Source organism: Pelophylax lessonae (genome assembly GCF_965119305.1).
Source record: "Pelophylax lessonae genome assembly, chromosome: 9".
Classification (NCBI taxonomy): domain Eukaryota; kingdom Metazoa; phylum Chordata; class Amphibia; order Anura; family Ranidae; genus Pelophylax; species Pelophylax lessonae.
In genome coordinates this window covers 78,573,856-79,017,445 of record NC_138776.1, presented here as the reverse complement: position 1 = coordinate 79,017,445, position 443,590 = coordinate 78,573,856, and the positions used below count along the sequence as shown (strand labels likewise).

The 443,590-nt window shown below is 42.7% G+C and overlaps 3 protein-coding genes across 3 annotated transcripts; 2 read left to right on the top strand and 1 right to left on the bottom strand.

The window, feature by feature from the left end:
- The first annotated feature begins 20,702 nt into the window (after positions 1 to 20,702).
- Positions 20,703 to 388,966, top strand: LOC309564224 (alpha-2-macroglobulin-like protein 1). Its single transcript, XM_082268851.1, has 36 exons — positions 20,703 to 20,851; positions 30,143 to 30,326; positions 33,023 to 33,185; positions 50,590 to 50,642; positions 52,007 to 52,027; positions 54,274 to 54,427; positions 54,512 to 54,596; positions 55,652 to 55,778; positions 55,957 to 56,068; positions 61,871 to 61,980; positions 68,164 to 68,331; positions 68,556 to 68,786; positions 70,315 to 70,381; positions 96,924 to 97,069; positions 97,831 to 97,980; positions 131,515 to 131,673; positions 158,469 to 158,562; positions 173,774 to 173,903; positions 174,827 to 175,052; positions 176,650 to 176,776; positions 177,303 to 177,424; positions 179,923 to 179,977; positions 182,870 to 182,953; positions 183,926 to 184,102; positions 194,813 to 194,894; positions 197,404 to 197,560; positions 198,690 to 198,764; positions 200,453 to 200,615; positions 201,696 to 201,901; positions 369,479 to 369,694; positions 371,574 to 371,698; positions 381,480 to 381,570; positions 382,008 to 382,076; positions 383,803 to 383,905; positions 386,291 to 386,330; positions 388,781 to 388,966. Exons 1-36 carry the CDS (start codon positions 20,787 to 20,789, stop codon positions 388,785 to 388,787), a joined length of 4,344 nt encoding a protein of 1,447 aa, XP_082124977.1. The 5' UTR covers positions 20,703 to 20,786; the 3' UTR covers positions 388,788 to 388,966.
- LOC309563300 (pregnancy zone protein-like) lies at positions 244,418 to 364,867 on the top strand (the record flags this gene model as incomplete). The annotated part of the gene is made up of 29 exons (XM_082267702.1): positions 244,418 to 244,567; positions 259,217 to 259,400; positions 262,004 to 262,187; positions 266,969 to 267,021; positions 273,751 to 273,771; positions 277,665 to 277,818; positions 278,716 to 278,800; positions 285,850 to 285,970; positions 287,727 to 287,847; positions 287,972 to 288,081; positions 290,969 to 291,136; positions 296,347 to 296,577; positions 299,889 to 299,955; positions 311,129 to 311,274; positions 318,988 to 319,137; positions 323,894 to 324,061; positions 327,812 to 327,899; positions 328,012 to 328,267; positions 330,603 to 330,828; positions 346,957 to 347,083; positions 348,033 to 348,161; positions 348,395 to 348,516; positions 349,768 to 349,828; positions 349,914 to 349,997; positions 355,866 to 356,042; positions 356,778 to 356,856; positions 363,147 to 363,303; positions 364,340 to 364,414; positions 364,655 to 364,867. Exons 1-29 carry the CDS (start codon positions 244,500 to 244,502, stop codon positions 364,865 to 364,867), a joined length of 3,825 nt encoding a protein of 1,274 aa, XP_082123828.1. The 5' UTR covers positions 244,418 to 244,499.
- A 6,999-nt stretch (positions 388,967 to 395,965) lies between the features above and the next one.
- LOC309564223 (scavenger receptor cysteine-rich domain-containing protein DMBT1-like) lies at positions 395,966 to 429,940 on the bottom strand (the record flags this gene model as incomplete). Its single annotated transcript, XM_082268850.1, has 9 exons — positions 395,966 to 395,982; positions 398,956 to 398,988; positions 403,880 to 404,200; positions 409,478 to 409,507; positions 418,905 to 419,222; positions 421,081 to 421,110; positions 422,185 to 422,499; positions 425,156 to 425,185; positions 429,748 to 429,940. The coding sequence occupies 9 exons, from the start codon at positions 429,938 to 429,940 to the stop codon at positions 395,966 to 395,968; spliced, it is 1,287 nt and encodes a 428-aa protein (XP_082124976.1).
- Between the last annotated feature and the right edge of the window lie 13,650 nt (positions 429,941 to 443,590).

Here is a 443,590-nt window from a genome sequence, read left to right as displayed (position 1 = left end):
TACTGTTGCCCCCCTAGAGGGCAAGCCCAAAACACCCTGCACTCACCCGGATATGGACCAGCATTGGACCACATAGACACTGTTGTTTTTAAAAAATAACAAATAGTGATTAATAACAGATAGTGATTAAAGATTGTTTATATCAAGTTGATTTCTTTTACATGTACATGCAAAAATATTTGAAAAGATTATACATCACCTTTAACCTCTTTGGATACCAGAGCAATTTTTTTCATATTCTCCACATTTGTACATATTTTAGGCTGGAAGATTACCTAAAACTCCCAAAACATTATACATTTTCTGAAAGCATAGACTTAAAAATGGTGGCAGTTGTTTTGTTAATGTATGTAACATATGAGATTGATCTGCAGCATCACAGCAGAGACCTCCATCCCTAAAACTGTATACAGAAAGAAAATGGGGATAATGGGACTTTAATTGAGGTCAATGCTGTCTCAAATAATCCAATCAAAAAGAGATGATAACAAAATTTGGTTTATTTATTGCTACATGATGAAAGACAATCACGCAGCATATGTCATTAAAATAAGACAAAGTAATCAAAAATGAATCAAAAATAACCAATAGGGGCACGGACATGGATCAAATAGAAAAACACATATCAAATCATGCATATATCCAAATAATATCCAAATAAATATATATAGGCAGATAAAAAATATCATACAACGGCACAAATACACATATCCATTACATAATACATGATTAATATTCAAGTGTAAAATCTATATGAGAATATAAAAGTTCTGTATAACCAATAGGTCATCCTTTTTCCCATAAGTATTCCATGATCCGTGTCCTGATCAGTATGGACATTACATAGCTCTACACGTTTCGTGGAAGTCGCATCCACTCTTCAGGAGCTTTATAAAGGTAATCTATGAATAGAGACTGATTAGTCAACTGAGCACAAATCTAACCTAGTTGTGAAAAACACACACCGATAAGTTCAGAAAATTCATATCAAAAGATTTAGAAGTCTAATACTCACATATGGATAGAAAAAATTGACAAATATCAACCAGAAATTTTCTACGAAAAGTCTGGGATTAAATAGTATAGATATAATTGTTATCCATTGCTAGGATGCACGGTGTGGGTATACGCCTGATCCGGGGCTGAGGCGGGTATGCGCCAGACGGTCCAATAGGGGGAAGAAGGAAGAGAAAAACAACCCCAAGGAGAGGATGGATGTTGGGTCAATGATTTCAACACTTATATGACCACGTGTTCTGTGCAAGAAAAATTATTCTTGTATATTAAATGTATTATGAATGTGTATGTTCTTAAAAGATTTAGGTCAAAGGTGGTGAAGATGTGTAAAAAAGACCAGTTAGGGGGAGTATAAACATCCAAAGTCACATATGAACCATATCAGGTGAAAGAATTCAAGATAGGAGAACCAAAAAAGAAAGGGGGACTCAGAAAACCCGTGGTGACTCAAATGAGATATACCGGTGCCAAAAAAAGGAAAACCACAACAAAAGAAAAACAAACATAAAAACCCATGGTGCAGCAGTAAAGAATTCATGTGCATAGTGAATGGAAAGGAATCTTACCGATTGTATTATGAAGATAACCACAAAAGGTGCTAGCCAAGAACATTATCAAGTACAGGCAGGACATGAAAGGGATAAGTGAGCGTGCTCATCAGTTTATATATCCTAGGGACCGGGGGCGGATCACCGCCAGCGCTATACAGACGCCCGAAGGAAGGGGCGGAACAGAGTGAGCCTGGTATCCGGCAATTGCCGAAAACCGATCACTCCAGAGACTCTACCAGCGGCTCAGGTGGAGAGACACCAGCAAATCCAGTGATCCGTACAAATGGTCCATGGGTTGGGTGAAATGGTACGATGCCGATGCTCGACATGACAAGCCCCGCCCTCCACCCACATGTGTAGGGCAGAGGGTTGGGCAGCAGATTGAGCATCGCAGCCCCGGAGTAAGAAACCCACACATAGCACATCCATCCCACATGGGGGCAATGGCACAGACACAATGTGTTAGAAAAGGGGGAAATCAAATATTAAAAATTACTGCTTCAAAAATAAAATCGGTGTATTAATTAATAAGCTGATGCGAGCAGATCAGAAAAGGGGAACGGGTGTCTGCCACCCAAAAATTGTATGTAACATATGAGATTGATCTGCAGCATCACAGCAGAGACCTCCATCCCTGAAACTGTATACAGAAAGAAAAAGGGATTGATGGGACTTTAATTGAGGCCAATGCTCTCTCAAATAATCCAATCAAAAAGAGATGACAAAGAAATATGGTTTATTTATTGCTACATGAAAAAAAACAATCACGCAGCATATGTCATTAAAATAAGGCAAAGTAATCAAAAATGAATAAAAAATAACCAATAGGGGCACAGACATGGATCAAATAGAAAAACACATATCAAATCATGCATATGTCCAAATCATATCCAAATAAATATATATAGGCAGATAAAAATATCATACAATGGCACAAATATACATATCCATTACATAATACATAATTAATATTCAAGTCAAAAATCTATATGAGAATATAAAAGTTCTGTATAACCAATAGGTCGTCCTTTTTCCCATAAGTATTCCATGATCCGTGTCCTGATCAGTATGGACATTACATAGCTCTACGCATTTCGTGGAAATCACATTCACTCTTCAGGAGCTTTATAAAGGTAATCTATGAATAGAGACTGATTAGTCAACTGAGCACAAATCTAACCTATTTGTGAAAAATACACTGATAAGTTCAGAAAATTCATATCAAAAGATCTAGAAGTCTAATACTCACATATGGATAGAAAAAATTGACAAATATCAACCAGAAATTTTCTTTGAAAAGTCTGGGATTCAATAGTATAGATAGAATTGTTATCCATTGCTAGGATGCACAGTGTGGGTATACGCCTGATCCGGGGCTGAGGTGGGTATGCGCCAGACGGTCCAATAGGGGGAAGAAGGAAGAGAAAAACAACCCCAAGGAGAGGATGGATGTTGGGTCAATGATTTCAACACGTATGTGACCACGTGTTCTGTGTGTAGCCCTGCCCCCTTAGGGGTGGCTTGTTGCTTGGGCGTCCTCATTACCTCTGACAGTTCGCACAGAATCGGATTGCACTGGTGTGAACCTCCATGCGATCCGTTTCTGCTGCAGACCGAAATAAGGGTCCTGTGCGTGTTCACTGAGATTGCGGTGCGAATTCAGCCATACAATATGTAGGAAGGACACAGAGGATCATTGACCATCAGCGGTGGCCTCATACCGTACATGGATGCCGGAGGACCCAATTCACCTACATTCATTTACTTTGATGTAAGTTTTTAATGTACCTTGCTCATTAAATGTTACAGTCTGTACTCAGAGGCGCCTGTTTTCTCTTTTTGTATCTTACTTGTCTACCGCCCACAATTTGTCAGGCATCTGTAATTGGAGTGTGCTCTTATTTGTAAAGTCACTTTGTCGCTTCTTTAGTTTCCTGGAGAGGGCAAGGGGTCCCTCCCAGCCCACCCCTTTCACCGTTCTGTTACTAAGTAACTCTTTAGGCACCTGTTTCTTTCTTATAATGCTTCTAGCCACCCCCGTATCGCATAAAAATATGTTTCTCTTACGTCTTCCGACAGTCGCCGCCTCCTCTAAGTCATCACTGTTGGGTATTGACTTCTCATCCACAGGAGTAGCTAGGCATATAGACTTAGTCCAAAGACAAAAGGCATTAGCATATACACACCCATGGGGGCTGTCCCATCTGGTCAATACCCCCCCTGCATAACCACTCCCAACTCAGTTTTAATCTGCCTAGCATCAGGAGTAGTCAAGCTTCCCTGTGCTGGGGCTTCAGTCTCAGCCTTCCTAATTTTTTTTTTTTGATTTTCTTTGAAAATGTCAGTTTTTTTCTTACTTTACTAGCTGTTTATTTTGTCAGCTTCTAGTGTTAGTCTTCTCTTCGGATGAAGATGGATCATGCGGTGCTGGGATTCGGACTGACCGCCCTGGTTCTCCAGGGTAGAAGGGTCAGATGGACCCCCAGCCCGCCATCGTGCGTTCAGCTATGGTTCGCCCTGGCATTACGAACGACCCATCCCTGTTCGCTGCAGGGATGCAGCCGTGAGGTGGCTACCTCACAGGACACATCTGCGGTGCTGCAGAGTCATGTCCCTGGCTCACGGCACTCCCTGTCAGATGAGGACAGCGGTTTTCCGTGCATAGAGGCTTCCCACGCCATCTGGTACAGGTAAGTACTTCTGTGTGGGGCCTCTGTCTGGGGTGGCAGTCTGTGTTGCTGTGTGTTCCCCATGTCTGTGCATGTGTGACTCCCTGTGCGATCCCTGCGGGGATCGCTTGTGCGGATACTGTATGTTGCCTGGGGGTCCCTTTCCCTGTGTCACTTTGGTGCATTGTTGGGGGTGGAGGCGTTTTTTTGTGTGGCGACCGCAGCGGTGTATATTCGCGCGGTCCGCCATCTTGGCCATGGGCAGGCATGGGTAGCTCCCCTGGGACAACACTGTCTGCTATTTTGGCACCATCAGCCGCCATTTTGTGGGAGGTGGACGATTGGTCCGACCGCATGTTCGGCGGCCATTTTGGTGTAGCCTCCAATGCATTCCTATGGGGCAGCCATTTTCCCAGAGTCTGGCAGTCTATAGTCCAGCCTACTTCAGCAGCACTTCCTTTCCATCTGCAGCAGGACATCGGTAGCAACACTCTGCGGGCTCTGCAGGTTATCGCTCTCAATTTTACCCTGTATTATCGCTTCTGGCTCAGTTTTCTCTTCTCCTTTTGGGGTCTTTGTCACTGTAGCTGTAGCGGTGGGCTGCGCATACCGCAGCGATTTTAAAAGGGACAGTACACATTTTATTGCACTGTTTGTTGTTTTCTGATAACTTGAGCAATGGATTCTCAGGAAAGCAAGTTCCCCCCAGCTTTAGTGGGGGGCCCCAGTTCTCCTGTGGCCCCGCTGCGACCCGATTTGGCTGCTGTGGTGGCGACTTTGGTGTCTAATATGGAAATGCTGATGTCTGAATGTGCTGCAAAAAAAAAAAAAGAGGCCCAGATTGCCTCTCCTCTCTGATTCAGATGGGGATATGGCTGCTGCTGCGAGCGTGCCCTTTTCAGGGTCCCGCTCATCCTTGGACCCCCCGGGGTCTGAGGGGGAGGCTGAGATGGAGGGGGTTGACACCTCCTCCCCAGGGTCACCTGAAGAACGTGCGACCATGGATGAGTTAATTGTTTCTGTTAAAGAAACCTTGCATTTAGAGGATGAGTCCTGTCCTCCGGGCGTTGTGTCCTCATTTGGGACGCACAGGACCCGCAAGTCGGCGCAGGTTTTTCCCTGCCCAGCTGAGTTTCATTACACTGTTAATGAAATGTGGCGCACGTTAAAACGTCCATTCCTGGTACCTAGTCGGTTCAAATTGCTTTATCCCTTTGCACCGGCTACGGAATCACGATGGTGTGTGCCTCCACAGGTAGATCACACTGTGGCCGTGTTAAACAAGGCTACCTTGGTTCCTACTGAGGATACCCCAGTTTTCCGGGATCCCACGGACCGGCGGTTGGAGTCTCTAGCTCGCCATTCCTATACGGTGGTGGGTTTGTTGCTCAAACCCGTTTTCGCGCCCGTTCTGGTGGCTCAGGCGGTGGCTGATTGGACTAAGATGCTTAGGAGCAATCTCGTGTCTGATGGTGTTCCGCCTGCCCGGCTGGAAATAGTGGATCAGATCCACCAAGGAGTCATGTATTTGTGTGATGCAGCCTTGAATGAGGCCTCCTTGGTGGCTCGCCTCTCTAGTGTCGCGGTGCTGAACCGGAGACTGATATGGCTGAAGAGCTGGTCGGCTGACCAGTCCTCATGGAAAACAGTCGCTGATTTTCCCTATGCTGGCTCTCGCCTTTTTGGCGAGGCGTTGGATACCCTGGTAAAAGGCGTCACGGGGGGAAAGAGCACTATGCTGCCCCAGAACCCGAAGAACAAGTCTTTTCGAGACAAGCGGGGTTCTGCGCCTAGATCCAATCAGGGGTCCTTTCGTGCCTTTCGGAACCAATCCAAGGGCAAGCCCTTCAAGGCCCAGGGCAGTCAGAAGAAGCCCTGGGCGGGTAAGCAGAAGTCCGGCAATGCCGGCTCGGCGGGCCAATCCGCCTCTGCCTGAAGGGGCGCCCTCACTCATTTCAGGGGTGGGGGGACGTTTGCGCGGTTTCCTCCAACCTTGGCTGCTCCGGATATCGGACAGGTGGGTTCTGGAAATCGTTCGATCGGGATGCAAGATCGAATTCCTTTCCCGGCCGGCGGACAGATTCTTTCCCTCCAATCTTCATCTGCTTCCGGGGCGTCTGCAGGACTTGCATCAAGCGGTGCAGGACCTGCTTGCTCAGGGAGTGATTGTCCCGGTGCCTCATCGGGACAGGTTTCGGGGGTTTTATTCGAATCTGTTCACTGTGCCCAGAAAGGAGGGCAACGTGTGTCCTATTCTGGACCTGAAAGCGCTGAACCGCTTTGTGCGTGTTCGGAAGTTCCGTATGGAGTCTCTCCGTTCGGTGGTGGCCTCCTTGAGTCCAGGGGAATTCCTAGCCTCGATAGATCTGAAGGATGCGTACCTGCATATCCCCATTTTCGAGGGTCATCAGCGGTACCTTCGGTTTGCTATCACAGAGGACCACTACCAGTTTGTGGCGTTACCTTTCAGTCTCGCTTCGGCACCAAGGGTGTTTACCAAAGTGTTGGCGCCGGTTCTGGGCCTGCTGAGGGCTCAGGGCATTGCGGTCTTGGGTTACCTGGACGATCTACTTCTGAGATCACGTGCCAGCCAGTACCTAGTGCGCGATCTGTCCACCACGGTACAGATGCTCCAGGAGTTTGGATGGACCATCAACGTTCAGAAATCGACGTTGGCTCCATCGATTCGTCTTCCCTACCTTGGAATGATTCTGGATTCCGGCAAAGGTGTTCTTGCCGGAGGACAAGCTCCGGTCTTTGCAGGACGATGCGGGTCCCTCAGGGACAACCCGTCCTCGTCACTCAGGACCTGTATGCGGGGCCTGGGGTTGATGGTATCGGCCTTCGAGGCAATACCCTTTGCTCAGTTTCACACGCGGGCTCTCCAGGCGGAGATCCTGGCCAGGTGGGACAGACTGCCTCAGTCCCTGGATCTGTGTGTCTCCCTGAGTCGTCAGACCAGATTGGCTCTTCTGTGGTGGCTCCAGTCCCCGTCGGTGGCGGAAGGCAAGTCCTTCTGTCCATTGGTGTGGACGGTGATTACCACGGATGCCAGCCTGTCGGGCTGGGGTGGAGTCCTGGGCAACCTGTCTGCCCAGGGCACTTGGTCGGAGGAAGATTCCTCCTTCCCGATAAATGTGCTGGAACTGTGAGTGATAAAACTCTGTCTCTTCCAGTGGTCGGGCCGTCTTCGGGGCCGTCCTGTCCGGGTACAGATGGACAATGCTACCGCGGTGGCTTACATCAACCACCAAGGGGGCACCAGGAGTGCTCGGGCAGCCCAGGAGGTGACCGACATTCTGTCTTGGGCCGAGGCTCATGTCCCGGCGATCTCGGCAGTTCACATTCCGGGTGTGGAGAATTGGCAGGCCGACTATCTGAGCCGCCAGACCCTGGACCAGGGGGAATGGTCCCTACACCCGGAGGTCTTTCAAATGCTGTGTGCGAGGTGGGGATCCCCGGACGTGGATTTGTTCGCATCCCGGCTAAATCAAAAGGTGGAAAGGTTTGTGGCAAGAACGCGCGATCCGTTGGCGGACGCCTCGGATGCGTTGGTAGCCCCTTGGCATCAGTATCGTCTGATGTATGCCTTTCCTCCGATTCAGTTGCTATCCCGGTTCCTCCGCAGATTGGTCTCGGAACCGCACCTGGTGATTCTGGTGGCTCCGGACTGGCCATGCCGTTCCTGGTACGCAGACGTTGTTCACCTGACAGTGGCGCCTCCATGGCGTCTGCCTCTGCGGGAAGATCTCCTATCTCAAGGTCTGATCTTCCATCCTGCTTCACGGTCGCTGGCTTTAACGGCCTGGCTGTTGAGACGCAGGTCCTGAGGGACAGGGGTCTCTCTTCTGCGGTCATCCCTACCCTTGTCAAGGCTAGAAAGACCTCCTCTGGTAAAATCTATTACCGTACCTGGAAGGCTTATTTCGCCAGGTGTGAGTCCAGGGGGTTCTCCCCTCGCTCGTACTCGGTGTCAAAAGTGTTGGCCTTCCTCCAGTCTGGAGTGGACCAGCGCCTGGCACTGGCCACGATCAAAGGCCAGGTGTCCGCACTGGCTATTCTTTTTCAACGCCCTGTGGCGTCTCATTCCCTGGTTCGCACCTTCATTCAAGGTGTGTGACATTTGGCTCCTCCCAGGAAGGAGCCCTTACCTCCATGGGACTTGAACTGGTTCTGTCCGTCTTACAGCGTGCTCCCTTTGAAAACATTCGGGAAGTATCATTGCCTCTGCTGTCTAAGAAGGTTGCCTTTTTGGTGGCGATCGCTAGCAGGGTGTCGGAACTGGCAGCGTTATCTTGCCATTCCCCGTACTTGGTGATTCACCGGGATAAGGTGGTTTTGCGTCCGCATTCCTCCTTTCTTCCTAAGGTGGTCTTTGAGTTCCACATTAAAGAGGACATTGTCCTGCCTTCGCTTTGTATGAAGCCTAAGCATCCTAAGGAGGTTGCTCTGCACTCTATGGATGTTGTCAGGGCGATCAGGGTTTACCTGTCGTCTACGGAGTCCTTTCAGAAGAAGGATTCTCTCTTTGTCCTTCCTGAGGGACCTCGGAAGGGCATGGCTGCATCTGCAGCGACTATTGCCAAATGGATCAGACAGACCATTGAACAGGCTTACGCCTTGAAGATACTGGTTCTGCCCTCCCCTGTTAAGGCGCACTCTACCAGATCTGTGAGTGCGTCCTGGGCCTATTGGCAGCGGGCCTCGGTAGCCCAGGTGTGAAGGCTGCGACTTGGTCGTCGGTGCACACTTTTTCAAAATTCTAAGTAGACGTTCTGGCATCAGCTGATGCTTCCTTTGGACGCAAGGTTCTCAGTGCGGCAGTGCCATGATGGACCCTTGTGTTTTTTTCTGGGTCCCTGGCTGTTGGCATTTGCTTTCCTGGGCTGTTGCTCCTGTTGAGCATTGTTTTTTTCTGTTGCCCAGTTGGTTCTCTTACAGTGCATGTAAGATTCCTTTCTCTGATGTGGGTACTGCGTTGTCTTTTCTACGGTTGCGTCTCCCACCCCTCATGTCTATACTGCTTTGGGACATCCCAACAGTGATGACTTAGAGGAGGCGGCGACTGTCGGAGGACGTAAGAGAAAATGGAATTTTTGTAAAATCTTACCTGTAAAATTCCTTTCTCTGAGTCCTCCAACAGTCGCCGCCCCTGCCCCTCTTTTGGGGTTCTTATTACCTACTGCTATGCTACCAAACTGAGTTGGGAGTGGTTATGCAGGGGGGTATTGACCAGATGATGGGACAGCCCCCATGGGTGTGTCCTTCGGTTTGCTATCGCAGAGGACCACTACCAGTGGCATTGCGGATGTCAGCGGAATACCATCCGCTGACATCCGATTTTCTTCCTTTCAGTTCTGTTCTGTTTTTTGGAACGGAACAGAACCCTATTTTTCCTCTGTTCAAAAAATGGAAAGGAAGGAAAATCGGATGTCAGCGGTGTCATCCGCGGACATCCGCAATGCCCATAGACTTACATTATGTCCGTAAATCATCCGCAAAAAAATAGGATGATTTGCGGACATACGGAGCGCCCGTGTGAAAGGGCCCTAAGACTATATGCTCCGGGAGCATGGTTCTTGGGTGACAGAACCGATTGCGGTTTTTTTTTTTTTTTAATGGGCAGTTGACAATCCCAGCTGTAAGATAAGGCAAGAAGGCACTTTTGATATATGGCAGATTCCTTGCATAGTGTATTAATCAGACCTAGTGAAAGCTAATTTATTAGCAGCTGTTTTGAAATGGAAAGACGAGAGCTTAATGAATTAGGGTGTGTTGAATTGTTTCATGTGAAAAGAAAAAAAAAAAAAAAAAACAGCAGGCTCTGTCTTGATCTATAAAGGAGGAAGAGAGACAAAAGTTGCAGTGACCCCCAGCCCCTCAGAAATGGCTAGCGTCGTTGCTCCTCCACAGACAGAGACAGGGGAAAAGGTTGTTCCTCTATCTGAGGAACAGCATAAGACAAAGTCTTATGAGGGTATTTTATGAGGGTATTTTGAAGAATGAAAGTATGTTAATTCCTGTCATTACGGGTGCAGAGAAGAATCTATTAAGACAAAAGGTTATGTATGTAGCGAAGCCTATAGGGAAAATGAGAGAAAATAAAATGAAAGTAAGCAGAAGATGTCCGTATATCATCCGCAAACGGATGGGATGATATGCGGACATACAGAGCGGATGACACAAATGTCATCCGCTCCGTGCAAAAAAAAAAAAAGTGCCGGAGCGGATCGCAATGCGGTCCGCTCCGTGTGAAAGAGCCCCAAGGCGGTAGTCTTAATAACTTCTTTGGATGCAGACCCCTAGTCTGTCTTACTCCCACCTCTAGTAACCCAGTTACTTTATTTTTGCTTTCGATCACCGTGTGATAGAACCGCCTTAGATTCTTTGACAATAAAACCTGGAAGCTGACTGGTTACTGTGCAAAGCTAAACCAGATTTTGCACTCTCCAGTTTTAATAAATCCCCCCCCCCCCCCATAGTATAAAAAGCAGCAGTCCCTTTTTGGCTTTGCTGATAAAGTGAAAGTCAGTAAGAATGGATTCACTTAACACGTTACTGTTTCTTACTTTACTTTGACATTAACCACTTTAGCCCCGCTTACATTGAGGCTACTGCGGCAAAGTGCCGCGATCCCGTCCAGCGACGTAGACCTACGTCGCTGGACTCCGCCCCTTGTGGGCGGCGCTCGCGCGCCGCCGGAGGCTCGCTCCCGCTGTGTTCATTCACAGCGGGAGTCGGGCCAGCGGAGGAGCAGCGGCGATTGCCGCTGCTCTGCCCCGATCGTCGGGGATCGAGTCTGGAGATCCGCCCGCTGTGTGTAAACACAGCGGGCGGATCTCCATAGTGACAGGGACTGACAGATCGGAGTGTTCAGCATAGCTGGACATCCGATCTGTCCTTCTGTCACACAGTCACCTCCCCCCCCACACGTCAGTAAGCACCAGGCATACATTAACCCCTCCCTCTCCAATAAAATTAACCCCTTCCCTGCCAGGGTCATTTTTACAGTAACAGTGCATATATATAGCACTGATTACTGTAGAAATGTCATTGGTACCCCCAAAAGTGTCAAAAATGTCAGTCAAGGGTCCGATCTGTCCGCTGCAATGTCGCAGTCCCGCAAAAAAAATCGCAGATCACCGCCATTACGCGTTAAAAAAAAAACACCAAAAATGACAGAAATCTTTCCCTTAGTTAGTAAACGCAATAACTTTTGCGCAAACCAATCAAAATACGCTTATTGCGATTTTTTTTTACTGAACATAGGTAGCAGAAAACAAATTGGCCAAAAATTTTAAAAAAATTTGATTTTTACATTTTTTTGGGGGGGAATTTCATATAAAAAAATGTGAAAAATATTGTTATTTTTTCAAAATAAACGCTCTTTTTTTGTTTATAGCACAAAAAGTAAAAATCGCACAGGTGATCAAATACCACCAAAAGAAAGCTCTGTTTGTGGGAAAAAAAGGACGTAAATTTCGTTTGGGTACGGCGTCGCATGACCGCGCAATTGTCAGTTAAAGTCGCACAGCGCCGAATCGCAAAAAGTGGCCTGGACGGAAGACAGCAAAATCCTCCGGTGGTAAAGTGGTTAAATATGCAAGAAAGACAAATTTGGGATGGCAGTTGCAGCCTAATTTCAGTGTACCAGTGGAGCAGATCTAAGAATTATTAACCCGAACAGCCCATTATGCAAAAAGATAGTGTAGAATTCTTTACAGTTTTCACAATTCAGAGTGATGCATTGCTATGAAGAGAACAAAAGAGAAAAAATAATTACTTACATGATAGAGACAGCTATTGTTCAGTTCCAAAATGAGTAGAGTTTACACTTAGAAACACTATGAACATACCTGATGAAACCAAAAGATAGTCAGGATCTGTGCTGTGAAGTTCTTAGAAATATGTTCCTGTAGAGAAGAGGGGGTGGTTAATCAACAAGCCAGCTAAAGTCCCATTTTGGCTAAAATATGACCCTCTCTCTCCCTCCCACTTATAATCTTTCCTGCAAAGTTTTGTTTGCGCTTGGCCGCTAAAGCAAGTTAAACTCACCTAAGTCCCTGACCTAGTTCCCTTCCTACCACCATATCCAAGTGACTGCTATATCAGTGCTACCGATGCATCTTTGCCAGCCAGTCCCCTAAAGTTTTCTCATGTTCATGTACCTCCTCTCCTTAATCTTAACAAAAGCCTGCTGCTGGAAAATCAACTAAGGAAGCATTCCCATCATGCAGGCAGTGACATTAAAACCCAAACAAGGACCCCAATGGGGAGCGTGCAGTGAAATTTAGAAAAAGGTTGTGTCCCTGTGGAGAAGAAGGGTGCTTAATCATCAAACCAGTTAAAAGAAAAGCACAGCAGCACATCATGCCGCTCACACACCAACAGTAAATACCATGGGAGATTAAGGACCATCTTGGCAACGTGAAGGCTCACATCAGTCAGTTGGGTCAGGAGAATGGGGTAAAGATTCTGTTAATGATCTACATCTGACCCTTTTTAAAAGAAATGGTAAGATATGCACAAAAAAAAACTTTTATTTTTTATAGAAATTGATTGTAAAAGTTTCATCCTTGTGGTAAGTTGTCACCACCCCATGTGGATATATAATACACCAAGGAAGCAGTTTACAGGAATAAGAAGAAACTGTGACTTGAAAGAAGATGTATTTTTTGTTTGAACAGAATTAATCTTTAATGGGAAGATTTATAAAAAAGGGATATGAAAATAAACATTTGGAGAGAGTAAGAAGAGAGATTTTTTTAAAAAAAATATGGAAGAGATATTTAAAAAAAAAAAAATTAAGAAGAGAAAAAGGGAAATATGTTGTTTAATTTTATTATGATTTTAGTGTGCAATATAAAGGGTTGGAAAAAAATATAAAAAGGCATTGGCCAATCCTTTTAAAAATAAAGAGTAGAGTCCTCCCCCAAAAAGCAAATTTCATCTACAGGAGAGCTCCACACTGCGGGCAAGATTGGTGCCAAGAATTTATCTCTGCGATTCATCCCATTGTGTCTATTTATTAGAATGCCCGTGCAGGCTACAATGCATAGACAGGACCACAGGGCTTGGCTTGTTTGCTTCCTGCCCCCCTCCGCTGCCACATTTGGCACCTTTCGGGGGGAGCAAGTACCGGTTTTTGACAGGTACCCATCCCCATTTTCAGGTGAGCTCGCCACGACGAAGTCCCTCAGAAGTTCGGCCCTCCCTCCTCATTCCCCTGCCGCCAGGCCATTCACAAAGCACAGCACGCTTTGCACATGCACAGTAGGGAACTGGCTGAAAAGCCACCAGGCTTCGCTGCCAGTTTCTCTTACATGGAATGCAAGCAGCAGCACCCAAGAGCCGATTAAAAAATCGGCGGGGGTGCCAACACTGCGGGATTCATGGACAGGTAAGTGTCCTAATATTAAAAGTCAGCAGCTACAGTATTTGGTTGGGGGGGGGGGGGGGCTTGAGCTCCCCTTTAACAATATAGGAAAAATATTCAAGAAACATTCTTGAAGCATTTCAAGGCAGTTTAGAGAAAGACATAATATTGATCTGAGTGGTCTAATTTTTTACAGGATTGATAGAGTAAAGAGTCACTGGAGACTGAGGCAGCGATTTACCAAAAAGGGGCTAAAAAAAAAAGAAACAAAATTAATATATGAAATGAAGATGTTACAACCAAGTGAATTGAACAAAGATTTGAACTGTTTTTTAATCCATTTTTAAATCAGACTTCCGGTTCCGGCGCCCATGTAAGAGGCTGTGAGGGACACCGGCTCCGGCACTAACCCGCACATTTAACCCTCCCCAAGAGTCTGGACGAACCTCTCGACTGCACAACCCACTCCCGGACCTCTGGTGTCACCGCAGGATGGATCGATACCTTCGCCCCAACGGCTCCGCCGCACCGCCGCCAATCGAGACCGCGGCTTCAACTCCGGCCTGCAACGAGGCCGTCATGGCGGATGCCGCGCCTTTATCTTCCACGGCCCGGCAAGGTCAGTCTCCATCCCCACTGCCTGACACCCAAATTGCCTCATTAGCCCAGGCTGTCGCCGCACTATTGTCACCCACAATCACCGAGGCTGTGGACAAAGCAATAGCCTCAGGAATGGCTCAGATCCGCAAGGAACTGGGGGATCACTCCCACAGACTGCAGGAATTGGAGCACAGGTTGTCTGATGTGGAGGACGAGCTACAGGGCTCTTTCTCCATGGACCAACAAGCCAGACAGACCCAGAGATACTTGTTAGACAAATTGGACGATTTAGAGAACCGTTCTCGAAGGAACAACCTCCGGATAATAGGCCTCCCTGAAACCTATGGGGCTGATACCCTCATGGACATAGTCACTACTCGTCTCCCTTTGGCCCTGGGGATCCATACCACATGCACGGCTGAGAGGGCCCACCGTTTGGGGGCCCCGTCCAATGACAGGAAGACACCTCGCCCTGTTATAGTGAGATATCTGAACTATATGGATCGGCAAAACATCCTCAAATCATTCCGCAACGCAAAAACGTTCCAAGTTGATGGCCACAAGTTGTTGGTCTTTGCAGACTACTCGCAGGAGGTAACAAGGCGTAGAAAAGCATTTCAGCCGCTTTGCCAAGCACTATACCGAAAATCTATTAAATTCACCTTGGCATACCCTGCTACTTTACGTTTCTCGGACTTGTCAGGGGAACAAAAATCGTTCACGTATCCTGAGGAAGCCATGCATTTTCTCGAGCGCCACTTCAACATCCAGGTGGATATGCCTGCAACGCCTTCTCCCCAACGCCCGCAGGGGGCTAGAGAACAACGCAGCCCGAGGAAAGACCCGGCGAAAAAGCGTCGCACCAATGGATCTGCGTCCCGCCAAAGACAACGCTGAGCGCCTTGATCTTCCTTTGGTGTGACGACACCCTTTCCAAGTATTGGATGCCTTTTTTTCTATCCTATCCTTTAGTACCGTTGTTTGGGACATTGCTAGCACCAGCGCTGGCAATGGTTTGCTCTTCAAACACCACGACTGCCACTGCACCCTACGGTTTGGGTCGCTATATTGCTGACCTGCATGCTCTCAGCAATATTTCTTTTGTGATCCGCACTACACGGAACTGTACACTCACGTTCACCTTTGCGGATCTACATAAGGTCGTATGATATTTGAGATGTTCTACTGCATTGGTTCCTTCATCTTTGATGAAATGTTATGTTATCTGCTCTGACGCTATTCATTCCTTTTTGTTACGATTATGCACAGCCTTACAGTTATCCAGCCTTGCCCTAGCCCTTGGTATCTATGATCATCGCTTCCATCCGGCTTAAGCGGTCGATCCAACCTATACGCTTTTGGTTTGACCCAGACGTAGATCATAGGGATTCCGGTAACGCTGTCCATAAGCATGTCTCCCTACATGAGGAAAAAAGTGAAGTCCCGATGTTTTTGGTTTTCCACCCTTTACCTCCTTCCTCTGACCCATGTTGGGTCAAGTTACTCCTTTCCTGTACCTACCTGTAAGCTAGGATCCAATGACTCATTCCCATGGTGTATAGGTCACTTGCCTACCTTGGTATACTACACATGGCACCGTCTCACTACCCTTGTTGCTCTGTACTGCTTCGCGGCTCAATCCTACCCACATGATCCCCCATGACCGTAGTCTCATGGAACGTTAAGGGTCTCATGTCGCCTCATAAGCGGATGGCCGTCCTTAGACACCTGAAGCGTCTACGGGCGGACATAGCCATATTACAGGAATCCCATCTGGAGGAGAGCGACTTCTGTAGAATGAAAAAACTTTGGGTAGGTCAGGTATATGGTTCACCGGCAGTTAAGGGTAAATCAGGAGTCTTAATTCTTATTCATAAGAACTATACTGCCACGGTAAAACACGCCCACTTTGACAAGGAAGGACGTATAGCTCTACTACATCTCACCGACTCTCATCAAGACTGGGTGGTGGCTGGGGTGTACGCTCCTACGACCCCCTCAACGACGTTTTTTCAGACACTGTCTCATGACTTGGCCCCCTTTCTGCACCTGCCATTACTGGTGGCAGGTGACTTTAACCAACTTATGTCCCCATCAGAAGATAGGTCACATGCAATAGGCTCTTCACCTGCCTCACGCCACTATCACTCCCCCCTGTTACTCCATATGACGGAAAGCCTACACTTGACGGATGCCTGGCGTCTGTCTAACCCTACGGGCAGAGAGTTCACTTTTTTCTCCCACCCCCACCGTACACTCTCGCGGATTGATTACACATTGACGAATGACAAACTGCTCCCATACACTGGCGCACCTAAAATACACGACATTGCCATCTCGGACCACGCCCCCATCTCGATAGACATCTCCATATTCGCCCACGCACCTTCCTTCAAACACTGGCGATTCCCCTCATATCTAGCCAAAGATCCAGGGGTGGTCACGCTCATCCAGGACGCGTGGTCGGAATTCATGGACACCAATGCCTCCTCCTCTATATCCCCTACCCTATTATGGGAAACGGGCAAAGCGGTTCTTCGGGGCCGCATCATCTCCTACGCGTCAGCTTACAAGAAACGCATCGCACAAGCCTATGTGACTGCCAGCACTTCCCTCAGGGAAGCTCAGGCGACCCTATATCACACTAACACCCCTGAACACAGAGAGGCGTGGCGTAAAGCGAAGGAAGCTTTTGACAAATGGGCCGACACCAGGGAACGCCTCTATAGAACCCAGCAGGAGTGGAAATATCACTCCTTTGGGAACAAACCGGGAAAGCTACTAGCCTCCCTATGCCGGGCCCCCTTTACACCTACCCACGTCACCTCCCTGAGAGACTCAGACGGCAACCTGGTAGACTCCCCTTCAGACATCAATAGGGTATTTGCGGACTTCTACACCTCACTGTATAGCCACGAACCCTGCGACGAAGCCGTGGCCTCTCGCTGGCTGTCCTCGGTTGACCTCCCCAAGGTAACTACTGATCAACTGGCATCTCTGAACGCTCCAAAAACATTGGAGGAAGTGCGCGACACCATTCAAGGGCTGTGACCCGGGAAATCTCCTGGGCCTGATGGCTACACTCCCGAGTTTTACAAACTGGCTAGGGACCTACTCGCACCTACCCTCCAGTCAGTCTTCCACCACATTTTGACTGGTCACCCCTATCTGCCCACGGGCTACCAAGCCCATATCAAGCTGATATATAAAAAGGGTAAGGACCCCAGAGACCCGGGATCATATAGGCCTATTTCCCTATTGAACATAGACTCCAAACTGCTCTCCAAGATTATCGCAGGTAGACTGGCGCTCATACTTCCTACGCTCATACATCCTGCCCAAGCAGGATTCACCAAAGGCAGGTCAGCAACATCTAATATAAGGAAGGTCCTACTGGCACTTGAGGTCTCAAGACTGAACCCAATCCATTTTTAAATCAAATAAATATTATGTTTTTATTTAAGGTGTTAATTTTTAATGTAATTAACCTCTTCTGGACCAGAAGATTTTCCCCCTTAATAACCAGGCAATATTTTGCGATTCGGCACTGCGTTACTTTAATGGACAATTGCGCGGTTGTGCGATGCTGTACCCAAATAAAATTGATTTCATTTTTTCCCACAAATAGAGCTTTCTTTTGGTTATATTTGATCACCTGTGCGATTTTTATTTTTTGTGCTATAAACAAAAAAAGTGCGACAATTCTGAAAAAAAAAAAAAAACAACAATATTTTTCACTTTCTGCTATATAACAATCTAAAAAAAAAATGGAAAAATCTAAAGGTATCGCATCTACTAACTACGGGAAAGATTTATGTAATTTTTATTGTTTTTTGTTTTTTTTTTACTAGTAATGGCAGCGATCTGTGATTTTTAGCAGGACTGCGACATTGCGGCGGACAGATCATACCCCTAACTGACATCTTTGACACTTTTGGGGGGACCAGTGACATTACTACAGTAATCAGTGCCATGGGCGTCCGCAGAACTTTTTTCGGGGGGGGGGGGGGCATAATTTTAAGTTCACCCATGCTCCACCCCTTTTCAACAATGTCATGTTTGGGAGGGGGGTTCATTATACTTATTTTGAGTATTTATTTTTAAAGGGCAAACGGCAACATTTATTTTTAAAGCATTTGTTAACCTAATAAATGTATCCTGTTCCCTTAAAGCATGTTATACAGCACAGTGCTTGTGCTGTGTAATTTGGCCACTTCTATCACCTAAAACACCTGGCTGATCCCGCCTGGCTTTGTCCTCCCTTCTGTAATCTGACCACAGTATACCTTGGCTGCTGAGCCTTGACACTGTGGTCAGTTTATGTGCCTCTGTCATCCGCAGCCCTCCTGTCCTCCTCTGTCCTCTCTCGCCCCTCCTTCCCTACCTGTCTGCTCCATGGTCAGTGCCCTCCCCCCTCCTCCCCTCCTGCTGCTGTAGTTTCATTTAAATTTTCATATCCTGTCTACAGTCTGTTTAATAATCCTGTGTACCCCTGTGTATGTGTTTTATAAAAATAAGCTATTCTTTACAGGTTTTCAGAGCGCCAATCGACGCTCATGTGACCCGCCGCCTCTCTCTTCCTCTGCCCCTCCCCTCCTGACTGACATCAGCAGGGAATCCTCCACCCCGCCCGCGGCAGGCAGCTGTCAGACGGGGAAAGGAGAGAGCCAATGGGTTACGTGAGCGGCGCTCTAAAAACTGGTAAAGAACGGCTTATTTTTTAAAACAGACACAGGGGCAAACAGGAGTTTTAAACAGACCAGACAGGATGGAATAAAGTTGCTTAACAGCAACTTTAAAGGGAAAGTTGAGATTCCAGGGGGGGCATTTGCCCCCTCTTGCCCGTACCTGTGGACGCCCATGATCAGTGCTAAAAATATGCACTGGCAGGGAAGGGGTTAACACAGTGGGTGATCAAGGGGTTAAATGTGAGCCTAGGGGCGTGTTTCTAACTGTGGAGGGGTGTGGCTTGTGAAATGACCACAGAGACCTGTGTGCCTATATAGAAGGATCACAGGCACTCTGTGATCATTCCAGGGAGAAGAACAGTCAGCTGTGTTTACAACATCTGACCGTTCTTCTCTCTCAGCGGAGAGCGATTGCGGGTGTCAGGCGACAATCGGAGCCACCTGCCCCGTGCATCGGAGTCCCTGCTGCCGAGTGGGGGCAGGAGCGCTCCGCAGGCGGAGCGTGCTAGCCCCCTAGCTGCAGGCGAGCGACCGACGTAGGTCTACATCGGTTTGCGCAGGAGGGCCGCACTGCCCCAGTAAATAGGTGTCGGGCGGTCGGGAAGAGGTTTATGTAGCCTCCTCTTTTATGTGGATTAATGCTGGGTTCATAATGTTTCTCTAAGCTTCATAATGATTTTAAGGTAAATTTCTTTTTTAACCACTTCAGCTCTGGGAGGTCCCCCCCTTCATGACCAGCCCATTTTTTACGATAGGGCACAAATAGAGCTTTCTTTTGGTGGTATTTGATAACAATATTTTTTACTTTCTGCTATAAAACATACCCAATAAAATTTAAAAAATCTAAATTATTTATCAATTTATGGCCAATATGTATTCTGCTACATGTTCTTGGTAAAAAAAAAAAGAAAAAAATCCCAATAAGCGTATTTTGATTGGTTTGCACAAAAGTTATAGTATCTACAAACTTTGGAAAAGATTTATTGAACTTTTATTTTTTTTTATTTTTTTTACTAGTAATTGCGGAGATCAGCAATTTTTAGCAGGACAGCTACATTGTGGTGGACAAATCTGACACTAAGTGACACCACTTTTTGGGGACCAGTGACACCAATACAGTGATCAGTGATAAAAAAAAATGCACTATCACTGTACTAATGACACTGGCAGGGAAGGGGTTAACATCAGGGACGATCAAAGGGTTAAAAGTGTTCCCTGGGAGTGCTTGCTAACTGTGTGTGGGGGATGCTTTGACTGGGGTAAGACAGAGATCCATGTTCCTGATCAGCAGAAACACAAGATCTCCAATCCATCTTCCACTCTGACAGAACGGGTCCACTTTTACCCGCTGATTGGCTCCTTTTGTATCCAACAACAGTGGAAGTGGGGCACCAGCGGCGCGCATGCGTGCCCCAGACCCGAAAAACAAAGAGACATACAAGTACGTGATTGTGCGCTGAAGGGCTGCCCTGCCACTGTATATGTGCGTGGGGCGGTCCGGAAGCTGTTAAAGCAAAATGATGACTTCCTCCTTCAAGATGTGTACGTCCCTTTAAAAGATTGAGTCTTGCATGGATTGGTTAAAAGTGTGTTTATTGAAGGAATTATACTGTCAGCTATTTATACTTTTATTAGGTGAACTGTAAAAACAAATAGAATTCCTCTCCAATGTAAATCCATCTGTGTATTTATTCTTACAGATATCAAATGACCTTCATATCTTCCAAACCCCCTCAACACCTACGCAGGACTAGAAATGACCAAACAAATATTTGACATGCTGCGGTCAATGTCCAGTCTTGCAACCACCTCATTTTACTAGTTATATAAGACCAGTTGTATTGCTATTCCCAGCATACATTCATTAGATGGTCTGTGTCACATAATGTCACGTTGGACTTTATGTGTTGGACTGATCCTTATGCACATCTACTCGGTGCAAACAAAACTGTAAGTATTTTTAATGTATACTATGTTTCAGTCAAGAATTATATAGTTTACAGCTTTTTTGTGACAATCAACCCTTAGCTGTTAGGTTGGCACAGCATAGGTTAGCAGATTTTAGTGTTTACTTTTAAAAAAACTTTTGCATATGGCATTTTCATTCCTGTGTATTGCTGGCTAATTTATCAATGACTTTTATTTTGATACATTTTTGTTTATTTTCACTAAAGGTTTGATATCATGGATTTGCTGAATATATCATGAGTTTTATCGTTTTATGTGGCATTTTGCATATAACAGTCAATTCACAAAGATTTTTTCATAGTTTCACTCCTAAAATATCACTATCTTCTGATTGCCAGAGTTTCTGTGAGATGTCTATTGAGGAAGCAGAGTCATTCTTCCCAAGACCTCTTGCTCTCTAGCTCTCTTGTCACCTCATCCCTCGCTTGCATTCGGAAATTCTTCCTAGCCATTCCCATCCTCTGGAATGCTCTCCTCCATGACGACATCACGGAGCTGGTGGATGTTAGCAGTGGCGTCACTAGGGTTGGTGTCACCTGGTGCAGTAAAACATGGTGTCACCCCCCCCCCCCCTATATTCGGGCCGGGCAGCAGCTCAGCGTTGGGAGTTTTTTGTAGCAGGTTGCGACGGTCATTAAGGCCTAGAGGATAGCAGGTTAGGCACTTCCTAATGGCTCATTTCCTAGGAGCAGTAACAGATAATGGCTGACAGGCCATCCTGCCAGACCCAGCAAAAATGCAGCAGTGATCCCTCTGGTTATACGTTCGCTCCCTCTGGGTTGACCAGGCTGACTTTGGTCAGTAGTGTAGCCCGTCTGTACCCTGGCAATGACAAAGTCTTTCTCTCTCTGGTGGTGCTGGGCAGTGTGGCTCTTTCTGACTTCCCCCAGCGCAGTCCTCTCTTTATGGTGTAGCACTCCCTCCCTCAGCTTTTTCCCAGGTTCCCAGTCCTCAATCTCTCCCCGTAGCAGAGTGCATGCTGGGGGCTATGGTCTGCTCCCTGTGGACTACAAATGGGGCCGCCAATCTTCCGGGACTACATGTCCCATGATGCCCCCCTAGTCTCTTCTGATTGGCCCTGAGCGGTGGCCAATGGGAAGGGAAAAAGACTGGGCATTAAGCTAGGCGGCAATCAGATGAGAGCCGCTCTCTCTTCTCCTGCACTGCTGACAGGAGAAAAGAGGGGGGGAAGTGGGGAAGATAAACTGACAGCCCGCAGCTCGCTACCTGTTCTCTGGTGGACTGAGCGAGGAAAAGAGCCTGTTGTCACCGCTTAATCATACCTCCCTACTTTGAACTTCAGAATGAGGGACACTGGAGGAGTGAAAAGTTTGGCGGCATGCTAGGTCGCTGTAAATTGTGGGAGGAGCTAAAGGGATATGTTTAAACAAAACCCAGGCTTCCTTGTACCTATAAAATATGCTTTGATTGTTTTGTCTGAGCCTACCTAAAGAATAAATTCAATAAAATAGTCAGGGACTGCATAGCAACCAGCAACTGTTGAGACAATGAAGACTTTGGTGAGAAGTATATAATGTACAGTATTGTGTATATAGTGCGGGAGTGTGTAAAGCAGAGCACAGGGGTTGGGGAGTGCTGCAGCCAGTGACGGGTTTAGGATACATAGCACAGGCTGCAGGGGTCCAGGGTGTGTAATGCAATGGGTTCAAGATTTAGATGAATGTAATGCACAGAAGGCTGTAGCCAGTGCCAGGTTTAGGAGTACATGATACACACAGAGAGCATGGTCCAGGAGTACATAATGCACAGAACGCAGGGCTCAGGAGTGTGTAATGTATAAAAAAAAAAATAATCAGGAGTACAAAACAAAGAGTGCAGGAGACAGGGGTGTGTAACTCAGTGTAGGGGTAAGGAAAGGGCAAAATTCCTCCCACATACAAGAGATGGTCAGAGACTGTGGAAATAATACAGGAGATGGTCAGAGACTACAGACATGATACAAGAGATGGTCAGAGACTACAGACATGATACAAGAGATGGTCAGAGACTACAGACATGATACAAGATATGGTCAGAGACTGCAGACATGATACAAGAGACTGCGGACATGATACAAGAGACTGTCAATGACTGTGGACATTATACAAGAGACTGTCAGAGACTGTGGATATGATACAGGAGATGGTCAGGCTGCAGACATTATACAGGAGATGGTCAGAGACTGCAGACATTATACAAGAGATGGTCAGACACTGCAGACATAGTACAGGAGATGTCAGACACTGCAGACATAGCACAGGAGATGGTCAGAGACTGCAGACATAGTACAGGAGATGGTCAGACACTGCAGACATAGTACAGGAGATGGTCAGAGACTGCAGACATAGTACAGGAGATGGTCAGAGACTGCAGACATAGTACAGGAGATGGTCAGAGACTGCAGACATAGTACAGGAGATGGTCAGACACTGCAGACATAGTACAGGAGATGTCAGACACTGCAGACATAGTACAGGAGAAGGTCAGAGAATGTGGAAATAATACAGGAGATGATCAGAGACTGCAGACATAGTACAGGGGTTGTTGGAAGACTGCAGACATAGTACAGGGGTTGTTGGAAGACTGCGGACATAGTACAGGGGTTGTTGGAAGACTGCGGACATAGTACAGGGGTTGTTGGAAGACTGCAGACATAGTACAGGGGTTGTTGGAAGACTGCAGACATAGTACAGGGGTTGTTGGAAGACTGCGGACATAGTACAGGGGTTGTTGGAAGACTGCGGACATAGTACAGGGGTTGTTGGAAGACTGCAGACATAGTACAGGGGTTGTTGGAAGACTGCGGACATAGTACAGGGGTTGTTGGAAGACTGCGGACATAGTACAGGGGTTGTTGGAAGACTGCGGACATAGTACAGGGGTTGAAAAAAGTCTGGTGCGCTAAATTGTTACCATCATGAACAAGTGTTATGTGATACCAAAACTTGACCTTATTAAACAATTGTGATGATTACAAAAAATTAAATACAGAGTGAATAAATATTCCTTGAAAGAATATTACTTAAAACAAAATTATGCAATTGTCACACACAATAAAAAAGTCCAAATGTGAAAAATGATGACAATCGTGATACAAATGGGATGTGAAGGTTTCCCACCACCTCACAGATTTGCTTCTTACCAGAATTGGGTTGGTAAAGGGCAGATAGCAGAAAAATCGGTTCAAAGGGGAACCTCTGTGATGAAACCAAGAGGGAGTGCTGTGCCTTGTATTGTCGTCACTTCTGAATACCAGTTCACCACTATTTCACCTCCCAACATTCAGCACCTGTGGATTTTAATTGGACTTTATTTTGGGATTTATTGCACTTTTCACATTTGGACTTTTTATTGTGTGTGACAATTGCATAATTTTGTTTTATCCTTGGTTCACACTTATGCGATGTGGGAAGGCTGCGAATTCGCAGCCTGTTCCCGCATCGCAAACGCACCCTTGGCAGTTCACACTGCCATATGCGATACGCTGGGGGTGTCAATGTAATCTTAATGACACCTCCAGTTTGATCGCATATCGCAGTGCGATCTTACAGTTTGCACAGGATCGGATCATACAAGTGTGAACCGCTGTGCGATCCGATCCTGATGCGGCTCAAAAAAAGGGTCCTGTGCGATTTTACTGCGGGTGCAGTGCGAATTTAGCCATACAAAGTGTATGGCTGAATTCGCACCGCACAGCCGATTGCATGTAATGAAGGAGCAGTGCGCTCCGATATTACATGCGAGCGCCGCACTTGCACAAATGTGAACCGGCTGTTAAGTAATATTCTTTCAAGGAATATTTATTCACTCTGTATTTTATTTTTTGTAATCATCACAATTGTTTAATAAGGTCCAGTTTTGGTATCACATAACACTTGTTCATGATGGTAACAATTTAGTGCACCAGACTTTTTTCATCACTATTTATTCCTATTGGATCTTTGGTTGCAGCTCGCATACATTTATCAGTGCACTTTTCCACATACATTATAGTACAGGGGATAATGGAGACTGGGAGCATGCTTCTGTAGTTTACAAGAGACTGGACACATAGTACATGGCATATCACAGCAGCACTCTCCTAAAACATAAAATACTGTTGAAGTTCAATTTTCTTGAAGTTAAAAAGAACATGAACAATCCTTCCAGTTATAATGTGCCAGCAGTGCAAGGGTTACCTGCAATTTACCTTGTCCTACTAACGGTAGCTTCTTCTATCCTGACAGAGAATGCCATAATCAGCAGCGTGGTGTGCCTCCTCACCCCTTTAGTTCAGTGTACTCCGTACATACACTACAGTGAGAAGTATAGACTGGAGGCAGCTGGGGAGACATCCCGGGCTGGTGTCACCCCTCTGGCGGGTGTCACCCGGTGCGGACCGCCCCCCCGCACCCCCCATAGTGACGCTACTGGATGTTAGACATCTTGCGCTCCTCCACCTTCCGTTTGAGGATGCCCCACAGATGCTCAATAGGGTTTAGGTCTGGAGACATGCTTGGCCAGTCCATCACCTTTACCCTCAGCTTCTTTAGCAAGGCAGTGGTCATCTTGGAGGTGTGTTTGGAGTCGTTATAATGTTGGAATACTGCCCTGTGACCAGGGGAGGAGATCATGCTCTGCTTCAGTATGTCACAGTACATGTTGGCATTCATGGTTCCCTCAATGAACTGTAGCTCCCCAGTGCCAGCAACACTCATGCAGCCCCAGACCATGACACTCCAACCACCATGCTTGACTGTAGGCAAGACAAACTTGTCTCTGTACTCCTCACCTAGTTGCCGCCACACATGCTTGACACCATCTGAACCAAAAAAAGTTTATCTTGGTCTCATCAGACCACAGGACATGGTTCCAGTAATCCATGTCCTTAATCTGCTTGTCTTCAGCAAACTTTTTGCGGGCTTTCTTGTGCTTCATCTTTAGAAGAGGCTTTCTTCTGGGATGACAACCTCGTAGACCAATTTGATGCAGTGTGCGATGTATGGTCTGACCACTGACAGGCTGACCCCCCATCCCTGTATGGTCTTGCCCACCATGCTGCAGCTCAGTTTCAGGGTCTTGGCAAACTTCTTATAGCCTAGGCCATCTTATGTAGAGCAACAATTCTTTTTTTCCGATCCTCAGAGAGTTCTTTGCCATGAGGTGCCCTGTTAAACTTGCAGTGACCAGTATGAGAGAGTGAGAGCAATAACACCAAATTTAACACACCTGCTCCCCATTCACACCTGAGACCTTGTAACACTAATGAGTCACATGAAACAGGGAATGGAAAATGACTAATTGGGCCAAATTTGAACATTATAACTATAGTATTTACACTGTTATACAAGCTGTACACTCACTTCTTTACATTGTGAGATGCTGTATGTAATATTTATTTTTGTTAATGGAACATTTTAATGAGAATTACTGTGAGATAAATTAACAGATTATAGAAAATGTGATTTGAAGGTGACTATGAGATACATTCACTTGAAGCAACCTCTTATATCTAAATTATTTGTCCCTCCTAATGTTAAAATCAAGGTGTGCATGCCCTCCTACCAAAAGACCTAGGGACAACACCTAAAGATTGTTAGGACTTTATTAGATTGATTTGTTAGGTGTGTGTGTTTTTACTTATAGGGAAGGGTGCATTCAGAACATTCCTCTCAGTCTGGTTAACTCTATTTGCACTGCAGCAATTAGAAGGAGTATATTAGGGAGATATAATAATTACCTGCCACTGAAATTCCTCCATATTCAAAGGCATTCCTGGAAAAGTATTCCTATTATTCCTATTCTTACTGGACCCAAAAACTGTCCTTTGCTGCAGTATACTGATCACGCCTATCCCTGATCTAGGAGATATAGGAATTCAAAAAGACTGATCAAAGACCCCCCCCCCCCCACCACCAAATATATCCACATGTGATGAATGACCCTAAGAGTCCACCCTGCCCTTCGGAAAAGAATGTGTATAAATTCACCAGAATCTTCAACTGCCGCTGCTGTTCATCGCTCAGTGAAAATCATAAACAACTAAAACATAGAGCTATATAGACAGTGCATGACCTAATAATTACTGTGACTAAACCAGATATATATAATCATAAAAATAGATGTATAATACCCTTGGGTATTCTCTGGTCTCCATTGTTCTCTAATACAATATAAGGAAGAAAAGATCCCAGAGAGTGTAATACGTTCCAATAGCTTTATTAAATAAAAGTAAACATGTGGATGTACATTTACAATATAGTAGATTTTCAAAGGCTCATCGAATAAGCATACAAAAAATTCCTGGAGGTAGGTAGGATCACTAACCGGAATGCGGTTTGTATACCATGCAGTGAAAGCGGCGTGCATTCCAGTGCACTTCTGCTTGCGGTCCACTGCCCCGGAAGTGACGTTGACGATGCTGGGGAAACCAGAAATTCGTTGACGCGTTTCATCCCTCCCAGTGGGCGATTTCATAGACCATGTCTATGGTCGTCCTATATTTAGTTGTTTATTAAAATTAATCCACATGTTTAAGTGATTGTGCACCAAAACCTATCCTATGGAACCAAAATGCCCTATACCCTACCCTTGGGTGACCAAATGTTTTAAATGAAATCCTAGGACACTTTTTTTTTAATTTTATTGGCAAATGGCACAGGACTGCATAATACACAGAGCACTGGGCACAGGATTGGATAATACACAGAGCGCTGGGCACAGGAATGCATAATACCCAGAGAACTGGGCACAGGACTGCATAATACACAGAGCGCAGGGCACAGGACTGCATAATACACAGAGCACTGGGCACAGGACTGCATAATACACAGAGCGCTGGGCACATGACTGCATAATACACAGAGCGCTGGGCACATGACTGCATAATACACAGAGCGCTGGGCACAGGACTGCATAATACACAGAGCGCTGGGCACAGGACTGCTTAATACACAGAGCGCTGGGTACCAGACTGCATAATGCACAGAGCATTGGGTACAGGACTGCATAATACACAGAGCACTGGGTACAGGACTGCATAATAGTCAGAGCGCTGGGCACAGGACTATATAATACACAGAGCCCTGGCACAGGACTACATAATACACAGAGCACTGAGCACAGGACTACATAATACACAGAGTGCTGGGAACAGGCTGTTTCTCAGCCAGCATAGGATGCCCTGTTTACATCAATTCAGCCCTGAGTTTGGGGACAAAACCAGGGTCACCCTTGTTCCGGGGACAGTGTCCTCAGTCCGGAGACTGTCCCCGGAAACTGGGGATGTCTGGTCAACCTACCCCCATTAGGGAGATTTGCCTTTACTTCCTGTCCCATGGCATGGCCAAAATAGGAAGTGAGAGAAAATCCCTGCAAATTAGGGGAATTTCTTGGGCCCCCTAGTTTATAGGAACTAATGTCCCTATTGGAAGATTTTCACTCTTTTACTTTTCTGGGAACAACCCAAAATGAGGAATTTTCCTTTACTTTCACTTTCAATAATAATGGTAAACAGGACAAATAGAGAGGGGTGATGTATTTCACAGGGCAATAAAAACTGCCAGGTGTTCTAATCCCTCTCCACTCTATCCAGAACTAAAGAAAACATTTTGCCTTTAGTTATACTTGAAATTTGCAAGCTCTTTCTGAGCTAATTTCTTTGATTTTCTACTTTGTTTTGTTGAAATTAACCAATCACTTTTTAGCTATCAGTTTTTTGTTTTTTTTTAGAACATGGTTTAAAGTGTACCCTAAGCCAAAACTTTTATTAGGGACATTTACCACCTCTTTTTGTGCTGGGGAACATTGTTACTGGGACTAAAAGTTATGGAAATCCAATCAGCTATAGCATACGGCCCATGATGCAAAATATATTTTTGGGCACTATAGATCATCCTTTTTAGTATTATCCATTATATACACAAATTGTACAAATAGCACATGAAAACAGATGCTTGTGACATAAGTTACCATTCTTGTGTCAGGTTCAGCATTGTTAGCAGCTGACAATTCTGCTAGTTGTTTTGCTGTACACTCCACACTGCCCACATCATTTCCATTGGATTAATATTTACTACATGCCCTACATCTCTGCAATCTATTGTAGTGCCCTCTTCTGGTTAGGCTGCTAGGTAAATTTAGTTTTTGGCTCTATAGCAGTGAATGGAGCAGTGCCTGAGTGTGTACGTTTGTATAGGGTTTCCTAAGCTGAGAGTTTGATTACTCCTACCTGCCTCTGAAAGAAGTTTCCAGAGCATAGGACTGGGGCATTCAAAAGATCAGTTAAATACTTATCATGCCCTAGTCAATCCCTAGAAGGATGCATTCACAAGGTGGTTGTGGAGGTAGTAAATGTGCAGGAGGCCTGAGCAGATTGTTCATGTGCCAGAAGTGGTTTTATGGACTGCTGCTGTAGGGTCCTCGATATACTGGGCTGCTCTTGTTACCTCCAGGAAAAGCTGCTATTAGAAGATTAGCAAGAAGTGTGTCCTCCTGTTATTACTATTGATCTTTTTGGAGTACCCTGTGACTCTAAAACCCTTTCCCATTGAAGTTCTACAGTAATGATTTGAATACTAAAAAGACATCCGGCAGACTAATATAGTGAAAAAACTATCAGCGCAAGACTAAGTGAAATTCAAATGTGTATAAAATGTGCTAGAATAAATCAATATATAAATCCGGCTGCATACACAAATTGTGTCCACACCTCACAACAAAAACATAAAAATCAAAAAACGTGCTGCGCCAGAAGTGCACAAAAATAATTAGTGATCCGGCAGACTAAGCCTAAGTTCTCAGTGTGAGTGTAGAACTGTGATTGGCAGCCTCTGGATTTTTACTGGGAGACTTGGGCATATTCTCAGGGGTGAATGCTACACTATGTGCAAATACAACAACCAGCATGGTCCATGACATGTTTTCTGTCTCCAATGTAATACCATTGCTCAGTAAGGCTGGGTTCATACTATTGCTAATTAGATGCAGGTTTCCCTGCATCCAATTTAGCAAGACAGGAGACTGTGCCCGGCTCTCAATGGAGCCGGTTCACAGAGCTCAGTTTCGGCTGCGGATCGGCTTGCAGAAAAGTCCTGTGCATTTTCTGGTCCATTGCAGATCCAAATTAATTAAAAAATTCGGACCTAATTATGACATGAAACGGTGCACAGGGACGCACTGGACCCTCTGCTGTGAGCCGCTCCAAATTCAGTGTGTACCCGGCCTGAATGTGCACAATCCTGCTAGTGATCAGTGAAATGCAAACATATTTTCTGTTCCTTTTTATTTCTTTAGGCACCATGTGGTCATCTTTCCATCAGAGCTGCGCTCTCAGCACTATGAAAGTATCTGTGTACACCTGGCGGGTGCTCAGGGAGAGAGCAAAGTACAAATTGTTCTAAGCCAAGAAGCAAAGAACACCACCCTCATAGACAAGAGCTTCCAGCAAGACTCCATATTTACCTGTATTCCCGCTCTGGTACAGTATTCCTACTGTATAGGCACCAAGCACAACATGCCATGGGGAAGTGTGGGGAAGAATAGAGGGATACACTACTAAAGGACTAAAGTGTTTTTAAATCCTTACATATACCCAGTGAAGTGACTAACCTCAGGTGACACACAGGGGTAAAACAAATCCTCCAACATAAGTTATACTGTACCTGTGTATTTGCAGCCATTTGTCCTGTACATCCTTGTAAAACTTAGGGATGAAAACTATTTTTCACAGACTCACAAAAAAAGGGTGCGGAGAGCTGCAGTTACACACTGTACAAGAGCTGTGAGAGCTGATTGGAAAGAAGGGACACACCTCCCTTCACACAGCACACAGGAACAGAGCTGAGGCTGTCAATCAACTAGCTGTGCTCAAGCCCACCACTGCATCAAAGTACCCCATTATCAGTGGGTCCTACACTATCCATGAAAAAGAGATGAATCCAGCCTTTCTAACCCTTGGAGATAATACTCCTTGCTGGGAAAGATGTGCAAATGCACTACAGGGGACTCCTCCTATATCCACTCGATAGTGGACACTGATAGAGTACAGGTGTGTTTGGGGGGGGGGGGTGGGGTGGGTTGCTCAACCTCGATAGTCTGGTCAGACCGAATACATAATAAACAAGCAAAAAATTTGGGGGAGCATACCCATGTATTTCTAAAGCTGGTGCAGCTATGAACCAAAAGACATGTATATTAAAAAAAAATAGCGCACACATGCAAAAGAAATTATACCAAATTTGAAGACAATCCATAAATAAAAATGGGGATTTGGTCCCACCATATGGCCATATAGTGCTCAAGCCCACCACTGCGTCAAAGTACCCCATTATCAGTGGGTCCTACACTATCCATGAAAAATAGATGAATCCAGCCTTTCTAACCCTTGTAGATAATATAGGGGACTCCTCCTATATCCACTCGATAGTGGACACTGATAGAGTACAGGTGTGTGAGGGGTGTCCACTATCGAGTGGATATAGGAGGAGTCCCCTGTAGTGCATTTGCACATCTCTCCCAGCAAAGAGTATTATCTCCAAGGGTTAGAAAGGCTGGATTCATCTCTTTTTCATGGATAGTGTAGGACCCACTGATAATGGGGTACTTTGACGCAGTGGTGGGCTTGAGCACGATATGGCCATATGGTGGGACCAAATCCCCATTTTTATTTATGGATTGTCTTCAAATTTGGTAATAATTTCTTTTGCATGTGTGCGCTATTCTTTTTTAATATACATGTCTTTTGGTTCATAGCTGCACCAGCTTTAGAAATACATGGGTATGCTCCCCCAAATTTTTTGCTTGTTTATTATGTATTCGGTCTGACCAGACTATCGAGGTTGAGCAACCCACCCCACCCCCCACACACACCTGTACTCTATCAGTGTCCACTATCGAGTGGATATAGGAGGAGTCCCCTGTAGTGCATTAGCACATCTCTCCCAGCAAGGAGTATTATCTCCAAGGGTTAGAAAGGCTGGATTCATCTCTTTTTCATGGATAGTGTAGGACCCACTGATAATGGGGTACTTTGACGCAGTGGTGGGCTTGAGCACTATATGGCCATATGGTGGGACCAAATCCCCATTTTTATTTATGGATTGTCTTCAAATTTGGTATAATTTCTTTTGCATGTGTGCGCTATTCTTTTTTAATATACATGTCTTTTGGTTCATAGTTGCACCAGCTTTAGAAATACATGGGTATGCTCCCCCAAATTTTTTGCTTGTTTATAATCAACTGGCTGGCCCTCCCCTGTCACCTTTTTTCTCTTGGTGTCAGGAAAACTTGTCAGAAGTGACCCATGCAGATAACAGAGGAAGTAGACAACACAGAGAAATGATAATTGGTGCTTTGGATGGAGGCAAGTAAACACTATAGAGAGATATGCTTTTTTCATGTTTCATGTCTGAGGTTTACAAACACTTTAAATAATATTGTCTCCAGATCAATGATTTCAACAACAATCTTCCTATAAGATTATCCAGTATGTGCATTTAAGGCCCCTTTCACACAGGCGGACCGTTCAGATCCGCCTGTCAGTTTTTTGGTGGTCCTGAACAGTCCCCCCATGCATCCCTATGGGGCAACGGATGTCAGCGGAGACATGTCTGCTGACATCCGATCCGATCTGATCCATCAAATCTGGATGGATGGAAACCCCATTTTCCATCCGTCCAGCGGATCGAATTGGATGAGAATGGACCGACGGTCCGTTCCTATCCCATTCCCCCATAGAGATGTGTGGTGCTCTGACAGCTGTGTCTCCACACACAGTGTGGAGAACAGCTGTCATTCTCCTGCTCAGCGGGGGATCGGCGGATCGATCCCCTGCTGAGATAAACGGAGTCCTTCCGACGGAAGGACAGGGTGAAAGAGCCCTAAAGTGGTCAAAAAGGCACAAGGATTTTTACCTTCATGCATTCCTTGCATGAAGGTAAAAAACCTTCTGTGTGCAGCAGCCCCCCCAACACATAAAAAGAAAAGATACAGAGAGCGCACCAGCCTAGCTCATTACCTTTAAGACAATTGTTTATTAAAAGTATATGCACATCATACTCACGAATAGGATAAAATATCAAGTGAAAAATAAGTGTAAGTCCACTAGATTCTCCACTCAGCATAGTCTGCTGGTAAGTAACATCAGTATTCATTGGTTTCTCTTCTAATCTTTAGGTTCCAGATCCTTCTAAAGATAATAATGAGGTTGCTAAGCTGGAAGTCTTCATCGACACGGCAGAAGAGTCAATAAGAAACAGTACTAAAGTTATTGTGAAAAAGGAGAGTTATAAAACCCTCATTCAAACAGACAAGGCTGTGTACAAGCCAGGACAGACAGGTAATGGCTCTTGTCCATATGCAAGGTTTAAATGTACGTAACTAATACCAATGAACTTCTCACAACTGGTCCCTTTAGGCCAGTTAATTATACCATTGAAAATGCTTTGTTAATTCTGTTTCGATAAGTGCAAAAAAACAAACAAACAGAAAAACTATTACATCTAAAAGCTAATTTACAACAACCAGATATTACCAAAGGGGAAATGTACAAAACAGTGGCGGCTGGTCAATAGGGGGCGCAGGGGCGCCGCCCCCCCCAGGCTAGTCACCATAGGATCAGCATTAAAAAAAAAGTGTACCTTTAATGCAGCGGGGCGCCGGACACATTGCTGCTATGGAGAGGGGTGGAGATTTTCTCATCATGTGCCAGTTTTTGGTATGCTGATTGGTGGCTCTTTAGAGTGTCCTCGGGGCGCAGAGCGATGTGCCCCGAACACTCCCACTCCGATTGCCGTCCTGTGATTGGATGCCATCCTGTGAGTGGACGTCATAGGGGCGTTGCTTGGGCATCACTGTCTGCTTCCTGCCTGAGCCCACCCAGACGTCTTTCCATTGTCTCCCTGCTGCTGCTACACAGGAGGACGCCGTCGCTGAGTGAGAGAACTTGCTGTCTGGACTGGGACACTGCTGAGCTTACTGGCTGTGAGTATGAGGGGATCTGTGTGCTGTCTGGATCGGTACACTGCTAATGACATGAGTAAGGGTCGGGGGGGAGAGAGTAAACAGAGGAGTCTGGTCATGCCTGCACACAGAGGAGGGGGAGGGAAACAGAGATCACACTGAACAGTAATATTCTAGATGGAGGACATGTTCGCCCAGGTCCTAGAGCTGTGTACACTGATCTGCTACATCTCCCCCTCTAGAGAGATGTAATGGGGGGGGGGGGGGGGAAGCATCCATCTCCACAGTACCTGCACCATGTCTGCAGTCTCTGGCCATTTACTGTACCATCTCTCCAGTCTCTGACTGTCTCCTGTGCCATTCCTGCAGTCTCTGACTGTCTCCTGTGCCATGTCTGCCGTCTCTGACTGTCTCCTGTGCCATGCCTGCAGTCTCTGACTGTCTCCTGTGCCATGCCTGCAGTCTCTAAATGTCTGCCTGACACCCTTTCCATCCCAGAATACTTGTTCTCTGTTCCAACAGTTCAGCAGCTCAGTTCATTATCTGCAGTCATTTAAGGTGGCTGTAGTAGGAATGAAATAAAAGAGAATCATCTATTCAACAGCCACATTAACAGCCGGTTCACACATATGCGATGACAGACATTGCATGTGATTCGGAGCGCACTGCTCTGCAAATCACATGCGATGTCTGTGCGTTGCGAATTCAGCCAGACAGATTGTATGGCTGAATTTGCATCGCGTTCAGACCAAAGTCGCACAGGACCCATTTTTTGGTCCTCATCAGAATCGAATCGCATGGGTGTTCACACCTATGCAATCCTATTCAGGTCTGAATTGACAGTTCACACTGCGATATGCAAACTAATCTGGGGGTGTCATTAACTTTGTATTGACACCCCCAGTGATTGGCATATGGCAGTGTGAACTGTCTGGGAGTCAAGTGTGATGCGGGAACCTGCAGTGGATTCACAGGGTTCCCTCATCGCATATATGTGTGAACCGATACTTAATGACTGCAGATAATGAACTGAGCTGCTGAACAGTTGGAAGAGATGAATACTTTTTTAAGGAACTGTACCTTGATTACTGAAGGCCCCTTTCACACTTGTGTGACCTCAAAGTCACGCATTTTTTTTACGCCGTTTTTTGCCGCGAAGCAATGCCTATTACATTTTTCTGTTTGCGCCCCCCCCCCCCCCCCAAAAAAAAATGTTGAGCACCAGCCGCCACTGGTACCAAAGTAGGAAAAAAAAGTTAAGTGGAGATATTTTACATCAGCTTAAATGCTAACATAGAAAATATACAATTCCTTCAAACAATATCCTTGAAGGATGCCTTACAGCTGCATGTAAAGTTATGGAACCGGTCAATCATGATGACCAATCACTACATAATATTTCCGCCATCACTAAAGAGAATCCTGTCCTGCTTCTGTTTGCAAACAAACTGTCTGCCCTCCCAATGTTGAAGACATGTGGCTTGGTATGGTTCAGAAGGGAAGACTACTTGCTGCCCTCAATTTACTGCCCACCCAGGTTGCACTTTAAAGGGGACTCCACATTTGTTGTTTTGAATGCATATTGCTTGGTATCATTTGGAAGGGGGAGGGGGTGAACCCTCACTGCCCTACCTTTCCTGGCCACCAAGGGAGACCCCATGCCAATTTTTGAAAGAACAGTAAATATTTTCAAAGAAACAGAAATAATCAGCATGTGGAGATGAGGCCCTTGTACCCTCAGGTTTTTTTGCTCCCCCTTGTAAGGTACCTTTATCATTTTTGAAGGAATGTGGCCTGGTATGATTCACAAGTTGGGAGGATGCCTCCTGCCTTTCTTCTCCTGGAACAAGGCCCTGGTATAATTTATGGGTGGAACCCCACACTATTTTTACCTTTCTTCTAAATGTGAAATCTTCAATTAAAAAAAGAATGGTGTGGGGTCCCCCTTTAAAACCATAAAGCACAAAAACAAAAAGTCCAGGCGCTAGGTTGCTGTCCCACTCAGAGGAAGTGTATAGTCTGCTAGAAGGTCGCTGCTTTGCAAAACTCAAAACCAATGAGATCAGTGTAAAGGCAACAACAATTGGGAAACAAAGCTCTGTACCAGAGCAGAATTATACCACCATTCCTCGAGAAATAGAATCATAACTGTTTAAACAAACCACAATGTGCACGGATGAGCTGTGGCCACATAAAGCTTTGCCAACAATAGAAAATACCTGGGGGAGATGGATGGAGTGACAGGACACTCCAATAGACTCCTGGGGACACTGCTCAGCTGTGTGAGGAGGAAGATGCACTGCCCGCATCCATGGGAAAGGAAGAAGATCAAGCAATCCAGTGAGAGGTCCGGTACCAGAGTGGGGTCCTGTTGGTAGCAATGCGGCTGCCCAGAGCATCCATCCAAGCAAGCCACGGAGGCATACAGAACCCAGATGACTACTCCATAGAGGGAGCCACACATGTCACCCGGAGATGACGTCACGGGTCTGGCGGAGATGAATGCTAGTGTGTGCAGTGTACAGGCAGCGTGGAAGTAAGGCACAGTGCCGAGCCCAGCCGTGGCTGAAGAGATGGGGATAAAAGATAAACCAGCTGCAAAGACTACATGTTTCAGGGCAAAACTCCTTTTTTAGGTCAAACAAAGCTGGCCCTAAAAATCATACCTGCCTGGGTGGGCAGGAAAGAGAGGATGTGCCTCCTAGCTCCTCAAACCATACAAGGCCATATGCCTTTAACATTGGGGAAATACCTTGTGTTCCCTCATCCCTAGGTCATGTCCTGTCCCCTAAAATCTAGGGGCCCACAGATTTTCAAGGCTTCCTGTTAGGGGAATGAGTATCCCTTGTTACTCATTCACTCCTCAAAGGTAAAAAAAGTAAATAAAATCATCCAATAACCATTACAAGGCCCTTTAATAAAAAAAAAAAAGAATGTAAACCATGCCCCCTGATGTAAATCCAATGTCAATCACACTGCCCATTAATGCAGATACTTAGCAGTCTTGATGACCGGCTGCCACAGTGATCCACTACCCAATGATATTGCTCTGCCATCACATGCTACCACATGACAATCCGTTTCTACCGCTACTCTCATTGAAAATAAAAAATCCCTTTCTGGCTTCTGTTTGAAAACAAGCCAGCTAGGGACCATGGGTGAGGCGGAACTGCAAAAAGTTTGGGTTCAGGTTAAACTCATATTGGACCTGAACCCAAAATTCATCAATATGGCCAATGAGCTGCGATAAAGTAATATAGAGGTTTTAGGTGCATTACAAGCATGGCTCAATTATAGACTTGCAATCGAAATTCAGAAGAGGATGAGAAAGTATCCGCAATCAATAAATAATGAATGTAGTATAAAAACCAACTAATGAGCTCCAAAAAATACTTGCTGATATTGCCATAAATCCAGTGAGCTTGAAAGTTGCTGTGCTCTTTGCCTCTGCTGCATTTAAATCGCAAGCGCCCAGCTCAGTTCTATGGACTACGGAGCACCTTCCCTCTATGTTAAGTAGAACAGAAGAGGGGAGGTGTGCCAGTGCTGTATTTTGGCCTAGGCCAACAAGGCCCAGGCCTAGGGCGGCACTTTGCAGGGGGGCATCAAAAAAGCCCCCCCTCCCCTCTACCTTAGACTCTATTGGCCACTGATTGCTAGAGCTGCCTCTCTCATCCCCTCTTTCTCACCTCCCCTCTCTCTCTCTCTCTCTCTCAGCCCCCCTCTCTCTCTTAGCCCTCCTCTTTCTCTCTTACCCCCTCTCTCTCTCTTAACCCCCTCTCTCTCTCTCACCCCCTTTCTCTCTCTCTCACCCCCTCTTTCTTTCCCCCACCCCTCCCCCCTCTCTCACCCCCCTCTCTCTCTCCCTCACATCCACCTCTCTTTCTCTCTCTAATCCCCCCTCCCTCTCTCATCCCCCCTTTCTCTCTCTCTCATCCCCCTTCTCTAGCTCCCTCTCTCATCCCCCCTTTCTCTCTCTCTCATCCCCCTTCTCTAGCTCCCTCTCACACCCCCTCTCTCTCTCAGTCTCTAATCCCCTCTCTCATCTCCCCTCTCTCTCTCTGTCTCTAATCCCCTCTCTCATCTCCCCTCTCTCTTACCCCCCTCTCTCTCTCTCTCTCTCACTCCCCTCTCTCTCCCTCTCATCCCCTTTCTCTCTCTCATCCCCCCTCTCTCACCCCCCTCTCTCATCAGCCCTCTCTCTCCGTCCCTCACCCACCCCCCTCTCTCTCATCCCTCCTATCTCTCTCCCTTCCTCCCTCCCTCCCTCACCCACCCCTCTCAATCTCTCCCACCCCTCTCACCCCCCCCCCCCCTCGTGAGATCTCAGGGATTCATGCCGGGACTTGTAGTCCTTCAATTTTGGAGGGAGTCACATCCATTAAAAAGGAAGGAGTGGGGCAAATTTACATAGGAGGGGGAGAGGGGCACCCAATTTTAGTCTTGCCTAGGGCAGCACAAAACCAAAATACACCACTGAGGTGTGCTCTAGTCTTAACACACTTCCTGTGCCCATTCCTATACCCATTGGTGACAATGCTGCTCCTTCTTAGATTCAGTACAGGAAGTAAGTGTTCTCCAATTGTTATTTTTTTAGTTTGGATACTCCAACCCCATCCAAAACTTTTTTCTTAATTTTGTACAAAAAGGGGGGGGGGATAGAACCTCATTACAAAGGCATGCACTAAGGAAGGAGCAGCTTTTGGCCAAGGGCAAAATCTGCTCCTTGATTGTACTCAAGGCCAAGAGAGAAAGGAACAAGCCGCTCAGGTGTGTCAGTCCGACCTGGTGCTGGTGATACCCGTAATCCGGAAAGTTGCAAGTAGAAGTAGTGAAACCGCACTCAGGTAGATGAAAACAAATGATGTGGTTTATTCTTCAAAATCATGGATATACAGACAGTGCAGGGAACAGGTAATCCAGGTTAACGCGTTTCACGGCTCACATGGCCGCTTACTCATAACCGTAGTGATGAATAACGGGCATCGGTTTCTTATACATATTCTAGGTGATTGATGTAATTGCTAACACCTTTGTATAATTGACTCAATGATCTTGCAATGAGATACCGATTAGACCGTGATTCAGCACCTGGGATATAAAAAGGTACACAAAAAATACCTCATAATGAGGCAGGATAACATGACAGCAAACATACAGTGTATGAAGAGAGAAAACAATATAAAAGATATACATTATTAACATAATATATACCAATAGTGTTATAACATTAAAAACATTGTTGACAAAAAGGAAGAATCCAAAACGGCATAAATAACATGAACACAGGAGGAGAAGATGAAAAGTTTAAGACTTATATATACATATAGAAGTATCATCTTCAAATTCTACCTGTGTAGATATTAAATATAAAGACATGCTTCATGGAACAAGTGACATTAAAAAGTACTTATGTATGAAAAAACGAAGTAAATGGTAAAAAATCATGACACGAATAATGAAACTGAAAATGAGAGTGAAAATCTCTCGCCTTTAATCAATTGATTATGAAAATAGATGTGCAACACATCTATGGATATGTGTATGAAATATACTAAATCCATGTGTAAATGCATACATGAACATGTACCAAAATATGTGTAAAATAAAATAAAAATGCTGAATAGTGCATGTAATGTGGTACACCAATCAATTTTTATCTGGGATTATCAGAAATAGCAAAGCCAAAATGCACCAGACAGACCGAATACATGTGAATACAAAAATAAAAATGAAATAAATATAAACATAAAGCATGTATATGTCGACATGTCTATACAAATGCAGTTGGCTAGGAACAAAGAACGCAGATATAAATGACTGCAGAAAAAAGCACCCCGATGCTGTGAATGTTAATGGACTACGGAGCACCTTCCCTCCGTAACGTCCCTAACATTCACAGCATCGGGGTGCTTTTTTCTGCAGTCATTTATATCTGCGTTCTTTGTTCCTAGCCAACTGCATTTGTATAGACATGTCGACATATACATGCTTTATGTTTATATTTATTTCATTTTTATTTTTGTATTCACATGTATTCGGTCTGTCTGGTGCATTTTGGCTTTGCTATTTCTGATAATCCCAGATAAAAATTGATTGGTGTACCACATTACATGCACTATTCAGCATTTTTATTTTATTTTACACATATTTTGGTACATGTTCATGTATGCATTTACACATGGATTTAGTATATTTCATACACATATCCATAGATGTGTTGCACATCTATTTTCATAATCAATTGATTAAAGGCGAGAGATTTTCACTCTCATTTTCAGTTTCATTATTCGTGTCATGATTTTTTACCATTTACTTAGTTTTTTCATACATAAGTACTTTTTAATGTCACTTGTTCCATGAAGCATGTCTTTATATTTAATATCTACACAGGTAGAATTTGAAGATGATACTTCTATATGTATATATAAGTCTTAAACTTTTCATCTTCTCCTCCTGTGTTCATGTTATTTATGCCGTTTTGGATTCTTCCTTTTTGTCAACAATGTTTTTAATGTAAAAAATGAAAGAACATCTAGTGTTCAAAGCAGAAAGCGTGGGACTTTAAATGAGGTGTGGCCAGTGCATACTTGATGATATATTGGTAGTATATATGCAGCTGCTGGTAAGCAAAAAGGAGCATATATTAAATCATCACGTGTTTATTATAGTATTTCATTGCACTTAAACATTTGTACGTTTCATGTTGTAAAATAAAACGGGGAATATACATATTATATACAAGGATAACATGATACAATCATAATCAATGGTACATCGATTGACAAAAAGATACAGACAGTTAAACAATAAAACATAATTGGATGCTTGGCATAATTAAAATGCTTGCTTGTACAATAGCTATCAGTTGAAAAGGCCTCTAAAGCTCTACGCGTTTCGTGAAGCATAGTTCACTTCCTCAGGAGCAGGCGATTTCGATCTCTAGAAAATATAACATGTTTGGTATAGCATCCAAAAAGGGGGCAGGGGTAGAAAAATATGTGGATTAAAACTTACAATAGAGTAAAACATTGTCAAGGAGGGGCTGGAGGCCATCTGAAAAAACGTCTATAACGGGAACTGAGGGAGCAAGAATACCGCATATAACCTCGGTGTTGGGTCCATATATAATAGGTAGATTTGCATTGAGGGTAATAAGGGCTGTATTGAGATGTAAATAAAGAAATAGTTATTAATAATGTATTCCAAGTATTTATGTAAAGTACAATATTAATATAATATTAAAGCCCAAAGCCAGAGGTAAACTGGCATAAGATGGGCTATAGGGAAAAAATTGGTTAAAGGACATAATGAGTAATGGGGTAGACTATCATAACACTGAAAAATTATGTAAAGTGGAGTATAGTACTGAGCCAAGACCAACAATGGTAGAGAGTAGAGTAAACCCAACACTCGCAGTGTGAAAAAGAGAAAGCAAAAGCCAATGTGTATGACAATGTGTGAAAAGATTGAGTGACAAAGGAGGGGAATAGAAAATGCCCCATCCAAATGAATAAGTGAGGTGACCGAAAGGTGTGCTGAAGAGTCCAGCGAAAAATAAGTTGATAAAAGGAGAGTGCCAACTTAGAGTGGAATGAATATGGGGGGTGTCCCAGAAAAAGAAATAAGGGCAAATTGAGCCTACATAGAAAAAGTGACCGTGTGCTGAGGAGTAATAGAAGGTGGATAGAGATAGATGATTGCAGACCTGCACCGAGGAGGAGGTAGAAATTGCTCCCAGCGTCACTAGCTGTTCGAACTGCGGGACATCACCAAGCAGACAAGGGCTGCTGAAGATGGCGTCCCTAATGAACGCTGATGGAAATCACGTGCATGGACGTCGACGCCGTAATGACGTCACGTTATGCACGGAAAGTAGTGGCGCCGATGCGCTGCGGCCGCAACCACACCCCCCGCCCCCTTCCCAGCCATTGGCTAGGGGCACGGGGGAATAGAGAGGGGAGCGGAAACAGAAGGAGCGCATCACAGTTCCCGATCTATGACGGTTCAGAGTGGACATACCAGCCCCATGGCAATGCCTGCCATGAAATCGCCTGCTCCTGAGGAAGTGAACTATGCTTCACGAAACGCGTAGAGCTTTAGAGGCCTTTTCAACTGATAGCTATTGTACAAGCAAGCATTTTAATTATGCCAAGCATCCAATTATGTTTTATTGTTTAACTGTCTGTATCTTTTTGTCAATCGATGTACCATTGATTATGATTGTATCATGTTATCCTTGTATATAATATGTATATTCCCCGTTTTATTTTACAACATGAAACGTACAAATGTTTAAGTGCAATGAAATACTATAATAAACACGTGATGATTTAATATATGCTCCTTTTTGCTTACCAGCAGCTGCATATATACTACCAATATATCATCAAGTATGCACTGGCCACACCTCATTTAAAGTCCCACGCTTTCTGCTTTGAACACTAGATGTTCTTTCATTTTTTATGTATACATCAGGGATGGAGACTCTATTGCACAGGTCTCATTTAAAGTCCCAACTTCCTTGTCTTCCCTCATTGTCCATTGCCCCCATCCTCCCCCCTTTTTCCCTATTCCCGTTTTTTGAAATGTTTTTAATGTTATAACACTATTGGTATATATTATGTTAATAATGTATATCTTTTATATTGTTTTCTCTCTTCATACACTGTATGTTTGCTGTCATGTTATCCTGCCTCATTATGAGGTATTTTTTGTGTACCTTTTTATATCCCAGGTGCTGAATCACGGTCTAATCGGTCTCTCATTGCAAGATCATTGAGTCAATTATACAAAGGTGTTAGCAATTACATCAATCACCTAGAATATGTATAAGAAACCGATCCCCGTTATTCATCACTACGGTTATGAGTAAGCGGCCATGTGAGCCGTGAAACGCGTTAACCTGGATTACCTGTTCCCTGCACTGTCTGTATATCCATGATTTTGAAGAATAAACCACATCATTTGTTTTCATCTACCTGAGTGCGGTTTCACTACTTCTACTTGTACTCAAGGCCAGTCATATCAACCACTGACTGAAGAAAGGCAAAAATATGGCCCACAACATACTTCCGAGCATAAAATCTCCTAGCCTCACACCAGGCCATATAGGATTTTTAGGTCCTGTGGTAAATCTTTCTTGAAGTAGCCTTTCTAGCTCTCAAAATGTGAGGTGGACCACCACAGATCACCCTCTATCTTTTAAGACCCTGGCTTCAATAACCAAGCCAGATAAGAGCAGAAGATCCTGGGAGCCGTACATCAGAACAAGATCTGCTGAGTGTAGACAGGTTGCAGTCTCAGCCTGGACCCCAGCTAGGTAACGCCACCATCGCGTTTCACTCTGCCGACTGGAGCTTACTCATAGGGATGTATATAAGAGTGATCCTGTGAGCTACTGTGTCTTTAAACTGCAGCGTGCATTAATCACTCCCCAATCAGTTAGTGTGAAAAGCCAAAAATAATCATTAAAAGTGCTGCGCAGTAAGTAATATACTAATTAAAATAACCAGTGATATATAAATAAATTCATTCATAAATAATAAACATGATTGATCATCTTAATAAGAATAAAAATGTCTCAGATAAAAACAGTTAGTAAATGATTATAAAAAAATTGATGAGAAGGTGATAGATAATCCCAATCACCAGTGCTGTGAAAATAAGTGAAACAATATAACGGCTTGTCAGATGTGGCACCTCCACTCTTGTAACCCCCCTAATGGATTCTCACCTCACTGAGTTTGACATCGCAATGAAGCTTGGTCAAAAGAAGCTGGTATACCCTCACAGGGTGGTGGTGGATGATCTCCTTTTTTCAACTTTCATTTCGGGCTCACAATATTAGGTATAAAGCTCCAGCAGTTCTCTCACATATGGGGAAAAAACATAAATCCATGGTGCAAATAACGCATGATAAAATCAGCTTTATTAAAACGTAACACTCATATGTAGTTGGTGCTTGAGTGCACCAATCTATCCAAGCAGGAAAAATACAAGTGGTATATATGCATAAATAATGGATTGTCGGGTTCAGACCTGTTGCAGTGGGATCCGATCCCCCATGATGCCATCCCCATGAGTAAGCTCTAGTAGGCGGAGTGAAACACATTGGGGACGTGGTCTTGTGAAGATTCAGGCTCGTCACTTGACTACACTCAGCAGGTCTTGTTCTGATGTGCAGCTCCCGGAATCTTCAGCTCTTATCTGTCATTGTTTGGAGCGTGAGCAGGCTCCTTCCCAGCCAGCACTCACAGCAGCAGGCACATGACTACACTTCCTAGCAGCCTGTGCAGCTCACATACATACCATGGGTTCAATAGCCATGCCATTAAAGACAGCATTGTAAAGAAGGATGGAAGATGGGATCTTGCGACAGAAGGTCTGGCCAGGTTGGAAGCATCCAAGGCCCATCCATGGACATGTTTCTGATGTCGGAATAACACATTCTCCTTCCACCCAAACACTGTGAAGCAGCTGCAGCAGATGTTATAATGGAGGAAAGGTGTATATCAGAGAGAAGTGGTTCCACAGCATCACCAGGGCATCTACCACAACTGCTTCATGATCCCTTGTCATGGAAACAAATCTGTCCAGGTTCACATTAAACCTGAATGGCAAGTGGAGAGTCCATTCCCCTGGCAACAACTGTCATCAACTGAGTAAGTCCCCCTGACTGTTCCCCACCCCTGGAATGTGAACTGCGGTCAGAGAAGGAGTATGGACTTCTGCCAATGACAAGGTGATGAGGACCACTTGCTTCTGGACCACTCGGCTCCTGGTGCCCCTTAATGATTTATATATGTTACAGCTGTGGCATTTATGTTCTTAGCCCCTGTAGGTCATTTTACCAATGCAGGAGAACAAGATGGACAGCTTGCAGTTCCAGAACATTGATGGACAGTGACCTTTCTAGAAGAGACCAAGTCCCCTGTACCAAAAGTTGAGCCGGCACTCCCCCCTATCCTGTCAAACTGGTGTCCATTGTGAGCAACTTCCAAGAAAAGGGAAGAAATTAGTTCCTGTTTTGCTTTTTTAAGCTTTTGTGCATCTTTTAAGGTATTTGTGGTATAAGCCAAGGAAGCTATGAAAACTCTGTAGTTTATTAATGCTTTTACTAAACAGAAAAAACTGCACATACAAATGCATAAAATACAATTCATAGCATGCACAGTATAACGAAATATGCTTACAACATGCACAAGCTGACTATCTTCCTAGTAAACAAGCATGTACAACATGTATGCAATAAGTATACTAAACAGCTACTTAACTTGGTTTTTCTTTATGATGGAGTCATCGTCTAGGACCCAGGATCTTCAAGACTGCTTCCTGCTTCTTCAAAGTCCTCAGATCAACTCTTCCTTTGTCTGACAACATGACCTGTCCAAAGTCCTATTCCCCTCCTCCATATTTCTGCTACATCATATCCTGCAAGGAGCTTCACAAACTAACCAAACAGGTTAGTTGGCGTATATAATAGGGGAGCCTTAGCTTCTAAAACAGCACATGGTTCTAAAAAACTAACTATTCACATTACTAAGCTATGAAAATCACCAAAAATTGCCAAGAAACACACTTCCATGTTGCAAATCATTGAGGAGACATCCACCAGTCCATGGATTGCAGAATGCAGGGATGCAAGAACATTGAAGAGTCCAACAACTTTGTTCCTCTGTCCCATGCTCCCGAATGTCCCACTGCTAAGGTCTGTAGTGGAAATGAGCAAACTGCCTTGAATAAGGCCATTACGTTTCCCAAAACTCTCATGCAGAAACAAATACAGCGTTCTGAGAGCAAACACCTGTTTCTTCAATGCAAGGTGCTTCTCTGAAGGGAGAATCACCTTCACATGGTCCATGTCCAGGAGCAGGCCCTAATATTCCAATTGCTGGATGGAACCAACATGGATTTCTGGAGATTGACAATGCAGCCGAATCTCTCCAGAGTCTGCATCCTTAATATGTTGTGTCCTAGAAAATTAAAATAACGCTTTCTGAGAAGTAGATCATCCAGGCAACCTAGAATAGGCACCCCATGGGTTCTTAGGAAGCCCAGAATTGGGTCCAGGACTTTTGGGAACACTTAAGGAGCCGTATACAGTTCAAATGGCAGGGTTACAAATTGAAAATTTTCATCCATCACTGCAAGCCATAAGGAGTTAAAATTGGTATGCAGGTAAGCATCCCTTATGTCCACTGATGCGAGGAAATCCCCTGGGTGAAGCAAGGCCATTACCATATGCATTGATTCCATTCAAAACATTTGTACCTGGAGAAACCTGTTGACATACAGTACTGGAGATCGAATAGGGGACGAATATCGCTACTTGACTTTGGAACTGTAAAAAGGACAACAAGAAACCATGAAACCTTTCCTTTTCTGAAACTAGAATCGTCACTCCTTGTGATAGGAGATGATTGATAGCCTCCAAAAGCTATAATCTTTTGCGGATTCATAGAGATATTTAAGAGCATAAAATGCTTAGTGGGGAAACTTCGGAACTCCAACCTGTAACCATGAGCAATTGTACAAAAAAAATCTATTCTTTAGTTACTTTCCTCTGCCCTACTTCCACAAAAGCAAACACCCCCGCACCTGAGCCATTGGGGGCACCTTTTCATTGAGAGGGAGACTGGCTTGGAGGACCAGGACTTCTTGTGGAAACAGGCATTGAAGTACAAGGAACAGTCGCTCTCTCCGTTGAGCTTTTACCCCTCTTCAGAACTGGTAACAGCAAACCACCAGAAGTCTTCTGGATATATATATCCATATCCACCCCCTCTTTCTACAGGCACGGAGTAATCCTAAGAGATAAAATGATTTCTGCAGCACTTGGCTACCTTCTTAAAGTCCAGAAAAGCACAGTTCCCAGCTTCAGCCTGGTCACCGTTACTACGCTGTTTTGTTCTCTCTCCCCCAGTGATCATTAATCTCCTTTACATTTCACAGTACCAACTCTTACCCCAATAACAAGTGTAAATGAAGTAGAAAAATAATAATAAACCCAACTCAACATATTTTACCTCAAACCAAGCCTTTGTCAGGGAGCATATTATGAGAAAATCTGCATGCCATCCACAGCCAAGGCAGGAAAATGGTGCTCAATCCCTTTTTCAGTTCTATAGAACTGAAAACCCAACCCAACATGTCATGGATGCATGACATAAAAAAGTAGAACAGTTCTGTATACCGTATGTGGACTGGGAAGTGACCCTACCAGTAGTCCTATTAATTTGGGGATTGTGGGGTTGCAGCCATGGCGTGCCAAGGATAACTGGAAACAATAGAGAAGAGATAGCATCAAAAAAAGAGCAGTTCTTGGTGTTACAGTAAGATGATGGCAAATAAGTCTCTTGTGTAATTTGCCCTGATTTAATACTTGATTCATCATCCAGCTGTAGAGTTTGTTGTTTGGGCTGCAGAGGAATGCTATGTTGCTAGGTGAAAGCATGATAAATGAAGCAGCAACAGGTGCCAGAATCAAGGCCATGTCCTGACCCTGGAGTGTCCCTCCTTGAAGCTGCAGTCAAACAGTAAGGGTGGTGTGAGTGGAGATTATGAAATGTCGGGTGGGGCAGGAGACAGTAAGGAGACTGGAGCAGCTGGCATGGCAAAAACCATTGCTAGCATCCAGATAGGATGGTACTGATTCATTCCCTTAGATCTGTGTTCTTTCTGATGGCAGTCAATCTAAATGTTTCATGGAATAAGCGCCTTGAGAGACCTGGGTACCCCAACCTGGGCCAGTTCAACTTTTAGAGCATCAAAAGGCCTAGATGGAACTGATAACGAAGGGCATCATTGTTCCGGTCTGTATTAAAGTCCCACCATCAAAATTCACCACATAGTTTTCTACTGGTAATTGACCAGCCAATGATCCTTATAGGAACCTCTAAAAAATCTGGTAACATTGTGCAGAGCAAAGACCATCACCTTCAGACACTGGCAAAAAAACTTCCTGTATGTGATAGGTTATAAAGGAGACAACTTCCTGTCTTTTTACTAGTGTCCTATCACTTGTTAGTGGTGCATAACCCTATGAGTGAGGATTATTAAAGTTGCTCTATGTCTAGTGATGTACGATAAAGAAATCTGAATTGTGCATAGCATTTTTAATGTCCTACATGCTACAGTGGATAATTCCAACATTAAAGTAGTTGTAAACCTTAGACATGAAATATAGAAGAAGCACATGTTTATATATTGTGTAATTGCCTCTATCCAAAGCACTGAGGGTTATTTCTTTCTGTTGCCTCATTCCACTTCTATCAGCATGAGTCACTTCTCCAAGGTCTTCTTGACACTAAGAAATAAAAAGATGATGGGGAGGAGAGCTCCAGCACACAGCCTGTAATTCACATGGTCAGCTCTGCATCATTCCTGTGTACTGTGTAAAGGTGGTTTGTACCTTCCCTCCAATCAGCTCTCAGAGCTCCTTTCTCTAGCTGTACATTATGTAACTTTAGCTTCCTGCCCCCTGCTTTGTGCTTCTGTGAAAAAGAAAACTTTTTATCTCTGAATATTTTAAAAGCTGAAGAAGACTGACTACCCCAGATAAACAGGTACAACACATGTAGGAGAATTTGTTTCATATCTGTATATCAACTGAGGCCAGTCACTTCAGTGGGTATTGGTTAGGATTTCCAACTACTTTAAAGTAGAACTGAAGGCAAAACGTTTTTTCATTTTGGATATAGTAAGGGAGGGTTATAATCCCTACTGGGTTTTTTAGAAATCCCTCACCAGGATCACCAGAACTAGCATCTCCATTGGAGTATTTCCCCTCTATAACTGTTCTGGGAACAACCCAAGATTGGAGATTTTATTTTATTTTTGGTGATAACGGTGAATATGACAAATACACAGGGTCGACTCTCCCTAATAGGGGCACAGACAGCAATAAAACCTGATCTGTTTTCTAAGCCCTCTCTACTCTATCCAAACATAAAGAAAATGTTTTGCTTTTAGGTATACTCTGTCCGGTGACAATGTATACCATTGGGAAGGACCTCAAAAGCATGGCTGGAGACATATTCTTTTCAAGATGCTTGGATACTTCAGCTTTTTGCATCTACACTGTTTAGAGGTTATTATCAGGCCATCATTGGTGTTGTAAGATATGGAGCTCAACATGCAGTTCTTCACACTATAGTGACAAGCCACACATTTTTTCTTTAACACTTTTGATTATTCTTGTTGTCTTCTACTATTTTACATGTTTTGTGTCAGTCTAGCACTCTTTTCAATGGTTTTTATTGAAAAAAATTTTAGAGTACAAAAGTAAGTAACAAAGACATTAAACAGTGGTACAACAATCCCAATAGTCTGCCATAATAGCATAAAATGAAAAAAAAAATACACCAAAGACCTTTACAGCATATCATAGGATAGATCACAAAGTGCTCAAGACTGTAGGCCTCCATACAATTGGCTGCTCCAGGGCAGCAGCCAGTAGAAAACTGCAATTAAGACAGAGAATGAAATGCAATAAGTAACTAAGGAAAAAAAATGACATGGGGCTGAACGTGGCCCCGTTGCGATTGCTAAGACCGGCTGCAGACAATTAGCCGTACAGCCTTCTGCGAAAGTTCCGTGCCACAATTGTGAAAATTTGTGTGCACCAATGTGCGACCACTAGGAGTACCTTACGAAGACACTCACCAAGAAGACAAGTAAAAGAGAGAGAAGGTAAGAGAAATAAAAGAGGAGGAAAGATGTAGAAGTAAGAGAAAGAAGAAGTGGACCCAACCCGCGCCCCTCCCCACCCCTAGACACGCCGGGACCCCTCAAGCGCTATCAGTTCGGTAGCTGAGCCATGGTTCCCATACTTTATCAAACTTGTGCATTTCTTCATCTAATAAAGCCAACATTCGTTCGTTCACCATAATCCAGGATAATTTGTGCCTAAGTTGCTCGAGTGGCAGGACAGGAGACGTCCAAGACCTTGCAATCGTAATTTTTGCTGCTGTAAAGATAAAGGTTATGAGCCATCTCTGTGCCCTCGTGACCGCATCCACCTTCCGGCCCAGTAAGACCTGCTGTGGGGAATTGGTCAGGTTAACTTGCGTAAGGGTGTATATGAAATTATACACTCTAATCCAAAAGCGTCTCACCTTGGGGCATTGCCACCAAATGTGAAACATAGTACCTTCCTGACCACAGCCACAAAGGTTGCAATCCTTGCCAGTACCATATACCAACGTAGCAGTACCTTATAATTGGCTTTGATGATAGAGGTGTTGATTTGTGATCTGGAGGCCTCCTGAGCCATACTGTGCCAGTCCGCCAGTTCAATGGTTTCCTGGACATCAGCTTCCCAACGTTCCATATAAGAAAGTTTCAGAGGCGAATCTGACAGCATATTGTAAAGTATAAAAATATAGCCATGTAGCTTGTCATACCTTCGACACAAATATTCCATAGGAGTCATAGTGGTCATGTCCAAAAGGCGAGACAAGGTACGCAGATAATGTTAAATTTGAGTGAACCGAAAGTATTCAGACATAGGCAAGGCAGTCAGTCTAGTTCTCTACAGTGACAAGTGCTCCCCTTCCTATTGGCCTCTTTATTACATCTGTCAAGGAGAACCACTCATTTGCTGCTAAGGCAGAGGCTGTAATAAAAATGGGGCCAGAATTAAGTAAGCTAATTGTCCCATTGTAACAAACTAAAGGTAAACATGTCTACAGTTTAATTCGTAAATTTAGTTCGGAAGATATCTAATGCATTATTGTGCTATACTAATTCAAGGGGTTTTTTTTTCTTTGCACCAACAGTGAAGTTTCGAATTCTTTCACTTAACGAAGACCTTCTGCCTGGCAAAAACTCGGTAATATATTAACAGTCATACATTGCTTAGAATTAACCCATTAATCATTATTCCACATATTCAATTATCTTAAAATAGAAATGCTACGAGACATTTTATACACTTAGTACACTTTTCTATTTCTATTCACTCACTAAAAATTTCCAAGAGTTTTTGAAATCTCTGGCTAGTTAAAGTGATTGTAAAGTCTCTTTTTTTTTTCTAAACAAACATGTTATACTTACCTGCTATGTGCAGTTGGTTTTGTAAGGATCAGCCTGGATCCTCCTCTTCTCTGGTACCTCTTCGGCTCTCCTGGTCTCTCCCTCCTGTTATTTGCCCCCCACAGCAAGCAGACATGGAGCCGTGACCCAGCCCTGCCCCCTCTCTCCCCTGATTGTCTGAATGATTTTGATTGACAGCAGTGGTGCAAATTGTGCTTCTGTCTCAGCCAATGAGAAGGGGAATCCCAGGCAGCTTAGACACTTTTGCAACATTGCTGGATAAAGATGGGCTCATGTAAGTATTATGGGGGCTGTTGCACACGGAAGGTTTTTTTTTCTTAATGCATAGAAAAAAAACATTCTGCCTTTACAAACCCTTTAAGTGCATCCAAAGTTAAAATGGTGGCTATGAAGGTATTGAATCATCCAGAAACATTTGCCTTTTTGTGACACTAGATCTAACTATTCCTTCTTGTCCTAGCAGTTCCCTGCAAGATATTTAAACCATGGGAATTTTCAATACAAATTGCTATGCTTAGGGGAAGGAGCAGGGTGGCCCATGAAACTTTTCTCTTGCTCTTTCAAAAATTCAGTACTCTGGATTTAAGAGTGAATATTGGACTGGGTTTTCTGTGTTTCACCATATTCAATTAATGTAAGCCAGGTTTCTGTATTATGGCCATTACAAAGAAAAAGGAAGGTGTCATGCTCTCCCAGGTTAGTTTTATATAATGTAAAATAAATGAAGATATCAGAAACAAGAGAGTGCCAACTTTAAATCATTGTAGCGGCATTTTTGGCTTAATAGACAGTTTAACCATATATAATCACACTAGTAAATTCTTTAAGGAACCATCTTTTTGGAGGTGAAAAACAGGTAACAATTAACTCAGATTTAGTCTACCTTTGGAATTTGGAAATTACTGTTTGCCACAAAGCCCACATAGAAGACTGAAAATTACAGGTGATGATACAAAGCATTTAAAATTGCATAAGATGGTAAAAACTTTTTGTGGTGGAGAATATTGGCAGGTGGAATTATAAAAGGTTTTGAGAAGAGTTTTAGAATGTTAGCAAGAAATAATTAGTTTGATTTTAAATGTTGGCAGACATGACTTTAGTAAAAGGTTTCCTTACTATTTACTGCTTTTTGTTTTTTAGATTCCATCTGTACTATTACAGGTAATAATGATTACATTTTTTTGGTGCATATTTGGAGTTGGAGTTTGTGTTTAAGTAGATTGTTATGCAATTTTTTTCTAATTAAATTAGTCGAGTTGTAAGTATATTTTGTAGTTGTTGAGCCATATAAACATTAACTTTTGGAATCCTACAAGTCTTATTTAGAGTAAATAAATGCACGCAATTGCAACTGAACCCTGGGTGGCTAAACTCCACCATAAAAATGCATATTAAAACTAAAGAAAAGGCCTTTAAAAAATACAAGACTGAGGGGTCATTGGCAGCATTCAAGCATTACAAAGAGTGTAATAAGAAATGTAAAGACGAAATCAAGGCGGCTAAAATAGAACACGATAGACTTATAGCGGAAGAGAGTAAAAAGAACCCCAGGAAATTCTTTAAGTATATAAACAGTAAAAAAACGGGGCCAGAACACATTGGCCCCATAAAAGACAACAAAGGAAATATGGCCACAGAGGACAGAGAAAAGGCAGAAGTGTTAAATCATTTCTTCTCTTCAGTCTTCACAAAAGAATCGGGGGGCTACACTGTCTCAGCTTGTAATGCTAAACTAAATAACACACCTAAGAAAGTACCGCCATGGCTAACAGAAGATAGACTTAGAACTAAACTACAGAAACTTAACATAAATAAATCACCGGGACCGGATGGCTTGCACCCGAGGGTTCTTAAAGAGCTCAGCCAGGTGATTGCCAGACCATTATTCTCGATCTTTAAGGATAGTCTACTTACAGGTATGGTGCAAGCTGATTGGAAAAAAGCCAACGTGATATCAATATTTAAAAAAGGGCCGAGATATATCCCGGGTAACTATAGGCCGGTTAGCCTAACATCAGTAGTCTGCAAGATTTTGGAGGGGCTGTTAAGGGACCACATACAAGACTTTAGTAATGAAAACGGTATTATTAGTAGTAATCAGCATTCATGAAAAATCGTTCTTGCCAAACCAATCTATTAACCTTCTACGATGAAGTGAGCTCCCACCTAGATAAAGGTAAGCCTGTGGATGTGGTGTATCTGGACTTTGCAAAGGCCTTTGACACCCTTCCCCACAAACGCTTACTGTACAAACTAACAAAGGTTGGTATGGACCATAGGGTGAGTACCTGGATAGAGAACTGGCTCCAGGGGAGAGTCCAGAGGGTGGTGATTAATAGGGAGTACTCGGATTGGGTGGGTATGGAAAGTGGGGTCCCCCAAGGTTCTGTCCTGGGGCCAATCCTGTTTAATTTATTCATAAATTATCTAGAGGAGGGGATATCGAGTACAATCTCAGTATTTGCGGATGATACTAAACGAAGCATGCCAATATCTTCTATGCAGGATGTGGAAACCTTACAAGCGGATCTGAACATAATAATGGGGTGGGCAACTACATGGCAGATGAGGTTTAATGTTGAAAAATGTAAAGTAATGCACTTGGGCGTCAGAAACATGAAAGCAAGCTACTCACTGGGGGGGGGGGACCTCTGGGTGAGTCTAGGATGGAAAAGGACCTGGGGGTACTGGTAGACAACAGGCTTGGCAGTGGCATGCAATGCCAACCCGCTGCAAGCAAAGCCAACAGAATACTAGCATGTATAAAAAAGGGGTTTCACTCCAGAAATAAAGAGATTATTCTCCCACTCTACAAGACTCTGGTCTGGCCACATCTGGAGTATGCTGTCCAGTTCTGGGCACCGGTCCTCAGGAAGGATGTGCTGGAACTGGAGAGAGTCCAGAGAAGGGCAACAAAAATAATTAGGGGAATGGAGAACATGAGGCTATGAGGAAAGACTACAAGCACTGAAGTTATTCTCTCTGGAGAAGAGACGATTGAGGGGGGACATGATATCAATGTACAAATACTGTACTGGCGACCCCAGCATAAGGAACAAACTTTTCAGAGAAAGGGAATACAAGAAGACACGTGGCCACTCACTAAAACTAGAGAAAAAACTGTTTAACCTTAAGATACGTAAGGGGTTCTTCACTGTCAGAGCAGTAAAGATGTGGAATTCTCTTCTACAAGCAGTCGTATCAGCAGAAAGCATCGATAGTTTCAAAAAACTATTAGATGGGCACCTTAAAGACCACAACATACAGGGGTATACAATGTACGGTTAACAGCAAACACAAGCACATCATAGGTTGAACTGGATGGACTGATGTCTTTTTTCAACTTCACAAACTATGTAACTATGTAACTATGTATTAATATTGGTATTCTATGATTTTGCTTAAAGGATCCAAAAAGGAACCGGATTGGCCAGTGGTTGAATGTGAAGGCAAACCAGGGATTGGCTGAGTTTTCCTTTCCTCTTTCCTCTGAGCCTCCACTGGGGGAATACTCCATCCGGGTGAAGGACACAGTCCACACATTTAGTGTGGAAGAATATGGTGAGAAACTACTCTTTGTATACATTATATTTATATCTGTGTTCAAATTTCTGTACTGAAATTATTTGTTGCTTGTGTTAACAGTACTCCCAAAATATGAAGTCACGCTCCAGTTCCCCAAGGTTGTTCTCTTTAACAGTGAAAATGTTCCAATTAAACTATGCGGCAAGTGAGTCATACAAAATGCTTTGTGAAAAAAATGTTTTTTGCAGTGAAACTCACCTAGCACGCATGAAATAAGAAATATACTAGCTTATGTGTACAGAAATAGCAGTTTCTTTGTGTACTGTATACTAAAAGTCCTTTTATTGCTGAAACTCCAGATCTGTGACCAACCATATGAAGTAAAGTAGGGGGCCTACCTGCCTCTGCTCATCTTCCATGTCCAATCACTGGTTGAAAGCTCACCTATCCACTAGTGGGTAGTAGGTGATAGAGGAGAGAGTCAACCAAACTGTTTTTTCTTGGTAATTTTAGGGTTTGATTAAAGGCATTAAAAGGGTTTATCATTTGCGTAAATATTTGAGGTAACGGATGGTGGTACCCCCTCAATGAGTGGTCTTTCCCATCAAGTCTGACACAATGCAATAAGCACTATATAAGCATCTCTCTACACCAGCATACTGCTAAATTACACACAGGTATGTTGTATCCATACCTTTTAAACTGTGCTCAGTATCCAGCAAGCATCAGCAAATATTAACAAACTATTTAGCTGGGTCTTAATATGGTGATTAGGTCATATAGGAAGCTTAGGCCCATGGGCTCCACATGATCCTATCTAACTGGACAATCTAAAAAAAGTGCTGGAATGGTTGGGAGCTTTGAACTTTGAATGGTTGGGCACCAGTACAGTTGCAATACAATTCAATAGAAGAGGGCTAGGAGAACTTGCAATTAACACTTTTTTGAATGGTATTTCTTGTCTTTTGTAGAAGGTTACTCTTGTTTCTAATTATATACAGTATACTGTTTCAGCTGGCTTTGACTAAAAGTAAACAAAAATACTTAAAGTGGAATTAAACCCTTCTACCCTTTACAGAAATGCAGTTGCCATAGTGTTGCACATGCAATCAGCAATTTGATGGCTTCACAGTTTAGTTAAGAGATTATATAAGCACACTAGTAAAAGTTATCATTCTGATCATGCCTTGAATGTAACTGTTTTGGGAAATTGTTAAATCAGTAGGTTTAGTTCTGCTTTAAATCTTATGGTTCCCTCAGGTACACATATGGAAAGCCAGTACTGGGAGATTATAGGATCGAGATTTGTCGTATATCATCCAGAGATTTTTTGTTCTGGTTTAAAGAGAGTGAGAGCCGCCAAATCTGTCTAAACTACACCGGAAAGGTAAATTATTAGAAGAGACAATAATGAGGTTACCAATTTATTTTATTCTTTATTTTTAAATTTACATTACTTTAGATGCAAAAGAAGCACACATAGTCCCTTGATGTTGTTAGTGTCCCTGTATTATCATTAAAACTGTGCCATTAGCAGTCTAAGTGATTCTGCATCATCTTCTCAGCTGAAGCATTCCGGATGCTCCACAGTCAAAGTGAAGTCTCAAGATTTCAATTTACAAAGAGGCAGGAACCTGAGATTGGAAGGAACAGCCTACATTACAGAACAGGGTACAGGTAAGTCAAGGGGATAGGCCTGTTAAATAGTGGACTTGAGAACATTTTTGTTATTTCTGTTTGATAAGTGCAAAAAAAATCTCTATCAGTTCTTCCAGAAATCTTGCCAACTTCATATGCTATCTGCCTGTTCTGAACTTTTATCAGTTACATAGGGCAACAAAACCCATCCGTCTATATTATGGAGATGAGGGGAAGAAGTTTCTTTAAGGTCTACAAGAATAACAGTGCTACTGCTCCATAGATACAGTACAATGAGTAACATTGTCACCTTAGTGGCAAAATCACCAGGTAAAAAAAAAATTTAAAATTTAAAAAAATATTATTACAAATACCAACTAAGAAATGGTAATCTGCAATATACAGCATACATATTTTTTTCAGATATATACACACTTTAAGGCAAGCAAATAGCACTGGCAGCAACTTGGTGCTCCCCTAATCACTTTGATTGACATTAAAAAGGATAGCAATAGGTACAGAAAAGCCACCTCATTTTTTTTTTACACTGGCATGACCCACCCTATCAGACGCTAACTCCCTACAACATACCTCCCAAATTTTTGACATGGGAATGAGAGACCTCTATAAGCAAAAGTATGTATTCATAGGACACACCACCTGCCACACCCCTTACATGGAGAAATAATACGAAAAAAATTGATTAGTTAAACCCAAAAGTGCTTTTTTTTAACCACTGCTATTCCTTTATACTTTTGAAATGTACAAATGCAACAATTTAGAAATTGGATAAAAGGTTTAATACTGTAAAACAATTTTTGATAGATAAATAGTGCATTTATAATACAGGTGTATAAATCAGACCAAAATGAGGAACAAATGAGGAGCAAAGAGGGACAGAGGGACTTTGTTCCAGATCAGGGACAGTCTCTCGAAATCAGGGACAGTTGGGAGGTATGCTATAAGTACCTTCTCCTCTCTTGGTATGTGACAGACAGATGCACAGCTTTGTATTGAGTTATCCTTGTGGTTACCCGCAGGAGCATGAAGGTTGTAGCAGAACATTCTGGACTTCCACAATCCACAAGGCCCCAAGCTTTTGCTTAGGTCGCCTTGTGGCTGATCTGTCTCTTTTTGGTATGGTAAAATATTCAACAGTAAAGAATACAGACTAGAGAGGTGTGGGGTTAAAGATGCTCCATTTCTAATTCCATTTAAACAAAAAACTTAGAACTCAGAAATACTTGTTTGCTGGAGCAGGCTTCTCCAGGTGCTGACTGGCCAGTTCTTCCATCCATGGCATTTCCATGTCTCCATTGTGGTGAAGCCAGCGTAAACAGGGATGTGACATCAACTCGCACATGCGAGTGTTTGTGGTATTGGAGTACTGAAATCTACACAGTTTGCACAGTGGATTGCTAGCCCCTGATTATCACTTAACATATAGACTACTTTTTTGAATGTTTCAGATATAAAGTTTATTGCATTTTTACTGTGGTTTTTATATTTAATCTTTACTCTCAAAAAGATGTTGTTCAAAGTGCAATTGTTTTTTTGGTCACATGATATATGGATTCTATAGTGGCTGCACTTTTTTCTTTTACACTTTTTTCTATTTGTCTTATGTTGATATGCATATGCTGTTTATTCTATGTCATGTGGAATTTATACATGGTAAGGGTAATTGTAATATTTGGATAACATTGTATTTTCACATATTTTTGCACTTTGATTAATGTTTTATGGTGGTTCAAGCATTCACAATCTTTTTGGTTGACTCTTAAAGGAACAGTGCAACTATTTCCATCTAGTCTATATCTGTTGCTGTATTCTGACAACTATGCTGTGTCCATTGCATTTTTATTTTGTTACACTAAGCACAGAGTTTTTATTTATCGTTTTGTATGTAGTAATTCTCTGCCAGAGTAGTTTTTATAATGCATTAAGAAAATAAGAGGGTATACTATAGATTTTTGTCACATTAACATTTGTTAAAGCGGAGTTCCGGGCACAAAAACAACCTTTTTTTTTTGTGCCCGTCCGCTTGGTCTTCTTAACCTGAAAAGGAATTGGATACAGTAGTTAGTTTTTTTTTTTTTTTTTTTACCCACCTTGTAATTTTAGATAGAAGATACTCACCTATTCTTCACTTCCTCCCTCTGCGCCGCGGCTCCGCCGTCTCTTCCTGTCTTGCGATGATTCCTGGGAGCTGAACGTCATCGCTCCCAGGAATCAATGCGACGGCACCGGCCCCGCTCGTCACTTCCGGGGCGACGCCGCATTCCCTGTTAAACAGCTTCTGGGCACGCCCAGAAGCTGTGGAGGAATGCGGCGCCGCACTGGAAGTGACGAGAGGGGCCGGTGAAGGCGCATTCTGGGAGAAGAAGACGAGGAAGAGGACGCCGAAGAGGATCGCGCCGGCTTCAGCTGCCCACAAGATGGCAACGCTGTGGAAGAAATTTCATAAGTGAGTATTTCTTCTTGCAGGTAAGTGCGAACCGGGACAGATCAGAGGCTAGCCATTGTGGAATGTACTAGCCCTGACTGTCCCGGGGGTATGTTTATTAAAAAAATTGTTTCTGTGCCCGGAACTCCGCTTTAACAATGTTTTTAGTAAAGGTTAGAAGGGTTCAGGGATCGTGCATGTTGTATGAGAGAGAAGTTAAAGTTTATATAAACCATCACCTTGTAAAATAACCCATTCAGAATGAAAGACAAAACATTTGTGTATAGATATAAAAAAAAACATAATAAATATGTTTCCCTTTTTTTATATGTGATCACATACCCTCTGTTTTTTTGCTGCATAAGGAGCTCAGAGAGCTGGGGAGGGAGAAGCAGCAGCAGCACACTGAACTTCCCTGTAAAGGGCTGTATGGATTGATGATTGGAGGAGAGCAGCTTCAGTTCTGAGCGCAGCCAGTTAACTGACCATGTTGTGCTCTCATGCCTAATGTGGTCACTTTTTAACAGGAGAGCAGAGGCAGACTTGCAGGAACACCAGGTATTTCACACAAAAAAGCCATACAAGGAGAACAAGATACTTTTTCATGCAAGTACATGGTTCAGCATGCAAGTACATGGTTCAGCAGGCACATATCAAGAATGGTGGGTTGAAATATTCTTGAAATAACATTTTTTTTAGACAATTAACAACAAAAATTGTTTGAGCGACTGGACTTTACAGTGAACAATAAGTATAAAACAAGAAAAGTTTATTTACATCTTTAAATATGGACCCCATTAGGTCAGAAAAAAGCATGAGAACAAATAACAAAAAAAAAAAAAAAATAAAGTAATCATGCATATAACCGTCTAAGATGGAAAGGATGTAAGCTGGTATCAAATACTTCTTCCAAATACACTGTATCATATAGTAGGTAAGAGCATCCCTTCCATATCTGTCAATGCACTTCATGGCCTTTAGCGGCTTCCTCAGGACATGATGGTATAGTATGAACACAATGACAGAAGGTTATGACAGGAACCTATATGTCTCTCAGGCAGACAAAGAGGCCACAGAACTCACAGTTAACATAGCCAGCAGCAGGGGGACCCTAATATTAAAGTCTATATATAAGGGTGTATAATAGTCTAGGCAAGAAGTACCTAAAGATGGTATGTAGAAGAACTCTCCCAATGTGCTGTAGGTCCATTCATATTTTTTGACTTGCAGCATGCAAAGCCAACCATCTAGATCTAGAGGCAGATGATAGGAACTAACAATATTTCATATAATGACCATACATACAGTCATGACCAAAAATATTGGCACCCCTGCATTTTGGTCAGATAATGCACCCCTTTGCCAAGAAAATGGTTCCAATTACAAATGTTTAGGCATGCTCATGTTTACTTCTTTTGTTTGCATTAGTAAGACACAAAAAAAAACGGAGAAGCAAAAAGCCAAATCTGACACATTCCACGCAAAACTCCAAAAATGGACAGGACAAAATTGTTGTATTTCAAGTTCCAAGTTTGTGATCCTCCTGTAATTTGTAATTAAAGTCACCTGTATCAATTAACAGGTGCTTACAATAAAGAAATCACACCAACAACCAGGTAAAAATTGACTCAACTTTTCTGCTGTGTGTCTATGTGGGCCACACAGAGCATGAATTAGAGAAAGAGCAGCAAAGAATTGTCTAAGGATTTGGGGACAAAAATTTAGAAAAAGCATGGACAATCTCAAGGTTTAAAGTCCATATCCAGAGATCCTAATGTTCCTGTGTCTACTGTGCGTAACATTGTCAAGAAGTTTACAGCCCCCATGGCACTGTAGCTAATCTCCCTGGACATAGACAGAGAAAAATTGATCAAAGAGTTTGCTAAAACTAACCAGAGGAAGCCAAATTCCTTTTGGGAGAATATGCTGTGGACAGAAAAAACAAAATTACAGCTTTTTAATCAAGCCCATCATTCTATTGTTTTCAGAAAAAGAAACAAGGCCTTTACAGAAAAGAATACAGTCCCTACAGTCAGTCATGGTGGAGGTTCACTGATGTTTTGGGGTTGCTTTGCTGCTTCAGGCACTGGATGCCTTGACCATGTGCATGGCGTTTTTAAATCTGAAGACTACCAAAGAATTATTGTACAAGTGAAGTCCTGCTCCAAGAAAAAACAACTCCCTTGCTGCACAGCTGTCTCTGAATATAGATCGGGTGCCGGCTCTGTTTGCTACAGGATTTAACAGAAGAAATGAGGCTGGATAGCCACACTCCGATACAATCACCTTTATTCTTTGTAGTAAAAATAATAAAATCATACAGCTAAGTTCTGTTGATTCACTACCATTTGCTGTATGATTTATTGTTTTTTACTACAAAGAATAAAGGTGATTTCATCAGAGTGTTGTCATCCAGCCTCATTTCTTCTGTACCAAAGAATTCTGGAGTGCAATGTAGGGCCCAGTTTCAGAAAGTTGGGTCTCCGTCAGAGGTCATGGGCATAGATGTGCGCAGCCTATTGCATTAGGGTGTGCACCCCAAAGTTTAAATACACATGCATGTGTTTGCCTACATGTACATGGCCCCGGTACATTACTCTCCCTGCTGGCAAAGTGAAATAGAAGTGTGTGGCACTTCTCTTATGGCAGAGCAGGTCCGAGGGTGATCTTTCCCATCTCCTCACTGGCAAACAGAGCGATAATGCTAATGTGCCCTAGGTGATTAGGGTGTGCCCAGGCACACCCGGCAAACCCTGTGCGCACGCCTATGGTCATGGGTCTTACAGCAGGACAATGACCCAAAGCACACGTCAGAAAGCACCCAGAAATGGTTTAAGACAAAGTACTGGAGAGTACTAAACTGGCCAGCAATGAGTCCAGATCTAAATCCCATAGAGCACCTGTGGAGAGATCTCAAATCAGCAGTTAGAAAAGGAACCCTTCCAATCTGAGAGACCTGGAGCAGTTGGCAAAAGAAGAGTGGGCCGAAATGCCAGTAGAGAGGTGTAATAAACACATTGATGGTTACAGAAAGTGATTGATTGAATTGAAAATTAGTTTAGCTTAGTTAATGATTTAAAGTTGTGATGAACACAATCATGCAGTCTTGTGAGCTTTATTTTCCTTGCATGTGACTGGATATGCTTTGCAACATAGATTTTTATTTTGTTTCACCTCATTCACTAAGATAAGTGAAAATAAAGATTGCAGAGTGAACATACTCTACTCCTTTAATAAATCTGGAAGCAAAAGTTTATGAACTCTTTTACATTTTAATCGTGACACATAGCTACTGATCAAATACTGTGGTTTATTACACTAGTTGTCAGCAGTTACTTTCTGTATTAATTATTGTAACAAGTCAGATTTTTGTTTCTTTTTCCAAATTTGTGTAGGAATTGAGTTATCGGCCAGCAGTCAGAAAGCTATCTCAAATCTCATTAACAAAGTGGAGTTTGTTGACCGTGAAAGCACTTACAAACCTGGAATCCCATACAGTGGATTGGTGAGTTATACCATTATTTTGTTTGCTGACTACCTTGAACTCTGATAGGATTTCACATTTTAGCAAATTACCTTTTAAGGGAAACCTGTATTGAGAGGCTGTCATTGCTGACCTATCTCTGACAGTTCTTTTTGCCCAGCTGTTCCTAAGCTTCAACATCTTCTTCATTTACCCAAATTAAGCATACAGATTTAGGTCAGAACTCCAGATCTGCACACCTAGTTCAGGTCAGTGGCCCACACTAGACAACTATAATTTTCAGTAGGAGTGATAAGCAATGACTCCAGTCCATATCTCATTGCAGTTTTCCTTTAAAATTAGATAACTACTTTAAGGCCTACATCTTAAACCATTTTATAGAGTGGCAATGTGTGACAACCTTTTTAGAGAGTAATTTAAAGAGGAACTTAATGCCCCCCCCCCCAAAAAAAAAACCTGAAAAAAAAACAATTGTTTAGCTAGCAGAGGGGGTGGCCAAGGTAAGGACCTCATGTCCCTTTCCAGGGTGATGGTCTACTTTAAGTGGGAAAAAGTTTGAGCCTCTGTCATCTTTTTACTGTCATATGTGTTTTTAGGACACTTATACATAAGAACAGGAAGGAAAGGCACATCTATTTATAAGTTATATAGAGTTATTGAGTACAATTTCTGTGTTTGCAGATGACACCAAGCTATGTAGTAGAAACATATCCTTATAGGTTGTGCCCAACTTACATCTAAACTTGAATGAGCTGTTTATTTGAGTAACTATGTTGCATGAGGTTTAATGTTCATAAATGTAAAGTTATGCATGTAAGGGCTAAAAACTACATGCGCCATACATTCTAGGAGGTGCACAACCGGGTAAGTCAATGGTGGAGAAGGATCTGGGTGTTCTGGTAGATCATAGACTTACTAAAATCATGTAATGCCAAGCTGCAGTTTCTGAAGCTAGCAAACTATTTTCTTGCATCAAAAGAGGTATACTGTAGATTCCAGAGAAAGAGATATCATGTTGACCCTGTACAAATCATTAGTAGGACCTCACCTGGAATATGCATTTCTGTTTTGGGCAGCTGAACTGATTTTTTCTTTCCTAAGAAGAGGCAGTTAGTAGGGGATATGAAAAATATGTATAAGCACATAGGTGGTCCATATAGTGGACTTGGGGTGGGGTTAATTACTTTAGGACTATTATAAGGATAAGAGGGCACGCTTTACGTCTGGAGTAAAAGAGGTTTAACCTCTACATATGGAAAGGCTTCCTCACAGAGCTGTAAAAAAAAAAATGGGAAATGTACTCCCTCAAGAACTAGTTCTGGCCATCTCAGTAGATTGTTTAAAAAAGAAAAAAAAATCCAGATGCATTACAAAAGGCACAAAATATACTGGATATTAACATTTATAAGTTAGATTTGCCTTCTGGAGGATCAGGAAGAAATGTATTTTCTCCTGCTGGAGCAAATTGGACCATTATTTTTAGGGGGTTTTTTTTGCCTTCCTCTGGATCAACTGTTTGTACAGGGTTCTATATACAGAGGTTTTATGTTTATTAATTCTATTCATTTGTTTTTTTCTATTGGTTGACCTGTGGTGTTCAAGCTGCACCCCTTTGGCACTTTTTGTGTGGCCCTCAGGGCCCCTGCAGCTGATACTCTTGGTCTGCAATCTTTGACTTCTGAAGCATGTTCGTTTAGAAACTTTACATTCTCTGGCCCTCTCTTGTAGCATGCTTGTATTTTCTGACCATCTCTTTTATCATGCCCATAGCCTTTCACCATGTGCTGTTGTGTGTCTGCTGTCTTCGACACTGAATGTTCACTGAATATTATGTGTAGCCCCCTGGTGCTGTCAGGTGCCGCACTTGAAACCCCTTATATCAAAAAAGTTGACCAACACTGAAGTAGATGGACTTGTGTCTTTTTTCAACCTTTAACTATGTAAATATCCCCAGTGAAGGCAAGAGAAGATAAAACCCAAGAAGAAATAGCTCTTGATGAAAACAAAGATTGTCAGATTATTGTATCTATTCTGTTGCTGTCTACAGTATGTAAATTAAAGGATAAGTTCACCTTTTTTCATATGTTTCAATTTGAAACTGCCTTTAATAGTACTAGCAAAAGAGTGCCGTTACAGAAAAAGCAAGGTTGGGGTGGTGGGAGAATTTTGGAAGGGCTGCATGGTTAAAGTGAGGGAGGGGAAATGATTAGGTTCAGGAGGGTGAAAAAGAGGAGCACTTCCAGCAGACATAGGGTGACAGTGTGGGGTACATGGATTGAGAGTTTTGGAAAATGTGCACATGCTTGGCGTGAAAGGAGGTATAGGTGCACTGGGTGGAAGGGAGGGAGACAAGTGAACATCTGTTTGCTTCTTAAAAACTTACACTTATAAATAAACTTGGAAGGGATATGTAAAATGTCACTCCCAGTTTCTGGTAACACTTTCCTTGGCCCTAGCAGCCAGGTAAGAAGCTAATACAGTATGATCTACACTATGTTAACTTCAGGAAGGCAGGTAAGACATCAGGGAGACTAAAATACTCATTAACCACTTACCGACCATCAGAGATGTATAGTAAATAAGTAGAGCTACTTCACTACTGTACTTAAGTACCGAAAGGCGGTATCTCTACTTTCCTAGAGTAGAATTTTTTTCTCCTACTTCCACTTTTACTTCACTACATTTTTTCAATGATTTCAATACTTCTACTCCAATATTTTTTTTTTGTGCTGCATAGTTACTCGTTACTATTATAAAAATTTCCACTGCCAGAACAGTAGATGGCAGGTTTCATGAAGCTCAAAACATGTGTATAATCAGCGCATGCGAAAATAAATGCTACTGTATGTATAAATAAAAGCTGCATTTGAAATAATAAAAAACAATATGATGTTCAAACTTTTGACTTCTTTCTTTAATAACTACATAACACAGTACTTGTACTTTCAGTACTTGAGTAGCAATTTTTCTTTCAAAACTACTGGTACTTTTACTTTCAGTACTTGAGTAGCAAAATTTAAAAAAAAACTACTTGCAATACTTAAGTACAAAAAATGTTGAATACTTTAGTACATCTACTCTACTACAAGTCACTTTTTGATCGAGCACTTCCACTTCTACTCAAGTCACTTTTTGATCGAGCACTTGTACTTTTACTCAAGTATGGGTTTCGAGTACTTTATACAACTCTGCCGACCATGCTATAGCCGAATGATGGCTACAGCGTGGATGGGTATTTCTGGGAGGCCCTCATATGACAGCCTGCCGAGATCGTGCCCACTGCTGGACATCCGTGGCGGGCTTTCTGATCACTGTGCTCAGAAGACATTGTTGATCACAAATCTGGGTAAAGAGACAATCAGTGGATCTTTACCACGTGATCAGCTGTGTCCAATTACAGCTGATCAGGGATGTCAATAGAAGCCAGTTATCGGCACTCCTTTCCTCATGCTGACATGCATGAGGAGAGGAGAAGAGAGCCGATAACCAGCTTCTTTAAAAGGGGTGCTTCCAATGTGTGTCCATCAGTGCTGCCAATGTGTGCCCACCAGTCCTGCCAATCAGTGCCCACCAGTGCTGCCAATAAATGCCCACCAGTGCCTCCTCATGAGTGTCACCTATCAGTGCAGCCTACCAGTGCCCATCAGTGCCTCTTACCAGTGCCCATCAGTGCCACCAATCAGTCCCCATCAGTGCCGCCCATCAGTGCCACCTTTCAATGCCCATCAGAGCAACCTATCAGTACTGTCCATCAGTGCCATCTATCAGTGCCATTCAGTGCCACCTATCAGTGTCCATCAGTCCCACATATCAGTACAGACTCATCAATGCCCACCAGTGCTGCCTCATCAGAGCTCATCAGTGCAGCCTATCAATGCCCATTAATGCCCATCAGTGCCGACTCATCAGTGCCGATCAGTTCAGCCTATCAGTGCCCATCAGTGCAGCCCCATCAGCTCACATCAGTGATGGAGAAAAATTTCCTGTTTCCAAAACTTTATAACAAACTATGAAAAAGTTTATTTTTTCTTTCAAAATGTTTGGTCTTTTTTCTTTATTGAGCAAAAAATAAAAAAAACCCAGTGGTGATTAAATACCCCCAAAAGAAAAATTTAGTTTGGGTACAGTATTGCATGACCACGCAATTGTCATTTAAAATGCGACAGCGCTGAAATCTAAAAATTGGCTTAGTCAGGGAGTAGGGGGGGGGGGGGGGTTGAAGACAACCTGTCAGAAATATATTATATATATTATATCACATAGGGGACATTTTTAGTGACAGTAAAAATAAAGGTCAAATAATAAAGTTACACTCAAGCACTCAAGAAAAAAAAGCACCAGTCAGGGTCATCAGTTTGGAGCATACCAATTGAAAATATAGGGTGTCAAAGTTTGCCGGAGGTTTAGAGGGCATACACAATTAATAGCTTAACATGTTCAGTAGCTATTTACTCAGGGCAACTTCGTCTTTTATATTTCCCCCCAAAGAAAATGGCTTATTTATTGCATTTTTGTGCCGCAAAATAACGTAAATATATTTTTTACTAAATTTTAAATTTTTATCCTGTCAGCAGTGCCTACCACCTTCTCAAAAGCAACTTGCAGTGGGAAATTTTAACACTGGCTGACAGACATTAACAACTTTAAGACGGGAAGAATTTGCCCCCTTCCTGACCAGGCCATATTTTGCGATTCGGCCCTGCGTTACTTTAACGGACAATTGCGCGATTGTGCAACGCTATACCCAAATAAAATTGATGTACTTTTTTTCCAACAAATAGAGCTTTATTTTGGTGGTATTTGATCACCTGTGTGATATAAATTTTTTGTGCTATAAACAAAAAAGAGCGACAATTTTGAAAAAAAAAAAACAATATTTTTCACATTCTGCAATATGACATTCTCAAAAAAAATTAAAAATCAAAATTTTTTAACATTTTAGGCCAATTTGTTTTCTGCTACATATTTTAGTTAGAAAAAAATCGCAATAAGCGTATTTTGATTGGTTTGCGCAAAGGTTAATGCATCTACTAATTACGGGAAAGATTTACGTCATTTTTATTGTTTTTTTTTTACAAGTAATGGCGGCGATCTGCAAATTTTTGTGGGACTGCGGCGGACAGATCGGACCCCTGACTGACATTTTTGACACTTTTGGGGGGACCAGTGACATTACTACAGTAATCAGTGCTAAAAATATGCACTGTTACTGTAATAATGACACTGGCAGGGAAGGGGTTAACACTGTGGGTGATCAAGGGGTTAAATGTGAGCCTAGGGGAGTGATTCTAACTGTGGGGGGCATGGCTTCTGAAATGACCATAGAGACATGTGATCCTATATAGAAGGATCACATGGGCTCTATGATCATTTCAGGGAGAAAAACGGTCAGCTGTGTTTACAGCAGCTGACTATTCTTCTCTCTCAGCGGGAAATGATCGCGGGTGTCAGGCAGCAATCAGAGCCATCGAGCCTGACGAGCGGGGGTGAGAGCACGCCCCTGGTGGCGCGCGCTCACCCCCTAGCCTTCCGAGAGCGAGCGCCCTACATGTACGGCGATTTGCCTGGGAGTGGTTGCCTGCCGCAGTACATCTGCGGCGTGCGGTTGTAAAGCGGTTAAAGAGGTGATCTTGCTCCCTCCTGAATGTCTGTTTTGTTTTTTAAACCCAAGGGGAATACAAAATCACACTGCAACCGCATTGACATTGGGAATGTTTGACAGGTGGTGCTGCCTGTCAAACTCTGCAGGTTGAGTTCAAATTGCCATGGCCGTGAACAAAGCATTGCAGCTGCGGCATGGGTACAGCCCTGTCCAGCTGTAATGTTAGATTTTAGGTGGGTGGCTGGGGGTCAGTAAAACCGCCACTCATCTCCATTTTTTTAACCCCCCCCCCCCCAGCCACCATTTAAAGGAGCCCTTAGTTATGTTCACAGATAAGCAGCTTTCTCAAAGCCATTAGAACTATTTTCATCAAATCTAATTTACTATGCACACAGAGGGATATCTAGAGCAACTGTGCATGGCAAACAAACAGCTTCTAACTCTCCTTGTTTAGTTAAGCTTTCAAAATAAAAGCTAGAAGCTGATTGAATGCCATGCACAGTTGCTCTAGATTTGGTTTCATTATTAGCAAATTCACCCCCAATGTCTGTTACATCACAACATATCACAAACATAAACGTATTATTGTTTCTGTCCTATAGCTTGCAGTAACAGATACCTTTGGTGATCCAATTGCTGGTCATACAGTGCATCTTAGTGTTTCAAACAAAGACTTTAAAAGCAAGCAGACTCTTGTGACCAATGAGAAGGGACGAGCGTCCTTCATAATCAAGAACACAAGCAACTGGGAAGGACAAGCCCTACTGGAGGTACCTATTTGAATAATCCTTTAACCCTTGTTTTGAAAAGCATTTTGCCCTTTTTTGGAAGGGAGCACAAAGGGTACAGAGAACACTGGTAGAGTCTACCACAAAGCTCTCCTCTGGATCCTCTTGATCCATGTCAAGCATGTGAGTTGTCATTCCATTGTAAGGTAGTAGGTGATGGTATTATAATATTTTATCTAAATGTTTTACTGTTGTTTATTTTTTAGGCTAGAACAAACCTATCAGAGCCAAAATATGTGCATGGATTTATTAGACCAGAATATGGTTCTGCTGTACTGAACCTTAACTCTGCCTACTCTCGTAGCAAGAGTTTCCTGAAAATCCACTCCTATGATGTGGTTCTTTCATGTGAGGGACAGCATGAGGCCAAGGTGGAATATATCATTAAGCGCACAGAGCTGGAGGATAAAGTCAAGCACATGGATTTGCATTTTTTGGTAAGCCTTGATTTTTCTAGTCCTGGTTGCTCATTGTCAAGTATAGTTGTTGTGGTACTTCATCTACATGTAGCACTCAAAGATAAGAAGTACTTTTTTACTTTCATAAAAATTAAAAAAACTTTTAATAGCAAACAGCAAATGATTACAGCAGGATTATAATGCAATTTAGATAAAATAATTTAAATGCAAAGTAGGAGTCTGTCAGCTTTGGTGTGGAGGTCAATGTGTATGGTAGCTCTACTGCAATCCTACTATAGAGCAAACACTGACACTGTATATGTAACGTGGTGTCATTTGAATTTCTTTGTTCAAATCCAGTTGGCAAACAGAAGAGGGGGATGTTGGAAGGGACTGCCCCCAGTACAAAGCAAAATACCCTAGAATTTGAAGCATTTTTTAGATTCCAGAAAAAAACAGCTCTATAGAACAGACTGTGGGATAGTAGGCAATATCATTCACCCATGCAGTGTAGTATACAATTAGGTTTATTGGAAATGGTCACAAATTATGTGGAAAATTCCACAAGTAATTAGAAAAACCAAACACGTTCCAAAGGTAGAAAAACATCAATACATACTGTACATCCAACACAGATAAAAACAATCCAGATTGTTTCCCTGCAGATTCACGGGAATTGAATTTGATTCCTAAAGGGACTAAGTGATTAGTGTGTATACCTGCCTATATAATGGTTCAAATTTGGATGAACACTTAAGGTATTATAAGTATTATTAACTGTCAGTATTCAGCACCCTATGGCGATGTCTATGGACTTCTATTTGGCCACTAAGCAACAGACCTGTGACATGTGACAATTAAAGTTCAGTCAAAAGTCTCTGAGAAGCGTGAGTATTGACAGAAAGGAAGGGAGCACAAAAGCAAAGCTGCGGGATATCACTCCCCCACTAAAGTTTGTGTCCACTTACTGCTTCACCCTCCATGTGTTACTCAGCTGGATGGCGCCTCTCGAGTTGCCACGGCTAATATCCCTTGGTCCCTTGTTATATAATGCCTAAATATTTTCACAAATGCAAAACCAGTCGGCTAATTTCAATCCATCCTATAGACATGAATTGGCATGGGGACATACGAGCACCACATCTGGGTGTGATGTCACTCCATTGATGTATGTTTTGTCCACCAATCAGTGGATTTCTTCAGAACAGTTCTGAAGAAGTCCATAACATTCAATAACAATATGACTTAAGTCCCAATTGTATATGCTATATATTTTTTTTTTTATTTGCTATTTTTTCTTACGAAAGGGGAGATACCCTTTCAGGTAACCTGTACTGAGATAAAAAATGGACCCTGCCAATGATGACTTTACATGCTGCAAGGAAAATAAGTAGGCAGAATTCTGTCTTTAGTCTGATTCTAACCTGTATACTTGTTCCAGGAAGTTAACTGTGAAAGAAATGAAGATAGGGAAGCCAGAAACTAGTATCTAGTATAACCAGTAGGTGCTGAAGTTCCTCTTTGAGTATGAAAAAGGAACCTAATAATGTTTTATTCATATTCTCAGGTAACTTCTAAAGGATCAATTCAGCAGTCTGGATTTTTGTCAGTACCAATTACCAAGGGAAATGAAGGTAAAGAATTTTGTCACAAAAAAATGAAATACTTAACCCCTTGCCACCTGTACACATACTGTATACGGTATGTAGCCTCACTGAAGTGGATCTTCTTCCAGGAGGCAGTATATACATGTATTTCTGCTGGGAATGAGCTGCACAATATGGACACTCTCACTGAGAGTCCTGGGTCTCATACTAACGGTAATAGGAACTGGGAGTCGAGACTGGGAGTCCCGGTGCCCGATCACCTGATTGCTGTGATATCCTCTGATTGGCTATCCTCTGAACATTGTATCATAAATTGTCTCTTTCTCTCCTTGCTAGTGGACAAAATGTAGGCAAACAAAAGTGTATGTAATAAAATAATACTAAAAAATAATAAAGAATAAATAGCTATATCAAGGTTTGATCTAGGTCAGTGTCAGGGTTAGTGTTAGGTCAAGGTCAAGGCCAAAGGGCACAGTTAGTATTTTTTTTAGGTAGGATTTATTTTAAAAAAGCATTTTTTTAAATTCGTATCAGGGTCAGTTAGTGTCAGTGTGTTTTAGGTAGGATAAAAAAAGCTAAATATGCACTATTGTTTTGGGGCTTTATGGGTACAAACAACAAAAAGCATACACATACAGTTTATGGTATCACTTTGATTATCAGGAGAACTTATTTTGGGTTGTTCTTTGGTGGTAAGTTATGGTAAAAGCAAAAAATATAGAGGTAAAAAATAAAAATGATTTTTTTTTTTTAATGATTTGTTACTGTTCTCACCAAATGAAAGCTCAATTTGTCCTGGGAAAAAAACAAGGTATAATTCACCTGGATACACAAAGTAGTTGCGATGATATTTACAGTTTTTCTAACACGTCAAAGTTGCAAAATTGTGTTTAGGATTTGTTTTAAGAAGAAAGAGAAAAGTGCGGCACATCCAAAGATAAAGTATTCTTTAATTCGATATCCATAAAAAGTTACATGAAGACATGCACACAGCCCACAACTGATCTGTAGATGCGTTTCACACTCCTGTGCTTACTCATTACTGATTACCCCAGGTGCAGGTACCCTCTTATGACCACAAACCTAAGGTGAAACCAATCAGTGAGGTGTGCCACTCCCCTTCGAGGAATCCCAACCCATTCAGCTGCAGTACATAGTGGGACCAATAATCCTGCTTATAAAAATCCCCCTAAGGCAAATTTATAAATGCAGATATACATATTAAAATATAATTACAGGACAAGAAGTGAACGATCCCCCCAAATCAAAACATATAACAGCAATAGTGAAGCATAATATAAGGGAAAAAAGAAAAAAAAAAAAACTAAGGAGGAAGAAACAGACAATATATTAAAAGCACCATATATGACAGGTAATTGGTTGGTAATTGGTAAAAATATACATGTGCAGAATGGGAAAATTTATTTTGTTTTGTATATATTCTTTATGTTACTAATTTCATTACAATTCAGAATTCGTTAATTTTTGTTTCGTTTTTGTTAAATTTCGTTTTATTTATTCATTTTCCAACAAATTCCACATTTTTAGAATGATTCAAACTTGGATCGGTCGAAAAATGATCGACCAATTTGAATTCTGTGTGAAGAATAGCTGGTTATTAAGCAGCAGGCCAGGAAGCCAGCTGCCACATCCTTAAAGTGGAGTTCCACCCATTTTTGGAACTTTAGATCTTTGTAATCCCCTTTAAAATGGCTTTTACCAATGGAAACTTTTTTTTTTTTTTTTGCTAGTAAATACCTTAATTTTGGCTTTATTCCTTCTCTCCTCACTTCCTGGTCCGATCGGCGATGACGTCATTCGGCGATCCGCAGTGTCTGCTGGGATGTATTCTACTTGCAGTAGCTGTATCTGTACTGAGCCGTGCCTGCCCCGCCTCCGCCCCGCCTCCTCTCATTGAATTGCATTGTATGAATGTATTAAGGCTGTTCTCTGCCCAGCCTCCGCCCCGCCTCCTCTCATTGAATTGCATTGTATGAATGTATTAAGGCTGTTCTCTGCCCAGCCTCCGCCCCGCCTCCTTTCAATGAATTGCATTGTATGAATGTATTAAGGCTGTTCTCTGCCCAGCCTCCGCCCCGCCTCCTCTCATTGAATTGCATTGTATGAATGTATTAAGGCTGTTCTCTGCCCAGCCTCCGCCCCGCCTCCTCTCAATACAACTCAATGAGAGGAGGCGGGGTGGAGGCGGGGCAGAGAATGGCCTTAATACATTCATACAATGCAACTGAATGAGAGGAGGCGGGGCGGAGGCGGGGCAGGCACGGCTCAGTACAGATACAGCTACTGAGATTTCTGGAATAGAATACATCCCAGCAGACACTGCGGATCGCCAAATGACGTCATCGCCGATCGGACCAGGAAGCGAGGAGAGGAGGAATAAAGCCAAAATTAAGGTATTTACTAGCAAAAAAAAAAAAAAAAGTTTCCATTGGTAAAAGCCATTTTAAAGGGGATTACAAAGATCTATGTATTCCAACCTATTAAAAATGGGTGGAACTCCGCTTTAACAACCCATGAGTCATCAGCTGTCAGCTGGCTTCCCTGCTGACAGCTGACATGTAAACAAAATGATGCTGGCAATGGAAAATTCAGAAAAAAAGGTAGAATCCCTATGGGTAGAACTTCAAAGGGAAGGCACTATGGGGAAAGTAATATTGGGCGTATGCTAAAGGGCCCCCAAACCAGAGGGAGGAGGGGGAGGGGGACCTCCTATCACAGCTTGGAGAGGCAGCAAGGATGGGAAATGTCATTATAATGGGGGACTTTAATTATCCCAATATAGACTAGGCAGAAGGAACCGCGCATTCATCCAAGGCTCGACAGTTCCTAAATGTTTTGCAAGACAATTTCATGGGTCAGATGGTGAACGCACCGACAAGAAACAATGCGGTGCTAGACCTACTATTTACCAGGAGTGCTTCAAGAACATACTAAATAAAGTGATTAGCCAGTGAATTCCAAAGGAGAATATGTTTAACTACTTGCCGACCGCCGCACAAATATATACAGCAGCGGTCAACCCCTCCTGGGCAAAGTGACGTATGGGTACGTCACTCGCCCACGAGCCTGTAGGGGGCGAGTGTACACCGCCAGCGTCGCGCTCCCACCCCCCGCTCGTTCACTAACATCCCCGCGCATGTAACCAGCGGCTCCGATGTCCGCCGGTCACTCGCGATCTCGCTCAGGAGAGGGAGAAAGGCAGACGGCTGATGTAAACACAGCCATCTGTCATTCTCCCTTAGATCATGACAGAGGCTATGCGATCGTGCTATGTAGGATCGTATGTCTCTGTTATGATCTAACAAGCTACGCCCCTTGACAGTTAGAATCCCTCCCCTAGGGACACATTTAACCCCTTGATCACCAATAAAGTTAACCCCTTCCCTGCCAGTGTCATTTTTACAGTAACAGTGCATATTTATAGCACTGATTAATGTAGTAATGTCACTGGTACCCCCAAAAGTGTAAAAATGTCAGTCAGGGGTCCAATCTGTCTGCCACAATGTCGCAGTCCCGCAAAAAAAAAAAATCGCAGATTGCCGCCATTACTAGTTAAAAAAAAACAATAAAAATGACAAAAATCTTTCCCGTAGTTAGTAAACGCAATAACCTTTGCGCAAACCAATCAAAATACGCTTATTGCAATTTTTTTTACCAAACATATGTAGCAGAAAACAAATTGGCCTAAAATGTTAAAAAATTTAGATTTTTACTTTTTTTTTGAGAATTTCATATAAAAAATGTGAAAAATATTGCTATTTTTTCAAAATTGTCGCTCTTTTTTTGTTTATAGTAAACATAAGTAAAGTAAAAATCGCACAGGTGATCAAATACCCCCAAAAGAAAGCTCTGTTTGTGGGACAAAAATGACATCAATTTCATTTGGGTACAGCATCGCACGACCGTGCAATTGTTCGTTAAAGTCACGCAGTGCAGAATCACAAAATAGGGCCTGGTCTTTGAGCAGCCAAATCCTCCGGGGCTTAAGTGGTTAAAAGAGCAAAAATAAACCCTGGGTGGCTTAACTCCAACATAAAAATGCATATTAAAACTAAAGAAAAGACCTTCAAAAAAAATATAAGGCTGAGGGGTCATTGGCAGAATTCCAACATTACAAAGAGTGTAATAAGAAATGTAAAGGCAAAATCAAGGCAGCTAAAATAGAACACAAAAGGCTCATAGCGGAGGAGAGTAAAAAAAAAAAAAACAAGAAATACTTTAAGTATATAAATAGTAACAAAGCGAGACCAGAACACATTGGCCCCATAAAAGACGATGAAGGGAATCTGGCCACAGAGGAAAGAGAGAAGGCGAAAGTGCTAAATAAATTCTTCTCTTCAGTCTTCACAAAATAATTGGGGGGGGCTACACTAACCCAGCTTGTAATGTTAAAATAAATAATACACCTCAGGAAGCACCCTCATGGTTAACAGAAGACAGACTTAGAACTAAACTTGAGAAACTTAACATAAATAAATCACCAGGTGGCTTGCACCCAAGGTTTCTTAAAGAACTCAGGTGATAGCCAGACCATTATTTTTGATCTTTATGGATAGTCTACAGAAAGGTATGGTGCCAGCTGATTGGAAAAAAGCCAACGTGGTACCAATATTTTAAAAAGGCCCAAGATATATCACGGGTATAACTATAGGTCAGTCAGCCTAACATCAGTAGTCTGCAAGATTTTGGAGGGGATGTTAAGGGACTATATACTAAGGATCGACCGATTATCGGCAAGGCTGATATATCGAGGGCCGATATGCACTTTCCCCGATATATCGGAATCGGCCCTGGAAGTTACCGATATTGTGCGCTGTGCACACGTGATGTCATTGCGTGTGTTGCTTCATGTGTCTCCGCACGCTGGGCCTATAATTTGACACGTTCTGCCTTCTAAGACCACCTCCCACGCCTCGGACAGTGTGTGCAGCTGCAGTCCGGTCATGGTGCCAACCAGCCACCCACAGGCCCTGGACTCAGCCACCCACCACAGGCTGTCAGCCAGCCACCCACCACAGGGTGCCAGCCACAGCAGGGTGTCAGCCGCCAGTCATCAACCCACAACAGGGTGCCAGGCCAGCATCCAGCCACCCACCCCACAACAGGGTGCCAGCAGCCAGCCATCCACCCCACAACAGGGTTCCAGCAAGCCAGCCACCCACAGGGTGACACCAAGTCAGCCACCGACCACAGTGTTCCAGCAAGCCAGCCACCCACAACAGGCCAGGGTGAGTGACACCAAGCCAGCCACCCACAACAGGGTGACACCAAGCCAGCAACTCACCACAGTGTTCCAGCAAGCCAGCCACCCACAACAGGGTGACACCAAGCCAGCCACCCACATTAGGGTGACACCAAGCCAGCCACCCACCCACCACAGTGTTCCAGCAAGTCAGCCACCCACAACAGGGTGACACTAAGCCAGCCACCCACCACAGTGTTCCAGCAAGCCAGCCACCCACAACAGGGTGACACCAAGCCAGCCATCCACATCAGGGTGACACCAAGCCAGCCACCCACCACAGTGTTCCAGCAAGCCAGCCACCCACAACAGGGTGACACCAAGCCAGCCACCCACCACAGTGTTCCAGCAAGCCAGCCACCCATAACAGGGTGACACCAAGCCAGCCACCCACAACAGGGTGACCAAGCCAGCCACCCACAAAAGGGTGCCAGCAAGCCACCAACACTGCCAGGCGTCAGTCACCGACCCACAACAGGGTGCCAGCAAGCCACCCACACTGCGAAGCATCAACCACTGACCCACAACAGGGGTTCCAGACAGCCACCCACACTGCCAGGCATCAGCCACTGACCCACAACAGGGTGACAGCAGCCAGCCGCCCCACAACTGGGTGCCAGCAAGCCACCCACACTGCCAGGCATCAGCCACCAACCCACAACAGGGTGACAGCAGCCAGCCACCCCACAACAGGGTGCCAGCAAGCCACCCACACTGCCAGGCATCAACCACCGAACCACAACAGGGTGCCAGCAAGCCACCCACACTGCCAGGTGTCAGCCACCGACCCACAACAGGGTGCCAGCAAGCCACCCACACTGCCAGGCGTCAACCACTGACCCACAACAGGGTGCCAGTAAGCCACCCACACTGGCAGGCGTCAGCCACCGACCCACAACAGGGTGACAGCAGCCAGCCACCCCACAACAGGGTGCCAGCAAGCCACCCAAACTGCCAGTCGGCAGCCACCGACCCACAACAGGGTGACAGCAGCCAGCCACCCCACAACAGGGTGCCAGCAAGCCACCCACACTGCCAGGCGTCAACCACCGAACCACAACAGGGTGCCAGCAAGCCACCCACACTGCCAGGCGTCAGCCACCGACCCACAACAGGGTGCCAGCAAGCCACCCAGACTGCCAGGTGTCAGCCACCGACCCACAACAGGGTGCCAGCAAGCCACCCACACTGCCAGGCGTCAGCCACCGACCCATAACAGGGTGCCAGCAAGCCACCCAGACTGCCAGGTGTCAGCCACCGACCCACAACAGGGTGCCAGCAAGCCACCCACACTGCCAGGCGTCAGCCACCGACCCACAACAGGATGTCAGCAAGCCACCGACAGCAGGGCAGGGTGCCAGTAACCAGCCAGCCATTTTTTTTAACCTTATTGTCTCTTTCAAATTGCAATGGAGATGGATGAAGAAAGAAAAAGTAAAAGTGTGGTCTGGGACTATTTCTCGTCTCAACCATCTCCAGGAAAAGCAGCAGTGTGCAACACATGCACAAACAATATAAGCATGGGATCAGTAGCTGCAAAAAACTAAAATACGTCAAATCTTTGGGCCTATCTGAGAGTTCATCATATTGAATTATATCATGCAGCACAGAAAAAACAAAATGAATATCATTGTGATTTTAAAATACCTCCTCCACTATCACAGGCAACAATAACCAATATGTTTCAGAAAAAAAAACAGTGTCACTGTTTAGATTCAGATGGAAGATCCCAACTGATGGACAGAGTAATCACAGAGATGATGGTCACTGATAACCAGCCATTTACAATGGTGTCTGACTCAGGATTTAAGCGGTTGATGTCCATACTTGAGCCAAGCTACACACTGAAGAGTGAGAAATATTATCGAACGGAAATGCTGGGAAAGATTCAACAAAAGGTCGTTGACAAAGTAAAGGCTATGCTGCAACCAGAGAATGCTGGCAACTCACTCTCATCCACGACTGACTGCTGGTCAGGAAGAGGACAAACAGAGTCACTAATGAATCTTACACGCCACTTATTTGACAGCCGATAGACAAAAAGGCAATTGGTCTTGATTACAAAAGTGATACAAGGATCCCACACTGGGGAGTACAGTGGAGAAATGTTTCTAGGCATGCTTGAAGAATGGGGAATCACCAAAGACCGAGTGATGCTTGTGCTCCTTCGAGACAGCGGAGCAAACATGCGGAAAGGAATGAGGCTTTCTGATATGTCAGACCGCAGTGTCATGGCACACAACACCCTCCAACTTTCAAATGATGGTCTGTCAAGCCAGAGAGCTTTGATTGATATATGTTTTGAGAAGCATGAAGAGATTAAAAATGTTGTGCTGGCAAGTCTTTTGAATCCTCAAAACAAGAACCATGCTTTCTCTTCTTATGATGTATTGGCCAAGGCAAAACAATGGCTGACAGAAGATAGTCAACAGGAGGTGCAGGAGGTTCTTGTCAAAAAGTCCAGAACAGCATTTTTATAATCTGATAGAGCAGCATGCTGCAAAAACAGAAAAATGTCCAAAAAGACGACATTGAACAGAAGAGAATCTTCTTCATTGTGATCGAATTGATCATGACATTTTCAGTGTTTTATTGGGGCCTCATGTGGAGGATTCTTCTGAATCTGCAATAATGAGCCTGGATGATGAACTTCATCTCTATTTGAAGGAATCAGTAATTGACAGAAGTGGTAATTTTTATATGAAAAAACATAGGTGAACAACAGGTGAACATGAACATGCTAAAATGTTCTGCTTTCTGCAGTATAATATTGTTCTACTTAACTGGGAGTATTGAAAAGAGTAGTACTAGTGTCCACTCCAATCCACTGTCTAGCTTTTGTCAAGCTTTTTTTCCACTGACTGCAGTAGTGATTAAAATCATTGCAGTGAGTGCACTACTGCAGCAGTAGTCCACTGACTCAAGTCCAATCCATTGTCTAGCTGTTGTCTAGCTTTTTTCTAGCAGTTTTGCACTGACTGCAGTAGTGATTTAAAATCATTGCAGTGAGTGCACTATTGCAGCAGTAGTCCACTGACTCCAATCCACTGTCTATCTGTTGTCTAGCTTGTTTCTAGCTGTTTTGCTGCCACTGATTGCACTGGTGCTGTAGTGATTTAAATTTATTGCAGTGAGAGAGTGCACTACTGCAGCAGTTTATGCATCATTCAAATAGTGAAACTGATGTCCCTGCAAGTGCCGTTTTCCTATCAGTTTTCAAGTTAAGGTGTGAAGAATGAGCCCTTAATGTTAAAAAAGTTAATAAATAAACTAGTGATCGACCGATATCGGATCTTCGTTGCCGATACCGATATTTTGGCCACTGAATATCAGTATCGGCCGATATTGACCGATATATTTGTAAATTTAATTTTTTTTTTTTTTATTTGTACATTTGACAGGTACTGTTGTGGAGGGATCTGGGGGTCTAAAAGACCCCAAACCCCTCTTCTGCACTTAAAAGCATTTAAAACAGCCAAGTTTGGCTGTTTTGAATGCAGTCCTTTTTTTTACTCTGGCGCCGAATACCTGGAAGTGATTTACGGGTTTTTACATGGAGACCTGACCACAGTGGCGTCTCCAGCTTTCATATTTAGGGGGGGCACATGGGGGGACAGGGACAAAAGTAGGGGGGCCAACTATAAAAACGCAATATATATATATATATATATATATATATACACACACACACACATACATATACACTCTATCTATCTATAATAGAATGCACTCCAGAGGCCTTGTTACAAATTCACTTTGTTTTATTTGTTGAAAATACAATACACATGAGCGTCAACGTTTCACGGGAAATACTTGGTGCCACCAACTACTGCCCCACCCCTCACTGACAGACCCCCACCAACTACTGACCCATCACTCACTGACAGACCCCCACCCCACCAACTACTGCTCCACCCCTCACTGACAGACCCCCACCCCACCAACTATTGCCCCGCATCCCACTAACTACTGCCCCCCCCCCCCCCTTACTGACACTATCCCAGCTCATGTGAATTCCCCGGAGATAAGCATTCCTGACAATGGATATTAAAAGCATAAACATTAAATGACAATGTGGACTGACACGCTGACAGAATTTTACAGCTGGACATAGCAAACTTACAGACATGCATTATACATGTTTGCCATGTTCAACTGTAAAGTTCTGTCAGTGGATCAGTCCACATTGTCATTTCCAGGGGTGTGAGGGTGGTACGAGAAAGGAAATGTGCAGTGGACTCACTGCTCCACTTACCTTCCACCTCTAAAAATGTCCCCGGCCTGCTCCTTGTGTGCTGGCTGTGTCTGGCTCCTCTGCTGCATGCTGCTGCCTCGCCTTACCGGTGACTCCACTGATGTCGTCCACACACTCTGGGCCTTCAATAGCATAAAACATGAAACATTGGTGATAAATTGGCCAAATAAAGACAAACATGAAATATTCATGACAATGGGCATCAGTCACCAATATTTCATGTCTATATATTTGAAGGCCCAGAGCATACAGACAGCATTAGCGGAGTCACCTGTAAGGCGAGGAAGCAGTACGCAGCAATGGAACCAGACACAGCCAGCACACAAGAAGCAGGTCCGGGGACATTCGGTCAGCATTTCAGCCCACATTGTCATTTTCAGGGGTGAGGGTGGTATGAGATGCAAATGTGCAGTGAACTCAATGTGAGTCCATTGCACATTTGCATCTCATACCACCCTCATACCCCTGAAAATGACAATGTGGGCTGACATGCTGAGTATGCTGACAGAATTTTACAGCATTGTTCAGCTATAAAATTCTGTCAGCTTGGCATGTCAAGCACTGTCCACATCCACATTGACAATTGTTGGGTGTGCGTGTGATGGTGGTATGATGCATTATTACAAATGGCTGGGCAGTGAGTGGACTCAGTCTCACTGCTCCAGTGACTCACCTCCCAGGCAGGCTGAGGCTGCCAGTGCCACCTCTAAGCCGATGCCGGCCTGCGGCTGCTCCTCGTGTCCTGCTGCTGCTGGCCTGGCTCGGCTCCTCAGTCTGAGACTCCTCCACTCCTCTGCTTGGCCTTGCCTCCGCGCCGAGGCCGCCTCACCGTCTGGTCCCGACAAGCCAGACACCCAGTGTGGACAGCGTGACTGCTGTGCTGAGTCTGACACGTACATCCGGTCGGTCGCGTGGGCTGGTGCTTGGTGTGCAGATGCGTGCCACGCACTCTCCCCGACGTAATGCCGCTCCGCTGTGCACAGGGCCGGTGCAAGGATTTTTGACACCCTAGGCGAAACCTCATTTTGCCGCCCCCCTGGCTACGCCCTTAACTCCACCCCTTTGCCCTGCCCATGTAACGCATATGACCTACCTGCCTCTACAATGACCTACCAAAACCACTACACTGACTTACCCCACTCTTATACTGACCTACCTGACACACACACTGACCTACCTGAGTCACACACTGACCTACCCGAGTCACACACACTGACCTACCCGAGTCACACACACTGACCTACCTGAGTCACACACACTGACCTACCTGAGTCACACACACTGACCTACCTGACACACACACTGACCTACCTGACACACACACTGACCTACCTGACACACACGCTGACCTACCTGAGTCACACGCTGACCTACCTGAGTCACACGCTGACCTACCTGAGTCACACGCTGACCTACCTGAGTCACACGCTGACCTACCTGACACACACACTGACCTACCTGAGTCACACGCTGACCTACCTGACACACACACTGACCTACCTGAGTCACACGCTGACCTACCTGACACACACACTGACCTACCTGAGTCACACGCTAACCTACCTGACACACACACTGACCTACCTGAGTCACACACACTGACCTACCTGACACACACGCTGACCTACCTGAGTCACACACACTGACCTACCTGACACACACACTGACCTACCTGAGTCACACGCTGACCTACCTGAGTCACACGCTGACCTACCTGAGTCACACGCTGACCTACCTGACACACACACTGACCTACCTGAGTCACACGCTGACCTACCTGACACACACACTGACCTACCTGACACACACGCTGACCTACCTGAGTCACACGCTGACCTACCTGAGTCACACGCTGACCTACCTGACACACACACTGACCTACCTGAGTCACACGCTGACCTACCTGACACACACACTGACCTACCTGAGTCACACGCTGACCTACCTGACACACACACTGACCTACCTGAGTCACACGCTGACCTACCTGACACACACGCTGACCTACCTGAGTCACACGCTGACCTACCTGAGTCACACACTGACCTACCTGACACACACACTGACCTACCTGAGTCACACACTGACCTACCTGAGTCACACACTGACCTACCTGAGTCACACACTGACCTACCTGACACACACACTGACCTACCTGAGTCACACGCTGACCTACCTGAGTCACACGCTGACCTACCTGACACACACGCTGACCTACCTGAGTCACACGCTGACCTACCTGACACACACACTGACCTACCTGACACACACACTGACCTACCTGACACACACACTGACCTACCTGAGTCACACACTGACCTACCTGACACACACACTGACCTACCTGACACACACACTGACCTACCTGAGTCACACGCTGACCTACCTGAGTCACACACTGACCTACCTGACACACACACTGACCTACCTGAGTCACACGCTGACCTACCTGAGTCACACGCTGACCTACCTGACACACACACTGACCTACCTGAGTCACACACTGACCTACCTGACACACACACTGACCTACCTGAGTCACACGCTGACCTACCTGAGTCACACGCTGACCTACCTGACACACACGCTGACCTACCTGAGTCACACGCTGACCTACCTGAGTCACACACTGACCTACCTGAGTCACACGCTGACCTACCTGACACACACACTGACCTACCTGACACACACACTGACCTACCTGACACACACACTGACCTACCTGAGTCACACGCTGACCTACCTGAGTCACACACTGACCTACCCGACACACACACTGACCTACCTGAGTCACACACTGACCTACCTGACACACACACTGACCTACCTGAGTCACACGCTGACCTACCTGACACACACACTGACCTACCTGACACACACACTGACCTACCTGAGTCACACGCTGACCTACCTGAGTCACACACTGACCTACCTGACACACACACTGACCTACCTGAGTCACACACTGACCTACCTGACACACACACTGACCTACCTGAGTCACACGCTGACCTACCTGACACACACACTGACCTACCTGAGTCACACACTGACCTACCTGACACACACACTGACCTACCTGACACACACACTGACCTACCTGACACACACACTGACCTACCTGAGTCACACGCTGACCTACCTGAGTCACACGCTGACCTACCTGAGTCACACGCTGACCTACCTGACACACACACTGACCTACCTGAGTCACACGCTGACCTACCTGAGTCACACGCTGACCTACCTGACACACACACTGACCTACCTGAGTCACACGCTGACCTACCTGACACACACACTGACCTACCTGAGTCACACGCTGACCTACCTGAGTCACACGCTGACCTACCTGACACACACACTGACCTACCTGACACACACGCTGACCTACCTGAGTCACACGCTGACCTACCTGAGTCACACGCTGACCTACCTGAGTCACACGCTGACCTACCTGACACACACGCTGACCTACCTGAGTCACACGCTGACCTACCTGAGTCACACGCTGACCTACCTGAGTCACACGCTGACCTACCTGAGTCACACGCTGACCTACCTGACACACACACTGACCTACCTGAGTCACACACTGACCTACCTGACACACACACTGACCTACCTGACACACACACTGACCTACCTGAGTCACACACTGACCTACCTGACACACACACTGACCTACCTGAGTCACACGCTGACCTACCTGAGTCACACACTGACCTACCTGAGTCACACGCTGACCTACCTGACACACACACTGACCTACCTGAGTCACACGCTGACCTACCTGACACACACACTGACCTACCTGAGTCACACGCTGACCTGAGTCACACGCTGACCTACCTGAGTCACACGCTGACCTACCTGACACACACACTGACCTACCTGAGTCACACACTGACCTACCTGACACACACACTGACCTACCTGAGTCACACGCTGACCTACCTGACACACACGCTGACCTACCTGACACACACACTGACCTACCTGAGTCACACGCTGACCTACCTGAGTCACACACTGACCTACCTGACACACACACTGACCTACCTGAGTCACACGCTGACCTACCTGACACACACACTGACCTACCTGAGTCACACGCTGACCTACCTGACACACACACTGACCTACCTGAGTCACACACTGACCTACCTGACACACACACTGACCTACCTGACACACACACTGACCTACCTGACACACACACTGACCTACCTGACACACACGCTGACCTACCTGAGTCACACGCTGACCTACCTGACACACACGCTGACCTACCTGAGTCACACGCTGACCTACCTGAGTCACACGCTGACCTACCTGACACACACACTGACCTACCTGAGTCACACGCTGACCTACCTGAGTCACACGCTGACCTACCTGAGTCACACGCTGACCTACCTGAGTCACACGCTGACCTACCTGACACACACACTGACCTACCTGAGTCACACGCTGACCTACCTGACACACACACTGACCTACCTGAGTCACACGCTGACCTACCTGACACACACACTGACCTACCTGACACACACACTGACCTACCTGAGTCACACGCTGACCTACCTGAGTCACACACTGACCTACCTGACACACACACTGACCTACCTGAGTCACACACTGACCTACCTGACACACACACTGACCTACCTGAGTCACACGCTGACCTACCTGAGTCACACGCTGACCTACCTGACACACACACTGACCTACCTGACACACACACTGACCTACCTGACACACACACTGACCTACCTGAGTCACACGCTGACCTACCTGACACACACACTGACCCACCTGACACACACACTGACCTACCTGACACACACACTGACCTACCTGACACACACACTGACCTACCTGACACACACACTGACCTACCTGAGTCACACACTGACCTACCTGACACACACACTGACCTACCTGAGTCACACACTGACCTACCTGAGTCACACACTGACCTACCTGACACACACACTGACCTACCTGAGTCACACACTGACCTACCTGACACACACACTGACCTACCTGAGTCACACGCTGACCTACCTGAGTCACACGCTGACCTACCTGACACACACACTGACCTACCTGAGTCACACACTGACCTACCTGACACACACACTGACCTACCTGAGTCACACGCTGACCTACCTGAGTCACACGCTGACCTACCTGACACACACACTGACCTACCTGACACACACACTGACCTACCTGACACACACACTGACCTACCTGAGTCACACGCTGACCTACCTGACACACACACTGACCCACCTGACACACACACTGACCTACCTGACACACACACTGACCTACCTGACACACACACTGACCTACCTGACACACACACTGACCTACCTGACACACACACTGACCTACCTGAGTCACACACTGACCTACCTGAGTCACACACTGACCTACCTGAGTCACACACTGACCTACCTGACACACACACTGACCTACCTGAGTCACACACTGACCTACCTGATTCCTACTTCCTTCCCTACTCACACTCCCTTCCTCCCCTCCCATCCCCCACACAGACAGCTTGATGTAAATTGGATGCATCCTCATCCTTACCTCTTCTTGGCTTCATCGTTCATCTCATCTGGGATCTCCTCTCTTCAGCAGTGGGCAGGCTGTGGGCAGTATTGTTTAGAACATGGAGTCCTCACCAGCTCCATGCAGCTGTTCTTTGGTGTCCTTTGCTGGCCAGGAGGTCAGGTAACAGTCACTCTCCCAATGCTCCTGTGATCTCCAGCCACCCCTGGTGTCATGGTTCCCGGCTCAGACCCTGCACACATGGTTTGCCTTCTTCTTCTGGGCTGCAGCACCAGACGGGACATTCTGCCTGTTCTACAGACTCCACTACAGGTGCAGGCGGCCTCATGGGGAGGGGAGCCGAGGAGAAACAGCAGACAGACATTTCAGATTACCCGGGGAAGGAGAAGGGAGGAGGGGTTTTGTCCCGGCTCTCCTCCCCTCCTCTTCTCACTGCTGCGCTGGGGCTGCACAGTTATCATTCTGAAGACACATGGCTAAAGGGAGGCTGGGGATGCAGTATGTTTACAGCAGAGGAATGTTGACAGTGTGTTGTCCCAGGGGGAGGTCGCTCTGAAGTCTGAACCCGCACAGCCGAGGCTGAAACTAAGCACCGAGCCCTGGACATCACTGCAAAGGCTGAGGGAGGGGAAGGGGATCAATGTACAGTATTTGCTCATAATTAATTGGGGGGGAACATGGTGGGGCACAGACTAATTTTGGTGGGGCCATGGCCCCCTCTGGCCCTACCCTAGTGACGCCACTGCCTGACCAGAGCCAAATGCGGCTTTGATCGGGTCTTCTCTTCAGCGGCCATGCAGTTAGGATGCCCGGGTCTCCCGGAGGAACGGGAGACCTTGGCGAGCCGCAGAAGGTGGTATGTGGGGGGGGCGTCCCCTCCTGCTCCTTGTAATGACAGCTGAGCGGCTTCTCAGTCGCATTGGTTGTCATTACAAGACAGCCGACTGTCGGCTATGGACGCCGGTACAGAGGTGATGCATCTAGCTGCAGGCATCACTCAAGTACAGCACTTTCCCAAAATATCGTCAATATCGGTAACCTCAGGGGCCGATTCCGATATATCGGGGAAAGTGCAGATCGACCCTCGATGTATCGGCTTTGTGGATAATCGGTCGATCCCTAAAATAAACATTAAAATGTTCAGTAACAGATTTGTGTCAAAATTTGGGTTTATTTTGCAAAACTTTAAATGTACAAAATATCGGCCCATATCGGCCGATACTGATATGTGATGGCCAAAATATCGGTATCGGCAACAAAAAAATGATATCTGTCGATCCCTACTATATACAAGATTTAGTAATGAAAACAGTATTATTAGTAGTAATCAGCATGGATTCTTGAAAAATCGTTCTTGCCAGACCAATCAATCAACCTTCTACGATGAAGTGAGTTGCCATCTAGATAAAGGAAGGCCTGTGGATGTGGTGTATCTGGACTTTGCAAAGGCATTTGACACAGTTCCCCACAAACGTTTACTGTACAAACTAAGTGTAGCACTACTCCCATGGGAGCCGCTGAAAGCGGGTTCCCCTGGGTTACCCATAGCAACGATTTGTGAATTCTTAGTACTTTAGATTCTCGGCTCAGTCAGTAAACAGTCCAGGGGATTTGGTTTTTGTTGTTTTTATTTTATGATGGGATGGGAGAAGGGATGAGTGGGATACTCCAACTTAGTAAACTATGTACAATCTTGAGGACTTCTAGCTATGTTGAATGCGGCAAGGCCGCTGCTTCACCTTGCCACTGAAGTAAAGTCAGAGTTGTATAAAGTACTCAAAACCCATACTTGAGTAAAAGTACAAGTGCTCGATCAAAAAGTGACTTGAGTAGAAGTGGAAGTGCTCGATCAAAAAGTGACTTGAGTAGAAGTACTAAAGTATTCAACGTTTTTTGTACTTAAGTATTGCAAGTAGTTTTTTTTTTAATTTTGCTACTCAAGTACTGAAAGTAAAAGTACCAGTAGTTTTGAAAAAAACATTGCTACTCAAGTACTGAAAGTAAAAGTGCAAGTACTGTGTTATGTAGTTATTAAAGAAAGAAGTCAAAAGTTTGAACATCATATTGTTTTTTATTATTTCAAATGCAGCTTTTATTTATACATACAGTAGCTTTTATTTTCGTATGCGCTGATAATACACATGTTTTGAGCTTCATGAAATCTGCCATCTACTGTTCTGGCAGTGGTAATTTTTTATAATTGTAACGAGTAACTTTGCAGCACAAAAAAAAAATATCGGAGTAGAAGTATTGAAATCATTGAAAAAATGTAGTGAAGTAAAAGTGGAAGTAGGAGAAAAAAATTCTACTGTAGGAAAGTACAGATACCGCCTTTTGGTACTTAAGTATAGTAGTGAAGTAGTTCTACTTAGTTACTATACATCTCTGAGTAAAGTATTTGAAAGGTAAACTACTTGGTAAATTACTCTTCAGGGTTCTACTTGGCACCCCCTTTCTCTCTAACTGTGTGCGCTGACCTTCCGTCCACTGACCTCACTGGAGTGGTCCCCTTCCTAGGCAGACCCCTTGGCAAGCCCCCTGGTACTCACTGACACTGTTTTTTCCCAGGTAGCTCTGCCCTCAGCTCCACTGTCAGTTTCTCCAGGACATTTATGGCTCAGCTCCACCCCTATCTCACCAGGCCGACCGCCTGTGACCCTTTTCCTCAGCATACAGAAGGAGAGACAGCCCTCACCCTCCTCCTGGGACTCTGCTTCCCGCCAAAGACGCCCTGTCACATGTGCCCTCAGTTTTCATGGTCAATGCCAGGATGCACTGCGGTGGTGCCCTCCCACTGGGACTGCCACAAAAGCCTGTGTGTCACTGGCTGGGTTTCCTCCACTGTCCAACAGGCTGCCCTAGTTCATACAGTGGGGACACTCCCTCAGACCAAGTGACTCTCACCTGGACACATGTAACAGGCATAACCAACAGATCAGGCTCCCCTGATAAGCAGATGGAGCAAAACAAATGCTTTACCTAGCACGTATCTAGGAGGGTGCTACATAAGGTACGTAGGAATGGACCATAGCGTGAGTACCTGGATAGAGAACTGGCTCCAGGGGCGAGTCCAGAGGATGGTGATAAATGGGAAGTACTCAGATTGGGCGGGCGTAGAAAGTGGGGTAACCCAAGGATCTGTCCTGGGACCAATCCTGTTTAATTTATTAATAAACAACCTAGAGGATGGGATATCTAGCACAATCTCTGTATTTGCAGATGATACTAAGCTAAGCAGGCCAATAACTTCTATGCAGGACGTGGAAACCTTACAAGCAGACCTGAACAAAATAATGGGGTAGGCAACTACATGGCAGATGAGGTTTATTGTTGAAAAATGTAAGGTAATGCACTTGGGTGTCAGAAACACGAACGCAAGTCACTCGCTTGGGGGAAACCTCTGGGTGAATCTAATATGGAAAAGGACCTGGGGGTTCTAGTCCACAACACGCTTGGCAGTGGCATGCAATGCCAAGCCGCTGCAAGCAAATCCAACAGAATACTGGCATGTATAAAAAAAGGGATTCACTCCAGAAATAAAAAGATTTTTCTCCCACTTTACAAGACTCCCAGTCCAGTCCAGAGAAGTGCAACAAAAATAATTAGGGGAACGGAAGACATCAGCTATGAGGAAAGACTGCAAGCATTGAACTTATTCTCTCTGGAGAAGAGACACTTCAGAAGGAATATGATATCAATGTACAAATACTGTACTGGTGACCATAGCATAAGGAACAAACTTTTCACAGAAAGCGAATACAATAAGACACGTGGCCACTCACTAAAACTAGAAAAAAAGCGGTTTAACCTTAAACTACGTAGGGGGTTCTTTACTGTCAGAGCAGTAAGGATGTGGAATTCTCTTCCACAAGCAGTGGTATCAGCAGGGAGCATCGATAGTTTCAAAAAACTATTAGATGGGCACCTTTAAGACCACAACATGAAGGGGTAAACAATGTATGGTTAACAGCAAACACACACACACATCATAGGTTGAACTGGATGGACTGATGTCTTTTTTCGACCTTGCTAACTATGTACCTATGTAACATAAAAACCTATTACCCAAATTTGAACTAAGTTTCCAACCTAAATTCATTCATATATGTCAAATAATTTTTGAAATATACTTTACAATGTAAAACTTGCCATGACTTATCTACAGTATCTCACAAAAGTGAGTACACACCTCAATTAGCCATGTTTCCTCCCCGGTGTCATGTGACTCATTAGTGTTACAAGGTCTCAGGTGTGAATGGGGAGCAGGTGTGTTAAATTTGTTTTTTTCGCTCTCACTCTCTCATACTGGTCACTGGAAGTTTAACATGGCACCTCATGGCAAAGAACTCTCTGAGGATCTGAAAAAAAGAGTTGTTGCTCTACATAGATAGCCTAAGCTATAAGAAGATTGCCAAGACCCTGAAACTGAGCTGCAGCATGGTGGCCAAGACCATACAGCAGTTTAACAGGTCAGGTTCCACTCAGAACAGGCCACGCCATGGTCGACCAAAGGAGTTGAGTGCACATACTCAGCGTCATATGCAGAGGTTGTCTTTGGGAAATAGACGATGGGGGGGGGGGCGCGCCCTGCATTTTCAGACACATGAGTTTGCAAAGCAAAAATACCTGAAGGACGAGACCTTGATGTCTGAGCATTCTGCAAATCTTTTTTCAAAATGTCAAAGGCATTTTTATGGGTTTGACCCCATTGATCAAAAACATATTTTTTTTTCAAAGATCTCACAATGGTTAGGCTTTCTGAATAAATAACTTTATAAAATCTCCACAATGATTTACTCAACTCAAAATTTTGATGCAATACCTTAACCACTTAAGCCCCGGAGGATTTGGCTGCTCAAAGACCAGGCCCTATTTTGCGATTCGGCACTGCGTGAATTTAACAGGCAATTGCGCAGTGGTGCGACGCTGTACCCAAATGAAATTGACTTCCTTTTTTCCCACAAACAGAGCTTTCTTTTGGTGGTATTTGATCACCTGTGTGATTTTTATTTTTGTGCTGTAAACAAAAAATAGCGACAATTTTGAAAAAATAACAATATTTTTCACATTTTTTTATATGAAATTCTCAAAAAAAAAAAGTAAAAATCAAAATTTTTTAACATTCTAGGCCAATTTGTTTTCTGCTACATATTTTTGGTAAAAAAATCACAATAAGCATATTTTGATTGGTTTGCGCAAAAGTTATTGCGTTTACTAACTACAGAAAAGATTTATGTCATTTTTATTGTTTTTTTTTAACTAGAAATGGCGGCGATCTGCGATTTTGTTTTGCAGGACTGCGACATTGCGGCTGACAGATTGGACCCCTGACTGACATTTTTGACATTTTGGGAGTACCAGTGACATTACTACAGTAATCAGTGCTATAAATATGCACTGTTACTGTAAAAATGACACTGGCAGGGAAGGGGTTAACTTTATTGGCGATCAGTGGGTTAAATGTATCCCTAGGGGCATGATTCTAACTGTGGGGGGGAGTGGCTTGTAATGTAAACACAGAGACATACGATCCTACATAGCAGAATCGCATAGCCTCTGTACCTACATCAGGGAGAATGACAGACGACTGTGTTTACATCAGCCACTCATCCTTCTCCCTCTCCTTTGGGTGATCGCGAGTGGCCAGCGGACATCAGAGCCGCCATTCACATGCGTGGGGATGTCCGTGAATGAGCGGGGGCAGGAGCGCGCCTCCGGCGGCACGCGCTCGCCCCCTACAGGCTCCTGGGCGAGCGACGTAGTACTACTTCGGTTTGCCCAGGAGCGGCTGACTGCCGCAGTAAATAGTCGTGCGGCGGTCGGCAAGTGGTTAAGAGGAGTTGGAATTGGAAAAGCTGAAATGGCTCTGACGTTTATTTTCAGTGTTTTTGGTTTGATTACATTATTGAATTAAATTTATTTACATTATATTATAATTTATGATTTTGTGTTTTCAACTTTATCATACCTGTTGTATCAAATGGTGGGAAACAACAAAATTTATAATTCAGGTATACTGGACAGCCACTGACATATCTTGTGAATATTTAAAATGTATCTTAAAAGTTACCATTACTGGACATAAAGCTTCCCTACACATAAAAGTTACCATGAACAAATACACTTTAAACATACAACCCTTGTCCCAAGAATATTGAATAAATACTTAGCTCTGGTGGTGATTCAGCAGCTTCCAATTGATCTCTGCAGCAACAGGACAAAGGTCTTGGCCACATGTTTCTCCAAACAGCCAACCTTCCAAACGAACAAACAAGCAAAGCTACATCCTGGATGTTTTCCCTGTGACTCTCCAAAGAGCGAGGGTGAGGGAAAAGGGCCAAATGGACTCTTCTCATGCAAATTACTCCTTTTATATAGTCCTGTATGCATAAGACCACCCACAGGATGTGGTCATTCCTCTTGACCACTCCTCACTCATTTTGTGTATCAACACATAGCTGCACATCCCCCACAACCACATGGCTCATTAAATATGCAGCAGCCATTTTATAACCACCTGTGGGTGAGAGAGATTATTACACATGTATGGGAACATATGTAAAAAATCCACAACTGATACAATCCACCTGTTGATCCCATACATTTGCAATAATTACCAACATTAAAAACAATTACATATATTTCTACTTCTTTAAAAAAAATATGCCTACAACATGCACAAGCTAATTATCTTAAGCATGTACAATGTGTATGCAATAAAAAAACTTCTTAAAATGTTATCAAATCTAAAACAGACATGTTGTTCCTTTTACTCCTAAACCAATCAGAGTGGCTTATTTGCATATCAATGGGGAGGGCCATAGCTTGCAAGAATCTATGGCCTGAAAATCTAAACTCCATATTATGGCAATAAAGTCACTACAAATAGACCATGGCAGCACATACCACCTGTTGACTATAGCATGTGAATCTTCAACATCTCCTAAATCCTTTGCCAGGAAAGGGCAAAAATAAACCCCCCGTTCAATGGGAGGAAAAATTCCCTTTCGACCCCCGTATCATCAGAGCGGTCAGACTAAATCCCTGGCAGCTACAACGTTACTTTAAATATGGTTAGCAATGTCCTTGGCAGTCTGTGGAAAGAAAATCCCAAATGATGAAAGTTCCTTGTCCTCCTCCTGGTAAATGCTCAGATGTAAGTCCACTCCAATTAAACCACCATCAGGAAATCATCTGCATCTTCCTCAGGCTCTCATACGATCTTCCGGTCTGTCTCATCCCATCCGGTTTGGTAATCTGCACTGCCTGGTCCATCTCTCGATGCTCAGTACCTTAAGAATTAGAGACAAAGCGGATTATATGTTCCTTCCACCTGTGCCAAAAAACATAGCTCACTGCTCACATTTAACTGCAAAACTGTTATAGGGTTCCCACTGTTGCCTGGTTACATTTTCACTGAAAGGCTTTGACTTCCAATGAAAGGAATAAACTTGCATGTCTCTCTGTGCTGTCCTGCGAATACTGGCCTGCTGTTGTCCAATCGTCACAGCAGAAACACTTAATGTGGCTGAAAATACCATTCCCATCTGCGTTTTCCCACTTCTTAAACAAAGCGGGTGTAGGAAGCCTATCTATTTCCTCTCTAGGAACCCCGCCTTAAGTGAATCAGTCCACATGTTTCTTCTGGATACCATAGGCCTTGTCTTCCTTGCAGGCTTAGGGCCTTTGTCCTTTGTGGCATCATTAGAAATGCTTATGAGGGCTGCACACCGCTCATTCAAACCTTCAGCTCTGCCTAAAGAAGTTTGAATACGCTTCAAAGCCACTGCAGGTTTAACTTTACCTAAATACTTTACCTCGCTTGCAGTGTCTTCGGTCACCACTGCAAGCTGCTCCTTGGGCTCAATTTGAGTAGGCCCCTTTTCCACTTCATTCAGTTCATCAAAAGCACTATTCTGCAAACCATTCTCTCCACCATGCTCACAATTCATTTTCCCTTTTCTCTGATGTGTGATTATCAGACGTGCATGACACTCATCCAGATCACCACTACCATCAGAACAGGACACATCCTCTCTAGCACTTACTCGACATGCATTACTTTGAGCCAACATCTCTTTCACTTTCTGCAACTCTTTCTCAAGCGCTTCATTCTTCTGCACCTCGCTGCAAAAGGCCTGCATGACCAACCACCCCGTAGTGGCAGCGGCTTTCCGCTCCTTTTTAGAATATACGCTCAAATCTAAACGCAAAGTCTGTGTACCAAGTTCAGTACCAAGGTCTGGATAGATTGGAGCAGCATATTTAATCAATTCCTCTGCAATGGGTTTCCAGTACCCAGAACAGACCCATGTAAGAATCGCCCGTACTTAGAAAAGGATTCCTTTCCTCCTGTTTTCTTGCTTTTTTTAAAAAGACTATGCATCTCTACTCTCAGGGGGAACACAAATGCAAAATCAATCACAATCTTAGTGTATTGTCCTGGCTCAAGGTGACTGTGCTTTAGGCTTATTCAAAGGCTTATTCACTAAAGTGCTCACACTAGCAGCAATTCAATGACTACTCACACACCCTCTATAACAATGTCCTTAGGGCTTATCAACTAAATTGCTCACACTAGCAGCAATTCAATGGACACTACTCATACACCCTCTTATAACACTGTTTTTAGGGCTTATTCACTAAACTACTCACTCTAGCAGCAATTCAATGAATAACACTGTGCTTAGGGCTCATCCACTAAACTGCTCACTCTAGCAGCAATTCAATGGATGCTCACACACCCTCGATAACACTGTCCTTAGGGGCTTATCCACTAAACTGCTCACACTAGCAGCAATTCAATGGACACTACTCATACACCCTCTTATAACACTGTTTTTAGGGCTTATTCACTAAACTGCTCACTCTAGCAGCAATTCAATGAATAACACTGTGCTTAGGGTTCATCCACTAAACTGCTCACTGTAGCAGCAATTCAATGGATGCTCACACACCCTCTATAACACTGTCCTTAGGGGCTTATCCACTAAACTGCTCACATTAGCAGCAATTCAATGGACACTACTCATACACCCTCTTATAACACTGTTTTTAGGGCTTATTCACTAAACTGCTCACTCTAGCAGCAATTAAATGAATAACCCTGTGCTTAGGGCTCATCTACTAAACTGCTCACTCTAGCAGCAATTCAATGGATGCTACTTATACACCCTCTATATAACACAATATTTCATCCAAATATTCTATATTTAGTGACCTGCCGACTACGCCAGTTGTATCAAATGGTGGGAAACAACAAAATTTATAATTCAGGTATACTGGACAGCCACTGACATATCTTGTGAATATTTAAAATGAAAGCAGACACCAAGAGCAGTTTTGATAAAAAGCATACAACAAAACTTTACTGGACATCATAAACACATAAAGCTTCCTTACACATCTTAAAAGTTACCATTACTGGACATCATAATACATAAAGCTTCCTTACACATAAAAGTTACCATGAACAAATACACCTTAAACATACAACCCTTGTCCCAAGAATATTGAATAAATACTTAGCTCTGGTGGTGGATTCAGCAGCTTCCGATTGATCTCTGCAGCAACAGGACAAAGGTCTTGGCCGCATGTTTCTCCAAACAGCCAACCTTCCAAACGAACAAACAAGCAAAGCTACATCCTGGATGTTTTCTCTATGACTCTCCAAGGAGCGAGGGTGATGGAAAAGGGCCAAAGGGACTCTTCTCATGCAAATTACTCCTTTTATATAGTCCTGTATGCATAAGACCACCCACAGGATGTGGTCATTCCTCCTGACCACTCCTCACTCATTTTGTGCATCAACACATAGCTGCACATCCCTCACAACCACATGGCTCATTAAATATGCAGCAGCCATTTTATAACCACCTGTGGGTGAGAGAGATTATTACACATGTATGGGAACATATGTAAAAAATCCACAACTGATACACCTGTCATGTCTACTAGACTCTTGTTTGGACAGATTTAAGTTATTCCTAGGAATTACAGGCATACAATATAAAAAACAACAAATTTTCATACAAAACAAAGTACTGCTTTGACATTCAAAAATACTGACATAATCAGACCTTCATTGTCCCTTCATTGCAGTTTTAGCAGAGCAATCTACAGCCTGCACATTTCTCCCATGACAGGAATGTGCATCAAATCCTCCACCTGTTGATAGCAGTCTAAGAAACCAGGGAGTAGACATGAAAATACACAGAATTTGATGTGATTCTATCATGCTAGATAGATCCTTTAACAGTAGGGAAAGACGAAGAGAAAGTTCCATAGTAAAGAGGTAAATACTACACTATGAAGTCCTTTCTTCTATCCATGGTTTGAGCTCAAACTCCACCAGGATCTGCCCCCCTCATAAAGTACCACCATCTACCGGAGGACCGATACCTTCCAAAGAGATAAGGAGAAAACTAATAGTGACCCCTTTATCCAGACCCCTGATGTGAAGGAAGTACCTACAGACGAGCTTACTGTGATATTACAAACGCTCTTTTTGAGTATTTTGGAGGTGAGCGGCCATTACACTTATTTGTGGATAAAAGATCACACCCTTGTGATATACTTCTTCCACTACTGGCAACTTGTGAAGACACCATCACATATCCCTATTTTATTTCACTTTGAGAGCACATGAACTTTTACACATTGATTTATATAAACAAGGACGCTTTGTATTTATTTATTTATTCCTACCCCCATTTTATTTGGATTAAGAAGCACCGTCTACCACATATGTCCTAATAGTATATATATTTTTGGTAAATTTATTCTAATCATAGCACAGTGCACTTTAAGATTCACATTCACCCTTTAGTTGCTACATCCACATCTTAACATTTTGTGTGATGATATTTTTTGTGATGATATTATTTCTTTGTTTGATGAATTTATTTATTTGATCATTTCAGCACTTTAAGATTCAAACTCACCCATTAGCTGCTATCCCCACTTTTTCGTCATTTGTTTATGATGTTACTCTTCATTTGTGGGTGAATCTTTTTGTTCGAGGATTTTATTATCTATTGTGGATCTTATCATTTAATTTATTTATCACCATTATATCCATATATTAGTGCTCTATTTGCACTTTATCCCCTAATATTGGAGATATAATTGTTATCATAGGAGATTCACATTTGTGATAGATTAGCACCGATTTATTTATTCCATTCAGATTTCCCTATGTATGTGGTGACACTGCAGAAAATTGGCTGCTAGTCATATTATATCACACTCTATCTACTCTCCATCTACTACATCCTGTTCTATGGTTAGCGCTTAGGCTTCTTACCTTGCTTATCAATATAAAACAACAAATTTCCATGCAAAACAATGTACTGCTTTGACATTCAAAAATACTGACATAATCAGACCGCCAGGGAGGTTAATGAAAAACATTTTATATCGTTTCTTACTGAACATTTACTTTATAATCATTTCTCTCATAGACTTACATGGTGAAACTGCTGTCAAACTTTCTCTTACACCTGGGACATCATCATCGCTACATGTATTTGTTTACATCTTACTACCAAATGGAGAAGTTGTTGGGGATACAACAGTATTCAAAACACAGAGGTGTTTCAAAAATACAGTGAGTTGACAAAAGTCTTTCGCCTCTTTGAATTAAAGTATAACTAAAGACAAAACTTTTTTTAGTTTTGGATGTAGTGGGGGGAGATTATAACACCTGTCAGATTTTCATTACTGTCTATGCCCCCCATTAGTGAGAGTCACCATCACTATTTGTCCAAATTGGAAATTGTCCAATAGGGACACTAGTTCTGGTGACCCTGGTGACAACCAGGGATTTCTTGACTTTGGAGAGATTTCCTCTTAAGTCCTGTTTTGGCTATTGGACTTGCAATTAAGGGAAATCTCTCAAATGGGACACAGATGGCAGACCATAAAAAGTTTTGCCTTTTGTTCTACTTTAGATGTATATAGTGGAATATTCAGAGCTGCTCTGCTGGGAGAAAGCACTATGCTGTAACTAGAGATGAGCTCAGTGTGTAGACCTTCATCTGAATGCCACACATTTAGGGCATCCAGCATGGGTGAACGTTACAGTTTTCAGCTGTCTGGGCAGAACTTAATTTTCTTTATTCTTTGCTGTTCTTAGCTACGTATTTTACCCCACACTCATACTCTAGTAAATGTGGGTGAGCCTATAGTTGGCTCAGAAAAAGGGCCATGCTCCAAGCAGACATAACTTGACCTGCATATTTTCTGACTCAGAAGATGAGAATACCATCAGCTATGAGAAATTAGGCATCAGAAGTCTATATATGTGGTGTCAATTTCATTAGCTTTGACACTTACATTGTTTTCTTTATTCTACCTTTTAATCTTCAGGTATCAGTTGGTTTCTCCCCAGTTGAGGTCCTCCCAGGATCAGATGTAATGTTCCAGGTTCAGGCTGCTCCTGGATCTCTATGTGGTCTTAGGGTGGTCGACAAGAGCGTGGTGCTAATGAAACCAGAGGCTGAGTTGACCAATGAAAAAGTAAGCCAATTGGTAGCCAGTGTGTTCTGTGTGTATTATTATGTCAGAATGTTTATACTGCTCTGATAAACAGTGTCTATTTATGCAAATAAGCAAGGATCTATAACTAAGGAGATTCTCAACTTATTTCCATAAATCAACAAAAACTCGAGATCGTTTATTGGCGCTAACCTGAAGATAAGAGGAATTCAATTTTGTGCAAAAATATATATATTTATTAAATAAGATAAGTGCAGAATAATATCAAAAATATAACTGGTAATAAACACAAAATGCGGAACAAAATTCAATAATATGTATCACACAAGTAATGTGAGAAATGCAGTCAAAGGATATTATTACAGAATATCAAAGTAACCAAAACCCATAACTTCTGGAATGTGATTAATAGCTTCTCATGAGCTCACAAAATATGGAAACAAAATTTGACAGATTTGGCACGTGACCTCTCTCAGCCAACAGATGTTCACAACTCAATGTTTAAAAAAATGCATGGGCAAAAATTGTTACACCATGCACCAATACTTGCTAGAAGTCAAGATAGTTTTTGGTAAAATAAACTTCTATTAAGTTAATTTATTTTAAGAATACATTACAACTGCAACATTTACTATGGACTGAAATCAGCCTCAATGGGATATAATACATATGTGTATACATTTCCAAGATAACAAAAATAGACCAGTCATACTGCAGTTAGAATAATCTAAATTCAAATCTTGATGCCATAGGATAATAATGGTTCAGTCAGATGTATATGGAAAGCAAATTGCCTATAGAAAATATAGAAATGAATACTTTACCAAAGACTTCAATGTCTGTTGTCTAGGATGTCACTATTAAATAGCCTGCCTCAGCTTCAAATGTCTCCCATAAGTGTGTCAGAACCTTATCTGAGCATCCTACTTCCTCCCTGATCTTTTCAAGTCTCCCCTCTCTCTGACTTCATTAAACTTTTATCCTATGGGAATGTGGGCGTGGATTTTGTTTTCCACATGACAATACATCAGATAGGGCATTATCCACTATGTGGCTCTACCTCGCCATTATCAATAGGGGGCACTGTTTGTCTGTATAACAATTTGGGGGAAATAGTTTAATTCAACTATTTTCTCAAAGATAACCTTCTGACCCAAGCCTTGGAGAAAAACTTAAATCTTATGGATGTTAACCCCCATGTCACTTTACTGTCAAAAATACAGACTCTCCCAAGATATATATTACCTGGATAGGGTTTGAAACCACTGCAATTAACATTCCTTGTAAGTGAAGCAACTTAAAAATGGAATCCATATACCATTTAGCTTCTATATATTTAAAGCTTATTCCTACTATATCAAAAATAATACACATATAATTCAAGGAGTACCTCCCCCCCAATATATAATGAATATCGGTTGAATAGTATAAAAGTGAATATACATAAAACATTCCTAGAACTTATTGAATTAAATAGGCCTATGGATATGCTTCATATAATACGACGACATAATATTGTTGCTAATACAATTACTACAAATAATAATAACGTTTCCTCAAGCAGATTTTTAAATGAGCCCTTAAAAAAAATTAAACATTCTGATCTCTTGTTCATTGTTGAAATCGAAACAAGAATGACATCAGTCTCCCAGCCTGGCAACATGGCTAGTCCTTATTGTTCTGTTCTCACTACACGTATGCCCCGGGCGTATGCAGCTAAACATACAGCTAAACCTTTAATCCTGCAATAACCAGTCCTTTTGTAACTTAACCACTTTACCTCCGCCCACAGTAATATTACTGCGGCAGAGTGGCTCGTTATCGTCTGACGACGTAGTACTACGTCGGCAGACACTCCCCCTTCTGGGCGGCGCTTGCGCGCCGCTGGAGGCTCGCTCCCGCTGTTTTCGGTCACAGCGGGAGTCGGGCCAGGGGAAGAGCAGCGGCGATCGCCGCCGCTCATCCCCGATCGTCGAGGGATCTAGTGTGGAGATCCGCCCGCCTGTGTAAACACAAGCGGGCGGATCTCCCAAGTGACAGGGAGTGACAGATCGGAGTGTTCAGCATAGCTGGACATCCGATCTGTCCCTGGCTCACTCAGTCACCTCCCCCTCCTCACGTCAGTAAGCACCAGGCATACATTAACCCCTCCCTCTCCAATAAAATTAACCCCTTCCCTGCCAGTGTCATTTTTACAGTAACAGTGCATATTTATAGCACTGATTACTGCAGTAATGTCACTGGTACCCCCAAAAGTATCAAAAATGGCAGTCAAGGGTCTGATCTGTCCACCGCAATGTTGCAGTACCGCAAAAAAAATCGCAGATCGACGCCATTATGCGTTAAAAAAAAAAAACACCAAAAATGACAGAAATCTTTCCCTTTGTTAGTAAACGCAATAACTTTTGCGAAACCAATCAAAATACGCTTATTGTGATTTTTTTACCAAACATGGGTAGCAGAAAACAAATTGGCCAAAAATGTAAAAAAAAATTGGTTTTTACATCTTTTTTGGGGGGAATTTCATATAAAAAAATGTTAAAAATATTGTTATTTTTTCAAAATAAACGCTCTTTTTTGGTTTATAGCGCAAAAACTAAAAATCGCACAGGTGATCAAACACCACCAAAAGAAAGCTCTGTTTGTGGGAAAAAAAGGACGTAAATTTCGCTTGGGTACGGCGTCGCACGACCGCGCAATTGTCAGTTAAAGTCGCACAGTGCCGAATCGCAAAAAGTGGCCTGGACGTAAGACAGCAAAATCCTCCGGTGGTAAAGTGGTTAAGGCTTTATTCCAGAGATAGAATAGTGGTCACAGGTTACAAGTTAGAATGGAAATGCGAATAGGATTGTGAATAGAGGTGAAACTGTAAATAAACATATAAAGGCATATAATCAGTATACAAACATTAACACTGTATGCATTGAGTAGATAACTGACAGTTCATAGGCATACCAGCGATGCTTCAAAAGGGGTTCAGGAATCTTCCCACAGGAACCTCAGGTACTGTCTGCTCTTTCCTTCTGAGGTAAATCTAAACTGGAAATTCTCCTCAGAGAGGGGTGGAACTAATCCAGCAATAGAGTACAGGAAGTACCATAAAGTACTGTACAACAGTCTATGTCACAGTGGCATCTTGTGGACAAGATTGGTATTACAAGTTCCAATGGAATTAATTACTTCCAAGCTGAAGGCATGATACTCCCCGTCTGGTATCATCAGATACCACTATTTATTCTTCAGATGACAACAGCAAGATCGGTTCAGAAACTGGTCTGAGGAACAACTTGGTCTCCTTGTTTCTCTGGATCTTGATTTCCACTTTACATGGGAGTGATGACGTGACACAATCAACTGAGCGAGGTGGTGGTGACCAGGAACTGTTAGAGGGTTTCTCTCTTCTGACTCTAGGTTGGCTTGCTTTAGACGACCACCTACCCTAAGTAGTCCATTTGGATCAAGGAATGGGTCGAGTTTCCTCAGGGCACTGTCTCTAGGGATAGGTTTTCCGTTCAAGATACAGTCAATCTCCTTAGCATAGGCTTCATGCTGTACAGTGCGGATGATAAGATCCTGAGACTGCTGTAGTTCTAATGCTGAACTGATCCTTTGGCAATGGTGCCATCCCTTGCGGTCACAGCTGTTTGAGTCACCTTTGAAGGAGCGAGCTATATGAATAAGACAAGAAATAGCTCGTACAAGTGTCTTCCATTTTGAGAATCTGTAAATCTATCAGATTTAAGCTGGCAACCTGAAGTTGCAGTAAGAAATGTTGAGATCTCAGGACAGATGTCAGTATCTGAGTCTGGATCTATTAGTTCAATAGTGTCACTTTTAGGAAAGGTTTGTTCTGCATCGTACAAGAATGCAGGTCCAGTAAACCATGTTGTGTCTTTAAGGTTACATGCAGCAACAGCTCTTGTAGCATGGTCTGCAGGATTATAGTCAGTAGGTACATAGTGCCATTGTGTTGGAATGGTAGATCTCCTAATCCTCAACACTCTGTTGTTGAAATAGACGTAGAAACATCTGGTCTCATTGTAGATGTAGCCTAGAACTACCTTGCTGTCTGTGTAGAGTTGAACATCCTTGAGGTCAATGTCCATCTCTGAGGCTATTAGCTCTGCTAGTTCAACAGCTAGTACTGCAGCACAAAGTTCTAGCCTAGGTATAGTATGCTCGGGGTGTGGAGCAAGCTTTGCTTTGCCCATGATGAATCCTACGTGGCATTGTGCTGTAGTGTCAACAGTCCTTAGGTAGGCCACAACAGCTATTGCCTTGACAGAAGCATCACAGAATATGCAAAGGTTTTGACTCTGTATCTCTGTAGAAGGTACAGGAGCATATGGGCGTGAAACATGGAGATCAGATAAGACTGATAGAGAGTCCCTCCACTCTACCCAAGAGTTCCTCTTATCAAGGGGTGGGTCTTATCATCCCAGTCGGATGTTTCACGAATCAAGTCTCTAAGTAAGGCTTTGCCTTGAATTGTAACAGGTGCCGCAAATCCTAATGGATCGTACAGGCTATTGATTGTAGACATGACACCTCTGCGAGTGAAGGGTCTTTCTTCTCCATTTACTTGGAAGGTAAAGGAATCGGATTTCAAGTCCCAAAGTAGACCTAGACTGCGCAGTACAGGTAAAGAGTCTGTACCCAGATCTAAGTCCTTTAGATCGCTGGAATGGTCTTGAGCGGGGAAAGCTTCCATTACCTCTTTACTGTTAGAAGCAATCTTGTGGAGCCTGAGATTGGAACAAGCGAGCATTTCCTGTGCTCTTTTAAGAAGACAGATTGCAGACTCACTGGAAGGTAAGGATTTTAAACAGTCATCCACATAAAAGTCTTTCTCCACGAATTGTCTTGCATCTGAGCCAAACTCAAGTTCACCTTCTTGGGCGGAATATCTGAGTCCGTAGATAGCAACTGCGGGTAAAGGACTATTGCCAAAGATGTGTACCCTCATGCGATACTCTGAGATATCTTTTGAAGGATCATTGTCTTGGAACCAAAGGAACCTTAAGAAGTTCCTGTCTTCCTCTCTGACCAAGAAACAATGGAACATCTGCTGGATGTCGGCTATGAAGGCAATAGAATCTTTGCGGAAGCGTAAGAGCACTCCCAGGAGTTTGTTGTTAAGGTCTAGGCCTGTCAAGAGGACATCGTTTAAGGAGATACCCTTGTATTTGGCACTAGAGTCAAACACTACTCTGATTTGACCTGGCTTTTTGGGATGGTACACTCTGAATATAGGGAGATACCAACACTCTTCAGAGTCTTTAGGGGTGGGAGCCACCTCGGCATGACCGTTCTCAAAGATCTTCCCCATGAAAGAAAATAAATGTTCCCTCATCTCTGGCTTTCTTTGTAAATTACGTTTAAGGGAAGCAAAACGTTGTAACGCTTGTTCTTTGTTATTGGGTAAGCGTTGTCTCTGTGGTCTGAAGGGAAGAGGTGCGACCCAGCTGTTTGTGCTGTCTTTGACTAGACCTTGCTCCATTATTTTTAAGAAGAGTTTGTCTTCGATAGACATTGCCACACGATTGTCATCTTTAGTTCTCTGAAAGACTGTGCACCCTAAATGGTCTTGGTCACTGTCACAGGCAAAGTTGTCACTAGTGGGGCTTGTGAAGGGACAAGATGAGTGGGTGGCGTAGACTGATTCCTTAACAAGGAAATGGTTGTGGCATGGCTAGAAAAGAGAGGGACGTCCATTCTCTAGGGTATTTGTGAGCATGCTGCTAACGGAGTTAGGTTTGTGCACGCTTCCTAGACAGACATCTCCTATGATGATCCATCCAAGGTCTAACTTCTGAGCATAAGGAGCATTATTGGGACCATTAATCTGAGCTCTTGATTTGTGGGCTTGTAAGATATCTCTCCCAAGGAGTAGGATGATCTGAGCCTGAGGATCAAGTTCTGGTATCAGATGTGCTATGCGTTTCAAGTGTGGGTGATGAGCAGCTACATCTGGTGTAGGAATTTCAGATCTACGATCAGGGATCTGATTGCATTCAATAAGAGTTGGCAAAGACAAGCGAGATCGCCCATCGATGGACTCGATTTGGTAGCCGGATGCTCTCCTACCAGCCGTCTCCACTATTCTTGCACAAGTTTTCAAGGAGTAGGGAATGCTGGGGCCTTTAATGCTGAACATGTCAAACAAAGTTGAGCTGGCTAATGACTTGTTACTTTGGTCATCCAGGATTACATAAAGCTTAATAGCTTTGTCTTTTTGGCCTGCTGGGTAGACTCTGACTAGGCAGATTTTGGAGCAGGACCTACCACCTATGGCTCCTTTGCAGATCTCTGTACATTGTGAAGTGACCTCTGGTGTAGTTGTGGTGGTGTGCTCCTCCTCCCAGCCGTGCTCACTAGTGCTGAGGGTGTGTTGTAAAGTCCATGGAGCTGACCCAGGATGTAACCCTGTGTTGTGATCTGAGCTGTCACATTCTGTGCATTTCAAACTGACCTTACAGTCCTTGGCGAGATGAGATGTTGAAGAGCAGCACCTGTAGCAGATGTGGTTCTCCTTGAGGAAGGCTTTGCGGTCCTGCAGGGTTTTCTCTCTGAAGGCTCTGCATTTTAGGAGAGGATGTGGCTTCCGATGCAAGGGACACTGCTTACCAGGATCATTGACCTTTGTCTCTGAGTTAGAGAAGTTGGCAGACCTGTGAAAGGAACCTGGAGGAGACACGTTAGTTTTGTGTACTGCTACTGGAGATTTGCGAGGGTTAAGTCCCACAGGAGCGGCACACAACAGCGTAAAATCAAAACTTGGATCATTTCTGGTTTTAGCTTGCTGGCACACAAAGTCCACAAAAACAGAAAAAGGAGGGAATGAAACATCATGCTGTCTTTTATATTGGGATCCGTGTGTAATCCACTGCTCTTGCAAGTTATAGGGTAACTTTTGCACAATGGGATTGACACCTCTGGCTGTGTCAAGGAATGCAAGTCCTTGTAAGTCTCCCTCGGATTTAGCTACTTGGAGTTCCATTAGCAAGTCACTTAACTCTCTATGTTTATGGTAGACTTTGCTAGGTATTCTGGGAAAGTTATCAAGTCTTTTGAATAATGCATTTTCTACTGCTTCTGCTGAACCATAACACTCATCAAGTCTGTCCCAGATTGTTCTAAGACCAGTGTCTGGGTAGTTTATATTTATTGTCCTGATTCGCCTGGCGTGCTCGGCAGACTCATTTCCAAGCCATTTGATCAGGAGGTCTATCTCTTCGCTGCAAGATAGCCCTAAGTCTCTGATAGTGTTTTGAAAGGATGACCGCCGGTCATCAGGGCGGTCATTAAACTTTTCAAGTCCTTTGGTGACTAACTCGCGTCGTGCAAAGAACCTTGCAAAGTCTATGGTGGCTTGGTTAGCCTGCTGTGAGTTGTCATGGTAAGATGGCTGTGTGTAGTCATACCTTTTGCTGGCACCAAGCTGTCCTCTGATGTACCGTTCTGGCTTGGGCATTGGTTCTGGAGGGCGATTAGAAGGTGATTCTATTATCTCACTTATGGGGAGTCTGTCGTAGGAGACGTCAGTTTGCACGGATTTCTCCCGTTTGCAGGCTTGAGGCTTGTCACTGACTTGTGGCGGTACCGTGTGGTGACTTTGGCTTGTCTCTTTGACGTCATCTTTTACACTGCTTGCTTTAAAATGTTGATTGATGTAATCTGAAGTTTGTTGTAGAGAATTTGGAGTTTCAGCTGCTGGATCGAGAATGTTGCTGCGTCTGCTGCGTTCACTTCTCGGGTATACAGCTAATTCTAAGGCGTCTGCTTCAGCTAAGGCTGCTGCTACTTCCTTCTCTACAGTCAGTTTCTCTAGGGCTACTTCTAGGAGGGCTTCCTTGGCCTCTAACTTCACTTTCTCCTGTTTAATCTGCATTTCTTGCTCAGCAAAGGCTGCTCGGGCCTTGGCGGCTTCAGCTTTTGCACGTGCTATGGCGAGTGCATTGCTTGCGGAGGAAGATCTTGAGGAGCCGGAAACTCTGGACCTTGTCTTGAGTGAGGATGTCTGGCTATGTGACATGTTGCGTGCAGGAATGCTTGACTGTGTAGAGACTGCTGTATTGCATATGCAGATGACTACGCTGGCAGGGTAGCAGGCCTCTGTATAGTCTCTGTCCTAAATCCCACTTGCTGGATAGTCGCTGTTTCACTGTTCTGTTCTCACTACACGTATGCCCCAGGCGTATGCAGCTAAACATACAGCTAAACCTTTAATCCTGCAATAACCAGTCCTTTTGTAACTTAAGGCTTTATTCCAGAGATAGAATAGTGGTCACAGGTTACAAGTTAGAATGGAAATCCGATTAGGATTGTGAATAGAGGTGAAACTGTAAATAAACATATAAAGGCATATAATCAGTATACAAACATTAACAGTATATGCATTGAGTAGATAACTGACAGTTCATAGGCATACCAGCGATGCTTCAAAAGGGGTTCAGGAATCTTCCCACAGGAACCTCAGGTACTGTCTGCTCTTTCCTTCTGAGGTAAATCTAAACTGGAAATTCTCCTCAGAGAGGGGTGGAACTAATCCAGCAATAGAGTACAGGAAGTACCATAAAGTACTGTACAACAGTCTATGTCACAGTGGCATCTTGTGGACAAGATTGGTATTACAAGTTCCAATGGAATTAATTACTTCCAAGCTGAAGGCATGACACTTATCTTGGCGTGTTGTCTGGGCAATGGCCAAGTCAATCACCTGATCTGAATCCGATTGAGCATGCATTTCACTTGCTGAAGACAAAACTGAAGGGAAAATGCCACAAGAACAAGCAGGAACTGAAGACAGTTGCAGTAGAGGCCTGGCAGAACATCACCAGGGATGAAACCCAGCGTCTGGTGATGTCTATGCCTTCTAGACTTCAGGCTGTAATTGGCTGCAAGGATTTGCAACCAAGTATTAAAAAGTGAAAGTTTGATTTATGATTGTTAATCTGTCCCATTACTTTTGGTCCCTTAAAAAGTGGAAGGCACATATACAAACTGTTGTAATTCCTACACCTTTCACCTGTTTTGGATCTAAATACCCTCAAATTAAAGCTGAAAGTCTGCAGTTAAAGCTCATCTTGTTTCATTTCAAATCCATTGTGGTGGTGTATAGAACCAAAAAGATTAGAATTGTGTCAATGTCCCAATATTTATGGCCCTGACTGTACCTTACAATTTTAAACTATGAGAGATTCTAGCAGGACATACACAGGCAGACCTTCAGCAATATCAGCACTGAGGAGAGACATGCTGGCAAAACGTGATTGATCTATATGAAAGTATGGATTGAGTAGGTGGTGGGTATTAGTGCTACACTGCCCTTAAAGTGCTATAGAAATTATGATACCTTAAAAAAATAAAGTGCATAATCGCATAAGATCAAATATAACATTCAATAAGGATGTAGATGTAGCACCCTCCTAGGTAGGTGCTTGGTAAAAGCATTGTTTGCTCCATCTGCTTATCAGGGGAGCCTGATCAGTAGGTTTGCCTGTTACATGTGTCCATGTGTGATTCATTTGGTCTAAGGGAGTGTCCCCACTGTGTCCAATGGTGGAGCCTGTTGGACAGTGGAGGAAACCCAGCCAATGACACACAGGCTTTTGTGTCTGTCCCAGTTGGAGGGCACAACCGCAGTGCATCCTGGGATAGGTCATAAAAGCCAGGGACACATGTGACAGGGCATCTTTAGGCGGAAAGCCAGGTCCCAGGAGGAGGGTCATGGCTGTCTCTCCTCCTGTCAGTGTGGAAGGTGGTCACAGGCAGTCAGCCTAGTGAACTGGAAGTGTGGTGCTGAGCAAGGAGGTCCAGTGGATGCTGACCAGGAAGTTGAAGGCAGAGCAACCTGAGGAAAAACAGTGTCCGTGAGTACCAGGGAGCTTGCCAGGGGTCTTCCCAGGTAGGGGACCACTCCAGTGAGGGTCAGTGGACAAGAGCTAGCACACACAGCAAGTGAGAAAGGAAGTGCCAAGTTGAGGACCCTAAAGGTTCAACACAACAGGATCATTTTCACTATCTTCACTTCAGTGGCAGAGTGAAGCAGCGGCCTTGCCGCATACTCTACAGTTAGATGTCCTCTACATTGTGCATAGTTCAAGTTGGAGTATCCCACTCATCCCTTCTCCCATCCAAGTTCTAAAATAAAACACAAAAACCAAATCCCCTGGATTGTTTATTGTCTGAGCCAAGTGTTAAAGTGATACGATTTTACAGACTGTTGCTATGGGTAACCCAGGGGAATCCAATCTCGGCAGCTCCCTAGGTAGCAGTGCTACATAATACTGGTGATAAAAATACTGGGAGGGATGTGCACACTGTATCACATAAAAACAGTCCTATTGGATAATGTACATCAAAATAACATAAAAAATATATACAATTAAATAAAATAAAATAAATAAAGTATATAAATATTGCAACAATCTCCATTTTGTTCTCTAGGGTCTCTGCTAAAAAAAAATATATAATGTGTGGGGGTTCTAAGTAATTTTCTAGCAAAAAAAAAAACAGATTTTAACCTTCTTGTATATACCTGGGGTTGGCGTTTTTGATAGGTTTGATATTATCCAGGTCCTTGATTAGTAGTTGCTTGAAAACATCGATATTGTGGTTCGATGTTTGGGGTGGGTTGAACAGGGAATTATTTTTTAAACCACTATTCACTCCCACCGTACTGGATTTATTCACTACGTTGGATGAACAACTTGATGGAATTGGGCTTTAGTAAGAGAATAATCACAAAGAAAGAGATGAAGTATCTCGTCCCGAGCTTCAGCCGTATCCCGACTATCTACACACTGCCCAAGGTCCATAAGGACCAAGTTCACCCGCCTGCCAGACCCATTGTGAACAGCATAGGTTCTGTGACAACAAGGGCGGGTGAATATTTGGACCACTTTTTACAAAAAAGTGTAACACAAATGAGGGCATACCTAAGAGACACTAAAGACTTCTTGTGCACTTTAAAAGATTTGATCCTGCCAAACACGAATGATATTTTTTTAGTTACCGCAGATGTGTCTTCATTATATACATTTATACAGCACGAAGATGCTATTTTATCATTAAACTGGGCCTTGAGCCAGAGAACTGATCTACCTCATGTACAGAAGAAATTTTTAGGAATGGTTTTAGAGTATTGTTTATCACACAATTACTTTTGGTATGGCGGCCAATTTTATATACAGAAACGGGGAGTTGCAATGGGAGCGAAGTTTGCACCCTTGATTGCCAACTTATTCATGGGAGAGTGGGAAGACAGAAGGATCCACGCTGGACGTAGGAAGGAGTTATTATTATATAAAAGATATATTGACGACATGTTTTTTATCTGGGCTGGTGATGAAGTATCTCTGCTGACTTACATGAATGAGTTGAACACAAATACACAGAATATTAAATTGGAGTTTACTTGGAGCAGAGACACTATTAATTATCTTGATGTTAGTGTGTCTTTAGTGGATGGTAAAATCAACACGAAAGCATACTTTAAACCAACAGACCGTAACGGATACCTACCTATACAAAGTGGACACCATCCCACATGGCTGAAAAACATACCAAAGGGACAGATGTTGAGAATCAGCTGAAATTGTACACAGGATGAGGATTTTTTGACTCAATCAACCTTTATTAAAGATAAATTCTTGGAGAAGGGTTATGAGGCACGACATCTAGACAAAACCATTCAGGAAGTATTGGACATTCCCCAAAGTGAGTGTCTGGCTACCAAAGAAAAGGTTATTAATGACAGACATCAATGGGGTTTTATCACAGATTATAATGTACAATACTGGGAGTTTGAAGAAGTTTTTAAGGCAAATTGGAACATTTTAAAAATGGACAAAGTTTTGGGACCCATTTTACCCTCTAACCCGATTTTTATCTATCGCAAAGCACCCAGCATTGGAGACCGAATTGTGAAAAAAGTTTTAGATTTACCGAAGGCTCCTCAGATGTTCTGGAACACTCCAGGCTTCTATGCCTGTAGACGCTGCAAAGCATGTCGGCAAGAAAATACGCACTTTAAGGGGCTTACTTCTTTCACATCCAATGCCAACGGCAGGACCTTTGAAATCAAAGAAACAATAACGTGCATGTCTACACATGTAGTATATGGCATGGAGTGCCCGTGCGGCATGATTTATATTGGCCGCACAAAGAGGAAACTGGGTGTAAGGATTGCAGAACATATCTATTACATCAGTATAGGTTTTAGAGAACATAGTGTCCCCCTACACTTTAGAGATATACATATGAGGGACCCATTGGGACTAAAGTTTTGGGGGATTGAAAAAATTATCGCATATGTTTTTTCAGATTGTCAGTGAATTATGACTGTCCCCTGGTGAGAATGATCATCAAAAGGTATCGCGGGTATTAATATTAATAAACTACAGTTTCCAGCCGCGGAAGGTACAATATTATCATGCCTACATTGACCGATCTGTTCAGTCCCATTAGGGAACAACATCCGGGGTGAGCACTCCGGAAGCAGTTTAGTGGTAATATCGGTATTAGTACGGCCGGAAATGACGCTTGGATATCCGGCCAAAGGCTGTTGTTTACCTTCGACGTCATTTCCGGGATCGCCACCTCCGGTTTCCGGGATCGGAGGTGACGACTGGACATCCGGCTAAAGCCTTTTGTTTACCTTGACGTCACTTTCGGTATCGCGGATACCGAAAGCAAATCGATTGGCGGCAATTGCGGCGTTTTGAGCTCCTTCTAGGGGGAGGAGTGATACTAAAAACGGTGGAAACAGTCCTAATTACCCTTTATATAAATTGGGAACAGCAGACAGTATGCCTGAGTCCTCAGTAGATGACAAAACAGACGAAACGCGTCAGAACACAGGCATGCTGTTTCCCTGGTAACCCTACGGAGTCGTGGCTGGGGTCCGGATCTCACCTATAGAGGAAGCTGAAATTAATCATGCAGCAGCGGTGAGCTAGCCATAACCAGTGGGTCATTACCATTTGTGCTTGAATAAATTGTTTTTAATGTAAGCATATTGGATTTGGGGGGTTCACTTTGGAGTGGTTTGTTCAATAAATTTTTGAAACGGTATCACACTATTGTGCCCCCATCTTTATTTCCATGACACGATCTGATCCTTAATTGGAGTACGTATGTGGAAGGCCATCTAGTACTGGCGGAGATATCCAGGAGTGTCAAGGGTGCAAGCAACCAATGCTTACAGGTGTATTTTGATAGTGTTTCTGGTGAGTGCCCACTCTTCAGGGGGTCACGTATGGTGTGGTGAAGGTTGATACCGGATTACATACATCTAAACACCGGGGATCACTAAAATATGGATTGTCTGGATATGTTATGAACAGTAATCAAGTTAAAAGACAGTTTTTCACTCATTTATGAGGACTATATGATCTTATATATGGTTTTACATATTGGGCGCTGCTGGATGTGACCAAGTGCTGAACAATACTAGTCTGAGTATTCTTTACAGTATTTTTTTACATCTTTTATATATTGCCTTTTATTACAGCGGCTGCAATCAGCAAATTTTATGTGGTTTTATAGTTTACATCTATTGTGTGTTTTTTTTTCCCTTTTAATAAGAAGCGCTGGGCGAGTGTTTGGAATCATCTCTCTTTGTTTCAACCGCTTTTTCTATATTTAGTGCATATGTATAGCCCTTATTGTAGTAATGTCACTGGTAACCCCAAAAGTGTCAAAAATGTCAGTCAAGGGTCCGATCTGTCTGCCGCAATGTCGCAGTCCCGCAAAAAAATCGAAGATCGCCGCCATTATGCGTTAAAAAAAACAACAAAAATGACAAAAATCTTTCCCTTAGATAGTAAACGCAATAACTTTTGCACAAACCAATCAAAATACGCTTTTTGCAATTTTTTTTTACCAAAAATATGTAGCATAAAACAAATTGGCCTAAAATGTTAAAAAATTTTGATTTTTACATTTTTTTGGGTGGGAATTTCATATAAAAAAATTTGAAAAATATTGCTATTTTTGCAAAATTGACGCTCTTTTTTTGTTTATAGCGCATGATCAAAAAATCGCACAGGTGATCAAATACCACCAAAAGACAGCTCTGTTTGGGGGGAAAAAAAGTACGTCAAATTCGTTTAGGTACAGCGTCGCACGACCGCGCAATTGTCCGTTAAAGTCACGCAGTGCCGAATCGCAAAATACCCCCTGGTCAGGAAGGGGGTAAAATCTTCCGGGGCTTAAGTGGTTAAGTGAGGGCATATTCATATTCCTATATATATCTCTGAAAAAAACCCAGACTTCTCCGACTTCCCCACTAAAATTGCGTCTGGATGTATATTCTTGCCATGACGCAATTCCGCAGTAACGCCATGACGTCATATTACATCATGATGCAAATTTGCCTCATGACATGACTTGCTTGATGTCGTACAAATTACATGGGAAAACCCTAGAAATAGAGGAAAGAAGGGGGAGGCCGCCATTTTGACTCCAATCATGTGGGGATAGTTTGGTCCCCTCCATTTTCTTTCTTTATCCTTTGACACTTTTACTTTGGTGCATTTATTTTTCATTCCTGACTAAGCTTTTTATTAAGCGAAACATACGGAGTTATAATTTTTTGGGAGCACTAATATGATTTAGGGTACAGCATGGTTTGTGGGACGGTGTTTTTTTTTTTAGGGTTGGCAGGATTTACCAGTGCTAATAGCATTTAGTTTTTTTTGATGAGGCAGGCTCGACCAGCTTTTCTAGCCTTCAGAAAAAGACTAGGCAGGAAAGAATTTGTCAGTCTATTTGTTAGCCAGCCATTTTACTTTGAGAGCATTATAAATTAACCACTTCTGGACCGGAAGGATTTGCCCCCTTAATGACCAGGCCATTTTTTGCGATTTGGCACTGCGTTACTTTAACGGACAATTACGCGATCGTGCGACACTGTACCTAAATAAAATTTATGTCCCTTTTTTTCCCACAAATACAGCTTTCTTTTGGTGGTATTTGATCACCTGTGCGATTTTTTTATTTTTGCGCTATAAACAAAAAAAGAGCGACAATTCTGGAAAAAAAACAGTATTTTTCACTTTCTGCTATATAACATTCCCACCAAAAAATTAAAATCTGTTTTTTTTTTATCCTTTTAGGCCAATATGTATTCTGCTACATATTTTTGGTAAAAAAAATTCCAATAAGCGTATTTTGATTGGTTTGCGCAAAAGTTATCACGTCTACTAACTAGGGGAAAGATTTATGTCCTTTTTTATTTATGTATTTTTTTGACAAGTAATGGCGGCAATCTGCGATTTTTAGCGGGACTGAGACATTGTGGCGGACAGATCGGACCCCTAACTGACGTTTTTGACACTTTTGGGGGGGACCAGTGACATTACTACAGTAATCAGTGGTAAAAATATGCACTGTTACTGTAATAATGACACTGGCAGGTAAGGTGTTAACCCAGGGGTGATCAAAGGGTTAACTGTGAGCCTAGGGGAGTGTTTTCTAACTGTGTGGGGAAGGGACTTGTGAAATGAACACAGAGACCTGTGATCCCATATAGAAGGATCACAACCGCTGTGTGATCATTTCAGAGAGAACAACCCTCTCTCTCTCACAGCGGGAAGCGATCGCGGAAGCCCAACGGCAATCACGGCCGCCAGCCCCATGGATCGGCATCCCCACTGCCTAGTGGGGGCAGGTACGCGCTCCTGGCGGCACGCGCTCACCCCCAGGAGCGTTTCTGCAAACTGCCGTACAGGTACGCTGATTCACGCAGCTGAGCCAGCCTACTGAAGTATATATGCGGTGGGCGGTCAGCAAGTGGTTAAGAAGGTTTGACAAGCAAGAGTAGCCAACCAATTCAATAGTGTGTATTGATTTGAAAAGCTTTTTCAGCATTCAGATTCAGACCAGGCAGGTAATATTTGCTGCTCCTAATTAGGGATGATCGAATGGTTCGGGTCGACCATCGGTTCGAGCCGAACATTGACTGTTTAAAATTCGGCCGAATTCCGAACTTTTTACTGAAAAAGTTTGGAATTCGGCAACCATAACCGACCAAAATGCAATGGGCAGGAGCTGGGCTTTAAAAGCCTGTGATTGGACCAGAACCATCAGTAAAAGCCAATTGAGGGGACAGGAGGATGCTAGGAATGTGATTGGAGTGACTAGAGGGTCCAAAGGCCAATCAGTAGTGAATACGCCCCCCAGTATATAAGATAGCCCCGCCAAATCTCTAGCATTGTAATACAGGGGCTGTGGAAGAGAATGGAAGCAGTTCTGTTACTCCTGCTTCAAAAGTGTCATTTAGCAATTATTAGTGTGAGGAAAGGGATATCTAGTGTAGTTAGGGTACTATATACCACTATAGTTAGATTCAATAATCTAGTTCAGCCTTTCTCAACCGGTGTGCCCCGGCACACTAGTGTGCCGCCAGAGGTCCTTAGGTGTGCCGCGGGATCATTGGAGAGAAGGGCTGTCAGATGAGCCCGATCTCCCGATCCTCTGCTGTACATCGGAACTGTGAGGAAGCTCCGTCAGCCTCAGCAAAGTGAAAGTAAAGGGAGGGGGAGTGTGTTGTGCTCTCTGCTTCCCCCTACAGTGCAGTACCCGCCTCTGTGAGGAAAGGTATTGTAATAGAACTTTTAAAGTTTGTGTATATGTATGTGTGTATGTGTGTTTGCACATGTGTGTGTGTGTGTGTACACGTGTCTGTATGTGTGCATGTATACATGTGTTTGTATTCGTACATGTGTTTGTGTGTGTATTTGTACGTGTGTACATGTGTCCATGTTTCGGTGTGTGTTCATGTATGCATGTGTGAGCATTTTTATGTGTTGTTTGTACATGTGTTTGTGTGTGTGCATGTGTCTGTTCATGTATACATGTGTATGCATTTGTATGTGTGTGTGCGTACATGTGTGTGTGCGTGCGTGTCTGTATGTGTGCATGTATACATGTGTATGCATGTGTGTTTGTACATTCTTTTGTATGTGTGTGTGTTTGTATATATATATATATTGTAACAGGAAGTCAGCTAAATCTGGGAATGTAGTCACAGGAAGGAGATACATTTCTACCTGATTTAGAAAGTCCATTAATTAATTTAGGGTGTTGGCTACAGAGCTAGCCAGCAGGAATTTGAAAGGCCTTCACCTGTTCAGAATGAGGGAGTTAAGGCTCTATAATTTGTTCAGAGAAATTCCTATTGTTTGCTGCCTCCAGAAGCTGTGTCCTGAAGCCATGTGGGCTGGGAGCAGGAGGACAGTCAGCGTGTGCCTCCCGACAGGATGTGTGGGCCTGGGAGAAGACCCCCCGGAGTGATGTGTGCCCGGGACGGTAACCAAGGGTGAATACGTCTCAAAGGTGAGAAGACGAACTGTTGATGTGAAAGAAACAAAGGACTGTGTTGCCCTGTGAAGCTATTATAAAAGGACTATTGAGTGTCCGCTGGAGGACAAGGAAGTCTGCCCGACGGTAGGTTGGAGACAGACACCTAGGCAGGTTCCAGTTGTGAGAAGGTAGCCGCCCACAGAGGCAAGGATTTATTTTCTGTTTTATTTTATTTTGGATGTTTTGCTGCATACAGCCTGGTGAAGAAAACACCATTAGAATAAACCATAAACCTGTTGTTTGCAAGCACTTTTGGGCTATTTCTCTGTGAAAACGCACTCCCCAAGGAGTCATCCACGCCTACCACCGAGCTAATCCCTCACAATATATATATGTGTGTGTGTGTGTGTGTGTGTGTATGTTACTTTTAATCCTGACCCCCCATTCCTGTACTGTCAGAACTGCTTTTTAGGGCTTGTTTCTGATAGCAGCAAGGGCTGCTGCTCCTTTGAAAATCAATCCTTGTTTAGATGACTTTTCAGAGGCATTTGGCAGGCGGTAAAGAGGCAATATGTTGCTTCTCACCTCCTGTTTTAAGCCCGGAAATGCAGCACCACCACACCGCAACCATGCACACAGTTGCAGGGTGGTTGCAGTGCAGCCCCATTCACCCTGGGTATACCCCCAGCTGCAGCCACCACATGTGTACATCCCCAGATGCTGCCTCTGCAGCTAAAGGGGGAGCAGATGAGGGTAGTAAAGACAGCTCAACCATGTGGTTTTACTGCCCCTCCAACCTGACATGTGAACAAGCCCTGTGTGGATGTGTGCTGCGTGTAGGGCTTCAATGGGCTTCCCTACCAGCAGAAATGCAGGGAAAAAAGTCCCTGACCCTTTTTTTTTAAACTTGTGCCGCACCCAAATCACCCCATGTTTGCCAAAGAGCAGAGCATCTGTCTGTGTCAGGAACGAGCACGATTCTGCTCTTGTTCTGCGATACACAGTAACGTGAATCAAACCTTGGGCAGGGGTGCCTCAAGACTGAAAAAACTTTTCAAGGGCGCCCCGACTGAAAAAAGGTTGAGAAACACTGATCTAGTTTCTGTAGGGAAAGTGTTAAGTGTCAGGGTGACTCTAGTGTAGTGTAGGGTTAACTGACTCTGACTGCTATGGCAGGGTGACCAAACTCTTCCATGTCAGGGTGACTGCCATAGAAAAAAGATTGTTTGTATTAGAATTGCAGTAGAGAAGGGTAGTGGCTCCGCTACTTTCACACCTGGCCGTTTTTGTTGCATGCCTTTATTGGGCTTTTTTGTGGACGTCTTTGGAGGCAGCAATGACATCTGAACTTCTGTGTAGGGGTATATATACACACACACATATATGTATATATACACATACACATATATAGGTGTGAAAGTAGCAGAACCCTATGCCTGCGCTAATGAAATTATTTGCAGGAATAGGGCTCCGCTCCTATCACACCTATATGTGTGTATGTGTATATATACATATAAGTGTGTGTGTGTATATATACCCCTATACAGAAGTTCAGATGTTATGCCTGCCTCCAAAGACACCCAAAAAATGCCCAAAAAAATGCCTGCAACAACACACCTGGGCGTTTTTGTTGCAGGCGTTTTTTTGGGCATTTTTTGGGTGTCTTTGGAGGCAGGCATAACATCTGAACTTCTTTATAGGGGTATATATACACACGCACATATATGTATATATACACATACACACATATAGGTGTGAAAGTAGCGGAACCCTATGCCTGTGCTAATGAAATTATTTGCAGGCATAGGGCTCCGCTCCTATCACACCTATATGTGTGCATGTGTATATATACATATTGTAACGCTCCTGCGTTTTACGTATGATGTGGATTTTCAGCTGCAGAAATATTCCACTTCAGTAGTCATGTAGAGAAACGCTGAGACACCAATCCCAACTCTCAATGACTCATCATGTGTGGATGATCTCAATTCAGCAAGTAAATACACACACTCAATAAGATGTTTCCTAGAGTGACTTATGTATATAGTAACACAGTGATGATAGGCTGAAGAGACAGGTTGGGTAGAGATGGTAGATGACAGACACTTTAAAGGAAATGTTCTTGAAAGTAAGATAGTAGCAGATGGGATGCAGATAGGTTTAGCAATCATGTATGGTAGTAGATGACAGAGTAGCAGGTGGACATACAAGAGAGATCAACCCAGTGCAAGAACAGGTGGTAGTAGGCTCAAGAGCTATCAATCTTAGATAATGCAGATGTAGTAATAGTCCTTAGTATGCAGAGCTAGATAGTGTAAGCTTTAGTATAAAGGTTATAGAGGTTTCCCCTGTGGGGTACTTATCACTAATAGCAATGTAGCAGAGGAGAGGTTCGGCAATAGCGGATGATCCGGTAGCGGGATACAGGGATCAGCGCAGCGTGGTTCCAAAAGCGAGGTATGCTTGCAAGCATGAGAGCTTCAAGACAGGTTAGCAGCAAGGCACAAAGCAGTTTGAACGAACACATGTGAGTGAGAGTCGGCGATCTAAATAGCCATCCAGTCCGGCGCTCAGTGATGACAGCATCAGTCTTAAAGGTGTATGCACACCTTACCAAAAGAGAATGGTGGGGCTCATACACTTATGAAAGAGTAATTAGGGTACCCATAGGTACCAGAACATTACAGTACCCCCCCTTTAAGGCCGGCTCCTGAAGGCCTCTGGAGCTGGTTTGTCTGGGTACTTCGCATGAAAATTGCGGATTAATCTAGAGGCATGTATGTCAGAGGTGTTTAGCCAGGTGTCGTCTTGGGGCCCATAGTTCTTCCATCGAACCAAGTACTGAAGTCTTCCTCTGTGGATACGAGAATCCAGAATCTCTTTTATCTCGTATTCTTCTCCACCTTCAACTTGTACAGGAGGAGGAGGTGGGATAGTAGGCCTTATTCCTTGGTCAGGAACATGGGGCTTCAGTAGCGACACATGGAAAATGGGATGTATTTTGAGGTCTATTGGCAATGTAAGCTGTACTGCAGCTTTTCCAATAAGTTTCTTGATTGGGAAAGGTCCCAAGAACAGAGGTCCAAGCTTTTTGCTAGGGATTTTCAGTCTTAAATTTTTTGTTGAGAGCCAAACGAGGTCCCCGATAGCGTACTGAGGAGAAGGTCTTCTGCGAAGATCATAGTACTTCTTTTGTTGACTATGAGCGTGTGCAATGGTAGTATTAAGCAAACCCAGAGAGTCCTTTATTTGGGTAAGATAGTCTGAGGCTACTGGGTTATTTGAAGGAAGGATGCGTGGTGGAAGAATAGAGGGATGAAACCCATAGTTCAAGTAGAACGGACTCTGCTTGGTCGTACTGTGGGTTGCGTTGTTGTAGGCAAATTCTGCCAGAGGGAGAAGATCCACCCAATCATCCTGTTGGTAAGAAGTGTAACAACGTAAATATTGCTCGATGCATTGGTTGACTCTTTCAATCTGTCTGTTGGTCTGCGGATGGTAAGGAGAAGTGAGCTTCCGCTCGATCCGTAGTATGTGACATAGTTCTTGCCAGAACTTGGAAATAAATTGTGATCCACGGTCAGACAGAAGAGTTTTTGGGATACCATGTAACTTAAAGACATGTTTCATCAGGAGTTCTGCCGTTTGTTTGGACGAAGGTAGTCTGCGAATAGCAATGAAATGTGCCATTTTTGTCAGATGGTCCACTGACACTAAGATGGTATTAAATCCTTTGGAAGGAGGCAATTCCACTATAAAGTCCAAGGACACAACTTCCCATGGAGTTTGGGGTATTGGTAGACTGCATAGTAGACCAGATGGTCTCGTAGTGTCAATTTTGGACCTGGCACAGACATTGCATGAAGAGACGAATTTTTGTATAGATGTTTTCATGTCAGGCCACCAGAATTGCCTGGTAATCAGATTAAGAGTCTTTGTCATACCCATATGTCCTGCCATAGGCACATCATGCGATAATTCCAAGATCTTGGTGCGTATGGTAGGTGGTATGTAAAGTTTGTCGTTGTAGTAGAGGAAGCCTTCTGCATTAGTATTTAGTTGTGCTGGGGGTGTATCCAAACTTATACCATGCAAAACCTCTTCCTTCAAGGAACGGACAACTCCAATAATGCGTTTGTGAGGTATTATAGGAACGGAAGGGATTTCTAAGTAGTTTTCTTCAGTTAGTCGTGATAGTGCATCCGCCTTTTTGTTCTTATCTGCAGGTGTGTAGGTCACTAGGAAGTTAAACCTTAGAAAGAATAGTGACCATCGTACCTGTCGGTGCGAGAGAGTTTTGTTAGTCTGAAGATATTGGAGATTTTTATGGTCCGTGTATATAAGTATTGGTAATTGGGTGCCTTAGAGTAGATGTCGCCAATTCTCCAGAGCCAATTGTATAGCAAGCAGTTCCTTTTCACCCACGGGGTAATTTATCTCTGGACTGCTTAGGGATTTAGAAAAAAAGGCGACTGGATGAAGTGGTGAAGTGTGAGTTGGTCGTTGGGAGAGTATTGCTCCTACTGCCATGTTTGACGCATCTACTTCCAGAATGTATTGGAGGGATGGGTCTGGATGGCGTAGTATGGGAGCAGAAGTAAACCTTGTCTTTAACAGGTGAAAAGCTTTATTTGCTTCATCTGACCATTTGAATGGTTTTTTAATGCTAGTGAGCTGTGTGAGGGGTCTCACAATGGCAGAGAAGTTTCTAATGAACTTCCTGTAGAAATTCGAAAATCCAAGGAATCGCTGTAGCGCCTTGCGTGTGGTTGGTGTAGGCCAATCCTGAATGCAGGATATCTTACTCATGTCCATCTCGATTCCTGTTTTGGATATGATGTAGCCTAGAAACAGTACCTCTTCTTTATGAAGCAAGCATTTTTTCAGTTTCACATAAAGGTTGTGTGCAAGCAGTCTCGATAATACTAGTCTTACATGTCTTATGTGTTCAGACAGGGATCGTGAATATATAAGTATATCGTCCAGATATACCACAACACAGACATCTAGTAAGTCTCTGAAAATATCGATTATAAATCGTTGAAAAACTGCAGGGGCGTTGCATAGCCCGAATGGCATTACAAGATATTCGAACAATCCGTATCTAGTTCTGAATGCAGTCTTCCACTCGTGTCCATCACGGATTCGAATGAGATTGTATGCTCCTTTCAGGTCCAATTTTGAAAAATAGGTAGCTCCACGCACCTGCTCAATGAGCTCAGGGATAAGCGGTAGAGGATAGCGATCTTTTATTGTAATAGCATTCAATTGCCTATAGTCGATAATAGGCCTGAGACTTGAGTCCTTATTGCGGACAAAAAAGAGTCCTGCTGCTGTGGAAGAAGTGGAAGGTCTAATAAAACCTTTTTCCAAATTCTCATCCAAATAGTCTTTGAGATGGGAAAGTTCATCCTGTGAAAGAGGATAAACATGACCGAACGGCAATTTGCTATTTGGGAGTAGATCAATGCTACAATCATAGTCTCGATGGGGAGGTAGTGCTTGAGCATTTTTCTCAAGAAAAACCTCAGAGAGATCCTGATAACATAGTGGTGCAATCTCATCTGTCACCACAGACAGGATCTTCCCGAAAGACGGGAGGTTACACGTACCCTCGCAATAGCAAGAGAGGAAGGTCAGGGTCCGTTCCTTCCAATCTATAGTTGGTTGATGTGTGTGCAACCAGGGAAGTGGGGTGAAGGTATTAGATCGAAGGTAGTGGTCTCCATATGAGACCCGTTAGTAGTGACTAGGAGTGCCTGTGTCTGATCAGTGATCGGACCAGAGGATAAAGGAACACCGTTAATAAGACTCACTGAGACAGGTTTAAGTTTAGAAATAATAGGAACTTTATTTAAAGCAGCAAAACGTATGTCAATATAATTTCCACAAGATCCTGTGTCAATCATGGCCTTAGTAGTAATCCCGTTCTGGTCCCACTGTAATGTTAAGCAAACAAAAAGGTAAGGGTTAGTGATTGAAGTTGTCAATCCCTCTAGGAGGACATGTGAACACTCACCCTTCTTTTTGTAGACTAGGGGACAGACGTTTATCTTGTGATCCGGGGATGCACAGTACAAGCAGAGATTACCAGATCGTCTTCTGGCTCTTTCCATAGTTGATAGAGGTGGGCGTATGGTTCCTACCTCCATAGGAACGGGGTCAACGGCCGAGATCCGAGAAGAACTGGATAATGGCATTCCCATTTTCTCAGCCTTTCTTTCTCGTAGTCTTCTATCTATGGTGATACTGAGTTGTATCAATGCATCCAGGGTTTTTGGCAGATCCGCTCGGGCAAGCTCGTCTTTAACGGCCTCTGATAGGCCAAGCCTAAATTGGGTTTTCAGAGATGCATCATTCCATTCTGAATCAAGGGTCCATCTCTTGAATTCTGCGACAAAGTCTTCTACAGGTCTCCTACCTTGTTTCAAGGATCTTAATTGAAGATCGGCAGTACTCTGCCTATTGGGATCATCATATAGGCTAGTGAGTTCTGCTAGGAACAAGGCATAGGAGTTGAGAAGCTGGTCGTTTTTCTCAAAAAGAGAGTCTGCCCAGGCCCGAGGATCGCCTGTTAGGTAAGAAATAATAGTACAAACCTTAATGTGATCAGTAAGGTAGGTACGGGGTTTTAGCAAGAAAAGTAACTCACATGCGTTTTTAAATTCGCGAAATTTTTTGCGATCGCCTGTAAATACCAAAGGAGGATTTATTTTGGGTTCAGGGGACTGAGCAGTGGTAAGTTGTGTCAGTCTAATTACCTGCTGCGACAGAGCCTGATTGTCTTCTTTTAATTCAGCAAGTGCGTGTATTAACGCAGTTACTTGCTGTTTTAATTGTGTCATCTGAGTGGTTATTTCTGCTGAATCCATTTGTGGTTCGTTCAATCTGTAACGCTCCTGCATTTTACGTATGATGTGGATTTTCAGCTGCAGAAATATTCCACTTCAGTAGTCATGTAGAGAAACGCTGAGACACCAATCCCAACTCTCAATGACTCATCATGTGTGGATGATCTCAATTCAGCAAGTAAATACACACACTCAATAAGATGTTTCCTAGAGTGACTTATGTATATAGTAACACAGTGATGATAGGCTGAAGAGACAGGTTGGGTAGAGATGGTAGATGACAGACACTTGAAAGGAAATGTTCTTGAAAGTAAGATAGTAGCAGACGGGATGCAGATAGGTTTAGCAATCATGTATGGTAGTAGATGACAGAGTAGCAGGTGGACATACAAGAGAGATCAACCCAGTGCAAGAACAGGTGGTAGTAGGCTCAAGAGCTAGCAATCTTAGATAATGCAGATGTAGTAATAGTCCTTAGTATGCAGAGCTAGATAGTGTAAGCTTTAGTATAAAGGTTATAGAGGTTTCCCCTGTGGGGTACTTATCACTAATAGCAATGTAGCAGAGGAGAGGTTCGGCAAGAGCGGATGATCCGGTAGCGGGATACAGGGATCAGCGCAGCGTGGTTCCGACAGCGAGGTATGCTTGCAAGCATGAGAGCTTCAAGACAGGTTAGCATCAAGGCACAAAGCAGTTTGAACGAACACATGTGAGTGAGAGCCGGCGATCTAAATAGCCATCCAGTCCGGCGCTCAGTGATGACAGCATCAGTCTTAAAGGTGTATGCGCACCTTACCAAAAGAGAATGGTGGGGCGCATACACTTATGAAAGAGTAATTAGGGTACCCAAAGGTACCAGAACATTACACATATATGTGTGTGTGTATATATACCCCTACACAGAAGTTCAGATGTCATGCCTGCCACCAAAGACGTCCACAAAAAAGCCCAATAAACGCCTGCAACAAAAACGGCCGGGTGTGAAAATAGCGGAGCCCTATGCCTGCTCTACTGCAATTCTAATACAAACAATCATTTTTTTTTCTGGTTCTGGACATGCTACAGAGCTGAAACTTCACAGGTACACTTTTTAGACCCCCCAGCAGTGTTAATTTCGTCGACTAAAACGTTTTCGTCGACTAAATGAACACAATTTTAGTCTACTAATATACGACTAAAACAATTCAGATGACTAAAATACGACTAAAACTAAAATGGCATTTTAGTCTTAAGACTAAAATACGACTAAAACTAAAATGGCATTTTAGTCATAAGACTTTAACTAAAACGAAATTGAAATTTGCTGCCAAAATGAACACTGGTGTAGTGCTGTGCTAGTGCATGCTCAAAGCTTAATACCATAAATATGTAATGTTCTGGTACCTCTGGTACCCTTATTTCCACATTTCTCTCTTAATATTGCGTCCCATCTTGCTATCCAAATGGGACGCATACACCTTTAAGGGCAATGACGGCTTTCTCTCACTCATTGCTCGTTCAAACCGCATGTTCACCGCACCTTCTCTTGCGAAGCTGGAGCTGCTGGCTATTCCCTTTGCCTGAACTGAACCGGAACCTCGCTGCCGATCCGTATCTCGCTACTGGATCACCTCTCACTACTGAACTTTGTTACTACTACCTATCTAGTGATAAGTACCCCACAGGGGATTCCTTACTAACCTGCACTTCTACTGTCATCTACTGCATATACCAGGACTATCTCTATCTAAGCTATTTCCTATCATCTGCATAGACTGTTAGCTCTTGGGACTACCATCAACTATCCTTGCACTAGGTTACTCTGTCTTGTATACTCCATCTGCTGTCCCCTACCATCTGCACTATACTTGACATTAGAACCTATCTGCTTACTACCATCACCTAAACACTCTCCTAATACTACTCCTAGGTGCTCACCATACTATAGCCTGTCTCTCACCTATATACTCTCATATATACTATCCCTCCATTAACATCAGATTGAGTGTATGTATATTGCATAAACAGGCTGTGCACAGTGATGAAGTCCTGAGAGTTGGATATGTTTGTTCAACAGAATCTCTACACGACTACTGAGTGTGACAATTCTGCAGCTGCAAATCCATCCACTAACAAAAACGCATGAGCGTTACAGATTGAACGAGCCTTAAAAAAATTATGGATTCAGCAGAATTACCCACTCAGGTACTACAATTAAAACAGCAAGTAGACGCATTGATCCTTGCTCTTACAGAGGTAAAAAACGAAAATCAGGCTTTAAGACAGCAGGTTGGCCGTCTCACGCAGCTTTCTGTTGCTCAGCCCCGTGAGCCTAAGATAAACCCTCCTCTAGTGTTTACTGGTGATCGGAGTAAATTTCGTGAATTTAGAAACGCATGTCGATTGCTTTTCTTGTTAAAACCTCTGACCTACACCACTGACCAAATTAAAGTCTGTACCATTATCTCCTATCTGACGGGTGAACCCCGGGCCTGGGTAGACGCTCTCTTTGAAAAAGACGACCAACTCCTTAACTCCTATTCTTTATTCCTAGCGCAACTCGCTAGTTTATATGAAGACCCCAATAGGCAGAGTACTGCTGATACCCAATTGAGGGCTTTAAAACAAGGAAGGAGACCTGTTGAAGATTTCGTGGCAAATTTCAAAAGATGGTCCCCTGATTCAGGGTGGAACGACACATCTTTGCGAACGCAGTTCAGACTCGGCCTATCAGAGGCCGTTAAAGACGAGCTCGCCCGAGCGGATTTACCTGGCACTTTGGGTGGCCTGATGCAGACCAGTATCAATATTGACAGACGACTGCGAGAAAGAAAGGCTGAGAAGATGGGCTTACCATTTTCCAGTCCTTCTCGGATGTCGCCTGTTGACCCTACTCCTATGGAGGTAGGAATGATACGCCCACCTTTGACCCTTTCTGAACGTGCCAGGAGGAAAACCGAACATCTCTGCATTTACTGCGCATCCTCGGATCATTTGATAAGCGGCTGTCCCCTTGTCCGCAAAAAAGAGGGTGAGTGTTCAAATGTCTTGCTAGGGGGACTAACAACTTCCTTTTCTAATCCTTATCTTTTTGTTCAATTGACATTGCAGTGGGACCAAACTAGGATCACCACCAAGGCTATGATCGACACTGGATCTTGTGGAAACTACATTGATACTTGTTTTGTCTCCTTAAATAAAATACCTACTGTTCCAAAACCCAAACCGGTCTCTGTTAGTTTTATTAACGGTACCCCTTTATCCTCCGTTCCCATCACCAATCAGACACAGGCACTCCTTGTAACTGCTGACAAGTCTCATGTGGAGACCACCACCTTTGATGTATTAACCTCACCACATTTTCCCATTATTTTGGGACTTCCTTGGTTACACATACATCAACTAATCATCGATTGGAAAACAAGAATGCTAGCCTTCTCTTCTCACTATTGCGAAACTACGTGTAATCTCCCCCCATATGGTAGGATCCTATCTGTGGTGTCGGTTGACATTATACCAAAATGTTATCAGGATTTATCGGAGGTTTTCCTTGAGAAAAACGCTCAAGTGTTGCCTCCCCATAGGGACTATGATTGTTGTATCGATCTACTCCCTAATAGTAAGTTGCCTTTCGGTCACGTCTATCCTCTTTCACAAGATGAACTCTCTCATCTCAAGGAATATCTGGATGAAAACTTGGCAAAAGGATTCATCCGACCTTCTACTTCCTCCACTGCTGCTGGACTCTTCTTTGTCCGCAATAAGGATTCTAGTCTTAGGCCTATCATTGATTTCAGACAATTAAATACCATTACAATAAAGGATCGTTATCCTTTACCTCTTATTCCTGAACTTATCGAACAGGTGCGCGGAGCTTCCTACTTTTCAAAATTGGACTTAAAAGGGGCATACAATTTAATTCGAATCTGTGAGGGGGATGAATGGAAGACAGCATTCAGAACCAGATACGGACTGTTTGAGTACCTCGTGATGCCATTTGGGTTGTGTAATGCTCCCGCAGCCTTCCAACGTTTTATAAATGAGATATTCAGAGACTTGCTTGATGTTTGTGTTGTAGTATATTTGGACGATATACTTATTTATTCTCATTCCTTATCTGAGCACATAAAACATGTAAGACTTGTGTTGTCAAGACTACTTGCACATAACTTATATGTTAAATCAAAAAAATGTTTAATCCATAAAGAGGAAGTACTATTCTTAGGATACATTATATCTAAAAATGGAATCAAAATGGACATGAGCAAAATATCCTGCATTCTGGATTGGCCTGTGCCAACCACTCGCAAAGCATTACAGGTTCCTCGGATTCTCTAACTACTATAGGAAGTTTATTAAGAACTTCTCTGCGATTGTGAGACCTCTCACACAACTCACAAGCACAAAAAAAAATCATTCAAATGGTCAGAAGAAGCAAATGGAGCTTTCTGTCTGTTGAAATCAAGCTTTACTTCTGCTCCCATACTACGCCATCCAGACCCATCCCTTCAATACATCTTGGAGGTAGATGCGTCAAATATGGCAGTAGGAGCAGTTCTCTCACAACGACCAACAAACACCTCACCTCTTCACCCAGTTGCTTTCTTCTCAAAGTCATTAAGCAGCCCCGAGGTGAATTACCCAGTAGGTGAGAAAGAGTTGCTAGCCATAAAACTGGCACTAGAAAATTGGCGACATCTACTTGAGGGTACTCAATTGCCAATCCTTATATATACTGATCACAAAAACCTTCAATACCTTCGGACTAATAGAACTCTTTCCCACCGGCAGGTACGGTGGTCGTTATTCTTTTTGAGATTTAATTTTTTAGTAACCTACACACCTGCAGACAAAAATAAAAAAGCGGATGCGCTTTCACAATTAGCCGAGAATGATTGCACCGAGGTTCCCTCAGTTCCTATAATACCACATGAACGTATTGTCGGCGTCGTTCGTTCCCTGAAGGAGGAGATTTTGCACAGCATAGGACTGGATTCACCTCCACCACAACTAAATGCTGACGCAGAAGGCTTCCTTTACTACAACGATAAATTATACATACCCCCTACTATGCGAACCAAGATCTTGGAATTGTCGCATGATGTACCTATGGCAGGACATATGGGTATGACTAAAACTTTCAATCTACTTACTAGGCAGTTTTGGTGGCCAGACATGAAGACAACCGTAAAAAAGTTCGTTTCATCTTGCGATATCTGTGCAAGGTCTAAAATTGACAATACAAAACCATCGGGTCTACTTTGTAGTTTACCAATACCCCAGGTTCCGTGGGAAGTGGTATCCTTAGACTTCATAGTGGAACTACCACCTTCCAAAGGATTCAACACCATCTTAGTGTCAGTGGACCATCTGACCAAGATGGCACATTTCACTCCTATCCGAAGACTACCTTCATCCAAACAAACAGCGGAATTACTTGTGAAACATGTCTTTAAGTTACATGGTATTCCAAAAACACTGCTGTCTGACCGTGGTTCACAATTCATCTCAAAGTTTTGGCTAGCTCTATGTCAGATACTACGAATAGAGCGTAAACTTACTTCTCCTTACCACCCTCAGACCAACGGACAGACAGAGAGAGTTAACCAGTGCATTGAGCAATATCTACGTTGCTATACTTCATATCTACAGGACGATTGGGTGGATCTCCTCCCACTGGCGGAATTCGCCTATAACAACGCGACCCACAGCACTACTAAACAAAGTCCATTCTACTTAAATTATGGGTTTCATCCCACACTCCTTCCACCACGTATTTTGCCATCAAGTAATCCAGTGGCATCTGATTATCTTGCCCAGATAAAGGATTCCCTGGGATTACTCAACAATACCATCTCACATGCTCATAGCCAACAAAAGAGGTACTACGACCTCCGTAGGAAACCCTCTCCCCAATATGCCATTGGGGATCTTGTCTGGCTTTCTACAAAAAATCTGAGATTAAAGATCCCTAGTAAAAAACTTGGACCTCTATTCTTGGGACCTTTCCCAATAAAGAAGCTTATTGGAAAAGCTGCAGTACAACTCACATTACCAACAGACCTCAAGATACATCCCATCTTCCATGTGTCGCTACTAAAGCCCCATGTTCCTAACCAAGGAATAAATCCTACCATATCACCTCCACCTCCTGTACAAGTTGAAGGTGGAGAAGAATTTGAGATAAAGGAGATTCTGGATTCCCGTATACATAGAAGAAGACTCCAATATCTAGTACGATGGAAGAACTATGGGCCCCAAGATGACACCTGGCTGGATACCTCCGATATACATGCCCCTAGACTGATTCGCAATTTCCACTCGAAATACCCGGAAAAAACAGTTCTAGAGGCCTTCCAGAGCCGGCCTTAAGGGGGGGGGGGGGTACTGTAATGTTCTGGTACCTCTGGTACCCTTATTTCCACATTTCTCTCTTAATATTGCATCCCATCTTGCTATCCAAATGGGACGCATACACCTTTAAGGGCAATGACATGGCTGTTTCAATCGCCGGCTTTCTCTCACTCATTGCTCGTTCAAACCGCATGTTCACCGCACCTTCTCTTGCGAAGCTGGAGCTGCTGGCTATTCCCTTTGCCTGAACTGAACCGGAACCTCGCTGCCGATCCGTATCTCGCTACTGGATCACCTCTCACTACTGAACTTTGTTACTACTACCTATCTAGTGATAAGTACCCCACAGGGGATTCCTTACTAACCTGCACTTCTACTGTCATCTACTGCATATACCAGGACTATCTCTATCTAAGCTATTTCCTATCATCTGCATAGACTGTTAGCTCTTGGGACTACCATCAACTATCCTTGCACTAGGTTACTCTGTCTTGTATACTCCATCTGCTGTCCCCTACCATCTGCACTATACTTGACATTAGAACCTATCTGCTTACTACCATCACCTAAACACTCTCCTAATACTACTCCTAGGTGCTCACCATACTATAGCCTGTCTCTCACCTATATACTCTCATATATACTATCCCTCCATTAACATCAGATTGAGTGTATGTATATTGCATAAACAGGCTGTGCACAGTGATGAAGTCCTGAGAGTTGGATATGTTTGTTCAACAGAATCTCTACACGACTACTGAGTGTGACAATTCTGCAGCTGCAAATCCATCCACTAACAAAAACGCATGAGCGTTACAAAATAATAACATATTCGATTTTTCACTCCAGGACCAGCAGTAGTATATAATGAGTTTGTAAATTGTAGAGAAATGCTTAAATAATGCATTACAAATTACAATTGAACTACACCCATTCGATTATAAATGACTAAAATGAGTTTTAGTCGACTAAAATGTAGGATGTTTTAGTCGAATATAATGTACTGGAGTTTTAGTCGACTAAATACGACTAAAACTAAAACACTTGCAGAAGACTAAAATGGGACTAAAACTTAAATGCCATTTTAGTCCTAAGACTAAGACTTAGGCTCCTTTCACACGGTCGCTCCGTGTGAAAGGTCCGCTGCGGGACTTTTTTTTTTTTTTTTCCACGGAGCGGATGACATTTCTGTCATCCGCTCCGTGTGCCCGCATATCATCCCATCCGTTTGCGGATGATATGCGGACATAATGTATGTCTATGGCACTGCGGATGTCAGCGGATGACACCGCTGACATCCGATTTTCCTTCCTTTCCGTTTTTTACATGGAAGGAAAAATAGGGTTCTGTTCCGTTCGTAAAAACGGAACAGAACTGACAGGAGGAAAATCGGGTGTCAGCGGATGGTATTCCGCTGACATCCGCAGTGCCATTCACTTACATTGATGTCCGCAAATCATCCGCAAAAAAATAGGATGATTTGCGGACACACGGAAAGCAGCAGAGCGGCCGTGTGAAAGGACCCTAAAACTAAATTGAAATTTGCTGCCAAAATTAACACTGCCCCCCAGACACTAAATCCAAAGAAATCTCATTTTTTTTTTCAATAATTTTATCAATAATTGGCTCTCTATCAAAAACGACAATTTTTAAGAACTTTTTTTTTGTGTGATTAATAGTCCCTGGGGCATGACCCAGAACCCTAGGCACTTTTTAGGGGCATTTATTGGGTTTTAGGGCTTCAAAATGGTGTTTTTTGATTACCAAAGTTCGGGTCCCATTGATTTCAATGGGGTTCTGGAATCCGGACTTCCCAAAAGTTTGGGTGTTCTGGTTGAACCGAACTTGTCAAAAGTTCGATCATCCCTACTCCTAATGCCAGACAGCCACCAAGCCTTGTGAGCAGTGAACATACAGATACTAGCTACAGTGGATAGCTTTGCTACAAGAAAAGATATTTACGATCTTTATAGACATGAGCCAGAGAGATAGAGCCTACATTATAGACCATCTTGTCTAGATAGGCACAATCTGAGACTCCATAGGAGAGAGTACAGTAAACCCCCGCTCCATTGCGGTTCAGTTTTTGCGGTCCCGGTATATTGCGTTTTTTCTGTAATGTTATTTTACTATATAAATCATTAAAAATTAAATATTTTTGTGTTTTCCATAGCTCTTGCTCTGTCTCTCTGTATCTTTTATGCGTTTAAATGAGTTTCTATTGTTTTAAAAGTGTGTTTAAAGACCTCAAAATGCTTTTACACGTACAGTGACCGTAAAAAAAAACATGCCTACAGTGTATTTTAATAGGGTTTTTCTATTTTGCGGATTTTCACTTTTCGCGGGTGGGTCCGGAACTTAACATCCCTCAATGGAAGGGGGTTTACTATAATTGTCTTCTCTTTTCTCATTACTAATTTTCTCTTTTGGCTTTGTTATTTACTATTATGTGTACTAAATCACCAGTACACTATTGGCCAACCAATAAACCCACCTCCCCTTTTTGTTCATGTATACATTCCATGTATACAGTCCAGACAATGTTTTATAGAAATGATAAAAGTTATATTTTAATACCTATGGCTTATGGTGCGTAAGTGAAGGCACCCTTCGTTCAGTGTAACTTTAACCTATACATACCTGAATTACCCTTATTAGGATCTACTAGATGATGGGGTGGATCCCGGTTTTTCCTGTCCTGGCACTGCTGTCCTCCTGTTGTGTCCACCTGGGGAGTTGCTTTGCTTTTTCATTGCCTTTTCATTCCCCTTTGAACCCTCAGAGCAGATGGGGAATTCAAATCCATCTTAAGGAACAATTTAATACTACCAGTTAGGTGAAGTTTTGTTTTGTGTATTAGAGCAATGAACGGTTTTGTTTTTTGAAAGAAGCTGATTCATTTTCCCTCTTTTAAAAATAAAGACAGTTTTGCTTTTACAAAGGCTGGTGATCCGACTTTAGAGTAACATAACACAATACACTGCTCAAATATGCCACAGTCTTTATACAGTCTGTACATTATTTATTTCTAATTACCTCTTCTAATTCTCATTTTTTCCAGATTTACAATCTGTTTCCTTACTACGATTCTGATGACTATGACCATCGAATCCAGGATTTTGAAGACTGTCATTTTAGAGACCACTTCCACATGAGAGCCAAGCGTTTCTTATATCCAGACATTATTAAGCATTATGTTGATGTATACAGCCTATTAAAGGTATGCTATCATAGTATTTCCCAGATTAAGTTTAAATCTGTTACACTACATCAAAGAAAGCACATAAATATGCAGCTGGGCTTTAAAGGTGTTTTTATTTTTTATTTTTTTTTGTGGTACTCTTGGTAGAATACAATGTCATCAGTAATGTGTATGATTGCAGCTGTGTTAAAGCTCAGTTTCTCTCCCAGCTTTCTACCATGGACAGTTGCCACTGGATTAGAAGGTAAGGGATCTCCTATCATGGACAATGGAGTTGGGTGAACGGTTCGCCTAAGCATGAGTTCGGCCCGAATATCAGCTGTTTGCCTGTTCAACGAACACCTGATCTGTCAGAGCGTTGGACTGCTTGTTCAGCCCGCCGAATGGCCACAATGTACTGCACCGCCGCACATTGCATTGGAAGCACTAATAGGCTGAAGCAATGAAAGCTTTGCCCAATCAGGGCACAGAGCACTGTCAGAGCCATGATTGGAGAAAGTAATGATGACTGTGCCCAATCATGGCTCATTGCTCTTAGTCCCACCCCATACTATAAAAATATTCTCCCCATGGCGGCCACTTACACTATGATATTGCCGTGGAGAGAGATAGAACAGGGCTCTGTTCAGTGCTACTAGTGAGTTAGTGTGCTATAGTGTGTCCATTGTCACTGTAGAATATCAGTTTAGTGTGAATCTAGTGATAGTGCAGTGTGAGTATAGTGTGACCATTCATTTTGTCAGGGCAGGTTTCCTGCACAATATTTCAGTGCATTACTGCACATTTAATGCAGTACATTTCAGTGCATTATTGCACGTTTAACGCAATATTTCAGTGCGTAAGTGCACGTTTAACGCAGTATATTTCAGTGCAGTATATTTCAGTGCAGTATATTTCAGTGTATTAGTGCACACTTATCACAGTATATTGCAGTGCATCAGTGCAGTTTTACTGCAGTATATTGTAGTGTGTCAGTGGAGTGTGTCTGTGTAGTGAGTACTCAAGTTAAAGTGCACCAAACACCATTTTCCATTGATTAAAGTGCATCCACGTACACATTTCCACATCTTTATTACATTTTGTTAATAAGTGCCCCCCATCATGTCTGGGAGGCCAACAAGGAGAGGCAAACATTAGGGGACCAGCAGTGTACAGTATACATTGTACAGTATGTGTCTACAGGCAACGAGGGAGATGGTCCGTCCTCAAGCAGGGCATCATTTCCACTGTTTAGTGCTGTTACTCGTGCTGTCCAGCCACAGCATAGAGAGGAGGTGGGGGACTGGCTTACTAAACCATCCTCATCATCCTCCTACTCAATTCACCCAAGCAGAGACTAGTGCACAGTCCACTGCAGCTGCCAGAGTGGCTTATTATGGCTCCTTGTCCACATCTACTCCTGCCGTAGCCCCAGCATCAGGCATGGAAGAGTCCGCTGAGTTATTTGAACACAGCATCAGCCACTTGCTCCTTGACAATGCACAGCCAATTACTTGATTCAGATGTTGGTTCTGAGGTTGAGCCAGGTAGGAAGATGAGCCTACAAAGAGTGTAGAACACTGGTAAACAACAAATGGGCAGTCATGTTCCCCCAGCCGCAGCTTATTGCCAAGTTGTCTCCAGTGATAACGAGGAGGGAGAGGATAATGATGATGAGGTCACTGACGTGACTTGGGTACTGGATAGAACAGAGGAGGAAAGTGAGGGTGAGGTACAACCCCAAAGAGCTAGTCATTTTGGAAAAGCAGAGAGCAGCCACCCTATTCCACCAGATTGTGGAGTTGTTATCTCCTGGTCTACTTCCCATTGCTCAGCTGTTTGGGCCCCTTTTAGCACATATGCAGCTGATCGCACTATTTCAAATTGCAAACTTTGCTTCAAGCACATCAAGTGTGGCAAAAACACATGCTTGAAAAGGCATTTAACCTCCCACCAATCGGCCTGTTGGTAAGAGCACCTGAAAGCCACTCAAAAGGGAAGCACTTCTGCTCCTCCACACTTCTTACCTTTCCGGTCTACACCCGCTATACCTCATGATCCCTTAGCAGCCTCTACTGACAGGGATAATAGAATAGCGCAGGGTGTCCCAGGTCCTTTGCAGCATGTCTGCCAGTAGCATACCACCAGCTGTAGCTTATAGCAGGCAAACTTTTTCTGCCCCATCTGCTGCAGCGGAAAAAAAAAATACAGTCACTGCCACCCATATGACCAATTCAAGCTTGTTAAAGTTGCTGGCTTTAAAACTCTTGCCTTTCTGTCTGGTGGATTCTGCCCCCTTCTGTGAATTTGCAGAATGTGCTGCACCCCAATAGCAGGTTCCCAGTCACTTTTTCTATTCAATGAATTCCATTCCAGCTCTCTACCATCACATGGAAGGCAATGTTCTGGCATTGTTGGGCAAAGCAGTCAGCTGCAAGGTCCACGTTACTGCTGACTCGTGGGCCAGCAAGAGTGGTCAGGGATAATATAATTTGTTCATAGCAGACTGGGTAACTCTGCTTGCAACCCTGAGGGATGCAGGACAGGGTTCAGTGTTGCAGCTTTTTGTGCCGCTGCGTCATCATGCAGCTAGTGGTGATGATGCGAGATTTGTCAGCTCCACTCCCTCCTCCTCCATGACTTCCTCTGGCTGAATTATTCTATGAATCACAAGTACCCCCTAAGCAATTAAGGGGCTATTCAATGAGTCAGGCTAAAAGATGCAATTCAGTGCTTCAGCTGGTCTGTCTAGGGGACAGGAGCCACACCAGAGCAAAGATTCTTGCAGCTCTGCTGGGGCAGGCCCAGAGGTGGTTCATGTTATGCCAGCTGGAGCCAGGAATGGTGGTGTGCCTTAAATAGGTACCCAAGGTTAAAAGATCTGCTAAAGCAGACCAGAAGAGTATGTAGCCATTTCATCCACAGCCAGTGCTCGCCCACCCCACCAGGTGGAACTCAACTTTGGCAATGCTGCAGCGGCTGCACATGCAGAAGAGGGCCATCAATGGGTACCTGTGTCAGTATGGCACAAAGACAGGCTCAGGCTGGGGAATTTTTTTTACTCACACCAATGGCTGCTGATAAGGATGCATGCACTGTATTGTCACCATTTGAGGAAGCCACAAGGATGGTGAGCCATGACAGAGGCCATCAATTGGATTGAGGAGAGACATAGAAGAAGTGTGTGCTGTATCAGAAGATATCCCAAGGTGCTATCATCTTACTGGAAACAGTCATTGGGATCCAAGCCTTTTGTGGAGATCATCATACTTGCCCGATTACCTTATCCATGTGAGTGAATGGGCATGAGCTCTGGTGAGTTGCCATCTTGTCCATGATTGGTGCCTTAGTGGTGTAGGAGATAAGAGGTGTGTTTTGATCCACACACAGGATTCTCTGCGACTTTACCCTGTCACTGAAGATATTCAGTAATATATAGACTCATTGTGCTGTCTTGAGGGGTCACTCATTTCAGATCTAGATCATAATTTCGTCTATACTACTAACACTTATTGGGTTTCTTTGAGATTTAATTGGTGTTTTTTTTGAGAATGCTATAACTGGAAAGTAGCTGTGACTTGTTTAAGTTCAAGATAGTAATTGATTTATAAGACAGGGTGTGTATACAAAACTGAAAGGTCCCACGTATACACTAACAGCGCCTAAGAGCTACTCTCCATGAGCACCTATGTAAGACCAAAAATAACACCAAATACAAGATTAGCACTGCACATGTGCAATAGTCCCAAATGGTGTAATATCTTGGCCACTTCACATATATATATCGTGGGAGATTAGCTCACAGGGATCATCTTTTCCAGCAAAATAAGGTCAGCATGCAGGTAGTTTCTTAAAAGTCTGGTGGGTTGCCAGCTTTATTCAGCAGAGGTTTGCCAATATGAAACAAACAACAAAACAGTAAAATAAATCCTTGCCGTCCGGCGCTAAACTATACAGGAATTTTCCTCACTATACATGGTGGGGCTGGTCCCCATCACCGACAAAACAAATTGCAAAGCAAACCACACTTTTAAAGTCAAACAGAGCTCCTCTCTCAGATCCCCTTCTGAGTCTCAGGCCATAGCATTTCTGTCCTCTTTTCCTGTTGATTTAAAGTTCACCTGAGCATGGTAACTCACAATCTCTGGACCGGAACCTAGCCTGTCACGGAGGCTGGAAAAACCCGGGCCGGATTCCCGGGCCAGAAAAATCTCTGGGTGATTTTCTCCCTGGTCTTTTCGATACCGAGATGTCCCCCCATTACATGACCATGGGCCAGGTCTAGGGTTTGGGAACCAGCAGCTGTTCAACCTCATCCTCTCCACGTTTTACCACCTGATACAGTAAATTGTTTTTAATGGCCATGTAGGGAAAAGACACCCCCCAGTGAGGATCTACTGGCTCCCCATCCACCATCTTAGCGTTTTCTCTGGCTCTAAGGAGGGTGACATCTCGTAATTGCTCGGTACAGAAATCCTCTCTCCTGACTTCTAAGTCGGGTACCACATTCTGGCTACTCTCATTGTCAGGTCCAGAAATGTCCTCCTGTTCGTTACCCTCCGGCTGGGAGCTAGCTTCCAGGTCCTCCGGCTCCCCAGCCATGACAGGGAAAGGAAGAGGATCTCCAGCTCCCTCGATTCGCCCAACAGGGTTTCCTTCACTTTGGTAAAAAGGGTCTGGTGAGAGTACCTGTGCTTCCGGAGCAGGGGGAGCTCTCTCCGCCAGCCTCCCCTTGTTCTCCCACAACCTCCAAAAATGGGGGAAATCCCTCCCCACTAAAGCTTCATGAAGTAACGAAGGCACCACCCCCACTGAATGGGTCACACTGCCCCAAGGGGTATCAACCTCAACCACTGCTGTCTGGTAGTCCCGAGTGTCTCCATGGGTGAAAATGACCCCGATAGTGCTGGGGTGTAATTTTGTGGGATTTACACAATCACTTCTGACTAGGGTCACTACACTTCCAGAGTCTAGCAGGGCTGTAAGCGGCTTTCCATCCACTGCAATAACACACATTTGCTTTTCAATGCGACTCTGACATGACGCAGTATATGCGACCTGCGCAAACAAAGATATGCGCCTTTTCCTATAAGCAAAATCGCATTGCATAGGTTCATCATTTATAGGACAGTTTGCAGCAATATGCCCAAATGCATGGCAGCGGAAACACTGTATGTGCTCTATCCCCAGTCCTCTTAGCGGTCCCAAAGACCTTCCTGGCTTCTTTGGCCAGTCTCCAGGCCTAGGACCAACAGTCTCATTAGCTGTAAAAACAGTCTTATCTAGTTTCCCCATGCACTTGAACCCTGGACGGGTTCGCCAAGTCCTCAGTAGCACTGTACCTCTCCACTAGGTCCACCAATTGGGTTGCAGTTTTGGGGTCCCCCTGTCCGACCCACTTCCTCAGAGCAGCAGGGCGCGCGCGCGCGCAGGTACTGATCCATTACCACACGCTCCACGATCTGGGGGCCCGTCAAGGTCTCTGGTTGCCACCACTTTTTGGTGAGGTGGACCAGGTCAAACATTTGAGAACGGGGCGGCTTGCTGCTGGAGTAGGTCCACTGATGCACGCGCTGGGCCCGGACTGCCATGGTGACACCCAAGCACGCGAGTATCTCCATTTTCAGAGTCTCATAGTCCTGGGCCTTATCTGGGTCCAGGTCAAAATACGCTTTTTGCGGTTCTCCTGTCAGAAATGGGGCTAACAGACCCGCCCACTGTTCATTCGGCCAACCTTCACGGACAGAGACCCTCTCAAAAGTCACCAGGTATGCTTCCACATCATCGGCCGGTGTCATCTTTTGCAGGTGGTACGAGGCACGTACCAATTTTGGTTCAGGTGGCACAGGAGATGCAAATGCTTTTTTCAACTCCAGCAGAGCCTCTGCAAACTGTCGGTTCATCTCCTGCTGGGCTGCCTGTTGTGCTGCAGCAACCTCCTGTTGTGCTCTAGCGGCCTCTGCGATTTGGCGGTTCATCTCCTGCTGGGCTGCATTGGCCTGTACCAGGGCCTTTAACATTTCCTCCATCTTTAGAAACTGCCCGCTGAGTCCACCACGTGTGGGAGATTAGCTCACAGGGATCACCTTTTCCAGCAAAATAAGGTCAGCATGCAGGTAGTTTCTTAAAAGTCTGGTGGGTTGTCAGCTTTATTCAGCAGAGGTTTGCCAATATGAAACAAACAACAAAACAGTAAAATAAATCCTTGCCGTCCGGCGCTAAACTATACAGGAATTTTCCTCACTATACAGTGGTCCCCATCACCGACAAAACACATTGCAAAGCAAACCTTTTAAAGTCCAAACAGAGCTCCTCTCTCAGATCCCCTTCTGAGTCTCAGGCCATAGCATTTCTGTCCTCTTTTCCTGTTGATTTAAAGTTCACCTGAGCATGGTAACTCTCAATTTCTGGACCGGAACCTAGCCTGTCACGGAGGCTGGAAAAACCCGGGCCAGATTCCAGTTCAGTCTCTCACTACAGAACGTATGCGAGGTGAAATAAAGCGATTATCTACTATCTCACCTCGCATACCATCACAATATATAAACGTAATAGTCCCAAATATGTGTGATGAAATCCTCTTCAGTATTTCAAAACTTAAGTGCAGATGGTAAACACCTCCACCACACCTCCATGAGCCCCTTAGGTAGTGAAAATGTTTTCAGCAGGCTTTCTGTGAAGTGGCATGGAGCTGCTCTGCAACTGTAAACGGAGCAGGAAGTGAGGAGAGCCGCACTGGAGCTTGAACAACACTGGATGGGTGAGGAGGCAGCAGCCACGGGTACTGAAAGATATCTGGAGGAGTGCTGACGTTTTTCCAGAGGAGGTCCTCGATTGGGGTGTGTGCAAGCAGACCGATGTGGAGAGCCATGTTCATATGATTATAGAAAGCGCCAGACACATGTCATAAGGGTACGTTTTCACTACCTAAGGGGCTCACAGAGGTGTGGTGGAGGTGTTTACCATCTGCACTTAAGTTTTGAAATACTGAAGAGGATTTCATCACACTTATTTGGGACTATTACGTTTATATATATGCGAAGTGGCCAAGATATTACAACTAGGGTTGAGCGAACCCGGACTGTATTGTTCGGTACCCGGACACGGACCCAAACATTTCACCGTATGTTCGGGATACAGTCCGTTGTTCGGTAATTTATTTCATGTTTTGGCGTGGTTTTAATGGCGCGGTTTCAACTGCTGCAAGGCAGCCAATCAGCAAGCGTTTAACTAGTGTGCCCTTAGAAGCCATCACAGCCATGCCTACTAATGGCATGGCTGTGATTGGCCAGTGCAGCATGTGACCCAGCCTCTATACAAGCTGGAGTCACATATCGCCGCAGGTCACTCTGCTCTAACTACTGTAGGGAGAGGTTCCTGATGCTGCTCAGGGAGAGATAGGAGATTATTGTAGGGGCAGGCTGGAGATTGCTTTCAGGGAAAGAATAGGAAGAATCTTCTTTAATCAGACAGCAATCTACATCGATTTTATTGTGTGGGGGTACAGTGCATGATCTTTTTGCCCTGACCTGAGCCCAGTGAGGAGGAGGGAGAAAAAAAAACTTTTATCAGTCTGTTAGGTGGGCGGCGTGCGGAGTGTAGCGGCCATGTAATGCAAGCTCAGTGCATATGTGTTCGCTTAATCTGGATTTTAAAAAAAGAAAACGTTTTTTTCCTTCATATTTTACTGTGGCTTACAGCGTTTAGACACTGCAGTTCTAATCTGCTATTCAACAAGCACCAATTTAAGAGGACAATTATTTTTCAGTTCTTCATTCATACTTTACTGTGACACTGTCATAGAAACATAGAAACATAGAAACATAGAATGTGTCGGCAGATAAGAACCATTTGGCCCATCTAGTCTGCCCAATATATCTGAATCCTTTGAATAGTCCCTGGCCCTATCTTATATGAAGGATAGCCTTATGCCTATCCCATGCATGCTTAAACTCCTTCACTGTATTTGCAGCTACCACTTCTGCAGGAAGGTTATTCCATGCATCCACTACTCTCTCAGTAAAGTAATACTTCCTCATATTACTTTTAAACCTTTGCCCCTCTAATTTAAAACTGTGTCCTCTTGTGGTAGTTTTTCTTCTTTTAAATATGCTCTCCTCCTTTACCGAGTTGATTCCCTTTATGTATTTAAAAGTTTCTATCATATCCCCTCTGTCTCTTCTTTCTTCCAAGCTATACATGTTAAGGTCCTTTAACCTTTCCTGGTAAGTTTTTTCCTGCAATCCATGTACTAGTTTAGTAGCTCTTCTCTGAACTCTCTCTAGAGTATCTATATCCTTCTGGAGATATGGCCTCCAGTACTGCGCACAATACTCCAAGTGAGGTCTCACCAGTGTTCTGTACAGCGGCATAAGCACTTCTCTCTTTCTACTGCTTATACCTCTCCCTATACATCCAAGCATTCTGCTGGCATTTCGTGCTGCTCTATTACATTGTCTTCCCACCTTTAAGTCTTCTGAAATAATTACTAGTGATGTCGCGAACATAAAATTTAATGTTCGCGAACGGTGAATGCGAACATCGGCAAATGTTCGCGAACCGGCGAACATTGCGAACCGCCATAGACTTCAATAGGCAGGCGAATTTTAAAACCCACAGGGACTCTTTCTGGCCACAATAGTGATGGAAAAGTTGTTTCAAGGGGACTAACACCTGGACTGTGGCATGCCGGAGGGGGATCCATGGCAAAACTCCCATGGAAAATTACGTAGTTGACTCAGAGTCGGGTTTTAATCCATAAAGGGCATAAATCACCTAACATTCCTAAATTGTTTGGAATAACGTGCTTTAAAACATCCAGTGTGTGTATACGATCAGGTATGATGTTGTATCGATCAGGTAGTGTAAGGGTTACACCCGCTTCACAGAGACAGGCCAAACTCCCCGTTTAACGCACTGCAAACATCCGCAAACAGACCACAACCGACCAAAATGGGACAGGAACTGGGCTTTAAGGGTTAGGGTCAGGTTTAGTGTTAGGGAATAGGGTTATGGTGAGATACTTAGGGTTACAGTTAGTAACCCTACCCCTATGCCTCTAACCCTAACCCTCTAACCCTAAGCACTAAAAATAACCCTAAACCTAGCCCTAACCCTAATTCTAATTTTTTTTCTGGTTCTGGACATGCTACAGAGCTGAAACTTCACAGATACACTTTTTAGACCCCCCAGACACCAAATCACACAAAAAAAGTTCTTAAAAATTGTAATTTTTGATAGAGAGCCAATTATTGGAAAAATTAAAAAAAATAAAAAAATAAAAAATTTCTTTGGATTTAGTGTCTGGGGGGTCTAAAAAGTGTACCTGTGAGGTTTCAGCTCTGTAGCATGTCCAGAACCAGAAAAAAATACAAATTAGGGTTAGGGCTAGGGTTAGGGGGTTAAGTTTAAGGTTAGAGGGTTAGGGTTAGGATTAGGGTTAGGGCTAGGGTTAGGTTTAGGGTTATTTTTATGGCTAGGCTTAGAGGGTTAGGGTTAAGGTTAGAGGGTTAGGGTTATGGTTAGAGGGTTAGGGTTAGGCTTGGTGTTAGGGGATAGGGTTACTGTGAGATACTTAGGGTTAGAGTTAGTAACCATACCCCTCTAACCCTAACCCTCTAACCCTAAGCACTAAAAATAACCCCAACCTTAGCCCTGACCCTAACCCTAGCCCTAACCCTAATTCTATTTTTTTTTTCTGGTTCTGGACATGCTACAGAGCAGAAACTTCACAGGTACACTTTTTAGACCCCCCAGACACCAAATCACACAAAAAAAGTTCTTAAAAATTGTCATTTTTGATAGAGAGCCAATTATTGGAAAAATTAAAAAAAAATAAAAAAAAAATTTTCTTTGGATTTAGTGTCTGGGGGGGCAGTCTAAAAAGTGTACCTGTGAAGTTTCAGCTCTGTAGCATGCCCAGAACCAGAAAAAAATTATGAATTAGGGTTAGGGCTAGGGTTAGGGCTAGGGTTAGGGGGGTTAAGTTTAAGGTTAGAGGGTTAGGGTTAGGGCTAGGGTTAGGTTTAGGGTTAGGGTTATTTTTATGGCTAGGCTTAGAGGGTTAATGTTAGAGGGTTAGGGTTATGGTTAGAGGGTTAGGGTTATGTTTAGTGTTAGGGGATAGGGTTAGGGTTACGGTGAGATACTTAGGGTTAGAGTTAGTAACCCTACCCCTCTAACCCTAACCCTCTAACCCTAAGCACTAAAAATAACCCTAACCTTAGCCCTAACCCTAGCCCTAACCCTAACCCTAGCCCTAACCCTAATTCTAATTTTTTTTCTGATTCTGGACATGCTACAGAGCTGAAACTTCACAGGTACACTTTTTAGACTCCCCAGACAATAAATCCAAAGAAATGTTTTATTTATTTATTTTTTTTATTTTTCCAATAATTGGCTCTCTATCAAAAATGACAATTTTTAAGAACTTTTTTTTGTGTGATTTAGTGTCTGGGGGGTCTAAAAAGTGTACCTGTGAAGTTTCAGCTCTGTAGCATGTCCAGAACCAGAAAAAAAGATAATTTTTCAGTAGAGCAGGGATGGTGGGAACCCTCCTTTTACACCTATATGATCTTTTTTTTTCTGGTTCTGGGCATTCTACAGAGCTGAAACTTCACAGGTACACTTTTCAGACCCCCCAGACAATAAATTCAAAGAAATTTTTTTTTTATTTATTTTTTTTCCAATAATTGGCTCTCTATCAAAAATGACAATTTTTAAGTACTTTTTTTTGTGTGATTTAGTGTCTGGGGGGTCTAAAAAGTGTACCTGTGAAGTTTCAGCTCTGTAGCATGTCCAGAACCAGAAAAAAAGATAATTTTTCAGTAGAGCAGGGATGGTGGAAACCCTCCTTTTACACCTATATGATCTTTTTTTCTGGTTCTGGGCATGCTATAGAGCTGAACAGGTACACTTTTTAAACCCCCCCCCCCCCCGACACTAATCCCAAAAAAGTCATGCCTGCCTCCAAAAATGCCTGATAAATATATAGAAAAAAAATGCTCAAATACCAGCCCTAAAAAGGGCTTTTGGGGACAATAGATATATAGATATATATATATATATATATATATATATATATATATATATATATATAAAAAATTACACAAATACCAGCCCTAAAAAGGGCTTTTTGGTGACAATAGATATATATATATATATATATATATATATATATATATATATATATATATATATCCAAAAAAAAAACTCAAATACCAGCCCTAAGAAGGGCTTTTTGGGGTGCTGTCCTTACAGCAGGAGTGTACCAAGAACACTGACTAACAAGACCGGGAACACTGACTAACAACTGTCCCTAGCTATTAACAGCAGCAGCAGCAGCACTTTCCCTGCTTTCACTAACACACTGCTTCAGAATGATCTAAGATGGATGCTGCACTTGCTTATTTATAGGAGGTGGGAGGGTGTGGGAGGGAGGTATGCTGATTGGCCTGGAATGTGTCTGCTGACTGTGAGGTTCAGGTTCAAAGTTTGCCTCAATGATGATGTATAGGAGGCGGACCGAACATCGCATATGTTCGCCCACAGAGGCGAACCCGAACATGCGAAGTTCGCAGGGAACTGTTCGCCAGCAAACAGTTCGGGACATCTCTAATAATTACTCCTAAATCCCTTTCCTCAGATACTGAGGTCAGGACTGTGTCAAATATTCTATATTCTGCCCTTGGGTTTTTACGCCCCAGGTGCATTATCTTGCACTTATCCACATTAAATTTCAGTTGCCAGAGTTCTGACCATTCTTCTAGTTTTCCTAAATCCTTTTCCATTTGGCATTTCCCTCCAGGAAGATCAACCCTGTTACATATCTTACAAACCTTACCATCGAGGCCTTTTGCAATATCACTTATGAAGATATTAAACAAAATTGGTCCCAGTACAGATCCCTGAGGTACCCCACTGGTAACATGACCTTGTTCTGAATGTTCTCCATTGACTACAACCCTCTGTTGTCTGTCACTCAGCCACTGCCTAATCCACTCAACAATATGGGAGTCCATGCTCAATGACTGCAGTTTATTGATAAGTCTTCTATGTGGGACAGTGTCAAAAGCCTTACTAAAATCTAGATATGCAATGTCTACTGCACCTCCACCGTCTATTATTTTAGTCACCCAGTCAAAAAAATCTATAAGATTTGTTTGACATGATCTCCCTGAAGTAAACCCATGTTGTTTTTCATCTTGCAATCCATGGGATTTATGATGTTCCACAATCCTATCCTTTAATAGGGTTTCCATTAATTTGCCTACTATTGATGTCAGACTCACTGGTCTATAGTTGCTCGATTCCTCCCTACTACCTTTCTTGTGAATGGGCACGACATTTGCCAATTTCCAATCTTCCAGGACGACTTCTGTTACTAATGATTGGTTAAATAAATCTGTTAATGGTTTTGCCAGCTCACCACTAAGCTCTTTTAATAATTTTGCGTGTATCTCATCAGGACCCTGTGACTTATTTGTCTTCACTTTAGACAGCAATCTTAGAACGTCTTCCTCTGTAAAGACACATGCATCAAACGATTCATTAGTCATCCTTTCAAGTGGAGGTCCTTCTCCTTCTTTTTCTTCTGTAAAAACTGAACAGAAGTATTCATTAAGGCAGTCGGCTAGCCCTTTATTCTCTTCTACATACCTTTCGTCCTTTGTTTTTAATTTAGTTATTCCTTGTTTTAATTTCCTTTTTTCATTTATATATCTGAAGAATGTCTTATCCCCCTTTTTCATAGACTGAGCTAGTTTTTCTTCTGCCTGCGCTTTAGAAGTTCTTATAACTTGCTTGGCCTCTTTCTGCCTAATCTTGTAGATTTCCTTATCTTCATTGCTCTGGGTTTTTTTATAATTACAAAATGCTAGCTTTTTATTTTTAATGATTTGGGCCACTTCTGCTGAGTACCACAGTGGTCTCTTCCTTTTTTTGCTTTTACTGACAAGTCTAATGCAATTTTCTTTTGCCTTCAATAATGCACCTTTTAAGTAGTCCCATTTCTCCTGGACTCCATGTAATCCGTACCAGTCTGATAAGGATTCATTTATGACTAATTTCATTTTTCAAAAGTCTGTTTTTCTAAAATCTAAAACTTTTGTTTTTGTGTGGTGTGACTCTTTCACAGTTCTTATATTAAACCACACTGACTGGTGATCACTAGATCCCAAGGTTTCGCCTACAATGACATCATATACCGAATCCCCATTTGTGAATACCAAATCCAAAATGGCCTCACTCCGGGTTGGCTCCTCAACCACTTGTTGCAGAGACAACCCCAGTAGGGAATTTAGAATATCTGTACTCCTGGTAGAACTTGCTATTTTGGTTTTCCAGTTTATATCTGGAAGATTGAAATCTCCCATAATGATAACTTCTCCTTTCATTGTCATTTTAGCTATTTCTTCAACTAGTAGATCATCTAGTTCTTTGACTTGACCAGGTGGTCTATATATCACACCTACACGAGTTACTGCATGATTAGCAAACTGCAACGTAACCCAAACTGACTCTATGTTGGCCTCACCAACTTGTATTAGGTTAGATTTAATGCTATCTTTCACATACAGGGCCACTCCTCCTCCTGTCTTGCCTTCTCTGTCTCTTCTGTATAAAGAGTACCCTGGTATGGTTATGTCCCAGTCATTTCTTTCATTAAACCATGTCTCCGTAACAGCCACTAAATCTACATTCTCAGATACCATTATTGACCCAAGTTCATTGATTTTTTTACCTAAACTGCGAGCATTTGTAGACAGGACTCTGAGCTTATCATTTCTTAACCTCTGTGCTTCTGACCTGCAGTTTAGACACTGCAGTTCTAATCTGCTATTCAAAAAGCACAGATTTAAGGGGACAATTATTTTTCAGTTTTTCATTCATACTTTACTGTGACACTGTCATACAGCGTTTAGACACTGCAGTTCTAATCTGCTATTCAAAAAGCACCAATTAAAGGGAAAAATAAAAAATTTTCATTCATACGTTACTTTGAGATACACCCGTTGGATAATGTTGTTCTATTCCGCTTTTCAATAACAACCCATTTAGGGAAAAAAAAATTAAATTGCAGCCTAGTCTGCATATGTTCAAAAGTGAAAATATATCAGCGCATACACCTCCACTAAAGACAAAAGCAGCTGACACTTAAAGTTAATCTAAATAACCACAAAAAAACAATGATAGGAAATTAGTGCAGCGCTAAAACTAAAATGAATCAATTAAATAGAAAATATAGTCCATGCAAAGGAGGAAGGGCCCCGTGTGGATAAAGATGCACTCAGAGCCAATGCTGTGGTCTTGAAACTACAAATCCACCACCAGATAGAATGGCCTCTCACCTCAAAGCACTAACCACAAAGGGTCAAAAACACCAGGACAGATTCCACTTGCAACTGAACACTGACGATAACACCTTTGGCAGAATGGATGGATGGGATGATCCCAGTTGCTCCAAATACCTCCAGGGGATACCGATTAGACAATCCAAAAGCTTGCTCTCTTAGTGGTGTGACTCAAAGACTCATGTCTAACACATTTATTATCGTATTTATTGGCGTATAACACGCACAAGCGTATAACACGCACCTTCACTTTAAGAGGGAAGTTTTAGGAAAAAAACATTTTAAATATTTAAAAATAACAGTACACTGCCCCTTTCATTAAACAGCCCCCCTATACATACTATACATTGCACAGTTCCCCCCATGCACACTACATGCCCCCTTTTATTACAAAGCCCCCTTTACATTGCACAGCCCCCCTGCACTCCCAGGAGACCCCCAGTCTCCTGGGACAGCCCTGACAGCGTACTCTAAAGTAAAAACAAAATCACTGCCAGACCCTTTCCCTAGATGCTTCCTACAATGTGTCACTGTTATTGTTGTAAACCGATGCCTCTAAATACCTCAGTAGCTCCGTTCTTTCATGGCCGGTCATGCGACTGCTCTTCTCTGACGTTCAATGGCCGGTCATGTGACCGCTCTCCTCCACCAATCTGAAGCTACACTCAGAGGAGGAGGAGTGGGAGGAGGAGAGCAGCCAGCAAGAACGAAGCTACTAAGGTATTTAGAGGCAGCGTTTTTCAATGACAGTGTTATATTATGTAGTAACCATCTATAAAAAGGGCTGGCAGTGATTCTTTTTTTAACGGCAGAGTACGCTGGTAGGGCTGTTCTAGGGCCAGGAGAGGCGGAGCGGTCCGCCCAATCCCCGCCCCCCCCCCCCCCCCTCATTGGAAAAAAAAAATATCGGCGTATAACACGCACCCACAGTTTGCACTATATTTTCAGGGGAAAAAAGTGCGTGTTATACGCCGATAAATACGGTAATTAAAACATAAGAAAGCCTCTTACTTAAATAAAACAGCATACAGCAGGCACATCACATCCTCTCTTGCTGAATGTAACAGTCATACACTTCTTTGAGCGGCTCTTCCATTCGAATGTTACATTCAGCAAGAGAGGATGTGATGTGCCTGCTGTATGCTGTTATTAAGTAAGAGGCTTTCTTATGTTTTAATTAATAAATGTGTTAAACATACTTCACTATGTGCGATCCCTTGCCTTTCTTTGAGTCACACCACTAAGAGAGCAAGCTTTTGGATTGTCTAATCGGTATTCCCTGGAGGTATTTGGAGCAACTGGGATCATCCCATCCATCCATTCTGCCAAAGGTGTTATCGTCAGTGTTCAGTTGCAAGTGGAATCTGTCCTGGTGTTTTTGACCCTTTGTGGTTAGTGCTTTGAGGTGAGAGGCCATTCTATCTGATGGTGGATTTGTAGTTTCAAGACCACAGCATTGGCTCTGAGTGCATCTTTATCCACACCGGGCCCTTCCTCCGTTGCATGGACTATATTTCCTATTTAATTGATTCATTTTAGTCTGCATATGTTACTGTGAGATACACCCATTGGATACTGTTGTTGTATTCCGCTTTTCAATAAAAACCCATTTAGGGGGAAAAAAATTAAATTGCGGCCTAGTCTGCATATTTTACTGTGAGATACACCCGTTGTATACTGTTGTTGTATTACGCTTTTCAATAAAAACCCATTTAGGGGAAAAAAATAAAATTGCAGCCTAGTCTGCATATGTTACTGTGAGATACACCCATTGGATACTGTTGTTCTATTCCGCTTTTCAATAAAAACCCATTTAGGGGAAAAAAAATTAAATTGCGGCCTAGTCTGGATATGTTACTGTGAGATACACCCGTTGGATACTGTTGTTGTATTCCGCTTTTCAATAAAAACCCATTTGGGGGGAATTAAATTGCAGCCTAGTCTGCATATGTTACTGTGAGAAACACCCATTGGATACTGTTGCTCTATTCTGCTTTTCAATAAAAACCCATTTAGGGGAAAAAAAATTAAATTGCAGCCCAGTCTGCATATGTTACCATGAGATACACCCATTGGATACGGTTGTTCTATTCTGCTTTTCAATAAAACCCATTTAGGGGAAAAAAATGTAATTGCGGCCTAGTCTGGATATGTTACTGTGAGATACACCAGTTGGATACTGTTGTTGTATTCCGCTTTTCAATAAAAACCCATTTGGGGGGGGGATTAAATTGCAGCCTAGTCTGCATATGTTACTGTGAGAAACACCCATTGGATACTGTTGTTTTATTCTGCTTTTCAATAAAAACCCATTTAGGGGGAAAAAAATTTAATTGCAGCCTAGTCTGCATATGTTACTGTGAGATACACCCATTGGATACTGTTGTTGTATTGCGCTTTTCAATAAAAACCCAGTTAGGGGAAAAAATTAAATTGCAGCCTAGTCTGCATATGTTACTGTGAGATACACCCATTGGATACTGTTATTCTATTCCGCTCTTCAATAAACACCCATTTAGGGGAAGATCCTAAATTAGAGAAATATGAGGAGAAGGTCAAATAAGGGACGTGGCCTGGGTTGTGGTGCTTCTGGTGGAGCGCCTGTTGCAAGGAGAGGTTGTGGTCGATCTGTGCCAGCTACACGCACAAGTAAAACACCTTCCTCAGGTGTGAGTAGGCGACAGAACCTGCAGCAGTATTTGGCAGGGCCAAATGCGCCTCTACAAATTTTGAAGCCAGAACAAGTACAGGCGATAGTAGATTGGGTTGCTGACAGTGCCTCCAGTTCCTTTACATTGTCTCCCACCCAGTCTACTGCTGAAAGTTCAGAGTTGGCACCTGCAGCGGATGTCCGTCAATCTTTCACCTCACCCCCTTGCAGATCAGCCAAGCAGTCTGAGCCCCAAGTCATGCAGCAGTCTCTTCTTCATTTTGATGACTCTCTTAGCATGGTTTCCCAGGGCCATCCACCTAGCCCTGCCCCAGAAGTGGAAGAGATTGAGTGCACCGATGCCCAACCACTTATGTCTCAAGATGAGTACATGGGAGGACCATCGCAGCACGTCTCGGATGATGACGAAACACAGGTGCCAACTGCTGCGGAATTCCGATTGTGGAGACCCACAAGGAGGGCAGGGGTGAAGACTGGGTGGAAGATGATGTGGAGGACAATGAGGTCCTCGACCCCACATGGAATGAACGTCATGAGGGTGACCTGAGTGGTTTAGAGGAAGAGGCGGTGGTTGCACAGAGCCACCAGCACAGCAGAAGAGGGAGCAGGGTGCAAAAGCGGAGCAACTGTGCCCTAAACACTACGCCTGCTACTGCCCAATGCAGCAAGGGACCGAGCACACCAAAGCCAGCTCAAAGGAGTTCTCAACCTGAGCACAACCTGCATGACCAGGCATCTAAGTGCAAAGCATGAGCTGCAGTGGAGTAGACACCTCAAAAACCAAGAAAGGTCTCTGGCTCCTCCTGCTTCCTCTTCTGCTGCAGTCTTGGCCTCTTCATCCACCTCTGTAGTGACAGTGGCACCTGCCACCCCGCAAACAGAGGATCTGCCAGCAACACCACCACCTAGGTCACCAAAAACCATCTGCACAATGTCCCGTGGAAGCGTTCAGCTTTCTATCTCCCAAAAACTGGAGCGGAAGAGGAAGTACCCCCCTACCCACCCGCAATCCCTGGCCTTAAATGCCACCATTTCAAAATTCCTGGCCTTTGAAATGCTGTCTTTCAGTCTGGTGGAGATGCAGAGTTTTAAAAGCCTTATGGCGGTGGCTGTCCCACAGTACATCGTGCCCAGTCGCCACTACTTTTCCAGGCAAGCCATCCCTTCCCTGCACAACCAAGTGGGTGACAAAATCAGGTGTGCACTGCGCAACGCCATCTGTGGCAAGGTCCACCGAACTACGGATACGTGGACCAGTAAGCACAGTCTGGGTAAATGCAGTGGCGGCTGGGCCTGAGGCGGATAGCAGTTTGGCGCATGTCCTTCCACCACCCAGGATTGCAGGGCGCTTCAGTTTGCCTCCTGTTCCTAAATACTCCTACTCCGCTTCCTCATCCTCTACCGACTTCTCATCCGGTCAGCGTAACGCCTTCACCACCAACTTCACCACAGCCAGGGGTAAACGACAGCAGGCAGTTTTAAAACTTGCCTGATTGGGGGAAAAAAACCACACCGCGCAGGAGTAGTGGAGGGGCATTGAACAGCAGACCGATGAGTGGTTGCTGCCAGTGAGCCTCAAGCCCGGCCTGGTGGTGTGCGAAAATGGGCGACATTTCGTAGCAGCTCTGGGCCTAGCCGCTTGACACACATCCCTTGCCTGGCGCATATGTTGAACTTGGTGGTGCAGAGGTTCCTAAGAAATTACCCTGATATGTTAGAGCTGCTGCAGAAAGTGCTGGCCCCTTTGTGCGCACTTTTGGTGTTCTCACCCTGCTGGTGCTCGCCTGTCAGCGCTGCAGCGTAACTTCGGCCTTCCCGCTCACCGCCTCATATGTGTCATGCCCACAAGGTGGAACTCCACCCTGCCCATGCTGGCCAGACTGTGCGAGCAGCAGCAGGCCATAGTGGAGTTTCAGCTACAGCACACACGCGTGAGTCGCTCTGCGGAACAGCACCACTTCACCACCAATAACTGGGCCTCCATGTGAGACCTGTGTGCCTTGTTGCGCTGTTTAGAGTACTCCACCAACATGGCCAGTGCCGTTCTCAGCCTAACTATCCTACTTCTATGCCTTCTTGAAAAAACACTTCGGGCGATGATGGAAGAGGATGTGGCACAGGATGAGGAGGAGGAAGAGGTATCGTTTCCAAGGCTTTCAGGGCAGTCATTCACAAGTGGCTCCGAGGGTGGGTTCCTGCACCCACAAACGCCAGGTACACAATTGTCCAGCAGGGGCACAGTTCTGGAGGATGACGAGGATGAGGAGATGGAAGAGGAGATGGAACCATGTTCACAGCAGGGTGGCACCCAGACCAGCTCATGGCCATCACTGGTGCGTGGCTGGGGGGATACAGAGGACACAGAGGATACAGCTCCCAGAGAGGACAGCTTTTCGTTGCCTCTGGGCAGCCTGGCACACATGAGCGATAACATGCTGCAGTGTCTCCGCAACGACCGCCGAGTTTTCCACATTGTAACTTGTGCTGATTACTGGGTGGCCATGCTGCTTGATCCCCGTTACAAGGACAACGTACTGTCCTTAATTCCCTCACTGGAGCGTGATCGAAAGATGCGCGAGTACAATCGCACGCTGGTAGACGCGCTGCTGGTGGCATTCCCACCTGACAGCGGGGGCACAGTGGAAGCACAAGGCCAAGGCAGAGGAGAAGGAAGAGGTCGCCAACACAGCCAGGGCACCGCCAGCACCTCAGAAGGCAGGGTTAGCATGGCCGAAATGTGGAAAAGCTTTGTCAGCACGCCACAACAAGCAGCAGCACCACCAGCTGATATAGAACGTCTTAGCAGGAGGCAGCATTTCACTAACATGGTGGAGCAGTATGTGTGCACACGCCTAGACGTACTGAATGATGGGTCTGCCCCCTTCAACTTCTGGGTCTCCAAGTTGGGCACATGGCCTGAGCTTGCCCTTTATGCCTTGGAGGTGCTGGCCTGCCCTGCAGCCAGTGTATTATCTGAACGGGTATTTAGCACGGCTGGGGGCGTTATCACAGACAAGCGCAGCCAGCCGCCTGTCCAGAGCCAATGTGGACAAGCTCACGTTCATTAAAATGAACCAGGCATGGATCCCACAGGACTTGTCCGTACCTTGTGCAGAATTGACATGTATACCGAAAAGTTTGTATGTGCGCACTTAGGTCGCAGGATACCTAGGCTCACAAAGATAGTTATAGGTGCCACATCCTTGATAATGGAATTGGAAAGTGGAAAAGGAAGAAATTGGGACTTTATTGGCACCGGTATTAAAAAAAAGTATATATTTTATTGAGAGAATCACAGAGAAGTATATTTGAGAAAAGACAACAGAAATATACAAAAATTCACATATATTTTACATACAATAAAATTAGGCGGCAAAGCCTCAAAACCATGTGCAAATGAGATTGCACAACCTACTAGGTAGATAGGGTTGTAGCAACAATCGCATATATCACAGAGTAACCTGTATTCATAAGACGGCCATAGAGAGGGATGGTTGTCGTCTCCAAAGGTCGTCTGTACAGTATGAGTGATCAGATGTTGAGTTAAATCCCAGTTGCCCAACTGGCTCCCCAAGCCGTTGTTTATAAAATAAAGAAAGCTTGAATCGAAAATGTATTATATTTGGCTTTATAAACATCATTATTGCTGCAGCAGCAGGTTCTATCTTCGGGGACCCCTCAGGAACTATATTTAAAGAAATGTTTCATTTTTCACTGCTCATTTAAAAATTATGTTTTTTTCAAAAAAAAATCTTTATTGACACATGTCCCCCAGGACAGTACTTTGACCCCATAACCATTGTATTCCCAATTACTTGCACAAAAGCCTTCAAAATGGGCATTTTTTACAGAAAGTAAAGGGGAAATTCTGCCATGGACAGTTAAGACTGTAATAGAAGGCAAAGGAGATCCTATCATGAACAGTTACCATTGGGGCAGAAATTAAAGGGAAATCCATCCATGGATAGTTATCACTGGGATAGGATTTAAGTGGAAATCTGAGAGCTGTCCCCATGACAACTGGTAGAATGTATTCTTACTTTCTGAATATTTACTTTGATTGTCACCAGGATAGAAAGTGAAAAAAAAAACAGACATAAAGAGCAGTAAAAAAAAAAAAAAAAAAAAAAATTTGGCAGAGTCTTCCCTAGAATAGAATTGGCAAAAAAGAAAAAAAGCCAAAATGACAATTTTTCTGTTGATGATTATTTAGTAGTGACAGCAAGCATTTAAAAAGAGGGACTCCTGCCATGTGTAATTTTCTCGACAATACTGTATCTTATCCGATATCTATGGCAGCAGCACAAAGCTCTGAGAACTCAGAAAGATATATGGATCTATTTATCAAATCCAGCAATATGACCTATCAACCCAGTGTTTGATAAAAGGAAGGGTGTTGCAGATTATTCACAGACATACAAATGGGTAAACTGGCTAGAGAGTCAATTCTAACATAAGTATACTAAATAAAATACTACAAATATTCGTCACATCTTTCAGCTTCCTGTCTTCTCCTTTCTCCCTCCTACACTTTTCTTACATCCTGTTCGGGCCTCTAACTTTAACTACCTCCATTACACCCCCCATTGACCGTTTAGTACTGCTGTCTACCAGTCCTCTTAGGTGTTTTGGTCCTGCTCCTTTCCTTGGAGGACCAAACTATAGCCTCCTTTTTGATTAAGTAGAATTTGGGAGACCCTCATATGTTTTCTTCTCCTATCAACCCCCCCCCCTCTTTCCCCCTTTTTTTGTGGTTATGTTACATATGTCTAGAAATCCAGCTTACAACTGCATTCACTTGCAAAGGATAGTCCTCCCCAACTAAGTGTTGCTTATTCATTGATTCTGCTTGGTTGTCTCTATGTTTTACTTGCCTTGTTGTACAGTGCATCCGAAAAGTATTCACAGCAATTCACTTTTTCCACATTTTGGTTATGTTACAGCCTTTTTCCAAAATTGTTTAAATTCATTATTTTTCTCAAAATTCTACAAACAATACCCCATAATGACAACCAATGTATGGTAGAGTGGCCAGACTAAAGAGAAAAAAAATTCTCTGGTCTGATGAAACAAAGATTGAACTCTTTGGCCTGAATGGCAAGCACCATGTCTGGAGGAAACCAGGCATCGCTTATCACCTGGCCAATACCCTCCCTACAGTGAAGCATGGCAGTGGCAGCATCATGCTGTGGGGATATTTTTTAGCGGCAGGACTGGGAGACTAGTCTGGATTGAGAGAAAGATGAATGAAGCAATGTACAGAGACACCCTTGATGAAAACCTGCTCCAGAGCACTCTGGACCTCAGACTTGGGCGAAGGTTCATATTCCAACAGTACAACAACCCTAAGCACACAGCCAAGATAACAAAGGAGTGGCTACAGGACAACTCTTTAAATGTCCTTGAGTGGCACAGCCAGAGCCCAGACGTAAACCCAATTGAACATCTCTGGAGAGATCTGAAAATGGCTGTGCACCAACGCTCCCTATCCAACCTGATGAAGCTTGAGAGGTCCTGCAAAGAAGAATGGGAGAAACTATGAAAAGGGGATGAATCCGCGCTAAGGATAGAGATAACTAGCTGCTGCCCAACTCCAAAGTATAGCTCTAGGAGATATACGAGAGATAAAAGGGGGGGGGGGGGTGTGAGGTAGATGGCACTGCCTAAAATTAATAATAATAGTAATATATCTGGATAAAGTCAGGTGTAATACGGCCCTAAGCAGGGTGAATCATAAAGCATGTAAATGTCACACTATATCATAACATAGAATGGAGTATAAGATAAATAAATAAATAAATATGTGAAAGTGCCAAATATGTGCCAATAGTGATATAATACAAAAATAACGGAATATGGGGGTGAATAAATGGGGTATACCAATTTAAGTTGGTGAATTGAATACAATAAATAGCCAGATAAAGTGACTGAGAACAAGTTGGTACAATTTGCAATATGAGGTAGTTGGATACTTAATTGATAATATCAAATGATAAATAAATAAATTAATAAATATAAATCCAAAGTGCAAAGTGATCTCCAATAGTGACAATTGGTACAATATCAATTAACAATGAAATTAAGTGGCTAGTGTTGTAGGGACCAATGTGCAAATCACTATAGCAATAAATTAAAAAAAAAGTGACTATGGTGATAAAATCGATTCTGGCAAAAAGTCCATAAGGTGATAATTGGTGTTGAATCCAAAAATTAGGTGGGTCTTGGGGTGATCCGCTCCAGATGTGCAGGTGAGAAAACAAAGTGCTCCCCTCTCAGTAAAGCCCGCACTCGCCAGAACACTGAACCCCTACAGGGGTAGAAGGCATTGTACCCTCCTGGGGTGTAATCCTGTTTAGGCAAGGGGCCCTGTAATCAGTGTTTCAGGTCATCTGGTTTGATCATCACTCTAGAACAAGGACACACTCAAATGGTATTACTTGATATGGCTCCAAGATCAATAGGGTAGGGGGATCCAGACCGTAAATGGAAGAAGAGCCTCACATAGTAAAGTATTGCTATTACAAACACTTTATTGAATAAACAAAAGGTACTCACAATATTAAAATGGTAAACGAGCGCGATAAGAATTAGGGCCGCAACTATCCTGGGTATGTGGCGAGGCTTCCAGAAGGCTGTGCGCTCCAAACACCGGAAGTGCGTCCCAAACAACAGCGAAAGTGACGCAATTACGCCTTACGTGTTTCATCAGTCAGGCATCATCAGAGGTGGCGTAAATCACGCCATCTCCGCAGTATTATATATATCAAGTGGTAACCAGGCAACCGAAACAAGTAGTAGCAAAACAATCGTACTATAGCCAATCACAGAGTAATAATAGCCATAGTCAGATGTTGCCAGGTAGAAAATTTGAGATAATGTAATTCACCTTAATGCTGAGACCTAATGGCCAATAGGAAGAAAACACACATATCGTAATCATATTGCTGGGTAAAAGACTGGATATGGTGTATGGCTGGAAACAGCAGTTAAACTATGGTAACAACAAATACAGATATATAATAAATGGGAGAAACTGCCCAAAAATAGGTGTGCCAAGATTGTAGCTTTAAATTAAAAAAAAAAAAAAAATGAGGCTGTAATTGGTACCAAAGGTACTTCAAAAATGTTTAGCAAAAGCTGTGAATACAAACAAACTTATTTCATGTTGTCATTATGGGGTATTGTTTGTATAATTTTGAGGAAAATAATGACTTTAATCCATTTTGGAAAAAGGCTGTAATATACCAAAATGTGGAAAAAGTGAAGAGCTGTGAATACTTTCCAGATGCACTGTACCTATTGTAATAAAATTCTTACCACATTCTTGCAATTACCATTGTACTGCATTGTTTCTTCAAAAAAATTTTAAACAAGTAAAATGATAAAAATATTAATTTATTAATGCTGTATTCCTGGCCAACAGATAGCTACACAGATGGGACAAATATAAGAAAATATAAATATTTCATATTTTCTCTTCCTGTCTGTCAGCCTCCATGTGCCTTATCTGGCTTTGAACAATTATCTTGTTAGTGTGACACTAAAGCTAGCCAGTCAACTGTGGCAGTCTATTAGGGCTTGGAGTATAAATCTAGCCCTGCATATTGTCTAATGATTTGCTCTTTTTCGGGTAGTAAATTGTTAAAGTCCCTTACAAGAGTGACCCTTTTTTTTTTTACAGATCTATGTCAGTAGTTCAGAGTGTGATGATACTGTAGTATGCCCATTTATGGAATAAGTAGGCTCTGATTCTATAGTTGATGGTCCAGATTCATGTCCACTACGTTACAAACTTTGTCAGACATGACAAAAGAAATAACAGAAATTATATTTGTATTATTTTAAATATAATACCTCAGACTAAATTGAGCTCTATCTTCTAAACTAGTTGTTATCTACTTAGCAACTTACCAGCTATAGAGAATATAAACTACTGCACCTGACATCATAAAAAATATACAGACTGTCAAGAGTCCCTACAAGAATGCAAGAGATCACTGAAATTACAGCCCCTTTAAGAATCAGTGCTCCCAATACTAACTTCTGGATTCCAATGGCTGCACAACAAATACTAAAGAACTGCACAAACTATGGGCAGAACATTGGTTACTAGGGTTCTAGGTGGCCACCTATGACATTTCCAAATCTATGGCTTTATTGTGGTATAGGAGGGAGTCCAGATTAACTGGAAGAATAATGTATTTTTTCTGTATAAAGTATCCCCAGTAATAGATGTGAGAGAACAGCTCTAGAACACTATGAGCATATGAGATCATCTGTGGTCATGCTACACAGAGCGTGTTTGATCCATGTGATGGTTTCTGCTAGCTGGGCATTAAACATTCCCAAGAGCATTTTGCACATGTATCAGATGGTTCACTTAAAGCTCCTGTTTAATATTATCCTTGCAGGACCATAGTACATCATAATAACTACTTAAAACACTTAACTTGTCACAGCCTAAATCTTATCCACCTGCTTTGTCCTAGGCTCCCTTCCCACCAGCCTATACTTACCTTTAGTGCTGTTGTGATTCTATAAAAATCCAGGCATAATATATCACTTGGCATGTCACCTGTACAGTGCATGGTGCCTGAGTGGCCAATCATCAGGCCCTAAATCTATCAAACGGGGGCAAGAGCTGTGCCTTTTACTTCACACTCATCACCAATAGTGGGTAAGCCTATCTGTTAATATAACAGTAAAAGTTACTGGTCTACGTCGCTCGCCTGTCACTCCTTTTAGAGCCAATAGCGGGCGAGCGCGCGCCTGCCGAGGCACGCGCCCGCCGAGGCACGCGCCCGCCGAGGCTCGTTCACAAAGGAGTGCGAGCGTGTGACCGGCGGACCCGATGACGATCGCCGGTACAGCGGGAGAAAGACAGAGCGGCTTATGTAAACAAGCCGCCTGTCATTCTCCCCTGTGTAAAAATGAAGATCAGACGGTTCTACTATGTAGAACCGTTGATCTTTGTTTTTACACTAGGAGACCTGTCCCCCTACAGTTAGAATCAAGCCCCTAGGACACACTTAACCCCTCCCTGTCCAATACAGTTAACCCCTTCCCTGCCAGTGTCATTTTTGCAGTAACAGTGCATATATATAGCACTGATTACTGCAGTAATGTCACTGGTACCCCCAAAAGTGTCAAAAATGTCAGTCAAGGGTCCGATCTGTCCGCCGCAATGTCGCAGTACCGCAAAAAAAATCACAGATCGCCGCCATTACTCGTTAAAAAAAAAAACACCAAAAATGACATAAATCTTTCCCTTTGTTAGTAAACGCGATAACTTTTGCGCAAACTAATCAAAATACGCTTTTTGCGATTTTTTTTTACCAAACATATGTAGCGTAAAACAATTTGGCCGAAAATGTTAAAAAATTTAGATTTTTACATTTTTTTGGGGGGGAATTTCAAAGTGAAAAATATTGTTATTTTTGCAAAAATTACGCTCTTTTTTATGTTTATAGCGCATGATCAAAAATCGCACAGGTGATCAAATACCACCAAAAGAAAGCTCTGTTTGTGGGAAAAAAAGGACGTGAAATTCGTTTAGGTACAGCGTCGCACGACCGTGCAATTGTCCGTCAAAGTCACGCAGTAAAAAATCGCAAAAAAAACCCCTGGTCAGGAAGGGGGTAAAATCTTCCAGGGCTTAAGTGGTTAAAAAGAAAAAAAAAAAGTTGGGTCTTATTTAGTAAATGTGTCAAATTTCACTGTAATTCATTCTGAATGGTTGAAAAAGCAACAAGATATGTTTCTGTTAGTGCAGTTTTCATACATAAGACAGTTTGTTTTCTTTTTCCTTGCAGAAAATGAAGTTAAAAATATTTACAAGCGCAGACATTAAGAAGCCCAACATCTGCCCAGCCCCAGAGATGGATTTCTTTATGATTGCATATTCTGGTAGGAACATTTTTTTTCTACTAAGCTCGTAATAGGTTTGTACAGCAAAAAATCCTAACATTTTTGGGTGGCACAGGTGCTGCATACAGCCTGCTGCCAGCATCCTGACAAAATCTATAAAAAAACGCAGTGGCTGTATGGTTTTCGGATGGGAACACACATTTAGGGCCATATGCATTTATGTTTTCACTGAATGCAGGAAATTTGCAGCACCTGTGCTTACCTTAATTGCCTTTGATCATGAGACCTTAATATTCATAGTAGGTGCAGTAAGGCAGTCCAGTATACACTATCCCCTAGAGCAGTGTTCTCAACCTTAGTTAGACTGGAGTTTAGGTTTCATTCACACTTTTACAACTTGTCATGCAACTTTGGACATCAAAGTCGCATGACAAGTTGTTACGCATGTTTTCCAAAGATAACTGTTCATATATGCGCGACTTAAAGTTGCAGCGATTTCAAAGTAGTTTATGCACTACTTTGGTCCGACTTTCATGCAACTTGAGGGCCATAGTCTTCAATGTTAACCTTCAAAAGGTGCATGAAAGTCATACTTGAACGTTATACAATGTCACAGTTGTGCAACAGTTGACCATTATCACTGGTCAAAGCCAAAATTGTATACAAGTTGCACCCATCCAAAGTTGCGTCAACTTCAGAGTCATACAAGTGTGAATGGAGCCTTAATAAATTTTATTTTCGTACATCATGGGACACAGAACCATAAATCATAACATATGGGTTATATAGCCACCTACAGGTGAAGAACACTGGCAACCACTCAGAAAGGATGTCCCCCTATATAAACCCTCCCACACAGGAAGTACCTCAGTTTTTTTGCTAGTGTCTTAAGGTGATGGTCACTGTGGAGAGTCCCTCCACATTTCTCTTCAACGAAGAAAGAAGATATGCTACATACCCCAAACAAAGATCACTGAATCTAAGGGTTTAGCTATCAGATCTATCTAAAACAGTCAATGGACTAAAAAGATGGTACCTGAGCCTCGGGAAGCAGATACGAGGTTTTGTCTATAATGCTGTCCTTTTTAGGCGCTGGATCCTGGGATCCAGACCCTTGGAATTGCAAACCCCAAAGGCGCTCCGTGCAGGGTGCTCTACAGGTCCAAGGCCGTGGCCCCTCTATAACAAGGGGACCCAGTCCTTAAAGGTCGCCAAGACAAAGCTTGCCGTGATGGGTGAAGATTGGATTCCTGTTTCAAAACAGAATCCTGCAGCAGGACTGGTGAGTCCAATTTAAAATATTTACACATACAGCAAACCACTGTTCCCTTTAAAAAGATAACAGAGACCGAGTGCCGTGTGAGTCTCTGCATGAGACTATGGATGTTAAGCCTAGGCAAAATACATCCTGTTAAGCATTATTTCTGTGCTTGTTTTTATGGCACACTGTTTTCACCCTGTGCTGATAGCCTGGATAATCGATTTGTGCATGAGACTATCAATTTTAAGCTATGCAAAACACATCTTGTTGAAAGCTCTGGCTTTTGCTTAGGGATTAAATATGCCATTTATATCAATTGTGATTATACTGTATGAGCTTGTGCAGTTGTGGGATTGATGCAAAGTTTGTTTCAAACATTATTTCTTTACCTATTGTTGTTACACTGTTTTCTTGCCCTGGGCTGATCACCTGAAGGGTATTAGCTGTGACAAACAAGATTCAGCTTAAGCTGCTCTCATCCCATGTGGTTCCTGTTTTCGCCTTGGCGCATAAGCGTCCGTATGGTCTTCTCCTGCCTTGATAGCGTGTCTGTGGCGAAGGCTCATTCGCGCACGCGAGAGAGAATCTTTGCAGGCGTACGCCGCATGGAGGTCGTGTTTGAATGCAATTGGCATGCCAACTACCATGCCGCGGATGCGCTATTCAGCATAAATGGGCGCGATTTAGAAGCAACCATTTCCAATGCGCTAGCCTCAGTCAGAGGCTGAAGGGGACACAGAGCAGCAGCAGTTGGGTTGCGTGAGTCACTGTGGGTGTATGTTACTGGCACAAACAGGTCCTGTATCTTGGGATAATCAATGCTGTCTGCGATAAGCTGTATAAGCTTGGCACAAGCCTTAAGTACACATTAGTACCTCAAGTTTGTCTTGCTATAAAGCAATTTCTGCCCGAAATAGGCTGGGGGGGGGGGGCACAGTTGGAAGATGCACTGTGATGCCACCGTTAGGCCTTGAAGGTCCTAGCTGTGCTTCCACTGTGTCCACTCCTCCTGAAGAGCCAGAGCCAACTAGCCAATCTGATCCATTACGATTGTCAGGCATAGTAGCTACTCCAAGTACTTCAGCCGCAACCTACGTCACTACGGATGATTTGGCATCGGTATTAGCCAGCCTTGAGGGTAGGATTGCTGGCATTATTGCAGAATCACAAGGAGGGAGGAAACGTGATAGATCCCCCTCACCTGAGCCAACCGCTGAATCAGTTCAGGATTGGGCAGAGAATGTGGAAGAAGTAGATGATGGTGACCCCATGGAAGGTCAAACTGAGGTTTCCACTTCTGGGGAGTAAGGGTCAGAGGAGTCTCTATCAGCCTCTCAAACCCAGAGATTGTGAATTCAGTCACTGAAATGGTCTGGTCTGGATACAAATTTCCTCCCTTAAAGACAGCTAAAGTCTCTTTTTCATCTCTAGGCTCATTGTACCCTCCTCATAGTCCTCGTACATTTCCAATACATCTGCTCTTGGAGCAAGAAATTTATAATGATTGGGATCATCCTGATACAATTTTTGTTCCTTCTAAAAGATTTTCACTATTGTATCTTATGGAGCAAAATCTTACTAAGAAATGGAATATACCCACTGTGGATGCTGCCATTTCTTTGGTTATCAAGAGTTTATGGTGCCTTGTGGATAATCCCCAGGTTTTTAAGATCAGATAAGAAGTTGGAATCTTTATTGAAAGCCTCCTTTGCAGTTGCAGGATCTGTGATACAACCAGCAGTAGCAGCCATAGGAGTTTGTCAGTCTTTAAAAGACCGTATGAAGCGAGTGTCCAAGACAGTTCCTTCTCAAGGAGAGTCTGTGGAAGATATGTCAGATCTGTCTCGTACTTTATGTTTCACAGTGGAATCTCTTACGGACTCCATTAGGGAAATGTCATGAATTGCTCTGATGACAGCGCATATACACAGAATCCTTTGGTTAAAGAGCTGGTCTGCAGAATTACCATGTAAAAAGTTATTTGCTAGCTTCCCTTTTCAGGGAGAAAGCCTTTTTGGTGATGATCTGGATAAGTATATCAAAAAGATCTCAGGGGAGAAGAGTACATTACTACCTGTGAAAAGGAAGATCAAGCATCCTTCTTTTAAGATCCTCAGCACTCGTACTACCAGTGCTTCTCATTCCAGACGGTGGCGACGGCCTCAACCATCTGGGTCCGGAACCAAGCTTTCAGGGCAGGGTCAGAAAAAGCCCTGGGCCCAGAGATCAGCCAAGTCTTCCTCTAAGCCAACCCTGTGAAGGAGCGCCCCCACTCACTTGGGTGGGGGAAAGGCTGCTGCAGTTCTCAAAGGTTTGGGTGGAATCGATCCAAGACAACTGGGTTAACTCCACCCTTTCGCAGGGGTACTGAAATTTTGGGTGTTCCTGTATCCTCGGTTTATAAGGTCAAGTATACTGACAGATCCTCCAAAAAGAAGGTCTCTCTTTCTGGCATTGGACCAGCTGAGGGCTCAAAGAGTGATAATGGAGGTTCCGGAGAAGGAAAGGTTCAAGGGTTTTTACTCAATCCTGTTCATAATCCTCAAACCAAGCAGGGATGTGAGACCTATTCTGAATCTCAAAACTCTAAACTAGTTTCTGAACATTCATACTTTTTGTATAAAGTCAGTTGGTTCAGTCATGGCCTCCCTGCAGGGAGAGGAATTTCTAGCAACCATAGACATCAAGGATGCATATCTTCATGTGCCTAAATTCCAGGCTCATCAAAGGTTTCTACACTTTGCAATAGCAAACCGTCATTTTCAGTTTGTGGCCCTGCCCTTCGGGTTAGCCACAGCTCCAAGAATGCTCACAAAGATCCTAGCTCCAGTATTGGCTGTTCTAAGGTCCCGAGGGATATCTGTAATAGATAGGATATCTGGACGATGTAATACTAATAGATCGATCGGCTTCAGCTCTAAGCCGAAATTTCCTCTAGACAGTACAGTTTCTAAAAAGTCGGGGTTGGATACTGAACTTGGCAAAGTCAACATTACAGCCGGTCCAGTGTCTGGAATAGTGATCGACCGATATAGTTTTTTTATTGCCGATACCGATATTTTGGTCATCGGATATCGGTATATCGGTATCGGCCGATATTGGCCGATATTTTCGTACAAATTTTCTCAGCTGCATCGGTTGTCATTACAAGACAGCCAACAGTCAGCTATGGACGCCGGTATCGGGGTGATGCCTCTAGCTGCAGGCATCACTCCGGTACAAGCACTTTCCTGAAATATCGGCGGTTCTGGAGGAAGCCACTGTCCAAGGGAAATGGCCTTGGGAAGAGAGAGGTCTCCCCATCATTCTAGAAATCTGAGCAGTCAGTCGGGCTTTGAAATACTGGATGCCCAGACTTTGGGGTCACCCTGTCAGGGTGCAATCCAACAATGCCACGGCTGTGGCTTATATCAACCATCAAGGAGGCACAAAGGGTCTATCAGCCCAGAAAAAGGTGGATATTATCATTCCCTGGACAGAGAAGTTTGTGTCATGCCTGACAGCAGTTTTTATTCCAGGAATAGAGAACTGGCAGGCAGATTTTTTGAGCCGTTGACAGATGTTTCCGGGGGGAAAGGTCCTTACATCCCGAGATTTTTCAATCATTTTGCCTAGGCTGGGGTGTTCCAGATGTGGATCTGTTGGCATCTAGGTTCAACAATAAGTTGAAGAGATTTGTGTCCAGAACCAGAGATCCACTCGCAGTCAGAGTGGATGCTTTAGTAACTCCTTTGGAGGAGTATTCCCTGATTTATGCCTTTGCGTGCAACTGATACCGCGTCTGTTGCGCAGGATCCAGCTACAGGGGAAACCAGTAATTCTGGTAGCTCCGGCATGGCCGAGGAGGGTTTGGTATGCACAAATCCAAAGGTTGGCAGTGACGAGGCTTTGAGCTCTTCCACTGCATCCGGACCTACTCTCTCAAGGTCCGATATTCCACCCTGCTCTACAGTCTCTAAATTTGACAGCTTGGCTATTGAAGCCTTAATCTTGAAGGAGCGGGGTCTATCCGACCCTGCAGTTCATACGCTGATAAACGCTAGGAAACCAGTCTCTAGCAAGATTTATTACAGGGTCTGGAAATCCTACATTGCCTGGTGTGAAGCCAGGAAATGGCTTCCCCGCAAATATATCATTGGGAGAATTCTAGCTTTCCTTCAAGCAGGGGTAGATATGAAATTAGCCTTAAGCAGAATTAAAGGGCAAATTTCAGCCTTATCGGTTTTCTTCCAAAAACCGATCGCTTCCCATTTAGTTGGTTCAGACCTTTGTCCGGGGAATGTTATGCTTGCTTCCACCTGTGAAGCCACCATTGTGTCCTTGGGACTTAAATTTGGTGCTGGAAATTTTACAAAAACAGCCTTTTGAACCTCTGGGGCCGGTTCCCCTGGTTCTTTTGAACAGAAAACTGGTCTTTTTGATTGTGATAACTTCAGCTAGAAGGGTATCGGAACTAGTAGCTCTTTCTTGTAAAGAGCCATTCTTGATTTTTCATCAAGATAGGGTGATTCTACGTCCACACCCAGGTTTTTTGCCCAAGATGGTGTCCGCCTTTCATTTGAATCAGGACATTATACTACCGTCCTTTTTTCCAGATCCTCACTCAGAGGAGGAAAAGTTATTGCATTCTCTTGATGTAAAAAAGAATGGTCTGGTGCGCTAATGTTATATCTGTCTAAAATGTGAAAACACAAAAGTGACAAATCCAAATGAATAAACTGAGACAATTGACCTTAAATAATCACAAAGCTATCACACATTCCCCACTAAAGTGTAACAAATAAATAGAAATGGTGAACAATGGCTTGGGTGTCTCAAGTCCAATAAAATAAAGTGCAAAATCCCGAGGAGGGATGTGAAAAATTTGGTGTACAGTTCTTCAATAACAAATTCCAAAAATCCAAATGTGAAACGACACATGTGAAAGATTCCAGATGGGGAAATAAAATGGGATGAAAATGGTGCTCCAAGCAAAAACCACGTGTTAGGTGTTTCTATCTAGTGTCCCACCACCTTTCAGGTTTGCTTCTTACCAGCAGGTAAAATTTAAGGGCAAAAAGACAGCCACCTCAAGAATGTAGACTCCAGATGTTAAAGGGGGGGGGGGTATGATACACTCTTCCCACACCACGTGGAAAAGATAAAATGCGCCTCCTACCAGATGTTAATGATCTTGGACATAAGTGTGTCCCCTTACAGGGATTTTTCTCCACTGCTGGTAAGAAGCAAACCTTAAAGGTGGTAGCACCTCTTGGGCACATGGCCATCAAGCCTCTATAAATAAAAAACTATCAGCGCAAACCTGATTCGTGATATAAAAAACACTAAAAACAAAATAAATCACTGTGCGTGAGATATGTGCTAAATAGTGCATAAATGAGAATCTTCAATGTGCATAAAAAATTATTAACCGGCAGCATACACCAATCGTGTTCACACCTCACAATAAACTCATATAAATACAAAAACGTGATGCGCCAGAAGTGCACCAAATACTCTTATGGTGATGATATACTATAATAATAATAATAATAATACAATAAATAAAGTCCACATAAACAATCCACTGTGATCTTGCTCAAATCCAATGAAATGTGTATAAGTGTCCAAGTGTCCAAATCAAGAATTCAACCCCTACCGAGGAAGTCATTGGAGCCCTACGCTCGACGTAACGCGTATAGGGGGGGCGGAGCTTGCGTGGCCGACGCCGATCATCTCTCTGGTGGAATACGCTATTCACTTGCCATACTAGCAGGCACGGCTGAGTGCCCTTAACATGTGAGTCGATTTCAATTCACTTTAATAAAGCCTTACAGTTTACAAGCGGAGAGCACTAGATTTTGCCTTTATATTTTTCAATCACATGTCCCGTGACCTCCGGAGGTGAGAGGCTGGAGAGTCATCCTAGGAGTCCAATACCCTCATACATGCTTATGCTGGCCCGTTTGGGTCCCACATTGAGGTGAGAGGCCAATCTATCAGGTGGAGGGATTGCACACACTGGTGTTTATTTCCCACGAGATTGAATTCTTGATTTGGACACTTGGACATTTATACACATTTCATTGGATTTGAGCACGATCACAGTGGATTGTTTATGTGGACTTTATTTATTGTATTATTATTATTATAGTATATCATCACCATAAGAGTATTTGGTGCACTTCTGGCGCATCACGTTTTTGTATTTACATCAAGCCTCTATGGCTCAGATTTGCAAGGCCGCGACCTGGTCGTTGGTGCATATATTCACTCGTTTCTATTGAGTGGATGTTGGGACCCAGGAGGAATCTGCATTTGGCTGCAGTGTTCTGCAGGCAGCAGTGTAATCCTTTTTGTGGTCGAATGTCAGTATTTTTCATTGCCCCCCTCCCCTCAGATGCTTTGCTTTGGGACATTCCATATGTTATGATTTATGGCTCTGTGTCCTGTGATGTACGAAAAGAAAAATGTATTTTTTAATACAGACTTACCTGTAAAATACATTTCTTGAAGTACATAATGGGACACAGAGGTCCCTCCCCTCTTCTATGGGGCTTGCTACAAAACTGAGGTACTTCCTGTGTGGGAGGGGTTATAGAAGGGGGCATCCTTTCTGATTGGTTGCCAGTGTCCTTCACCTGTAGGTGGTCATATAACCCATATGTTATGATTTAAGGCTCTGTGTCCCGTGATGTACTTCAAGAAATGGATTTTACAGGTAAGTCTGTATTCAAAAATAATTTTTTTCCAAAACCTTCCATGCCCCGACAGTAAAAAAGTTAGGACTTGCACAATAAAACTATGGAAATGCAAAATATATATTTAGGATGTCATAAACAATATGTTTTTAAAATCATTAGATATAAAGTGTTCATGCAACTTATACTTTGATTCAGAAACATGCAGAAAAGTAGATTTTTTCATTACATTTCAATTAAATCAATTTCCGATGAATTTGCTTTCATTTAGTATAATCTCATGTATGCCAATACATAAGGTCCTTAAAGGAGGTAAAACATGAACTTTTATTTTAACAACTACTAAATTTGGCCATAGATGGATCATTTTGTTGTTGTTCAGCTAGCCGGCTGAATAAAAAATTAAACGACCTGACAAAAGGGTGGATGTAGGAATCCACTGCTCTATTGTATTCTGACAGTGAGGATTCCCCTGACTCCTGCTAATTGGCTGCAGCACTGATCGAAGCAAAATTTTCCAACATTCCTGTTTGAGAGCAGTCTGTCCTTAGATTAACTGCTCTTGAATGGGAACAGCCACAGATGGGTCAAAAATGTGTCCAGTCCCCGCTGAGCTGGCCCTATTTCGATCCATCTGTGGCCAGCTTTAGTTACCATGTATGTTTAGATACCCAGAAAGTGTGTCAATTCATTGAGCAGACTCCCTAAATACACATCAGCATTTTCTACAGAATCTCTCAAGGGTTTTAAATGACCAACATCATTCATCTGATTTGATCTGCATATTTAGTTTTTCATAAACGTTTAAAGTCAATTTCTCAAGAAAGTATACTCCCTAAACCATTATCAACATCAGAGAGTCTACGGTGTTTGACAAATTAAAGCAATATGCAAAGTAATAGTGGTAATACACACTTCAATGGGAATTGATCTGTTCCAATAGGAATAGCTGATCTAGAGCAGTGATGGCGAACCTTGGCACTCCAGATGTTTTGGAACTGCATTTCCCATGATGCTCAACTACACCGCAGAGTGCATGAGCATCATGGGAAATGTAGTTCCAGAACATCTGGGATGCCAGGGTTCGCCATCACTGATCTAGAGTTAATAACCAATTTGATATACCGTATATGAGACACGTTGGGAAGTGGATTTCCATTGATAGCTAAGATATGATTGTAACTTACAAACGTGAATTATCAATTGCATCTCTGTTTCTTCCATGTAATCTCATACCTGATCAATTGAAATTTGATTGTATTAATTCACAATGTATCTCAGTGCTGCTGATTGATGTAAAATAATCAATATTTTTCAGTTCTGTCCATTCAGCTCAGTTTAATTGAATGTTATCGAGTCTAAAGCAATGGGAAGGAAAGTTATTCGACATGACCAGGGCCGGACTGACCATCGGGCGGACCGGGCATATGCCCGGTGGGCCGCCGAGGCCTCCGCTCTGAGTCCGGGCGCATGATGAAGTGGAGTGTCCGCCTGTCCGGCCGACGGCCGTTGCTGGTCTCTCCGCGGAATCTGAGGGCCGCCGCATTACCGTAATCTGGCCGCCCGCCCCTCCGCTAAATTACCACAAATATCATCTGGCCCGGCCGTGGCTGGCCGCCGCTGTCCCCGACTCCCCACTCCAACTTGGCTCAGCTGGCAGCCGGCTCCGCAGCGGCATCCAGCGTAGCTCAGGAGGAGGGGGTGGAGTCGGTCGATGGACGCTGTGACTGTGCTGTGCTGTGTGAAGAGGTCGGGGGTGGAGCTAGAGGCCGGCTGGAACCCATGCTGCCTTGATGTCGGGAAGAATCGGGGACAGTCGCCGGCGCCGCACCGCAGACAGATACTGACAGTCTGTCTCTGAGTCAGTGAGTGGACTTCACTAGTCTGTCACTAGTGCCTGCCCGCCCGCCCAGTGCCCTGGAGCTAGAGTCACTGACTGCCTGAGACTGGAGTGGAGTCGACTGTGACCTGCTGTGACTGTGAGACACCAAAAACACCACCACCACCACACCCACGACCAGGACAGGAGCCAAGGCCTGCAGCAACAACAGGTAAGCAAAGGTCAGCACAGCAGCACACAAACACACCACAGACAACCACAGTCACCACTGTCACTTGTGGTTCTGGGTGGCCTCCGGCAGAGCATTGTTCACTTCTGGCTTAGCAGCAGGCAGGCCGCAGACGTAAAAAACAGATAACAGTCAGCTACACACTGTCACTGCTAGAAAACATGTGCCATGCCAGTTTGCTTGTTACATGTGATGTGACAGCCAGGTGCACATTTTCAACTTGAAAATGTGCACCTGGCTGTCACATCACATGTAACAAGCAAACTGGCATGGCACATGTTTTCTAGCAGTGACAGTGTGTAGCTGACTGTTATCTGTTTTTTACACCTGCGGCCTGCCTGCTGCTAAGCCAGAAGTGAACAATGCTCTGCCGGAGGCCAGAACTGTTCTGGCCTCCGGCAGAGCATTGTTCACTTCTGGCCAGTGGCGGCCGGCCAATAGGGGGCGCAGGGGCACCGCCCCCCCTAAAAGAAGAAAGAAAGATTAAAAAAAAAAAAAAAAAGTTAATTTTTAGCCCACTAGGGGGGCCGGACCTAGTGCTGGGTAAGGGAGGGGTGGGGTTTTGCCTCCCACGTGAGGCAGACAGAGGCGCCGATTGGCGGCCTTCTGGGGGTCATCGGGGCTCAGAGCAATGCGCCCAGACACTCCCCACTTTCCTGGACTCCTGGCTGTGATTGGTCCAGACTCCAGCCTGGACCAATCACAGGAGGACATCCCGGGACAGTCCTGGTCACGTGACGCGTGGGGGCGGTGCACCACCCCGGCGTAACGTTCTTCCCACCTGCAGACGGAGTGAGAGCCTGAGGAGAGCAACCGCATGCGTCCGACCGGACCGTACGTACTGTCATTCGGGCTCGCTCAGGCATTCGCAGCTCGCTTAGCTGCGTGGCGTGAGACTGGCGCTGACCTAGAGGAGTGAAGTGACCGCAGTGCAGTGTCTGCCTGGTACGGATGTCGGCCTGGAGTGACCACCCGCGCCCGGAGTGTGTCGGCCTGGAGTGACCGGGGTGTGTCGGCCTGGAGTGAACGTCGCCGACTGGACTGGAGCGCCTCTTCCTGCTAACAAACAGGTAAGCAAAGCAGGATCCTGCCCTGTGCTGGAGAGTGCTGCGGGAGGTGCATGCATGGCTGCACTGTGCTTTGATAGGGAGAGCTAAGTTGGGCCTTGGCCCAAGGCCCAACTTAGCTCTCCCTATCACAGCACACAGTGCAGCCATGCATGCACCTCCCGCAGCACTCTACCATCCATCCAGCACCATCCTCCATCCATTGCTGGTCACTGCATTGGAGGCATGCACGCTGATCTCTGCATTGGGGACATGTATCACTTCATTGGAGGCATGCACGCTGATCTCTGCATTGGAGGCATGCATGCTGATCTCTGCATTGGGGAAATGTATCACTGCATTGGAGGCACACACACTGATCTCTGCATTGGGGACATGTATCACTTCATTGGAGGCATGCACGCTGATCTCTGCATTGGAGGCATGCATGCTGATCTCTGCATTGGGGAAATGTATCACTGCATTGGAGGCACACACGCTGATCTCTGCATTGGGGACATGTATCACTTCATTGGAGGCATGCACGCTGATCTCTGCATTGGAGGCATGCATGCTGATCTCTGCATTGGGGACATGTATCACTGCATTGGAGGCATGCACGCTGATCTCTGCATTGGGGACATGTATCACTGCATTGGGGGCATGTATGCTGATCTCTGCATTGGGGGCAATGAACTGGTCACAACATTGGGGGCACGCACGCACGCTGATCTCTGCATTGGGGGCATCATGTATGCTGGTCACTGCGTTGAAAGGGGGTCTGTACTGTGGGGTTTGTGCTAGGGGGCCTGTACTGTGGGATTAGTGCTAGGGGGTCTGTACTGTGGGATTATTGCTAGGGGGCCTGTACTTTGGGATTAGTGCTAGGGGGCCTGTACTGTGGGATTAGTGCTAGGGGGCCTGTACTGTGGGATTAGTGCTAGGGGGCCTGTACTGTTGGATTAGTGCTAGGGGGCCTGTACTGTTGGATAAGTGCTAGGGGGTCTGTACTGTGGGGTTTGTACTAGGGGGTCTGTAGTGTGGGGTTTGTGCTAGGGGGTCTGTACTGTGGGATTTGTGCTAGGGGGTCTGTACTGTGGGATTAGTGCTAGGGGGTCTGTACTGTGGGATTATTGCTAGGGGACCTGTACTTTGGGATTAGTACTAGGGGGCCTGTACTGTGGGATTAGTGCTGGGGGGCCTGTACTGTGGGGTTTGTGCTAGGGGGTCTGTACTGTGGGATTAGTGCTAGGGGGCCTGTACTGTGGGGTTTGTGCTAGGGGGTCTGTACTGTGGGGTTTGTACTAGGGGGTCTGTACTGTGGGGTTTGTACTAGGGGGTCTGTACTGTGGGGTTTGTGCTAGGGGGCCTGTACTGTGCGGTTTGTACTAGGGGGTCTGTACTGTGGGGTTTGTGCTAGGGGGTCTGTACTGTGGAATTAGTGCTAGGGGGTCTGTACTGTGGAATTAGTGCTAGGGGGTCTGTACTGTGGAATTAGTGCTAGGGGGTCTGTACTGTGGAATTAGTGCTAGGGGGTCTGTACTGTGGAATTAGTGCTAGGGGGTCTGTACTGTGGGGTTTGTGCTAGGGGGTCTGTACTGTGGGGTTTGTGCTAGGGGGTCTGTACTGTGGGGTTTGTGCTAGGGGGCCTGTACTGTGCGGTTTGTACTAGGGGGTCTGTACTGTGGGGTTTGTGCTAGGGGGTCTGTACTGTGGAATTAGTGCTAGGGGGTCTGTACTGTGGAATTAGTGCTAGGGGGTCTGTACTGTGGAATTAGTGCTAGGGGGTCTGTACTGTGGAATTAGTGCTAGGGGGTCTGTACTGTGGGGTTAGTGCTAGGGGGCCTGTACTGTGGCATTAGTGCTAGGGGTTTGTGTGGGGTTTGTGCTTGAGGGGTCTGTGCTGTGGGGTTTGTGCCACTCTCAGTCAGTGTATCCCATAATAGGGTGTCTCTCACATGTCTCTCATATGTATCTGGCACTCCCAATTTCTTTGAAAACATTTTTCGGCACACTGCCCAAAAAGGTGGTCTACCCCTTGATTAGAGTAACCCTCATCTTGTGCTGCTTCATAATATTTTTAGAACTTAACGATCAAAGCAGGATTTAAAGTAAGAAAAGAAAAAAAAAAAAACGGCATCATATGGCATCTCTGATCTAAATTGGACCCAATCTGTCAGATTAAACTAAAAAAGGTACCCTAATCGAATCCACACATCCTGGAACATTAAATCCTGTCATCAACCATCCCAATGAACGCAGCGCCCCCGTCACGCCCCCCCTCCCGGGCTGCTCAGTCCAAAATGCCCGGGCCTATTTTTTGTCCCAGTCCGGGCCTGGACATGACAGCGGGCATAGAATCTTTGCCCCTCACTCACTGTCACAATTCAAAAACTTCAAATACCATCAGTCACAGTGGCAGATGTGTTTTAGTTCTTAATGAACTACAAAGGCACTGATGAGCACTCACGTAGTTTTTTGATTCTCCCTGCAGTTCAGTAACTGTCTTTCCAAATGGGGCAGACATCTGACTGAGAGTCTGCAGGAGCCTGATATTGCACCCACGATCTGCTGAATGCGAGTGCAATGCTTTACAGGCTGCAATGTAACAAAATAACTACAAGTTTTTTATCTGCTAAAAGATATGCATTTATTTTTTCATTTGTTTTTTTTTTACAAAAGGTGAACTTATCATTTCACCGAAAATGTGAAATCTTTGCAAGCAGGCCAACTCTTTTATTGCAGAAGAAACCTACTATATCTCTTCTGCAATACAAAAAAAAATCGGCCTTAAAATCTACACTGATGTGTGCATGCGCAGTACAGTGCATATTCTCTGCACAGCTTAGCACCCAATGAACTCCTGTGCGCATGTACAGGAATTATATCAATCGTGGCCTGACCATTATTTGGCTGAAGATCCTGAAATCAGGAGACGACCGTGTGAAGATTTCAGAGGCAAAGCAAAGTAAAGAGAGTTTATTTTTGCTTTAATTGTAAAGAACTGTTTGGAGGATACACAGGCTTTTCTTTATTCCAATGCAGCCCCACTTGCTTTAGAGTACAGAAGCAAACAGTACACAAAGCGAATTCCTAAAACTTGTTGAAGTTAGAAGCTAATTGGTTACTATGCACAGCTGCACCAGATTCTGTGTGCACCAGTTTCCCCCTTTTCCTTGGTGTGAAGTCCCTTTTCTTCCAGATAAACACAGCTCATTTTTACCAAAATTCTGTGTCAACCAAACTTTCCTAATTCACATGAAACATAAAGAGGTTTTGATTGCTATAAACAACAGCCATTTTTTGAATTACAATTTAATTGTAAGGTTCTAGTGTCATAAAAATATATTTTTTTGCTGCAAGGCTTTCCTTAAAAATAAATAGTGCATTTTTAGGGGGTGGACCAATGTATTTTGGGGTTTAAATTTATTTTAGTCTTTTGTTGTTTTTTGTTATGGGCCTAATTTTGGTTGCTCAAAGTGCTGCCTTCACTTGTTGCTGACCATTTTTTTGTGGAGATGCCTTTTGTTTTCAGCATGTGATTCTTTTAACAGTGGATTGGGGTGCTGTTTCTGTCCATCATACAAGCTAATCTCTTTAACTTGTGAAAGAAAAAATAATTCAAGTCCACACCCAAATATGCATTTTTAAAGTGTGCTATCACTGAGACTGTCCCTGTAAATCATTAAGCTCTGAATACCATGTACAGCTTTAAAATGTTCCAAAGATTTGTGTTTTTTTTGTCCTTTAAAATAACAAAAATCCCTCTTCAATGCATGAATGTAAAATAATCTTTACCCTTTATAACCACTTTAAGGAACCCCCCCCCCATCCTATAATTTAAAGAATTGCATATTTAACATGTCATCCTCAAAACGACTTTAAAGAATTGTCTTCCTGCTATAGAGTATTTAGAAAAAAAATGTATATTTGTGGCATTTGCACAAGTCCTCCATGGTTGTGCCTTGCTTCCCATGTCCTTTTTTGACAATAACTTACCTATCAACCCCACAAATGGACAGAATTTACCTCAACACCCCTCTCCCCCATTCTGCACAGACATCAATGTAACTCACTCAAATCCTCGGATTTGCTAAACATTCATCAGGACTTGTTTTATTCAGGAGTGAATCACATTTTGTTGGATTCGCTCATTAAACATTTTATATCTCTACTATATTTTTGAACCTTTAGTTACTAATGGAGGTGATATAGAAATGGAGTCTGCTTTCCCAGAAGTCGGGAATCCCAATATCCCAATAGAAAAGGAGAAGCCACGGGTTTACTTTCCAGAGACATGGATATGGCAGTTGGTAACTGCTGGGTGAGTAAGCCTCTGCAAAAATAAATTTTACAGAATGTTTATACAAATAAGCTGCCAAGTCTATTAAATGTTTAAGGAATTATTCTACATGAATGGACTGGTGGAGGGTTGAGGCCCTATTAACTTCCTATTTACTTTGGTGAATCTGTAGCTTACTATGTCCAATTTGCTGCAAGAAAGGCTACTATTGTACCTGGACCATTTATATGTAATAGAGGTGGTATACCACCAAAGGATATAAGGGTAACATCTTTACCTTTACTCTGGGGCAGGAGGATGCGCATTATGGTCTTCTTGCCATGAAATATGTACTTATTGTCCTAAAGTGAGTATATCATTTTAGTGAGTACAGTTGTATTAAATGCTAGCATGTAGCATACAGTATATAATTTACCATGGCAAATAATATCACAAGTTTGTGATTTTAGTTTAGTTTTGGACATATGGCAGCTTGTGGAATTACCAGCCAATGAATCAAGGTAGTTGATTTATTAAAGGCAAATAGGCAAGGGAATTTTCCCCCAGTTTAGTGAATGTGGTAAGCAAAATGTTTTAAAAAAAATTGTACTTTTGCTTGCACATGATTGGATAACGGAAGTCAGCAGAGCATCACCTCATTCAAAAGGCTAAAAGAAAATTCCCTTGCAAAGCATCTGCTTATATGCCTGTAGTTAATCAGCCCCTATATCTCAAGTTCCTGAGGTTATTATAAATGACCTCTTCCCCCATATATTTTTTCCATATTGTACATTCAGGGATAGCATCTCAGTGGGATTCTAGTAGTATATTTTGGAAAGTTACCAATGGAGCCTGCAATAATTAATGACACAGGAAGTTGCCCACCAGCATTAAAAAATAGGTTTAAGGTGTGTTGACTTTAATTTAAATATCTTTATTTCATTGCTTATTCTTTTTCTTTTCAGGGATGCTGGCAGAGCTGAATTCCACCACAAGGCTCCAGACACCATCACAGACTGGAATGCCGGGGCCCTGTGTATGGGCCCCAGTGGATTTGGCATGTCTCCTCCTGCTTCCCTTAGGGTCTTCCAGCCGTTCTTTGTGGATCTCGCCCTCCCGTACTCTGTAGTGAGAGGAGAAACTTTCACTCTCAAAGCCACTGTGTTTAACTACCTAAAGCAAAGTATAAAGGTAAGAACATTTATTTATTACAGGTACTTATATAAAGCCAAATATGTATGCAGTACTTTACATATATATTGTACATTCACATCAGTCCCCGCCCTCAAGTAGCTTACAATCTAAGCTCCCTAATTCACTTTCATACACATACTAGGACCAATTTAGACAGAGGCCAATAAACCTACCAGCACATCTTTGGAGTGTGGAAGGAAGCCCACACAGGCACAGGGAGAGTGTGCAAACTCCAGGCAGGTAGTGTCTTTGTTGGGATTTGTATCAACGACCCTAGTGCTGTTAGGCTGAAGTGCTAACCACTTAGCTGCTGTGCAACATTTTCTTTTGGACGCATTGATGGTCAGTAATAGTGTTTGGTCAGTGGACGTAAAGACACATGCAAATTACTCCAGTTTCACTGATGCTCTTGCAAACAGGTGCTTCCAAAAGGGTTCTAGGTTAATCAGGTTAACTATATTTATGTGTCAAATCTACTTGTTACACTGTAAAACTGTTGCACATGTTCTTAGCTTGACCTGCTGAGTTGGTTGATCCTGAGAAGGAAGGGTTAACACTGCTGGACAGGTTTTCCCGCTCTTTTTTTAGGAAGGTTACCTCCCCCTGCAGGTCATACTATATAAATAGGTCTCATTAAGTGCCCTGAAAAGCCGACCAGGGAAATGTAGCTGAATGCTGTCAGTCTTAACCACCCCTTCAGGGGAGCCCAGTCGGAGTTTCCAGTTGGGTCTACAACCTTTGGACTTATATGGACATGTGCCACCTTAACTGGACCCTGTTATAAAATATTGCTACCTCTTGTGGATTTACTGCCTCTTATGGACTCTTGCCTTGAGAAGGACTTTTTCTGGATTTAGCCACCTGTCTAAGTTATGACTACCTCATGGGGCACTACTTTGGGGCACTAGGGAGCTTTGTACAGGAAAGCGTGTGGAAGGTGTCTTTGGAGAACTGTTTACTTGTTACCTGCAACTACTTCAGTAAAAGATCTTTATTGTTCATCTACATTGTCCAGTCTGAAGTCTCCAAAAATCTCATGACTGCTGAGTTGGTAGACCAGTACATACTCCACGCTGCCCGCTAAGAAATGCTGCACACCTGAAGGGAGGGGTGTTCTCTAACAGAAGTGGTGTCCAAAGTACATTAGTGTCAACAGTGTGAGAAGTATGGCCACGCATTACAAAGAGTTAACTGTGCAAGTGTACGGCTCGCTTGTAAGTCTGGAGTACCACCTTAATGTTAATTTGACACAACCATGGCTCCTCATTATGGTTTAAGCATTATAGCGAGTGCAGTTCCACATTCTCCCCGTTAAGGCACTTTAGGCCTTGTCCACATGCTAGTTTTAGGTCCTGTCCAGAGCACTTTTGGTGCTACTAACCTTTTGTTTGCTGAGGGGCAATGCAGAAAATGCAATATATCATTAAAACCAATTACAATTCAACACAGATCTAAATTATGTAAGTTTATTTAAAAATCACAATTACTGCACCACAAAACTAAATTTTTGCATCATTACATGCTCTGTATATTGTGCTTTTAACTCTATCCTAAATTTACAACTAATTATAAAGACTTCTTTCCCTGTTGACAGGTACAAACCACCCTGCTACCTTCCTTAGAATTAGATGAGGAGCCATGTAGTGACTGTCAGTACAGCAGTTGTCTAAGTGTCGATGAAAGCAAAACCTTCTACTGGAAACTGAAAGCATCTAAGCTGGGTGAGCCGTGCGTCCAGCGAGAAAGTAAAATAACATCAATATCCAATGCAATACCCAACTTTTGTAGGGTTGATTTAAAAATAAAAGTTACGTTTCTTCTCCTATGACTGGAGCTACCACTGTTGACTTATTTTTAAAGGGTGCAGGTTCCACGATTGTCATGTTGAAGCTGGCTTCATGACATAGTGAGTTACTGACCTGAAATAAGTCTGAAGCTAGTATTGAAGTCTTAATAGTCTGAACTCCTCAGACAGGGGTTGAAATCCCTCTCCACTCTATCCAAAACCAAAAAATGTTTTGCTTTTAACTATACTTAAAAAAAAAAACAAGTCAGCATTGGCAGCTTCCATATTTTTATCTTTAAGGCTTCTCTTTATTTGGCTACCGATAAAAAGGAGCCCCGTCTTTTGGATTGGGTGGTCTGAACTCTGCAGTTTATACTGCTGGAGAGTCCAGTTAGGTACACCTAGTGGGGTGATGGTAATAGCTGCTACTTTGTGATTTTAGTATGTTTCTTTTTTTACAGGAGAATTAAATATCACAGTGAGGACAGAAGCCGTGAACTCATTTGAACTGTGTCAGAATGAGATACCCATTGTCCCCAGACAAGGCAGCTCTGATACAATTATTAAGCCACTGCTTGTACAGGTTAGTATGGTGATAATTCAATCTCATAATACGTTTATTTTATCAGGTGATTTACTGTGTAAGGTAGGAAAAATGTGTTGTGCTGGGTTTACAGTTGTGGCGCATTGCTATATTAGACACACTTTTGGTTGCAGCAGAATCTGGAGAGCCTTATCACAGAGAGCACAATAACTTTAATGGCATCCCATTCTTAGTCCGCAGGGATCAATATTGAGTTGGCCCACCCTTTACAGCTATAAGATCTTCAACTCTTCTGAGAAGGCTGTCCACAAGGTTTAGGAGTGTGTCTATGGGGATGTTTGACCATTCTTCCAGAAGCGTATTTGTGAGGTAAGGCACTGATGTGGGAGAGAAGGCCTGGCTTGCAGTCCAAAAGCTGTTCTATCGAGTTGAGGTCAGGACTTCCATTTCTTTGTGGATCTTGCTTTGTGCACTGGTCCAAATCATTTGGTAAGGGGAGGATTATGGTGTGTTGTTGTTTTTCAAGGGTTGGGGTTGGGCTTTACTCCTTAGTTCCAGTTAAGGGAACTCCTGAAGCTTCAGCATACCAAGACATTTTAGACAATTTCATGCTACCACTTTTGTGGGAACAGTTTGGGATGGCCCCTTTCTGTTCCAACATGACTGCACACCAGTGCACATTGAAAGTTCCATAAAGACACGAATGAACGAGTTTGGGGTGGGGGAACTTGACTGGCCTGCAGAGAGTCCTGACCTCAACCCAATATAATACCTTTGGACTGAATTAGAGTGAAGACTGCGAGCCAGGCCTTCTCGCCAACATCAGTGCCTGATCTAATAAATGCACTTCTGGAAGAATGGTCAAACATTCCCATAGACACACTTCTAAACCTTGTGGACAGCCTTCCCAGAAGAGTTGAAGCTGTTATAGCTGCAAAGGGTGGGCCAACTCAATAGTGAACCCTACGGACTAAGACTGGGATGCCATTAAAGTTTATGTGTGTGTAAAGGCAGGTATCCCAATACTTTTGGTAATATGGTGTATATCCAGCCAACTGTCTGCAAAAATCCCTTCATTCCTTATTATTTGCTTATACAGAAACAAGAAGCTACTCTAGCATTCTAATAGTAAAATGTGGTTGTACAAAGTGCTGCAAACCACTGCAACCAATTAGATTTACATTTTAATTATTTGCCTACAAAAAGTCTAACTCTGATTGGCTACTGTGCTTCACTGCACATAACATCTCATCAATCGCATCTTTCCCCATGGTCTAATTAGTTTTTTAGGTAAACTTTATTTGTATAGGAAAGGAGGGGGAGAGGGGTATGGCACTGAAAAAAATGATAACCAGTTGTGTGTGTACCTGGTGCACAAATAATAAAAATCAATATAGGTGTGTAAACTATATGAGGAGAGTAATAATGAAGTCAAAAGCTATACCTCAAATGTGTAAAAAACCCAGTGTAAAAGTGACTGTGACTAAGCACGTAGAGGAGAAATGCATAATTAAATTAAAAATGTAATTAAATATATAAATACATAAAATGACATGCACAAAAACACTACTAAAGTGACTCTGTGCAAGGTCATTTGCCAAAAAGATTGAGGTGAACAATATAAATCACACCTAGTACATAATGCATGAAAAACACTATTAAAGTGACAAAGCTAAATAATGCTGTGCAATAATGAAGTGTGATGTGCACTGAGGTAGTAGGATCAACAAAAAAATTAATAATAATAAAATAGCAGTGATATATCTTTATGAAAGTGTTAAAATAAGTGTTATGGAAAAAAAAGAAAGAAATAAGTGGCAATAATTAAAAATAAATATAAAAATATTCAGGTAAAAAGTCCAATGCAAATGTCCGTGTTTGAAATTGGCCGTGCTTGAAAATGGCCATGCGATCAAGTGAGGAATCCTCCTAGGTGTTGGTCCAAAGCAATACTGGGTGGGGTGGTAAGGTAAGGAAGTGCCCGTGCTCCTTGTTGCTATGATACATTGGATTTTTTACCTGAATATTTTTATATTTATTTTTATTTATTGCCACTTATTTATCATTGTCACTTTAATAGTGTTTTTCACGCATTATGTACTAGGTGTGATATATATTGTTCACCTCAATCTTCTTGGCACATCACCTTGCAGAGTCACTTTAGTAGTGCTTTTGTGCATGTCATTTTATGTATTTATATATTTAAGGTGCAATTTATTTATTTATGCATTTTTCCTCTATATGCTTAGTCACAGTCACTTTTACACTGGATTTTTTACACGTTTGAGGTATAGCTATCGGTTTTATTATTACTCTTCTCATATAGTTTACATACCTATATTGATTTTTATTATTTGTGTACCAGGTACACACACAACTGGTTATCATTTTTTCTTAGGCAGCGCCATACCCCTCTCCCCCTCCTTTTCTATACTTATATAACCTTTGGTTATATTTGAGGGAGGCTGCAGCCTTTCGTCTATCCTCAGCGCAGAACCTTTCTTTTTACTATAAACTTTGTTTATTTGTACTTGCAGCCTGGAGGAGTCCTACAAGACAAGTCTTACAGTTCACTTCTTTGTACTCAAGCTGGTGAGGAATTACTGTGAAATGTATAATTGTGGGTAATAGAAGAACACATCATGTTTTTGCCTGTTTTTGGGCTCAGTACCATAAACAATAGATAATTTCCAAAGCCAGTGCCTTTCCAGTTAAAATTTAAGTAAACTCATCATAACTGCCAGATGCAAGAAAACCAGATAGCAGTTGCCCACCCAGACTACAAGAAGGAGATGATTCTCATTAACAGGGACACACAGGTGCTTCCAGCAGTGATCATTGCAGGCTGTGCAGAGAGCAGCGAATAGCTGTGGCCATTGGCAATGTCATTATAGTGAACAGGGCCTGTGGTTGCATCTGTCCCCTTAGAACTGCTGACAGCCACAGAAGGAACTGCCGCTACAATTCGCAGAGGCCCTAATCGCCAGTGTGAATGTAGCCTAAGGGGGCCTAAAGGAGGATCATTAAACAAAATCTATTTCTAACTTTAGCAGTCCATTGAGTAACATTCTAGTACAATCCTCATAGTCTGCCCATCAATGCTATGCCCCCCTTCCTAGGACATTGGTCAGCTGGGGACGGTGTCCTTACAGCCCTGTAGGCGGTGGTGACGTTTAGCATGTTGTCAGGGCGGTCCAGGGTAACAAAGGGTGGGGAGGTAGTGCTAGCAGGACGTGCTGTCGCCTGCCTGAGTCAGGGCTCCTCATTAGCAATAACATGCTCACCTCTTTTGCATTGGAAATGCTACCAGCTCCTCCTTATGTTGCAACAGAGGGCACAGCGCAGCATGCATACACGTCCAACACAGCAGGAAGTGGGGTGGGAAAGGCAATGTTAGGATTTCATACACATTGCACAGCCAAGGGAAGGAGGAAAGTGGTGGGCCAATCAGTGTTTTGCTCAGCCAATGACTTCCCAGCCAGGAGTGGGAAGAGGAAGTTTTGTTTTCCTCCTCTGGTAAGGTTGCCAGGACAGGTGGGCTGGGCGGTCCTAGCAACCAACCACTAAAACAAGCAGTGGTAGTGGTGAGCAGGAGGTGGCACTTTAGCAGGGGGGGGGGGCAGGAGAAAAAAAAAATCAAATGGGCTTGTGAGAGATGGTTGGATCGTTTTGACCCATCCATTTCCTTGGCCGATGTTTCACAGATTTTTACAAACTGTCCATAAATTAACTGATGGTTGGCAACACTGGGCATAACTGCAAGCTGATAGTATTTAGATAGGTGCACAGCTTAGACATAATGAAAAGAACATTTTAAACTTGCATAGCTTGGACTTTCAATGGGGATATGGAAAATTTAGAGTTTTTGTTCCCCTGAAATCTCAACAAAAGTGTTATAATTCCATAAAGTCTCACCATTTTGACAACCTGTATTGGAGAAGGAGAATGAAGGGAGCTTTTGGTGGTTTTCAATGTGCTTTAAGTTGTTCCTTAGGCTATAAATGCTCCTTTCAACTCCAAGGACCTGTTCTTGTGTCACAAACAGCCTCCCTAAGGGCTCTTTCACACGGCCGCTCTGATTTCTTCTTCCGCTGCGGCACTTTTTTTTTTTTCACGGACACAGATGACACTTATGTCACCTGTTCCGTATGTCCGCATATCATCCCATCTGTTTGCGGATGATATACAGACATAATGTAAGTCTATGGGGATTGCGGATGTCAGCAGATGACACCACTGACATCCGATTTTGCATCCGTTCCGTTTTTTTAACGGAAGAAAAATAGGGTTCTGTTCCACTCCAAAAAACGGAACAGAACTGAAAGGACGCAAATCAGATGTCAGCGGATGATCATCCGCTGACATCCGCAAACCCATTGACATGCATTATGTCCGTATATCACCTGCAAACGGATAGGGTGATATACGGACATACGGAACGCCCGTGTGAAAGAGCCCTTAGAAATCTTAGTATTTTCACAGAAAGAGAAAAATCAGCTGATGGAAAAAAGCCAAATTAAAAAGTTAAAGTGACAGTACAAAAATAGCAATAAAAAACAAATACGAAATTCTAATCTAAATGAACTAAAACTACCTAAAATACACCTACCCCCCTAAAAAAAAAAAAAAAAAAAAAAAAGTTTGAAGTGCTAAAAAGGTTGATTTATACTAGGGCTAAGTTCTCTGCCAGGAAGTTAGAGGTAATTCTTCTCTTTAGGCCTAATGCACATAGTTGTTCAAGGGCTCTACAGCATACAGAGTCTACATGTTCCTTCTCCCAGGACCAACAGCTGCTGCGTGCAGCCATCCCTTGAGATAAATTGGAAGATGCAGCTGTACGCAATTGGCTTTGGGAGCTTTTACCAAGTGAAATTCAGCTTTATTGAGAACAAAACAAACCTGTGTAGTCTATATCAGTGGTTCTCAAGCACTGGGCTGTGGCCCCCTGCCAGGTTGCAGCCTCTCTCCTCCTGATTCTCCAACCAACTGCAGATCCCCTAACCTTCCACAGTGACTCCCAGGTCCCATAGTGCTAGTTGCCCCCCCCCCCCTCAGTGTCTTCATGCCCCTGAGAGCCCTCAGCCCCCAGTGTACCCTTCAGCCTCCCATAATTCCCTAAACTTCCAACAGTGCCTCTTAGCTCCCACAGTGCCCTCCAGTCAACCCACAATGCCCCTAAAAAGCCTCCAGCATCCTGGGGAACCCCAATCCCCTCCAGAAAATGTATCCCCTAGACTAGGGTCACTACATCTGCTACAGAGCACACTAACCCCCTCCAAAATGCTAATTCCCCACAGTGACACCCAGCCCATCCAGAGCCTTCCAGAATTTCTATAAATAAATAGCATTTATAAATGTTTTAATGTAAGGGGGGGGGGGTTGTTTAATGTTGGGTTATTGAAAGTTTTGGAAGATTTAATGGTCCCTGGGCCCAATATGGTTGTTGTTGTGATTGTGTATTTAACACCAGTGTGTTTACATTAGGAGACTCAAAGACAGAGAACATCTTTCTGCAAATTCCAGAGAATATTCTAAAAGATTCTGAAAGAGCATATGTAACTGTTTTAGGTAAGTTGTATGTAACAACCTAAAGTGTATGTAAGTGAACTTTTCCTATTTGCTTCTCTTTGGTCTCCCTAAAATTACATTTATAATGTTTATGATATCTTTTAAGTAGTGCAAAAAAATGTTTGTAGATCCTGCCAGAAATCCAGTGCTGTCCAGTGCACTCTGCCTATGTTATCTCAAGGAGTTTAACCAGTCCTCTTAGTTTTACTCTGAACTATTGAGCACCTCCCCCTATACTACAGTGATGAAGAGAGAGGGATGTTTTGTTTTTCAGAAAACAGAGCCTGAGCAGGGCTCAACACGGGTCTTGTGATTTCAGTGTAGAAAAGACATACAGTATAGTACGCTAGTAATAGGATGTGGCCTTCAGATCTTTCTATGCACTAGTAATACGGTTTGCCCTTTAGGTTTCCATACTCTAAAGCTGGATACACATTATGCAATTTTTGTTGTTCAATTTAGTTAAGATTTACCTTTAACTATGTAGTGCAAGGGCCTGTCTGATTGCATACAGTTTGAAAGTGTTTAGGTTTGACCTCATATTATATGGTTTTAGTAAATCTAAAAGAAAGTTGTACAAGAAAATTGTATACAAATTGTAAAGTGTGTAGCCAGCTTCAGACAGTGAGACAATAAGATGTGGCATTCAGTTCTTTATATACTTGGCTCACTAATGTACCATGCAGAGCACTTTAGCTACTATCCTTGGTCCATGTAAAATGGAGTAATAGCTTTTATTGTAGCTTTTCAGCAATGGAAAACAGCCAGGACAGTCTTGGAAGAGGATTATCTCCATAATCTTCTGGAACTGCAGATATGGAATTTACGTGGTGGTAAACTGGCCCACACAACTAATCCTCTCTGGACTCTGCTATGTGCAAAGCAATAGATGAAATGCTTCTGAACACCATTAAATGCATAGGAAAACTTTTCATTATTTGTAAAATCTGTTTTGATTTGTCTCTTTGTTAGGTGATCTGATGGGCACAGCTCTGGAAAACCTAGACCAGCTCCTGGCCATGCCATATGGGTGTGGAGAACAGAACATGATCCTTTTTGCCCCCAACATCTTCATTCTGCAGTATCTGGAGAAGACTCATCAGATGACCGATAAGATCCACAGCAAAGCTATAACATTTCTCAAGAGCGGTAAGCTATACATTACGAATTGTAACATGTCTGTCCAAAATTGTTATTTTAACCTCTGCAAAGAGTTAAACAATAATGTGTAGAATATCTGCTGACTCCTGCTGGTCCTGATGACTGCCTTTTTCCCCAGTGTTGTATCCTCATGCATTAATATATACAGTAAACTGATCCCTTTAATGTATAAATCCTGTGCCATATTAGGACTAAACAGGGTCCTAGAAATAGTCCATTCCATATATGTATCTTGTTCACATATTTCAATATAGGAAAATACCTTAGAAGTTTTCTCAAGGCTTCAATATTACCATGTGATTCTCTGATGGACAGTAAGCTATGGCACCAGTGTCCTCCCTCATATGCTAATACATAGTACTTCTCCCAGCTTCTGTTATAAACACTTTCACCTTCTGTAGCCTCTTTTACACCCCAAAACATTGACACAGAACTTCAAACTATAGCCAGCCAGGCAACTAAGCCAGGGCTCCAGTATGAATCCAGGTTGAGTTAAGTTGAGCACTTCCAGGTTCAGTGTAAAGAGAGGGGAAAGCAGAACTGCAATTTTCTATTCTCCATCCTGAACCTGCTGGTAGCACTCTGGGGCTCACGGAGGTGCCTGCTGTGAAGAGTCGCAACCTTTTGATTGTGCAAAAACCGATCAGGTAACAATGCACTTCATATACTATGGTATAAAATGAGTGTGGGTGTGGTTAAAATAGAATATAACCCAAAAAAATAAAAAAAGGCTGACAGGTAGGACTTTTATGGAAAAAGAGACCCTTTTGGTCTCTTCTGTCATAACTGCTTTTTTCTGCCTGTCAGCGTTAATGTACATTGAGCTGCTCATGTTCAGCTCAGCCTATTTTTATGGCACTGCTCTGTGCTATGATGACGTGACTCCTGTGCGCAGGCGCAGGAGTGACTTCATCACGACATGTCCAATCAAACAGCAGAACAGTGCAAACCCAGAAGAAAGACCAGGAGAAGATGGAAGCATCCATGGTCAGCGGGAGCACTGTCTGCGCAGTGCTGGAAGGAAGAGCTTACCAGGTAAGTCTGCCGTTATGACTAACAGCTCTCGTGGGCCCATGAAAAAAAGAAAACTGCTGAGTTAAATTCGGCTTTAAATATATGTGATATAAACCTGTGTGGTTTAGAGATATTGAGCTTGGTATATTACTACCCAGTTTTTATTATAACAACCAAAGTGTTTTCTACATTTTTGCTATGAAAACAATTTATAGTTCCTTAGCATAATTACACACAGCATACAGAACAAGAGAAGTGGTGCTGTGTTGCGTCCATACATACAGAATATGAATCACCTACACATGTGTATGTGCCCGATTTATTGGATAATGTAATATGTATTGCAATGTTTAAGATACGTACAGTTTTGTTAGAGTACCTCTGATTTTGTTCAGCAATGCCTCGTCACTATCACCTTAACCTTTCTGCACTGCTATTCTTTGCCTTGTCTATGCTTTTTATCTATATTTTACAGGTCAGTCCTGACTTCAATGGGCTCCCTCATGTCCAATTTAAACCCTGTACACACAAGCTGAATATCAGCCTAAATCAGCCATTACAGTAGAAACCATCACACTTTTGGCCCGTGTGTACATGTGTTTGTCTGACAGAAGGCTATCTCACAACTGGCTTCAGTCGAACGAGCATGCTGGGAAACCAACAACTGATTGGCAGCCAATGGCTGCAAGCGCTGACCACTGTGTTCTGGCAGGGTGGTGGTCACCCTTTTAGAACACAATAGCACAGAAGGGAGATCACTGGTACACTTATACCAGCTGGATGTTCTATATGTGTGGGCCCTCAGACACCCACCAAGGCCTACGCACCTGCCTAGATTTCAAGCACCAGCCTCCAGCTTAGCTTGAGATAATGTGTCTCCTTCATATATACAAGTCTAATATACAAACTTAGTTACCCACAGCAGCTAGTTGGATTAAGATATTCCTGGTTGAACTGGCAGAACAAGCCTGACCAATGGATTTGAGCTTTACAGACATTCTTATTCAAGCCATCTTTATGAATGAGAAATGAGAACCATCGTTGGTTTAAGAGGATGCAGTATTGGTATAAGTTGGTTATTACAAAAGGTCCCCAGCTCACTTTAAAGCTAGCCAGCAAGTAGGTTGGCTATAAGTTCGTTAGTAAAGAAATATTATGACTTGCAATTGCAAAAATATGGCAGTGAATTATTAATTTTGTTTGTTTGTTTTTCTTTTTTTTTTTTCAATAAAAGTTTATTGAATCGCAATAATAAACATGTACAGTATTAACAATGGCAGTATGACATATTGGTATAACTGTACAACATGTACATAAATTACAACATCATGTAATGTTGGATCAAAAGTTAGTGCAACAACATAAAACATGTAAGTCAGCTCCTGAGGTATAATGGGGGTATCTAAACTGGATACCCTCTCTCAGATGAGACAGGACCAAAGACATATGCCTGTCTCAAAGAAGGCCACTAGAGGGCGGGGAAGGAAGCGAAGATAGGAATTAAAGAAGACGAGTAAAGAGGAAAGAGAAGGAGAAGGAAAACTAAAGGGAAGGGAGGGGGAGGTAATGGAGTACTATTGATAAGTGGTACTTGATCAAGTAGCTCATTGTAGAAGCGTATACTAAAGGTCCAGGTGGAATGTGAGGGTTGATTGTGAGATTGCTAATCTTCAGTCATTTTTTTAAAATCCGAAGAAAGAGTAAATATCAACCATGGTCTCCACATGTCATGGAAGAGTCCGCTGTTTTCTTTTTTGATGGCTAGAGTTTCCTCCATTTCATATGTGGAAATTACCTTGTCTACCCAATTCTTAGTCGAGGGGACGGATTTGGAATTCCAGTATAAAGGTATAAGAGATTTGGCCGCGTTAAGTAGATGTCTCGTTAGAAACTTTTTAGATGACCCATATGAGAGTTTATTGATGTGTAATAAACAGCTTGCCGCATTAAATTCTAAGGTAGAACCAGTGATATGTTTGATCAGGAGCACAACTTTGTTCCAAAGGTTTTGATTATGTCACAACTCCACCAAATATGTAGAAATGTGCCTGTGTGAGCTAGACATCTCCAACACCTTCCGGAGTACTGTGGGGACCACGTCTTCATTTTCGCTGGTGTTATGTATCATTGCGTGCGGATTTTAAATGACGTTTCTTGAGTTTTTGTGCTCAGGGAGCATTTGTGGGCAAATACACAGGCCTTCTCCCATTCCCTATCAGAAATTTTGCGTGATAACTCGAGTTCCCATAATTTCTTATATTTGTCGTCAAAATTCGGCGACGGGGCTATAAGCCACTGATAGGTCATCAATGTCGTTTTCGATATTGGGGACTGTCTCTCACATATCCTCTCAAAAGCAGTTAGTTGTCTAGCCCACAAAGTTTTCTTTTTGTTATTTTGAACAAAGCTGTGCAGCTGGATATAATTCCACTGGTTCAATGAGATGTTTTGGGGTTTTAGGTTGTTTAGTTCGTGAAGAGATAGGATTTTTTGATCACGAATGCAATGTTTAATGAGCAAAGGATGGTCAGCAGAGCACTTTATATTAAGACCTGGAACAAAGTCTGGATTGTGGGAAACCGGAGTCAGAGGGCTCGGGTTGGTGGATAAGTTATATGATTTTGCTAGCTTGTGATAGATGGTAAGGGTGGTGTTGATTAAGGGGTGGTGTTTAACTTCAGAAGGGAAGTTGTGAGGGTCTGTCCAAAGCAGGAACTGGGTCAGATACCGGGAGCAGTGCCTCTCCATGGCCACCCAGTCCTTTTGAGTTGAATGGCAGTGCCAGTCAATCGCTCTGGTGAGGTGAGTGGCTTGGTAATATTTATAATAATCCGGGACCCCTATGCCTCCATTGATCTTGGGTAATTGCATATATTTTAGTTGTATCCTAGGTCTTTTGTTGGCCCATATGAATTTCCTTTGAATAGTCGTTAGTTTCCTGAAAAAGGAGGGAGGTATTGTGATGGGTAAAGCGTGAAATAAATAAAGTAGTCTAGGCAAGATGACCATCTTTAAGATGGCTGCTCTGCCGAACCACGAGAAATGTTTAACATCCCATTTAATCAGGTCATTAGTGATGTTTTTCAGGATTGGGATAAAATTGGCCTCATAGAGGGCATCTAGAGTTGGGGTAAGTTTGATTCCTAAGTATTTAAGTGAGGTCGAATCCCATTTGTAGGGGCAATTAGATTTAGTTAATTGTTTTACTTTATCGGGGAGTGAGATGTCCATGGCCTCCGATTTGGAATGGTTGATTTTAAAGTTTGATATGTATCTGAAGGTGCGGAAATGTAAGTTCAGTTTTGGAATGGAGATATGTGGTTGTGATATATAGAAGAGGAGATCATCCGCATAAGCAGAAACTTTGAATTCTCTTTCTTTAATTCCGAAGCCATGCACATCTGTGTCCCCGCTAATATGTCTAATTAATGGTTCTAACGCCAATATAAAGAGGATGGGTGACAAAGGACAGCCTTGTCTAGTTCCCTTCTTTAGAGGGATAGGGGCAGAAAGGATGTTGTTCACCTTAACTTTGGCTGTGGGATTAGAGTAGAGGGATCTTATCCAAGATATCATACTACTTTTCAGTCCTATATGTTCACAAATCATCAACATGTAGTCCCAGGCCACTCTATCGAAAGCCTTTTCGGCGTCGGTTGAGATTAACAGACCTTCAATTCCTAATTTGTGGGCTCCGTGTATTAAGTTCAGGGATCTGATAGTATTATCCCTAGCCTCACGGCCTGGCATGAAGCCTACTTGTTCAGGGCCTATAACTTGTTGCAATAGCGGTCTTAACCTATTTGCTAAGATTTTTGCTAACAGCTTCACATCTAGATTTAGTAGGGAAATCGGTCTATAGCTGGCGCAGGTAGTCGGATCTTTATCTGCTTTTGGAATCACTGTGATGTGAGCAGTAAGAAAATCTTGAGATGGTTTATGCTGTTTGGTTAGTATGTTTAGTGCGTTTGTTAGGGGGTCTGTTAAAGAGGTTTCAAACATCTTGTAATATTGGGACGTTAGTCCATCTGGACCAGGACTCTTCCCATTTTTAAGATCTAGAATTGCCAATTTGGTTTCTTCTGGGGAAATTTCCTTTTCTAATGCCTCCACATCTCCATCTGAAATCTGAGGAAGGCCACTGTCAATGATGTATTGTTTCATAATTGAATGTCTGGAACCTATGAGGTCGCTGGGTCTATTCTGAGGGGGCAAGTTGTAAAGCTTCTCATAGAAAGATCGAAAAGGATTCCGCTATCTTTCTCGGGTCATGTGTTAGTTTATTAGATTTGTCTTTTAGTGACATAATGTGTGTAAAGGCTTGCGCGTCCTTTAATGCCCTTGCTAGGTACTTGCTTCCCTTATCCCCAAATTCGTAGTATATTGCCTTTTTAAAAAAAAGTGATCTTTTTATTTTGTTGTTCAGGATTTCGGACAAGGATTTCCTAAGAGATAATAGTTCTTGGTGGTGTTCTTTGGTTAATGACATTTTATGTTGAGCCTCAAGAGTTGAAATTTTTGTGATCAAATCTTGGACCTGTTGCTCCTTCTCTCTCTTTCTCCTGGCCCCGCATTTAATGAATTCACCTCTCACCACACATTTGTGGGCCTCCCACAGGGTCATGGGGGAGATATCAGAGGATTTGTTTTCATTGAAATAATTTGTGATTGTAGTTTGAATTTCACTTTGTATTTTAGCGTCTATTAAGAGAGAGGGGTTTAGCCTCCAATTAAATACTGGTTTGCAATGCGTGGTTGAGGAGAGAGAGAGTGATATCGGAGCGTGGTCAGATGAAGAGATGATCCCGATGTTAGCGTCCGTAAGGTTGGGAAGGTCCCTCTGAGTAATGAACAGATGGTCTATTCTTGTGTATCTATTGTGCTGTGCCGAGTAGAAAGTGAAATCCCTGTCGACCGGATGTAACGATCTCCAGGTATCCACCAGGTTCAGTGATCTTAGTGCATTTTTGATTTTTTTCAGTGATTGGTATTTAATACACGAATGACCTGAAGATGTGTCCTGGAGGGGATTTAGGGGGACATTGAAGTCTCCCCCTAAAATAATACATCCTCTGGCAAAGCTTTTTAATTCATCAATAATTCTTGAGCAAAAGGACACATGTGCCTTATTTGGGAAATATACATTTGCTAGCGTGGTTGGACGTCCGAATAATGTACCAGAGAGGAACAGAAACCTACCTTCTGGGTCTGAGTGTTGATTTTCAACTACAAAGGGTGCAGATTTGTGTAATAATATAGCGACTCCTTTAGTCTTAGTGATGGTACTAGATGCCATATATTTTAGTGTAGTTTTTGTCAGTCAGGGTAGGGATCTTGGGTCCCTTGAAATGTGTCTCTTGTAAAAGCACAATTTGAGCTTTTGATTTTTGTAGTTCATAAAGCAATTTCCTCCGCTTTTCTGGGATATTAAGGCCGTTCACATTATGGGAAATTATCAGGGGGTTCTTTCCCAGCTGTGAATAGGCCATGGTTAGTCAGGGGACAAAGGGGTATTGGACACGGACAATGAGGGGAGGGGGAAAAGGGTGGTAGAGAAAAGGCAGAGAGAAGAAAGAAGAGAAGGAGGAAGGAAGAATAGACAAGTAAGTAGTATCACCGACACAATTGGCACTTTTCCACTGCAAGTACCGGCTAGTACCGGCTCGGCTCTACTCGGCCCTGCTTGGCCCAGTTTGCTTTTCCACTGCGGTACCGCATGGTATAGTGTCGGAACGGTTCGGTACGGTACGGTATAGGTTTGCTTTTCCACTAAAGTAGTACTAAAGTTAAGTGGGTGGGATAACAACGGGGTGGGTGTGATTCTCTTACCAATCAGTGGCTAGTAGTGACTGCATGCAAAGGATTGTGGGATATGGTACCAGTTTGGTACCTGTTGGAACCACAATCGAGTAGGTACTGTTTTTTCAGAGCCGTACCATACCGTACCGTTCGGTTCCATGCAGTGGAAAAGCAAACCTATACCGTACCGTACCGAACCGTTCCAACCCTATACCATGCGGTACCGCAGTGGAAAAGCACAAAAGCGTGCCGAGCCGGTACGGTTCTATGCAGTGGAAAAGCGCCAAATGATCAACAGACCGTGAAGGTGAGAATCAGGATTAGGTACAAATCAAAGAATTATTTAACTTTGAATGAATTATGAATAATATTCCCTACTGGGGGGTGAGTGGAAGGAGTACAGTCCGGTCTGTCCAGTGAGAAGCCGTAAAAATTTGAACAAATTACGGACAACACGCCAGTCTGAAGCCGGACAACCCCCCATCCATTATTAAACAAACAAGAAAAAAAGAAAAGACTTAACGTAAGCCTAGATTCAATATATGACAATAGGCAATTAATAAAAGGACTGCAAGATATGATATATTTGGTGAATAACCAATGTATCCCTGGGTTCGGCAGTAGCGCCCAGGGACACACAAAAAAAAAAAAAATTTCTCCCTCAAAGGTTGAAGAAAATTAAAAAGGTACTGTCAAGTAGATTATGACTCCTTGAACTGTTAGCATGCTTATCACGTAACAATTGCTGTGATATGGGTCTAAGAACTTTTCAACATTTTTGGGGAAAATGGAGGCAAACGCCACCCCGAGAATTAGGGGACCCCCGCCTCCATATCCCCAAGAGCAGGATAATATTAACTACTAAGTCACATAAACCACTATATTGGATGAATCAAACCTTTCCAGCATTGAGAAAGAGGGAGAAAGGACGGATAGAGTTTTTGATCTCCATTGTTCCGCGTGGATGCTATAAGAAGTTAGTTACAGTACCTTGGAGTAGACCCAGGAATATAACCCGGTAGGTATTTCAATAACGGTCCTCTGTGGAAGTCCCAGTGTAGTTGTCTCTTTTTGCTGCAACCCAAACTGTCTCGGAGGTAGGGAGATAGAAAGACAAAAAAGAAAGGGAAAACAAACCCGTTATGGGGCGAGGTTAATTAAATCAAGTATCGACAACATGAGATCTGTCATTGCGAAAGAACATGGGTAGGCATGTCATTCTAAAGACTCAGTATATCTGAGACTCCTGAGATTGAAATCAAATACACAATGTCGGCATCTTGTGGCGAACTAAAGTATTGCAAGCCGTAAAATGAAGAGAATTCCATTAATGAGAAGTGGTAATATCTTGTAAGAAATTATAGTAAATTCCTCATAAAGGCAAATCCCTGTGCGTAGGAACCTTTCACAATAGTCAGTCAATCAGGGCTTGCATGTGAGTATTCCTATTATTCATAGGTAAGGTGGAAACTAGGCATCATTGAGCCGGTGAGACTCTTGATTCTGTGTTTATTTCCACCTTCAAGAAGTGGTAACCTGTATGTTGACAACTTCCTGTGGACATAGGAGAACAGTACATCTACCCATTATTTCTGTGGGTCTAGCACCATCTACTGGACAGATGTTCAAACATCAACCTATTAAAAAAACTTGAAAGCAATTGAGCAGAACCAAAAAACAAAATAAGAAGAAAAAGGGAAGAGACTTGCAGTCCTTTTCAACTTGAGTGAGCGGGATCAAGTGTGATCTTTGGATCTGGGGGTTTTAGGAGGTGAGGAGAAGACGTTGTGAGGATCACTGCCTTTAAATTTCTTTCCTCCATTTTTAGTTGCAGGTGACCTCATTGATGTTGAACATGAGGCTTCGTGGGTGTCACTCATGGATGTAGGCAACATAAATTCTGCATACCATTCTGGCAATGAGATTGGCTCCAAATTTAGGTTAGCGCAGAATGTGGGGAGATCGTCTGGTGTGCGAAGAAAAAATTGTTTCCCTTGATATGATGCCTGGACCGCAAAGGGGAATTTCCACCTGTAGGTGATATTTCTCTCCTTTAATGCTTCCAACACAGGTCTGACAGCCCTTCTATTTTTCAGTGTGATGGGGTAGAGATCTTGGTATAATTGAATAGGCGTTTCATTGAACAAGATCTGTTTATTTTGCCTTGCCTTATAGAGGATTTCTTCTTTAACTGGGTGGTTTGAGAGGCAGCATATAATGTCTCTCGGAGGGTTGGGATCTGGAGCTTTGGGTCTGAGCGCACGGTGGGCTCTGTCGAACTCAATCAGGGACTCTGGGGGTCTCTCCAGAAGATTATTAAAAATGGAGGTCAACACTGGTCTGATATTTTCACCGCTGACCGTTTCAGGTATCCCCCTAATCCTGATGTTATTACGTCGTCCCCGATTGTCCAAATCCTCTAGTTGACGATTCATGGCAATAAGATGTTCAGAGTGTGAGGTGGCTACGGTCTCCAGTCGTTTAATAGCCTTATCTCTGCCTTTTCCTGCTCTCTCCCCCACCGCAATTTGTTCAGTGATCCTCAGTATGTCTGCCTTCAGGTCAGTTATAGCTGCGGCAAATGAATTTTTTATGTCTGCAGTTATGTCTGCGGCAATCACAGTCATGTCTTTAAATGTGAGTTGTCTGTCAGAATGTGGAGAATCTCCTAACGTATCCTCCGATGCGGTGATTGAGTCTGCATCATATTCTTCTTCTTCCTCCTGTGTTGGTCGTCTCGCCATGTTGGAACCTGCTTTGTTCCTCCTCACGGGAGCCTGGGTTTTGAAAATATCGGCGATTCCCTTGCTGCTAACAACTTTTCCAGAGCGTTGTATTTTCCCCTGGGATCCTGTCTTAAGTATCCTGCCCATTGTATGCTGTCTTACATTAGAAATGTGGCTGCATGGAGGATGGGGGGTTGTCCTGTGACCGGCTCTCTCTTTTTAGTCGGCCATCTCCGCTGCTCACAGACTTTTTTTTTTTTTTTAAAGTTACTTTAAGTGCTACTGTGTCAGGTGGGCGGGTGGGTGAGCCCCGGTTTTACACAATGTCCGCGACATGCAAATAATGCCAAGTTTCTTGGGTTTCCAGGGAGGGGGTAGCGGGTGTGTGGAATTACAGCCAGCTACACCAGTATGTCTTCAGGGGCAATTACTGGATTTGTTTAGTGGTGTGCTGCTTGCTGAGTGTCACTGTCCCCTTCTGCAGCCAAGATGGTGGACTGCTATGTTGTGGGGGTTGTAATTTTTGTTGGGGCCTTACTGTGAGAAGCTGGTGGGGATGGGTAGGCAAGTGGGCACCCCTAGGAGGAAGGATGGCCTCTGTACAATGCGGCCCCACCAAAACCCGGAAGTCGCGGCCTACTCCAGGAAAGGCCGCGGCTCCGGAGCCCAACTAGGCCGCCGAAAAACCGGGCCTTCAATCCGGCGTATCACCTCTCAAAAATGTCCAGTGTCAGCACCTGGAGTGCTGATGGGTCCCCCCGAGGCGTTTGCAGGCGTTTGCAGCCCTCCTCAGATGCGGCCTTACCCGGATCCCGTATCGCGGCCGCGGGCGCCGCTTTTAGGTGAGTCCGCGGCTTTAGAGCCCGACTAGGCCGCAACCTCAAAAGTCCCTCCCGGAGTCAAAATAGACCTACTGGTGGGTTCCTTGGGCTCCGGTGTGGAGGATTGTGGTATTAGTGTCGCTCACGGGGTGATCAGAGAGGAGGATTAGGCCGGATTAATTCTGCCAAAAAGGAGCCTCTCCACAAGACGTCCATCCCGGTCCGCTTCCGACCACGCCCCTTCTGTTTTTCTTAATTGTTTGTTTTTTATCCTTATTGCTATTGAAATGTAAAATAGTGAATGGTTGTAAAGAATTTATTTACTTTATTTTATATAGGCTATCAGAGAGAGCTGACATACAAACATAAAGATGGATCATACAGTGCATTTGGAAACAAAGATCCAGAGGGAAATACATGGTGAGTTATTATCAGAGATGTATAGTAACTAAGTAGAACTACTTCACTACTGTACTTAAGTACCGAAAGGCGGTATCTGTACTTTCCTAGAGTAGAATTTTTTTCTCCTACTTCCACTTTTACTTCACTACATTTTTTCAATGATTTCAATACTTCTACTCCGATATTTTTTTTTGTGCTGCATAGTTACTCGTTACTATTATAAAAATTACCACTGCCAGAACAGTAGATGGCAGGTTTCATGAAGCTCCACATATGTGTATTATCAGCGCATACGGAAATAAATGCTACTGTATGTATAAATAAAAGCTGCATTTGAAATAATAAAAAACAATATGATGTTCAAACTTTTGACTTATTTCTTTAATAACTACATAACACAGAGTACTTGTACTTTTACTTTCAGTACTTGAGTAGCAATTTTTTTTTTCAAAACTACTGGTACTTTTACTTTCAGTACTTGAGTAGCAAAATTTAAAAAAAACTACTTGCAATACTTAAGTACAAAAAATGTTGAATACTTTAGTACTTCTACTCAAGTCACTTTTTGATTGAGCACTTCCACTTCTACTCAAGTCACTTTTTGATCGAGCACTTGTACTTTTACTCAAGTATGGGTTTTGAGTACTTTATACAACTCTGATTATTATCTTTATTATTCATTATTTATCATTTGTGATGTTATGAATAAAATAATAAAGGATTTCTGAATGCAAACTCCGAACAAGCGACATGCAAAAATATGATGTATTTGAAGATAGCTTTACTCAAGTAAATGTGCAGTCAAAGCTGTGTGAGGATAATTGGTCACAATAGCTAAAAAGGATGGAAGTAGATCAATTTCATTCTTAAGTGTTAAAAAAAAAAATTATATTTATGGGCTCTTTCACACGGACGTTCCGTATGTCCGTATATAACCCCATCCATTTGCGGGTGATATACGGACATAATGCTTGTCAATGGGATTGTGGATATTATATATCTATATTATATATATATATTATATATTGTCCGTATATCATCCGCAAACGGATGGGATGATATGCGGACATACGGAGCGGATGACATAAATGTCACCTGTGTCCGTGAAAAAAAAAAGTGCCGCAGCGGAGATAAAAAACTGAGCGGACGTGTGAAAGAGCCCTATGTATGTATTCTTAAAGAAAAAAAAGTACTCTCTATTGCCTCCTCCAAATCTCCGAATTCAGTTTTTGTTCTTATTTTGCTGCTGTGATCTTAGAGGGTGGCTACATTCGTTCTCCATGGCCCCACTATATAAAGGAATGTAGCCAACCTCTCTTCTTTGGTTCTCACACGGATTAGGGTTCATGTACTATGGACTATGGGATTTATAGTGTGCATTGAGCAGTACACATAACCAAAACTAGCATGCACTGCTTGTCCCAAACAAACAGAACAGAGTGGGGAAAAATAGATTACAGGGCCATTAAGTAGTGGATGTATATAGATTATTTTCAGAAAATAAGGATATCTTTTAGTGTCACTTTAATTAAGTCCTATCTGGAAGGGATTTCTAAGGGGTGGGGTCTAATAGTTTCCAGTTCTAAAACCTTGATACGTAACATGAAAAACTTGTTTTTGAGGTAGATGTACACCCAATCAATTAAATCCACTATGATTTGTCATGTTAATTTCAAAAGTCATTTACGGCCCTGCTTTAAGGGATTTGTTTGGGCTCTTCCTATTATATTATAGAGTGGTCTGTTCTTGTCTTCAAATTGTGCTTCTGTGTTGTCACATGGGCTTCTGACTAGAGGCAGCTGTACCAACAACACATTATGTAGGCATGTTCCCCTGTTGTCACCATCCAGAAACCTGCTCTGGGAAAAGCCAGCCAGCCAACCAATTGCAATGTGCATGTAGACAGAAGTGGTTGCTGTGAGGTTTCAGGGGATCAGCAGCTCTGATTATTAAAAAAAAAAAAGTATAGAAGACCTCAGACCTTGAACAATCCTCCACTGACCCAATGTGAGGTAGTACTGGAGACTGCTGGGTTGTCTTTATTCATATGTATTATCAGGAGAACTTAGAAATTATGCGTAAACAATTTAATAAAAAAATTCCAAGGCACACAATCACTTACTATATTTTATCATTAAGACATGCTTTATCCCATACCCCTAAATGACCACAGGTAGTAACAACCAAAATTCTAAAAATGATCTCTATTCCATTACTCATGGTGCAATCTTATTTGCAGGCTGGTGACATTGTTCCCCTAGGGGTTCTGAGTCGGGGTGGTTCGACGCCTCTCTTCTCCTCCCTGCATCAGAATAAACTATATTGACGTTTACATGCATAATGCCTATGCACCTGTATGAAGCTTATACTATTGTTTGAACACTGTATCACCCACTTTTGGATAATGTTCTACCTTGTTGTGGTTATTTTCTTATTTCACATTCTGTTAATGTGATTTTCTGTTTTTCATCTGTATTTGAAATTCAATAAAAATTATTGATTGAAAAAAAAAAAATCTTATTTGCAGGCTGACGGCTTTCGTAGTGAAGTCTTTCAGTAATGCTCGTCCATACATCTTCATAGATGAAAGACACTTGAACAAATCATTCAAATGGCTACAAGAGCACCGTTATGAAAGTGGTTGCTTCAGAAATGTGGGGAAACTTTTTAATAATGACTTGAAGGTACAGTAAAGGTTTTGTGTGCGCTGTTCGATATATATGGCAGTGAATAGCAATATGTTGTATATATGATAGAAGCCCAAGCCCTTCAGTTGTGGACTTTTCTCACAAAATGCCCACTCAGGCCCTATGGGCTATATTGTAAGAAGGCAGATGGCATTTCACTTGCTTTCCCATACCTGAAAGTTTTGTGAATTTTATAGACGATGGTGAATTTCAACCTGCTGTGGACACTGTGGTTACAGAGCATGATGGGGTGCAGATTTGGATTATTTTAATAGCTGGTTGGGTGCTGAATTTTTAAAGGCTCAGTCCACTTTAGGATCAGGGATATTTTAGTTATTTAAGCAATCTGATGAGCTTCTTATCTGTCTAGGGTGTCTTCAACACTCTTGCTGTAACCTTCACTCAAAATATCACGACTTGGGAATCTTCTCCCATGAGGAGAGTGGCTGACCAGATAGTGGCATAAGCCACAGAGTTGATACAGAATATTTGACATGCCTGCTTTTTTGGCAAGAGTAAGCAAGAAAAAAAGGTCTGCTGATTGGCATCTGATTTGCACTCTTAGTGTCCATTCACACTACCGCGACTTGTCAGCCTGACAAGTCGCGGTCCGTCGCGGTCCATGCAGTGCTACAGGACCCATTCTAATAGGAGCGACACAAGTTGATCCGACTTAGAAAAAGGGTCCTGTACTACTTCGGGGTGACCTCGGAGCGACTTGCATAGACATTCATTATATGAAGTTCATGCAAGTCGCGCCAAAGTCGCGGTGCACGCAACTTCAAAGGTCGCCCCTGAAGTCGGAGCGACCTAGTGTGAACCGAGACTAAGCCAATGGCTGAGAGCGCTGACCAGTGTGTTCTGGCGGGGGGCCATCCCCCTGTCAGAATGCAATAGCTCAGCGAGGAGATCACTGTACTAACATTAAATTGTTAGTATAGGACCTCCTCCCGAGCTCTTCAGTTTTTTTCATTCAGCCCTCTGGGTTAAGCGGAAAAAAAAAACTGATAATGTGTACTAGGCTTATGTGACATGTATATTGAGACATATAATTTACAGATATAGTTACAATTTAATGAATATCAGTGTTATAATGTCTATGTTTTATGTAATCTCTATGTTCCAGGGAGGAGTGGAAGATGACATTTCTCTATCAGCTTATGTAACAATCTCTTTGCTGGAGTCTGGTGTGTCTGTAAAAGTAAGAGATTGCATCATGGAAGGATTATGGTTGATATTATACACGAAGGGACTCATTTTAGAGTTATATCTACCATAACATACTTGAGGTCTTATATTTTTGGAAGCATAGTAAGAGAACCCTGCCAAAGCACATCGTTTACAATTATTGAAGTGAAAGGGGATTCAGGACTCTATGACCATTTACCTCACATAATATAAACCATCTCCTCTTTTTCTTCAGGTTTTTGGGGGGACTGTACTGGCCAGTGCTAGATGTTCAGGTATAACAGTCCATGTATCTACTACGAATACTTCCAGTAGCACTTTCAGTTATATTATAAATGTCAGACATAATAGATAAAGCCTGTAGGACAGGCCGTCAACCTTAACTCATATATGAACTATTATTGGTACAATAAGCCTGGTTTATTTATTAAAACTGAAAAGAACACTACCATTTTAAGAATATGGAGATGGTTGTTTAATTTTTGAATAAGTCAAGACATTTAAGACATTTTTATACACACACATCAGTCTAGTTTGGATCAGCTATCTGTTCAGCCATGCAACATCTTCATTCTAAATAATTTTTTGGATGGTAACACTATTCTTAACCACTTAAGCCCCGGAAGATTTTACCCCCTTCCTGACCAGGGCCTATTATGCGATTCGGCACTGCGTTACTTTAACGGACAATTGCGCGGTCGTGCAACGCTGTACCTAAACACATTTGATGTCCTTTTTTTTTTCCCCACAAACAGAGCTTTCTTTTGGTGGTGTTTGATCACCTGTGCGATTTTTTGATCATGCGCTATAAACAAAAAAAGTGCGTCAATTTTGCAAAAATAACAATATTTTTCACATTTTGTTATATGAAATTCCCCCCCAAAAAAATGTAAAAATAACATTTTTTTAACATTTTAGGCCAATTTGTTTTATGCTACATATGTTTGGTAAAAAAAAATTGCAAAATCGTATTTTGATTGGTTTGCGCAAAAGTTATTGCGTTCACTAACTAAGGGAAAGATTTTTGTCATTTTCGTTGTTTTTTTTTTTAACGAGTAATGGCGGCGATCTGTGATTTTTTTTGCGGGACTGCGACATTGGGGTGGACAGATCGGACCCTTGACTGACATTTTTGACACTTTTGGGGTTACCAGTGACATTACTACAGTAATCAGTGTTATACATATGCACTGTTACTCTAAAAATTACACTGGCAGGGAAAGAGTTAACTTTATTTGAGAAGGAGGGGTTAAGTGTGTCCCTAGGGGCGTGCTTCTAACTGTGATTGGATGTGGCTTGAGGTGTAAGAACAGAGATCAACAGTCCTACATAGCAGAACCGTATGATCTCAATTCTTACACAGGGGAGAATGACAGACGGCTGTGTTTACATTAGCGGCCTGCCTTTCTCCCGCTGTAATGGACAATCGCGAGTGCCCGGTGGACATCGGGTCCGCCAGGCACACGCGCGGGGGTGTCCGTGAGCGAGCGGGAGCATACCTCCAGCGGTGGCGCTCGCTCCCTAGAGCCTCACAGGCTAGCGAAGTAGATCTACGTCACTTTGCCTGTGAGGGGCTGACTGCCGACGTAAATCGTCGTTAGGCAGTCGGCAAGTGGTTAAAGAACATGACAGGAAATGTACTTAACTAAACCAAGCTGATCATTTAAATCAACCACGTATTACATTTATTTTCTGATCCAGACCCCTCTGATCAGGGATGCAGTGTCCTGTCTGCAGAAGGAAGCTGTGAATGTGACTAATGTATACACCCTGGCTTTGCTTGCCTATACCTTTACCCTATGCCAAGAGATGGAGGTCAGGAAAACTGTATTCGACAAACTGGAAGAAAAGGCTGTGAGGGGAGGTGAGAACTGATGGAGAATTTTTATTAATCTAAGGTCCAACTTTGCTTCCTCCTGTACTTAATGTTAAAACATACTGGAGAAATGTGCTGGAAAAGGGATGTTCATAGCCACCATTTATTGATAAATGTGTCACAGTGTTGGCTGCAACTTGTTCTCACCAGTGGCTGCTTGTTATCCATCCAATTCTGTATACCATCTCCCTCTGCATTCAAGTTACTTTTTTCAAATGTAAGTGTGGATATTGTTTTTAATAAATGATTACAATGTTTTATAAAACCTGCACCCTGGCAATTCTGTTTCTCTTCACATGCTGCTATGGATCCTTCCCTGCTCTGTGTGCCTAGGAGCTGCGGATTTCCACTTTACTCTACATGGGCGTTTTTCAAACTTTTGTCAGTCAAGGCACCCTTTAAAATTTTAGACAATCTCAAGGCACCCTTTAAAATGATGAACAGCCTTGAGAAACCCCATTTTAAAATGTAAAAGACTATTCTAATAGTTTTACATAATGCAGCCACATCAACACAAATAGGGCACCTAATGTTAGAGGTGATTTTTTTTTTCTTCCAAAACAAATACACTTTTGCACACTGGTACTGACTAGTATTCCAATGTTTCTCTTCTCCCTCAATTTCTCTCCATCAGTAAGCTAATATGATCCAGTGCTGAGGGAGAGAGGCAAAGAAGGTTAAAACAAGGAAGCGGTGGAGGCAACTGACATCCTCCTTATCAATTGATGACATAACTGGTTGTTAGGATGCCAGTGTCTGAAAAGTCATTATGGTGCCCACGAAAACCTGTGGCTTTGTGTAACTAAAAGGCAGGCTTCACCCACCAGCTGGCTTGTATATATGTAATTTTTAAAAATACTTAGGCATTTTGCCAAGGCACCCCTGAAGAAGCCTCAAGGCACACCAGGGTGCCTGGGCACCTTGGTTGAAAAAGGCTGCTCTACATCATGTCCCCAAGAGCCATTCATACACCCCACAGTCTTATTCACCATCTCCGCCATAGGACACATATTTATTTTAGTTTAGTGTAAGTTTAAGTATTATCTTTATCTTTCTATTCTTTTATAGATGGACAGTTACACTGGGAACGCAAGTCTACTCCTTCTTCTGATGTCCCATACTGGCACAGAGCTGCATCTGCAGAGGTGGAGATGAGCGCCTATGTCCTGCTGGCTCTACTGTCTCAACCTGAGCCTGATCTGGGCAAAGCTGCAGAGATCGTCAACTGGCTGAGTAAACAACAGAACCCCTATGGAGGCTTCTCATCTACACAGGTAACATATAAAGAAGTGTGTCCATGCTATGGTACACCATTGGCCATCTGAGGGTGGAGCTATGCCATGAAAAAAAAAAGAGATAAGTGGCTCCAAATCCTCTGACAGTTTCAGGGATAATCATAAAGTGTCTCCCTAAAACAGATAATTGTTTTAGCTCAACTATTCAAATTAGATTGTACTAGAAAGTCGGGGGTTCCCCTTTAACAAAAAAAAAGCCTGATGGAAACAAAAAAATATGTTGACATCCATAACACTCATTTGCCTCTCTTTATTAGTGCTGTGGTGTACAAAACATTTTGTTGTATGTAATATTTTGAAAAATGAAAATTATGTCTATTCTTGCCTAATATCTGCCTACTTTTGTTAGTGTAAAGCCCTCTGTGTGCAGTGCCCCCCCCCCCCCCCAATACTCACCTGAGCTCCCTCTCAATCCAGCAATGTGCATGAGAGCTAAATTTCTCCCGGGTGTCTCATTCCTCATTGGCTCAGATAACAGGGAGAGCCATTGGCTCCTGCTACTGTCAATCACAACCAGTGAGCCAATGAGGTGAGAGCTGGGGGCAGGGCTGAGACGCAGCTCTATGTGTCTTTTGGATGCATAAAACGGGGCAGGGAGAAAGCACGCACAGTGCCCCAAATAGCAAGCGGCTTGCTATTGGGGGCACTGGCTGAAGAGGAGGAGCACCGGTGGGGGAAACAAAAAGAGGAGGATTGGGGCTGCTCTGTGCAAAACCATTGCACAGAGCAGGTAAGTATAACATGTTTGTTATTAAAAAAAAAAAGAGACTTTAACATCACTTTAAGTGTTTACATGGATTAAGAAAAATGTCACCCTTACAAAGAAGCCTTTTCCCTCCTATTTCCCATTTCATCAAAATTAGGAAATTCAGTTTTTTTATTATGTCTTAGGCTTCATGCACACTGGACGCTTTGGCCATCCCTCCAAGACGCCTTTCCTCCTGGCAGCAGCGTTTTGGCAGAAAAAAAGCTTGACACTTGTAAACCAATGTAACGCATTAAAGAGCAATTAAACACATCAGGTATCTGTGCATAATTCATTTCATTGGCCAGTCTAATCATTTATTTTGGCTGTAAATTAATTAATGATCAAGCACTAAAAGTGCGTTATGACACGTCAAGCGTTTGGAGGGTGGGGGGGAGGGTGGTTCTGTTTCTATAATAAATGCCCTACCTCTAAACTCCTCTAAATGCCTATGTGTGCATGGATACATACAGTAGGCTAACATGCAGGGGCATTTAGAGGCAAAAAACAAAAAAAAACAAAAGCCAGACGCCGCTAGGAGCAGTGTTAAAAATGTCCATTGAGGCATTTCACTGCTACTTGGAAATACAATATTGTATTGTAGCCTAGCCAGTCAGACATAATTTTGCTTTTTATCTGGCCAAAATTCTGATATTTAATACAAACAACCGAATATAGTGAAAAAAAAACAGATTTATAAATTAATTTTTCATGGACAACAGGTTCAATCCTCCTAATTCTATTGCAATATCCTCTATGTAACGTCTAGGCATTTTCTCTTATAGGACACAGTCGTGGCTCTTCAGGCTCTGGCCAAGTATGCAGAGGCCACATACAGTGACAAGGGAGATATAACAGTGACAGTAACTTCCAAGTCAGGATTTCTGGAGAAGTTCCATGTAGACAACAATAACCGACTCCTCCTCCAGAGGACGACACTACCAGCTGTCCCTGGAAACTACACAGTGACCGCTACTGGAAGTGGTTGTGTTTTTGTACAAGTGAGTAGAAAATCACACTTATCTCTTCTGTTCTATCCATTCTGTAATCATCTTATCTTGTTATCTATTCCCTATAGGCGGTCCTCAGATTCAACATTCCAGTGGTAAGAAATGAGGCCGCCTTTGCAGTCAGTGTTGGGGTATCACCAGAAAAATGTGTGCAAGATCCAGTAAAAAACCTCGGCCTTCTCATAAGTGCTCAGTAAGTCAAATTGTGTTTATATTCAGCATCATATAATATTTCACATTCATTTTGAATTAAAATGTCCTCTGAGTACAGGTTTTTTAATGTAGCACCCTCCTAGGTAGGTGCTAGTGAGATAGTTTGTTTTAGGCTCTGTCTGCCTATCAGAGGAGTAGCAGGGAAATCTATATTGCTTTCTGCATACTAGAGAGCAGGATCTGTGAGTTAGGTCTGCTCAGTGTGCTCAGTGTGTGATTCATTGGGTCTAGAGTGTTTCACACTGGTCCAATAGGGAGGCATGTTGGACAGTGGGAGGAAACCTGACCAATGGGTACACAGGCTTTGATAGAGTCCCAGTGATTGGTAGAGACTGGCTGTCTCAGTGCATTATGGGATACTGTAGAGCCATCTCTATATAGAGTCCCGGAGGGAGGGTGGCGGATGCCTCTTCCTCTGTTTTAGTGGCACGCAGTCACAGGCAGTCGGCCTGGGGACCAGAGGAACGGAACTGAACCCAGAGGTCCAGAGGAACTGACTGGAGGGATAGAGACACTGGAGACACTGGAAAAACAGTATCATGAGTACAGGGGATCATGTCTAGGGGCCTGACCTGAGGGGGGCCCCCAGGGTGGGATAGTCAGAGGACGGGTGTCAGTCTATGGAGTGAAAGGGGACACTAGGCAGGTATCCTGAAGACAATCTACCTAACTAAGTCGTCTCAACAGAGACTTGACCTAAATTCATCTAGTGGCAAGGTGAATCTGCAGCCTGGCTGCATCTCGAGATAGGAGTCCTCATTCATTGTGAATAGTTCAGTTTGGAGTATCCCACTCTTCCCTTCTCCCATCCTTATTTAAAATAAAACAACAAAAACAACTACATACCCCTGGACTGATCATTGACTGAGCCAAAGAATTAAAGTGTTAATTTGTGTATGCCAGTGTTGCTAACGGTAACCCAGGAGGACCCGAGAGTGTATCATCCAGCAGTCCTCAAGGGGGCAGTGCTACATTACATTCAAAACCATACAATTTAGATTACATAGAAAAGCAATATTATTTTGTTGTTGTATTCTATATAATAGACGTTATTTGATAAAGATATTATAGACTTATTTTGATATTCAGTAAATTAAAGCAATATTGGAAATTATTCAAATCACCTTTGTCTCTCTAATGTATTTTAGTAAATAATTCCTAATAAATCAGTAGCCGTACAACAGTCTTGCATTGATGGTTATCACTGTAATCATTATCATCACTATGATCACCAATCATTAGTGTTGTGATTCAAATTCAGGTTGAACTCAAATTTCCAAAGTTCAAATTTGATTACATTTTAATAACATTTCTTTATTTTAAATTTCATTGAAATCAATGGGAAGCATTTGGATGGCCATACAAGCTGTTGTCACCAAAAAGCATTGGAACCCCAACTGTGTATTGTTTGTTGTTAAGTGCAGCCGCTGATCGAATGAAACTTTTCCAACATCTCCTGTGACAAAAGTTGATTGTTACAGTGCATTTGGAAAGTATTCACAGCGTATTCATACATTTTGTTATGTTACAGCCTTATTCCAAAATTGAATAAATTCATTATTTTCCTCAAAAGTCTACAAACAATACCCCATAATGACAATGTAAAAGAGGTTTGTTTGATATCTTTGCAAATTTATTTAAAATTAAAAAACGAAAAATTTACATGTACATAAGTATTCACAGCCTTTGCAATGACACTCAAAATTGAGCTTAGGTGCATCCTGTTTCCACTGATTATCCATGAGATGTTTCTACAACTTGATTAGAGCCCCCCTGTGGTCATTTCAGTTGATTAGACATGATTTGGAAAGGCACACACCTGTCTATTTAAGGTCCCACTGCTAACAGTGCATGTCAGAGCACAAACCAAGCCATGAAGTCCAAGGAATTGTCTGTAGATCTCCGAGACAGGATTGTATCAAGGCACAGATCTGGGGATAGCTACAGAAAAATGTTTGCAGCACTAAAGGTCCTAATGAGAACAGTGGCCTCCAATCATCTGTAAATGGGACCACCAGGACTCATCCTAGAGTGGACCGCCCAGCCAAACTTAGTGATAGGAGGAGAAGGGCCTTAGTCAGGGAGGTGACCAAGAACAAGATTGTCACTCTGGCAGAGCCCCAGTGTTTCTCTGTAGAGAGAGGAGAACCTTCCAGAAGAACAACCATCTCTGCAGCATGCCACCAATCAGGCCCATATGATAGAGTGGCCAGATGGAAGCCGCTCCTCAGTAAAAGGCACATGACAGCCCACCTGGTGTTTGCCAAAGGGCACCTAAAAGGACTTTCAGACCATGAGAAACAAAATTTTCTGGTCTGATGAAACAAAGATTGAACTCTTTGGCTTGAATGGCAAGCATCATGTCTGGAGGAAACCAGGCACCGCTTATCACCTGGCCAATACCATCCCTACAGTGAAGCATGGTGACAGCAGCATCATGCTGTGGGGATGTTTTTCAATGGTAGGAACTGGGAGGACTAGTCAGGATCAAGGGAAAGATGAATGCATCCTTCATCCTTTATGAAAACCTGCTCCAGAGGGCTCTGGACCTCATACTGGGGCAAAGCTTTATCTTGCAACAAGACAAGAACTTTAAGCACACAGCCAAGATAACAAAGGAGTGGCTAGGCGACAACTCTGTGAATGCCGTTGAGTGGCTAAACCAGAGTCCAGACTTGAACCTGATTGAACGTCTCAGGGGAGATCTTAAAATGGCTGTGCACCGATGCTCCCTATCAAACCTAATGGAGCTTGAGAGGTCTTGCAAAGAAGAATGGGAAAAACTGCCCAAAAATAGGTGTGCCAAGCTTGTAGCATCATACTCAGAAAGACATGTAATTGGTGCCTTAACGAGGTAAAAAGGTGTTGTAAAAAGTGCTTTAACAAAGTATTCATAAAAGGCTGTGAATACTTATGTACATGTGATTTCTTTGGTTTTTTTTTATTTTTAATAAATTTGCAAAGATTTCAAACAAACTTATTTCATGTTGTCATTATGGGACATTGTTTGTAGAATGCTGAGGAAAATACTTAATGTAATCCATTTTGGAATAAGGATGTAACATAACAAATTGTGGAAAAAGTGAAGTGCTGTGAATACTTTACGGATGCACTGTATATCAACTTCTGTCAAGCGGGAATGACCATAGATGGATCAAAATTCAGCCGGACCCTGCTAGACCAGACAAATTTCAATCTATCTATGGCAAGCTTAAGATGATCAAAACAGAAAAAAATGACAGAAAATACAACTATGAAGCTCTTTAGGACAATCAACAAAAAAACAATAGAGATGAGGAATATTTCATAACTGTATTTTGATGGGTAGGGGTTTCGTTGTTTTTTTTTTTTCTTTTTCCTTTGGTGTTTTATACTGAGCAATGCTACAACTTTTTAAAAATATTTGCAGATACACAGGACCTCGAGAGACATCCAACATGGCTATTATAGAGGTGAAGATGTTATCTGGCTATATTCCTCTGAAGAATTCAGTAAGAGAGGTATGTCATTGCAAGTTCCCTTGGTGTTTGGAATGTTTTGGGCAATTTATTATATTTAGGGGCAAGAGATAGCAATACTTTAAAATACTGAGAAGAATGTATTGCACCATTAGGCAATTTCTGTCTGATTTCAACATTTGTGTATTGCTAGCTCTACACAGGATATAAATATTGACAACAGATAGCTTTGCTGAACGAGTTCTTGTGCTAATTTGAAATCCTTTTGCTAATTCTCCATAGATCAGCCTACTGCTAGTAGAAAAAGACCCAGTCACCAACTTTACAAAATTAAGGAAAAAACACAGAAAACTCAACTATTTTAGGATCTTACTTGCAGCATTTTCTTATCCAATTATTTTTTTTTTTTATTCAGTTGCAATGTGCCTTTGAACTTGCAAGAAAATGTTACTTCTTCCAGAAAGTCAATTCCTTATTCTGGGAATATCTAAATATTTCCTATGCTGGCCTAGCTCCTTCCTTCACCTCCCTACATAACCATCTGCTGGGGAAGGAGCGAAGTGGAGTACTATGGAGCAGTCTTTCTCAGCCTTTTTACCCCAGAGGAATTTGTGAAATCATTTTCAAGTCTCAGCGAATCCCTGCTAAAAACACTTTATCGATAGTCAGTGGGAAAAATGCCCTTTACTTTAGTGGCCAAAAAGAAAAATGCCCCCTTACAGTGGTAATGATTGGTTGCATGCAAATGGCTGTGCTAAGTAGGTTTGGCTCCAGGACTATGCAGGCATCATTAGATGGGAGGTCTCTCAGCAACTATTCAAGGAATATCTAGCCCTCTATCCTCTGGAGGATCGCTAGGGTTCCAAGGCATGGCAAATGAGACTGGCAGCTATAAAGTGTCACTTGAGTGAAGGTACTGAGTCTGCTGGGCCTACTGACATCAGATCCAAGATGATGGTGCCCAGCAGCAGTTTCAAGGCTTTTGGATGTCTACAAAAATGAAGATTTTCAGGTAAATAACATGCATAAAAACATTAGATGCACATATAGTTGTATTTGAAAATTGTTGGTGCAATGAATGGTCTGGTGATAGAATTTCTTTAAGTGGCTTCTACCCAGACTGGTCCTTCTGTTTGCGAGAGTATATACTGTATGACTGGGGCACTATATAATGAGGTAAAATAAACAAAAGAGGCCTGGGATCATTCTAAAAGAAATATAGGAAATTTAAAGTCAGAATTCTTCATTTGAATTCGAAGATTAAAAGTCAGAAATTTGATTTATTATCTAAGAATTCTGACTTTGAGACTCAGAATTATGTGATTAAAGTCACAATTCTGAATTAGAAACCCGAATTCTGTGAATGAAATCAAACATATTGAGTTCTAAACTCACAATTAGGACATTAAAAGTCAAAGTTAGAAAGTTAGAAATGTGAATCTAAAAGACAGAATCTTTTTATTGCGGTACTCTTATGGACTTTTCCATGAAAATAGAATGAAAATAAACAATATTAGTTTTGAGAGAAGTTTGTTCATGGCAATGGTCACGATAGGCATGTTATTGTCACCAGACCCTTCTGATCTTAGCAAGATCAGTTGATAATCATGCTTTGTTTTTGGATTCCCTGATACAATCAAGTGTGTATTGTACTCTGAAGAGTCTTAATACCTTCTAATACATACAGTCTTTTCTCTTCACAGCTGGGGAGAAAACAAGTTATCCAGAGAAGTGAGATCAGCAATGACTTGGTGACATTTTATCTGAATGAGGTTTGGGTTTAATGCATTTTGATTTTCATGTATATATCTATTAACCCTATAAAGTATAACTAAAAGCAAAACTTTTTCTATTAGAGGGGGTAAAAATGACTGTTGTTTTTTTGTTGTTGCAAGAAACAAACACTATTAGCTAAAGAAAACTGGATAACATGTAAAATTGTTTTCAAATGTAATGTACAAAATCAAATAAAATACATACAATAGCCATAAAATCAGATGCCACATAGTTGACATTAAAAAATGTAATGTCAACACCTCAGATGGCCAAAGCGTATCACTTTTGAACAAGTAGTTTTCAGCCACCATACGTTCCGTTAAATTTGGTCATACCCAGATATTTAATTGGAGCAATAGAGTTAGTTCAACAAGCTTAACAGTAAGCTTCTTCAGGAACTCATGTATTTTGAAGTCATATAAACAAATTAACAAAATTAGCATCCACGTGAACCTTCAAATTAATATCTCCAGTTACCAAACACAGCAAAAGAAAATAGAAAATAAATAAAATGCTGCTAGTAAACAATTACAATTTCTTCCATGTATATGACATATCTATAATGCAAATCAAGATTATCCAAGACTAATAAGACTACCCCCTGGGATGCAGGGGGTGAGGGGTGCACAGAGATGGACAAAGAAAAGGTTGGGAACTATAGAAACAGACATAAGATTTATATATATGTAGACATAAGATATATATATATGTAGTGCTAACTTAACAATCTATATGTAAGAGACACACTCTTTAGTCTGGATGTAGATGGTTCAGAGATTTGTTTCCAAAAAGGGATAAGTGAAGGTCTATCAAGGATAGCAATTGATATATCACCTATATTACATTTCACTCAAAGACAATGACCATCACTAGGCTAAGACAAATTCATCCATATGCAATTACGTGGGTATGTTGCCTGCCCCTATTCCATCAGCCCAACCTGTGAGATAAAATGGCATCTTCCCTTACATATCATGTAGTGGCACTTTGCAAAAGCATACAAATATATCAAGGTTGCTCATACACGTTATGGTATGGAACTGGACATATAGAGATGAATATCTATACAAAATTTTACTTGTAAAGAAACATAGATATTATACTTGGGAATGAGACCATAACCTGGTATCCCAATGTCCATAAGGGATCAATATCTACATGACACTACCCAGTGTCCCTGTGGAGATCGCCTGTGTGTCTAAGAAGGCAGGACCTCTAATAGTGAGTATATAAATATACTGTATGTCTTGCTTAGTAAAATACATTTCCCCATAATCAAGATAACAATTCAAAGAAAGCCCCTCCATACTGTTGCTAGTTGTGGGTGCCACCTCTAAAGTTCCAGCTATATCTAATAGTGTTTGTTTCTGATGTTAATGGGAGATATAATTGCCAGTCTTCCTGTTAGGCAGATTTGTTCTCTTTAATTGTCTTGATTACCAATGTCACCGGGAATGAAAGTGAGGATAAATCCAAAATGTCTAGTTGCCGCAAGAATAGAGTGTAAATCATCCAATAGGGGACACTTGTTCCCGTGACAATTGTCTTGGAGGGAATGTCATTTGCATTGGAAAGAGATCTGGTTCACAACCTTTGCAGTGATCACTTAAGAAGGGGCAACTCTGACTGGCTCCTGCTCACAGGTTATGATTACAACCATTTAAGTTGAAAGTTGGCCCCTGTGGCAGTGAGTACTGGGTGAGGAGGACTTGGAAGCATTAAGATAAAAAGCCTTCTGTGTGCAGTAGCCCCCCTAGCACCCCCCTATACTTACCTGACCCCCCTCTCGGTCCAGTGATGTCCACAAATGCCTCGGCCACCCGGGACTCTCCCTCCAAATTGGCTGAGGCACAGCAGTGGCGCCATTGGCTCCCGCTGCTGTCAAATTCAGTTAGCTAATTAAGAGAGAGAGGCGGTGGGACTGAACCACAGCTCCATGTCTGACTAGATACACAGAGCTGTGGCTTGGCTCTGGTGCCCCCATCGCAAGCTGCTTGTTATAGGGGCACTCAACAGAAGGGAGGGGCCAGAAGCTCCAGCCAGGGACCTGAGAAGAGGAGGATCGGGCTGCCCTGTTCAAAACCACTACACAGAGTAGATAAGAATACATGTTTATTATTTTAATAGAAATAAAAATGAGACTTTACAATCACTTTACCTCATATAAACATTCTGAAGACTCGGCTGAAGTCATCAAGAAATTTATATGCTGTGGAAGGGGAAGAAATAGTGGCCTAATTATCAGCAATTATTAGAAGTTTTTTTGGCACCTATTGTATAATGATGTTCAGCCCTCATTTGTGTCTTTTTGTCTCTTTAGCTAGGACATGATCCTATACATCTCAACATCCGGATAGAACAAGACTTTGAGGTTAGAGGCCTAAAACCTGCTACAGTGAGAGTGTATGATTATTATGAGACAGGTGAGAATATTGGACTACACTGTATTCATTAACTGAAATTTTTCAATTTTTAGAGTAAAGCTGGCCATACATTAGAAGAATTTCATATGCATATTTATACAAAAAATCTTGTTAATACTCTTGATAATGCCTGTGGACACTTGACGAATGGTATTCAAAGGGTACTTCATATTCATATGGGGTCTACATAAATGTAAAGTACATCCAGTAAAGGAAAGGATGGAAAGTCCAACGTTCTGCTTCATTTGACGGCTAACATAGTACAACACTGTTGCATATACATTTGAATGAAAACACTTACTCATAGTATCATACTTGTTGCGGTTTTATCTTTTTTTTAGATGAGGAAGCCTTTGCAGAATACAACTCTCCCTGCAGCTCTGGTAAGTGCAATTATTCTGTTTCAGGTTTTCATATTCCAACCATCACAGAGCTCCCTGTAACTTTTGGAGAACCATTTTATAAATTAGTCTGATTGGATAAAGCTAGATACAGTCTATTCAGATCATCAGTGTAGTAGTGCCTCAGTATAATACCATGCAAGTTTTGGATATGACAAACAGTCAAGGCTCAGACAGCTATCAGAACCTTTACTAACTTGTGTAACTACTCATGTGCATGTACAGATATCTGTAAAAGGAGGTTTGTCTGTATTATCTCCTTTGAAGGGTTTCCAGTAATGCAATGCAAACTAGCTTCCAAAGGTTGTGCTCAGTGTCCCTAAAACACTCTCTGTGCTCAAGGTTGAAAAGGACTATGGAAAAAAACAACTGAATATAAATAAGCAACCACTGAAGGTTTTTACTCTGCCACTACAATATACATAGGCCACAAAGTCGATAGGCATTGCAGTTCCTACTCCTCTCAACTGTTCCGTACTCCTGGTCAGAACAGTTCTGTTTGTGCCAAATCTTAAAGCATTTCTGATTAGCCCCCATTGGCTTGATCATAACATTTTTCCCATGACTGCAAGGACACACTACTAATTATTTATCAAATACTGCAATAAAAATTTGATGCATACACAGTACCTTCTACAGTTGCGCCACCCTTAACATACCACCTCCCTCACTGTTTTATGTGTAGATACTGATGATCAACATCCTTCCACAGTATGGAAGATTTATTCTATAGGTTGATCCCAACAAGCAATTCAAGGTCTATGCTCTCCTTTGTCACTTCATCTTCCTCCTGTGCCCTCTACTCTATTTCTTCTTCTGGCCCAGCGTCTTCTTTCTTCTGCCATTGGCTGGTCACTGATAATGTATGGTCTGTCCTTGCATGCTAGTGTTACATCATCCTAGCACCCAACTTCATTCTTTACAACTTATATGTAGCACTACCCCCGTGGGGGTTGCTGACTATAGTCTTCCCTGGGCCTCCCTCTGATTATCCTGAAGCAAGACACTTGAGTATTTTCACACGACCATCCGCACACTCTTCCGCTCATTATCCAAAGACAAGTCTAGGGTGTTTTTTTTTTTTTTTTTTGTATTTATTGGTAGAACTTTGATAGGAGAAGGGATTAGTGGGATACTCCAACTTTACCTATGCACAGAGGAGGACAACTCTCACTTTGATTGAACTGAATAGCAGACCCCCTGCTAAACCAAAAGAGAGGGGTTAGGTTCCACGCGATGTTATCAGAAACTAGAAAAGCGATTTAAAAGCTGCTGCCTCCCCAAAAAATCCTTCCCTAATAGAGTGAAGTGTTTTGATAGTGAAAAAAGGGCTTTACATGTATTATATATTATATAACCTTAATATAAAGAAAAGTGCTTTGTGCTTAAATATAGTATGCACTTTTCTCTATATTAAGGTTATATAATATATAATATATGTAAAGCACCGACTATACACCTTTTCTACCCTGCTGAACCATACTGAATTTGTATGGAAGGAAAAGTCCCTTGCTTGCTCTGGCAGCAGACTCAATGAACACTGACTCTTCAGGACACTAACCAGTATCCTCTTTAGCTGGCACTCATCCACTGACTTCACTAGCTTGAAGGGATAGCCCTGACCGAACAGACCCCTAGACCTGTATCTGTACTTACAGCAACCAGGAACAGATCCTTCCAGGTATATCCCCCTCTTAGTCAGCCCAGCAGAACATCTGAGTTTCAGCTTCTGTAACTCTGGCCCTCAGGTCATCCCCCTGAGGCCGCATGTACAGAGGAGGGGCAGTAGCCCCCTCCCTCTGGGACCCCGCTCTCCAGCAGAAGACCCCATGCACACGTGCGCTCTTGGTATAAATACAGTTACCCAGCATGCCTTGAGGAACTTTCCTCTGCCAATGGCCAGGGCTGTATTTACACTCATGCTCCCATTTGTCAGGATTTCTCCCACTGTCCAATAAGCACCGTCCTATTGGACCAGTGTGAAACAGGCAGACAACGTAAGCAGCATCTGATGACACTGAGCAGACCCTTTTATTGGATTACTGCTCCCTGTTAGGCAAAGAGCTCTTGAATGTGCCTGACAGTTCTCCTGTTAAGTAGGGAAACCCAAAAACTATGCACTCTCTAGCACCAACCTAGGAGGGGGCTACATCCAGATAGTAGGAGTGGGCCAAAGCTGTACACGGCACTGCACATGTGATACAGCATACACAAAGTAAAAGATTTTTTTTTTTGGCGGAAGAGTGCTACAAAGTCTAATTTACCTGCTAACAAATTTGTATTTTTAAGTTTAGTTCCACTTTAGGAAATAATTACTTATTAATATATTGTATGGCTAAGCAATACTTATTTGTGTTTTAATGAGTGTAGACACAATTATATACAATATTAAAGCCACTCCCTTTCATTTACTTGCCTCTGTGGCCTGGATAATGCTATGATGTGGTCATGGGACAGGGCTTTTTGTATTAGTTATAACATGTAATGCATTGCTGACTTATAGGGGGTGATTTACTACAGTTGGTGCACATAGAATTTGGTTCAGCTGTGCCTAGTAACCACCTTCTATGTTTTAGTGTAGGTTCACACTGAGGACAGTTTTGAAATTGTGCTGAACTCGCATGATTTCAAATCTGCATTTTCAGTCTGAAGTCGCCAAAAGAAGTGTAGAAACTACTTTTAGAAATTGGTGCGGTGTAGCAAAGTCGGCGTCGCACCGATTCGGACAGTGCCATTGCCGGTTATAGGCTCCGATTTGCCATGTCAAATCGCATGTCAGATTGACCCAATGTGAACGTGGGCTTATTGTCAAAGCCTAATTGAACAAGCTGAAGGCAGACGCTGATTGGTTACTATGTACAGAAGCACCAGATTCTGAATGCTCCAGTTTTAGGAAATCTCCTCCATAGGAAACTATAAATAAGTGCACATCTGACAACCTTTTAAGACATAACCAAGTACCTCTCCTACCTTTTTTTCTACAGGAAATGCAAGATGAATTTGGGGGAAAATTAACTGAAATGTTCTAAAAGGCGACAAGCCTGCAGTAATGTAGTATATATTCATTTAAGGTTGTGTTCTTCAACAATAAATTTATGATACCAATTGTCACGCTATTTCTGTTTCATTATTTTACGATTAATTATTTTCTACTAAACCAAGTCAATAGTAATTTTCTGCTAAAGCTTTCCAGTCATTGTCTGGGACATGGTCTACAGTCCATTAATACAGAGTGTGATGCTGGTGTGGTGACATCGACACAGTTGTCCACATCATTGTGCTGTGAGTGCAGGGTACCGATGCCCCTAGGAGCAGGCCCATGACATCCTGCACTCATCCAGAAGTGGACCAGTAATGATCACACAGACACTATTGTTTTTAAAGAATTGTTTTACATGTCTATGCAAATAATCTTTAAACAGACTACACAGCCCCTTCTACCCTTTTCGGGTTGGGACATTTTTGCATATGTTAAAAAGCCCATTTTTGATCTAAAGTTTTTTAAAAGCCTGAAAATATTATACTCAACTAAAAATACCTGCGCTACCTGTACTCCAAATACAGCTGCTTTACAAAAACGCACAAAGTGTTTAACTATTGATAAATCCTTTCTATACAGTGCTAAATATCTCATTCCCCTTTAATTGATGACATGGTCTGCTGTGTTCAACTACAAATGCCTATGCCACATGTCTGGTTGTATAAATCACTCCTACCCACACTGACGAAGTCCCCTAGGACATAACGCGTACGGGAGGAGAAGCTACAACCTTTGATGTCACCCACTGCTATCCTGACTTGCTGACATGAGATCCGCGTTATGTTTACAACTACATGCATTTTATCAGAGAATTGTTTGTAAGTGTTCTACTTTTTATTAAAGTCTGGAGTTTTACATTAACCAGCGAGCACTTAGTTTTATTTATTTCTCCACATGTGTCTGGGATTTGTGTGAGCATCAAGAACCCTCGCTTTCTTATGTGCATACCTCGAGATGGGACAAGTGTTTATTGATCATCCTGTATGCTCAGGTTTCAATTTCATGAGGTGAGCAAGCATTTTGCCTGTTGGTGGTGAGACTATTCACCCCGGGTTTAAGTGGATTTCTTTACACTCATGCAACGCGGATATCTCTACTGTATTTTGTATTGTGTCTCAGTCTGATTTTGTGTTCTGGACTGTTTTTATTAACTAGTGCTTAGGCTTTTTGGAATGTTTTTATTTGACATGAATGTATTTACTGCGCTGCACTGTTTGTGATCTTTATCCTATAATGACCTACCTGACCACTATACTGACCTGATCCCTACACCTGACCTACCTGACAACTACACTAACCTACCTGATTCCTACACTGGCCTACCTGACCACTGCACTGACCTACCTGACCACTACACTGACTTACCTGATTCCTACACTGACCTACCTGATTCCTACACTGGCCTACCTGACCCCTACACCGACCTACCTGATTCCTACATTGACCTACCTGACCACTACACTAACTTATCTTTTTCCTACACTGACTTACCTGATTCCTACACTGACTTACCTGATTCCTACACTGACCCACCTGATTCCTACACTGACCTTCCGGATTCCTACACTGGCCTACCTGATTCCTAAACTGACCTACTTGGCCCCTACACTGGCCTACCTGATTCCTACACTGACCTATCTGACCCCTACACTGACCTCCTACACTGACCTACCTAACCACTACACTTACTTACCTGATGCCTACATGGACCTACCTGATTCCTACACTGACCTACCTGATTCCTACACTGACCTACCAGACCACTACACTGACCTACTAGATTCCTATTAGCTCTTACTGTAAAGTCCTGTACATCCACTGGGAAGTGATCTCCAGCCGTCAGTACAGCCCAGCACTACTCCCCCCAAACCTCTCCCCACACACACACACACACACACACACAATACAATGTAGATCGGTGGATCCTCCTCACCTCTCCATGGCCTCCCCACACTACACCTCTGCTACTATATGATTAGTTGACATCTATGGATTGCAACTTAGTGCATTTTTGGGTCGCTTCACACCTATGCATATGCTGTAAGAATCATTTTAATGTGTATGATGCTGAATATCTTTAAAGCGTAACTTCACTTTTGTTGACAAAATAAACATTCCCCTCTGAGTGATCTATGTACATTACAAGGATTATAATAAACTTTGTTGCAGATTCCTACCTTTTGTTATTCTGAAGAAATCATTGCTTGCTGCTCTGTGCCCCTATGCTAAGTGGGTCTAATGGGAGTGGTTTCATAATTATCTGTCAGCTGTGGCTGCTGCAGGGCTCTAATGAGGAAATCTGCTGGGCCTGCATCCCTTTAGACGTGTTCCTATTGGAAGTTTCTCACTAAAAATTATATTTTTGTTGCAGGGGATGCCATAAATCTGATTGTATCTTAGGCAGACTTCTGAGAAAATTGGTTAGCCAATCACACAAGCAGGAAATTATGTTTCTGGGGTGTGGTCAGTACACATTCTGTGTACAGAAAAGCTCCAGGTAGCCATATTGCATTGCATTTTCAGAAAACTACAACAGCTGCAGATTAAAAAGAAAAAGTAATTTTTAACAACATTCAATTACAATATGATTTGTGTCACAATTGTATAAGCTATATTGTTTTTTCTTTATTTGCTGATTTTTTTTTTCCTATGAAAGTGGAGTTACCCTTTAAGCCTGTTTTTGGGCTATTTTATTCTCTGGATTTGGGGAATTTTATATGCACCTTCTTTGTTCATTTGTTATGCAAAATGAAAGATAAACATTCAGAAATAGGATTTCTATAGTGTAACATCAAAAAGTGCAGTGCAACAATACAAAACAAAATTATTTAACCACTTGCCTACTGGGCACTTAAACCCACTTCCTGCCCAGGCCAATTCTCAGCTTTCAGAGCTACATATTACATAGCTACATAGTAGTTGAGGTTGAATAAAGACAATAGTCCATACAGTTCAACCTGTGTAGGTGTGTGTGGCCGTAATCATCTCTCATACACCTGAATGTTCTGATCATTGAGATGTATGTCCAAGAGTCTTTTGAAAGCAACCATACTTCCCGCAGAAACCACCTCTTGTGGTAGAGAATTCCACAATCCTGTAGCCCTAACAGTAAAGAACCCCCTGCGTTGCCTGAGGTTAAAACGCTTCTCCTCTATTTGCATTGTATGCCCTCGAGTCCTCAAGCAATCCTTTCGACTGAATAGCTTTTTTCTATGCTGAGATCACCATTGAGGTATTTATAAATTGCTATCATGTCCCCTTTCAGGCATCTCTTCTCTAGGGAGAATAAATCAAGCGATTGCAGACGCTCTTCATAATTAAGGTCCTCCAATCCCCTAATTCGTTTAGCTGCCCTTCTCTGGACTCTCTCCAGCTCCAACACATCCCTCCTGAGGACTGGCGACCAGAACTGGACAGAATACTCCAGATGCGGTCGGACCAGAGTTTTATAAAGTGGTAGGATTATAGTTTTATCTCTGGAATATATCCCTTTCTTTATGCATGCTAATATTCTGCTGGCTTTGGCAGCTGCCGCTTGACATTGCATACTATTGCTTAGTCTATCCTCTACCAAGACTCCCAAATCTTTCTCCATTTTTGATTCCCCCAAGGGATCCCCTCTTAACGTGTATTGTGCTTTTATGTTTTTAGTCCCCAAGTGCAAAACCTTACACTTCTCCACATTAAACCTCATTTGCCATGTTGTTGCCCACTCTGTTATTTTGCCCAGGTCATTCTGTAGGATATCTGCTTCATGCTGTGCAGTTATTGCCCTGCCCAATTTTGTGTCATCTGCAAAAACTGATATAAAACTACTGATCCCTTCCTCAATGCTGTTTATGAATAAATTGAACAGGGTTGTTCCCAGGACTGAGCCTTGGGGGACCCCACTTACCACCTCAGTCTGAGTATGCGCTATTTATTACCACCCTTTGGACACGCCCTTTTAGCCAGTTCTGTATCCAAGAGCAAACCTTGCGGTCGATGCCTGCAGATGCCTGCTGTCGCACTTTGAATGACAACTGCGCCGTCATGCAACGCTGTACCTAAATTAAATTTTTATCATTTTTTTCCCCAAACAAATTGAGCTTTCTTTTGGTGGTATTTATTCACGACTGGGTTTTTATTTTTTGCTGAACAAACAAAAAAGACAGAAAATTTAGAAAAAAACAAAAAACAAAACAGTTTTTATAGTTTGTTATAAAATTTTGCAAACCGGTAATTTTTATCCTTCATTAATAGGCACTGATAGGGTGCACTGATGGGCACTGATATGGCGGAACTGATGGGTACTGAGAAGGAGGCACTGATGAGGCGGCACTGATATGGCGGCACTGGTGTGCACTGATGGGTGGCACCGATGGGTACTGATGGGCGGCACTGAAGGGCACTAATAGTTGGCACTGATGGGCAATGATAGGCACTGGTAGGTGACACTGATAAGCAGCACTGATGATGGGGCACTGATTGGCACTGATAGGGGGCACTGGTGGGCACTGATAGGTGGCACTGACCTGTACTGGTAGGTGGTACTAGTGGCCACTGGTGGACACTGGTAGGTGGCACTGGTGGGCACAGATGCTCCTCTCCACTTCGGGACCAACATCCCTCTGACAGCAGCAGCGACTGGCTTTTTTTTGCTTCTCACGCTGATAGCAGGCAGCTCATGCACAGGAGAATGTACATGGAAACCCTCCCGGCAATTAAGGTACGCTCTGTAGCCGTCTTTCGGTTATAGTGCGGACAGGAATAGGTTATTTAGGTAATTTACTTGATGCAACTGATTTCAATAAAAAAAATAAATAAATGTGCCAAAAATAGTGCAAAGAAACAGTGTATGTACACTTATTTATAATGACACAACAAATCGTGACCACATAGCAATAAATAAGTAAAAGACGTTTTGTTACTCATAACAAATGATCCTCTTCTCCTAACACATATCCACTTCATAATACCAAGAGCATCTTTGTCATGCGGGATAGTTGGCTGTATCTAAGCATTGTTGCATATGTTCCTCCAAAAGTTTTAATCTTATATTAAATATATGTTTTTATGGATGAGGCTCTGAGGGATTACTGAATTGCACACTTCCAAACCACATTCCATTTTGAGAACTTTTACTAAATATGGTTTTTACAAGTTATGCCATTCCCAGTTGTTATTTCAGTCCCTGTGGCAGATTTTCTTTCAGTTTCTGTATGGTGAAAATGGTAGTCAGGAGGGCAGGAAGTGTCAATTTCTTTTTTAATGTTTTATGCAAAATACATACCAAAAACACCTCGCCACACAGGACAGAAATGAACAATAGAAAAAACATCCTGAGCACCCCTTCCCATCCCCCCCAAGTCCATGCTCACACTAAACCGCTTCTTCAGAAGTTTATTATACAAATTGATATAGATACTCTAGTACAATATAAATAGAACAGAGAAACAGCGTCAGTAACAAAAATTTCATAAATACATATTACAATACTACAGCTCATTGATTATACCCCAATGATCGGCACCAGTGTGTGTCTCCCCCACCGAAGCCACAAAGGCACAGATGGAAAGGTGATTGGAGGTAAACACCCAGCCACATCAGAATATATGTATTTATGAAATTTTTGTTACTGACGCTGTTTCTCTGTTCTATTTATTTTGTACTAGAGTATCTATATCAATTTGTATAATAAACTTCTGAAGAAGCGTTTTAAACACCGCAAAACATGTAAAGTGTTTCGGATGGACATGGACCCCTTATACCAATTTGCCGGATGTTCTGGTTCTTTGATAAATTTGTATTTTTCCATGTCCTACTTGTCATAATATCTATCTACTTGTTATATCATGTGTCCTTTGAATGGGTACATTTATCCTGTTCTTTGTATTTTTAAAGATATGTTTGTCTTGATGTAATAAAACTTTTCAATTTTTATTTATCTGTCTACAATTTTTTCTATCACACCATAAAAATCACGTTAGGCCCCCCCTTTCCATTTGTTCCTCAGGATTTTCCGCGTCGCGGATGCAATAGCCCACTCACCATAGGGCGGATTGGCGTCTTCCACCATTGGAATTGGGTCGTTTTTTCTGCATCCGCCTCATGGCAATTCTTTAAAACATTTTTTACATATACTGTATATATATATTTTTTTTTTTTTGCATACAGTGACCAGAGCAAAATAGTCTCACCATAGTAACACTTTACTACTCTGGGAAAGAGATCAGGATTTTTTGTGTTTTTTTTTTTTACAGACTGATTGCTTATAACCATGAACTTTACAGTTATAAGCAAACATTTTTTCTGAATGAAAACTATTAATTTATTGTTTACTGTTGTGATTAACTGTGATTAGCCACAGGTAATCACATGGTACAGATTGGCTGGGATTGGCCCTGTCTGTACCATGTAATCACAGTGACCAATCACACAGTTCATCACAATAGTACACAATGAAAATCATGAAACCAAGCTATTCATTATGCACAATTGTAATGCTTTAGGGCCTATTCCCACAGGTGTTGAAATTGTTGCATTCAGGTGCACACAGCATATTACTTTTGTATGCATCAGAATGAAGCACTAAGACAGCCTATGGGCTCATGCACACAGCTATGTAGTACAGTATAAATTTGCACTGCATTTGACAGCAAAGAAAAAAAAATAGAACACTGCTGCATCCAGAGTTGTATATTTACTTGTAATTAACACATATGCATGTAAACATGTGTGCAATGTTTACATACAAAATTTGCAAAAAAGCTATCAGCGCAGTTATGTGAAATAAATAGAAAATGATTTTTTGAAAAAAAAAAAAAAAAAACGGCAGCCACCACCAGATAGTTTTATCCCCTTCCACAATATAAGTAATTCAAAACAAACAGGTGCTGCGCCAGAAAAATGAATAGTGAATATGTAAAAAAAGAATTATATGTATAATGACAATATGTGTAAGTAATAAGCAAACTCAATGACCTTAAATCATAAGTGCTTCCCAATATCACACAACGGCCTCCCAGTGACACGCCCCCCGCGCGCTCCCAAGAGCGCGCTGCGGGGGAAATCTGTGTCGACCGTGTCCCTTGGACACGGCTGATCACAGATCGTGGTGAATGGCCAATCACAGCGGCCATTCACCACGTGATCGGGCCGTCCAATGAGCGATGATCTCATATGTAAACATATGAGATCATCTCTCATCGCCGGCGCTCCTTCCTCACACGGAGCCTGCAGTGTGAGGAAGGAGGGGGAGCCTCACAGCGCTGGGGACACAGGAGAATGTAATCAGGGCACTGATCACCAGTGCCCTGATTACTAAAGGTAAAAACACACACACAGTGCCCCCCCATCAGTGCCCACAGTGCCCGCCATCAGTGCCCCTCATCAATGCCCACAATCAGTGCCCATAGTGCTGCTAGTCAGTGCCCATCGGTGCCTGCTCATCTTGGCACTGATGAGCACTGACTGGCAGCACTATGGGCACTGAGTGTGGGCACTGATGGTGCTGCCCATCAGTGCCGCTCATCAGTGCCACCCGTCAGTGTCCAGTGCCATCCGCCAGTGCCCATCAGTGCCGCCTATCAGTGCCGCCCATCATTGCCGCCCATCAGTGCCGCCTCTCAGTGCCCAGCAGTGCCACCTCTCAGTGCCCAGCAGTGCCACCTCTCAGTGCCCAGCAGTGCCGCCTATCAGTGCTCATCAGTGCCGCCTATCAGTGCTCATCAGTGCCGCCTCTCAGTGCCGCCTATCAGTGCCGCCTATCAATGCCGCCTATCAGTGCTCATCAGTGCAGCATATTAGTACCTCCTCATCAGTGCCCATAAGTGCCACCTCATCAGTGCTCATAAGTGCCACCTCATCAGTGCCCATAAGTGCCACCTCATCAGTGCCCATCAGTGCAGCCTATCAGTGCCGCCTCATCAGCGCACATCAGTGAAGGAAAAAAATTTATTTTCAAAATTTACTCGCAGAAAATAAGAAAAACTTTTTTTTTTTCAAAATTTTCTGTCTTTATTCTTTTTTTTTGTAAAAAATAAAAAACCCAGAGATGATTACATACCACCAAAAGAAAGCTCTATTTGTGTGAAAAAAATGATAAAAATTTCATATGGGTACAGTGTAGCATGACCGCGCAATTGTCAGTCATAGTGTGAGAGCACTGAAAGCTGAAAATTGGCCTGGATGGGAAGGGGGTTTAAGTGCACAGAAGGCAAGTGGTTAAATGTCCATAAATAGGTGCATTCCAATCCTCAAAGTAATGGCCACCACAAACGTGAATATATGATATTGTGCTTCACTCCACTGCCACCAGAGATCAAAGCCTCTCACCTTAAGATTTGACCCAGAACACAAGAGTCAAAAACTGAGGTCCTCTACTGTTGAAGTCAGCGCCCAATAGGCTTAGACCTAACGCGTATAGGGGGCGGAGCCTTCCCTGCTGCTCGGTGTATCCTCTCAGCTGTGTGATCTCATTGTTACAAGCATGACTCCAAGTGGCTGCGTGTGAGTATATTTATTTTAATAAACGTCTGTTACCAGCTTATCCGCACGGAGAGCATTAGATTTCTTTTTGCTTCTTTGCTTATGTGGTGATCTCTATGTGCCCTGTGTGAAAGTGGCACCATCGCTGTTACCTTGTCCCTGTGCATCCATCTGAGACCTCCTTACCATTTGGCAACATCTGCCTGTGACCCCAGAGGGGTAAAAAAGCTGTTTTTGACTCAGTGTTCTGGGTCAAATCTTAAGGTGAGAGGCTTTGATCTCTGGTGGCGTTGGAGTGAAGCACAATATCATATATTAATCACGTCTGTGGGGGCCATTACTTTGAGGATTGGAATGCACCTATTTATAGACATTTAATTTCATGATTTTGAGTGTATGCACATATTGATTTATTAACACGTATTTATTTTCTGATTTTTTTGTGTGATATTGGGAAGCACTTATGATTTAGAGCCGGTTCACACTACCACGACCAGAAAGTCGCCCCGTCACTTGAAGAGACTTGTTTAGAGACTTGGAAGAGACTTGGAAGAGACTTGGAAGAGAGACTTGTGCACTACTTTGAAGAGACAGGCGACTTTGTCTGTGGGGAATGCCTGGATAATCTCTTTCTTCTTCCTGGAAAGTCTGATAACAAGTCGCTTCAATTAAGATAAGGAGGCGACTCCCATTGAAGTATATGGGACAGTCGGATCACAGGTCGCCTCAAAGTAGTACAGGACCCTTTTCTAAAGTCGGAGCGACTTCAGTAGTGCCAATTAAGATGGCACTGATTGATTAACATTGCTTTTGTTATGTCAAGCGACCTGGGGCTACACAAGTCGCCTCACAAGTCGTGCTAGTGTGAATGGGCTCTTAAGGTCATTAAGTTTGCTTATTATTTACACATATTGTCATTATACATATATTTTTTTTTTTACATATTCACTATTCATTTTTCTGGCACCTGTTTGTTTTGAATTTTTTAAATGTTTACATACAGTATGTACCAGCATATAGCTGTCCTATTGGTCGCTGCACAGGACCAACAAGTAACGCTGATTACATATTAATAGTTTTTCATGTCGGATGAATGAATGAGTCATTCATTCATTTGGCATTGTGTGGGAGGAGCTAATGCTCCATGTAATTGCCTGTTCAGTGGTAGCATTGGCATCCTTTGTCGTTTGGATGCGTGCAGTAGAAACCGCTTGTGTCCTAACAACTAGCTGAGCAGTGGTGGTGGCCAACAGAGACCATTTACTTTGTAAGGCTGCACATATGTAAATATGTAGAGCCATTATATGCATTTCGAGTAGCTTCTGCTTGAAAGATCTTGTATGGAAAAATTGCATGTGAATGAGGCCTTCTGGACACAATAAATGCCAAGTGTTCTGCCACTTCACACCCCATGCACATACCCAAAATCTATAACCAGCCTCTAGTACCACAGCCCACATGCAGCCCCTCATTCACCAGTGTTCATCTGGTAAATGGCTCCAGTATAAGTGTAGCACCCTCTAGCGTGCTAGATTAGATGTACATAGTTAGTGTAGGAAAATTTGGCTTGGCTGAGAGCCAGGCCTGGGTAGAATTTGGGTCATGGCTGAGTGGCTCAGGGAGGCTGGAGGATTCAGCAAGCAGCATGTCTGGTGACTCCCCCCGCTTCCAGAGGCAGTGGGGTGGAGTCTAGAAGGAGCTGCTTGGAGTATTGATGAGGGCCCCAGCCAATCGCCAGCAAAGTGAGCAGGTAGGGGCTAGGCCACCTCAAAAATATTTATGGGTCCTTCCAGCAGGGTCAGTCAGGTTGAGGTTGAAGATGGAGATGGAGTGCTGATGAGGCTGTCAGTGTCTCTTGAAGGTGCCCCCTAGTATGGGGGGGGTGACTTTGGGTCTGGGGATTGGGTGCTGGAGTGACCCTCTACAACACACAGAGGAATCCCCTACTACTCTAATCTATCACTTCACTATTTATACATAGACACTAATTGCAATTTAGAAACGCACAGATGTCGGAAATTAATCTTTAATTGCCATTTTAACCACTTAAGCCCCAAAGGATTTTCCTGCTCAAAGACCAGGGCCTATTTTGTGATTCAGCACTGCATGAATTTAACGGACAATTGCGCGGTCGTGCGATGCTGTACCTAAACAAATTTTTGTGCAATTTTTATTTTTTGCGCTATAAACAACAAAAGAGCGACAATTTTGAAAAAATACCAATATTTTTCACATTTTTTTATATAAAATTCTCAAAAAAAAGGTAAAAATCTAAATTTTTTAACATTTTAGGCCAATTTGTTTTCTGCTACATATTTTTGGTAAAAAAATCGCAATAAGCGTATTTTTATTGGTTAGCGCAAAAGGTATTGCGTTTAATAACTACGAGAAAGATTTATGTCATTTTTATTGTTTTTTTTTTTTTAACGAGTAATGACGGCGATCTGCGATTTTTTTTGCGGGACTGCGACATTGTGGTGGACAGATCGGACCCCTGACTGACATTTTTGACACTTTTGGGAGTACCAGTGACATTACTACAGTAATCAGTGCTATACATATGCACTGTTACTGTAAAAATGATACTGGCAGGGAAGGGGTTAACTTTATTAGAGATCCAGGGGTTAAGTGTGTCTCTAGGGGCGTGCTTCTAACTGTCATGGGTTTTTGATGTAACCACAGAGACATACAATCCTACATAGCAGTTAGATCCGATCCTACATGCTGTTACATCAGGGAGAATGACAGGCGGCTTTGTTTACATTAGCCGCCTGCCTTTCTCCCTCTACAGCGGGAGATCGCGAGTGGCCGGCGGACATCGGAGCTGCCGGTCACTCGCGCGGGGACCTCAGTGAACGAGCGGGGCTGGAGCGCACCTCCGGTGGCACACGCACCCCCCCCCCCCCTGCAGGTTCCTGGGCGAGCGACGTAGTACTACGTCACTTTGCCCAGGAGGGGCTGACCACCGCAATAAGTGTACTTGCGGTGGTCAGCAAGTGGTTAACCTGTGTGTGCCACCTTGTGCATCTGTACCATGGCCAAACATTCCAGGGTATGTAAACTATTGATCAAGGCCATTTGGGTGATTTTTGTTATCATTATGATTTAAAGGAGTTGTAAAGGCAGAAGGTTTTTATCTTAACCACTTTACCACCGGAGGATTTTCCTGCTTTACATCTAGGCCACTTTTTGCAACTCGGCACTGCGTGACTTTAACTGACAATTGTGCGGCCATGCAATGCTGTACCCAAACAAAATGTATGTCCTTATTTCCCACAAACAGAGCTTTCTTTTGGTGGTATTTGATCATGGTGGTATTTGAGCGCTTTTTATTTTTTGCGATATTAATAAAAAAAGAGCGAACATTTTGAGAAAAACTGACATTTTCAACTTTGTCTTTTGAAAAATATCCAATATACTCAATTTATGTCATATATTTTGGCCAAAATATATTTAGCTACATGTCTTTGACAAAAAAATCTCAATGGGCGTATTTTTATTGGTTTGCGCAAAAGTTATAGCGTCTACAAACTATGGTGTAAATACTGGAATTTACGCAGCTTTAATTTCTGACTGCCTATCTCATTTCATGAAGTGCTAAAATGGCAGGGCAAGGGCAGTGCAAACCCCCCCCCCCCCCCCAAATTACAACTTTTTGGAAAGTAGACATCCTAAGGAATGTCCTGAGAGGCAAGTTGAGCTCAAAAAATGACTAAAAAAAAAATTTGACACAAAGCTGTCATTGAAATTATATATCGCTCACACATGCCATGGGTATATGTGTAATTACACCTCAAAATATATTCTGCTGCTTCTCCTGAGTACAGGGATACCACATATGTGAGACTTTTTGGGAGCCTAGCTGTGTACGGGACCCCGAAAACCAATCCCCACCATCAGAATTTCAAAGGGCGTATATTTTTCATTGCATTTTCTCACTACCTATAACAGTTTAGGAGGCCCTGAAATGTCAAGATACCACAACCCCCCCCCCCCCCCAAATGACCCCATTTTGGAAAGTAGACACCCCAAGCTGTTTGCTGAGAGGCATGGTGAGTTCATGGAATATTTTATATTTTGCCACAAGTTTTGGGAATATTACATTTTTTTTGTTGTTGTTGTCACTAAATGATATATTTCTCACATATGCCATGGGTATATGTGAAATGACACCCAAAAATACATTCTGCTGCTTCTCCTGAGTACAGGGATACCCCATGTGTGAGACTTTTTTGCAGTCTAGCCGAGTACAGGACCCCGAAAATCAATCACCACTTTCAGGCTTTCCAAGGGCGTAAATTGTTGATCCACTCCTGTCTACCTATCACAGTTTCGGAGGCCATTAAATGCCAAGACAGCACAACCCCCCCCCCCCCAAATGACCCCTTTTCGGAAAGTAAACACCCTAAGCTATTTGCAGAGAGGCATATTGAGTGTTTTGCAGATCTCAATTTTTGTCACAAAGTTTTAAAATTTGAAAAAAAGAGGAAAAAAAATGCATTTTCCTATTTTTTCTTCATTTTCCAAAAAAAAACGAGAGCTGCAAAATACTCACCATTCCTCTCAGCAAATATCTTGGAGTGTCTACTTTGCAAAATGGGGTCATTTGGGGGGGAGGGGGGGTTGTGCCACCTTGGCATTTCATGGCCTTCACAAGTGTGATAGGTAGTGCAGAGGTAAAATACACAATTTATGCCATTAAAAAACCTGAAGTTGGGGATTGGTTTTCGGGGTCCCGTACAAAGCTAAGCTCCCCAAGAGTCTCACAAATGTGGTATCCCTGTACTCAGGAGAAGCAGCAGAATGTATTTTGGGGTGTCATTTCACATATACCCATGGCATGCGTGAGCAATATATCATTTAGTGACAACTTTGTGTAAAAAAAAAAAATTGTAATTTTCCTGAAACTTAGGGCAAAATGTAAAATACTCCATGGGCTCAATATGCCTCTCAGCAAATAGCTTTTGGTGTCTACTTTCCAAAAAGGGGTCATTTGGGGGGTGTTTGAACAGTCCTGGCATTTTATGCTCAATCTTAGCCACACATCACCCACTCTTCTAACCACTTGAAGACCAAGCCTTTTCTGTGACTTTTTGTTTACATGAAAAAAATTTTTTTTTACAAGAAAATTACTTTGAACCCCAAAACATTATATATTTTTTTTTAAAGCAGAGGCCCTACAGAACAAAATGAGGGACGTTGTAATTTTTTTTGTCACACAGTATTTGCGCACAGATTTTCCAAACGTAATTTTTGCGTAAAAAAACACTTTTTTTATATTTAATGCAGAAATACACTATATAATTCCTAATTTTTTGGTAAAATTTAAAATATGATCTTATGCCGAGTACATAGACACCAAACATGATATGTTTTAAAAATTGCGCACGCCCGTGCAGCGGCAACAACTACGTACAGTTTTAAAAGCCTTTAAAAGTATTTACAGGTTACCACTTTGGATTTACAGAGGAGGTCTACTGCAAGAATTACTGCACTTGACCTGGTGTTTGCGGCAATACCTCACATGCATGATGCAATTGCGATTTACATATGACACTAGACCAACGCTTGTGTGTGCATTTGCACGCAAGCACGGGGGGACAGGGGGGCTTGGTTTTTTTCGGTTTTTGTTTTTTATTTTGCTTTTTTATGTTATTTTGACACCTTTTCTCTCATTTTTTTTTTAATCATTTTTATTGTTATCACAGTGAATTTAAATTTCCCCTATGATAGCAATCTGTAGTGACAGGTACTCTTTTTTAAAAAATTGGGGTCTTTTAGACTCTAGATCTCTCCTCTGACCTTAACACATATGATCACACCAAAATTGGTGTGATAAAATGCTTTCCCAATTTCCCAATGGCGCTGTTTATTTCTGGCGAAACAGAAGTCATGAAATGCTCGTAGCTTCCGGTATGTTAGGTCATAGAGATGATTGGAGCCATTCTCATATACAATCAGCTCTATGGTTAGATAACTGAACCACCGACTGCACTCTCGGGTTAACCGGTGGGACAGGAGAGCCCGAGAAAAACCGTGGAAGGCGGCGGAAGGCGCCAGGAGGGGGGGGAATCCCCTCCCACTGCATGTAAAACCAGTCTAGCGGCCAATTATCAGCTAGGATTGCTTTTACATGTAAGCCGACCCACATGTTTGGTGTGTCTCCCAGGAGGCTTGTGGCAAACTTTAAACAACACTTTTTATGGCTATCTTTAAGAAATGGCTTTCTTCTTGCCACTCTTCCATAAAGGCCAGATTTGTGCAGTATACGACTGATTGTTGTCCTATGGAGTCTCCCACCTCAGCTGTAGATCTCTGCAGTTCATCCAGAGTGATCATGGGCCTCTTGGCTGCATCTCTGATCAGTCTTCTCCTTGTATGAGCTGAAAGTTTAGAGGGACGGCCAGGTCTTCGTAGATTTGCAGTGGTCTAAAACTTCTTCCATTTCAATATTACCGCTTGCACGGTGCTCCTTGGGATGTTTAAAACTTGGAAAATCTTTTTGTATCCAAATCCGGCTTTAAACTTCTCCACAACAGTATCTCGGACCTGCCTGGTGTGTTCCTTGTTCTTCATGATGCCCTCTGCGCTTTAAACGGACCTCTGAGACTATCACAGTGCAGGTGCATTTATACGAAGACTTGATTACACAGGTGGATTCTATTTCTCATCATTAGTCATTTAGGTCAACATTGGATCATTCAGAGATCCTCACTGAACTTCTGGAGAGAGTTTGCTGCACTGAAAGTAAAGGGGCTGAATAATTTTGCACGCCCAATTTTCGGTTTTTTATTTCTTAAAAAAGTTTGAAATATCCAATAAATTTCGTTTCCACTTCATGATTGTGTCCCACTTGTTGTTGATTCTTCACAAAAAATTACAGTTTTATATCTTTATGTTTGTAGCCTGAAATATGGCAAAAGGTCGCAAAGTTCAAGGGGGGGCCGAATACTTTTGCAAGGCACTGTATCTGATATAATGTATATATTAGTGCACTGTGTGATAGGGAGTGAAGGGGTTAACTGGGGGAGATCAAGGGGTTAAAAGTTTATTAGGGGATAGATGGCGGGTGGCCTAAACCTATTTGGGCCTAGCGCAAGCGCAAATTAGGGTCACAAGTGACATTAAATACAGTGATCAGTAGTTATCTGATATACTGTATATATTAGTGCACTGTGTGATAGGGAGTGAAGGGGTTAACTCGGGGAGATCAAGGGGTTAAAAGTTTATTAGGGGATAGATGGCGAGTGCCCTAACCCTATTTGGGCCTAGCGCAAGCGCAAATTAGGGTCACAAGTGACACTAAATACAGTGATCGGTATTTACCTATATACTGTATTTAGTGCACAGAGTGATAGGGAGTGAAGGGGTTAACTGGGGGTGACCAAGGGGTTAAAACTTTATTAGGGGATAGATGGCGGGTGCCCTAACCCTATTTGGGCCTAACACAAGTGCAAATTAGGCTCACAAGTGACACTTATACAGTGATCAGTAAAAGATCTGTATACCACTGTATATAGTGTTCACTGAGGGATTTGGGGGTGATCAGGGGTGATCAAGGGGTTAAATGTGCTTATGTGTGTTTGTGTTAGTGTGGTGTTTGGTGGAACTCACGTTTATGATGTTTTTCTCTTCTCCTGGAACCGAAAGGGCTCCAGAAGGGAAAGTTACATCACTTCCCCTGCCTGTGTTTACATTACACAGGCAGGGGACATGATGCCATTGGCTGGAGCCGATCACCAGATCCAGACCAAAAATCACTGGTCTGGATCTGGTGACTGATCAGTTCTCTGCCGAATCAGACCAGGATCGGCTCACGGGGCGCACGGGAGTGCGCTCTGGGAGCCGTGATCGGGCCCCGACGTAGGTCTACGTCGCCAGACGGTATCGAGCCACTTTGCCGCAGTAGCAGCTCAGTGAGCAGTGGGCAAGTGGTAAAAGTGATTGTAAAGTCTCTTTTTTTTCCTAAAAAAATAACAAACATGTTATACTTACCTACTCTGTTGCAGTGGATTTCCACAGAGCAGCATGGGTCCTCTTCTTTCAGGGTCCCTCTTCGGCTCTCCTGGCCCCTCCCTCCTGTTGAGTGCCCCCACAGCACGTACCTTGCTATGGGGGCACCCGAGCCGAGTCACAGCTCCCTGCGTCCATTCAGACACGGAGCCCAACTCGGCCCATCCCCCCTTCTTCCTTGTTTGGTTAGCTGACTTTTATTGATAGCAGCAGGTGCCAATGGCACTGCTGCTGTGTCCCAGCCAATCAGGAAGGAGGCTCTTAGTCTGCTGAGACACTCGTAGACATCGCTGGACAGAGAGGGACCTCGGGTAAGTGTTAGGGGGGCTGGGAGGGGAGCTGCACAATCAATCAAAGTCAGCTAGGCAATCAGGAGAGAGGAGGCGGAGCCAAACGGCAGCTCCGTATCTGAATTGACAAATGTAGCTGCAGCTTGGTTCAGGTGCCCCCATAGCAAGCTGCTTGCTGTGGAGGGCTGGGGCACTCTACAGGAGGGAGGGGCCAAGAGCAGCGAAAAGGGACCAGAGAAGAGGAGGATCTGGGCTGCCCTGTGTAAAACCAACTGCACAGAGCAGGTAAGTATAATGTGTTTGGTATTTAACCACCTCAATACTGGGCACTTAAACCCCCTTCCTTCCCAGACCAATTTTCAGCTTTCGGTGCTCTCGCACTTTGAATCACAATTACTCAGTCATGCTACACTGTACCCAAATGAATTTTTTATCATTTTGTTCCCACAAATAGAGCTTTCTTTTGGTGGTATTTATTCACCGCTGGATTTTTTATTTTTTGTGATATAAGCGAAAAAATAGCGAAAAAAAAAAAATTATATTTTCTATTGTCTGTTTTAAAAGAAATCCAATAAAATCTAATTTTGTCATAAATTTAGGCCAAAATGTATTCTGCTACATGTCTTTGGTAAAAAAAATCCTGATAAGTGTATGAAAATAGGTTTTTGTGAAAGTTAGAGCGCCCTCAAGCTAGGCTACGTATCATTGAAAATTTAACAGTCCTGATGTACTGACTACCTATCTCATTTCTTCAGGCCCTAAAATGTCAGGAGAGTACAAATACCCCCAAAATTACCACTTTTTGTAAAGAGGACAGTCCAAGGTATTTAGTAAGAGGCATAGTGAGTTTTTTGAAGTTGCAATTTTTTGGCCACAATAGTTTTGGTAATGAAGATTTTTTATTTTTTTTCCCACAAAATTGTTAAATTAACAAGGTATTTCTCACACATGACATACATAAACTTGCAAATACACCCCAAAATATATTCTGCTACTCCTCCTGAGTATGGCGATACCACATGTGTGAGACTTTTCCACAGCCTGGCCACATACAGAGGCCCAACATTCAAGTAGCACGGTCAGGCGTTCGAAAGCCATAAATTACACATTTCATTTCCTAACAACCTATCACATTTTTGAAGGTCCTGGAGCACCAGAACAATGGAATTACCCACAAAATGACCCCATTTTGGAAAGAAAACACCCCAATGTATATTCTATGAGGCATAATAAGTCTTTTGAAGATGTAATTTTTTTCCACAAGTTTTTGGAAAATGTGGGAAAAAATAAAAACGTATTATTTTTTACACAAAGTTGTCAATTTATAAGATATTTCTAATACATAGCATGTACATAGCAAAAATTACACCCCAAAATGCATTCTGCTACTCGTCCTGAGTATGACGATACCACATGTGTGAGACTTTTCCACAGCCTGGCCACATACAGAGGTCCAACATCCAAGTTGCACAGTCAGGCGTTCTAAAGGCATAAATTACACATTTCATTTCCTGAGTACCTATCACATTTGTGAAGGCCCTGGAGCATCAGGACAATGGAATAACCCACAAAATGACCCCATTTTGGAAAGAAAACACCCCAATGTATATTCTACGAGGCATGATGAGTATTTTGAAGATGTCATTTTTTTCCAAAAGTTTTTGTAAAATATGGAAAAAAATAAAAACTTTTTTTTTTTTACACAAAGTTGTCAATTTATAAGATATTTCTAATACATAGCATGTACATAGAAAAAATTACACCCCAAAATGCATTCTGCTACTCGTCCTGAGAATGGCGATACCACATCTGTGACACTTTTCCACAGCCTGGCCACATACAGAGGCCCAACATCCCAGTAGCACAGTCAGGCGTTCTAAAGGCATAAATTACACATTTCATTTCCTGAGTACCTATCACATTTTTGAAGGCCCTGGAGCACCAAGACAATGGAATTACCCTCAAAATGACCCCATTTTGGAAAGAAAACACCCCAATGTATATTCTATGAGGCATTATGAGTCTTTTGAAGATGTCATTTTTTTCCACAAGTTTTTGGAAAATGTGGAAAAAATAAAAACGTCAGGCTTCTAACACATAGCATGTACAGATCAAGAATTACAACCCAAAATACATTCTGCTGAGCAAAGGGTAAAAAATAATGATTACCTGTGGTTTTAGCAGGCACGAATACGGTCCCAACACAGGAAAAGCATTGGTCCAGGCAGCCAATGGAGATGTTCAGGAATTTTCCAGGCAGCAGGCAGGGATATTCCAAAGTATTGGTCCTGGCAGTAGTTCAGTTAGCAGGCATAGTCATGGCCAGTTCAGGTGGCAGGCATAGGCATGGCCAGTTCAGGTGGCAGCAGGCAGCACTATAAGGCTTGGGGGCCTTGGTCAGGTAAGACCTGAGGACAGGGGTAGAGGCTTCTCCCACCCAAATCTCTTTGAAGCCTCCGAGATCCAGACCCTAATTCGAGAAAACAAAAACCTGGAGAAAAAAAAGTTTTCTCCACTCGGAATTTGTATTCTGGAGCCCCTCACCTGTGTGAGACCCCTGTGTTGAATAGTACAGTGGCAGAGCAAATAATCAGTTCCAGGAGGCAGGCAAAAAGAATGGTCATTCAACAGTCCGGGTCATACACAGAAATAGCAGAAACTGGAAAAATATCTTCACATCATAGTCGATAAACAGTCCGGGTCATACACAGAAATAGCAGATAGTGGAAACTGGGAAAATGTCTTTACTAATAGTGTACTGAAGTGTGATAAACACGATAGCACCCTACAATACAGAGGCCTGGCTGGGAGGGACATTGGGGACAGTAGTATCTGGTGTCGCGGCGAATTCCTCTACTTGAACATACACGACATTTTTTTTGGTGTCTGCGGCCTGTGCGGGTAGGAGGGAGGATATCCGGAAGTGCCTTTCATGAAGTCTGGCTAATGCATCAGAGCGAATTTGTTCGGGGGGGGTGGCCATGGGGATAGAGAAGGGCCATGATAACGTCCTCTTGAAATCTTAAATAGGTTAGGGATCCTTGGGTACACTTGGAAAAAATGACATAGGAATTGAACAGGGCTAGCTGAATTATATAAATGGCGACTTTTTTATACCAGAACAGTGATCTCCTGGTGGCCAAGTAGGGCTGCATCAACTGGTCGCTCATATCCACCCCCATGGCTTCTGGATGGGACCTCGTCTTGTCTGAAGTTCCACCAGGGTGTCCTCATGTATTGTGGAAAGGATGTAGACGTCCCTTTTATCTTTCCACTTCAGAGCTAGTACCTCTTCATTGCGCATACTGGCTTTTTCCCCCCGATTTAATCTTTGGCTGATCAATCTCTGTGGGAAGCCCTTGCGGTTGGACCGTGCTGTCCCGCAGGCCACAGTCTTTTTTAGGTATAGATGGCGGAAAAGTGGGAGACTTGTATAAAAATTGTGAACATATAGGTGGTAACCCTTCCCAAGCAGTGGTTCAATCAGCTGCCAGACAATTTTGCCACTTGTCCCGATATAGGTAGGGCACCCATATCTGGCACGTTTACTTGGGAGGTATTGTTTTATCCCAAGCCTTCCGGGGAAGTGGACTAGGGATTCATCCACACAAATGTTTTTATCAGGGGTAAACATTTGCTTGAAGCTGGAGCAAAGAAAATTGATTAGGGGCCGAATTTTGAATAATTTATCATAATTTGGATGATTTCGGGGGAGGCACTGGGCATTGTTGTTGAAATGTAAAAATCGCATTATCATTTCATAACGGGTTCTGGGCATCAAAGAGGAGTAGACTGGCATATGATGGCAAGGTACGGTAGACCAGTAGGAATGGAGTTCATTTTTTTTTGTCAGACCCATGTTGAGGGTCAGTCCAAGGAAAAGTTTAAATTCTTCCACGGTGAGGGGTTTCCAAACAAAGGGGCGGGCATAGGATGAATCCGGATTGCTGGCAATATGTTGGCTGGCGTACAGATTACACTGCTCCACGATGTAGTTCAGCAGATCATTCGTGAAAAACAAATTAAAATAATAAATTGGGGTTACATTATCTGATTGGATTTGAGGGCCTGGCTGTGCAGTAAAAGGGGGAATTACAGGTTCTGCTGAAGTATCGGGCAGCCATGTCGGATATAACAGAATATCCGGAAGGCTAGTATGGGCCCTGCCTCATTGTGGGTGGGACGCCCCGTTACCAGCAGCTGGCCTGTCATGCAGGGATGATGCCCTGTTTGCGCTTGCCACTGCACTAGGACTTGCTGCACTGCTGGTGGATGCCTGCGGAGTTGTTGCGCGGCTGGTGGATGCCTGCGGAGTTGTTGTGCGGCTGGTGGATGCCTGCGGAGTTGTTGCGCTGCTGGTGGAAGCCTGCGCCTGCTCAAATCTCCTGATCCTCTTTGTAAGGATTCTGTCATCCTCCGTTTCCATTTCTGAGCCACTGCTTTCTACTGGCTCATACTCGCTATCCGAGTCTGATGGAGAGAGTTCCCCGGTACTCTCATCCGACATACTCTGAATAATTTGGACAGCCTCCTCGCCGCTATAAAATTTTTTCGCCATGTGGACAGATGATTTCTGGGACAGGTGTTGAAGTCAGATGCGGCAGATGTTCACTGGGACAGGTGCGTCAGATCTCGGACAGGTGTAGCAGATCAGGTGACGATGTGCGTGGGATGATCCAAGGACAGATGTGTCAGATCAGACAGGTGTAGCAGATCAGGTGACGATGTGCGCGGGATGATCCACGGACAGATGTGTCAGATCAGACAGGTGTAGCAGATCAGGTGACGATGTGCGCGGGATGATCCACGGACAGATGTGCGCCTGATGATTTTTATATCGGTGTTTTGGGACACTGTGTTTTGGGGACACTGCGTTTGGGGACACTGTGTTTTGGGGACACTAACAGGGTGATCAGTGTGTTATTAGCAAAAAAAAATGCTTCAAACTCACTGATCCCCTGGCTGCAGCACAGATTGTCTCTTCTTCTCCTCACTGACAGGATCTGTATGAGGAAAAGAAGAGATCAAAGCCGTTACAACGGCTGTATTTACATTACATGACAGCTGTGATTGGACACAGCTGTCATGTGATCAGGAGGGCCAATCACAGGGCCCTCCTGCCGAATGTTGTTGCCATGTGTCCGAGCGACACAGGCACATCGAGATCGCGCCGCTGCGCGTGCCCGCAGCGGTGCGATCTCTCTCCTTCTGAAGGACGTTCCGGAACGTCCATTCAGAAGGACGAGACTCCCGCCCGGCCGTATATGTACTATGGCCGGGTGGGAGGTGGTTAAAAAAGAAAAAACATGAGACTTTACAATCACTTTAAAAAGGAGCCAAACAACTAAGTGATAATACATGGCTCCATATTATAACTTTCCTTAAATAAAAGACAGCTTTTTGGCATGCTGAGTCATATTTTCCATATCAATATCAAAATTTCACAATATCTGCCAGGGTATAAAATATTTGGGGAAAACTGTACCTGTCAAATCCCTAACCTAACCTCTTCTTTTGACATAACACAATGGACACAAACTTCTACTCACTCTGGTGGCATTACCCTTGTATTCTCCCACCTCTAAACTCTTTGCAACCTCTCCCGAAACCCTTTTCCTCTCTCTGATCACAGCGTTATCACTTCCATGCTCTTATTGTTTTCAACCTCCCATCCCACCAACCAGCCAACAGTTACCAAAAGAAACCTTTGCCACTTTACCTTCTTTTCCCTATTCTGCTACTGTCTACCTCTATGACAAAACTCTCAGGAGGAGTTTATTATGCATTTAATACTTCTTTCATTAATTCAGTTTGATAACCCCTGCCTTTCTCACTTCATGCACCTTAACTACTTCCAGACTGCCCAGCATGTATTTACGTCGCTACTTTGACATTGAATACCGGGGTAATGGTACTAGATAGCCATTTGCCATTTGGGAAAAAAATTTTATTTTTTTTAATAATTTTTTTTTATATTGCTTTTAAGTTTAAATGTGAGATCTGTGGTCTTTTTGACCCCAGATCTCACAATAAAGAGGCCCTGTCCTGCCTATTTATATTAAAAGGGATTACATTCCTTGTAATAGGAATAAAAGTGATCAAAAAATGTGTTCTAAAGGCAGCACTGCGTTCCGGAAATGGTAAGGGAACTTCCTGTCCCGCACCCAGAACAAAATCAGTAGGAAGATAAAGGAGATATAGATTTTGTTCTGGGTGCGGGACAGGAAGTTCCCTTACCATTTCCGGAACGCAGTGCTGCATACTGCACGTGACTAATGCTACATACAATAACCTAAAAAAATCAACCCGCGTAACCATACATCAAAGAAAATACTATGAAAAACATGTGACAGCTCATTAACACCACTTGTAATACCACTAGAAATATCAACTAACCTAGTGAGAAACCATAACTCATTAACCAGTGCAGCGCTATAAATCCAAATATATGTAGCACCCTCCTAGTTAGGTAGGTGCTAGGTAAAAGCATCTATTGCTCCTGCTGCTTATCAGGGGAGCCTGATCTATTAGTTTGCCTGTCACATGTTTTCAGGTGTGATTCACTGGGTCTGAGGGAGTGTCCCCACTGTATCCAATGAGGGAGCTTGTTGGACAGTGGAGGAAACATAGCCAGTGACACATCATGTTTTATGGCAGTCCCAGTGGGAGGGCATTCTTGCAATGCATCCTGGGATTGACCATAAATACGGAGGGGACATATGACATGGCGTCTTTTGGCAGGAGCAAAGTCCCAGGAGGAGGTGTACGGCTGTCTCTCTTCCTGCAGGTGTGAGGAGGGTGGTTCAGGCAGTCGCCCTAGTGAACCAGGTGTGGAGCTGAGCTGCAGAGGATCCAGAGTAGCTGACAGTGAAGTTGCTGGCAGAGTCTCTTGGGAAAAACAGTATCCGTGAGTAGCAGGAGGTTTGCCTAAGGGTCTGCCCAGGAAAGGGGACTACTCCAGAGAAGTCAGGGGGATCAAGGAGCCAGCTCACACAGGAAGTGTAACAGTAAAGGGGGTGCCGTGCAGTTGACCCTGAAGAATAGGAACAAAGGGGGTGCCAGGAAGGGCCCTGAAGATTGTTCTGCAGTACAGTACAGTTTACCTCAGACAGTTCATTTCTTACTACTTCACTGCTACTGACAGGGTGAAGCAGCCGCCGCACTCAGCATTATTCAGTCATCCCAGCTAATTGTGCATAGCTATACAAGTTGGAGTATCCCACTCATTCACTTCTCCCATCCAAGTTCTCAATAAAAACACAAAAACCAAAGCTCCTAGACTGTTTCCTGACTGAGCCAAAATCACTTGGAAAATGTTGAACTATCGTGCTGTTGCTAATGGTAACCAAGGGGAACCCGTAACCAGCAGCTCCCAAGGGAGTAGTCCTACATATACAAAAAACAAACAATCATATACAAAAATGTGTAATCAATATATCCAGTGTGAAAATAAATTCCAAAATCACAGTGCAATAATATTCATGAATATCTGTGCAAGAATGTGAACACACACTAAAGTCCTCTGATCTTTTAATGGGACCATACAGCAAAATCTCTGTGCAATCCTTGTAAGCAGTCAAGTCCAATGATCAATTCATAACAGAAACATTCTTCTCGTTGAGAAAACAATCCTTTAGGTGGTACACTCCTCTCCCATATCACTCTGAACTGCTCACCTTGTGGTATTGACCTCAAAGTTACACAGTGGTCAGCAAACACAAGTATCCCCTCCCGGGATCATAAAATGATGATGATCTCCTCCACAGAACTCCCACAGGTAAAGCAGCTCACAGGGGCGCCTCATCCACTCAGAAGCCTCATCCACATTACAGCTGCTTATAATGCTCACTGACAGCTTTTATTAAAGGAATCAGCTAAAAAAAAACACTTGCCTGCATCAATTCCCTAGAAGCACAAAAAAAAAGAAAAGCTGTCACATGAATGACACTAGCCTGGCTCACCACTTGCTTGGTTCAATTCACTGCTAGTCCTGTTGTAGCTAACCAGCTCCTTCTCTCTCTAGCTTGTCATATCACCTGCCGCATCTACGGCCCCAACTGGTGCAATAAACTGACAGGTTCACCCCCTTTGTCAAGCAGGTCTTGACAAAGGGGCAGTGCCTCTGAACTGCATTGCTATACTCCCATCCCGTGATGTCGCTCTTCCTCTTGTCAGCCTGTTGCACCAGTTGTGGCCATAGACGCCATACAGTGTCGCTGTTCACTTGACTTACTGGATTGTCTTATTGGCATGGGGGTTCACCTTCTACCACTCGGACTTGGATTCAGAGCTTTAAAGTGATACTAAACACACACTGTTTAATTTACATTGTCCCTTCTAATTCTGTATGTGGATGATGGCACTGTAATTATTTTAATTTAACCACTTACCCACTGGGCACTTAAACCCCCTTCCTAACCAGACCAATTTTCAGCTTTCAGTGCTCTAACATTTTGAATGACAATTACTCAGTCATGCAACACTGTACCCATATAAAATTTTCATCCTTTTTTTCACACAAACAGAGCTTTCTTTTGGTAGTATTTAATCATAATTGAGTTTTTTATTTTTTGCACTATAAATGAAAAAAGGAACATTTTGTAAAAAAATGAATTTTTCTTTGTTTCGGTTTTAAAATTTTGTAATTTGTTCTTCATAAATTTTGGCCAAAATTTATACTGCTACATATCTTTAGTAAAAGCACGGATGAGGCATGGATGGGGCACGGATAAGGCGTGGATGGGGCACGGATGAGGCATGGTGAGGCAGAGGAGGCGTGCAGCTTCAGTTTCTCTCCTCTCCTCGTACACTGTACCGATCGTTGTGTACAGTGTGCGAGGAGAGGAGAGAAATTAACCGAACATGCACCGGTTTGTTCACAAGTGATTGCTCCGTCATTGGACGAAGTGATCCCGTGGTAAAGGGCCGCTGTCATTGGCCCTTTACCACAATCTGTGATGCACCGGGTCCCCGGGACCCGGCGAGCACGGACAGCTCCGTGTGTGTGCACCAGGGAGCGTGCGGGAGCGCAATTCTGGGAGGACGTCATTGTACGCCCTCCCAGAATAAGCTGACCGCGCTGTAGCTGTCATTCGGATATGGCCCGGTCGGCAAGTGGTTAAAAAAAAATCGAAGTCCCTTTTTCCTAATCGGTATACAGCTGTCTCATGATCCAGCTCTTTCCCCGCCTGTCTGCAGGGAAACATAAGCAGGAGGAGCTTCTAGTTGTTAAAAAAAACACCTTTAGAATGCAGAGTAACAATACATGAATAATATCAATAAACTGTTTTAAGTTGTCATGCAAATATATATTTGAAATCAAATCTTTAATATTATTTGGCAATGACATGGTGTGGGCAGATTTCTGCCAGTCACAGGCTGTGTCAAACCTCTCTAGCCTGTGTCTTAGAATAAGAGGGAGGTGAAGCCTCCATCATTCTATATTTATTATCCCACCACCATTGTGTTTAGCTGGTTCAGGGGCATGGAGGGGGAGAGAGGGAGTGGGCTGTCATTTACCACTGTGTGACTCCATAGTTACATGGGCTGCTCAGATATGATCAGGAGGAAATGCTCAGCACAGAAACTCACTGAGCATGTGCAGGGTTGCCACCACAGCTGCAAAATCTATAACTGAATTGGGGATTATGAACAGCATGTAATACTTGTATTGATAGTTCTTTATGATGTGGGTTTAGTGACACTTTATGTGTGCTATGTGTAAATATGCCATATGGATCCTACTATCTCCTGCGCCCTGCTGCTCTGTTCTTATACATATATTCCAGATCTTCTTGGAGACTCTTGAATCTCTTCACCAGTACATCTCCCTTAGTTTTACATGGACCTATTGACTTTATATGATATTAGGAGCACTGAGTAAGCTGTGTATTTTCTTTGTGCTCACATTTTGACAGATCTGCGGTGTTCTGTTCCCTTTCTCCAAGTGCACTGGGCCCCACCCACAGCTACCATTTGTAGGGACATTATCTCTACCGATTGCATCACTACAGGAGGAGTCTCTAAAAGGGAAGCTAACACCTACTCATGATCTTCCCATTACCATGCCATAATGGTAACAGAACCACCTACAGGCAGGCAAGCTAACTGCAACTGTCTACAAGCGTCAACACACACATCAATTTCTCTTTAATAGAGTGGTGCTCGGTGGCTGGGGAGAGGTAAATACACTTTTTTTTTTGCTGTTTTGTCAGCAAGGTGGACTTGTATATATCAATCTTACATTTTAACAAGGGCCTTCATCTCCAGATCCCCAGGTATTATGTCATAGTGACCCTGTCACCAAACTAAAGCCCCGTACATACGTGCAGATCGTCGGCCGAACGATCGGCCGTCTTTTGTCCAGGGCTATCGTGTCTGTTGAAAACTGCAAAAGACTGCACACGAATTTTGTCGGCCAACAACAGCCGACTGCAGAAGTGATGTCATGTGATGGTTAACTTTCCCTGTGTTTTTTCTTTTCTGAGCATGCCCAGTCTTGCAAATCTGCTGTCTGTCGGCCGAATTCTGTATTGACTGGCGAACAATCGGCCGCTCTGGTGTCGGCATACAAAAATTTTAATGCTTGCACGACAGATTCTTTTCGGCCGAAAGTGCGCTGTCGGCTGTCGGAAGCATCATACTAACAAGCCGAAAATCGGCCGATCGGTCGTCGGCCAAATCTTTTCGGCCGACAGTCTGCACGTGTACGGGGCATAAAAGTCCCCATTAAAGACACTGTGCCCTGCAATGACATATGGGTCAGCAGGAGAAAGTGCTGCAAGGGAAACAGGACTGCGTTTCTCCAGAAAGAGTCAATTTCAGAAGAAAACCTTCATATCACAATATCTTTTCAATGGAGTGATGTTCGCTGGCAAGAGAGGCTAATTCCCTCTTTTTTTTTGCAACAGGGTGGCTTTAACAAAATACTGCAGATGTAATATTATTTAACCACTTCTGGACCGGAAAGATTTGCCCCCTTAATGACCAGGCCATTTTTTGCGATTACACACTGCATTATTTTAACGGAGAATTGCGCGGTCGCGCGAAGCTGTACCTAAATAAAATTGATGTCCTTTTTTTCCCACAAATAGAGCTTTCTTTTGGTGGTATTTGATCACCTCTGCAATTTTTATTTTTTGCGCTATAAACAAAAAAAGAGTGACAATTCTGAAAAAAAAACAATATTTTTCACATTCTACTATATAACATTCCCAAAAAAAAAAATTAAAAATCAAAGTTTTTTTCACATTTTAGGCCAATTTGTATTCTGCTACATATTTTTGGAAAAAAAAAATCGCAATAAGCGTATTTTGATTGGGTTTGCGTAAAAGTTATGACTACTAACTACAGGAAAGATTTATGTCATTTTTATTGTTTTCTTTTTTTCTTTACTAGTAATGGCGGCGATCTGCGATTTTTAGCGGGACTGCGACATAGAGGCCAACAGATCGGACCCCTCACTGACATTTTTGACACTTTTGGGGGGACCAGTGACATTACTACAGTAATCAGTGCTAAAAATATGCACTGTTACTGTAATAATGACACTGGAAGGGAAGGAGTTAACACTGTGGGTGATTGAGGAGTTAAATGTGAGCCTAGGGGAGTCTTTCTAACTGTGGGGGGCGGGGCTTGTGAAATGATCACATAGACCTGGGTGCCTATATAGAAGGATCACATGAGCTCTGTGATCATTCCAGAGAGAAGAACGGTCGGCTGTGTTTACAACAGCTGACCGTTCTTCTCTCTCATCGGGGGAACGATCGCGGGTGTCAGGCGGCAATCGGAACCGCCTGCCCCATGCATCCGAGTCCCTGCTGCCAAGTAGGGGCGGGAGCACGCCATCAACGGCACGCACTCGCCCCCTAGCTGCAGGCTCGTGACCGACGTATACCTACATTGGTTTGCGCAGGAGGAGCTGCGTGCCGCAGTATAACTGCCGCGGGCAGTCCTTAAGTGGTTAATGTATCAACATGTTAAAGCTTATACAAGAGTCTTGATTTGGGTTTATACGCATTTTAAACTTTATCCAGAATTATCAAGCCATCAATGATTCCGGGAAGGCCTACTCTTCTTGCTGCGCTATACAGTCTGATTTAAAGGCAGGGGTTGGGAATACCTAGACTACATATGCACAAGGTTTAGGAAATGGTGCTCCCAGTGAACTAGGTCACCAGACATTTTAGCAGAAGTAGGTCGGCCTGTAGAGCTATTGCAATGCTTAGATAAAACACAGAAGCCAGGGCAAATTGGGCTGGGTCTTCATTTTTTCTTTTTTTTTTTTTAAGTTTACCTTTCAGGCTTTAAGCTATGGTTTGGAATTTTTCATCTGCACATGCCCAGTCTGGACATAAGGCAGAATCATAGTATTACAGGTAACACAGTTCTTCTTCCAATCAGTTTTATACATTATGTAATTGGGTGAACCAAACAAAAAAATAATCAGACAATACAATCTGAAGCTGTGTTAGGTAAATAGATACACCTTGTACCTGCGTAGGTCAGATTCCAGTAAATCCGTGTTTGTGATATTTTTCTGTGGAATGGGAAAATCACTTTTTCACTTCTGTTACACCCACACAAACTTTGAGCTGACCAGTTGTAACTCAGCAAATATTGACCTTGCAAGGGCCAATGAGCAAACTGTACTACAACCAGCAGCAGATATTGAACTGTGTGTATCATTTATTGTTCGGACTGGCTGATCTCTCATGCAGTGAAGAAGCACCGTTATAAGATGTCATCCCGCTGTGTACCCCTGTGCTTAATATTACTGCTAATCTCTGGATCGCTGGAAGCTAAACTGTAAGTGTCCAATCTTTGTACATCCAGTGTATTTATTTATGTTCAGGGTAATTAAAAGCTATGAATAGTGTATATATACACATACATACTTTAACTTATTTATAGTTATTTATTATATTATAATTTATGATTTTGTGTTTCAAACTTTATCATACCCGAGATGTTATAAAGAAGAACGCACAGTAAAAAAAAAATCATATGTAAATAGTTGGTTTGGGCTGCTCATCATTAAGAATTACATGCAAAATAATGGTACCGCTTTCAGCACCTAAAATCCGAAACAATCATACCGCCAGGGAGGTTAATGACCAGGCCCTATTCTGCGATTCGGCACTGCGCTACTTTAACTGACAATTGCGCGGTCGTGCGGCTCTGTACCCAAATAAATTGATGTCCTTTTTTTCCCACAATAGAGCTTTCTTTTGGTGGTATTTGATCACCTGTGTGATTTTTATTTTTTGCGCTAAAAACAAAAAAAGAACAACAATTTTTAAAATATTTTTCACATTCTGCTATATGACATTCTCAAAAAAAAAAATTAAAAATCAAAATGTTTTAAAATTTTAGGCCAATTTTTTTTCTGCTACATGTTTTTGGTAATAGAAAATCGCAATAAGCGTATTTTGATTGGTTTGTGCAAAAGTTATCGCGTCTACTAACTACGTGAAAGATTTATGTCATTTTTATTGTTTTTTTTTTTTTACTAGTAATGGCGGCGATCTGCAAATTTTTGCGGGACTGCGACATTGGGGCAGACAGATCGGACCCCTGACTGCCATTTTTTACAGTGACATTACTACAATAAAAACAGGGGGGGTATCCTGCGCTTAAAAATGAATAAGTAAAATATAATAAAATGACATAAAACAAATGACATAAAACAAGATAGCAGCTAGAACACTGGATTCATAGTAATCCCATTCATATTGTGTGTCAAGTAGTGCAGCGCTATAAGCAACAAAATTAATTATACTTAAAAAATTATATAAATTGATATACAATTAATAATGGTGCAATAAAAAAATGAATCAATTGCACTAAGTCATAAGTCCATTCAGCATATAAAGATGGTGGAGAGTCCACTTAAGGGTGAAGATCCCAAGATGTGAAAAGCAATGGAAACAAACAGTCACCCGTGCGGATAGGCAAGATGGCAGCTTACCGCAATGAGTGGGCCTCCAAATTAATGGATGGGCCACTAAGAGCATAAGATAATAACTCCTATGGACTGGGTTCTCTCCTCTGCATGAACGGACCAAGCTTCGCTAGACTGCATCAACCCCTCACTCGCTCATAAATCCAGAAACAACTCCGATATGTATGGCAATATGTAGAGGATAAAAGCATTCATAGCGTAATCCCGTTTGACAATATAAAACAGCTTTATTTAAGGTTCTACTCACATGGCAGTAGGTCAATACAAACGAGTAACAAGTAAAAAGCGGCGTCCCGCTATAGTTGATACAAAGCCGGCGTCTTGGGGGCGTGGCAAGCGCGATGTCCGGAACCTCCCGACCGGTTTCGTCAGAATGACGTCGTCAGGGGCGTGGTTACCGGACATCGCGGTCACGCCTTACAAATACCCCATGTAAAGATCATATCCGGAACCTCGTCCAATCACGGACGAAAAGGGCGGAAGTGATGAATCTGACCTCTGGCCATTGAGGGCGGAAGTCCATTAAAAAAACAGCAGCACCAAAGAGGACAAAAGATTCAGGACAGAGCAACTAATTAGCCATCATCAATTAAACTAATCACATAAGGACAGCAGTAGTTATTTAAGCAAATGATATAAAAAATATAAAAATTTACTTAGTATCGTATGAAGATAAAGCAGGACTAAATGTATATAAAAAATTACCGATGTTAGCAAGCGCCATCTAGTGGCCAAACAATATATTGTCATAAAAATCAAAATTATTGACTTAATGGAAAAAAAAGGGGAAAGATAAGGCCAAAGGGCAGATTGCAGCACTTTTCCCCTTTTAACTCATAACCCTACATTTCAACCTGACAATAATCTCTAGCTGGTCGACAAAAACAAGAATCATAAAACCTAAAAAATACCACATGATAACAAAAAATATAAAAATAAAGGATTTATATTCATACACAAATATTGAGTGGAATGGAGCATAATTGTGCTTTTCCCATCTCGGCAACATTTAACTGTTGTTGATGAAACAGTTAATGTCCCACTCAACATTAAGGCCATAAGGGACATAAGTTTTCAAAATATAAATCCACCGCGTCTCAGTGCGGGATAGCTCCCTTTTTGCATTTGCCCCTCGCCAATTAGGAGTAAATTTATCAAAGGCCACAAATAACGTGTTACGGGGGTCTTTATGTCGACAGTGATCGAAATGTTTTGACACACTGTGGCCAGGGAACGCTTTACGTATGTTTGCCACATGCTCCCCCATACGGATTTGCATGTTTCTCAGGGTTCGTCCGATATATTGTTTCCCACATTTACATTGAAGTAGATACACTACATTCTGCGTTGAACAAGTTATGAAGGATTTAATCGGATATTCTCTCCCGGTGATATGGGACCTGATTGTTTCAATTTTTCTACCTTTAAACACATTAAGAGCACAGATATTACATCTCTTACAGGGGTAGAACCCTTTTAACTCCGGGAGGAACATGGGTCGCTCCGGTCTTTCTATGACGTTATGGGCCACCTGGTGTCGTAATGATGGAGCACCTCTGAAGATGACATTAGGTCGGTCTGGAAGGGCCGGACCTAGTACTCTGTCGTTCTTAATGACAGACCAATGTTTCTGCATGATTCTCTTGACTTCATAATGTTGTGTACTAAAAGAGGTCACAAAACAATTTTTGAAAGGTTGACTATCATTGGTTCTGGTACGTGGGGCAAGAAGATCTGACCTGTTCATGTCTGCCACTTCCCTGATGGTATTATCAAGGGAGTCGGCCTGGTAACCCTTATCCAAAAATTTACTCTTAAGCTGTAAGGCCTGTGTAAGAAAAATGTCCAAATGAGTGCAATTTCGGCGTAGCCTCATGAATTGTCCTTTTGGGACAGCTTGTAACCATGATTTATGGTGACAGCTGTCCACTGGGATGAAGCTATTGCGGTCGGTTTGTTTAAAGAAGGTGGAAGTGACCAACCTATCTTCCTCGACCACCAGATTCAAATCCAGGAAATTAATACTGGTTGTACTACTGGTGCAGTCTAATTTGATACCTCTATTGTTCTCATTTAATGTGGACATGAACAGGTCAAGGGAACATTGATCACCGTCCCAGAGGAGGAGGATGTCGTCTATGTACCTACGCCACAGCACCAGCTGGGGCGGTCGGTCCTTATAGACGACATCCTCCTCCCACCTGGCCATAAACAAATTGGCCAGGCTGGGGGCAAATTTCGCCCCCATAGCCACACCACGACACTGTAAAAAGTAAGTGTTATTGAACCAAAAAAAATTGTGGGTCATTGCAAAGTTCAAAATCTCCAAAATGAACTCAATCTGTACTCTCTCCAGACCACTGAGAGTATTCAGATAATAATGTACTGCCTCATACCCCAGTTGATGCGGTATGATCGTGTACAGGGACATGACGTCCGCTGTAGCCAGGATCATGCCTTCCTTCCATGTTATGTCCTTAACAATATTAAGGACATGAGTTGTGTCCTTAAGGTAAGAGGGCATCTGTATCACCAAAGGTTGGAGAAAGGAATCCACATATCTTCCAATGCGGGAACATAGGGAATCTATCCCACTAATGATGGGACGGCCGGGGGGTTTAATGGGATTCTTATGCACTTTTGGGAGGAAGTACATAACCGGCAAGCGAGGAGCCAGGGGAACTAGAAATAGTTTTTCCTTCTCTTTTAAGATACCTTTATCAAAGGCCTGCTCAACTAGAGCCTGAAGCTCTTTTTTATATTTAATGGTTGGATTCCTTTTAAGAATCTGATAGGTATCCCTGTCACTTAAAATGTTGTTCATCTCAAGGACATAGTCATCCTTGTCAAGCACGACAATTCCTCCGCCTTTGTCAGCCGGACGGATGACTATGTCCTTGTGTTCGCATAATGTCTGCAACCCAATTTGCAAAGAGTTATTAGTTGGTGGCTTCTTTATTTTAATCCTTTCAAGGTCACCCAGTACAAGTTCCTTAAAAACCTGTACCGAAGAGGAGACCTTTCCGGGTGGATTGAAGAGGGAGGCGTTGGCTAAGGTAGTATGAGTGTATTTACTACTATTGTTAGATGTTGTTCTGGGGTTAGACAATATATATCTCTGTATATTCAATTTTCTAATATATTTATGGACATCGATGAAGGTGTCAAACTTATTGATTGTCCTAGGAGGTGCAAATTTCAACCCGCGGTTTAATACGGATTGTTCCTCTTTTGTAAAAGAGGCTTTAGAAAGGTTGAATATACCCCCATCATTTAAAGTCGCCTTCTTTTTTGCCCTCGCCTTCCGCCCCCCTCTGGTCCCTCTCTTTGTTCGGTGTCTCTTTGGGTATTTTGGTTGTTCCTGGGAAAATCTCTCTGGGTGTTTTGATTGCCCCTGGGAAAATCCCCTTGGTATATATTCATATCAGCCGGTGGGGGTGGGCGATAATTGCGTGGTGAATCGAATTGTTCATACTCAGAAACAAACCGGTCACCAAAACGATCACTATTATCATTCCACTCCCTCGGGTCATTCCTTGGGTGTCGGGTGATGACTCTATTATCATTTGGAGAATCCCATCCTCTGTTCTCCAAAGGAGTAAACCGATTAAAGGTGGGTATAGTGCCTCCTTGTCTCGGAGTGTAGGGAGCATTATAGTTGTTATATTGCGGTGGACCCCGTCTATTAAAAGGCGGTTTTTGTTGATTGAAAAACGGTGGTCTATTGCCATTTCTATTGTTGTTATAATTATTAAATCCTCTATTGGGTAGAGCACCTGTGGGAAATTTGTTAGGGTTTTGACCCCTCCCATTACCAGTGGGCCTGTTGATAGCCCCTCCGGTGGTGACCTGGCTGTTGGACATAGAGGTAGTAGCTGTCACAGTATCCATGGGTTCACCCTGGATATTGTTATTTGAGCCAGCACTACCAGCAGCCCTGTTAGTTTGCCATTTAAACACCGTGTCGTTTTTGTAGTCACCTACATCCCGGTTAAACTTCCGTTTTTTCTTGTTTTTTTGGTCAGAGGTTTCCTTCTCCAGGTGTTTCACAAGGAGCTCAGACTGTTTTTTATAGTCATCCTTTTCTTTAAACTCGTCTAGTGATTTCTTCAAATCACTGATTTCACTATCAATTTTGGATAACTTACTCCTTTTTCTACTAATGAGGAATTGTAAAAACTGAATCCCAGCCTCATTGAAATATTTGAACCAGCCATCCAAATCTGGTTTAAATGATGGGGGTATATTCAACCTTTCTAAAGCCTCTTTTACAAAAGAGGAACAATCCGTATTAAACCGCGGGTTGAAATTTGCACCTCCTAGGACAATCAATAAGTTTGACACCTTCATCGATGTCCATAAATATATTAGAAAATTGAATATACAGAGATATATATTGTCTAACCCCAGAACAACATCTAACAATAGTAGTAAATACACTCATACTACCTTAGCCAACGCCTCCCTCTTCAATCCACCCGGAAAGGTCTCCTCTTCAGTACAGGTTTTTAAGGAACTTGTACTGGGTGACCTTGAAAGGATTAAAATAAAGAAGCCACCAACTAATAACTCTTTGCAAATTGGGTTGCAGACATTATGCGAACACAAGGACATAGTCATCCGTCCGGCTGACAAAGGCGGAGGAATTGTCGTGCTTGACAAGGATGACTATGTCCTTGAGATGAACAACATTTTAAGTGACAGGGATACCTATCAGATTCTTAAAAGGAATCCAACCATTAAATATAAAAAAGAGCTTCAGGCTCTAGTTGAGCAGGCCTTTGATAAAGGTATCTTAAAAGAGAAGGAAAAACTATTTCTAGTTCCCCTGGCTCCTCGCTTGCCGGTTATGTACTTCCTCCCAAAAGTGCATAAGAATCCCATTAAACCCCCCGGCCGTCCCATCATTAGTGGGATAGATTCCCTATGTTCCCGCATTGGAAGATATGTGGATTCCTTTCTCCAACCTTTGGTGATACAGATGCCCTCTTACCTTAAGGACACAACTCATGTCCTTAATATTGTTAAGGACATAACATGGAAGGAAGGCATGATCCTGGCTACAGCGGACGTCATGTCCCTGTACACGATCATACCGCATCAACTGGGGTATGAGGCAGTACATTATTATCTGAATACTCTCAGTGGTCTGGAGAGAGTACAGATTGAGTTCATTTTGGAGATTTTGAACTTTGCAATGACCCACAATTTTTTTTGGTTCAATAACACTTACTTTTTACAGTGTCGTGGTGTGGCTATGGGGGAGAAATTTGCCCCCAGCCTGGCCAATTTGTTTATGGCCAGGTGGGAAGAGGATGTCGTCTATAAGGACCGACCGCCCCAGCTGGTGCTGTGGCGTAGGTACATAGACGACATCCTCCTCCTCTGGGACGGTGATCAATGTTCCCTTGACCTGTTCATGTCCACATTAAATGAGAACAATAGAGGTATCAAATTAGACTGCACCAGTAGTACAACCAGTATTAATTTCCTGGATTTGAATCTGGTGGTCGAGGAAGATAGGTTGGTCACTTCCACCTTCTTTAAACAAACCGACCGCAATAGCTTCATCCCAGTGGACAGCTGTCACCATAAATCATGGTTACAAGCTGTCCCAAAAGGACAATTCATGAGGCTACGCCGAAATTGCACTCATTTGGACATTTTTCTTACACAGGCCTTACAGCTTAAGAGTAAATTTTTGGATAAGGGTTACCAGGCCGACTCCCTTGATAATACCATCAGGGAAGTGGCAGACATGAACAGGTCAGATCTTCTTGCCCCACGTACCAGAACCAATGATAGTCAACCTTTCAAAAATTGTTTTGTGACCTCTTTTAGTACACAACATTATGAAGTCAAGAGAATCATGCAGAAACATTGGTCTGTCATTAAGAACGACAGAGTACTAGGTCCGGCCCTTCCAGACCGACCTAATGTCATCTTCAGAGGTGCTCCATCATTACGACACCAGGTGGCCCATAACGTCATAGAAAGACCGGAGCGACCCATGTTCCTCCCGGAGTTAAAAGGGTTCTACCCCTGTAAGAGATGTAATATCTGTGCTCTTAATGTGTTTAAAGGTAGAAAAATTGAAACAATCAGGTCCCATATCACCGGGAGAGAATATCCGATTAAATCCTTCATAACTTGTTCAACGCAGAATGTAGTGTATCTACTTCAATGTAAATGTGGGAAACAATATATCGGACGAACCCTGAGAAACATGCAAATCCGTATGGGGGAGCATGTGGCAAACATACGTAAAGCGTTCCCTGGCCACAGTGTGTCGAAACATTTCGATCACTGTCGACATAAAGACCCCCGTAACACGTTATTTGTGGCCTTTGATAAATTTACTCCTAATTGGCGAGGGGCAAATGCAAAAAGGGAGCTATCCCGCGCTGAGACGCGGTGGATTTATATTTTGAAAACTTATGTCCCTTATGGCCTTAATGTTGAGTGGGACATTAACTGTTTCATCAACAACAGTTAAATGTTGCCGAGACGGGAAAAGCACAATTATGCTCCATTCCACTCAATATTTGTGTATGAATATAAATCCTTTATTTTTATATTTTTTGTTATCATGTGGTATTTTTTAGGTTTTATGATTCTTGTTTTTGTCGACCAGCTAGAGATTATTGTCAGGTTGAAATGTAGGGTTATGAGTTAAAAGGGGAAAAGTGCTGCAATCTGCCCTTTGGCCTTATCTTTCCCCTTTTTTTTCCATTAAGTCAATAATTTTGATTTTTATGACAATATATTGTTTGGCCACTAGATGGCGCTTGCTAACATCGGTAATTTTTTATATACATTTAGTCCTGCTTTATCTTCATACGATACTAAGTAAATTTTTATATTTTTTATATCATTTGCTTAAATAACTACTGCTGTCCTTATGTGATCAGTTTAATTGATGATGGCTAATTAGTTGCTCTGTCCTGAATCTTTTGTCCTCTTTGGTGCTGCTGTTTTTTTAATGGACTTCCGCCCTCAATGGCCAGAGGTCAGATTCATCACTTCCGCCCTTTTCGTCCGTGATTGGACGAGGTTCCGGATATGATCTTTACATGGGGTATTTGTAAGGCGTGACTGCGATGTCCGGTAACCACGCCCCTGACGACGTCATTCTGATGAAACCGGTCGGGAGGTTCCGGACATCGCGCTTGCCACGCCCCCAAGACGCCGGCTTTGTATCAACTATAGCGGGACGCCGCTTTTTACTTGTTACTCGTTTGTATTGACCTACTGCCATGTGAGTAGAACCTTAAATAAAGCTGTTTTATATTGTCAAACGGGATTACGCTATGAATGCTTTTATCCTCTACATATTGCCATACATATCGGAGTTGTTTCTGGATTTATGAGCGAGTGAGGGGGTTGATGCAGTCTAGCGAAGCTTGGTCCGTTCATGCAGAGGAGAGAACCCAGTCCATAGGAGTTATTATCTTATGCTCTTAGTGGCCCATCCATTAATTTGGAGGCCCACTCATTGCGGTAAGCTGCCATCTTGCCTATCCGCACAGGTGACTGTTTGTTTCCATTGCTTTTCACATCTTGGGATCTTCACCCTTAAGTGGACTCTCCACCATCTTTATATGCTGAATGGACTTATGACTTAGTGCAATCGATTCATTTTTTTATTGCACCATTATTAATTGTATATCAATTTATATAATTTTTTAAGTATAATTAATTTTGTTGCTTATAGCGCTGCACTACTTGACACACATTACTACAATAATCAGTGCTAAAAATATGCACTGTTACTGTAATAATGACACTGGCAGGGAAGGGGTTAACCCTATGGGTGATCAAGGGGTTAAATGTAAGCCTAGGGGAGTGATTCTAACTGTGGGGGAGGCGTGGCTTGTGAAATGACCATAGAGACATGTGATCTGATATAGAAGTTTACAACAGCTGAACGTTCTCCTCTCTCAGCGGGGAGCGATTGCGTGTGTCAGGCGGCAACCGGAGCCGCCTGACCCGTGCATCAGCTTCCCCGCTGCCGAGTGGGGGCGGGAGCGCATCACCAGCGGCACGTGCTCGCCCCCTACCTTCCAGCGTGCGACCAATGTAGGTCTACGTCGGTTTGCGCAGGAGAGCCACCCTGCCGCACTAAAAAGGCGGCGGGTGGTCGGGAAGTGGTTAAGAGTTTACAAACAAGGGGTGTAACAACAGCAATAAAGCAATAAATCAAGTTCCTTCCAATAACATACAATGTCTAAAGGTTTATGCCCGTTGCATCCATGGTAAGCATATCCTGTATTGTGGTAGAAGTCACTAGTGATGGGCTGAACAACCCCACCACCAGAATGCCTGAACAGGGAAAAAGTTTGGACCCGAACACTATTTAAGGCTCAATTCACATCTATGCGTGTTGCTTTTGAGTTTTTCTGCAGTGCTTTTTGCTCTGCTTTCCGCACTTTTTAAACCGAGATTTTGCCGCAATATTGTGTTTTGCATTTTCTATGCTTTTCTTAAAAAAAATTAGCTGTTGGGCAGATTTAAATAAAAAAATTGCAGCAACGTCGTAGAAAAATCGTGGTAAAAACGCACTACATGCTTTTCTGTAGCTTCTTCATTGAAGTCCATTGAACCAAAAATGCAAAATAGCACAGTTTTACATTTTAAAAAGTCCCTGACCCTTTCCAAAAACACAGAGGCACAAAAATAGGAACCCATATTAAAAAAAATGTCCTGCGTTTCTGCAAACAGCATGAAAAAACTCATTGATGTGAATGAAGCCTAGAGCTATAGGACCCAAACTAAAAAAATCAAAAGTCCCCATTTTTAAGGCTTATATGCAAGGTATTAGCCATAAAAAGGGTATGGGTGTCCAGGTACTGCCCTGGGGGACATGTATCAATGGAAAAAAAATTTAAAAAAACATTGTTTAAAGTGAAACACTAACAATGAAAAATTCCTTTAAATATAGTGCCTGGGGGGGTCCTCTTAGTCTGCCCATCAAAGCGGCCCATCTGTACCGTGTATAGAACCTGCTGCAACAAAACTGACATACTAGTATATAAAGATAAAATATTACATTTAAATTGATTTTCCCTGCAAGCTTTCTTTATTTTGTAAACACCGGCTTGGGGAGCCAGACTGAATAATGAAACCACATTTTAGTTCACTCGGAACAAGATTGGAGATTTTTTAGATTAATTCTGGTGTCTCTTTGGCAGACTTTGGATACAAATAAAAAGTTTTGCACCACAGTGAGCATGCCTTATGTGAAGAAGTCAAATTGTAGTACACTCAGGCCAAGATTAACAATCTTTTTAGATAAAGTCTGATGCCTCTTTTGCAGACTTTGGATAGAAGTAACAGGTGCGGGGCTTGGATGTTGGTGGTGCCTTCACACCATAACCCTTCACAGTTATCCTTGGCAAACGCAGGATTGGACTTTGTTCTTAACAGTAATGTTAGGAAGTGGGTCGGGAGATAAGAGCACTACAATCTGATGGATTGGTGTGACTTCTCCCTACTGTTCCAGGATGGCTGCCTCTAGAGGACATCCTGCATCATTGGGGTTGTGCCTCCCCCTCCTCACTTTCCTCTTCTGCTCTAATAAGACACCCAAGTTGAGTCAGTGACCTCATCATCATCATCCCCTTCACCCTCATCACTGGGGCCAACTTGGCAATATGCTGCAGCTAGGGGAACATGACTGCCAATTTGTTGTTTATTAGTGTTCTCCCCTCTCTGTAGGCTCATGTTACTCCTTTCCTTAATTTCGGAACCAACATCAGAATCAAGTCATGTCTGTGCATCCTCAAGCAAGTGGCTGATGCTGTGGTCAAATAATTCAGCTGACTTCTCCATGCATGATGGTTCGGCTATGGCAGGAGTAGCTGTGGAAAGAAGGCAGAATAGGCTGCTCCGGCAGCTGCAGTGGACTGGGAACTAGTATCAGCTCGGGTGACAGAGGATGAAGAGGATGGGGATGGTTTAATAAGCAAGTCCACCACTTCCTCTGCATGCTGTGGCTGGATAGCACAGGCAACATCATTAAACAGAGACAAACGTGCCCTGCCTGAGGACGGACCACATACACCTTTGCCTGTAGACATAGAGGCTGCTGGCCCCTCATAGTGGCATAGGAACATCTGCCTCTTCTTGTTGGGATCCCAGGCATTATGGGGGACTTATTACCCAAATGTAATAGATAATAGGAAATGGGTGATTGGATGCACTTATTAAATGAAAAGTGGTGTTTGATGCACTTTAAATTGAGGACTGCCAGTGACAGAAAGTGAAAAACTTTACAAAAGTAAAAAATTACAAAAAAAGGGGGAACACCAGCGTTGTAGTAAGAAAAACTGTGGCTGACAAAAAAAAAAGGAGACTGGCAGGGGACCAAAAAAAAAAAAAAAAGAAACAGCAACCAGGAAAAGGAGGGTTAGTACTTCACTGGACTTGCCGCTATGGCTAACAGAAAGGCTGGATAAAATTAACACAAGTAAATCACCAGGCCCAGATGGCGTACATCCGAGAGTACTTAAAGAACTCAGTAAGGTTATATCTAGACCACTGTTCCTGATCTTTGCTGATAGTATTTTGACAGGAACTGTATCTGGTGATTGGAGGAAAGCTAACGTGATACCGATATTCAAAAAAGGGAAGAGGCATACCGCGGGAAATTATAGGCCGTTAAGCCTGACCTTAATAGTATGTAAACTTCTTGAAGGGATGATAAGGGACCATATCCAAGAGTTTGCTAAAGAGAACAACATCATCAGCAGTAATTAGCAAGGGTTTACTAAAGGGCGTTCTTGTCAAACCAATCTGTTAACATTCTACAAGGAGGTGAGCTGTAAGCTAGACAGGGGGAGACCTGTGGATGTGGTGTACCTGGATTTTAATATATAAAATACGGTCTGTAGGCATCGACCACAAGGTTTGCTCTTGGATACGGAACTGGTTAAAGGGGCGTGTCCAAAGGGTGGCAATAAATAACGCATACTCAGACTGGTCTGGGGTGGAAAGTGGGGTCCCCCAAGGCTCAGTCCTGGGACCAATCTTGTTCAATTTATTCATAAATAGAACTGAGGACGGGATCAGTAGCTCGATTTCAGTTTTTGCAGATGACACAAAATTAAGCAGGGCAATACCTTCACATAGTGAGGCAGTAATCTTACAGAATGACCTAAACAAAATTGTAGAGTGGGCAACTACATGGCAAATGAGGTTTAATGTGGAGAATTGTAAGGTATTGCATTTGGGGACAAAAAACATAAAAGCACAATACACTTTAGGGGGGAAACCTCTGGGGGAATCAAAAATGGAGAAAGATCTGGGGGTCTTAGTACAAGATAGACTTAGCAATAGCACGCAATGTCAAGCTGCAGCTTCAAAAGCCGGCAGAATATTAGCATGCATAAAGAAGGGGATGTTTTCCAGAAAAAAATGGAGAAAGATCTGGGGGTCTTAGTACAAGATAGACTTAGCAATAGCATGCAATTTCAAGCTGCAGCTGCAAAAGCCGGCAGAATATTAGCATGCATAAAGAAGGGAATGTTTTCCAGAGATAAAACTATAATCCTTCCACTTTATAAAACACTGGTCAGACCGCATCTGGCTTATTCTGTCCAGTTCTGGTTCGCCAGTCCTCAGAAGGGATGTGTTGGAGCTGGAAAGAGTCCAGAGAAGGGCAACTAAACTGATTAGGGTTTGGAGGACCTTAATTATGAAGAGCGCTTACAATTGCTTGATGTATTCTCCCTGGAGAGGCGACGCCTGAGAGGGGACATGATAGCAATTTATAAATACCTCAATGGGGATATCAAAATAGAAAACAAATGATTCAGTCTCAAGGAATTTATGAGGACACGAGGCCATACAATGCGTTTAGAGGAGAAGCGTTTTAACCTCAGGCTACGCAGTGGGTACTTTACAGTAAGGGCTACTAGATTGTGGAATTCTCTACCACAAATGGTAGTTACTGCGGGGAGTATGGCTACTTTTAAAAGACTCTTGGATGTACATCTCAAGGATCAAAACATTCAGGGGTATGGGAGGTGATTACGGCCACACACACCTACACAGGTTGAACTGGATGGACTATTGTCTTTATTCAACCTCACCTACTATGTGACTATATAAAAAAAAGGCATATACAGCACTGTATACAGCATTAAATGTAATATTTAGTTAAACACTGCACTACACTCACACTACACTAACACTACACTATACTCACAATACACTGACATTACACTATACTCACACTACACTGATGCTACACTATATTCACACTATACTCACACTATATTAACACCACACTCACATTCTACACTTAGAGTGACAATAACACACTAACTAGCTAGTAGCTAACTGAGCCCTGCTCTATCTATCTCCACTCCAACAACACACTGCACAAGTTTCTTGTGGGAAGGAACCTTTTATAGTGTGGGGTGGGACTATGAGCACTGAGCCATGATTGGGTAAAGTCATCATGATTTTGTCAAAACAGGGCTCTGGCAGTGCTCTGTGCCCTGATTGGGCAAAGCCTTGCACCTGACCAGCAGGCAGGTGCATTGCTTCATCCACTTAGGGCCCTAGAATGCACGGTGCACTGTGCAAACATCCCTCCAAGCACATTGCAAATGCTCTGGCAGTTGCAGTGGACTGTGAACTAGTATCAGCTTGGGTGACAGAGGATGAGGAGGTGAGTGTGTTCGCTGAACACCTGAACGGATGATGTCTCGTATTGGATTTTTGGGGGAGCCCTACACATTTTTAGGTGGGATTCCTGCTCAAAATCCATTGGTATTGAATTCTGGGGGATCCCCCATGCCATTTTCATCAAAAGTGACATTTACAGAGAAAAGTTAAAAGGCATGAGGACCCCCCCAAAGTTACCCCCCACCTTTACATTAGTAAATATCCCCAAGGTCAGTGTTGAATTAAAGCTAGGGAAATGGGGGGAGAACTTTGGTGTCCTTGCCTTGATTGGATGACCTTGTCCTGGAGCTTGCTACTTTAGAGCAACTGACAACTGATGGAGGAATGTATGAAATAAGCTGATAAAGTATGTGTGTTGGTGAGCTGTGGTGACTACCATGTTGAATTGCATCCCAATGCACCGCTAAAATGCACGTGCGCTGTAGTTCAACATAACACATGGCGTCCCGTGTAATGTGCTGTGCTGAAAGAAAAAAAAAAGGCCTACACCATTTTTTGGTGTGTTGTAATGTACTGCAGCCCATTCTTTTTAAATAAGATGTTGTCACAACTTGCCAAAATGTGCATCAACTCATGAAAACAAGTGCAGTATAGCAATCTATGCTCTGTGATGTGACTTGTTGCTCCTGTTTAGCTATGCCTAGCTGTGCTAAAGGATTGATAAACATCCCTACTGTATTGTGTTAGCACTAAGTACTTAAAAACAGTGTATTCTTTTGAGTGTACGGTTGAGGCAGCAGAAAGTCTAGATTCACAAATGACACCAATAATAATGCTTTGTCTTTTTTCTTCTTTTGTAGGCGCTATGCTTTTTTTTTCCCTAGTTCACTTCAATCAGAGCATCCCGAACTTGCATGCTTGCATATGGAGGGAATGCAAGGTTCAGGCCAACTTCAAGTCTTTCTTTTATCAAGAGGAAATACCAAATTGTTGGTAGAGAAGACCATTCCAGAGAATCCTGTATTCACCTGTCTTCCAATCATGGTATCCCAACAGTTTTGTAGTTCTCATGGCGTTACACTTATTTATCCAGACAAAGGACAGTACAATCTCCCCAATGAAGAAACCACATGCATTAAAAATAATAGGGTTTCTACCATTCCTCTCCTACTAAAATGTGCTTTTATTTTAGTCTTTGTCCCCATCCCGCTCATTCCCTGTCCCAGTGACAACCCAGGAAGTTGGGATATACTGTATGTCATCATGTGGACATTACAATTCCTACAGGCATTCTACCTTTTTTTCATTAAGTTAAAAAAGAGTTTTAACAAGCAATAGATAATTTTCCACGGAGACACAAACAAAAAAAAATGTTAGGAGTTCTAATAGTATTCTACTCTTCTAAAGTCAAGAATTTTTATTTCTGCCTGCGTTGTTGGAAAATTCCCCACACTTCCTGTCTGCTCAGACATGTTTAAATGGAAAGAAAGTGAGGGTAAATCTCTCTAACAGAGCCACAGACTCCCACTTTAACCACTTGCCGACCGCGCTATAGTCTAAAGATGGCAACAGCCCAGTCGTTCAGTTCTGGGAGGGCGTCCATAGAGGTCCACCCAGAAACCCGCCCTCTGCGTGCCTCTTGTGGCGCGCATTGCACTTGCTTTGTAAACGCTAAGTCTTTCAGACACAGTTTATCACAGATCAGGGTAAAGGTCCAATCACAGCGGCCCTTTACTATGTGATCAGATCTAACTTGCCAGTTATCAGCAGTCCTGTCCTCCCACGCTTTGTCTGTGGGAGGAAAGGAGAGCCGCTAACAGCAAGCCTGTCAGCACATCATTTACACTAACAATCAGGGCACTGATCATAAGTGCCCTGATAATCATTGCTGCCCCATCAGTGCAGCCTATCAGTTCCCATCACTGCCTCCTATCAATACCCATCACTGCCACCTACCAGTGCCTCCTCATCAGTGCTTCTTAGTGCCGCCTCATCAGTGCCCATCAGTGCCACCTCATCAGTGTCCATTAGTGCTGCCTCATTAGTGCCACCTCAATGCAGCCTATCATTGCCCATTAGTGCATCCTATCAATGCATATCAGTTAAGAAGAAAAACCACTAATGTTTGGTCTTTTTTCACTTGTATAGCAATAAATAAAAACCTAGTGGCGATTACCACCAAAAGGAAGCTCTATCTGTCTAAAAAACAAAATGATAAAAATGTAATTTGGTACAGTGTAATATGTTTGCAACAGCACTGAAAGCTGAAAATTGGCCTGGGCAGAAAGGAGGTGAAAGTGCCCAGTACTGATTAAATGGTTAAATGGTTAAATCATCTCCTGATCCATTTAATGTCTTTTTATTACAGACTTACAGATTACTCAATGATTGTACATTTTGGGGAATCCTTTAATTCATTATTTTTCATGATGATTATTCTTAGAGAAATAGAAGTGAAGGGAAATCCACATTTGGGTAGTTATCAATCCTATTCCTGTTCCCCCCAACTGAAAGTGTAAACAAGACCTGAGAATGATTTGTCCTATTAACACACTGTAGTTGCTTTCACTTTTCAGTGGAAAATGAACTAGATAATTTTACTCTAATAAAAGGCAAGTTTCATCTCAAAAAATTATCTCTTTTACCTGTGAAGTCTTTATGAATGCCCCTGGGGCATACTTGACAAAGTTTGGCCTGGCAGTGTCTGTGGTAGTTGGACAGAACCCAGAAGTTTGGCAAAGATATCCCGCCACTGAAATTTTATGGTCCTAAGTAGGCTTTTCCTAAGGTTTGTGACCCAGAGCTTGAAGTGACCCCCCCCCCCTCCGTTTCTTTTATTGAACGAGCTGGTCCAAAAATTCTCATCCAAACAGCCCTAACACCCTATCAGATTCAAACACTGTTCAATACTAAATACAGTATCCGAAATCTGACATTCCTCTAACCATGTTGGAGTTAATTGATCTCATAATGTGTCTGGCCAGCTGAGGTTTGAGATACTTGCACTAATTGCAATTTAAAAAGCAACAGCCACAGGGAAATTAACCTTCAATTGCCATTTTATCCAGTGTGTGTCACCTTGTGTGTATTTACCAAGGCAAACACTCCAGTTATGTAAACTTTTGATCTGGGGCATTTGAGTGATTTCTTTTATCATTATGATTTAAAGCGGAGCCGCGTTTTGAAACTCAAAGGGCAAAATAATGGACTTCATAGGCAAGTAGATATATAAAATTTAAACAATTTATTGATCTACATTAAAAATGTTGTATAGAAGGTACAATCAAAAAATAGAAAAAACCCTTTAAAAAAATTATTGGACAGACTGTGGATTCCACACAGGATAGAATATCATATATAGTGTATATATAGTATTTGTTGCAGTTGTATAATAAATCAACATATACCAATCCTCGAGATACTAGGGTACCATTTGTCCTCATGTATTTCCACTCTACATGTTTCGCGACATATTATTGCTTCTTCAGGAGTTATTGCAAATCTATTTCTTCCTATTCGTTCCTGAAGAAGTGATAATATGTCGCGAAACATGTAGAGCAGAAATACATGAGCACAAACTTTTCTTAACTTATCTCATACGTTTAGTAAAGTGTTATATTTTTTTCATCAAATTGCAGGTCCCAAAGCTACCTGCAGATTATTTAGTGACCATGTTCAGTCCTGAAAACACAGAACTTGAAGTTATCATCAAGAATTCTGGGGAGACCATACGTGAAAAACGAACAGTAGCTCTGAAACCTAAGAAGATGGACGCTGCTACACAAATCTTGATCCAGACTGACAAATCTGTATACAAGCCTGGACAGACTGGTAACACTAAGATTTGGAAGAGATGGCATACATATACTGTACATTAGCTTTGATTTGAAACTGTGGCATTTGCCAAAAGTGTTGGTGTATATGAGAATGTTTGCAAGCCATTTGTGAGCTAAGTTGATTAACCAGCCCACATTTACTGTATATCTGTTTGCTTTGAAGAATTGAATAATCCCCCTGGTGCCCAAACTGCAGTCTCTTTGGTATTTTATTGTGTACACCTCAGAGTCCCTGCAGATAGTAGTCTGTGTTTCCCTTTCCTATCTGCCTATACACTGCTCAAAAAAAATGTAAGGAACACTTTGAAACCAGATCTTAATGGGGGGAAAATATCATGCTGGATATCTATACTGATATGGACTGAGTAACATGTTAGGAATGAAAGGATGCCACATCGTTTAATGGAAATGAAAATGATCAACCTACAGAGGGCTGAATTCAAAGACACCCCAAAAATTAAAGTGAAAAAATGATGCAGCAGGCTAGTCCATTTTGCTGAAATATCATTGCAGCAACTCAAAATGGTACTCAGTAGTTTGTATGGCCTCCACGTGCTTGATGCCTGACAATGTCGGGGCACCTAATGAGACGACGGATGGTGGCCTGGGGTATTTCCTCCCAGATTTGGATCAGGGCATCACTGAGCTCCTGAACAGACTGAGGTGCAACCTGGCAGCGTCGGATGGACTGAAACATATGTCCCAGAGGTGTTCTATTGGATTTAGGTCAGGCGAGCGTGGGGGCCATTCAATGGTATCAATTTCTTCATCCTCCAGGAACTAGCTGCATACTCTTGCCACATGAGGCCAGCAGACTTGTATAAAGTACTCGAAATTTCTACTTGAGTAAAAGTACAAGTGCTCGATCAAAAAATTACTTGAGTAGAAGTGGAAGTGCTCGCAGAAAAAGTTACTTAAGTAGAAGTACTAAAGTATTCAACATTTTTTTTACTTAAGTATTGCAAGTAGTTTTTTCAAAAAATTTGCTACTTAAGTACTAAAAGTAAAAAGTACCAGTAGTTTTGAAAAAAAAATTCTACTCAAGTACTGAAAGTAGAAGTACAAGTACTGTGTTATGTAGTTATTAAAGAAATAAGTCAAAAGTTTGAACATCATATTGTTTTTATTATTTCAAATGATTTATTCAAATGATTAACCTGTGTTTGTTAGTAGTTTCTTGATGCACTTTAAGCGCTGTAGCACCATTTATTTGTTTGTTTCATATTTTCTTTTTATTGGAAAGATTTGGTATAGCAGCTTTTATTATACACAGCCTTTATTTTCGTATGCGCTGATTTACAAATGACATTATACACATTTTTTTGAGCTTTATGCAACCTGCCATCTACTGTTCTGGCAGTGGTAATTTTTTTAAAAGTAACTAGTAACTATGCAGCACAAAAAAAAAAAATACTTGAGTAGAAGTATCGAAATCATCGAAAAAATGTAGTGAAGTAAAAGTAGAAGTAGGAGAAAAAAATTCTACTCTAGGAAAGTACAGATACCGCATTTCGGTACTTAAGTACAGTACTTAAGTAGTTCTACTTCGTTACTATACATCTCTGGAGGCCAGGCATTGTCATGCACCAGGAGGAACCTAGAACCCATTGCATCAGCGTAGGGTCTGACAATGGGTCCAGGGATTTCCCGATACCTAATGGCAGTCAGAGTGCCATTGTCTAACCTGTAGAGGTCTGTGCATCCCTCCACGGATATGCCTCCCCAGACCATCCCTGACCCACTACCAAACCGGTCATTCTGAACGACGTTACAGGCAGCATAACCTTCTACACGGCTTCTCCAGACCCTTTCCCGTTTGTCACATGTGCTCAAGGTGAACCTGTTTCTCATCTATGAAAAGCATAGGGCACCAGTGCCTGACCTGCCAATTCTGGTGTTCAATGGCAAATGGCAATCGAGCTCCATGGTGCCGGCCGGGGAACACAGGGCCCACTAGAGGACAACAGCCCTCAGGCTACCCTCATGAAGTCTGTTTTTGATTGTTTGGTCAGAGACATTCTCACCAGTGGTCTGCTGAAGGTCATTGTGTAGGGCTCTGGCAGTGCTCATGCTGTTTCTCCTTGCACAAAGGAGCAAATACCAGTCCTGGTAATTAATTAAGGACCTTCTATGGCCCTGTCCAGCTCTCCTTGAGTAACTGCCTTTCTCCTGAAATCTCCATGCTTTTGGGACTGTGCTATGAGACACAGCAAACCTTCTGGCAATGGCACGCATTGATGTGTCATCCTGGAGCAGTTGGACTGCCTATGCAACTTCTATAGGATCAAGGTATCGCCTCATGCTACCAGTCGTGACACTGACCCTAGTCAAATGCAAAACTTTTGAAAACAGTTAGAAAAGATGAATAGGGAAAAAAAATGTCAGTGGCCATTCCTGTTTCGGAGGTTGTCTCATTGTTGCCCATCTAATGTACCTGTTGTTAATTTCATTAACACCAAAGCAGCTGAAACTGAATAACAACCCCCTCCGCTACTTAACTGACCCGATTAATATCCCAGGAGTTTAATTGACTTGATGCTATACTCTGATTAATGTGTTCCTTTAATTGTTTTGAGCAGTGTATAACCCAATGAATGAAAAATATTCTTCACACTGGCTTGTGGGTTAGGTGCAGTGATGGGCAGTGAACACACAGTGTCCAAGTCTGGCAGTAACAAAATATTGTAGAAAAGTACAGCAAGAGAAATAGACCCAGTGGAAAAACTCACCTGACCGCAGCCACCTTTAAGTAAGGCAGCGGTAGACGAGCAATATGCATAATGGAAGATGCCGACAGCATCTGCCACGTGGGGCAGAATGCAGCCAGTCAGTCCACACCTGCTGTCTTTCTTGGTCTACCTCACCTTGGCTTGGTATCAAGAGATCCCTGTATTTTAATGGTTGAATAATACTTACTGGAAAAAGTAAGGCTTTGGATATCTTTTTTCATATTCTTTTCTTTCTTTATAAAGTCCCTTCACTTTGTTCCACAGGACATTTGGCAGTTATTTTCTGCTCCCCATGCCTCAGTATCTAGTCTGCACAGTGAATTCACGTGAGAGCTAACAAACTCATTGGCCATTAATACACAAACACTAATTGCAATTTAAAAAGCAACAGCCACAGGGAAATTAACCTTCAATTGCCATTTTATCCAGTGTGTGTCACATTGTGTGTATTTACCAAGGCAAACACTCCAGTTATGTAAACTTTTGATCTGGGGCATTTGAGTGATTTCTTTTATCATTATGATTTAAAGCGGAGCCGTGTTTTGAAACTCAAAGGGCAAAATAATGGACTTCATAGGCAAGTAGATATATAAAATTTAAACAATTTATTGATCTACATTAAAAATGTTGTATAGAAGGTACAATCAAAAAATAGAAAAAAACCCTTTAAAAAAATGATTGGACAGACTGTGGATTCCACACAGGATAGAATATCATATATAGTGTATATATAGTATTTGTTGCAGTTGTATAATAAATCAACATATACCAATCCTCGAGATACTAGGGTACCATTTGTCCTCATGTATTTCCACTCTACATGTTTCGCGACATATTATTGCTTCTTCAGGAGTTATTGCAAATCTATTTCTTCCTATTCGTTCCTGAAGAAGTGATAATATGTCGCGAAACATGTAGAGCAGAAATACATGAGCACAAGTGATACCCCAGTATCTCGAGGATTGGTATATGTCGATGTATTATACAACTGCAACAAATAATATATATATACTATAAATGATATTCTATCCTCTGGGGAATCCACAGTCTGTTCAATAGTTATTTTCAAAAATGTTTTCTATTTTTTATGATCGTACCTTCTATACAACATTTTTAATGTAGACCAATAAATTGTTTAAATTGTATATACCTATGTGCCTATAAAGTCCATTATTTTGCCCTTTGAGTTTCAAAACATGTTATATTTAGGATGTGGCACAGTTAAATCTTAAGTGCTGAGTAGCCACCAAGGGGACTGAACTCACCCATATTATTTATAGAGGAGCCAAACAACTATGTGATAATAAATGGCTTCATATGATCACTATCCTAAATAAAACACATTTTTTTTTTTGGCATTATCAGTCATATTTTCAAAATCAATGCCAAAATGTCATGATTTTTGCCAGGGTGTGCAAATTTTTTAGCTCAACTGTACAAAGTGCCTCACAATTTTTCCCCTTTAGTCCCCCACAAATACGCTATATACATACTGCATGCACTGGTGTTTATTGTGTTTTTATTTTTGTAAAACCTTCATACATTAAACTATATGCACAACAGTTCATTGTGACCTGTTGCCTCGCATTGTATCACTTTGGTAAACATGTGCACAACTATCACAGGACCTACAAATTCAGTAGCACCAACTTTTTATTATATAATTACTCTGCTTCAAACAATGTATGGTTTGGGGTGGTCTTTAACTAACAACAAAAGCTCTAAGGAAAAATGATAACAAAATAAAAATGGCCTGGTCATTCTTTATTGAGTTTATCTAAAAGAGTAAAGAAGTGCCATGAGCTGTAAATGTGAATGACCCATTCTAACCAACCAGATCACACTTTACAGAAGCTAAATGATTGAAAAATAGTTTCTCACTAGCTGTCATGGATTATGACACTTTGTACAATGCTGTTTGCCTTGAAGAATAAGTCTAATTGGGTTCAAAGAATTGGCCAAATAATTTACCAAAAAATTAATGGAACTGTTCGATGGGCAGTAATATTCAGTATTATTCAGTTAAATTATCTTCTTTTTTTATTAGTGAAATTTCGAATCGTCTCACTGAATGCAAACTTTGAACCTGCAGATACTAAGGTGAGTTGGGAAACCAGGTGACGGGATAGGGTAACGGAGAATCACAGCTGTGAGTAATTTACATATAGATATAAAATATAATGAACTGTTTACAAGATCAGCTGCTTCTTTAGGATATGATTGTGCCTGTGCCAAATCTTCTTCTCTATCATTTTCTTTGACATAGTTGGGGACCCTTTCTTTGAGTGATGGAAATCAGAAGCATGACATTGATATACAGCTGTAATATCGCAGAAACAGCAGGTCATCAGTCAGTCTGCATTTCTATTCTCACCCAAGTGTTATGGTTTGATAGCAAATCTGAATTTCCAGGTGTAGCAGAACTGGTTGATTAATTCAACATTATAAAGTGGATAGCAGTCCAGGAGAGTCAGTACTTGTTGATTCTCATATTTATATAGCACTATTATGTTACACAGTGCTTTACAGTGTACAGAGACCCATTCACATGTATTCACTGTATTACAATGAATCACACAATCAAATGTTCCTACCAACTCATAAATTAGATCCAATATAAGAGGAAATCAGTTAAAGTGGAGTTCCGGGCACAGAAACCATTTTTCAATAAACATACCCCCCGGGACAGTCAGGGCTAGCACATTCCACAATGGCTAGCCTCTGATCTCTCCCGGTTCGCACTTACCTGCAAGAAGAAATACTTACTTATAAAATTTCTTCCACAGCGTTTCCATCTCTCTTGTGGGCAGCTGAAGCCGGCGTAATCCTCTTCCGCGTCTTCTTCCGCGTCCTCTTCTCCCAGAATGCGCCTGCACCGGCCCCTCTCGTCACTTCAGGTACGGCGCCGCATTCCTCCACAGCTTCTGGGCATGCCCAGAAGCTGTTTAGCAGGGAATGCGGCGTCGCCCCAGAAGTGACGAGCAGGGCCGGTGCCGTCGCATTGATTCCAGGGAGCGATGACATTCAGCTCCCAGAAATCATTGCAAGCCCGGAAGTGACGGCGGAGCCGCGGCACAGAGGGAGGAAGTGAAGAATAGGTGAGTATCTTCGATCTACAATTACAAGGTGAGTACAAAAAAAAAACCTAACTATCCAATTCTGTTTCAGGTAAAGGTGAACAAGCGGACGGGCACAAAAAAAAAAAAGATCGATTTTGTGCCCGGAACTCCGCTTTAAGTCAGTATTATGTTTTCTTGATGGTAGGAAGACAATAAAGTTCACTTATACAAACATCAGCCTGTCTGGTAGGGGTCTTGTCACCCGTTAACATGCATTTGTACCAATAGGCTCCACTAGAAGCTTCACCAAACTTCTCCAGCTAATATGAAGCTCCAGCGGTAGGAAGGAATTAGAGCACACTAATACAAACATCAAAAGTCTATGAACAGAAGGCCCTGTGTGTGGTTTGAACCCATAATTTTATGCATCTAGTTGTCATCATCCATCAACACTGTAGTTATAAAGGTGATTTCCAAATCTCCTGTCCACTAGAGCATCTCTAGGTATCGTTTATAATACCACTAATAGATTTGGGTTTTGGCCCCTTTAAAACTTCAGGTCACTCACACGATGATGTTCATGTTAAAAGAGAACATACAGAAACCCTCCCATGGTGCAGTAGTTCAAATTGAGCTTATTTGTTGAATAAAAATTGCATTTACAATATACAAATCTTTTCAAATGCTACAATAAAAGATAAAATACCGGGACAAGCTCACTTCTACGTCACTTCCGGTTCGAGGCTGTCTCCGACACGCCCTACGCATTACGTCACGACCACGTGACTTCATGAGTGGAAAAAAAAATGGTGTGGGACTTTATGAACACTGAAGAATAGACGTGTTGATGAAGAGCGTTTTTTCTATTGCTAAATATTTATGCTCAAAAATTCAATGACACCTATGTATTGTTATTATGAGCGTATCACACAATTAATGGATTAATACACAAGTGGTTAATGTGTTTCATTTGAATTGCACAGTGATAACAAGATAGGATTTTATCGGGACTGTGGACCTCGCGCTTATGGGATGTGTGATAATTATCCAATTAAGTGTTTGTATATTAGCTGCCTGCTGCAATAAAAGTGCTAGTGCTTTAAATGAGTGAAGGTCAGTGATTGCAGCGCTGCTATTTTAAATATATAAATAAGTGTTCATAAAACAATTTTAGAAAATGGTGATTAAACCATTCATGTAAACCATCAATAAAGTGCTATTCGGTGCAATTATTGTGCAAAATATCAAGAATAAAAAATAAATAAAAAATAAAAATAAAAATTAAGAATTAAAATATAAAGTGCAGATATTACAATGTAAAACTCCAAAAAATGCAAACTGAATGTAAACAGTCCATAAAACAGTTCTTTGCGGTAACAGCTCAGGGTAAGTCACCAGTCCTTGCTCAGTGGGTGTTTGATATACTGGGGGGGACTTCAGGTGGTCATCTGTCAGTTCTCACACTCTCAGGAGTGATGCCATCAAGAGAGTTTTATAAGATGTTGTAGCTTGTGGGGGTTTTTCATCCCGTGGAGAGCTGCAGGAAACCAACAGTAAGAAGAACAAATTGCCAGATGAGAGTCTACTGAAATCTGCTGGTGGGGTGCCACTTAATCATCTTAAAGGGGAATGATTATGTATTTTCAGACACCTGAGAATACCGCTTAAAGAAGAAGGATCGCTTCCAACAGAGTCCAAACAGCTTTTCAAGAAACAACAGCTCACTCCACTATAATCTGCTTTAAAAACACCACATAGTGGTAAGTAGATACCCTAAGGGGGAGACCCCGAAGTTGCAAGACCAAGTATCCTGCTTCTGTTACCGCAAAGAACTGTTTTATGGACTGTTTACATTCAGTTTGCATTTTTTGGAGTTTTACATTGTAATATCTGCACTTTATATTTTAATTCTTAATTTTTATTTTTATTTTTTATTTATTTTTTACTCTTGATATTTTGCACAATAATTGCACCGAAGATAGGATTTTGTTTTGTTTTTTTTTATATTTTATGTCTAACTTTTTTATATATTTCACAAGCTGGTAAGCAGCACAGCACTTTTGTTTTAAAGTATAACTAAAGGCAAAACATTTTGTTTTTTTCAGTTTTGGATATAGTGGAGAAGGAATAGGATCCCTGTCAGGTTTTATTGCTGTCTGTGCTCCCATTAAGGTGATTCTCTCTCTCTATTTATACTGCTTACCATTATCATTGAAAGGGAAAGTAAAAGAAAATCCCATATTTTGAGTTGTCCCCAAAAAATGAATGGAGGGGAAATTTTCCAATGGGGACACTAGCGCTAGTAACCTGGGGGTCCCCATGGAATTGCCTTAATTTGCAGGGATTTCCCCCTACTTCATGTTCCACATCTGTGGGACACAGATGGTGAAAAAAATCTGACAGGGGTTATAACCCTCCCTTGCTCTATCCAAAATGAAAAAAAAAAAGTTTTGCCTAGTTCTACTTTAATTTATTGTCTACTTAGTCTACTAGTTTATTATATTTTCGTTTATTATATTTAATTTTGTAGCAATATTTCCAGGCCTTGGGCCTAAGGTGGGTCTGCCATCATTACGGGTAACACTTCCAACACATTTAAGTTGTGAACCCAGGTGTGAGAACTGAGACAACGACCATTCCGGCATCTTTGGACTGTTTTGTTTATTGTATATTGGGGATGGGAGAAGGGAATGAGTGAGATACTCCTCTGGCTCTTCTAGGCTTAACTGGGACACTGTACAGAAGAAATGCCCGTTGGCGCTGTCCTAACACCAGCTAGATGCCAGCCAATGCTTCCTGGCGCTTAAGTATACTGATTTGCTGAATAGTGCTAGAACTTCGACTTTAAGGCTCCATGTACACGGGACGTTGTTAAAAGTCCCTTTGAATGCTGGAATTTTTAGGACGTTTGAAACGTCCGTTCGGTCGCGTTTGTACCCGCGTTTAGCGGGCGTTTAGCAGCGTTTGTGGGCGTTTGCGTGTAGAAGCGTTCCTAGAGGTCAAAAAAATTATTCCCCTTTAAAATGGAAAAACGCGAATGCTAAACGCGGGTCATCGCGTTCAGACACGTTCGGACGCGTTCGGACGCGTTCGGACGCGTTCGGACGCGTTTGTGCGTTTGAAATGCCGGGAAACACACGTTCGAACGCAAATAATTGCGTTCTAAAAACAGTCCCTGAACACAACTGCCTGCAAATGACTGTAAACGACCTGGTGTACATGGACAGATAAGATAAAATGTAGATGGGTTCAGGGGCTTCTGAAAAAAACGCCCAACTGCTCCTAAACGGCCATTTCCAGCGTCTCGTGTACATGGAGCCTTACTTGTTTGTTAACTCAGAAGATCCAGGACTGTAGAACATTTGACTCCTGACACTCGATTTAGCTCAAAAGTCAATGAACAGCTCCCTCCAGCCCATCACTGGCTGAGGTAGCTCCTTGTCACTGCTTGTGATGCTGCAACTCTTAACTCTGTACACTGCACACTGTACACTGACTCTTCAGGGCCCAACCACTGGGGCCCCCTTTACACTTCAGGGTCCTCTGACTAGGTACCCCCTCTAATACTTCAGGGTCCTCTGACTAGGTACCCCCTCTAATTCTTCAGGGACCTCTGACTAGGTACCCCCTCTTATACTTCAGGGGCCTCTGACTAGGTACCCCCTCTAATACTTCAGGGTCCTCTGACTAGGTACCCCCTCTAATACTTCAGGGGCCCCTGACTAGGTACCCCCTCTAATACTTCAGGGGCCTCTGACTAGGCACCCCCTTGACAGATAGCTGACTCCTGGATCCCTGGGACCTTCACTGGAGTGGTCCTCTCTACACTAGGTAGACCCCCAGGGGCAGTTCACAGTACTCACAACCTTGGCAGGCTTTCTTGGAACTGGACCCCTCTTTCTCCACTGGTCCTCGACCCACACCGGATCCCCTCTGCAGCTCAACTCAGCACTCTCTGGATTCCCAGGCCGCCACCTGAGACACCCGATCCTTCTGACAGGAGGAGAGACAGCCATACTCTCCCTCCTGGAACTCTGCTTCCCGCCAAAGATGCTGCGTCATGTGCTCCCCTCAAACGTATACCCACTCCCAGAATCCTCTGCGGCAGAATCTGCCTTCTGGGGTAGATACAAGCCTGAATGGGCCACTGATGGGGTTTCCTCCACTGCCCAATGATATTCCTCTCACAGAGCCAGTGGGAAGACTCCCCTCTCAGTAACCACGCCTGGGAGCCACGACAGCCTAGCTGAAATCACGGCCCTGCTTTTAGGCAGCCAAGGCCCACTATACTTTAACTAGCACCTACCTGTAGGGTGCTACAATTTATTTATTATTTATGCACACTGGGAGTGCAGGAGTTCACACTGGTTTAACCACTTGCCAACTGCCTAACGGCAATTTACGTTGGCAGTCAGCCCCTCACAGGCAAAGCGACGTAGGTCTACGTCGCTAGCCTGTGAGGGTCTAGGAAGCGAGCGCGCGCTGCCGGAGGCGCGCTCCCGCTCTGTCACAGACCCCCCCCGCACAAGTGACCGGAGGACCCGATGTCCGCTGGTCACTCGCGATCATCGGTTACAGCGGGAGAAAGGCAGGCCGCCTGTCAGTCTCCCCTGTGTAACAGCACAGATCATACGGTCCTGCTATGTAGGACCGTTGATCTGTGCTGTTACACACACAGCCACATCCAATCACAGTAAGAAGCACGCCCCTAGGGACACACTTAACCCCTCCCTCTCAAATAAAGTTAACCCCTTCACTGCCAGTGTCATTTTTTACAGTAACAGTGCATATGTATAGCACTGATTACTGTAGTAATGATACTGGTAACCCCAAAAGTGTCAAAAATGTCAGTCAAGGGTCCGATCTGTCCGCCGCAATGTCGCAGTCCCGCAAAAAATATTGCAGATAGCCGCCATTACTCGTTAAAAAAAAAAAAAGCAATAAAAATGACAAAAATCTTTCCCTTAGTTAGTAAACTTTTGCGAAACCAATCAAAATACGCTTTTTGTGATTTTTTTTACCAAACATATGTAGCAGAAAACAAATTGGCCTAAAATGTTAAAAAATTTTGATTTTTACATTTTTTTGGGGGGGAATTTCATTTAAAAAAATGTGAAAAATATTGTTATTTTTGCAAAATTGTCGCTCTTTTTTTGTTTATAGCACATAATCAAAAAATCGCACAAGTGATCAAATACCACCAAAATAAAGCTCTGTTTCTGGGAAAAAAAGGATGTTAAATGTTTGGGTACAGTGTCGCACGACCGCGCAATTGTCCGCTAAAGTCACGCAGGGCCGAATCGCAAAATAGGCCCTGGTCAGGAAGGGGGTAAAATCTTCCGGGGCTTAAGTGGTTAAAGGTCGCAAGAGTCTTCATCAAACTTACAAATACATGTCCAGCAGATAAGAAGCACTGAGGTGGACCCAGAGAATACTAGTTGGGTCATATATCTTGTTTCCAACCTGCCATTACTTTGCCATAGCAATTGCAGAGCTGAAACCAATGACTGAGCAAAACTGGTAAGCAGCACAGCACTTTTGTCTTAAAGTATAACAAGTATTGCTTGGCCTTCTTCATGAACTACACAGGGTAAAGTATGGAAATAAATGAATGTTTTAAATCTAGAAAAAAAATGGAATAGTTCCTTTGGCAATACAGACAATATTCCTATATTAGGCTTATAGCAAAATTTCGCTCAAACTCTGAAAAGCTATACATAACGCATGCATCACTCACTAATTATTCTTTCTTTTCTTTTCTTCCCTTTAGCTAACCTTGGTAGAATTACAGGTAAGAACTTATACAATATATGACAAACACATAATTAAGTGACAACTGCTAGTGCAGTTTTGTTAACTTAAAGATGATAGATTGGAATGCACATTACTGGTAGGTATACAAATCTGACAGTGTGTAAGGAATAATAAGGTGGCATACTACAGAACCTAGGTATATGTGATTTATTACATTTCATAACATTGGTGAGATATTATTGTTTTCAGGATATTTTTTTATAAATGTGATATAATTTCTAATGTGTTTATATCCTCTTTTTGCAATTAGTATAGTGTTAAAATGATTGTAAACGATCACCTTGTAAAACAACCCATTCAGTTTAAAGAGGAAGTAAAGATTGCTCTGTAACTTGTACCTATGATAAGACTTAACTATAGGTACAGTAAATATCTCCTAAAATTTTCCTTTGCATGCAGCCAGAGACATCACTGGCACATGCGCTCTGAAGGAATGGCCACTCGTGCCTTCACTTATACTGCTTAGAGTTAAAAGATACATTTAAAGTGATTGTGAAGGGTACATCTTTTTTAACCAGTCCAGCAAAGAGTGAACCTTTATTCACAAGCTGATGATTTCAGTAGCAGCTATCAGCTTGTGTGGGTTTTTTTCAGCTGGCTCCCGGCTTCAAAATCAAAGAGAGGTCGCAGCTCCATAGCTGCCGATCACTTTCACAGAGTCAGCAGCGCGGTGCCACCTCCTGTGTTTCTCTGGCTCTCCCATGCTTACCTGTGCTCGGGAACACGTCAGCCTTCTAGTGGAGAGAGATTGCTGTGAGACTGAGGCAAATGCATGCTTTGATCTCACATGCAAACAATGAAACCAGAAGCGATGTCACTTCTGGTTTCAGATGCACCCTTTACTGGCCAGTACAGCCAGGGGAAACAACTAACCGACCTGTGCTTGGTTAGATGGTATTAGACCCCTAATGTCTCCATAAAGAGTACCTGTCACCTGCCCAATGCTATCACATAAAGGTTTATTAACCCCTTTTGATAGCAATCAAGTAAACATAAATAAGAAAATAAAAGAAAAAAGTAAAAAAACATTATATTAAATGCAAGTAGCACATGTGGCATTTTGCCACAAGCGTCAGAGTGAGAACAATAATTCATGAACAGGAGCTCCTAGTTAACTAAATTGATGAGCTATAAAGGCTTTTAAAGGGTCACCTACAGTGATTCTTGGGCACCATAGTTTTTGGCGATATTATAGGCACACGCAAAAAGACATGGGATTTTTGGTATCTACAGTATTTACTCAATGCAACCTCATCTTTCATATTTTAACCAAAAATGGGTATTACCATATTTATCGGCGTATAACACGCACTTTTTCCTCCAAAAAATGGAGGAAAAAGCAATAGTGCGTGTTATACGCCGATATTTTTAAAAAAAGGCCCCGAAGCAGCGATGAGAGCAGGAGGGGGCAAGCCACGCTGAGGAGAAGGAAGGACGAGCTGTCAAAAGAAAGTCCCGCCTCCTCTGCCGAGACGTGTGATGTCTATCATAGGCGGGACTTCCGATGACAACGAGCGCTCGTTCTCCCTTCTCCTCAGCCCGGCCCACCCCCTTCTGCTCTCGGCGCTGCTTCCCGGCCTTTTTAAAAACTGATAGTGTCAATGGCGCTTGCGAGGCTGCATTAGTGGAGACTGAGCTGGCGAGGCTGCATTGCTGGAGGTTGCAATGCTGGACGCTGCATTGCTGGAGACTGCATTGCTGGACACTGCTGATGAGGCTGCATTGCTGGACACTGGTGAGATGTCATTTGATTAAGAAAAAAAAAATTGCCAAAATTTAAGGTTTTTAACATGTATGCGATTTAAGTGTTTGTTACCCTAAAAAAAAAAAAATGGATCCTGTTCCCTTAAAGCATGTTATACAGCACAGTGCTTGTGCTGTGTAATTTGGCTCACCGTATCACCTGAAATACCTGGCCGATCCTGCCTGGTGCTACCCTCCCCCATGTAAACTGACAATGGTTTATCATGGCTGCTGGGCTCTGACATTGTGGTCAGTTCCCCTGCTTCCGTCATCTGCAGCTCTCCTCTCTGCTCTCCTGTGTCCTCCTCTCCCCCATCCTCCCCCCCCCCCCATCTGTCAGCTCCGTCGACTCCACGATCCTCCCCTCCTGCTGATCTCATATCTATACTATGATCATGCCATCCCCTCTTTTATTGAACGCTATGTGCCCCTGTGCCTGTGCTGTATAAAAAAGATGCTGATATGCCTTATATATACCTTATATCAGAGCATCTCCTGGCGCTCACATGGCTCCTTGGATCTCTCTCCTCCCCTGCTCCCCAGCTGACGTCAGTGGCAGTGTTCCTCCACTATAGCTGTCAGCCAGGCAGAGGAGAGAGCTGAGAAGTCACTTGAGCTCCTGGAAACGCTCTGATATAAGGTATAATCAGCATTTTTTTATACAGCACAGGCACAGGGACACATTGCATTACATACTTATACAATAATTGGTTAACAACCACTTTAAATAATAAACATGTTATACTTACCTGCTCTGTGCAATGGTTTTGCGCAGAACAGCTCCCAATCCTCCTCTTTCTGGGTTCCCTGCCAGCGCTCTTGGCTCCTCCTCTTTTCAGTGTGCCACCATAGCAAACTGCTTCCTATGGTGGCACACTTGCGGGTTGATCGTGAGCACAGCGCTGCTCGAACCTGCCCCATTCCACTCCCTGGTCAAATAATTGATGTCTCCCACTGCTATCAATCTGCTCTGTGACAAGGGAGAGAGCAGAGAGAACTGCACAGCCGCTCAGGCACAGCGATGGATTACGATTAGGTATAGAGTGGAGCTGGCAGGGAAATCAGCACACCGACGGTTTTTACCCTAATGCAGAGAATGCATTAAGGTAAAAAAAAAAAAACCTTCTGCCTTTAGAGCCACTTTATAATTTGTGTCTTGTATATCTGCCTAGAGTTCAGCTTTAAAATATATCTCTAGACAAAACCTTTTTATTTGTTTTTTTAATTTTGGATGAAAGGAGGCAGAATTAGACCTTCTGTCATGTTTTTATTGCAGTGTAAGTTCTCGTGGGTAGATTCACACCTCTGTCTGTACTGGTGACCTTTGTCACCAAGTAGAGAAGTGAGGGGAAATCACACACTTTCGAGCTGTCCTCAAAACAAGCAGTAAGGGGAAATCTTCAAATCGGGACACTTGATCTGGGGGCAACTCTCAGAGGGAAACTTCCCTAACTGAAGGAGATTTCCTTTAACTTCCTACTGTGTTCTGAGACAGGAATTGAAGAGAAATTTCTCCAATGTTACACAAACAGCAGGAAATAAACTGGCAGGGGATTTAATCATTCTCTACTCTGTCCAAAACCAGAAAATGGTTTGGCTATAGAAACATGGTAATTCATTTTAGTCAAAGATCTGATACTAAGAGGTGCACATCCACACCCTCCCTCCCACCGGAGTCATCTATGACTGTGTCAGTTAGATATTTGACTTGAGGACTGAGTCAATGATACTTATCAATAACATTGTACAAGTGGATCACCTCTTGCCCAAACTCTGTCTTACCACCTTCAGAAGCCCCCAATAATGGCAGTTATCAAAAAAATGTTACCCTATCAGTCGTCTAAAGTGGGGTCAGCAAGTTTCTCCCTTTTCTCTGTTACCATCTTGTCTGTCAGAAACAAAAAAAAAATATCAGAAGGGTAAAAGCTAAGAAAGGTATGCCTAAATCAACCTGTAGTATAGATACTAAAGAACAAATAGAGAAACATACTGTATATATATATATTCCTATATATTCCTATATATCAAAATGGTGCCCTATGGTGTATGTTTCGAGTGTTTTTGGTTAAAAGATAAGAGGATATTGTTAAAGATTTTTTCCAATTTGGGTGACTCTTTGCTTTATAGGATCCAGGACTTAACAGAATTGGTCAATGGTTGGATGTGAAACTTAATCAGGGAATGACTGACCTATCATACCCTCTGTCCTCTGAACCACAGTTAGGCGAATATACTATTATGGTGAAAAGTAAAGTCCACAAGTTCCGCGTGGAGGAATATGGTGAGAAACCAAATTTAAACAAAGTTAATACAAGCATGCATTTTTGGCAAGACATTAAATGGTCATGCACAGTTATATAGCCAGATATAATAAGTAAAATATATATGTGCTTCTGGAAGAATGGTCAAACATTCCCAAAGACACACTCCTAAATCTTGTGGACAGCCTTCCCACAAGAGTTGAAGCTGTTATAGCTGCAAAGGGTGGGCAAACTCAATATAGCCCCTAGGGACAATGGGATGCGATTAAAGTTCATGTGCGTGTAAAGTCAGGTGTCCCAATATTTTTGGTAATATAGTGTATGTGGATGGGTAAAGCTTACCCTAAAGGAAGAAGACGGTCAGAAAGTTGAGGGGTTGAGTCACAGGGCTGGCATTCAAGAGGTGGCCATTGGAAAGAAATTGCAAAGATTTCTGCAGAGCCTAAAATTGTCCTGCCCACTCATCTCTTCCTTTGTTATTTATTAGTTCTTACATAAATATTCATCATGGCAAGCAAGATGGTAAGGGGTCTTTGATATTTACAGACAGTAATGTGATTTCAGTAAATAGGGGGAACATCTCAGAGGATGTCAAGTTTTAGTAAGAGGTTTTAAGACTGTTGAGGTGTGAGGACCAGGTTTTTCTATCTAAAGCATACTGGGGCCAAAGACCTCCTTCTTGTTTATTGGAATTGTTAATATTTGTATTATTTGCAATTTAAATCATTGTACAATTATTTATTGTTTAATTATTGGCTACTGTTGCCAACAGAACCCAATACCAAAAACTGGTATTTTATTTTATTTTATTTTATTTGAGGAATTTCATTGATAAGTCCCTTGAATATGAGCATAATTTCCAAATTGTCTCTGAGAATACCCTTCAACACCTTGTTTAATGTCTTTCTCCTCCACAGTGCTTCCAAGATTTGAGGTCATCTTTGAGCTTCCAAAGTTTCTCCTGACCAACAAGGAAACATTCCCCGTTAAGATATGTGCCAGGTGAGGCTTTTTTTACTTCAGCGAAATGCAGTAACAGAGGATGTTTTTCCAGTCATTTAAAGCATAAGAAGACAATGCCTCTCCTAAGCCCTGTCTATGTGATGTACTATAACCGACTAAGGGAACTTGGATGAAACAGGGATTGTCTAGCTAGAACTGAGCTAACTACTAGCACTAGACAGGACAAGGGGGGGGGGGGGAGGGGACAGAGGGAGATACCAAATCACATAAGTAAACAAACTGTAGTGGCCCTAAACCACTAGTAGATGTCAGCATACTACAGAACAATAGTAACCCGATGCTGTTTAATGCAACACAGAACAAATACATACATATAAGTGGGACAGAACACACAAATTTTATCAGACAATACTGTGTCCTAATAAGATTATATATATATATACACAGTATCTCACAAAAGTGAGTACACCCCTCACCTTTTTGTGAACATTTTATTATATCTTTTCATATGACAACACTGAAGAAATGATACTTTTCTACAATGTAAAATAGTGAGTGTACAGCTTATATAACAGTGTAAATTTGTTGTCCCCTCAAAATAACTCAACACACAGCCATTAATGTCTAAACCGCTGGCAACAAAAGTAACTACACCCCTAAGTGAAATTGTCCAAATTGGGCCCAAAGTGTCAATATTTTGTGTGGCCACCATTATTTTCCAGCACCGCCTTAACCCTCTTGGGCATGGAGTTCACCAGAGCTTCACAGGTTACCACTGGAGTCCTCTACCACTCCTCCATGATGACATCACGGAGCTGGTGGATGTTAGAGACCTTGCGCTCCTCCACCTTCCATTTGAGGATGCGCCACAGAGGCTCAATAGGGTTTAGGTCTGGAGACATGCTTGGCCAGTCCATCACCTTTACCCTCTGCTTCTTTAGCAAGGCAGTGGTTGTCTTTGAGGTGTGTTTGGGGTCGTTACCATGTTGGAATATTGCCCTGCAGCCCAGTCTCTGAAGGGAGGGGATCATGCTCTGCTTCAGTATGTCACAGTACATGTTGGTATTCATGATTCCCTCAATGAACTGTAGTGCCGGCAGCACTCATGCAGCCCCAGACTATGACACTCCCACCACAATGCTTGACTATAGGCAAGACACAGTTGTCCTTGTACTCCTCACCTGGTTTCTGACACACACGCTTGACACCATCTGAACCGAAAAAGTTTATCTTGGTCTCATCAGACCTCAGGACATGGTTGCAGTAATCCATGTCCTTAATCTGCTTGTCGTCAGCAAACTCTTTGCAGGCTTTCATGCGCCTCTTTAGAAGAGGCTTCCTTCTGGGACGACGCTATGCAGACCAATTTGATGCAGTGTGCGGGGTATGGTTTGAGCACTGACAGGCTGACCCCCCACCCCTTCAACCTCTGCAGCAATGCTGGCAGCACTCATACGTCTATTTCCCAAAGACAACCTCTGCATATGACGCTGAGCACGTGCACGCAACCTCTTTGGTCAAACATGGCGAGGCCTGTTCTGAGTGGAACCTGTCCTGTTAAACCGCTGTATGGTCTTGACCAACGTGCTGCAGCTCAGTTTCAGGGTCTTGGCAATCTTCTTATAGCCTAGGCCATCTTTATGTAGAGGAACAATGTTTCAGATCCTCAGAGAGTTCTTTGCCATGAGGTGCCATGTTGAACTTCCAGTGACCAGTATGAGAGAGTGAGATCGATAACACCAAATTTAACACACCTGCTCCCCATTCACACCTGAGACCTTGTTACACTAATGAGTCACATGACACAGGTGAGGGAAAATGTTTAATTGGGCCCAATTTGGAAATTTTCACTTAGGGGTGTACTCACTTGTGTTGCCAGTGGTTTAGACAATATGGCTGTTTATTGAGTTATTTTGAGGGGACAGCAAATTTACACTGTTATACGAGCTGTACACTCACTACTTTACATTGTAGCAAAGTGTCATTTCTTCAGTGTTGTCACATGAAAAGATAGAATAAAATATTTACAAAAATGTGAGGGGTGTACTCACTTTTGTGAGATACTATATATATATATATTCCTCCAAAAAATTTAAGTAACACTTTTTAATCAGAGTATAGCATTAGGTCAATTAAACTTCTGCGATTTTGACCTGGTCGGTTAAGTAGCAGAGGGTTTTTTTAATCAGTTTCAGCTGCTTTGATGTTAATGAAATTAACAACAGGGGCACTAGATGAGCAACAATGAGACAACCTCCAAAATAGGAATGGTTTTACAGATGGAGGCCACTGAAATTTTTTTCCCTACGCATCTTTTCTGACTGTTTTTCGCTAGCTTTGCATTTGGCTAGGGTCAGTGTCACTACTGGTAGCATGAGGCGATACCTGGACCTTATAGAGGTTGCACAGGCATCCCAACTCCTCCAGGATGGAACATAAATCTGTGCCATTGCCAGAAGGTTTTCTGTGTCTCCCACCACAGTCTCAAGAGCATGGAGAAGATTCCTGTAGATGGGCAGTTACTCTAGTAGAGAGGTCAATGAATGGGTACTTGGCGCTGCCTGTATTGGGTCTTACTGTGTATGAATCTCAGTAAATATATGTGAATACAAATAGAGATGTCTGTGCATTAATAAATATACATAATTAAATTGATAAAAACAACATATGGAAACAAAAAGTGGTATTAAAAGACCAACATATAAAACGATAGTGGTAATAAATTCCAATAATAAATTCTGAGTGCAATCAGGTAATTTGATACATAAAATAAATAAACCAATGATGGTAAATCAATTTAAAGTGGCAAGTGACAAGAAAGTGCTAAATTAGTGCACAGAGATGAAGATAAATAAATATACTAGCAAAAAAGTATAAAATATGAGTGCAATAAAGTGCAAGAGAATAATTGATGGTAAAACAATAAATAGTATGGTGACTGGCTAAAAAACTGGTAGTCCTAGGAGCCAGTAATGGTGATACAAAATAGTCAGATCTCGGACAAAAATCCGTGAATAAGGTGTAGTAAGTGACAGGCATATAAAAATATAAATAAAGTGCAACAAAAGTTGGTCCGTGAAAACTGAATATTTAAGTGATCAAATCTAAAATAATAAAATAAGTATACATATAAATATAAATATAAAGTGCTTCAGTGGTCCATAATGGAAACAATATTCTCAGTGCAAAAAATGTATATCAAATGTCCTTAGTGCAACCGTATACAAAGTACAAAATTTAAGTACAGTCCAAAGAAAGATTTCTCCCAAGAGGAATTAGGGTGCTGGAAAAGTGCTCATATCCATAAAGTGCCCAGGTGCTCTTCAAGAAAGATCCCCCTAAGGGAATGCACTCACCACAACTAGGATAATAAAGAGCCTTTAAGCAAGCATATTTCTCCTTATCCGGATAGTTGGATTGGGACCTCCTTATAGTGGCTTCCTTAATGGTATCTCGCCCTTTTCTCCTGTACTGTGTCTCAAGCAAGAAGGAAGGAGGCAGACATAGTGAAGCCCGTAAAAGGTTTATTAAATATTAGGCATAAAATAGTACTCAAACGGAGGAACTTGTGTGGGGACATGACCAATATAGGATGGTTAACAGGAAGTCTATAAATGAATTGGGTCCCACTCCTCAACCTGTGATTGGCTATTAGTAAACCCAGACGAGTATAAAGAGAAGCCGCCTTACCGGAAGTGATGTCTTTGATAACGCCCATTAAGGCGGGTGAAACGCGTTGACGCACTTCCGGGCAGCGGAGCAACGTCACTATGTCATTTCCTGGAACCACCGTGGAACGCACGCTGGCAGCATCCACGGAAGCGGAGGAATACACGGATTGCTTGCTTTGTATATGCCAAATACCAACTGATGTTTGTGAGTACTATTTTATGCCTAATATTTAATAAACCTTTTACGGGCTTCACTATGTCTGCCTCCTTCCTTCTTGCTTGAGACACAGTACAGGAGAAAAGGGAGAGATATCATTAAGGAAGCCACTATTAGGAGGTCCCAATCCAACTATCCGGATAAGGAGAAATATGCTTGCTTAAAGGCTCTTTATTATCCTAGTTGTGGTGAGTGCATTCCCTTAGGGGGATCTTTCTTGAAGAGCACCTGGGCACTTTATGGATATGAGCACTTTTCCAGCACCCTAATTCCTCTTGGGAGAAATCTTTCTTTGGACTGTACTTAAATTTTGTACTATGTATACGGTTGCACTAAGGACATTTGATATACATTTTTTGCACTGAGAATATTGTTTCCATTATGGACCACTGAAGCACTTTATATTTATATTTATATTTATATGTATACTTATTTTATTATTTTAGATTTGATCACTTAAATATTCAGTTTTCACGGACCAACTTTTTTTGCACTTTATTTATATTTTTATATGCCTGTCAGCGCTGCCTTATTCATCTCTTTTTCAATATTACTGGTATTTTACCTAGTGAGCAACAGCTTCAGGTTTTATCACTTTATATATATTTATATCTTTTACCATTTATCACAGCACGGGTATTAATTATTGGTTTTATAAGGTGTAGTAAGTGCAATAATGTGGAAAAAAAGCAATAAATAATTTAGTGACTGGCTAAAAAGGTAATCCAGATAGCCAAAAAGTGGTGATAGAAAATAATCCTAAGAAATAGTCCAAATCCAGAGAAGATCAGTGAATGGGTGAAATGAAATTCTAGGTGACCCCGTGGTGGGTAACTGGTGAGGAAAAAGGAAATCCCACTAGTAATTAGCCTACTAACCAGATATACCGACCCCTAGAGCGGATAATAAGATGTGGATTGAATTCCTTCCCTTGGCTCCTAACTTCCTTCTAGATCAGGGGGATGTTGGAGGCCGTCCCTGGGGGTCCCGGGTGTCACCAGAGAAAAGCAGGATATAAAGGTCCTCTCCAATCGGAACAATTTTATGTACGGTGTCCGTGGGAAAAGGTAAACCACTCAGCCGTGGAATCATACAGGGGAAAAGAAAAGGCCAAATAGTGTAATACCGTAAGGTCTTTTATTGAGATCAAACTATAAAAATGGGTACTCACAGTAAAACAGGGAATACAAGCGTGTAAATGGCGTCCCGGAACGCAATGCGTTCCACCAATATGCCGGAACTGGAAGTGATGTGACGGCGCTGTACGCGTTTCTTCATCAGATGTCTTCTGCAGAGGTTGCACAGGCATCCCAACTCCTCCAGGATAGAACATCAATTTGTGCCATTGCCAGGTTTGCTGTGTCTCCCACCACAGTCTCAAGTGCATGGAGAAGATTCCTGTAGATGGGCAGTTACTCTAGTAGAGCTGGACAGGGCTGTAGAAGGTCCTTAAGCCATCAGCAGGACCGGTATCTTCTACTTTATGAAAGGAGGAACAGGATGAGCACTGCCAGAGCCCTACAAAATGACCTCCGGCAGGCCACTGGTGTGAATGTCTCAAACAATCAGAAACAGACTTCATAAGGGTGGCCTGAGGACCCAAAGTCCTCTAGTGGGCCCTGTGCTCACTGCCTGGCACTGTGGAGCTCGATTGGGATTTGCCATTGAACACCAGAATTGGCAGGTCCACCTCAGGCACTCTGTGCTTTTCACAGATGAGAGCAGGCTCACCCTGAGCACATGTGACAGACGTGAAAGGGTCTGGAGAAGCCGTGGAGCATGATCGGTTTGTTGGTGGTTCAGTGATGGTTTGGGGAGACATTTCCATGCAGGGACACACAATGCCCGGCCTCTTGTGGCTAGAGTATGTAGCCGGTCCATGGAGGATGAAGGAATTGATACCATTGAATGGCCCCCACGCTAGCCTGACCTAAATCCAATAGAACACCTCTGGGACAATATGTTTTGGTCCATTTGATGCCACCAGGTTGCACCTCAGTCTGTTCAGGAGCTCAGTGATGCCCTGGTCCAGATCTGGAAGGAAATACCCCAGGAAACCATCCGTCATCTCAAAAGGAGCAAGCCCCGACTTTGTCAGGCATGCATTCAAGCATGTGGGGGCCTTACAAACGACTGAGTGCCATTTTGAATTACTGCAATGAAATTTCAGCAAAATGGACTAGCCTGCTGCATCATTTTTTTCTCTTTTAATTTTAGGGGAGTCTTTGATGTCAGTCATTTCCATTAAATGATGTGGTATTCTTTCATTCCTAACACATTACCCAGTCCATATCAGTATAGATATCCAGCATGAGATTTTTCCATATTGAAGTCTGATGTGTTTTCAAAGTGTTCCTGTAATTTCTTTGAGCAGTATATATATATATATATATATATATATATATATATATATATATATATATATATATATATATATATATATATATATATATACAGCGTTGCCTTGCCAAGGAATACAAATAGAATACCACCCAGAATTTTCAACCAGGTGGGTTGAAGGGCTCCAGGGAACTTGTGTTATGGAGAGGAAACTGGCTTTTCAGTTCCCTCAGTGTGTGGTAAAATACATTTTGGGACCTGGAGCCTGGAGATTTCAAAATGATCTATGAATATGAGGGATGAGCTCTCAAGTCCTGGGTCTAAGTTGTGTACACCCAGCACGCTAATTAATCAGGTGTGTGAGACTTTGGAAACTAACTTCCTGGTATTGGGACATTTCCTGCAAATTTTATGGGCCTGAAACTATAGCCCAGAGAATCTCTGAAGCTTTGTGAGGATCCTGAAAATAAGTCAGCAAATAAAAGGATGTACTAATGCAAGTAACTACTCGTAACCCAATCTGTGCCCTCATGCCCAATGGTTAATTAAATTGAAGGACTTGCTAAATTCATAACAAATCAAATCTCAAACACTAAGGGGTAAAAGACATAATATGTATATTATGGGATTAAATCTATTTAGTTACTAAAAGCAATGCACTCTGCTCTGAATCATTTGCACCCTTTTGCTGAACACCCCATTAACATGATATATACAGTAGGTAGTAAGGGTGCAAAAGACAGTGTAATACTCATCATTACACCCTTCCGCAAACCACAGGTTGGACATTAAATGAGTTCTTTAATGACACTGTGATATTCACATTGAAGTGTTACTCATATAGTATTTTCACCAACCAGGTACACTTTTGGAAAGCCAGTTTCAGGCCAGTATAAAGGCAGCTTGTGTCGGAGACAAATCACTGGATTCACCACACCATCTTCAACTCAAAGACATGCCTGTGTTCGTTTCAAAGGAGAGGTGAGACAAATGGGGCTTACTTTACTGCTAAGCTAAAAAGCAGTTCAAGTTCTGACCAATCAAGTTTTTTGGGCTATACATCATTCCAGCTAATAATCATTTTATGTTGCTTTAGATAAACTATTTAAAGGTGAATTTTGATTGATTGTTACAGTATGTGCTGCTAGATTTTTGATCACAGTCTCACAGAAGGATGGAAAGCATGGGTGTTTTCTGAAAGCAGTGGGCCAGTGTGCAAGATCATAAGTTAGGCCCCCTTGCCTAATTAAGCAAAAAACAAAAAACAATTGTGTTGCAGCAAAAAGTGGGCATGGTTTTCATTGCCCTAATATTGGGTGTTGCTTGAAGGGTTAAATACATGAATGTACAGCACAGGAATGTACAGCACAGTATTTGTGGAGGTACTTTGCAGGGGCTAGAGCTCAGTATTAGACATTGGGGCACCTATTAATGGTGTCAATAGCGACACAGAGCTCAGGGGTCAGCTGTAAGTGATGCTGATTTTAGGGTTCAGTAGTAAGTGGTTCAGAGTTCAGGGGTAATAGGTGACACATAGTTCAGGGCTCAGTAGTAAGTAACATAGAGTTCAGGGATACCATAGCAGATCAGTGCAGCTCCAAGCCTGCAGTATCTGTCTCCCAGGTTTACTCTTGGTATTCAGGTGCTGGCAGAAATAGTGCACATCTTGCTCCAAAGTTTTGGACACATTGGGAAGCCTATTCATGGGTTAATAGTAAGTGACACAGAGTTCAGGGGTCAACTGTAAATGACACTGAGTTTAGAGTTCAGTAGCAAGTGATGCAGAGTTCAGGGGTCAGTAGTAAGTGATGCAAAGTTCAGGGGTCAGTAGCAAGTAATGCAGATTTCAGGGTTCAGTAGCAAGTGTTGCAGCATTTAGGGGACAGTAATAAGTGATACAGAGTTCAGGGGTCAGTAGTAACTGACACAGCATTCGGGGGTCAATATTAAGTGATGCAGAGTTCAAAGGTCAGTAATAAGTGACACAGCATTCAGGGGTCAGTAGTAAGTGAGGCAGAATTCAGGAGTCAGAAGAAAGTGACACAGCGTTAATGGGTCAGTAGTAATTGATGCAGAATTCAGGAGTCAGTAGTGACACAGAATTTAGGGATCAGGAGTAAGTAATGCAGAGTTCAGGGATCAGTAGAAGGTGATGCAGAATTCAGGGGTCAGTAGTAGGTGATGCAGAGTTTAGGGATCAGTAGTAAGTAACGCAGAGTGCAGACCTCAGTAGTAAGTGACCCTCTGTCTCACAGTATGGCCAAACAGCCCTCCCCTGCACAACTTACCATCATTCTCCCTGGACTAATGATGCTTCTTCTGTCCCCAGTGAAGACTCTCTTCCTCTTTTCCCTTGGTCTGGTAGGAAGAGCTAAAGTCTGACCATAGCAGTGGACAATCACAGTCCTGCTATCCCAGGAAATGGGCACCCACCTCTAGCATTACATTGACATACACATACACAAACACTAGATGGGTCATCTTACAGCTGTGTGTGACAAGTACAGCTGCATCAAAGTCACAGAACTGAACAGTGTTCACCCAAACTTGTTGTGTATTGTGTGAGAGCACAAGGGCCCCACCCCCCTTGGGGCCGTGTGCTTGACACTCATTGCATCCAAGAAGGAGATGCCACTGATCATGTGTTCCTTCATTATTTAGAGTATAACTGCAGATTTATGATTTGTAGAGTGCAATTCTCTTTATAATTGTTTCAATTTGTGTTTGTACTTCTTAGCTGGACAAGCAGGGTTGTGCCAAGTTAACCATGAAGTCTTATAATTTTTACCTTCAACACCCAACATACACCATGCAAATGTCTGTACAGGGAAAGGTCACTGTCACAGAAGATGGAACAGGTTAGTCATGGAAAACCGTTTTTGGAAATTGGCATTTTTTTTAAAAAAACACTTGCCTTCTTTGGAAAAATTACATGTTGCATCTCTAAATTACATGTTGCATCTCTATACTGTTGCTATGTAGGAATAGAATTTTCTGCAATTGGAGAATCCAGAATCACAACCATAAACCATATACTAGATTTTCCTAATGCCAAGAAAACGTACAGGCCTGGGATTCCATATTCTGGAACAGTTAAGTCTTAGATTTATTTTGATTGGTTACATTGAATGTCTGGATATAATAATATGTGTGGTTCCTTCAACAAAAGCACCTATTTTCATACATTTGGTCTTAGCATCGAAGGTCTGGTGTTGGTAGTTCTTTTTTTTTTTTTGCAAGGGAAACTGAAGTGCATAGTGTGGTGGCCCGGTGTTTCACTAAGAACATATCAGCTACGTAAAGCATTGTAATCAAAAAACAAACATAAGGGCGCACCGGCCTAATGCATTATCCTCCACAAAGGTTTTATTGAATAAAAAGATAAAAATACTCACAGACCAGTTCTTGGTACATGCATATCAAAATATTATATTGCTGTCAGCATCAGAACCGGAAGATGTACCGTCTTCTAAAGCTTAAAAAAGGCTTGCGCGTTTCAAGGCTTAGCCTCTTCCTCAGAGCCTCGAAATGCGTAAGCCTTTTCAAGCTTTAGAGGATGGTACATCTTCCAGTTCTGATGCTGATGGCAATATATTTTTTTTTTATATTGCCTCCTCAAGCGCAGGAGTCATTTATTTTTTCTACAGCTTGGTGGAGCTGAAATGAAAGCACTTTCTGTTGCAAACTTTGAGGATGAGTTGCCTACAGCTACAGAGGTCATCGAGGGGGGCTTGTCTTCAAGTTCGTTTAATGCTTGTTGAGAATTTGTCTTCGTATACTCAGGGATGGGCTCCATTGTGTCACAGGACCCCAGGGGTTAATGTAAGACAGACATATTTGCTTAGTAGCATATTATTTCTTATGTATTGTTTTTGTCTATGTAAAATCTCTCCAATAAACAAATATTGAAACAGAGAAAACAGAGAATACAAACTACAGGGTTAGCTAAGGATCTACAGTATATGCAAAAAACCTTTAAAAAAACCTTTAAAAACCTTTTTAAAACCACGGAACCCAAACTAGTCATATACAGATCAAGACCAGTTGGTTGGGGAGTACTGACTCTCCATATACTGTAAATTTGTGGTGCCCCAAAAGAACAAAATATTGTATACAGAAAAGTTAATGTGGGGAAAGACCCATTTAATTGTTTAAATAAAGGGACAAACTGCAGTTATCTCCTATAAAATCTTTATCATAAACTGAATTTAATTAATTGACACTCAAAAATACATGATTTGCACAATGGTACTTTAAAAAAAAAAAAAAAAAGCTTTAAGGTCTGTACTGGTGAGACATTAATGTAAGTTTCATGGAAGTGGATTTGATACTGCAACAGAGGCGTTGAATGTTTGCATGCTTCATGCTCCCACTGTTTGCATTTACATCAAAAGCCATCTTCCTTGCTTGAATTGTGCTTGCCTACGGCCTATCTGTCTGCTTGCCACCTGCTTCTACTGCTAAACATGCAATTGCAACCACTGAATAGTGAGCCCGTACTGTCCACTTCACCTGTTCGGGTCTTCCAGGAACTCCATCCATCCTGTCTTAACAGCTGAAAAGTTATAGACCAAATCGAACCCATCTTACAGTGATAGATTTTTCAGGGGATGTGGTCAACTAGGAGATGAACTTCATAGTGGCATTTTGGTCGAGGGTATTCGGACTTCTATTCACCTTCTTCCATGTACCTACCCACAAAAACACCAAATTGGCTCTGCTCCATTGCCCAATCCGAGGCCTCTTCTCCTATCAGCAGAAATTAGCACTTACGTATTTATTGCTGCTAAACATGCAATAGCCAGGGCCTGAAAAAAGTCATTTTTTTTGTTTGCAGAGATAAAAAACATCTTAATGACTCCCATGATTAATAAGAAGATGACTAGTATCCTTCACAACTCCCTCACTAAATTTCTTAAGATGTGGGTCCCGTGGGGGTCTTATGTTCTGCCAACCTTGCCCCCGACCAGCCTGAACCTCCCCAATTGACCTCTTCCACCTCTCGGTCTGGGGATACCTTCTCCTCATTCTTCACTCTCCTCCCCCTTCTTTTTCTTCTGTGACTCCTCCCACCTCTACCTGATTCCTTTCCCTTCCAACCCCACCCATTTTTTTCTCTTCCTCCCCCTTTTTCGTTCTTGTGTGCTTTGATTATGTTTCATTTCTCCCAAATCTTTGTGGATTGCTCCACAGCTAAGTCTCTAAGCCCTTTGACCCAAGAACCCTTTGTTGTCCCCTGGCTCATAAAAATATTGTACCAGGATAGTTATAGACCATCTATCTAGGTGGAATATTCTATGTGATTATCTGGGTGATTAGGGAGCATAGATGTCAGCTGTCTTGGCATATGGCCATGAATAGGCTGTTGCCGCAGCAGTTTCCTAGGGCTCCCTTTAACCCTTAAGATTTATCTTACACTCAGCTGGTCTCTGAGGATTGTTGTGCTGTGTGAGTGCATACACAGGTGTGACCCCGAGTGTATTTTAAATCTGTGACAACATTGTCAATTTTAAAGTAACATTGTGCAAATCATGTAGTTTTGTGTTTCATTTAATTAAAGTCAGTTTGTAATAAAGACTTTGTAGGAGATACTATAACTGCAGTTTGCCCCTTTAATTTGAGCAACTATGTGAGTCCATACCCACATGCAATTTTATTTTTTTTCACTAAGGATCTAAACTTTGACAAGTAAGTTAGTGGGCTAAATAATTATTTGTTGAGTTTGCAACATGGGATTTTGACAACTGTCCCATGACTCTTTTGCCACCAATCTTTGATCCTATCATTGCCTCATGATGAATGTAAAGTCATGCAAACCATCAGTGAGTGTTACAGCAGAAACCAGTGCATGGAACATCGCTTAGTTATCTATGACACAGTGCTTGTCTGCCTTTGGCTACCTTTAGTGAGTGATAAAACACTTCCATGCTACTAACGTTGATGGAAGATTTATAATAGATAAATTATGTGTTGCTTCAGGTAGAAGTACTTAATGAAGATAGAATACCTGTTGCGGGCCAGAAAGTTTACCTTACCTGCCGAGACGGAAACACGACCTCCAAACACACTCAGATAACAGATGGTAATGGACGTGCTGCTTTTAAGCTGAACAATACCAAAAACTGGGTGGACAAAGTATTCTTAACAGTGAGTACAAAAGCTAATTACAAGCACCATTTCCAGTGATGAACATTGTGTTTTATTACTTACTATTATTCATATTGTTTACTCTAGTCTCGAGGATACATTATTCCCCGCGCTTACATTTTTTAAGATTAGGAAGGCTTCAAAGAGTTGGGTAGTGTTGAAGTGTTAAAGGCAGAGTTAAATTCTTCTAATAATTTGTGAACTAAAACCTTGGAATAAATAGCACAGAATTCAGTTGGTAAGCTACAATTTACAGGAACTTTAGTCTCTGCAAGCTGACTAATTGCCAATTCTATTCCCCCTTCCGTCAGAGTAGTCTCACAAAGGCTGACCATACATTATACAATTTTCTTGTACAAGTTTTCTTTAGATTTACCAAAACCATATATTATGAGATCAAACCTAAACACTTTCAAATTGTATGCAACCAGACCCTTGCACTACATAGTTGAAGGGTAATCTAAAGGAAATTGAATAGGAAAAATGCTTGCTCAGGTATTAAAGCGGCGTTCCGGCCTCAGAAAAGTTTTTTAGAAAAAAATACCCCCGGGACAGTAAGGCTAGTGCATTCCACAATGGATAGCCTCTGAACTGTCCCAGGTCGCACTTACCTTTTAGTAAGTGCGACCTGGGACAGTTCAAACATGCCCAGAAGCTGTTTAGCAGGGAATGACGCGCCTGCACCGGAACTGACGAGTGGGGCCAGTGAAGGCGTATTGGCTCCTGGGAGCGATGACGTTCAGCTCCCAGAAGTCATCGCAAGTAGGAAGTGACGGCGCGGGCTGCGGCCGCAGATGGAGGAAGTAGAAGGAAGGTAAGTATACTTTCTTCAAAAACAAGGTAAGTAAACAGAAAAAAAAAATCCATTTATTTTTCAGGTTAATGTTAGCAAGCGGATGGCCAAAAGTCATTTTTGAGGCAGGGACACCGCTTTACCTGCATGAATGAGATGCAATTAGGAATTGTACAACTCTAATTTTCCACACATTTAGGAGTAGTAGAGTGCAGGTTACAGAATACATTACAAACTTGCTCAGAGATGAGTTAAAGGTCCCTTATGAGGTCACCCTCTGCAGATTGTAAGGTTTTCACGACCAGGGGTTTGGTGTTAAAGTGCTAGATGAGCCAACAGTTAACCACATTTCTCACCGCTGTTTATCAGTGAAAAAGGGTTTCTTAGTTTTCCACTACCCTTGTCTAAAGTTCAAAGCAGGCAATGTTCTCAGTGGAAGGGTTTTCGGCAATTTTATTGTTAATGGTGTCCAATTGCAACACTACTTGCTGTTTCCGGAGTTTAGCAGATTGTTTAAGGCTATTGATATAAGAGAGAAGGTATGTTTGTACATGCATTTTAAAGGATTTCTAGACATATCAGGGTCTGGCAACAGGTTGAGCAAAAATGGACTGAGTCGCCAGGCTGGAGACATGGATTTCATTGTGCTCTCCAGTTCAATCCAGCATGGCAAGTGATCAATTGGATATCTGGAATAACAGCCTGTGTCTCTAAGCAAGAGGAAGGGGGCAATCAAAAGCAATAAAAAGTAGTGTCATGCATTATGGAGAAAGACAAGAAAACTATTTCGGTAGGGTATTTATATCGCCGAGCATTTGTCAAAGAAAATTCATCAATCAATCTCCCAAATCTTGTGCAGGATGATCAAGTCAGTACCCCTCCTGCCTGGTTTCATTTATCCAGACTAGGCTCAATGATGATAGTAAAGTCACCTGACCAGTAGGATGTTGGGCAGTGAATGAAAGACCCTTGTTAACTACCATGGAACAATATGGGAGAAGAACATAATAAGCAAGAAAGAGGAAAGAGATGTGAAATGAATATGCATACATAAAATGTATCTAGCCTCTGAGTAAAAGTTCCAGTAGTTTAAATTGTACCCACTTGGGGATAAGAATATAAACTTGTCTAGAGTTAGAAGTATGGGAAGCATGATAAGCCCAGGCTACCCAAGGGCCCTTTAATTTTTTTTGCAAAAGACCCTCAATATGAGTTTCTAACAGTGCAATAATTTCAGTCTATTGTTTTACAAAAAAAAAAAAAAATATGACAGCATGCTTAAGTTAATCTGGCATACCTTTGGTGTTGTTCACTATAGAAAAAGTAGGAGAGAACCATTAGTCAAATAGAGCCACAAGAGGGCATAGCTGAATAGTATATTGAGCCTTACATGGGCAGTGAAAATTAAGAGTATTGCGTAAGCAGCTTGCAAGCAGGAGACAGAAGAATACCTACAGAAAGAGCGGAGTTAAAAACTCTAACTCACATGTACACTGTCCCCAACTTATATGAGCATACATTTTGGTAAACATCAGCAATCCTTAAGTTGAACATATTGAGGGTCAAGTATAGGACCACTTAGAGAACTATTTCATAGTTGTAGCCATAAGAGAGCCTATCAGTAAATGTAAAAACAATGTAAGCCTAAATTGGAAAAGCAAGATAAAGAATATGTAGCCAAAAATGGGTGAAAAAGGTGGTAAGTCTCATCCAATATATCCAGTTGTTAGACGATAAACTCAAAATATAACATTGCAACGCAGATATACATATGTAGACATCCTCCTTATATGAAGAATATGTAGACATCTCTTAGCTTCCAGGAACTTTGTGCACTGTGCACTGCCAATGAAGTTCAGCCAAAAATTCCAGGAACAACAAATAGTTGATATTATGGAATTCCCATTCTCCCTTGTGAGTCACATGATAGCATCATTGTCTTTATAATTAGAATTTTGTAAGATTAAAGTGCTAGGTGGAGCCCCAGCAGGTGGTGGTTTAGAAGCCATTTCGTTTGTGCACTCCACTGTGAAGGTAAGAGAGAAGTAGTCATGGCCATAGGTGTCAGTCATGGTTACTGAATCCTATTCTATAAATTGTCTTGTTTCTGTCTGACAAGTTGAAGTTGATGCTGCATTTTTCTGGAAGCCCACTGTAATGGTCGCAGTTATTCTTCCATCTGGTTTAGTGGAATCTCAGACTCTGCCACTCTATCCCAGAGTTTATGGAGGTCTCGTCGAATTAAAGAGATATAAAACTTAACTTCCTCTATGTAGGAGGCCAGGGCCGTCTGGCAGGTAGAAATAGCATTGAAAACCTTGGTAGAAATATTTGCAGCCTGGTCAGACCCTGGAGAAGGTGGGCCACCATCTTCCAAAATAAATAGGGTAAAATGAATCGGCGCTTAATCACCCCCCATATGGAAAATAACAAGAATAAATAATAAATAATAAAAACTTTAAAACCAAGCACAGCAACTGCAAACATATGATGGTAATATTCAAAGATATAGGTGATATTGTGCAAATAATGCAAAGGATAAAACGTATAAACTATCATAAAGTGAAATAGTGCATAGTGAGAGGTAAATAAATACACAGATAAAATGTGCAAAGAACAAATTCGTCAATCCATAAATATCAAAAGTTCATAGTGAAAGTGCTGGTGAGGAAATAATTCCAGAAGTGCGGAAAACTCCTTAAAAGTGAGGGAAACCAATTTAACTGTGGTAGTGAGCTACGATCCTTAAATGAGTGAAATGGCCGCTCACCTCCAAAACACTCAGAATGAGCGTTTGTACCAAGGGTAAAACAGGATGGCTTCTGTGGGAATAGGGATCCACCAATGGTTCCTTTAAGAGTAGGCTCCTCTGGGACTTAATGGAAATCCAGTATCAACATCAAGGGATGAAATCCTGGATAAGGTTTGGAGTTCAAACCCACGATAAAAGGAGGCACTTCATGGTGTAGTACGTTTCAAATGATAACATTTATTGAATTAAAAAAATGCACTCACGTAAAAGTAGGCATATAACAGCATAAAAGTAGCATGGCAGCGGCTTAGGCAGTAGTATCCAGGGACTTCCGGTCTCAGTCGAGGACCGGAAGTGACGTCAGACGCTTCTCCCGACTAGTTGCGTCACAGCAGACATGTGACTTTCTCAAGGGAAAGTCCCTTGAGAAAGTCACATGTCTGCTGTGACGCAACTAGTTGGGAGAAGCGTCGGATGTCACTTCCGGTCCTTGGCCGAGACCGGAAGTCCCTGGATACTACTGCCTAAGCCGCTGCCACGCTACTTTTATGCTGTTATATGCCTACTTTTATGTGAGTGCATTTTTTTAATTCAATAAATGTTATCATTTGAAACGTACTACACCATGAAGTGCCTCCTTTTATCGTGGGTTTGAGCTCCAAACCTTATCCAGGATTTCATCCCTTGATGTCGATACTGGCTTTCCATTAAGTCCCAGAGGAGCCTGCTCTTAAAGGAACCATTGGTGGATCCCTATTCCCACAGAGGCCATCCTGTTTTACCCTTGGTACAAAAGCTCATTCTGAGAAGTTTGGAGGTGAGCGGCCATTTCACTTATTTAAGGATCGTAGCTCACCACCACAGTTAAATTGGTTTCCCGCACTTTTAAGGAGTTTTCCGCACTTCTGGAATTATTTCCTCACCAGCACTTTCGCTATGAACTTTTGATATTTATGGATTGACGAACTTGTTCTTTGCACGTTTTATCTGTGTATTTATTTACCTCTCACTATGCATTATATCACTTTATGATATTTTATACGTTTTATCCTTTGCATTATTTGCACAATATCACCTATATCTTTGAATATTACCATCATATGTTTGCAGTTGCTGTGCTTGGTTTTAAAGTTTTTATTATTTATTATTTATTCTTGTTATTTTCCATATGGGGGGTGATTAAGCGCCGATTCATTTTACCCTATTTATCTTGATATATGTATGTGGAGACACTGCTAAGAATTGGCTGCTAACCCTTGAGCTCCCCCTTCTTCATCTCTATCTTAATATCTCTCATTTCGTATCACATCTGGTTGATGGTCAGCGCGTAGGCATATTCTACCTTTTTTTTCACCATCTTCCAAAGCCATGTCTTTGTCTTGTTTGCTTGTTTGCTTAGATTTCAAGTCCAGGGCACTTTTAGAAGGATATATCACAACTAGAATGAGTAGTATGCTCAAGCCAGAGGTAAAAGGCAGGATAGTGGGTAAGAGACAAGGGCAGGATATGTAGAAGAAAATTTGGTGAGACACATGCTTTCTACTCCATGGCACTTCAGGCCATGCCTCCCCCACTCTAACATTTTAAAGAAGATAGCGTTTTAATATGAGAAGCAGCCTTTGCAATTTGTATTTTTGTGCTACGAATAATGTTTATTTGCTGCAGGCATCGACCATGGAAGAAAGTATCCCATACTTTCCAGACTTAAATACCCCACGGGATATTAATGGGCATTTGACTCTCATGCCCCTGTATTCTGACAGCAAGAGTTACCTCAGCCTGCAGCCTGCAGGGGACATTCTGTCATGTGATTCAGAAGAGGAAGTCTATGTGGAATACATCATCAGACACACAGCACTGGAGGAGAAGACGAGTCCCTTGCTTTTACATTACTTGGTGAGATCAACTAACCCTCAGAGCTTGTAAACAGAGGTATTTGTGCTTTTCTACCATGCAAGTCAATTGGAGTACAAAATAAGCTCAGAAAGCCAGAAGAATTTCAGGCAAATCTTGATTGAAGCGTAATGTTCCTGAAAACCTTTGACACTTTTCTGTATACACAAGCCCTAAAAGGTATTCGTAGGAAAAATCAAAATTTTCATTGCCCCAAAATGTCTGCAAAAATCAGATTTACGGTGAAGTTGTGACATGTCTATGAGAAAGGTGGAATGAAGGTAGTTTTGGTGTTTAAGAATACAAGGTGCTTTAAATAGCTCCTTAGGGTTATGGAATCATTCGATCATATACAATCCTGGAGCTGTTCTTGACCTTCATTATTATAAGTAATAAAACATTAAAGTGACAGTGCTGAAATAAAGAAATGCACAAAAGAAAAAAGATACAAATACAAAATATGCATGAATCTGGCAATCACCAAACATTTAGATGATAAATTACAGTGATTGATTCGCTGCTGATGAATGTTTGGTGAAAGTCACATTAGTTGCTTTATAAATACGCTCCCTAAAGAAAATAAACTACTTTAAATAAATTTTAAAAAACCACACCCTCTTAATTAAAAAAAAAAAAGAGTAGACTTTTTTAAAAAGAAAAGTTTACTCAATTACGAGTTTCCTTTTCAGTAACATTTATTTTTTAACCCTGGATGGACTGGTGTTATTCTTCATCCTTACCAACTATGTAACTATGTAACCCATTGTCAACCCTAAGGGCCCTTTCACACGGGCGTTCCGCATGACCGTATATCATCCTATTTTTTTGCGGATGATCTACGGACATAATGTATGTCAATGGCATTGCGGATGTCAGCGGATGACCATCCGCTGACATCCGATTTTCGTCCTTTCAGTTCTGTTCCGTTTTTTGGAACGGAACAGAACCCTATTTTTGTTCCGTGTAAAAAACGTAACGGATGCAAAATCGTATGTCAGCAGTGCCATCCGCTGACATCCGCAATGCCCATAGACTTACATTATGTCCGTATATCATCCGCAAACAGATGGGATGATATGCAGACATACGGAGCGGATGACACAAATGCTCTGTGAAAAAAAAAAAGTGCCAGAGCGGATCGCAATGCGGTCCGCTCCGTGTGAAAGAGCCCTTAGCCATTTTTTCTCTATTTGCTTTTTTTTAAATCATTTGTAAATTTTGTGCGTTTTTTTAACACCACATTAACAAAAAAATTTTGTAAAAAAAACAAAATGATCCGAAAAAAATGTGCATATATAAAAGGAACAATAGACCAAATGATAAAAGAGTCCAATTTAATTTATTGTGCTAAAAGGCAACCAATGCGTTTCGAGGATCAAAAGAACTCCCCCTTTATCAAGGGCTTCAGTTAAAATTGAGAACCTTGAATGGACTATAAATAAGGCTTTCCTGTGTGAATCTGTGCAGGGAAGCTAATTGCTAGATTAGAACATCTGCATGAGCAATCAAGTTAAGAAAATAACGTAGAGCTCTTTCACACGGCGTTCCGTATGTCCGTATATCATCCTATTTTTTTGCGGATGATATACGGACATAATGTAAGTCAATGGCATTGCGGATGTCAGCGGATGACCATCCGCTAACATCCGATTTTCGTCCTTTCAGTTCTGTTACGTTTTTTGGAACGGAACAGAACCCTATTTTTTCTTCCGTTTAAAAAACGGAAAGGACGGTAAATCGGATGTCAGCGGATGGGATGATATGCGGACATACGGACCGGATAACACAAGTGTCATCCGTGTCCGTAAAAAAAAAAAAGCGCCGGAGCGGATCGCAATACGGTCCGCTCCGTGTAAAAGATCCCTTATTTGTTTTTATTTTTTTCTTTAGAAACAGATTTATAGCACCCTTGAAAGGGACAAACCACAGAAAAAAGTTTAAATTTTTACAGGATATAAACGACTTTAGTTCCCAGATGGAAAATACAGTTGGTTACCATAATGTTAATGAAATCCTGCTTCTGTTTGGCCAAGCTCATTATGACTTCTCATCCATGTCACAATGCTCCCTTAGAAATGGCAGGAAGCAGTTTTATTTCTGCACCTTGGGGTGGCCCAGCCACGGTATGTGTGAACATATGACACTATCTATCTCAGCTGAAGGTGGGGCAGGGGCAAACTTTGATACCTTCACCTTGGGTGTCAGAGATCCTTATCCTGGCACTGTAAGGTAGAGCACTACATATGAACTAATGCCCAGATTAGATAGCAAGCAATTGTGCTGCAGTAGGATAATGACTTTCTAAGCTATTGCTAGACTTCCCAGGCTTTGCAATTTTTTCGCATGATTGCAGAAAATCTGCATTGAATGACTCCAGATCAACTTTCTTTGCAAACATTCTGTAAGTTTGTTGCAAGTTTTGGTTCAGTTATGTTGTGCAATAGTCATCCCACCACAGGGGTCACTGTGGCTGAATTTCAATGATGTAGACTTGCAGAGCTCTTGCTGTAGACTCACCACTGCAACTTTGCTCTTGCTAGGGACTTCTCACGCAAATTTGCTACAATTTGGAGAAGTGTCAACTATAAATTGTGCTTCAAGTGCTCTGCAACTTTACAACTTGCCAGTGAAAATGTGTAGCAAGTTAAAGTAGAACTATAGGAAAAGCTTTTTTTTTTTTCATATTGGAGTAATGGAGGGTTATAATTCCTGTCAGATTTTTTTTTTCATCACCTGTGTCCCATTATGGAGATTTCAATTCACTTCCTGTCCAATAGCCAAACAGGAAGTGATAGGAAATTCCTGCAAATTAAGGGAATTCCTTGGGGATCCCCAGGGGAAGATTTCCTCTCTATTCATTTTCTGGTAACAACCCAAAAATGTTGGTTTTCTCTTACTTTCACTTTAAATGATAATGGTAAACAGGACAAATAGAGAGGGGGGATCTCCTTAATGGGGACACAGGCCACAATAAAAACCAGACAAGAGTTCTTATCCATCTCCCCTCTATCCAAAACGAAAAAAAAAAGTTTTGCCCTTAGTTATACTTTAACAGACTTACAATTCAACGCTTCCACAAATTTGTGGCAAGTTATCCTTGCTTTCTGGGTGATATTTTCAAGACTTCCACAAAGCCACAAGTTCTCAGAATGTCAGTACTTTACCCACCAGAAATTAAGCATTCTAGTAGAGAGGTGCTGGCATACCTGGAGACCAAAAAATACCTTTGTGGCTTCATAACTGCATTGTCATAAATCATCGGTATTGCTTCAATGTTTTTACAAATGAAAATATTTATGTTTGGTTTTCTATAGGTCACTTCAAAGAGCACCATACTGAGCTCCGGTTCTCAGGATATACCGATGAGTGAGACTAATAAAGGTGAGAGAATATAGTATTGTAGCTAAAAAGACCTCCTGCTCTCTAGCTCCCTTGTTACCTCCTCCCTTGCTTGCCTCCAGGATTTCTCCAGGGTTTCTCCCCTCCTTTGGAACTCCCTACCCCAATCTGTCTGACTGTCTTCTAATCTATCCATCTTTAGACAATCCCTGAAAACTCTTCTCTTTAAAGAAGCCTATCTGACTTCTAACGAATACACTGTTTCACTTGCTCCATCAGCTCATCCCCTCAGCTATTACCTTTTGTATCACTTGACCCTGCCTCCTAGATTGTAAGCTCTAATGAGCATGACCCTCTGATTCCTCTTGTACCAAGTGTATTGTAAATGTAATGTCTGCTTTCATTATGTTAAGTGCTGTTGACACTATATAAATCCTGTATAATAATTGTAGCTGATCAGCATTTTGTTAGCCCTAATAATTTCCTTACTTACTGTATGTGTGTTTAATCCTGTTATACTGAAATATGATCTGGAGAACCAAAGTTGGCTGTTATTTGGTATCAGAATGAAAATGTATTTAAAAAGTTTGGTGAATACTATAGTTACATAGTCTGTGAGGTTGAAAAAAGACATCAGTCTATCCAGTTCAACCTATGATGTGTGTGTGTGTTTGCTGTTAACCGTACATTGTATACCCCTGTATGTTGTGGTCTTTAACCACTTGCCGACCGCCGCACGACTATCTACGGCGGCGGTCAGCCCCTCACAGGCAAAGTGACGTAGGTCTACGTCGCTCGCCTGTGAGGGTTTAGGGAGCGAGCGCGCGCCGCCGGAGGCGCGCTCCTGCTCCCGCGTGGTCACGGACCCCCCCGCGCGTGTGACCGGCGGACCCGATCGCCGCCGGCCACTCTGCGATCGGCGGGGGAGAGGGAGAAAGTCAGGCAGCTTGTGTAAACAAGCTGCCTGTCATTCTCCTCTCTGTATGAGAGATGATCACATGGATCTACTATGTAGATCCATTTATCACTCTGCATACAGTTGAAGCCACAGCCAATCACAGTTAGAATCACGCCCCTAGGGACACACACAGCCCCTCCCTCTCAAATAAAGTTAACCCCTTCACTACCAGTGTATTTTTACAGTAACAGTGCATATATATAGCACTGATTACTGTAGAAATGTCACTGGTAACACCAAAAGTGTCAAAAATGTCAGTCAAGGGTCCGATCTGTCCGCCGCAATGTCGCAGTACCGCAAAAAAAAATCGCAGATCGCCGCCATTACGCGTTAAAAAAAAAACAACAAAAATGACAAAAATCTTTCCCTTTGTTAGTAAACGCAATAACTTTTGCGCAAACCAATCAAAATACGCTTTTTGCGATTTTTTTTACCAAACATAGGTGGCATAAAACAAATTGGCCGAAAATATTAAAAAATTTTGATTTTTACATTTTTTTTTGGGGGAATTTCATATAAAAAAAAGGGAAAAATATTGCTATTTTTGCAAAATTTACGCTCTTTTTTTGTTTATAGCGCGTGATCAAAAAATCGCACAGGTGATCAAATACCGCCAAAAGAAAGCTCTGTTTGTGGGAAAAAAAGGACGCCAAATTTGTTTAGGTACAGCGTCGCACGACCGCGCAATTGTCCGTTAAAGTCACGCAGTGCCGAATCGCAAAATACCCTCTGGTCGTTTAGCAGCCAAATCCTCCGGGGCTTAAGTGGTTAAGGTGCCCATCTAATAGTTTTTTGAAACTATCAATGCTTCCTGCTGATACCACTGCTTGTGGAAGAGAATTCCACATCCTTACTGCTCTGACAGTAAAGAACCCCTTAGGTATTTTAGGGTTAAACTGTTTTTCCTCAAGTTTTAGTGAGTGGCCACATGTCTTATTGTATTCCCTTTCTCTGAATAGTTTGTTCCTTATGCTAGGGTCGCCAGTACAATATTTGTACATTGATATCATATCCCCCCTCAAGCGTCTCTTATCCAGAGAGAATAAGTTCAGTGCTTGTAGTCTTTCCTCATAGCCAATGTCCTCCATCCCCCTAATTATTTTGTTGCCCTTCTCTGGACTCTCTCCAGTTCCAGCACATCCTTCCTGAGGAGCGGTGCAGAGAACTGGACGGAATACTCCAGATGTGGCCGGACCAGAGTCTTGTAGAGTGGGGGAATAATCTCTTTATTTCTGGAGTGAATCCCCTTTTATACATGCCAGTATTTTACACACAAATAGTAAGAGATTTTTGTTAGAATTGATCTACACATCCTATTGGCGGATTCCAAGTCACAGTAAATGAACTGCATATTGGCACTGCTACCCTGTTGAATTTGCTACTCACTACTGCATGCATAGATACTTACTAGAGTTTATCTGCTAAAAGCTTGCAAAGAGGATCAGGGATGTCCCTTTTACCTGTTGCCTACTGCCCCACGTACATTTACTGCGGGGCGGTGGCTTCTCTGAATCACGTACCTGTATATCATTCTGCACTTCTAAATCTGGAGTGTGCAGGCGCGCCGAAGGTGATCGGCTCCCTGCTGTGTTTGGACACAGCAGGAGCCAATCAGTGGGTCGGGCAGACTCGAGGTCCACCAGCACCCGGCGATCGTTCGGGAGAGAAGCAGAACGACGGTCTGCCTATGTAAACAAGGCAGATCGCCATTCTGTGAGAAGGGAAGGTCTTGTGTTTCTGATAAGCAGGAACATGGGTCTCTGGCTTCCCACAGTACAAGCACCTCCCCCACAGTGAGTAGACACTCCCTAGGCACACATTTAACACTTTGATCGCCCCCTTCCCTGCCAGTGTAATTAGTACAGTGACAGTGCATTTATTTTTAGCACTGATCACTGTAGACACTGATCTCCAAAAAAGTGTCAAAAGTATCACTGGGTGTCCGATTTGTTCGCCGCAATATTGCAGTCACGCTAAAAGTCGCTGATTGCCGTGATTACTAGTAAAAATAAATAAATAAAAATTAACTAAATATATCCCATCGTGTGTAGATGCAATAACTTTTGCACAAACCAATCAATATACGCTTATTGGGATTTTTTTTTTACCAAAACTATGTAGCAGAACACATATTGGTCTAAATTGGTGAATAAATTTGACTTTTTACATTTTTTTATTGGGTATGCTTAATAGCAGAAAGTAGAAAATATAGTTTTTTTTTTTTTTTCAAAATTGGCGATATTTTTTTGTTTATAGCATAAAAAATTAAAACTGCAGAGGTGATCAAATACCACCAAAAGAAAGCTCTATTTGTGGGAAAAAGTTACATCAATTTTATTTGGGTACATCATCCCACGACCACGCAATTGTCAGTTAAAGTAACGCAGTGCCTTATCGCAAAAAATGGCCTGGTCATGAAGGGGGGTAAACCCTCTGGAGTTAGCAAACCACCAAATATGACCCAACCGCTACCCTGTACAAATATGAATTTAATAGGGCAAGTTCTCCAGTGTTGTGACTTTGCTGTACAGATGCTACATTCACATTAAAGCCAACTCCACACAACAATTCGATGTTAGTATTGAGTAGTGACGTGTGTGTTTGAGTCGCCTGCTCTCCTATAATTCCCTTTGACCCCTGTGGTGAGATTTCCCAGTAATAGTTCGTGTCTTCTCAATGTGAAAACATTGCAGGGAATTATAGTACATGAGGCAGCAGGCAAGAAATTGCCATTTTGCTAGAGAGGTCTCACCATCACCACTAGGATTCCTGAGAGATTTTGGACAGTGTTTCTCAACCTTTTTTCAGCCAAGGCATCCTTTAAAATTATGGACAGTCTCAAGGCACCCCATTCTAAAATGTAAAAAACATTTCTAATCGGTTTACGCAATGCAACAACATCCCCACATAGGACACCCAATGTTCTTCCTAAGCAAATACACTTTTGCAGACTGGTACTGACTAGTATTCCAATGTTTCTCTTCTCCCTCAATTTCTCTCCATCAGTCAGCTAATTTTACCACAGTGCTGAGGAAGAGGGCCACATGAGGGTCAAACAAGGATGCTGTGGAGGCAACAGATGACGTCATTGGTTGTTAACATGCCAGTGTCTATAAAGTCGTAATGGTGCATAATGAAAACCAGAGGCTTTGTGTAACTAAAAAGGAGGCTTGATCCACCTGCTGGCTTGTATACAAATTTTGATACATTTTTAGGCATTTTGCCAAGGCACACCTGAAGAAGCTCTTAAGGCACCCTGGTTGAAAAAGGCTGATTGAGGAAGCCGAGGTGTACCGTTACCTCCAGGCCACCACTAGAATACCACTAGCAGGCCACCACTAGCATTTTGGTTGGAGTTTGCTTTAGCAAAACAGAATATAATTGCTTTTAACAAAAGATTTCCCCTTTTAACAGTGCCATCTTAAGAACAATATAAGGCTCCGGGTAATCCAGTGCACTGGGGCCCTGCCTACACAATCACCCACAAGAATAAAAATGCAAATTATCGATAAGGCAATATTTATTGGTACAGCAGTGCAAGGCTAATGACAGTTTCCAAGTTTGGCGGCTGGATCCGTTGAACACACACGAAGGGGAGTCAGACTCAACCTTCCTGTGTGTGCCTGTTCCTGTGAAGGCAGAAAGGCATTCCAGCAGTTGTGGGTTCCCCCTCCACAGCTCAAGGATCCTGACAGCAGCACAGGGCTGACAGGCGCTGGCCACCTGCTAAGTTCGGCGGCGGGATGCACACAGGCATCAGGACTAATGCTTGGCTGGGGCTGTTTAGCTGGGCAGGTGGGGTCCCTCCCCGGGCAACTGCCCAGCATGCCCATTTGGTGAGATGGTCCTGCCTGTTAATAAAGTGGAACTCCAACTATCACTTTTTTTTGTTTCTAAAGTAGAGAAGGACTACAATTTTGACAGGTTTTTATTTCTAATTGTGCCCCCAGAAACAGTAAGGGGAAATCCCATTTTTGACACTTGTTATCGAAACAGTTGCCCTTTGGGAAGTTACCCTTAAACTCTTGTTGCAGTGACTCAGACAGTAAGCAGGTAAATGGTATAGTGCTACAATCTCTCTGATTTCTTCATTGTCTGGGGTACCAGTGTTCGGGTATAGGCTGCCAAAGCCTCAAAAATGCTAAATCCAAGAAAAAAGCCAGCACAGCGGTACATAGCAGTAAGATGTCAGTTTTATTAGGCACAGTGGTAACATATAGCCATCATGACATGACTGAGTTAAAGTGATTATAAAGAGAATTTTCTTTTCTATAAAAATAACAAACATGTAATACTTACCTGCTCTGTGCCCCAATCCTCCTTTTCTCGAGTCACCTCAATCAGATCTCCCCTCCCCCAGCTGCCAAGGGAGTGGTGGCTCCAGGAAGGAGGGGGGCCGAGACTCAGGGAAGGTTAGACAGGTTGTGGTAGTGGGGGATTCAGTTATCAAGAGGACAGAGAGGGCAATCTGTCGAAACGATCGCAGTAGCCGGACAGTATGTTGTTTACCGGGCGCTCGAGTTCGGCACATTGCGGATAGGGTAGACAGATTATTGGGCAGGGCTGGGGATGACCCAGCAGTCATGGTGCATGTGGGCACTACTGATCGAGTAAGAGGAAGGTGGAGGATCCTAAAGAACGATTTCAGGGACTTAGGTAATAGATTGAGGAATAGGACCTCCAAGGTGGTTTTCTCTGAAATACTGCCGGTACCTTGAGCCACACAAGAGAGGCAGAAGGAGATTAGGGAACTTAACAAGTGGCTGAGGAACTGGTGTAGAAAGGAAGGGTTTGGATTCCTGGAGAACAGGAAGGAGGGGGGCCGAGACTCAGGGAAGGTTAGACAGGTTGTGGTAGTGGGGGACTCAGTTATCAAGAGGTCAGAGAGGGCAATCTGTCGAAACGATCGCAGTAGCCGGACACTATGTTGTTTACCGGGCGCTCGAGTTCGGCACATCGCGGATAGGGTAGACAGATTATTGGGCAGGGCTGGGGATGACCCAGCAGTCATGATGCATGTGGGCACTACTGATCGAGTAAGAGGAAGGTGCAGGATCCTAAAGAACGATTTCAGGGACTTAGGTAATAGATTGAGGAATAGGACCTCCAAGGTGGTTTTCTCTGAAATACTGCCGGTACCTCGAGCCACACAAGAGAGGCAGAAGGAGATTAGGGAACTTAACAAGTGGCTGAGGAACTGGTGTAGAAAGGAAGGGTTTGGATTCCTGGAGAACTGGACTGATTTCTCAGTCGGCTACCGGCTCTTTAGTAAGGATGGGCTGCACCTTAATGGGGATGGTACAGCTCTTTTGGGGAGAAAGATGGCCACCAAGTTAGAAGGGCTTTTAAACTAGGAGACGGGGGGAGGGCTCAGAAGTAGAGTCAGGAGGGAGGGAGCAAAGGACAGAAGGCAGTATTAGAGTCAGCAGCGACAGTAGTTCCATAACGTCAATCGGGGGGTCTGTGTGGGGAAACCACAGACCAAACAGGAATAAAAATAATCACCATTCACTATCAAACTAAGAGGGGTATATGCAAATGCCAAGAGCCTAGCTAATAAAATGGATGAGTTGGAAATGTTAGTACATGAGGAGGACATACACCTTGTGGGAATAACAGAAACTTGGTTCGACCCCCTCACATGACTGGTTGGCCAATATCCAAAGGTATTCGGTGTACCGGAAAGACAGGGTAGGAAAAAGAGAGGGAGGGGTATGTCTCTATGTCAAGAATAATGTAAGGGTGATAGAGAGGAGTGATATTACGGAAGGGATGAATATGGAGTTAGAATCCGTGTGGGTAGAACTCCATAGGGAAGAAGTAAAGGGAAAAGTAATTGTGGGGTTTTGCTATAGGCCACCCAACAAAAGGGAGGAGGTAGAGCTGGAATTTATATCACTGTTGGGTAAAGTGGCAAAACTGGGATCAGTCATCATATTAAGGGACTTCAATTATCCCGACATTGACTGGGAAGTGGAGACTACACACTCACAGAAAGCCCGTCTCTTCATGGAAACCTTACAGGACAACTACATGTCTCAGTTGGTGGATTCTTCTACTAGAGAAAATGCAGTGCTGGATCTATTGATCACTAATGACCCAGTCCTAATCTTGGAGGTAGGAGTCCAGGACAACCTAGGCTCTAGCGATCGCAGGATGATCACATTTAGCGTAAAGAACAATATAACAAGGCAAAAGGGGAACATAAGAACCCTAAACTTCAGAAGGGCAAACTTTCCAAAATTGTGCTCAATGATGGAAAGGGTAAACTGGGACCAAACCCTAGGAACACTGACCACGGAGGAAAAATGGGAATGCTTTAGGAACATATTAAACAAATGCATCTCACAGTGCATTCCTATGGGAAATACATTTAGAAGAGACAAAGCCAAACCTGGCTGGCTAAACCGTAATGTTAAAAAACGTATTAGGGGAAAAAAATGGCCTTCAAGAAATATAAATCAGAGGGCACAGTATCGGCTTTCGAGCAATACAAGGAGGCAAATAAGAAAAGTAAATACGAAATCAAAATGGCTAAAATCAACTTTGAGAGACAAATAGCGGAGGATAGTAAAAAGAACCCAAAGAAATTCTTTAAATATATCAACAGCAAAAAAAACTAGGGCAGAGCATATTGCACACATAATTAACGATGATGGGAGGATGGTTACAGAGGACACTGAAAAAGCAACCGCGCTGAACACTTTTTTCTCCTCAGTCTTTACACAGGAAAAAGAGGGGTACACTGACCATGACTGTATGGTTAGTAGTAATACACAGGACTTGGCGCTATGGCTAACAGAGGGTAAAATCAGGGAAAGGCTAGATAAAATTAAAACAAATAAATCACCAGGCCCGGATGGCGTACATCCGAGGATACTCAAAGAACTTAGTAAATCTATATCTAGACCACTGTTCCTGATCTTTGCTGACAGTATTATGACAGGAAATGTACCAGGGGATTGGAGGAAAGCTAACGTGATACCGATATTCAAAAAAGGGCAGAGGCATGCCCAGGGAAATTATAGACCTGTCAGTCTGACATCGATAGTATGTAAACTTCTGGAGGGGATGATAAGGGACTATATCGTAGAGTTTGCTAAAGACAACAACATCATCAGCAGTAATCAGCACGGGTTTACAAATGGGCATTCTTGTCAAACCAATCTCTTAACATTCTACAAGGAGGTGAGCTGTGAGCTAGATAGGGGGAGACCAGTGGATGTGGTGTACCTGGATTTTGCTAAGGCGTTTGATACAGTTCCCCACAAGCACTTCATTTATAAAATAAGGTCTGCAGGCATCGACCACAAGGTTTGCTCTTGGATACGGAACTGGCTAAAAGGGGGTGTCCAGAGGGTGGTAATAAATAGCGCATACTCAGACTGGTCTGGGGTGGTAAGTGGGGTCCCCCAAGGCTCAGTCCTGGGACCAACCAGGCTTTCTAAAACATAATTTAAAGGAACCTATTAAATATACTGAACTCATTGGTCATTGTTACATACAGATAAGAATACAAGCTAGACTAGCCATAGTGACTAGTATGGTGTTTCGCTATTTGACTCTTATCTGATGAGATGTCCATGCACCACTTATTTATACCAAAGAAAACAGAAATATCTGCTGAAATTTTAAGACCCTATTGTAAGAGAAATTTTGTTTAACAAGTACATATGAACTTTCATTCACCTCCAAAACAAAATGGAAGCTGTGCTGTTCAAAATCTATATGAGACTGAATATACATGGCTTTTTAAATCCATTTTTTTCTATTATTTAATCACCCCAATAAACCTGACAGTTGGATGGATAGAGAGATGGATGGATGGATCGATGGAGAGATGGATGGATAGATGGAGAGATAAGATGAATGGATGGAGAGATGGATGGATGGATGGATGGATGGATGGATGGATGGATGGATGGATGGATGGATGGATGAATGGATGGAGAGATAGATGGATGGATAGATGGATGGATGGATGGATAGATGGAGAGATAGATGGATGTATGGATGGATAGAGAGATAAGATGGATGGATGGATAAAGAGATAACAGATGGATGGATGGATGGATTGAGAGATGGATGGATGGATGGATGGATGGATGGATGGATGGATGGATGGATGGATAGACGGATAGAGAGATAGATGGATAGATAGCTAGATGATGGATGGATGGAGAGATGGATGGATAGAGGGATAGATCATTTCCTTTCTTAGTATCACAAGGATAAAATGTTAGGGGAAATCTGTTTAGTGGGGACACAGACAGAAATAAAAACCCAACAAGGGTTCTATCTTTCTCCTTTGTATCCAACACTAAAAAAGTGTTGACTGTATTTGAGCTTCTTAGGCTCGGTTTCCATAAATGCCAGTTTTAAACCGCATCCGATTTGCATAACATGTGAACCAGACCAGCTTTCAAAGGAGCCGGTTCACATATATGCTGGAAAATTCAAAAAGGGTCCTGTGTCTTCCGTCTCGTTCATGTGCAATTTCAGTGTGAAATTCGCCCCTGAATCGCACCTGATCTGCTGAATGGAAACTGCATGAAACCTTGTTCAATTTATTCATAAACAGCATTGAGGATGGGATCAGTAGTTCTATATCAGTTTTTGCAGATGACACAAAATTGGGCAGGGCAATAACTGCACAGCATGAAGCAGATATCCTACAGAATGACCTGAACAAAATAACAGAGTGGGCAACGACATGGCAAATGGGGTTTAATGTGGAGAAGTGTAAGGTTTTGCACTTGGGGACTAAAAACATAAAAGCACAATACACTTTAGGGGGGGAACCTTTGGGGGAATCAAACATGGAGAAAGATCTGGGAGTCTTGGTAGAGGATAGACTAAGCAATAGCATGCAATGTCAAGCGGCAGCTGCCAAAGCCAGCAGAATATTGGCATGCATAAAGAAAGGGATGTATTCAAGAAATAAAACTATAATCCTACCACTTTATAAAACTCTGGTCCAACCAGATCTGGAGTATTCTGTCCAGTTCTGGTCGCCAGTCCTCAGGAGGGATGTGTTGGAGCTGGAGAGAGTCCAGAGAAGGGCAACTAAACTAATTAGGGGATTGGAGGACCTTAATTATGAAGAGCGTCTGCAATCGCTTGATTTATTCTCCCTGGAGAAGAGACACCTGAGAGGGGACATGATAGCAATTTATAAATACCTCAATGGTGATCTCAGCATAGTAAAAAAGCTATTCAGTCGAAAGGATTGCATGAGGACTCGAGGGCATACAATGTGATTAGAGGAGAAGCGTTTTAACCTCAGGCAATGCAGGGGGTTCTTTACTGTTAGGGCTACAAGATTGTGGAATTCTCTACCACAAGAGGTGGTTTCTGTGGGAAGTATGGCTATTTTCAAAAGACTCTTGGACTTACATCTCAAGGATCAGAACATTCAGGGGTATGAGATGATTACGGCCATACACACCTACACAGGTTGAACTGGATGGACTATTGTCTTTATTCAACCTCAACTACTATGTAACTATGTAACTATGATTTAATTCAAGACAATTATGCACATTATGGAGCTTTTTGTTATCTATATATAACTTGTTTTTAGTCATGCACACTATAGCTATGACTGAGCACTGTTAGTAGTTTGAAACGTGTCAGCTGTCTTTGATCCGTACCTCTGTATGATGTGGTATTTTATCCTCTTTTCAATAAATATTTGCATTGAAGTGCGGCTTGTTCAGACACACTTTTTGTTCTGAACATGCAGAGCTGTGCTGTAAATAGACCAGCTCTCTGGTAATCTATGCCAATGCACCCACCCTCCCCGTCTTGGAGAACTTGCCAGAAGTTATCATGTTGATAACAGAAGAACTGAGCAGTAGAAAGACACGGGACTAATTATTAGGGCTTTGGAGAGAGATAAGTAAACACTACAGATATTTGTGCCCAGGTCAGATTTCATTAATCGGGTTTACATCCTCTTTAAGGTAAATAAAGCCTTCTGACTTTAGATCCACTTTAAGCACTCACTCTATATACTTGAACTAATATAAATTATGTTTGTAGCCTGTGAGGTAGCCAAACCTCACCTATCTGCCGTTTGGTATGAACAATGCACAAAACATCACAAACAAGGAAAAGTATGAATATATGCAAGGTAAATAATAAAAGCTTTAAAAAAAAACATTGCTTCCTTTTTAATTTGCAGCATTTTTCTACAAAATGACCAGTGCACTTTACACAACACTATTCTTTTATATTATGCTTTTTCTCTTTAAGATCTGCATGGGGAAGTGACCCTCAAGCTTCCTGTAAGAGCTACAGACTCCTCCAGCCTTCATGCCCTTGTGTTTATTTTACTCCCAAATGGAGAGATAATAGCGGATTCTGTAAAAATCAGGGAGAAGAAATGCTTCAAAAATCATGTAAGTTCTGTGTGTGAATGAGCTCCTTAAATGGGTGCAATTCATACAGATTGTTAGTACAGATTCAGTATTGTGTGTGAGAGATAACCTTGCGTTGGAGATCGCCTTGATTGATGATAGATAGATGGAGGGTTAGAGAGATAGATGGATGGACGGATAGGGAGATAGATGGATAGAGATAGATAGATAGATAGATAGATAGATAGATAGATAGATAGATAGATAGATAGATAGATAGATAGATAGATAGATAGATAGATAGATAGATAGATAGATAGATAGATAGATAGAGGGATGGATGGATAGAGAGATGGATGGATAGAGAGATGGATGGATGGATGGATGGATGGATGGAGAGATGGATGGATGGATGGATGGATGGATGGATGAATGGATAGATGAATGGATAGAGAGATAGATGGATGGATGGATGGATGGATAGATAGATAGATAGATAGATAGATAGATAGATAGATAGATAGATAGATAGATAGATAGATAGATAGATAGATAGATAGATAGATAGATAGATAGATAGATAGATAGATAGATAGATAGATAGAAAGATGGATGGAGAGATGGATGGATGGAGAGATGGATGGAGAGATGGATGGATGGATGGAGAGATGGATGGATGGATGGAGAGATGGATGGATGGATGGATGGATGGATGGAGAGATGGATGGATGGAGAGATGGATGGATGGAGAGATGGATGGATGGATAGAGAGATAAGATGGATGGATAGAGAGATGGAAGGAGAGATAGAAAGATAGATGGATGGATGGATGGTTGTGTCAGAATATATATACTGCTCTGAATATAACAGTGTCTATTTATGGTTAATAAGCAAAGATCTTTGAGGTAGGAGAATCTCAACTTATTTCCACAAATCAATATGTAGTGAATTCTTTATAATTGATTAATTTCTTTTTAAAAGCATATACCAATCTTAGTGAGTACAGTCTACAGTATGGAATATATAAAAATATTTATTCACAAGACATGTATTCACAATATATGATCAAACTGCAAATGACACAAAAAGATAACTCTAAATAAAATACAAACTTCAAATAATGAATGCAATGTAGCTCAATAATGAAAGTGAAAGTGAAAGCAAGATTACCTTTTCTCCAGGTATAGCATAAACCATAGGTTAGTATTCTATATAAACAGACCACAATTGTCTGCGAATCGCACTGCCGACAGTCACTCCACTGCAGATGGAGCGAAAATAAGTTATGCAAAACGAGAGACTAAAATCGCAATAATGCGCTGAATCTGATATTAATAAAAATGTATAAAAACAAAAAACAGCTTTTATAGAAAAATCTACTATGGTTTATAAGGCTGGGATTGTAAACTTATTACCCTTAACCACTTTACCACTGGAGGATTTTGCTGTCTTACGTCCAGGCCACTTTTTGCGATTCGGCGCTGTGCGAATTTAACTGAAAATTGCGCGGTCGTGCGACGCCGTACCCAAACAAAATTTACGTCCTTTTTTTCCCACAAACAGAGCTTTCTTTTGGTGGTATTTGATCACCAGTGCGGTTTTTACTTTTTGCGCTATAAACAAAAAAAGAGCTTTTATTTTGAAAAAATAACAATAACATTTTTTTATATGAAATTCCCCCCAAAAAAATTTAAAAATCAAATTTTTTTTTTAATTTTTGCCAATTTGTTTTTTGCTACCTATGTTTGGTAAAAAAAAATCATGATAAGCATATTTTGGTTGGTTTACGCAAAAGTTATTGCGTTTACTAAGGGAAAGATTTCTGTCATTTTTGGTGTTTTTTTTTTTTTAACGCGTAATGGCGGTGATCTGCGATTTTTTTTTTTTGCAGGACTGCGACATTGCGGCGGACAGATCGGACCCTTGACTGACATTTTTGACACTTTTGGGGGTACCAGTGACATTACTGCAGTAATCAGTGCTATATATATGCACGGTTACTGTAAAAATGACACTGGCAGGGAAGGGGTTAATTTTATTTGAGAGGGAGGGGTTAATGTATGCCTGGTGCTTACTAACGTGTGGGGGGGAGGTGACTGAGTGAGTCAGGGACAGATCGGATGTTCAGCTATGCTGAACACTCCGATCTGTGACTCCCTGTCACTTAGGAGATCCGCTAGCTCTGTTTACACAAGCGGGCGGATCTCCTCACTCGATTCCCCGACGATCGGGGAAGAGCGGCGGCGATTGCCGCTGTTCCTCCCCTGGCCCGACTCCCGCTGTGATTGAAAACAGCGGGAGTGCCCCTCCGGCGGTGCGCGAGCGCCGCCTACAGGGGGAGGAGTCCAGCGACGTAGGTCTACGTCGCTGGACGATAACGAGCCACATTGCTGCAGTAGCAGCAATGTGAGCAGTGGGAAAGTGGTTAAATATGCAATATAAAACATATAAGGAAGGAAATAAACAATTGTATAAACTCAAACAAACAGCAAGATTATATTTACCACACTTAAGATGGCTGTTAGCTTCAAATGGCCATTACCAGAGTCCTAAGATGGATGTCTTCCCAAGATGGTGGCTTCTCTCCAAGTTTCAGATAAATGATGGAGTATGTCTAGATGAGTATATCAAGGGATGTAGTAGGGTGTATGTTGCAAGTGTCAGGTGTGTTGTCAGTAGTGTCATAATTACATCTGGGTTCTCCTTTTTATATGGTATGAACAAAGGACTATTAAAGTTACCATAAGTTAAACCCAGAGGGAGGAACATTATCCCCATTGGTTGGGATATTCTATAACTTAACTGGTGAGGTCATAGTCACACCTCTCCTTATAACCCAATATTTTGTATTAAAGTTAAATGATGATTTCTTTATATTTAAGAGTAATCATAAAAGCAACATAAAAACTTGTCCATACTCTCAGTACATACATAAATGTCCATCTAATCTCCATCATGTACCCTGGCAAGTAATGCCATTTCAATAATAATTATTTTTAATACAATATATATATTTATATTGGAAAATACTGAATTACCCCAAGACTGCATTTGGTATTATCTCCACAGGAGGCAACATTGTACTGCTTATTAGATTCAGTATAAAATACGTCATAACATACAATAGCCCACTATTAAAGATAACCTATGACCTAAGACTGGTTCAATGATTTAAATCACTTGTGTGTGTCTTATACTATCAAGAAAAGCATCTGGCTTGTAGAATTTATATCACCTAGCCCAGTCCAAAGTAATTCTTATATAAACACTCCTACCACATGCCTTAAAATGCAGTAATTAGTTACAAGATACATATATTCTTACACTTAATAGAAAAGTATTCTAATGTGTATATATTTTTATATATCTAACATTATATAAGTTCCAAGTTCATACTTCTATATTAATAATAAAAAAATACAATGTATTATTGTTAATATACATCTTACACATGAATAGGCTTTCTAAAACATAATTTAAAGGAACCTATTAAATATACTGAACTCATTGGTCATTGTTACATACAGATAAGAATACAAGCTAGACTAGCCATAGTGACTAGTATGGTGTTTCGCTATTTGACTCTTATCTGATGAGATGTCCATGCACCACTTATTTATACCAAAGAAAACAGAAATATCTGCTGAAATTTTAAGACCCTATTGTAAGAGAAATTTTGTTTAACAAGTACATATGAACTTTCATTCACCTCCAAAACAAAATGGAAGCTGTGCTGTTCAAAATCTATATGAGACTGAATATACATGGCTTTTTAAATCCATTTTTTTCTATTATTTAATCACCCCAATAAACCTGACAGTTGGATGGATAGAGAGATGGATGGATGGATCGATGGAGAGATGGATGGATAGATGGAGAGATAAGATGAATGGATGGAGAGATGGATGGATGGATGGATGGATGGATGGATGGATGGATGGATGGATGGATGGATGGATGAATGGATGGAGAGATAGATGGATGGATAGATGGATGGATGGATGGATAGATGGAGAGATAGATGGATGTATGGATGGATAGAGAGATAAGATGGATGGATGGATAAAGAGATAACAGATGGATGGATGGATGGATTGAGAGATGGATGGATGGATGGATGGATGGATGGATGGATAGACGGATAGAGAGATAGATGGATAGATAGCTAGATGATGGATGGATGGAGAGATGGATGGATAGAGGGATAGATCATTTCCTTTCTTAGTATCACAAGGATAAAATGTTAGGGGAAATCTGTTTAGTGGGGACACAGACAGAAATAAAAACCCAACAAGGGTTCTATCTTTCTCCTTTGTATCCAACACTAAAAAAGTGTTGACTGTATTTGAGCTTCTTAGGCTCGGTTTCCATAAATGCCAGTTTTAAACCGCATCCGATTTGCATAACATGTGAACCAGACCAGCTTTCAAAGGAGCCGGTTCACATATATGCTGGAAAATTCAAAAAGGGTCCTGTGTCTTCCGTCTCGTTCATGTGCAATTTCAGTGTGAAATTCGCCCCTGAATCGCACCTGATCTGCTGAATGGAAACTGCATGAAACCAGACCGGCATGTATGTGAACTCAGCCTAAAGCGTATTTTTCACTTTCACAGTCAAATTAGAGAAAACCCTGCTATATGTTTGTTCCCATTTACACATCATGCCTAAAAAATGTTTAAAAAATATTTCTGACCTTTTAGATGTTTTTGAGGAGAAGATGTCATGGCTGATTCTAGGAATTTCTGGACAGCCTCACTGTTTTACCCATACAGACTGAACTATCCCTTATTAACATACAATGCAGGAGAGCCGTTTCTACATTTTTAACCTCAGCAAAAGAGATTTTTTTGTAATCATTTATTTGGATTTTTGATTACGTTTTATAGAAGCTATGTAGGCTCAATACAGCTGGTCCTGCATAGGCCTAAGTTTCTCTATCCTTAGACTTTATATTCTTTTGATTAAGTATTTCCATTAGAGCCACACCAGAGTGTTGGGTGAGTTGGCATGTAACCCCTTCAATGTAGGCCCTGTTTGCTTTTAGCTTTATTGTAGGGATGAGACAGACCATTTTACACTGCCAGGGGTGCCTACAACGATCAGCTTTTCTTTATGTATAAAATGTATGTATCCAAAATGTATACAGAATGTCTGAGCTTCCAGGAGCAGGGAGCGGGGAGCTGAAGTTACACTCTGCTTAGCTCAGTGAGGAGAGCTCTGGGATCTGATTGGAGGAAAGGGGCACATCCACTTTCACACAGCACATAGAAATAAAGCTGAGGCTGTCAATCACAGGCTGTGTGCTAAAGCTCCCTACCCTGTCACCTTTTTATTTCTTGATGTCAGGAAAACTTGTCAGAAGTGACTCATGCAGATAGTAGAGGAACGAGGCAGCAGACAGAAATTACGCTTAGTGCTCTGGATTGAGACAAGTACACACTGTAGAGGGATATGCTTTGTTCCTATTTCATGTCTGAGGTTTACAACCACTTCAAATCTCCTAAAACCTCTAACACTCCCCTCCCCCCAGACTGGCAATGTTGCTGTCCAGATCTGCCCCCCTGTGCTAATTCATGGAGTGGTGTCAGTATAATACAGGAGTAGAGTTATTGCACAGCTCACCAGGTGAAAACAGAGGGAAAAAAACCTAAAAAATGAAAACGTATGCAGCCACCCCATCTAATGAATGCTTAGCTGCAATATATTACATTTTTGGTTTTGGGTTTAATACTACTTTAAGGAAAGGGAGAAATTACGAAATGAGAAACATTTTGCTCTTTGTGTCCCCGCTTCCTGTCCAAGAGATACAACAAAAGAAGTCCGCAGAGTGAGAGGAAATACTCTCTTAGACACAGTGCTTTAAGTGGCCCAAAAGAGGTGCCAGTACTCACGGAGAGGTAGCGGTATGCTCAAGAGCCATATTTGGAAGTGGCGATACTGAGTATACTGAGTACCAGTGCATACCGGCCCACTTAAAGCACTGCTTAGACAGTTGCCATCAGAACAAAAGAACTATTTCTTAGTTATGATCAGAAGATTTCTGCTCCTTTCCCATTTAGCTGACATCTGTAAATTTTGAAATTCCCGTCACTTTCCATGGTCACCAGAAAAAAAAACGAGAAGAAGAATTTAACGAATTTAACGCATGCAACAATAAAAAACGGACAGAGGTTCCAACATCTCCTACTCAATACAAAATAAAAAAATGTTTTGACTGGAGATATACAGTACATTATTCACCATGAGGTTCATAGTAATAATAATATTCATCATCATCATTCTGTTGTGGTGCAGACCCCTGACAGGTCCTGCTGATTAGCCCCAGGTTCTCTTTCCATTCAGGTGCACAGGCAGTCAGTCACATAACCACTTGGGCAGTCTCACTACTCAAAGGTCAGACCAGACGTGTCTTTTATGCTTTATTTCTGATTCAACTTGGTTGGGGTGCAAGGGGGGCTTTGGGATACTCAACATTTAGTGCACAAAGGAATTAGCGGGCACTCTCTATTCTGTCTACTCTCTTTAGGGAAACCTCCCCCATGGCAGAAACAAGAAGCACAAGCAATCCTAGGACTACCAGCAGGGCAGATCCCACTTTAGCAACACTGGTACAATCACTAAAAGGGTTAAAACAGCAGACAGTTACCAGGATCCTACTTCCAGGCTTCTACTCATGGTGTCCCTGGATACTTGGATACCTTCTGTCCAAAATCAGCCAGACACTTCTCCTGTGAATCTCCAGGCCAGATCCTCACGGAAACCCATTGATTTGGCTCCAACTGCTTTCAGAAAATGGGCCTCTCTCACTGAACCTGGACCTTAATGAACTTCTGCAAGCTGCAGCAATTCCTGCCTAGAAGGGCAGAAGCCCTTCAGGCTGGGTTCTTCTCCTCCTGGACAAGAACCCTGCTACTCCAGGCCTCAAACTATTTATGTCCTTTTCAGCCACCTACTAGGCACTGTCCCCCAGGGATTGGCTGAGGCCGCATGTAGGTGTGGTGCAGGGCATTGTGGTGGAATAACACACCCAGTCCCAGTGCAATGAAAGAACTTGTATTGAAATAATGCAAAAACAGTTCACAAATAACCCTGTGGGAAGGCAGCCCAACTGGGAACACTCACAGTTCCAACAGTGTTTAGAGAGCAGGTTTCAGCCAAACTGTCAGCGTCTGCAGAGAGGGGAAGAATGTGGCCTGGCCGCCTTGTGCCCAAAGGGCAGGTGTCCAGAGAGATTGCGGGCCCTATGCTTTCCCTCTCCTTTAGGAACCTTTCCCTGCCACTAGTACTGTCCCTACCAGGCAGGGTACCTGTTCCTAATCTACCAATTTGCAAATGCGCACCAATCGTGGGAGCCAGAGCTTTTAATAGGCTCTGCCTAAACCCAAGATGTCTACTAGAGTCCAATTGGATGCTTCCTCAGTGACCCAGGTAACCATAGTCCTGACTTCCTCTCTAACTGCAGTGCCGCTGTGGAAGAGCACCACCTGCAGTGGAGAAAGTAGACTGCACCTGCCTACTGCCTAAATATTCAGGCTCAAGGTCGGCCCTTTCCAGCCCACTACATTCTTGAATCCAATAGAAAGGCAGGGAGTAGTTGAGCCTGAACCCAGTGAAACCAAGAACAGACAAAAACAATCACACCCTGCTCCAATGTTTACAGAGGAGCCAAAAAAGACTTACTTTAACCGAGCCTCTCCAGCAATCTATTCTAGAAGGGTTCCACACTTTTATTTATTAATTTTATCTATTTTTCAGGTGAAAGTAGGCTTCTCCCCAGAAGAGGTCCTCCCAGGATCAGATGTGTCTCTCCAGGTTCAGGCTGCTCCTGGATCTCTCTGTGGTCTCAGGGTGGTGGATCAGAGTGTGGTGCTAATGAAACCTGAAGCTGAGCTGACTGCTGACAAAGTAACCTTCACATATACTTTGCATTTTATATAATACTAGTGATGACTGCTACACACTTTTTATCACATCTATACTTCATTAGGCGGCAAGCTTAAGAGTCGGTTCACACTACTCCGACTTGGGACGTGACTTGTGTGCCCTCAAGTTGCCCCAAGTCTCTTGTTATTACAAATTCAATGTAAATCAATGAGAGCCATCTTAATATGCACTACTGAAGTCGCTCCGACTTCAGAAAAGGTTCCTGTACTACTTCAAGGCGACTTCTGTCCGACTTGTGCACATAGACTTCAATGGGAGTCGCCTCTAAGTTGGATCCTTATCTATTTTCAAGCGACTGTGATCAGACTTTTCAGGAAGAAGAAAAAGATTACCCAGGCATTCCCCACAGACAAAGTCGCCTATCATTTAAGTCTCTTCAAAGTCTCTTCAAAGTCGCGCTAAAGTCGGCGCAAAAAAGTCGCTCCTTCATGGGGCGACTTTGAGTCGGAGTAGTGTGAACCGGCTCTAAAGTGGTTATAACCCTTACATATGCCCAGTGAAGTGACTATCCTCAGGTGATACACAGAGATTAAACAAATAGGTTGTGCCTGTTTGTCTGTAGTCTTCTCTACATCCATTCAAAGTGCTGAATTTAAAAGCTTGTCTGAGAGTTAAGAAAAAAGAAGGTGGAGAGCTGAAGTTACACAAGTTAGGCAGGGAGGAGAGCTCTGAGAGCTGGTTGGAGGGAAGGGACACACCCCTCTTCACACAGCAAACAGGAACAGAGCTGAGGCTGTCAATCAACCAGAGCTCCCTCCCCATCACCATTTTTCTCTTGGTGTCAGGAAAGCTTGTCAGAAAGTGACTGCTGATAGCAGAAGAAAAAAGAGCAGACCAAAATTACACTTAGTCCTCTTAAAGTGGTAGTAAAGCTTACCGTGTTTACATGTACGTACAGACTTCCCAGACTACTCGGCTCTCTGTTGGAGAGGATGCGGAGAAAAAGCCTCTCATGCCCATATGTGGTGGTCATGCCGGTTCTGCGCACATACCGGTCCTCTGTGTTGCATTGGATCAACATCATCCAGGGGCATCCAGTGTTGGATGACATACAGTCAGGTCCATAAATATTGGGACATCGACACAATTCTAATATTTTTGGCTCTATACACAACTACAATGGATTTGAAATGAAACAAACAAGCTGTGCTTTAACTGCAGATTTTCAGCTTTAATTTGAGGGTATTTACATCCAAATCAGGTGAAAGGTGTAGGAATTACAACAGTTTGTATATGTGCCTCCCACTTTTTAAGGGATCAAAAATAATGGGACAGTTGGCTTCTCAGCTGTTCCATGGCCAGGTGTGTGTTATTCCCTCATTATCCCATTTACAAGGAGCAGATAAAAGGTCTAGAGTTCATTTCAAGTGTGCTATTTGCATTTGGAATCTGTTGCTGTCAACTCTCAATATGAGATCCAAAGAGCTGTCACTATCAGTGAAGCAAGCCATCATTAGGCTGAAAAAAAAACAAAACAAACCAATCAGAGAGATAGCAAAAACTTTAGGTGTGGCCAAATCAACTGTTTGGAACATCCTTAAAAAGAAAGAACGCACTGGTGAGCTCAGCAACACCAAAAGACCCGGAAGACCACGGAAAACAACTGTGGTGGATGACCGAAGAATTCTTTCCCTGGTGAAGAAAACACCCTTCACAACAGTTGGCCAGATCAAGAACACTCTCCAGGAGGTAGGTGTATGTGTGTCAAAGTTAACAATCAAGAGAAGACTTCACCAGAGTGAATACAGAGAGTTCACCACAAGATGTAAACTATTGGTGAGCCTCAAAAACAGGAAGGCCAGATTAGAGTTTGCCAAACAACATCTAAAAAAGCCTTCACGGTTCTGGAACAACATCCTATGGGCAAATGATACCAAGATCAACTTGTACCAGAGTGATGGGAAAAGAAGAGCATGGAGAAGGAAAGGAACTGCTCATGATCCAAAGCATACCACCTCATCAGTGAAGCATGGTGGTTGTATTGTCATGGCGTGGGCATGTATGGCTGCCAATGAAACTGGTTCTCTTGTATTTATTGATGATGTGACTGCTGACAAAAGCAGCAGGATGAATTCTGAAGTGTTTCGGGCAATATTATCTGCTCAAATTCAGCCAAATGCTTCAGAACTCATTGGACGGAGCTTCACAGTGCAGATGGACAATGACCCGAAGCATACTGCAAAAGTAACCAAAGAGTTTTTTAAGGGAAAGAAGTGGAATGTTATGCAATGGCCATGTCAATCACCTGACCTGAATCCGATTGAGCATGCATTTCACTTGCTGAAGACAAAACTGAAGGGAAAATGCCCCAAGAACAAGCAAAAACTGAAGACAGTTGCAGTAGAGGCCTGGCAGAGCATCACCAGGGATGAAATCCAGCGTCTGGTGATGTCTATGCATTCCAGACTTCAGGCTGTAATTGACAGCAAAGGATTTGCAACCAAGTATTGAAAAGTGAAAGTTTGATTTATGATTGTTAATATGTCCTATTACTTTTGGTCCCTTAAAAAATGGGAGGCACATAAACAAACTGTTGTAATTCCTACACCTTTCAGCTGATTTGGATGTAAATACCCTCAAATTAAAGCTGAAAATCTGCAGTTAAAGCACATCTTGTTTGTTTCATTTCAAATCCATTGTGGTGGTGTATAGAGCCAAAAAGATTAGAATTGTGTCGATGTCCCAATATTTATGGATCTCACTGTAACTTAAAGACACATTCCTAAGCCTTGTGGACAGCCTTCCCAGAGTTGAAGCTGTTAAGGCTGCAAAGGGTGGACCAATTTAATATTGAACCCTATGGACTAAGACTGAGATGCCATTAAAGCTCATGTGTGTGTAAAGGCAGGAGTCCCAATACTTTTGGTAATATAGTGTATGTCAGATGCCTGGAAACCTGCTGCAGCCCTGTGATTCCAGACGGACTCAATAATGATGTAGTGGTAAGCAGATGAAACCACAGAATGTGGGCATCGAACACACCTAGATTTAAAAAATGGGGAAAAACTGGGAAAAAAATTGAAGTTATCTCTTCTACACTCTGCAGCTGAAATTTAAGCCAGTGCCGGGGCCAGCTGCACACCTAGAACTGTCAAACGATTAAGATTCTGCCAGTGACATCAGCTCTAAAAAAAAGACGAGAGATCTGAGAAACAGGTGTCAGGTCTTTTTGAAACAAGCCTGTCAAAAATACTCAACACAGACACAAAGATCTAAAATCGGGCATGTGCTTATGCACATCTTTTGAAATCTTCCTGAACCCCCTAAGGTATATGGAAGTCATGACCAAGAAAGTGTGAACTTTATCTTGTAAAGTTTTGCTTTGGCCAACTGGCTCCTATCTCCCTTCCCTCACTCTTGGGTTTCCCAATGTGATAGGTGATCTCACTGACTAAATTACATTGTTATGGAAGGTAGAGGTCCAGAGCTCCACTTTTCAAGCTGAAACTTAACTTGGCATAACTGAGCTCTTCGTGTTTGGGAAGATTCGCAATGGTTTTTTAAAGGAACCTCTGCACGCATGTGTTTGATGCTGTGAAGTCTAGCAACAGAATGCAGGTGCAATGTGCAGGCTCCTGTAGACTCTTTCTCCATCTCTTTCTGCTTGTATTAAGGTGCAGACTTCAACTTGAGAGCTGGAGTAAGTGTCAATGGACTAAGAATGTGGTAATCCCTGCAACTGTGTTCAATTGATAACTACAAGTCTGTCTGCTCTGGAGGAAGATGTAACTTCTAATGTTTTCATTCACAAATCTCTGCGAAAGAACAAAGCAGTTGGGTGAGTTATGGGTGGAGCGATGCACAACCATGTCAAATTCAAAAATGACAGCTTGCTGCTTGGAAAAAGATCCCCTGCATGCTGTCAAAGGCGGAGTCATTTTGGCGGTGGGTCGACTTGGCACAATGTAGGTGGGTGCAGCATGGTGCGGCGGCAGTAACATGCGCTGAGTCTAGAAGTAATGCAGAACTTGTATTGAAATAAAGTCAACAGTTCCCGACAACTCGTTCGAAGGCAGCCCAACCGGGAACACTCACAGATTTCACAGCATGTAGCGGAGCAGGACTCAGCTGAGCTGACAGCGTCTGTCTTCAGAAGTGGAATGCAGCCTGGCTGTCCAAGCCCAAGCGGGAAGGTTTTCAAGAAGAGTGGCATGTCCCTAGACTTTCCCTTTTTATCTGGAACCTTTCTCTATCGTTAATACTGTTCCTGACGGATGGGTAACCTGTTCCTACTTAGTCCACACGCAAAATGCGTGCCAACCCAAGAGCCAGGGTCTTTAATAGACTCTGCCTGACCCAAGATGGCTGCCAGAGTCACATGGGCTGTCAGCATCCAAGCGTATCTCTGCCCCAGTGACCCAGGAAACAATAGAGGAGCCATATTCCGCCTGACTTCCTCCCCTCCTGCATTGCCATTGCGGTGGAGCGCCACCTGCAGTGGAGAACACAGACTGCTCCTGCTTAAAACCATGCAACATTTTACACCCTAAACATGAGTATACCTTGTAACATGATGCAAAATGTGAAGTTATCATTTAGGCTGTCATGAACAAAGAATTTAATAATAACAGATTAGACTCTTTGAGAATTTTTTTTGCAATTGGGGGTTGTTATTATTCTTTAACAAATGAGAAACTAAATGGACTTCTTTCATGTAACCAGAACCAACACATTTACACTGATTTTTGCCTAATTTATTGTCATGTTTATTTTACAGGTTCATGCCCTCTTCTATGAATATGATTTTCCCTTCCACCTAGGTTTTATGGGAGGTTCTAATGTCCCAGATGGTGAACCCCGTCGTTGTCGCAATCGTCCCGGAGAATATCATACATTTCCCTTCAGTATTGTAATTGCTGAGGATGAAATCCACAAGATTTTTATGGTACTGTCGGAAACCATAAGGTTTATTATTTTTTCCAGTTTTCACGGGCAAATTGTCAGTGTACATTTTATGATGATTATAGTATGTCTACTTCGATGAATAGTCAGGCACATATACAAAGTATGTCCTCTCTGTATCCTCCATAGCTTAAGTGCTTAGTTTGGATGGTGTTAAGTTCTGACTTTTAGCTTCAATGGTGTTTAGATTCCTGACTCTTAGTACAGTGTTTGAATTCCTCATTCTAAGTTGGGATGGTGTTTAGATTCCTGACTCTTAATTGGGATGGTGTTTAGATTCTTAAAGCTTAGTTTGGATGGTATTCAAATTCCTGAAGTTGTTTAGATTTGTGATTCTTTAGTTAGGATGGTGTTTAGACTCTTAGTTTGGATGGTCTTTAATTTTCTTACTGTTAGGTAGGATGGTATTTTAATTCCTTAAGCCGGCCATAAATGGTTTGAATCTTGGCCGGTTCAGCAGGCATTGGCCAAGATTCGAACCATCTATGGGCAGGATGATTGCCACTCCCCCGCCCCTGGCAGGAGAAAATCGCATAATCCATCGCTCAATAAACAGTCTAGGGGTTGTTGTTTTTTAAATATTGTTGCTTACCCTGGATAGGGCTTAGGGAGCTGTGGGATACTCCATGAACACTGAGCAATGAATTGAAGACACTCTCTACTGTAAAATTATTCCTCAGACCAGTCTCTTCAACAAAAGCCCAGAAAATGAGCAGCACCAGTGTTGATTTCGTCGACTAAAACCGACTAAAACGTTGTCGTCGACTAAATTAAATCAATTTTAGTCGACTAAAATACGACTAAAACTAAAACAATTCAGACGACTAAAATACAACTAAAACTAAAATGGCATTTTAGTCTTAAGACTATAACTAAGACTAAATCGAAATTTGCTGTCAAAATTAACACTGGTGCATGCTCAAAGCTTAATACCATAAATAATAACATATTAGATTTTTCACTCCAGGACCAGCAGTAGTATATAATGAGTTTGGAAATTGTAGAGAAATGCTTAAATAATGCATTACAAATTACAATTGAACTACACCCATTCGATTATAGATGACTAAAATGAGTTATAGTCGACTAAAATGTAGGACGTTTTAGTCGACTAAAATGTACTGGAGTTTTAGTCAACTAAATACGACTAAAACTAAAACACTTGCAGAAGACTAAAATGGGACTAAAAGTAAAATGTCATTTTAGTACTAAGACTAAAACTAAATTGAAATTTGCTGCCAAAATTAACACTGAGCAGCACCTGGGCATCCTCAGCAATGTCCCAGGCTGCATCCATAAAGATATGCTAGGGATACCAGCTGCAACAGTCACTAAGATCTTCCTTTGAGGTCTGTACTCAGTGTCCCTGGATAATTGGATGCCTCCGTCCAGTATTAGACAGATGATTGAGTCTCCTAGACTGTATCCTCAGTGAAATCTCTCGCTTAGCTTCAGGGATTTTATCAGAACAAACCACCCAGCTCTGCCACAGCTGGGACCTTGATAAGAACAAGTAGAATTTTCAGCTGGGCTGCCCAGAAAGGCAGTAGCTCTTCAGACTGGGAACTTCTCCTCCTGGACAAAGACAGGGCTTTCACAGACTCTAAACTATTCATGAAATCTGCATTTACCAACTGGGCACCCTTCCCCAGAGATTGGCTGAATTCACATGAATATTCAGACTGCTGGTTTGCTTTATCCCAACCCACTATATTCTGGCATCCTCCAGAAGACAGGAGAGAGCAATCAAATCTGCAAACCGCAGAGCCCAGATCAGCCCAAGGCAATTACACACTGCTCAACTGAACTCACAACCTACCAGGAGGGTGCTACATTAGATTCCTGACTCTTAAGGCCTGTACACACGTACCGATTGTCGGCCGTAAATATTCGGCCGACGACCGATCAGCCGATTGTAGGCTTGTTGGTATGATGCTTCCGACAGCCGACAGCGCACTTTCGGCCGAAAAGAATCTGATGTGCATGCTTTAAAATTTTTGTAGGCCAACACCAGAATGGCCGATTGTTCCTCAGTCAGAACAGAATTCAGCCGACAGACAGCAGATTTGCAAGACTGGGCATGCTCAGAAAAGAAAAAACACAGGGAAAGTTAACCATCACATGACATCACTTCTGCAGTCGGCTGCTGTTGGCCGACAAAATTCATGTGCAGTCTTTTGCAGTTTTCAACAGACACGACAGCCCTGAACAAAAGACGGCCGATCGTTCGGCCGACGATCGGTACGTGTGTACGGGGCTTAAGGGCAAAGCTGAATGCCCAGATATGTCCACGGGTATTAGGCACTTCAGTATATACAGTATACAGTTGAATGACTCACAAGCTAAAGATTGTTGACAAATGTTATATTTTATTTTTGCCACTTGTAGAAAACATGAAAGGAATTTAAAAGGTAATGTTTAGTAACATTATAGGGAAGCCCAAGAATTTTTTATTCTTTTTAAGAACTAGCTATGTCTGCACAGTAGATCCCCAAAGACTTATATTGGACCCTTTCCAGGGCATCTCCAGCTTTGGGAGATGTTCCTAAATAAATCTATGGAGATCTACTATACAGGAGCTGCTAGCACACCTAAGGATGTAAGCAATTCAGGAGGCCATAGCCATGGGATAAAGTTAAATATGCATCTAAGGAGGGGGTTTGTGGGGTACTTTTTGGTTGAGAGGGCTCAAAAAGCATAAGTGCTCTTTGAAAGTGCATGTATCCTATAATGAAAACATACCTACACAAATAATGGTTTTTACCTGCCTAGAGTTTAGTTTCAAAGCATAACTCCACTTTTGTTGAGAAAAAAACATTCCCCTCTGTATATTGCAGGGATTTTAACAAACCTTTTTGGCGATTCCTACCTTTTGTTATTCTGAAGAAATCATTGTTTGTTCCTCTGTGCTGAGTGGGTCAAATGGGACTGGTTTCATAATTATCTATCAGCTGTGGCAGCTGCAGGGCTCTAATGAAGAAAGCTGCTGGGCCTGCATCCATTTAGATGTGTTCCTATTGGGACTATCTCACCAAAAATGACATTTTTGTTGCAGGGAATGTCTGAAATCTGACTTGTATCTTAGTGCAGACTTCTGGGAAAATTGGTGAGCCAATCACACAAGCAGGAAAGTATGTTTCTGGGGTGTGGACAGTATACATTCTGTGTACAGAACAACTCCAGGCGGCCATATTGCATTGTATTTTCAGAAAATTACAATGGCTGCAGATTGAAAAGGAAAGGTCATTTTTAATACCATTCAATTACAATATGATTTGTGTCGCAATTGTATTTTTTCTTTATTTGCTGATTTTTTTTTTTTGCTGAATTGATTTTTTCCTCACAAAAGTGGAGTTACATTTTTAAATTAAATTGAGTGGATTTTGTAATAATTAGGACTTCAGTGGCAAGATACATTAACCAGCATTGTGGGGTCTATGTCAGAAATGTGGTTAGTGTAAAGTTAAAGATAGTATCTTAGTACAGTACTGTACCTTTCATAATAATTACTTTTTTAGCTGTAAAATCCAACAACAAGAGTATAATACCCCAATAATAGGCTCCATGGTTGGGTAGAATTTGGAATCATCAAATGGATATTTTACCCCCCAGTGTCCCCCATGCTATGAAAGGAGTTAACAGGAGATTCAGTCTATTTGCAGTAATCTGGTATAATTTTCTGTGAACAAATATTTAACTTACCGTTATAAATTGTTTCATTTTTTAATTACAGGACATGAATTTGAATATTATCACAAGTGCTCCAACTACAAAACCTTTGCTGTGTCCCGATTCATTAGATTTGGAGACAGATGATCCAGGTAATAGAGTCATTTCTTTTCTAAAGTGACACAATTGCATGCCTTTTTCGTTAGGAAACATTTGTTGCTTATAATATTTAAAATTAACTTCAGTTATTTTACTTTTGTGCAGGTATAGTTTTTTCTGGAGTGGGACCTGGTTTTGTACCCGGTGCATTTTCATTAGGCTTCGCAGGCATAGGCGGAGCAGGAATACCAGCAGCTGGTGGATTAGGGGGTGTAATGGCAGTACCTGATGTAGGAAGACCAATGGTACCAGGAGCAATACCATCACTTAATGCTGTCCCTGGCATCTCAACTCTAACAAAGCCAGAGTTTATTAGGAAATACTTTCCTGAGACCTGGATATGGGAGCTGATGCCAGTTGGGTAAGTCACTGTCTCTGATTAATAAATATAAAGCCAATTATATCTTCAGTATCATAATTAATTACGATTTCTTCTTTTTAGAATTGTTGCAGGTAGTGGTGGCACCAGGGGGCTATAATAGCACCACAAAAATGTTGTTAGCAGCATGAGTCTATAGAACTAAGGGCCAGATCACCCCATAGAAACACAGGTCTAGTGCTTTCCAGATGCTTTTTGTATGCACCTTTTTTATCCGTACCAGTGTGTTTTTTATGCGTTTTGGTGCATTTTTGATGCAGTCCAGTGCATTTGTAACCCTCTTTTTTCACACCATAGAAACACAGTCCAGATGCGTTCCAGATGCTTTTCTGCATGCGTGTTTTAGATGCGTTTTTAATGCTTTTTTTGGTGCATTTTGGATGCAGTCCAGTTCCTCTCCCCCCCCCCCCCTCCTTTTTTTTTTAACCTTAATTAAGGTTGTGCGTGTTCCAGTGTGTTTTTGGTGCATTTAGCTGCGTTCCCCCTCTTTTTATTAACCTTAAAGCTGAGTTCTACTCAAAAGTGGAACTTCCTCTTATCTGTCTCCTCCCCCCCCCCTCTGGTGCCACAATTGGCACCTTTCATGGGGGAGGGGGGAGCAGGTACCCTGTCCCCACTTCCGTCGGACCTCGCCACGGCGAGGTTCATCACAGGTTCGGCCCCCTACTCCTCCCTCTGCTTCATGGCCAATTACCGAGCGCAGCAAGGTTTGCGCATGCGCAGTAGGGACCCAGGCCATGAAGCCGCAAGGCTTCGCTACCGGGTTCCCTTACCGGCAATGGCGGCGGCAGCACCCGACAGCCGATGGAAACATCGGCTGACCTGCTGACATCGCTGGACTCCAGGACAGGCAAATGTCCTAATATTCAAAGTCAGCAGCTACAGTATGTGTAGCTGCTGACTTTTAATTTTTGGAGGGGGGGGGTGGAACTCTGCTTTAACCACTTGCCGACCGCCGCCCGACTATATACGGCGGCGGTCAGCCCCTCCCAGGCAAAGTGACGTACCGGTACGTCACTAGCCTGGGAGCCAATAGGGGGAGACCGCGCTGCCGGAGGCCCGCTCCCGCCCCCGCTCGTTCCCTATGAATCCCGCGCGTTTGACCGGCAGACCCGATGTCCGCCGGTCACTCGCGATCGTCGGGTAGAGAGGGAGAAAGGCAGGCAGCTAATGTAAACAAAGCCGTCTGTCATTCTCCCCTGTGTAAAAGCACAGTAATGTCACTGGTACCCCCAAAAGTGTCAAAAATGTCAGTCAAGGGTCCGATTTGTCCGCCGCAATGTCGCAGTCCTGCAAAAAAAATTGCAGATCGCCGCTATTACTCGTAAAGAAAAAAAAACAATAAAAATTACAAAAATCTTTCCCTTAGTTAGTAAACGCAATAACTTTTGCGCAAACCAATCAAAATACGCTTTTTGCAATTTTTTTTACCAAACATATGTAGCAGAAAACAAATTGGCCTAAAATGTTAAAAAATTTAGATTTTTACATTTTTTTGGGGGGGAATTTCATATAAAAAAATTTGAAAAATATTGTTATTTTTGCAAAATTGTCGCACTTTTTTTGTTTATAGTGCATGATCAAACAATTGCACAGGTGATCAAATACCACCAAAAGAAAGCTCTGTTTGTGGGAAAAAAAGGGCGTCAAATTCGTTTGGGTACAGCATCGCACGACCGCGCAATTGTCCGTTGAAATCACGCAGTGCCGAATCGCAAAATAGGCCCTGATCAGGAAGGGGGTAAAATCTTCCGGGGCTTAAGTGGTTAAGGGCCAGTTCACACCATAGAAACGCAGAACGGATGCGTTCCAGATGCTTTTCTGCATGTGCATTTTTTAAGCGTTTTTGGTACATTATTGATGCGGTCCAGTGCATTTTCCCCCTCTTTTTACTTATCCTTAATTGCGGACGTGTGTTCCAGTGCGTTTTTGGTGCATTTAGGTGCATTCTGGTTTTTGTTTCTTTTTACCGCGTATTGGTCTGTGATATATCCAGTGTCCAGCTGGTAATCGCTACAGCACCTGCTACAGATGAGCCTGTGAGCCAGGAATGTGTGCAATGGGAATATAGACAAATAAGTGAATTTAGATCCCAACCCTCTGATTTGTGCTGCTGAGGGATGCTGACAGATCCTGTGCAAATTCTGTGTTTTAAAAGACTGTAGAGGACAGGGGGCTGCAGATAAACAAATACACCATATTTTGAAAGATTTGTTTAATATCTTTGTCTCACCAGGGGCTAGTCACTTTCAGGGTATATGTAAGGGTTTTCAACCACTTTAAGGATGAAAAAATGATGATGTGCTGTTTGTTTCAGAAACTCTGGCATTGTAGAGCTCCATCGGTCAGTCCCAGATACTATCACAGACTGGAATGCAGGAGCTATGTGTATGGGACCAAATGGATTTGGCTTATCTCCCTCTGTGCCTCTCAGAGTCTTCCAACCATTCTTTGTGGAGCTTGCTCTGCCATACTCTGTAGTTAGAGGAGAGTCCTTTACTCTAAAGGCGTCTGTGTTCAACTACTTGCAGCAGTGTATAAAGGTAAAACCAATTCTGATTATCTTTAAATGTTTACAGATTTTTCTTATTGTATTTCTTATACTTACAATCCTGTACAGTCTACTCCAGCTATTCTCAAGCAGAATTCTGTGGAAGCCTAATATTGCTCCAGAGGTTGCTAGGAGTTCATTGAGCTGTTATCCCATATGAATGTTCCTGACTAGTTCCAGTGCCAACACCACTTGGCAGAGCTTTGTTCACCAATAAACCTTTTTAGCTGTCTGTACGGGGGCATTACTCATATTGGCCACCAATGTAAGATGGTGATTTTTCCCACTGGCCTCCAGTATAAGGGACATTTTTGCCCCTGACCACAATTATTTATTTTTAGCAGGGCTTCCCCAAGACCTGGAAATTATTTTAAGGTTTTCTCTGGGGTAAAAAGGTTGACAATGGCTGGTCTACTCCATCAAACAGTTAGTCTTGCTGCCATGATGCTTATTCCCTAATAAACTCTGATTTTAATTAAAAGGGTCTAATGATTAAAAGATGGAGTTAAAAAAAAAAACTGCCTATTTTATAAGAAAATCAAATTTCTCATTCTAGTACCACTCCTTACTTAAGAGAAATGAAAAGTCCACCTATAGAGCCAAACACAGGATTGAGGCATTTAGGACTGTCATCGTATGGTATTAATCACAATACAACAAGTTTTTTTTTTTTTAAAGAAATAATATACACAAGTTTATTATACCAAATACAGCTTAAAATCACATCTTTGTACATAGGGGATACATCTTAAGACAGTATATCAAAGAGATCCCATAGTGGGGTATCCTCCAAGGCGGAGGCCCTCATTCAATAGATTTCCAATCTCTTATCTTACACTCTACATGTTTTGCGGGATAACTACTTCTTCGGGAGTAGTATTGATTAGAGGTGTGATCTATGAGGAAAATAGAAAGAAAAAGGTGATATACAGATCCCATGAAGGTATAGAATTGAATTAATTCACATTAAGGGCTTTTAAGACCACCTATTAAAAAGAATGAATATATTTATTGAAATAAAAAGAAAACTAATAAGAACAGTTAAAAAAACATATTTACATCTGACTTCCGCACCCAAAGACTAGGTGAAGGTGATGTCATGGTCCTTCTTGTAAAATTAGCGGTGGGCACAGTATATGGAGGTTTTTTAGTTACTTATTTTTTTTCTATTAGTTGAACTATATGGACTTGTGTTTTTTTTCAACCTGCCTAACTATGTAACTTTGTAACTATATAAATATTCGAAATCTCACTAGAAGATGCTTCTGTAAATATGTTTTCTAATGTAACACCCTCAGTGTTATTAAAGTGGAGTTCCACCCATTTTTGGAACTTTAGATCTATGTAATCCCCTTTAAAACGGCTTTTACCAATGGAAACTTTTTTTTTTTTTTTTTTGCTAGTAAATACCTTAATTTCTGCTTTATTCCTCCTCTCCTGTATTGTATGCAATACAACTCAATGAGAGGAGGCGGGGCGGAGGCGGGGCAGAGAACGGCCTTAATATATTCATACAATACAACTCAATGAGAGGAGGCGGGGCGGAGGCGGGGCAGAGAGCGGCCTTAATACATTCATACAATACATACAACTCAATGAGAGGAGGCGGGGCGGAGGCGGGGCAGGCACGGCTCAGTACAGGTCAACTACTGCGAGATTTCTGGAATAGAATACATCCCAGCAGACACTGCGAATCGCCGAATGACGTCATCGCCGATCGGACCCGGAAGTGAGGAGAGGAGGAATAAAGCAGAAATTAAGGTATTTACTAGCAAAAAAAAAAAAGTTTCCATTGGTAAAAGCCGTTTTAAAGGGGATTACATAGATCTATGTATTCCAACCTATTAAAAATGGGTGGAACTCCGCTTTAAGTATAGGTAAATTTAGTTTGGCTCTGTAGTAGGCAGAGGAGCAGAGGTTAATTCGTTTTTACACTCTGCTTTGCTTCAAGGCTGTGACTCTGTTACCTCCCCCTGGCTTCTAGAATTCATTGGATAGTTTTAGAAATTAGAGGGTGGAGGAACAGAGGCTGCAGCCTGAATATTTATGGAGTTCCCATCAATCCCTGAGGAGGCGAGGCTCAGTAGGTGGGGGAACAACCCATAAATAGTCAGAAGCCTGGCAGTCTGAGAGCAGAGTCCAGGGTCCTGTTATCTGGAGGGGACCGCTGTGTTGGGGGGCTCTGCCCCTGGGCAGGAGAAAGACCCAGAGAAGGAGAGAGTGAGGGGAAGAGAGAAGGAGCAGCTGGAAGCCTCACTCCCTTTTACAGCCTCCGGTAGGCTTAGCTGAAGCCATGCTGAAAGCAAAACCCAGCTTGTATAGCATTGTGCCCATACAGCAGCCTCTTGGATTCCAGGAACCACTTAAAGGGACTGAGTGAGTAACTTCTGTTTCAACCTATCTCAAGCCTGTACAGAGAGGACAGTAAGGCTGCAATACTTTATATGTCCAGGACCAGGGGACAGCTTAGAGCCAGTGCAAAGCTGCCAGAAGCAATCCAATATCTCTAGCTTGGGACAGCAGTAGTCCGGTGCTTTGGCATTCCTGCAAATAGCAGCACCTACATCTTCAGTTTGGAACCTTTTTTATTGCTGTCTTAGCTTCACCATCACTTCCATGGGTGAACAGCACATTTGAAGTTAGTTCTTAGCAGCCAGAGACATTAGCAAGTCCTCAAGCGTTCATTCAAATTCTTCAGTTCTGGGCATCCCTATTCCCCACCCAAGTTATCTCCTAAATAAACCAAAAACAAAACCTATAGATTGTTTATTGAGCCTGTGGAGAAAGTGCGAAAACTCCTGTTGCCTGGCTGTGTAAGGGAAAAGACCCAGCTAATCCAAATTAATAACTTTTTTTTTTTTTTTTTAAGTGGATTGCAGCGTTTTGCTATAGGAGGGTGAGCTAGTATTTAAACATCAGATCTTGCATTTAGGTACAAGGCAGTAACAAAGGGTGAAACGCCTTGTTATAATCTGTTTGATTATAGGTTATTATGCTTAAATGAGTTGTAAAGGCAGAAGGTTTTTTATCTTAAACCATTACTTGCATTAAAATAAAAAGCCTTCTGTGTGTAGCAGCCCCCTCAGCCCCCTAATATTTACCTGAGCCCCATCTCTATCCAGCGATGTTCACGAGTGCCTCAGCCATCCGAGACTCTCCCTCCTGATTGACTGAGACACAGCAGCAACGCCATTGGTTCCCACTGCTGTCAATCAAAGACAGTTAGCCAATCAGGAGAGAGAGGGGATAGGGCTGAATGGCAGCTCCATGTCTGAATGGACACATGAAGCTGCAGTTCAGGTCAGTTGCCTCCATAGCAAGCTGCTTGCTGTGGGGGCACTCGACAGGAGGGAGGGGCCAGTAGCAGCGAAGAAGCACCTGAGAAAAGGAGGGTCCAGGCTACTCTGTGCAAAACCAACTGCATAGAGCAGGTAAGTATAACATGTTTGTTATTTAAAAAAAAAAAAAATATGAGAATTTACAATCACTTTATAATTTAGGACAGCTTGGTGCAGTGCAATAATTCAACAACTCAAAAAAAGTATAATAATTTTTTTAGCTTGTATTAAAGATGAGCTACAAATGATAAACTAGATAAAGACAGCATCATTCTAATCCAGAGTCTTCAACTTTTTATCAGATCTTAATTTCCTGGAGACATTGCTCTTTTACAGACTTTCCAGGCTTAATCATTCACTGGACAAACTCTGACTTTTACCCATATATTTAACTTCCTGTTGCACCCTCCTAGTCAGGTGCTGGGTAAAAGCATCAGATTGCTTTCCTGCTTATCAGGGAGCAGGATTTCTAGGTAGGCCTGTTTCATGTGTCCAGGTGTGATTCACTTGGTCTGAGGGAGTGTCCCCACTGTATCCAATGGGGGAGCCTGTTGGACAGTGGAGGAAACCCAGCCAGTGACACAGGCTTTTGTGGCAATCCCAGTGGGAGGGAACAACAGTGGTGCATCCTGGGATTGACCATAAAAGCCAGGGAAACATGTGACAGGGCGTCTTTGGGCGGGAAGCCAGGTCCCAGGAGGGTGACGGCTGTCTCTCCTCCTGTCAGGTTGGAAAGTGGTCACAGGCAGTCGGCCTAGTGGACAAGACGTGTGGGACTGAGCTGTAAGGTCCTGTGGAAGCTGACAGTGGAGCAGTGGCAGAGATTTCTGTGAAAAACAGTGTCCGTGAGTACCAGGGAGCTTGCCAGGGAAGGGGACCACTCCTAGGAGAGTCAGGGGGCAAAAGCCAGCACACATAGTGGGTCAGAAAGGGGGTGCCACGATAGACCCTGAAGAGAAAATTAAAGTACCGTTCATCATTTAAAACCTTCACCTCAGTGGCAAAGTGAAGCAGGGGCCTTGCCACACACACACCTCAGTTAGATGTCCTCAATCTGTGCATAGTTGCTAGTTGGAGTATCCCACTCATCCCTTCTTCTATCCCAGTTCCAAATAAATGCAAAAACAACCAAATCCCTTGGACTGTTCATTGACTGAGCCAAGGACTTAAGGCGATGCATTTATTTGCCTGTTGCTATGGGCAACCCAGGGGAATCCACTCTCAGCAGCTCCCATGGGGGCAGTGCTACATTCCTATTTGAGGGGCCTCGTTGTGTCCTGCTAAAAACTGGTCACAGTCAGTTTGACCAAATAACCATTCAAGCTGGACAAAGGACCATATGGTACATGGTAGCTTAAAGTGCTACCCCTTACTCGTCTTCAGGACTGCCATCTTTCTTTATCTGGGGAATGCACAAATGTGTAATAGGTTGCCAAATCTTTAGGACCTGGCCAAAACCTGCGGTACATCTGCACACACACAAAAACGTTGCACGGGGTTCAGGCATCAAACTTTATGGGGATATGTGGCTTGTTTGCACATGTGCAAAATTGACGCCATGCATACATACAGTAGATGTACTGCAGTTCTCTGCCATATCCCATATAACTGCAGTATATATGCGCTGTCATAACATCTTGTGGCATGCTTGTGTTTTGCCTTAAATCATGGAGAATCCTAGGATGCAGCAGGACATAACATCATGCTATCCTAGGCAAGAAGCAGGGGGTGCAGCACAAAAAAGGTAGTTAAAGCAGATCTTCAGTCATTTTTTTAATCTTTCCATCCATTAAATGTACTGCCCTTGCTGTGTTAACTTTGGATATTAAAACAATATTTTTTGCCAGTAAATACCTTTATTTCTAACATCCACTCTCTGTTCCTATAATTTGCCTAGGTGAGTAACGTGCTGTACAGCATTCGCAATGGTTCCTGGGATAGAATCATTAGGTATCCCAGGAGTCATCTGTTTTTTTTTTTTCTTTCACTCTTGTGAGAGATTGCTAGCAGGAGGGTTAGAGTGGAGGAGGACGCAGGCGTGGCCTTGCAGAATGCTTATAGGGCATGCGCTCCAGTCCTTTGTTTACATATTGCTGCGCCTGCCATCATAATGTGCTGGAATAGACAGGAAGTGCCAGGCCTTTTGTGCATTCACGACCGAGGTCAAGACTCTGTGCAGACCAGTCGCCCCCCCCAAACTCATTCATCCATGTCTATATAGACCTTTCTTTGTGCACTGGTGCACAGTCATGTTGGAACAGGAATAGGCCATCTCCAAACTGTTCCACAAAGTTGGGAGCATGACATTGTCCAAAATATCTTGGTATGCTGATGCCTTAAGCTTTCCATTTACTGGAACTAAGGGGCCAAACACAACCTCTGAACAACAACCCCACACCATAATCCCCCTCCACCAAATGATTTGGACCACTGCACAAATCAAGGTCCTTAAAGACATGGATGAGCGAGTTTGGGGTGGAGGAACTTGACTGGCCTGACCTCAACCTGACAGAACACCTTTAGGATGAATTAAAGTGGAGACTGCGAGCCAAGCCTTCTTATTCAACATCAGTGCCTGACCTCACAAATGCGCTTTTCTAAGAATGTTTAAACATTCCCATAGACACACTCCTAAACCTTGTGGATAGGGTTGAGCGGACACCTAGATGTCCGTGTTCGACGGGTTCGGCCGAACTTTAAAAAAAAGTCCGGGTCCGTGTCCCGGACTTTTACCGAACTTTTCCCGGACACCGAACCCCATTGAAGTCAATGGGGACCCGAACTTTAAGGCACTAAAATGGCTCTAAAACACCAAAGGAAAGGGCTAGAGTGCTGCAAATGGCAGCAAAACGTAATTAAGAGCATGGCAAGTGCTCTGCAAACAAATGTGGATAGGGAAATAACTTAAAACAACAAAAAAAAACAGAAAAATAAAACAATGTTCTTCTTCATCTCTGAAGGACGAGGCCCATATGGAGTAGGAGGGAGGTTGAGGTGGTGGTGGATGTGGCGGTGACATAGGCGTGCGCACAGGGTGTGCTGGGTGTGCCTGGGCACACCCTAATCACCTAGGGCACATAGCATTGCCAGTGAGGAGATGGGAAAGATCTCCCTGGGACCTGCTCTGCTCTATTTCTCCTTGCCTACAGGTACATGGCCCCGATACATTACTCTCCCTGCTGGCAAACACATGCATGTGTATTTCAACTTTGGGGTGCACACCTTAATGCAATAGGCTGCGCACACCTATGGGCGGTGTAGGTGGAAGCGGCGGTGGAGGAGGACCAGGGCCGGATTAACAGCATCATGGGCTTGGTGCTGAGGATTTTGAAGGGCCTTAAGGGCCGTGCCTTGCCATGCACCCAGAGGAGGAAGGGTGCAGCCATGCATGCCTAATTCAACATGGGATGCTGTCTCTGAAGCCCATAAACACATCCATGCATCGCCAACTGTCCCTCCTTGTCCGGCCTTCACGCTGTGTGGGGAGGTTCTGAGGGTGCTACCTGGGGAAGCGAGCATAGAAGCCAGACTTCTGTGTTTACAAGTGACAGAAGAGCGGTAACAGTGAATATGGCCAACCCGGGGCCTATATAAAAGGTAGGGGCCTGGAGCTGCAGCTCCAATAGCCCCTACATTAATCTGGCCCTGAGGAGGAGGACGAGGTAGCCAACACTGCTTCTTTTCAAAAATTTTAAATGAGGGTACACCCCAAAAGAGTGAGAAAGAGCAAAAATGGAACAATGGGTGGGTAAGGTCGGTATCCATTGCTATTCTGCATAAGGTACGGAAAAGTCCCGTGGGATCCATGCCTGGTTCATTTTAATGAACGTGAGCTTGTCCACATTGTCTCTGGACAGGCGGCTGCGCTTGTCTGTTATAACGCCCCCAGCCGTGCTAAATACCCGTTCAGATAATACACTGGCTGCAGGGCACGCCAGCACCTCCAAGGCGTAAAGGGCAAGCTCAGGCCATGTGCCCAATTTGGAGACCCAGAAGTTGAAGGGGGCAGACCCGTCATTCACTACATGTAGGCGTGTGCACACATACTGCTCCACCATGTTGGTAAAATGCTGCCTCCTGCTAAGACGTTCCATCTGAGCTGCTGGTGCTGCTGTTTGTTGTGGCGTGCTGACAAAGCTTTTCCACATTTTGGCCATGCTAACCCTGCCTTCTGAGGTGCTGGCGGTGCCCTGGTTGCGTTGGCGACCTCCTCCTCCTCCTCCTCTGCCTTGTGCTTCCACTGTGGCCCCGCTGTCAGATGGGAATGCCAGCAGCATGGCGTCTACCAGCGTGCGCTTGTACTCGCGCATCTTGCGATCGCGCTCCAGTGAGTGAATTAAGGACGGTACGTTGTCCTTGTAACGGGGATCCAGCAGCGTGGCCACCCAGTAATCAGCACAAGTTAGAATGTGGGCAACTCGGCGGTCGTTGTGGAGACACTGCAGCATGTAATCGCTCATGTGTGCCAGGCTGCCCAGAGGCGACGAAAGGCTGTCCTCTGTGGGAGGTGTATCGTCCGTGTCCTCTGTATCCCCCCAGCCACGCACCAGTGATGGCCATGAGCTGGCCTGGGTGCCACCCTGCTGTGAACATGGTTCCATCTCCTCCTCCAGCTCCTCCTCCTCCTCATCCTCCTCATCCTCCAGAACTGTGCCCCTGCTGGACAATTGTGTCCCTGGCGTTTGTGTGTGCAGGAACCCACCCTCGGAGCCCCTTGCGAATGACTGCCCTGAAAGCCTTTGAAATGTTACCTCTTCATCCTCCTCCTCCTCCTCCTCATCCTGTGCCACATCCTCTTCCATCATCGCCCAAATTGTTTTTTCAAGGAGGCATAGAAGTGGGATAGTTAAGCTGAGAATGGCGTCATTGCCACTGGCCATGTTGGTGGAGTACCCAAAACAGCGCAACAAGGCACAATATATGCAAATGTCAAATATGCAAACTATGCCGCAATTTAATGTTTTTTACACCAAAAGGGTGTGTATTGAATAGCGGAATAGGATAAAAAACTGTGTATCTCACACGTACAAACACAGACTAGGCCCGATTAAATTTTTTCCTACCCTAAAGGGAGGATGAGGAAGAGGAGTATGGAACATGCAGCACCCTCAAATCTTCAGAAGTATGAGATGAACCCCAAAAACTTGGAAAGGTGGATCTCTCTCACACGTACCAACACAGACTATCCCCCAATTTAACTGATCCCCAAAGGTTTTTGATTAAATAGCGGAATAGAAAATATGATCCAAAAAAAGTGTATGTATATCACACGTACACAACCACACTAGGCCCCAATTACTATTGTTTGTACCCCTAAAAGGCTAGATGAGGAGTAGGGGGGGTATGGAACAGGCAGCACCCTCAAACCTTCAGAAGTATGAGATGAACCCCAACAACTTGGAAAGGTGGATCTCTCTCACACGTACCAACACAGACTATCCCCCAATTTAACTGATCCCCAAAGGTTTTTGATTAAATAGCGGAATAGAAAATATGATCCAAAAAAAGTGTATGTATATCACACGTACACAACCACACTAGGCCCCAATTACTATTGTTTGTACCCCTAAAAGGCTAGATGAGGAGTAGGGGGGGTATGGAACAGGCAGCACCCTCAAACCTTCAGAAGTATGAGATGAACCCCAACAACTTGGAAAGGTGGATCTCTCTCACACGTACCAACACAGACTATCCCCCAATTTAACTGATCCCCAAAGGTTTTTGATTAAATAGCGGAATAGAAAATATGATCCAAAAAAAGTGTATGTATATCACACGTACACAACCACACCGGGCCCCAATTACTATTGTTTGTACCCCTAAAAGGCTAGATGAGGAGTAGGGGGAGTATGGAACAGGCAGCACCCTCAAACCTTCAGAAGTATGAGATGAACCCCAACAACTTGGAAAGGTGGATCTCTCTCACACGTACCAACACAGACTATCCCCCAATTTAACTGATCCCCAAAGGTTTTTGATTAAATAGCGGAATAGAAAATATGATCCAAAAAAAGTGTATGTATATCACACGTACACAACCACACTAGGCCCCAATTACTATTGTTTGTACCCCTAAAAGGCTAGATGAGGAGTAGGGGGAGTATGGAACAGGCAGCACCCTCAAATCTTCAGAAGTATGAGATTGTGTTCACTGTACCCCACAAAGATTGAGTTCACTGCACCCCACAATGATTGTGTTCACTGCACCCCACAAAGATTGTGTTCACTGCACCTCACAAAGATTGTGTTCACTGTACCCCCCAAAGATTGTGTTCACTGCACCCCACAAAGATTCTGTTCACTGTACCCCACAAAGATTGTGTTCACTGCACCCTAAAAGGATGTTGTTCACTGCACCCCACAAAGATTGTGTTCACTGCACCCTAAAAGGATGTTGTTCACTGCACCCCAAAAAGATTGTGTTCACTGTACCCCCCCAAAGATTGTGTTCACTGCACCCCACAAAGATTGTGTTCACTGCACCCCAAAAAGATTGTGTTCACTGTACCCCCCAAAGATTGTGTTCACTGCACCCCAAAAAGATTGTGTTCACTGTACCCCCCAAAGATTGTGTTCACTGCACCCCACAAAGATTCTGTTCACTGTACCCCACAAAGATTGTGTTCACTGCACCCCAAAAAGATTGTGTTCACTGTACCCCCCCAAAGATTGTGTTCACTGCACCCCACAAAGATTCTGTTCACTGCACCCCACAAAGGATTTTGTTCACTGCACCCCAAAAAGATTGTGTTCACTGCACCCCAAAAAGGATTTTGATCACTGCACCCCAAAAAGGATGTTGTTCACTGCACCCCAAAAATGATTTTGTTCACTCCACCCCAAAAAGATTGTGTTCACTGCACCCCACAAATATTGTGTTCACTGCACCCCAAAAAGATTGTGTTCACTGTACCCCCCAAAGATTGTGTTCACTGCACCCCACAAAGATTCTGTTCACTGTACCCCACAAAGATTGTGTTCACTGCACCCCAAAAAGATTGTGTTCACTGCACCCCAAAAAGGATGTTGTTCACTGCACCCCAAAAAGGATGTTGTTCACTCCACCCCAAAAAGATTGTGTTCACTGCACCCCACAAAGATTGTGTTCACTGCACCCCAAAAAGATTGTGTTCACTGCACCCCAAAAATGATTTTGTTCACTGCACCCCAAAAAGGATTTTGTTCACTGCACCCCAAAAAGGATGTTGTTCACTCCACCCCAAAAAGATTGTGTTCACTGCACCCCAAAAAGATTGTGTTCACTGCACCCCACAAAGGATTTTGTTCACTGCACCCCAAAAAGATTGTGTTCACTGCACCCCAAAAAGGATGTTGTTCACTGCACCCCAAAAAGGATTTTGTTCACTGCACCCCAAAAAGATTGTGTTCACTGCACCCCACAAAGGATTTTGTTCACTGCACCCCACAAAGATTGTGTTCACTGCACACCAAAAAGGATTGTGTTCACTGCACCCCAAAAAGATTTTGTTCACTGCACCCCAAAAAGATTGTGTTCACTGCAGCCCAAAAAGATTGTGTTCACTGCAGCCCAAAAAGATTGTGTTCACTGCAGCCCAAAAAGATTGTGTTCACTGCAGCCCAAAAAGATTGTGTTCACTGCAGCTCACACACAGAAAAATGGATGTGGATCACTGACACCTGCCTATCTCCAATCCCACACCACACAGCAATATCGATTGTAGTTTGTAGAACACAGTTTCCCTAAAATTCAGCAGACTCTGTCCCTAACAGGATTGAGAAGAGATCGTAGATCAGGATTGAGTGCAGATTCACCCCACCCCCCACACAGCAATATCGATTGTAGTTTGTAGAAGACACTGACCCTATAATTCAGCAGACTCTATCCCTAAAATGCCTACAACTCGCCCTGCCTAAACACTCCGACCTGTCCCTCAATTCTATCCGGACACAAATGGTTTTTTCCTGCCTATCTTTCCCTAATCAGCAGCCAGCACATTGATGTGTGCTCTGTCCCTTAGCTAAGCAGCAGAATGACGCTGCTGCGGCGGCTGCCTGGAACTTATAAAGACTTGGTCACATGCTTCAGACGGCCAATCACAGCTACTAAGACATTTGCAGGCATGGCTGGGATGGCTTAAGGCACACCAGTTAAACGATTGTTGATTGGCTGTTGAAAGCCCGCCATGAAAAGAGCGCCAAAGCATGCAAAACCCGGAAATAAAACGACCGAACACGGATTTTTACCCGAACATACAGTAAAGTGTCCGTGTCCGTGTTCGGGTAACAAAAATCCAATTATTCGGTACGAACACGAATAATACAGTCCGTGTTCGCTCAACACTACTTGTGGACAGCCTTCCCAGAAGAGTTGAAGCTGTTACAGCTGCAAAGGGTGGGTCAACTCATTATTGAACCCTATGGACTAAGACTGGGATGTCATTAAAGTTCATTTGTGTGTAAAGGCAGGCATCCCCCAATACTTTTGACAATATAGTATATATATATATATATATATATATATATATATATACTCAGTATGAAGAAATTGTTATCTATAAACTATATATTTAATAGGATAAAACTAATACTAAGTTGTAAATAAACAACCTTTAATCAACTGTAATTCAAACACACATTTAAGGTTGAGTTCACATATTGGCGTGTCAGATCGCTGTGATTCTGCCCGCAATACCGAATCATTTCAAATTATAGGACGCCCATGCAATTCCCGTGATTTGCAATGGCACCCCAAACGCGATTTTGCCGCGATTGTCGCCCGACAAATCACGAAAAAATCACACAAACAGAAACACGGGATGCCTGTTGCCCAAAAAAGTACAGGAACTTCTTTTGGGTGACAGGCACCCCGCAATTTTATTTGCGCGATTTTACTGCGAGTCTTTGGGTGAAAATCGTGGTAAAAACGCACTGCGTTTGGGGTGCCATTGCCAGTCCCAGAAATTGCATGGGTGCCCTCAAATTTGCAATGATTCAAATCAACGATTTTGAGATGCCAATATGTGAACAGAACCTTAAAGTTAGTGCAATTAGGGAACATTAAAAATGTATTAATATTTTTATTATGATTTGTAATGTCAATTATATCAATAAAACTCTTTATTGGAAAAAAATAATTAATAGTGTGCCGTTAACGTAAGAAAGTCAAATAATGTGGGACAGACAAATCTCTGAATATTTTATGATATACTTTTTCTTGTATAAAGTGGGGATCAAAAGTTTGGGCACCCCAGGTAAAAATTTGTATTAATGTGCATAAAGAAGCCAAAGAAAGATGGAAAAATCTCCAAAAGGTATCAAATTACAGATTAGACATTCTTATAATATGTCAACAAAAGTTATATTTTATTTCCATCATTTACACTTTCAAAATAACAGAAAACAAAAAAATGGCGTCTGCCGATATCTTGTACTGCCCCCTTTGGCAAGTATCACAGCCTGTAAACACTTTTTGTAGCCAGCCAAGAGTCTTTCAATTCTTGTTTGAGGTATCTTTGCCCATTCTTCCTTACAAAAGTCGTCCAGTTCTTTGAGATTTCTGGGCTGTCTGTCATGCACTGCTCTTTTAAAGGTCTATCCATAGATTTTCAATTATGTTGAGGTCAGGAGATTGTGAAGGCCATGGCAAAACCTTCAGTTTACGCCTCTTGATGTAATCCCCCGTGGATTTCGAGGTGTGTTTAGGATCATTATCAATTTGTAGAAGCCATCCTCTCTGACTTCAGCATTTTCACAGATGGCATCAAGTTACCATCCAAAATTTGATGAAATTTTATTGAATCAATTTTTCCTTCTACTCGTGAGATGTTCCCTGTGCCACTGGCTGCAATACAACCCCAAAGCATGATTGATCCACCCCCATGCTTGAAAGTGTGACAGAGGTTCTTTTCATTAAATTCTGTGCCCCTTCTTCTCCAAACGTACCTTTGCTCATTCCGGCCAAAAAGTTCAATTTTAACCTCATCGGTCCACAGAACTTGTTTCCAAAATGCATCAGGCTTGTCTATATGTTCATTTGCAAAGTTCAAATGCTGATTTTTGTGGTGAGGTCGTAGAAGAGGTTTTCTTCTGATGACTCTTCCATGAAGACCATATTGTTACAAGTATCTCTTTATAGTGGAATAGTGTACCACAACTCCAGTGTCTGCCAGATCTTTCTGGAGGGATCGTGCAGTCAAACGTGGGTTTTGAATTGTTTTTCTCACAATCCTGCGAGCTGTTCTGTCTGATATTTTTCTTGGTCTTCCAGATCTTGCTTTAACTTCCACTGTTCCTGATGACTGCCATTTCTTGATTACATTCCGAACAGAGGATATTGACATCTGAAAACGCTTTGCTATCTTCTTATAGCCTTCTCCAGCTTTGTGAGCGTCAACTATTTTCAGTTTCAGTTTTCTAGACAACTGCTTAGAAGATCCCATGGTGCTGATTGTTGGGGCAAGGTCAGATGAGTCTGGGCATTTAAAACCTTTGAGATTGACATCACCTGGTCTTCCCAGACGATGATTGAGAACAATCCATGACACTGGCGGGTCTCAGCCTTGCAAAGGGGGCAGTGCATGCTATAAATTCTGCAGGGTGCCCAAACTTTTCCAGGCGCCATTTTTTTGTTTTCTGTAATTTTGAAAGTGTCAATGATGGAAATAAAATCTAACTTTTGTTGACATATTATAAGAATGTCTAATCTGTAATTTGATGCCTTTTGGAGATTTTTCCATTTTTCCTTGGCTTCTTTATGCACATTAATACAAATCTTTACCTGGGGTGCCAAAACTTCCGATCCCCACTGTAGCTATTTAGTCCCATTTATCACTCATTTTATTTAATTTTTAAATAAACGGGTACAGCATTTTAATGCAAAACATCTACAGCTTTCAGTTCATGGGGCTGAAAGTTATGGCATGTGATGTAAACATTTGTTTTTAAAGTGAATCCATTATTTTAAACGTTAAACATAAAAGGCCTGCCTAAGAGCAGGTACCACAAGATGTCTGCTACTACTATAAGCCAGAAATCAGTCTGTGCCCCTTTTTTTTTTTTTGTTTCACCTTGACACCAGGGTCAGGCTGCCCCTGACTTCATGGCTAAGCTGTACTAAAAGCCATTCTCCTGTCCGGTTAAGTTGTCCTTACTGACCACTGATGGTCTTTCGGACAGTGAGGCCTATTAATTTCTGCTGTTTAATGTGGATGCTATGGGCAACATCTTTATCTCAGCCATGATGGCTGCAAAGTTGAAGTTTCCCAGTTGCCATGAAAACTAGCTTTATACAGAGCATCCGGAAAGTATTGACAGAGCTTCACTTTTTTCACATTTTGTTATTTTTTAGCCTTATTCCAAAATGGATTAAATTCATATTTTCTTTAAATTTCCACAAACCATACCCCATATTGACAATGTGAAAGAAATTTGTTTGAAATGTTTCTTTATAAAAGATTTATAAAACATAAATAAATCACATGTACAGAAGTATTTACAGCCTTTGCCATGACACTTAAAATTGAACTCAGGTGCATCCTGTTTCCACTAAACCTGAAGAACTCTCAGACCATGAGAGACAAAATTCTCTGGTCTGATAAAGCAAAGATTGAACTCTTTGGCCTGAATGGCAAGCGCTATGTCTGGAGGAAACCAGGCACCGCTCATCATCTGACCAATACCATCCCTACAGTGAAGCATGGTGGTGCCAGCATCATGCTGTGGGGATGTTTTTCAACGGTAGCAACTGGGAGAATAGTCAGGATTGAGGGAAAGATGAATGCAGCAATGTACATAGACATCCTTGATGAAAACCTGCTCCAGAGCGCTCTGGGCCTCAGACAGGGGCAAAGGTTCATCTTCTAACAGAACAACGACAACTCTGTGAATGTCCTTGAGTGGCCCAGCCAGAGCTCAGACTTGAACCCGATTGAACATCTCTGGAGAGATCAGAAAATGGCTGTGCATCCACTCTTAAGACTAAAGCTGATCCAACCTGATGAAGCTTAAGAGGTTCTGCAAAGAGAAATGGGAGAAACTGCCCAAAAATAGGTGTGCCAAGCTTGTAGCATCATACTAAAAAGGCTTGAGGCAGTAATTGGTGCCAAAGGGGATTCAACAAAGTATTGAGCAAAGGCTTTAAATATTTATGTACATGGGATTGTTTTCATTTTAATTTTTAAATAAATTTGCAAAGATTTCAAACAAACTTCTTTCACATTGTCATTATGGGGTATTAATTGTAGAATTTTGAGGAAAATATTGAATTTAATCAATTTTGGAATAAGGCTGTAACATAACAAAATGTGGAAAAAGTGAAGCACTGTGAATACTTTCCGGATGCACTGCATCTGTTCAATAAGTGTAAAAAAAATCCAATTGGTTAATCTGACAAGAAATCCTTTGTGCTCATAAATAACCATTATCCAATAGCTGTATTAGGGCCTGTATTAACGGCTCTGGCCTTGTGTCCATGGCATCAATTTGACATTAGTTTGAGATGCTTCTGAAATAATGCAGAATTCATTGACAGGTGCATTTGACAGTTCCAAAAATAGTTACATTCAAGGCATGCCATGAACAATAACTGTGAGTTACTTGTGTTCTATGCCCAGCTGTCAAGACATTGAATGGCTGGTGTCATAACTGATCACATGATGTGCAGCACCATGATAACTACAGATTAAACAGGGGCTAAGATGGCAGCTTCCTTGAATGTAAAATGTAGGAAGGTGTAGTTCTACTTTAAGCTTTAGAGAGCTTGACAAATATATTCTATTTTTCAACTATCTCTTTGGTTCTAGGTTCAAACTGTCCTGCTGCCTTCTTTGGAACTGGAACAAGAACTGTGCTCCAATTGTCAGTACAGCAGCTGCCTGTGTGCAGAGGAGAGCAAAACCTTCTACTGGAATGTGACAGCCAGCAAGTTGGGTGAGATACTCTGGCTCATGTGCCAATTACTGATACTATAGTGTCATATGTTACCGGCTTTATTGATATCATCTCCTTACCCAAACACTGTTTACACATTGATTTAAAAGTACATTTATATTATGGTTAGAGGTTAAAGCAGAACAAAATCTTCCAATCCTTTACAGCCAAGGAAGCTGCCATCTTAGCTTTGTTTTTATCTGCAGCTCCCATGGTGCAGCACATGTGATCAGTTTTGGCCCCAGCCATTTGATAACTTGACAGTTTGATTGAGAGCAGAAAGCTATAATTTATGGCATGCCTTGAGCATAACTGTTTTGGGAAACAGTTAAAATTATGGGTTTAGTTCCGCTTTAAGATTTGGGGTGCCCTTATTCCAATGAAGGACCACTAGATCTTAAAACAAGGGTTGTATTTATTTACAAATAGGGAAAACAGAATAAGGTAATAGGGAGAAGGGGGGACAGGGGAAAAAAGGGACTTCTCTCCAATATAACACACGTCTTCTCACTGAGATCTTTCATACATCAGGGCCTCAAATAAAGTATTGGGGCATACCCTCATGGGTCCCCTGTGAATCACGGGCTTGATCTTTTGTGGAAGGTATCTTGTATCAGAGTTTACAAAAGTTCATACCTGTCCCATGCTCAAAGTTGAGTTTTTTTTATTTAAACAGATGATCACAGAGGAAATCTACATGATCATCCGCCCTTCAAGAACCTTACTGGCCAGGTATAAGAGCAGTGAATAGCCTCAGGGTTCTACAGGTCAAATGGTAACAATCTCGTGCATTCATCTAGAACTCTTTGATGTTGGCTGGATGTACAATCTTCAACTGCCTTAATATATAGCCCTTTACAATTTGCTTCTGGAGAAGCCATATTTGAATCCATTTACAAACTGCATTGATATAAATTGTTTCCCATTATCACAACGCCTCCTCTTTTAGGCTCCAGCAGTTGCCGTTCCTCTGATGTCATTAAGACAAAGGAGGAAACCATAGCTAGATTTGCATCAGATATAAGGACAATGAGGGACAGTCCACTGCCAGAGTGTAGAGGAGTAGAAGAGCACACAGGTTGTCGGGGGAGTGGAGGCTAAGGCAAGTAAAAAAGCCCCTATACCTAAATGAGCATTTAACCTTTGCAGTGAGTAGGCAGCCCTACTGCAAGGGGGAATTTTTTTTGTTCTCCAGCCAACCCCAGGAACTCAGAGGTGCTCAGACACAGTGCTATGCACAAAGCCAAAAAAATTAATATATAGTAAGCATTGGATCAATATTTGGCCATTTTGTTTTTTATCCTGATCTAGGGGAAGTGAACATCACAGTGAGGACAGAGGCAATAAGTACAACAGACATGTGTGATAATGAGATTCCTATCGTTCCCAAGCAGGGAAATATTGACACCATCATCAAGCCAATTATTGTTAAAGTGAGTTGACTGGCCAATTGCATGTTTTTGCTTTGCACTAGAGTATGAGCTGTCTGCACAGTTTAAACTGGTATAATAAAGGAGAAACTTAAAAGTGGAATACACATTTTTGGACTGCGGTAATGCACAAACTGTAATGCACTGTGATGCAACTTGATTTGAATAGTACATTAATGCACATGCCAATGCACTACAATGGACCTGTGTTTATACAGTATGCCTCACAATGCACAGATGTGAACCATGTATACATTATAGCTACTAGGAAAAAAAAGGTATAGGTGCATTAAAACTTTCCTTGGGTGTGTTGACAGCCCACTTATAATGAACAGGCTATCTTACTGCAAAAGCAAGGTTGATACACTGTTAGAGCCGGTTCACATTAGCGCGAAACGACTCCTTACTACTTCGGGGGCGACTTGTGCATTACATTGCACCACGACTTCGGAGCGACTTGCAGGGACTTCACATAATGGAAGTCTATTCAAGTCGCTCTGAGGTCGCCCCGAAATAGTACAGGACCCTTTTTCTAAGTCGGAGCGACTTGTGTCGCTCCTATTAGAACAGGTCCTGTAGCGGTCAATGGACCGCGAGGGAGCGCGAATTGTCAGGCTGACAAGTTGCCTGACAAGTCGCGCTAATGTGAACCGGCTCTAAAGGCGGCATTTACTATTTATATAGTAGTTTTTAAATATTTTTATAAAATCTTTATTTTATTAACATTTAATATGGCGTGCACTCATGACACTTGTGTCACATAACCCAATGGGTTTTTAAAGAGAGAGCCTGTTAGTTATCTTTTGTTTGTTGGTTTTGATTTTATACTCTCTCTGTATTCTTTTAAGTTTAATGTCTGTATGGAAACCTAAAGCCTGCAGTGAGGGGGATGAGTATTTCAGTTGTGTGTCAAGTTTAGGCGTGAGCTATTGAGCTTTGTATACAAAAACATTTGTTTTTTTTATAAAAGCAGCTAGGACAGCCTGGTAATCACATAAATAGGAGCTTAGAGTTCCAGCTGTTAGCTGGTAAAAAGTACTGTAGACTATGCAGTAAAAATGTATATTGTTTTAGTCCTAAACATAATGCTGGAATGAAATACAGTATATACAAAAACACAACAGACCATTTTATTATCCCAAAACCCAGAATAATGTGCAATGAATGTCTAAAAAAGAATGTGATTTGTTTTTTGATAAATTTAGCCCAACGTATATTGATAACTTAGGTCCATTAACTGCACTATGTTTTCAGCCTGGTGGTATCTTGGTGGAAAAGTCTCACAATTTTATGATTTGCATTCCAGTGGAGCAAGGTAAAGAATTATCATTAGTATCTAGATTTACAAATCTGTGTGACACTGCTTTGACGTTGTTTTGTTTATTGTCTTCTTATCTTAGTTCAGGCAACCCCAGAGGAGTTTTCCTTAAAGGTTCCAGAAGATATTCTGGAGGATTCTGAGAGAGCATATGTGACCCTTGTTGGTAAAAAAAAAAAAAAAAACATCTTCTAAATGATTACATAATTGCATATGGTGCATATCTTGTAAACTAGCAATGAGCATTCCAAAATTGCTTAAAACCAAAGCAGCATCAATGAACTAATCCACGAGCTGAATTACCAAGTCTGATTCTGACTGCTTTTTCCCAGTGGATGTCAGTCTTTACAATGTGATTTTAAAAAAGGCACTGTAGAAGTAATACACTATACACATCTGATGCGCCTGACTACTTCTAGGCTCAGACATCCACTCCTAACCACAGGTACCCGCTTGATGTGTGGCTACATGTGAACAGTGATGACTGCTGTCGCTTTTCGCTATTTGCATGCACCTGTCATTCCAGCTGCTAGAATCCACTGATTCTTGCCACTGGAATCTGGTGCATGCCCATGTGAAGAAGGCCTTAATGTTATAACATAAACTCAACTTTGCTAAACATCTTTGTGATCAATCGGAATGCCCGTTGTGAGCCAAGCCTTCCTATCCAACATCATTGCCTTCTCTCATAAAATGCTTCTTTAGCTGAATGGACCCAAATCCTACAGATAAACTTCCCATAAGAGTGGAAACTGTTAAAGCCAAAAAGTGTGTAGGGGTGGAGGAGGGGGGGTCCAAATTATTGCCTATGCTTTAGAAATAAGATCCCCAACAGTCTCATAAATCAATGATCTTTGGTCACATAGGGCCTAATTCACTAAGAATAAGGAGAAGAAATTGTCATTCTACATTTAATTACTCCCAATTAAAAAAACTGAGACCTCAACTAGGTGAACATGTGAGCAGAAAGTAGGAGTACAAATAGGCAAATATGCATTAGTGAATTCCAAATCGGCATAGTCACGGTTCCATAACTGGCAATTGGCAACGAGTTTTCTAAATGAATATTGTATGCCAATAAATATGGGGTGTGCTCTACCTCGTGTGTGGCTATGTATTTATATTACAATTATTGTGCATAGTTTGTTTTCTTCTTTTGCTAACTAATGCTGTTCTGAATGATTATTACAGAGTAATGTCTGCTATTCCATGAGGTTACATGTATTTATCATTTAAAGTTCCATATCTGTTATTTCCTAATTTTTTTTTCATGTTATTATTTTAGACGACTATAGAGTTCTATGTATCTATGTTCATTCTTTAATCATACTAAACTATTATGCAAGCCTAATTGTACTTGGCACATTGGCTTAGTGGTCTGCACTCATGAGCCCAAAGCTCGTAGGTCATGAGTTCAAATCCCAACACTCTGCTTGTTCACTAGTGTTTGATTATTTTATTTCCACACAATAATATTTTTCATAAATAACATACCATTGCATGCAATTGAGCATGCAAATTATGGAAACAACCATGCTGATGTGGCAGTGGCAATTAGGTGTTTGCCTATTTTCAGCATACTCTGCTGTTTAAAATTTAAGCAGGTGATACCATGCTTAGGATCTTTTAGCTAAGAGTGCCACCCACTAAGCCATTAAGATGAGCACAAGTATGCTCAGAATATACAGTAATACCATGATTAACAAATTACCTTAATCAAGAGAATTAAGAGAATTAATATTCCCCTAAAATACAAATGCAAGATCATTGCTAAATTGTCAAAAATTAGTAGATGTGACTTGTTTTGCATCTATTGCTGTTATTTATATTATTATCATTGATGTAAGAGTTATATCTCTACTCCTATATATGTCAAACTTTTTTATGTCTAATTCGTATTTTATGAAAATGTTGAGTTCTATTTATATATGTTCATTCTGTAATTATGGTACTTCTTTAAATTCTAGGTATAATTGTCCGCACTCAGCACAGTGGCTTAATCTTTAGCACTCTTAGCTAGCAGCAGTTAGGTCACAAGTTCAAATGCTACAACCTCCCCCGAATTGCAATAGCAAATGCATATGTGCTTTGGTGAAGTGCCATCAGCGAGAGATAAATTGTATCACATTGATGGCAAATATGCTTTTGTCTACGCACATATCCATTTACCATTGAAACTTTAGGGAGGTGATAGGTAGAGATTTGAACCTATGACCTGACTGTTGCTAGATCAGAGCACTAACTATTAAGCCACCGTGTTGAACAGCTTTATACCTAAAATATACAATAGTACCATGATAAAAACAAAAACATAAACATATATAACTAGAAGTCAACATTCTAATAAAATTGTATTTAGACATTAACAATTATTTGTCATATAAGACCTAAGAGCCTGGTTTGGATTGGGGGGGACTCCCACACTTATTCTTGTTTTTCGATCAAATTCATGTTGTTACACCTACTTGTGGCAGACAGCACAACTCCACTCCACAAAGCTACATAGAGCTACCCCTAGCTTTCTAAATGTTACTGAAGAGGATTTACTAGTAATGTTTTAAAAAAAAAAAAAAAAAAAAAGAATAAGAAGAAACATAAAAACCTAGCAAGGTTTATTTTAAGAATTAAAGAGTTCCTCCCAAAATTAAAATGTATGTTTTTGTGGAAGTAACAGTTGTACAATTAGAATCAATGGTTGACACTTGCATTTATGTATAAATAGTACATAGTTTGCTAGCTCTCACAAATTCACGCTTGTTAAGCATTCACACATTTCGGAATTCACTATAGCACGGGGCTAAAATGAAATGAAAGTAGGTTTGTGACTAGTTTTCTAGTCTGGGCATGCTCGGTTGTGTCAGTATAGAGTTCTAAAAACAGGGTGAATTTATCTCTTCTCAGACTTTCAAGCATATTTCTGCTTTCACAACAATATTACAGGAAATTTCAAAGCAGATCATCTCCGAACAATATACGTTACAATGTACAATAATATGTTTAGGAACCATTTACTCTATGAGATTAAGCTCTAAAGTAAACATTATTTCCATGTGCAATTCACCTGCTTTTACGACTACTGATTTAGACGGTCACTGATTTATGTGACCTATAGTGAATTTGATTTTGTGACTATATATTCACAGCGTGCTATAGTGAATGCCTTTTCCGACTAGATTTAGTCATTTACTATGGATTTTAGTCGCTTGTGACTATTTGTTCACCCATTTGCCGACTAGGTGCTATAGTGAATTAGGCCCATAGTGTCAGAATGTCATACAGGGTCAATTGAAGTAGATATTTTAGATTTAAACAAATGTTTTTACAAACCTGATTCCAAAAAAGTTGGTACACTGTACAAATTGTGAATAAAAGCAGAATGCAATGATGTGAAAGTTTCAAATTTCAATATTTTATTCAGAATACAACATACCATATATACTCGAGTATAAGCCGAGTTTTTCAGCACATTTTTTTGTGCTGAAAACGTCCCCCTCGGCTTATACACGAGTCAAGAAAAAAAAAAATAAGTCCCTGGCCGCTCCAACGTGTTTAAGCTTTAAAAATGGCGCTGCCCGGCGCATACATGTCACCGCGCACGCGCCGCCGCCGCTCGGGAGAGGCCGGGAATAGCCGAAAGTATACGAGCGGCGCGTGTGCGCAATGACGTGGCGGCGCCCTTTTTAAAATGAAGGAGCCTCTGGAACAGGTAAGTGACACTACCTGCCATTATGCAGGGCTGCGGGCATACTACAAGGGATGCAGTGCTATGGGCATGGTCCACCTGTACCATGTCCACAGCACTGCATCTCCTGTAGTATGCCCACAACCCCGGATCCTCTTGTACCATGCCAGTACCCTGCATTCTCCTGCACCATGCCAGTACCCTGCATTCTCCTGTACCATGCCAGTACCCTGCATTCTCCTGTACCATGCCAGTACCCTGCAATCTCCTGTACCATGCCAGTACCCTGTATTCTCCTGCACCATGCCAGTACCCTGCATTCTCCTGCACCATGCCAGTACCCTGCATTCTCCTGCACCATGCCAGTACCCTGCATTCTCCTGCACCATGCCAGTACCCTGCATTCTCCTGTACCATGCCAGTCACCCTGCATTCTCCTGTACCATGCCAGTACCCTGCATTCTCCTGCACCATGCCAGTACCCTGCATTCTCCTGCACCATGCTGCCAGTTCCCTGCATTCTCCTGTACCATGCCAGTCACCCTGCATTCTCCTGTACCATGCCAGTACCCTGCATTCTCCTGCACCATGCCAGTACCCTGCATTCTCCTGCACCATGCCCACTGCCCTGCATTCTCACCCTAGGCTTCTACTCGAGTCAATGATTTTTCCCATCTTTTTGTGGTAAAAGTAGGGGCCTCGGCTTATACTCGGGTCGGCTTATACTCGAGTATATATGGTAGATGACATATCAATTGTTTAAACTGAGAAAATGTATCATTTTAAGGGAAAAAAGTTGATTTTAAATTTCATGGCATCAACACATCTCAAAAAAGTTGGGACAAAGCCATGTATACCACTTTGTGGCATCCCCTCTTCTTTTTATAACAGTCTGCAAACATCTGGGGACTGAGGAGACAAGTTGCTCAAGTTTAGGAATAGGAATGTTGTCCCATTCTTGTCTAATACAGGCTGCCCATGCCACACACACTCATGCAACCCCATACCATCAGAGATGCAGGCTTCTGAAATGAGCGCTGATAACAACTTGGGTTGTCCTTGTCCTCTTTAGTCCGGATGACATGGCATCCCAGTTCTCCAAAAAGAACTTCAAATTTTGATTCGTCTGACCACTGAACAGTTTTCCACTTTGCCACAGTCCATTTTAAATGAGCCTGGGCCCAGAGAAAATGTCTGAGCTTCTGGATCATGTTTAGATATGGCTTCTTTTTTGGTCTATAGAGATTCAGCCGGCAACGGCGAATGGCACGGTGGATTGTGTTCACCGACAATGTTTTCTGGAAGTATTCCTGAGCCCATGTTGTGATTTCCATTACAGTAGCATTCCTGTATGTGATGCAGTGCCGTCTAAGGGCCTCAAGATCACGGGCATCCAGTATGGTTTTCCGGCCTTGACCCTTACGCACAGAGATTGTTCCAGATTCTCTGAATCTTTGGATGATATTATGCACTGTAGATGATGATAACTTCAAACTCTTTGCAATTTTTCTCTGAGAAACTCCTTTCTGATATTGCTCCACTATTTTTCGCCGCAGCATTGGGGGAATTGGCGATCCTCTGCCCATCTTGACTTCTGAGAGACACTGCGACTCTGAGAGGCTCTTTTTATACCCTATCATGTTGCCAATTGACTTAATAAGTTGCAAATTGATCCTCTAGCTGCTCCTTATATGTACATTTAACTTTTCCGGCCTATTATTGCTACCCGTCCCAACTTTTTTGGAATGTGTAGCTCTCATGAAATCCAAAATGAGCCAATATTTGGCATGACATTTCAAAATGTCTCACTTTCAACATTTGATATGTTATATATATTATATTGTGAATAAAATATAAGTTTATGAGATTTGTAAATTAGTCCATTCCTTTTTTACTCACAATTTGTACAGTGTATTTGTACAGTGTCCCAACTTTTTTGGAATTGGGTTTGTACTTAAATTGTAGACAGATAGATATAATAACTTATGCTATTGCTATATACTAGACTTTCTCAGTCTTTTTAACAGGAGGAACCCTTGAAAAACCTTTCTGTGTTCAGGAAACGCCTGCTAAAAATTATTATATCTACAGCTCACAGTACATTAGTGTGATGGTTATCAGGAATAATGCCCTTTACATTTGTGGTCATTAGGAGGAAACCCCCTTACAGATAGCTAAAATTTCCATGGTTGTCAATAGTTATTCATCTGAGAGGAACTCAAGGAATCCTTAGAAACCTCTGGAGGAATCCTAGGGTTCCATGGAACCCAGCTTGAGAAAGGGTACTCTGTACACACAATATCTGTTAGCAGTTCTTCAAACCCATATTGTTGCATCTTCTATTTCCTGCAGGAGATATAATGGGTACAGCCATGCAGAATATGGACAGACTGTTGGCTATGCCATATGGGTGTGGGGAGCAAAACATGGTCCGCTTTGCCCCCAATATCTTTGTTCTGCAGTATCTGGAGAAAACAAATCAGCTGACTGATGAGATCAAGAGCAAAGCCACTGAGTTCATGGAGAAAGGTAAGAGACTTTGTTATCACTTAGACCTCATTGTGTTTCCTAAAGTGTGGAATGTGTACCACTGTAGTGGTCCAAATCATTTGGTAGAGAGGGGGGGGGGGTTTGGTGTGCGGTTGTTTCTCAGGGGTTGGGCTTGGCCTCTTAGTTCCAGTAAAGAGAATTCTTTAGGTAAGCATGCCGAGTCTTTTTGGACACTTTCATGTTCCCAACTTTGTAGGAACATTTTGGGGATGTCCCCTTCCTGCTCCAACATGATTGCACACCAGTGGACAAAGCAAGGTCTATAAAGAAATGGATGAGTGAGTTTGGGGTGTAGGAACTTGACTGGCTTGCACAGAGATCTGACCTCAACCCGATAGAACAACTTTGGGATGAATTAGAGCACAGACTGCAAGCTAGGCCTTCTCATTCAACATCAGTGCCTGACCTCACAAATGCGCTTCTGAAATAATGATCAAACATTCCCATAAACACTCTTAAACCTTGTTGGCAGCCTTCCTAGAAGAGTTGAAGCTGTTAAAGCCAACTCAATATTGAACCCTACGAACTAAGACTGGAATGCCATTAAAGTTCATGTGCATGTAAAGGCAGGCGTCCCAATACTTTTGGCAATATAGTGTATATATTATGGTGTGATAATTGTAGCAATTTAACCTGGTTTTAGTAGAATCTCTTCTGCAAATTTATTGTCTGTCATTTTTGTTAATAGAGTGATCACTTGTGTTTTGGGTGCAGGGTATCAGAGGCAGCTCAAGTACAAACATGCCGATGGATCATACAGTGCATTTGGAAACAGCGAGGATGGAAACACATGGTGAGTTTAGTTGATGGTATCATGAGACGTATCTCATCAGAATGAAAACACTTAATTCATTAAACAACACATTTCTTCCACCTGTAATATATGTGTTGCAAACCCTTTTAGTTTAAAGCAAAACTCCAAGGTTTAATTTAAAAAAATAAAAAAAAGCCCAAGGCATTTGAAAATAGAAAAACAACTTGTACTGCAATGCTCACCCTCTCTCTTAATTGGGCTTTAAGTCATTATAAATTACTTTTTCCCCCTTGATGTGTATGTACGTATAATCCATAAGTATATTCTAATATTATGGCAATGATAGCCAAAGTGTCTGGGAGAAACCAGCCCTATGTATACTAAATAGACACTAGAACCGTCCTTGATGAAAGAGGGAAATTGGGCTTTTTTAATGTTAACTCCCATAAAACAGTCATAAATATTGTTTGTTTAAAAAAAAATATTAAAAGCATTTATTTATTATTTTTATCTAATAGACAATCAGACAACCGGGCCATATAGAGCCCAAAACATATTGCACATACAATGACTTTAAAACATGGTACAACATCTAATCATGCAAAGAAATGCAGACCTGTATCTCGGTATATACACCCCGCTTCTTCAAGGCTTTCTGTTATTTGCATGTAATCCACAGATGTCTAATAAGTGTATAAGGAATGAAAAACTTTTTTTCCAACACAAATAAACCATACATTAGTTTATACAACAGAAAAAAAAAAAAAAAAACTTTACCACAACAATCAAATATATACCTACCATATGTAGTGTTGGATACGTTCCAATTAGGGGGAGACCAAACAGTATAAGCACATCCCAGACCGAAGGCGTATACAGCTTCACAAATTGGCCAGCGGAACAGCTAAAGCTTCACTAAAATGGACAAATAATCCCCCAAGCCACACTATACATATAGAGAAAAGGGAAAAAAGATGCAAACATATGAAACAATTCTTATACCCAAGGATATGCCATTGAGCATTGAGATGTATTTCCAAACCATCTATTACAAGTAAGCACATCATAGTGTCTTACCATAAGTCCAAAGATAAAAACAAGTAACAGACCACAGCAGCAGGCCCCACCAATCCAACACTGGAGAGCCCTGCCTATAGGTAGCCCCAAATATAGTCTAAAGGGGGGGTTCCATGGAGGGTCAGGTGGGGTTTCTTTCATTCGACAAACCATAATAGGTGACTTACCTTTAAGGAGAGTCTGTGGAAGATCTGTCAGATCTACCTCGCACTTTAAGTTTTGCAGTGGATGCTCTTACGAACTCCATAAGGCAAATGTCACGATTTGCTCTAAATATCAGCGCATATGCGCAGAATCCTTTGGTTAAAAAATTGGTCTGCGGAATTACCATGTAAAAAATTACTGGCTGGCTTCCCTTTTCAGGGAGAACGCCTTTTTGGTGATGATCTGGATAGGTATATCTAAAAGATCTGGGGGGGGGGGGGGGGGAGAGTATGTTGCTACCCGTAAAGAGGAAGAGCAAGTGTCCTTCTTTCAAAATCCCCAGCACTCAAAATACCAGTGCTTCTACTTCCAGACAGTGGTGATGGCCTCAACAATCTGGATCTGGAACCAAGCTTTTGGGGCTGGGACAGAAAAAGCCCTGGGCCCAGAAATCAGCCAAGTCTTCTGCTAAGCCCTCTCTGTGAAGAGGCGCCCCCACTCACGTGGGTGAGGGGAGGGCTGCAGCAGTTCTCAAAGATTTTAGTGCAATCGATCCAAGACAACTGGGTTATCTCCACCATTTCACAGGGGTACAAACTGGAATTTCGGGTATTCCTGCATCCCGGTTTATAAGGTCAAATTTACCGCCAGATCTCCAAACCAAACAGGGATGTGAGACCTATTCTGGATCTCAAAGCTTTAAACTGGTTTCTGAACGTTCATACTTTCCGGCTGAAGTCAATTCGGTCAGTCGTAGCCTCCCTGCAGGGAGAGGAATTTCTAGCTTCCATAGACATCAAGGATGCATATTTTCACGCGCCTATATTCCAGGCTCATCAAAGGTTCCTACGCTTTGCAATAGAGAACTGTCATTTTCAGTTTGTGACCCTGCCCTTCGGGTTAGCCACAACTCCAAGAGTTTTCACAAAGATCCTAGCTCCAGTATTGGCTGTTCTAAGGTCCCGAGGGATATCTATAATAGGATATTTGGACGATCTATGACTAATAGATCGGTCGGCTTTGGCTCTAAGCCAAAATATCCTCCAGACAGTACAGTTCCTAGAACGTCTAGATTGGATACTGAATATGGTGAAGTAAGCATTACAGCCGGTCCATTGTCTGGAATATCTGGGTCTTTTTGTGGACACAGCACAGGCAAAAGATATTCTTGCCAGCAAGAAAGGTTGCAGACCTGGAGGATCAGGTTCGGTCCGTAGTAAGGCTGAGATATCCTTCTATATGCCTTTGCATAATGTTTCTAGGGAAGATGGTGTCCCCATTCAAGGTAGTTCCCTATGCCCAATTCCATGCCAGACCCTTACAGAACAACATTCTGTCTGCCTGGACCAGAAAGGTCTCTGAGCCGATCCATGTCTCTGGTACCAAGAGTACGTCAGAGTCTAAATTAGTGGTTGTTGACCAGAAATCTAGAGAAAGAGAAATCCTTTCTTCCAGTGACTTGGAAATTAGTCACTACAGATGCAAGTCTCTCCAGCTGGGGAGTGGTTCTGGAGGAAGCCATTGTCCAGGGGAAATGGTCTTGGGTAGAGAAAGGTCTCTCCATCAACATTTTGCAAATCCAAGCAGTCAGTTGGGCTTTGAAATTCTGGACGTCCAGACTTCAGGGCCACCCTGTCAGGGTACAATCCGACAATGCCACGGCTGTAGCTTATATCAACCATCAAGAAGGCACAAGGAGTCGGTCAGCCCAGAAAGAGGTGAGCTTCATTCTGTCTTTGGCAGAGAAGTTTGTGCCATGCCTGACAGCAATTTTTATTCCAGGAATAGAGAACTGGCAGGCAGACTTTTTGAGTCGTCAACAGATGTTTCTGGGGGAATGGTCCTTACACCCTAAGATTTTTCAATCAATCTGCCTACGCTGTAGGATTCCAGACGTAGATCAGTTGGCACCCAGGTTCAACAACAAGTTGAAGAAATTTGTGTCCAGGATCAGGGATCCACTCGCAGTCGGAGTAGATGCTTTCGTGAGTCCTTGGGAGGAGTATTCCCTGATTCCCGGTACAGCTGATACCACATCTTTTGCACAGAATCCAGCTAGAGGGTGATTCTGGTAGCTTTGGCATGGCTGAGGAGGCGTTCGTTTGCACAAATCCAGAGATTGGCAGTGATGAGGCCTTGGACCCTTCAACTGCGTCTGGACCTACTCTCTCAAGGGCCGATATTCCACCCTGCTGTACAGTCTCTAAATTTGACGGCTTGGCTATTGAAGCCTTAATCTTGAAGGAGCAGGGTGTATCTGGCCCTGAAGTTCATACACTGATATATGCTAGAAAACCTGTCTCCAGAAACATTTATTACAGAGTCTGGAAATCCTACATTGCCTGGTGTGAGGACAGGAAATGGTATCCCTGCAATTATATCATTGGGAGAATTCTAGCTTTCCTTTAAACAGGAGTAGATATGAAGTTAGCCTTGAGTACTATCAAAGGGCAGATTTCGGGCTTATCTTTTTTTTCCAGGAACCGATCGCTTCCCATTCCTTGGTTCAGACCTTCGTCCAGGGAGAGTTACGTTTGCTTCCACCTGTGAAGCCACCATTATGTCCTTGGAACTTAAATTTTCTGTTGGCAGTCTTGCAAAAACAGCCTTTTGAGCCTCTGGGGCATGTTCCCCTGGTTCTTTTGACCAGAAAACTGGTCTTTTTGATTACGATAACTTCAGCTAGAAGGGTATCGGAACTAGCAGCTCTTTCTTGTAAAGAGCCATTCTTGATATTTCATCAAGATAGGGTGATTTTACGTCCACACCCAGATTTTTTTTGTCCAAAGTGGTGTCCGCCTTTCATTTGAATCAGGACATTATACTACCTTCCTTTTTTACAGATCCTCACTCAGAGGAGGAAAGGTTATTGCATTCTCTTGATGTAATGCGTGCACTTAAGTTTTACTTACAGGAAACATTTCTGTAAAGGATTTCTTTTTGGATTCGCCAGGATATTACCCAGGAGTATGATCTAGTAGGGAAAGTTCCACCTTTTTCTGTAAAGGCACATTCTACCAGAGGAGAAGGTGCCTCTTGAACACATTGCCATCAAGCCTCTATGGCTCAGATTTGCAAGGTCGCGACCTGGTTGTCGGTGCATACGTTCACTCGTTTCTATCGAGTGGATGTTGGGACCCAGGAGGAATCTGCATTTGGCCGCAGTGTTCTTCAGGCAGCGATGTAATCCTTTTTTTGGCGTCAGATGGTGGTATTGTTTGATGTCCCCCTCCCCTCAGATGCATTGCTTTGGGACATCCCATACGTTATGATGTACGAAAAGAAAAATTGATTTTTTAATACAGACTTACCTGTAAAATCCATTTCTTGAAGTACATCATGGGACACAGAGGTCCCTCTCCTATTTTTTATGGTCTTTATTGCTTACTACAAAACTGAGGTACTTCCTGTGTGAGAGGGGTTATATAGTGGGGCATCAATTCTGATTGGTTTCCAGTGTCCTTCACCTAAAGGTGGCTATATAACCCATACGTTATGATTTATGGCTCTGTGTTCATTTATTTAAATCACCGCCCTGAGGTCCAGAATGTATCCTATTGATCATCATATAATTTAGATTAGCCAGATTGCACTTGGCGCAATTCTTAAAATGTCTTGCAACAGGACTTTCAGGGGACCCATCGTGTATGTCATCTACATGTTCTTTCACACATGTCCTTTACATCTACATGTTCTGCCACCACGTTTCATTGTAGGCACCATGCATTTTTCTTTTCACTCCTCACCTTTGCGACACCATACAGTTTTGAAGCCATCAGTTCCAAAAACATTTATCTTGGTCTCATCACTCCAGAGTACAGAGTCCCAATAGTCTTCTTCTTTTTTAGCATGGGCCCTGGCAAATTGTAGGCGGGCTTTTTTGTGCATAGGCTTTAGGGGAGGCTTCGTTCATGGATGGCACCAATGCATGCCATTCCTCTGCAGTGAACCCCATATTGTGTCATGGGAAAGTTTGGCTTTCTACTTCTTTAGCTAACTGCAGTGAACTTGCATGGCGATTTTCTTCAACCCTTCTCATCAGAAGACGCTCCTGTCGAGGTGTTAACTTCCATGAACAGCCTGGACATCTCTGTGAGATGGTTTCAGTTCCATTTTTGTTAAATTTTTGTATCACTTTTGCTACAGCATTCTGACTGATAAGTAAAGCGTTGCTGATCTTGTAGCCTTCACCTTTCTTGTGTAAAGAAATTATTTTCTTTCTCAGGCCTTCCTTGTGACATTTCTCTTCCAGGTGGTGCCATTGCTGACAGCATGAAAGGGAAAGGGTATTCTTTGTTAGGTAACAACCTTTAATAAACAGCTGTCTGCTGGACACCTGTTTAATGAATAATTATGAGCGATTGGTCTATCCGACCAAATACAGCGCTTGCTTGGTGTTAAATCTTAACCAACACTCAAGTGATTATAAAGTGCAATAGTGTTAAATACAATTCCACAATTAATAGTATTAGTAAAAGTAAATATAAAAAAACTGAATAAATATCGGATCAAAATCAATTCCTGTGGGTAAAAACGTGCATAAATCTTGAAAAAAATAAATAGTAGTTGAGAAATATAAGTAGTGATCGTGATAATAAATATAAAATATATAACGTGTCTCTCTCTCTCTCTCTCTCTCTCTCTCGTTCTGTGGGTGGAGGTAACTCTGCCCACAGACATGACTCGACATAAAATCTTCTTAAACAGGGATCAAAGAACGCTGTCTGTGCTCCTGAAGATAGCACCTAGATTGGCTTCCTTCTGTGTAGTGTGATGACATCACAGAGAGAACTGCACCTTACGTGGTACATTGATTGAGACTTTTTCAGTGGTCCTCTATTGAAGTCTTCATAGATGTAACGCACAAGGCAATCCTGTTGGTGACGTCATCATGAATCATGGAAGGAAACTGGTCCTGGTGCTATCAGCAGGAGCATTGATGACATTATTTGTCTCTATTTAGGAAGATTTTATGTGGAGTGGTATTCTCTATATGTATTCTCTGGTCTTGCTTTATGTAAGTGCAATTCAAATATAATTTTTAGGTAATACCATTTTTACTGTGTTCTCTTCTTCTTCTTTTAAGATTAGCCTTATTGTCTTTGTAGGCTTACTGCCTTCGTAGTGAAGTCATTCAGCAAAGCCAAAAAATACATGTATGTTGATGACATTCATTTGAGTAATTCCTTCTCTTGGTTGACAAAAAACCGATACTATACCGGCTGCTTCCGTAATGTTGGCAAGCTCTTCCAATCTGCTCTAAAGGTAAACCAACTACTGACCAAAGCAAAGGTCAATGAATTGTCTTGGTGCTGTGATATTATTTGGATGGCAATGAAAGTGTACACCAATACAAGTCTACAGAATAAGGATAGCACATTTGTGCAAGAGAGTGGAGAGGGGTTAGACCTTCTGTCCGGTTGGTATTGTCATCTGTGTCCCTACTGGGGAGATCCACCCTCACTATTGGTCCCGATGACTATTGTCTCACCAAGGATGGGAGATTAAAAATAGAAATGGGAAACCCAAGTTGCAACTCTACAATTTTTGAGCTGTCACAAGGATGAGGGCAAATCAATTACAATTTGGCAACTTGTTTCTAGAAGGGAGTATTCCCTCACTTTGGAGAGATATCCTGATATTTCTTACTCTGTATCTGAGAATGTAAGGAATGGGAATGGCCACAAGTAGAACAGACAACCAAAAAAAAAAAAATACTGACAGGGTCTTAACCTTTCCTACTTAATCTAAAACTAACAAAAAAAAGTTTGGGCTTTATATACACTTTGGAATTGTATGGTGCTATGTTTTTTCGTTATTATTAAGCATTTATAAGAGGCTAACTGCTGTATGTATGTTCAGGGGATATAATATACATGCATTCTTATAATGCATGTATATGGGTTGGCGATCTTATTGAAAACCATTCAATTACTGTGGTAGTATTACTAAAGGTAAATAACTTTTCAAGGGAAGTTGCACTCTGCAAGGGAACTTTCTCCAGAGCTTAGTCAGTGAGGTTAGGCTGTGCTGACATCTGTCATCCAATCATATGCAAGCAAACATGAAGTATATTTTTTACGTGCATGTTAATTGAGTATTCTTTGCAAAGCAAAATTTCACTACATTCACTAAGCCCCTGGGAAATTCCCTTTCAAAGTGAACAGCTTATTTACGTTTAGTAAATCAACACCATTATGTGGCTAATATCTTGCTAAGAAAGAAACAAAGTATTATTTCTATGTTTATATGTGTCCCTATTTTCTATGTGTGCTCTGAGCCAGTGATATATGTGTTGCAGGGAGGAGTGGAAGATGATGTTTCTTTGTCTGCATATGTGACCATAGCACTGCTGGAGGCGGATGTACCAAAAGATGTAAGTGCCATTAAGAGTGCAGAAATAGTCATCGGAATCAGTTATTTAGGTTGTGGTTTTCATGTCATAATAGAGTAAGTACACCGGTGCAGTGACAAAACATTGGGAATTGGGCATGTATTGGAGAGATATGCCGAGCATTTTGTTATTGTAACCATGCGTATACTATAACATGACCATGTTCTCTCGAACAAATACATGCAATTTAGCAGGTTGGTACTGATATGATTTCTTTTTCAGAGTCCAGTTGTCAGGGATTCAGTGACTTGTCTGCAACAGCTGGCAATCAGTGTGACTAATATGTACACCCAGGCATTGCTGGCCTATGCATTCACTTTATATGGTGACATGTACAACCGTCAGATCATGTTGAACAGACTGGATCAAAGAGCTGTGAGAAGAGGTAACACCTTTGACAATGGAACCTTAGAAAGTAGAGTTAAAAATTCCTAATATTCCTTTGTGACACAGAACGATGGTTCTGTGTCACAAAGGAATACGTTGGATCAAAACCCAACTGAACAAAATTACAAACACTAAGAAAACTATATGTATTTGAACTGTGTATGGACTTCTCTTTTAATTAATATGCATAAAAGATATTGGTAAATTTTTGTGAATATTGAATTTTGATTGTATTCAGTAGTTTAGTTGTTTAGCAGTTGTGGTTTCTATCAAAGTGAAATTCAAGAAGTATCACTATCAGTGATACTACCAGGCAAACTACTAGTTTCAGCACCATGGACAGGGGATATATTTTTAAACTGCACATACTAGAAAGCAAACACAACTACTAACTGATATATGAAAACTGAAGAACTGGGTGTGCAAGCAGGAAAACACCAATGGCAGAATTGTTATAGTCCAGATTTAGTTCTATTCAGTCCCTTACATCATAAAAATCCAACTGGTTTTGGGGGTTTCTAAGGGTCCAAATTCATCAGGGCTTGGGATTATTTAACAAAACTACTGTAGATTGATAGAATTGGAAGGATCCTAAGGATTAATATGGTTTCATTCCTTTACATTCCTTAAGACCTGTCTGAGAACACCTACTGCTTTAGGAGATCCAGCACCCCATGTATTTTTTCTACTAAATGAAAACTGAAGTTATTGCAAAGTGGTCTGATACTTCATCCATTTTTTAGAACCTGTAGTAGAATTTAAGGCTCATTTCTAGAAATTGCAAAAGGAATAGATATCTAAGTGAATCAAATACTAATTTTACTATCAGCAACCAATATCTACAGCCCAGTGAAGTGTATGCATAGTCATAACCTTTTCTTTGGAGATTCACTTTACGTTTTAGAGATTTTCTCTACCTTCTTGTTGTGTCTCCAGGACAGGTAATGAAACTAAATCTTCTCAGCAAGACACAAACAGCAACAAATAAGCTAACAGTTGTGCTATTTCAAACCTGAAAACAAACAATCTTTTACACTATATGTGTGTGTGTGTGTATATATATATATATATATATATATATATATATATATATATACATACATATAGTGAGATTTGCATCAAGTGTAGAGCGTTTAAAGGACACCCCCCACTCACTTTTTCTTTCTTTTAAGGGCTTTCCTGACCCATGTTTATTAAAGGAAAGTTCATCAAGTAGAAAAAAAACATAGGTTTCCCACGCAGGGGTTTCAGCATTTCAATCCTCAGCAAAAATAAACGGTCATTCAGCCCTCCGGGTTTGTACTTGCAGCGCTGCTGCTGTGGCCTCAAACTCCAGGCCTTTGTCTGTCTCCCACAGACTTCGCTCACCCAACAGGGTGCACACAGATAGCAGCCTCGTGCTGCACTGACTCTTAGGCCAGACCTCATGTCTGCCCGGGTGCAGCTGTCTCCAACTGGGAGCTCCGAGTGCTAAACCTTGGAATAATATGAACCCAGCCCACAGGTGTGCAATCAGCAGGCCTGTCTTAACCAAAACCAGGCATAGACTGCTAACACACACAGTGACCCGGGGTCGCCTTCCTACAATATATATATATATATATATATATATATACATATATACACTGAACAAAATTATAAACGCAACACTTTTATTTTTTGCCCCCATTTTTCATGAGCTGAACTCAAAGATCTAATACTTTTTCTATGTGTACAAAAGGCCTATTTCTCATAAATATTGTTCACAAATCTGTCTAAATCTGTGTTAGTGAGCAATTCTCCTTTGCCGAGATAATCCATCCACCTCACAGGTGTGGCATATCAAGATGTTGATTAGACAGCATGATTATTGCGCAGGTGTGCCTTAGGCTGGTCACAATAAAGGCCAGTCTAAAATGTGCAGTTTTACTGTATCGGGGGGTGGGGGTCCGGGGGGTCCGAAAACCAGTCTGGTGTGACCACCATTTGCCTCTCACAGTGCAGCACATCTCCTTCGCATAGAGTTGATCAGGTTGTTGATTGTGGCGTGTGGATTGTTGGTCCACTTCTCTTCAATGGCTGTGTGAAGTTGCTGGTTTATGGCAGGACCTGGAACACGCCATTGTATACGCTGATCCAGAGCATCCCAAACATGCTCAATGGGTGATATGTCCGGTGAGTATGCTGGCCATGCAAGAACTGGGATGTTTTCAGCTTCCAGGAATTGTGTACAGATCCTTGCAACATGGGGTTGTGCATTATTATGCTGCAACATGAGGTGATGGTCGTGGATGAATGGCACAACAATTGGCCTCAGGATCTCATAACGGTATCTCTGTGCATTCAAAATGCCTTCAATAAAATGCACCTGTGTTCGTTGTCCATAACATCAGCCTGCCCATACCATAACCCTACCACCACCATGGGCCACTCGATCTACAACGTTGACATCAGCAAACTGCTCCCCCACACAATGCCATACACACTGTCTGCCATCTGGCCTGTACAGTGAAAACTGGGAATCATCTGTGAAGAGAACACCTCTCCAAAGTGCCAGACACCATTGAATGTGAGTATTTGCCCACTCAAGTCGGTTACGATGACAAACTGCAGTCAGGTGCAGACTCCGATGAGGACGACGAGCATGCAGATGAGCTTCCCTGAGATGGTTTCTGACAGTTTGTGCAGAAATTCTTTGGCTATGCAAACCGATTGTTGCAGCAGCTGTCCGGGTGGCTGGTCTCAGATGATCTTGGAGGTGAATATGCTGGATGTGGAGGTCCTTGGCTGGTGTGTTTACATGTGGTCTGCGTTTGTGAGGCTGGTTGGATGTACTGCCAAATTCTCTGAAATGCCTTTGGAGAGGGCTCATGGTAGAGGAATTGACATTCAATTCACGGGCAACAGCTCTGGTGGACATTCCTACAGTCAGCATGCCAATTGCACACTCCCTCAAAACTTGCGACATCTGTGGCATTGCGCTGTGTGATAAAACTGCACATTTTAGAGTGGCCTTTATTGTGGGCAGCCTAAGGCACACCTGTGCAATAATCATGCTGTCTAATCAGCATCTTGATATGCCACACCTGTGAGGTGGAAGGATTATCTCGGCAAAGGAGAAGTCATCACTAACACAGATTTAGACAGATTCGTGAGCAATATTTGAGAGAAATAGGCCTTTTGTGTACATAGAAAAAATCTTAGATCTTTGAGTTCAGCTCATGGAAAATGGGGGCATTAACATAAGTGTTGCGTTTATAATTTTGTTCAGTGTGTATATACACACACAGTTGCTATACATACACTTTTCCAGGCATATTGAAATATACAGTGTAAACATAAATGATTGCTTACTTATTATTTGCAATCTCTACTTACAATGAAATAAGGTAAAACGATATCCACATTTTTTACTTTTCTTGTGTCATCTTTGCACTCCTCATCTAGAGGGGGAACTGTACTGGCAACCAAAGCCCACATCTCCTTCTGATCTGTTCTGGCACCGGGCTTCTTCTACAGAGGTGGAATTGACATCCTACGTCCTCCTGGCTTTGCTCTCAGCACCCTCAGTAGACTTTCGGGGAGCTTTTCAAATTGTCAGATGGCTGAGCAAACAACAAAATGCATTTGGAGGATTTTCATCCACCCAGGTATTAAAGTAGAAACGTAAAATAGATTTTCAGGACAATTCTTAGAAACTGGATCCTTTCAGGAGTAAAAGTCTTCAGATTATTTAATGAATTCATTAATTTTTAGGGGGAACAGGCAAGAGGTGTTCGAAGTCTGACCCCTTAGCATATCAGTTGTGAGGAGATGAACAATGGTTAGGGAAATTTAATAGATATCTATGGGAACAAATGCCTTAACAAATAATCCATTTTCGCAAAGTTAATCTTAGATAAGGCTGAGATTTCTGACAGCCCTTGTGTTTGCCAAGCAAGTTGATGAGGCTACAAACCACTGAGATGCGTACCTCCAGTTGCTTTAACACTGTGAAATTTCTTTAACACTAACTACTAATCTATTTGCTTGCTACAGTCTCACTATTCTGGCCATAGGCAACTTCAATAGCGCAGGCATCTCTAAGTGCCTGTCAACACACTTAGGGCCAGCCCAGTTCACACCGGATGCAGTCCAGTGCATTTTTTTTTCCTGCATCAAAAACACATGGACAGTAAGTTATGTGGGTTCTAGTGGCAAAGTTCATTCCAGTGCAGTGCATTCCAGTGTGTTTCAGTGCAGTCAAAAAAATTAGAACATGCTGCATTTTTTCTGCACAGCACTGTACTGGAGCGCGGCAAAAAGCGTGAAAAAACGAATCAAAACTCACCAAAATCCATTACAGCAAAAAAAAGGGAAACCTTGGAAAAAAAGGAAAAACAAAAAGGGAAAAAATGCACTGGAACGCATTGAAAACGCATCAAAACCAGCATGCAGAAACGCATTCAGAGGGAGCTTTTGTGGTGTGAGCTGTAAGCATAAATGCAACTAGAAAGCATCCAAAGTGTGTTTTTGTGGTGTGAACCAGCCCTTCATTTTTTCTTTAAAACACTCTACTTACCTTATACCCTTATAAGTATTTTACATTGGCTGTTATAACTGCTTCTAAAATGTTTTTCCTTTTAGCTAGATTGTTCTTTTTTTAACCAATTTGCCAACTTCTCTGATTTCTCTACCCAGGACACAGTTGTGGCTCTCCAGGCTCTTTCCAAGTATGCAGAGGCGGTATATAGTGGTAAAAGAGATGTGATAGTGACGATCACTTCCAACACAGCATTTCTGGAGAAGTTCCATGTGAATAACAATAACCGACTCCTCCTCCAGAGGGCGACACTACCTGGCATTCCGGGAAACTACACAGTGACAACTACAGGGAGTGGCTGTGTCTATGTACAGGTGAGAGATGACAAGCAAACATGATTATACCAAAACTTTCTAGGAGCTGGAAATCTAGTTGTGGGTGATAAGGGATATGAGCAACGTGTGTGTAAAAGTAGTACTAAAGACAAAGCTTTTTTATTTTATTTTGAACAGAGTGAAAGAGGGTTACAACCTCTGTAATTCTGGCCACAATTCTTGCATGAAGACCACTTCTGGGTAGACAGTAGATGGGTGTACCTGGGCCCCACTGGCTTCCACCAGTTCTGTGCTGATGGCATCCTCTGATGTTAAAGGAAAGTAAACATGATGTGTCTGCTGCAGGTTTCTTTGGGCGACCACTACAGAGGACTACAGTCCTCAACATGGCTCCTTTCTTTGTGGTTCTTCAAAACAGCTTGAACAGCACATCTTGAAACCCCAGTCTGCTTTGAAATATTTGCCTGGGAGAGATCTTGCTGATGCAGTATAACTACCTTCTGTCTTGTTGCTACTGCCATGATGTATGACCTGTGACATGAAACTGTCTTCCACAACCTCATCTTAGTAGCAGAGTTTGGCTTTTCTTCACTCAGCTTAAAAGTGTTTCTAAAGGCTCAATGTCTTTTACCTTAGGCATTCTATGCATGAAGGTAAAAAATCTTATCTGTGCAGCAGCCCCCAGCCCCCTCTAATACTTACCTGAGTCTGATTGTGATCCAGCGATGTGTACAAGAGTCTCGCCTTTCTGGGGACTCTAGCTTTTCATTGGCTAAGACAGCAGCAGGAGCCATTGGCTCTTGCTGTTGTCAGTCACAGCCAGTGAGCCAATGAGGAGAGAGGGGGGCGGGGCCAAGCCACGGCTTTGTGCATAAATGGACATGCATAGCAGCGGCTCAGGAGCGAGCCTGCTTGGGTGCCCCTATTGCATGCTGCTTGCTCTGGGGCACTCAGCAGGAAGGAGGGGCCAGGAATGCCAGCAGAGGACCCAACAAGGAAAGGGGCTGCACTGTGCAAAACCATTGCACAGTGCAGGTAAGTATAACACGTTTGTTGTTTTTAAAAAATGCCTTTAATATCACTTTAAGCCTCCTAGACAGCTGTTTCTGTTTCAGTTAATAATGTAACTGTGTTTTAACCTACATATAAAATTGATGATCATTAGCACATGCTTGGTATAATTCGTTAATCATAAACTTGACTTGTATCCTACAAGTTCCCTGACTTTTTGCAAGTGTATAAAGTGTGCAAATGTAATAATTGATACTTCATTGAAGCCAAAGGGTAGTCACACCAAACATTGATTTAATTTAGATTTTTCTTCTGTCTGCTCCCTTTGCATTTTGTAAATTGATAAAAATAAACAATTAAAATGTATATTTTTGAAAACATTCTTATTTTTACAGCACTTCTTTACATCCGCATAGATTTTTTGCATAGTACTGTATGCCCAAGGTAGAATTTTTTGCATCCTCCAAGAGACTCACCAGACAGAAGGTCATGGAAACAAATGCCTTATAAAGCTGAATTCTAGGCCCATATAAAATACAGAAATTAGTTCAGCTTTGTAATCATTAATACATCATTATATGTAAGTAGTGTAAATAACTGATTTTAACATGGTATCAGCCTTTTGTAGTTTCTGGAGTGTGAGGACGAAGCAATAAAAGGAGTTTCCGTGTACCAATTCATATGCTGTAATGAAACATGTTGATAGGAAGAGAAAGCAGAGTGATAGAGAGATGGGCTCATCATTGTACTGTTCCTCCTTTTATTATCTCTGGGGTGGATCCAGAATGAACTGGGCTCAGAGGAAGAGGGGGTGAATGATACGGGTCATATGACGCGGATGATATTTTAGAGTTTATTTATTGCAAGGTCCACATTAACTAACTTGAAGAATTTTTTTTTTCACCAGACAGTTCTGAGATACAATACCCCTGCAAAGAGGAGCCACGCTGCCTTCATGATCACACTGGATGTAAAGTCAACCCAATGCACCCGAGACCTGCCGACAAAACTTGAGATGAGCATAGCTGTAGTGTGAGATATTGTTCCAGGTTTTCATTGTATTACATAGGCCAATGGTATCAGCTTGTATGGAAATATGATCATACACAGTCAGTTAAGTGTAGCACACTTCTAGTTAGGCTGCTAGGTAAATTTCATTTTTTGCTTCTACTGTAATCAGAGGAGCACTGACTGTTTGGTTTGGTGTGCTTAATTGAATTACTCAAACCTGCCCCTGCCTGCCTTATCCATGCCTCTAGACTAGAGGAAGTTTATAGAGCATAGAGTAGAAGCATTCAAATGTACAGCCTGAATATTTAGCAGGGCCCTGCCAATCCCTGTGGAGATGTGTCCAGATGAGGCTTTTGTTAAATAGTCTGGAACTCTAAGGATTTGGTCTTTAACCTGTGGAGAAAAGGATCTGTGAGCTTCAGGAGGCTGCTTGTCCCTGGAGCACTTATGGACTGTACACTGGACTACTTTTTTTGGAGGCTGCACCTATGGACTATAAACAATAAGCTATCAGCGCAAAGCCTAGTATGTGATGTACATAAAGTGCAAGCAAAATTATTAAATCACTGTGCGTGAGAATAAATGTGCATAAAATTGTACATAAACAATGAATGTGCATGAAAAATGGCCGGCAGCATACACTAATCGTGTCCACACCTCACAATCAAAATCACATAAAATAAAAAACGTGATGCGCCAGACGTGCACAAAATTAATCCTGAAGTGATTGTATAATTAATAAAATGTAAGCTTTATTGAAAATAAGAAAGCAACTCACATTGTATGGGCACTCAGCCGTGCCTGCTGGTATGGCAATCAGTTTCTAGTTCCACCTGAGAGACGACCGGCGGCAGACACGCAAGCTAAGCCCCCCTATACACGTTACGTCAGAGCGTACGGCTCCGTTGACTTCCTCGGTAGCGGACCCCTACCGAGGAAGTCAACGGAGCCGTACGCTCTGACGTAACACGTATAGGGGGGCGGAGCTTGCGTGTCTGACGCCGGTCGTCTCTCAGGTGGAACTAGACACTGATTGCTATACCAGCAGGCACGGCTGAGTGCCCATACAATGTGAGTTGCTTTCTTATTTTCAATAAAGCTTACACACTTATAAGCAGAGAGCACTAGATTTTTGCTTTTGTTTCTTACTGTGTGTCCCGGCGATCTCCGGAGGTGAAAGGCTGGAGAGTCATCCCAGGAGTCCATTATCCTCATATAGGCTAATGCTGGCCCGTTTGGGTCCCATATTGAGGTGAGAGGCCAATCTTTCTGGTGGAGGGATTCAACACACTTGTGTTTTCACTATCTCTCACGGGATTGAGGCTTCTACTTGGACACTTTAACACATTATTAATTGATTTTGAGCATGATATCATTTATTGAATTGTATATGTGGACTTTTATTAATTATACAGTCACTTCAGGATTAATTTTGTGCACGTCTGGCGCATCACGTTTTTTATTTTATGCACCTATCGACTCACTGCTTATCAAGATCCAGATAGTAGAGCCTCTTTACCAATGCTCAAATTGCTTCATGGTTCCAAACCGTAAACCATGGACTGAAATAGAGTGCCTTTATTTGTACTCATATTGATTTATGGTCCCCAGCCAGGAACTATGGGTTTTTCTGGTCTACCTATACTACTGATACTGCTGCTAAGTAAGAGAATGGAGTATCCTACTAGCAATACTTTTCTTTTTGGAGTATCCTGCATTATACCAAGTCCCCTCCCAAGTTATACTAGCAAATAAACTTCCAAAAGATTAATGAGTTTGAGTCAGAGTTAATGGACTGTTGCTGTGTGCCTGTCTGACTCTTTTGGGAAAGAACCTGTAGAATCCTGTGGGAGAAGCGCTACATAAATATTAAATAGTACTCAAAATTGTTTTTATTCCTTGCCCTTTGTATCTCATTAAAAATGACTGTACACTTTTAATGAAATGGGGATCAGAGATTCAGACCTCTCAGGGTATTCATTCAAAAGAAAAAAATAGGTTTTGGCCAGGTGGCAGTCCCATATCTATAAATGTCCATGGCATCTTCTTGGTAGATGGTCCTTAGAGGGAAATGATCAGTCAGATGGATTACAAAGCCTCTTTCAGTTTTCATTTTTCTTTCCAGTTACAAGCAGTGCCATCAGCGTTCTCACTTCTAACATGTGTATGATTATGGAGCACTCTGCAGCTTCCTGGGTGGTTGTTTCCTGCCTGCACATCTCTCTGCCCTTCAAAGTCTATGGGCTTTTTCATTCTCCCTCAGAACATAATTTTATTGTATAAGCTGCATTCCTTAAATAAAAACTCCTATCAAAAAAAAAAAAAAAAAATTGAAGCAGCTACTCATGAAGAGTTACATGTGTCCTTACCTCTGTGAGCTTGTGTGATGGATTACTCTTGAGGGGTTTTAGACTAGTGTCATGGGAGGTATGTGTACTATAACTAAAGAAGTGTGTGCAAATTGAGCTAGCTACCAGTGAGTCACTGACTGAAGGCAATTTGTGCTTTGATCAAGCAGGGCAAAACAGGTTCCCTTACCTGCTCTCCTCCCCAGCTGGATGTGCTGGAAGGAAGGCAGTGGCGTCGGCAGGGGGGGGCTGACAGGGGCTATAGCCCCGAGTGTCCCTTTGAAAAGCCCCGAGTCTCCTCTTCAAGTTAGAAAACTGTTAGCCCCGAGCCTCCTCCACCCCCTCACCTGGCTGGCTGACTGCCGCTGTGTACTCCTTCGCTGCCTTCGGTCGTTCTTCCTTCCTTTTCGCCTGCAAGCCGCGGAGCCGCTGACACACTGGTTGCTAGCCTGCCGCTTAGCATCTAGCAACCAGTGACGTCAGTACAGGAGCGTCAGGTCAGGTCACGTGACAGCAGCAGCAGAGCGCGCGGCGGCCCCGAGAATTCCGCCTCCGCGCCATGAACTGACTCCACCCACCGGCCACCTCCCTCTTCTGGCACTGGTGCCGTTTCCAGTCAGAGAGGGAGAAGAGAGGACATGTGGTGACCACCAGCCAGGACAAGGTAGGCGGCAGGGCGGGCAGGCGAAAGCTTGCCAGAAGCCGGCGATCGTTGGGGAAGAGAAGAGGATTGTTTTGTGAGGGACCAGGTGATGGCTTAGCGTAGAAATTATAGTAGGAGACCCAGTAACATACATGTGCATTAATTTACCACTGTTGGAACTTGGCAGGACTTTCTTTAATAGCTGGTGTGTGTGTCACTGGGACAGGAAGATGGGAAAAATCTCTGTAAAGGACGCACGGGGAGCAAAGAAAGCTTGCCAAAGGTTCTATGCTTCTTTACTTGATTAGAAAAAAAATGTTACTAGTAGTACTTAACAGCTGAGATAAAACAGAACTGGTTGAAATATATATATTGAATATTCCAACCAGGCCCAGTTCTGTATGAGCTTAGCTGTTAAGTACTACTAGTAACATTTTTTTTCTACTCAAGTAAAGAAGCATAGAACCTTTGGCAAGCTTTCTTTGCTCCCCGTGCGTCCTTTACAGAGATTTCTCCCATCTTCCTGTCCCAGTGACACACACACCAGCCATTAAAGAAAGTCCTGCCAAGTTCCAACCAAAATACTGTCAGCAATACAAACCTAAAATTAAAAGAAAATGTTTGGCTGCTGAAATTCCACAGTGCCGGTTCACACTTGTGCGATGCGGGAAGGCTGCGAATATGCAGCGTGTTCCCGCATCGCATTCGCACATCTGGCAGTTCACACTGCCATATGCGATACGCAGGGGGTGTCAATTAAAAGTTAACGACACCCCCAGTTGCGATCGCATATCGCAGTGCGTTCTGGAAGTTCGCACAGAATCGGATCGCACAAGTGTGAACCACTGTGCGATCCGATTCTGAGGCGGCTCAAAAAATGCCTCATGTGCAAGTTTGCTGCGGATGCGCTGCGAATTCAGCCATACAAAGTGTATGGCTAAACTCGCATCCGCACATGAGATCGCATGTAATGAAGGAGCAGTGCGCTCCGAATTACATGCGATGAGCGCATCCGCAGAAGTGTGAACCGGCACTTAATATTGCCTATATATATATATATATATATATATATATATATTATTTTATATTTTCCATCTCCTGTCTGTACCCTATCTTCTACTTGACTACAAATACCTTCTGGCAGCGCACAGGCCTCTCTTTTCTGCTTTTATACTTGCATGTTAGGTCCCTTTCACACGGTCCGCATTCCGTTGTGGACCGTGCTCTGCTCAGCGGGGATCGATCCGCCGATCCCCGCTGAGCCGGCAGATGACCGCTCCGTCTCGGCACTGTGTGCGGAGAGGGAGGTGTTAGAGCCCCGCTGCTCTCTATGGGGAATCGGATGAGAGCGGACCACCTGTCCGCTCTCATCCGATCCCCAGGACGGATGGAAAATAGGGTTTCCATCCGTTTGGATTTCACGGACAGGATCGGATGCGGATGGCAGCTGGTGTCAGCGGACATGTCACCGCTGACATCCGCTGCTCCATAGGGCTGAATGGGGCATCCGATCAGATCCACCTAAAAAACTGACAGCAATACCCACCAACATTACCCAGCAGCAGTAACCGCCAGCACTACCCACCAGCGGTAATCACCAGCAGTACCGACCAACATTACCCAGCAGCAGTAACCGCCAGCACTACCCACCAGCAGTAATCACCAGCAGTACCCGCCAGCACTACCTGCCAGCAGTAACCCCCAGCACTACCCACCAGCGGTAATCACCAGCAGTAACCGCCAGCACTACCCACCAGCTTTACCCATCAGCGGTAACCACCAGCATTACCTGCTAGCATTACCCGCCAGCACTAACTACCAGCACTACCCACCAGCATTACTCACCAGCAGTACCCGAAAGCTTTACCCACCAGCAGTAACCACCAGCAGTAACCCCCAGCACTACCTGCCAGCAGTAACCGCCAGCACTATCCACCAGCGGTAACCACCAGCAGTAACCGCCAGCACTACCCACCAGCGGTAAGCACCAGCAGTACCCGCCAGCACTCCATGTCTGACCCTCTCCTCTCTTCTCCTCTCCTCTCCATGTCTGACCCTCTCCTCCATGTCTGACCCTCTCCTCTTCATGTCTGACCCTCTCCTCTTCATGTCTGACCCTCTCCTCTCCATGTCTGACCCTCTCCTCCATGTCTGACCCTCTCCTCTTCATGTCTGACCCTCTCCTCTTCATGTCTGACCCTCTCCTCTCCATGTCTGACCCTCTCCTCTCCATGTCTGACCCTCTCCTCTACATGTCTGACCCTCTCCTCTCCATGTCTGACCCTCTCCTCTCATCTCCATGTCTGACCCTTTCCCCTCATGTCTGACCCTCTCCTCTCTTCTCCTCTCCATGTCTGACCCTCTCCTCTCTTCTCCTCTCCATGTCTGACCCTCTCTTTTCCTCTCCACGTCTGACCCTCTCTTCTCCTCTCCATGTCTGACCCTCTCTTCTCCTCTCCATTTCTGACCCTCTTATCTCCTCTCCATGTCTGACCCTCTCATCTCCTCTCCATGTCTGACCCTCTCATCTCCTCTCCATGTCTGACCCTCTCATCTCCTCTCCATGTCTGACCCTCTCTTCTCCATGTCTGACCCTCTCTTCTCCATGTCTGACCCTCTCCTCTCCATGTCTGATCCTCTCCTCTCTTCTCCTCTCCTCTCCATGTCTGACCCTCGCCTCTCCATGTCTGAGCCTCTCCTCTCTTCTCCTCTCCATGTCTGACCCTCTCCTCCTCTCCTCTCCATGTCTGACCCTCTCCTCTCTTCTCCTCTCCTCCATGTCTGACCCTCTCCTCTCCATGTCTGACCCTCTCCTCTCCATGTCTGACCCTCTCCTCTCCAATTCTGACCCTCTCCATGTCTGACCCTCTCCTCTCCATATCTGACCCTCTCCTCTCCTTGTCTGACCCTCTCCTCTCCTTGTCTGACCCTCTCCTCTCCTTGTCTGACCCTCTACTCTCCTTGTCTGACCCTCTCCTCTCCTTGTCTGACCCTCTCCTCTCCTTGTCTGACCCTCTCTTCTCCATGTCTGACCCTCTCCTCTCTTCTCCTCTCCTCCATGTCTGACCCTCTCCCCTCCATGTCTGACCTTCTCCTCTCCATGTCTGACCCTCTCCTCTCCATGTCTGACCCTCTCCTCTCCTTGTCTGACCCTCTCCTCTCTTCTCCATGTCTGACCCTCTCCTCTCTTCTCCATGTCTGACCCTCTCCTCTCTTCTCCATGTCTGACCCTCTCCTCTCCATGTCTGACCCTCTCCTCCATGTCTGACCCTCTCCTCTCTTCTCCTCTCCATGTCTGATCCTCTCCTCTCCATGTCTGATCCTCTCCTCTCCATGTCTGACCCTCTCATCTCCATGTCTGATCCTCTCCTCTCCATGTCTGACCCTCTCCTCTCCTCTCCATGTCTGACCCTCTCCTCTCCATGTCTGACCCTCTCCTCTCCATGTCTGACCCTCTCCTCTCCTCTCTTCTCCTCTCCATGTCTGACCCTCTCTTCTCCGCTCCATGTCTGACCTCCTTTCCTCTCTTCTCCTCTCCATGTCTGACCCTCTCTTCTCCTCTCCATGTCTGACCCTCTCTTCTCCTCTCTTCTCCTCTCCATGTCTGACCCTCTCTTCTCCTCTCCATGTCTGACCCTCTCTTCTCTTCTCCTCTTCTCCATGTCTGACCCTCTCTTCTCCTCTCCATGTCTGACCCTCTCTTCTCCTCTTCTCCATGTCTGACCCTCTCTTCTCCTCTCCATGTCTGACCCTCTCTTCTCTCCTCTCTTCTCCTCTCCATGTCTGACCTTCTCCTCTCTATGTCTGACCCTCTCCTCTCCATGTCTGACCCTCTCTTCTCTCCTCTCTTCTCCTCTCCATGTCTGACCTTCTCCTCTCCATGTCTGACCCTCTCCTCTCCATGTCTGACCCTCTCCTCTCTTTTTCTCTCCATGTCTGACCCTCTCCTTTCTTCTCCTCTCCTCTCCATGTCTGACCCTCTCCTCTCTTCTCCTCTCCATGTCTGACCCTCTCTTTTCCTCTCCACGTCTGACCCTCTCTTCTCCTCTCCATGTCTGACCCTCTCTTCTCCTCTCCATGTCTGACCCTCTCATCTCCTCTCCATGTCTGACCCTCTCATCTCCTCTCCATGTCTGACCCTCTCATCTCCTCTCCATGTCTGACCCTCTCCTCTCCATGTCTGACCCTCTCATCTCCATGTCTGATCCTCTCCTCTCTTCTCCTCTCCTCTCCCTGTCTGACCCTCGCCTCTCCATGTCTGAGCCTCTCCTCTCTACTCCTCTCCATGTCTGACCCTCTCCTCCTCTCCTTTCCATGTCTGACCCTCTCCTCTCTTCTCCTCTCCTCCATGTCTGACCCTCTCCTCTCCATGTCTGACCCTCTCCTCTCCATGTCTGACCCTCTCCTCTCCATGTCTGACCCTCTCCTCTCCAATTCTGACCCTCTCCATGTCTGACCCTCTCCTCTCCATGTCTGACCCTCTCCTCTCCATGTCTGACCCTCTCCTCTCCTTGTCTGACCCTCTCCTCTCCTTGTCTGACCCTCTCCTCTCCTTGTCTGACCCTCTCCTCTCCTTGTCTGACCCTCTCTTCTCCATGTCTGACCCTCTCCTCTCTTCTCCTCTCCTCCATGTCTGACCCTCTCCCCTCCATGTCTGACCTTCTCCTCTCCATGTCTGACCCTCTCCTCTCCATGTCTGACCCTCTCCTCTCCATGTCTGACCCTCTCCTCTCCTTGTCTGACCCTCTCCTCTCCTTGTCTGACCCTCTCCTCTCCTTGTCTGACCCTCTCCTCTCTTCTCCATGTCTGACCCTCTCCTCTCTTCTCCATGTCTGACCCTCTCCTCTCTTCTCCATGTCTGTCCCTCTCCTCTCCATGTCTGACCCTCTCCTCCATGTCTGACCCTCTCCTCTCTTCTCCTCTCCATGTCTGATCCTCTCCTCTCCATGTCTGATCCTCTCCTCTCCATGTCTGATCCTCTCCTCTACATGTCTGACCCTCTCCTCTCCATGTCTGATCCTCTCCTCTCCATGTCTGACCCTCTCTTCTCCTCTTCTCCATGTCTGACCCTCTCTTCTCCTCTCCATGTCTGACCCTCTCTTCTCTCCTCTCTTCTCCTCTCCATGTCTGACCCTCTCCTCTCTTCTCTTCTCCTCTCCATGTCTGACCCTCTCCTCTCTTCTCCTCTCCATGTCTGATCCTCTCCTCTCCATGTCTGATCCTCTCCTCTACATGTCTGACCCTCTCCTCTCCATGTCTGATCCTCTCCTCTCCATGTCTGACCCTCTCCTCTCCTCTCCTCTCCTCTCCATGTCTGACCCTCTCCTCTCCTCTCCATGTCTGACCCTCTCCTCTCCATGTCTGACCCTCTCCTCTCCTCTCTTCTCCTCTCCATGTCTGACCCTCTCTTCTCCGCTCCATGTCTGACCTCCTCTCCTCTCTTCTCCTCTCCATGTCTGACCCTCTCTTCTCCTCTCCATGTCTGACCCTCTCTTCTCCTCTCTTCTCCTCTCCATGTCTGACCCTCTCTTCTCCTCTCCATGTCTGACCCTCTCTTCTCCTCTCTTCTCCTCTCCATGTCTGACCCTCTCTTCTCTTCTCTTCTCTTCTCTTCTCTTCTCTTCTCTTCTCTTCTCTTCTCTTCTCTTCTCTTCTCTTCTCCTCTCCTCCATGTCTGACCCTCTCTTCTCCTCTCCATGTCTGACCCTCTCTTCTCCTCTTCTCCATGTCTGACCCTTTCTTCTCCTCTCCATGTCTGACCTTCTCCTCTCCATGTCTGACCCTCTCCATCCCACCCCATGTCTGACCCCCTGTACTCCTCTCCATACCACCCCTTGACTGACCCTTGACTGAGGGGGGGGCATTGGGTGGAGCTTGGGCGGTACTTTTAAACGTGGGAGGAGCTTGGGCGGGACTTCCTTTAAAATGTGGGAGGGGTTATCAAATTTACCTTCGGGCTTAAGCCCCTGGTCTTTTTCCCACCTAGCAACGCCCCTGAAGGAAGGCCATCGGGAGCAAAAAAAGAATATCCAGTACCACTAGATATAGGGAGCATGTGACCTTATTGTACCTCTAGACATGGGGAGCATGTGGCCTTCTTGTACCTCTAGGCATAGGGAGCATGTGACCTTCTTGTACCTCAAGGTATGGGGAGCATGTGACCATCTTGTACCTCTAGCTATGGGGAGCATTTTACCATCGTGTACTTCTAGGTATGGGGAGCATGTGACCATCTTGTACCTCTAGCTATGGGGAGCATGTGATCATCTTGTACCTCTAGGTATGGGGAGCATGTGACCATCTTGTACCTCTAGGTATGGGGAGCATGTGATCATCTTGTACCTCTAGGTATGGGGAGCATGTGACCATCTTGTACCTCTAGATATGGGGAGCATGTGATCATCTTGTACCTCTAGGTATGGGGAGCATGTGACCATCTTGAATCTCTAGTTATGGGGAGCATGTGACCATCTTGTACCTCTAGGTATGGGGAGCATGTGATCATCTTGAACCTCTAGGTATGGGGAGCATGTGACCATCTTGTACCTCTAGGCATGGAGAGCATGTAACCATCTTGTACCTCTAGGTATGGTGAGCATGTGACCACTCCCTTTCCTCCTGTGTGCTAGGGCTGGTGCTTTGTAATTGATTGCTCAGGCACCCGGTGCTGTCAAGTGGAGACAGGGAGAAGGTCCGACTCCTTGGCCTTTTATAAGCTCCATGTTCCAACCTAGATCTTATGTAGGGCTTCCTGTCTTCATGCATTTCGACAAATGTATTTTAACATTCTCAATATTTTTGTAAATTGCAGATACGTCGGCACTCGTCAGAAGTCTAACATGGCTATCATAGAAGTGAATATGTTGTCTGGTTTTACTGCAGTAAAGAGCTCAATAGAACTGGTGAGTTCAAAAAGGCCTTGTAAAAAGGTGAAGAATACTGCTTTATAGCCACTAGATGAAGTTGACGATCTCAGTAAATAAGTGTTCACTGTGATCATCAGCTCCATCTTGTGACCACAATGTGGTATTTTCCTGATTCATTCTATTTTGTATGAATGAAAAACATTTAACCTGAAGAGAAAAAAGCCTAATAACATTTGATTATGTCACCATTCACACAAATGAAAAGCACAGATTCAAAGGACAAATAACTCTGCGCATTTTTTTTATCAGTACACCCCATAGGGCCCATTATGCTGCTTACCAGCAGCATTCTATAGTAAGTCAGAAAACATAAAAAAATCCAGCCAGAGCTCTAAACATTCATATCTACCGTAAAGCAGACGATCTTTAACATCACTCTATATCTAATTTTCTTGCCTTTGTGTATTTTATAGCTGAAGATGGATAGAGTGATACAGAGGGCTGAGACTGGGGATGATGTCATAAACCTTTACCTGGATGAGGTCAGACCTTTTGTCTTGTTCTGTGATTCTGTCTGTGCATTGATTCTGTTTAACTTTATTCTTTACCGTAGCAGACTTTAAAGAGTAACTCTACAATTATTTATAAAAAAAAAATCCCCCTCTGGGTGATCAATGTATATTGCAGGTATCTTAACAAACTTTGTTGCAGATGCCTACCTGTTTTTACTCTGAAGAAATAGCTATTTGTAGTATGTAGACTAGATCTGAATGGGAAGGTCTGCTGCACTTTCAGTGTTCTAATGAGGAAAGTTTCAGTGTGTAAAGAACACCTCCAGGTTGCCATATTGCTTTGAGTGTTACAGAAAATGACAGTGCTGCTTACTGAAAAGGAAAGCTAATTTTTAATAACATTTAATTACAATATGGCTTGTGTAGCAATTATATATAGTTATATAGTAGTTAGTCAGGTTGAAAGAAGACACAAGTCCATCTGGCTCAACCAATAAAAAACAAAAAAAAAACAGTAAAGATAACCCAAGCATACAATCCCATATACACAATCCTATACCCGTAGTTGATCCAGAAATAGGCGAGAAAACCCCCAGCAAAGCATGATCCAATTTGCTACAGCAGGGGAAAAAATTCCTCCCTGATCCCCCGAGAGGCTATCAGATATTACCTGGATCAACTTTACCTTTAAATATTAGATCCCATTTATAATATGTACACCCAGGAAAGAATCCAGGCCTTTTTTAAAGCAATCCAGTGAGCTGACCAGAACCACCTCTGGAGGGAGTCTACTCCACATTTTCACAGCTCTTACGGTGAAGAAACCTTTCCGTATTTGGAGACAAAATCTGTTTTCCTCTAGACGTAAAGAGTGCCCCCTTGTCCTCTGTGTTGACTTTAAAGTGAATAACTCAACACCAAGTTCACTATATGGACCCCTTATGTATTTATACATGTTGATCATTCCCCCCCCCCCCCCCTTAATTTACTCTCCTCAAGAGAGAATAAATTCAGTTCCTCTAATCTTTTCTCATAGCTGAGCTCCTCCATGCCATGCCATGCTACATCCATATGTAGCACTGTCCCCGAAGAATTGTATATGTAGCGCTACCCCCGAAGAATTGTATATGCAGCGCTAACCCCCGAAGAATTATATAAATTGCACTACCCCAAAGGAGCCGCTTAGTAATTTAGGTTCTCTGTTCTGCACCTCGATTTCAAGAACAACCTCAGCCCCTCAGGCACGCCTGAATAAATTAAAATGCCCTGTAAGCACTTAAGAACAAGAGTATACATACCATTAACCAGTTTCCGCCAACGCTATAACAGAAAGATGACTACAGCGCAGGCTTACTTTGCCGGAGGGCGTACAAGTAAGGGGCGTAATCACAGCGGCCCTTTACCACATGATAGCTGATCATGGATGTAAACACAAGCCGGTTATTGGCTTTTCTTTCCTCAAGCTGACAGCGTGTGGAGAAAAGAAGAGACCTGATAACTGGTTTGTGTTAAAGAGACATCGGCACTGATAATCAGGGCACTGATTCTGCTTTTTAAACCCTAAAAACGCATCAAAAACTGATCAATGTGAAAGGGACCTATATTAGTGTATGTAGGAAATATCTCCTTTCTAAAACTTAAAAGGGTCTGGAATTTACTGATATGAGATGAACATATACACTACTACACATCACTATGCTAATTTGTAAAAATGATTTCTATAGCTCTTCATGGCATGTCCCGCTTCTACCTGCAGATTGGACGTTCTCCTGTCAGGTTTGCCTTTACAGTGGAGCAAGAATTTCCAGTATTAAACCTTAAACCAACCACAGTGAAAGTGTATGACTACTACCAGACAGGTGAGTACCCTTGTGTGGTTAGAAGGCAATGATGTTATCTGAGCTAAAATATCTCAAGATCCATTACTTAGGCTATCTATTTGTAGATCAGAAAATGTTGGGGAATTAAACTCCAAGTCCAGACAAATCATTTTCTTTTACTTTTTGGCAGAGTGTGGAAGGAACCTGTGTCAGGTTTTATATGCTGCCCTTGTAGAGGAGATTTTTCTGTTAGATTAAATTATTTGGTTAGTTAAATGTTGCCTGTGTCTCCAAAGAGGAGTTTTTTCTTCTCTTCCTGATTTGTCTGGCATGCTTTATCTGAACAGAAAGGAACAGGAAATCTTAAGCTGGCCATAAATGGATCGAAATTTGGCTGGGTTAGCAGGGACCAGCTGAATTTTGATCCATCTATGGGCAGGCTGGTTGTACTGAAGTCGATCCATCAATTGATTTCAGTACAATCAAGCCTGTTGGGTTTTTTTGTTCGATACTCATCGGGATGCAGACAGCAGTATAATCCTGAATCATTTTCTTCCTCACCCTATTTTATTGCAATTTGGGTTTTCTTCTCAGATTCTGTTTTGTCTGACACCCAACAAACAGACATATATGGGAAAATACATTGAATAAATAAATCCGCTATGCTTTTCTACTTCCTGTCTGGCTGTTTTTCTCTCTAACCAGACTATTTATTATTCTGACCAGCTATTTCCACTGTCCAGCTGCTTTACTTTCTGTTTGGATCCCTCCCCTTTCTGACCAGCTGCTCTACTTCCCGTCCAGCTTCTTTCCTTCTCTGACCAGCTGCTCTAGTTTCTGCTCAGCTACTTTCCCTCCAGCTATTTCCAATCTCTGACCAGTTGCTTTCCCTCTCTGACCAGCTGCTGTACTTTTTTGCCCAGCTGCATTCACTCTAACCAGCCACTTTAATTTTTGCCCAGATCCTTTCCCCCTTCAACCAACTGCTCCACTTTCTGCTCTGCCATATTCCCTCTCCAACCAGTCACTCTACTTTCTGCCAAGCTGCTTTCAATGTCTGACCAGCTGCTCTACATTCTGCCCAAATCTTTTTTGTCTCTGACCGGCTGTTCTACTTTCTGTCCAGCTGCTTTCACTCTCTGACCAACCAACGTATTTTTTGCCCAGTTGCTTTAACTCACTGATCAACTGATATATTTTCTGCCCAGTCACTTTTACTCACTGACCAACTGACATACTTTCTGCCCAGCTGATTTCACTCACTGACCAACTGATGTACTTTCTGCCCAGCTGATTTCACTCACTGACCAACTGACATATTTTCTGCCCAGCCACTTTTACTCACTGACCAACTGACATACTTTCTGCCCAGTCACTTTTACTCACTGACCAACTGACATATTTTCTGCCCAGCCACTTTTACTCACTGATCAACTGACATATTTTCTGCCCAGCCACTTTTACTCACTGATCAACTGACATATTTTCTGCCCAGTCACTTTTACTCACTGACCAACTGACATATTTTCTGCCCAGCCACTTTTACTCACTGATCAACTGACATATTTTCTGCCCAGCCACTTTTACTCACTGATCAACTGACATATTTTCTGCCCAGTCACTTTTACTCACTGACCAACTGACATATTTTCTGCCCAGCCACTTTTACTCACTGACCAACTAACATATTTTCTGCCCAGCTGATTTTACTCACTGACCTACTGACATATTTTCTGCCCAGCTGATTTTACTCACTGACCAACTGACATATTTTCTGCCCAGCTGATTTTACTCACTGACCAACTGACATATTTTCTGCCCAGTCACTTTTACTCACTGACCAACTAACATATTTTCTGCCCAGCTGATTTTACTCACTGACCAACTAACATATTTTCTGCCCAGCTGATTTTACTCACTGACCAACTGACATATTTTCTGCCCAGTCACTTTTACTCACTGACCAACTAACATATTTTCTGCCCAGCTGATTTTACTCACTGACCTACTGATGTACTTTCTGTCCAGCTGCTTTCACTCTCTGACTGGCTGCTCCGCTTTATGACCAAATCCTTTTTAATTTAATTTATCTAGCTGTGTTTTACGTTCTTTTTAGTCAAGCAAATTCGTTTTTGATTCAATTGTTGTATTACTGTCTGGAAACATAATATTTATTGTTAGCGCTGGAAAAAGGAATAACTATGCTTCCTTTCTTTTTACTCTACAAATACCTGTAATGACTGGAACAATAGATTAGTGAACTCTGGAAGTGGGAAGTGATGGGGTTGTGTTTTACCATAGTGATGATGTATCAGCAATAACAAGTGATAAATCATGTAACAGGATCAGTTCTCATTTACGTTAACACACAGCAATGTATTTTTAAATGGTATTACCTAACAAGAAATCTGTTTCTTTCTTCAGATGAATACGCCATTGTGGACTATCAATCACCCTGTACCTGGTAAGAACAAACTTCTGTTCTGTCATTATTGTCTCTCTTCTCACTGCTATCAAGAGTGTCAGCTGTATGTATGTAGGGTTATAAACCAAGACATAGGCAAAAAGAAGGTAGACGTCTACATAACCTTTGCCAGTCTGGTACTAAAAAATGATAATCGCCTGGTTGTGTCTGCCTTCGATGCTCAGAATTTGATTTGGTAAAATGCCATAATTCCTCATCTTTATTCTTGTCTGGGGCCCACTGAAGCCAAAGCATCTGCATCACAGCCAATCACCTGGCATTTTATGAAGTGGCTAACATTAGCAAACTACATACTTCTTTCATGGCAGGTTTCCATTTTTTATGGGGCTCCTAGTGGCAGACTAGGCAGTAGTTCTTGAATGGGAGGAGTGGTGGGAAAGGTCCTAATACTGGCCTTACACCTGTAGAACTTGGTTGGGATGAGAAATTAAAAAAGATTGCTCATCTGACCATTCAATGACGCCTTCATGACCTAAGGTCTGTCCAGGAGGTAAGGCAGAAGGAAATGAGCAGTGTGTTTAAACAGCTATGAAAAGAGTTAGTTAAGCGTCTGTAGAATTAATGGAAAGGTGTTTTATTTTTGCAAAATAAGTACATTAACCACTTGCCTACCAGCCGGTGTACCTATACTGCGGCAGGTCGGCTCTGTCCCGCGAAACAACGTACCTGTACGTCATTTTGCGGGACTAGTGGGGGCACGCGCGCCAATTGGCTACAGGGGGAGCTAATCAGCGGGTCCGGCACCCGCGATGTCCGCTGGGCACCAGCGATCATTCCCATGGAGGCAGAACGAGTCTGCCGTTGTAAACATGGAATACCAATGTTCTGTCAGTAATGAACACAAGGATCCAGTGTTCCTCTTATTTAGGAACACAGGTCTCTGTATTCAACCAGTAAGTACATCCCCAACACAGTTAGAAAGCACCCCCTAGGGACACATTTAACCCTTTGATCAGCCCTGGTGTTAACCCCTTCCCTGCCAGTGTCTTTAGTACAGTAACAGTGTATATTTTTTAGCACCGATTACTGTAGTAATGTCACTGGTCCCCCCAAAAGTGTAAAAAATGCCAGTTAGGTGTCCGATCTGTCCGCCCCTATGTCACAGTCTTGCTAAAAATCGCAGATCGCCGCTATTACTAGTAAAAAAATTTAAAATAAATAAAAATGACATAAATCTTTCCCCTAGCTTGTAGACACGATAACTTTTTGCGCAAACCAATCAATATACACTTATTGGGATTTTTTTTTCCCAAAAATATGTAGCAGAATACATATTCGCCTAAAATTATGAAAAAGTTTGAGTTTTACATTTTTTTTTATTGCCAATGTTTTATAGCAGAAAGTAAAAAATATATATATTTTTTTTTCAGAATTGTTGCTTTTTTTTTGTTCGTAGCGCAAAAAATAAAAATTGCAGAGGTGATCAAATGCCACCAAAAGAAAGCTCCATTTGTGGGGAAAAAAGGACATCAATATTATTTGGGTACAGCGTTGCACGACCATGCAATTGTCAGTTAAAATACTGCAGTGCCATATCGCAAAAAATGGCCTGGTCATTAAGGGGGTAAAGCCTTCCGGTCCAGAAGTGGTTAATTCTATATTGGTGCATAGGGGAGCTAGAATTTAGGGGAAAAAAAAGGTAAACTTAGCCGTTAAGCAATAGGAGACATGGAGGAGGAGGAGGAAGGGAGAGAAGTGTAATGTATCCCTGTGTATACGCCAACATGCATGACTCTAAAGTCATGTGGGCTGCACAAATAAAAAAAGGAGAAATTAAGAGCTTAGAATGGAACTGGAGCATGCTCAGTAGATGACAACAGCTGATCTACACAATTTCAGCCAGCAGTGGGGACACACAAGATGAGAGAGACAGCTGAAGGGAGGATCAACCAGGTATATTTCACTCTAAACCAAATGAATGCTTTAGTTGCTTTGTGAGTATGCACACCCTGTTATATAGCAGGTAATGATAGTTTTTTATAGTCTGGGTTTAATGACACTTTGGGATTAATTTACTAAAACTGGTGAGTGCAAAATCTGGTGCAGCTCTACATAGAAACCAATCAGCTTCCAGGATTTTTTGTCAAAGCTTAATTGAACAAGCTGAAATTAGAAGCTGATTGGCTACTATGCACAGCTGTACCATATTGTGCACTCTCCGGTTTTAGTAAATCAGCCCATTTAAGTCTTAGGAAAATCGAATGAACTGTCTAAAAACAACAATTTTCTTGTAAAATTATAAAGGCATAAGGCCAGCTTTAGGATATTCAATTGGTGTGTTTGTATGCAGCACCAGGATGTCTAAACCTGGTCCTTCTCCACCCATCACAGATATAATGGAGTGTTATGGGTTGTGAAGGCTCAGTTTTGTTTCTTCGCTCATTGGATTATTTATATGTATAATATTACCTTCTATGTTTTATTTGTAGGCTGTGAAGAAAATCATTATTCTGAAAAGGAATGACATTGACCATTCCACAATGCTGATAACACAATACTGGATAATAAAAAAGACACATGAAAATAGTTTTTTTTTTCTGTTTGTTAAATGGATATACAGAATGTTGATTGCGTTGTATACAACTTTAATAAACGGGACATGCTGTAATATAATTTACATTGCAGACTGTTTAATGCCACAATGATCAAGAAGGTAGATTATGACATTATGACATGTGTTCAGAATAAGAAGTAAACCCTAGAGATGCGGCAAAGCTGGGGTGCCCAGGGATAGCAAGGGTGAAGTTCTTGTAAAAGTGACTGTAAAGGTAAACTTTCTTTAAAATCACAAACAGGTCTTTCTATTCTGATGTGGTATTGGCATTTATATTTTACATATGGGAGGGATTCTGTACTTCTGGAAATAACCAGTCCTTTAATTTTGGATATCGTAAAAAGATTAATGTTATATGCCTATATATTTTGTTTAATTGTATCATCCCTATGTGCTATTGTGGAAAAAATGTCTTACACTACATTGTATGTGACATAAATGTGTGTTCTTTCAAAAACTTTTTTCTTGATCAAAAGAACAGACATGTCATTCCCACCTGCTCTGTGTAATGGTTTTGCACAGAGCAGCTCTGATCCTCCTCTTCTCAGGTCCCCCGCTGGCACTCTTGGCTCCTCCCCCCTTCCAAGTGCCCCCATAACAAGTTGTTTGCTATAGGGGCACTTGTGCGGGGGCTCACTCCCGCGCTGGGCTTTGTGTGTCCATTGATGACTTATTCCCACTGCCTGCTCCCTCCTCACAGGCCAGGATTGGCAGCAGCAGGAGCCAATAGCTCCCACTGCTATCTTCATGTCCAGTGAAGCCGCTGCTCTCGGGCACAACGCTGGATCCGGAAATGACTTAGGTAAGTATTTAGTGGGGCTGGGGAGAGCTGAACACAAAAGGTTTTTTATTTTAACTACTTGAGTATCACCCACGCAGATATACTATGGCAGGGTGACCCTCCTGCACAAACTGACGTACCTGTACACCGGCTCGTGCTCTGGGCCTAGAGCGTGCGTGTGCGTCATCGGCGACCCACTTGCACTGTGATTGGACACAGCAGGAGTCAATCAGTAGGTCCGGCGGATGTGATGACCCTCAGGCCGTTCAGGGGAAAGGAAGAACGGCGGTCTGTAAACAAGACAGACCGCCGTTCTGTCAGAAAGGAAGATGGCGATCTTGTGTTTCTGCTAAGCAGAAACATGGATCTCTGTCTTCCTCCAGTTAGGCCACCACCTACAAAGTTAGAAAGCACTTCCTAGGAGCACATTTAACCCTTTAATCGTCCCTGATGTTAACCCTTTCCCAGCCAGTGTCATTAGTATAGTGACAGTGCATTTTTTTTAGCACAGATCTCTGTATTGGTGTCACTGGTCCCCAAAAAGTGTCACTTAGTGTCAGATTTGTCCCCTGCAATGTCAAAGTCCCATAAAAAATCGCTGATCTCTGCCATTACTAGCAAAACAAATGTAAAAAAAAAATCCTTAAATCTATCCCATGGTTTGTAGACGTGATAACTTTTGCGTAAACCAATCAATATACACTTATTGGGATTTTTGTTTTACCAAAAATATGTAGCCAAATACATATTGGCCTAAAATGATGAATAAATAAGATTTTTTTACATTTTTTTGTTGGATATATTTTATAGCATAAAGTAAAAAATGTTGTTTTCTTTTTTAAAAACTGTTTGTCTTTTTTTGTTTACATCACAATAAATAAAAACTGCAGATGTGATCAAATACCACCAAAAGAAAGCTCTATTTGTGGGAAAAAAAGGACATACATGTTATTTGGGTACAGCGTCGCACGTCCGCACAATTGTCAGTTAAAGTAATGCAGTGCTGTGTCACAAACAATGGCCTGGTTATTAAGGGGGATGCAGAGAATACATTAAAGGGGTTATAAACCCACATTTTTTTTTATAAACATAACAATCATGCCTATACTTACCTGCTCTGTGCAATAGTTTTGCACAGAGAAGCCCCAATCCTCCTCTTCTGGGGTGCCCCGCTGACACTTCAGGCCCCTCTTCTTCATCGGGTGCCCCCCATGGAAAGCCGCTGTCCCTAGCGGTACCCATGTGGGCTCGCTCCTGAGTCCCGCTGCAGCGTTTATTGACACAGACAGTGGCACTCGGCCCCTGCCCCCCGCTCCCATGTCACAGGATTTGATTGACAGCAGCGGGAGCCAATGGCTCCTGCTGCAATCAATCTATCCAATACAGAGAAAGACAGAGGCTGGAGCCACTGAGCTCCTGCACATCGCTGGATCAGATCGGGCTCAGGTAAGAAAAAAGGGGGGTCTGGGGGGAGATGCAGCACAAAAGATTTTTTACATTAATGCATAGAATGCATTAAGGTAAAAAACCTTAGACTTTACAACCACTTTCGGTTTTGGGAAGGCTTACCCTGCATTTGTTTTGCAGTTAGACCCAATCCAGGCACATCAATGTAAAGAGAAATTATACTATATAATAATAAGCACATTTGTGTCACTATGCTATCTCCTCCAATCCACATGCTGCCTATCAACTGATTGTCTCCTTGTGCTGCTTCTCCCAGTGCCAGACTGAGCCCTGCAGAGGAATACAAGAGGCTGAAACCAGGTTAAATATAGATACTTACACTGCTTGCTTTAATAAAAAAAATAACTTTGATGTATTAATGAATACAGAGCCACGATAATCTGTAGTTTTTTTTTATCTTCCTGTAGTTCACTTTTGGTGAATAAGGAGATGCAAATGTGTATCAACCATGTAAATCAGATTTAACTGAATATATAGACTTCTTTTTAAATATGCAAAACAAAAACCCTGGTAATAGATCACCTGGGAGGCAAAGGGGTTACTTTAGTGACAAAAAGGTCATAATAGGGTTTACTGAAAAAATACAAAATGTAATGAACTTGAATTAATGACAAAAATAATCAATGCTAAAAACATAATTATATATTATATGCCCATAGACCGTATATATTATATTATATGCCCATAGACCATATTTATTTTATTATATTATATGCCCATAGACCACTCACTAAATCTGGTGTTGTCACCATAACCCGGCACATGTATACAAAACAAAAACCCTGGTAATAGATCACCTGGGAGGCAAAGGGGTTACTTTAGTGACAAAAAGGCCATAATAGAGTTTACTGAAAAAAATCAAAATTAATTAATTTTTTTTTAAATCATATCCTTTTTTTATTGGTAATTTTATACATTGACAAATACAAAAGCACATATACATCATCTATGCATATTATTACATATTAATAAGCAAATATACAAAATATACAAGACACTCCAAAACAAAAACAAAAAGGGGAAACCCCCCAAACCATTATCCTCACTTTTTAAATGCTAACTCAAAGTGGTCCAACCACTTCTTCCATATTTTCCCCCTTTTCCCAGGGCAACCTCTATGTTGAAATATACATTTTTCTTTAAGTATAATCTCGTTTATTTGTACTTTCCAACCCTCTACTGTTGGCGGATGTGGTGACAACCAATTTTGTGATATAAGTTTGCAGGCTTGGAAAAAGACTCCGCACTAACGCCACAAGGGTATTCCCTGAGGTCTCCATAAATACAATCATGGTCAAAAGGCTTATTCCAGGGTCTAGTGGCAGCTCTAGTTTAAAAACCAAATTACTAGTAGAAATAACCCCTTGGCAGTAACAATGAAGTTTCGGGCATCTCCACAACATATGTATTAAATTGGCCGATCCCTGATTACACCTAGGGCATAACAGTGAATCTCTGCGCCGCCACTTAGGTAACTTCCCTGGGGTATGATAAGATCTGTGTATGTCTGAGTTCATTTTTGTGGGGGGATAAGGAGACCATAGGCAATGTTGATAATGCAGCCTCCCATTGATCATCTGATATAGGCCCTAGATCTCGTACCCACTGAGCCCTTGATGGTATTGGTACAGAGTCTTAAAACTTATTATAAAGAATGCAATATAAATATGATGTGAGACCTTTCCTAGCAAAGCAATTATTGTAGATCTATTTCATTCCAATTCCTGGGAGCGGGCTTGTGCCAGTAAAGCATGTCTAAGCTGGAGATACTGACAAAATCTTTGTTTAGGGATCTCGTATTTAGTACACAGTTGTGAGATTTTTTTGGGAATTTATTAAATTTGAATTAATGACAAAAAAATTCAATGCTAAAAACAAAATAATTTGCAGCGTCACTCAGATCCACAAAGGCACCACAAGTAAAGGTGCGTTACATTTGGCACCAAATTCAATACAGGGGTTATCCCCATGCTCCAGTCCCCAGGTGCTCTGCACACATTGGACGTCATTTTGCAATATAATGGTTTATTCCAATTGCGTCATTCACAGGCAATAATTCTCGCATGACATCTCATATGTGTATTTCAACATAGCGGTTGCCCTGGGAAAAGGGGGAAAATATGGAAGAAGTGGTTGGACCACTTGGAGTTAGCTAAGACCCCTGTCATTTAGAAAGTGGGGATAATGGTAGGGGGGGGGTCCCCTTTTTTTGTTTTTGTTTTTGCTTTGTGTTTCTTGTTTATTTGCTTAATAATATGTGTAATAATATGCATAGGTGATGTATGTGTGCTTTCGTATTTGTCAATGTATATAATTTCCAATAAAAAAAGGATATGATTTTTAAAAAAATTCAATAAATTTTGTATTTTTTTAGTAAACCCTATTATGACCTTTTTGTCACTAAAGTAACTCCTTTGCCTCCCAGGTGATCTATTACCAGGGTTTTTGTTTTTTATACATGTGCCTGGTTATGGTGAAAAAACCTGATTTGGTGAGTGGTCTATGGGCATACAATATTGCTGATAATCAATTAGGAACGAATGTTTTTGTTTGTTTCTTTTTAAATCTATTGGGGGTGATGTACTAAAGGCAAATAGACCCTGCACTCTGCACGGTATTTGTTCCAGAGCTTCAGGGCCATCTTTAATACAAGGCAAAAGGGGCAGCTGCCCTGGGCCCAGTCATTGTTGTGGGGCCCAAAGCAGCTGCCCCTTGAGCTCGCACTGTCCGTGAGCTGTGATGTGAGAGGGCCCAAGAAAATATTTGCCCGGGGTCCAATCAACATTAAAGACGGCCCTGCCGATCTTAGTAGAGGAGTAAAGCTTCACTTTGAAAGGAATCACATGCAAGGAAAATTTTAAAAAACACAATTTTGGCCTGCACATGATTGGATGATGGAAGTCAGCAGAGCTTCCCCTCATTTACTAAGCTCTGGAGCAAATGCCCTTGCAGAGTGTCACTGCACTTGTACAGTCTATTTGCCTTTAGTAAATCAACCCCAATGAGTTGCATTAAACCCACACAGTATATAGTCTCTTTGTAGAAAATCATAAAACTCAGAGGTCTCTTACAATGGGTCGTCCCATCACTTTCAAGGGATGAACAAGTTGACCAGTTTACTTTTAGGTTGAGTCATGTGTGAGTAGTTTGCAGTTGTCCTCATGATAACTTTCAGTTGGAAGGGGTATAAACAGACAAGCTTGTGTCAGTGTGATTGTGAGAGGTTCAATCCTACAGGGACCAGACAAACTATTATTCAAAATGTATGATTTTTAATTTTTTATGAATAATAGTTTTCTTTCAAGGAGCAACCATATAATCTTTCACACAATTTTTAGGAAATGTTCCAATATTCATTATTAAAAAATATGTAAACCCAACATTTCATATTCCTGATATGTGTCTGCTGTACCATGTACTTGTATGAGAAATTATCCTGTACTCTTTGTAATGCTTCCTTTGTGTGAAATCCCTGGTATTCCTGCCAGTCTCCCTGATTTCCTATTAAAATCAGCCTGCTCTCTTCCAATGATCAGGCTTGTCCTGGCACCCCATCCTCCCCCCACAGCTCTTGGCTGGGAAGACCAGTGTGCTGCTGTTTCACCCCCCCCCCCCCCCCTACAGCTACCTGAGCTTCTTATGCAGCTGAGAACAGAGGGTATGTGATTACTTAAAAAAAAAAAAAGAGAAAAGGTGTTTAGGATGTTTTTTTAATCTGCGAAAATGGTTTTAAATAAAACAAATGTTTTTCCTTTTATCTCTATTTTAAATTGAATTAGTTGTTTTATAAGGCGAGGGTACACAAATACTTTTGTCTGGGCACAAGAGCAAAAAATGTAATATGTTGCATTTCCTGTTCCTTTTTTAGACTAAGCACATTTTCAGCAAGTACAGAAAATGACATTCTGAGCCTGCCACCACTCCAGTGTGCTTGTAACTTGCTGTGCACTTTATTTAAATTGTAAACAAAGTTATCAGCCTTCCTGGTACTCTTGAGTGAACTACCGAACACCTCCAACCTATGTTATGGTGATGAGGAGAGGGGCATGTGTACTGTAGTCCTGTGCTAGGATGAGAATGCTGCTTCTCCATAGATCAGGTACAGTAAGGCCCCTTTCACACTTGTACGACCTGAAAGTCACGCGATTTTGACCAGACCATGACATGCCACTTTGACGCCACTTGAAGCAAGGCCTGTTTAATCTTGAGGTCTTTGAACCTCAAGTCACATCAAAGTCAGACCAAAGTAGTGCAACTGGACGTCCCACAGATATGAATGGTACTCATTGGAAATCATGGGGTATGACATGTCCTGCAACTTTACAGTCCCAAGTCGTAGGACAAGTCGCACAAGTGTTAAAGGGGCCTTAGAGAGTGTTGTCACCCAGGATGTGTGTTACTGGCAAGATCAAAAGGTATAATTAAAGGGTAAACAACCTGAAAAGAATGCAGCCCATATCTAAGGACTGATGTGCTGAAATATTTTACATTTTTAGTTCTTGGGTTTAGATACACTTTAAATTCTTGGATTTTCTTGGACTACCAAAATAAATCTGTGCACTTGTGTTACATTGGGCACATATACAGATCAGCTTGAGCTATCTTGCCTAATTTATTTGTATTGTACACCCCATATGCATATTCTGAAAGCACGGATAATTGAATGAGCTTCTATGAGCTTCTATGAGCATCTACATCACAAACATTACATTATAGTTTTGCTTTTCAATGGATACAATATTCCTGAATGGCTGGCTGTTCTTTTAGGTTTTGTCACACCTGTACAGACTTTTCAGTGAGTCTTCAGCCAGGTCACAATGTAGCATTACCTGCAAAAAGAAAGTGATATGAAGATAACATTTTTCTATCTTGACCCCCCCCCCCCCCCCATAGCACTCATCCTATATTCTGTATCAGTGGTTTTCAAACTGCGGCCCGGGGCCAGAGGTGGCCCTTTACTTGCCTTTAACTGTAACTTGTGGCACTATTTGTTCCACTGACACCAACAATGGGGCATAATTACTGTCACTGATATCAACAATAGGGCACTATTCCTCCCTCTGACATCAACGGCAGGACAGTGTTCTTCCCACTGACACCAACAATGGGGCATAATTACTGTCACAGATACCAACAATAGGGCACTATTCCTCCTCTGACATCAACAGCAGGACAGTATTCTTCCCACTGACACAAACAATGGGGCATAATTACTGTCACAGATACCAACAATAGGGCACTATTCCTCCCTCTGACATCAACGGTAGGACAGTATTCTTCCCACTGACACCAATGATGGTGCATTATTCCTTCCCCTGATACCAACAAAGGGGCAACACTCCTCCATTGAACACCAACCATGGGGCATTGTTTACTCTCATTGAAACCAGGGAATTTTCTACTCTCACCGGCCACAATCCGGCACCCTCAATGTCTGAAGGACAGTAAACTGGCCCTTTGTATATAAAGTTTGGAGACCCATGTTCTATGTGACCAGAATCAATGTTTCCACAGGGGCAAAAGAACTATACCAAGACTAGCAGAAGGCATTGATTAATGTTTCTGTTTTGCAGGAACACAGGGCCAATGCCTTCCTTTCTGACAGAATGGCAATCTGCCTTGTTTATATAGGCAGACTGCTGTTCTGTCTGTGTACTGTCTAATCAGTGTGTGCTGGACATAGAGTCTGTGGTACCCACCACTGGGCTCTTGCTTTGTGTGTGTGATCACAGTGGGAGAGGGGCGGCGGCAGCGCGTGCACCCCAGACCCAGAAGTGTCACATACTAGGTACGTGATCTGACACAGAGCGGCTGCCCCACCGCAGGATATCATGGTGGGCGTTCCGCAAGTGGTTAATATATTCCAGCTTACCAGTCCTCAGATGTGGTAGATGCAACTGCATTATATTTCTTTTTTCAGGCTTTTTTTCTTTATTGTCACCTGCTGATTCTGCCAGTATCACACTTCTTGTCTGTCCTAGGGTGACAACGCTCACCCAGTGTACTATATTAGTGGAAAAGTGTTTCCACTCTAGGCAGCTAAAGGAGAAGTTCACCTTTCATAACATGTTACATCCATATTTGGGGTGTAACATGTAACAAGTTAAGAATGCATCGGTCCCCGCACCTCCCACTCCCCCGCTGTGCCAGCTAGCGGGGATCTTCTCCACCCGTTAGATGTCAACATTTTTTTTAAAACGTGCCTGTGCGGGACTCCACCCACCTGGCGGCATCACAAGGTCCGGCAGCTTTTGTGGCTGTCGGCTCAAAGTTTTCAATGAACTACCACAGCGCTGTGAGTGATGTGGTAGTTCATTGATTCTACCTGTCAGCATGTATCGGCTTCCTCGTGTAAGGAACAATCAGGGCTTCTTTTTCCAGAAAACAGGTACAGGAACTCAACCCCAACCCCCTGACCTCCCCCCCCCCCCCCCCCAAACACACACACACACATTCCAAACTGCATCAAATAGTGGTAGAATTTGGGGGTGAGTTATGTGCATAGTGCAGAGTTCAGGGGTGTGCTGCATGCATAGTACATAGTTCAGCCTTCTTCCACAGCTGCTTACCTCTGCATCCTCTATCCACTTCTCACTTTCACCCCTCTTAAGCTCTCACTTCTGCATGCAAGCCCCCCTCCTCCAATGCTCCTTTAAAGCTCCACCATCTTCCACCATCTTCCATGTCTTACTTTTGTTGCTGTATTAAGCAGAAGCACCCAGTTGGCTCCTAGTACTTCCCCGCACACTGTAGTTGTCTCTGCCTATCTCATTTGCAGGGAAATCATCCACTGTAGTTGTCGGCATCTGCACTGCACCCCGGGCACCTGCATTTCTCTTGTTCCCATACTGCATTTAGTGGGAGACACTCAGGAGATCAGATCTGTGGGAGCCATTGGGAGACAAGCTGTCACTTGTGCACAGAAGACAGACTTCTGTGTTTACAAGTGATGGTGGCAAGCAGGGAGCAGAGAGCCTGAGCCAAAGGTGGTGGAACTGAGTTCCACCATGTTCCTACTGAAAAAAAGCCCTGGGTACGAGTAAGCCTATACACTAACAGGTCTGCAGGAGACCTGCATAGCACCAGCAATCTGCTGAACGCTGGTGCAATGCTTTACAGGCTCCTGCAACAAAAAAATATAAATGCACACTTTTTTACCTGCAAAAAAATGTGCATTTATTATTTTTTATGAAAATAACGTATCCTACAAGAACTTATCCTTTAGGCTCCTTTCACACGGCCACTCCGTGTGTCCGCAAATCATCCCATCCGTTTGCGGATGATTTGCGGACATAATGTAAGTGAATGGCACTGCGGGTGTCAGCGGAATACCATCCGCTGACACCCGATTTTCCTCCTTTCAGTTCTGTTGCATTTTTACAAATGGAACAGAACCCCATTTTTCATTCCGTGTAAAAAATGGAAAGGAAGGAAAATCGGATGTCAGCGGTGTCAACCGCTGACATCCGCAGTGCCATATACTTACATTATGTCCGCATATCATCCGCAAACGGATGGGATGATATGCGGGCACACGGAGCGGATGACAGAAATGTCATCCGCTCCGTGGAAGAAAAAAAAAAAAGTCCCGCAGCGGACCTTTCACACGGAGCGGCCGTGTGAAAGGAGCCTTAAGATTTCAGTGCAGCCCATGCAATGTGTTGTCAGCTTACTGCAAATAGTTAGGATATTGCTGCATTCCCATCAGGATTAACAGGTATTTTTGCTCACACAGATATAATAAAATGAAAAAAGTTAATTGTTTGGGTTTATACATACTTTAATATGCTGCAGGGACTTACTTGTTGAGGCTGGTATTGCTGTTGTAGTAGAACCTACAAATTGCCAAAAAAATATTATTTATAATATATTTAGCCAAAACTCATACTCATGCATGGTACAATAAAACGATGATAAAATATCAAAGTTAGCAGTTATAGTTCATGTAACCTGAAAATCTTGTATAATAAGATGATTGAGAACTCCGTGATAGTTAACTATGTTCAGGTATATAGTAAATACCAGAAATTACCTGTACAAAACCCATTAGTCTGTGGCAACTTAAGTTCTTGGTCACCACTTAGTAGTTCTGTTCTTCTCATCCTAGATGGCCCTTTACATGCAGCGAAAGAATGAAGGGGGGGGGGGGGGCGTTATTTTGTAAGTCAGCATGTCATTGGCCATGCTAGAGCAAGAATTTATAATTGTAGAAATCTGCTATGTTCCTGTTAACTACTGCACGTATGACTGTTCAGTCTTCAGAATAGTTTTTAAAGAGGAAGTAAACCCTCCTCTACAACTTGTACCTATAGGCAAGCCTATGATAAGGCTTACCTATAGGTACTGTAAATATCTCCTAAACATGTACCGTTTAGGAGATATTTACCTTACATGTCGCCAGTGACGTCACTGGCGCATGCACTCTGAAGGAACGGCCGATCGTGCCGTTCCTTCAGAGCCCCGTGCCGTGACTGTCGGCTCCCGCGCGCGTGCGCGGGAGTGACGTCACCGCGGCTCCGGCCAATCAGATGGCCGGATGCCGCGATCCAGGAAGACGGGCGACTAGACATGTCGCCCGTCATAGAGGTGAGTGAGCGGCACGGCGGGGGCTCGTTCTGAGGTAAGTATTGCATAATGAGCTAATATGCAATGCATACTAGCTCATTATGTCTTTCTTTTGCAGGGTGTAAAAAAAAAAAAAAAAAACTCAAACGAGTTTACAACCTCTTTAAGCATACGTAAAATGTACGTTCTGCCTTCTTGATAAAATGTAGAGATTTATTCCCTGGGTCCAGCATTATCTTAAACTTTGCAAGTAAAGAAAGAGCACACAAAAACTATTATATAGGATAGGGAGGATCAATACGGTCAAAATGACCCTGCTGCCACGTATCCTTTACCTATTTAGGTCTCTCCCAATCCGCCTTAAAAAATCGCAACTGGCACCACTACAATCCAAAATTATTCACTACATTTGGGGCAACAAAGGTCACCGCTGCCCGCAATCCACTCTTTTTCGTAGGAAAGATGACGGGGGCTTGGGCCTCCCCTCATTATGGTGGTACTACCAGGCAGCTCAACTCGCCCAATTCTCAATCATATACTCCAGGGGCCAGAAACCCGATTGGGTGCGTATTGAGAGACAAGCGCTCCCCCATCACACGCTTGATTTCCTCCTATGGTGTAAACCTAAGATCCGACCCCCTATCCTTTCTCCTACCCTATCACACTCCATATCTCTATGCGATAAACTGTGCAAACTCTCAGCCCTCACGTCTGACCTGAAACCCTTGGCCCATCTATTTAACAACCCCGACTTTCCACCGGGACTGGATATTGGGGCCTTTAAATGGTGGCTCAACAAAGGCCTCTTTAGAATAGGTCATTTTTTTAATCGAATGGGCCCTCTTACTCACGGCCACTGCCCGAAACTCCTTAAGATGCCCCCCACTGAAACCTTACGTCATACACAGATTTCTCACTTCCTTCACTCTATTTGGTCCAATACACACGAACCCCCTCGACTCACTCCGTATGAGAATTGGTGCTCTAACATTCTGGATCAGAGAGGTGGTATTTCCACTATCTATGCCTCCCTGGCGGGCGCCGGGGACAAACCATCTTATGCTGCCTCCTGGGAATCAGACCTGAATGAATAGTTTTCGCATGAAATATGGACCCGATGCTTCCTCCGCTCCTATAGGGGTATTTTGAATGTTGCTCTGATAGAAGCTAACGTGAAAATCTTTACCAGGTGGTACAGGGTCCCGACCAGATTGGCCTCAATGTTTCCCAACACTTCTCCCTTATGTTTCCGCAATTGTGGAATGACTGGTTCGATGTTCCATACTTGGTGGTCTTGCCCGCGCATTAGATCCTATTGGAACAAAATCTTTCACCTAATGCGGAGAATATCGGGCCTCGCTATTCCACAAAATCCCAAAATAGCCCTCCTAAATTTTCCCATCGAACGTGCCTCTAAACACTTATCCAGACTTCTTTTTTTCATCCTGCTGGGTGCTAAAATGACTTTGGCTAGGTCTTGGAAGCGGGATACAGTCTCCTTCAATGCAGCTAAGAGGAAAATTTCCTGGCTCATGACCCAGGAGAAATTGGCTAGCATACTACTTGATAAAAAGGACACGTTTGAGAAAGTTTGGGAACCTTGAGCAGTATATACAAACACCCCCCTTTATCCGGGTCATTTATCGTCAGATGCTGGGAATCTCTGATCTGCCTGCACTATCATAACCCCTCCTTCCTCTTTCTCCTCTCCCCTGCCTCGTTTAGGATGAGCCTTCCTGTCCCTCCTTTTCTTCTTGCCCCTTTCTCGCTTTTCCTTTTTTTTTTTTTTTCTTGTTTTCAGTATCCTGAGAACCCTACAAGCATAGACCGCTGTTCTTGGCTGATTGATTGTTGACCGCACTCTTTTCGATTTTTCACTACTGCACAGATATCGACTGTTATCCATGAGGTCACTTTAGTTTCTTTTTCCCCTGGAATCGCTGACACTTCACATTACGGCACTCATATTTTTAGATGTCTTGTGTTCCCCCCACCCCCCCCCCCTTTTTTTTTTTTCTTCCCTACTTCACGGCATCTTTATGGTTGAAAGCTGGTGGTAGAGGTTCCCCCCTCTCTCTGGAGACAGGTAGTGATCCCAATGGGGGTCTCCTGGGACTGGGGAGGGCCTTCCCCGTCCCCCTATATGATAAAGAATTTCCCCCCCCCCCCTTTTTTTTTTTTTTTCTTTTTTCTCTTCTGCGGTCCAACATGACTGTTTTGTTCTAACTTCTGCCTCATGATAACATTCTGGTTAAGTTACTATTTGATTGTATTATTGTTCTCTTGTGATACCCTCATGAGCTGTATTGTTCTCGAAATTGAGCCTGTTTTTGTTCACTGATTAATGAAAAATAAAACCTTTTTGCAAGTAAAAAAAAAACTATTATATAATTTAACCACTTTACTACTGCTGTACATCAAAAAAAGTGAATTAGTGGATGAATAAATGCCATTTATAAATTTAACTGGATAAAGGATTGTCGGGAGGCTGTTCTGCTAATTTCTGTGTAGACAGGTGTAGTTCCGCCTCCCTGCACAGGTGGCACTGTCCAGCAGCTGCTATGCAGGGGGAATGGAGGCTAAGAGGAGCTCTTGTTCCTCTAAGGCCTCTGCAGGCATCATCAAGGGAGCAGCCATCCATTTAGACACTGCTGTGCCGAATGGCTTCTGTGGCCATTTTAAGTGAGGTCAGTGCTAATAAATAGCACTGTCCCACTGCAGTTGGCATGCTTTTGAGAAGTGGCTAGGTCAGGGACAGGAACCCACTGGTGAGGGACAGTGTGTCTAGTGCAGGGAAAGGTTCTGGTGGAGGAGAGACAGAGTAGGGACCTCGAGCCTGATTCTGCCAACTGGTTAGACCTGTTGGTCTGAGCTTGGAGCACTTACAGCCTCTCGAGCACCCTTCCTGCAGCACCCCTATTAGCCACCTCCTTCGTCAGATGCTGCAGGGTGATGTAAGCTTGCTCACATGTCTTTTACAGCATAAAGGCTGCGATCTATAAATCTTTCTGTAAGGAACTGTTATACTTGATTTGGGTGCAATATTAAGGCCCTTTTGTCACTTTGTTGGATCCTGTTCTAATATAACGTGCTGCATTGCTTGCTCTCTGTATGTGTGTACTCCACTTTGGGTACCAAGATTTGGCCTGCCTACATGTGTAACAAGCTGCACCCGCATGTTTGTTCATTTCCAAAAATTTGTGAACAAAAATTAGATCACCTTGGGGTTTCTGCTTTCGAAAGTAGAAACCTCAACCCCCTTTTGAGTGGGTTCAGAATGGCCTGGCATTTTTATTTCACCAGAGCAAGGAAAGCAGCGTTTCTAAATACCACCAAAAAAACCTCACGTAAGCTTCATCACGCTCATGCTGGCCTGTGGGTCAGGACATTCATCGCTGGGTAGAGCAGAGGGAGCTCATCAAATATCTCATCACTGGTCCTTCCTTTGGTAAATTAATCAGGAAGAGATGTGTATTACATCACTTCCAAGTTCAGGGATGTCATTTTCTGGTTGCTGTGGCCAGGGATGAAGCTAATCAATCACGATCTGGATCAGGACTTTTCACCAGCAATATGCTATCATATGTTATCACATGGCGCTATTGGTCCTCTATGTGATAGCAAGAAGGCTAAAGTGGTTGTAAACCTCAGTCATGGAATCCGAGCAAAGGACATATTGTAGTGTTTACTTATCTCTCTCCAAAGCTCTAAGTGTTGTTACTCTCTGGTACTTTGTTCCTCTGTTCTCAGCATGTCTCACTTCTGAGAAGTTTGACTGACACATGAGATACATATGTGTCGGGGGGGAGGTGGGGAAAGCTCACAATGGAGCTTGTCTATTCACAACACAGTTCTTCTGCTGTGTGGAGGGAGATGTGTGCTTTCTTCCAATCAGGTCTCACACACTGTTACTGCAGCTCTCCGCCCCCTCTTCTGTGCTCCTGACAGATAGAGAAAGATTTTAACACTTTTCTGCCCCTTTGAATGGGTGCAGGGTAGAGATGGCTGCAGATAAACAAGTAAAACCTATGTAGGAGAATTTGTTTAATCTCTGTGTATCATCTGAGGTTGTTCACCTCACTGGGTATACAACCACTTTAAGTAAAAAAAAAACCTTTAAAGATAAAAGTAACAAATAAAATGTATCACAAAAATAATTACCTGATTCACACACTACCCCCGCATCCTCACTGTGGTCACAGTTGTTGGTGCCCCATGGTCGGTGGCGACACTGCCATACAGCAGATTCTGTGCTTTTACAGTCTACGTCATCCAACCAAATGTTGCCAGTCCCTCGACCAAAGAATGCCGTTCCTGGAGCTTTCAGGGCCTGTGCACAGCCAAGCTGCCTACACACCACTGTAGCTGCTGCCATGTCCCATAGGTCATCACACACTGTACCCCATACACTCCGATAAAAAATTTCCAAACGCCCCTCACAGCGATTACTTCCATTAACAAGTCGTATACTGGGGGGAATTTCTAAAACAGCAGGAAAAAAAGGACATTATGTAGACATCTGGGAAGCTACATGTGTAAGAAAAACAAAGCATTTTTGGGGTGACCATCAGACTTTTCTAAATGTTGCTAGCCCATGATGAGCAGTTTGATTGAAGGTGAACCACCATTCCAACACAGGTGCCAGATTCTCTACTGTACTCAGCGCCCATATGAGTCCAACAGAAAGAGACATTTATTGCCCAGATGGGAAATAGCAGACAAACTGTGGTCCTAATTAATATGCTGCAGAAACTCACCAGTTGTGTTTTGTTTTGCTTCTTTGGTGGGACCTGCAAGTTATTAAAAAAATGTATATTTATTTTTTTACATTTAATCAAATGACATACTCAAGGGTAGAGATGAGCTTAGGCATGTTCCGATCCTAGTCCAAACTCATCTGAGCAAACCCACCAGTAAATTGTCACTGTACTTGACCATCATGAGCAGCCAAGGCATTCCCCACAGTTACACATATACACTCCCCTTGTATACATGCGGTCAGGGCCGCTGATAGGGGGGACCATCAGCCCTCTTGTAGGGGGCCCGAGCACACGGGGGGGCCCACACAGAGAGGGGGATTAGTGATGAAATCTTCCTCCAGCACCTGAATCTGATATGTCCCTCTCCCTGCTATCAGCTTTTATCTGTTGAGAAAGAGACAGTTGTCCCTCATTAATCCCCCTCCCCTGTGTGGGCCCCCCTCCCAGCACTTATCTCTGCTCAGGAGTTTATTTGTAAATTGTAACTTTGTTTCTCTCTCTCTGTCTCTCTGATCACTGAGCTCCAACTGCCCAGCCGGTATATTTTTCTCATCTCATCTTCCTTTTTATTTAACATAGTTTTTTTTTTTAGATTTAGCAGGAATTATGCGAGTTATGTTATATTTGTGTCTGATAATAGTGATTTTGTTGTAATTTTAGCTAAATATATCTTTAATATTTTCTTGGGGGGGGGGGCCCTGCCAGGTAGTCTGTACGGGGCACCGCGATTTCTAACAGCAGCCCTGCATGCGGTTGCAGGGAGGGTAATGCATCAGCCACTTATGATTGGCCAAGTACAGTGAAATCTTTCTGATGGGATCATCCAGGTTGGTTTTAGCCAGAATACAAACATGTGTGAGCACATCCCTACTCAAGGGTTCACAAGGAGCATATTTTTAAAGCAAACTTACTGCAGATGAATCAATCATTGCAATTTAAAACCAATGCACCAAAAAGCTATGCCTGCAGCAAATGTTTGCAGAATGCAACCTATATTGTTTTAGAAATATACCCCTAAAAATCTAATATCAAAGTTAACTTCTTTAGTTTATGTAACCTAGAGATACAGTATTTAAGTTTTGAACAGTCTGATCACTCTTGTTTTAGTTGGCCACAGCAGCCCCCCTATGATTGCCATACCAGCACCCATATCAACTAATAAAAATGGAATGTCTTGAAAAATACTTAAAGTGGAACTTTACCCATAACAACTTGTTAAAAAATTGTGTTCTTTAGAAAGGAACACAGATTCCACATTAACCACGCTGCTACCCAAGCCAATTCTGACACTTCTCACCTTCATGCAAAAATCATAATTTTTTTGCAATAAAATTAATCAAAACCCCCAAACATTATATGTTTTATTTTAGCAGAGATCCTAGGTAATAAAATGGTGGTCATTGCAACTTTATATGTCACACGGTATTTGCGCAGCAGTTTTTCAAATGTGTTTTTTTTTTGGGGAGAAAAAAAAACAGTTTCATTAATTAAAACAAAACAAAAAAAACACTAAGGTTAGCATAATTTATTTTGTATAATGTGAAAGATGATGTTACATCGAGTAAATAGATACCTAACATGTCATGCTTTAAAATTGCACACACTCACGGAATGGCACCAAACTTTCCTACTTAAAAATCCCCATAGGTGACGCAACACACTTTTTTACAGGGTACCTGTTCAGATTTACAGAGGAGCTCTTGGGCTAGCATTATTGCTCTCATGCTAACATTCATGGTGATACCTTACATGTGGTTTACATATGTGGGTGCGACCTATTTAGGTTAGCGCAGTATTTCTCTTATAGACCTATGTATGCATTTGCTTCTGCGTAGGCGGGGCATTTTAATTTGTATTTTTTATTGTTTATTTTACTCTTATCCTCTTATTTTGACACTTTCCCTTTACATTTTTTTATCACTTTTATTCCTATAACAAGTAGCAGACTTGTATAAAGTACTCGAAATTTCTACTTGAGTAAAAGTACAAGTGCTCGATCAAAAAGTGACTTGAGTAGAAGTGGAAGTGCTCACAGAAAAAGTTACTTAAGTAGAAGTACTAAAGTATTCAACATTTTTTTTACTTAAGTATTGCAAGTAGTTTTTTAAAAAAATTTGCTACTTAAAGCGGAGTTCCGGGCACAAAAACGATATTTTTCTTTTGTGCCCGTCCGCTAGTTCAGCCTAACCTGAAAAGGAATTGGATAGTTAGATATTTTTTTTTTTTAAAACTCACCTTGTAATTGACGATCGTAAATACTCACCTATGACAGCTTCCTCCCTCGGAGCCGCGGCTCACCCCGTCACTTCCTGTCTCGCTATGATTCCTGGGAGCTGAACGTCATAGCTCCCAGGAATCAATGCGCCGCACCGGCCCCGCTCGTCATTTCCGGGCGACGCCGCATTCCCCTGCTAAACAGCTTCTGGGCATGCCCAGAAGCTGTTTAGGAATGCGGCGCCGCACCGGAAGTGACGAGAGGGGCCGGTGCAGCGCATTCTGGGACACGAAGACGCGGAAGAAGACAGAGAAGAGGACCGCGCCGGCTTCAGCTGCCCACAAGAGAGATGGAAACGCTGTGGAAGAAAACTTCTAAGTAAGTATTTCTTCTAAAAGGTAAGTGCGAACCGGGACAGATCAGAGGCTAGCCATTGTGGAATGTGCTAGCCCTGACTGTCCCGGGGGTATGTTAAAAAAAAAAACGTTTCTCTGCCCGGAACTCCGCTTTAAGTACTAAAAGTAAAAAGTACCAGTAGTTTTGAAAAAAAATTTCTACTCAAGTACTGAAAGTAAAAGTACAAGTACTGTGTTATGTAGTTATTAAAGAAAGAAGTCAAAAGTTTGAACATCATATTGTTTTTTATTATTTCAAATGATTTATTCAAATGATTAACCTGTGTTTGTTAGTAGTTTCTTGATGCACTTTAAGCGCTGTAGCACCATTTATTTGTTTGTTTCATATTTTCTTTTTATTGGAAAGATTTGGTATAGCAGCTTTTATTATACACAGCCTTTATTTTCGTATGCGCTGATTTACAAATGACATTATACACATTTTTTTGAGCTTTATGCAACCTGCCATCTACTGTTCTGGCAGTGGTAATTTTTTTAAAAGTAACGAGTAACTATGCAGCACAAAAAAAAATACTTGAGTAGAAGTATCGAAATCATCGAAAAAATGTAGTGAAGTAAAAGTAGAAGTAGGAGAAAAAAATTCTACTCTAGGAAAGTACAGATACCGCATTTCGGTACTTAAGTACAGTACTTAAGTAGTTCTACTTCGTTACTATACATCTCTGACAAGTAGTATAAACCTCCTTGTATATTCCTTAATAGGAATAGGGCATGACAGGTCCTCTTTACAGCAAGATCTGGGGTCTATAAGTTCCCAGATCTCACCTCTAGGCTGGAGGCCTAAAGGAGAAAAACAAAACGATCTCAGGCTTCTCACCAGAAGAAACGGCAGGGTTTAGATCTCCCAAGGCCAGACGCGCCCAGCCTCCGAAAGTCATAAAGATGACTGGGGACCATCTGGTCCTTGGTCAGCTCTATGGCAAATGATCGCTACTGGCCGATTCATTCTCCAGCTTGCCGATCACACGGGCAAGCCGGTAGAAGCACCGGAGCACCCCTCCTGCCACCTGTAAAAACAATCAAGCGGCTGAACAACTACCATGACAGGGAATCGCCGGCAGAAAAAGAATATATCTGATAGATGCCTGCAGCTGCAGGCATCATTCAGATATCCCCAATCAAAGTCGATGAGGTTGTTGGGTGGGAAGTGGTTAATAATTGTGCTACCAAAAATAGTGTGTTCTGTAAATTGCCTCCAGCATTGCTCCTGTTCCTTCTTGCCGGAGGCTGCTAATTTGTTGAAGCCCAGAGCCCCTGAACAGCAGTAAATCATATAAATCAGTAAACCATGTTCTTCGGGAAGGTTGTCCTCTCTCCACAGAAACTTGCTGGAGCTCTGACAGAGTGACCATTGGGTTCTTGCTCACCTCCCTGATTAAGGCCCTTCTCCCCCAATCACTAGGTTTGACTGGGTGGTCCGCTCTAAGAAGAGTCCTGGTGGTTCAAAACTTCCATTTACGGATGATGGAGGCTACTGTGCTCTTTGGGACCTTCAAGGCTACAGAAATGTTTCTGCACCCTTCCCCAGATCTGTGCCCCAATACAATCCTGTCTCAGAGGTCTACAGACAATTCCTTGGACTTCATGGCTTGGTTTGTGCTCTGACATGCATTGTTAACTGCGGGACCTTATATAGACAGGTGTGTTCCTTTCCAAATCATGTCCATTTAACTGAATTGACCACAGGTGGACTCCAATCAACTTGTAGAAACATCTCAAGGATGATCAGTGGAAACAGGAAGCACCTGAGCTCAATTTTGAGTGTCATGGCAAATAGGCTGTAAATACTTATGTACATGTGATTGTTTTCTGTTTTTTTTTTTTTTTATAAATTTGCAAAGATGTCAAACAAACTTCTTTCACATTGTAATTATGGGGCATTGTTTGTAGAATTTAAGGCTCCTTTTCCACTATTGCGGCTACAAAGTCGTGCTACTTCTAGCGCGACTTTGTAGTGTAACTTGTTTGCGGCTTTCAGTGCGACTTGTCCCTCATTATAGAAGGAAGTCGCACTGAAGTCGGCCCAAAAGTAGTGCACAAACTATTTTTCAAGTCACTGCGACTCAAGTCGCAGCAGTTAGAACGGGCCAAATTGAAATGAATTGCTTTTGACTTGCTGTGCGACTTGACATGTGTCAAGTCGCACAACAAGTCGCAATAGTGGAAACGGAGCCTTAGGAAAATAATGAATTTAATCTATTTTGGAATAAGGCAGCAACATAACAAAATGTGGAAAAAGTGAAGCGATGTGAATACTTTCCGGATGCACTGTATGTCTACTGAATTGAGATGCAGCCCAATATTTTGATTTTTGGCCAATCCTTAACAAAGCTAACTAAACCTTTGTCTATAGTAATAAAACATTTACCTGGGGCCTTTGGTACAGGAACTCCAACTACTGCAGAGAAAAAGTAATAAACATCAATAATTAAAAAAAAAAAAAAAGAATAAACATGATTACACCAAGAAGATTCTAACATCTCTCCAACTTGGGGCTGTTTTCAGGGTCCATGCAATCTGGACTTAAAAAAAACGCTGCTTCTACAGGAGTTTTGCATTTTGGCTGTAGAAGCAGCTCAGTGTTATACTATGTGTCCATGCACATTAGGACATTTAGAGGCATATTTTAAGTACAGTGTTTAGAAGTAGATAAAAACCCTTCTGCGTTCCTGAAAGCAGTTTTCTGCCAGAAAAATAAAAGCTAAACGTGCCTAAAAGCGCCTAAATGTGCATAAACGCTTGTACAAAAATGCTCAAAATGTTTGTGCCAAGGGAACCAGTGTGCATGGACCCTTAAATATATTCCAGACCTGAAACAAGCTCTGCCACAGTTATCCCTTACCAAGTTATTTTAGTGTTATTGAAATAAAAACTTGCTGAAGGGGGAGTATGGCATTTTACTTGAGCAACAAAGAGTCTTGTGATTCTCTCAGCAGCCCTATCTCTTTCTGGCTGTATTTGCCCATCTCTTTCAAAAGGTAGGTAGGCAAGTCAATAATAAAAAAATTAAGACAAACAGTAAAATATTCAGTTTGGTGTTGCCACTGGCCCACATGTGTGACCACATATTAATGCTCAGGTGTCCTATTTAACCTTGTACACAACAGCTAAAAATGTCTGTGCTCAGATCCAAACAGCAATTGATATACTACAAATGCGGTATTAGAAGATCAAGATTCTTAATGCCCGGTACAGTCGACCCTATATTGACGTTGTATGTCCAATAATGGCTTGTTTCCACTGAGCGGTACGGTACGGTTCGGTTCGGTAGGGTACGCTATTTTTGCCGTTTCCATTGTGAATGGTACCCTAATTCCGAACCGTACCGTACCACTTTTTTGGGACCCTTTCGTTGTGGTACCAAGCACATTAGTACCGTACCAACAGGGTGGAGCTACACTATGAAGAACTTTGATTGGTTGACAGAGAATCGTCTATCACAGCTTTCCTGCTACACCACGCCTATCATGAAAGGGTACTATTGGCAGTGGAAACGCAAGGTGTATCGTTCTGAACCGTACCGTATTAAACCGAACCGTACCGTACCACTCAGTGGAAACGAGGCATAAGGTACCTTATTTTTTGCATTTTTCTAGTAGGACAGAGCATGACAAGATAGGGATCACTTTGTTTCACCTGGCTGGTTTGAACATGCATTGTGTTCAATGTGAACTATGAATCCCTGCTTTATGCAAAATTTGCCTGAAGTGTGTAAGGGCGTATAGAGGGTACAAAACAAAAAACACACTAGTAGCTAAGGAGGCTGCACACCCAAAATTCTACTGAGAAAAAGCAGGAAGAGATTCCCCCAGGGGTTTTTTTGGCAGCAGTGCATTAATCAAACATGTGTTTGTAAAAGTATAAAGTTTTTATCAAACAATTCATTAAAAGCCTATGGAATTCCTCATAGGCGTCCTAGGAATTCTGGGGACCTTCCAGGGAATATTCCTGACAGACACCTCTGGCTTCAAATTGCTCTCTCATCCATTAGTGGCAAATATACCTACCTTGTTTGAATTAACTAATAAAAAGTATATATTGTAATATTAATGACACATATGTGTAATGTTCTGGTACCTTTGGGTACCCTAATTACTCTTTCATAAGTGTATGTGCCCCACCATTCTCTATTGGTAAGGTGCGCATACACCTTTAAGACTGATGCTGTCATCACTGAGCGCCAGACTGGATGGCTATTTAGATCGCCGGCTCTCACTCACATGTGTTCGTTCAAACTGCTTTGTGCCTTGATGCTAACCTGTCTTGAAGCTCTCATGCTTGCAAGCATACGTCGCTGTCGGAACCACGCTGCGCTGATCCCTGTATCCCGCTACCGGATCATCCGCTCTTGCCGAACCTCTCCTCTGCTACATTGCTATTAGTGATAAGTACCCCACAGGGGAAACCTCTATAACCTTCATACTAAAGCTTACACTATCTAGCTCTGCATACTAAGGACTATTACTACATCTGCATTATCTAAGATTGCTAGCTCTTGAGCCTACTACCACCTGTTCTTGCACTGGGTTGATCTCTCCTGTATGTCCACCTGCTACTCTGTCATCTGCTACCATACATGATTGCTAAACTTATCTGCATCCCATCTGCTACTATCTTACTTTCAAGAACATTTCCTTTCAAGTGTCTGTCATCTACCATCTCTACCCAACCTGTCTCTTCAGCCTATCATCACTGTGTTACTATATACATAAGTCACTCTAGGAAACATCTTATTGAGTGTGTGTGTATTTACTTGCTGAATTGAGATCATCCACACATGATGAGTCATTGGGAGTTGGGATTGGTGTCTCAGCGTTTCTCTACATGACTACTGAAGTGGAATATTTCTGCAGCTGAAAATCCACATCATACATAAAACGCAGGAGCGTTACAGATTGAACGAACCACAAATGGATTCAGCAGAAATAACCACTCAGATGACACAATTAAAACAGCAAGTAACTGCGTTAATACACGCACTTGCTGAATTAAAAGAAGACAATCAGGCTCTGTCGCAGCAGGTAATTAGACTGACTCAACTTACCACTGCTCAGTCCCCTGAACCCAAAATAAATCCTCCTTTGGTATTTACAGGCGATCACAAAAAATTTCGCGAATTTAAAAACGCATGTGAGTTACTTTTCTTGCTAAAACCCCGTACCTACCTTACTGATCACATTAAGGTTTGTACTATTATTTCTTACCTAACAGGCGATCCTCGGGCCTGGGCAGACTCTCTTTTTGAGAAAAACGACCAGCTTCTCAACTCCTATGCCTTGTTCCTAGCAGAACTCACTAGCCTATATGATGATCCCAATAGGCAGAGTACTGCCGATCTTCAATTAAGATCCTTGAAACAAGGTAGGAGACCTGTAGAAGACTTTGTCGCAGAATTCAAGAGATGGACCCTTGATTCAGAATGGAATGATGCATCTCTGAAAACCCAATTTAGGCTTGGCCTATCAGAGGCCGTTAAAGACGAGCTCGCCCGAGCGGATCTGCCAAAAACCCTGGATGCATTGATACAACTCAGTATCACCATAGATAGAAGACTACGAGAAAGAAAGGCTGAGAAAATGGGAATGCCATTATCCAGTTCTTCTCGGATTTCGGCCGTTGACCCCGTTCCTATGGAGGTAGGAACCATACGCCCACCTCTATCAACTATGGAAAGAGCCAGAAGACGATCTGGTAATCTCTGCTTGTACTGTGCATCCCCGGATCACAAGATAAACGTCTGTCCCCTAGTCTACAAAAAGAAGGGTGAGTGTTCACATGTCCTCCTAGGGGGATTGACAACTTCAATCACTAACCCTTACCTTTCTGTTTGCTTAACATTACAGTGGGACCAGAACAGGATTACTACTAAGGCCATGATTGACACAGGATCTTGTGGAAATTATATTGACATACGTTTTGCTGCTTTAAATAAAGTTCCTATTATTTCTAAACTTAAACCTGTCTCAGTGAGTCTTATTAACGGTGTTCCTTTATCCTCTGGTCCGATCACTGATCAGACACAGGCACTCCTAGTCACTACTAACGGGTCTCATATGGAGACCACTACCTTCGATCTAATACCTTCACCCCACTTTCCCATTGTTTTGGGACTTCCCTGGTTGCACACACATCAACCAACCATAGATTGGAAGGAACGGACCCTGGCCTTCCTCTCTTGCTATTGCGAGGGTACGTGTAACCTCCCGTCTTTCGGGAAGATCCTGTCTGTGGTGACAGATGAGATTGCACCACTATGTTATCAGGATCTCTCTGAGGTTTTTTTTTGAGAAAAATGCTCAAGCACTACCTCCCCATCGAGACTATGATTGTAGCATTCATCTACTCCCAAATAGCAAATTGCCGTTCGGTCATGTTTATCCTCTTTCACAGGATGAACTTTCCCATCTCAAAGACTATTTGGATGAGAATTTGAAGAAAGGTTTTATTAGACCTTCCACTTCTTCCACAGCAGCAGGACTCTTTTTTGTCCGCAATAAGGACTCAAGTCTCAGGCCTGTCATCGACTATAGGCTTTTGAATGCTATTACAATAAAAGATCGCTATCCTCTACCGCTTATCCCTGAGCTCATTGAGCAGGTGCGTGGAGCTACCTATTTTTCAAAATTGGACCTGAAAGGAGCATACAATCTCATTCGAATCCGTGATGGACACGAGTGGAAGACTGCATTCAGAACCAGATACGGATTGTTCGAATATCTTGTAATGCCATTCGGGCTATGCAACGCCCCTGCAGTTTTTCAACGATTTATAAACAATATTTTCAGAGACTTACTAGATGTCTGTGTTGTGGTATATCTGGACGATATACTTATATATTCACGATCCCTGTCTGAACACATAAGACATGTAAGACTAGTATTATCGAGATTGCTTGCACACAACCTTTATGTGAAACTGAAAAAATGCTTGTTTCATAAAGAAGAGGTACTGTTTCTAGGCTACATCATATCCAAAACAGGAATCGAGATGGACATGAGTAAGATATCCTGCATTCAGGATTGGCCTACACCAACCACACGCAAGGCGCTACAGCGATTCCTTGGATTTTCAAATTTCTACAGGAAGTTCATCAGAAACTTCTCTGCCATTGTGAGACCCCTCACACAGCTCACTAGCATTAAAAAAACATTCAAATGGTCAGATGAAGCAAATAAAGCTTTTCACCTGTTAAAGACAAGATTTACTTCTGCTCCCATACTACGCCATCCAGACCCATCCCTCCAATACATTCTGGAAGTAGATGCGTCAAACATGGCAGTAGGAGCAATACTCTCCCAACGACCAACTCACACTTCACCACTTCATCCAGTCGCCTTTTTTTCTAAATCCCTAAGCAGTCCAGAGATAAATTACCCCGTGGGTTAAAAGGAACTGCTTGCTATAAAATTGGCTCTGGAGAATTGGCGACATCTACTCGAAGGCACCCAATTACCAATACTTATATACACGGACCATAAAAATCTCCAATATCTTCAGACTAACAAAACTCTCTCTCACCGACAGGTACGATGGTCACTATTCTTTCTAAGGTTTAACTTCCTAGTGACCTACACACCTGCAGATAAGAACAAAAAGGCGGATGCACTATCACGACTAACTGAAGAAAACTACTTCGAAATCCCTTCCGTTCCTATAATTCCTCACAAACGCATTATTGGAGTTGTCCGTTTCTTGAAGGAAGAGGTTTTGCATGGTATAAGTTTGGATTCACCCCCACCACAACTAAATACTGATGCAGAAGGCTTCCTCTACTACAAAGACAAACTTTACATACCACCTACCCTACGCACCAAGATCTTGGAATTATCGCATGATGTGCCTATGGCAGGACATATGGGTATGACAAAGACTCTTAATCTGATTACCAGGCAATTCTGGTGGCCTGACATGAAAACATCTATACAAAAATTCGTCTCTTCATGCAATGTCTGTGCCAGGTCCAAAATTGACACTACGAGACCATCCGGTCTACTATGCAGTCTACCAATACCCCAAACTCCATGGGAAGTTGTGTCCTTGGACTTTATAGTGGAATTGCCTCCTTCCAAAGGATTTAATACCATCTTAGTGTCAGTGGACCATCTGACAAAAATGGCACATTTCATTGCTATTCGCAGACTACCTTCGTCCAAACAAACGGCAGAACTCCTGATGAAACATGTCTTTAAGTTACATGGTATCCCAAAAACCCTTCTGTCTGACCGTGGATCACAATTTATTTCCAAGTTCTGGCAAGAACTATGTCACATACTACGGATCAAGCGGAAGCTCACTTCTTCTTACCATCCGCAGACCAACGGACAGACTGAAAGAGTCAACCAATGCATCGAGCAATATTTACGTTGTTACACTTCTTACCAACAGGATGATTGGGTGGATCTTCTCCCTCTGGCAGAATTTGCCTACAACAACGCAACCCACAGTACGACCAAGCAGAGTCCGTTCTACTTGAACTATGGGTTTCATCCCTCTATTCTTCCACCACGCATCCTTCCTTCAAATAACCCAGTAGCCTCAGACTATCTTACCCAAATAAAGGACTCTCTGGGTTTGCTTAATACTACCATTGCACATGCTCATAGTCAACAAAAGAAGTACTATGATCTTCGCAGAAGACCTTCTCCTCAGTACGCTATCGGGGACCTCGTTTGGCTCTCAACAAAAAATTTAAGACTGAAAATCCCTAGCAAAAAGCTTGGACCTCTGTTCTTGGGACCTTTCCCAATCAAGAAACTTATTGGAAAAGCTGCAGTACAGCTTACATTGCCAATAGACCTCAAAATACATCCCATTTTCCATGTGTCGCTACTGAAGCCCCATGTTCCTGACCAAGGAATAAGGCCTACTATCCCACCTCCTCCTCCTGTACAAGTTGAAGGTGGAGAAGAATATGAGATAAAAGAGATTCTGGATTCTCGTATCCACAGAGGAAGACTTCAGTACTTGGTTCGATGGAAGAACTATGGGCCCCAAGACGACACCTGGCTAAACACCTCTGACATACATGCCTCTAGATTAATCCGCAATTTTCATGCGAAGTACCCAGACAAACCAGCTCCAGAGGCCTTCAGGAGCCGGCCTTAAGGGGGGGGGGGGGGGTACTGTAATGTTCTGGTACCTTTGGGTACCCTAATTACTCTTTCATAAGTGTATGCGCCCCACCATTCTCTTTTGGTAAGGTGCGCATACACCTTTAAGACTGATGCTGTCATCACTGAGCGCCGGACTGGATGGCTATTTAGATCGCCGGCTCTCACTCACATGTGTTCGTTCAAACTGCTTTGTGCCTTGATGCTAACCTGTCTTGAAGCTCTCATGCTTGCAAGCATACCTCGCTGTCGGAACCACGCTGCGCTGATCCCTGTATCCCGCTACCGGATCATCCGCTCTTGCCGAACCTCTCCTCTGCTACATTGCTATTAGTGATAAGTAGAATAAATTGCGCTCAGCACTTAAAACACAACCAAAAAGTGCTTGTGTGCATAAATATGTGAATAAATGGTTATAAATAAATAAATATAAAATCCTAAATGTGAAAAAAGTCCTTGGTAAAATAAATATATCAACAGTCCTTAAAGTGCCCAGTGCAATACAGATCTCTCAGCAATGACTGAATATCACTCTAACTTCAAGTGAGGGACCTCCACCTTAAGGGACTTTCTCCACCCAGTGCTCGGGGTAAATACTTCTTACCAAAGCTGGTGGACCCCTTAATTACAGGGGGTCTAAAGCAGCGTAAATGGTCCACAAATGCCTCCAAGCTATCCTTCAGGTCCCTTAATATATGGCTCAGCTCGCATAAGGAACTCCAAGTAATTCCAGGATATTGTGGGGAGAAAGATGACGTCAGCGCGTCTGACGAAACGTGCGTCGGGAACGTGAGACCGTGGAGTTCCGGGTTGGTGATACGCAGGAGTAGAGGAGCGTCCCGTACACCGAACCCATGCTGCATTTACCGCATGAAGGCATTTGATTCTAATGTTTGAGTAAGTGCAATTTCATTAATAAACCCTAATATTAGAACATACTACGCTATTGGAGTTTCCTTATCTTTCTCCCCACAATATCCTGGAATTACTTGGAGTTCCTTATGCGAGCTGAGCCATATATTAAGGGACCTGAAGGATAGCTTGGAGGCATTTGTGGACCATTTACGCTGCTTTAGACCCCCTGTAATTAAGGGGTCCACCAGCTTTGGTAAGAAGTATTTACCCCGAGCACTGGGTGGAGAAAGTCCCTTAAGGTGGAGGTCCCTCACTTGAAGTTAGAGTGATATTCAGTCATTGCTGAGAGATCTGTATTGCACTGGGCACTTTAAGGACTGTTGATATATTTATTTTACCAAGGACTTTTTTCACATTTAGGATTTTATATTTATTTATTTATAACCATTTATTCACATATTTATGCACACAAGCACTTTTTGGTTGTGTTTTAAGTGCTGAGCGCAATTTATTCCACTCTTTTCACATTTTATGCGTTTTATACGTTTTTATTGCAGCTTGCACTATGGAAGCAATTCCTCTTATATATATTTAATTAATTAATTTATGACAATTTGATTGATTAATTTATTATCGAATATCACCATTTTTGCGCAGTTTCTTTTGGGCCACCAAAAAATTTTTTTCATTAGTGATAAGTACCCCACAGGGGAAACCTCTATAACCTTCATACTAAAGCTTACACTATCTAGCTCTGCATACTAAGGACTATTACTACATCTGCATTATCTAAGATTGCTAGCTCTTGAGCCTACTACCACCTGTTCTTGCACTGGGTTGATCTCTCCTGTATGTCCACCTGCTACTCTGTCATCTGCTACCATACATGATTGCTAAACCTATCTGCATCCCATCTGCTACTATCTTACTTTCAAGAACATTTCCTTTCAAGTGTCTGTCATCTACCATCTCTACCCAACCTGTCTCTTCAGCCTATCATCACTGTGTTATTATATACATAAGTCACTCTAGGAAACATCTTATTGAGTGTGTGTATTTACTTGCTGAATTGAGATCATCCACACATGATGAGTCATTGGGAGTTGGGATTGGTGTCTCAGCGTTTCTCTACATGACTACTGAAGTGGAATATTTCTGCAGCTGAAAATCCACATCATACATAAAACGCAGGAGCGTTACAATATGTATCCTGTAGATGCAATAAATATCTCCCTGAAGAAGACCACGACTTTATTAGGTTGAAACGCGTCAGTGCACATTATGTCTTGGTAGTGAATTGTAACCATGTACATACTGTTTTTCTTCGCTATTGGATGTTATCCTATTATTGTAACCAGAGCTCATATTTTTATCCCATGTGGAACAAGCTTTTAAAGAATTGTTAAATAAAAACTTTATACTTTTACAAACACATGTCTGATTAATTCACTGTTGCCAAAAAAAAAAAAAAACCTTGGCGGAATCTCTTTAGGGCGTATAGAGGGTTAATTAAGAATTTTGATTGGGTAATGCAAGCTCAACCATTGCACGAAATGTCATAACTTCAGCTGTCCTGAAGCTTGATCTCTGGATGAAATGGTTGTTTTGACATATGGTTTTCACTGAAGGTAACCACTGTGTATGTATCATATATCCAGTTTGAATTTGTGAGAATAAAAACTTGGGAAATTAAAACAAAATAATTTATTTCCGTAAAATGGCTACTAATAACTTGGCTGAGAGATGGGTATTTATTTCTTTGTTGAACTTGATGGCCAAATGCTTCTTTTTAACCTATATAACTCTGTAGCCAGTTACAGTCTTCCATACCTGAGCAAATGACTCCACTGTCCTCACTGTGCCGGCAGTTGTGTTCTCCCCATGCCCGATGTTTGCATTGATCTAGGAAAGATTCGTTACCAGCACAGTTTACATCATCCAGGACTATATCCCCCCTTCCTTCACCAAAGCGTGCCATTCTGGGAGCCGAAACTGCAGCCCCACAACCAAGCTGCCTACACACAACTTCTGCATCTCTAATGTCCCACTGGTCATCACATACCGTGCCCCAAGAATTGTGGTAGTACAGCTCCACACGGCCAGCACATCTATGCCATCCATCGACCAGGCGAAGGTCTATAGCAGATTCTGCCAGAAGAGAAACACAAACTTAATACAGATCCTAGGTTATAGTATGTGTATGACCTGATTAAACTTTAGTGGCCAAGGAGCTTGAAACACCATAATCAGCTCTGTAAAATTGTCCCATAAGGTATGGTTTTAGCTAGTGATCGATCGATATCGTTTTTTCATTGCCGATACCAATATCGATAATTTGGTCATCGCGTTTTGGTATCGGCCGATATGGGCCAATTTTTTTTTTTTTACTTGACAGGTACTCTTGTGGAGGGATCTGGGGGTCTAAAAGACCCCAAACCCCTCCTTTGCACTTAAAAGCATTCAAAACGCCATGTTTGGCTGTTTTGAATGCTGTAATTTTTTTTAATCTGGCGCTAGTACCCGGAAGTGATGTCATGACATCACTTCCAGGTTTTTACATGGAGACCCGATCAGAGCCGAATGTGGCTTTGATCGGGTCTTCGGCGGCTGTGCAGGCTGGTTGCCCGGATCTCCTGGTGGGATGGGAGACCCGGGCGGCTACTTGTAATAACAGCCAAGCGGCTTATCAGCCGCATCGGTTGTCATTACAAGACAGTCGACCGTCAGGTATGGACGCCGGTACTGGGGTGATGCCTCTAGCATCTGCAGTTTTTATTTTTTGCGCTATAAACAAAAAAACAGCGACAAAGCAGGACGTCTATGACGAAACACATACGGCGCCGTCACATCATTTCCGGTTCTGGCTCCAGGAGGAACGCATTGCGTTCCAGCTGCTTTCTGATCGTGTTTTTATACTGTTGATATTGTGAGTACCTGTCTTCCACTTCTTAAAAAATTATATAAAACAGTATCACACGATTGCTGCCCTTTCTCATTTCCCACGAGTGTACCACTTACCCCAATCCTCTGAGGATCTTAAGGAGGAATTGGAGTAGGAACTCTAGGAGGACCCAGGTACCCTGGATTAGGAGACCCCATGGGATACCCCCATCCACTTCCCTAGGAACCTTAGAGAGGCCCCCCAGGATACCCACTCGAGAGTGCCAGGTCCATATATCAAGACCCCCAGAGGGAACCAGGACCCACCAGAGTGATCTACCTACACATATATACCCGCTCTATACCCCTGTGTGGGTGGGTATTTCCAGTGAGTGTGCTACTTACCCCAGGGATCACGAGCACCCCAACATTATACCCACCACAGGGTTATCATTGCCACCACTATCTGAGGATCCACAGGCTGTGTTGCATGCAATATATGGACTGTTGCCATTACTAATATTTAGTCACCATATATCTGTTGTACACTGTAATTTACCATATTTATGCACACTGCCACTTTATTTATTTATTAATTTATCTAGCTATACAGTATATTGAATAGTATATAGGGGTCACCTTATATTTATTCACTCTTCTGGATTGTACGTTTATGTTCACATTATTTATCCGTTTGTACTACCAATTTAAGGATTCACCACTATTGAGTATAGTTCGGAGTGTTTACACTCCATAGCACCAGTCACTTTTCTTTAGTTTACTTGTATATGTGACGCTGATTCGCATCATATTTGCATTTTGTTTTTACTATCAGTGTTTTACTTCGATTATTCCTTTATTTATCTACCTTTTGACATTTTTTATACACCACTAATATACTAGTCACCTAGGCAGCGTCATACCCCTTCTTTTCTCTCTAGCTCCTTTGTATATAACTGTGGTTATATTTGAGGGGGGCTGCAGCCTATTGTTTTTACATTCACTTCCTTAGTGTGGAGTACACTTGTTTTCTACAGGTTAAGACTAGTTAATAAAAAAACAGCTTGAATGATGGCATGCATTTTCCACACACGTAAATTTATTGAAACTCACTGATTTGCCTTACCTGGAGGTTCAGTACCAGACATCTTGGCATCTGTTTAGCATATAAAAGGAGACACAATTAATGCTACTCGTTCCATCACACTGAGTTCTACATACATCCCCAAGCAGAATCCACTTTTGGCACATTATGAAGTCTTTCTGGGCTCTGGTCTATTCTGGTTATGCATATAGGGAAAAAAGCATAGTACTCATAACAGTAGCTGAAAAATCTAACTCCTGGACCCTGGACTATGATGAATTTACAATTTTTCACCCAAAACAATTTGTAGCAACATACAGATGCTTTTTACAAGCTCGCCACAAAATTATATAAGAAGATTAGTCATCTTTTGGTTCTCATGTCACTGCTAATATACTCACATAAATATAGGCTGCCATATTTGGCAAAAGTTTTTGCACAAAAAATAGAGATGAGACAACTGTTGGCAATTTCCCAATCTCCCAATCATCAGAGAGGTCACCTTTGTTCGCAAGCCAGGCAGAAAACATAATTGGACCTAGAAAACACCCACCATGGGAAAGGGGTATCCTAAGTAGAAACTAATAGGATTGGGGAAGGTGTGACTATTCCCGAGCCTATGAGGATATAGGGTTCAGCCATAACTGCTAATTTCTTTTTTATTGAACTCGTCAAAAAATAATGTAACATTTTGTTTCTTCCAAATCTTTTTTAGGGCTGTTAATACCTCGTATAAGCTTATTGAATAAGAGCAAACTATACACAATAGATGACCAGGATCTTTACAGATTGCTAAATAGGATATGAGAGGACCCTAAATCTGTAACTCTGGCCATTCTTTAAATATTTTTTTTGGATTTGGATAAAATTAGAAAAGAACAGAATCTCTATCAGTGCAAACCCTTACCTCTTGTCCCAGTAATTGGTGCCACCAGGAATAAAAATGAGGGGAACCTTCTTCATGCAGACATAGACTGAAATAAAAACCTGACAGAGACTCTAATCTTTTTCCACTCCAAAAAAAAATAAATGTAAAAATCTATTGTAAGATTATGCACCAGGGAACAATGAATTTCAACATCACCAAAGAATAAATGCTATATAGACTTCTGCCTTTCTATCTTGTATTATGAAGGAAATAGTCACCTGAGCATATAACTCCGACATGTTCAAGAGGCACGCAGTCATGTACATAGAACCCGCGATGGGAGCACTGCCATAGCGTCTGCTCTGTTCCACTGCAACTCAAATCATCAAAGACGATGTTCCCACTGCCTTGTCCATACTTAACAAGTGGAACGATAGGACTTCCACAGCCAGCCTGGTGGCACACCACTTCTGCATTAACTCTGTTCCAGCCATCATCACACACAGCTTGCCAGGCTCCTTGGTGGTAGATCTCTACCCGTCCTGCACAGGCATGTTCACCATCTGCCAACCGCAGAGATGTCGGAGGACTCTCTGTAGATAAAATATTACTAAATTAATGCAATCATCAAACACAGAACCATCTAAACTATAAAATGAGGAACCAGAATATAATAGGGAGCCCTGGACAAATTCTTATTCAGTTTGTGTGCCCATTGGGGAGATTAACCCCTCTATTTGTATTTGTGACCATTGTCACTGAGAAAGAAAGTGGGGGAGAACAAAAATGTTAGAGTTGTCCCTGAAACAAGAGGTAAGGGGCAGGCCGGGGCAAGGGGTGGGCAGGAGGAGTGGCTGCCCTGGGGTCAATTGTTTATTAGAGGGATAGGGCACGCAAACCCTGCAGAGTTCTGATCTGACAATTCACCTGTGTTCAGAAACCGGCAGTACTTTCCCCAGTACTATAACGATCTGATAGCAGCCTCTGAGGGTATAAATGGCTGTGAATACCTTTGAACCCATTGATTATGTATGAATGGGTTTGAAAGTAAACAAAGCCATTTATATGAATGTAGAAAGTTGAAGTGAGGACATGGTGACTGACCACTGCACTCACTTCACGGATCAGAACTATGAATGGATTTACTAACAGGCACAAATCCATTCATAAATGTATAAAAAAAAAAAAAAAAAAAAAAGAATAATGATGAAAACAAAAACATAAAAATACGCTTTACGACATTTAAGGTACATTCACACCAGTAGCTATGTTAGAACGTAGGGGCTGGTGAGCAGTGGAGTGACAGCAGTGCCATCACGCCAATTGCAGCGCATCACACTGTTCAATAAAAACAAACTTTATTGAAAAGTCTCACAATGACATTTCATTAGGTTCTATTGACCACAATGCGAGGGGAGGCAGGAGGTTGCCGCACACTGCACTGAAAATAAAAGTAGTTCATGTAGTACTTCTCTCAGCACACACCACCACAACACAGTGGTTTGAACTGGACTGGTAGAAGACAAGGCATTTTATCTTGTCTTGTGGTGAGACTGCACTGGAATAGCCACCCAGGACAATCCTACCACACCTGGTATGAATCTACTATCACAAATAGTATATGGCCTGGAGCTGAGTGAAACTAGGAGGAGGGCCGGCATGACTGGGGCCTGCAGAAGAGGGGGAGTATTAGTGGGGCGATTTAGAATGATGCATTATGTTTATTGAAGAGTTCAAGGCAGAGGGTCCTGTAGATGGTAGAGAGGAGAGAGGAGAGAGGAGAGAGGATCGTGTCGGAGCTCAGTCGGAGCTCATCAAAGCATCAGACACTTTTCTCCCACCCTCCCTCTCTTCCTTGTTTGTTTTGGTTTGGGTGAGCCTCCTACTGTCCCAAGGTGCTGGGGTATTTGGTAATGGGTTTTAGGTTCTTATGTTGTTAGCTTGCCGTTCAATTTCTTGGTCCTTTTATTTTCTTGTCATAGCAACAGGCAGGGGGTCTATTGGGTCTTTGAAGGCCGGGCTGGTTAAATAATTGTGGAAAATTGTGGGTTGGGCCCATCTGAGGTATGTGTGTCCCTTCCTAACAATACAGTGGTAACATTGCGGTATTAATTAGGTTTTATCTGGTAGTACGTAAGTAGTTAATTGTCCCTGAGCCGGTGTAGTTGTGGCTGGGGGCCTTTGATTGGGTGGCAGATACAGCTGGTTAATCATGAGTATATAGGTCTTCAAAGACCTTAGACCGGGCATAAGCTGGTTTATTTGGTATGCATTGACTTATTATATGCATTAAACTTGTTTTCTTGTGAATGTTGTATTGGTTTGTAATGAAAAGGCTGCTTTTGGCCATTTGACTCCAAATAAAATGTGTTATCTGTTCATTTTGGAAGGGGGGTTGGGTCAAGTGTTTAATGTTTTATAGATAACCCGAGCCTCGGCATTCTGCAGGTCCCTCAGTCATGTTGTTTCATTTATTATTTTAAAGAAAGTCTAAATAGCTGGTATCCAAACAGCGTCTTTTAAAATTTAAACAGACATCAACACAAGCATGTTCCCAGTGTTAAAATTGCAAAAGTTGCTATTTACCACCCCTTTTTTATTTAACGTATTAGCTAATGCAACTACATACTCCACTGTGACTGGCATGCATGTTCTGTCTTTTGTTTTTGGTTCTTCTACAAGGAGAACACAGTAGGATGATCTTACAACATCACTGCCCACTTTGTGGTCCATACAAAACCTGATTACCAGATCAGGAGCTGTGCCGTGATTTTGACAAGAGAGTCATTGCTTACTGAATGCATTAATGAAGGGCCAGTTCACCAGAGACAGGGGTAGCTAACTGCATATAATATGCCAGAAACCTACCCACTTGATCTTGGAGCATGACAAGTACAGGACAACCCCGGTCTACTATGATTTGTGTTCTGAAAAGAGGGTCTAAGTTCTTTAAACTATTATTTACTGTTTAAAACAATAAAAAATACAATAATTACAGTATCTCTTGCCAGTTCCTAGCTCCTAGTACCAGTGCTGGTATATACTGAAAGCTAAAAAAATGTTTAAATTGAATGGCTTCCTATGAGTATTAATACTGTTTGTAGATTTCACTTTGCATTGTGTTTGATATGATTTTTCCCTATATTATTATTAGTCAGCATGCGATGTTGAGCAATAATGATAAGCAGGACTGTTGCTGTTTACTGATCATTAGGGAATTACAGTCATATAGCTAAAGAAAGTACTTACCATCCCGGACAGTGGAAGAAGAGGTGGAGGCTGTCAAAATATAAGGAATAAGTTAAATACTGGTCATGTGAATCATGGACACTATGCATGCACTGTATGCAACTGCGGCATATTTCTAAAATGTTTTTACAACAATAAATGCCTTTTATGCATAGTTATTTCAAAGCTTATTCTTAGGTAATTATTATCAGTAACACACAACTACATATTTTTCATTTGTAGCACCCTCCTAGCATTGGATTCAAAATAAATGTAGTTTTTGGCTCCTTCTGTAATCAAGGGAGCAGTAATCATTTGTCATGGTCGGTTTAGGGTTTCACATGCTGGGAGTTTAATTGCTTCCCCCTGCCTCTAGAAGAAGCTTCCAGAGCTTAGGGGGGATGCAAATAACCAGCCTGAATATTTATCATGTTCCAGCCAATCCCTTAGGAGGAGTGTCCAGTAGGGGGCTGGAATTGTGATAAATAGACTGAGACACTGAAGAGCAGCACTCTCTCTCCCCAGGAGGGTTGCAAACTTGAGGGGTTGCTGCCATAAAGCAGCTCATGGGCTGTGAATCTGTTCTTGAGGTGGAATCAGGCCTGTTACTAGAAGATGATTGTAGGACCTCACCTCAAGGGATCTGGTTTGAAGAAGAACCATCTCACTCAGTGGTCTGTGTCCAGAGGAAGACGGAAGATGGCAGTTATCTTGAGTTCTTGTGAGTAAATACCTTAAAGCAGAGTTCACTGGTTTTTGTATTTTTTAAAAGTCAGCAGCTACAAAAAGTGTAGTTGCTGCCTTTAATAAACACACACTCACCTGTCCCACGGTCCAGCAATGCGGCCAGTGGGAGCCTCAGTTCTCTCCCTCTTCTCGCCGCGGCACCAGCATCACTACTGTGGGCACCCGGTTGTGACAGCTTGTGGCTTCACAGCTGGGTGCGCACTCCATGAGTTGCGCTGTGCATCCTGAGTGGACAAGCAATCTTCTGGGATCTGTGACAAGTCCCAGAAAATCACAGGGAGGGAGGGGGAGAGGAGAACTTCCACTTAAACTGCCTAGGCGGCCCTAGCAGAAGTGGGAGCGGGTACCTGTCAAAACTAGGTACCCGCCCCCCCCCCCCCCCCAAAAAAAAGACATGTCAAATGTGGCATGTCAGGGGGTCAGGAGACCTTTTATCGGAAGTTCCACTTTTGAGTGGAACTCCGCCTTTAAAGTGCATTGATCACCAGATGCCCAATGGTCTTCAGCTGTGAAGCCTTAAACTGTTCAAAAAAACCTGCCTCATGATCCCCAGCTGTGAGGCATTTGGCTGTCCAGCTCTCACAAATACTTTAGGGAAAGATTGTCCTCTAATTGCTAAGTACTAATCCTTTTGGTGTATCCATACACCATACTCATAGGCGTGCGCACAGGGTGTGCTGGGTGTGCCTGGGCACACCCTAATCACCTAGGGCACATTAGCATTATCGCTCTGTTTGCCAGTGAGGAGATGGGAAAGATCTCCCTCTGACTTGCTCTGCCATAAGAGAAGTGCCTACGCACTTCTATTTCACTGTGCCAGCAGGGGAGTAATGTACTGGGGCCATATATATGTAGGCACACACATGCATGTGTATTTAAACTTTGGGGTGCACACCCTAATGCAATAGGTTGCGCACACCTATGCCCATGCCCTAACCCATCTCCAGTTGAAGTTTCTTCGAGCAATAAATCCTAAAAAGGTCCCCTTTACTGTGTTATTGAATGGACTGGTGCTTGCTGTGGTGGGCAGCCTCTGTACTTTTAGGGAAAAAACAGTAAATGCCAGTGGCCCCTACAGGGGTAGCGCCACACATGCAAAATATGTTTTGCTCTGTGTTATCAGCATTTTATAACAGCAGCTTAAAGCAGAACTCCAGGCAAAACAAACCCCTGCAAATTAAGGGAATCCCTTGCCCCCCATTCATGTCACCAGAACTAGTGTTCCCATTGGAAGATTCCCCCTCTATTACTTTTCTGGGGACAACCCAAAATGTGTGATTTTCTTTTACTTTCACTTTCATTGATAAACAGGACAAATAGGGAGGGTGAATCTCACTAACAGGGGCACACGCAGCAATAAAAACCTAACAGGGGTTCTAATCCATCTCCACTCTATTAAAAATGAAAAAAAAAAAAAAAGGTTTTGTCTTTAAACAACAACCATCCACAGCCACATCCCTGTACATACTAAAGAACAAAAATAGTCAGGGGTAGTCTACATGCAGGTTTTGTCTTTAGTTATTTTTTTTTGTTTTCAATAATTTTTATTGAAGATCATTAATGCGTAAAATAGATACATAAAACATAAAAGTAGTAAAGCTGAACAAGTCTGATGTGCAAATGAACATCTCATGGGATATTAACCACCTCCCACCCGGCCATAGTACATATACGGCCGGGCGGGAGTCTCGTCCTTCTGAATGGACATTCCGGAACGTCCTTCAGAAGGAGAGAGATCGCGCCGCCGCGGGCACGCGCAGCGGCGCGATCTCGATGTGCCTGTGTCCCTAGGACACAGAGCAACAAGACTCGGCAGGAGGGCCCTGTGATTGGCCCTCCTGATCACATGACGGCTGTGACCAATCACAGCCGTCATGTAATGTCAATACAGCCGTTGTAATGGCTTCGATCTCTTCTCCTCCTGACAGATCCTGTCAGTGAGGAGAAGATCAGAGGATCGATTCTGCAGCCGGGGTGATCAGTGAGTATTTCTAATTACTCACTGATCACAGGGGGGGGTCTGTGCTGGTAATCAGATGATTGATTACCAGTGCAGCCCTGGGGGGAGGGGATGCCACTAGAGCCACCAGGGATGCCCACCCATGATCACCAGGGATGCCCACCATGACCACCAGGGATGGCAAACAGGGCTCAGAGAGCCTGCCAGTGGTGCCCCCTATCAGTGCTGCCCACCAATGCCATCTATCAGTGTTGCCCACCAGTGCCCGTTGTTGCCATCTATCAGTGCAGCCCACCAGTGCCCATTATTGCCCACCAGTGCTGCCTATCAGTGCCCATCAGTGCCGAACAGTGCCCCCCATCAGTGCCCATCAGTGCCGCCCATCAGTGCCACCCATCAGTGCCCATCAGTGCCGCCTATCAGTGCCCATCAGTGCCGCCCATCAGTGCCCATCAGCGCTGCCTATCAGTGCCCACCAATGCTGCATATCAGTGCTATCTATCAGTGCCACATATCAGTGCCCATCAGTGCTGCATATCAGTGCTACCTATCAGTGCCCATCAGTGCTGCATATCAGTGCCACCCCATCAGTGCCACCCCATCAGTGCCACCCCATCAGTGTCTCCTCATCAGTGCCTGTCAGTGCGGCGTCATCAGTGCTCATCAGTGCAGGAAAAAACGTATCTATTTACAAAATTTTATAACCTAAACAAAAAAACTTTTTTTTTTTTCAAACTTTTCGGTCTTTTTTTATTTGTGCACCAAAAAAAGAAAAAACCTGGCGGTGATCAAATACCACCAAAAGAAAGCTCTATTTGTGGGGAAAAAATGACACAAATTTGGTTTAGGTACAGTGTTACATGACCGCGCAATTGTCATTCAAAATGCAACAGCGCTAAAAGCTGAAAATTGGTCTGGGAAGGAAGTGGGTTTAAGTGCCCAGTATTGAGGTAGTTAATGATATACATGGAACAAACAGATTTCTTAATTAACTTATGCATACGAAGGCATATTATTGACTTGCACCTATCAGTCAGAGTGATGTCCACCACACCTGGACACCCCAATAGGAGCAGACTGTGTCCTGGGACAGGGCCACCGCGTCCAATTTTAACTTTATCTTTCCTTCAGTAAATCATGTTCCAATAATTTTTATCACATATCTAAAGCATCAGAACTAATAACCGAAGATATGAGAGAGAAAGAGAGAAGTAAAGGTCAGAAATGGGTAGAGTAGAAAGGCTAATTCCCCCTGGTCCAAGCCTCCCCTCATTGTATGGCCCAACATTCAGGGAGCCTGAAGATAAGCGATCCAGGGATCCCACACTCTTTCAAACCTAGCTTGTTTATCTCTGCAAATACTGGTCAGTTTTTTAATAATCAAAATCTAAGATATTTTATGTTTCACCAATGCAACATTGAGCACAGGCGATTTCCACGAACGTGCTATGGTTGTTTTAGCATCTAAGAGAATAAAAAATAGGGGAGTTCGTATAAGCCAGGGGATCTTTAGTTATATTTCGTCCTGGCTCTACACTGAGCAACATTTGGCTGGGTCCTAATGAACTGGCCAATGTTCGCTCTGTGATTGGCTCTGTTGGCACCACTCTACCCGACATCCTACGAATAAAAAATAGAAAGAACCAGGAGGAAAACTGTCCACGGAACAACCCCTCTGTCCAATCAGATGCAGGCACTGTTTGGGTTTTCTGATTCTGTCAGCTGTCAGAATACATGAGCAGCAGTGGAAGATTCATCCATACACGCTGCTTAGATGTATACATGTATGGCCAGCTTCAGATGTACTCAATTTCATCATGTGCCCAACTCTACACTGGCAAAATGAAATCTGTGCTGGCATTAACCCAGAAGTAGATGGTTTATATCCAGGCTGGTGGTAGATTACCTCTGTTCTGCAGAATCCATAACACAGCCAGGTACACAGGTAAGAGCAGCATCTTGTAGTCCTCAGCCAGTCCATACAGAGCATACAGCTTTATACAAGTGCTAGGGGCAATGAGCAGGCATGGGAGGAGAATCCTATTCATGTCACTCTTTTGTACCAATTCCTGGAGGATATCTCTGACATTGTAAACCATATGAACAGGACAATTATCACATGGATTTTCAAAGTCAGTATTTCATGTTACTGTCAAAACAACAGCACACTTTGTAAAATAATTATTGTATAGTACATACCCCCAAAAGGAGCTGCAATTTTCTCAGGTTCCCTGTATACAAAGCCAATGACTCTGTAAGAAGCTTCATGCTCTCTGACACACCCGGGCTTTAGAGGGGAAATTTATTGTAACAATAGATATATATAGATATGGACAAATGCAAATGGCAACAACCCCCAAACAAACATAAAACAGCAGCAAATAGGGGTATACATTTGGTAAAATTTATACACTATATTGTCAAAAATATTGGGACGTCTGCCTGTACACACACATGTACTATAATTGCATCCCAGTCTTATTCTATAGAGTTCAATATTGAGTTTGCCCACCCTTTGCAGCTATAACAGATTCATCTCTTCTGGAAGGTTGTCCACAAGGTTTAGGAGTGTGTCTATGGGAATGTTTGACCATTCTTACAGAAGCGCATTTGTGAGGTCAGGCACTGATGTTGGAGGAGAAGGCCTGGCTCTTATTTATCCCAAAACAGTCTCTGCTCTAATTCATCCGAAAGGTGTTCTATCGGGATGAGGTCGGGACTCAAGTTCCTCCATTCCAAACTTGCTCATCAATGTCTTTATGGATCTTGCTTTGTGCACTGGTCCAAATCATTTGGTGGAGGGGGGATTATGGTGTGGGGTTCTTTTCAGGGGTTGGGCTACGCCCCTTTGTTCCAGTAGTAGTAAGGCCTCAGAATACCAAGACATTTTGGACAATTTCATGCTCCCAACTTTGTGGGAACAGTTTGAGGATGGCCCCTTCCTGTTCCAACATGACTGCGCACCAGTGCACAAAGCAAGGTCCATAAAGACATGGATGAGGGAGTTTGGGGTGGAGGAACTTGAATGGCTTTCACAGTCCTGACCTCAACCCGATAGAACACCTTTAGGATGAATTGGTTCGGAGACTGCAAGCCAGGCCTTCCCATACAACATCAGTGTCTGACTTCATAAATGTACTTCAAGAAGAATGGTCAAACATTCCCATAGACACACTCCTAAACTTTGTGGATAGCCTTCCAAGAAGAGTTGTTGCTGTTATAGCTGCAAGGGGTGGGTCAACTCAATATTGAACCCTATGGACAAAGACTGGGATGCCATTAACGTTCATGTGCGTGTAAAGGCAGGTGTCCCAATATTTTTGACAATAGGGGTTGTTGCCATTTCCATTTGTCCATATCTATATATCTATTGTTACAATAAATGTCCCCTCTTAAGCCCCCCTCTTAATATAGTGTGTGCATATATATATATATCACAGGCATGTGCACGGGGTGTGCCAGGTGTGCCCAAGCACATCCTAATCACCCCAAGCGCACAGGGCTCTGGCACTGCCCTGTCCACTCACTAGTTACCCCTAAATACAGAAGCCCAGCTTCTGTATTTAGAAGTGAAAGCACTCCTCTCTGAGCGGCTGCACTGAACCCTCCCCCGCCATCTCCAGGCACAGCTGCTGTAATATACAGGTGTGGGGGGGGGGGGCAAAGGCATTACTAGTGCCAGGCATTGCTTTGCTGACCCTCACGCTGGTGTAAAAGAGCCGATGGAGCTTCCACTAGGCTCTTCCATCAGCCGTCTCATAGCAGAGCATGAGAAGGAGCCTGGGAGGAAGAACATCCCCCTCCCTGCATCGAGCCATGCTGAATCTGAGGTCTGTGTGGGGAGGGGAAAATTGAGGGGGGGGGGGAATAAAACATTTTTTGGTTGCATTTAAGATGTCAAATTGTGATGGCAAGAAAAGAGGATTTTTGGTGGATGGGCGGTTCAGGGGGAGCCTGTGCTAGGATTGGGGATGGGGGTGGGAGGAGAACACTGCGTGCCCCTGAATCCTGCTCTCTGTACATAACACACCCCTGAACTCTGTACTCTATATACTGCGCACCCCTGAACTCTGCACTTTGTACACTGTACACCCCTGAACTCTGCACTCTGTACACTGCACAACCCTGAACTCTGCACTCTGTACACTGCACACCCCTGAACCCTGCACTCTGTACACTATGTACCCCTGAGCTCTGTATACTGTGCACTCCTGTACCCTACACTTTGTACACTGAGCACCCCTGAACACTGCACCCTGTACACGGAGCACCCCTGAACCCTGCTTTCCCTACCCTGCGCACCCCTGAACTCTGCACTCTGTACACTGCACAACCCTGAACTCTGCACTCTGTACACTGTGTTCTCCTGAACCAGGCACTCTGTACACTGCCCACCCCTAAACCCTGCACTCTGTATACTGTGCACCCCTGAACTCTGCACTCTGTACACTGCACACCCCTGAACCCTGCACTCTGTACACTGCATACCCCTGAGCTCTGTACACTGTGCACTCCTGAACCCTGCACTTTGTACACTGGGCACTCCTGAACCCTGTACACGGAGCACCCCTGAACCCTGCTTTCCCTACACTGTGATCACCGCCGCTCCTCCCCTGGCCCGACTCCCGCTGTGACTGAAAACAGCGGGAGCGAGCCTCCGGCGGTGCGCCGCCCACAAGGGGAGGAGTCCAGCGATGTAGGTCTACGTCGCTGGACAATATCGAGCCTCTTTGCCGCAGTACAGTCAACGTGACCGGTCGGCAAGTGGTTAAAGTACAATATGTAAAAACGTAATGTATTCCAGCCTACCAGATCTTTGATATGATGTCCGCATTCGTTTATTTTATTTCAGGCTGAGAAAATTTTCTGCAGTTACAGAAAAACACCCGTAGGCGAGTGCAGCGTGGTGCGGTGCCAATAACACAGGGGTCCAATGTAAAGAACTTGTATTGAAGTAAAGCAAAGACAGCTCACAACAAACCTGGTGCGAAAACAGCCCAACCAGGAACACTCACGAATTCCAACAGCGTGCAGTGAAGCAGGTTTCAGCACCTGTTAGGAGGGCAGAAAGCGGCCTGGCCATCTCTTGCCTAAGCGGGAGGTAGTTCAGAGAAATAGAAAACCCTATGCTTTCCCTCCTCTGGTCTGGAACCTTTCCCTGCTACTAAAAGCACTTTTCCACTTCAAGCACCGGCTCGGCCCCACTTGGCCCTGCTTGGCTCGGTTTGGTTTTCCACTGCATGGTACCGCATGGTACAGTGTTGGAACGGTTCGGTATGGTTTGGTATGGTTTGCTTTTCCACTAAAGTAGTAAGTGGGTGGCATAACAACGATTCTCTGACCAATCAGTGGCTAGTAGTGACAAACAGTCAAAGCTGCATGCAAAGGATTGTGGGATATGGTACCGGTACGGCCCTCTTGGAACCACAACTGAGCTGGTACTGTTTAAGCGAGCCGTACCGTTCGGTTCCATGCAGTGGAAAAGCGCCGCCATACCGTACCGTACCGAACCGTTTCAACACTGTACCATACGGTACCATGCAGTGGAAAAGCGTAAAAGCGAGCCGAACCGTTCAGTTCCATGCAGTGGAAAAGCCCCATAATACTGTCCCTGACAGACGGTGGACCTGTCACTACACTACCAACTTGTAAATGCATGCCAAACCCTGGGAAGAAGGGACTTGCAAAGACTCTGCTGACCCTGTAATGTTCTGGTACCTTTGGGTACCCTAATTACTCTTTCATAAGTCTATGCGCCCCACCATTCTCTTTTGGTAAGGTGCGCATACACCTTTAAGACTGATGCTGTCATCACTGAGCGCCGGACTGGATGGCTATTTAGATCGCCGGCTCTCACTCACATGTGTTCGTTCAAACTGCTTTGTGCCTTGATGCTAACCTGTCTTGAAGCTCTCATGCTTGCAAGCATACCTCGCTGTCGGAACCACACTGCACTGATCCCTGTATCCCGCTACCGGATCATCCGCTCTTGCCGAACCTCTCCTCTGCTACATTGCTATTAGTGATAAGTACCCCACAGGGGAAACCTCTATAACCTTTATACTAAAGCTTACACTATCTAGCTCTGCATACTAAGGACTATTACTACATCTGCATTATCTAAGATTGCTAGCTCTTGAGCCTACTACCACCTGTTCTTGCACTGGGTTGATCTCTCTTGTATGTCCACCTGCTACTCTGTCATCTACTACCATACATGATTGCTAAACCTATCTGCATCCCATCTGCTACTATCTTACTTTCAAGAACATTTCCTTTCAAGTGTCTGTCATCTACCATCTCTACCCAACCTGTCTCTTCAGCCTATCATCACTGTGTTACTATATACATAAGTCACTCTAGGAAACATCTTATTGAGTGTGTGTATTTACTTGCTGAAATGAGATCATCCACACATGATGAGTCATTGAGAGTTGGGATTGGTGTCTCAGCGTTTCTCTACATGACTACTGAAGTGGAATATTTCTGCAGCTGAAAATCCACATCATACGTAAAACGCAGGAGCGTTACAGACCCAAGCCTGGATGCAGCATAGAGAAGACGAGTTTCCCCTGACTTCCTCTCCTGGCTGTAGTGCCTCTCTGATTGGGTACCACCTACAGTGGAGGAAGCAGACTTGCCTACACATCTGTTAACCATTCCTGAAATCTAGTATCCTTCAAGCATACTCAGGGGCAGACTTGCCTGCAGAAGGACATGGAAAGCCCCTAGGGGGCCCCAAGCATATGGCAAAAAATTGTATAGGAAGTACCTAGTGGGAATCTGTCATTTCAATTGACAGACCCTTAGCAAGTACTTTTACATCATTTTATGGCCACAATTTGTAGCTGAAATTGCTGTCAGAGCAGACCTCACTGTATGGGCAAGTGCCCCACCTTCCTCCCCGAGCAGTCTCAAACCCCAGCATGGAAAAGGCGGGGGGGGTATCTTCTCAACCTCCATCTCCTATCCTCTGCCATGCCACCCAGTAGACCCCCCTTTCACCCGCCAGGCCTCTAAACCACACTCAACATGCAGTGCTTTGTTGGTACCCCCACTTTTCCCTGCACAGGGGCCCTCCTTTTCTCTTTCTCCTATAGACCCCAGAGTCCCATTCCACCACTGTGTGTAATAAACAAAAATTTCAATGTTATTAGCCTCCACTGCTATCTCTGCAAATTATAAAACACCATCCGCCTATGTTGTTATGGACATAAAGGGGGAAGGAAGTGTTCTGTAGTCTAAAGCAAGAGAAGCAGAAATGTTTCAGTAGACCAACTCAACAGTCTCCCGGTCCTCAATCGCTCCCATACACCTGCTTAGAGCTGTCAGTGTCAATGGATATTTGCACAAAATTAAGTATTACTATGAAGATTAATACTGTAATTTACGTGTCTCTGCTTTTGAAATGGGAAACATATCTTGTTTAATGTTTTGACACCGGACGCTTGCCAGGGATCATGTAATGCAGGAGATCCATTGATTGTCCTCCCTGCTTCCTGTGTCTTTGTTGTGATCCTCTTTATAAGAATGATGACGTTGGTCAGCATTATAAAACCGGTTTTTATAGGTAAACTAATACAGGAAAAAATACAAATGAAAGCACACATACACGAAAACAGGATCAAAGTCACACGAGCCTCACGGGACATTCATGAATTGCCCAGCCATCTCTATTATGTATACAAAGCGTATCTTCCAGGTCTCTGATTTCAGAAAATCAAACGAGAACAAAAAATTTCTATGACTAAACGATTCTGGAAGCTTCTATTCTAAAATGTTAATACATTGTTAAATTGAGTAGATTAACAGTTGCTCTCATCTCTATACTGGTTCTTAATGAACTGCTGGTATCCATAAATTAAATATATATAGTGCCTTGCAAAAGTATTCGGCCCCCTTGAACTTTGCAACGTTTTGCCACATTTCAGGCTTCAAACATAAAGATATAAAACTGTAATTTTTTGTGAAGAATCAACAACAAGTTGGACACAATCATGAAGTGGAATTAAATTTATTGGATATTTCAAACTTTGTTAACAAATAAAAAACTGAAAAATTGGGCGTGCAAAATTATTTAGCCCCTTTACTTTCAGTGCAGCAAACTCTCTCCAGAAGTTCAGTGAGGATCTCTGAATGATCCAATGTTGACCTAAATGACTAATGATGATAAATAGAATCCACCTGTGTGTAATCAAGTCTCTGTATAAATGCACCTGCACTGTGATAGTCTCAGAGGTCCGTTTAAAGTGCAGAGAGCATCATGAAGAACAAGGAACACACCAGGCAGGTCCGAGATACTGTTGTGGAGAAGTTTAAAGCCGGATTTGGATACAAAAAGATTTCCCAAGCTTTAAACATCCCAAGGAGCACTGTGCAAGTGATAATATTGAAATGGAAGGAGTATCAGACCACTGCAAATCTACGAAGACCTGGCCGTCCCTCTAAACTTTCAGCTCATACAAGGAGAAGACTGATCAGAGATGCAGCCAAGAGGCCCATGATCACTCTGGATGAACTGCAGAGATCTACAGCTGAGGTGGGAGACTCTGTCCATAGGACAACAATCAGTCGTATACTGCACAAATCTGGCCTTTATGGAAGAGTGGCAAGAAGAAAGCCATTTCTTAAAGATATCCATAAAAAGTGTTGTTTAAAGTTTGCCACAAGCCACTTGGGAGACACACCAAACATGTGGAAGAAGGTGCTCTGGTCAGATGAAACCAAAATCAAACTTTTTGGCAACAATGCAAAGCGTTATGTTTGGCGTAAAAGCAACACAGCTCATCACCCTGAACACACCATCCCCACTGTCAAACATGGTGGTGGCAGCATCATGGTTTGGGCCTTCTTTTCTTCAGCAGGGACAGGGAAGATGGTTAAAATTGATGGAATGGTTCACAAATAAACATATCCAGGTGTTAGAATGGCCAAGTCAAAGTCCAGACCTGAATCCAAACAAGAATTTGTGGATAGAACTTAAAACTGCTGTTCACAAACGCTCTCCATCCAACCTCACTAAGCTCGAGCTGTTTTGCAAGGAGGAATGGGCAAAAATGTCAGTCTCTCGATGTGCAAAACTGATAGAGACATACTCCAAGCGACTTACAGCTGTAATCGCAGCAAAAGGTGGCGCTACAAAGTATTAACTTAAAGGGGCTGAATAATTTTGCATGACCAATTTTTCAGTTTTTTATTTGTTAAAAAAGTTTGAAATATCCAATAAATTTCGTTCCACTTCATAATTATGTCCCACTTGTTTTTGATTCTTCACAAAAAATTACAGTTTTATATCTTTATGTTTGAAGCCAGAAATGTGGCAAAAGGTTGAAAAGTTCAAGGGGAAGAATACTTTCGCAAGGCACTGTATATATGAAAGCAATTTGAGTAGTATTCAATAAAAGAGTATATGCTGAACTAAAAATATTAAACATGAAGATGGCATAGTTAATGGTGATATTTTTTTGAGTGCAGCTGTCTTTCTAATAAATCCTAAAAATACTAGCCTCTTTTTTTACTCTCTTTTTTTACTACTTTTACTGGCAATCGTGCTTAATGGGCTTGTACTTCACATTTACATAAATGCCATCTCTAGGTAGATTAATCTTTAGTGATCTAGCTAAAGTGTAATTGCAGTCAAACCCTAAATAAGCCTAAACCTCCTCCCATCTCCGTTCTAGCCTATTCTATCTACCCTGTAAAGGAAACATGTACAGTGCACCCGGAAAGTATTCACAGCTCTTCACTTTTTCCACATTTTGTTATGTTACAGCCTTGTTCCAAAATGGATTAAATTCATTATTTTTCTCAAAATTCTACAAACAATACCCCATAATGACAACGTGAAAGAAGTTTGTTTGAAATCTTTATAAATGTATTAAAAATAAAAAAATAAATAAAAAATAGCATGTACGTAAGTATTCATACCCTTTGCCATGACACTCAAAATTGAGCTCAGGTGCATTCTGTTTCCACTGGTCGACCTTGAGATGTTTCAACAACTTGATTGGAGTCCACATGTGGTAAACTGAGCTGATTGGAGATAATTTGGAAAGGCACACAACTGTCTATATAAGGTCCCGCAGTTAAAAGTGCATGTCAGAGCACAAACCAAACCATGAAGTCCAAGGAATTGTCTGTGGACCTCCAAGGCAGGATTGTATGGAGATATAGATCTGGTGTGGTGAAGGGTACAGAAAAATGTCTGCAACATTGAAAGTCCCAATGAGCACAGTGGTCTCCATCCTCCGTAAATGAAAGAAGCTTGTAACCACCAGGACTTTGCCAAGAGCGGGCCGCACGGCCAAACTGAGCGATCAGGGAAGAAGGGCCTTGGTTAGGGAGGTGACCAAGAACCCGAGGGTCACTCTGACAGAGCTCCAGCATTTCTGTGGAGAGAGGGAACCTTCCAAAAGAATAACCATCTCTTCAGCACTCCACCAATCAGGCCTGTATGGTAGAGTTGCCAGACAGAAGCCACCTGACTGGAGTTTTCCAAAAGGCACCTGAAGGACTCTCAAACCATGAGAAACAAAATTCTCTGGTCTGATGAAACAAAGATTGAACACTTTGGCTTGAATGGCAAGTGTCATGTCTGAAGGAAACGAGGCACCGCTCATTACCTGGCCAGTACCATCCCTACAGTAAAGCATGGTGGTGGCAGCATCATGCTGTGGGGATGTATTTCAGCAGCAGCAACTGGGAGACTTGTCATGATCGAGGGAAAGATGAATTCAGCAATGTACAGAGATATCCTTGATGAAATCCTGCTCCAGAGCGCTCTGGACGTCAGATTGGGGCAAAGGTTCATCTGCCAACAGGACAACAACCCTAAGCACACAGCCAAGATAACAAAGAAGTGGCTATGGGACGATTTTGTGAATGTCCTTGAGTGGCCCAGCCAGAGCTGAGACTTGAACTGAATCTGTAAATGAAGCTTGAGAGGTCCTGCAAAGTAGATTGAGAGAAACTGCCCAAAAATAGGTGTGCCAAGCTTGGTTGGTGCCAAAGGTGCTTCAACAAAGTATTGAGCAAAGGCTGTGCATACTTATGTACATGTTTTTTTTTTTTTTTTCGTTTTTTTTTTTTTTTTATAAATTTGCAAAGATTCCAAACAAGTTTCTTTCACATTATCATTATTGGGTATTGTTTAACCCCTTGCTTGTCCGCTGCAGAGGGAGAAAGGCAGGCGGCTAATGTAAACAAAGCCGCCTGTCATTCTCCCTGGTGTAACAGCAGAGATCATACGATCCTGCTATTTAGGATCGTATGTCTCTGTGGTTACATGAAAAGCCACGCCCCTTTACAGTAAGAAGCATGCCCCTAGGGACACATTTAACCCCTGCCTCTCCAATAAAGTCAACCCCTTCCCTGCCAGTGTCATTTTTACAGTAACAGTGCATATGTATAGCACTGATTACTGTAGTAATGTCACTGGTACCCCCAAAAGTGTCAAAAATGTCAGTCAAGGGTCCGATCTGTCCGCCGCAATGTCGCAGTCCCGCAAAAAAAGATCGCCGCCATTACTCGTTAAAAATCAAACACCAAAAATGACAGAAATCTTTCCCTTAGTTAGTAAACGCAATAACTTTTGCGCAAACCAATCAAAATACGCTTATTGCGATTTTTATTACCAAACATATGTAGCAGAAAACAAATTAGCCAAAAATGTTAAAAAATGTTGATTTTTACATTTTTTTTATTGGGGAATTTCATATAAAAAATGTGAAAAATATTGTTATTTTTTCAAAATTGACGCTCTTTTTTTGTTTATAGCGCAAAAAGTTAAAATCGCACAGGTGATCAAATACCACCAAAAGAAAGCTCTGTTTGTGGGAAAAAAAGGACGTCAATTTAATTTGGGTATAGCGTCGCACGACCGCGCAATTGTCCGTTAAATTCACGCAGTGCCAAATCGCAAAATAGGCCCTGGTCAGGAAGGGGGTAAAATCTTCCGGGGCTTAAGTGGTTAAAGAATTTTGAGGAATATAATGAATTTAATCAATTTTGGAATAAGGCTGTAATATAACAAAATGTGAAAAAAGTGAAGAGATGTGAATACTTTCCGGATGCACTGTATGAACTTACCTATTCTGAAGGTGATCTTGTCCAGTCACATGATTGGCTACTAGCGCCAGCTTCAGTGTAGAGGAGAGGCAGCTATGGATGCCCCATAGTAAGCCTATCACCCAGGCTCTGCAACCGTTGCCGGTGACCTCTCCTCTTCACTGAAACTGGCTGCTGAAGAGATCATGTGACCAGAACGAAGCGCCCCCAGGATAGGTAAATATAGACATCTTTCCTTTACAGGGTAGTTTAAATAGGCTTAGAATGGGGTTAAGAGTAGATTTAGGCTTAGTTGTGTTTTGACTGGAATTACACTTTAAAGCATATCTTAACCCAAGAAGAAAAAGTGATAGTATTGCAGTTCACTGGTCTTTAGATGTGGTGGTTGCATTCATTGTCAAAAGCATCACCATCCAGTTCTTTTCATGCAGCTGTAGGGCAGGAAACCTCTTGTCCACAGCTCATTGGCCAACAATGACAGCTTAATTTTGGGTTCAGCTGAAAATAGAGTGAGTCGTTATAGCCCATGCCTAGTAAACACGTGATTTCTGCCATTGTCATCAATAGAGTCTTCAACACACATAAACACACATAAACACACATAAACACACATAAACACATCAAACAAAAAGCATTCTTTTTTTTGTTTTTTTTTTTTGCATCTTGAACTATATCTTGTGGAGACATATTTTCTATATTCCTATTCTTGTCACTAACCAATTTTGTACAAGGATAACAGCAGGCCCTGGGACCTTTACTCCTTGGTTGATTACCTGTAAAATGTTTGTGTGAACTTCAAACCAGAATCCGGCAGATAACAGGATGAAAACTGTTCCACTTCCATATCTCAAGGTCTCTAAATACTTGTAGCTTAGATACTCTTATCAAGGACAGGATGATAATATATTCAGATTCAACTGTTGCTGCCAATCCATAAATAGCGTAACAGGGCACGCAATTAAGTGGATCCTGAATGTTTGGTTATGGTACTTTTAGTTTTAGTTGTACTGATAGGAAGATGATGAATGGGTCACGTTGACTGGAAATGTACCCTCCAAGCAGAAACTGTATAAATAAGTTACTTTAAGACACAACCTACCTGCTGAATGAATCTAGGTTTCATCCGCCCATCCATACTGTGCACATGGCTGTCCTGTCAACTAAATTCCTATACTTGCCAATATCCTCACCTACTAAAGTAGCTGGTGAGATTGTGCTCCTTCGTGTTCATTAGTTCAAATACCATTCTCTCTAAACCACTGCAGACCTACTCACGCACAAGGAGCATTAGACAGAGGTAGCACAGCACAGACTCATAAGGAAGGAGCCTGCAGTCCTGCCAAGTAGCACAGAAGAGCTTGATAAATCTGGCTGTAATGGATCACATAAAACTCAGATTAAAGAAGAAACTCAACAAGTGCTATTTATTGATTGGCACTGCCACCAACGTTTAGGGCCATATGAAGCCAGGCCTGCATTCTGGGCATTCGCCCCTGGGCACACCCTAAACGTTAGCACAGAATCCAGCCACAGCAGCTTCCAAACTCTCATAGACTTTTACAGGCTGCCAGTAGCAGGGCTGGATTGTGCCCTGTGCCTTTAACCTGCTTGAAAATGTCAGGATTTCAGGCACATAGACTAAACCAGTGTTTCTCAACTCCGGTCCTCAGGGGACACTAACAGGCCAGATTGTAAGTATTACCTTGGGGAGATGCAGACTAAAATACTGCAATCACTGAGCAGCAAATTATATCACCTGTGATGTATTTCAGTTGCAAACCTGCCCTGTTAGTGTGCCCTGAAGTCTGGAGTTGAGAAACATTGGGCTAAACGCCGGTGTACAGGAGCCCAAAGAAGATTGCACAAATTGTAACAGGTGGGGAGCTTACTGCACTTCAACAAGGCTGGATTTAAACCTTTGCAATCCATCGTGGTGCCTTAATCCACGTTATGTTTTGCTTGTCGTTAAGGCAGCCAATTCATTATGAGTGGGTTATCAACATTCTAAAATACATAAAAAAAACATATATGACCCTTTTTCAGCAACACTCAAGTTTACAGTTGGATTCGTGAATTTCTCCCTCTGCTGCTTTCAATTAGCACTGTGAGGGAATAAAACCTGCCCTGACAACTGATTAATTGTGCACCTGTTTGAAGTAAAAACCAGTGGCGGCTGGTGCTCCATCGGCCGGGGGGGCGAAAGACAGATCGCACTATACCCCCAGGCCGCATACCATACCGCCCCAGGGCAACAGCAGGACCCCCCACCAGCTCACTCACCCTGCCTGGACATCTGGACATGTGCAGCAGCTAGCGGCGGTGCGGCGGCTTCTTCCCTCTCAGTCTTCTGCGTCTCCTCCCTCCTCCCCCATGCCCAATGGCATGGCTTCTCCTTTCGGCCAATCAGGAAACTTGTTTTAGAACCTGCTTCCTGATTGGCAGGAGTATCCGTGTGACAATAGTGAATATTCATTCGCTATTGTCACACAACTGGGTGGGCTCGGGGTGCAGTGCTTTTTTTTTAGCCTATTAGAGCCCCTGGCTCTAATCACAGGGTTAAAAAAAAAAAACCCATTGAACTCCATGCGTCCGGTGCCCTGCATGTAGATTAGGTGGCCGGACGCATGGAAAGGGGGGCGGCGCCCCTGCGCCGCCAATGCACCAGCCGCCACTGGTAAAAACCTACCTCAACCTCAGTACTAAACCTGTCCTTCATCTGTACAAAACTATCTAAGTTTGCTGTTCAGGATTGTTGATGTAAGGGTAACAAATGCACAAAAAAACTGTTGCAAATACATTGCTAAATGCCTGATTTGTGTCCAGTTGTGTTGCTAGTTTCCCTTTTTGTTGTTAGAATGCATATCTGCATCAAACACTTCTGCAGATCTGAAATAATGCATTTGGGATGTGGCTGGCAGCAGAAGAAACCACCGTGGGCAGCAGAAAGAGCCAGGTATCTGACATGCTCCGAAGTATCATAGCAACATCTGTAACTCTAGTGGGTATTATTTCTGCCTTGCAGCACTATGGTCCTTGGTTCAAATATCCACCAGGACACCATTACTAGTTAATTGGCTCCTGTCTAAAGTGGCACTAGTATGTGTATAAATGTGGGATAGAGGCCTTAGATTTAAAACTAGGGCAGGGAGTGCAGGGACAGATGTCAATGTACATTATGTAAAGCACTGCATAAATAAACATTCTGATAAGTTGATTGGCTCCTGTCTAAAATTGACCATAGTATGACCCTAGTATTGACCCTATGTTTGCATGTGAGGTAGGGACTATAACTCCTTGAGGGCAGGGACTAATGCAAGTGTACAATATCTAAAGCTCTGCGTAAATTTCTAGCACTATACAGGTGCATCTCATAAAATTAGAATATTATACTTTTCAGTCTTGGTCTTATGTAATATTCAAATTTTCTAAAATACTGAATTTTGGGTTTTCAATAGATGTAAGCCATAATCATCACAATTAAAAGAAAGAAATGCTTGAAACATATCACTCTGTATAAAATATATGATTTTCACTTTTTGAATTGAATTAATGAAATAAATAAACTTTTTTTATGAGGTGCACCTGTATACTGTAAATACCTGTAGTAACTTAAGATAAGACTGTAAAGATTCCATTCAACAGAGGTTGAAGGTAAAGGTAAGTATAATATATGTATTTTAAAG

Excerpts from the sequence above, each read along its gene's own strand:
- LOC309564224 (XM_082268851.1), top strand. The coding sequence starts at position 20,787 with ATGTCACGTTGGACTTTATGTGTTGGACTGATCCTTATGCACATCTAC. Across the intron at positions 176,777-177,302 it reads ACTGAAAGCATCTAAGCTGG|GAGAATTAAATATCACAGTG; the intron begins GTGAGCCGTGCG and ends CTTTTTTTACAG. Across the intron at positions 177,425-179,922 it reads TTAAGCCACTGCTTGTACAG|CCTGGAGGAGTCCTACAAGA; the intron begins GTTAGTATGGTG and ends TTGTACTTGCAG.